Here is a 534,543-nt window from a genome sequence, read left to right as displayed (position 1 = left end):
ATTGTCTGGAATGCTTCATCTCTCACAGCTGCTGGCAAAGGCAGAGAGCCCCAGACCCAGGCTCCAGGCTGCAGCTTCACTTTCTGCCTGATCAGACCTTCACTCCAAGAATGAGAAAAAGGTCATTATCCAAAAAATCACAACATTTAGAGACGCCTCACCACAGCTGCCCTACGAGGAAAGGAGAGGACAGATTCTTTAGGCTTTTAGGAGTGTTGATTGCTCACCTCCAACACAGATCTACAGTGATGAAGTTTGTTGACTTCCTACACTTAACCTGTCATTAATTGCCCCATCCTCCTGAGGGACCCAGTTTGCTTGTCACCATGTTTCTCCCTGCAGCTGACCTCCTGTGGAAGGGCAGCTGTGACAGTGGTTACTGCCCCAGCAGTGCCAGCCTCTGCAGCACAGTTTTGCTGTGTGACTCATAGCAGGTGAGTAGTGAGCCCAGGAACAGAGTTCAGTCCCAGCTGCAGCTGCACCCAGCACCCGGCTGGATTTCCCGGCAGCATCCAGGGAAGGGTACAATGCCGGGGCCTGAGCCTTTGGGAGGGTCTGAACCTGCCCTGCTCAGCTGCTGTAAACTGAGGGAGTTTCTTTGCCACGCCCGTGCCCCGGGGGACTGCGGATCCGGGCGGGAGGTCAGACGTCTGCGGAGCTGCACCTGGGAGCAGAGCTCGTCTGCCAGGGCAGCAGAGGAGGCCAGCGGGCTGTGATGCACTTCTCTGCCCAGTGCCTTCCCCCTCCCACCCCGCCAGTCTCCTGGCTGCCTCTGGGAATCTGGGGAGTGGCCAGCAGGCACAAAACCCTGACAAAAAGGCCTCAGTTCCCACCCCAGGACCATCCATTGCTCTCCCAGCCTGGATCTGCCCAAATAGTTCAGAAGTGGTTTTATGAAGTGTGAAGCAGATAAATATCTGCAACGACACCCCTCATGCCTAAAGGGCTTTAAACACTGTCTAGACTCCCCCAGAGCATCTGATTGACATGTATCTAGTGCTAATATTGCCTGATGGATTAATTATGGCCATGGGTGACCTGCACGCTGGCAGCCAACACCCCTCAAATGATCTCCCATTTCTTCCCCACATCACAGAGGCTGCAGGGAATACAGTAGAAAGAGGTACAAAGGGAGGGAAGAAGGTACAAAGTGAAATAAGCAGAAAAAAGCAGTTCAGTGGGATGCTCTCTGCCTGGACACACTGAGCAGAGCAAAGGGGCTGCAGGCATTGCCGCAGGTTACCTGCGACGCAGGTGAGCACGGGCAAATGGGGCAGACTACGTGCCCCGAGTGTTCCGATCAATGATGTGCGACAAGGGAATAGTTCAATCACTAGGTGGCACAGCGGCATCATCGCACCACGCCAGCGTCCTCTTGGGGGGAGAGGAAAAAGCTCAAAATAGCCCAAAGCAAAAATTAACAAGCAATCATCCGGGGCCGAGATGCTTAGAGGAGCCATCTGTGTGCTCACACACACAGAGCAAAACCACCCAACAACTGGAGAGAGACATCAAATGTAAAAGGGCAGGCAAAATGTGTTCATTCAATCGAATTCTGCCTGTGCTCCTTTGCTATTTCTGAGTGACAGTGGGAAAGGCAGGGGAGGCTCGCTCATCAATGGAATGCAAAGAGGAAACACACGGAGGGCAGCAGAGGCGGGCGCTGATCCAGGGAATGGAGATGCCACTTTTACTGAGAATTATGCCTGCTCTTGTGTGAGAGAGCATTTGGGGTTTCCTTCCATCAGAAAAGGCCAAGCAAAGCTCAAGGAGAAGTTTCTCACAGAGATACGAAGACAGGAGAACAGCGACAGCAGGCTGATGGCACCTACTGGAAAAGGATTTCAAGGGTGGTTGCTTGTGAGGAGAGAAAAGAGTGATAGAAGAGTGATAGCAACACTTCTGGGACAGGTTTTCTCTGGGCTGGAGCTAAAACAACAACGCAAACTAAAACCAGCTAAGCTATTTATGAGGAGGGGCCAGGAAGAGACCTACATTTTGGCAGAGCTACAACTTTGTCTTGTTTAACTACTGTAGATCAGTAGAAGCAGTTCAGTCTTGAAAGTATCAAGGACCTTACCATGGCCACCTGCACTAACTCTTCTGGACACTCAGAGGATCTGCAGGATCCCCATCAGGCAGGCTGCTCCCCAGCTCTCCAGGTGTTTGCATGGATTCAGCAGTGCAGGCACAGACTCCCCAGCCAGCTCCCCCTGAGCTTTTAACCCAGACTGAGAGAGAAGCCAGATCTATATCTAGGAACATGGAAATACAGAAGAATGTCGTTCATCAGCTCAAATACTAATGAGAACATGAGCAGGCAAAAAGCTCTCTTCCAAACAGGCTGGTGCCAAAACTCTCCATTCAGACACTCAGTGTGATGCCAAGAGCACATAACTCTGCCTAGCTGAGCATCTGAGTGACAGCACATCTGCGTTTGCAGGCTGAAAGTCAACAAAAAAGTTAAATAGTACAAAGTGATCAGTGTTGCATGAAGTATACACTGACATGCACCTCTTGCTTGCAGCAGCATGGTCCCCAAATCCTGACCATGCTGCTACTGCAGTCTTGCTCAGAGCTTTGTGCTCAGCTTCTCACACACACCCAGTGACTTCAGGCAGATTTTCATACCTCTCCTTTTTCCTAAATTACTGAAAAATGGGGTTATTGGTGTGTCCTGTGTGATATATGAGCTATCCAGGAGTATGAAGCTATGACAGGGAAGAGCCTTTGGGAGACTAGAAGCACACAGATAAACCATGCACAGAGATTATACAAGGGAGAACATGGGAAAAGTGGGGGGCAGTTAGTACACAGAAAATGACATCATGGCAACAAGACATCATTTCCTGACTAAACTAATTTCTCTAACTGGGGAATGTTAGAAGTTCATTTCAGGCACTACACAAAATCCCTTGCTAGCTTTTGTGGTTTAACAAGAATTTTCCCCTTTTTTATCTGTTTTGTTACTCTAGGAAACAGCCAGCAAAGGAAACCCTTCATGCAGAAGGAAGCAAGAGAAGACTATGCACTGCACACTGCCTGCAAGACACACACTGGGAATACAAACAAATTCTTCCTTATGTTTTCCAGCAACAAGGATCTTAGGGATTACTTGCAACAATAGCAGCTTTAAAAAACAAAGACTAAACAGAACCAGGGAATAGTAGCATTTTAAGACTACTAGCCTTTTTAAGGAGAGTGGGGTTTGGTTTGGTTTTTTCTGGTTTTTCCTTTTTTTTTTTTTTTCCTTTCTATCAGACCTTAAGTGCAGATTTTTAATCTGCTTTCTTCATGACATCTCTCTATAGGAGTTAATTAGGTCAAGTGCATTTATGTCTCAGTTTTGATGCACATGGAAACAATAAGCAAATTGGTGAAAGTGAGCTATAATGGTGGCAGGCACATGTGCAGATGGTAACTTTGTGTTTATGAGTTATTTTATCACAGTGGGATTCCACCAAGGGTCTTAATAACAGCTGTGTGTTGTTCATCATAGGCAATCCTAATTTTTGGCTTGTCCATGGTGGTGCTTGTGGCTCTGGGAGCTCCACAGACATCGACTCTCAGCAGCCACACGTGCATGGCCCCACTGCAGGCACTGCCCAAACATGGGACTTGGAGCACTGTAAAGTCTGAACACTTGGTCACACTTAGGAAAAAGCTCTGAAGCTCCCTTAGCAGCATAGAACATCCAACAGCATTTGGATGGGGAAAATCCCCAGCTGAAATGAGGTGATGGAAAGCTGAGAGGGTCTGTGCTGGAATTCACCCAGGACTCTTGCCCTAAGTTTTCCTCTGCCATGAAATAGGTCATGTCTTTTCACCCAGAAGGAATGACTTCCTCTGGCAACACCTCTCTCTGTGCTGCCCTGATCCTGAACAGCCTCTGCAACCCCAGAAACACTCTGGGACAGGGATATTTGAGAGCAGCCTCCTGAAACACTGAGCACCTCCAAGCCTGGGTACCTTGGAATGGAGGTGGGCCTTGGGGTGTGATTCAGATCTTGGGGCCGTGGTGCAGATCCAGATCTCTGACATGGTGGTGACTTAACAACGTTCTGGTTCTGCTGCTGAACTCCCACAACTAGACAGCAGCAACAGCTCGAGGCTCTTCCCTTCCTTCTTCTGCTAGTTCCCTCATGTAGATGAGAGTCTTTTCTTCCTTCCAGGAGCTTCATATGCCCAGTCAGTGGAGAAGGAATAGAGCAAGAATGAAGCTTCATAAATTTTCTTTGCTCAAATAAATCAAAAGCACCTGACAATATGGAGGAATGGAAGGGAAAACACTGAATTTTTAGGAATCAAATTGGATGCCAACCCACAAGGGAGAAAAATCCCACTGCTTCCCAGGGCACAGCACGCTCTGTTAGCAACTGCAGGAACATACTCATGGGCTTTGGTCTCCAGGGAACCTTGTTTGTGAACATTTAGTTGCATTTAGAGGAGTGCAGGGTGTTTTATACAGTAGTCTGTTCCTTTTGGGATGTAGATAAGTGCTGTATCCTTATCCTTATTCTAAAACCAGCATTGATAAATGATAACCAGAAGAATGCCTGAATGTCCTCTCTGCTTCTGGAGCTGGGGTTTAAGGGCAGCTCAGATGTGCAATGATGGCTGCAAATGACAATAAATGGGTGATGCCAAGCTCTGCATTTCCATTCGTATGAACACCAGTCCTACGTGTAACACACACACCCCTCTCCCTGTGATGTGAGAGGTTTCTGAGAAAGACACATTATTACCACTTCTGGGTGCAAAGGAACAACAAACTATCAAAACCCAATGTCATCAGTCAGCAGTTACAGAGAAGTGGATACCATTCACTGCCTGGGAGTTCACTTGATTCACAATATTGCACTGTGCATTTACAGCAATGTGTCTGTCTCTACCTCCTGCAATGTGATTGTTAAATTGCAATAAAAAGCTGCTAATTATGAAATAGGGACATTTTGGAGGAATCATTTTGGCATACCCCACTCAAGAAATTTTTTTCCCCAAGATATTTTATCTTGCCTCTCTTTTCATCAAGTCTTCTCCAGAGAAAAAAGATAATTTTCAGTTATTGGACACATCAAATCACCAGTACAACTGGATAGGATCGACTGGAATTTTCCTGTATTACCTTATTTCACAGCCTATATTTGTGTTTAATGTAACATTTGCATGCTTATCATCATTTCATTACATTTAATGCAGTACCTGGGCAACAGTCTTCAGTGTAGTCTGCAAGGAAACAATGCTTTAGCCTGAAGAGAACTTAAAAAGATGGGAGAACACAATGAGAGGTGTTTATTGCTTTTACAGGCTGTTTGGACAGCAGAGCTCACGGGAGATTTTAGCAACAGGGATGCTAAGCTTTAAGCCAGGAAGGGGGAAGGAGGTGTGTTTAGCCACTCTTCAAGGCTAGGATGCTATTTTCAATAAATCAGAGTTTTACACTGTGGCTGAGAGTACCAAGATTTATTTTGCTTTGTCTTTGGATCGTGGGAGTAAATGCTGGTCTCCTTGAAATATGTGGGATGTTAGTGACTAGGATAATAAGGGCCAGATTTCACCATAGACATTTTGAATTCCCTTCATCCCAGCCTCACCCAGCAGGCTGGCTGGGATTGTTCCCAGCCTGTTTTGTAGCAGAGAGGTGCACCGGACCAGATGAGCTCCTTGAGACACAGCCTCCTCCCACTACTTACTGTTAACTACTGTTACATTCTCCCAGGGTACAGAAAGCTGCCATGGGTGAGGAGAGAATCCCCTGGAAGATGGATCCCCAAGGGGGAGCTCCAGGGAACAACATTGCCTGCTGTGGAAAATTTTACAAGCGAGCTGCGGTTACCCACCATCCAGATGGTGAATATTCAGTGTTTGCTTTAGAGCAACATTTCCAGATCCAACCATGCAACTGCCCATCTCTCCCTTTCACAAAGAGAAAAGGGAGTGCTCCAGCTCTTCTGAACTAGCTCCCTCTTTGCCTGGACTTGATCAGCATCAGACTCCTTGGAAAATGGGAAAGGAGGAGGAAGAAAGCAGCTTTCTTCCAGGCAGGTTCACAAAACCTTTTGTCTTACTGGACTGGTTGCAGACACCCCAGGCTTTCAAAGAAAGGTTTTTGCTCCTCTTTCTAATGCAACTTTGCTCTCTTGGTCCTCTCTGGCTGACCGTTTACCAAGACTTTAGTAACACATATATTTTGTAGTTGGTGTTGTACCCCTTATCCTGGGCACATAGGAGAATATGCCAGCCTCCAGACACTATCAAATTCCAGAGCTTGTATCTTCCTTCCTAAGGAAACAGTGTCTGAGGCAGGGGGGCTTGCTCAGTTAGGAAAAATCCCCAGAAGGGATTCAGCACTGGCTGAGGAGGATTTGCTGGAGGGAGGGCTGTAGCTCCTCTCTTCCCCATGTAAGTGTCAGGTGCAGCATCCACATCCCTGAGCTGTTTCTTTCTGGAAGGACTCTGACTTCACCCTGTGCTTCAGCCACAGTCACAGCATCCAGATCTGCCAGTTCTGATCTGTGCCTCTCATCCCATCTCAAAGCACTTGGTGCTGGGGAGTTGCTGGGAGTACTTGTGTCCCAAACATCTCTTGGGAATTCAGCAGTCTCCTTCCCACGCAGACACCAGCTGGGAGCAATCCATTCCTGCTCAGCTCTGCACCCAGACTGTACACAAGCAATTTAAAATCCAGGGTGTGGACTAGCTGAAAATGACTAAGAAAATGAAAGATGACTAAGAAAAACAAGCTTGTGTGCTGTGGAATTATCTCCAGCCTGAAACAGCTGAAGAGCTCTGCAATTCTCCTGCAAAGCCCTGAGAGAGGCACAAATCTGATAACATCGAGGCATCCTGAGAGCCAGAGTCCTGCCTCCAGCTCATCTGCCAGCAGATGTGCCAAAACACCTCCTCTGGCTGCTGGTCTTCCAGGAGGCTCTATCAGTGGAAAAACCTGCTCTGCCCACTGCTCTTCACTCCTGTGGAGCAGGGGGCTGTGCAAGGAGCAAGCAGGGCTGTCAGCTCCTCTGCCCACATCCTGTCTGTGACTCCATGGCAGAGCACACCAAGGCTGTGGAACTTGGTGGCAGGTACACACAAATATGTCTGGGTAAACTTCACTCCTATCACTTGGCTGATTTCTGACCCTCTGCATCTACAGTCCTGCCATTGTCTGCCTTCTTCTGGCTCTTCTTGTGTGGTTTTCCTTTAATTTTGCCCTAATACTTCACGTAATTTTGGTTGCTATGCAGGGTTTGCAGGCTCAGCTGCCTGTAACAACCCTCTCCATGGGTGTGTGCAGCTTGGCTGCAGTGAGGACACTTTGCTGATTAATTAGCTTTTTTGTTTGTATAGTTATTTTAAATGCTTGGAAATAAAAATAAAGCTGTTACTGATACCTTTCCTCTCCTAATGCCAATTAACTTCAGCAAATTAATCTGTTTCAAAACCATCCTTTATGTGGTCTAGAGCAGAGTGCAGACAGGAATACAAACTGTATGGCTCAATTTACCTCCCACTTTTGTCCTCACAAGGGCCATAAGATGGGTAATGAGGGGCAAGGAAGCAGCTGCAAATCAGAAAGAGTGTATTTGGACATGTCCATGGGTCCTGTGCTGGGTCACCACACAGGGTGATGAGGTCAATCCCAGAGGCTGCTTTTTCCTCTACCAGAAGCTGGAGAAAGGGAAGGATCTGAATCTTGATTCCCCACATGCTGAGCACATCTCTGCACTATAAAAAGAACTATTTGATGTTTCATAACCATTTGGTAGCACCTGAAAGAGGGCCCAGTACAGTTTCCAAAGCTTTTACAACAGGTATGTTGTCACCTTAACTGCTATTTTGAACTGTAAACAGTAAGTTTCCAAAAATAATTGTCCAGCCTCTTGATTGCATTGTCCTCCCCTCCCTGCTGCACTGGCCTAGCTGGCAGATCTTGTATTTGAGCAAGGAAGGTCACTGACCATAGCTCCAGCCATGCAGGTGAAGAAATCACATGTTAATGGTGCTTCTCGTTTTATGTATCAGGACATTTTATCCATACAGGCAGCTCCAAATTACCTCTTTCGTTCATACAGTTCCGTAAGTTCCCTACTTAAATACATCCACTATCAATATTATCTAGTTAGGTCATGCCCCAGAGATTGATCCTTGCAGTAATGAAAATGTGCTTTTGAAACAAACTTGCTTGAGCTCCTAAACCTCAGAAAAAACTGTAAAGCCAGAAGAGCCAATGAAAGAGAACATTTAAAACAGTTGTTGTTCAGGGACTGCTTTTCAAACGAGTGAATTCACCTGTTGTGGAGAAAAAAAAAACAAACCTACAATGGTGTTTGCCTGTTTCAAAACTCAGATACCACCCACTGCAGAAGAGCAGGCTGCACAGAGCACTGAATTAGACCAGTGTATTCCCACTGAGTGAAGAAGCAGAAATAACTCCCAAACACAAGAGGGGCTGGGATGAACAGCATTATGAATTGTGCCTTTCAAGCACACCAGTTTTTGCCATTAGTATGATTGCATCCCTCTAGAACAACTGGCTCTGTGTGGTGGATAGTGGACAATGCCTGCAGGGATCCAGGTGGGAGCCAGCCTTGGATACCAGGGGAGTGTAGGGAAAGGAGCAGCTCCGATGCCACTCTTTGCCTTAACAATCACGTGTGTGACTGGGGAGTCTCACTCCCTGGTACACTGTTTCAGGATGATGATACTAAAAAGAAGTGTTACTGCTAATAAATGAAAAGTGAAATCGACGCCGACACCTACATATGGGCTGCTTAAAGAATTTGCAGTGTTACAACTGTTCTAATAAACGAAAGATTAGCTCCTATATGAAGAACAAAAGAGTAGAAAGCATACTGAAAAGCAGAGAAAAGTTCTCTACCTTGTTTTATGGCTGCAGATTAATAATAAATCCTGGATGAATCTACAGATTGAAGAAACAAATGTAGGTCTTAAGCACTAATATGAAAAGTGCACTAAATTCTCTTCCCAAAGCTTAATAATCCATTCATAGTCCTTATTTCCATTGCATATCTACTCAAAACCAAAATGTCTTTTATTATTAGTCATTTAATTGCACATATCCTTCTCATCTCCTAAAAAACCCTCCTTTTTGTGCCCCCCTTGTGTAAGGGTAAATTTCAGGCTAATCAATTAAACTACAGTTGTGAAATAAGCAAAACAAAACAAAATCTCACTGCCTCTAGAAATCTATAGCCTTCCTCCCTGTGGCTGGTAAAGCCCCAGGATCTCCACACTCTGAGGGTGAAGGTCAGCAGGTTTAACCATGGGGAGAAGAGCAGAGGCTGAATAGTCCCTCACTTCTCCATCCGTAGCAAATACCTTCTGCTCTTTAAAGGGACGAGAAACCAGGAGCCAAGGGGATCCCAGGAGCTGCAGGGCAGGGGTCTCCCCAGTCAGTCAGAAAAGCTAGGCAGGCTGAGGAACAGCAAGCAGCATCACCAAGGATCCAGGTCACCAGAGAAGCTCATGTCAATAAGGCACAGTGAAAGTTAAGGGGAGGAGGGGGGAAAGACTTCAGCCCAGACCCAGCGAAACAAAGCAGGCATAGACCAAGACTAAGTGCCCAGAGTTGGGTTTAAATTGAGGCCCTGTGCTAAAGAGCAGGGTTGGGTGTGTGGTTGGAAGTCCCAGGTGAGGCTGGTCAGGGCATTAGGGACACTATGGCCCTGGCATCTGCAGCCCAGCAGGGACAGTGTCGTCACACAGGGGAAACCCTCCTTGTATGAACTGTTATCAAAGCTAATTCCTCAGGGAAAAGCTCCCTGTAGCATTGAAAAGGAGGTATTGGCAGAGCACTGGCAGTAAAAACCTGCTTACATTGGTTGTGCGTTGTATCATCTTCCCTGCCCAACAGCTAATGGCAGAAAAGTAGAGCTGGCTATAGGCAAAGTGAACAGCAGCCACCTGCAGGTCTGTGACCTAGCTCTTCTCTCGGCAGGAGGTTGCCCTGTCTCCTCAGAGTGTTGTAAAAGTTGGTTGTGCTTCTAATAAGGATCAGCCAAGAGCTGCCTGCTGTGAATTTGCTAATGGGCCATCACAAGGTAGTTAAAGGATGCATTTACATCTGCTGGTGCTGTGGGTTTAACTTCGTCCCTCTCTGTGGGAAGTGTGAGCACTGTGGGAGTCTGGGGGTTCACTGCTGGCCTCATAGACATCACTGCTGGAGTGGGTGATTATGCAGAGTGAGTCTGGTTTTAGCCAGCACCCTGCTCTGGGGATTGCCAGGAGCAGCTGTGTGACCTTTTCTAATAAGGTGTTGCCTTGTATTCATTTGTGAACTTGTTATTTTTAATTCTTTAATTATAAAACTGCCTCTTCTATGGGCAAAACACTCTATCTGGATCTTTCTTCCTCCTGTTATACCATCACATCTTTGCTATTTTCTTTACTTTCCTAAAACCATAAACCTTTCCAGCTTCGTCTGGTAGAAGTGGTGCCTGGTTTTACCTTCCTACACCCGGTGTTTGAAAACAGAGTGTTGAAGGCTGAAGAGTGTTTCAAGTGAGCAGTGCTGTGCTATGCACTGACATAACAGCGTTTCAGTACTGAAATCCTCCCCAAAGCAGCTCACCAGAGGGTTAAGAAACCAAAGTGCCAGCTTTTCAACAGAGAGAACCTGCTTTGTGGAGACACGGAATCCCTTCTGGACTGGGCTCGTGCCGAGCAGGCAGATGAAGTGTTCAAGTTGTTTTGTGTGGTGGGTTTGCCTTGAGCTTGCCCATGACGAAACTCCCTTGTTTCACACCCTGCCCGGCCGTGGCTGGGTCTCAGCCCCTTCTAGCGGGGAAGAAGGAGGCTGCAGGCTGAGTGTGGAAGTGCGGATGAAATCCAGCCATCATGCCGCTGATTTAATGCCCTTGAGGCTGGGGCACCACAAACCCAACAGGCTTCTCTGAGTTGAGCTCTCTCGTGACTCCTTGACCAAGTCCTTCAGCACAAAGCTCAACGATACGTTGGGATATTAGAAACTGAGTGAACTTGTGTTTCTGATTTTCCACTTCTCTCAGGATGAAAACAGCTCGGCAGCACGGTCAGGTTTCCCATCCTGTAGCTGGGATGGGCTCCCTGTGAGGGACTGGCTGGAGTGTCCCCCTTTCGTTCACACTGGAACAGTGCAGCAGCAAGCAAAGGGACCAGTGAATAGCATCTGGAACAAGCACCAAATGGAGAAATGAGGAATATCACAGACTTGTAAAGGCACGAGGAAAAGGAGGCAACTCAGATGTGGTTAATGGTGAGTGCTGGTGTGATGCAGAGCACTGTGTGACAGCCCTGGCCACAGAAGGTCTTCAGGGAGGACAAGTGGTGTCACCATGGCACACTGATTTCTGTGTCTCTTCAGTGGCAATTGATGTAACAGGTTAGACCCCACATTTGAAAGAAAAGGATCTAAGAGAAGGATCTTCCTCCACCAGTAGGAGGAATTGTGCTGTCATTAGAGAAGAAATTGAGAAGAAATTGCTGGGATATATGGTCCCATCAAAGCAAATATACTTGTGCCAATGGTGAGGTTTGATTTATTAATTGCTTTGTATAGGGTGTCATATGCTGACTTGTATTTGCTTGGGTTGCAGAGTGAAATTCAGACCTGCTCATCTCACTGAGTGTCTGGACTGCATCTTGAAAAAAATGTGCTGTTTCTAAGCTTTTTGTCACAGGCTTTCAGGTCCCAGAAATCCTGGTCAAATCTTAGGATGAAAGAATCCAGAGATCAAGTCTGAAGATGAAAGAATCCAGAGGTAATCTTGTGTCAGGGTGCTGAAGGCAAAACTGAGTTATCCTTATGTAAATGGGATATGTATTTTTCTCTTGCTCTAGAGGGAGCCTTCAGAGAGTCTTGTCCTCTGGCTGAGTAGTTCAGGAGATGCTTCTCTAACTTCCATGGAAAGCTGTTGAGAGGGCATTTTAGCTCCCTACATATTTTATAGATTACATGTTTCAGAGCATTTAATCAGGGATGTGGAGTGCTTTTCAAATCTTCCCTTTTACCTCTTTTATAGATCCTGTTATGGGGAAGAAGGCCCAGAGTATCCAGAAGAGTATTGACCTCCCAGTCAGGACACTGAGCATCAGTGAACCAGAGCTACTTGATTGACACTTTTATCTGGGCACAAAACTCAGGACTGAAGTCTGTATGCATTGAGATCAAACCTGGTGTTCTGATCAGAGAAGTCATGGAAGGTACCACTTTGAAAGTGCCTTTTCCAAGTGGAATAAAACTTTATAAATTGTGCTCTGCTGGACGAGAAGAACACAGCCAAGTGCAGAAGTGCTCATGGTTATAAGAGAATCAATTAGGGCATGGTGATGAATAATGCATGTGCAGCTTAGGAGAGATGGATGACATCGGTTTTATTTTTGTACTGTTAATTGAGAGTGATTCTAGGACAGAAAAAAGCACAAAGGGAAGATGGGGAGATTCTGGTCATAGTGTAAGAAGCTGGAGGCTCATCAACAATGCTTCCTGTCCATTAAGCTGTAAAAAACTCAGGAAGAGGAATTGTGCTTATGTCCTCTACAGCTCCTAATCCATGTAACTGATACTGCCCAAGAACCTCATTCAGACTGTAAATGATATGAGCATTTAAAGAGTCAGAAGTTGAAGCTCTTGCTTTGAAATCTGATGGCCTTTCCTGTATTAAGACAATGTCTGCCTTGCTCTTTTGGGATCCAGTTGTAGGGCATCAATCAGTCAGCTTTATTCACCCCTAGAGGTGTGGCTGTGCTGTCCTTGGATATATGCAGGGATCTCCAAAGGAGACCCAGTGCAGTGGGGTGTTCTAGAAAGCCAGGGACTCAGGTGGGGTAATGTTCTGTAGCTGATCACATATTCCACCCCCACATACTGATCTGCAGGCCAAAATCAACTGCTCTTCAGATCTTATGGGTCTCCCCTTGGGTCTGTGCACAGGTTGGGTTCAAAAAGCTAAGTGTCAACTCTGACTGAAATAGAGCCTGGCAAAGCAGGAGGAGTGCTCCATGTTCCTTTGCTTTGGTGCTTCCCAACACCCAGCTACAGGAATTTCCCAATACTTGGATGCCTGCCCAGCTCAGAACAAAATCTGCTGCAGGTACCTTGTCATGTTCAGCTGAGGCACAGGACATGAGGGAAGGGCAGAGGTCACATGTTGTGGTGAGCAACCAGCCACTGGCCTGAGGAACAGTGTTGGCTGTTTGAAGAGCTCTTCTGTTGATGGCTGATGTGTGAAAGGCTGCAAAAGCACTTGGGGGGTTGTGTAGGTGGCTGCTCCACTGAAGTTATGGGGCAACCACTGATCCTTCCTAGAAGATTTCTGACCATTTATTTATTTGCTTTTTCTGGGAGGAGTCATTGCTACAAGCTAATCCTCCATCAGAGATGGTAAAGGACAGCTGGTACCTGCTTAAGGAGCCAGACCTGTTGTGTGTGGTGGGACTTGAGGGCATTTCCTTGAGAAATAATGCCTGAGTTTGCTACCCCAGTTCTCTCAGGATGATGCAACTCCAGCCTCAGTGTTGCAAACCAGCAGTCATAACCCCCACTTGCTGCTTGGACTGAGTGCTTTTGGAGGCATCAGTGGGTGTCCTGAGGCTGCAGCACGAGCTCCCTGCTGGGGAAGTGTGGCAGATGTGGAGCTGTGTGAAGGGGTGAGCTCTGCAGTGGGACTGTGCAGGCAGCTCCCCGTGCAGACCCAGCCCAAGGCGTCCACACAGACAACATGGGTGTCCCACTGCAAAGATTTGTTGGCTGTGAAAGATACATGGTATCTTGTGGTTGCACATCTACAGAAACCAAGAATAACTTTCTAGGCTTTCTGTTTTCTTTGAGAAATAAGGAGGAGGTGCTTAGCTGCTGGAGTGCTCAGAGGACTGGCCTGTGGAGCAGCCACCCTTGGCTGGGCTGTGCTTGTCCGTGTTGCGGTGGGGCAAATGCCTGAAGCATAACACATTAAAAGCCCATAAAAACTCCTCCCTGCTCTGCTGGGGCATTCTGCCTGCTTTAACTTGGACTTGTTCAGTTGCTGCTGAAGTTTCTGCCACCATCCCTCTCTCTGAAGGCCTCCCCTGTGTGACAGGCTGAGGCAGGGAAGGAAAATCTGGACTTTTATATCAGGTTTAACAGCAGAAGGAGGATTTGGATGTGTCTAGATGGGCAGAAGGGTAAAGGTTTACTGTGATCCCTTGGTGCCTTTGCCAAGTACCCTGGGGCACACTGTTTGTGAGATAGCTCTGTGGTGCTGTGGCCTTTTTATTTGGGATCAGCTCTGGCTTCCCCAAAACCCAGGAGGCTCCTGAAGGACTCACAGTTGAGTTCCACTGATGATGCTTAGGTTGCCAGTACATACCCAGGCCCAGATGCCAGTCTTCCACTTGTATTTTTCTTGCTCTGGATATTTGAGCAGGGGGAGCCAGACAGGCACTTTCTCTGCTGGACTTGTGCTTTTTTGTTCCTTGTGACAGATGAAAACACAGAACTCAGGCTGCTGTGCAGGCTGAGCATCTCGGTGTGGTGTCAGCAGAGTGTCCTGGCAGTGACAGAGGCCATGGGCAGGCTGGGCTCTCAGTCTGTGGGACCACAGCCAGCCCATGGAGATGAGCAAGGAGCTCACCTTTTCCTCAGCATTTGTATCTGAAATGCTGCCTTCGCTTTTGGATACCCCTGGCATGTGAGACTTGGGATTTTACAAAACCCTGGGGAGGCTGCAGAAAGGTTGGGTTTGACAGGCTGAGGGAAGTGGAAATGTGGAGCTGGGGAAGGGTTTAGGTGGGCTCAGCGATGGTTGCCAGTGCCTGTGGGCAGGGTATGGAGGCAGCAGAGCCAGGCTCGTGGCAGGAGAGCAGGGAGCAGCAGAGATGAATATAAATGGGTCCTGTATCACTGGCTACGAGAAATAAAGTTCTGTCCTGTGAAGAGCCCAGCGCTAGAACAGGGGCTCGGAGCGTGATGAGGTTTTATGCATGTGGAGGGCTTTAACCCTGACGGGCCAAGGCCCGGAGCTAAGCTCCTTATGGCCCCTGCCTGAGGCGCCGGGAGGAGAGGCCCCCGAGGCTACTTAGCCTTAATGACCACGGGTCCCTGTGGCTAATTAGCAGCTTTCCGCGGGAGGTGGGGGGTTGCCCCTTGAAGTCGCTCTCCTCACAGCCCATGGCAGCGGCAGCAGCAGCCTGGGCCCCCATCCCGCCCCGTCCCGCCTCGTCCCGCTCCAGCCCCGGGACCCCTCGGGCCGGGGGGAACCTTTCTGCGCCCTGCGGAACCTTCGCGGCGGAGGCGCCTGTTGCTGCCCGGGGGACGAGGCGGGCGCTGCGACGGGGGGCGGCCCCGAGCGGCGGCGGAGCCCGAGGAGCGGCGGAGGCGGGAGGAGGCGGCGGGGCGGCCGCAGCTCCCGGAGCTCCCGGGGCGGCCGCAGCTCCCGGGGCCGCCGGGCCGCAGCCCCCGCCCGCCGCCCAGGTGAGAGTGCAGCGCTGCGGGGCCGCCGCCACAATGGGAGCGGAGCGGGCCGGGCAGGGGCACGCCGGCGAAGGCCCGCCCGCCCCGCCGGGGGTGTGCGCGGGGCGCCCGCCCGGCCCGCGGTGGGCGCCGAGTGGGGGCGGCGGGGGAGCGGCTGCCGCGGTCCGAGGAGCCGGGAGCGTTGCGGGGGTGGGAGGGCGGAGGGGCGGTGCTGCCGGGCCGCCCGGGGGGCGGGTCCCGGTGCGGGGCGAGGAGCCGGGGGCTGCGGGGCCGGGCCCGGGGCTGAGGCTGCAGCCGCTACCGGGAGCGGGGCAGCCGGCCCGGGGCTCGCCTGGCCGAGCTTCGGGGCCTGAGCGGGGTGGATTGTGATTCTGATTGTGGGGGAGCCGGGGGGTGCGCACGCGCCCCTGGGGGTGCCGTGGCTCCCGGGGGTCCGCCCGTGCTGGCAGCGCGGTGCTGAGACGGAAGGGCCTGGCGGAGCCCGGGCACGGCGGCTGTCACGCTCTGCTGTGGCCCAGCAGCAGTGATCTGTGGGACTGGTAAATACGGTCTGTGGGACTGGTAAACAGACATGCAAAGTCATAATTTATTGTCTGCGTGAGACTTGTTTGTGAGCCGTGGAAGGGGAAGGCTCGGTGTGCCGAGCTGGTGCTGCTGATCCTGTTAACTCTCCCCTCCGGATCCTGTCTCCAGCTTTTTAACTTGCTCTCTCCGAGGATGGGTTTTGGGTGGCTGTATATTTCAGTGCTCACATTTGAGAGATGCTTGCAAACTCCATTGAAATCCCCTCCTGTCTCTTAGTAGATTGGTACAAAACCGGTGCTTTAAAAAGTTTACTACATCCCTCCAGTCTGTGTGCAGGTGGGGGAATTTTGATTTAAAAAACTAAAAAGAAAAACCCCAAACCCAAAACACTAAACAGGAAAAACCCAAACAGTAAAAAGAAGTAACAGTTCTTTTTTTCTTTCTCTTTTTTTTTTTTTAATGCTAATAAGATGGTTACATTTGCTTGTCTTTGTAACTGTTAACACTGGATATCCTTTGTATGGTTATGCAAGCATCATACTTGGTGAATAATCACTTAGCCTATAGAAAATCACTGCAGAAACTTCTGTGCTGGTTTGAGATGTTCTGCTGTCTTGTTGAAGGTGGTAGCTCCCCTTCCTGTCTTAGAGTAATGGGCCTTGTGAGTGGTCTCTGTGTGCTTCAATGCAGAATCAATTAATTTAGAATAACAGCCTTTGTTTAAGTAGCTCTGCTCTAGGGGCAGCAGCACCCAGCAGAAGAATAAAAACAAAGCAGTCTGCTTAGACCACTGCAGGTGCTCCTGGTGGGAGCTGGCATGGTTTTGGTTTGCTAAGTGAGGCTTCTTTTCCCAGGTGTGGAGCTGTACCCCCTGACTATACAGAGAGAACAACGCAGCTTCTTACCCTGTGCCTTTACAGCATCAGAATGTAGGGGTTGTTCCTTGAGGGAAGGTCCTGAATGGGAAATTTTCAAGAAATATACAGTTGCTACTTTAAGGAAGAGCTGTTGTGGATGTGTGCCATTTTCTGCCTCGGAGTGAACACCACTTTCTCCCCAAAAAGCTCTGAATGTTTAGGCACTGGGTTCCACTTGTTCTACACTCAGTAGTAACTTCTGCACCTCTAAAATCTCTTGGAATTCCAGATTACATACCCAAGGCTGTTGCAGATCCTGGGTGGGAGCCCGTGATCTTGTGAGGAGATGAACCAAACAGCAAGGGTTTTGTGTCCTCTCCATAGTGGTGGCATTTTAGTGAAGATTTGAAAGGTGTAACCTGGCATAGTAAATCTGTAACAGGACATTGTGGTGTTCTCTGGGATCCAAGTTGACATCAGGGAATAATTCAAACTGGAAAGGCCTCAAGAGGTATCTAGTCCAACCTGCTGCTTACAGTGGGATGTACACCAAGGTCAGACCAGGTCTTAAACCCTCCAAAGACAAAGGTTTGTCAGTTTCTGTGTCCTTGCTCTGGTGCTTGACTGGCCTCACCAGGAAAGGAAAGACCTTTTCTCTAGGTCAGGTCACACCTGCACCATTGCAGTTTGTGTCTGACATCCTGCTGTGTGCCCCTGTGCACCGACCCCCTGTAGGTCCAGCAGATCTGCTGTCAGCTCCCCAGAGTCTTTTCTTCTCCAATCTGGATCTCCCACAGCCTCTCTTCACACATCTTTGTCCCTCTGAGCATCTTGGTGGCCCTCCACCAGACCCACTCTGGTTGATCAGTGCCTGGTACGTACTGGGGGTGCCCAGAACTGCCCGTGGTGTTTGCAGTGGCTCTGAAAAGTGCTGAGTGCCAGGGAGCTGTGGTTTCCCTGGGTCAGGGGGCTGTGCTCCTGCTGGTACAGCCCAGTGCTATCACCATGTGTTGCATCTCCTGTGTGCAGGGATGTATTTGTACCACTGCTGTCTCTCACCCTGCTGCCACAGCCTCATTCATGTGCACACATACGTGTGTGGGTACACACACGTCACGTCACACCCCCTGCAGCACTGAGCAGCAGTTGTTCCATCCTTCTCCACATATTCCAGCTGTCACTAGTATGGCTCTTGGCTCCTTGGCTCCTTTCTTAAGCCTTCTGCTGTCACAGGTATCCTGAGTTCCCGGCTGACAGGTCTGCCTGTTACCTTGCTTTCACTCTGTTTCTCAGGATTTTGTAGTTTGAAACCTTTCTTTGAGATGTATCAAGTCACTCTGCTGGGATGGGAGTGGCAAGCTTTTCCCATGGGGATGGAGTTGAATCCCATGTGATCTAATCCAGAATGTAACAATGCAGAAAGTGTGCTTTCAAACGTGGTGGTTTATGGGGTCTGTTGAATGAAAAAATTGGTTACAAGGTTTTTGAGAATGCTGTTAGTTGCAATGATGTTCCTGTAATTTCTCTGGACTTGTTTCCATCAGGTGCCTAGAAGTTTTTGGGAGATAATACCCTGTGGGAAAATTAATATTCGCTGTTAACAAAGTCTCTTGTTTTAAACCTAATTCTCTGGAATTTAGGTTCTGCAAAGATTAAGTGCTGTTTATTATTCCTAGATCCTTGGTACAGATATAGTTTTGAGGCATGTTTTCTGTTTTACACAAAATAATTTCTGCAGTATATTTACCTGATTGTTGAGTTAATTACAGCTGAACTTGTTTCAGAGAATGCTCAAGACAATAATTTGTTGTGTTTAAGCAATATTTTAGCTGTATAAAAATAATTTGTAGAGAGCTGGGGTATAGATAGCCCTGCCACCCAAATCAGTGCTTATTGAGTACTTTTGCCAGCACAGAAGACTTGTGTAGAATCTGATATTTAGGTAATTTGAAACAATGAATGAAAATTTTGGTTTTTGTTAACTTTTAGAAACCTCACATTTAATTTTTAGGGCTTTATGCTTATTAAGAAACAATTTTAAAGAGGAAGGAGAATGATGAAATAATAAATAACCATTTGTTGTTTGAGAAAGGGACAGAATGAGCTGATGAAATCAAGCATCATTATATAGTGGGAGAAGAAAGAAGGTGGAATTACAGGAACTAGCTTCTTGCTGGTATGAGAAGGTAAAATTTATTGAATAGGCACCTTTAGAAGCTGGGTGAGTTTCTGAGAATGTGCCGGTATTGTTTTGTTGTTTGTTTTTTGTAAGTCATCATGTTTTGAAACCAGCTTGCTGGTGGCATGCCATTCTAAATTATAGTGAGTTATTGATCAGTATTTTGTATGTGATAACCAGCAAATGCCAACTGCAAAATTGGTATACCTGAAGTTGAAACAAGTTTTGAGGGGGAATAAAAGGGTGAAAAAGTATTATATTGCTTTCATTCATGCAGATGTAAAACTGCATAAGAATATCAATAAGATTTGTTACTTTGAAAAATATCTCAAGGTATAGAAAATAACCTTTCAGAAATTCTTAAAGGTCAGATGCACTATTGACTCAATTTATGCCTGATGTGGATTAGCAGAATTTCTGTGCAGTCCTGTGAGCAAGGCTGATTCAGTGCTATTGCAATCTCAGAGCAGCTGCAGTAATTGAAATCTTGCTCTTACTCAGTGGTATTGCTGGAGTTGGGGTCAGTCTGACACCTCCAAAAATCTTGTGGCATTTCAAAGGTATCTGTGACTCACTTGAAGTCTTACATCCATCACTTAGAGCTCATAGCAGCATTTTCAGAGTGGTCTAAAACCTGCAAGTAGGAGCAGTGATCCGAAGCCCTTTGGGGTGGCCTGTCAGCTTGTCCCAAAGCTGCTGTTCTGAGAGTGTATCTGCAAGTTGAAATGCACAAAGAAAGAAAGAAAGGAAGAATGATCCAAGTTTGGTGTTAGTGACAGTCAGTTATTCAAGCATCGGGAAAGATGTGAAGGCTGGTAGGCACTTGTCTGGAGGAAGTATTGATCCTGTGTTGGAGAAAAGTGCTGAATAATTTCATGACTGAAGATCTCATTCAAAGATGCAGAAATCTTTAGGGGAAGACTTTTAGCCAGTTGCTTTGAAACCAGGCTGAAGAAATCTGTTAGATGCAATCAGTGCAGCTTGTGGTATAAGCACAGAGTGCAGCATTCAGACCATACAAACTGTGCCCTCTACTACTGCCCTAAATCCTAAGAGGAATTTCTGAGCTGCAAAGTGCAGCTACCATTTGCTTCTTGGGCACCTCTTTGAAGCAGAGGAGAGTTGATGAGCTGAACTAGCTGCTTGCTGGTATGACTTAAATTACTCTTTCCTCCTTCTCTTCATGTGCACAGACAATGGTACTGGTAGGAGCTAGCCAAGAATTAAGCATATTAGCAAAATTTCTCTTCTGCCACTGTAGCTGTTTCTATGCTGGTGGATGGCAGATAAGTAGAAAACCTAAGGTGGAAAAGCTCAACATGCCCACGTGCTTTCCTGGGTTACAAATGCATTGAAACTTACACTGAACCAGGAGGACTTTGGTCGAGTCAAGTGCAAAACAACATGCTTTATATAAGAGAGGCACTAAACTTATAAAAGCAATTAAAGGGGTTTTGTAGTGATTTGGCAGAAAACTTTACTCTGGTATTCTCTGTGGCAAACCAGCTTGATCTAATTACCAAAGAAGTGGAGCTGTGCAAGGGCAGAATTGACCAACAGAAATGTAGAACCTGGCTGGTTGGGTACAAGGAGTTTGTAGGGCAACAACAGGATGGGAAGGAATTGAAACGTGGTGGAATTAACATAATTTTGACTTGTACTATCTTCTCTTCACAGTGAAAGTTTTTATCTAAAATTCTTGTGAAGAGAACTTTTCTAGCCCAACAGAACTAGGGAAATGACATTTTAGAGACATGGTAATTCACCAAAGATTTTCTCCAGTTTCTCCAGTCTTTCCCAGAATATCAGCATCAGTGAAGTGTGGGTTATTATATTTGGAATTTTTGAATCCAGAATAAATAGGTTGTTAAAATGTATTGATCTAATGTGACTTGCTCTAGCTGTTTGTTGCTGATACAACAACCAACCAAACCCCAAACCAAGCAAAATCCATGGACCTGTCAAAGCCTGGGAGTGGATAGTGGGGCACAGGTGCTCCGGCTGCCTGCTCAGTCAACATGGAAAATGGAATGTTGTTCCAAAAGGAATTGATTGAGGAGGGCTGCTGGTGGGATTTACTCAAAATTAGTGAAGCAAAAGAGACTCTGTTACGTGGCTGGGGAGTAGCAGAGCTCTGGAAGATCAAAAAATTCTAATTAAATCTCTTGTATCAAACACATACTTACAAATGGGATTTGTGTGGTAATTGTATTCCCATGACTGCCTCAGTCAATGAGGGTGTTGTTGAAAAGTGAATCTTGTTCAACAGATACAGTTTCATGTGTGATCTATGAGTCAACAACTGGATTAAAATCAGTGGATGTGGAAAATAGAATATGAATGGAGGATTTTTTTCAGGGATTTATAGTAGGTCCAGAGCTTTGTAGTAATTTTGTCAGTGGCCTGGAAGAAAACATGAAATTAGAGCTATTCAAATTTGTGGATTATGTAAAAGTTGTGCCTGAGTGGTGAAGCATGAAGAAGGAGCAGCAGCTGTACAGTGTCATCTGAATTGTTTGGGTAACTGGGTTTAATATGGCCAAATGTTTTTATAGAGCTGAGGCACGTTATGCATGTTATGGGAAAGACTGGAGGCTGTAGGTTTAGAATACAGAATTGTGCTTCCATAAACCAGTGACCTTGGAAAGGATGGCAGGAGAAGAGCAGATATATGGCAGTGAGTCCTCAGAGCTTAAAATAAGCTAATTAATTTTTAAATGCTAACGTACATTCCTAATAACAGGAAATACTGAATGAGGACAGAGAGGTGAAATCAGTTGCAGAGTATTTTGACAAGGTTTAATGTTGGTGTTTTTAGAGAGATGTTCAAAGACAAGAAAGATGTACTGTTCAATGTTATTTCAGGGATTAAACTGCTCATTATTAAACTTTTTCTTGAACTGCTCAATTGGTTTAGCTTATCACAAGGTATTTAAAAGTTTCTCAATTTTCTTTGGGCAGAATAGGCTGTGTACCAAAGGGCTCTTTAATTTAGTGGAAAAAGATACAATAGCATCCACTGCCTGGAAGTTAAAAAGATTATTTCAAATTAGGAAAGAGGCACAGATTGTTAACAGTCAATGTGATCAACCACTGAAGACATTAGGAAGATGCTTATAAGTATTAAGGAAAATTAAGTTGTCTCCATCTCCCGAAGTCATCAAGTCAGGATGGAGTTTCCTTTGGAAGATATGGGTGAGGAAATGCACTGTAAATGTATGAGTGTACCTGCCACCACACAAGTGCAGGGGCATTGGCACTTGTTAAATAGATCTCACCCAGTGTTCAGACTCTTCCTGCACATGCTAGAGTCAGTCAAAGGATCTGATGGTGGAGGTTGTTCTCTTCCAGCACTTCTTTTAATATATTAAGTTTACATTTTCTCTTGAGGGAATAAATGTGCTTGTGTGCACTATGTACTTAAATGAAATCAAATATTTGTGATCTCTTTTTTTGGGAAACGCTGTCATTTTTGGTGATGGGGAGAGGAAGGGGCTGTATGTGGAAGGATGGGTGGCTGTTTAATTTCCTGAAGAGGTTGGAATATCTTCCCCAGTGTTTTTCCTCAAAAAAAATCTCATAATGTGCTCTGAAGATGTTTACTCCAGTAGTGAATAGTCTTTACATTCTGTAGAAATTGGTTTTTCATTGGGGGAAGAAATTGCATGTGCTCTTGCTGGCAGAGGTAGCTGGGTGTGGATGCATAAGGATGTTGTACCTTGTGTGTCTCTGGTAGTATGAAATCACTGTGTCCCTTGTCCAGCAGAGGAATGGTTTCTGCTGTGCTCTGTCTGCCAAAGCAGTGAAGGATGCAGAGAGGAAAAATCCATGAGTCCTCTTCTGCCTTGGCCATTAGGGAGATTACTGGTTGTCTGTGGGCTCTCTGTGGACAGTTGGTTTGGGATGTTTTCCTAAACCTTTCTGGAAGCACAATGGGAGCAAATCTGGCTGTGACAGCAGCTTGTGCCTGGTAGGCACCTTTCCAGACATCCTGATCCTTTCCCCATCAGAGGATGGGTGTGTGCCCAGTCCTGTGTCAGAGCAAGGGCTGTGGGAAATGCAGAAGCTGGGTGCTCTGTTCTTGGCAGATTGTCCTGGGTGGCCTTTCCCCTGGCACCCCCTCGACTTGTGCAGGGAATGTCGGCCTACACCAGCCCTTGTTCCAGCAAGCATCAGATGTAATCTCTCTGTTCAGGACATCTGGATTTGGGGAAGGGTCAGCACTGTAAGAAGTGACTTCTTTTATCACTGAAAGAGGCTGTCCTGCTGACCTTGGAGCATTTTCCAGCCAAGTGTTATGTTTTCTCCTCTAAGACTTTATTTTATTATTTTGGCAAAGTCTTATATTCTTTTTTTTTGCACTCCTGGGCTGGCCTGTGCAGGAAGACTTAGAGGTGAATCCCTCTGTTGAGGGAAGTTGTTTATCTTTCAATTTCCTTGCAGCTTGGAGGGGGTGTGTCTCCTCTGCATTTCTTGCTCTCCTTTCTGATATCTTGTCTGACCCATTTTGCTGACAAAGAGAAGGAAGGCAGTGAAGAGAGACAGAAGTGGTTACAAGTAAACAGTTTCTTTACCTTCCCTCCCTCCCCACAATGTTCTTCTGGCTTTTCTTTGCAGTTGCTTTATGGCAGGGAAGATTGAAGGTAAACAGAGTTAATTGTCGGGGAGTCTGTATAAGATTTTGGGGATTGGAGGAGATTGTAGAACTCAGGAGATTAGGATTTCAGATTTTTAAATTTCATTTGGTCTTAATGTGCTGGAACTCCTCCTGTATCCTATATCAGACAGGTATCTTTCTAATGGTTGCTGAGGGGACCTGTCACTTCTCTTCTCGCTTTTATCTATGCTTGGCTGTGACATTATTTAATATATGTTATAGAATGTAAAAAAGTTTACCTGTGCCCTGGGTCACAAAATTGAGACCAACAGCAGTGGTCTCTGTAGAGGCAACTGCATTCCTGTAAGAAGAAAGGATGAGAGAAGACTTTGAGGACCTCATGCCAAGGGTGTTGATGTCTCCCTGAACAGTTTGGATGAAGTTCAAGTGTTGGGCGAAACAAACACAAAGCAAACACAGGGGATGTGCATGAGAGGCTACATATACCCATATCTATTTATGGCCAGATCCCCACAGTGGATCTTGGTTGCATTTTGGGGAAATGTCTATGTTCTAGGACAGCCCAGGAATATCTACTTATCCCAGATATAATAAGATACAACAAGAAAATGAAGAAAGGCAGAGGGCTAAAGAAAGTAATTCTCTTATTCAAGTAGTAAAAATCAGCCCTTCATCTCAGGAAGGGGGAGGTCATTATGGCCAAAGTAAATTCCTCTCATGAGGTTCAAGAAAATACCCATTTGTTTTCTTGGTACAGATTCCATCACTTCCCTTTGTCACCCCATAGAGGTGTTCCTTTAACAAGTCCCACTGAATGCATATAGGAGGGAACATACCCTGACCCACGGAAATTTCTGTCAGTGTGGGTTACCAGTGTCTCAAGGCTGGGACAGTTTATCTTCCTGTTCTCTAAAACAGCCTTATCCTGCCTTTTCTGGTGCCCACGTGTAATTGGAAGGACCTGTTTACAGAGGCTCTCTCTAAGATGCTACGTGCTAAGGATTTACATGAGGAGGTGTATTTTGCTTTGAGCTTTGGGCAGTTTAAGAGTATTTGCTGTGGGGAGAGAGATGTGCACAACAACTCTGACTGCATGATGTACTTTATACTTCTGTGCTTTGAGTGGCAATTGCATTGGTTTTATCAATTGAAGAAGTCCAGCAAAATGTAGTTCAGAACCAGTTTACACAAACCACGTAGTGATGCCGTGACTATTCAAAGAAGGAGACAATTGAGAAGATTATCTTGCCTTGCTACATGCACCATCCTTTGGGCTGGAGCTTTGAAGGCAAGAAAGCTTTATCACAAGGACCATTTCACTTTTTCAAATAGTGATGCTGTCTGTTCTCTGCACTGGAGCAGTGTCTGGCTGCTTAGAGGATGGCCTTGGTGACAGTGACTGCAGCTTGATCAGCCCATACCCAGGGCTGCATGTTCTCAACCTCTCATTGTTTTTTTCCCCCCTTGTGCCTGCAAAGCTGTTCATGCAATTTTGTGGTAGATCATGTTTGGGAACTGAATTTTGCTTCCAGGTATGTTTTCAGCTGAATGAGATTGCTGTCCAGGCACACAGAGGGGTTGTGCTGGCACGGTGTGGGAGCAGTGTGTGAGTTGGGAAAAGAGCAGCTGCTGCAGAAAATGTGTCCGAGGCCTGGGAGGCTGCCGTCAGCAAGAGGGAAAATGGGTAATTTAATCAAGGCCAAATGTTTATTACCCTTCTGGTGCCTGTGAAATCTGAAAACTCTCTGTCAGTGTCAAGGCACGTCTCTGTCTCTCTAATTGGTGGGTTTAGCATCAGAGTTTGGTTGCCATCTTCTGTTTAGTGTGCTCTTTTATTCAGTCTTTGCATTTATTATTTGCATCACTCTCTGATGGAAGCAAAAGGAACAGCATTCCCAGTGTAATGTAACTGCCCAGAGGCTTGATTACTCTTGCAGCATTGCTACTTAACACTTGTGTGAAAAGGCAGCTGGCTGTGGCTTCTCCTTTCCTGAATTAGTGCAAAAGCTGTATATTTCTTCCTTAAAACAAGTGCCCAGGTTATGGAATGCACCTCAGCAACCAAACTTCCAGGCATAGGAAGTAAGGAAAATCAGCTTGCTTTTGGAGGGGATGCTGGGGTGGAGGAGATAGCAGGAACAAGGAATATTTTCTTAAATTGAGAAGTTGTAGGAGTGGTGACATCAGTTGGATTTTAACTTCCTTGTCCGTAGGTGTCAAGGAATTTGGAGAACGGGACCAAGAAATAAACCAAGACCAGTGCCTTTTTGTGCTTAGCTATGAAGTGTAACACAGGCTCTAAATTGGGAGCAACAGTTGCCTTGAAAACTGGGTGTCAAGGTGATTGTTGCATGGAATAGAGAAGACTTGGAATTGAAGGAGCGCATTTGAGATCAGATGTCTAGGGAAAAGCTGTTATCCCAGAAGAGAATTTTTTTTTCCTGATTTTTCCCTCTGTCTTGATATGTGGCCCTCTTATCTCTGGAGAAGAATTTTCTTGGGAAGCTGGTTTTTTTGGTGGGGGGGAGTTCCTAGTTCTGGACAAAGCATAGTAAGATTCCCTAGCCAGCATTTTTAGTTTCTGTCAACTGTAACTTCACATCCTGTTCTCCAATGAGTGTGAGTAGTTCGGGTCTGTGATCTGAATTTGTTTATTTTATAGTGGCAATAGTCAACTGCTTGAGGGAAGTAAGATCCAGATAATGAATAGAGAACACTGGAGAAGTGGGTGATCTGCTTAGTCATACAGACTCTGTAGAAAAATGTTTTTTTTTTTTCTCCCTTTCAAAAAATTGTTTAGAGGTGCCTTTTCCTTCCTCCTGTACTTACCGTAGCACTCACAAAAAGCAAGAGAGGAGGTCTTATATTTCAATTAAATCAATACTTCTGGTCAGTGAACTGCTTATTTTAACAGAATGAGACACTCTGCCTCTTTGTGAACATCTATCCCTTTATTGTGATAAGAAAGTCTTTAACTTTTATCAGCTGCCTCCTTCATTCCTAGCCAGGGGACAAATATGAATGAAGTTGATTGAGATTTTACAGCATTGCCAGTAAATCTCCTTTGGAAGTGCAATGTAATTAGTTTTCTCTGTTAAAGAATGCTGTTAACTGTACCCAAAATCTCCCATCAAGATAAGAGTTGTAGTTAGAAAAATTTCTTATTTCAGCCCAAATCAATAATAATCAAGAATTTCTCCAATAGATGAATGAACAAGTTCAGTTAAATGACTGGGCAAAAAAACTGGCCAAGCCCAGAGTGGTGGAGAATGGTGCCTCGTCCAGCTGGGCACTAGTGGGGCTCCCCAGAGTTTGGGATTGGGGTCACGCCTATTTAATATCTTTATCAGTTACTTGGATGAGGGCATCGAGGGCACCCTCAGTAAGTTTGCAGGTGACACCAGTTTGGGCAGGAGTGTTGATCTCCTGGAGGGCAGGAAGGCCACAACAACCCCCTGCAGCACTACAGGCTGGGGCAGAGGGTCTGGAAAGCTGCCTGTCAGGAAAGGACCTGGGGCACTGGCCAGCAGTGCCTGAACATGAGCCCAGGTGGCCAAGGAGGTCAATGGCACCTGGCTTGAACCAGCACTGGTGTGACCAGCAGGACCAGGGCTGTGACTGTCCCCTAGGCTGGGCACTGGTGAGGCACCTCAAATCCTGGGCTGAGTTTTGGGCTCCTCACGCCAAGAAAAACATTGAGATGCTGGAGCTTCTCCAGAGAAGGGAAGGGAGCTGAGGGAGGGTCTGGAGCACAAGTCAGATGAGGAGCAGCTGAGGGAGCAGAGGGGGCTCATCCTGGAGAAACGGAGGCTCAGGAGGGACCTTAGTGCCCTGTGCAGCTCCCTGAGAGGTGACTGTAGCAGGTGGCAGTTGGTCTCTTCTCTCAAGGAACGAGCAACAGGATAAGAGAAGATGGTCTCAGGTTGTGCCAGGGAGGTTTAGATTGGATATTAGGCAAGATTTCTTCATTGGAAGGGTTGTCAAGTATCAGAACAGGCTGTTCAGGGAAGTGGTGAGGTCACTAGCCCTGGAGGGATTTGAAAGAAGCATCAGCGTGGCACCTGGAGACAAGGCTTGACGGTGCTGGGTTAGAGGTTGGACTCAATGAGCTTAGAGCTCTTTTCCAACTCAAACAGTTCTATGATTCTAGACTAATAATTCAATAATCGATCTAATAATTGAAAAGGAGAGAAGGTAAATAGTGATGAGGCAAGGCATTCCATTCCTGTTGTATTTGGGGAAGTAACAGCATCTGAGCATAGGGATGGTGCCTTCTTACAACACATGGTTGCCTTCACTTGGGATGGTAAGGAGTCAAGAGGACAGGAGAAGACCTGGCTTTCCTGCTGTTCCCTCTGTTCTTGCTCACTGGGCACAGCTGCCAGTCAGGCAGAATTTGCAAATGCTAAATGAGCTTTGATAGAGGAAGTGGTCATTTGGGGAAAGCACTTGACTGAGACTTGCTCTTAACTTTGAGAGAAAGAATACCCAGAAGGTTGTGGGTTTTGGCTGCATCACAGCCGAGTGCTCTTTGTCATTCTGCTTCTGAGTCTTGGAAATGGAACGTTTTGGATTCTGTGTGGGTATGAATATACAGTATTGTGTGTTTGGTAAGAACAAGTACTGCAAAAGACATTGCTAGCATTTACAAAAGTTAAGTCAATTTATACACTTGGGAGGTAGTGACATTTTTACTCTAAAAGAGCTGTGTTTGGTAGCCAGCAGCTACTTCTCTGGATGATTGTTGTGGTGCTTATTTGTCATATGGTGTTTTACAGTAATTTGTTAATGTGTCCCTTTTCAATTGCTCCTTCCTGGCTCTATGTGTGCTTGTGCTGGTTGGTAGCTAATATCCTGTTTAGCATGAATTGGGACAGGACAGTTGGATATGTTTACAAAAGGGTATGGTGTCCCTCAGGGTAGATTATCTTCCTGCTAATATTTGTGTACCTCCTTAGCCCAGCTTGCATTATGCTACTTTTAAAGCTCTTTTGGAAGTAAACTCCAGTAGGTAGAGTTGTATGCTCACAATTTTATAAGCTAAACATATAATATGCATATCATGAGACTCATAGCTCTGTTTCTTTTGTGAAATAATATTTATTATCTCCATTGGGGTGATTTTTGTGTGTATCCAAACGATCCCCTCAGCAGTGGGTTGGGTAATTTGTGCTCCTTGGGGAGAGACAGTAAGCTGCATTCTTTTCCCTTTCAGGCCTGTCCAAACCATTGGGAAGTTTTCAGCCAGCAAAGCACAACCAAAGTGGTGCTTCCATTGCTAAGGACAGAACCACAGGAGGCTCTTTCATTCAGTTGCTTTCCATGTGAGCTGCCTATAGTGTCAGTGTTATTAAAGCAGATGTATTTGTGCAGGATAGATTAGAATCAGTGTAAGTGTTTTATTATGACCTGTTTAGTGGGAAAGGCAAAAAATCAAGAGGTTTTGGTTACTTTGTTCTCAAAACTAGCAGAAAAGTGGCACTTAAACATTAAGTTTTTTCACCCTGTGCAATGTTGCAGGGAGGGAATGACTCTGAAAGAAGTTTCTGACAGTTTTTAATCCTTTAATGGATTTTTAATCTACGTTGGAATCCAATAAAAATTAGTTTAGTGTCTGATTGCTTGGCAGCAAATTGGGTCTAACATATGCTAATTGTCATATCATGTGAGTTAAAAACTGTTTATTTCCATTTCCTTCTACTTCAGGATGATTTTTTGGTTTTCCTCTTGTTTTTGCTCATGTTCAAGTTTCTTTGGTAAACTGTAGGTGGCATAAGTAATACTTCCTCATCCCTGGTGTAATTATCACTGCTGGAGGTGGGGTAGGGAATAATGAGGAACAAACCTTTGTGGAATTCTTCCTTTTTATAACTACATAAACCAGAACCTCAGATTTTAAGTCCAGTTTTGAAGAGGGAGAAGGATGAGGCATCAAAACCAAGCTCTCAGACCTGTGTGATTCTTTGTGCTGAAATGCAGACCCTTGACCCAAGGCAGAGTTAGGTTGTGTTGACTTTGTGGTCTGGTGATGCCAGTGTGTGATGTGACTGGTGTCTGTCTCACAGGGGATGATGGGCTGCCCTGGGCTGCTGCTGATGGGAAAGCTCATTTCCTGAGCAGGGACACAGCTGAAGGCAGTGAATCATTCCCCTGTAAGGAAATGTGCTTCTCTGGGAGGCAAAGAGAGGAGTGTGTGTGGATGGGGTGATACTGAGAAAATAGGATAAAATTAGACCTTTTAACATTTGGAAAACTTGCAGTTTTCCTCATCTTGAAAGATGAAAACATTGTTTATGAGCTATCCCAGTCTGTTTCTGAGGGATACCCTTCAAGGAGGTGAGCCATAGTGTTGGCATATCTCAATGACCAAAGCCACAGCTTGTCTTCAAAGAGTGACAGTGACTGATCTTTCCTTGTGAGGGGAATAGCTCCATGCCTTTTCACTCCTCTCTGTTCCACTGCTTCTGTTTATGTAATTTACTCTTGATTTATTACATAACTTCTTCTCTAGCACCTATGTATGACAAGAGCTTAAATTCCAGAGGGATCTTCCAGTTATCTCTGTCTTTGCTGCTTGGGAATTGGCTCACATCTTGACATAGTTTTGGTGTTCGCGAGGAGAAGGCTTGGCACTCCTCTCCCATGAGATGACTTTTCAAATTTGTCTTTTGGAATTTGAGAATGGTTATCATTAATGCAAGGTAGGCAAGACTTTCCCAAATTAATCTGCTGGATAAAATGTATTGAATGTAATTTGGAATCCTGACACACTGTGCCCTACTATAGAGTTTTCTCCACCATTTGAAATATTTTCTTAGGGTTTTACTCCTTACACAGGTCTTGGTTGTTTTTTCTATAGCTGTAGCAGCATGGGCAAAACATGTAAAAACACATTCAAAAGTGGCTTTTACATTGAAATGCTATTTGCTTTGAAAGAAACAGTGATCAGGGAAGGAGAGTTTCCTTTAGAAGGTAATGCAAGTGCCATTTATATAGAATTTGACAAAGCTAAAAACATTGATGGAGATTCTGTGAAGTAAGAGAATTTTTTTCATTATTTTGTGATAGTGTTACTCCAGATGTGGTATAATTACTGGGAGCAAAACTGATCACGTGCTTCTTACTTCAGGTAGCCTGAACTTTTATGCAGTAATAAACAAATTGCTCTTCTATGATGGTTCACTGGTGAGGACAATGGTGAGGACATCTTGAGTATTTGAAAGGAGAGAGTTGACTTATAGGAAGTCAATTTCTGCTTTAATATGATTAGACAAAATTGCCCTTAGAAGCAGCGCATCAGTGATCAGGCAAATAATTATATACCTATCTATATATACATACATAAATACAAACACAAAAACATTTGCCCATTTCTGCTGACTGTGTCCAGAGGTGAAGAACCTCACAAAGTCTGTGGGGAAGGGAGTGCTGGCATCTTGTGGAGAGTTCAGGTTTTCTTTAAGGATCACAAAACATGGCCACTGCTGGCAGTGGGGTGTTCCCACGTCCCTCCCGAGGTGCAGGGAGAAGGGCCCTGTGGCTGCTCCCACAGCAGGTGATGGATGCTCAGGTTGTGTAAGGAGCTGCAGATGCTGCCATTGACTCACGCTGGCTCTTTTTGTTCGTATCACAGCGGGAGCCAGGCCTTATGTAATGTTCATTGTCACATTCTCGGTGCTAGCACTGTCATGTCAGCAGAGGGGAAGGATTAGCTCTCCCTTTTCTTTCTTTATGGGTTGATTTTATGGTTTTTTTGGGTTTTTTTTTTCTTGTGTTGTTCTGGGTTTTTTTTTTAATTTCTCCCACACTTTCTTGCAGCAGCTTTTGTTATTCATGTTGTCAGGGAACAACCAGTTTCAGGCTCGTTTTAGTTTTGTGGTGCCTTTTAGGAGGAAGATTGTTAGCCTGGAGAGAATAAAAGAGCAGGTCCTGCAACCCTCTCAAAACTGATATATGGATGTGTTTCTAAAAGCAGTCTGTTATTTTTTTGCTCTCAGTTCCTGTTCCCCACAAATCACAGTGGGCTCCTTAATACTCACATGCAGTGTGGATGAAGACTAGATCCATTGTTCAATATATATGTGGAATGGGGAGAAGCACACTTGCCTTCCTCAGGAGGGTGGTCCAGGACAAGCAGATGCTCCCCAGTTTCACAGGCTGCTTCTTTTTCCTTCAGTTTAATATTCCTGTGGAGAACACATCAGTTAGAGGGGATCCGTGTTACTTAGTTTATTTGTGATTTGAACAAGATTAAGTGAAGGAGGAGAATTGTTTTCTTCCTTCCCAGCCAGCAGTGTCTGGCCACCAGTTAGCTGTGAGTCACAGCAGAGAAACTGCATAGCTGGACTCTCAACAGTCTCAGGCTGCAAAGGAAGAAGGGATTTAAATCACGAAGTATCAATTAAGGATGGCTTTAAATGCAGCTTGGGGAGAATAAGTTCCTTTTGTTTTTTCAGTAAACACTTCTTTGCTTTGTTTGAAGCATTTAGGGGTTTGCTGGACTACTGTAGTAAAACTATTGTCTCCTTTTTGAAAAAGTATTTATCCTTTTAGGTGATTCCCCTGACACCGTTTTTTACATGATCATTTAAAAGAGGTTTTAATATGTTGCATAATGTACATTAGAGAAATTCTAGTGTTTGTTAGAACCAAACTGTTCAAAACCACTGATCTCAGGTTGTTTCTTGTTAGATTTTGAAGTGGAACAGAGAATTTTTAATTGTTATTTTGCAGTATCCTTGCAGGTTACCGCTTGCAAACTCTTCCAAGACTTTTTGTCATAGAGAAGCTTAAGCTCATAGTTCCTTTACTCAAGTTGTGGGCTTTATGGTAATGTTCTGCTAGATACTGAAGACTGCCTATGAGGTACCAAAATGGTACTAGTAGTAGTCTAACACACAGATGAGATTTCCCCCAAGGAACCAGCAGTTGCCTTCATACACATCCAGTTTGGAGTGTGTGTGTGTGAGCTGAGAGGAATCTTATGGCCCCAATCAACCATTTTACTCTTTTGCTGCCCAACAGAAAAGAAAAACAGAAAAGGAAATTATTGTTGCCATAAAACATGACTGAGTAGTAAACAGTGAAGAGTGTTATGCAGTACAGACTTAGAAATATCTGTTTTTATTGGACTGTCTGTGCAAATCCTCTTACGATTTCCCAGGGTTCTTGATCCTGTTTCTATGGCCTGGCACCACAATGGCCAGTGTGAAGTCTTGGTTACAAAACAGGCTTTAAGGGACAAATCTTGATGAGTCCCAGATATTGGGCTTGGCTGGAGGTTGGAGAGGTGATGGAATCCTCTTTACTCTTCAGCACTGGGGCAGCATTAGTGTTAAACCTGCCCTTTCTGAAGGGATTTGTATAGGATGGTTGTGTACTCAGGAATGAGCATGTCCTGTCCCTAAATTGCTTGTGTTGTAGTGGGAAAAGAGCTTCTTTAAAGTCACTTTGGCTTTTCTGGCTTTCTATAAGTACAGGGGAACCCTGCTCCTTCTCCTCAAGTGAGGAAGGACTCTATTCTGCCTTGTCCTGCATCCATGCTTTTTACTTGATGGTATCTGTAATCGTTAATTAAATAATGGTTTAGTATTTACAGTACTAGTGGATCCTCTGATGAAAGTGATGTACAGAAATGCCCTAAGTCCCCACATCTCCTGATAATTGCTGTTTCATTTAACAGTTTGGCTCGTGGCATGCACAACCCTGCTGTGAACAACTATCGTGTAGAAGGGGAAAAGTTGCTTTCACATTTCTCTCTCAACTTTATATGTGAAAAGTGATTTTATAGCTTTTCAGAGGGAAAGAAAAACGTGAGGACAACAGAAATGTGTCCAAATTCTCAAGGTTTCCTCACCTAGAAGTGGGCCTCTTTCTGTGCAGGCTTGAGGAGGAGGCAGTCATCAGCACATGGCATTTACTTACTAACTGAAGTGTTCTACCTCAAAAAAGCAAAGCCCAAAAAACTTCAGAACTATTTTTATCTTTGTTGAAAGACGGGACATAATACATGAGAGAGGCTGTCTTGGATGTTAATTTGATGTGCAGTTGATTGCAGGGTTTAACTTCTGGGTAGGATAAACATGACAGCTCTTTTTTCCTCCCTGAGTAAGCAAGAGGAATTTTTCCAAGTGTTTCCCCCTAAGATCCCAGCCCGGTTTCTCGGGAGCCTCACCCCTGTTCAGGCACTGTGCTGGAAGGCTGAATATCTGCTGTAAGGGTGATGCAGAGGGTTCGATGGGGATTTCTTGGAGCTGTAACCCTCCTGAGGCTCACGTCCCGCTCGGGGCCAGCTCCCGGCGGTCCCGTGCGGGGCTGGGGCGGGCCCGGTGTCGGGTAATCAGTTTATCTCTCGCAAAGTGCCCTTCCTCCAGCGATTAAACACTGAGCCCAGTGCCTGCGTCTGCAAAGGCAGGAGATGGGGCAGGTTGGAATAACTCAGCCATAAAACAGGAGCGACAGCCACAATCTGGCCCTGTTGTGTAATTCCCCTTGGTGGGAGGCTCCGAACTGGGTCAGATCGGTGTGAGAAACGAGGGCAGGCTCTGGGCTGTGCAGCGCATACCTGCTGCCACCAGGCAGGGCGGGAGCCCTCCCGGGACCCAGCCCCAGGGAGGGAAGGGACAGAGAGAAACGGCAGCACGACAGTGGGCACGGAGGAGTTAACTATCTTGGTTTCACCCAGCTCTGCAAGATTTAGTTAAGTTTTTTCAAAAGCTTCTGTTTGACTCTCCTGCATATGGCCGGGGCTGCCGAGCGGGTGTCAGGAGCTGGCTTATACAGAACGTGTAGCTACTGCTAAAGAAAAATAAATCTTCAATTTGAGCCCTTTTGTGCTCCAGTCTGAGGGAGAGCTGCTCTCCACTGGGTTTGATTTTATCTGTTAAGACACAGGGACCCATAGCCTTACATTTAAGTAATTTTCAGAGAATGTTTTGTGTTTTGATTTGGCTTTTTTATATTTTAAGGTTCTGGGACAAATGACGGGACATGAGAGGATGACACACAGGAGGATACTGATGGGATAAACTGTATCATGTGTCATTCTTTGACCTGGAGCATTTAGTGACATTACAGCACTTCTGCTTTTGCTGTTTGTAGAGGAGAGTTCATTCCTGCCCTATTAGCAGTGTTTGTGTTTCCTTGGTTGGTTGGTTCTGTGTACAAGAAAAAATAAGCCACTGTTTTGAAATAGACCTCATTTTGAAATCGACATAGACCTTAGCATAACATTTGTTAGGAAAAATTTCTGATAATAGATGGCTTTGCATATGCAGCCCTTGACTGAAGTCACCAGACACCAGAAAAAAAGAGATGCTGGAGGTGACCGTGTTGCAGCAGCCTGACAGCAACTGGGCTTGTACCTGCAGACCACAGAAGCTGAATTAATATCTTTGGCTTGTGTAAACTGGCACAGTTCCACTTGAGCTAATTCAGGTTTTGGCATTTTCTGCCATCTGCTTGACCAAGCCAACTTATTCTGTGTGACACGTGTACTAGTGAAGGGACTTCAGTTGTCTCTGCCTGGTGGTAAAGAGCTCCTGGGACTGAGTGGTGAAAGGCTTCCTGTTCCAAAGCCAATCTCTGCAATGCCTTCTCTTCCCTGTGTTTACTTTCTTTCTGGCACTCTTCAGTGTTCTTGAGGGGCAGAGCAGAAGCTGATGACTTGAGCTGGAATAATTCAGCATACTCAACAGTTAGATTTTCAGCTTTGCTACAGGGGTGTTGTATTTAACCTTCAGGTTTCTGAGTTAATCTGGTAACTGCTGAAACACAGCTGAAAATGAAATTGAAGTGTGAAATTAAATGAAATTTCAAGTGTTTATAGATATTTGAACTGCCTTATCTGCTTAGAAGTTTGGGGTTTAGATTTTTTCTTTTTTGTTTTTAAGTGGCTAATTAGTTCTCAAACATTTTATAATTTACAGTGGAAATGTGGTATAAGTAGGGGGCAGTGGGAAGTGAGTGATGAGGAAATGTTTCCTTCATCTTTCTTTAAAGGTTTTGGAGAATGTGTGGGTAGTAATTCTTCTGCAGCTTGATCTTTGAATACATCCTTTGCTTATGTTCCTTAAGATCAAGATGCCTTCTTTATTTTCCTGTCTTGGTTGTGTTTCTTTTCATCCATCTTACATGGCTCCTCTAGGATTGTTCTGTGTGTATGGAAGAAGAGTGCTCAGGAGTACCCATCACTGACCAGAAGTGACAGTGCATGATCTGAACAGATAAACTGGTGACTTTGTGGTTGCCCTGGTCCTCTCTTGAGGTTTTATTTTTGTGTTCTACCACAATTTCTGTTGTAATGCACTGGAGTGATGTAACAGAGAAGTTTGCACAGCCAGCCTCAGTTCTTGTCCTTGAGAGAAAGGAAATGCAAATTTTGTCTGATCCATTCTTTCTTTGTGTTTACTTTTCTTCCTGCCCTGTTTTACAATGGGAGTTCAACTTTACAACTGTGTCTTTGTTGTATTCTGCCCGAACTATGAAGGTAACAGTGTTTTTGTTGTGTGGCTGGATCAGAGACTTTAGCCAGGCTGTGATGAGGAGGTGGGTGACCTTTGCAGTGGGTACAGCTGAGGCAGGAGGGGCTTTCTGTCTCTGAGCCTCATCTGCTTACTGTGATGGTGTTTGCAGAGATCAGGGTAACAGGTATCCAGAGGGGATGCTGACACTGATCCTTTTTTGGATGGTAGCTTTATGAAATCATTCACATAATCTATTAATTTTTGCATCTCTGAATAATCAGGCATTGATACCAGGAATCTTCCAGCAGGAAGATTCCTGTGTGCATGTCAAGGGCACCAGTGAAGAGATGGAGATTCTTTAATGCTGGGCCTGTGTCATTATGATCCATTTCTTATGGCATCTGTTTTCTCCACGGGGTTTTGTGCTTTGTCTGATATCTAAGTCTGTTATTTAAAAGGCTGATTTGGTTTTTTGTGTGCAGTAATGCTGCTGTGATGTGGAGCTTTGAGGCTCAAAGGCTGGGATTTGCTGGGCTCACGTTCCTCTTTGGTGTCCTTGCAGGGCTGCCTCACGGTAGAACATGAGCAGGTAATGCACAAGGAGCACCACTGGGAATCATGTCAGACGAGTCAATCTCAGGGAGTGATCCGGACCTGGACCCGGACTTGGAGCAGGAGGATATGGAAGAGGAGGAGGAGGAAGATGAGGAGGAGGCGATGGAGGAGGACAATGATGGGGATGACGAGGAGGACTTACTTGATGAAAGTGGTGAGTGAATGGGGTTGGGAATATACTGATGCCTTGTGAAGGCTCACCTAGTACAGAGGCTGGACAGAGTTAAAGAATAAAAGAGGGATTTATTAAAAGGCCTCAATGGATCCTTGGGCAGCACAAGAGCCCAGCCAGGGCTGCACCCAAGATGAACCAAAATGGTCACAAAATGCACGACCAGGCACAGGGTCTCTCTCACTTTTATGAGTTCTGCTCCATTTGCATATTGCAGTTAATTGTCCAATTACAGCTTTAGGTTATGAAGTCCCATCCTTCTTGTTTTTCTCTCTTCAGCCCACGTTGTTTATGCTCTTGGGCCTGAAATTTGGGTGGTATTCCTTGGTCACAAGCTAGGAGAGGAATTGTTTTGTCCAGCTACTCTGTGAAGAGAGCTTCCCATCCCTTAATATGAAGCTCAGAACTACACACTAAAGCAGTACAGAATCTCAAAAATATAAAAGCTAAAACCTGAGGCATGAAGACATTGTTATAGAGCACTGGCTGTCACCCCCTGGGAGATTGTGTAAGGGTTAGGATTTGTCCAGCTCTTGGTAGGGAGAAGTCCTTATGTGGCTGTTTAGTTTAAATAGGTATTTAATGTATATTAAATATGGTCTCCTGGCCAAAAAAAATTCCATCAGGAAAACAAGCCACAAGTATAAATTGCAAGGAGAATAGAATTTTTAAAGTAGCTTCAAATTTTGGGAAAGCAATTATATAAAGTAAATGAGCCGATTTGCAATTACTTGTTTTATTTAAAGGATGTGGTGACAATAAATCTATTTACATCATTGGCTTGTCCCATACATAAACAATTTGATGGATGCTATGGACAATTACTGCTCATTCACAGTAATCATCTTTAACAGCTGGAAAATGTTCTTTCCTGCCGGCATACAGGTTGGGTTTTCCTTTGTTTTACAAGATGAAAGATGGAAGTGCTAAGTAAGTTGTCACCTTCTATCCTCACCTAGTTCCACCTGCCCTACTCTCTTCTTCAGGAGAGGAGCAGTTCGGATCAGGGCTAAAAATGCAGGTGTTTGTGGGCCTGTGCTGTGCAGGTTACATTTGAGTGTTACCAGATAACTGTTCTGGGTCACAGCATGATCCTAGAAATGTTTGTTGGTTCAGAAGGGCTGATGTTCTAGGGCACAGAGACAGGAGTGCAGAGCTCAAGTGGGAATTCCCCATGTTGAATTTGCCATCAAACTCTTCATATCACAACACTGTAGCCAGAGCCTAAGGGGATGCTCTATTTGCTTCCTTTAAAATTGCAATTTTTAATAACTTCAAAGGGTATGCAGGTATTTGAATATACCTACCTAAACCAACTGAGAGTAGTCTTCCTTTTCTTAGCATAGAATGTGTTAAAAACAGATGCTTCTCTCTTCTTCTAGTTACTAAAAAATTTTTGGCTTCAAAATAAATTGTTGTTCTCAAGTGTTGTTTGTTTTGTTGTTGTACTCTTTCAGCCATGTGCTATTTGAAGATGCTGTTTTGATTTTAAATGCTTTTATAAAAATGTTTACACAAAAACGAATGCATTCCTTTTTTTTTTTAATTCACATGATGCCTTTTTCTAATGAGAAAGTAGCAGAAATTGAAGTGTTAGTTCAGGTAAGAAACAAGGGAATTCCCAATATCAACACAGAGAAGAGTTACAAGGTCACAGATTCCTCTGTTTCAGACTGGTGATGATGATGTCACTTTGTTCACAGGACCCTGCAGCAGTAGAGCAGGAGGAAGTGTGACATTGGTTCCAAACTTCTGCTAACAGAAGGGAGTGTCTGTATGTCATGTCCAAGTGGGTCATTCCCACTATTCCACTAGTCTATTATCATAGACTTATGTGCTTTATCATCAACACCTATGTTATTGTGAGTGGATACTCACAGTTATTTGTCAGGATTATTCTTTCCAAAGCAAACAAGATCAGTGTAGGTATGCAGAACGTTGTGAACTGCTAACGACAGCTATTTATTTTCATGTTAAAACACTAGAAACATGTTTGTGTTTTATATTTTTGTAGTGACTAATTAAAAATAATTTTTTTAAAAATGTAGAAAATAACGAGGAGCATGAAAAAGAATTTACATGAAACTAACATAAAGTATTTTTATGTTTATTCGTTAGATACAAGGGAAAACTCCCTTCTATGAGCTGAGTAAAGCTAGATTGCCTCTGAGGTTTCAGATTGTTCAGCTTTAATTCTGTCTGCCACAATATCAGAATGTTTTCTGGGTGCTTAGATGTATAATTATTATCTTCTGTGGAGGTGTCCAGTCTGCTTTTCCTGATATCTCCTTACAGCTATACATTGCCTCCAAAATGTCATTTGGCATCTGTATCACCTTAGATCTAATATAAACAGGTCTCCTGCTCTTTAGCCTATGAAATATAACCAACTTCAGAATTAAGAGGTTCATTTTATTGTGCCCATCTGATGTTTGTAGTCCCATGGCTTTGTAGATTAACCTCATTCATAAATATCATATTTGGAATAGACAGTTTTATTCATAAGAAGGGATGCAGTGCTTTAATGTTTATATTATGAAGCTTTTAAAAAGATTAATTTTAATAATTTCTGTTAAAACTTTGTTCTCCCTATTCCCAGCTGTGCTGTTCTCCTCCCCTCCTGGTATTGTGGTTGTTCTGATCCCACTGGGGATCCTGGGGGGATCTCTCCTTTGAGGATGGGCTCATGCATATTTCTAGCACAACAAGCTTGAGATGATTATTAATCTTTCAAAGCTGTTTCTTGGAAGGCTGACAGGCTGCATAAACATTTTCTCCAAACAGAAACTGATTTCTTGTTTTAAATAATAGTGATCATATCAATTACAAAAATAACATTTTTACCATTTGCTTGCAAACTAGTGGCTTTGTTTAGGATTTCCATGGTGGCTCAAATAACTTAAGAACTTTCCAGTGTTAATGTAATGTTGTCCACACTTGGTGGTGGTTGATCATATAATCTCAGACTTAGCAGTGACTTGTGTTTTGCATGTTTAACCTGTTTTTGTCTTTCTGATACATGTTGTATGTGGAGTTAATCCTTGAGTGTAGTTTCAGTTTCATAGTCTTCTAGGAGTTCTTTCTATATTCTGGTACTTTAGTACTATCTTCAGTTTTGGCACATTTTTCTCATTTCTGCTCAGTTTTGTTTGCATTTAGTATAGGCTGTCCTATAGGTGGTCTCGAGTTAGTTTGTACTTGTATGGTACAGGCTTTCAGTATTGAAGAACACAGCTCTTCAACCTTTGCCCCTGCCCTCAAGGAATCAAAAGAGCCTGAAAAGCTAGTTTTCTGAATATTTCTCACTAAGTGAAAGCTAAGAACCACGTGGCTTACATCCTTTATCCATTTCTTCAGTGGTGGCCAGTTAATGAACCTGGGCCTCATATGTAGGAAATCTTCCAGCTTTAGTCTTTTTTTTTTCCCTAGAATTCTCCTTCCAGAACATACCTATTTTGACACTTACAGCCCCTTCCCTGGCTGTCAGACTGCACACCCAGCCCAGCAGCACGCTTCAATCCTAGCCAGAGGCTGCCACTGCTTTTCCAGCCTTGTCATCCCTGCCCACTTCATCTGTTTTTTCATCACTTGTGGGTTGCAGCACCTGTTTTATCATGTTTGATTTTGTGATAGCAATGCGTGACTGCTAGAAACTTTTTTTGTTAACTCCCTAAATCGTTTTCACTGGAAATGTGATGTACTGATGACTGTAGAGATAAAGGGCTGTTTCAAGTCCTGCACTTTTTCTCTGATCCTGGTTGTTGCTCAGGGCTGTGTAGGACTCCATAGGAATAAAAGCTAATTTGAGCAAAGAGGAAACAAATCTCCAATATGGATTTTACAGATCATTGCAAATGCGTGGACCGTTCGTTTATACCTCAGAGCTTTCCCAAGGAAAGCTGTTGAGTGTTTGAATGAATCCCACTGTACTGTTCTGTTTTTTCACTTTGGAAATGTCTCTAGATTATTCTGACTGATGTCTCTGGAATTCATTATCTCTTATTCATATGTATGTAATTCTGCTATTAACAGTGATGGCAAGTTGCTTGTTTTCTTACCTCTGAGTATATGGGTTAAACACTTTCTTAAAGTGCAGTTTGGGGTAGAAGTGGTTGTTCAGTTCTCTCAAAGATGTCTTAATGAGCACAAGCATTCAGACCCTGTCCTCAAAGGCTCCTAGTTGTGTTTGCATTACAGGGTGCATGGTACAGCAGACAGGGGGTGGAATCTGTGCTTTTAGGGTATACTGGTGAACAGTTTTTCAGTTCTGCAGTAGTGCTGCAGTTCTTACTGTACAAAAATACCCAGCAACACCAAATAATAACATATTAGGTGATACTGTTGTGATAAGACAAACTCCATGGAATTGGCCTTGTCTCCTGCCCTGTGTTCTGCACTTTTTCTCCTTTCCTGTCCCCTCTTTCTTGCCCCATGTTCCAGGGCTAGGAATGTGCAAGCGCTGTGGCATCTCTGTTTGACTACTGGAGAACTGGAGGAGCTCCCTCTTCCCAGCTCAGACTCATACTGTTCCTCCTGGCAAAGTGCTGGAGCAAACCAAGACTGGTTTATGTGGGGTTTTGTGGACATACAGACTCTTAAAGAGGAGTGAATGAGAAGCACAGTTGCTTGGTGGTACAGAATAGCATGTCCAGGAGAGGAGGACACATGGGTGCAGTGATGTTTTGCATTGCAGCTCCTTGGTAGGGTGAGGGCATCAGGTAATTACAGAACATCTGAGAGATTGGCACATGAGGTGAGTGAAGGGGAAGAGAGATCCTTTTCCTCACCCTGGCCTCTTAAAACTGCTCACCCTGCTTGTGACATTTGATAGCTCAGACAGAGCCACCTTTCCTTTCTGCAGCACGATCCACAGTGTATTTCAGTAGCTGCTTTTGCTTGAACTTGAGCTGCCACTTGCTACTCACAGTTTTGAACTTCTCCCTTTGATACCAAGGCAGGAGCTCTTGACTTCAGATGGCACCCACTGCTCATCTAAGCTTGAAAAGATCTCTGCTTACCTTGAGCCCTCACTAGAGGAAAGCCTGTTCATTTAAAGGGGTCTTGCTTGATGAGGTTTTCCTATGATTTTCATTTAGTTGTTGAGGGAAAAAATGTTGGCATGAAATTATAGCAAGTATGGATTTTGTTTAATATGATGTTCCTCTGTGGTTCTTTGTGGGTCATCATTATAGGGTGCAATTACATTGAAAGGGAAATCAATTTGTAGCTGCCTGGGCAAATTCTTTGTCTAATCTAATGGGAAAAATGAGTAGTTAATACCATACTTACTAGAAAGTTCATTGGCACCTGGAGTTATTAAAGCTGAAATTATTTTGGAAATCTCTTTTTATAATCATGTGGAAGTATGGGTTAATACTTCTTTGAATGATACATGAATGCATCCTTAAGGTACAGAGATGTGCTGCTCGTTTTGGAGATGGTGTTATTCATGTGCTTCCCACCCCAAAGCATTCTATCTTTTCTTCTCCCCAACAAAGTGCTGGAACAAAACAAAACTGGGGTGTGTGGGAGTCCCCAGCTGGATGTGTGTGGTTGGGAACAGAGCAACTTTCTGTTCTTACAAGGGAAGAGAGGAAAGTCTTTGGTATAAATCTGTTCATTTTGTAGGCTCCTCCTCCTCAAATATGTGAGTTTTTGCTTTTTGACTGTGGTTATTCTTATAAATTAGGTCATGTTATACTTACCTGTATGAAACTGAGAGAGAGGCAGAGGAAGAGTATGGAGACAGTTTTCTATCTTGCTGAATGGTATCATTTATCATTTTATATCCAGATTTAGAAAGGCCCATCCTGCTGGAGATAAGAAGGAGGAGAAAAAAGAAACTGCTGTTAGAAAGTAATTTCCCTGCACTTTTTACCTGAAATGAATGATCATGCTTGTGTTGGTAAATGGAGATTTGTTCTAACAACATGAAACTTTTTGCCTTCTACTTTTGACCAGACTGCACAGCGTTATCTTTAAGGAAACACTGGTTTTAAGTTGTCCTTCCTATCTGCTAGAAAATTTAATTTATTCCTTAAGAAGAGGAGGAGCAATTAGATACTTACTGCTTTAGTCTCTCCACTCGTTTTAGAAAGCAGCCTTTCACAGCTGTGTCTCCAGGTTGCACCAAGGGCAGATGGGCATCCCAAGGTCAAGGCAGCCTCAGAGAGCAGAGCTGCTCTTTGAGGAGCCCTGCTTCCATCTGCTGCAGTGTGTGGCACAGTGGCCTTGGTTACTGCATGCTTCCTGCCTCAGACTGGTGACTTGTGCTTTGATCTCCTGTCCTTGTTTAGCTGGAGGCAGGTGCTGGGGCTAAGGAAAAGCACAAGCCCATCAGAGTAAGCTTGGAGTGGGTCTTTTTGTTGTTTGAAAGTGGATGAGTTGGAGCAAAAGGTATGGAAAGAAACAGAAGTCAGGACTTTAATAAGTCTAGAAAAGCACTGAAGACAATCATGAGGGAGGCTTTAACTGTAAACACCCCTGTGTTCTGTATGTACCTATGCCAGAGAGGTGAGTCCCCATAAACTATAATCCTGCACTTTAATCTACAATGGATGTTTGCGGTGCATAAGGTGAATTTCTTGGGAAAAATGAAGAGTGATGATTGACATCATCTCACTTTTCCCTTCTTGATGGACTTCCCTGTATGGATTCTTTTGTTTTTGTTATTTTTGGCTGGATGCAGCTCTCTCTAGAGCCCACCAGTACTATTTTACTAAAGAAGCTGGAAGGACATATCCTGGGGGAAACAAGCCTCTGCTCCAGTCAAGGTTTGTTGCCTATGCAATGGCTCTGGTCTTAGTAAAGAGCCAGAACTGAACTTTCATGTACCACTGTGCACTTTGATGATCCTTACAAGCCAGGCAGGTTTTCATGCTTCTAGTAACTTTATGTAGACTTTCTTTCAAGCCAATAATTGCCTGCAAAGAGGATGGCTTGTGTGGTATCATAAGAGGTACAAAAGCAATCACTGTCTGTAAGAGAATTTACTTGTCAACTAATATCCTGCCTATTGACATGTGTTTAAACTTAACTGTCGTAGGAAACTGCATTGCATTAGAAAATTATCCTTTTGGATCATTTATTAACTTTATTATATAGGTGCAGAATGTGAGGCTCAGCCTCACATGGTTGTGGGTAACTCTGTAAATGTGCATCCAATTGCAGATAGTGGATGCGTTTCTCAGGTGATGTACTAGAACTAAGAAGTTGAGGGAGTTTTGTTGTTCTCTCAGTTCCTGAAAGTGATAAGGGCTTTGTGTCTCTTCACCATACACTCTCTGAGTCCACAGACCTTACCTTCAAAACTTGGGTCGGTTTCCTAAGACCCAAAAACTTAGGAGCTGGCTGGCTTCTATGTTTCCACAACCCAGCTGAATAAAATTTAAAAGGTGCACTTAGTATCAAAGGTAGAAGAAGATGGGATGGTAGCATTCACAGTTTTAGCAGACCTAGTTACTGAGTAATACTGAAGAATTTGCAGAGGAGGTTTGCCTCTCATTTAGGCAAAAGCCCCACGGATTTCTCTGGGAATTTTGCTTCAATTACAGAAGGCTTCAGATTTTACCCATTGTTTTTATCCTGGCAGTTTCCTGGGAGCACAGTGTGTGTGTCAGAGCAAAATGATGTTTGTGTGTGCAGTCTGAGGGGCTTGGCCCTGCCCAGCCAGCGAGGGTCCCTGTCCCCAGCACTTTGTGCAGACCCTGTGGCACCCAACTTGCTTGAACTGGATTTACTGGACTCACTAAATGGGGATGTTAAAGAAAAATTCTCTTGAGTGCTTTGCTGGGAGCAGCCAGTACGGGATGCTTTGTTATCTCCCCTGCTGCCGATTCCGAAGCTGCAGATTGCCTGCCTGGGCATTCTGCTGCGTTGGGGCAGTGTCGCTGGTGGGAGGACGGCAGAGGTGCCTTCCCTATGGGCTGTTTGCCAATAAATCAGGGAGGAATGGGGAGGAGCGGTGCCTGGGCTTCGGGGGCTTTACTGGCTGATTCCAGCGCTCTAACCCCGTGAACTAGGTTATTCTCAGCAGGGTGAGGTGTGGCCTGGGGGCTGCTGTGGGAAGGCAGGATGAGATCCTGAGGAGTGCTGTCCCCCAGCCCCCTGCGCAGGGGATTTCGGAGTGCCGATGTCGCGGGTCGGTCGCTCTGTCCGAACGCGGGGACTCTTCCTGTGCTTATCCCGAGCAGGGGGAAGCTCCGAAGGAAAACGTCGGTGACTCCCCTGCCCGCCTCCCAGGCTCTCTGACAGCGGCTTCCTTTTTGAGAGGGTGGCACAAAGTCTGGCATAGTCTGAGTGTTATATAACCTGGAGTAATGACTAGCTTTACTTCTTTAAAAGGAGGTGATGACGCCAGAGCTCTGCTTCCTTCAGAGCCGCCAGTTGGGCGCAGGGACTGGCAGATCTCGTGAAATGATGTGGTGTTATAACCAGCTACGCTTTTCCCCCCTCTTTTCTCCCTCCTTCCCTTTGATCTATTGCGTATGATGGAATACAAAATAGAAATCTCTCTGTGCAGTTCAGGAGCAGCCCACGTCCATGGCTCTGCATTTTCTATATTTATGTCTGTGGAGTTTCTCAAATGTTTTTTATCTGTATTTTATCTCTTCTCTTAAAGCTGTCACAAATGTGAGATCAGCATGAAGGTGTGGGGAGCAGGGTCAGCAGTTACTAACTGAACAAAGAATTGCCCCAAGTTGTCTTCCTGCTTTTCTGATAAGCTTTGCAGGATATAGAGGTTGTGCTTTATTGGCCAAAAACTTGCATTTTTCTTGTCATAATGCCAGAGAATCTCTAACAAAGGACAGTCCCACTTGCTCCTCTGTCCTGTTTGGTGTCTTTTTCCCCCATGTACATTTCAGATTGTCAGCTTTGTGCCACACCATGCCATTGCTAATGGGTACAGTATTCCCTCAGCTGCAACTGCTGTAACGGTGATGAAATCATATGGAAACTAATTAGCAAATTTGTAGTGTGGTATTTTCCCTCTTGAACAGGTAAGGAGTGGCAAAGTCACTTTGCCAAGTTCACCTGATGAGTGTGAAGAAGCCAAAGTGAAAATCTTCTGGTTTACATATTCAGCAGCACCCCTTTTATGTTCAAATGTACTGGGTGGAACTTCTTTGATTTTCATCTGAGTTTACACCATGCAAAGGCTCCTTAATTTCATTTCCCCCTAATTTCTATGGTATTGTGCTGGTTTTAATGACTGGTTAAATAAAATATGAATGTAGCTATATGTTATACAAGTGTAATATTAAATAATGAACATGTAGAAGGAGACGATTAACTGTTTTAATTAAATTAGAAGTATTCTTCAGATTTTAAAACACAACATCACATCACAGTTATTTCCTTTATCTTTTTAACTTCTCGCTTAGACTTTAGAGAAACTGCAACATGGAACTTTTAGAAGTGTCTGGTTCATTGTTTGGATCAAAGTATTTTTTTATTAACAGTATTTTGTACTGCAGATGTTTAAAATGTCTTGTTCACATTTTCTTCAATATGTAGCTCACTGACTCAGCCTCAAAAAAATTCTAAGTAGGAGTCAGAGGACTTTATTTTCACATGCAAATAGGAATGAGACAGGAGAAAGCTACAAGATAAAATCTTTTTGGGCTAGGTGAACAGAAACTTCTAGTTTAAATCTGTGTGAAAACAAATTTTGCAATTAAAACATCTGCAGATAATCCTCATCTATGTAAAATATTTAAATACTTGAACTGTTAGAAGTGATTTAAAAGTGGTACTTCTGAGTACTCAGCTTGATTTATGTCAAATTTGCACATAGCTGAAAATGAATAGAATGATATTAAAGTTGTATCAAAAAACTCTTCAGTGGTGCACAAATACATTGTGTCATCTACAACAGCAGGGAAATTTAGCAAGTTACAGAAATGAGGAATCAGTGGGATTGTAACTGAATGGATTTGATTTTGATTAGAATGATGATAAATATCTATGGTATATATTCTTCGACTTTAAATCATTACATCTTGTCTAGTAACAGCTTATTTTCTTTGGTACATTTAAACAACCTTTGAAAGCCTTGGAACGTCAAGCAGTGTGTTTTGTCACAGTGCCAGTGTGAAAAGCATTTGCAAGAGGCACTGTGTTGTGTCACTTCCTCTATTTTGTGCAATTAGATTTTTGTTACATTATGTACAACTTCCCAAGCTCCCCCCACTTATGATTTAGATGAGTTTGGGAAAGAAAATACACCAAGATTTTTATGAATAAAATAAAATGAGAAAAAACAGATTTATCCAATTTTATGCCTTATGGTTCAGTCTGAAACTCACTAAAGTTAATGGAAAAACTCCTCTGGTTTTCCATGGTTGGTTTAGATCTTATCAAAAAGAATTTTTATTTGCAGTGCAGTGTTTGTTTAAAAAGCAAATGATTCTCAAAACCCAGTAATACTCAGTTGCCAACACAGAGTGTTGTGGAGTCCAAGTGTGAGTCTGTCTGAACAGTTCTGGGTGGATAAACAACACCTTATACTGTGTCCAACTCAAACCTGGGATTCTTGTGTTTCTGTGTTGCTAAAACAACATGGAAACTAGGACAGGGAAAGTGGCCTTAGTGATGTGTATGTGCTACTAGCAGGTGCTAATCAAGAGTGAAATGTGGCTGTCAAGCCTAGATCATGTTCAGTAACTTGCAAACAATTTGGGTTAGTAGGCAGCTTCCCTGCACAGTGGAGGTCAGTGGGGTGTGCAGAAGGAGTGCTGGATGTGGAGCATGGCTGGGAGAAAGCCATGGGGTGGGGAAGGGGCTGTGCAGCCAGCCTGGAGCAGTTGAGGGTGGGCAAGGAAGGTCTCTTCTGCTTTATGGGGTGGTGATGAGGCTGAACAGCCTGGAGAGAAGGGAACCACCCCAGCTTGCAGGGACCAAGAGCAGGATGGCACATCAGAGATGCAGTGCTTCTTCTGGTGCTGTCCTTGCTGGGCTTGGATCAGGTCATGAAGCAGTCATGGAGCTGCTCAGCCTGTGGAGCAGGGACTGAGAGGTTCAAGGTGGACAGCAGGCATGGGGCTGGGGAAGGAGCTACTCCACCTTGAAGGGAATGCATGTTTTGGGACATTTTGTTGAAATTTATTTAGTTTAACTGACTTTAGTTGGATAATGTTCTTTGCTATACAGAGGATTTAACGTCCTGAAACACTTTATGGTCAAGTTTCTTATCTGTATAGACAGGTTTAAGTATGAGTTTTAATGCTTGTGAATTTGCAGTGTTCAGGGATGCTGACATTGCTGCTGGATACACTTGTCAGCCAAATAAAAACATGTTCTGAAGGACCTTAATCTTAATATTCTATGAAAATACAAACTTCATAGTGTTGTGTGTTTGTTTTTTTTTAACAGGTAATCCCCTAAGTTGTTAACAAGGGAATCTCTCAGGTGACAAAAGCTTTTTGAGAAACCTCTTGTGATGTATAGCACAGTTTGTACAATTGCAAAGAGCTTGTGATTTGAGAGAAAGAAGGTGAGGTGTGACAGCTGGGTAAGATTTCAGACCCCATGGTGGGGGGAGAACCTTGTTCCTTACTGGTAAGACTGGCCTCATGGAAAAGCTATTCAGTAAATGGACTTATCTATAACAAGATTACCTTCCATGAGGAGATCATTTTATAAACTGACTGTTTCAGGCAGATCTAATTCTTGGTTGTGTGAATATGTATTTATCCTGGCTAACAGTGGTGGCCTCACCAGCAGGCTGTTGTGAGTAGAAGGGCTAGAAAAATTGCTTCTCCATTTTGCATGCTAAGGTGAAGAAGGAAATTCCCTTTTTATTGCTGTGTTGCAGAAGGACAGGTATAGGTTTCCCGTTTCCCCCAGTGTATTGAACTTCCATTTTTCTCATGCTTGACTGCTGTAATATGGATGTGTTGTGGTTTAACCCTAGCTGGCAGCTCAGCCCCACACAGCCACTCACTATCCCCTAGTGGGATGGAGGAGAGAATTGCAAGGGTAAAAGTGACAAAGCTTGTGGGCTGAGATAAAGATAGTTAAACAGCAAGGCAGAACAGGGAATTCATCAACTCCTTCCCATGGGCAGGCAAGTGTTCAGCCCTCCCCAAGAAAGCAGTAACAGTGATTTGGGGAGAAAAACACCATCGCTCTGGATATCCCCCCTCTCCTCCTCCTTTCCCCAGCTCTATATGCTGAGCATGACACCATATGGTCTGTGATATCCCTGGGGCCAGTTGGGGTCAGCTGTCCCAGCTGTGTCCTCCTCCTCACTCCTTGTGCACCCCCAGCTTCCTCACTGGTGGGGCAGTGTCAGAAGTAGAAAAGGCCTTGACTCTGTGTTAGCCCTGCTCACCAATAGCAAAAACATCTCTATTATCAACACTATTTCCAACATAAATCCAAAGCATAGCTTCATACTAGCTGCTAAGAAAAGAATTAACTCTCTCCCAGCCAAAACCAGCACTGCATGCTTTGCAAATACCCAATTGTATTTACCCAGTTCTTGTTTTCAAATCTTGCTTTCCAGATTCATAAATCTGTTAGGTCAGATGCTGAGGTCATGTTTGCTTATTTATTCCAACTGTACAAAGTCCTTATAAGGCCTGTTACAAGATCCTTGGCTATGCACTTCTTTAATATATTTGTCCCTCTTTTCCCCCTTGATAAACATTGTGTGCCAGCCAGGCTGTTTGAATCTGTTACATAGGTGAAAGGCTGTCCTGTTGCTGAGGGTCTTAATTGTAATACAGTTATTTTTTTTCTTTTTTTTTCCCCTATTTTCTTTTTTTTTTTTTTTTTTTGGTGAAATGTATGTAGCTCTAGCTATGAAAAGCATATTGGGTTTGTTTCAAAGTTGTGATGTACCCTGAAGCACTGAGGGTGTTTTGATGGCAGCAAGCATTCTCAGTGCCCTGCTACCCTCTCAAATGAAAGGTCAAATAAAAATGGCTGGAGTCACACAAAGGGGAGCTGGGCTCTGCCCTGGCTGTGCTTGCAGACCTTTAGATTAGCTTTAGATCAGCTTTTTCTGCTCATTGTCCTGGAGTGCTGCAGGTCTGTGTGAGGGCTGTTCGGACACTGCCTGCTTTGGGTTCCTTGTGCGTGTCCTGGCTTTCCCAGAGCTCCCTCACCAGCTGTTTCAATAAGCAGCTGACTTTGTTTCATGGACAAATGCTCACCACCAGAGAGCTAATTTCATTATGTGTCTCTCAGCCCAGGTTTGCTCTTTATTACTGGCATTAGATATGCCTGTGAAGAGAACTGGGTGTGGATAAAGTCTCTGCAACACTGAAGAAGGTTAGGCAGGATGGATAGCCTTTAGGGGTTCAACTACAGCTTTAAAGGATTTATTCTGCGCTTATTTATTCTCTCTTGTGCCTGTCCTGATGCAGGTGAATGACTGGAACAAAGACTCACAGTAATCTCTCACTCCACAAATTCTGACAAGTTCTTTCCTGAAAACTTAGAAACCTGCTGTGGTCTACAAGCTGCTGGTTTAAGCAAGTGAACAGGATGCTCTTTCACCTGTTGTTGTGCAAACAGGTTACCAGCTCCATCAAATTGCTCAAGTTTCAGTCTCAGTTGTCCAGGTTTCTTGCAAATTAGACTGCATCTTGCAAATAGCTCATAAAATCACAATTGTTTTCAAAGCCAGAAAGGCTGTACTCCTTTTTGCATCTCCTTCCCACCCACCAGTGAAACTCAGAAGCAGAGTTGCGGTCCCGTGTCCCCTGCACTGAGTGTCCTGTTGTCTGTTGGGATTCCCCTTGCGCGGGGCCCCACCGGAGCCTGAGTGGTTATGTAAGGATTTTTATTTTACTCTCAGTCTTGGTCTCTGCCACTAGTTGAACTGGATCACAGGCTGAGTGAATGGGATCTGATCCGTACGGCGTGCAGCTCTGCTGCTCCAGAGGAGAGAGACCTCCCCTGTACACACCCACTCAGCCTCCCTGCTCCTCTTCTCTCTTCTGAAACTCTTTTCCCAGGCATACTGAGCTTGCTCCCGCTGATCGGGAGCGCGTACGGAAGCCAAACCATCCCGGCAGCACAGCTCCAGGCATCGGTCCCCAGTGGAGCAGCAGCTACCTCGGGCAGGGCTGTGTTGTTTGACTCTCAGAGCAGGGGAGGAGATAGTGACAATTTTTATTTAGGCTGAACACAAGGCATATTTAACTAGTTATATAACGGTGACCCTGGTCCGTCTCGGCTGGGTGCTGGGAGGATATATACGTACTGCTTCTCGTCACACCAGCTGGGTGGATTCAAGCACTAGGAGCTATTTACCAAAGTTATTTTCAGAAACTTTAAGTGCAGGTTTCCCTGCCTGTACCCTGGACTGTTTTATCAGGAGTCTCTTCCCGCCTGCGAACTGAACAGCCAGTGAGAGTGGATTTAGTGCTCGCTGGGCTGTGGGCAGAGATAAGGAGTTGTCAGGAGTGACTGGAAACTTTTGTCCTGAAGACCCTGAGACAAGAATAGCAGAAGAGCTGAGAGTGTGCAGCCACGTTGAACAAGTGTGCAGGCAAAGGGTGCACTGAGCAGCATGCTACTCTTGGATGAGTCTCAGCAGTTTCCAGGTAGGACACAGGTGGGGAATTTTGTGGGTTGATTTTTCTTTCTTTTTCTCCCTTATTTTCTTTTTCCTCTTGCTTTCCTGTTACAGGCCATTCATTTTCCCACCCCTGGGCTGGAGCACCCTACTCAGTGGCTGGTAAAAGTCATCAAGAACCAAGACTCTACTGTGGGTCTCAGGTTTTAATGTGCTCTTTACCAGGCAGGAATGGAAGAGGTTGAGATTTCAGAGCTTTGCAGTGCCTGTTGGCCTGATGGAGGGGGCATGAGAAGGAAGCTCACTCTTCCTTTGTGCCTATAATTCTGGAGTCTTTGATGATGTGACATTTTGGGTCTGGCTGTTATTGTTTCTGCTGCTGTTGTGTTGTAATGCTGGGAAAGTTCTTTTTTCCAAGAGAGGAGGCAGTTGTTAATAGCAGTATCATTTTATACCCACTGTCCTCTCCCCCACCCCCTTCGACTTCGTGTGGATACTTTCTCTGCAACATCCTACTTGATAAGAGTTTCAAGAGCTTCTTTTGTCAGTGAAATATTTGGTGACTTTCTGACCGGGCAACAATCTGAGCACCAGGCAGAGCTGTTGGTGCTTGCTCCAGATCCCCTAATTAGTGCCTAAGAGACTAAAAGCTACTTGGCCTTTTTCCCCCCTATCAAATGGGAGATGCTGGTGAAATCCTAATGGGAGTTCACAGTTTGGGGATAGCTGCCACTTAATTTGTTTGCTGGTGGGAGAATGTTGTCTGTTGGAGAAAAAACTTTGTTCAGATTTGAAGAACTTTCTAAATTTGTAATTTAACTTCTTACTTTGAGGTGAGGTACTTTGTGATGCCAGGCTTCTTGTACTTTGTTCATGTGGCAAATACCTCCAAAGTTATGCTATGAACCTAACAGACTGATCAAAAATGGTGCCCAGGAGTTCCAGCTCTGGAATCCTGGTTTATTACAGAAGTGCAATGTGGTTGTCATGAGGAGTTTTTATAGAAATAAGCCATGCAATATTTGTTACCCATTAGTGGGAACGGGGGTTCTAGGGAAAAAAAAAATCCATCTTAGTTCTCTGGTTGTGGTGGCAGGACAAAGAAGCTAATTCTGGGAGAGTGTGAACTGAGAAAAAAAGGAATTACAATAGAAAATGAGTTTGGATAAATGAGGAATCTGGGTGATGATACAAGGGGCTTATGTAACTTAGTCTAGATAATAGGTATAAAAAGAGAAGACAGGAGGGGAAAGATGCTTTTGGAAATGAGACTGTAGGTCATAGATGGAGGGAGAATACAAGGTTAGAGGCCTTTCAAAAATTTTGGTTGGAAAGGTATTTGTACAAAAGTAAGAGAGCAAAAGTGCAAATTAACTCCTCTTTGTACTTGTCAAGTTGCAAAGTCTGGGGCAAGGTTTGTTACAGCCTTTACCAAAGTCTCTAGCAGTAGAAAATTGTCTCTCTTTGAGGAAGCCTTTTTAACTGATATCTTGAAGTTCTGTTCTGGCTGGTGGACCCAAGAGTGTCTCCATCACACTTCTGCACAACCTGCCTGTCCCAAAAGAGATGATAAACTGCACAAGGTCACTGAGTGACTCTGTGCAGAACTTACACATCGTGTTCTTCTCTGGTTTTGTGCTTCAGCCATTGAGCAATGTTTCTTTTCCTCTCTGATTTATCCGGCTTTTCTTCAGTCCAGGTGCCTGAACACTTCTTTGGGGTCTTCAATGTAGCAAGCACCTGTGTATGCAGTGCTGTGATACTTTTTTATTTTTAAAATGTTGCTAGAAAGTTAGAGCAGATTGTAATTATTTTATGGTATCACCCACCAGCTAGTAAATCAAGGTTTGTTGCAGTACACTACCTATCCCCCTGTCATCCTGCAAGAAAAATGTCTTTTTTGTAAAAATCCCTGTTTCCTTGTGATATACACATATATTTCTTTCTTGACCATAGAGGTAATTGTTATTTTAGCAGCCTTTTGAAGGAACAGGTGCCTGTTTCTTTTCCAGGCTGTAATGTGCTTAGTTTTTAGGGTGTTGTGTATTTTGGGGGGGGAGGGAGGTGTTCTTGTGGCATTGTGACTTCAGTTTGTTGAGTCTGATTGCCACAAACAACTTTGCAGCCTTTTGTCAAACTCCTTTAGCAGCACCAATATTTTGGAAAGGAAAACTAGAAACAGATTGTTCTTTCAGCAATGGTGTTTCATCCTGGTCTTTCATCCTGGTCTTATTAACTTTCTCCAGTGCTCTCGGTCACTTTTCTGGCTGCAGTTGATGGGAGAAGTGCCAGTGGAATGCGGTAGCACACAGGCTCAAACTCAACAATTTGAATTTTTTTCCCAAGTGATGCCTCCCTCATTAAACAGAGTCCTTAAAAATTCCTCTGAATTTTTTTTAGAGACTGAGGCAGAAAAGGGGAATGTAGCTGAAGTTCTGTGCTTTGTTACAGTTCTGAGAAAAATCCACAACTGTGTTTTGTTTTTTTCAAGTAGGAAATTATATTTATGGAGAAGAAAGAGAATTGTTGATTAGAGCACAGGACAGGAAGCCAATAACTTGAGTTACTCAGCACTGATGCCCACCTGATTGCTTTGATTTAGTTTCTTCCTCTGCAAGATGGACAGGAGGGTGTTTCACAGGGTACTGTGAGGAGCTCACCGCGCCTGTGAACTCCTTTGATACTGACTAGGGTACAAGTGACATTATTATAATTTTGAAACCACTCCTCCCTTATACCACTACCATCAGGAGCAACAACAAAGGAGGACTCAGGTGCTGGAGGATGCCTTATGCTGGGATTATTTCCCATGCTGCTTTTTTAAATTAGGAGTGAGTGACACCTGCCTTCTCCCTGTCCTGTTAGCAGGTCCTGAGCAAAACTATGGTTGAGCTTGAGGCAGAGATTAAAGTTCAGCTGGTGCTTGTTGTTTGTTTGCCATTTTGGTGGCCTTGGAAGCGTGTGGTAGCAATAATCCCTTCTTTATTATTTCTCATTGCTCTGAGGGTATGCTGGTATAAAGCTACAACTCCCAGCTACCTAGTGTAAATTAATGCTTATGTAATCATTGCATAATGCAGAATGCTTGCTCCCCTACTCGTCCTCTTTTCTTAGTCCCTGAAATTTATCCCTAGAAGAGTCATGGTAGCAGCCAGCTGGATTCACTGTGCTTGGAACGTGTCAAGCCCCCGTATGCATCTATTTTCCGAAGCTGGAAAGGGGAAGTTTGTTACCTAAATCAATATTTAGCCACCTCAATAAACTAGATCATATTTCTCTTTTTTAAAAAAGCTTTGAAGTGTTGTGAAAATAAATAAGGTTAAATCCGGTTACTTGTGGTTTAGATCCCCATGGTAATTTTCGTAGTCTGGCTGACAAAACTCTATTCTGGGTTACTAGTTAACTGGGATAACCAGAAAGGGGAGGTTTCAGTTCCCTCCTGCGCACAGCTTGTTGAAAACTTCCCAGCACTCAGCCTGAAACACTTCCTGACTCCAGAGAAGCAGCTTTATGTAACTCATTGCTCTCGCACACCCCTGGCTAAAGGACAAATGTGACTGATCCCTGCCTCCCTTGCTACCTCAGTGGGTGCCTTCCTGTCTTTGTTTCCCTGTCTTCACTAGTGCCCACAGTGTCTGTGCAAGAGAGGGGGCACAGCAGGAGGAAGCAGTTTAGGTTTGAGGGCTTTCATCGGGAAAAGTAGTTTTGATTCCATATCTAGAAGAGAGATGGCAGGTAGGAGCATTCTGTGTCTCTCCATGTGTTGCCATCTCAAAGCACTATGAAAATGTTTGATTTGAAATTTCACAACCCTCTTCTGAGCTGGAAATGGATACGAGATTGCCCAGTGCTCCAGAGGAACCATGAGCCTGTGGTGCCTGCGAAAGGGAGGACAACCTGACGAGCACCTCACGTGGGCTGCACTCAGGGGCTTGTGCAGGAATGGGAGGAGGTCCTGGAGGGGCTGAGTGCCAGAGCAGGTACCTGCCACACTCCAGTGGCAATGGGGTACCAGTGGCTGCGAGCTTGTACCATACAACAGTTATATAAGTGCTCTTTGGTGTTTATGTAACCCGGGTCTCAGCGTCCGCAGCATTGAGGCCCAGCCAGAACAAGATCTCTTGGGTATTTGGGGCCTGGTTCTGCTTGCATAATCCCAGGGTTAGAAGATGTATCGCCTGTCACCAAAGTTGGCTATTTGATATTCCAGTTTGCCTCTTGGCACTTCTTGGCTGCTTCCTTTCCCTTTGGTTTCTGGGTGGTATATTCCTTGCTCCTACCCTTCAATTCTGCTGCCTTTTGTTCCTGAAGGACTCCTTCAGGCCAGGAAAAGAGTTTTATTCTGCAGCATAACCTCATCAGCAACTGATATGCTGAAAGATGTCTGAAGGAAAAAAGAAGGGCAGTGCTGCCTTGTAATTTATCTTTAAGTTTTCCATTTATTTGGGCTTACTTCTTACCAGAGGAGACTGGAGATCGGTTTGACTTGTGTGTGCTCATGGTCTGGCTCCTTCCTTCTGCTCTGGCCCACAGTGTCAGTGCTGGTGGCTTTTCTTAAGAGCTCATCTCTTCCCTCCATCCTCTGGTCTGCACTGGGGACAGAGGCAGCCTGTCATCCCTCACCAGCAGATTTCACGTAGGTGTCTTGAACCCACAGCGAGTGATTGCTTTACTGATACTTAGAGAAATGAAAAACATGTTACTCAGGCTTCAAGCAGCACTCTTTGTTATACCAACATGACAGACTCTGTGTCTGGTTACAGTGACAGGTATGAACGACAGACCTGGGGTGGTTAACTCCTAGATAAATCAGCAACGGGAATGAAGATGTACGTGCTTTTTGACAGGTGAGGGAAGCTTCCCCTGGGAGCAGGCTCAGCCCGAAAGAGCCTTTGTGCCTGGCAGTAGCGTGGCTGTGACTCAGCAGGACCCCAGGCATCGCGGCCGGCAGCGGAGCAGGGGCGGGAGCAGTGCCGGCGGTCGGTCACTGCTGCGGTCAGTGGGCTGTGTTCCGCCGGGGCCGGCCGGGGGCTGCGGCTGCAGATCTCGCTGCCCGCGGCTCTCGGGGTGGCTGTCCGCTTGGCCAGGGCGCAGTGCCTGCCTTCGGAGCTCCTACAGCCGTGGTCCTGTGTGGACAGGCGGACAAAAGGCTGGTCCCGGCTGTCGTGCTGGCAGCAGTGGCAGCTGCTGGTGACCGGAGAGGGCCGGGCGCCGAGTCCGCCGTGCCGGGGGCAGCGCGGCCGGGCGCGGGTGCCGCGGCCGGCGCGGGGGGGCAGGTGTGCCGGGTTATATAATACTTACATAATTAGGGCTTTGTTAAGCGCTGGTGGCTGGGAGGGGCGTCCTGCCGTCGAAGACTGAGCCCGATTATTTTCCGAGGAGAACAAAGTCTTGTTGCTAATTAGCTGCCCTGACAGCGGCTGCCGCGGAGAGCCCCGAGTGCCCGTAGGGGCTGCGTCCTGCTCTGTCCTGCTCCGACCCCCTCTAAGGTGGCTTTCCCAGTGCTTTGGGTAGAAGCAACCAGGTGTTGATGTGTGCCGTCTTTGTGCCTCTCCTGGGTGTTGCAACAGGTAAAGCCTGGAGGAAGGGGGTCTGAGCTTTTCCCTTACTTTCACCTACACTGTACTTGAGGGGTTTCACAAGGAATTTACTGCCTCCAGCCCAGCCTTGTGGTGCTCAAGTGTTTTCACACAATGCCACCTCTGTGAGAGGTGCTCTGTGCAGCCGCCACTTATTCTTTCTTGCATGGCATCCACGCAACAGCTGCTCCAGTTTCATACAAAGAATATTTTGAAAATATTTCATTTATATTGCACAGCTGAGTACAGGATGAGCCAGAGGACTCTGGCTGTTGCCAGCCTCCGAGTTGATTGCTGTGCTGCAGTTAGAGAGCTGCTGTTCTTTATGAGCCACGTACAGTTTCACTCTGGCATCACCTACCCACCACTCCAGCTCCCAGCACACTGGGGAAACATCACATAACCCAGAGAGCATCTTCCAGGCTGTCAGAGCCTTTGTAGCTGGGCTTGCTCTGCAGAGTTGCTCCTCCAGCCTTTGGCACTCCAGTTGTAGTTCAGTGTGTCAGAGCCTGGGTTGCAGCTGGAGCTGTGCAATTAGAGTTTCTTGTGCCATCCCTCAGTGCTCCTCCCATTCCTGCTTTGACAGCTCAGTACCGGCTGTAGTAGCACTAGCTAGTATTAGCTAGTCTCTGACAGTCTTTTGCCCACAAACTGCATAGAAGTTCCCAGGAGGCCTGCAATAATATTTAACTGCTCTTTGTTCTTTGTGCAGGACAAAAGAAAGCTCCCAAAGTAAGAATTAACTGCTCACTGCTCTGCATGCAGCTACCTTCCTCATCATGCATGCACATCCCTGTTCTTAGGGTAGGAAATAATGCTCAAAGACTCAGCAAATTTTCCTATTTACTATCCTGAGTTTCTGTAGTGAAATGATTTTAGAAATAAACATGTGTCTGAGTTTCAGTGCTGTGTCTTTCCTGGAGTCACTGGAGTTACCCTGGCAATTAAACTGGTCTCCCAGGAGGAGGTGTACATACCTCTAGCTAGCCCTGTTAGCTGGCTACTGACTGGGCAGGCAAGGAGGTCACCAACTTACACAGTAGTTTGTCTTCTGAGGGGGTCTCTTGGATCTTCTTATGCAGCAGCCTCAGGTAGGAGACCCTCAGATCTTCTGAATGGGAATTTCTGTACTCCTAGGAGTGCTGACCATGGCTAGAGCCAAACTGTGGATGCACAGACATTTGGACTTACTGAGGGCTGCCTTGGAGCATGGAGATTGGCTATAACACTGTTTTTCACTTACCTTGGTGTCAAGACAGTGTTAGTTACATGAATGTCACACCTCAAAACAACCTGCTGCTTCATGACACTTTGCAGCAACCTGAGCCATTTTGCAGAGCAGGCTGTGTCGAGAGCAGTTCACTGCTGAATTGATGATCTAGAGAATATTCTCCAGACTGAATCCTGTGCTGTTGTAACAGAAGTTTGAGAAGGTGATGAGGTGAGCTTGGCTGCAATAGGAGGTGCCTGACTGCAGGACAGATCTTTTGCTGTGTTACACATCATGAGTCACAGCTGTGTGCAGTGTTTAGGGACAGCTCTGGCAGTCACACCACATAGGGAGCATATGAAGCAGCATTACACACAGCAGTCACGACTCTCTTACAGAGACTTCTAAACTGTAACACTGTGACACGCGAGTGTTGGTTGAGAAAACAAACACCTCCTCCTGTTTGTATGTACATCTGGAGGTGGTGCTTGCTGCTGCTTATTGAGCAAAGAGAACTGACAACCTCTGGCCTGCAGCACAAACCAGAGCCGTGCTGTAACCAGGTCTGTTGGGTTTTGAAAGTGCAGGCACATTTCACACCTCTAAAGTGCATGAGAAAGGATAGTCGTGCCCCTCTTGGCATCCAGGGTACCTTGCAGGACAGAGTGCCTGGGTCTGTGCAGGTGTCCATAACCACTGGGAACTGTTTGGGGATTTCTCAGACAGAGAGCTATAACCCACCTGAAGGACAAGCTGCATTGATGCTACTACCACTTCTCTTGGGAGATCCTCTTTGTAGATCTGGTCAGGACAGTGCAAAACATGGAACAAAGCTGGTGTGGACAGGTGATTCTTGGTGCCCCCAGCATGTAACCATGGGATCAGTTTACACCCTTGCCAACAACCACACCTGGCTGTCTTCTGCTGGGCAGACTTGGGCCTGCTTTTTCTGATGTGGCTCATCTTGCTGTGCAGGGCTGTGCTGGGTTGTCACCTCCAGGCTGGTAGCAATGCTCTTCTCAGGCAGGCAATGTGAATAGGTGCCCAGCTCTTCCTAGAGTGCACAGCAGCTCCAGCATGATCAGACAGTTGTCAACATGCAAACGTGGCTGATGAATTTTTGTGTTGTGTAAAAGGCTACTTGTATAACCACGTCAGGGTAGTGTGTTGAGCTCCTGTTACAAAACCATAATTGCATTTCTGTTGTTTATGTAGGTTTGGCAAAATTGGGGCAGGATTATTCCATTGATTACCTGATGGGACCTGTTCAACAAGGCTGTTCCCACACTCCCTCCGACCCAAGATCAGACCTGTTCTTATACAAAATAGGTGTTAGTGTGTGTAGTTATTGTTTCTTAATGTGTTTCTGTCCCAGTGTGGGTCCCATTTACACAGCTTGGAGCTCACCAAATTGGAGAGCAGCCACATGACTGCAGCAGGGAGCTGTGCTTTTCATCTGGGTTAGGTTTAGGCTGTGCACATAATCAGGAGTTTAATACAAAGCAGCAGCAAAACAATTCCTACTTGTAACTGCCAGCTCATGCCACAGGTGTTGTGGGAGCTGTTGCAAGGTTAGACTTGTGATTTTATCATTGTGTTAGTTAAATTTTGTGTAAAGCTTTATTCGTGGTGGTGGCAAGGATAGGAGCAGCCTTTGGGAAGCTGGCTGTCCCCTGAATCCCACTGCAGCTGAATCAGTGAGATGTTTGGAGCTGTTGCTAGCATGGAAGAGCTCTCTTGATGCATATGTGTCAGGAATGTGGGCTGAGGCACAGATTGTGTTCCTCACCTCAGAACTTATATTGGCAGGACAAACACCAGCCTGAGCAGACGTGGCTGTGGCAGATGAGGGCTTGTACCAGTGCGGGACCAAATTTATCATCAAATTTTGGGCTTCAGGCTCCTGGTCAGATGAAAATTATATTTTAAAAACTCTATCTGATCCAGCTGTGTGTAGGTTTGACCAGAGCTCCTATTGCATTTCATTAAGAGGAAAGAAAAGGTAAAATGCAGATATGGAATGAGTCTACATAGGGATTGCAGAACACATCTGCAAAAATAGAGGAGACATAATAATTTGGGCTCCTGAGCCTTTAGGTTTTGCTATTATGAACCTTGTCCTGAAGACACCCTGGCCTGGCACAGTGCAGGTGGCAGGTTGGCTGCTGGAGGAGGTGACGTGGGCAGTTGCTGGAGTGTGGGGAGGGAAGCGCTTCCTCTTCCAAACAAGCATGGCTTTGTGCTCTCTGGTGCCTTGTCAAGGTCCTCGGGCCCAGGGTGAGGTGGCAGCAGTGTAACCATGGCAGTGTTTGTCTCCGGTTTAATGACTCATCCCGGAGCATGTGATCACGTGTGCAGCCTCCCTGCTTCCCTTTGCCCTATTTCATCCAATCTTTTGATCTAGTTATATAACCAGGAGTCAAGAGGGGTGGGGGGAAGAAAACAGTGCTGAAGAACTGCAGGTAATGTGACTAAAATGTGTCTGTAGCTCATATAGCAGAGTTGTTGTCTGGGCAGCCTGAGAAACTGGGTTTATTCCCAGCACAGTTCTCTCTCTGCAAGTGAGCTGATGGTTGATATCTGAGCTTGAAAGTCTAAGGAGGCATGGAGGGAGAACAGGGCTCAAAGACCTTGGCTGTGGTAGGAGAACTCCTGTGATTGTAGCAGTGAACACCTTTGCCTTTATCTTCATATGTATAACTCTCCTTGCAGTCATCATGAGATCTGTTCCATCCTGTAAACTGTGGATACCTGGTTTTCCAGTATGTGTAGGGCTTGCAGAGACAGATATTCACAGAAAGGTTTGAGCTGCTCTGCCAGTACTGGTCCATGGTGGGCAGAGCTCTGAAGTCCTAAATCTGTTCTGACATAGACTTGCAGCAAATGCTGGGGTGGGTCTGGTGGGATGTCTGGAGAGAAAGTTTGCAAAGTTGGTGCTTTTGAACAAGGTGTGAATCTACTTCTTGTCATCTCAATTTTAAGATGTGATGCGGGAGATAAGGTTAATTTAATGGGCATATCAACATGACAGCTGTAGGTGCAATGTGCTGTACTGAAGCACCCTTCATTTAAGCTCCCAGTATTTTGAGGAGGAATGCTCTCTGTCTCCAGATCCCTCAGAGTCACAATGTGATGCTTGTTGGTTCTGTATTACTTCATCTGCCACATTCCTCTGCACTGATGTCTTCTTTCCTTCAAAGTTCTGTCTAAGTGTCATTTCAGTTCAGTCATTAGCTCAGATACACAATGTAAGCAAGAAAGCTGATTACAAGATGAAGTTCAGGGTATCTCTTTGCCTGACACAAGGGGACAAGATGCTTCAAAGAAGCTATTACAACGCTTGTCAGAAACAGTTTGCTTCAAGGGAAGCTTTTGAACAGAAACATTTCCTTTCTTTGCTCGGGAAGCATTAGCTTGGTCACTGGCAGCCTGTTGAAGAGCCAAGTGTCACACAGAACAAGCTGTCATTTCACATTGTGCTTTAGGAGTGGAATCAGGCACAAATGGAAGTCTGAAAATCAGAGAATGAAGAGAAAAAGGAATGCATGTGATTTACAGTGTAGGAAGAATATTGCCACTTACATTTTGTTTGACGAAAACCTTGTTGGAAATTACCATTTAAACGATGAGAGAGAAGCCTGATGCTAAAACCACTGAGCTGCTTGCTGAGCCATGACCCAGTGTTTGAACCAGATAACCTTTTACATACTGTGTTCTGTTGACTTGGGAGATGGTTACACAGGTGTCATATAGATGGAAATTTCTGCCCTACTTGAATGATGTGAAACAAAGAAAAAGAGATTCATTTCCTGGTTTTAATCAGAGCTTATCAGGCCCACATAGAAAAACAGACTCTTGGTATAGCAAGTGCTCCACATGGACCTAAATAATTTGCCGTGGTTTTTTGTCAGGACACTTTTGGGCTGTGTTGAGGGGTGTTAGTCTTGGCTTTCACTAGGGACACATCCTTCACTGTAAAACTTTTTAACTCCCTTTGACTATCAGAAAGGACCCCAGTTTTGACCCTCAGAGTGACATGCTTGCAAATGAGTGAGAGTAGGGCTTGTCAGTTCCTGTTCAGCTCAAACCCTGCTGCTTGCTCGTGGAAGAGCCAGCTGCCAGGCTGGCCCAGCTGTTCCCATGCCATGTTCTTCCCCTTGCAGACCAACCCCAGGAAGCCGTGTTCGGCGGTGACCATGCGGAGCACGCGGAGGATGGAGAGTGGCAGCGCTCGACTTCAACTACCTCATCTCAGAGCGAGCGGGCAGAGCAACTCTTGCAGAACCAGCACAAGAGCCTGGCCTCTGAGGACACCAAAAAGAAGAGGGCTCAGAAACCGTCTCACATGCGGAGGAACATAAGGTAAGCAGCAGCAGCAGCAGGACAGAAAGAGCTCGGGTCACATATGGTGGTGAAAACAGAATCTCTGCACTTTGCTTCTGAGCTACATTGTGCCACTGCTGGCAAACCAGATGGTTTTTCTTTTCCAAAACCTTAGGATTTCACCAGTGGGAGTAGAGTGATCTCAGACTGGAGTGCTGCATGTGGGTGCAGACTTGTTTGGTATTTCAGAGGAGTGAATATTTGGTTATGGAATATATTGCAAAAATTGTGTAATTGCTGCTGTCTTTTGAGAGATGTAATTGAAAAACAGTACCACCATTAAGTAAATAGCAGTTTCAGATATTTGCTGAGGTGAATCCTATTGCAAACAGCCTAAAATACAGTCCTTTCCTGTACTATCCTGGGTAGTTGTTGACAGAAATGCTGATGCTATGACTAGCGACTGAAATGTTGGAAGTCAGTTTCACCTGGATTTTATAAAGCAGTAGTTATTTTATTGTGTAATTCACCACATAATCTGGGACAGGTTGTGAGGTAGTAAATCACTATGAAATTTTGTTCAAGGGAATTTTATAAGCCCAGAGGAGGGCTAATGGAGCAGGAACTCCTGTGGCAGCAAGTGGCTCTCATGCCTGTGCTGGTGGTCTTTGGTTCCTATTTAAACTGGTGCAGATTGATTTTCTTAAAGCTGAAGAAATAAGCATTGAATAGGCCTTGAAAAATGGGACTTCATTAGGATGAAGGAGATGTCCATGAAGTGTGGGGTTGAGTGGTTTTAAAGGCTAGTTTGAGGAAGCTAGATTTTACCACTGCCTGTACTGCACCTCTTATCTGGCAAAAGCACCTTCATTTCCAGGACTGGGCATATGACACTGAAGCGGGGGAAAAGCAACTTCTGGAAGTAAATAAAATTACCTGTAGAGGGAAGGTGCTTTGAGAGAATGCCTTGAAACAATTGTTAAAACAATGAGAGATCCTAGCTCCTCAAAATGCTTTCAGAAGAGAATCGGGGTGATGACTTTTTGTGGGCGATTTGATGCATTTTCTTCCCACATATCTTCTTTGCATGACTTAGTGCATTTTGTGTTTATAAACTGCGTATCAATAAAAAACACCCTTGCAAGCAGAAGAACTAGTCTCTGGTAACCTAGTTTAAGTATGTGCTTACTCACTTACCTCTTTCCTCCTTTCATTATTTTGTTTCTGTTGAACTTTTGTCTTTTTCTTGAGTGATAGTAGTGTTATCTGTAGTGCTGAAATAGCTGTAGAATTTGCCCATATCTTTTGGGGGATGATGTTCCTACTCTATGTGGCTGACAGAATACCTGGAGTTTGTCAGTCCTCTTTGCAGCAGCTGTGCAGCTGTTCATATTTTTGGAAGAAATGGAGGGTAACCAAGTCCCGTTTGCCCCTGTGTTCAGAAAGCTGTTGCGTGAGGACCAACTGGAAGCCGTGACCAAGGCAGCCCAGCAGGAAGAGTTGGAGAGAAGGAAACGGCTTGAGCAGCAGCGGAAGGATTATCCAGCCTCTATACCAACTGTTCCCCTGGAGTTTCTTCCTGGTAAGCACTGGGAGATGCCAGCCAAAGCAAGAGTTTTAAGGATAGATGCTGAATGAAGAAGGTAGTGCCATGCTTGTCCATGATAGGACAAGGGGCAATGGTTTTGACCTAAAGGAAGGTAGATTCAAGCTAGATACAAGGAAGAAATGCTTTACATTGAGGGTACTGAAACACTGGCACAGGTTATGCAGAGATGTGGTAAATGCCCCACTCCTGGAAACATTCAAGGTCAGGGTGGATTGGGCTTTGAGCAACCAGGTGTAGCTGAAGATATCCCTGTTTGGTGTAGAGGGGTTGGACTAGATGACCTTTGAAGGGTCCTTCCAACCCCAAATTCTGTGGTTCTATGCTGTACTTGGACTTTCAAGTGTAAACTCTTGGAACAGCAGTTCCAAACCACTTGTAGGTTTGGTGTAGGCAGTTCCACTTCTGCCCTTGTTTTCTAATAAGGATACAGTGGCTGCTTGGTGAAAGGTGCCAGGTAATGTTTGTTGAAGATATTTTGACGCACATCAAGTGTGTGTAGGGGGATGCTGAAACAGATCTCTCTTGTCTTTCCAGCTGGTATGGGAGCTTAAATCAACAGGCTTGGCAGAAATGCCAGATCCTGTTTGTCCTGGGAATGGTCTGGTGACACATGTGTCTGATACTGGGGATAGTGGAACAATAGACTTGCTGCACATATGTTGGTGATGTAACCTTGGCCTTCCTTGCATGTTTTGGCAAGCAGTGAGTTGCAGACAGTATAAATGGTTAAGCACCACTCATGTCTTTGGGTGAATATGTCACCTTGCATTGTTTCCCAATCTGGATCATTTTGGTGATTTAGTTTATAGCACAGCTTCAAAAGGTGCAAAGGGCAGAGAAGTGCAGCTGGATGTTGGGCAAGGGTAAGTAATTCTTGAGTTGGCCTTGCCTCTTGAAGAAATAGATATTTTCCCTTATGTGCAAGTGTTAAAAACACTTTCACATGTGGGAGAAGGAATAAGCTGTTTAAAACACTTTGGCTTACACAGAGTAGGTTCAACCCCAGAAGAATGTCAATGCTTGCTGTGTCACTTCAGTGATGCTGTTTGGCCCCATTAGCCTCTCCTCCACATGGCAGCACTAAAAACATACAAACAAATGCTCTTGATCAGCAAAAGTTGTTTATGATATGTGGGATGTAATTATTACAGTGTCCCTACTAACAAAGAGCAGTTATTATCCCTTCAGCAGTTGGTACTTTCTCTGCTGGATGAAACAGTTTTTACTGAGACCAAAAAAAAAAGAGAAACAAAGGGCTTTAGCATGTTGCATGGTCACTGTGCCCAGTCAGGGCATGAAACAGGGTGCCATCAGCAATTGGCTATTGTTTCAGCATATTGGGAATGGAGGAGATTGTGACCCAGGAAGCTGAGTCATAGCAGAATTGTAGACAGTGAGAGTCTGTTATGGAAAATTCCAGGACTAAGTTATTGGAGCTAAAGTGGAAGGAAATACTGTCTGGTTTCTGAACAGTTTTGTCTCCTTCCCCATTATTATGAATTACTTATTGTTTGTAATTTATGTTTGTAGAGGACATCGTTTTCAGAACAGCAGAGGCGACCCAGCTCCCCCCTCAGGTCCTGGCTGAGGAAGTGATCTGCCTCGACAGTACCAGCAGTGGCAGTGAAGATGATACTAAAGGAAAAAATAGCATTAAAGATGGTAAGTGACCAATTGCCTCAGCCTGCTCTTTTCACAATATGCTGTTTATTCAGCCACAAGTCTGTTTTCATCTGGTCAGATGCTCCAGTGGTGAATCACTTCAGACTTTTGTAGGCCTATTGGTTTCCAATTATATGGGCAGTTCTGGCCTGTAAGTCCTAAAATGACATTTATAAAATGGCCTGTCAGGCCCTCTTGTGAATTTCTGCTTTATAAATGCGCTTAATTTTGCCCAGTGCATTGCTGAAGAATGCTTACAGGAGATGTGGCACCATTTGCTGCGTGTAAAAGGAGCATCTAAGTATTCAGATCTGCAGCTGGAAGTGGTTTTGTGTCCCTTGTCCCAAATGGATTCAACCGGACTCCTTGGTGATCCTTAGACGTTATATCAATCAATAAAATTAATGTCTGGGCTTGGGAATTAGGAAGAGAATGTAAAACACTCCTAGAAACTGTCTCATGTTCTCTTTGGATCAGCCCAAGTTAATGTTCCCTGAAACATTTGGAAGCCCTGGAAGCTTTCATATGCCGGTGTGAGGGGCGTGGTGTGTGCCTGTATCATGCCTGCTTGTTCAGGATACGTCATTAGGCCAGGGTGGAATTGCAAAAGCTGAGGGGTAGCCTTATTTCCTGATGGGTTTTTTCCATTCAGGATAAACCCTGACATCAAGTTAACTTTGTCGTTGTTCTCTCCTGTTTTGGTTGCTTTGCAGAAGTGATTGAGCTGAGCTCAGGAGAGGATGATGCCCTCCAAATTGTGGACAGCAGTGACTCTGGCAATGAGGGGGAGGAGGATGGCAGCGAAGAGAGCAGTGGCTCTCATGTGAATGATGCCTTAAATCAGTCAGATGCTCTGGGGCAAGTCATTGTCAACATCAATCATCCACCAAATGAGGAGGACATTTTCCTGGCTCCCCAGCTTGCACGTGCAGTGAAACCTCATCAGGTAGGCTTTGTTAGCCATGAAAATGCAATGAATTCAGGCAAGCTTGCCTGGGAATCTCAGCAGAACTTCTTTGGTGAGCCCTGTGACCAATCTGGTTGTGGTGGTGACTGTTGTGCACAGTCAAATGATAAAACTGATCTAGAGGATGGCCAAGGCTCTGTATAACTTCAGCTGCTGTTACTATCAGACCTTTGTATATTTAGATGAACTTTTAAAAATAAAATAATATTTATAAACAAACTAATCAACTGCAATTCAGATCCTCTGGCTACAAGTTAATTTTGATTTATTGATAAAGTCTCAAGAAATTCTATGAACATCTAAAAATACTGAGTTTTCCCTAGATTAGAGTAATTTTATGAGCTTGAAATATGCCCTTTACATTTTCATGGTCCTCATGCACTCTGTAAATCCTTACCCATTTTGGGCTTTTTTGTCTGCCGCCATTCTAACACTTTTTCTACTTTTCTGCCTAGATTGGTGGAATCCGATTCCTTTATGACAACTTGGTTGAGTCCTTGGAGAGATTTAAAACCAGCAGTGGGTTTGGGTGTATTTTAGCACATAGCATGGGCCTGGGCAAGACCATACAGGTGATCTCTTTCTTGGATGTACTTTTTCGGCACACGGAGGCAAAGACTGTTCTTGCCATTGTACCTGTAAGTAGCCACATGAAGGGCTGGCTGAAGGGCTTCCCTACACTGCTTCTTTCTTTGCATAGAGAAGGTTGATTAGAGTCCCATCACTCATCAAGCTTTATCACATCCTTGCTGCTCTTCCCCCTCTATCATTCCCTGCGCTCCTGAATTTGCATGCTGTGAGCTGCTGCTTCCATCTGGGCACACTGGGTGTCATTCCCTAATCTCACTTTTAATCTTAAAAATCCCAAGTGACTCAATTGGGTTTTTAATTCTTCCATGGCTAACTTTTTCAGGTGAATACGCTTCAAAACTGGCTAGCAGAGTTCAACATGTGGCTCCCAGCACCTGAAAACCTTCCTGCTGATTATAACTCCAAAGAGGTCCAGCCCCGCACCTTCAAAGTCCACATCCTGAATGATGAACACAAGTAGGTGACAGTCAAAGCTTTTCTGAGCTCTTGGCTCAGGGGCCTCTGCTTCTTCCTGGGTCATTTTCCTTGCATGGATCAGGGCAGTGCAGTGGTCCTGGGGAATTCTCAGTTCATTAGCTGTGTCTATACACCAGCCCTGTTGATGTCTTCACCTTCTGGGTGAGATATATTTGAATCTTCTGATGCTGCTTCAGCCATGTATTTACTGTTGGCCAGGATCTGATGTACTATGGTGGACTGAGTGAAGAGTGTCTTGATCTGAACCAATTCTGAGCAGGCTGGAAGGAAAGGAAGCCTGGGTGACAGGAGCATTGAAGGAGACAACAGGGGATAAACAACTGGAAGATTACAGCCATGTGCACTGGCAGCTTGTTCTGCAAATGGTTTTTGCAGAGGCAAACTCGGCAGCTCTATAAAAAGGGAACTCTTGAGTTCTATATGCTTTTGTGCATGACAAACTTCTACACGTCACTTCCTGTAAGGATTTGTCATTCTCAGTCCTGCTTCATGGCACATAAAAGGCTTTTTTCCCCCTTGTGTATCTGTTTGTTTCCTAAAGAAATTTCATTGTAAACCTCCATCTGGTTTGATGTGAGAAAAATGCTTTAAAATACCCATTGAATGGGTATTTCTTCTCAGCAGACTCCAATCCAGTGATTCAACCTGAAATTGGAGTAAAGCTTAAGTTTATTTGGTTATTTTGCAGGACGACAGCTGCACGAGCAAAGGTGGTGAATGACTGGGTGACAGAAGGTGGTGTGCTGCTGATGGGATATGAGATGTACCGTCTCCTCTCACTGAAGAAGTCCTTTGCCACTGGCAGGAAGAAGAGAACAAAGAAACAAACTGGCCCTGTCATTATTGACTTGGATGAGGAAGACCGGCAGCAGGAGCTTCTGAAAGGTGGGAAGTCAGCCCTCAAGAGGGGAGAGTGTGACCCTGCTGTCCAGCTGGCTGTCAGCTGTGGCATCACAGGGAAACAACCTATAACTTGCTTTTAGTATCACTGACATGATAAAGCTTTGCTGGGCTGGATTGTGTCTTTGGAGGCAGAAGGTTGTTGAGCTTTGTCTGAGTCTTTAATTTCTTGAAAGAGCTCCAAGTAAGTGTGGAATTCAGTACACTGAACTCTGGGATTTGTCATTGTAAGATTTGCCACTGATTTGATGCAAGACACCCAACTTGATGCAATGCACGTCACTGAACAGAAATCAAGGGACAGTCCTGTTTGCTCATTACCACATTTTGCTAAATCAGAACTACTGCCTAGTCAAATGTTATCTCCTGCATCAGCTTTGCTTTCTGCACCTATGGATACTGCTTTTTGTCTTTCAGAAATACCCCTCTATTGTGTAGCTGGTGACCTTATAAAACCAGAACTTTTTCTTGTTCATCTCTAACAAACACTTAATGTCCCTTGTCCTCAGGGATCGAGAAGGCTTTGTCTCGCCCCGGCCCAGATGTGGTTATTTGTGACGAAGGACACCGGATAAAGAACTGCCATGCCAGCACTTCCCAGGCGCTGAAGAACATCCGCTCGCGCCGGCGGGTGGTGCTGACCGGGTACCCGCTGCAGAACAACCTCATCGAGTACTGGTGCATGGTGGACTTTGTCCGGCCTGACTTCCTGGGCTCGCGGCAGGAGTTCAGTAACATGTTTGAGCGGCCCATCCTGAACGGGCAGTGCATCGACAGCACCCCCCAGGACGTGCGGCTGATGCGCTACCGCAGCCACGTCCTGCACAGCCTGCTGGAGGGCTTCGTGCAGCGGTGAGTCCAAGGGCAGCTCTCAGGGGTGTCGCCCATGCACACAGCTCCTTCATCACAAGTTACCTGGCTCGTTTGCTGAGTCTGTGCAGTGCAACTAAATCTTGATGCCTTATAAAATCATGGAATCGTTTAGGTTGGAAAATACCTGTAAGATCTTCAAGGCCAACCGTTAACCCAGCACAGCCACCACTAAAGCTTGTCCCCAGGTGCCACACCTACGAGTCTTTTAAATCTCTCCAGGATTGGTGACTCCACCACTTCTCTGAACAGCCTGTTCCAATGTCTGACCACACTTTCTAGGAAGAAATTTTTTCTAATATTAGATCTAAACCTCCCCAGAACAATATGAAGCCATTTTCTCTCATCCCATTTTCTCTTGCCATTTCTCTTCTCTTGTTATCTGGGAGAAGAGACTGTTCCTTTCCTGGATATAACCAGGTACTTGTGGAGACCTGTGGAGAGGTTCCCCCAAAGCCTCCTTTACTGCAGGCTGATCCCCCTCAGCTGTTCCTTGTCAGATTTGTGCTCCAGACCCTTCCCCAGCTCTGTTGCCTGAATCTGGGCATGCTCCAACTCCTCACTGTCTTGTAGTGAGGGACCCAAAACAGAACCCAGGATTTAAGGTGGGGCCTCACCAATGCTGAGTACAGGGAGAGGCTCACTGCCCTGGCTTGCTGGCCACACTGTAAAGTTGGTTTGCTTTGGTACCACAGACTCCAGAGAACTACACCTCAAACTGCCCTGGAGTGACCTCAGGTTTGTTTTGATGGCTTAACAGCCAGTTTGGGTGTGTGTTTTCTACATCCTTGTCTTAGAATCTGAAAGTGTTTCGTGAAAGTGTTAAGGAAAATCATAGTGACTCCACCATTCTGGAAAAAAATCAGCATTTTTTTCTCAGATGAGGATTCTAGGATGCTGGTCTGGAGTGTCTTAATCATTGGTAGAGCTGAAAATAGATTTTACGTCTTGATTCTGGTTTTCAGCTACCATGGAAAACAGGACTTTCATCACCCTCTTAACTCTGTGACCTGTGCTAGAAGATTGTAATGTTTGAGATCTTTTTAATTGTGTTTACAATTGGTATTTGGCTGCAGGGAGAGTATCTCAGAAGTGTCATGCATTAGAGGAACATACAATTTAGAGGTCCTTCTCCCTGCAGCTGAGTGGGCAAGAAGTCAAAATCTTTCCCTACAGGCAGCCACAGGGAGATCATAATGGGAAATTCCCTTCCCCTATATTTATCTCACTCTTCTTATTTCCTCTACAGGCGAGGCCACAACGTGCTGAAGGTTCAGCTCCCATCTAAGGAAGAGCATGTCATTCTGGTACGTCTGTCCAAGATCCAGCGGGCCCTTTACACGGAGTTCATGAACCGGTTCCGGGATGCAGGCAACAGCGGCTGGCTGGGGCTGAACCCACTCAAAGCTTTCTGTGTCTGTTGTAAGGTATGTTTTGACAGAAGATGCAAAGAAAGATTCTAATCTGTTGGGGAAAAGGGAATATAAGTCAAAAGAGGAGGTGGTTGGCCAGGGACATCACCTCTACCCAGAGTGCTCTGCAGTGGTTCAACAGTATTGTTATCTGGGATGCCGGGATGTTAAAATATCTCTTTCAAACTGTGCAAGAAACCTGGTGGCATCAGCTGAAACAATCTGGGCTGATACCTTAACCTGCATAACTGTACCTACTTAGTGCAAGCAGGCAGCTTTCTCTGCCTTCGTGCTGTGTGGGGGGCACAGTGACCTCTTGGTTTGTCCTCGAGGAAACAATTGGACACCTTTAAAGATATGAGAGCCAGAAGAAGTATTAGTTCTTTCCTTTGAATAGCTGTGATAGCTTTCAGGTCACAATCATTGGCAAGTAGCAGACCAGTGCAGGTCTAACCACTTCCTTTCTTTATCCCTTCAGATCTGGAACCATCCAGATGTGTTGTATGAAGCTCTGCAGAAGGAGAATCTGGCAAACGAGCAGGATTTGGATGTGGATGACCTTAGCACAGCAAGCACTAATTCCCGCTGCCAGCCTCAGGGAATTAAAGTTAAAACAGAAAGTAATGCTTTGGCATCACCAGTTGGAGAAGCTACTAATAGCAAGTTCCTCCAGAGTGTTGGCTTCAACCCTTTCCAGGAGAGAGCAAATCAGGTCGTAACTTATGAGTGGGTGAGTGTCACTGCTGGAAAACTCTTCATTTGGAGAGTCTGAAAGACTGGACAGTTTTCTGAAGCAGAGCAAAGAGAAGACTCTTCTGTTTGAGTTGTGGGTTTCTCCTATATTCTCTTTACCACAGAGCATCTTGATAAGCAGACCTGCTTGGTGCTAGGAGGGGTTTGTGACTCTCAGGAGGTAGAAGTGCAGGCAGCACTCTTATGTCATTGTTCTCATCTGACCAAAAAGGCTGTGGATTTTGTTATTCTAAGTAAAGGTGCTAGGGTGAAGTTTGATCTAAATAAGAGGGTGGTAAATCTAGAAGGATGGAGGAAAGCTCTTGAGATGAAAGAGTCATGAGAGGTTGAGAGGACAGTTATTCATTGAAGAAGTTTGTCATTTGGAGCTTCTGGAATGGGAGATAGCAGCAGTAGTTGGGAGTGGCATGGTCACCTCAAGCAACTGGATGTAAATAACCTCGTTGCTATGATTTATTTCTCTCACCTTGAGACAGGGTTGTTCAACTAAACAGGGAATGAGCAACTCCACCTGTAATAGTCTTCCATTTCTTGGTAGGCCAAAGACATCTTGTGTGATTACCAGACGGGAGTCCTGGAGAACTCGCCCAAGATGGTGTTACTTTTCCACCTAATTGAGGAAAGTGTGAAGCTTGGAGACAAGATCTTGGTCTTCAGGTAAGCAGAGTATCACCAACTGGAGTAGTTGGATCCCCCCTGGTACGAGGAGCTTTTTACAGAGAATGAATGTTGTGGCAGTTCCCCTTTTCTCCTTTGTTGTATTAATCTTGATTTTTATCTGTGGATTTTATACTTCTGCCACTGTCACACTTACTAGTGAGGGGTGTGCTGCACAAACAGGGTGCACTGTCAGCATCAGCACTGTCATGGTTGGGGAAGCGTTCTGATACTCCACTTCTGCTGCTGGGGGACTTTTTCCTGAGCAGAGATCTTGGTTTTGCAGCCAGAGCTTGTCCACCTTATCTGTCATTGAAGAGTTTTTGGCAAAGAGACCGATGCCGAGTCCTCCAGGCTCAGACGGAGGAGTTCATAACTGGGTCCGAAACATCAACTACTACAGTGAGTATATCCAGTCCTCCTCTCTTTTGTTGTGACACTGTTTGATCATGTGAAGGACTAATTCCTGAAAGTTGCCCACCATCTTCTTTTAGTTGTCTTTGGGTGTGAAAATGTTCTGCTGAAGCATTCTTCTGATGAGCCTCTTTCAGACTGTTCTTACTTCAGTTGTTTTGGAAGACTGTCAGTTGGATAGCAGCTAAGCAGTAATTTCCAAATCCTCTTTTGACATCTTACTTAGAAGATGTTAGACATCTTTGACATCTCACTTACACACTACTGCTTTATTTAAGTTGCAAAAGATACTTTTTGCTTCCTGTTGGCTATTTGCTAAATCTTGCTTCCAAAACCAGAATCACTGTGGAATGCTTTCACTTGCTTAAGGCTGTGAATTCCTCTCCCTTATTCCCCAGCTTTAAATCATTTTCTGGTATGGGTTGTTGCTTTGTGTGGCTACTTTGCAGGCCAGGACTGAGAAGAGTGGTGGATATGGTGTTCCTGATTTTTGCAGAGCTGCCAGAAGCAAGCTGCTGCTCAGAACAGAGACATAACACCCCCTGCACTCCTTTACACCAGCACTCTCTGTGCTCAGGTCTAGTTTCTGGGGGTTTGCCAAAGCCTTTACAATTTTGCTTTCTCTTGATTCCTGGAGCTTCCTGCATACATGAGGCCTTTGTTCCTATTGTTCCTGCTTGCTATCCACCTTGCCTAAAGCAGAACCTTAAAGGGCTAGATGTGTTGTAGTGCTCCTAGGCCTGGCCTTGACGAGCTTGAGTAACATTTACTTGATCTTTCAGTTGATCAAGTCCCAACCTGGCTGGCTGCATTACACCTGCCTTTTTGGGCATATTACAGGCACAGATTGGTCCAGTTGAGATCCTGGAGTACAACTTGAATTGGTTTGGAACCAGTTTCAAAGCTCAGTGTTTGGAAAGTGGGTTTGCTTTGATAGAAATCCTCCAGACATACAGAGCTTTTACACGTATCTTTAATTCCTTTCTCAGGACTGGATGGCAGCACCTCTGCCTCGGAAAGGGAACGGCTGATTAACCAGTTCAATGATCCCAGCAATGCCTCTGTTTGGCTCTTCCTTTTGTCCACACGGTGAGTTGGCTGGAGCAGAAGGGCATGGGGAAGGACTCGTACTGATGTTCTGGATGCATGTGGGTTTTCAGTTCTTAACTTCCTCTCTAATATGCTCTCCATGGTATGATAGTGCCATCTGCTTCTGAATTCCGTAGGGATGTAGGATTTCAGCCTTAGGCCTCTGCAACAGCTTAACAGTCTTGGAAACCAAACTTGGGTTTAAAGTTTGACTGGAGGAAACTTTTCATAGACCCTTTACAGACTCTTGGCTGTGATGGTTGTCCCTGCCTAGAAGTTTTGAAAATTGACCAGGGCAGCAGTTTGAAATTTGCCTTAATTTTCCAGTGCTGGGTGTTTGGGTGTGAACCTCATTGGAGCAAACAGAGTGGTGGTGTTTGATGCTTCCTGGAACCCGTGCCACGACGCCCAGGCCGTGTGCCGGGTGTACCGCTACGGGCAGAAGAAGCCGTGCCACATCTACAGACTGGTGTCTGATTACACCCTGGAGAAGAAGATCTATGACCGCCAGATCTCCAAGCAGGGCATGTCAGGTAAGTGTGGATGAACACAACATTTCACTCTCAGCTTTCACTCCTCTGAGCTTCTGGAAGTCCTGTTTCTGTGGGTTTTGTAACTTCTTTTTTCAAGGTTGAAAAACAGACAAAGAGGTAACAGGCACCATCCCAGAGCTATGTTTGATGTTTGAGTTGGCAGTGACATGGGATCCTGTAAGAAATTCATGGTGATAGAGCCAGCATCCTGCAGCAAGACTGTGGTCCCAGTCCACTGCTGAGCCATTTACTTCCCCTGCTCCTCTTCTGGTTACTGCAACCGACTGGAGACACAGGGGGTTGCTCATCCTGTTTTCCCTTCTGCCTGGATATTGCTTGTCTTAAACTGGGTGTTTAAGATAAGCTAAACTAAAGCATATATTAAAATAGCTAAACTAAAGCATATATTGACACCTTTGACTGTTAGTTCCTGCTTAGGTGCCAAGAATAATTAATTCATTGTGGTTCTGACCTGCCTTTGTACCATAAGTATCTTTTGTGCTGGCTTGTTCCAGTTGTCAAGCTGCTCTCATAGAATGGGCAGCTGAGGGTTGTGGTGACCCAAAGAGAGCTCTGTGTTCTTCTTTGCTCAAAACTCCAGAGGCAGCAGCCCAGTGTGATCAGCTCAGTTTGCTGTTGTGCACTTGAGGTGGAGTCCCCTGGCAGCTGGCCTGGCTCCCAGGAGAGTCCTGGATAGAAGTGTTTTCTCCATGTGCTCCCATTTGACCTGTGTGCAGGAGGGAATGTTCAAGGAAAACATTCAGGCTCTTGTGAGTGATGGAATGTGGCTGCTTTTCTGAGCTTTCCACTTTAGTACATAGTTATTAATTTGAGCCTTTTTGGTAGGATTTTTGGTAGAACACATACTGACGTGGCTGCAGTTCTGTCCCAGGATGTGTATGTTTACAGCCTTTTTACGTGAGATGGGACACTATCCATAATTAGTTTTGTGTTCCTGTTTGTCAGGAGCTCGGTGACCTGCACAGCTTTGCTGTGCAGTGTGGAACACAGGCCCTGTCACACTGACTTGGTCAAACAGGCTCAGCTCTGAACATGGTGATTTTTCTCCTTGCCCTGACATTTACAGAATATTTCTTAGGATTGTGTAGATTGCAAGGAGGGAGCTGTATTAGGACAGAAGTGTAGGAAGGGCAACAGGCAAGCAGTGCTGATCTCTTCCCTTGTCTGCTCACTCCATTCGCTCTCTTTTCCAGATCGGGTGGTGGATGATCTGAACCCAGTGCTGAACTTCACTCGACGGGAGGTGGAGAACCTGCTGCATTTTGTGGAAGAAGAATCTGACCCTGCTCAGCTCTCCCTCAATCCGAGCAAGATGAAGGAGTCTGTTCTACAATTAGCCTGTCTCAAGTATCCTCACCTCATCACCAAGGTAAGACTAACCTGTTTCTTTGCTGGCACTGCCCTGCATATGCAGGAGTGGGTCTGGAAGAATCTGGCAGTGTGATGGGGCCATGGTGGCAAGAAGGATGCACCTAGGTGCTGGTGGGAATAGGCAGAAAATTCTCTAGAGAGGACACAAAGATCCCTGCCCTTCCCTGTGATATCTTCCTCTCATCTAGAAACACCTCTGTCCTGTACAGGTTTGGGGGCAGGTTGTCAGGCCCCCCTTTCTTCAACTTTGTATTGGATGTGAAGGTGGCAGTGGAACATCCCAGCTTGCTGCCAGCTCTTTTCTGGAGTGACTTTAAACCAAAGCTGGGACAGGCATCACTGGCCTGTGCTGTCAGGAGTGTCACTGGTAGGGTGGTGCTGCAGAGTGGGCCTTTGTCAGGTGCTGTGGGGCTCTGGGGGCTGTGTGACATCGTGGCAAGCTCCGTACTTGTGTTCTTGGCCTGGCCAAAACTCCTGGGTTTTGCTGTGTGCTGGTGGTAAGTGATGGCCTTGGCTGGGCAGGTGATGGCATTAGCTGACTGTCACCCTTCAAGATGAGCCTTGGTCACATCCACAGCAGTGCCCCCACTCGTGCTTTGCCATGGCCAGCTCTGCCAGCCTGGGAAGGAGACAGGCTGCGGCAGGAGCAGGCGCTGCCGTTGGGGGTGTGCTGGTTCCCTCTTGTGGTGCGTGGGTGCCAGAACCGCGGTGCTGTGGGGTTGCAGGAGCCTTTTCAGCACGAGTCACTGCTGATCGACCGGAAGGAGCACAAGCTGACCAAGGCAGAGAAGAAAGCAGCCAAGAAGAGCTATGAGGAGGAAAAGCGAGCATCCGTCCCCTACACCCGGCCGTCCTACGCACAGTATTACCCAGCCAGTGACCAGAGTCTGACGAGCATCCCTGCCTTTAGCCAGAGGAACTGGTGAGCACCTGCCCCTTCCCTTCTCCCCACACTGTAGCCATGAAATGAAGGGGCAGATGATGCTTATCACTATGGGGCAGGTGCTGCACTCTCCTCCCTCCTCTCTCACTAGGCGACCAGCCCTCAAGGGTGAAGACAAACCAGTGGCAAGTGTCCGCCCAGTTCAGTCCACCCCCATTCCAATGATGCCCCGGCATGTCCCCATGGGTGGTGCAGGATCAACCTCAAGTTCCAACCCTGCAGTCAACTTCCCCATCAACTATCTACAGCGAGCTGGTGTCTTTGTGCAGAAGATTGTTACCACCACGGGTGAGTTGCTACTGCTCAAAGTGGGTTGGGTCATGTTGCCCATGGTGAACTGAGGATCAGGGTGAGTTGTAGATGCCCACGTGGGCTATGGGCAGATGGGCATCAGAGGCAAAGATACTGTCTCTCTGCATTAGAGTGGTTCCTCTGTGCCTGGAGGACTTTCCCTGCAGGTATACAAGAGCCATGGACCTGCTGGATTGTTGGGAGTAAACTTTCCCTGATAGGACCTGCAATACTGTCGCTAGTGGCTGTGCTAGGACAGCATGGCTTTAGCTTCCTTGGGGCCTCTGCTGCCTTCTTATGCTGTGTAGAAATAAACCCAGGGCTTGCTTATAGCACAGCACACAGGAGAGACAACTGCACTGCAAAAAACGGGGTTGGTGGTGCACCTGCCCTCTCCTGGCTGTGGCTGACATGTAGTTTAATGGGCACTATTCTGTTTCTCTCCTCACTGCCAGATATTGTGATTCCGGGTACAAATACATCCACTGATGTACAAGCTAGAATCAGTGCTGGCGAGAGCATCCACATCATCCGAGGGACAAAAGGTAATTCTGTCCTGCTAAGACTTGTGGATAGGGTCCTAGCCAGTGCTAATTAGCAAAGAAAATGATGTAAAGGCATGAATCAATCCCTTGAGAAAAAAAGAAACAAGAAGGGAAGGAGGTCTTGAGTTTGCAGTGACTGTTGCAGCCCATGCTCTAGGTATGCTGATGCTGCATGGCTGTTGCAGCTTTGGCTGCTCCTGTCCCTGAGAGGAACTGTTGAACTTTGTGGCTCACTTCTTCCTTCTCACAACACTCACCGAAAGTCCTGAGGTAGCCACACACTTCCTGGTTCTCCCAGAGCAAACTGTTTCAAGTGTGAAGTTCCACATTTCCTACTGGGGACACACTGGTTGGGGGGATCTCCAGTCTAGGAAAGCTGAAAGAGTGAAAGGGGAGGGTGAGGAAGGGGCTAAAAGCCCTCCACTGGGCCTATGCAGCACTGCTGTCCTATTCTTGCCCAAGGAAACTTGCAGGCTCATAGATCCAGGTTCTGAGCTGAGGCTGGAGTTGTAATGAAGTTGTTGAATGAGAAGTTGTCCTGCCTCTGTTCCAGGGACATATATCCGGACCAGCGACGGTCGGATTTTTGCCATACGGACCACTGGGAAGCCAAAGGGCAATGAAGACCGTCGGACAGCTGCCTCAGGTAGGGGCTTGTGGGTGCTGTGTGGGGCTTGCACATGTGCTTTTCTACTGGAGTGTCTGGGGCAGCATTCCCTGGTGTATTCCATCAAGTCTGTGTTTAGAGCTCACCCTGCCATATCCCCAAGATATTTCCACCTTCCTTTCCACTGTTGCCTCTTGGCCTGCAGGTTTTTCTCTGAGGTATTTCTCACCTGCCCCATCTCCTTGTTTGCAGGCTCCCAGAGCTCTTCCCTGGAGTCCACGAGCAATGGCAGACACAGTGCCTCATCCCCGCAGCTCCCCAGCGCGGAGGAGCTCACTCGGCCCATCTCCCCCGACAGCCCCGAGATCATCAGCGAGCTGCAGCAGTACGCGGAGGCGGCGGCCGCGCGCGAGTCCCGCCACAGCTCTCCCAGCACCACCGCGCCGCAGGGCCACGCCGCCCGCACAGACACCGCGCCCGGCGCCACCGCCCGAGGAGCTGAGCAGCGTGTGGGGGCTCACTGCATGGCTCCCTCCGTGTCCTCGGCCCTGCCAGCCACCAGCCAGCACGGTGATGCCCACCCGGTGTTGGACTTACGGGGCAACAAGCGCAAGTCGACGTCGCCGTCGGCTCCGGAGGAGCAATCTCGGAGGCAGCAGAAGAAGCGCCAGTTGCCGTCATCCGCGCAGCCGTACGAACACGGGTACCCCGTCTCTGGTGGGTTCACCATGCCTCCTGTCTCTTTAAACCACAACCTAACCCATCCATTTGCCTCCCAGCCAGGAAACTCCTTGTACATGGGCACTGGCTCCTCTTATTACCAGCTGCCCAATTTACTCCCAGACCCTCATCTGGTGTTCCCTGTGACTACTGACCCTCTGCTGACAGCCGGCACCGCCAGCTCTTCTGCTGCTACCTCAGCCACCGCCAGCGTCCCCTCATTCATGCTAAACCCTTCTCTGGCAGGGGTGCTGCCCAATTACTCGCTTCCCTTCACGCAGTCACTCCTGCCCGAGCCCAGGATGTTCGCTCCTTTCCCAGCCCCCGTCTTGCCTAGCAGCCTTCCCAGGAGCATGGCATCTGCCTACCCTGGCTACATGTCCCCTCACTCGGGCTACCCAGCTGGGGGTCTCCTTCGGTCCCAGGTGCCTCAGTTTGAACCCCAGGAGGTCCCAGAGGTGGGATGCAGCTCTAATGACGAGGACAAAGACGACGATGTCATAGAGATCACAGGGAAATAAAAAGGCCCAGCTCCTGCTCAGTCTCAGCTCCGCCAGGAGGCAAAAATTGCAGGACCTTTTTGGGAGTCAGGATTTTCCCTCTGGGCCACGGCAGTGGGTGGAAAAGGATGCGAAGGGTGTGGCGTGGGGGTGGTTTTGTTCTTTTCGTTTGGTTTTGTTGTTTTTTAGCTGTCAAGGATAAGAATTGTATTAGGGGCTGGGAGATGGGAGAGGGATAGAGTGGACCTTTGAGAGCCGGGGGAGCAAGAGCCGGGGAGGAGGGAAGCAGCAATGCAAACTGTAGGAGTGCCTCCCCCCACGCTCTGTCTGTCTGTCTGTCTCTGTTCTCTGTCTTGTCTGGCTGTGGAGGCTTGGTGTTGTGAGTCACTGCCCTTCTCAGGCCTGGAGGTGCGGGCTTGACCGCTGGCAGGGCTGAGCTCCCTCTCACATGAACTGCCTTATCTGTGAACTTCTCTCACTGCGAGAGGGGTGGGCCGGGGGTGACTCCACCAGACTCCACCTTTGTTGGGGACAAAGTGTTTTTAATGGGGAGGGAGTGGGGAGGCATCTACATTGTGTATGTTGGGGCAGGGAGGGAGGGGATTGATGTCAAATAAAAGAAGAAAGAAAAGAAAAAAATACAAAAAAAAAAAAGAGAAAATACCCCACAGTTTGTCACCCTCTTCAAATTCACATGAGACTAGTGTGAGTGGAGGGCTCCAGGCAGGCTCCTGTGTCAAGGCTCTGGTGGGGGGCTCCCCCAGGCCCTTCTGGAGGGTCCTGTCCAAGGTAGGTTGGCCCTGTGAGTCTGATGCCACCTCTGTGTGCTAGGCCAGATGAGTGGAGCAATGCCACATGTCTTGGTGGCCATCAGAGGGGAATCCTGCTGACTTCCCTGTATCCTGCCAGGCTGTGTGAAGGCCACGTCTCACCCTGCTGTGGCCCACCAGATCCACTGATGGGTGGGCTCGCTGCTGCTTCTGAACAGCACCAGGCAGTGGAGAAGGTTGGGAGGGGACACTGGACCAGTGCCAGTTGCTGTTGAATCTGTGACTGGAGAGACTTTCCCCTGCACAGAATCTCTACATTAATTTATTTCATGAAGGCATAATATTTATTGTCTGGGGGAGTCTTTCTTTCTACTTTTAAATTAATTTCCATATTAAAAAAATAAAAAGCTGGCCTCCATCATGCAGTGGTCGCTTGTTGGGTTGTCTGTGTGGGGACAGAAGCAGATGGTTGACCAAAGCCTAGCCTAGGAGCAGGGCCTACTGTGGAGGTGGCCTGTGGCTAACCCGGGTGGCACCGGCTGGATGTGTTCCGGCAGGACATTCTGCCAGAGCAGGAGCTGCTCTGGGTGCTGAGCAGCTGGAGGGAAGATGGAATCCTGTTGTCATGGGGCAGGTGGAGGAGCACATGTGGAAGCCTCCTGTGCTCATTCCCGGTGAGAAGGAGGAGAGCTGTGAGGTGTGTGGAGCTGGGAAAACAGGGCTCTTGCTGGGGAAGTGCCTTTCCCCACTCAGGGAGCAGCCTCCCTGCTCGGCCCCAGGAGTGCAGAGCCTGGTCCTGGCCCTGCCAGCCAGCACCCCAGCTGCTTCTCAGGGCCAGGGCTCCTAGGGAGAGGCTGGGATACCCAGGTGCAGCTGGACTTGGAGCGTGTGTGTGTGACTGCACTGGGACGGACACTTGAAATGCAGGAACCTCCGTGTCACATCGGGGTATCGCCATGCAGGAGCTGTGCTCGCCTGCCTCGGATGGCCCTGGAGCTGGTGGTAGCCTGTAGGGGGCCCCTAGGCCACGGAGGCTGCAGTCGCTGGTGCTTGCTGGGACCAACTAGGTGTAGGAAAGGGCAGGATGTCCTGATATCCTCCACCAAAGGGGTGCTGGAAGATGGGGACCTCCCTTCCTTAGAGAGAGGGTTGTGTGTGCACGCGTGTGTTACGGAAACACAATAAAAAATGTTATGGGGCTTTCCTAGTGTCTTTCTCTGTTTAATGGACATTGTCTGTCAAACATAACCACACCATTCATAGAAGCCTTAGATCAACAGTTTAGCTATGCAAATTATTTTAATTATTTTTTTAAAAAAACAAACATTAAAATAGTGCTTTCTTCTTTAACATATCCTAGGAGTTGAAAACCGAGGGGTTCTGAGCAAACTGCTGGACAACTTGTCTTTGGATGCACCATGGAAATAAAAATCAAACCCCCCCACAAAAGTAACAAAGCAAATTAACTGATGGTGTTCATGCAAGTTTCTCCAAAGACTTGACAGTGCTGCATCTGTGAGTCATGCCCTCCTGTGCTCTGTGTGTCCACCTCATGCACTACCCTGTGACACTGATTGTATGACCAGCTTGCCCAGATGTCCGTTGCATCCCTGTGAGGCTGTCAGTTTTCCTGTGGATTTGGGGAATGGACCTAGGCAAGGGCTTTCCTTGTCGAGAGTAGCAAGTGTTGAGACGTGCGGGCGCGTGTGGAGGGTGGGAACATGAGCAGACCCTGCAGAGCCCTGCGGCCACCCCAGCCCTTCCTGTGGGGGTCAGGGTCTTGGGGCTCATCCAAGGGACCCTCCCACATCATCTCTGAATGGGGCCTGTGCTGGGACAGGGTGTGAAGATGTGGCTGGGGGCAGTCAGCACCGCGGTCTGATGTGGTACTGGTGGCTGCACACCTCTCTGCTCCTTGCCTCTCCAGGAGAGCGTCCAGGGCTTCCAAAGCAGGCCCTGGCGCATCCCTGTGCTGTCACCTGATGTTCTCCAGTGGTCCCCCAGCAGAGCCTAAGCCCTGTGGAGCTGAGGATGACTGCCATCCTGCTGCCACAGGGTGCAGAATGTGCTCCGGGCTGGCTGTTAACCCAGCACCAGGGCGAGGTGTGAGGGCTGTCCCACTTCCTGCGTGGCCATGGCTTGCACACGCCCTGGCACCCTCCTGTGGTGTGGCTGCCCTGTGCATGACCTGCTGCTGGCAAACATCCACAGCCCAGGCAGCTGCAGCGCAGGGGCCCTGCACAGCAAGTGCTCCAGTGCAGCCCCAGCCCCAGCTCTGCCCCAGCCACCAGCCCTGGGCCCCTCTTAGGGAGGGGATGGGCCCTGGCAGAGCCTCGGCTGAGATGGTCACAGAGATGCCCTGACCACAGGGCTGCCATGGGAGCTGGCAGTGGCTGGGGCTGCTCCAAGGCACCTGCTCTTCCACGGTGCCATGGGAACGATTTCCTCTGCCCCACAGAAGCCACAGGGGGGTGTGGGTTATCCCCAGTGGGAGGGGCTCTCTAAGCTCTAAAACTCCCTTCCCATGGGGCCTGCTCTTCTCCCTCATCTGCTCTCCCCAGAGGTTTCTCCTCTCCAGCATGTGACTGCTGCAGAGGGCTCTCTCTTGGTTTTCATGAGCTTGCTACAGGGGCTTTCCCTGCACGGGTTAAATTCTTCTTTTGCTGCTGAATTTCTGTCTCCAAATGACCTGATGGGAAGCAGCTGCTGGTTCTCAGAGGGGCTGTGGGTGACACTGAGAACAGCAGCGCAGGACTCTCTCCAGAGGGTTTTGGACAGTAAAGAAGATTTCTGAGCACAGCCCAAGGCCAGGGCAGATCTGTGGGATCCTTGGGAATGGTCAGCTGGCCTCTGCGCTGGCACCCAGCCCTTGGTCCTTGCCTTTGGTGGGAGGTTTGCTCTCCTGGGGACAGTTGGGTGAAGGCTGGGTACTGCTGTGGGACAGTGCCACGGGCACTGGGCGGCTGCTGCTGCTCTGTGCCCTGGGCTTGGTGGGCTTGTTGCCCCCACTGCTGATGTGGCTCTTGGGGCTTCCTGGGGGGCTGCAGGGTGGGTGCAGCACAGCCCAGCCTGGCCCGTGTTGGGCAGGATCTGGTGCACATTGTCCTGGAGTGTCTGGGAGGGTGGGGAGGTTGGGTGCAGCTACTTGGAGAAAGCAAATGTTCTGGCAAGCAAAGGGTGGGATTTCCATGGGGTCTTCACTAGAAATGATGTGTATTTTGACTTCATGATGTCAGTGAATCATAGCATGGTTTGGGCTGGATGGGACCTTAAAGATTGTCTTCTTCCAGCCCCCCTGCCATGGGCAGGGACACCTTCCATTAGACCAGGTTTGCTCCAAGCCTTGTCCAGCCTGGCCTTGGACACTTCCAGGGATGGGGCGTCCACAGCCTCTCTGGGCAACAAATTTAAGAGGCTGAAGGTGTGAGGATTGCTGCTGGTTTGGGGGTGGCTTCCAGGCCAACAGGGACAAGTGCAGCACAGCTGGTAATACCTTCACAGCTGGTATTTCTCACCACCCTGGAATAAATTTTGTTGACCCAGTCTTGGAAGGACCATGGGTGGGGGAGGGCTGGGGTGGGGGGCAGAGGTTGAACAGGGACCATAGTCCAGCTAGATTACAGTGAGGGATGGCTCCTTGCACCTCAGGGCAAGCACTCCCTGTGAAGGGATGATGGGGCAAGTGAGGGAGAGCAACCTGTGCCACCTCCCGGGCCACCACCACTGCCTCGGCTGCTTCATGGTGCCCAGCTCGGAGCTGGAGTCTGGAACATCTATGGGAGCCTGAAGGAATCCATCACTGAGTCGCATTTGGGGTTTTCTGTTGGTTTGGGTTTGTTTTTTATTTTTTTCTTTTCTTTTTTTTACTACCGCCTTAGTTTGTGGCCTGTCTTGTTGTGGTTGGAAAGAGTATTGCTACCGGGCGGGTCGGTCGGTTGGCCCCACGCATGATCATGTGCTTCCCTCTTCTCTCTGTCCAACGGGATGTGCTCGCCCGATCTCCCAGAACAGAGACTTTGAACAATTTGTTGTTTATATGATGTATTTATTTTTACTTGTGTTTCATGTCATTTTTTAAAAAAATAATAAATTGTAAGTTGGTATAACTGCCTGTTGCTTCTCCTTTTTTTTTTCCCCAGTAAAATAAATGTCAAAATGAAAAAAGGAAAGTGGTGTCGTTTGAAGTGGGTTGGAGCTGGGCTGGGCATGAGCACCTATGCACACCTGGAGCCCAGCCTCAGCCAGCAACTGTGTCCTGCTGCTTCCTGCAGCACCTGGGCTCCATCCACACCTTGGCAGCCAGCCAGGTGAACATCCTGCCGCCTCCAGAGCAGAGGGAGGCATCACACAGCTGGCTCTGCTTGGGCTGGGTGCTGTGGGAGTCAGGGAACCATTGGGACAGCTGGCCCTTGCCCCTCCCTGTCCTCTGTGCTTATTATTGCTGCTGCTGATCATCAGTCAAAGCCAGGGGAAAGCAAGGAAAATAAATATTCTGCAGGTAAATAGCTTTGAGCCCCGGACAGGCGGTGCGGGCTGCGTGCCCTGGCCCCGGTGCCCCGTGGGGAGCGGAGAGGCCGCGGGGCTGGCGGGGCTTGAGGTAGTAACAGCGAGGCGGTTCTGCACGGCAAGGCGAGAGGTGTCCCGGAGCTGGTGCCGACGTGCGAGACGGGCCCTGGAGAGACCGGGGAGGGAGCTGGGGGCAGCCCGGGCTCCCTCCGTCCCTCACAGGCGCTGCGGGTGCCTCCGCACCCGGCCGTTCTTGCTGTCCGGGGACTGGTGCTGCCACTTGTGCCAGGCTCGCTGCCGCTGCCGTTCCTGCAGCCGCAGGGCATTGCAGTAGGCGTCCAGACTGGTGCCCGGGGCCCCCAGGGCCCGCGGGAAGCCCTTGGAGCCCGGGTGCAGGTCAATCCGGGGCCGGGGGCTCTCGTGGGTCCCTCCCGGCTCAAGCCCCTTGCTCCGTTTGTACGGTGGCAGCTCCGTGGCCTCATGCCTGATGAGGCGGAGGCTGTACCGGGTGAGGAGCCGGGAGATGGAGCGCTCCACCGCCTGGCACTCGTAGGTGCCCACGTCCTCCCTCGCCAGCTGGCGGATCAGCAGCCCTTGCTCCAGCACCAAGAAATGTCCGTTGTTCCTGACCTGGGGCAAAGACAGAGCTCGTAGGTCAGTCCTTGGGGATAAAAGCCACCCCCGCTCCTGGTCCCTGCCGCCATGTCCCCGTACCTCGCTCGGGGCTGTCTCCTCGCCGCGCCGCACCAGCCAGCGGATCGTGATCTGCGGGGAGCGCGCCACGCACTCGAGGAAGGTCGAGTTCTTCTCCACCCCAAAAACCACCTTCTCCACCGCGGCTGTCCCTGTGCAGGGGAGGGGGTGAGTGCCCTGAGTGCAGGCTGTGTGACCGGAGGGAGAGAGGGAGGGCAGCACGGACAGCCAGCCCGCGGTGGGGGCACTGGTTTCCCAGCGCAGTCCCTGCAGGGCATGGCGCTCCCTGGGCACAGCTGGCTGCCCCCGCCGGAGCCGGCGCTCACCCTCTGCCGTGTCCTGGCACTGACTGAGCGGGTCAGCTTTCAGCACGTCCTGGCAGCGGGCACGCCTGTGGGAGAGCAGAGAGGGCTGTGGGATCCCTCCGTGGCAATGCCTCAAGAAGGGGCACCAGGAAAGGGTGGGGGGCAGGCAGGCAGAGTGGCAGCAGGGGTCTGGCTGACGGGTAAAGCTCCAGGGCTGCCGCTTGCCCTTCTCTGCTCCGAACAGCATCACCTTGCGGGGGATGCAGGGCTGGCCCAGGCACACACTCACCTCTTCTCGGTGAGCAGATGTGGGGTGCAGGTCTTGCTGTCCCAGGTGCAGTAGGGGTCCCTGGCCAGGCAGCAGTCGGTGCAGGTTTTGCCGTAGAGCTCGCAGCGGTAAAGGGAGAGCTGGAGCAGCCCGTGGGTGCTGCTCACAAACAGCTCCTGCTGCTCGGGAAGAAGCGGGACAGGGGCAGTCAGACCCACGGCTGGAGACCGGGGCTGGCAGGAAACAGAGCCCAGCCCCATGCTGGGGTGGAGACACTGAGGGACAGTAGGAGTGCGAGACAGAGCCTCCCGTTCCCTCAATGCCCTGGCAGGATCCCCTTCCCTAAATGTGGGCCCTCTGAGGCCAAGGGACCCGGCAGAGTGGCTGGGATCAGCTGGCCTCTATCCCTGTCCCCGGATTGCTTTAGGGAGAAGCAGAAGGGACACTCACCCGCTTTGGCGATAACTTCATGTCCAGGATGGGAGAAGGTACCTGGAGGGGGAACAAGAGGCAGCCATGTCAGTCCCTCCTGGGTGCCCCAGCCTACCAAGCAGGATTGTGACCCCAGAGGTTACAGAATGCCAGGTCCCTGGTCACCGGCTCCCTGCAAGGAGCCTGGGCCCTGGGCTGGCCTCCTGGCATGGGCAGCCCAGGACAGCTCTGCCCAGCAGCCCTGCTTTCAAATCTGAGCTCAGCCCTCCCATTTCAGTGTGGGCTCCAAAGTGCAACCCACATGCCCCCTCAGGGACTGGATGGGGAGCTGGAAGATGACTTGGCTCCCTGTCATCTGGCATCCCTCGGTGTTTTTCGGCTGCCGAGGGCGGGTGGGAGCCCCCAGCAGTGAGGTGAGAACCTCCCTGAGAGCGGCCCGTGACTTCCTGCAGAGCCTTCAGGGAGGTGCCGCGGCCACGGGAGGCTGTGTGGTCCCACCCTTTCACTTCAGCCCCCGTGTGCCACCCTGGCTGCCTGTACCTTAGTGACGCTGATCTCCTCCAGGCTGATCACCTCGGGGCTACGGCTCACCCCGCCGGCCAGGGCCACCTTCAGGACTTTGCCGTCATCTGTGAAGGCAGCGGGCGGAGGAGCTGTCAGGCTTGGGAGCCCCCCCGGGCTGGCGGGACCAGAGTGCCACACGAGCTGCCCCGGGGTGGCAGCACTCCCAGAGCCGGGATGAGCTCCCACCTGTGCCGAGGAAGAGCACGTCGTAGTCCCGGCTCTCCGTGTCCAGCCGGTGCACCAGCAGCCGCCGCAGCCGGTACGGCACATTGACCCGGACCAGCACGGGCTGCCGGCCCTGCGGGTACACGGGCTCCCACATCAGCTGGTGGCTGCGCATGAAGCTGATCAGCTCGTCGGGGAAGTCCTTGGTGGACTTCAGGAGGGGGTCGTACGTCTCACTGGGGCACTGTGTGACACAGGGGCTGCATTAGCGCCAGCCCAGTCCGTCCCACTCCCCCTCCAGCTGCTCCCCGTTCCCTCACCGTGCCGGGGCGGGGGTAGGGGACACGGCCCTTGTATTCCACCCAGCGGTAGTCGAATCCCTCCTTGTGTGCGAAGGGGCCGCTGAAGGCGGCTCTCACGGCAGCCATGGAGTAGATGCAGACGGCAGAGCCATTGAAGACGCCGCTGTCGGGAAGCACAGGGCTCTCAGTGTCCCGGCTGCTCCACGGGGACCAGGTGTATGCACACCCACCCCCCCGAGCCCACGCTGTCCCCTGTCAGCCCTGGAGTCACGCACAGCACCCCGGGGTGACAGGAATCGCTTTGCCACGGCCCGTGCAGCCTGGGGATCACTGACTGTGCAACAAAACTGAGGTTTAGCGATGCGCTGGTGAGCCAGCAGCAGGGAGAGCGGGGAAATGCTGGTGGCCCTTCCTCAGCCAGCTGGGTGGTGGTGCTGCCCTTCTCCCCACAGAGCTCCCTCTGAGGGGGGCAGCACTGGTGGGGGCTGCACTGTCCCACACAGGGTCCTGCTCACCTGGAGACTGTGAAGAGCCCAAAGACGAGCGGGTTCTGGGGGTCCCGGGTGCGCAGGAGGAAAACATCCTCTGCAAAGAGAGGGGTGGAAGTGAGGCACAGGATGCAGGTGGGCATCCTGGGGGTGTGCTGGAGGGAGCAGCCGTGGTGGAGCTGCGATACAGGGCTGGGCACTCACCCAACTGGTCGAAGTGGGTCTCAGTGCCCTGAGGCCCGGGGATGGAGCACACCAGGCGGGCCTTCAGGAAAGTGCTCCAGCGGTTGATGAGGCTGCGCTTCCCTCCAACATCGTTCTGCCAGGCACCAAGAGCCAGGATCAGTCCAGCCTCTCTGAGCCTCCTCCACTGCTGTGCCCTCCTCATTCCCATGGAGGGACACCCCCCTGCCCAGAGCTCTCTCCCTGTGGTAGGTGTGCAGTGACACCCTCACATTCCTCTGCTTGGGATGCTTCTTGGCCCAGAACAGGTAAAAGCCCACCTGGTGGGACAGCAGGCCACAGGGTGTTGGCCTTGGCAACTGACCTTGCAGACCCTGGCCACCCTGGCGTGGATGTGTCGCTGCTCCCACTGCCCGGTGTCCATGGCCGTCTCACGGAAGAAGATGTAGACTTTATCATCGTGGGGGTTGTAAGTATCAGGGATGGTGTAGGCACCAACAAACACAGGCTCTGAGGGGGAAAGGAGCAGCACAATGTGGCCCTGTGCCCTGATTCCACCCTGTGGTACTGCCTTGAAAGCCCTTGGGAACAGTGTGAGGCGCTGAGGGGACACAGAGCACCATTCCCAGTGCTCAGGCTGTGGAACATGTGCTGGAGCATGGGTCCCCCCAGGGCCATCATCAATGCTTCCCCCCAGCAAGGAGAGAGGGCCCAGGTCAGAGCTCTGGCCCCAGTGCTGGCCCCAGCCTCTCCCCAGCTGGAAGGAGAGGCCCCCATTCCCCACAGGTCCCCCTGCTCCTACCGTGTAGCCAGTGGTCCTGGTTCTGCTCCGTGCGGATGTAGCTCTGCTCGGCCCCATGGACCCAGGTCCGGAAGAAGGCAGCGCTGCTGCCCATGAAGTCACTGGAGGTGCCTGAATACAGCTCCCCACCTGCAGGGTTGGAGCATGTGGGTGGGAAGCAGCACCTCCCGGTGCAGATTATTCCCAGCACTTCCCTCCCAGCATCCCCTCTGCTCCTCACTGCCTCTTACCGATGAGGAGTCCCGTGAAGGGCTCGTGGGGGCTGTACGGGCACCGTCCTCGCCCCGATTCCAAGGAGTGGATCACCAACTGCATGCGGGGAGCCCTGGCACCCTGCCAGAGCCAAGGGGGACATGTCAGACCAGGGAGAGTCTGGGAACAAGCTGGAACTTGGGGAAAAGAGTGGGAAGGAGGTTGGTGTGTCTGTGATGAGTGGGCTCCTCAGGGGGATGCCAGAACCTGGTCCCGTCCGCACTGGGACACCCTGACACTCCACAGCCAGAGCTGCTCTCTCCATGCCAATGCCAGGGCCTGCACCAGGCTGGCCACCCTCCCGAGGCTCTGGGGCTCCCTCTCCCACTGCTCCCAGGGTGAGGGGTCCCTTGGCACCTTCTGCCTGAGGGATATGTCTGTCCAGGGTGTCCCTCACCTTCCCCCGGGCTCCCAGCTGGACAAAGGCACAGACGGGCTGGTAGGAGCCGGTGCCGCAGGCGAACACGTGGCTCTGGTTGAAGGGCTGCAGGAGGCGGATGAAGTTGGCACACTCGGTCTGCGCAGGGGAGATGTTTGTTGGGGCTGAGCCGTGGTGACTGCTGGGGGTGCAGACCCCGGCCAGACCCTGTCCTGGCAGCTGTTCAGCTGGGCTTGGCCCTGGCTGGCTCCACAGCGCCATTCCAGGCAGACCCCCAGGCTCCCTTTCGGGCTAACGGGGTTGTTTAATATCAGTGCTGAGCTGCCAAAGGCGACGGGTGGGGGCCGCCAGCCCTGCTTACCTCCACGTTCTTCCCTGCCAGCTGGCAGTGCTCGACCTGCTCCCTGGGGGCTGGCCAGAAAATCTGAAACACAAAGACCCCATGGATGCAGCCCCTGCTTCCCTCAGCCTGCCGTGGCAGCAGTGGGAACAGGCTCAGCCAGCTGGCGCTGCCAGGCTCAGGTGCACGGCAGGGGCTTGCTCTGGCACAGAGCTGACACCCCCCTGAGTCCCCAGGGCCCAGTGGGCAGCCTGCCAAATCAACTCGGAGTGAACCTGGCGTGGGGACAGAGCCTGGGCGTGCCGTGGCCCACCCAGGCTGTGGCAGGCTCTCCTGGATCCCAGCCTGTGGGAACACCAGGCTGCAGCCCCTTAATGGGATTTTCTTTTGTTGGGCTCGGGCCGTACAGCCGGCCAGCAGGATGTCTTGGGATGACATTAGTGGAGTCACTGCTGGAGCTCTTGAGGCAGCAGCAGGGACTAGGTGTGACAGCAGGGCTCTGGGCACTGCCTGCAGTCCACCCAGGTCACATCTCCTGGCCAAGCCACCCTCTCCCTCTGGCGCCAGCCCTTCCCAGCAGGGCACAGCTCCACCAGGGATGGGCTGACCCCACTGATTGAGACATCCTGGTGCAAATGTGTCCCTGGTGAGGTTAGAACAGCCCAGTTCAGAGCACATCCACCTCCACACCCTGGCGCTGGGACAAGGAGTGGTTCCCCCGGAGGAAGAAGCCAGCCTGGCCAGGGCTACCATCCTCCCAGTACTGACCTTCTCAGGCTCTCTGCTGGGATGGTCCAGATGGAGAAGGAAAATGTGGTTTTTTGCTCCCACCATCAGCCAGGCCCTGTCTTCATCTACCAAGAGGGCTTGGAAATCCATCCCATCCCCTGAGGCCAGCAGTAGGCGAGAGCTGTTGGATTTCAGCAGGTCTGAGGAGCACAAACAAGGTGGGAGAAAGAGAAACCCATCCATGAATGACACAACCTGCAGCCAGAGCCCCCATGCCTCCCTCTCTGGGACAGCTCTGGTTATCTATCCTTGCTCCAAGGGTACACAACATTCCTTCCACTGCCTTGGAAAATCCCACCACCCTTGGAGTCCCTGAGCTCATCATGGAGCCTCCTCTACATGTTTAGCTGAGGGAAGGAGTCACTCCTACAGAGAGCAGAACTGCTCTGACCTTGCCCTAGCTGGGCTGTTTGCAGGCGCAGGGCAGGACAGGGGCTCATCCCCAGTAGCTCAGAGTGCTCAGCTTCCAGCCTGACTTCCAGAGGAGCTCCTGGAGCCCCAAAGCCGCCCTGAAACTGTGGGCAGAGGATGGAGCAGAGAGGTGACTCACTTGCTGTGACTCCTGGCATGTTTTCCCTGGGCTTCAGATCAAGAGAATTTACATTAAAAAGGTTTTTTGTTGTTTGCTGGGGCAAAGCATCCCTCCAAGGAAAGGCTGTATGGAAACAGAGCCAGTACAACCTGCTCTGAGCACCCTCTGCACTCACCCCTAAGTCTGTGAAGTGGTTGGGTGGCTCTCTCCCATCTCTCCCATGCACAGGGTTGGGCAGGTGGATGGATGCACTGGGACTGACCCTTGTAGGGGAAATCCCCATCTGTGCCTCCAGTGCCACCCCAACCCAGCACCCCACATTTCCCACTCTGTGTCCTGAGGTGTAGCCTAAACCCAGCATTGCACTGGCTCAGGGAAAGATCCAGGGGTGCCCTGACCCAGTGCACTCCTCTGGGAGCAGAGACAGGCCAGAGGGAAAGGCTCTGCTGTTCTGGCTGCAGCTCCCCCCATGCAGCTCCTCCCGTGCAGCAGCCGGGGCGGCTCGCCCGGCCCTTCTGGCACAGTTGTGGCCATGTGGGTATGTGAGGAGGACAATAAGCTGTTGTGTCTTGGTTAAAACTCCGGAAACAGCATCCCTGGGGCCAGTAGTGGTCTGTGATGTGCAGTGCCGGGTTTGGGAGTGTCTGTGGGGCGAGCCCCCCAGTGCAGCCAGAGTGGCGATGGCACTGACAGGGGACTGCAGCAGCAGCCGCCCCCAGCTCTGCTCCCAGGGATCAAGATGGAGCAAAGCAGCATTGAGGCAGTCCTTGGAGCTTCCAGAAGTCATACCACATCTCTTCCCTCTCCAGAAGTGACAGGACATGGCTGGGGACAGAGGGCTGGCCCCTCTGGCGAGGCTGCTCCTGGCTTTGGTGTAGTGCAGCGTAACGGGAAAAACTGGGAGGGGGAGATGGAGATGGGCTGCACTAGATGGGGGCTGAATGGAGGTGGAATGTGGCTGGAAACTCAGGGAAACCTGCAAGATCCGGGCTGAAAGTCTGCCCAAAGTCGCATGGAGTGCAGCAGCGTGTCAGGAGCAGAGGGAAGGAGGTGCTGGGGGAAGCCGGTGCTGGATGCAGCGTGGAGGGGAGCGAGGGCGGACGTGCGGCCCCGGGTGAAGGTGGGGTGGACGTGGGCACAGGCACGGCTCCATCCAAAGGGAACCGGCTGCCCCGGGAGGTTGTGTCACTTCCTTCCACTCCTTTTCCAGGGCAGAGGGGAAGCGAGGCCAGAGCCTGCGGGCTGGAGGCGCCACGGATGTCCTCTGGTCCCTGCCGGGCCAGGCAGCGTGTGGGTCCCTGCCTGCATCCAGCGGCCAGGCTGGCTCCCAGCTGGCGCTTCCCTCTCCCCTGCTCCGGGCAGCTCCCGTTCCAGCGGGGACACAAATCCTCCCCTGCCAGCAGCAGCTCCAAGCCACATCAGGGAGCTCCTGGTTCTCCTCCTGCTGCCACAAAAACCCACACAGCCCCTCTGCACTCCCCACCTTCCCTGAGTGCCCAAGGGGTCTCTGGGTGCCAGAGATACAGGGCAGAAGGCTTCCAAGTCATTTCCCACCCGCTGAGTGGGATTAACAGCTGAATTCCTGTCCCTTCCTGTGGGCCATTGTCCCTGCTGGGTCTCCAACAGGGTGGGTGCATCGTTCACCCTCCTGTGTCTGCCAACGCTCCCAGGACCTGCCTGATCCGGGGGAAATGTCAGGCAGGTCTGGGTACCCCTGGCAGGGGGAGTGGGGTGGGAGGGCAAAGGCTCATCCAGTACATGAGTGTAATTAAGAGGAATGGGTACAAGGCTGGTCCCAGTGATGTCACTGGCTGGTCACTGTCACCACCTGCACCAGCCCTGTCTGAGGACAAGGTCAGGCAGGGTGATGGAAGAGCCCTCTCTGCTGCCTCTGGTAGTACGTGGGAGAACCCTGGAAGGACTCACTGCCCTGCACTTGCACCCTCTGGCAGGTTAATGACCAGGAGGGTCTGAGCCTGACCCCATGGCTCTGCTCTCTCACCAAGGGGACATTGAGTGACCCAGGAAGCTGCTGCACAAAGCCCAGCCTCTTCTCACCCTCGGGTCATTAGATCCAAACCCAATGCTGGAGACAGGGAACCAGGGGGGCTCTGCAGCAGCCATGCCACGGCCAAATGTATGGGTGAACCCAGAGAAACATCCTCTCCTTTGTGTTCACTATCTCCCAAGGCCACGGTGTTTGTCTTTATTGCCGGGACCGCTATGGATGGCCTTGTCCCATCCATCATCTCCTGTCCCTCAGCCTCAGCACCCCCCGTGCAGGGTGACCCAGAGCTTCCTGGGGTCACAGCCCGGCTGTGCTGCCCTCTCCCCTTCCCCCTCACAGGCACAGCAGCCCACGGAGGAGATCCCTGGAGCCCAGGGCAGGCTTGGTGCTAAATCGGGCTCTGGCCCCTCACTGCTGTTGGCTGATAAGGGGCGTGCAGGGCAGCCCTTGGAGTGATAACAGAGCCCCGTGACCTCCCCGTGCTCCAAGGAGCACTTGCCGAGTCCTGCCTGGCTGCAGATGAAAGGCTGGTAGAGGAGCAGCTCCTGGGACATTCCCGCAGGAGGAGCTGGCAGGGCTGCTGTGCTCTCCCTGCAGCACAGCCCGGGCAAGGAGAGGCTGAGCTCAGGCAGCGCTGGGGCTGACCCAGCCTGACCCGGCTGAGCCCAGGCTGCCCCGTGTGCTATTCTAAACCTCTCGGCAGGGTGGGAGCCGCTGCTGTTGTTGCTGGCCCCGTGCCCTGTGCCCCATCCTTCCTGTGCTCTCCTGGCCCTCGCTGCTGTCATTTCCTTCTCTCGGCCCTGCTTACGTCTTCTCCCCCCGCCCCACCGAGGCTCTGCCTGCCACCCCCATGCTGGGATCTGAGGGCAAGGCTGATCCCGTGGATGGACTCTCAAAGGCCTCCTTTTATTTATTTATTTTTTCCTAGGGGTTTTTAAACCTAAACTTCTCAAGGCATTGTGTCCTTGAACCTGCCCGCTGCTGTCCATGAGTCACATCCCTTTGCCATTGTTCACTTCGTGCTTGAGCCCTCCTGATGCTGGGAGCTTCCTCTCCTGCCTCTGCCCAAGGCGTGAGGGCTTTTGGCATGCTTGGCCCAGGACACTCTGGGGCTTTGAAGTCAGCAGTCCCCTTTCTGTCCAGCTGCCCTAGCAGCCCCATCTGCCTCCTCTGGCTCCAAGGAAAGGCAGAGCTGAGCTGTTTCTGGGCTGGGCTAACAGCAGGGCCATCTCCTCACACAGATATCCTGCATCCCTGGGAGGTCCAGCCCTCTCCAGACACAAAAGGGGAGCATCTTTCACTGTGCTGGTTGTCCCTGCCTGGAGAGCAGCTTCTCAGGGTGATGGAGTGGGCCAAGAGCGTGGCCCTGGAGCCTGGAGTGCCGTGCCCGTGGGAAAGCTGCTCCACCCTCTCTCAGGTGTGGAGGGGGCTGGGCCAGCCCTCCCGATGGTCACATCCAGGGCAGCACTGGAGATGTGTTGAGCTGCCATCCTCCAAAGAAACTTGCTGTTTTTCACATAGGAGAAGCTAAAAGCAGCTCAATTGGCCACATCCATGCTGCAGGTTCATGGCAGAGTGAGAAGCTGCCAGGCTGGCAGGGTTCTGCTCTAGCTGCTCAGGCCATTCTCCTTTAGGTGCTCCCTTTCCACACTTCTCTGAGCTGTGTTTTGTGCTGTCAGTCTGCCCTAGCTGCATCTTCAGGTCACCAAAGCAGTCCCCCCTCTGCATCAGGCTTGAGAGGAGCAAACTGTGCCTGCCCTGAGGAGCTCATCATCCAAACAGAGAGCCAGATTCAGGGAGTAAGGGAGAAGTGAAGCAGGGAGATGATCTGCACAGGGAATCAGTCTCTCCTGGCAGAACAGGAGGGTCAAAAGCAGAAGGGCTGAGCTGGGGTAGGACTGTGGTGGCGGGAGGCTGAGGAAGAGGCTGGTGAGACTGTCCCAGGGCTCAGTGTCCCTGTGAGCTGAAGGTGGGGACATTCCCCAGGGGTACCCAGTTCAGCCCCAGTCCAGGACACAGCTCTCCCAGCCCTCCCAGGCAAGGTGCAGACCCCGAGGAACCCCTTACCTTTGTAGGTGAGGCGGAGGCGTGGGGCATGCTGCTTCCATGCCCTGCTGCTGCCCAGCTGCTGCAGGAGGAGACCGAGCAGGAGTGTGGCCAGGGACAGCCAGTGGCCAGGGGCAGCCCACATGCTGGCACAGGGCAGTGGGCAGGGTCTGCTCGCCCTCACAGCACCATGGTCCAGCGCCGAGATGCCACCTCCAACGCCGGCTGCAAGGAGAGAAGGGGAGAGGCTGCAGCTGTGGGCACTGGGCCAGTGGGGCACTGGGAGGGCAGCTGTGGCTGGCACCCTCTTACCTTCCACCCCCCTGGGGGCTCCAGCACGTTCCATGCCCAGGGAGTTCACAGGACAGCTATTCCAGCCTGCCCAGGGGAGGCGTGCGGGGTGATGCCAGCGTGCCCACCTCATGTGGAACCTGGCAGAGCTGGGATTTGTCATCCTGGAGGTGACTGATGTGAGGGCAGTGGCACCTTCCAACCCTCCAATGGGCTCTCAGAGCTTGGGCATCCTCTGCTCAGTATCTGCTCAGGCTCAGTGCTTGGCAGAGCCTGCTGAAGGATCCCTAATAGTCCTCTGTTCTCAGCTTGGTGTTAAACCTCATCCCTTTCACTGAAAGGGGAATTCATGTTTTGGAGCACCACCCGTAAATGCCCTTTCTGTGATCTCCCCAATATCATCTGTGGCTCTGTGTGTGCATGACACATCTCTGGCTGGGATCTCTGCAAATTCCTTGTCACCACAGAGCTCTCTGAGGCCACCAGCATCCTCTGGCTCCAGGGTGCTGTGGGTTGGAAGGGCTCTTTAACACATACCCCCCTTTGGAGGGGTACAGGGGTTCACAGCCTCTCACAGCAGCTCCCACAGCCCCTGCCAGGAGCAGGGCTGGCCTGCCAGCTCTAACCACTTAATCCAGGCTACTTAGATGCTTTTTCTCCACTTAATAAAAAACTTGATCCCTACATGGCAGCTCTGACTAACTCTCCCTCTTGCTGCATATTAACTTCTTCCAGTGCCATGACTGAAAGATTTAAAATGAGCTTTTTGGCTCATCCCTGGCCAGAGGCTCTTGGCACAAGGAGCAGGGGATTCCTGCCATGCCAGCAACGGGATGTGGAAGGGATGGTGGAGCCAAGACTTTCCACTGCCTTGCACAAGAAGGAGTGCTCAGCTCTGCTTAGGGAGGAGGTTTTGGGCTGGTGGGGTTGGGCTTTCTCTCCCTCCCAGCAGCAAACTGTGGTTGGGCTGGATGCAGCTCCTTTCTTGCCTTCACTGCTGCCTGGATCTCACTCTGGTCAGCACAACCTGCTGCTGCTCCAGGTCCTTCTCCGGTACCAGGAGACCTGGCACCACTCTGGGACATGGATGTGACCTCAGGGTGGTGGCTGTGCTGTGCTCTGTCTCTCTTTAGTGTGGGGCAGCTCTCCCCACCCAGCCAGCCCTTCCTGGGCACTTTTCCACATCAACCATTGCCTAGGGAGGGGACAAAAACCACCCCATAAGCATGATGGGTTTGGCCAGGTTCAAACTGCTCCTGGATTGTGGAGAGGTGGGATAGGAACCCATCAGCCACATGGGGACTCACAGGCAGTGCTGCCCTTGCTGCCACAGACACCTCCCCAGCAGGCAGCAGTGACAAGCTGCATCTCAGCCCTTCCTGTGCCCAGCACCTGCAGTGCTCCCCCAGAGCCACCCTGTGCACTCACAGCCGTGCCCTGGGCGAGCACTGCTGCCCCAAGGGTCATCACAAGGACGGGGATGGCATCTGGCAGGGATGATATTTTTTTCCTTTGCCAAAGTGTGTTGTGTTGCTGCAGGACTTGGGAAAATGCTGTCCTCTAATTGAAGGGTTCTATAAATGGAGCTGGGTCTGTGCTAGGCTTGACTTTGGGCTAAGGCAGACTTGGAGGAATCTTTCACGACCCAGGGGATGCCAGGGCAGGCTGGGATTCTGCAGATGGCAGGCAGGGCACTGCTCCTTCCTCAGGACACGTTCACACACGGTGAGTTTAGGGCCAGGCATGTGCTCCCCTGTAGAGCTCGGTTATACCAGAGCTCCATCTCCTGCCCTGGGAATGCCAAAAGCAGGGCTGTGGTAGCAGGAGCCACAGACATGCCCAGGAGGATCCCAGAGCCCTGGCAGAGGGCTGGGGCACAGGCATAGGAGAGCGAGGGGTTTGCAGCAGATAAGGAAATTTAAAAACTGCCAGAGGATAACCTCCAGTAAGAAACACTTCCCACGGGGGTCATCCTTTCATGGGTATTTAGGGGCTCCCTCCAAACGTGACCAGGCAGTGGTGAGGCACATCCACCTCCTGGCACCTGGCTAAAATCCTGGCACAGGCCCCTGTGCCCACAGCCCCTGGCACAAGGACATCCCTGGCTGTGCCAGTCAGTGCAGGGACAGCGGGAAACAGATCAGCTGGAGGGGAAGAGCTCACAGAGTTTACACAGAGAGGGGGAGCTCGGGTGCCTGGTGGATGGAAACAAGCTGGGAATGATGAATCCAGGGTTAAATTAAACATTCTCGACAGCTTTAAATAATCAACTGTCCAGAGCTGCAACTCTTTCCAGCTCAGTTTGGAGAGGGAAGTGCTGATGAGGGTGTGCTGCTGAGGGAAGGGGATGCAGGGGGCTGACATTTCATACTCCAGGCACCACAGGACCTGCAGGGGAGGACTTGGGGGATGGCAGAGCCTTGTTTGGGGGGCTGGCAGTCACCAGGAGTGCCAGGCATAGGTGGCACATGTGGTGACACCACGGTGCTGGGCTGAGTCTGCCAGCAGTCCACCAGGTGCCCTGGTTCCAGTGTGCCCTGCCTCCCTCCCCTTCTACTGGAGATCTGCAGAAGTGACAGAACCACAGGATGGTTTGTGTTGGAAGGGACCTTAAAGGTCATCTTGTTCCAGATGATCACAGGCAGGGATGCCACCTGCTGGGTCAGGTTGCTCTGAGCCCATCCAACCTGGCTGTGAACACTTCCAGGGATGGGGCATCCCCCACTTCTCTGGGCAGCCCGTGCCAGGGCCTCACCATCTTCACAGTAAAGAATTTTTCTTGACATCTAATCTAAAATCTCTCCTCTTTTAGTTTGAAACCATTTCCCCCTTGACCTAGCACTATCTGTCTGTGTAGAAAGTCACTTCCTCATTTTTATAAGCTCCCTTTAATTACTCCAAGGCTGCACTGAGTTCTGCACAGAACAGAAGTCCAGCAGGTCTGAAGTTCTGGGCTGTCACACAAAATCCCCTGGAAAGCCTTGCCAGAGAGTGAGCAGCCCAGAGAAAGGACAAATCCCTTCTGTTTGAGACGGGTACGGGAGGGAATCACTTATCCGCGAAAGCACCAATTTCCTCCTGACAAGCCCTTTGTGTAGCGGTGCCGTGAATAGTTTAAAGCAGCCCAAATGTCAGAGGGGGAAGGGCCCTGGAAGTGGGTTTATCAGGCTGTAGATTATCTCTGAGAGGGAGAGCGTGCCGAGCCGAGCTCCGCGGCCATCCCGCAGCACGAACGGCGGCGTTGCCATGTGCTCGCTGCTTTCACAGCCCCGATTGTGTCCCGATAATCCCCAGGGCGCTCACAGCCTGCTTGCTGCCTTCTCCGCTTACACGGCGGGGCTGCCAGGGCCGGGAGGCAAAATGCTGCTCCCCAACAGCTGGGGAACCTCGAGGAACGGGGGGAGGAGAGGCACTGCGCCCTCGCCAGCGTCCATCCATAGGGATCATCCCCACCAGGGGACAGAAGCGCTGGGCTAGATAGAACTCGCCGTGAGGGGGGGAGCCGCAGGGAGCCAAGACCCCCTCCATGGGGTGGTGATTCCCAAGGTTCCCAAGCACCCAAGCCCTGGCTCTCAGACCTGAGCCCCGCGCTCCTGAGGCTGTCCTGCCTCTCCCAGTACAAGCCCTGCTGTGGGTGGTTCCCTCTCTGGACACTTTTGGAAGCTGGGACAAAGGAGTCACACTCCGGCAAGGAAACTGAGGGGCAAAGCGGCGGCAGGAGGTGCGGAGGACTCAGCCCGGGTGCCCATCCCTCACACATCTGCGGCCAGCTGGGTGCCTGGCCTTGCTCCGTGCCGTGAGGATGAGGAGCCACGCGTGAGGGGAGCGGGCACAGCCCGAGCTGCTGGCCCCGTGCCTTGGGAGCACCCGCCCGCAGCTGTCCCTGAGCCACCGCCTGCCCCTCCCTGCTCGGCCCAGGGCTGTGGCTGTCCCTCTCCATCCCCTGCGGGATGATGGATACCCCGGCAGCTGCAGGGAGAGGCAGCTGTCGACTTTCTCCAGTGGAAGGACAAAGACACATGGGTGAGCCCTCCCTGCCTCCCTCCGAGTTGCCAGGCTGGGGCAGAGCCAGTCCCTGAGGGAGCCTGTGGTGCTGAGTGATTTGTGGGAGGAGGACGTGACGGTCCTGCTCCGCGACATCAAAGCTGGGGCCACAAACCAAGTGCCAGAGCTTGGGTGGCACTGGGACAGCACGGTGTGCCCTGGGGAGTATCAGGGTCCCAGTGAAACCTTCAGCAACAAGGTCACACGTGCCCACACAGATCTGCAGAGACGAAGGGAGGAGATTTTTGGACGGGTTGGATAAGGGATTACTGGGCAGCAGCGGAAGGCTGAGGCTGCTCCAGGTTCAGCCCCATCTCTGCCATCACATGGCCAGGGGCCAGCAGGATCCCGTCCAGCCGGGACATCCCCCCCGCTGCTGTCCCCTGGCTGCAGTTAGCCCCAGACCACCCTTTCTTCCCAGACAACCCTGCTGGAGTGTGCCAAGCACCACGGGTGGGGTGGAAGGTGCCCAGCTGCTTCTGGCACCCTGCAGACCCTCGGGATGTCACCCCTGCCAGCCAGGGGTGACAGTGGCAGTGGGGCAGGGACAGTCTGGGGGTCTGGGTATTATCAGAGGGACCTGGCCGCCTGTGGTGACACCCAGAGCAAAAGCACAGCACAGTGCTTGTGTCCCTGAAGTTACAGCAGCTGCAGGCACGCTCCAGTTGGGACCACATCCTCTGAAAGCAAATGGGGACTTGCCAAGCCTGAGGCTGGCCAGGGTATTAATAACTGTTTATGAAGGGATAAAGAGCTGGCTTCCCTTAACATCCTGCTAATCCCTTTCTTGAGAGGCTGCTGGCTCAGTCCCCACCTTTCCCTTGCTACTGAGAGGTGAAGCCTGACCTGGCCTGGCTCTTGGGCACCTGGCTGGGAAGGTGACCCAGCAGTGGGCTTGTCTAAGGGCACAGAGACAGGCACAGTGAAGGGCTGGATCAGCCCCTGCTTCCAGCCCCTGCAGGACTTTTAGATGTTCCTGAATGTGCTGCTTGAATGGGACATCCACTGTTCCTTGTCCTAATTTACCCCAAGGACATCCAGCCCCAGGGGGGGCAGCAAGTCCAATGAACAGAGAAAGCTGAATGGAGTCACAGCATTTATTGCACCTTGCAGGTCTGCTCTCACCTAAAATGCTGCCAGAGCACAGGCAGCTTCCAGCACACAGCAGTGCCACAGTCCTGGTGCCCACCCCAGGGCTCCTGGAGTGGGCAAACCACACTGGGACACCAGTGGGAAGTGGCAAATTCACAGAGGATTGGGTTCCTCCATGGACAGAGCAGAGGAGGGACAAGTGTGGGTTAACTTGGTGTATTAAACTCTGGGATGACTCAGTGTACTAAATTCCCAATTTGCCTCCTAGTGCAATTGAGAAGCTTAAATTTCTTTCACAGAAAACCAGAATTATAGGGGTTGGAAAGGACCTCTGGAGGTCATCCAGTCCATCCCCCCCTCGTCAAGGCAGGGACACCTGGACCAAGTCACACAGGAATGAGTCCAGGTAGGTTTGGAATGTCTCCAGAGAGGGAAACTCCACAACACCCCTGGGGAGTTGGTCCAGTTCTCTGCTACCCTCAATGTAAAGTTCTTCCTCATGTTGAGGTAAAACTTTTTGTGTTTTGCTTCATGGCCATTACTCCTCATCCTGTTGCTGAGCACCACAGAAGAGAGTCTGGCACCATCGTCTTGGCACCCACCTTTGAGATATTTATATGCATTAATGAGATTCCCTCTCAGTCTTCTCTCCCCTAGACTAAACAGGCCCAATTCCTGCAGTATCTCCTCAGAAGAGACACTTCCTTGGAGGGGCCTTGCCATGCTTTAATGCTGTGTTAAGTACCCAAGTAAGGCAGAGAAGAGGCTGTGCCTGCCTGCTGAGGTTCTCAAAGCCTCGGGGGTCCCCAGAGGCAGCACTGAATTCCTCAGAGCCATTTGTACCCCAGTGCTGAAACCCACCCTTGTCACCTGTCTGCCACATGGCCTGACACTCAGCACAGCCCTGGGGAGGCTCAGAAGCCCTGCCCCACACAGGAGTTGCTCTCTGGGCTTCAGATTTTCCAGGTTCAGGCCTGGGTGAATCCCACATGTGCTCAAACCTGGCAGGGGCTGCAGGGCCAGGGATCAGCATGGACTCCAGCAAGGGGCTGGTTTGCCTGTGCTCCTTGCCAAGGACTGCCAGTAAAGCCTCCTTGGGTGACACCTAGGGTTTCAACACAGAGCTCACCAGCCCTAGGGCTCCAGCTGGAACCCAGTGTCATGGCCTGCAGCCCCTTTGGTGGCCTCTGGGAAAGAGGGGTGGGTTTGGCTGGGTCCTGGTGGGACCCCTGCAAAGGATTCCAGCAGACACCCAAGGGCTGGGAGGGACAGCTCCATCCCCGGGGTGTTTCCAGGGAGAGCTAGCCTTGGGGAAAGAATTCCTGTTCCCTGGGCAGGCTACAGCCTGTCCCAGCACTCCCATGACACTGCAAGCACTGATTGCTTCCTGAAGATGCCCAGGCTTTCTGCAGCAAGTCCACGGGATCTGCAACATTGATTTCCTTCATTCACCTCGGTATTATTGCTTCCCACCTCCAAACCTATTGGACAGGGAAGCTCAGCACCACTCAGAGTGCTTTTAGCATGGCCACATCTCCCCATTCCAGGCAGGAGCTGGCCATGAAATACCTGCTCTGCTGCCCGGTGACCCGGCTCATGAGCCACTTCACCGCTGCCAGTCAGAGACACGGCTGCTGGTCGCAGTCCCGGGGCCACCTGTCCCAGCTGGGACTGTCGCCTCCCCTGACACTTGAAAGCCCGACCGTGTTTTGTTTTCATCAGCGGGAGCCCTGCTCCCGGCGCTCCCGGCCGCTGCGCTAATTGGAACAGGCTGGGCAGGCGTGGGGGGCTCCGCCGGAGAAAGTATTTTAATGAGGATGGAGGGTGCCTGACCTGTTATCTGCTTCTTCTCAGAGCCTCTTGGCCGGGCTCCCCGGGAATTTCAGCCTGGATTGCCGGGTAAGGTCTCTGGCTCGCAAACCTCGGAGCCCCACGGAGCAGCGCGCTCCGGCCGCCGTCCCTGCCATCCCCCCGGGGCCCGGGCCGGGCTCTGCGGGCTCCCGAGGCACTGCTGCCATCCCTGCCATCCCCCCGGGGGCCGGGCCGGGCTCTGCGGGCTCCCGAGGCACTGCTGCCATCCCTGCCATCCCCCCGGGGGCCGGCCCGGGCTCTGCGGGCTCCCGAGGCACTGCTGCCATCCCTGCCATCCCCCCGGGGGCCGGGCCGGGCTCTGCGGGCTCCCGAGGCACTGCTGGCAGCCCCGCCATCCGTCCAGCACCTCGGCAGCGGCCCGGGGAGCTGCCTGCGCCAGGGCTGCGGCTCCAGTGCCGGGTATTTCCCAGGATCGGGGACCAGCAGGGACGCTGGGATGGACGCGGGGGCGTTCACCCCGGGCAGCTGCTCGGTCTCTCTCCCCGGGAGAGGCCGGGTCGGCTCCGGGCGGAGCTGAAGGTGCAGCGCGGCCGCAGGGGCTGGGACAGGTCTGACGCTGGGCTGATGTCACAGCGCTGCTGTGGGGGAACCGGGGCAGCCTCAGCAAGATGCCCCAGAGCACACGGCTCCCCTCCTTTTGTCATTTCCCTGCCCTGCAAACACGGAGAAGCCAGCGCTACTCCTCCCAGCACGGCTCCTGTGCCAGTGTCTCCAGAGGGTCAGAAGCAGACAGCCCCACGTGCCACGTCCTCCTGCCCAACCCCTACCTCACCTGAAGACCTCTCTGCCCCCATGAACTCATCTGCACCATGATGGTTCCACCATGGAAGGCCACCGCGGCTGTCATTACCCTAGTGTGGGGCTGAAGCACACATGGACTAAGTGACCTGCTCATGGCCAAATGGGAAGCACAGCAGGGCAGGGATTGACCCCAGGTGTCTCATCTCCCCCCGAAGAGCAGCTCATCCTCCCAGAGCACAGGGCAGCTCAGCACAGAGCCTGACTCCATGCACGTGGCTTTGGCACACGGTGGCAGAGCTGTCACCGTGTCAGCACCCTCCTGCTGGGAGCACACACCGTGGGAAGGCCAGTTCCACCTCAGAGGACAGGCAAGGGACAGATTGAAACCGAAAGCCCTTGTTTCCCTTTTCACACTACAAAGAGCTCAGGCCAAGCTAGCTGACATCAGTGGTCTCCTCCTAGAGAAGGGGGAAATAAACCTGGATCTGACGGTGGGAGAAGCAGGGGAGTTCCTGCACACAATCAATGGCAGCTCGCCAGCACACGAGAGCAGAACAATAACCCCACACAGCTGAGTGCTTGTGAACCGTGTCCTTCCAGGGAAACCAGACCCTGGGCAGGTTCCCAAGCCAACGGGGGCTGATGCTGGCAACAGTTGTGCTCCATGTCGTGCCATGCTGACGGCGGAGAGGGGTTGTGCTGCTCTGGAGCACACATGTGGCATCCCTGCAGGTACAGCAGAGCCGGGGGAGATAAGGGGGTGCATGGAGCATGGAGGTGGCAGAGCCCAAATACAGTGACTACACTTTGGACTAATACAGGCTTATCTCTGCCAGGAGTACTGAGTGCTCCCTTCTGGATACCACAGAACCTCTGCCATTCAAGACATCTACCTGTAAAGAGGTGCTGGGGGTTTATGGCAGTGATTTGAGATAATCTAGTCATTAGGGAGGGAGAATGACTAGGTACCCTGTACTGTGAGTCCAGCCCTGTCACTTTCACAGGTCCTTTCACCATCCTGTGCTTCAGTTTCCCCAGGTAAAATGTTCTGGAGAAGGTACAGCCAGCTCCTGTGAGCAGGGCAGCAGCAGGGAGGCATCAGGTGGCTTGCAAGGACCAGAGGACCAAGGATGGAGACCCAGTCCAGGGCAGGTAACACTGTTTTCATCCTCTCTCCCTGTTCCCACTCCCCTTTTTGCTCCCTGCTCCAAGCAGTGGGGAGCATGATCCCCTGATATGACCTCCTCCAAATGGGGGGGCACCTCAAAATGGCAGATGAGACCGGGTGTGTTCTCCTCTTCCCCATCCAAAGGCCATTCCTAGCTGCCCCCCAGGCCAGGAGGTGACTCAGCTGACTGATCTCTGTGGGTATGTAACCATGTGCGGCCTGTAAGGATCTAACTGCCCCGTGCCCTCTGAGCCACCTCTCACTGTAATCCCAGATGGAGTGGGGAGAGACCAAACTTGGAGGAAGAGGCAGCTCCAGGTCTGGGAGCCAAAATTTACAATAAATCTTCATTCCTACTGTAAACAGCCCCTGAGAGGGTGCCACAGGAGCATGGCAGAGAGCCAGGCAGCAGGACCCCCATCTGGAACCTCTGCCAGCCCTGCTGGCTCGGGCTGGGCTTGACAAAGGGCAAGAGCTGCCAAGGACCCCAGACTTGGCTCCCCTTCCCTGTCCTGGAGCTGGGTGCTGCTGGATGCTGCTGCTGGCAGCAGCACAGCCTGGGCATCACCTTGTCCAGCCAGATGAGATGGCTCAGACTCTGGCAGCTGCTCTCCAGCCTCTGTGCACAGGCATGATGGTATTTGGGAGAACATCTCACATCCTTGGGGGTTTCCTGTTTAATTCTCAACCTAAGGAAGTGCAGCAAATGATCCCTGTCTTACACGCTTGTGGAATTCAGTGAGATTAGATTAGGGGTGAATTCTTCCCATATTTCTTATGGGGCTGATATCTCTACCCTGGCTTTCGGGTTGACTTCCCCATCCCGGGCTCATTAATCACCGGGGTGTTTGTGTCTCTGTCGTTTTCAATAGCGTTAACGCAGCAGGAGCAATCTGTCTGTCCCAGCAGCCCATCGTGTCGAGCCAGTGACCCGTCAGGGCTGCCTGACCCCTCCCTTTGAAGGCTGAGCGAGGAGTGGCCGGCAGAGAGCTGGGACACGCTCCACTTGGCCGGGAGAAAGCTCCCCATGGCTCCTGCTCTGGGCGCGTGGCCGGCATGTGTGCAGGATGGCCGCGGCTCTGGGACCACATCTCTGGCAGCATTCCCCCCTTCCCTTGGGCACATGGCTGCAGGAAAAATGCTGCTTTCCAGTTTAGCAGTGTTTTCCTGACAGTGCTCAGCAGCTGGATCAAAGCAGTGGTTCTCTAAAGGCAATAAACTCCTTAACTAAGGGCAGGCTCACTGGAGCTGATTTCCAGTGGGCAGTGCATCCCATGGCACAGCTGCCTAGGGCACATACTCAGGAGCTGCGATTCATGCCAAGGGTGGTCTTACTTCAAGGATAGAAAGAAAGAAATTACCCTCTTTGTCTTGATTTAAGTTCTTCCAGTGTTTTGTTATTTGTTTCTGGGCATAAAGAGCCATTCAGCCTTCTCCTTCCTCCCTCACCCTGAGTATCAGCCCCTCACACCAAAACCCACCCGTCACTCTCAGGACACTCAGGCGTGCAAGGCTCCTGACTCCCAGCCATCCATCCCCAAGGTCTGTGATGCTTCCAAGCAGAGGGATCATTAGTTAAGGGACTCCTTTGGAAAGCACTCAGCATTTCTCAGGCACTGTTTCTTTTCTGCCTGCTGTATCATTTGACCCGAGTTTCTGAGAGCTGAGGCATTGCAGAGGGGGTTGAAGGAACACACTTTCCCTGTCCCAACAGATTTTATGAAGCCCAAGCAGAGGACAATTCCCTCTGCTGGTTTTTTCTTCTCCTCACATCAAGAACGACACAACCGTTTTGGAGGCAAATGATTGATTTTTTATCTGGTGAGGAAGGAGAAATCTGACAAAGTTATCTCTGAGCAGTGGCAAAGCCCCCAGCATGGGCTAGTGACAATTAGCCCAGTGTGGGTTTTGGGCTGTTAAACCTCAGCAACAAAGCAGAGCATTGAAGCTGAGAAACCCTAGAAAAACCAGCTCTGGAAACAGCTTCAGCATAGTAAAAAAGCACAAAACCTCCTGGGACCCAAGTTACAGCATTAAAGATACAACACAGAAGATCAGGGTATTGGAGTAAGGTGATCTTTAGGGTCTCTTCCAACTCAAACCATTCCATGATTCCATACAGATTGGTAGAACTTTTCATGCCATGCTAGGGCAAACAGAGTGGCAGGGTGAGCTCTGCTCTCTGCACAGGGGCTGGGATAAGCCCAGTCACTCGTGAGTTACTCTGCACGAAGCTGTAAAACACAACGGAGCCGACAGTGCAAGTGGACGGACTCAGGGCTGATGAACCCCGGCTCCTGCTCCCCCTGGCAATGCGGCCCCAGGCAGCTCTCACGGAGCCAGCCAAGGCAGCCCGGGCTGCCCGAGCTCACGAACAATTAATTAAACCCATCGCTCATTACTCACCGGCCAGCGGGCTCCCAGCGGCGATGCCCACCCTGCCGCCCCTCCAGCGGCTCCAGCGTCTTCTCCCAGTGAAGCCAGAGCACCTGGAGGCTGCCGGCGGCAGGAGGAGCCGGAGGTGGGAGGACAGCCGGGGGCAGCCCCTCATTCACAGCCAGCCCCGGCGGCGGGATCCTCCGTCCGCTCCGTCCCTCCATGCGCACGGCGCAGTTGCCATCTAGCGGTGCGGGAGCTGCCGGGCTTCCGTGGAGCCACGGGGAAAAATATTCGTCTGTTCCCGGGAAGTTCCATCCCTGCGGCTCGGGGCCCAGCTCATAGGAAAGCCCCGGCTGCAGCGCTCCTATTGTGAACTGGGAAGGCAAAGAGCGGTGGATGGGAGAGGCTCGTGGACACGGGCATCAGGGCTGGAAAGGAAAGCTCTGATCCATGGGCAACTCCAGAGAGAAATGTGATGGAAAGGCAAATCTGGGAGGATTTGGGCTCCAGTGCACAAGCACAGTGCAGCAGGAGCAGACACAGATATCCAAGGACCTGATGTATTTACTATATATTTCCCCTGGAATCCCGTGTTCAGTTTTGGGCCCCTCACTACAAGAAGGACATTGAGGTGTTGGAGAATGTCCAGAGAAGGGCAATGGAGCTGGGGGCTCAGGCTGATAAGAAGGGGTTGGGGCAGCTGGGGTGTTCAGCCTGGGGAAAAGGGGGTACAAGGAGTCCTTATTGCTCTCTACAACTCCCTGACAGCAGGGTGGAGCTGGGGAGTTGGTGTTCAGGCTCTTCCCCCAGACAACAAATGTGTTGTGGTTTAATCAGGACAAGAGGACAGGACAAGAGGAAATGGCCTCCAGGTTTGCCAGAGAAGGTTTAGATGTGATATTAGGAAAAATTTCTGCACTGAAAGGATTGTCAAGCATTTCAACAGGCTCTTCAAGGAAGTGGTGGAGTCACCATCCCTGGAGGGATTTAAAAGTCATGTAGAAGTGGCACTTGGGGACATGGTTTAGTGATGGGCTTGGCAGTGTTAACAGCTGGGCTCAATGATCTTAGAGGTCTTTTCCAGTCTAAATGATTCTGTGATTTACAAGGTGTTTTTTAGCTCCAGACAGGCTCTGGGCTGATCCTGCAGCCTGAACGCCCATCAGTGGCTGGGGAGCATGAGGTGCATTCCTGGAGCATATTGGGTTTGGTTTCATCTGAAAGGAATCTGGTTGATACTGGCCCAAGCCAGGCCTCTCCTGAGCTGCTCCAGGACACAATCCAAAGTGGGGGGACTTGTGAGATGGATTTCAGAAGTGCACCCCAGAGCCAAATTAATGGATCAGGCACAGCCCAACAGAACTTTGGTGAAAAGGGACTTTCCTGTCTGTGCAAGAGAGCTGCTTGGCCCCTCTACTACACCCCAGCAACAGAAGGACCCAAGGGAGTTACCAAGACTCTGCTGAGGCCCTGAGGACACCAAGTGGCCTCAGGTGAGCCCCCATGCACCCATCTGCTGCCCACTGGACTGGGAGCTCCATTTAAGGCTGGGTCAGTGCTGTGAGCCCTCTTTCAAGCTGTGCTGCAGCTCCAACCTTCTCTCCTGGCCAGATTCAGGCTGAGGTGGGCAGCCCCACATCATGGATGGACCTTGGACAGGAGGTACAGGCAGCTTTGTTGCCAGCTTGTTGTGACAAACTGGGGTGACCCTGCTCCTGCTTCTCCTCCTTAAGAGGAGTCCAAACCACCCCAACACAGGTGCTCCAGCTCCTCAGGCTGATCCTCTCCTCCCCTGGTGATGGAGCCCAGCATGGGGCAGTGTGGAATCCTGCTGTAGGAAGGCAGAGGGATGTGCTGGGCTAGGAGATGCTCCCTGGGTGTCTGCAGCAGCAGCAGTGCTTGTGGGGTGGTGGCTGGGGCAGCTCCAGGGCTGAGCTCCAAGCTGTTATCCAGCCCTCTGCCTTTTCTGGACCAGCCCATCCTTCCATTGTGTGGGACAGGTGACTCTGTCCCTGGGGGGCAATGCTCACATTCCCAACTTCCTCACAGCATTCCCAAGCACTCCATGGGGAAAGAGGTGCTTGAACTTTAACAGCTGGACAGGACTGGCCTCCCCCAGGCTGCAGAAAGGGCAGAGCAGCACAGGCACAGACACACACACCCACCAGCAGCAGTTTGACCAGACCACAACCCCTTCCACATGTGCTGGCAAGAAAAATCCACATGAAGCTTGGACAATTGTGTCCATGCTTATCCCAGCTATTCTGGGCACTGTGTGACTGACTGTAGTGTCATTCATCTTCCTTTGAAGCTTTGTGCCACCAGAAGGAAGTCCATTACAGTGCAGCTTCACAAAGATTATACTTGGTGACATTTGAAAGCATTAAAGTCCCCAGTACAGGAACAAAGAACAGAATGGTCTTTGTATGGATATGGATAAATAAGGAAATGGAAAACCTACATTAAAATGAGAGCATGATTTGAGCAACAACCTCCTCTGAACACTGAACTCCTGCTTCTGAAGACTTAAAACATGAAATGAGCAAAATTGTTCATCATATTCATCTGGTATCTGAGGGGTGATCCCCAGCCTTGTCCTCCTTCCAGCAGTCCCCCTCTCCCTGAGGCAGGTCACTGCTGCAGAAGGAAGTGCATTCCCTGGCTTCTCTCTCTTCTTCCCTTTTACAAACACTTCCCTCAGCCCAACTTAGTGGGTTTTTTTCTATTTACAAAGCACAGCTCCAGCTCTTTACATAAATATGTTTCACTGAAAAGGGCCTGAGTCACTGCTGTATCAGTATTAATATGAATAAATATTGGAAATCTAAGACTATCTACTTGCTTTACATTGGAAAAGGGTGGATAAAAGAAGCTCTTGCTCCAGAACCTCTCAGATGTCTGAAGCAGCCTCCTGCATACCAACCTGTGTGACTGATAGAGCTCAGAGATCAACACTCCCTTGGGCAGGGGTCAAGGCAGAAGTGCCTCCAACCCTCTAAATGGCAGATTTAACCTCCCCTTTGGTTCCACTCTCAGTCCAAAGCTCCTGTTGCCTGTTCCTTTTAAATTAAATAATCCCTTTAACCCCCTTGTTCTGCCTTTTCTCCCTGGGCTTTTTGTACACACAGTTCCATTCACCCCAGCCTTGGTGCTGGTTATGGGTCACCCCAGTCCTCCTCCTGTGTGCAATATCTGCACACCAAGCAACTGCCCACAGAATTACCCTGTGAGTTGTTCCAATCCTCTTATTAGGACCTTCCAAAAATAAAAATAAATTGTAACTTGAGCCATACCCATCACCACAGGATGGCACACAAGGCAACGTGCTGAACACAGCCACAGCAGAAGCTGTGTGGTGAGTAATCTCTGAAATAAATGCAAAAGAGTTATAAGATGCAAAGGTAGCTGCAATTCAGCCACAGCTTTGGGTAATAATCCTTTAAAAAATATTAAAGACATCAAAACCACTGCACCAAGGATAAATAGTTGGGCTTTCTGCATCACCAGCTACGCTGCTGTTTTCCCAAGAGAACATGGTGTTTTCTGGTTTGGTGCTTCTTTGTAATGCTTTTAGCTTCTTGCTCTATTTGTCTGTTCCAGTTTGTGAATAACCTCCTCCCAGTCACCTTAACCCAGCCCCAGAGGAGGGCTCCGTGTCCCCTAAGCCTGGGTGTCCCCGTGCAGATGCACAGCATGGGTGGATGCCATGCCTATGGAGAGATGTATGTACAGTCTATACACACACATCTTCCAGGGAATACGCTGGAGCTCACTCTGGGTTACCTTGGGGAAGTGGAATTTCCAGGAATTAAGTCAGTATCTATCCAGGGGATACCATGATTTTCCATGGGCTGGCACCAGACTGCTTCCTACAGTTCAGGTGCTCCCAAGCCACACACTGCACATCCCCAGAAATCCCACACTTGTGGGAATAACACCGTGTTGCTCTGACCTCTTAGGACACAAACAATATTCCTGATTTCCCATAAACATTTACTATGATCATCAAAATAGTAGAAGCAAACACACCAAGTATTTCTATGATTAATACAAATAATGGGAGGTATATCCACCACCATGGACAGAAAAAGGATTTCTCTCTATTTGAGACAGATACATTCTGCAAGTAGATATTTTTAATTACTTTTTTTCTCATTTTCACAGCAGTCTGTTCCTGCTCCTCTTCTGTTCCTGACTTAAGCCCTGGCACTGGGCCTGCAAGGAAAGTGTTGTGTTGCTTCTCCTTTCAGACATGCACATCACAGATTAGAAGCAAGCAAGCACACGACTAAGCCAAGGAACACACATTATTTAGTGTGGTCCATCTGTCCAAGGGGAGCTGCTCTTACATTTATCTGGTTTATTATCTTCTAATTAATCACGTATTATCAGTCGTTAACATGCTCTCACTAAGATGCATGTACCCACTTAGCAAATTAATAAAATCAGCTAATGAGTTCCCACGTTTGGCAGCTGTGAAGGCTCCCTCTGGGTGTCTGGGTGTCTTGGTGCTCTGTGGTGCTCATTTTTGGCACACCCAGGTGTCCAACACACCCAGGTGCAGGACAGCCTGAGCTGCAGCTACCAGTCTGCACCCAGATTCCCCTCTTCCCTCCCTGAAAATGATGCCCCATCACAGTCATACTTCTTGCCCCTTTGTGCATGGATAATTTCCAGACTTGACTGCACCAGCTTGTTATGCCACCACCATTTCTCCCTGTGTGGGAGTTCACCTCCAGGAGCCCATCACCTTCCTCACCCATCCCTTACATGCTGGGGACCCCCAGGAAGACTGAAGGCCCTCACCCCCATGTACTCACCAGCACCATGCACACCTCCACCACCCCTGGGTGCAGCATCAGGGGCCACAATACTGCAAATCAGTCCACCGTGCTCCTCTGGCACTGCCTGTGCCAGAGACAAGGAAACACAACTTGGACAGGTCTTCTGCTACCTTTGGAAGTTGTCAGCTCTTGCAGGTGGCTCTTCACCTCCAAATCCTGCTGTCTTCAGTTTCCACATCTCCTGCTTTCCCTTCTTTGGGGTATTTGAAAGCAGTGTCAGGCCCTGCTCTCTGCCACGTGAACAGGAAGGTGGTGGTGGGCACCAGCTCCCCATCGGGCACGAGATCTGCTCCCACCAGCCAGGGCCATTGGCATCATCCTTATCCCTGCAGGCCACACTCATCCCTGTCCCTGCTCTGCTCACACACTCAAACTTCCCTGTGCTTTGGTCAAACTGCCCTTGCTACAAATTCCTGCCCAGAAGCTGCCTCCACAACCCCCCAGCTTTTCCCCTGTTCCCCTGACACCCTGGGCCAGCATGGTTATATCCCCACAAGGGTCCCCACACAACACTGCCACCAGATCCAGCCCACCCCATGTGGAATGCCCAGACAACACCCAGCACTAATGAGGTCACCTTCAGCCATTAAGCTCCTGCTAGTAATTGAACCCCACTGACCTCATCAGATGCCAGGATGAGTCCCACAGAGATCATTCCTGCTCCTGAATTCCTCCCAGGCCTCGGGGCCATCTCCTGCTCCCAGCTCCCACCGTGACCCAGGAGTACATGGCACCAGGGGTATCTGTCCCTGAGATGACAGGGAACACGCTGCAGGACAGTGGCATCACTGGTAGGGTCTCCAAGCTACCAAACCTGTTCCAGTCCCACTGACAGAGCAGCAACTCCCAGTGACCTCATCAGCAGAGAGCAAGACACAATGGGAACCTTTCAAAGCACCATGCTTTTAAAACACACCATTTTAGCCACAAGACAAGCACTGACAAATTTTCAGTTTTATTAAAAAAATTCTAGCAGCAAAACCTGTAACAATTCAAAAAACAAAACCAAAAACAAAACAAAAAAAAAAAGACCAAACCTTCAAAAGAACATGACACAGAGAGAAAGAGAAGGAGATGGAGAGAGACAGATCTGGGGCTGCTCCACTGTTCACTCAAGTTCCTTATAACGGGCAAACATGACCCTCCGGACAGCATCGCGGTAGGTCTCGTTGGACTGCCTCTTGGGGGGCTTCCCTGGGGCCCCCAGCCCAGGGCCCTTCCTCCTGTTTTCTGCCTGCAAACAGACACAGCTTGTGTTAGTGATTCCTCCTCCCATAAATAAAAAAGCTTCCCTGGGCTGCTTCAGGAGTCCTGACTGCTCCCGTGTGGATCCACGAGTGGAGGAAGAGCAAGCGCTCTGTGTTCTTCCAAAAGCTCTTTGGGAAAAACTACAGAGCCTTTGTGGGCAACAAAGGCAGCCAGCAAATGCCCGGTGGGAATCAAACCCCAGGGATCAGCCATGGAGGAGCAGACAGAGGAGTGGGCAGTCAAGGGTGGGGAGCCAAGAGGCTGTGCCAGCAGCCACGGGTGAGCCAGGATTGAAGGCGAGCAAAGGAAAGCGCCGGGCTCCTGGGGAGCTGTTTGCACTTTGCCTGCATTGGCACAAGCTCAGCTGTTCTCTCTAACAGAGCTCCCATGGGCACTGGTATCTCACTTGGAATTTCAACCAGTTTTCAAGAACTGGCTTCTGCAGCCAGCATCTGCATTATTCAGCAATACCTGCCTGGAGCTGGCCCAGGAGAGCAGGCCCGAGGCTGGAAGTTTCTCTGGCTCAGCCCAACCTACCTGAATACCAGAGATCTCACCAGCTGGGCCAAGAGATCAGAGTTGTGTGGGGCTGGCATGGTCACATGGCTTTGCCCAGCATGACTTGGAAGTGAAAGGCCAGCACATTTCTTCTGGCCTTTCTAAGAACTGTAGGAGGGCTGTGCTCTGCCATCAGCTCCCCAGCCAGATGGGGAGCCCTACGGGAGCTCAGACCTCCCAGAGTGTGGCGTTGGAGCTGGCTCTGGGCAGAGCCTGTTTTATGGGCACAGGGACCTCACCACGAGGACTGAGCAGCAGCTGGGACCAGTTCCTGCTGTCTGCACTGAAGAGGGACTCTTGCTCATGTAAATGGGCTAAAGCAAACACGCGTCACGAAGCCTCAAATATTTGCCTTAATGATCTACTTGACTGCAGGCTGAACATCACCCTGTGAACCCTGCTCCAAGCTGCCTGCTCCTCAGCAGAGAGCTGTGGACACCACGGCACCTGGCCAGTCACAAACCTGCCACCAGAGCACAGCACTGCTCATGTGGCCCTGGGCAAGGCAGAAGCAGACCCTGCCCCAGGCTGCATCTCTGATAAACTCTCTGCAGTAAACGAAGATCCACTGAGAGACCAGCCTGTCGCAGCAGGCAGGATCTACCTGACCCTGCCTGTCCCTGACATCCCTTGCCCATGGGCCTCTGCTCCTTGTCAGGTGCTATATCTTGGTATTATCTTTTGATGTCCAGAGTCTGCAATGGCAGCAAGAGCCTCACAAGTGCTAAGCAGGGCAGACAAAGAGCATCTCAGGTCCTGTGGCTTTGGCTATGCTCACAACTCCCCAGGGGAAGTTTACCTTTTTCCCCAGCTCACATTGCTGCAGAGAACTGAGGTGGTGACCAGCTCAAACCCCAGCCTGGCTTTGAGCAGGTACTAATGAGATGCTCACACCCTTCCTGCTCACTGTTACTGTATTTTCAACACCTCCAGATCCATATAAATTCTAACCTTGTTCTACAGCCAACATACTTGCAGCCCCTCCCAGCCTGCAAAGTTCATCAGTGCACACATATTATTCCATCAAGCAGGTGCTGAGACTTGCAGCCAGACTTTAACTCCCTCCAGCTGTCCTGGGAAACATTATGGGCTGCAGGACAGTGGTGTGCTCTGAAAGGCAGGGAAGACTCACCTCCACTGGTGATGCTGTGCCCTGCTGGTTGTGGCCAAAGCCCTTCTTCCACCCTGGAGACTGCACCATTCGGTTCCCTTTGTTGTTACTGTCAAGCCTTGGGTCATAGTCACTGCAAAAGAACCAGAAGCAATTGTCCAGTCTTGCAATGCTTCAAACACACGCCAGGGATTTTTAGTTCTGCTAATAGAACCTTCACTGACATTTCAGTCTCTCATGAGGGATATCCAAGTTTCTTGCCAGAAGCACACCGCCTAAGGAAACCACCATGGCAGATTCTGTGTGCAGGGCTCACACACCTCTGACTGCACAATTTCTCGTCCCACCTCAGGGGGAAATACACCAGGGCACAGGAAATGAGCTCAGACTCCAAAATATTTACAGTGTAAGCAAGCCAGGAGCCTTCTCTGCTTGTATTTCTTAATTAAAGTCTTAGCAATAGCATGAAAGCAAAGTCCAAACCCTGCTGCTCTGTTAGATCTTTCCTTTCTCCCAGTGCTGTGGTCATGGAGCTCAACAGATGCAGTGTTGATTCGGACACTCTTTCTCCCACCTCATTATTCATCCAAGACCATTATCCAAAAGCCACAGTTTTGAAAACCTCTCAGCATAAAAGACTCCTCTTTCAGACAATTTCTACTTTCTGGCTGCTGGTGACACTGTGCACAAACTGTTGTAGTTTATCTACAGCTATTCCAGGAAAACAGAGGGAAGAGAAGATGTGGATGTTTCAACTGCAAGACACAGAGGACAGGTCTCCTTCTGAGGTGCCGTGCCAGAAGAAACAGGCACATAACCAGTTCCATCCTCAACACATGGCTGGCCGTTCCCCAGCCCACTGAACACGCGAGCTCACAGCAGGCAGGCCTGTCGGGAACTTCACACAGCACGCACTCTCTTCCTCCACCTACTCCCAACAAGATGGAAACAGCTCCCAGCGTTCCTCTGAGTCAGGGAACAGATGAAACACAGCTTTGCTCTTTCTTTCAATGGCTACATGCCAGGACAGGAGGGCAGCAAGTGCCTTAAGGACGAGGTGGATGGGAACAGGCTGCATTCTGCTCTCTGTGTCCAGCCAGACACACTTGGACCCCCATCTCACCCCTCCAGCACCAGGCAGCTTTTCTCTGCCCTGCCCCAAACCATTGTTTCCACCCCAGCCCCACCCTGTGTCCTGCAGCACAACAGGCTCACGCTTTGAGGAGCTCTGTCTCAGTCTGTCTGGCTGATACTTTGCAGACCTACCCCACTGGACAATTCCCAGCCTTGGCCTGCCAGCAGCACACATCCCATCCCAGCATCAGCACCCCAAAGAGATGTACCCAGAACAGCCATTACCTCTCTGAGTCCCGGTCATATCTGAGTCGTTTCCTCTCTGGTGAATCCATCTGCTGGAATTTCTCTCTCCGGTCATTTCCTTTGTCTTTATGCCTCCCCTTCACAACAGAAAGGGCAAAGTAAGTACGGGAGCTATGAAGGATTCAACGCTGCAGGAGACTGCTCTGCACCCAGGTCTCATCTCATCCTCAGCTGGCCGGAAGGCTGTCCTGGGGACTCACAAACACTGAATGCTCACATCCCACAATACACTTGCTCTGCTCAGATACCATCTGTTGGGCTGACCCAAACCTGCTGTTGCAGCTACTATACCAGGAGCAGCTCTGTGACCTTCCAAACAATGGACAGCTACAGCTCTCCTGTCCCTGGCCAGGCAGCAGCAGCCCATACACCTCCCATCGGTTTTAGACGGAAATCTGTGTCCCACTTAGTCCAGAGCCCAGTGCTGGCTTGCAGGACAACAAAACCACGCTCAGACCCTTTTGTGAGAAGCATTTTCTGCTCTTAGAAGTCACAGAACTACCCACAGGTCCCTGTGCAGAGTGAGCCCATGGTTCACTTTTGGGAGGCATCTGATGCCTGGTGCCTAAATGGATGCCTACTGACACCTGGAACACAAATGGAGGGTCCTCCTGGGACCACCCACCCCCCAGTGCAGAAGCACAAGCAGCTGCCTACCCACCACCACAGACACACCTCACGCTCTCTCTTCTCCAAATACGCCAGTTCCTGCTCGGATCGTTTAATCTTCATGTGAATCTCTAGGTTTTGCTGGAAGGAGGAAGACAGAAGGCAGTGTCAAGCAGAGAACACAAGCTGTCAGGGTCATCTGCTCCACCCATAAGGAGCACAGGTAAAGCAGCATGCTCTTGTACCTGCACTATACCAGGCACAGCAGCCTCTCTTGCAGCCCAGACCACCTGCTCCCCACACAGGCCTGGAGCCCCTCCTCCCTGCAGTAATGAAGGTAAGCAGTCCTATTTTAACCCATGTGCAGCTTGGCTCTCCTAAAAGCAAGAGCTCAAAGGCAGCACAGAACATGGGGTGCACGTGCCAAGTTCCTACCGCTCTCACACTCGTGTGTGCCAGCACCCCACTCTCCCCAAGCCTTAGCTATCTCACTACAGCTCACAAAGTCACACCTTGATGTTATAGCACTCCCATGGCAGGAACAAGCAGTTCACACAATGCTCTGAACAGAGCTTTGAGGGAACTTTGCCTGCTACTGTGTCAATTTCAGCACAGCTCTTCCCACCCAACCACTGCATCTGTGCAGCTCGCAAAGCCATTGAGCCAACGGCAGCCCCCAGCTTCCCCATACCTTGTGCAGGTTGGAAAGCTGCTGGTGCTTGATGAGCACTTCCTTGTTGGGAAACTGCCTCCTGCACAGCAGGCAGGCCAGCTTGTTCCAGTCAGTCAGTTTGTCGTCGCTGGCCTTGGCCTTCCGCGCCTGCTCCTCGCGCGGTGCCGGGGGGTGCGGGGGAGGCGGCAGCCACTGAGCCTGGGACTGCTCCTCCTCTTCCTCCTCCTCTTCATTGTCGCTGTCTCCTCCATACTCTCCCAGCAGTCCTATCAGAGGGTTCACCACCTTGGGCTGAGGGAAGTGGAGAAAAGTGTGACAATTTGTAGCATCAAGCCTGCCAAGCCAGCGGGGCTTTGCTTCCCCAACCCATCTCCCCATGACTCCTGTCTCTGTTCCAGTCCAAGAGGCAGAGAGTTGCTTCCCAGCAGCACAGGCAGGGAACAGAGAGGAGCTGGCTGGCTTCTCTCCCTTCACACCATGGGGTGGAAGCCCTGCTCTCTAGACAGGCCTTGCTTTGGTGCCAGGCTTTTCCAACTTGCCACACACCTGAGAGCACAAGAAGCCAACCGAGGCAGTGGCTGTTTGGCAGCAAGCTGCTGTCACTCACTTCCTCTAGAAATGGAGATCAGTGAGATTTGGCCTTCTTCAGCCTGGAGGTGGCTGGAAGAGTTTTCTGCCTGAGGACTGGCTGAGTGAGATCCTGCTCGAATGCAGGTAACAAATGTCCCCATGCTAGAATCCCACAAACAAGGTCAGACTTCAAAAACAATCTGCCTTCCATCGCCAGCACTCCCTCCTCTGGCATGAGAAACATCTCTGGCACCTCTGGCACTCACAGTTGCAGCCAGGCTGTGCTGAGCCTCCCTAGAACTGTATCCAGGCTCACACAGGTCAGAACACAATCCTATGGAGATACTTACTGGGGCTGCACTCTCTTCCTTTTTCACAGAAGGAGGCAAAGGCTTTTTAAAGACATCTTCTGCAGAGAACTTCTCCTCTCCAGTCTCAGTCTGAAACAGTCAAGATCAGGTGTTGAGACTGCCATAGCATGGACTCAGAGCACATACTCATGATTTCAGAGACAGCTGCAGCAGCTCACCATGCTGTCTCAGCCCACTCCACTCTCATTCTCTGCTACACTGTGATGCTGACAGTGATCCCAGTCATGCCTCATATCAGTGGGGGAGCTGGGGCAGGGCCAGGTCACATTTGAGCACCTCTGTGTGTGCACAAAGGACATGAAGACAACGTGCAAAGCCACCCCCACTGCCAGACAACACTGATTTTCTCTGCTGTGACTTGTGGCACAACATATGGCCAGGCTCAGCCAGCATGGTGGGGTTTCCAGGATCTTCTTTATCCTGGACAGAGGGCACCAGAGACTGCAGCCAGCACTGCACAGGATGAGCCTGTGATACTCAGCTGTGCGCTCAGCAGCACAGACAGTAGCCTGGGATGAAGCTTCACTTTCATATGTTTTACAGAGAACTGGGCTGGAGCCCTGGACAGGCTCCAATTTAGTGGCTCATGAGTCACTCATACTTGACCAGGGAAGACAAGTGTAACACCTTACCAGGCCTGTGCTCTCATCCTTCTTCACAGAGGGAGGCAATGGCTTTTTGAAGACATCTTCTGCAAAGAATCTTTCCTCTCCGGGCTCATTCTGAAAAATCCAAGACTGGGCATTAAGCCAGTGATAACAAAGGTGTCAGAGAGCACAGTGCAGCCATGAAGCCACTCTTGAGCATCCATGGAAAGCAGGCAAGTGGGAAAAATGACAGAATGATTTCTACAGGAGATGCTTTTACCCTCTATTCAGACAGGACCATGCTTCTCCTAGGTCAGTGTCCCTGAAAGCCACCATACCTGGTGACTCCTTGACTGGCTCCTCACCAGCCCCAGGGTGAGTTACAACCCAGGTGCCCAGTACTGGTCATGCCACTGTGCACATTTAGACCAAGAGGCAAGGAAGAACACAAAGTTTCTCCATTGGTGGCTAAATCACTTCCAGCAACTCTCCTGGCATTCCTCAGGCCCTGTCAGTATCACAGCCCTGGGCTGTGCTCAAACATCACTTTGGGCAGCTACTCCCAACCAGCAGCTCCCACACTGGCATTTGCTGAATGGGAACAGCAGTGAAGGGCACTGTCCTGGGATTGGAGGGGGGCAGAAACTGCAGTTAGAGGCGAGCTGAGTATCCATCATCATCTGACTTGGTGTGTTTAAATGTCTCTGTCAGTTTTTTGTAGTCTATTACAACGGTTGGGTGCTTTCAGCAGCATGATTGAAACATGTCTCAGTTACCTGGATGTGTCTGAATCCTTCACCATAAGGAAGGGATGAGAAACCCTGGATTTAATATAAGGAGAGAAATATTTGAGGAACTTACTCCCTGGCTGGACAACCACCATGCTCCTTTCCAGCTGCTGACCCCACTGTCTTCTCTCACTGTCCCTTCCTTTTTGAATCCTCCAATTACTCTCTACTTTCTAACCTCTTCCCCAGCTTCCTGGTGTCAGGTTATTCTGATGCCTGGAGGGAGTTACCTTAGCAGAAGTATTTTTCCCTTTGTCCTTTTTGTCCCTGTTGTCCCTGCTGTGTGGCTCCTTCCTGTCGCTTGTCCACTCTTGGCTCCCGTGCCGCCACCTCCTGCTCTCCGTCGGGGGTGGGGAGGGCTCCCGGTCTATTGTGACTTCCCTCTGAAAGAAGCATTTGGAGCAGGCTCAGCCCAACCCTGCAGTCTTACTGGGCTTCTTGTCCTTGCTGAGCTGGGGAGACCAGCACAGGAAGAAGGGACTGCAGAGGGCAAAGGCTGCAGAACTTTGCTGGGGCAGAAGACAGCTGAGCACAGCCAGGTCACCAGAGCACTGCCCTGCTCTCCCACAACATGGACATCCCCAGGACCAGGAAAACAAGATTATATTTCCAGAAAATCTCTGCTGATGGCTCTTTTTTGGCATCCTTACAGCTATTGCTGGCTAGGGTTGAGAAGCAAAGAGACCACAGATGAAAACAGAGCTCTGCTGCCCATTCTTTCTTACAGACAGTCACATATCACATGTCTACAGCAAAATTCAGCTGTGATGCTTTGCCTGTAAGTCTACTCAAGGAAAAGCAGACTAAAAACTCTCCAAAGGCAGGGCTTCAGAGGCCAGAGGCGGCTACAGCTGGTTCAACACACAGCTAATGGGTTCCTAGTCTCTCATTAATTTGATATTTTGCAACATGCATCCCTTTCACACAGGTCAGGAGACAGAGTGAAAAACACAGAGTGTACTGCCCTATACTGGCTTGTCTTCAGGATGTGGCTGCAAAATCCCTCCAGAAAAGAGCAGTTTCTAAGAACATATTGCATGTAAAGCTTTCTTCCCACGCACTCACCTGAGTTCTGGGGTCATAGTAAGTCCCAGCTATGGGATCATAGTAATTCCCAGTGTCAGGATCATAAATGTATGTGGACACATCTGATGGTGCTGAAGAGAGAGACAGAAGTTAGGACCACAGGCTTCCAAAAGCAAAACTTACCTTTTACAAAGACAAAAGCACAAACAAACGTTACACTGCTGAAAGGATCAAGAATAGGGAAGAATTCTTTTTTTCTCCTGGCAAGAGAGGTATGAGTACCTTCACATCACTTGACCTACATAATCTTTTCTTTAAGGAGTAAGAGGGGTGATAAGTTTTCACAATTCTGGTTAGGAGTCTGGGAAAACTTCCATATCAAAACAAATTTACAGGAGCTGTGCTGAGATCACAAGACCACAACACTTGGTCATGAAATTCAGTAATTTCCCTAAGAATGGGGTAATGAGTATCTACATCCACCCACTCCTGTGAACAAGGAAAAGCTGTTCTCTCTCAATCCTGTTTAAAGTGACGACACTCCCCACATCCCTTCCACCCCACCGGTGCATGAAAGCTCCTGAGAAGAAAAGGGAGTGAGCTATTTCTACAGGAAAAGCCAAAGGCCTTAAGGGTAGTAGGCCCATAATGTCAGGAATGCTTCTCATTTCCAAAGTGTCCTTTGACAGACCTCAGAAATGCTATATATAAATCAGTAAAACAATCAGGAGTGCTCTTCCAGCTACTGGCATTGCTGCATCAAATGTATTTTCTTCTGTCTTCTCTAGTAACTGCCAGGCTGATTTTATCCCATCAGTTTTCCACAACAAGGAAAAATAGGCAGCAAGTTTCCTTTATCTGCATGTAGTTTCGCACAGTGAGAATAGAGAGAAACACATCATCAGATAGGAAAATGTGACTAAACAAAGTTGGCAAAGGAACTCACAAGTGGGTGTAGCAAACAAACCTACTCTTAGCCTTTAAAAATATTTTTGGGCTGATTTCTACATGTCAGTGCCCTTTTAAGGAAGAAAAGTCTCCACAGTAGGAGTGAAGCAGAGTTTAACTTACACTGTGCTCTGGTGCGTCTCTGTGATTCGCCACCCCTCCTGTCTCTCATGCCCCTTCTGCCCTGGAGTAAGTGAACAACACAAACAGATCAGAGACTCTTTAACAAACATCATATTGCTTCTCCTCCCTCTAACAGGCCCAAAGTTCAGGAGAAGGGCTCATTTAGCCATCCTAAATAGAGGACAAGCAGACATAGCTTTTCATCTGCAGAGCAGTGTCTGTAGATGTCAGCAGTGTCTGACACGGACAGTGCCACAAAGCACGAGATCTCTGCAGCTTCCATGAGAGGTGCTCATAGCAATCTGTATGGAGGCCTTCACCCCATCCAGGGTATAGGAAGAGTCCTGTAGTCTAGTAACAAACACTAAAGAGACCAGTCATCAGTGAAATCACTCTGTAAAGTGTGGCATCAAGTAACCCAGCCCAGAACTTCCTCCAGCAGCACTGACTTGCACTTCAATGCAATGATAATCAGCATGAGGGGCAGAGCAGCAGTGGGCACATTTGAGCATTATCACCCCATCTTCAAACGTGGTGAAACAGTTCTGCAGTATTTCAGCAGCCCAAAGAGAAAAAGCCTAACAGAGCCAGACCCATCACCTCCCAGTGCTCCCTCCCTTTAAGCAACCTGCAGGGAAGCTGTGCAGACCTACCGGGCCATAGTAGGAATTGTCACCGTGCTCCCCATAGTCATTCCTGTTGAGATAAAGGTTGCAAGTTAATGGCAATTTGGTTTTACACCAACCTCAGTATATTCAAAATTATCAGCAGGACCAATAAAGGCAGAAAGACCATCTTTTCTGGCCACATGTTGGACTGTGTCCATCCCAGGAGACAGACTTGGCAAACCACTGTCTCCACAAGAAATATGACTCCACTCTGATGTGTCTGCAAAGATGAATCTCTCCACATGTTTTTTAAAAAGTTAAACCCACAAATTCCTGCAGAACAGAAAGGGATTTGATGGCTGGACAACAAGATGCATTACGATCACTAATCCCATTCTGCTCAGTCACTGAAGCTTCTTCAAGCTTCAATGCCTTCACTTCTCCAACACATTTTTTGGTTGTAGGAACATCTGTGCTAATTCCCACGCCAAACTTTAGGCACCTGCTCTGACAACAGAGTTCTAGCCTCACTGTACAGCACATAAAGGACAACCCCACTGCCTCATCTGCCAGTACCTTCTCCTCCCTGTAGCAAGATTCACTTCCAAAGTACGCCCATCAATGCAGATGGGGGGATCCAGGTTCTGCAGGATCTTTAGCAACCTCAGCGCCTCCTGTTAAAGGAAAAAGAATGTCCCTTTCCATGAGAAGGAAACAGCACATTTTACACATCCAGTCTGCCAGAAAGGAATGTTTTGTGCTCAGTAGGACAAGAAACACAACAGTAAATACTAGTCTAAGTGTCAGTGAAGGGTATTTAGGATGTGACAAAAGGGATAAATGCAAAGTGAAGTTCTCTGCTTGTCCTATGACCACTTACAGCAGCCAGCTGGGGACAGCATTCTCCTAGGGCTGCCAGACAGTGCAACACTGTGGCTGCTGCTGCCCCAAAGTGTTTTGGTAAACACTCTCTGGACCAACATCAAAGAACAGCTGTGGAGTCTGGGAGCCACCCAGACACAGAAAATGTGAACCCTCCAACATGGGAGGGTCTGTTAATTGAGATTCTTGCCTTCTACAAACAAAAACAATTGGATTCAAGTTCTCTGCAAACCAAATACCTATGCAAGAAGTGTTCAAGTTTAGAGTGTCTAAAAAGAAATGTACCGAGATGAGAAACTTAATCAGTGTCACAGCTTGTGACAACAATCAATCTTTGACTCCTAAAGCCAGAGACCAACAGCTGTACCAGCTGAGAAGAAAAGGGAGTGAACTATTTCTACAGGAAAAGCCAAAGGCCTTAAGGGTAGTAGGGCCATAATGTCAGGAATGCTTCTCATTTCCAAAGTGTCCTTTGACAGACCTCAGTCTGTCAAATTCCTGTACCTGGTCAGACAAGCAGAAGAGAGGACTCACTCTAGCACAGCAGCCTCACAAGTACAGAGATATCTTGCATTTCTGTGGTTTCTCTACTTCTACAGTTATCAGATGCCAACAGAGGGAGCAGGTGAAAGCAGGAAACTACTTACAGCATGAGATTCCAGTTCGATGAAGCCATAGGTCTGCCCCATGCGCCCAGCCTTGTTCTTCATGATGCGCACGCTGGAGGTGGACAGGCGCACGTACGGGGCCAGGAGCCCCACGATCACCTCGGGGGGGGTGAACCGAGTGATTCGCTTCAGCATGATCGCTGAGAGACACAGCCAGGGACGTGGCCCGGGAGGAAACAGCCGTGAAAAACAGATAATTTAGAACCAAGTTTACTGTGACTAAACCACTCAAAGCAAGAGCACAGCTCCTTGCAGTCGAGTCTCAAAGCCATTGCTTTTTTCTCTCCACTTTGCAAGATGCTCCAGTTACCGCCTCCAATTTCTAACCTTTCCTTTCCAGAAAACACAGGAGAAAGTAGCCCCTTCTCAGAGCTCAGCCCAGGGTAACTGCTGGCCCAAAAGGCTTTTGAAGCTGTGCTAAGTTAACTGCACAACCCTAAGCCAGCTCAGCCTGAATTAATTTTCCTAAAGGCAATTTGTCAGCACCTTTGGAGCTGGACAGCCCTCCATTACTCTCTGCCACAACTTTGCACAACACAGAAATAGCCTCCAGAGGTTTTAGTGAAATGCTGCTCTTTCTGCAGATGACCTCATGGAGTGCAAGCAAGAGGAATCCAAAACTGGTCTTTGTGTCACTCACTTCTGCTTCCTCCACCATCTGGTGGAGTGGCTTCCTCTGCTTCCCTCTGAGAGGGCGGCTCCTGGTGCCGGTCCATGTCCCTTCTCTTCTCCTGTGAGGGCCGACGCTCTCTCCCTTCATCTCTCTTCCTTGGCTCCTGTTCCTGAGGCTGACATTCCTGCTGTGGAGCAGGAACTGAGGGCTGGAGAGGCTGCTTTGGAGATCCTGGCTGACCTGACAATTCTTGCTCAGGTGTTTCAAGCTTTGTCTCTGCTATTAGAGAGAAGAATGTTTCAGCAGGTTTTTTTTTTTTTTTCTTTCCTATGTTCTGGCCCTTGCAGCAGTGCTCCTTATAAAAGGCCAAGCTGCACTGCCTGTTGCATATCCACTGTTCTAACACTTGGCAAACACAAGGTTTGTTCAGGTTCCATCATCCTTCATTGCCTTGTTTTGTGTTGGGCTGCCTTACAGGACTTTTCTAGTCAGAGACAAGAGGCTTTTAGCCCTCCTTTTAGGATTGGCTCTTGCCTGAACAAATGAGAATCAAGGATGGATTTAGACACATTCCTTCCACATCCAGGACAACCTAGATGGCAGTGATATCCTTACTATCCACGATGTACTCCTGATCATCCATAGCCAAGCAATATCAACTAGTAACTATCACCCTGTTTATATGCTAGAGGAAAACTGGGTTCAGATCCCCCCCGAGACCACTGAGTCAAGCACATCCATTAATACAGTGACAGATTTTATCAGGTGCCTACTGACCACAGCTGAGGCAGAAACAATGTGGAAACACCCTGCCCCCCCAGTCTAGCTATGCCATTCAGAGAACATAAATCCCAACAAGTTTCTGTGCTTGAAGGCCCATGGATAGCCTGGCTGCACTGCAAAAGAGATCTCTACCTGAGCTTCCAGCACTGCTGAAAAGGGAAGCCAGATCTGTGAAGCTGCAAGGGTGGATACCACCAGCCCAGCACCTGCTGCTGAAGCTTCTTCCCACAAAGAGAAGAAAAAATGAGGGTGCAAGACGTGGCACAGTGAAGCTTCTCTCTTTAATGTCCCTGAGAGTCAGTCCCTGCTCTCCTTCTGTTTGGGCAGTGGGCGGCATGGCAGAACACACAACTGTTGGGAAAGCTGCACAGTGCCTTGCTTGGCAGCCAGCACAGCTCACCTTGGACAGGCTTGTACTCATTTGTCTGCAGTTTGTAGAGTGCAGAGTTTTGGCTACAGAACCTCATGTAACATTTGCACATGAAACCAGTTTGCACCTGCAGCTGTGAAAACCACCTGTGCAAATCACACGGACATGAGCACAACCCTAGAGATGGGGAGGGCAACTCTTACTGAATTCTTGCTCAGCCGACGTGTCCTCTCCCTCAGCACCACCTCTGGACTCTGGGCCTGCTCTGCTCCCTGTAAGAGAGGCACACTTAAGTCCACTTCACACCAATCAGTCACAAAGCATGCCAGAACTCATACAAAGCAGCAGTAACCACTGCAAATGCCTAGAGCTGCTTTGTTTCACCCAGTCATAGAGAGGTTATCTTACTGCACCCTTTCCCAAGAAAAGCAGGCCAGTAAGAAGCATTCACCACAATCTGTCTTCACAGCAGGTTAAAGGCTCTCTTTAATTTGCTCCTGGGCAGTTTCATTATAACCCACAGCTACATTGGGCCAGCTGTGTGAATTTTGCCTTCACAACACTGATGGAGGAGCCACAGAGCATGGAAAACACAACCAAAGGGACAGGGCTTCAGTAAACAGAGATCTGTGCATCAGCAGTAGATGTACTGCCCTTCTGCCTGGGGCAGGAGTGCAATACATAGAAGTCTGCTCAAGGATACAGAGTCAAGGCTTACACAGTGCCTGGAATGCACAGGCAGTGCCAGAGGAGGGTGGAGGACTCACTTGTGGCACTGCAGTCCCTGGTACTGCACCCAGGGATGGAGAAGGTGGGCACAGTCATCATCCCAAAGAAATCAGTTCCTCATGGAAGTGTGTTTTGGCATTTGTGCCCTCCCACCCCAGAAATCACAGGTGTTGGTGGGGTGAGGAGAAGCTCCTGGAGAACTCCTCTCGTGCATTTTTTATAGCCAGCAAGGTGAGTTCAGCAGTTCCAGTCCTGGATTCACCTCTAATCTCCTCTCCCAAGAACAAGTGATAGGACAAATGGAAATAGTCTCAAATTGCCCTGGGGGAGGTTTTTAGATTAGATATTAGGGAAAATTTTTTGACCAAAAGGGCGGTCAAGCATTGGAACAGGCTACCCTGGGAAGTGGTAGAATTAGCATCTCTGGAGGTGTTTAAAAAATGTGGCAATGATGGAGTTAATGGCTGGACACGATTCCAGAGGTCTTTCCAACCTTAATGATTCCATGATTCTGTGATCCTAATCTGAGAGTCTCAAAAGTGAGGCAAATCTGAGTCTCTGAGTGACACTAAAACCATCTGCATCTCCCAAGGAAGGTGGGTTGAGGGGAAGCCATCTCACCTATAGAGAGCAGTACCAGCTCACAGTCCCAGAGGACACACAATTGTAACTCCCTGGATGAAAGGACAATACCAGACAGTAGGAGGGAAAGGCTGTGGGCAGTAAAACACCTCTCCACCAAGCCTCACAGCAGAGAGAACCTGACAGCAACCCATTGCATGTAACATCTTTAGTGTGGACAGGCAAAACAGGTCTAAATGAAGCAAAACTAACAAACCTCCCACACAGTGCTCAGCTAGTCCATCCCCAAGAGAGATGCCACGGGAAACCAGAAGAGAAACTTACTTGTCAGGTTAGATGAAACTTTTAACTGACCAAGCTCAGGGGACCAGATATACTCACCATCTCTTGGGAGCTTGCAATAGGAACAGGAAGATCTGTAGCCCACAGTGGACACCTTACACTGCAATGGAAGATGGACAGCATGAGGAAGTCGTGTTTTGAAGGCAGTGGGTACAACCTGCTCCAGAATTCCAGACTCTGCAGCATCCTTTCAGAAAGTAACAGCCATGAAAAAGTTACAGTGATGGGGAATGGCAGCAGGGGCCTTTGCTGGAATTGCAGGTAAACACTCATATGACTCACAGCTGGGTTTGCCTTGGGGACAGGGCTTTCACACAACTATGGAGCACACATTTACTCACTAGTCCTTGAGATGGAACTCTTCCCCCTCTCAAGTGATGCTGGATCAAAAGCTCCCTGTGAGGCACAATGTTGATTCAAAGGGTCCAAAGTTACCTTGGCATTCTCTAACCTGAATTCAGTCCTCAAGCAGTGGTGAAGTCCTCATCTGAGCTGAACTGTAGATACTGATGTGATTTGGAGAGTTAATAATGAGGTGTCTGCTAACCAAGAGGCAGAGCTGTGCAGGCTTGGATGGTTATCCCACCTAGAGCCCCTGTGGGGAGAGCCAATTGCCCCATTTTCACCTCTCTTTCCAAACACAGCATCCCAAACTTCCTCCTTAAGCTCTTTGCAAATGCATTGCTTTTGTTTCACAGCAATTTCTTCCTACAACTGAAGCCTTGGGGATGCTCTGGGGCACAAGAAAGCTCCTTCAGGCCATGGCTACACACAGCAACAGTGGGGACATACAGTGCAGCCACCTCAGTGCACTGAGAGCTGTTTGAAACCACTGCTTGAAACTCGTGTCTCCACCTCCAGAGCACTGCAAGCAGAGATGAGGCACAGAGCAACAGCTCTGCTTGCAGCTCAGTGCATCCATTCAGCTGGATGAGGGTCTCTGTAGCCCAGGGTGACCCAGTGGACAAGGTGGGACTCTAATGAGAACCAATCCTTTCAAGTCCTGCTGCAAACTCTCAGCCTGTAGTCAGTGGGAATGCAGGCAACAATCCTGTCCTTTCTCCAGCAATCACCTCCAGCCTGCTGCAGCCACAAGTTCCTGTACTGGGAGAACCTTGGGAAGGGCACAGAAACAAACTGACCCTTGGGCAACAGTGCCTTCCCAAAATGGACCAGTTCCAGCATGAACTAGACTTGGCTCATACTGCCTAGACTTGGATCCATTTCCATGCTTCCTTCCCTGCTGCACTTACTACCGCCACAGCTAGACCACAGGTTCCTGTGTGAGGCAGAAGGGTGGTTACACATGTGAACCAGAGCAAAGCCTGTTCCATTCTGGTTGGCAAAATCACTGTCTCATTGTGGTTTTTAAGGAGAAAGGATCCACACGCTATTTTCCTTACATTTTAAAAAGGAACCACTGCATAGGGACAAGGCTGCTCTGTGCACAAAAAAATCTGGCTACCTGTACCACACCCACATGCATGCAGAGGTGAGACCTAAAACAAGGAAGGCAAAACCACAGTTTAGAAGGGGCAGGAGCTTCAGGGCAGGTATTAATTACCCTGAGGGACTTTGGCCACCGAGCAAATATCGAAGACTCCTCTGAGCTGCCACTGCCAGGAGTGCCAGCAGGGGAAGCAGAAGCCAGCTCTGAGCACATACTTACACGTTTGCAGCGCCAGAACTCTGGGCATGGAGTGTATTCAAGGGTCACTTCCTTGCCACCGATGGTAAGAGTTCCCTGTTGAGACAAGGGGGTGAATGACCAACGTGCCCAGCACACGCAGGTTACTCAGAGGCAAAGGAAGGGGTGAAAGCTCTGCTTCCTAAAGGTTTTGCAAGTGAAACAGGGTGAAAGGGGGAGAAAGTCTCCCAGTTCAGTTAGCTGGAGCTTTGCCATGGAAGTGGGAGGGAAACAGCCTGTGCCCTGCTCTAGCATGGGGCTACAAGGCTGTGTTAGCTAGCTCCAGAGGAAGCAGGCAGGAGAGGCCTTGCCACCTCCTAGGAAGAGCAGAGACAAGTAACTAGAGTGGGAAACTGCTGTAACCTGCTTTAGTCCAGCTGCTGGCAAGGGGCAGCTGGACAGATTCCCTCATGCCAGCCACCACCAGGCTGGCCTCAAGGCAGCTATTTGAGGAGGAATGTGTGGAAAAATCCTCTCAGGTGAGAGAATTTTCATACTTGGGTTAGTCTTCATGCCAGTCATGAAACCATGGCTTTTCTTCAGAGAAATACACCAGAAATCTGCCGCTGGCCCTGCAGTCAGCAGAGCCAGTGCCCTGCAGCCAGCCCTTCCCTGCTGAGGCTGGCCTCGAGCACCTGAGCAGCAGCACCTGAGGGCCTCCACTGCCCACAGATACACTGCTTCAAGATCCTCAAGTAATGCTTTGGAGATGTGCCAACACACCCACAAGCTCTGCTGAAATGCAGATAAAATGGGTCATAGGTACAAGTCCCCTGGCTCCTGCCTGGAGCAGCAATGATTCCTGGTGGCTCCCATCTGCCAGGGACAACAGGCCATGCCTGGGCACACAGGATGCAGGCAGGCCAAGTCACAGATGCACACAGCCATGAGACATCTCCTGTCACTGGAGGCACTGCAGACCACGCAGCCTGGATTCCCCAGTACCACAGCTTGAGACTAGGCATCAACAGAGACCCAGCCCCAGGTCTCCCAAGTCCCAGGAGAGAAGCTGCCTGACAGCACTGACAGGTCCCAGTCTGTTTTGGGGACCTCTGCTGAGTCAGAAGCTTCCCAGGTACTCTGACCCAGTAGCCTCACCATGCAAAAACCCCCAGTGCAAACCATGAGCATGAGAAAACGAGTTCCCAGAGTTATTATTCAGAAGTCATGATACACCCATGCATAAACTGCTCTGCAGAACGTGAGGGAGATGCTAAGGAATATGCAAAGTGGGAGTGAAGAGTTCATAGAAGGGAATCACTGAGTGGCAGTACAACAATCCTTTAACTCCTACGAAAGAACAGGGTTCCACCACCTCCCCTCTTCACATCCTGCCTTTTATGAACCAAAGCCATCCTTTCCTACCAGGCCTATGTTGAACACTTTGAGGGGTTCCTTTCTGCCACCCAGCTGCTCAAGCACTGCTTTCCAACATGCATCTGCCTTTGCCTGACAGAAAGCTGAGCCATTCCTGGACCTTGCCGAAGGCTGGTGTGTGCACTCAGAGCACCCCGCTGCATCTTTGGAAAACTTGCTCAGGGTCACAGCAGGGAGCACTGCTCACTTCACCTGTCTACAAGAGGCTTTGCACCCTCTTTAAGGCATGTGAGGAAACACAAGTGAGAAAGGGAAGTGGAAATCAAGGCTGTCCCACTGGAACTGATCCCTGAGACAGACATGCTCCCTCTCCCAAACAGGGTACCCACCACATCCCAGCAAGAGATGGGCAGTGCCAGGAGCAGGCTAGAAATGCCTGTGGGTGCCTCAGGACGCACTGAGCAGAGGCAGGTGGAGAAGGCAGGGTGCACATCCTCATGAGCCCAGGGAAGTCCTTGGGAACAGCAGCCTCTCACCAGGCAGCTGCAGCCCTGGCTAGGAGCTCAGGAAACAAAAAACTCGATTAGAGCACATCTCCTCTGGCAGGGGCAATCCATCACAGAGCTTCATCCTTCTACCAGCCACTGAGGACAAACCTTGCCAGAAAGCCTTAAGATTATTTTTGGTTTTATGGAAAGTGGTATTTAAGTGCATGTTGTGCTGGTGGTGCTGGTCCCTTCCGCAAATTCCATTTTGGGAGGCTGCAGAAAGTGTCACTTGCATAATTACTCCCTGATTTCCCTAACACCCTGCTGATTGCCTGCTCACTTTTTCAGCAAGCTCTCTCTTACTGATTTCTTCTTGATAAAGTAATTTTCAAGGTTGCAATCATCATTTAACTCTCCAAAATGAGTCTTTCACTTAGGACACACATTGTCAGGATTCAGTGGCTTTGAATTCCTCATTCTCCCATTTTGTTACTAGATAGATTCCATCACAAATATTTTCAGAACCTTTATTTTCTTTAGTGCCTGTCTCTGCTTACTCTTCTTCATCTAGTTCTTTTATTGTGCAAAAATTTTTGGATACTACTCTAAATTTCAGTCCAATTGAGCAGATTTCAATTGAGCAAATCTTGGTGAAATGACAAAGATTTTCTGAAAATTTCAGGGAACAGTGCTGGGGTGGGGGAAAGGATAAGCTTAAAGTATGCCACATATTGTGTCTGGCACCACACCTCTTCCACATTTAGGCATTTTATCCTGGACTTTTTCACCAACCTGCATTATGTCTGTTTATTCCTCTGTATTTTTAATATCCTGTACTTTGGAGCAGCTTGGCTTTTTCTAAGTCAAAGTGAAACAGAAATGTCTCTCTGGTCTTCCCAGTCAGGAACCTCCCCCTCATAACTAGCAGTAAACACAGAGTTGACTCACCAGTGAAGGGTTTAAAAGGCAGCACAGCTTTGCAGCACCAGGACAGGAAGCTCTCAGCCATGGAAATGCCCAGATTTCCAAGGGCATGAACAGATTCTACTGTTTTCTGAATTGCCAAATTCATCAAAACAGAGCGTCAGGGCTTTACTGCTGGGAGCAATGATTTGTGCTACTGTTTGATACCTTTCAAACACAGTTATACATGGATTTTTTGCTTAGAGATCATTGGAGATGCAACAGTGAATTCTAATCTAAGGGATACAATTCAGTCCCAGCCAGTTCAGCTACTAAAAAATCTGCCCTATGGCCAAATATGTAAATAGTCCTGTCAGACTGATCCATGGAGCAACCCTGCCATGAGATGGTCCTAGAGAGCTGTGCCAGGAAACCATAAAGTCTGTTTGCAGAGAGCACACACAGTGCAGACATGTCTCAAAGCTCTTCACTGAGCAGGGACAAACCCCACAGGAACACGTTGCTTTTACAGAGGGAAAGAAAAAAGAGAAAATCCCTTAGCCATGATACCCACAGGTGATGCAATCCTTCTGAAAGCACTTTGGAGACTGTGTCAGCAGGGCACAGGGCTTCAGCAACAAAGCTAGCTTCACTAAAGCAGTTTCCAAGCTTTTTGTTCCCAAAAGCAGCATTAAAGAATACCAGGAAGGTAGGCCTACCTGTGAGAAAAAAGCCAGACCACACCTAGGACACATCACGCCCACTTTTGAAGTTGGGTTAAGCTCACCTCTAGTCTATCCTGTGTGTAAGAGCACTGCTCTGCACAGAGCCCAGCCTGGCTCTGCAGGTACCTGAGCACTCTAATCCTGCTTCCTAGGGAACCTATGGAGCTACTGCAAGGGCCAGGAGACAGCCTGCTGCAGGTCAGGCACTGCACAAGCCACAGCTTCAGCTGCTTGTCTGTCAATTAGCATTTACAGTTAGCACACTGGGGGTTTTCATGCTTGTTGACAGCCTTTTAATGATGATGACTGGGGGCTGAGGAGGGGGAGAACTTGCCAAAAAAGTATCTCTTTGCTCTCAAGACTGAGATGACAGAATACAAATCATCAGTGTCAAAGCTTTTGCTAACTGTTTCTCTGAAAAAAAAAAAAAATTAGAGCATCCAAGAGTGACCTAGAAAATTGGAAATGTGGAAGGAGAGCTCTCAGAACACAGCCACTCCCTCAAATAAAACCAGGCTTCTCCTTTAACTGAATCTATCCAAACACTGAAACCTTCAGTAAAACTTCACTTTGGAGCGTCCAAACAACGAGCTGACAGCGTTTCAGTATTTCACCCCACAGGTCATGCTTGGGCAGCTACAAGTGGAACTGTGAAACCACAGGGAGATGTGGATGCAGCAGCCAGCACCACCATGGACTGCTGTGGAAGAATGTGCTCCAGCTCTTCCAGAGGGATGGCAACAGCCATCCATCCAGGATGCCACCATCCCTGGTCACAAGGAAGACCACGAGTTCCTGACTTAATGGAACAGCAGTTGTCACTTTCACCTTTACAGAAAACACACTGGGACATCACACATCAGTTTTGGAACAGAACCAAGGCTCAGTTACCAAGCACCCAAATCCACAAGGATCACTAAGCCAAACTTTTCTTCTTGGCTATAACCCCAAGGCAGTGCAGGAGGTGCCTCCACCACAAGAGAACCATTCTTCAGACCCCCTTTAGCAGCTGGCTCATGCACAAACCAAACACCACGTCAGCTAATTATTTCCTAATATTGTTTGTGCTCTGATTAAATGGAAAATACCTGCACCATGAACTGAAAGGTTCAGTATCCTTCTCACGAAGTAATAACCAAGCTGGAGGACTGGTTATGTGGTTCAACATGATAAAAATCAACTGAAAATACCATTTGTAAACAGATAAAAAGCTGCATACAAAGATTATGACAAAAGAATGCTTATGGGCAGCACAGTAAAGCAGTCACATTAAAATACCAGCACTAACCTTGTTTACATGATGTTAATTCAGCCCTCTTCTGCATATTTACTATAATTAGGATGGTTATTCAAAAATCAGTATACATCTGTCATTTAAAAATTATTTAAAATTACTAATGACAAGTGTTTATTTCCTTGGGAATGCTCAGACACTACCCCAGGAGGCAGTCTGGGAATGCAGTGAATGCCCCTGGTCCCAGCAGCACTTCCCAGAATGAAAAGCTCTTGCCATCCTCAGGGTATATTCCATCCAAATGCACTGGATGGCACAGCACAGGAGGCAAGGGGCTGACAGCACAAGCCAGGTTACCTAATTGGAGCTGCAAATCAGAATGCTTTCAGGTTCTGCTCCTATTTGAGTATGGATTAGAAATGCAGATTTAACAACCCCCAACCACCACACAATGCAAGTTATGTAATGGCATCCAATTCCACTGGCATGCACCATGCAGAGGCTGAGTGGGAGCTGGCAAGGAGAGCACAGGGTTCTCTCCCTGACAGGATTCACCTTCAAATTAGGCAGGCAGGTGAGATCAAACACCCAAGATCTCCCTAACTATCCCCACCTGCTCGTGGAATTGAGGAGGCAGCACCTTCCTTGGATGAAGCAGAGAGCCAACACCTGGGAGGGTAAGAGACCAGCTGGATATATTTCAGAAGAAGATCATCTCAGCTGCAGAAACTGGCTTCTCATCCCCCATTTTCCATATGCTGCAGTTTTTATCCCTGAACTCATTAGCAGATGCTGTACCAAGGAACTCAACTGCACAGAGCAACAGGCAGTACATCTTACCTCTGACAAAAAGCAGATGAGAAAAGTTGTGAACCCACAAACCACAATCCATCTGTAATTAAACAGTCAGAAAATGGAACGTGACATGGAGCTGAAGAAACAAGAGCAACCCAGGCTGCTGCAGGGTACTGCAGCAATCTGGCATTTCCTCCAGCAAGAGTAACTACAAGCAAATTCCTCATGAAGTGGGATTTTTCCCCAAGGCTCTCAGCCTCCTTTTTGAGCTCTCAAACCAGTTGCAGCTCAGGGATTGCTTTTTATTGGCCTGATGTAGCAATGTATCCAGCACTCTACTGCTGAGTGGATGACAGCCAAGGCAGAAGAGTCAAGATATACAGGGGAAAAGGATGGTTTAAAAAGTGGTGGATCCCTGAGGAATTGTTACATCACCAAATGGATCCAAACAACTTTGCTGTGCACTATTATTACAGATTTCCATCAAGACTAACACTGAGATGACAACTGACAACATAAACACTGTGTTAGTGGTCACCCAAAGAGCAGGATATTTGGCTCTTGGGCATCAGAGACACTATGGAGCTGAAGAGCACGTGGCATCACCTTGATGCATCTAGCAGTAAGGCACTTATTTCAACAGTGATCCAAGGTTAACCAGCATGGCATGCTCAGGGCTCCTGGTCTTCAAGGTCAGGGGAGGCCTAAGAGTGAGAGCCCAAAGCTGTCACCATCCATCCTGAGCTGACAGAACACTGCTTCAGGCACACCACTGATGGGCATGTTAAACAAAACTGGCACTAACACAGAACTTGGCATCAGGAAGATAACTGAGAGAGTCCTAAAGATTCAGTAGCTAAATGTAACAGATTAAGATGCTATATAAGGATTATTTTAACTCAGATAGCTCCTGGTACCTCTTTTTCAAGTCCTTTTATTGAAAACCCATTACCCACCAGCACTGGGACCATCCTCCCTGCCCCACAAGCTTCCATGTCTACTTGCTCCCTCCTCAGGCCTCCTCCTGCCTGGTTATCCTGGCCATTTGTCCTTTAGCAGAAGGTGCCAGTCTGCATCCTTTAAGTATCTTATTTCCACAGACACCCCAGCTAGCCTGCTGAGACACCTCCAGTTTTCTTCCTACGGTTTCTAAATTCCCTGGATACCAGCCATCCCCTTTTTAAGCAAGTCCCAGTATCTTTCTACAGCTCACCTCCCCCCCACCGATATCCTTTTCGCAAATACACATAGAAATTGCTTTTCAGACTATGCCAGCTCTCTACATTTTAATGCTTGAATTTTGAACTCCAATTCAGTTCCAAGTTAGGACTCTCAAAGTGCTTATCTTTTAAACACAGCATTTGCTTTGCTTGTCAGCACTCTCAGCCCTGCTCTGAGAGCACCAGCAAGGTGGGCACAGGCAAGCTCCCAATGACAGCTCTGGGAAGGATCACAGCGATGTGCCGCAGCTGGGGAAAGCACACAATGTGCTCAGCACCTCACGTGCTCAAGGGCCAGCTCTGGGCAGCAGGTGATATGAACAGCTTCTCCATTTCACCCTTTTAAGTAGATTTCAACCCGTCTGAAAGTTTTCTTTGATCCAGTGAAGCCAAGTGGACTTTCACATGCCACTCAAGGCCCTAATGCATCTCTTCCTGGCTAATGCCAACCTCCAGCTTCCCTCACTCCTCTGAAGAGGGCACCTTTGCAGATCAGCTTATAGGATCACCAGGAAAAAAGTGGAAATTTTAAAATGAAAGCCTTTCCTTTACATCATTAAGGAGTCAGAAGATGATTTCTAGAACCCACACAGTGACGATCTGGGAACAACAGCTCAGAGAGGGACAAGTTCTGTGCTCTGGTGTTTACTGGCTGTGCTTCCACTCCACAGCTAAAGAGAAGCATGGATGGTTAAGGCCATATAACAAGGTAAGTGAAGGAGGCCATGCATGTGAGTTCCTTTAACAGCTGGACTTGATCTTAAAGGTCTTTTCCAACCTCAATGATTCTAAGTCAAACACTCACTTTCACGCTCAGAAAAGTATCAATCAGGTTGAATCCCCTATTTGAAAAATATACTTAAACTATCAAAACTTAAAAGTCTTTAAATATTTAGCATATTGAGTATCATTATTCACAAATGGCTCTAGGGAAGGATCCACATGGCTCTGCCTCATCAATATTCATTTACTTTTCATGGGCTACTGCATGGACAATGTCTGAACAACAGCTGCTTCACAGACCCCCTTCTCTCCCAACACAGGGACTTTCCTTCTCTCTCCAAAATGCTGCTCTACTGTCTGGACATATTTCTCAATTTTTTTTTTTTTTTTACATGACCACCTTTTTCCCCAAAGGTCATCTCATCCCATCTCACTGTTAAACAATATAAAGCTTAAGCACATTAGCACAATGCACTAATCCAGCCCAGGACCTTCCTGTGCACCTCCCTCAGGGATACTTTACAATTAGCAATGGCCATAAGGAAGCTGGGAAACAATGAGGAAACACCCAGCATCTTAATCATAGGTTTGAAGCACAAATATCAAAACCCTAAAGAGCAATCCCAATGCAAAATCATGGCGGAAAAAAAGTTAGGCTGGAAAGCTCTGCCTTAAAGAGGAAAATTCATGGCTAGACAATTCAATTAAGCATTTGAAGACCCCACACACAAACAACTCATGTTCTTCCACTGGAGCGTGTACCTATGGGATTACACACCAATTCCAACACCTGCACAGGGAACAGAACTCAGGGTGTTCTGTGCAGCAGCAAATGTTTCCTAAGAGCACACCAGCTGCGATGAGGAAGGGTGTGCTCCAGAAGCTCCTCCAGACAGGAGTCCAAACTCCATTCTCAGGCACTGTGAGCCCTCCCTGGCAGTGCCTTCTCTGCAGCCAGTGCCCAGGAAAGCTCTCTGCAGGACAGTCTCTCTGCTGAAAGGAAGAGACCCAAAAACCCTGGGAAGAGGAAGTGCCTCTGAAGAAAAGAGGGTTTTATCCTTAGAGACATCATTTCTCAATCGATTCCCAGTTAATGACAAAAGTGGGTGTCTGATACTGCCTCCCTCAGGATAAGAGCCCTGCCATTTGCCACCAGCAGTGCAACACTTACCTGTGTCATCCCAATGATGATTCCCAGCACATCATTGTGACCTTGAGGTGGCCTGTCCAAAAGCTATATCCAGATCCTTAATGCTCACACCTGGACAGAACATCAAGGCAGCTGGCCCACCTTCAGGTTGGCACCTGTACAGATTTCTGTGTCTGAGCAGATGCTGCCTCCTGAGAGCTCTTCCTAGGAGCTGATTTGGAAAGCAGCTGCTTTAACCTCTTGGCTCAGTATTTGCCAAGAAACCTGACACAGCATGAAAACAGTTATACAAGCCCTTTGGAGGGAAATTATTTTTCCCTGCTAGCCTGGCTTGGGTGCAATGTAACAGCACTGGGTGTCACAGGTGTCACAGTTCCCTATGGGACCCAGCACCTCTTCCTTTTCCAGGGCACTGAGGTTTAAGAGGTTCATTCAGGCAACTGCACTGCACAAAGTCCAGAGGTAAATTCAGATCATTCCTTCCTGGGCAGTTCCCAGAACTGCTGAAGAAAGGAATTTAGTGCCTTGTCAGGGTGCAGACGTGGTGACTCTCCAGGCTCTGAGGCTTTGGTGGCTGACCTCAGCTCTTGGGAGAGTACATCCAGAGAGGTGAGTGTGCAGGACAGCAGTTCTTCTGATAACCCTGACACCAAGGAAGGAAAATAAACCAGTTCCTTGTTGTGCCACAAGTGCCTCAGCATGGCTGGATTCCTAAAGGATTGGGAAGGGGAAACAGCATGCACAGACATCTCTTGAAACTGCCACATAAGCTGCACAGCATCTTATATGTAGGTGGCTCAGATATTGTGACTTGGGCCCCCAGTGGGACTTTAATACCTGGGACTTTAATACCTGGTGGCTCAGGACAGAAACTGGCCCTTGCAGACTGAGGGCAGCCAAGCACAGGGTACTGCCTGCAGCTCCCTGTGTGCTGCTCACCCCTCTGCTGCAAGAAGTGAAGCACCAGAGAGCTGATGCTTTCAGCTGCTCCTCTTAGAGCCAGATGGATCAATCATTTGCCTGTCATCAGGAGGTGCCTGTGAAACTTTCTGGAATTCACTTCTTACATTTTTAGTGATGTGCCCAGTACACACTGGAAGGAAAAAAAAGAGATGGGCTGAGTTATTGGAAAGGACAGAGAAGGCAGCAGTGGCAGTGGACACACCACTTCCACATGAACCAGGCCCAGAACAACAGCTTGTCAGGGAAAAAAATCCAAACCACCTCAGCACTCCTCTCCAGTGATATCACAGGTTGGGAAGAATCACTCAGGCTTTCAAAACCTTAGGGCTATAAACAGTAAAACACCTTAGTCATCATATCATTAATGTACAGCTTTGCACCGTGAGAAAGCTTCTTAGTGAGACTTCTCAACCTGGTATTAAGTGTATGAAAATACATCTTGGGATTCTTAAGACTTAAAATTACTTTCTCTGTTAACTCTGCTCCTGAGATCCTTGATGGAAAAGTACATCAAATGTTTGTTTGGGCTTTAAATACCATCCTGGCTCAAATCTGGTTCATGAAGCCCATCTGAATATTGCTAATTTCCTTGTTAGACATGGACTGTACATCACAAAAAACAAAGATTTCCCCTGTTGTCTATGAAAACGGGAGAAAATTACTTTCATTCTCTTGTTCTAAAGACATTTTCAGAGTTTTAAATAGTTAAATTTTATGTTTACAGCTTTATAGCTTTGACCCTCATTAAAAATGTAATTCCTTACATGACAGACTTGATTTTAGACCCCTGTCCTTCAGAAGCTGTTTTTTCATCCTGTGGAAGGCATAACTAACTGAACTTATAGGTGGCCTGAAGAGATAGAGATGCAGGAGGACACTTGGATGCAACATCTGGTAGCTGTCAACACATACACACAGTGCAACAGCACCACAAAATAAACCTTCAGGCAGACTGCTCCTTTACATCTGATAGCTTTTGTTCTGCAGAAGCCAGGAAGAACTTTCCACCTCCGTCCTACATCTCCTTGTACAAAACAGCTCCAAATTTTCCCACACAATCCTCTTCTGGCAGCAATCGTAGCCAGGATTCAGTAAGTTGGTCACACAGTGCTACTGAGGACCTGTCAGTGGCTGTCCCATTCACAGATTCCCTGATATGATGGAAGAAGAAATTCTCCCCCTTATGTGAGAGGACTGGGGAAGTTGGTGCCTTTCCTCAGCAGTGCAGAGGGATTTTGCCTGCCAGCACTCTCACTGCTCTTGACCCTCCTGTGTTTCCTGGTCCTGCACAGATGCAGAATGACAGCGAAACTCCTGATCTCTGATCTTGTAGCACACAGTGTTTCTTGTGCTCTCTGTAGGTATTAAAGCTTTAATAAGAGTCTAGAAGGTGCCCTGTGGCTTGCAGGGGAATGGGGTGGATAATAACTCTGTGTCCTCCTGTGTTAAATACCTGTTTCCTTGTTGCCTGTGATTGATGGATAATGACACAATAGCCCATTTAGGCGTGCCGCCCCCATTTTCCACTGTAATAATTTCATTTCTAGACAAGAATATTAACAACCCAGTTACAGTCAAATGGAAACAGAAATTCAGAAATAAAAGTTGCTGACTGCCAGAGCTTTGATCTTCTATCTTCAAACTTGAATCTGAATTTAATATTTTACTGGCATGAGTCTCACAACCCGAGCAGGAAACAGAAAAATGCAATGTACTCCTTTGGAATGAACCCCAATTCCAGGCAGCCAAACTTCCGTTATTTAAATTGAAAAGGTCCAATACAAACTCAGCTGGGAAGAAAACAGACTAAAATCCACATCTGAAGGGAATTCCAGCTCTCTCTCACTATCAAAACCCTAGATACTCAACGAGCATACATGATTTCTACAGAAGGCTAGGCAGACCATTTCTTTGAAGAGAAGGAAACAGTGGTTCTGCCTTCTTCCTTAACCCCAGGAAGCGTGCAGTTCAACATTTTTTTCCACCTCTGGAGTCAACATTTTACCTTCCTGTTCCAGCAATCCAACACCAGCAGTGCATCAAATAATGGAACAGCAATCGCTGCTAAGATAGCACAAAAGCATGAACAAACAGTTCTAAGGCTGAAGCTCACAACGACTCATCAAATGAAAACTACAACATTTTGGTGTGCTCCCACTTATCAAAACAGTCCAGATGGAGTCCTAGCATTATAATCTGGCTCATATGCTTGTAAAACATATCTGGTTCCCCTCGACATTGCTGGAATTAGGCTGAGGACTCATTGGACTCAGCCCAACAATTTATGTCACCTCGTTCTCAGTGACGGGTCCTGTGCAAACCAGTATGGCAAAACCGTGATAGAAAATGGTCTCACTCTATAAATGAAAGCTGTGGTGCATTCACTGAGATGTCTTGATTCATGACTGAACCCGTCCAGACATTTCCCTCTCGCTGCCTGCTCATCTCCCTTAAGACTCTTCAGTGGTATCATCAGCACCGTCCACTTCTAAGAGTACAGAGGGAATTTCTGAGAGTGCAGCCACAGCTTGGTTAGTCACAGCTTACTTAGAGGATGACTTCAAAAGCATCAAAGCAAATTAGTGGCATGAGTCCTACTACTTTCATATAGGAGCTTGATCAAGGGATTTTACATCCTAATCCAAAATCCCCTTCCGACCATATACACAATCTATCAACTGCAGCACCACACAATCTGTCCTACACCTGATTTACCATGTTTCTTTGAAGCACTCCAAAGCTACAAGGCACACACCTTCCAAACGAATATTTAAAGTTTCTACAGATCGTCACAGAAAATCAACTAATGATGAATGCAAACTCAATTAAAAAACATACAGTCTGTGAGAAAGAGCAGCCAGCAGTAAACCACTGCTCTGTTTTAAGGTGAAACTGCACCTATATGTAGCATACATAGCTTAATCTATGACTAAGATTTCCCCACTGGCACACAATTATTCCATTAACACATTAGGAGGAGAGGACCTGACAGCTACAGAGACAGGGTGCCATCTGTATCCTGCCCATGCATCCAAAGATTACTTCAAATCTTTCCTAGCTCAAGGCAAGATCTCACCTAGAAACAAATTCAAAGGATGAGTGCTCCAGATGCCTCATCACTCAGGAAAACGCTTTGCGTACCGAAAATTACCAAACCAAAGCTATTTCTCAGGGAATGTTCTGCCAATGAGCCCTCTACAACACAACTTTAGCCCTATGGAAGGGGCAGAGGCAGACTGACCCATGGTACACACTGCACTTTGCATGCACAAACAGAAGCTTTGAAGTGTCCCCATTTCTACAACATCAGTGCTGGGCATGACCAAAGGTCCGGCTGTCCCATGGTGGTTCCTCACTTTGAGCCACCAGTGCAGGGAACGTCCAACCTTTTCCTGCCCAGCAGCTGTGAGTGATGCAGCACAAGTACTGATAGATCAGATCACCCAGCCAATCAACCAGAGAAAACTGGACACCTGTCTTGTCTATCATTCACAGATCAAGTTATTGAAACAAATTTCAGGAAATCACAATTATTCCCTCAGCTGCTGGCATTGTAAACAGAACATCTAATCCAACAGAGAATAACTGGATTAACAAGGCATTTATAATTTATAGGGAAAGAATGGTTATTTCAGACGTACACCATCACACAGATTTGTTAAGGTCAACGGGCAAAAAATTCCAACAAATCTATCACCAGAACAGAAATGCAGGGGCCAGGAGGGAGAACAGTTTCATTTTAGAGAAGGGTAGGGAATGATGCTTTATGTGAAACAAACTATTTATATAGCAGCCCAAACCAACCTCAGCACACAGAATAGATAATTCTGTAATATACAGCAATATTTGAGTCCTGAGATAACCCTGCTGGGCCACACATCCCCAGCAGCAATCAGAGATACTGAGGAAGTCCCACTTAAGCATGTGCTGCATGCTCCAGCCAGCTCACCCAGAAGCTGTCCTCTGGGACAATCCCATTGCAGAGCAGCAGTTCAGCAGCAGCAAACACACACAGTCCCCACCACATGGGCAAGGTGAGGCTGAAGGAAAAAGGAGGAGAGGATTTTGGAATATGAGCGGGGAGGTGGAGGGACATGGCAAGCGGGGAATCACTCAAGTAGAGCAAGAAGATGCAGCTTCACAACTCTTCTAGTGAAAAGTGAACTTATTTTAAAACACATTGGGTAGCATGGTTTGCTTCTTGAGGCAAGGCAGGACAGAGCTGCCAAGAAGGAGGTTGTAGTTTTTTTATCTGGGAAGGGCTGGAGAAAACACATTGATGGGAAGCTACTATTGGCTGAAAGGAAGAGTGTGTGAATTCTCTGGCAGAAGATCTCTTACAACCTTCTGTGCCAAAGGAAGAGGGACTAAGAGGATTCACACGGCTTGGAGAGCTGAGATGACAGAAGATATTGAGAAGACAGAAGAGAAAAAGGTCCAGAGAAATATTTTTGGTACTTTTTGGCAGTTACATTTTACAACAAAAGACACCCTTCTCTGCACATGGAAGGTCTCTGCAGCACACAGAGATTAAGCTAGTCCTTCCAAACAGGCAGTGCCTTTATCACATCTTCATTGCAGGATACACACATGTACACCCACGCACCCAGCCCTGTCACAGGTCACTGCAGGCAGATCCAACTGCTTATTCACAGTCAAGTGTCTGCCCAGCTGCAGGAGCTCCCCACTGCAGGCTTCCCTACTGATCTCAAAAGCTGACAACTCCAGTTAAATGCTGGTACGATGCAGTTATTAGTGAGACACAAGAGCGAATGAAAAAATGATTGACTCAACATGTCAAGCCTCTGTGATGTAAGCCCAGGGTGAACTCGTGACAAGGTCACACACTGAATCAGATACAAAAAAACCCAAATCAGCTCTGCTGCCTGGAAATCCACTCATCCACTAGCCTGTGGAGAGAACTTTCCATAGGTCAGGTGGCTCATAAAAATTCCTCCACAATGTGCATGTTTCCCAAACCATTAGGATGTTTACAGAAGAAACTGCCTAGGTATACAAGCCTTTCCCTCACTGAAAGTGGAAGACTCCAAAAGCAAATTCTAGAAATCCACAACCAAAAGCAGGACAGGCTTCATGGGGGTGAGGGAGAGGAGGGGAAAAGGAGGTGTGCTAAAGACACAACCTGAGCAAAATCTACACACCTGATACGCAACAAAAAAAGCAGAATATAATGCCACCTGTGGATCCAAGGAGAACAGATCAAAACCAAGGCCATCTCCAGCACCCTTAGCCTAACACACAAATGGATTTCAGTGTGTTTGTGGACATGCCACCACCACCCTCAATGGCAGGTTAAAGCAGAGTAACATTGTCAAGTGAATAACTGATGGATACCAGACAGCCCGTGAAAATGCATTTGAGGCAGGTGTCATCTTCCATTACAGGGCAAACCTGGCAGATTCTAGAAAAATAAAAAAAATCCACACTCCACAATTAGGCCTATTCTACCAAAAGGAAAGCAGTTAGCTTTGATGCTTGGACACATATTTTCTTTTACAAATTGTAACACACTCCCTGTACCACAGGCTTCAATAAATACCCCAAGGTTACAGGTCACAAAAGTTCCATTCTCAGGATAAGCACATGCTCCTTCCTTATTTAATTGGGAAGCCACAGAGAGTTGTGGCTTGTTACTGCAAATGTTTTCAGGACAGAAAGTCCTAAGCTTTGCCTGCTTGTCACAGCATCTTGTGGATTTTAACACCAACAGCTACAGTGAAAAGCCTGTGAAATATGATCTGCACCAGAAGCTCTGTTCACACAGAATACAGAAAGGCCCTGCAGTGAATGGATACAGGAAAATGGGCTCAGAGCAGGAAAAACACACAGTTGATGTTTCTAGTTGCACAGGAGTGGGACATGCTGAAGTGAGCACCCACCAAATCCAGTAAGAATCCCTCTTACTCTCTCCAGTAAAAAACAAGCAGGGAGTGGAGACACTGGTGTGCTCAGCAAGCTGAACCAGGACAGCACTGCAGGGACACTGCTCTGACAAGTGCCAGCCTCAGCACAGGACAGCACAAGAGCAAGTCTTGAACAACCACTAAAGCACATGCCTGGAGACCTGCACAATAAAATACAGTGTATGCATTTTTAAAAGTTCATGCTATAGCTCTCCTCTTGCCCTCTTTCTTTAGAAACAGGAGGAAAGGATTATAAAGTTGTTAGTTACTAGCAACAAGCTAGGAAATATTCATGCAGCCAGTGTTGCTAGGTTTGAGGCCTGAGCGGATTTGGAGACAATACTACAGAGTCAGTTGAGACAAACCACTTGCTCCTGAGCTCAAAGAAAAACCCTCTTGCTTCCATACGTATAACAACCAACTCCATTTCAGTGAAAACACTTGGAGAATTAAAATATGCAAGGAGCAGAGATAAGCTCCTTCCATTTCTGTTCCTCCTGCCTTTATGACACACAACACTACAAAGGGCACTTCATTTCCCACCTGATTTTCTCACACCAAGTAACATGCTTGTTATGTCTGTTCTTTTCTACATGTGAAGGAGGAATGCAAAAAGATCCCATGCCTATGGCCAAGTGCAGCCATGGGATGTATTCCCAAAGCTGCCTCCAAGAAGATAACCTGACGCCCTCAGAGAGGAACACAACCACGCCAGGGGCTACGCCAAAAAACTGCCAAATGCCACATCCTACCCTTTCAAAAATGAGAATAAGGGAGGGAAAATTATTTGGGAAAAATCATGTGACTTAGCAGACAGAAACCCTCATTTTGCATTCAAAATAACTTTCTCCCCAACAGAAAAGCAGCTCATCACAGACAGAAAAGATCTCACACAACTCTAGTGACAGCCACTGTGAAACAAAAGGCCACCAGGAGCATCACCAACCACGAGGCTGCTATAAGGGCTGGATCTAGGCTCTGCACACCAAATCAACCACTCATCTGCCCTGCCAAGACAGAGCCCCCACAAAGCCAGTGGGAGAGTCAGCACCTGGCACCTCACTCATCCAGCCCTGTGCCCAGCACCTCCATGCTGAGAATAACAGCAACCCAGAACCTTCCATGCATATTAGGTGGGACCTTGGCACTGGAATACGTTGCCAATGCAACAATCAACGAGTCAGAGCAATTAATAAGGTGCCTGTTGTCATTACTTTAGCTGAGGCAGTTATTACACATGGAATGAAACTCTCCTGCAAAATCAGGGCAACAGAGAATATGGGTGTTTCCTTATCACAATGTATGTAACAGAAAAGCCCCCTCAAATCTCAGCAGTCACGTATACATGCTAAGATTTACTGAATGGAGGGAGTTGAACCTGGTAAATCTGTAGTTTGCAAGTCTGGCAATGATCTTAAGTGGGTGCTGGTGTGTGTTGAGTAAAACAAAAGGATTTCGCAGTATCAGAATGATACAATATAGAGATGTAGCAAATTGTTCTTCAGGCAGGAGCAGTTCAACAGGCATTAAACAGCATCAAAAATGTTGGTTTTGCACAAGCTATTTATTCCCAGCCTCTAGATGCCTGAGAAAGAGGCAGGTTGACTAGTGAGGGACCAGCATGTCACTTGCTATTTATGCTCTCACAAGTGACTGAATTTGACAGGGACAGTTGATAACCTTCTGAAAATAACTGAACTATCAAAGAATCTGCGTCTTAGCCAACACAGGTTTTTAGTTTTGCAGCTTGCAAAAATGCAGACTCTCAGTCTAAGGAAATGATCTTGCAACTCTACCCTGGAAGTCATTGAAGTGGAATATCTATTCTCTAGGGACAGTTCATAACTCCCTTTCTGAAGATCTCTATTTGTCTCTTACTGAGAATTTTAAAGTCGCCTATTTCCTTTGCAGTATGTCAGGTATAAATATTGCTTTTTTATTAAATTTAGGTAATTAGAAGGGCTCTTTTTCATGTTCAATGAAAAGCAGATTAGTCAAGTTAACCTATGTGGGGCAATCCAGAAGTTGCAGCACTCCTGACCAAATGCATGTAGTTTGGGTCATCCCAAACCCCACATTTCCAACTTCTCTAATCACTAACTACTGTAAGTCTACTAAAGCATGCTGAAGATTGGCATATGGAAGCTTGGGAGATGATTCCTTCCAAGCACTCCATCTCCCAGGTTTCATCTGCACACACCCAGAGCCAGGTATAGCAGGAAGAAAACTGGAAGACTTTCATACCCTGTCTGTTTTTAGCACATCCCAGGTGTCTAAGGCTGGGACCACAACTCCTGTCACTAGCAGGGAAGGGAAGCACAGGAAAGCATTCCCCAGCCTGAAAGGCTGCTGTAACTGACTCTGGGTAGGTCAGGGTAAGCAGCAGTGGAACATCAGCCAGAGCTTCTTCCCATGCATATGTGTGCAGTGATTTACTGGGCACCTGCAGGCACTCAGTTCAGTTTAAGGATTGGTGCCTCTCTGCTGCAGCAATGGACCAAACCTGATCAAGTTAGAACACCTGCCCAATTCTATACACTCCAAATGGGAGAAAGGGCAGAGCAGGTATCAACAATCAGAAAAAGAGGGATTCCCAAATTCCCAGATACTTGGGAATTGCTCTTGCATAGGAAGTTATTTCATATGAGCAGAATGGTGGAGAGAATATGGAGAGGCAATCGGTTAAAAGCAGTGTCATCTATAATTATAGATTCCCCAGTGACAACAAAATAAATTGGGAATTGTAGAAACACTGAAGGGAAAATAAAAGTTGTCACTGATGGTAAAAGTAATAATTAATTCTGGAGCCTTCTCTCTCTCTGCTCCTCACCACCACCTCAGTGGGAATGTGCCAGGCTCTTTCCCAGCAACAGAATTATTTCTGTAAAACATTTTTGTAAGTTGCAATACCTCTGTAACTGAAAATAGAGGCAAATGCGAGCGCTTAGTGGGACCTTTGAAACCCCAGCTGTGAAGACTCATTAACTGTAAGTACATTTTTGCAGATGCACAGCTCTGAATCTGACTCATAACTCTCCTCCCATGACAGCAAGACCCAGGATTCAGGTAAAAAGGCTTAAGATAATTGATATGGATCCTTACTCAGGCAAATTAGGAGGAAGAAAGCAGCGAAGAGGAGACTTAAGGGATATGGTGAAGGAAGGGGGATCAGAAGTTGGCTCTGTTGAGGGATCCATCATTTGCAGTTTCAAGGCAAAGGAGGGCAGTATGAGATGGGAATCTATGTTTTATCTAACAAATTTATGCATCTCGCTCTTGTATGGAGAAAACAGCTCTAGCTTCAAATACCAGGTCAGAGTAAAGGCCCCTCTTGAATAGTTACTGGGAATTTCAGTGATTTTGTCCTTTCAAGGGCTGGAAATGTTCAGGTTTACCAGGCTCAACTGCACATCAGGGTAGTCCTTGTGTCTGCAGCTCTGGGTTGCTAAAGGACAGGATAGATATGGGGGAGATGCACAATTAAGCATCTCTCCCACACATAAGGCATATGGCAAAGTGGAGCACTCAAGTCACAGCTGACTCAGAGCTGCACACGAGGGTATGCACCTACAGTCACATGTGCATGTGTGTGTGTGTGTGCACGAACAGCCGGGGGAAGCATTACTGGCAGCACAGCTCCTCCCAACTGCATTCCAGTGAGCACAAAAACAGCAGGGTCAAAACCTGCAGTAGGAGTCTGTCAGCCACCAGCCTCTGACTGAGCCAGCGTGCTGACACACACCAGGGAGGAGGGCAGACCACTTGGTGTCCAGCAGCTCCTTCCTGCTGGCATTTCTAAGCCCGATACAAGATTCTGTAACAACAACATTTAAACCGCGCTGTTGTGTATCATACAAGAACAGATCTTCTTTCACAAAAACCTCATTGGCTTTCCACCACCCCACCAAAAAAAAAATTTTTTAAATCTTCTAGCAGCATTGACCGAATTGTAAAGCAACCTGGTTGGCTTCCATGCATCCGATGGCCTCTTCCAAGAGTGAAAACTCCACGCAGACATAGCCATAGTCGTAACCTGGGGACAGCATTTAAATACAGACGGGAGTCATGTTAGTGCCTTGCCATATAGAAAGCCACATTAAATAATCAATTTCCCTTTCCCTCCAATGACAAGCCCTCTAACCACCACCCCTCTACCTCAGAATGAAAAAGAAAGTAACCAGGGACTAGCTGGATGATGATTAACTGTGCAGTTTACCATGAACATTAACAGTAGTGTTCCCACTTTCCCTTACACAACCCAGTGACAGTCACACCCTTTCTTAGGGCAAGAAATAATTACTTTGCTGTTTGGTTTTTCTAAGTCATAGTGACTTTCCATTGCCAGTTTCACATGTTATACTACCTTGGAGGCACCACTCTCCAAAGTAAGTGTTGATAAATCATTTCCAAGTACCTTGCTGCAGATATATTTTACACGACTAGCCAGCATTTTAATTGGGCAATATTTCAGAAAGAACTAACACAATTCCTTTGCCTTTGCTATTTTTCTTTCAACACTGCTTACTTTTTCAAGTCCAATCCCTTGCATTACGAAAAAGTGCAGCTGAGCAGGAACAAGAACTCCAACTTTCTCATTTTGGTATAGATATCACTGCACGTATAAGAGGGTGTGGGAGCTTTAAGTTTAGATTCAAGAAACTATAGAGCCTTTACTCTTCTCACTCCTTGGAAAGATTCATCTCCGTCACTGCAGAAGGGATCCACTGATTTAACTGTGTACTCCAGTTACCTGCACTGAAATATTATACCCCAAAGTGCAGGGTGAACACTACAGAATGTAAGACCAACTCAAGATCCATCCCTGATGTTGAAACTATCTCCAAGAACTGGAACGCTGAGGAACAACCTAAAGTCACAACCTCACCCCTCACGTGTCAAGGCCACCACATCCAAAACAGCACTTTCCAGATGATCGTAGGTAGAGATGATCTTACATGGGCATAAGCAGTGAGAGGGCTTGGCTCCCTCCTCCTGCTGCTCTTTTGACTGGTTTGGAACAAAAGGAAGGCTGGTCTGCAAGTGATTTGTGCCACTTTAGGCACCTAGCTGTCATGGTGAGGAGTTCATCTTCCCTTCTACTAAAGATGCACATCTCAACTCCAGTATTTTCAACCCAGGGGGGTATCTGGTTCCTACTGCTTCAGCCCCTCACCTTCCATGAAAAGGTAATTCCATGCATGCTTCTCTCAGGCAAGGCATTCCAGCCTCCTGGAAAACAGTCCCCATCTCCCTCAAGGCTCTGCCTAAGAACATTTGCTGCACTCTCTAGTTTTCCCTTATCTCTCACTTTACCATCTTTGTACTTTACCACATCAAAGACCAGACCACACAAAATTATTTCATCATCAAGCCCTACTGATTTTTTTTAAGATTTTTTTTTTATTCTGGGAATGCTTTGCATGCTGTTCTAACAACACAATCCTGATTTTGCACCTTTGCCTCTAATAACAAGACTCTAATTTGAATTTAGCACCTCTTCCACCTCATAGAGGAATTTATTCCCCTTTCCCATATTATTTTACTCAATTATGCTAAATGGAAATTTATCAATCTGTGTGCTGTTCAGCTCAGTGGAAGATGCAGTCCAGCAGCACAACATCTGTGGTGGAAGGCAGCTAAAGGCACTTGACACTCGTACATCAAGTGGGCACCTGGAAATAGTGGTGTGGTTTCAGCTGGCAGAACTGACAGAACCAAATTGATTCAGCTGTTCCCACAGCATCCATTCTGCTCTGCAGTACAGCCACACTGGATCACATCTTGAAAATGAAGGAGTTCTCCTCTCTGCAGAAGGCAGCTGCTCTCCAGAAGCAGTGCTGCCCCTTACTGGGAGACTGCTCTGCATTCCAGGCAGTCACCTCTGCTACTCCCTGCACAGTGTGCAGCCTCACGTGGTACATTTTAAAGCCTTACTCAAATCCAGAATTCTTGAGTCACTTCTTTCCCTTCTGTTTAGAGAAGGGCTGCATGAATGATATTTGTCAGCCCATAAGGTTCCTGGTTCTTCTTCAGAGAGGATTTTTGAAAGCTTGCTGCAATCAGCAAGGCAAGATCAGAGCACTATCTTACTTCTATGTGTAGGAGACCTCATGAGAAACACAAAGCAAGATTGCAGAAGTTTTCATTCTATTTGCTCTGCAATAAGAGGACGTTTACATCCCAGTCCTCATGAAGGGAATGAGTAGTTTAGACATGGATTTAATCCAGCATGACACAATTGAGAGTGCAAGGCTGAATGTTATACAGAGACACAAAACCTCAGACGCTTGGAGGAATGTACGCCAGAGGATCATTCCAAGCATTACATGGAGACAGTTAAGGGGAAGCCCAGCACATTTCTCCTTCTGCACTTTCCCCTCCTCTGCTCTCCCCCACCAAATTCACAAACATAGCAGCAATAACATGTACAAAAACAAAAACCATGGGCCCCATATCCTGCCAAAATGCAGCTCCAGGCCAGACATTCAGCTCTTGTGGTCGGCTCGCAGAGGGACGCCGCGTTCTGGAATTCACTACAAGCTGTCCTTGCACAGACAGCACCGAAGTAGTGATGCAGGAAGAGAGCAGCCTGGAGCCACTTGCTGAAAACCACTGCTGAAGACGTGTGGGGGCTTGACACTTTTCCCCTCCTCCAGATCCAGAGCTTTGCATGGATCTGACAAGCACACTCAGGATGTGAGAACTACGGAGTAACATCAGCCTTGGGCGGCACGCCACCCCTGCTCTGCCCCCCTGCCCCCAGATCCTCCAGAGCATCCTTCCATTTTAGGCCATGGCAGGGAGGCAACTGAAATGGAAGCCTGTGGAACAACAGCACCACACCTTCAAAAAGCAATGACTGCTGATTTTTCCACCATCTGCAACAATCACATTACCCAGAGGACAACACCTGAAACAAAACCAAGTGGTTCAAAGCTGGTTCTTAAGGAGGAGCAACTACAGAGGCTCCTGCCACCAACTGTTGTGCCTCTTCCCTGCCTCCTCCATAGGGCTGGTTCAGCTCTGCGTAGCAGCTGCTGAGCTTGGATATTTTTGTTTCCGAAGCCTTCACAGAGTTTGCCTGTCAGAATGCCAACAATTTAGGTGCTGTTACCAGAAGCAGGGCATGGGATTTTGATGGAGGAACAGGACCAGGCACCCAATGGCAGGAACTGGTTGCACAGGCATCCCAAGGTAAGCAGTGCTCCCCTGTGAGTGAGAGCTCTTGGAGAATAGCCTCTGGTATTCTTCAGGCCATAGAAGTAAAACCAAAGCAATCAAATCAGTAAAGTAAAATCACTGCTGAAGAACAGTGTGGGGTTTTTGACTCAAAGAGGCCTAACTTCACAGGCAAGGTTTCACATGAAGATATAAATCCTGGCCTCTTCACCTACTGATCAGTACAATACTACAGTTTTAGGATGCACAAGAAATTAGAATGGAGTAACGATTTGCAGAAGTATATATGATCAACATAAACTCTGTCAAAAAGGAAAGAAATCCTTGTGTGGTATTTCTCCCACACAACCTCTGAGCATGCTGCAACACAGCTACACTGTCCAAACGATTTTTCCAACAGGAACACTTGAACTTGCCCAGATTTTGGCCCTAGCACAGCCATAAAACAAGCATGTCCTCATCTCCCCCTATGTTTTAGGTCAACTGTGTAAAAGGACTCTTGTACCTTATTTAGCTACTTCCTTTCAGCTGTGCAAGTCTACAGTACCACAGGCTGTGTACGACAGATGAAATCAGAATGCAAGGAGAGCATGCACATAGATTGCAGAGGACTTCTGCTTTCCCTTAAGTGCTTCTATGTATACACAACCCTTTACGGATGCTCCCAAAGCATGCTCGGCTGTCTTCTGCACTGAAAATGGCACAAACGCTTAATACTTAGGAGTAGGGACACATTTAGAGCTCCAGGAAGCTGCTCTGCAAGCACTGGAATAAGGAACATTCTGCCTCTGAAACAAACGTGTCTTAGCAAAGTGAATTTTGACAGCAAATGGAGGGTCCCTGCTAGCATGCAATAGTTTGGCTAAAAATCCTGAAAGCCTGCCTTAAAATTTCTGTTCTTTGGCTTCAGATATAGAGATCAAAGACTTGAGATTTAAAATAAGTCTTGTCTCTATACAGACACAGTTTCTACTGAACAACTGACACATAGTAATGTGTTACTTCACCATAGTTTGTTATATCAAAGATCTAAATAAAGGAAAACCATAATGTTGTTCTCAGAGGGGCTGTAAGCAGTGTGAAGACAAAAAAAAAATCTCTGGAGTTTTAGAAGACCAAATGAAAAGATCCTGTAGTGACAGCAGCCCTGTCTGTGCCAAAGCAAAGATAGTTTTGGAAAGAAGGCAGGATGGCAACATGACAAAGGCAGCCAATCCAAGAGGCAACTTCTTGATCCTAGGAATGAGTGCAGTCAGTCCTGCTCCTGCACAGCCCCAGCAAGCTGAGGGCATTAGGTCACCTCACATGCATGGGGAGCCATCACCTGCCTTTGCAAAAACAACTGTGCCAAACCCCCGGCTGCTCTGCTGCAACACAAAGATGTTCCTTCTCCTCTGGCACAGGAAGAGGTCTCCCACTAAAGTAACTCCATGTAACAGCTCACCAAAGGACACTACACTAACCTGGGCAGCTGGGCCACCTGCCAGCATGGTGGAGGTCCCTGCATCTGCCAGATGGGGCAAACAGTCTTGGGGCAGATGGATGCAATGCAGTCTCCTAGGCAGAGAGCTTCCCCATCATCACCACAACACCTGACTTGTGTTTTTTCCCCATGGATAGGACACAACTACCACAGAAGAAAAGCATTTGCAGTTCTGGAGACTTCTGGGATTCAGAGAGACGGCACATTAAAGCAGAGCCATGGCCAGCAGCTGAAGCAGGAAATTCTTGCTGCTTGCTCCCTAGAGAGACAGCTTGGCAGAGCAGGGTGCAGCTGAGGAAACACTCTACAGAGTTTCACCTATGCTAGAGAAGAAAGTTATACTGCTCCAAGGGCAGCTACAGCATAAAGTATGGAGTGACTATGAAGGACTTCTACATCCCTGAAGGAATCTGTGGTCTCACACACTGACCTTTGGGGAGCTCAGGTAATGGAGACAGGGATTGTGCACCCTGTTCTCAGAGAATCTGCCATTCTGTGATTGAAAGGAGTGGGAGATTTTGGCAATGTGCCCATGACCCCACGCACAAGATCAGCCTGTTTCCTCCACAGAAAGGTGCAGATATAGGTCTGTTATTATTCACTCATACCAGAGTGAATAATACTGGAGAACAAAGGGCTTTCTCTGGATCTCTGTGCTATTACACTGGGCTACTATTAGGAGGCATCATACACTCAATGCTTCCAGGAAAACAGGAGCTCCTGGACATGCTCAGGAATGGCTGTACCTGTGTTTACTCAGCAGGCACTGTCTTTGCAGTGAGGATGGACAGCAGAGTAGTGCCTTTTGTGCCAGGCAGAGGAAATAAATCTGTCCAACCAGTCTGAAAAGCTGGAGGGCACCCCTGCAGCATGGCAGGGACAGCAGCAATCTATCTATGCTACCACAGAAGCCAAAATCATGAGCTCTCTCAATACCAGCTGGTGGATTCTGAGCATCCATAAATTTGTCAGATCTCTTTACTGCACAGATAAATTGGTCTTCAGAGCTACTAAAGCTGAAGAGCTATACTAGAATAAACAGGACAATCTGCAACAAGCCATATCCCCAATCCCTTTCAAAGGCTGAGCGTTTACAAGCCACACCTGCTGCTGGGAAAAGGCCTGTCACTTCCTGCTGTCCTTCTGTGTAAAGAAGTACACTCTTACACACTCATTCATGACAGAGAACAACACTGAAACCACAGGAAATGAAACAGAGCTGTATTCTGAAAGATAGAGCACTACAGCCCATTCTCCTTCCTCCATCCTGGAGAACAAGACACAGAAAGGACCTGCCTGAGACAACCTCAAAGGTGGACACCAGCAGCTCCATAAACTACAGGAACTACTACAGTCAGAGCCCCAAATGGTTGTCAGCCCTTCTTGGCCCAAGGAGGATAACTTATACACAGCACAAAGGAGAGGAGAGAAAAAAACCCAATGCTAAGACTGTACACACTGTAGTTTTATTAAAGACAAAGTATCACATTATGTTTGTACAGAAACCTGGAATCTGAGGAATGTTGGGGCTTTCACTAGACTCCATGACAGAAGCCTGTGAGCTGCACACCTGGGACGATGCTCCACCCAGGAACTTGGTTCTAAAGTGCTGCTAATGTGAACTTAGTCTCCAGGATATAGGACTTACCATCTTAGCACAAAGTAATCAAGGTAATGTCAGTACATTGTGCAAAACCTTGAAGTTTTGCTCCAGAGATGCAAAAGGAACGAGCACCTTTGTAAAAATGGATTCTGCATGTGAAAAAGGCTGTGAGCATGTTTTATGGATGGATGTGTTTGTTGCATTTTTGGAATGGGCCTTATAACCAAAAACCAAGGCTGATCACCATCACAAACACTGACTTAGACCAGATTTGTACTTCCTGTTTCCCAAGCCACCACATCACAGATAAGGAAAGAGGAGCAAGAACCCCTTTTGCTTCCAAGAGACAATGCACTAGTCCCTGAAACCAAGCAAGGCAAGCCAAAAGCCTACTGCCCACACAGCTGGGAAAGCTGGCAAGGACTGCTATTGATGACCATGGACTAATTCCAGCTAAGTGTATTTTTTGGTTCTTGGCACACTATTCTAGCTACAAGCTAGAGTCAATTGGTTCAGGCAGATCAGTGCTGAAGATATTTCCACAAGTCCAGGCAGGCGAGCCCTGCAGTCTGCAGAACTCTGCTGATCACTGGGAGATCTGACCACACCTCAAGGGGAAACTCCTTGTTTGCTACAGGATCTCGTGAGCCCAGGGATGGTCACCTCATCTCTCAGCAAGTGCCTGAGTCACAGCTGATGCTGCAGAGTGGGCCACACAACCACCACTGTGCAAAGCACCAAGCACAGCAACAGGAGATTATTCATCCTATGGTGCATCAGCACCAGCCCTGATGGTGAGCCAAGGTGCCCTCTGTATGATTAGCACAACAGGCCAGATGCCCCTCTGCACCACAGCATGTGTTAGAGCCATCCCACAGCAACCCACAGCATGTGCTTTGTACCAAACCCAAGTATCCAAGTCCTTGTGGCACCTATCTAACTCCAGAGAGTTGGTGCTATATAGGGAAGCCACCAGCTCACCACAAACCCACCCTTTGGAAGGGTCCCCGCCCTGGGCACTGCATCACTCCAGAAAGGAAACAAAAAGGTTTCTGTTTGGCACAGTTCCAGAAACACCCCTTCCCCCTGCAGAGGAGCAGCTCACCTCTCCAGTCCTACCTAAAGCTGAGAGCTGCAGCACGATGGCACCTGTGGCAGGGGCAGCATCTTGCCACCATTTCTGGCCTCCAAGAGCTGCCCTACCCAAACACCACCCACAGCAAGGAAGCTAAAACGCTGTTATATGTGGGCCTGACAAATGCACAGCCAGGTCTGCCTCAAGGGAAAGGTGATCTCATTGCATTGGAATGCACTCCAGCCATGGAAAATGGAGAACTTATCCCTGCTGAGGAGAGGAGTACCAATTAAAAAAAAAAAAAAAAAGATCTGCACCAATTTTTCCATTATGAGCTGGAAACTTCTGGACTCTTAGGTTATGAGTTTTAGCAAAATATAACACCGAAAAATACAATTCTGAATTCCAGAGGCTTCCTGATATATTCCTGAAACCAATGATTCACTGTTGTGATATACAAGATAGACTGCACTTGGAAAGGGAAAAAAAAGAAGCACCTTTTAAAGATTTATCTAAGGGGCTTATTAATATTTAACAGGGCACCAATGCGGCAGAGCTTAGAGAGAACAAGCAAGATAATCCAGTTTCTTGTAGGACTTGGCCAAGGCAATTTTAAGTTTAACACAGGGAGGGATAAGGGAAGCAGTTCCAAGCACCACATAAGGGGCTGGTCCAGACAAATTAAACAGAACATGAATGCTATGGCAAGAAGGAGGCTGAGCAAGCAGTAAAGTACATTTAGTGGCAATAATACTTCCTAAAACAAAAGCTTTCCAAAATGGAGCAGGCAGCTGCCATAAAGCAGCCCATGTTTCCAGGTGACACTACATTTCTTGGGTGCTCCTTCACCACAGGAAGAAGCCTGTCCTTTAGCAGGAGTCACCTGTGTCCGTGTGGACATTGCTCTGGCCCCAAGCATTACTGCTGTTCTACCTGCTCCAGGCATTCCTGTTCCACAGGTGCTTTGTTCCTCAGGGGTGCTGCACTGTGTTCCCACATACACACCCAGGGTTCAAAAGCGAGTATTTCCAAGGGTCAGAATAGGGTTAAAACCCCAAATCTCCCAATTTCTGAAGTGCTGCACTAATTTAGAGAGTACAGAAAGGGGCTGGGGTAGATCTCACTGTTCCTCCTGATTAGAATCCAGCTCACCTGGTTCCTCCAGATCTACTTCAGAGCTCCTCTCTGCCCTAGTGACAGAATCCATTCTAAACCAGGCTCTCCCAGCCCGGCAAAAATTGTTCTCAGTTCCCCAGATGGGCTTATGGAGTGAACTAGAAAAGTCTTATGGGCTGCCAGCCATTTCTCAGGCTCACTTTCCCTGAACAGCTTTCACAGCTGCTGGTACCAACACTAACACGAATCCCGGTTGGAAAACACATGTTCCAAGCTTGTCCCACTCCATGCTGCATCCAGGAGAACAATTTGAACAGAAGGCTCACTGTGGCTTGTGCTTTCACTTACTACTTTGGACATCACTGCAGTGTCCTTTAAGATAAGCAGCCCTTTAAGATAAGGTTGGCTCCATGTGCTTCCTTCTCCAGGGCACACGGGGGTGACTCAGCCAGAGCTCTGTGCATATCAGACCCTCAAGATGGGATCTCAGGCTTATGTCTGACATTAGTCAGGGAAGTAGAAATAAAGCCAGATGAATATGAGGCAGCAGGTAAGTTTAAAATATGATCAAAATCAAAACCAGGGCAAGGTGTGTTCATGTTAGATTCCTCAAAGGTCAAAGGTGTCAGCGTCAAGTTCCTGGCAGTCAGCACTGAGGCAGGAGCATGGACAGTAAAAGGAGAAAGAAAAACCCCATTCCATGAGCAGCCAGTGTTGTCACACACTGCACTAACACCTCCAAGGAGGGGCCACCACGGTGTAAAGCCACATGAAAGCACTGAGCCCAGGAAGCAGAGAAAAGCACCTTCAGATGGGATAGGGTAGCTCACAACCCCTTCCCAGAGAGCTACCAACAAGTCATCACCACAGGCATCTACAGGAGCAGTGGGACATCCATGCTCTGCCTCCACACAAGGCTCCAGGACATCCTGCACACCAAAGCAGCTGACAGTCTTTGAGAAAGCTCCACAGTCACCTCAAGGCTTGTTCTTTGCAAAGGTTAATTGGACAGACATGACCAAACACACTCCAGAATGCAAGCAGGAAGATTTAATATAGTTATTTCTGCCAAGGCTTACACATCACATTGGAAGAAGCCCTCCTCCCCCAAAAAATGGATTTGGCACTTTCAGTCTGAATGTACAGGCATCAACTCAAAAATCTAACTGATGGAAATTACAAGTTAATGTCTTTTAGGGTAATACTATAAAGTCTGACTTTGACATTTTATCATTGTAAATATCTGCCTCTTTGATTTAAATAGAATTACTATGCCACTTCTTAAGGTCTCTCACTGCCTTGTTTAAAATCTAGCCATCATTTCAGTTTGTGGGCTTCAGAGACAAAATAATCCAAAGAATCAACAGCTTGAACGCATACCAAAATCACACCAGGTATATTAAGAACAGAGTTCCATTCTCAGCACAGCCTTCAGTGAAAATAGACTCTTCTTCGCACATACAGGGTATGTAAAAAAAAGGGGCTTTATAAAGAAATTGAGCTGCTTTTTCCAAGAAAAATCAACCATATCTTTTTCCCCAAACCAGAAAGAGTCTTGAAAAAGATCATACAGTGGAATCATTACACTGAAGCTGCTGAGATAAGCTTTATGATAAGCATTATCTTTTTGAGAAACTGATCCAAACCTCACTTATTTTGAGTTAATTGCGTGTTATTTGTTACGGCTGTTATTGTTCCCCCCACAGCTGCAGGCATTCTTCTCTCAAACACAGTCAACATGCATACTCATGATTAATGTTATTTTTAACATTTCTGGACAGCAGTCAAAAATATACAGCCCACTCAGACTGGCTTAGCACGTGCTCCTCTGAGCCAGGTTGCCATTGTCCCACCAAGCTGATACAGCAGTGCAGGTGTATCCCAGACATCAGTAATCCAAAAGGTTTGCCTTTCATTCTTATGCATATTTACATACACACCCCATCACAAAAGCATTGTTTAGCCCATGACTGGCCTCTAGTTTCAGAGGTTTAGCTTTACAGAAGTTAATATTAAATCAATTTTATACACTTCTCTAGGAGGAGCCAATGTGAAAAGTTGGATTAATTTTACTACAGCTTCTAGTTACCCAATTTCTAAAAGAAGTATTCACAATGCAGGAAGCTTTTACTGCCCTAGACACATCCATCTTGCGCAAGAAGGATCAGAGAGCTGTTTAAATGCAGCCTCAGGACACAATGCAAAACAAAGACTTTGGAGCCTCCCCGTAACCTGGAACAAAGCTACCAATGACTGATGTTGACTGGACAGGGTTAAACAACAGCTTTAAACAGCTCATAAAACACGAGCTAATTTTAACTTCATTCTTTGCCTCCCCACAATTGCCAGAAAAACTTTTCAAAAAGCCAACTTTGCAGCTGAAGAGACAGCCTGGAACAGAATGCAGCTTTTGGAGAGACAGCAGAAAACTGCAGCCCTCGCATCACATGTGAGCACCCGCAGATACCAGAGCCTCTGCACAGAACTTCAGACACTGCGTCTCATCCTGAGCAGCCTTTGAAACAGGGAAGGGGAAGGAAGAAACAGCAGCTCTCTAATGAGGACAGTAAGTCCTAATAAGGTACATGGGAAGAGACTTACAAAGAAATTTCCAGTTCAAGTTGATTTATTACTGAAGTGACATGTTTCAGAAGGAAAAAAAAACCAAAACAACTGACAAATCTCATCAGCACAGGCAAGAAAGGAGCATGTTGCAATTATTGTGTTGCAGTCAGTGCTGTGTGGGTGACGACAGCAATACTGAAATATGCTTAGGAAAGAAAGCAAGAAAGACTAACTGTGCCCCTTAAGCCCTGCTTGTTAGGCCAGATTACGTGACAACGGGATGTTCTTTAGTTCAAAGGTTCTTGAGAAGGTTGTGAAATCTCCTTTGACAGCTTCCAGAAACAAAAATACACAAATACCCCACTGCCCCAGTTTCTCAACACATTGGAAGCCTTTACATAATGTATTGACACCAAGAATTCCAGCTGCTTCACATACAACTCATACTGAAAATATGAAAAAGCAGTGATGAATGTAGAAGCCTCTCCTCTCCTAGGTTTAAAAATAAAATTAAAATAAAATACCAGTTTCCAGTTATTTCCTACTAGTATTATCCACACCAGTCCCCAGGACTCACCCTTCCTACCATCGCACATCATTGTTCCAGTACAACTCTTTCACAAAGCAGCCTTGTAAAATATTTCTTTCTTCAGAATCCTATACACACTGATCGGAAGTACAGCAGAACTTTATTCTTTGAATGAGGAAGAACATCCAGACCCAGTATTTGGATATCTGCTTATAAAACTTACTTTGTCTTTTTATTTAACCTGTCTTCGTACCTAAGCAGGGCACTAGTTCCAGGTTACTGAAGGAGAAATGTTAGGATGGAACAGGTTTCCTGAGGACACTATTTGTGCAGCATTTGTTCCACAATAAGACCACCTCAGAAACAAGATTTAGAACATTCCAAAAGGATTTAGTAATAGTTAAAAAAAAAAAACCTACGGAAAAATTAACCTGCTGTCCCATGGCTTTACTCTTGATAGCTATTAGAACAGCCTTAGGGCTCTTCCTGCTGCTCCTACACCTCTCCAGAGGCAGCTGGACACATGCCTTACCTCTGAAGCAGCAGTGAGTATACTCATTAATTTTGAGGCCAAGAGGACAAACTACAAAACTCACAGGGCATTTTCATTAAAAAATACCTGCAATCAGGGCATGTAAGACTTTAATCAAATTGCCTAAGAGGATAGTGGTGTAAAAAATCCCCTGTTGTCACCTTGAAACTAGAAGCACTGGAAAAGCCTTCTCACCTGAGCTGTAATCTTTCAGTCGCAGGTCCTTCACAGGCGTCCCATCAGGCCCTCGGAAAGCATTGAGGATCTACAGGAAAAACAAGGTCCACTTCAAATTCAAACCTCCAAACCCAAGGTACTTGCCAATGCACATTTCTGTCTCTCCAAGAGTTCTGTTCTTTCTAGGTTAAGGCTGTTACAAACTGACACACTTTCCAGCAGTACCTGAGAATTAAGTTCCAGCAGTACCTGAGAATTGTTACCGAGTTTTCAAAGTATTTTTGGGTTTTGTTTGAAGAAGTGAGCACCATTTACACCACAATTCAACTGTTCAAAGGTTTGTTACACTGGTTTCAGCCAGACTCAGATCAGATCCTTATTTAAGGTCAAAGATGTCCTACTGCCTTTAAGAAAATCAAAGTACAAGGGCAACTGTTCTGAGTCTTATCATCCTCTGAAGGACAAAGTTCCTCCCCTGAGTTCTCCTTTATCAAGCTTCAGAAGATGATCACTACAGCTAGCCCTAGCAAAACCTGCTGCAGGCGTTCTCATGCCTGGAACTTTCCCCAAATAAACAAAAAATCCCAAAACTGAAGTCCTACTTCATAGGAAATGGAGCTACTTTCACCATGTAGCCTACATAATTTTATGGTTTTTTACTAAAACCAGCAGGAACAGCAGATATCTTTTCCATCTTTGTAAGATCTCATTTAAGCAATTTCAAGTAACTAAGAACAAACAAGTTCACTTAGACACTACTTGTCTTCTGAGCCCAAAATAGTAGTAACAATATTTGGTATATATAAAGCAGTGATGAAATAAGGCATGTTGCAGAGTCTGGAGTCAAGGCTTCTAGCTATCAACACCCCACATGCAACCAAAGGAAAACTCATCACTTCTAGAACCCCCAAAAACCCAGAATAATCAGATAACAGGTAACATTGCAGTGACTTCTAAATCTGGATTTTCCCCTGGGGAAATGACAGACCATCTGATATGCAATAACCAGACTTAAAAGTGCTACTTTAGAAACCCTCAAGAGAAGTTTCTGGATGACAAAGATCCCACTTACATCATCCTTTGTGGCAGTTTCAGGCACTCCTCCGAGTCGAATGAGCTTGCTTGGCTTCACATACTTGGGGCAGGTCCGGTAATCTTGGTCCTTGAGTTCACACAATCAAGATGGTTTTACAAATGAGAGATGCTGGCTCACAAGATACACAAGCAGTAGCAAAATAAAGCAGGGGAAAATTCAAAGGCAAAGGCCTATAAGCAGCCTGACTCAAAGCTTTAACCCCTGTTGGAGATTCAGGGAGCTCTGGAGGAGCTCTTCACATGCTCACTGAGCTGTATAGTAAGATCTAGCTCCAGGAAAATAAAATGGGCAGATCATATCTCTCTGCAGTGGGAGATTCAATTTTAATTGTAGTTATTCAAATTCAGTAGCAGTTATTAACTCAGTAGTTACCACTACAGGTTTCCAAGATAACTCTGAAGGAAAACAAAGTATATATGAGATAGTAGTACACAGGCCCACCCAAGGCAGGAGCTTCTCTCTGATACTGCTCATAAGCAACATCCAGGGCAAAACAACAAAATAAGTTTATCTGTAACCGCTTCCCCCAACACCCTCTGTCTGGCCATTTTCAACCCAGAGACTTTCTGAACCAAATCTGGTTCTACATATTTAGCAACTCTCACTTGCTAAACTGCACTTCTCTTGGGAAGTGTTTCTGAGATAGAAAGGGTGCCCATTAAATAACCTGGAGCAGAGAATGATCTCAGAAAGGATGGTGAATTAGAATAGAACTGAAGTGACGGGATATGGATGAAGACTCCTTCCCAACTCCTTCCCCTCTTTGGCCAACACACATTTAACAGAGACATCAATTGACAAAAACACCTACCTGAAGGTTCTTATAGGGCCTAGAATCTTTGCTGGGTTTTCCTTCTGCAAAGGACTTGCCATGTTCATAATCAAACATTTGATGCCCTGGGAGCCGGTGATCCACATCACGATATTCCATGTTCCGGTAGTCTGTATCTTGCCTCCCAAGGAAATCCAGGTCACCTTCACCCTTTAACCCAAGATCAGAATCGGATCTTTGCTGCTCCCCCCCAGAAAGCTGCTGCTGTTGCTGCTTGTTAGCAAAGGTCTGAGGTTGCTCCTCTTGGTCCTGAAGAGTAGGAAGAGGTCCACGGCTATTCTGGAAATTGTGTGAAGTATCATCTTCAAGACCCAGTCCCAGGGATTCCTCTTCTCTGGCTGGTGCTTCCGAGTGCTGGAATTCTCCTTTTTGGCTACCAAAGGGACTTCTATCAAGACTAAGTGCAGACTCATCTCTTTTGCTGGTGTTTAAACCAGAGCCCTCTCTTTCTACTAAAGGTACAGTAGATTGGTTGTGTCTAAAATCTACAAGGCTTTGATCCACAGGAGGCATTTCCCTATCTGAAAAGTCCATGGGAGGAGCCACATCTCTGCTCCTAAAATCCTGATCAGATCGGGATCTGTGCCTATTTCTGAAGTCTGACGATGGTGCGTTCCTGTTTCTGAAGTCCAGATCAGAGGTGCCAACGCCCCTGAAGTCCAAATCAGGTACATCCCTATTTCTGAAGTCTGAATAGGAATGTTCTCTGCCCCTGTAGTCTAACTCAGACATATCTCTTGCCCTAAAGTCTGAATGAGGCCCATCTCGACCTCTGAAGTCAAAATCGTAAGACCCCCTACCCCTGAAGTCTGATGGAGGTTCCTCCCTGCCCCTGTAATCCATATTATGTGCTTCCCTATCCCTGTAGTTCATACGGAACGTGTCCCTGTTCCTGTAGTCCCCTGAGGGAACATCCCCAGCCCTGAAGTCCATGGGGGGCCCTTCTCTCTCCCGGAAGTCTCCAGAGTACATATCCCTGCCCCTGTACTCAGAAGGAGGTGGCTCCCTACCTCTGAAATCCATCTGAGACTCATCTCTGCCCTGGAAGTCAGATGGTGGGAAATCCCTGCCCCTGAAATCGTGGTGCCCGTCCCCACCTCTGAAGTCACTACGTGGTCCATCTCTAGCTCCATAGCTGAAAGAAGGTTCCTCTCTGTTGGCAAACTGAGGATTGAGGAGGCCTGAGAGTGCCTGGATATCAAAAGGAAGTGATTTTCTGCCAGAGAAGTTGCCAGAGTGTCTTTCTTGACCAAGACTATCAAGGGAAGGAGGATATTCCCTGTTCCACCCGGGAGCAAACCTTTCTTCTTGGCTCCCACTGTAGAAATAAAGACAGTATTATTCATAACGTGCTTAAGAGTCTGAAATCTACACAGCAGCACATTCTTCTCTAAACTTTTATAGAGCTGTGTAACAGTCTAAGATCCGCAGAAGATATTGATGTTTGGCAGTTTAAGATGAGGCAGCATACGACAGATGTGAGAAAGTAAACTGGGGTGCTCCCATTTCAGCACAATTTCCAGAAGCACTCAACAGAGAATACCTGCAACATTAATGGGTTAATGATGGTAGCAATCCACATAGTCCTGCACTGCACACAGCTCTGCAGCTGTCTGAGGTGCCAGCAGCTGGTGTGTTGGTTCATTAGCATCACCAGCACACGCCTGTGAGGAGCCCAGGAGCTTAAGCTCTCTGGGCAGCATGGAAACAGCTCAATTAACACATCATCCTGAGGCACATGAAAGCAGAGGTTACCAAAAAGGCTTTACCGACATGCTACAAAGACTCATTTATGCTTCCTTGTGCTGGAGTCCAAACTGGCAAATTCTGAAAGCCATCAGTTCACTGAGGGTGCCTCACAGGACTATGCCAACAATCAACATCCAAGACATCCCTGTGCTTGTGCCTCCAGACTGTCTTCCACCAAGTTCACAAGACTATAGCTATGAGCTCTCCCAATATCTCCATAAAAACACTCAGGAAGAATTTTCAAGAATTTTCCTCTTAAGGCAGTTGTTCAAAATCCAATGGGGCTTTTTTTTTTTTTTTGTGAGCTGGAACTATCTGATTTTTCACCTAGCAAGGTTCCAATACATTTTTTAAAAAACAGAATGATACAGTATCAGCACATTTTAAAATAACACCAAATGCTACCCAAAGCAGTGGACATTTCCTTAGCAACTATAGCAAGTCATGTTGTACTCTGAGTTTCACTACAGAATCACTCACCAAGATTAATCAAAGCATACACAGATTTCCTAAGGTACAAGGTCCATTTCACCACCATGTAGAATAGCATTTAAAATTGGATCAAGGTTAGCATTCCCCACCCAATAAATTAAAAAACGATGCCAATAAAATCCACCTAAAAATCATTAGAACAGCACAACTGATATAATCACAACTCCCTCATCAACACTGTTACTACATGTTCTGGAGGATACTGATTTTTATCAGCTTTCTCAACACATTACAGTAGACAATTATTTGAAGTATTCTTACAGCAGAAACCTAAGGCATGCCATGAGCAGGACCTTTATCACACTGATTTTCAAGGGACTGAGGTGCACACATGAGCAAAGGATGAAAGAATGATGCAAAACAGAGGAAAATTCTAGATTTTTGTGGCTTCATTTTTATAGCCAGCACTCTCTTTCAAACACAGGTCCCAAGTAACAACACAAACTAATAAAAATAATGTGCTGCATGGGTCAGCTGCACATGAATCTTTAGAACAGTTGCAGTGACATTCAAAAATGTCTTATGAAGGAGTATATGGGGATATAGACTTTATGCAAGTGCATGTAGTGGTAGGACAAAGGAGAATTGGATTAAACTGAAAGAGAGTGGATTTAGGCTGGATACCAGGAGTAAATTCTTCCCTGTCAGGATGGTGAGGCCTTGGCACAGGTTGCCCAGTGAAGGATGCCCCATCTCTGGAAGGGCTCAAGGCCAGTTAGGACAGTCTTGGAGCAGCCTGGGATAGTGAAGGTCATACCAGGGATTTGGAACAAGAAGGTCTTTAAGGTCCCTTCCAATCAAACCATTCTGTGATTCTATGATATATGGACTTATTAACCTCATGGAAAGAATTAAACTCTCAATGTTTTAATAAAATTGCGTGTGCAATCAATGTGCCAGTATTTCTGAACTAACTTTCTTCTCTTACAGGTGTTAACAGCACACAATACCAAAAGCCATATAGGACATCACATTAGCTCACAACAGCTAAACTAAGTATCACTAGAAAAGGCGGGGTGGAGGACTAGAAATATTAAAAGCAGCTGCTGCTTAAAAACTAAATTTAAAACTTCACAGAAATGCAAAAACCATCAATTAACTTGCCTGTTCTTTGGCCATCACAACTAGCTTCATAGAGACCTCATAACTTCTATCAAAACAGTAAATAGTGCGTTCTCAAGGCTTATTGTATTTAAGAACATTCCTGAAATAAACTATACATTGAAGTGCTTACCGAAAAGACCCCATTCTGTTGCCTTGTCGATGGTCTCCCCACATTTTGATCTTGTCTGGTAGGCTTCCAGAAATGGTTAATTCACTCTAACAACACCCAGACACCACAACCTGTTGAATAAAAAACATGATGATAAGCCACAAGGCAAAGAACAAGCATGACATGAGAAAAACCCTGCTGGTTAAAACGGGTATGTGGAACATCTGATCAGGATCCACAGATATACAAGACCACACTCAGGCACAAATGAATTCAAGTGTTGCATTTCTCCACGTTCAAATTTGTAAGTGCCAAATGACTCCTGAAATCAAACTGTCAATATGGTGGGCAAACAATTTGATATCTGCTTTGATTAACATAGAGCTTTCCAACATACTGTGCTGTCTGACACTATTCAGGGTGCAGCTAGAAATGTGAGAATGCCGCCATCTATAAACAACAAGGACCGCTGCCGAACAACAGTTTGCAATTAATGTTTAATCCAAACTATTTTTGCCAAAAGCTCTTTGCTATTCAAGGAAATGATCACCACTCTTGGTCTACCGTGGATACTCTGCCCTCAGAAGCATGTAGACAACAGAGGAGGTTTTGCCAATAAATCATGACAGGCACTGTTCTCCAACGCTGCCCTCATCAAGCAGAGTGACGCAAGTAACACTTGCCTCAACAGAAATCTAAAATTTCATCCATTTCCTCCCACCAGCAGAGAAGGTGAGGATTTCCTGGTGATAACCAAAGCCAGGACTTGAAATAGGAAGTACTTCCGTCTTTCCAAAAGAAAATTAAAAAAAAGGCTGCAGCAGAGCATGGAGAAAACTGAGGGAGATGGCAACCTGATGGCCTCAAACCTGCTCAGGCCAATCCAGCTGCAGAGGGGCAGGAGGGCTGCCATGTCACCAGACCAAGGCTGGGAGACCTGGTGCTTACAAGCTGTTCCAAAGTGGGATTATTTACCTCCAGTAGTTGAGGGGACAGAGGACAGCACGGACAGTCACTGCCAGGCCTGGCTGCGGGAGGCTGCAAGGAGCCTGGCTGCTGGAGCAGCTCTTGTCAAAGAAAGGCACACAAAGTCCTGTTTGTTCTCCCTTCCAAAGGTCAGCGCTGCCATAGTGGAGGCAGGTCAGCAGAGCAGGTTATGACAGACCTTCCACCAGGGAGCAATTCCAGATGCTGCTGCTGGCAGCTGTCTGTGCCAAGGAACTGAGGGAGCCGCTGTGCCAAGAGAGAGTCCATGCTCTTGCCAGGGTCCACTACCCACCAGGGAAGGTGGAAGCCAGGGACAGCAGGTTCCAGCAGAAACCAAACATGCAGAGGCTGAGGAAGGCAGCCTGTGCAACCACCACTGATCCATCGACCCCAGCGTCACTTCCAAAGAAACAGGCTCATTCCGTCAGCCACTCAGTCTGCTCACATTTTACATGGCTCTTAATAAATAACTGCCCTGGTCCCAGGGATTTCCTCCATCTTTCTAGGAGGAAAAGTTCTCTTTCTAAGAGAACCAAGACCACACCCCCTTCATGGCAAGGGCTGGCAAAGGGAGATGGTTCCTGCTGTCAGCCAGTCCTTTCATCCGAGATCTTTTGCAGCCTGCAGACCTCACATTTCTTGCTATACCATTCTGGATTTGCCTCCCCCATTACAGTTCTCCTTAGTCAACAACCTTACCAACGCTTAAAAAGAAAAAAATAAAATCCCTGGCCAGCTGGGAACTGTTTAGACATAATATTCAAATTATCAGACAAGGAAAAAATAACACTGGACAGCTACCAGGCCTGGCACAGACCTGCTGAGCCATGCAGCAACCTCCGGGAGCGTGAGGTCATGGTTCAATAACACAGGGAACAACACTGGCTCCTACAGCCCCCCCTCAGCCTGATTTGCTCCCCGCCTCCGCCTTTGGCAAAGCACCAGGTGTAAGTTGTGCCAGCTTGTGCTTTTCTGGGTCTGCACCACGGATGACCCTCAGAAGAGAGTTATATTTAAGCCAGGTCACTTCAGTGATACGCTTTACCACACAAGCCCACAAACCAAGGTGACAGCAAACTGCAGGACAGGGACAGAAGGGTCTTAGCCTGGCTTCCACTAACGCCAGGATCTCCTGAAGGTACACCCTGCTACAACTGCTCCAAAAAAAGCACACCGTGATGAGACATCATGAGGATTCACCCTTCTGCCACGGGCAGATATCTGCCAGCTCAGCTGCCACCTCCCAGCTCACAGGTAAATGCTGGGAGACAGGTCAGTGGGAGTGAGGCTGTTTGCCAAAGACACCCCAGGCCAAAAGCGATCATGGCAAAAAGCCACCTGCGTGCTTGGAACTGTGCATCCATAGTTTTGTCATACTCTGGTCACAACCCAGTGTTTGAGGAGATGGAAACAGTCCAGTCACTGGCAGAGCCCAGACCAACAGCTCTCTAGGACAATAATGAGCAGTTACAATTACCCTGAACAGGGAGGCAGATATGCATCATCTTTCCCTACTCCTATCCCAGCTGGCTCTATCTTCTAGTTGCAAAGCCTCAGCTCCACTGAACATACAGAAGGCACAACTAAACAAGGAAAAGCTCCTTTGTGGTCTTAGTTCCTCCAATGACTGGTGGCCACACAGCCCTCCCAGGAGAGGCTGGTGGAGCTCCGGATGCTCCCTGGCAATTACACGCAATGACTTCCTCAGGACCGTGCCCCTGCCCTCCCCAGTGCTTCCCCAGACAACCCTGGGGAGGTTCCTGACTCCACTTCCCAATCTGCACATGCCAAGCCAGACAGCAAATTCTTGGAGCTCTTATTCCAATTTATATCCTGCTATGGGAAAATAATGGCTTTGATCATGGGGATTGTGCAGCTGAGCCAGACTAAGCAACTGGTCTTCCTGAGGACTAAATAAAGACATCTGTCAAGGGGCCGAGTGGGAAACGCCAGCACAGCCCTCAAGTGTCTCCTCACCAATTTACACCCAACTTCACTCCTTTTTTCCAAATATGGGGGAGAGAAGGGTAATTGGTGACAGACTGGGTGCTATTTTCAGAAAAATACTCCGATATTCAGAGCTTCTCTCCAAACAGATTTTGCCAAGACTTGGTATTTATAGAGCATGAGGAAATCAAACACAGAACTACACATGAGAGCAGAGGAAGCAGTTTGCTGTGGAACAACTTTCTGTACTCAGTAAAGTTTTTGTAAAGCTAAAGAAAGGAAAAGGCCTCTATGAAATCTAAGTACTGCAGGAGGTACAAGAGAAAACTATTCCCCAAAGCTACAGAAACTGCAAGCAGCCAAGAAAGGTAGTTTCATCCAATGTTAGTTAGAGATCCCTAATTCAGAAAAAATATCAAAAGCATGTCACTGACATGTGGAAGTGAAGGGAGAGGGAACCATTTTGGCTCTCATAGGTGTCAGGCTAGAGGATTTTAATTTTAAAAAAGGGGATGTGCATACTTTTCATCTGAATGATGCTTCTAAAAACATGTATTAGAGATAACTGGGTGAATTCCTAACACACACCCCACCCCGTTACTATCCTGACCTTGCTTGTCTCAAAGGACTTCACAAGTGCGTTCCCAACCAGTGGATGTTGGGAAAGACTCTCACACCACCAACACCCTGCCAGGATAGGAAAGTGAATTTCACCTTCAGCAGCATTGCCAAAAGTAACACCACAAAGCAGCAGCAACACCAGCCTCTTGAGGTGCCAATTGTTTTTAAAAACAGCACAGGAGGTCACTATCATCACTTCCAGTCGTTCCTGATCACCGCCTTACGTGGCCTCCACCAGAGCCAGACCACATCCTGCCTCCACCTAAGCCTTTATTCACAGCCCAAAATCTTATTTAGCCCGTCACTTGGGATTAAATCTGCTGACACACAGCTCCCATCAGATCCCTCTGCACCCCAGCACGAATCCAGCCCACTTTGGCCCAGCCCTTTTACAACCACAAGCATTCTAAAATGGACACACATGTGACCTGGTGCAAAAAAGGCCCTAATCTTGACCAGGCCCTCAGAACAACACTGAGATACCCACAAACACCACAACTGCTGTGAGCGATACACACGTGTCAGGCCCCAACACCACCGAGTGGGATACGGTATCCTGATCCAGAGGCCGAGCATCCTAACCCCACAACCCACATCCCACCAGGGTGTGAGGTTCTGATGAACATCGAGCTCACAGCACGCAGCTGCGGGCCCACAGCGCCAGGCCCTGCTGCCTCACCGCCCGCAGCGGGCCGGCCCCAGCCTCACTCTATTCCCGAGCCACGGGTGACCCCAAAACAGACACCCTCCCCCTCCCCCCCCGCCTCATGGACTCCTCAGCCTCCCCCTCCTCTACCCCCGGCAAGGCCACCCTGGGAGCCCCTCAGGACACTCTTCGACCCTCCCGCCCCACTAAGCGAGATCCCCTTTATCCCAAGCGATCCCCTTTATCTCCCGAGAGACCCTCATCACCTACTCCTCCTCTTCCTCCTCCTGCTCCGCCGCTCCCGCCTTGTACAGGCCCCACGGCCGCCACGGCGAGAACCCGGAACTTCCGGCTCCCTCCTCCCCCGTCGGACACCCAGAGGATGCTGGGAATTGTAGTCTCTGTCTACTCGTCTCTGCCGCCCTTTCTCAGGCGTGTCCTTGAGGATCACGGACTACAACTCCGATGATCCCCCTTGGAGCGCACCGCCTACAACTCCCATGATGCCCCGCGACGGGTCGCCGCGATGGCGGGGGTGTCGCCGCGGTCGGGGCCGGGACCGGCGGTAGGGCGGGAGGTGACCGCCCGCCGCCGGCTCCGGGCCCTTTTCCGACCCGCCTAGGCTGTGCCCAGGGGGCTGCAGGGCGGCCCCGGGAGGAGCCGCGGAGGTGGGTCACTGCGCGCTGTCGTTAAGAGGGGTCCTGGGCCTGGGTCGTGTCGGGGCTCAGGAGCGGTGACACCTCAGCGCCGGAGGGGGAAGGGTCGGCGTGGGTCCGTGCTGGGCCAGGGGGTGTCCTGGGGTGAGTCCCGCCCACGGGAAGGTCAGCAGGGTGAGGAGGAAAGGTGAGGACGGGGCGCTGATCCACTCCCCGGCACCCTCCAGGGCCGTCACAGGATTTTAGTCTTGCTCCCCCCGTGCGGACGGGATCCCAGGAAGCTCCCCGGCACTCTCCAGGGCTGTCACTGGCTCCCCTGGATGAGGACAGAGCCCTTATCTGTTCCCCAGTACTCTCCAGAGCTGTCACAGGGTTTTGTGAGGTGAGGATTTAGCTCCCCAGGGGACGATGGAGCTTTGATTCCAAAGTCAAAGGAACTTTGAGCCAGTTCCCCACCACCCTCCAGAGCTGTCACAGGTTTGGGGGTAGGGGCTGCATGAGCTCCCCCAGGTAAGCACAGGACCCTGATCAGGGTTCAGCGCTGTCACAGGACTTTGTGGGGGCTGGTCTGGCTCCCCCAGGTGCAGCGTTAGTGGGATTGGATTTGGGAGCAGAAAGTGTGCCGGGGCACAGAGCAGAGCCCGGGCTCCATGAGCTTCCCCAGCAGCCGGGTTCAGAGGCACAGGCTCCTCACCAGCTGGCCTGCCTCCTGTTGCTTTTGCTTGTGCTCACTTTTGGGCTGTTTTTTCCCCCAGGGAACGGAGGAAGGAGCAGGCTGGAGGCATGGCCTCTGCTGGAGAGGGCATCCAGCTCCTGGGCTGATGCCATATGTGCCAGCTCACAAGGAGTGTCACCAGCCTCGTTGCATGGCAGCCACCTAACCCAGTCCAAGGAGGGTCATAAACCCCTCCCTTTGCAAACACGAGGCCTCTGGGATCTCAGGTGTAGGGACAGGCCGCATCCAGGGCCATGGCCCTTCCCCCTCACTGCACAGGGAGACTGAGCAGCTTTCACAGGGGAAATCGGGGGCAAGCCTGGATGAAAGGTGCCGTGGCCAGGGGCCTGAAAAGAGCTGGGGCTGCGTGAGAGAGGAAATCCTGCTGGATTAGAGCAGCTTTCCTGACATCTCACCAGGGCTTGGAGCTGCCTGCTGAGCCAGCGGGATTGGGCCACGGGTGCTGGCCTGGCCCCGCTGGAGAACAGAGCAGTTCAGGGCCTGCTTTGAAAGTGAGGGGACACAGGGATGACACTGTGGGTCACATGCAGGTCCTGCCCCAAGGAATGGCTGCAGATGTCCATAAGAAGAAAAGCTGGGAAGTGCCCAATGGGTCCCTGGCGCCAGGAGATGGGCAGCACACAGAGAGGTCCGAGAGCCCCACACCGGGGCTGGCACAGGGCACGGAGCCAGGTATGGAGCACAGCTCACCAAGGGGGGAAACAAGGTGGGGAAAGAGCAGTTCCTCATGCGGGCTGGGACCTCCCGGGGACAGCCCTGTGGGCAGGGGGAGATGGGCCCACTCATCACCAGCAGGAACTGCACCCACAGGCTGCTGTGGGATGGGGAGAGGAGGCAGGTCCCCTCTGCATCTTTCCCCCACATGGGGGACACGTGGACGGATGCTGCACGGCCCACTGTTCCCAGGGGCGGGCCAGGAGGGAGCCATGTTCGTGCACACCCGCTCCTACGAGGACCTGACCAGTCCCGAGGACGGGGCGGCCGCGGTGCGGAGCCCGGAGGAGAGGCGGGGGGAGCCGGCTGAGCAGAGCAGCATGGAGCAGATCAGCAAGGACTTCAGCGAGCTGAGCACACAGCTCACGGGCATGGCCCTCGACCTGGACGAGGAGATGAGGGCAGGCAAGGAGGGGAAGCTGGAGCCATCCCCGCAGACCACCCGGCGCGACTCAGTGCTGTCGGGGAAGGAGGAGGAGGATGTGACCATGGACGCCTGGCGCTTGCACCGGAAGCACGTCTTTGTGCTGAGCGAGGCAGGCAAGCCCGTGTACTCCCGCTATGGCTCTGAGGAGGCCCTGTCCAGCACCATGGGCGTCATGATGGCCCTGGTGTCCTTCCTGGAGGCCGAGAAAAACGCCATCCGGTCCATCCATGCAGGTACCGCCCTGGGGGGGAAGGGGATGGGGGGGGGTCACGGCCTGCCCATCTATGTGCCTGCCACCGTGGGCCATGTCATCTGTCCCCAGGGACAGATGGGTTGCTGGGGGGAGAGGCTGCAGCCTGGCTGTAGCCCTGGGGAGCCAGGCTCACAGGTCTGCCCCCGGCCCCCCGGGGACTCCCTCCAAGCAGATGGCTACAAGGTGGTCTTCGTGCGGAGGAGCCCACTGGTGCTGGTGGCAGTGGCACGCACCCGGCAGTCAGAGCAGGAGATTGCCCACGAGCTACTCTACATCTACTACCAGATTCTGAGCCTGCTCACCTGGACCCAGCTCAACCACATCTTCCAGCAGAAGCAGAACTATGACCTGCGCCGGCTCCTAGCTGGCTCTGAGCGCATCACGGACAACCTGCTGGACCTCATGGCCCATGACCCCAGCTTCCTGATGGGCGCCGTGCGCTGCCTGCCCCTGGCCGCCAGTGTCCGGGACGCTGTCAGCAGCAGCCTGCAGCAGGCCAAGGCCAAGAGCCTGGTCTTTTCCATTCTGCTGTCTGGGAACCAGCTGGTGTCTCTCGTGAGGAAGAAGGATCAGTTCCTTCACCCCATTGACCTCCATCTGCTCTTCAATCTCATCAGCTCTTCTTCCTCTTTCCGGGAGGGTGAAGCCTGGACTCCCATTTGCCTCCCTAAGTTCAACTCCAGCGGTTTCTTCCACGCCCACATCTCCTACCTGGAGCAGGAGATGGACCTGTGCCTGCTGCTGGTCTCCACTGACCGTGAGGACTTCTTCACCGTGTCCGACTGCAAGCGGCGCTTCCAGGAGCGCCTGCGGCGGCGGGGGGTGCAGCACGCTCTGCACGAGGCCCTGCGCACCCCCTTCTACAGCGTCGCCCAGGTGGGCATCCCTGACCTCCGGCACTTCATCTACAAGTCCAAGAGCTCCGGGCTCTTCACCAGGTGAGGCCCCGGGGAAGAACTGGGCCAAGGCTGTGGCATGTGGCATGGGCCAAGCCCCTTCTCCAGTGGGTTAATGGGGTGCTGTGTTCCTGCAGCCCCGAGATTGAGGCTCCCTACGTGCAGGAGGAGGAGAAGGAGAGGCTCTTGGGGCTTTACCAGTACCTGCACAGTCGGGCCCACAACTCTTCACGGCCCTTGAAGAACATCTATTTCACAGGCCCCCGCGAGAACCTCCTGGCGTGGGTAAGGCCAGTGGTGGGGTTTGGTGAGCCTGTCTTTCATGGTCCTGCATGGTGAGGAAAGGGGGTGGTAACACTGCACAGCACCAGCTCTGTGGTCCCCAGGGAGGACCCCAGCCTCTGCATGGTCCTTTTGGGGGTGAGCTTGCCCCTGTGTGAGGGAGGGACAGGCAGAGGTAGCAGTGGGAGCTGGTGAATTCCAGCACCAAGGGCTGTCATGAGCTCAGTGCTGCGGAGAAAACCCACTGTGGGGCAAACCCCAGGGTTTGGTTCTTCCACTTCTGAGCAAACCAGATGCCACCCATTTAGGATACCCCACTGCCATTTTGTGTCCCTGCACTGGAGCCTCTCTGCCCATTGCTGGTAGCCCATGGGGGAAAGAAGTAGTGCCAGCCCCAAGTGGGGCACAGTCCTGTTCCCAGCATGTGTCCTGTCCTTCTCCCAGGTAACCAATGCCTTTGAGCTCTACGTATGCTACAGTCCCCTGGGGACCAAGGCCGGCGCCATCACTGCTGTCAACAAGCTCATGAAGTGGATCCGCAAGGAGGAAGACCGACTCTTCATCCTCACGCCCCAGACGTACTGAGGGCATCACCCAAGGCATGGAGGCAGCTGGGAGAGCCCCCGCTGTGCTGGGGAGCCCATTCCCAGGGATTCCCGGGCTGTGTGTCCAGGGGAGAGGGCATGGTGGGACCCCAGAGCACAGGGAAAGCCCACCTGCGGGACTGTCCAACCTGGTTGGTAGAGATGGGGTGCACAGGGAAAGGGAAGGGGATGAACAGGACTTTCTCTCAGCTGCAGGTAGTGCCCCAGCTGGGAGGGCCTGCTCTTCCTCCACAGTCCCCAGCTCCATCCTTTGTTGTGAGGGTCCAGGAGTCGGGCTGCTGGTACCCCAGGTTACTAGAGGGGAGCAGAGCCCCAGGGTCCTGCTCGCTGTGCCTGGCACCTCCCTTCTCTGACATCCTGTGGCTGTGCCAAGGGTGGGGGTCCCCAGGGGAGATGTGGCAGCACTCAGGGGAGCCCTATGTTGCTGTGCCCGCAGATGGCGGGTGACACTGTCCAGGCAAGGGACAGGGCTGGCCTGGGGCACACACTGCTCCTCTCCCTGCCTTGGGGGATCTGGACCCCCCAAGTGCCAGGGAGCCTCTGCAGCCCCGGAGTGGGTTTGCTCCCTTGGTGTCTGTATGAGCCTGGACCCTTCCCACTGTGGCTGTGAAAAGGATGTCTGTCCCTGGGGATGCTGGCAGGCAGGGTGGTCAGCCTGCCCCAGCTGGGACAGCAGGGTCCTGCCCATCTCACCACAGGGACACAGAGCAGCTCCAGAGAGCCAAGGTGCTGAGGTGTTTATTAGGGTGCTTGTGGACTCATGGTTCTGGCTGTGGGTTGTGGATCCTAAAGGGGCAGCTCAAGCACATCTCCTTGGAGACCCCCCCCAGTACAGGGCCATGGAGTTCCCCAGCTCATGGAGAATTTTCCCCTTGGCACGGGAGCACCTGTCCCCCAAACCCAGCCCCTCGAGCCGGCTATGCTGAGCTTCCTGCACCTCCCTGGCCACTCCAGGCACTGGTGTGGGGCTGAGCACCTGTGAATGGCCCAACTCCGTGTTTTGGGGCTGTCTGAACTGTGCTGGAATAGGTGTCGGAGGAGGGGCAGAGCCATCAGGGTGATACCCCGGCACAGAGGGAGCTGGGAAGGATCCGGCAGGGCTAGCACAGGGATCTGCTCCTGTATTTATGCTCCTGCCAGAGTGTAGTCGCTTGTCTTTGCTCATAAACATTATCTGGACCCTAAGATAAGTCTTGTCGCATTCCTGTATGTTCACTGGAGTGGGGGGATGACCAAACTGGGCAGGAAGTTTGCTCCAGGTTTTGGTACGGTGCAGTCCAGCCCCAGCGATCTGCTGGGAGCCTGGAAAGCTGCCTGGGAGTGGTGCGGGTCTGCCGGGTTGTGCTGGCGGGAGGCGGCGCTGACTGGAGATTGGGAGCGGCAAAATCCCCGGGCTGAGCTGGCCTCGGCCAGCTCATGTCGAAACCGAGAGGCGCAGCCGGAGGAAGGAGCTCTTGGGTAAGGCCCGGAGCCAGCGGAACTGCCGGGCCTTGCACAACACGGGGCGGGAGCCTGGGGGGCCGGGGCTGGCCAAGCGGCAGGCGCAGGGCATTTTCGGCAGGCACAGTCGCTCCTGGGACCAAAGTCCCCAGCACCCCGCTCACCTGGAGGAAAGGTCCACATGCAGAGCTGGGGTTCACGGGTCCTGCGTCTGAGGGCATCAGGGCACTTGGAGGGCAAATCCATGCATGGATCGGGATATAAAGAATCTTCCCACATCCCTACGAACAGCAGTCACTCCCAAAGGTGCTGGCACCTCCTGCCACTGCAGGCAGCCAAGGAGGAAAGGGACATGAGACACAGAATGGGCACAACAGAAATAACCCTCACACCTGCCCTGGCAAAGCTGTGGCTCTCCCAGCCCTCCTCTTTTCTCCCAGCTGGGAACTCCGGTGCTGAGTCTGCCGCACCCCTCAAGGCTGCCCTGTTGGCCTGGTAGCGAGCAGCGAACGCGGTGCTACCGCGGGGAAGCGGCAATTTCCATTCCATCTGTCGGGGTGTCAAGCTGTCCCTGCGGCAGCGGGGCTGGGGGCTGCGGCCGAGGGGCCACGGGGTACCGACATGCAGGACCCCACTCGTACCCAGGGATGCTGCTGGCAGCCACCTCCCAGCCACGGGGAACCCCCGACGGCTACCCGGACCTGCAGCGGGCAGCGAGGCAGTGCGTCAGCCCTGCACCCGTGTTCCGATCAGCGGTTCCGACTCACACCCGTGCGCCTCTTGGGCACCGCGCCCAGCCGTGCCTGTCTCCCCGGGAGTGCCCAGCGAAAACCGGGTACCCCGATCTCCTTGTTTCCCCGCACACCCCCGTGCCCCCGGGCTGCGTGTGCCGGGGCCGGCCCTCGGGGAGCCCCGGGCGGCGCGGGGGCAGGACCCGCCCACCCCGTTCCGCCCCGTCCCGTCCCGCCTCGCCTCGCCTGCTCCGTCCCGGCCCCGCTCCGCTCCGCCCTGTCCCGGCACGACACGGCACCGCACGGCACGGCAGCGCCCAGGTGAGCGCCCTGCCTCCCGGCACCGCTCGGACTGGACCGGACCGGACGGATGGGGCGGGGGCAGCCAGAGCCAGTGGAGATCCCGGACCTGGTGAGCTGCGGCGGGGCCGGCGGTGGAGGCCGGGGGTTGTTCGGGGTCCCAGTCCCGGAAGGCTCGCGGGGGCCTTTTCCTAGTCCTGCAGGGATCCCCTGTCCCCGTTGCTGTCCCGGGGGCTGGGAGGGTCCCTATCCCAGTCCCTCGAATGGGTCATTGCAGGGCAGAGATGCCCCAGGGTGACAGGCAGCGTCTGTAGGTGGCAGAAGGCAGGATTTGTCCCTCTGCCACAGGCAGCTTGGCATCACCTCCTACTCATGGTATTTCGGAAGAGGTTTGGTGTGACTGATCCTCCCTCGGCACTACCCATCATCATCTGGCCCTGGGAACCCTGGCAGCCCCAACTGACACCCGGCTGTGGCTGTGCCTGGGTCCTCACCTAAAATAAGTGGGTAAAACCCTTCCTTTTTTATTTTGGCAGATGCAATGTGGCCTGTCCTCCACACGTTCTGAGCCTGCTGGGTGCTGAGCACCGTCGATAGCCCTACACCAGTGGCACTGCACAGTATGGGCCTGTTGTGCTGTGTGTGCCTCTGGCTGCTGCTCACCCTGGCCCTGCTGGATGCCAGTGCCTGGCAGTGTCCCCGCATCCCTTACAGCTCCACCAGGAACTTCTCCATCCCCTACACACTGCCCAGCCTCGATGCTGGCAGCCCCATCCAGAATGTTGCTGTCTTCACCGACTCCGACGGCCCAGTCGCTGCCTTTGTGGCCGTCCGCAACCGCATCCTTTTGGTCAGCCCTGAGCTGCGCCTGCTCTCTGTCCTTATCACTGGCCCAGTGGGCAGTGCCAAGTGTGAGATCTGTCACCTGTGCCCGGCCACCACAGATGGCCCTGAGGACACAGACAATGTCCTGTTGCTGCTGGACCCATTGGAGCCATGGCTGTACAGCTGTGGCACGGCACAGCATGGGCTGTGCTATCAGCACCAGCTGGAGGTGCGGGATGGTAAGGTGGCCATCACAGCCACACACTGCCTGTACTCAGCCATGGGCAACAGCCCTGCCTTCTGCCCTGACTGTGTGGTCAGCCCACTGGGCACCAGTGCCACCGTGGTGGCCACCTCCTATGCCTCTGTCTTCTACCTCGGCTCCACCATCAACAGCAGTGTGGCAGCACGGTATAGCCCACAGTCGGTGTCCATCCGACGCCTGAAGGGTACCTTGGATGGCTTTTCAAATGACTTCCAGTGGCTGACGGTGCTGCCACAATACCGCGACAACTACACCATCCACTATGTGCACTCCTTTGCCGACGGGGACCACGTCTACTTCCTGATGGTGCAGCCGGAGCGGCCGGGATCCGCAGCGTACCACACGCGCCTGGCGCGGCTCAGCACCCACGAGCGTGACCTCCGCCGCTACCGCGAGCTCGTCCTCGACTGCCGCTTTGAGTCCAAGCGCCGGCGCCGGCGCAGCGGCGAGGAGGATGCTGAGAGGGACATCGCCTACAACGTGCTGCAGGCAGCCCACGCTGCCCGCCCTGGCGCACGGCTGGCCCGCGACCTCGGCATCAATGACACCGACATGGTGCTCTTCGGTGCCTTTGCCGAGAGCCGGCCAGAGAGCCCAGTGCCACAGGAGAACTCGGCCGTCTGCGCCTTCCCCCTCCGCCTCCTCAATCAGGCCATGGAGGAGGGCATGAAGAAGTGCTGCGGTACCGGGCACCAGCCACTGCTGCGGGGGCTCAGTTTCTTCCAGCCGGTGGAGTACTGCCCACACAATGTGAGTGCTCCACCCTGCGCCGCGTCTGGCCCAGGGACCCTGGGATGTGGGAAAGTGGGTTCAGGAGCTGGGAAACACTGGTATAGCGGGGTGGATGGTGGGGTGGGGTGGGGTAGGGCAGGGCAGGGGGAGAGCGGCATCACCCAGGTGTGAGTCAGCCCAGCAGCCACCCACCACCTATTGTAGGGGCCGCTGGGTTCCAGCAGCCCTGGCTGCACCGAGGAGGCCGGGTGAGGGTGGGGATCCTGTGAGCCCCCATGGTACATGTGCCAGCACATGGGCACACTGCCATATGTCATGCATTGGGCCAATTCCTCTCCTCGAAAGGCCTCCTCGGCAGCCTCAACTCCAGCCCCCGTGGTGACTGTCCCTGGATCCCAGCCACCCTCTCCAGCTTGTTTACGTGGGGGGGGGCAGGAAAGCCACAGGGCCTCAGTGCTTCTTAGGCTGGATGTGTGAGGTGCGGGCTACTCCTGCCTTGTCCCCCAGGCCCAGCCACCGCCTTCTCTGGGCAAATAAACCGCAGGCGGAAGTGCAATTAGTCACCGGGGTTCCTCGTCTGCCACAGCTGCGGGGCAGGAACACCGTGTCCCAGGTACAAGCCCCGGCACGGCCAGGATGCAGATGGGTGGGCACCCTGGCAGGGCCCCCTCGTCCCAGCACATGACACGGGTTTTGGTGTCCTCAGCCAGGCTCAGGGCAAGGTGCAGCCAAATCCCCTCCTCTTCCCGCACAGAGCAGACAGCTCACTGCTGCTGACTCACGCTGTAGCAGGAGAAACTCAGAGGGGACCTGAGCCCCTCTGCATTGGGAGTGTCCAGTGGGGACCCCATGGCTCCTGGTGTCCCTCTTCCACCCCAGCCCCTTGCTGAGCTCCAGGGGTCAGGAAGACTGGGGTTGGAGTGAGCATCCTGTGGTGCCAGCACGGTTAACTATATCCAGATGGGGTGGGAGGGGAGGGCAGGATCTGACGCCGCATGGGGGACTGAGGGACGGCCTGCCAATGAGGTTTTCTCTCCAAAATTTTCCCAGCCTGGAGGGGAACTTAAGCAATCTGGTGCTGCCCCAAAATATCTCACAGATCAAGCTGGTGCCTACCTGTGAGGGTGTGGGAGTCGGGGTGCCAGGGTCAGCTTCAAGTCACTGACCCCATGTTTGGCCACAGGTGAACCTCTCAGCACCAGTGGTCAACACCAGCTGCTGGGATCAGCCCACCCTCGTCCCTGCTGCCTCCCACAAAGTGGACCTGTTCAACGGGCAGCTGACAGGTGTCCTCCTCACCTCCCTCTTCGTCACTGCCATGGGAGATGTCACCGTGGCCCACCTGGGGACAGCAGAAGGACGCGTCTTCCAGGTGGGATGGGGGGTCGGGTGGGATGGCAGGTCCTGGCAGGCTGTGGGGTATGCTCAGCCCCCTGCTCTGCCCTGCTGCAGATGGTGCTCCAGCGCTCCAGCTCCTACCTTCTGACCTTGTCCAACTTCTCCCTGGGAGAGCCGAGGCCAGTGCGGGGTGCCATGGGGCTGCAAAGCCACTCGCTGTTCTTCACTGCTGGCTCCAAGGTGAGTGGGAGCTCTGAGGGGCATAGGGTGGGCATGGAGCCCCATGTGTCCCCCTCACCTCCACTCTCCGTTCCCAGGTGTGGCTCCTGAACGTCACTGGCCCTGGCTGTCGCCACTTCTCGACGTGCCAGCGCTGCCTGCGGGCCGAGCGCTTCATGGGCTGTGGCTGGTGTGGGGATGGGTGCAGGCGCCGCCACGAGTGCACTGGCCACTGGGTCCAGGACAGCTGCCCACCCGTCCTCACCGACGTAGGTCTGCGCTGCCGTCCCCCTGCTCCTCACAGCTCCCAAGAACTGGGATGGGGAGGGACGTGGCAAATGGGGTGGCGTGCAGTGGGACCCCCTCCCTGGGATGAGTGTTGTGTTCCTCAGAGAAGGGTATTTCTGGACCCGCAACAGTCACTGCACTTTGGGGTGACACAGGTGCCTCTCCCACAGTTCCATCCCCGAAGCGCCCCGCTGCGGGGTCGGACACGGGTGACACTCTGTGGAATGACCTTCCGCTCCCGCTTGGACCCCGACCCCGGCCGCAGCCCCCGCGGTGCCTGCCGGGTGACAGTGGGACGGCGAGGCTGCACCGTGCTGCCGGGGGAGAGCGAGAGCTACAGGTGTGCGGCGGTGCTGGGAGAGAACAGCAGCAGGGAGGGCTCTGGGGCTGCCCCCGGCTTGGGGCTGATCCCCATCACTGTCCCGCAGACCCCTGCCCACCTCGCGCCGCAAGGAGTTTGTGGATGTGCTGGTGTGTGAGCTGGAGCCGGGGGGCCCGGCAGCCCAGGGGGGCCCAGCCGACGTGGTGCTCACTGTGGAGGAGCCCGCAAGAGCCTCTGGCTTCCGGGTCTACGGCTCCGCCACCCTCGGCGGCTTCGTCTTCGTGGTACGGTTCCACACTGGCAGTGCCCCTGGCAGGGTCGTGGGGGGTTTGCCTCACTCACCCGTCCCACTGACCCCATCTCTGCTCAGGAGCCCCACGTCAGTGCCCTGCACCCCCCGTTTGGCCCCCGGTGGGGTGGCACCCACCTCTCACTCCATGGCAAACACCTCTCGGCAGGGAGCAGCTGGCGGGTGATGGTCAATGGCTCCGAGTGTGCCCTGACAGGGCAGCCCAGGTACACCTCTGCCCTGCACCTGGCACAGCGGGGTCCCCAGCACGGGATGGGCACGGGGAGCCCCTGCAGTGCGGCTGTCCCCCCAGCCACGGCTGTCGTGTCTCCAGGCAGGGCAATGGGACAATCCGATGCACGGCTCCCGCCGCCGGTGGCCTGGGCGCAGCCCGGGTAGCCCTGTGGATCGACGGGGAGGAGTTCCAGGCCCCCGTACCCTTCCAGTACCGCCCTGACCCCGCCGTATCCGCCATCGTCCCCAGCTGCAGCTATGAGTGAGTGCGTGGGCTCCCTTACTCGGGGTGAGGGACAGCCCCGTCCTGCCACTGCCCTGGCTGGGCTGGACGTGGTGCTGGGAATTGCAGGCACCCTGGGGACCGTGTGCACCCCGGGGAACCTGATCCCTGCCCACTGTAGGGGCTCGCTGCTCACCATTACCGGCACCCACCTGGACTCCGTGTATCGCGCCAAGATCCGCTTTGAAGCCGGTGGTGTGGTTACCCAAGCCACAGTAAGCACCGGGGTGTGGGGCCATCCCTCCCCGGCCCTGCCCACCCCACCGCAATCCCCCGGGCACATTCCGAGCCTGTGCTCAGCATCTCCCTGCCCACAGGAATGTAAGAACCCGCTGGCACCAGACCGGCTGCTGTGCCACAGTCCAGCCTTCCCCTTCGAGAGCAAGGTGGAGGTGGTTCTGGGGAACCTGAGCGTGCTGCTGGACGGCGCCGACGGCCGCTGGCTCTTCCGCCTCCGCTACTACCCCCGGCCCAAGGTCTACCCCTTGGAGCAGGAGGGCAGGCGGCTCCGCCTCAAGCCCGGCGACGATGAGATCGAGGTGCACGTACGTGGGGCACTGGGGTGAGCCGGAGTAGGGGTTCCACTGCAAGATCCCCGAGCTCACGGTGTTCTGTCTGGGCAGCAACTGGGGCTGGATGCCGTGGCCACCTGCATGAACATCACCATGACGGTGGGGGGCCTGGACTGCCACCCCAACGTCCTGAAGAACGAGGTGGCATGCCGCCTGCCCCGCGAGCTGCGCCTGCCGCCCGCTGGGGCCCCCGTGGAGGTAGGAACCCCCCGGGTGGGCAACCACCCGCCCCAGTCCCCCCCCACCGCATCCCTGCTGAGCCCCTGATCCTCCAGATCTGTGTGAACGGAGCCTGTGAGGCGCTGGGCTGGGTTCTGTCCCCCCCCACATCGCTGGACCTGGCCGCCAGCCTGGCTCTGGGCACCGGCATCACCTTCCTGGTCTGCTGCATCCTGGCTGCTGTGCTGTTTCGCTGGCGCTGGAAGAAGAGGCGGGGTGAGTGCCGTGCTCGCCGGGCACTCTGATGCCCCCAGACCCCTCCCACGCCACCCCTTACCCACCCCATTGCTGCCTGCAGGTACGGAGAACCTGGAGCTGCTGGCACAGCCCGGCCGCAGCGACCCGCCTGTCACCACCCAGCGCCCCGGCGTCGACTACAGAGAGGTGCTGGGTAAGTGGGTGTCGCCGGTGGGTGGCGGGGTGCTGGGTGCTGCCAGCCCTCACCCCGCCTCTGCCTGTCCCGGCAGTGCTGAACACAGCGGGCACTCCCGGCCCCGTGGGGCCCCGCACACGAGTCACCAGCGCCGGTGCCAATGGCAGTGCTGGTGCTGGTGCGGCGGGCGGGGGATCCCCCATGCCCCTGCTCAGGGCCACATCCTGCTGCCTGGAGGATCTGCGGCCGGAGCTGCTGGAGGAAGTGAAGGACATCCTCATCCCCGAGGAACGGCTTGTCACCCACCGCCACCAGGTCATCGGCAAAGGTGACTGACTCTTTGGCACCCCGATTTGGCTGTGGTGTCACCTGCCCAGTGTGTGTGGTGCCAGCTTTGTGCCACCCATCCCTGCAGGGCACTTTGGCAGCGTCTACCATGGCACCTACACGGACCCTCTGCTGGGGGATCTGCACTGCGCTGTCAAGTCCCTGCACCGTGAGTAGCTCCCCCTCCCGTGCGTGCTCCCATGGCCCAGCAGCGGAGCGGCCACAGCTCAGCTCTCCGCAGGCATCACGGACCTGGAGGAGGTGGAAGAGTTCCTGCGCGAGGGCATCCTCATGAAGAGCTTCCACCACCCGCAGGTGCTCTCGCTGCTGGGGGTGTGCCTGCCCCGCCACGGGCTGCCCCTTGTCGTCCTGCCCTACATGCGCCACGGGGACCTGCGCCAGTTCATCCGCACCCAGGAGCGGGTAGGGGCTACCCCAAGGGCGGTGGGCAGAGATGGGTGCCAAGGTCTCCATGCTCACCACTCCAATCTCACAGAGCCCCACAGTGAAGGAGCTCATTGGCTTCGGGCTGCAGGTTGCCCTGGGCATGGAGTACCTGGCCCAGAAGAAGTTCGTGCATCGGGACCTGGCAGCCAGGAACTGCATGTAAGTGTGGCTGTGCCCTCCAGGCCTCCATCCCAGGGTAACCGCCTGGCTCTGGGGGTGCCCAGGAGTCCCCACCTCCACCTGGTGCCCTGCAGGCTGGACGAGACGCTGACAGTAAAGGTGGCTGACTTTGGGCTGGCACGGGATGTGTTTGACAAGGAGTACTACAGCATCCAGCAGCACCGCCACGCCAAGCTGCCTGTCAAGTGGATGGCACTGGAGAGCCTCCAGACCCAAAAATTCACCACGAAGTCTGATGTGGTAGGCATGACACCCCTCCCCGTCCCGTCCCCCATCTCCATCCTGCCTGTGCACCCATGGCAGCTCTCTCCTCGGCAGTGGTCCTTCGGGGTGCTCATGTGGGAGCTGCTGACACGCGGGGCATCGCCGTACGCAGGGGTGGACCCCTACGACATGGCCCACTACCTGCTGCAGGGGAGACGCCTGCCACAGCCCTCTCACTGCCCCGACACCCTGTGAGTGCAACTGGGGGTGGGCAGGGTGGCAGGGGTTGTCCTGGGGGCTGCCAGCACTGACTGGGGTGTCGGTGCAGGTACAGGGTGATGCTGAGCTGCTGGGCGCCGGCGCCCGAGGAGAGGCCGTCCTTCACCGGGCTGGTGGGTGAGCTGGAGCGTGTCCTGGCCACGCTGGATGGTGAGCACTATGTCAACCTGACTGTCACCTACACCAACCTGGACTGGGGTCCTCCCTTTCCCCCTGCTCCCCCGGGGCAGCTGCCTGATGGCGAGGACGAGGATAAACATAATGAGGAGGAAGAAGAAGAGAAGGAAGAAGAGGAGGATGACGACACATCTGTGTGCTGATGGGATTCCCTGAACCATGGGGTCTCCCAGACCCCCATATAGCATTGGCACACTCCCCTGAGGAGGGATGCAGTGTGCAGCCAGATGCTATGGGGCACCCTCCCTATGGGATGGGTGCTGGGAGGCAGCTGGGTGCCATGGAGTGCTCTCCCATGGCTCACACACAGACCCTGCTGGCTGCTCCCCAGGATTGGTCCCACACCACAGGATGCTGGGGACTCAGTCCTGCACTGGCTGGGTGGTGAGAGGCTCAGCCCCACAGTGATGAGTCTGTGCTCTGGGGTGTGGGGCTCAGTCCCATAGTGGATGGGTGCTGTGTGGGTCCCATACCCAGTGGGTGCTGTTGGGTAGCCTGGCCTTCCCAGGGCTCCCATGGAGTTTCCAGCCTCTTGGCTGTTCAAATCACTCATTAAAACCTAATTATATTTTTTCCCTGGCTGAGACTGTGTCTTTGAGGGGGCTGTGCCCCAGGCTGGCAGCACCCTCATGCCCCTGCATACGTGAGGTGTTTCCCCACCCACTCCTGGGGCACCCACCTCATGGGAGACATTGAGGAGGGGGCACCCACTGTTGCTGTGCCAGTGAAAGGAGGGCATCTGCACAATGGTGATGCTGTGGCCACCCTGGAACCATTCCCCATTGCCTTCCACGCCGGGGCCCCACTCTGCACCCTGTGTCCCACCATGGCCCTCTGACCTTGGGATGTTTAGGAGGCTTTTGCTAAAACTCCTCCTCCCAGCCACATCCAGCCTGAGGCCCGAGTGGGTGTGAGGCACGAGGCATGTGAGGAGTACCATGCTCCTGGGCATGGGGTGATGATGCCCCTGCAGTCCTGGCATATGGGCCATGTTGCCCCCAGGATTAGTGGCATCATGGATGCCTGGGTCATGGAATTGCAGTGCCCATAGGATCATGATGGTCCTGGAGTTGATAGGTGGACAGGCATCAGATCAGGATGCTCTCGAGGTTGTGGGTGCCCAGCCATGGGGTCATGGAGCCCAGGGCAAGGGATTACAGTGTCCCTGCCACTAAGGTACCACAGGACCTGTGATCACAGTGAGAACATGATGGCATCCAGCCCATTTACTGCTCCTCACCCTGCCTGCCTGCACAGGGTCCAGTGGGGCACAGTGCCCCAGGCTTGGGGCTGCTATCTGGTGACCAAGAGTCACTACCAGCTTCACTTAAGGACCCCTTGATTACTTCAGTACTGCCTGTGCAGGGGACAGTGGAGCTTGTGGCAGGGAATATTCAGGGCAAGCCCAGGATGGGCAAGGGATGCTGAAACACGCACGGTGTGTGGCTGTGGGCAGCGCTGCTCCTGCTCCATGTCCAGCCACACAGGTCCTGCTGCCAACCCTGGCTTTAAATAAAACCTCCTCGGCTGCTCATTAAGCAGTGCTGGAGCCCGGGGCCATGTCAGCTCCCATCAGCTGAGCTGTCCATCTCCACCACGCCTCGCACCTGCACGGCTCCACCGCCACGTGCCCGAGGGTGGTTTTAGTGCAGCTGGGTCCCTACAGCCCACGGTCAGGGCGGCTGCCAGTACCGTGCCTCAGTTTCCCCACAGTGTGACTGCTCTGCTCCCGTGGCCTGGGTTTTGGGTGACCATGACCTCCAGTGTAGGTGCTGACCTCACACATGGTCAAGCAGCACCATTTCGGCTCGCTGCTGAGTTGCTGTGGCAACGGGAAGAGCCTGGCACTGGGTGATTATTAGGGCTGGACCAGCCCTGGGAGGTGCTGGGCACTGGTACTGGGGGATGCTGCATGCCTGGGGGGCAGCCAGGGTGGCTGATTGGGGCACCAGCAGCTCATGGGACACAGTGATGCAGGGATGGATGGATGGATGGATGGATGGATGGATGGATGGATGGATGGATGGATGGATGGATGGAAGGATGGATGGATGGATGGATGGATGGATGGATGGATGGATGGATGGATGGATGGATGGATGGATGGATGGATGTGTGGATGGATGGAGGGATGGGTGGATGCATAGATGGATGAATGCAAGGATGGATGGATGGATGGATGGATGGATGGATGGACAGACAAGCTGGCACCCTGGCTATTGCCCTCCTCAGCACAAAGCAGAGTGGGTGCCCAGGGCTGTGTTTGGGTGGCAGATGCACGCCAGGCCTGCTGTATGGGGACACAGGGGACATCTGTGGGAGCACCCAGGGGGAGCAGGGTACCTGGAGGGGGCAGGGCTGTCCGTGCTGGCAGTGGGGTGGCACAGTGAACTGCTTGTTAGCTGACAAGTCTGGTGTGGTTACGGTGATGTGCGTGTGGGCGGCCCCCGCTTTAGGCTGCCCCCCTCCCCCCACGAATGTGCTTGCAGAGATGACAGATTTCATGCTAATCCACATTTATCCTGCCCTAATTACGCTGCGGGAGGTGAGGAGCGAGCGCCCAGACTTCCATGCCAAGGGCTGGCATGTGCCCACCCCTGTCCAATGCTGCCTGACGCTGCTAGCTGGGACTGGTACTGGCACTGTGCCCACTGCCACGGCGCCAGGGACAGGCAGGTGACCCCTCAGGGTGGCAGCTTGCATGGCACCTGCCACCCCTGCCACAGCTGGGGGGGTGCCTAAGAGGTGCAACCTGGGCACCCACAGGTGGGCACTGGGTGGTGTCATCCTGAGGTGCCGTGTGGTTGGTGCAGCACCGGGCTGAGCTGTGGGCAGGTGAGGCCGTGCCGGGCCGTGCCACGCTGTGCCAAGTTGTGCCAAGCCACCTCGTGCCGTGCTCATCCGCCACGGCTGCGGCAGAGCAGCCGGTGTCCCATCCCGGCAACGCGCCGTGCACACACAGCACTTTAAATGTTTTATTTGGGGAAAGTGCTGTCGTTAGCAGGGATTAATTATTAAAATCGGAGCCATCTATAAAACATGAGTGGCCGCACGCGGGGCTGCGGGTGCACAGGCAGAGCCGGGCACGGTCCCGCCACCGGCATCGCCCGGGGATCTGCTGCCACGGCGTTTGCCGGTGATGCCGCAATGGCACCTCGGCAGCGGCTGCGGGCTCCTGGCGGCAAAGTGCGTGCAGCGAGTGCCACAGGGTGGGGGCTGGACTGGGGACGGGCAAAATTGTGCTAAATCAGTGTTTGGGTGAGGCGGTGGTCTCCGGTGCCAGCCGTCCCGGTGAGAGGTGGCAGGAGGCAGCAGGCAGCGCCGAGCTGTTTTTAGCGGCTGCTGGTGCTGGGGAGCGGGCGTGAAGAGCAGCCGCCGCGGCACCGACGTGCCATTTTTAGAAACCGGCAAGTTTTGCTAATGATGCCTGTGAGCGGAGGGGGGCTGCACCCTGGCACCCCCGGTCCCTGCTGCCCGCACCCCGGCCCCGCAGCCAGCCCTGTCCCTCTGCCCTCCCCGCCTGGCCCTGGAACCTGGAACTGGGCACCCCTGCACTCACCTGAGGCTCTGATGGCCCTCAGGGAGATCTGCTGGCCCCCGGAGAGCTTTGGCGGTACTTGGGGTGTTTCAGGGGGCCCTGGGAAGCTTTGGTGGCCTCTGAGGACCTCTCCTTGTCTCTTAGGAGCTTTGGTGGCCCTTGGGGAGCTTTGGTGGTCCCTGGGAATCTCTGCTGTCCTCTGGGGAAATCTGCTGGCACCTGGGGAGTTCTGCTGTCCTCCAGGAAGCTTTGCTTTACCCCAAAGCCTTCCAGGCTATAAGGCACATATTCTTCTCCTTTTTCTGTCCCTGAGACAGCACTGGCTTTTAGCTGGGGAGGCTTGGTCCACCCCAGCACCCACCCAGGACCAGTGCCAGCCATTTCCCAGTCGTGGTCCTCTCCCTTGGGGACAGTTCTCTCCCTGAGCTCTCACCCTGAGCAGCCTCCCTGCACCCTGGTCCGTATGGCTGCAGGTACTGCCAGAGACCCAGGGGACCCCCAAAGCTCTTTCAGTGGGAAGGGGAGTTAAACCCTGTCATCACTGTGATGCAAGAGTACGCTGTGGAAAACAAGCCCCCTTTCCCTATCAGGGCTCCAGGGACAAGAGCCAGCCCTGGATGTGACAGGGACCAAGCCAGTGGAGAGGTACAAGTCTTTTTGTGCTGTCACAGACACAGGGACAGCCCACATCAGGAGCAGGCTGGCCAGGGACAAGCAGCCACGGTCAGTGGTGCCCAGCCAGGTGTGGGGCAGCTCTGTCCTCACACACAGTGTGGTCACCGACCAGGATGGACTGGCAGAGCCGTGGGGCTGTGGGGGACACCGTACCTGGTGGCCAAGCTGAGTGGCTCCCTGGCTGTGTCCCTTGGCACCTTCCCGGGCACAGAGGCGCCTTGGGACGCCTGTGGGGAGGGCATCCCTGCCACTGTGCACCCCCACTGCCACTCATCCCAGTAAAGGGCCAGGGGTGGCCATCAGCACCCGCACCGCCTCTTTTTCTCTCCCCCTTGCTCCCCACCGGCCCCCCGAAAGGAGGGACGGGGTTTATTTGGCCCCGTTGCCGGGCCGACGTGCGCAATTATCGCTGATTGCCTGGCGGTTGCCATGGCGATGGCAAGCACGCAGGGATACGGTGCCGCGTGGTGCTTGAGTCACGGACACGCTGAACACCCCCCGCTGCACCCCACTGCACCCCACTGCACCCCACCACAGACATGCTGAACGTGCATCCCACTGCACCCCACAACAAACACGCTGAGCACCCCCCACTGCACCCCCCAGCACCGTCTGGGCTGGCCCTCCATCCCCTGCACCCTTCCAGGGCAGGGGGATACAGCCAGATGCCCCCAGCTGAAGCAGGGGGGTACGTCCAGGTGTCTCCCACCCCACGTTCCCCACCTGAGGCAGAGGTGCCCCAGCCCTGGCAGCCCCACCTTGGGCATCGCAGGCTCACTCTCTCCAGAGGTGCTGTAGGAAAAATCACCCCAAAGCAGCCATGCCATCCACACTCAGCTCTGGGGTGTAGTGGGGAGGGGGTGGGTGCATGGGGCAGTGGGACATGGCACTGTAAGGACAAATGCCATTGGGGTCAGCAAAGCTCATCACCCCAAAATGGGGCACAGAGTGGACCAAGATCTGAACAGAATCAGGACCAGGAGGGGACCAGAGCACAGTGATGGGACCCTGTGGCAGGAGACTGCTGCCAGGAGGTGACAGACACGAGCCGGGGTCAGGGGACAACGGAGAAGTGCCACCACATGCCTCATGCTGCAAGGCAGCACCGGGCAGCCCCGAGGCCCACGGGTAATGACGACTTACGCTCGGGTCCTGGCGAGGTGCAGAGATTAATAACCGTGGCGCGCTGCTGCCAGCCACAATGATTAAACTCTTGATTAGAAGCTCAAACTACAGTGCCCTGCAAATTCCCCCTGCTCTCACACACCCTTAATCACCCAGCACTGATGGTGATAGGCCTGGGGCTGGCAGGGCTCGGTTCCAGGTTCCACGCAGGGGACAGGTGCTGGCAGAACCCAGCTGGCTCTCCCTGGCAGTGCTGGCTGGTCTCCAGCGAGCAGAGGGGAGAGGCTGCTTTGGGACCCTGGTGTCCCCCACCCATGAGTGGGAGAGGGCTGTGGGTCCCGTGAGTGGATGACCACACCCTGTGGCAGCTGAGGACCTCAGGAGGTTTGGGGAGCTGGGATTTGGTGGGTGCAAGGGCGGGAGGGGAGGGAAGTGGGGGTGCAGTTTGGAAGCAGCACCATATGGGCAGCAAATGCCAGCGTGTGGCATGCAGCCCTCAGGGGGCTCCGCACACGTGGCTGCACTGCATGAGGAGTGGGGGGCGAGGGGGCTGGGCAAGGGACTGGTGGCCTGTTGTGCCCTGGGGACTGGGCTGCCCACCCCAGGCTGGTCCCACACCTGGGCTGTGGGCAGAGGTAAGAGAATCAGGGTGGCTGATTTCTCGTCCCTTCTTGCCCCAGGCTGTGGGACAAGGACAAACCCTGTCATAGAGAAGTGAGTAGAGCCTTCGGTCCTGCTGCTGCAGAAGTTGCCTGGTTCCCACTGGATGATGGCACAGAGGCAGGAACATGTGTACTCATGGCACCTTTTAGTGCCCTCAGGGGGCAGATACCTGTAATGCTGAGCCCACGCTCAGCTTTGCTAAAATCCTGCTCCCATCCCATCCCATCCCATCCCGGCCCAGGGGCCGTGGCACAGCCCAGGGGATCTCTGCTCACCCCAGAGGGTACACCGTGGGGTCCCATGGAGTCTCTGGTCCCATGGGGTCCCCGGCCCCCGGGCTGTGGCGGTATCCCAGCTCGGTGACAATCCCCCGGCCTCGCCCCCCGCGGTCCGGTCTGTCCCAGCGCCACGCGTGACCCGTCCCCACGGGCGGGGCGCGAAGTTTGGCGGTGACGTCAGGGTCGGGGCGGGGCGTGAAAGGGGGCGTGGCCTCACGGTCCCGCCCCCCCAACTTGCCGCCCCGGGCGCGCGGGGCCGCGCCGCGACGGACCGACGGCTGGGCTGGGATCGGCTGGGATCGCTGGCATCGGCGGGGATCGGCTCGGCTCGGCCCGGCTCGGCCCCGGCCCGGCGCGGGAGGGCGGGCGGGAGGGGCGCGCTCCCCCCGAGCGGCGGCCCCGGGCCGCGGCCCCCCGTTGCGGTCGGAGAGGCGTGCAGGTGAGCGCCGCGCCGCGCCGGACCGGGGGCGAGGGGGGCCGGGCCCGGCGGGGGGGGCGTTGCTGGCATCTGTCGCTGTCTGGCCCGGGGCTGCCCCCAACTCTCCTCCCGACCCCGGTGGACCGGGACGTCCCGACGGGGCCGCGCGTATCCCTGTCCGATGCGTGCGCGCCCCGACGGCTGCCCGCCGCCGCACTGCCCCCGCCGGCACCCGCGTCCCTCAGACCCCGAGCCCCGACGGGCGCCGTGGGCACGGCGAGCTGCCGGAGCCCGGCTCCCCCCGCGCCTCCCCGCTCGCCCCCCCGGGCCGCTGCTGCCCTGGTGCCGCCCCCGTCTCCGCGAGGAGCCCGGAGAGCCGGGCCAGCACCGCGGGAGCGGATGCTGCCGGGGAGCCTCTCCCCGTGCCCCCGCCGCCTAGCATCCCCTCCCGGACCCCGCAACTCTCCCTCCCGCAGTCCGCTCCCTTCCCGCTGCCGCAGCGCTCCGAGCCGGCCAAACGCAGACCTCCCTGCGGTGCGCGGCCCGGGCTGTCCCTCCGCACACCCCGGGCCGGGGGCGGTGGGACTCTCCCAGCCCTGCCTCAGCCCCAGCCCGGCGGCTCCGCGGGCAGCGCTGGGCCGGCCGGCCCCTCCGCCTCCCCTCCGCCTCCCGCTGCCTGCGCTAGCAATATTTCGGTCCGTCTTAGCCCGGCTGCGTTTTCTGCCTCTCTCCGGTACATCCTTCCCCCGGGACGTGGGGGCGGGATGGCAGGGGGAACCCCCCACGGACATGTCCAGGGCAGCTGCAGGTGGAAGCGGGGCTGCAGATGGAATACCAGCCCGTGGCACCTCACGCCGTGGGGCAGAGCTGGAGGTCGGGGGTTGGGGGGCCCCGCTGGCGAGGGCTGCACGGCTGCGTCATCCCTCCGTGCCATCCCCACCCGGCCACCCACTTCCCCGCTATTGTCTTACACCCGCTGTTGCTTCTGCTCCCAAATTAGACTCTTGGAGGGGGGTGCTGGCTGCGTGCGGGTGCCAGCGCAGCACGGAGCCTTCCCCCAGGCACCCCGGGGAGGGAGCACTCATCCCTTTGCGCACCTCTTGCCTGGGTGCCCGTCCTTGGGGGGGTGCTCTCACCTGTGGGGTGCAGGTGCTGACCCCAATGTTGGACCAGCCTCCCTTGCAGGGTATCCCAGGTGCGCTGAGACCCTCCAAGCCAGCCTGGGGCAGGGGAGGATGGCAATACTCAGCCCTGGCAGGATGGGTGGCCACTAAACCAACGGGAACTAATTTTGCGAGCGCAGATTAGCTGAGTGCTCCCATAGACAGCAATAAAATCCCAATATATCATCTCACCCCGGTCCCCTTCCCGGCTAATCCTGGCACCATGCCGCCAGTGCTGGAAGCCTGCCCATCTACCGGCCAGCCCTAACCCTGATGATCTGTGGCACTGAGCCCATCGCCCCTCCAACAGCTGCCAGGACAGCCCTCATTCCCCTTGGCCAGGTACAGTGGCACGGCAGAGCTGGTGTCGTGTGGCATGGGGACACAGAGGTGCCAGGCAGGGCATGTTTGCTGGGAGAGCTGCTGGGATGAGTCAGGAGTAGGCTGGAAAATCTCATCCAATCTGGGGCACAAGCAGTGGTGTCCCATGGGTGCTCTTCTTCTCTTTTGGGACTTGGTGCACACTGAGCAGGACTGGGGCAGATGCTCTTACTCGATGCAGGCTTTCCTGGCAGGACGGTGCCTGGGTGCCTTGCAAGCTGGGAGCATCCATCCTGTGGGCATCACTCCAGCAGGCATGGAGGCAGGTCAGCCCCAAAGGATGGAGGCAGGAAGGAGCATCACCCCATTCCTTGGCTCACCACACTCATGTCCCACCCATGTTTGGGTCAATCACCCCAGGGAGCACTTAAGTGCATGCCCTGGGTGCTGCAGGCAGCACGCTTTCCTCCCAGGGCCTGCACAGCAGGGATGGGGCTGTGCACCTGCAGGTGGGTCGGGTGCTGCCGGGTGCTGCCCGTCCCTGCCCCCTCCCAAGGATGTGCCGCTTTCTGCATCTTCAGCTCCCATTGCCATAGCAACAGGCTCGGCGCTTGGGTACCCGCGATGCCGGCTCCCGCATCCCGCATCCCGCAGCCAGCCTGCCCGCAGCCCTTGCCACCGGGCGCTGCCGGCACAGCACAGCCAGGCCTGCAGAGCACAGCACAGCGTGGTGTTTGGGGAGCTTTAGGCTGGGCAAGGGGTGCCTCCAGCACAGTGCCAGCTTCCCATCACAAGGTCCCACCCAGGCCCATCCAAGAGGGCTGGGGGGCCCCAGGCAGCTCTGTCATCTTCTGAGCCGTCAAAAAATAATGTCAGCTGAAACTTCTTCCCGCTAACACGGTGGGAAAGGGGAAGAAATCACTTTATACGATCAATTTTTTTTTCTGGGAAGCGTCCAAGAAGGATCTGGTTTTGAAGAGTTCCCAACAGGGAAGCGAGGGGCTAAGCATCCTTCCTAAAGGGCTGGAGAAGCTGGCATCTGCCAAGGCGGGTGTCCTGACCGCTGCCAGTGGCGGGAGGGCTGGCACCTCCGAGCTGCAGTGCCACCTGCCTGGTGCCACAGTCAGGTCTGGTTGGGGATGGCAAGCTGAGACTGGTGTAACCCACTGCACATATGACAACGTGTGACAATGCTCTGCCTGGGGAGGCCCCATCTGCTGAAATGTTACCATGGGCTGAGAAACAGGAAAGGATCTGTTCACCTCTGCTTGCCTCCCCAGTGGGTGCTCCAGGCACTGTGCTAACCCTGACTGCTAATTAATCATTAATAATCCACCAAGAGGGGCCAGAGGGGGAAGCTTGTGGCTGTGCTGGCAGCCTGAGCCCGGGCAGAGAGGCTGGATGCCACGGGCATGGATGCACATTGGTGGGGCTGGGCACATGGCGGCCTGCGGCAGCTGCAGGGCACGAGCAGCCGCTGTGCTCAGGTTCCACATTCATTAGCACAGCTCGGGAGGGTCTGCTGTGGCTCCAGGGGGCGGCGGTGCTGGGGCACTCACTGCCTCTCCCTGCCCTGCCAGCACCGGGCCCTGCGATGCCGTTTGGCTGCGTGACGCTGGGAGACAAGAAAGATTATAACCAGCCGTCTGAGGTGACCGACAGATATGACCTGGGCCAGGTCATCAAAACGTGAGTTCGTCCCTCCACGGCCCCACGGATGCCCTGGGGAACCCCAGCCACCTGTATGGGGCTGTTGGGGTACCGAGGAGTGGCACAACACTGCCTGTGGGGGCTCTGGGGGTGCTGGTCCCCAGGTGGGCCAGGATTGCAGGGTGTATTTTGGGGTGGCTTTACCCTAATTAGTCCCTCTTGCTCGTGGGTTGCATGGGGGATATTCACAGCTAGCTCCAAGGAGGGCTGTGAGCTTTCCCACTGCTGCTGGCTGCAGCTGGGCAGATTCTCATATCCTTCCCTCCTCCCCTCAAGATTTGCAGGGATTGCAGCAATTCCACACGATCCTGGCTCCCTTGAGCATTTTGTGAATTGGGAGGGCTCAGCTACAGCAAAGGAAAGGCAGATGTCACTCAGGGGGCAGTGGAGCACTGCTGCTTCCCCCAGCTTTTATTGCTGTGCTGAAGAACCTGTTAGGATGCACTCCAAAAACAAAGCCCTCACACCCCTTGAGAGCGGCTTGACCACAAAACAGGCATCAGAATTTTTTCCATCAACTTCCAAAACACCTGCTTGGACAGAGGTCACACCTGGCAGGGTCACTCTGGGTGGCAGTGGGGACCTTGGTGCTCTCAGATTTTTGCTCCATCCTCTGGGCAGTTTGTCCCAAAGTCCACATGTCACTGTTCCCTTCCACCCAGGGCAGTGGCCGTGAGGATTCCAGCGCAGCTGGGGGGATTATAAAGCCAATGGCTTTGCTGGAGCAGTGCCAAGTGCCCCCCGGGGGCTCCCCTGCAGCTGCAGCCTGGCCGATGGGCTCAAGCACCATTAATAATAGAACAGAAACACTGCAGCTACCAGCACATCTCCCTTTCTTTCTCCCCGACTGCTGTGCTGAGGTTAATGTCAGGTGTGCTGCTGTTCCACCTTGGCATGAGTGGCTTCGCAGTGGATCTTACCCCTCCTGTCCTGAGGATGGGGCTTTTTAACAAGCAAATTCTCCCCCTTCCCTATCAATTTTCTTCTTCCATATCAGTTGCTTCTCACTGCTGTTTTTTTGCTTCCCCTCCAAAGTGCTTTTGAGCCACAGCTTTCTTCTACCTCTGTGGCATCTCCCCTGACTGCTGGGATCTGGGGGAATGCTGGTGGGCCCAGGGACCACCTAAGCACCCCAGTCTCAGTGGTCCCCAGGAACGGGGTGATGTCTGGGGGTCCCCTTGCAGGGAGGAGTTCTGTGAAATCTTCCGGGCCAAGGAGAAGACGACGGGGAAGTTTTACACCTGCAAGAAGTTTCTGAAGCGGGATGGGCGGAAAGTGCGGAAGGCAGCCAAAAACGAGATCATCATCCTCAAAATGTGAGTGCTGGGGCTGGAGGGGATCCTATGCTACTGGGCAAACTGGGAACTCCTGCCCATGCCCCTGTCTCTCTGCAGGGTGAAGCACCCCAACATCCTACAGCTGGTGGATGTCTACATCACCCGCAAGGAATATTTCATCTTCCTGGAGCTGTAAGTTTGGGACATTTGGAAGTGGGGAGGGGGTGGCCACACCAGGGCTGGGTCTCGGCAGAGCTGCTGTCTGCAGGGCCACTGGCCGGGAGGTCTTCGACTGGATCCTGGACCAGGGCTACTACTCAGAGAAGGACACCAGCAATGTCATCCGGCAGGTGCTGGAGGCTGTTGCCTACCTGCACTCACTCAAGATTGTCCACAGAAACCTCAAGGTGGGTGGCAGGGGGGTGGGAGCACCCATGGGTACTGCCATGGCCCCTGTCCTGGCACTCACAGTCCCTGTGCCGGCAGCTGGAGAACCTGGTGTACTATAATCGCCTGAAGAACTCCAAGATCGTCATCAGTGACTTCCACCTGGCCAAGCTGGAGAACGGGCTCATTAAGGAGCCCTGTGGCACCCCTGAGTACCTGGGTGGGTGAGAGCCAGCTGGATGGTCATGCAGGGGCAGGCAGTGCTGGGTCCCAGCAGGTCCCTGCTGCTCCTTACCATCCATTCCTTACTATCTGCTGCTGCACCTCCCATTCCCCATCACCCTGGGGGCTGATCCTGGGTGCTTCCAGTGGGTGCCTCCCACTCCCCATCATGCCAGGGCCAAGAGGCCGGGTGGCTGGGGACCCCGGGGGATGGTTGCACTTTGTCTCTGGCAGCTCCGGAGGTGGTGGGGCGGCAGCGGTACGGGCGGCCGGTGGACTGCTGGGCCATCGGCGTCATCATGTACATCCTGTGAGTGTGGGGTGAGGGACAGGGTAGCTACAAGGGCTCGGGGCTGGGGCAGGACTGAGCTCCCCACCACGTTCCTCAGCCTCTCGGGAAACCCCCCTTTCTACGAGGAGGCAGACGAGGATGACTATGAGAACCACGACAAGAACCTCTTCCGCAAAATCCTGGCTGGGGACTATGAGTTCGACCCGCCGTACTGGGATGACATCTCGCAAGCGGGTGAGCCCCACACTGGGGGGGTACGTGGGGTCCCATGTTGTCCCCTACCAGCACTGACTTCTCCCCCTGTGCCCCCAGCTAAGGAGCTGGTGACACGTCTGATGGAGGTGGAGCAGGACCAGAGGATCACAGCAGAGGAGGCCATCTCCCATGAGTGGTGAGCAGCGGCAGAAATAGATTGGGAGCCAGGGGGGCTAGTAGGGGCTGCTCACCCCTCACTGCCTCTCCAGGATCTCTGGGAATGCTGCCTCTGACAAGAACATCAAGGATGGTGTCTGTGCCCAGATCGAGAAGAACTTCGCCCGCGCCAAGTGGAAGGTGGGTGTGGGTGTGCCGTGCCTTCCTGCCCCCTCCCAGCCAAACCCGGTCCCTCACCATGGGGCTAAGAGCCTTATTGGAGCTGCCAGTCTCTGCCCCTCCGCCAGCCCCACACCCCCCCGTCTTTCCCCCGCAGAAAGCTGTGCGAGTGACCACGCTCATGAAACGCCTGCGGGCGCCCGAGCAGACGGAGACGGCGGCAGCCTCGGCCCCAGCAGCGACACCGGCTCCGGCAGCGGCTCCAGCCGCGGCAGCGACCCCGGCCCCGGCAGCAACTCCAGCCTCGGCAGCTACCCCGGCCCCGGCGGCGACCCCGGCCCCGGCGGCGACCCCGGCCACCGCCCCGGCTCCCGCCGCCGCGGCCGCGGAGCCCGCGGCTACAGAGCCCGCCACCGACACGGCCCCGGCCCCGGCCCCCGCCGCGGAGCCCGCAGCCTCCTCTGCCACCGCCCCGGAGCCCGCAGCCCCCGGCACGCCGCCCGCCGCCGCGCAGCCCCCGGCCCCCGGTACGCCGCCCGCCACATGTACCGAGGTCGGGGCCGCCGCCGAGCCCCCCAGCGAGCAGAGCGGCTGAGCGGCCCCCGCGCCCCCTGTACATAGCCCCGGCATGGCCCCCCACCCCCGCCTGCGCCCCCTTTTCTACGTGCCCCGCCGGAGAGCCGGCCGCGGGGCAGAGCCCTGCATGGCGCCCGTTCCCCCACGTCCTCCCAGCTCTCTCAGTCTGTCCCCCGCCGCCGTCCCCTCCCCCGGGGATGCCCAGAGAGGCGGGGCAGCCCCGCTCGGCCGCACGCCCCGCAGCGCCGGGGGGGCGTCGCGGGGCCCTCCGGGACACGCGTGCATGTGCGGGACCGCAGGCGGGGCCGCCCGGGACGGGGCGGGGGCCGTCCCGGAGAGCCCCTCTCCGTCCCGGGATCCCCGGGGGGGGACACGGGGACCCCCGCCCGGGGGCAGCCACACGGCCCCCCACGCATTGGCAGTGCCTGGAGGACCCCCACTGCCCCCCGTGCCCCCTCCCCGGTGCCCGCTTCCCCCCTCGCAGCTGCATGCCTGCAGGGCCGGCTCTGCCCGCGGCTGCCGCCGCCGCCGCCCCGCGCCCCGCCGCTGTATCTCTGGCAAATAAAGACCCCGCTGAGGACAAACTGAGACAGCACCAGCGCCGCCTGCCCAGTCTCTCTGTGGGGCCGGGGGTCTGCCGCGCCTGCCGGCAGCACGGCGCTGAGCAAGACGCGGCGGGCTGGAAGCGGCAGCGCTGCCCGGGCAGCGAGGGCAGCGGGACCCGTGAGGCTTGCCGCCGGGAAGGAGCCCGGGAAGGAGCCGGGTGCCACGGCGGGGCTCCGCGGGGCACGGCCGGGCGGGGGCCCGGGGCGAGCCCCGCCCACTCCCACAGACCCCGCCCCACCTGGCACGCCCCCTTAGACCACGCCCACCTCATCCAGCCCCTCCTTCGGCTCCCGCCCGTGATCCCCTGAGGTCACTTCCGGGGCGGGCCGGAAGCGGCGCGCTCGCGGTCGCGTTTAAACCGCGCAGGGTCGCGCCGCCGCTCCGACCCCGGGGCCGCGACCCGCAGGAACCCCCCCTTGGTCACCCGCGCTGACCGCCTGGCCCCGCCATGCCTATCCGCGCCCACTGCACCATCTGCTCCGATTTCTTCGACAACGAGCGGGACGTGGCGGCCGTGCCGTGCGGGCACACCTTCCACCAGGCCTGGTGAGCGCCGGGGCGGGCGGGGGCTCGGGCCGGGCCGTGGGTGTCAGCCACGGGCACCTTGGATGGCCCCGCGCGAGGGCTCAGAGGAGTTCACGGCCTGCCGCAGCAGCCGGGCTGTGCTGTTCACACGTGTGAACGGGCTGTCCCGGGAGGTGATGGAGTCGCCGTCCCTGGAGGTCTTCAAGGAAAGACTGGATGTGGCACTTGGCACGGTGGTGATCGGTCATAGGTTGGACTCGATGAGCTCAGATCTTTCCCGACCTAATTGAGTCTGTGCTTCTGTCGCTGTGCTGCCTGCAGGCTCCCTTCTCGGGAAGAGCCAGTGTCACTGGGTGTTTGGAGGGAGTGATGTTGGATTATGGTGAAGGTGCCCTGGTAATTCCATGCTTTTCTAGGACTGTGTTGAAAGGAAATTGTTCTCAGGAAATAAACTTTGTGTGGGGAGAGGGTGGGCATTTGCTTTCCTGGCTAACGAGCTTGGAGAGGACCATGGTTGTGATTGTCACTTCTCACTCAGCAGCGCTGCTCGGGCCTGCTCTCTGCCAGCCGCCAGCGGAGCAGGGAGAGCTTCCAAAGGGAACCTGCCAGCTCCAAATCATTACCTGCTCCCAGAATAAACCTTTCCAGTGTGATGTGACTGCTTGGTTGCAGAATGCATTAGTAGCTGTCCTGGGGAGCCCGGCAGGTTTGTGTTCATCATGGCACAGCAGAGCCCAGCCCGGCGCCCCTGGCTCAGAGATCCGTGTTCAGTGGCACCCCTTGGAGCTGACTGTCACATCCTGATAGCGCACACCCCGTGTGCATCCACTCTCTCCTGTGAAGCTGTGGCTCTTCAGTGCCTGTCTCCCAGAGAGATCTGAGCTCTGCAAAAGCTCTGCCCTGTTAAAGATAAGCTCACATGCTAAATTCAGCCAGGAATTGTCTTGGAGATGCAGGTGGAGCATGCGTGTGGAACACAGAGCTCCTGCTGGCCACAGCACTGGACTGAAGGTTTGCCTTTAGTGTGTGATGAGGAGTCATATCCTGCTGTCTCCTGTGGAGCTGGGGCGTGGCCCCTGCAAGCAGTGCCCCAGGACTGTAAGGATTTACTGTGTTTTCCTTTTCTTTTCCAGCCTCTTCCAGTGGTTTGACACTGCCCCGAGCCGGACATGCCCGCAGTGCAGAAACCAGGTAAAGCCATCCCCTCTGCACACCTGTGGTGCCAAGGAGCTGTGGCCGGGGGTGATGTCAAAAAAAGGCTCATGGTAAAAAGCAGAGGGACTTTCTGTCAGTTGGGACTCCCCAGAGGGGAGGAACTCCCCTCCACAGCCCTTTGGGTTGCAGTGGGCTAAGGGTGCCCTGCTGCTGTCTGCACTGCAGCTCCTTTCAAAAGGGGCTATGGGTTTTCACAGCATTTACTTAGGCTGGGTAAGTATTGACATGGTGATAGGAGGGGCTGCAAGGGCTTAATGGGGACAGCTGACTGGTGTTTCTGGTGTGCCCAGCCCATTGCTGTCAGGTGAACAGCCCATTCTGCTGCATGTGGGCCTTACAACCTCTCCTGGCTTAGCAGTACTTGACACTCCCTTGTGAAAAGTAATGGCTGGGGAGAGGAGGAAGGATTTGCTCTGCTTCTGAGATAGGAAGCTGAGCCTTGGATTTCCATTGGCTTAACTGGGACCTGTACGTCTTTGAAGTCCCTTGTGTCACCAGCCTTCATGCCACCTTTATGTCTTGGCACGTAGTGGCTGCAGGAGAGGTTTCCTCGCTCTCAGGTGTAAATTTTTAGCCAGCTGCTGCTTGGGCTTATTCTGTGTTCGTGCTTCTTTCCTCCTCTCAAGGTCTTGGCCCTTGTTCCTTCCCTGACTTGTTGATTCCCTCTGTTCTTCTCTGCCTCTTACATCTCTGGGTTACCATGGAGTTATCGCGAAATAACATCTTATGTGGCAGTAACCATGCAATTAGCTGGTGTCATGACTGTATATAATACTTAAAACACAAAGCTGTAACTGCATGGGGGAGGTGTGGAGAGCTATCAAATTCAATTACAGCACCTTCTGCCTGCAGAAAGCAGCACGTACTTCTGTCTTAGGATTTGGCATCATGTTAGCTCAGCATCAGCTGCTTTGGGCTGAGCTGCCAGAGAACAGACTGCGCTCGATTCAGAAATGTCTGAATCTTTCTGCTGCAGCTCAGGAGCTTGGCTGGAGTCACACTCCCAGAAACTGAGTGGGGGGTCTGCTGCTGTGCTGTTGAGCCAAAGCAGAACATCACCACTAATGGTGTCAAACACGTGATCTGATTTGCCTTTCATGGCCTTGTCACAAGACAGTACCTTCTCCCCCTCCATCTGTCTTCCATATCTGTTGTTTCCATATTTGTGCCCATCAAACTCTTCTGTCTCCTGTGTTTAGGTCAGCAAAAGACACATCATCAGTAAGCTGTTTTTTGATGTTACCCTGGACGAGCAAGCAGTACCAGATGCTGAGACCTTGCAGGTAACTGTATGGGAGAGTTCTTTCCTTACATGGTGCTTCAGCCTCCTGGGAGGGTGGCCTGGCCTGCTGGTCCTCTGCCAGCGGGTGCTTCCCAAGCTGGAGCTTGCAGTGCTCATTTTTCTGACCTGAAGCATATCAGTCTCTGTGGTGATTTAGCATTCCCTCTGACCAAATCCCGTGTGGTGACTCAAGGAGCCTCCTCTACTTCCTGCTCTTCCTTCTGCTTCTCACTTTACCTGGAAACCTCCTGAAACACCATCACATCAGACTGCTGTTCCTCCCTTGGGAATGAGGGTACAGAGCTGTTCCCAAGGGCAGGAGAAGGGAAATCCCAGACGCAGTGAATTGCTGGTGGTGTCTGTGGTGTGGTTGTATGTGAGCCCTGCTAACCCCTCTGGAAAGGAGGGGCCATTGAAGGAACCTTCTGTGCAGGGAGGTTGTTTGTGCAGACTGAAGGATGTGGGGCTGGGTGATAAGGCTGTGATTCCCCAAGAGATATTAGGAAAGGAACTGCCTGGAGCCACACCAGCAGCAGTGAACCGGGTGGAGGCTGGGTCCTGGTGGGATCCTGGTGGAGCTGGAATGCTGGATGGTGTGCTCCAAGTGCCGCCTTTGGATGCAGAGAGTTGGGTGTGAGTAGGGATAAACACAGAGTGGATGTTCCACGTTCTCCTTTGTGTAGTGTGGATTTATCTTGGAATTATCTGTTCCAAAAAAAGGGTGGTCGGCTGACCTTGGTATAACGGGATGCTTGTACCCTCTTGTGTTTGGAAGCAGCATGTGCAGCAATTACCATAATTAGCAGTTGCCATGACAATTCTATATGTACTTTGTATGTCTTTAAAATAAAGCCAGCCAGACTAGAATGTCAGTAGCACTGTCTTTCTCCAAGATCACCAGTAACAAATCTGAAGACTGAAGTGTGCAGAGGAGTGGAGGAGCATCTCTGGGCCCTGGAGCTGTGTGCCCTTGCAGCAGATACATTTCCTTTGGTACGGGTTGAGATCTGCTCCCACAGGCGTAATGAGATGGGTGACTCGGAATGGGTTGTCTGGAGAGAATTGCCCTAGAAAATCTTCCTGTTCTCTCTCACCCTACCCCAGGATCTAAAATGGGTTCCCCCAGCCTTCTGCTCCAGGCAGGCTGTGCAGAACTACTCCCTTGCTCAAGGGCAGGACTGTGGAGCTGCTCCTGCACAACAAGCAAAATGGTATCTCCTCCTGCTCCTATAAATCTTGTGTGTATGTGTCAGAGCAACATCTAGCCTCAGTGTACAGCTTGAGGACTCTGAGGTCACCAACAGAAAGAACCAAATACTTTTCTGGGTAAATCAGCATCATTAGCTTGTGTGGGTATTCACTGCTGTGTGCACTGTACAGGCTGCTGCTGCAGCCAGTTTCATGTGGTGTGCTGCCTCATTTCTGGAGGACATGGAGTACCTTAAGAACACAGATGCCTTGTTCACAATGGGCGAGGGACTAATGTCCACCTAGATGTGAGGTCTGCCTGTGATGGTGTGTCTGATTCTGGCCAGGCACCAGTTCAAAGCGAACACATGGTGGGCCAAGCCTGGGCTCTTATAAGATAAGAACTTCTGGCATCCTTAGCCAGAAGCAACTTCACCTGAGGAAGAAAAAAAAATGTAAAAAAATCCAAGGTTTGTGATGATGATGCCTGGCCCTCCAAGAGCCTGGGCATAGAGTAGTGTTCATCTCTGTAATCATCTGGAGCTGTATCTGTGCAGCCCACAGCTGTCTTGGAATGAGCATTTGGCCTCCTGCCATGAAAAGGATGTGCTAGAAAGCCAAGTGTGTAGCTGTGGTCTTCTTGTCATCTTGGGGTGACAAGCTTGGGATTCTCTTCGGAGAACTGGTCTTTGGCACCCAGTGAAGTAGTTGGAAGAGCTCCCTCATGATTTGAAACCTCTTCCTGTTGTTGCAGAATTAGCCAAATTATCTTTTGTAATTGTCTTTGTTTCTGTTTCTCACTGTTGCTGTTACTCAGAAATGTTTACAGTCACAGGAGTGCTGGGGCTGTTTTGTTTTCCACCCCCAGGCTGAAACTTCAATAGAAACACCAGGGGGAACCTGGATCCCTGCAGTAGCTGTGGACCACAGGCTAAGTGTCCAGGCATTTCTTTCATTACTGAACCTGGGTTTAGCCCATACTGAATTTAAAGACGGTCCTTGTGAGCAGAACAGTCTCCATGTGGCTGTTCCCAGAGCAGGAAAAGGGTGAGTTTTGGAGTGTAACACCTCAGTGAGTCTGTCAAGAGCTGCTTATGATCTGGGGAGTGCAGAATTCTTCCAAATGAGATTTCAGCTCGGCGAAGAGGAGGTGGGGGGAGGATTCCTGCCTGTAAACCTGCTGGGGAAGGTAGAAGCCTTGGAGGACAGCTGTCTGTTTGTGGTCAGGATATATTCGTTTGATCTTGGGAAAATGTGGTCTTCTAACTCAGTCTGGCAGAGAGAGGAGAGCTTCTCTCAGAGGAGAGAAAATTGGGAGCGGCTTTTAGGAGCTGTGGTGGAGGATGAGGGATTTCAGATTAAGTTGATGAATGAGGTAATGTTACATAGCTGCCTGAAGTAGCCCAGGGTTTCTTTGCTATCATGATAATTAGCACATCTTGTGAGCCCACTAATCGTTCCTGAATAGGACTCTGAGGAAGCTACTTCAGAATAGTTCCTGCAGCAGAGTTAATTCCACATTAGCCCTCCAGCAGTTTGTGCCCCCTGGGGCAAATCCCAGTCAGCTCTGCTAGGCTTTGCATTTAGTCCCTTCTGCTTTCCAAGCTTTACATCCCACATTCTCTTTCCTGCCTTTATTGTCACTAGCAGAGCCCTAGCTCCAGTCCTGTCAGAGCTGTGGTCACTGCTGGTGCTATTCTCGGCTCAGATTTGCATGTAGCATTCCGGCTTGCACAGATTTGTGTGCCTGTGTTGGCATTTTATTGTGGTTTTATTCCACTGCAGTTCCTGCCTGACTTGTTATGTGCTTTCCTCTGCAGTTCTCTAACACAGCTTTTTAAGTCATCTTCTGTTGACTCTTTTCTGCATATATTTATCTCTCTGGTTTTTCTTTTAAATATATATATGGATATAAATAGCCTCTCTTTTTAACCTCTCTACATTTCCTTTGGCTATTCGCCAGTGTTAAATTATATTGCTTCATTTTCTCTAATTTAAACTACAGGGCATCTGCTGCCTCTCTCTGATCCTTGATGAAGGCGTTAGAAATAGTTGATGTTCCTCAGACCCTTGTTGTACCCAGGAGATTTTGTGCACTCTCAGCTGGTGTGTTATGGATTGGTTTCTCAGTGATCTGTTTCCAGCCATTCGATTGAGCTGTTAGCTCATATCAGCATCCTGAGCTGCAGTGACTTCAGTGTCTGTCAGCATGTTTGAGTGCATGCTTGGTTACCTTTTCAGGTGTCTGGCTGTGCTCTCCTGTCTCCCACCTCCATCTGATTAAAGTTCACTTCAGTTTAAAGAACTCTCAGTAATCCAGTTAGTCTGGCAACATCCCTCCCTTATTGCCTTGTTTAGGTAAAACATTATAAAAATTGTTCTTGCCTGACTTCCTGTGTTTCCCTGAGAGCCTTCCAAAATTATTCAGCTAAAACAGGATGACTGACAGTGTGAGAAACACAAGGTTGACAAGGCTAAGATGAAGCTGTGATCCTCTCTTCTCCCCCTGAAGAATGCCAGTTGGAGGTGCTCTTTCCGTTCCCTGTGATAATCCAGGCTTGTAACTCCATGCTTGTTGTTTCCATGTTCCCTCCTCAGTACCTGCCTGGTCCAAAAGTCCTGCTGAGAAACCTCTTGGGTCTTAAGATCTGGTGAAAGCATCTCTGCAGGGCGTTTCCTAATGGGGTTTCTGTGTTGTGTTTCAGAATGAACTGGACAAGGTGAAGGCCCAGCTCTCCTTGAAAGGTGAGTTCCTGCTGCTGCAGAGGATCAGCAGCCCACAGTCAGCAGCTCCTGGGCTCTACCTGTGCCAGGTGGCTTGGCCAGGTGTGAGGAGCCCCTGTGCAGAGGCCACCCCTCTCTGAAGCTGAGGGCATGTTTCAGGCTGGAAACTTTCTCTAGAGGAACTTCTTCGGAGCTTTTTCTGAGGAAAGAACACCTCCAGTGATGCAAAGCTTATATGACAGAGCTGAGACCACAGCCTGGCCCAGCTCTGCTGTAACTCAAGAGTTCACTGCAAGTTTTGATAAGTAGATGCAATTTTTTTTGCCGCCTTCCTAATCACAAGCTTACAGAATTGCAGCAAAGCTCTATCTGGAGCTGGCTTGAAAGCAAAAGCCTTGGTTTGCTTGCTGGGAAACTCACAGCTGCATATGGCAAAGATTCATTCCCTCCAACAGATAAGAGGGTGAAAGTGGTGTCCAAAAGCAGCATTGGATTTGTTTGGCTGTTGCAGTGCCACATGTGTCGCGCGAAGAGCAGACGGAGTTCAGTGTGCACGCACTTCCATCTTCCCATCTTTAATTTTAGAGGATGTTTGAGGGAGGCAGGAAAAGCAAAAGCCCTGGAGACTTGTCGATGGGTTTTAAGCATCGTCTGTAGGCAGCCTGTCATCAGAACATGAGTCATGAGCAGCAAAAGGAAAATGTCAGTCTAAGTGACAGAAATCCTAAAACATGCTAGCAGAACGGTAAAAAAATGTTTAAGGAATGCTGGGGGCTCACCCACGCCCCAAGAGTTGTCTTTCCTCTGCGTTCCCTGCATGCACGAGACAGACATGAATAGCCAGTAGATTGAGGATTCGGTCCTTAGCCTGAGAGTAGAATTGGATGGTCTGCACGTCTCTATTCTGAGGCCTGTTCTCCTGCCAGCTTGCTTGAGTTTAGTGACTTGGTAGAGAGCCATATCTTCTGGGGAAGGTGGCTGGGATTCTTGCTAGGATATTATCCAAGAAAAACTGCTTGAAGGCCTGCTAATCTTCTCGGGTTCTGGTGAGTAGAGGTTGGATTTGACATTCCCTGTCCCATTCTCTTTTCATGCTGGAAATGCGAAGCTCCTTCCCACCTCCTGCCTCCTTTGCTGTGGGTACTCTGCTCTCTGCTGGTTCCTGTGTATAAGTTCTCCATGTGAAGCTGTGCTCTGCTCTGTGTGCTGCAGAGGAGCTGTGGAGCTGCCAGGCTCTGATCAGCCTGCAAATGGCTCGAGAGGTGCCGAGCTCCGAGCAGGCTCTGTGGGAGGCACTCTGAATGAGCTGAAAACTCATTCCTGCAGCACAGAGGGGTTTGATTCCTGCCATCTGCCTCTGGGCAGCTGGGAACGGAGGAGGGGGAAGCCCTAACTCTTCCAGTGGGTGTGGAGTCCCTGCAAATGCAAGGGAGCGTCTCCAGACGCTGCCTCTGGTGGGAAAGGGTTATTCAGATCATTGGAGAAGCCACCCGCTGCTCCTGCTGGAACACTCCTGTTCCTCTCCTGTTCCTCGGTCCCACATGGCTCTTTTACTCCCTGATTGAACAGTGCAGCTTCACTGCAGGTCATGCTTCCACAGGATGTGGAGGCAGAATTTGAAACTGGATGGCTTTCAGGTAGAACAAGTTTTTTGGAAAGGCAGGCTTTGGCTCTCTACTATTGCCAGGCTGGAGCCATAGGCAATTTTAGCAAAGACTGAAGATGCTGAGCTGAAGGTTTTACCCTCCCCTCAGCAGGGTTAGGTGGAAGGGTTCCTGCTTTCCCTCATTACCCAACTGCTTTGAGCTTCTCAATGATGCTGGCTGTTCCCTGCTTGGTCTGGCAGCTCCTGATAGTGGTTGTTGCTTTCTGACCTGTCCTTCCCTTGTCTCCACAAAACAAATTGAAATCTGGTGGTGATTTCCACCACCTTCTCTCTAGTGGTCAGAGGCACGTTCTTTACTCCTGGATTACCGAGGGGAGGGACAGCATGATGCAAAGGTTTTGTGACCTGCAAAAAGTGGGCACTTGGGGAATCTACCTAAGCTGTCGTGTGTCCTGTGGTGTCCCCAGTGTCACTGCCTCCTGCCCTTTGATGTAGATGCTGTGGTTAGCGAGGGCACGTGCAGCAGCTTGGTGGACCCCTGCATACAGCTGCCCAGTGGCCCCCAAAGGGGTTCCTGACATGTAAGATTCCATGTGGAGAGGATGGGTACAAAGCTCTCTTCTCCAGCTCTATGACAGCTTGGTGTAACTCGAGAGGTATTATTTCCTTGTGCAAGCCTGGCTTTGAGAAAACGCAAGAGTTAAGATACATCATCTTAATGCTAGCAGGGCTGGCGCTGGAAAGCTATTAAAGGGAATTTTTTTATCTTTAGTAAAGAAGTCTTGAAGCCTGCTGGCACTGAGAGAAGCAATTCCTCAGTACAGACCCTGGTGCAGACGCCACTTAGAGAAATGGCTCTCTCCAAGAATGACCAAATCCTGGCAGCCTGGAGCTAAGCCTGCAAGCAGTCTGTGCTCCTGCTGCTGTGCTGCAACTGGACTCTGGGTTACCAGGCCATGACCTTTCTCATTCTTCCTTTGCAGAGAAAGAAAAGCGGGAATGCCAGGCTGTTGTGGACGGGCTGAGGGACACTCTGGATGTGCGCAATGCCACGATAGAGTCGCTCCAGAAGATGCTGGGAGAAACAGAAATGCTGTGCTCCTCTCTCAAGGTACCCTTCCTGTCCCCAGCAGGGCTAACCATCATGCAGTCAGTGTTAGTTCTGTTGAAGATCTCTGCAGATCCTGCTAATAAAGAGATTGTGCTGGTGGGATTTTGGGTCTGGTGCCTGGATTTTCATTTTGGTTTGATTAATCGAAGCAAGTGCTGTTGCTGGACTTGAGGTCCTGTTTGTGCTCTGCCTGAGGTGATTCAGAGGCATAAAAAGCCTACAGGCCCATGTTTTGTGTTCAGGTGCTCAAGGCAGAGATATCCCTGGTGAGGGAGAAATGCCAGCCCAGCCTGAGGAATGTGGCTGAGCCTCACTAATGAAGTGGCAGTGCTGGTCATAAAGGTAGTAGCAGGAATCTAGTGTGGGAACTAGCCCCAGCACCCCGTTGCTGAAACAGTGGTTCCCTGAGGTAGAATGTTCTTCTGAAATGGGTTTATGGCAAGTGGGATTCAAGGAAAATTAGTTTCTTACTTTGATCGGGGGGAGAAATCAAACTGAAAAATATGGAGGGGGAGTTGCAGGCTTCAGCTGGGTGGGATCTGATCCAGCTAACTCTTCTGTCTCTGTTCTGTTGCCAGGGCTTTGCCTCAGTTAGGTTAGTAATGTTGTGAAGTCCAGGGATCAAATATTCCTGTTGTGCTTCAGTGTGCAGTGACTCAGTGTGTAGTCATGTACTATGCGTAAACAGCAAGAGGAAGAGGGTAAGAGCAGGAGCAGCTTTGTTGGGATGTCTTGGAGCAGCTTTGCCTTGATGCTGGGCTGGGCAGTCTGTGCTGTGTGAAGGTGATGTGCCGGTCTCAAGAAGGTGGGGTGCAGGCAGGTGAGGTTGTGAGCTGCAGGCTGGAAAGTGGGATAAGTGTCTACTGTACTTCCCATGCTGTCTGACCCCGTATCCTAAACTGCATCCTGTTTCTTGACCTGCAAGGCCAAGTAGCCCAGGGAGAGCCTGTAGACATGTCGTGGTGCTGTCATGCTATATGCCACCTGCAGCTGGGCTCTTTTAGGAGGAAGCATCTGGGGGGGATCTACCTGATACTAGGACAGAAAGAGTAAGGAATTAACACCAGGCAGCCCTCACTGTGGGCCAGCACAAATGTTTTTGCCCAACCATGGGATTATATCCAATCTGCTTGCATGTAAAGGCAGCCTGGATCTTGGCCATGCCATAGATGCTGGTGTGATCCTGGATAGGTCAGTGGCAGGATACTTCTGATGCTCCTTACTCCAGCAGAAATAACTGTGACAGTGGAAGCTGGTACTTGCTGCTGAATTCAGCATCTCTGTGCTGGGTTTTCCTGCCTTGACACCTCTGGAGGAAGCTCTGTGCTTATCTTCCCTGTTGCAAAACCCTCTCTGTATGCTTAAGTCCCTTTAATGAAAGCTGGGCAGGGCAGAAGGATTAGGGACCTGGAGGTATCTTTTCTGTGGCGTATGGGGTTTCCCAGCTGAATGCCAAGCGCTGTCTTAAACTGCATCATTAAAGATTAAAGCACTAAACTTCTGCAGTGAAAATACAGGCTTAACTCGCTGTGACGCAGGCTAAGGCTGTGAGCTGGGCCTGTCTTCTGCTGGCACTGCCAGTTTGCTGCAGTTTCAGGCTGGCTGAAGCTGGGGCCTCTGCCCTGACCAGGCACAAAACACTGCTGTGGTGATCTGGAGTGTTGAGAGTTCTGGTTAGGGAAAAGCCAAAGGCAGGCTCCAGTTAAACAAGAGTGACACATGAGCCTGCAATACTGTCCCTCCTCAACTTCCCAGTGGTTTCACACTGTTTGGTTTCTGTGGCAGGAAGTGGATAAAATCCTTGAACTTGAGTGGGAAGGAGCTTTACAAGGCAATGATCTCTTGCCAGGCGTTTCCCTGCAATCAGCGCTGTGCTGAAACCAGAGCCTTTCAAAGTTGCTGTGCAAGGTGCCCAGGCACCCACAAACCTAGACAGCACAGATGCAATAGAATGGTGCTAATTCAGCTATCCCCACCCTCTGCCACACTGTAGATGTGTGCTTTTCTGTCTCAGCTGAGGTTCTGTGTTACTGCTGGAGAGGCAATAGGCTGCAATAGACTTGCAGCAGGTGAGAGAAGTGCCCAGGAGGTGTCTGGTTCGGCTGAGGTCTCTCAGAAGAGACCCACTCATTCCTATCTATGCTCTAAGCAGCTAATAGCAAAGAGAGTTGGGAGGCTGAAGCAATCAGCTGTGCACAGAGGGAAAGGCAATAGCAAGGTTTGCTTGCTGTGGACTCCTTTGCTTTTGAAAAACAAATTGTCACCACTGCGTACAGGGCACTGTGCAGCAGAGAGGGGCTGTGACATGGGTTCAGCTCCAGCCTCACCATGTGATCAGCACTGGGACCCTGATGTGCTCCTGGGGAGCAGAGCTGGGGGTATGGTGGGAGGGAGTCATCTCTCCATAATCCCGGGCTGCTGAGGTGGTGATAGCATTTAGCCAATGTGTGCTCCCAGCTGCCCGCAGCGCACATAAGCTGGGATGTTTCTCCAACAATCCCTGGAGCCTCACTAGCGGGCTGGGTGTGCTTGCTTTCCTGCAGAAGCAGATGAAATTCCTGGAGCAGCAGCAGGAGGATAACAGAAGCTCAAAGGAGGAGGCTCGCCGGCTGCGAAACAAGCTAAGAACCATGGAGCGGTGAGATCCAGGGTGCTCCCTGGCCTTGCAGGCTGGGCTGCACACCTCTGCCCTTTTTGGGGAAGGGAGCAGGGTCCTGCTGGGCCTCCTGCAGCACCCACCTCCGTGTGCTGGATCATCTTACCTTGAGCTTTGAAATGGCTGCTTTAGCTGCCTTTGCATGCCTCTGGCCCCTGCTATGTTTGCAGACAGCTGCTCTCATTAAAGAGCAGCAAGGCAGGGTACTGGCCTCATCTCTAGTGCACTGAGCATGGCTATGTGCCATTTCTGTTATCAGAGGATGCTGGGGCAGAATGCCAGCCCAGGAACACAGTCAGCCACAGGGCTATAGGGACCAAGAGCTGGGCATCAGTTCCATGTGCAGTATGTGTGAGCAGCTGCCCCTTCTCTAGTCCAAGTAGTGCTGCTTTTCCCCAGTGAAAAGCCCTGCTTGAGGTGAGGCAGCTGTCTCTCTTCTCCCATGACACCCAGAGTGCCTACAGGAGGAGCTCAGGCTGCACCAGCCCCTTAAGGGGGAGGCAGGGCTTTTGTCTCTTTTCAGGTCTGTTTGTGATTCATGAGCTGAGGGTATGTCTGTGTTTGTGGGTTTTTTGTGCAGGATCGAGCTGTTGCTTCAGAGCCAGCGCTCAGAAGTGGAGGAGATGATCAGAGACATGGGAGTTGGGCAGGCAGCGGTGGAGCAGCTTGCAATCTACTGTGTCTCCCTCAAAAAGTAGGTGCTGCAGGCTTGGCACAGCTGGCTGGTGTTGTCCTGGGAGTGCCCAGGGAGAACCCTCTGCTGAGCACCAACAGGCACATGGGCTCTGTGGGGCTTTCACCACCTCTAAGGGCTTCCACTGGGCTTTGACTGACAGATCCTGGGGACCTAGTTTGGAGCCTGTCACACTGAGCTGTTCCTCTTGTCACTGTAGTGACATGTGTGTCACCATGGGAACTGTCTCCAGAGTCGTCAGTGCACCTATGAAGTGATGATAATTATTCCCTCTGCTTTCCTCTCATGCCTGGGGGAAAGCAAGTGGATGCAGAGCTCTGGGTTGTGCCCTCTGCAGCACTGCACTGTGCAGCTGTGGCCTCTGGCAAAGCAAGCCTCCACTGCTGCCCTTCCCTACCTGGATATCCATCTGGTCCTGCTGGGGAAAAAACACAGCTTTTTTTGTGTCTGTTCTGATGGCAGCTGAATAACTGCAGCTTTGGTACAAAGCTGTAATGAGGCAAGTGTCCCTGTGGTGTAATTGGGAATGAATGTGCATGGCCAGTAGTGTGAAGTCTCTGAAAAGTCACTTAAAGCAAAGTCCCCTGTTTGCTGCCAGCATGGAGGCTGTGCTCTGTTTTGTCTTTTTTACTGGCAACTAAAACGTCTCTGTCTCTGGTTCCCATTTTGCTGGTGGAATCAGGCGTGGGACCCCATGCAGGTTTCTTCTCCCCCATGGTGTAGTGGAATGTGTGATAGTGTTAGTACACTCACTCACCTTTGTTCCTTAAAGGGCATTGTGTCTCCTGGGTTTTCTCTGGTGGCTCTGCAGGTTCAGAGCTTCAATCTGAGGGTTTTGGCTTGTCTCTGAGAAGTTCTGGCTCAGCTACCTTACAAACAGTGTGACTCTTTGGGTCTCTTTGTAGGGAATATGAGAATTTGAAGGAGGCTCGGAAGATCTCTGGTGAGATGACAGAGAAGCTGAAAAAGGAGCTGTTTTCTGTCAATAGTAAGGTAAAGGAGAGTGTGAGTTGCCAGGGTGACATCTGGTCTGTAGATCCCTGTCCATAACTGAGGCCCAAGGCCTCTGCAGTGACCCCCTCCCATGCTGATAGGTACAGGTGTGTGGAAGGGCCAGGCTGGGGTTTTTGGGTCAGGATGTGATGTGGTGAGCAAACAGCTCAACTGTTGTCAGGAGGGCAGTCTCTGGGGACAGTGCTGGGCAGCATGTACAGAGCCAGCCAGAGTTTGGCAGGGAGCCTGTGCTGGAAGGCAGCAGCACACAGGTGCTCCACTGCTCCCACTGGGTTCTGGAAGTAGCAATTCCTTCATCCAGCTACACTGCTGAGCACTCAGCTGCCAGCTCCTCCTGCTGCAGAACTGGGCCCCTAAGGAAGTGGGAAGGGGTTTGGAGCCAGTATTGGTTGAGCAGGGCTTCCTTCTGGCTTGGCACATCCAGTCACACCCAGCCTTGTGCATTCAGCCAGCTGAACTCGGCCAGGGCTCCCACATCATGCTGTGCCCAGGCAGGACAGCTTCCCAAAACACGGAGAGGACACACAGGTGGCCCTGCACAGAGCCTGCCTGGGCTGGTCCTGAGCTGGTGCAGAGTTTGGGGATACTGACAAGCCTCTGCTGCTGTGCTCCCCCTGCTCCAGGCATGGCTGGGGTCTGTTAGCTCAGGTCAGGCAGGGCTGTCTTTGTTCTGGTAGTGCATCCCTGTAAAAGCGTGTGTGTAGCCTCACTCCCCAAGGCACAGGTGTTCCCTGGGGCATCCCTGTGTCTAAGCCAACAAAGTGAGAAGCTGTGGGTGGATTTGGCCTACTTCTGTTACTCAGCCATAGCTGCTGTCCCCTCAAATGGAGAAGGAGGTTTTTGGATTGCTGTGCTGTGCTCCCCAGGGAAGTGAACTCCTCCACAAGGTTCTGGTGCTGGAATTGGGCTGCTCCTGGCTGAGTCAGACCCAAGCTGTGGTGGCCAGTGTGGGTCAGGAGGATGCGAGTCAGTGCACAAGGGGCTCCAGGCTTGGCTGCCAGAGAGCTGACTGTACCCACAGTGTGGGAGCTGGCCCAGGCTCCCGGACCCTCTGAGGTGTCTGAAGTGGTAGCAGGCCACTTCCTGACCCCTGCTGCTGGCATGCTTCCCTGTTGAATCAGCCTTGTCCATGTGCCAGCACTGCTGATGCACAGCCATCCTCCAGCCTGTGGTTTGTGATTCCTGTGCTCTGCTGTGTCCAAAGTCCTGCAGGAATTCAGAATGCAGCCACCAAGTGTTAGAGCAGGGAAAAACTCTTGCCGTGAGGCATAAATGCTGGGCAAGCAGCCCTGGACATCCCTCTGCAGGCAGCTTGTGGAATTGGGTAGGGATTGGATTGCACTGCACTAGTACAGGAGAGGGTGGTCAGACTGACACAGGAAAATGGAGCCCTTAAACAGGGGAAGTAGCATGTGCTGCAGAGCACACTGCTCTCTCAGGGCTCTGCAGTCCCTCTTACCCAGGTAAGGGTAGGTAACCCACATTTTGTTGTGTTCTCTAGCTGCAAAAAACTACTTCAGAGTTGGACAAGACAAAGGAGGAGTTAAAAAGCACACAGAAAGATCTGAAGAATGCAGACAAGGAGATCTTGGTGAGAATATCTTTCTTCATGGCCAGGTGCCAGTTACTGCAGGCTGGTCTGCAGCTGCAAAGCCAGGAGTTATGCTGGCTTTTGCTCAGTGACTAAATTTCCCAGCCTACCTCTGAGCTCCACCTGATGTTGAAGTATGGAAAAGGGGCAAAGTATCTACTGCTCAATTTTTCCTTATCTCACTGGCTGCTTTCCATTTTCTCTCCAGAGTTTGAAGAAAAAGATAGACATCCTGCAGGATACTCTGAAGGTCCCATCTGTAACCAGGGAAACACTCAGTCGGCTAGTCTTGGAAAGGTTAGTGAGCTGCATCCTCAGACACAGTACAGGCATGAAGGGGACAGGTCCAAAGCCAGAGTTGACAGTTTAACTGAGAAAGCAGAGATGTACTAGTCTGGCAGGTGTTGCAGAGGTGTGGTGGTTTTGTTCCTTGTATCCTTTTTCTTGTGGCTGACGAGATGATGTTCGGTTTGCGTGGAAAAAGTCTCAGAGTTTGGGTCAGGAGAGGGTGGAGGAATGGCCTGGGTTTTGAGAAAGACTTTGTCACTGTGCCCTGTCTGGGAAACACCCCTGAAGCTGCTCTTCTTGTGGCTATAGAGTTGGCCATGTGATGAGCATGCACTGGTGTATGGTGACCAAAGATCTCAGCTAGGCAGAGGAATCTAGCCTGAAAAATGACATCTGCTTTTATGCAGCCTTTCTTGAGGAGCCTGTGCCATTAGCTCAGTAGAGCAAGCTGGGTTGTGTCCATGGAGCAGCAGTGTGTCAGTGTGATTCCTGGGCTCTGGGTGCTGGTGTCACAGTGCTCAGCATTTGAGGGGGAGCAGTAATTTGGGACAGAATTTAAACTCTGGCGTTCAGGTTGTCCTTTCTTTGATGTGCAAGCAGAATGGGGCTCTGCTCCTGGTGCCCTTGCTGTCTGAGTACTCAGTGTTGTGGGGTGCAGCTCTGCCTTCCCCTGGGTGGCAGGCAGTGGCTCAGTGACTGATGCTTTTCCTGGCCTTGCAGCCCTGCTCCCATGGAACTGCAGCATCCAAAGCTCCACCGCCCGGCCCACAGCGATGAGATCAATCTGGATGCCACATTCGATGTGGCCACCCCTGAACACCAGCCCTGCACAGCTCCCATCGGCCCCGCAAAAAGGCAGAAGCTGGATAAAAAGCCGTGAGTTTTCCTTCCTCTTTCTGCTTCTAAAGGAGATTAAAGTCTCACTGCTTTGGAAGTTTCTGTGTGAGATCAGATAGCTCTCCAGCTGCCTGATGGCGTGCTGCAAGCTTTGTCGTCATTTGCTTGGCCTTGTCTGTCCTTGCCAGCTCCATTTGAACAATAAATCTCTGCTGATTGCTCCTTGGGCTCCTTACAGGCCTCCTGTGGTAAATCTGGCGAAGAAAGTTCTGAAGGAAGCAGTGGAGGTAAAAGGACTAAACTTGATTTTTCTATGTTGCCTCTTTGATTCTGCTGTTAATAAGCTTGGAATAAAGAATCTATTTTCTCCCTTGTGGCCGTAGAGTGGCCCATCTATAGAAGCAGTCTGCGCTTCAAAGTGTTTTCCTTGATGGTCTCCTAGAAACACTGTTGCTGCCTCCGGCCTCCTGGAACTGGGCAGGAGAAGGGAGGGTGGGGACCCATGTGCTCGCTGATGATTCTGCCCCAGATACCACTGGATCTGACCACAAGGGCTCTGTGGTCAGCTGAGGTGGCCGTTTGCCCAGGCTTGCTGGTGGCAGTGTCCTGCCTCCTGGGCACTGTTCCACATCAGCCCCAGTGGGAGGTTGGAAGTTGCTAGTTTTCAACCTGGTGTGGTATGGCAGTAACCATTACCTTAAATAGCTGTCTGTGTTAGCAGTGCTGCCTGAATGTGGATTCCATTCAGCAGATTGTGCTGGTTAAAGGGCTTTTCTTGTTATTTTGTGGGACAGAACGGGGCAGATGATCTGGAGGATGATGCTCTTAAAGGACTCTTGCCAGCATTCATCAGGAACTCTTTTCTCTCCAAGAAGCCATCTTCGGGTGGTTTGCTGGGTTCCCACAGGAACATGGGCTCTGTAAGTATGACTGTCCAATTGGTGAGTGTGCCCAGGGCTGGCACTGCCACCTCTGTCCTGAACTGACCCTGAAAGAGGAAGTGAATGAGGCTTTTACCTTGCCACACACAGGGTGTGGAAAATAAATCTCAGAGCACAACCTGGCTACTTCCCAGTCCTGCAGAGCTCCAGGGATGACAGATGCTCATTCCTTTCCTGGCAGCAGACTAAGTGGCTCTCAATGTCCTATTCTTCCACCTCCTTGGAGCTTAGGGTATTCTTCTTGTATTCCTCAATTCCAGGGACAAAATCCTAAGCCTTGGTCGACTTATCTGAAAAAGTGCCCAATATTCCCAAACTTTGTTAAAACCCATGGCTCTGTCTTTTTCCAAAAGAGAGGGCTTAGCACAAGTACTGAGTGTTTCCAAGTGCCTTTAACCCCTCTCCAGAAGCTGGGGCCTGCGAGACTCCCCCTTCCCCATAACCAGCATGAGGAGAAGTAGCCAAGGCTCTGTGTGCTGCTCCAGGCTCATTTGTTTCTCTCTCCTAGGTGAGGACGGGCTATGATGGCATGGGAGGCAGGACAAAGTTCATAGAGCCAGTATCCTTTCCTGCAGCTTATGTGGCACTGCTGGTGCTGTGGGCACCTCATTTCTGATCCTTCTCTTTTGTCTCAACAAAAAATGGACTTGGGATCCTCAATGAATGATCCGACTTCTCTCTGAACAAATCTGAGCTCAGCAAAGGCATCAAGGTCCTGAACTTGCTGAGAGCACTTGTGGCTGGTTCAGAGGAGTGCATCAGCTAGAAATCAGTGCAATTTTCAGGGGCTGCCTGTGCCCTTGAGATCTTATAGCTGCAGTGTAGCACAGCCTCTTCTGGCTGTGTGCCTGCCAGCCCGTGCAGCAGGAGCCTTCATTCTGTGGGATGCTGCTGCTCCACAGTGGTGAAGAGTGGCTGGGCTGAGCTCACCCTCCCGGGTGTGGAGCTGTTCCTGCCTTGGGATTGCTCTGCTGTGGGAGGCTGCAGGCTCTGGCTGCTCTGCCTGCACCTGCACAGTGTTCTGGCTCAGGAGGTCTTGCAACTCAAATAGATATGCTGTTAAAATGCTGGTTTATGTGCAGGGGTATAGCACAGAATCATGAAATCATTATTGTTGGAAAAGAGCTTTAAGATCAGAGTCCAACCATTAACCCAGCATTAGCAAGCCCACCACTAACCCATGTCCCTAACCAACATGTCTGCATGTTTTTTGAATGCTTTCAGGGACTTCCACCACTTCCCTGGGCAGCCTGTTGCAATGCTTGACCACCTCTTTAGTGGAGAGATGTTTCCTAATATCCAGTCAAAACCCCCTGTTGGGGAAATGTTCCCTGACACGTGGAACAGGCGTGTGCCCGAGCTCTGCTCCTGTGAGAACGTAGCAAAGCCCATTCTGTCCTGCAGGGATGCAGGTATCTGGCTGAGTCCCAGGTCTGTGGTTCAGGCTGGACTGCAGCAGGTGTTGGATCACTTGTGTTCCCAGGGCACTGATCTGCGCTTTCCTTGACAGTTTTACCTCCAGACAAACCTGGCGGAAATCCATCCATTACCAGTTAGGAGCAAAAAGAAGGTCTCCAGACCAGCATCTGCAGCTCCTGCATTTTCCTCCAGCAGCAGCCAGGCCAGAATGGACACTTTCCTGCTGTGAGAGCCCCTGACTTCCTGGGAGAGGCCTGGAAAAGAGGCTGCAGGGCAGAGCACGCTTCCCCAGGGCAAGCACGAGGCAATGTGCAGCCACCCTGCCTGGGGTACTGTTCACAAAGCACTGATGCTGCCCTGTGGGTGAGATGAGCTGCCCTGTGGAGAATCCTGCCCTTGCAGCAAGCCTCTGGAGGCCAAGCCTCTGGCTATTGCCTGGACTGAGTTACCCTCATTTTACCATTCCTTCCTCCTTATTTTTTCATGCAGAATTAACAGGGTTTTCTTGCCTTCTGGCCTCCTCAGAGTTCTGCAGTTGCTGCTGCTTTGGGCTCTCTGGCACCAGGTGGAACTGCACTTCTTGGATGCAGCTGCAAGCAGGAGGTGCAGGAAGGGTGTCTGGGATGTCAGTCTGGAGAGCAGCAGGGAGAAGGGACCTGGACCAGCTCCATGCCTGGTGTAAATAGTTCCAAGAAGGTTTACTGGAGGAAGAAGTGTGTAGAGCACCCTTTATGGCTGTCGAATGTATACTCATCATCAAATTAAACACCTTCCCTTACCCACAGGCCTGTTGGGGCTGGGGAGATCCACAGGTGGACTTGGGAGCTGTGTTGCCCTGCCCCATTCTGGATCATGAAGTCCACAGTGGTCTTGCAGGCTTGACACTGAAACTACTGACTTGGAAGGAAAGTATTGGGGTGACCCCTGCTGCACATGGAAGCAGAGATAGGTCTGCTGGTGTGACCTTTGTGCTTGGCATGTGTGGGTGTGAAATGTGTTAATTAATTTCTATGTTTTGATAAGAGTGTAAGAGTATTTTTATTATTTTGTAACTGTTCTTCATTGTGATGAGAGGGTTTGGGATGGCCTGGAGAAGTGCTGAAGAATGGCTCCCTTCAGGGGAGGGGGAGGCTGGTGGGGCTGAACATGTCTGGGTTCTTCAGCTTGGAGCTGTGGAACGGGAGGTCCACACCTGAAGCAGGGCTGTCCAAGCTGCAAGGAACAGCTGTGGTGAGGCGCCTCATAAAGCACTCTCCTGTACAAATCTGACCTTTCCTATTTCCAGCTGCTTCAGGCCAAATCTGTATTACTGAACTGGCTAAAAACATGTTTTTAGGGAATAAAATATATTACTGTGCACACTTGTTGACAACTGGCTTCTGAGCATTTTCTAGCCTATTACACCTCAGGGTTGAGGTTTGAGCTTGGGTGATGGATGTGCTCAACCCTTCAGGTTCCTTTGGGGTGCCAGCCCTTGGGAGACAGGCCCCTTGTGCAGGGAAGGACAGTGGTGGGGTGAAGCCATGGGGACAGTGATGCCCATCCCCAGGGAAGTGAACAAGGCACAGCCGGGCAGAGCATGAGCTGTGTCTCACCTGCATCACCTGAGGCTGACTGCAGGATTCAGTGGAATGCGGGGAGAGTTTGGAGGAGCCAGGAGAGAGGGTTCAGAAGGCTGGAAAAAAAAAAGCTTGGGGGGGACTTAAGCAAAGTGAATTCTGCAGAGGAGAAGCCTGGGAGAGGGTCTGCAGGGAGCTTGCTGTCCTTGTCCCTTCGAGGTAGGTATCAAATGTCTGTAAAATGTGAGACTTGCTCTGGATCTCTCCAGTTCAGGAAGACCCTTGTAAAAAGGAAGCAGTGAAGGTTTGGGGTGCTGGAGAGCAGGTGTGGTGTCTGCCCACAATGGGAGAACAGATGCCAGCCTGCAGCGCAAGGGTTGAGAAGGGGTTTGGGGCTGTTTTGATACCAGGGCAAGATAATCTGAGGTTTGAGTGTCTTGTCTGGGCACTGCCTGCACCAGTGCTGTTGCTGGCAGCTGCTCCAACCTCTGCTGCATTCAAGGTGGATGTTTCGAGTCTCCTGTGTTTAGGGAACACATCAGGAAAAAAATCCAAACAAAGCAAACTTTTTGTGTGTGTCCTGGCCTCTTTCATCCACTCCTGCACCCTAACCTGCCCTAGACTTGCTGCTGCTGGGTTGTTTCTGATGTGGTGTTGTTCTGGTTTATTGCACATCTGTTGCCCTGCCCAGTCTATTTTATTCTCTTACTCAGGGCTTTCATTCCTCCAAAGCTCTTTTGCTCCCGCGTTACACCTTCTGCACCCCACATCTGCTCCTCGGGGGACAGCAGTGACCTCCAGCGTCAGCATCCCCTTCCCTGGGCTGGGGATAACGATGGGGCGGGGAAGGCGCTGCGGTCCCTTGTTCCTGGGGCTCGTTGGAGCCGGTTGCTATTTCGGTGCGCTCCGAGGTGAGGCTGGACCCAGTTTCACGTTTATTTTAGGATTTAGCGCGTGTGAATTGACTCACAGCCCATAAAAAGCAGCCGCCAGCACTGCCCGGGCCCGGCTCCGCCCGGGCTGGCGCGCCCAGGGACAATTTTGGGTCCCCGCTGGGGGTCCCCCTGAGGGGGGGCCCGGGCCGTGGCAGCCGCCGGGTGGCAGCAGGGGACCGGCGGTGGCAGCGCATCCCTCCGCCAGCGGGCACCGGCACAGTTAATTACCGCCCCTCATTAAGGGCAGGGGCGGGAGGGAGCCCCGGCGGTGCTCTCCATGGGCAGCCTCTGACCTCACACAAAGAGAGCGTGACGATTGGCTGAGTGCTGTGTGACATCATGGGCAGCCTCTGACCTCACACAGAGGGAGTGTGACCATTGCCTGAGTGCTGTGTGACATCAGGGAAAGGATGGTGCTGGGTCGCTGAGACTGGCACTTAGGGACAGCATGTGAGCCCATTGGCTCGGCCCTGTGATGTCATAGGAGAGCAAAGGTGGTCACTGGCTGGTTTCTGGGTGGCCATGGGAAGGACATGGTCATTATTGGCTGAGGCTCCATCACCTCATCATCGAGCCTGTGACGTCACAGGGACGTGTGTGCTCATTGCCTGGCCGAGAGCGACTGTCATGTTGTCATCAGGGAGCAGGGTGCTCATTGGACACTAGCATGTGACATTGCAGGGCTGCCTGTGACCTGACAGGGAGCACAGCTGTCACTGGCAAGGCAGTGCATGACCTCACAATGGCACAAGACACTCATTGGCTGGCAGGGTGTGATGTTCTTGGACACCCTATGACATCATGGGGGAGAGGGGTGCTTATTGGCTGACGTGGTGTGATGTCCTGGAGCAGCCTCTGACATCATGGAGGAGGCAGGTGCTCATTGGTTGTCAGGCTGTGACTTCCAGGAGCAGCACATGACTTCATGAAGGAGGGGACACCTCATTGGTCAGTGGTGTGTGACATCCTGCAGCAGCCCGTGACCTCATGGGCGAGCGGGCGCTCATTGGCTGTTGCGTGTAACCTCATGCGGGACTGCGCGCCCATTGGCCGCCAGGCCGTGACGTCACGGCAGACGGGCCGCTCATTGACGGCCAGCGCGGGAGCGCGAGTAGCGCCGCCTGGCGGGCGCGGGCGCCGGCACTGCGCGGCGCCGATTGGCCGGCGGGCGGGGCGGGGCGGGGCCGGGGGGCACGTGCCGGCGGGGCCCGGCGGGTCGGGCGGCGATTGGTCGGGCGAACGCGCGCGTGCCCGCGGCGCGAGCGGGCGCGGAGGCAGCGCATGCGCGGGGCGGCGCGGGCGGGCGGCGATGGCGGCGCGGGGCTGATGGCGGCGGCGGGGGCGGCGCTGCGCTGAGGGAGCGGCCCCGGTCCCGGTCCCGCCCGGCCCGACATGGGCAACGAGGCCAGCCTGGAGGGCGGCGGCGACGACGGGCAGCTGCCGCCCGCCGCCGCCGCCGCCGCAGGGGCCCCGCCGCCGCCCGCCGCCGCCGCCGCCAAGCCGCCTTCAGCACCGGGCGGCGGCGGACAGCTCCCGCCCGCCGCCGGGCCCAGGTCAGAGCTCGAGGCGGGGACCGGCAGGGAGTGCGGGGTCGGGCGCGGGCTCCGAGCTGCGGGGGACTTCAGGGCGCGGGGCACGGCTGATTGGGGGTGTGGGCGCAGGGGAGCAGGGGTGGCGGTGCGGGTGGGGGGGGGGGGGAAGCGGGCAGGAGGTGCGGCCGTGTCGGGTGAGGGGTGAGCGGTGCCGGGGTGCGGCGGAGAGCTGTGATCGGGGCTGGTGTGGGGAGTGGAGGGCTGTCTGGGGGCAGGAGGTGCCGTGGGGTGCCGCTCTGTGGGGCACCTGCGGGCGAACGCAGGCAGGTGAGGCAGGAGTGTGCACGGACTGCGAGCCTAGGGGAGAGACGGTGCGGCTGTGGGGTGTGGGCAGCAGGGTTCTCCTGCTGGTCAAGGAGGTGCACCGGGGCTCAGGGAGGTGATGGAGGCACCCGAGGCAGGTCATTGCTGGAGGGTGCAGCCCCAGGGGAGCTGGCAGCTCCGGGACACCCGTGGGTGCTGGGGAGAGCAGAGGTGCGATTTGGGCCTGGATGTGGAAGAGGAATTGAGTGACCGTGGAGGAGTGTCATGTTTGGGGGGCAGGAGAAAGCGGGGTGCTGCCCGGTGGGCAGAGGTCCAGCAGCAAGGGGGGAGGCATAAGGAGAAGGGAAGGTGGTTCAGGGTTGGTGGGTCTGGTCGGGATGGCGGGATGGTGCCTGTCAGCACACGGCTGAGAGCACTGGGGCATGTGAGCACCCCAAACGTCGCCACCCCAAATGTGACCACTCCCAAACGTGGCCACCCCAAGTGGAGCCAGCAGCAAACGGGAAAGGTCGTTATGTAACAGGAGGGACATGCAGCCCTGCCAGGAGTCATCGGTGCAAAACCTCGCAGGGAACTGCACCGAGCCATTCTCCTTCTGCCAGGCAGTGCCAGCTGCGAGGGAGATACTTCGGAAGCGAGTGTGGGATAAGAGATATTCCTTAAAAGATAAAAGCCAATACTAAAACATCATCCTATCTGAAAAAATAAAGGCAAGGAGCAGAAAGTTGCACAGAGAGATGCGGAGGACGCGGTGGGTGGTTCACCCTCGGTGTGTGGCCAAGACAGGGGCATTCTGGGCTCTGTGCCTCACCTGGGCAATGATAAGTGCTGCTGGTCTTGCCAGTCGTGTTGCTTCAGACAGTGAAAATCCAGGTGGGAGGCTGAGCAGGAGGCTACAGTCTTGCCTGGCAGTGGGCTCTGTCTTGCTGGGCTGCAATGGCTGCTCACAGGCACACCGTAACATCCAGTGGGCTTCAGGGACGCTACAGCTGTAGGCAGGCTTCTGTCTGTAAGATCCCTGTGAGCTTTCACACAGCAAGTGTGAAAAAATAGCTCTGAGTGAAATTGTGCTCATTTTCCTTTGCATTTTTCTCAGTTTCCCTTGCTAGAGAGTCACAACTCCTCTGTTTTGGATTCTGCCAGTGAAAAGTTGTTTGTAGCTGCTTGAACAATTTAAAATTGAATACCTGTGGGGCTGTTTAGGCTGCTGTAATGAGAGAAGCCAAGGAAGCCATGCAAGTCTGCTGTCTCTGTCCAATTCTGGCACTGCTCCTCCATTACTGTCCAGTGTCTGTGTTGGCTGTTGTGCAGTGCTGGGGGTTCCAGGGGCTTTTAGGGTCCTGGAGCATGCAGAGCTGGTGGTTGGAGGAGCAGAGTCTGTAGTGCTGGCCATCCACACTCCTCTGCTGCCAGAAACACGAGGTTGTTTTTTCCGGCCATGCTCCAGCCCTCGCACACTGAGCTGATGCTCCTGTGCCTCCTGGGAAGCTGCTGCTGGGGAGCTGCCCTCCCTTGCAATTAATTAAAGCAATTAAAGAGGTGGGCCAAGTGAGGCTGTGCAGTGGAGCAGCAGTGGGATGGGGACAATGCTGAGCTCTGCCAGTGTTTAAAACCTAAGCGTGGGAGGGGTGTGGGGGGCTGAGATGACACTGAGGGATGTTAATTCAAGGTAGCAAAGTGGCAATGAAGGGAAACGAGGCCTCGAGAAGAAAGTCGCTTTTGTGAGTTGTGGGAGTGGGCACGTAAGAGAGACCATATGTTGTGAAATGTTCAGCAGAGCACAGGATGTGCTGGCCAAGCAGTGAGTGTGCAGTGCAAAAGGTGCTGCTCCAGAAATCTCAAATGGCCAGAGAAAGGGAGTTTCTCTCAATATCAGAGCAATAATTTTTTTTTCCCTCTGAATTAAGTAACGTAAATCCACATGTAAGTCAGTGAAAACCATAGCAGTATGACTTTTCTGTGTAGTTTTTCAGTTTGTTTTGTGTTACACAGAGAAATAGCCTGAATACCTTATAGGGGCTGCCATGGATTTAGGGTCCTTGTGTTTAAATCCATAATAACAGCTTCTAAGAACTGTGCATCCACTATGAAGATACTTCAGAGAGTAGAAACCACAAACAGGAGTAGCGTCTTCTCACTAAGTTGCAGCGTCTACCATTATTTATGAACTTTGATTTTTTGCTTGCATGCTTTGCCGAGGCACGGGGGAGCCAGAGGTTGGAGGGAAGCTGGGAGCAATGCTCAGCTCTGGGGTGGTTTGGCTCTGCCAGCAGGATGCAGCTCTGGAAAAGGCCAACATGGTGCAGGGTTGCATTGGCAAGGTGTTTTCAGTGCAGAGCTCACCCTTGTGCAAGGAGCTGCTGGAATCTCACCTGAGGAGGCTGTGCCTGACTCTGGTACTCCAGCAAGGAGAGACCGAATCTGAGGAGGGAGGGCAGGGTTGCTGCTGGTCTGCTCAGACAAACTGAGCCTCTAGCCTGAAAGGAGGTGAATGGCTGGGGCATCATTAACCTGTAGGATCAAAGGAACCCAGATTGGTTGCTGATGCATTTGGACAGAAAGCTTTCCAGGGCCTGGCAAGTTCTAGTCTGTTCCTCCAGAGACACCCCCTAAGCAGAAGGGACAAGCTTTTTTATGGGATGGATGGATGGATGGATGGATGGATGGATGGATGGATGGATGGATGGACGGACGGATGGATGGACGGATGGATGAAAAAAGCTTGAATGGCAGAGCAGGGATGATCCCAAGTTCAGAACTGTAGCCTGAGGCACAGAGCTTTACATGGCTGGTTTTCCTGGTAACCTGCAGAAAGACTTTATTGCTGCTTCTCATTGTATGTGCCTGATTTATGCTGGTTTCATTCAGGTTTTTGGTCTCTCTGCTGCTCCGCTGTGGAGCTTGTAAAAAGCTCTTTTTGACACCTGGATGCATGAGCTCAGCCTGAAGGATGGGAAAGGGGAAGAAGGCCAGTCTCCTGGGAAGCATTGAGGACCAGCTACAAATTCAGGGGCTGTCTGTGGGAGCAGCAGTGCTTTCAGCACCACTGTTTCTCTGGAGCTGGATGATGCATATTGCAAGCAGCCAGGTGGGCTGCAGGCTGTGAGGCTGGGAGGGAGCTTGCTCCCATGACACACTGGCAGAGGTGCTAGGACCTTTGTTTTCCACACTGTGGGTCATACCCCAGTATTTCTTAAGCCTCAAGATAGGCTGTGAGCTGAAGGTCTTAAAGCAACCAAGAGGGCATATTTCCAGTACTGTGTGGTAGCACCTTTGTCATGGGCTGTGAGCTCCCTCAGAGCCTTCCTTTGCTTGGAGCAATGGCAAGGCAAGTGCTGATCCTGTTTACCCTGCTGTACATTCAGCATTGCTCTGTTTGGCAGTTCATGGAGCTTGAAGTAAAAAATCTGGTGATAGGAAAGAGCATAGGAGAAACAGAACTGAAAGAAAGCCCTTTAAATCAGAGTAACTTTTGATAAACCATTGCAGTTTGGATGTTCCCTTTTACCCTCTCAGTAACTCACTTGAATGTGCTTGTTTGCTTGCCATAAAGTACCATCAAAATGAGAGATAAGAATTTTATACATAAAGATAATTGTTTAAAAAAAAGCAACTTTGCCTCTTTCTTTTTAAATGGGCACTTTTCCCAAGCTTGCAGAAATGAGCAGTCGATGTCCATTTTCATATGACTATGCTAGAAATGAAACCAGACTGTGTGATGAGAAGTCAGGCTGTGGAGAGAGCTCACACTCACTTGGAGAGCCCAGAGAGCCAGCTCCATCCTCATTTCCATGCTCTGCTCTCCCCAAAGGCTCTGAGCCCTGCACAGGATGGGGCAGAGGCATCACCATCAGAGGCATTGCTGGGAATTTCCTCAAATATTAAAATAGTTTTTCCCTGGCTGAGCCATGGACTGGCAGTCTGGAAAAGCCTGCCATGCTTCTGCACTTATTGAGCATTAGTTTATTTGCTGCAAGACATTTGGAGGGTCAGGAGGGAGCTGAGGCTGGGTTTAAGTGAGGAGGGGAAGAACAGATACGCAATGTTTTGAGATCATTGAACTTGTGCGAGCAAAACAAAAAGTAAAAGGAGTAGAAAATGGTGTACATGATGGATCGAATCAAAATATTTGTGGTGTTAAATACCCCATTGGGCATCAATTTATCTTCTCTCATGATGGGCAGGCGGTGCTGGCTGTGACACAGTGCTTTGCGTACTTGTGATTGCTCTGACAGCAGCCATCAGGCCACTGAATCCAGACGGCACAATTCTGGGTGCTTAAGTAACTCCAAAACCTCTTCTGGGAACGTGCTCATCAATATTCACAGTGTTTGGCATCAATTATTAATGCCTTTATTTCCAAAACAAATACACAGATTTGCAGTCTGCCTCACAGGTTGGGGTTTCTCACTGCGGGATCCAGCCTGGATGGTGGATCTTTACCCCTCGCTTTTGCTGGGTAAGGGGCTCCTGGGGATGTCCCTGCAGTGTCCACTTCTGCTCAGAAAGTTTATAGAAGAATTTGGAAGGATTGATGTCCTTTGCTGTGTTGGCTCATGCTGAAAAGTTGGAGGAGTCCTTGGCTTCTTCTGGTACAATTGGAAGCCACGGCAGGGCCGCTTCCTTTGCACTGGAAAGCTGAGTGCTGATGGTCAGCCTTCTAGTGGGAGGTGTTCCTGCCCATGGCAGGGGATGGGAACTAGGTGATCTTTAGGGTCTTTTCCAACCCAAACCATCGTGATTCTTCTGCTGTTCCTCAGGAATGGAGCCACAGCTCAAGTGGGCACATCAATTGGGGCTGGTGGGTCCCTCCACGTTGTTGCTCATGCTGAGCTGGCTTCTGCCTCTCCACCTCTGCTACTCCAGCGTGCTGCAATAAAGCTGTTTCTTTTCTCTGCTGTGTGAATCAAGCACATATTTGATGTTTCCCATCATGTCTCCAATTCAGTGCAAACAGATAGTCAGTGCTGTGGCATATTCCTGCAGTTTATGTGAGTTTGGGGAATACTTGATGTGCATCTGGACTGGCAGAACACCACAGCCTGCCTGCCACACAGCCTTTCTGCACAGCCGTCTTCACCGCTTCCCCGGCTGGAGCTGGCACTGTGGCTGGCCCAGGGTGTTTTTCCAGCAATCCTTTTCCAATATCAGGTTATTTTCCTAGCATATGAGGTGCCCTTTGGGAAGGATGGGACAGGCAGTCAGGGTGCAGAGAGTGCTTCCCAAGAGCAGGTAGCTCAGTAGGGTGAAACGGTTTCATGGCAAAAGCGTTATAGTTTTTCACTAAATGTCACAATAACATTATCATGTGGACTTTGCTGTTGAGTGCCACTGCTTCAGGATGTTCCTTGGGTTTCTTTTTTGGCTAGTGAGTGACAGCAAGTGCTGATGGTCATCCCGGTCCCACACATCGTAAACTGTTATTCGTCTTGAATTTGAGATCGTCGCTGTTGAGCCATCACTGTGTTTTCAAATGTCTGTTTGAATGACAGATCTGTTATTTTTGTATCAGTCTATGAGCACAACTATTCCTACGAACAAGTTTTTTTGTCTTTTTTCGTGCTTGGAGCTGCTAAGCTCCAGCATGACCCCGAGGTGCTGCTGTGCAGCCTGTCAGTCATCAATGAGCATGTTGTATTGCTTTTCATGTCACTGATGCTGGGAAGTTTTTATGAATGTGGTGAGCTGGCTCCTCTCTGAGAGCTCCCAGCACCCACAACGGGATATTTAGGAGCCTGTAAGAGCAATCAGCATCTCTGGACCCTAGTAACGCTGGCCTGGGCTTGATGGCGTGGCTGGAAGGGATGTTCATGAGGTGCTCTGCTCATGTTTAGTACCAAAGGTGACTTAACTACGCTGATGGTGGTGTCTCACGTCTCACTCACTCCTGGCCTCTGCAGCTTTCCTAGTGTGTGTTTGATATTGAAGAGAGACCCCAGCCCCATTAAGACCCTGGGGACAGTGGGTTGGGAGGGCAGGAGACAGCAGCAGACAAGTCAAGGAAAGCACCTCTGAATGCAATTTTTGTTTTCTCTTATTATTTGTGTAAGTGCCATGCTTTGGCTGGAGATGGGGAGGGAATGCACCCTCCAGCCTGGCTGCTGGCACTGGGTGGCAAAGATGGTGACGATGGCTACCAAAGACACACCTCTGCAGTTTAGAGGCCTATGCTAGCCAAATGGTAATGAAATTTATGTTAAGAGTGAGCATAAATAAGTGTAGAAGCAGTTTACCAGATGGAATAATGGGATATATGATCACAGAAGGTTTAAGTAAAACTGTCGCCTCTGAATATACAAAGTTGCCCTCAGTCCAAAACTATAGTTTTTGTGATGAGCAGCAGATTAGCTGTTCTTACTGGCTTCATTCCCCCATGAAGATGTGATTAAATAGTTTGGTGCATTCTCTTTTTTCGAAAATGATTTAGTTGTGTTTCTAGGTCATTGTCTATAGAAGAAAAATGTTCGTATATTTAATGCAGTTGAGTGCGTTAAGCATCTTCTGAGAGGAGCTACAACACAAACCCCTCTCCTGCCCAGTCTGTTCCCAGACCTCTCTCCTGCCCCTGTCCTTAGCACAGGAAGGAAGTGCCTTTACACCTTCTCCCTAGAACAAGACTATGAACATCTCCATGTGGAGACTGTTAGTGCTCCCTGGGCTGGGCACAGTTGTCCAAGAACCAAGTGACTGCAATGGGCTGTTGAAGGTTCTGCTGGGGAAAGGTAAAAGCACAGGGCTGAGGGAAACCTTGGCCATTAGACACCCCATCACACCCCCACTAATGAGGTAATGACTGAGATCTTAAATGAGACACTCTTCTCTTTTGGAGGCAGACTGAGAGAGCTGGGGTTGTTTGGTCTGGAGAAGAAAAGGCTCCAGGGGGACCTTAGAACCACCTGGACCTCTTTTCTTGTCATGTGTAGGTCCTGATGAGAAGAGCATTTCCTGTCCTCTTTGGAGGGTTTTGATAGCTATAACTGAACTTAGAGCAAGCAGATGCTGCATAGAAAACCCATCCATGCTGCTTGGGAAATATTGCAGAATTTTGAGGGTTTTTGGGCATGTGTGACTAACTGCTCTTCACTGGGTTCCAGGACCTGACAGGGACCACAGGCTCACAGACATGACAAAGCAGTTTCCCACGCTGAATAGCTTTCAGATGAGGATTTGACAGCTCCTCTGACAGACATAGAAGAAAAATCACCATGAATCAAAATGTCATTCAGTTTAGATGTGGCCAAATCCTGCATTTCAGCCAGGATGTCCAAGGGTGGCAGGACCTCCTCGATCCAGCCCAGAGTGCTGGAAACCTTACATAGCAGGGACACCTGCAGAGGCCAGATGTCAATAGCTGAGAGCAGCCCCTGAACCTTTTTTTCTCTTTGTTTCCTTGCATACCAGTTCAACATTGCTTTCTAGCCTGCCTTGAGTCTTTGCTGGCCTTGGGGGCTCATGGGCTTTTCCAGCTGCTGAGAGGCTCAGAGCCTGGTTCCGGTGGACATCCCTTTGCAGGACCAGTCCTGAGGGTTGTAGCATCCTGAATAAGGAGATTTATTTTGAAATTTGCCTTTATTTATGGATTTTTAGCTCTGTTAGGAGATGCCTGGAGTATGCAACCTCTTCTGGTGTGATCTCAGGGTGCTTCTCAGGGTGTTTCATCTTCAGAAGTTGTATGGGGGTATGAAGTCAATGTGAGATGTGTCTTCAGCTATTGAATGAATCCCGAGGGGTTTGGTGCTCTTAACAGCCCACCTGAGACCCAGTTGGGTCTGCCATGGGCTTTCCAGTGGCAGAAAGTGTCTGTTGGTAGCTTGTGCCCTCCCTTCATCAGTCTAGACATGAAGAGTACGAAAAGATTTTGCCATATTTAATGTCTGCAAAAGGATGAAGTTGTGCGTGGGAATTACTTGCAAAGATTGACATGTTGTAGCTGCTAACCACCCTTTTTTATTATTATTATTTAACCAAAAAACAGATTGCAGCCTAGGAAAAACAGCATGTTTTTTTTTCTTTCATCTTCTAAAGAAAACATTTCACTTATAGATATGTGAATATATGCATTATAAAATAGGAATGGTTGAAAATTGGAAATGTATAATAAGTTCTTAAGGGATTTGGTAATTTGCCTTTGTCATGTGAAAAAAACCCAAATCAGCTGATAGTACAAAGCTTATGAAAGGCTGGGGAAGATGTGGGGCTGAACTAGATCTTTTTCCATTTTGACTCCAAATTGTACTTTTTCTTTTGATGAAACATGAAATTACTTTTAATTTATTTTGTTTCAATCCTAGTTACATAAACTATTATTTGATTGTACAGCTGGACTGAAAAACTGTAGGAGGTCTCACATTTAGGATTTTGCTGCCTCTCTCTCATTAAGCCTACAGCCCGATTTCTTTAAATGCACCTATTAATCTTCTTAGGGAGACAAATTGTTGTTTGGTTGGGTTTTTTCTGTCCTTTTTTTTTTTTTTTTTTTTCTCTTAAACACTAACCTCCCAGTTAACTAGCAGAGTAAACTCTGCTGGTTTGCAGCCTTTGCAGGTAGGGCTGTGCTGCAGCTGGGCATGGCAGTTCCAGCAGTGCCTGTTGCCTTGGGCTGGGTTTGGTCTACTTGGCTTAAAGACCCGAGGTGGTCACAGCCTGAACTGTTCTCATCATGCTCAGCAACAACTTCCGAGTCGACGGGAAGGAGTAAATGTATTTTTTTCCATTTTAATTTTGCTGTAGGCTACATCAGTAGTTCATCTGCGGTAACTTGCCAGAGAAGGGGCTGCCCCATCCCTGGAAGTGTTCAGGGCCAGGCTGGATGGGGCTTGGAGCAACCTGGTCTAGTGGCAGGTGTCCCTGCCCACGGCAGGGGGGCTGGAATGAAATGATCAACCAACCCAAATCATTCTGGGATTTTATGAACTTCTGTTGCATTTTTGATTTCCAGTCTGAGACTCATGGGGTTCCAGGTTTGAGACCCATTAATGCAGTCCTTGTAGGACCAGCAGTAGGACACAAAGAACTCCATGTTGTCCTTCAAGTGTGTAGATTTTTCCCATATTTTCTCTCAGATGCATCAGCTTTGTTGTCTCCTGCCCACCAACTATAATCCACCGTAATTTGGGTTTCTTCTTCCCTGCTCATTGCAGGATTTCTCAACACCCTGGGCAAGCACTGGTAGTGGCCCTTTGGGATGCTGCCCTTTCGAACATTCTCTGCTCTCCTCTGCTGGGAATGGCTCTTGGGAGGGTGAGGGAGCTGCTGTCAGTCTCAAACACATCTAATATGAACTGGTGAGATGTCTGGAGCAGATAGTGCTGGAGCACATTGTGCTGGGGCCGGGCGGCAGCAGCAGCTTTCCCTAAATACTCCTGACGCCGGCAGACGTGAGGAGGTGATGGTGGGTGTTGCTCTCATCCCTGTAAAATAGACCATCCTTTGTATTCAAGGCAGATCTGGTCCCAAGGAGCAAAAATATCCAAGCTTTCTCCATTTCCCACCTGTATCTAAGTTGTGGATGTTTTGCTTGGGAATCCTGTAGCTGGAGAGCACAACAGGAAAAGAGATTGTTTTCATTTATACAGTGTATTTTATAGAACCTTTTGTGGTAGTGGTGATTTTCAGAGCCCATTTACCAGTATATTGGATGAGGTTTTGACTGGTTACATGCTGCAGTTATGACAGAACATCAGTTCCTGTTGGAGTGGAAAAGATGATCCCTATCACTGCATTATATGCCACTGATTACCTCAACCTGGCAAAAATAAGGCATCCAGAAACATCCCTCTGGGAGGAAACTCTGAAGTGTCTCCTTAGGCATTCCTTTTCTGCTTTATTTTATCTGCCTTCCTCATCTTCCAGTCTCTCCTCCTCTTGCATTGTTAATGGATATTAAGCACTGGTTAGTGGATTAGGATAGGATTCCTTTTGGCCATACAACTCAATTTCATCCAACCCCTGTCCATGATCACCTATTTAATTTTGATTTATTATTAAGTGAAAATATAGACCCAAACACTCTGAACTGACAAATTATCACACCTTTCTTTTTCTTTGAAATACGCAAACAAAAACCAACCAGCTGCTCTGGGTAGGAATAAAGTGCCTTCTGCTTCTCACTGTGTCTAAAATCTGCTTCACTTCCCAACTAAACTTCTCAGCCTTAAATTTTACCTGCTGCCATTTCTGCCAAGCTAAGCCTTCCGAGGGTTCTGCAAGGACAGATACATCAAATATGCAGATGCCTCCATCTCTTTGGGGACAAATGTTCTGGGCTGAGGTACGTGCAGCAGGGAAATGCAGGCAGGGACAAGGAGCCTCAAAGAGTTGCAGAAGCTGGAGAAATGTTTTCCTTTGATACTATAAAGAATTTGGCAGGGGAATTTCAAACTATTCTATTTCAAAAGTACATTTAAACTAAACAGCTTGAGATATTGAACTTGATGGTGTCTCTGACAGTATTGGTAATGGATTGTTCCTTGGGTTTCCTTTGCCTTTCCTGTTGTGAATAATGAGTTTTACACATAAAAACATAATTCTGAGTTTGGTTTGCCATTCCAATTCATATCTCTGAAAACCAGAAAGTGCAAATCTAAGACACAAAACCACTGACACTGAGCCCATCCAGTGGCAGCCCCTGGGCAGTGTCCCACCTGGCACTTGCAACCACAGTCCTAAATAACAGACATTTTTGGACCCTGTGAGCTGGTGTGGGGAATGTCAGGGAGGAAGAAACCTCTGCAGCTGAGAAGTGTTTCTGAGAAACATAACCTGATGTGACGATTTTGCTTAAAGGCATCTGGCTGTGTTGGACACAGATTTCTCCTCCTCACAGGGAAATGTGGGCTCATCAGTTTTTCCACGTACCCCTCCTCCACATCTGCTGTATTTGGAGCTCTTCATGGGGCATCAGTTGATGGCTGTTTCCTCAGTCCCTGCCCAAATGATCTCTTGATTGCTCTTCCACACCTCGGATATCTGCTCTCCTGGTAACCTAAGGCAACAACAAAAAAATAGAATTAAGCACCTAAGTGGCCTGGGAAAGAGGTAAAGGGACTATTATGAGATAGCCAAAATGTGTAGAGGTGCAAAGATACGAACTGCAGGATGGATAAAAATGCTATGGTTTTTCACAGACACAAACAAAAAATTAGGTGCTTTGTTTCATTTGCCCAGGCTCGATAAATGAGGGTGCAAAGTCAGGATTTTTTGGTTGCTGCATAGTCACCAGGAGCTGCCTGTCTCTCTGCAGTATGGCACTCTGATTTCCTCTCCTGGAAATTGCTTTTTAACTGTGTTTTTCTTTCCTTTTTCTAAAAATACAAACCAGTTTCTTTCTGGTCTGTCATTACTGCCTCTTTTTTAACAGCACTTCTCTTTCTGATGGATCTTCCTTTTTTTTTATGCCTGGAATGAATGTTGTTCTCCATTCTGGGCTGAGTTTGGTTGACTCAAGCTGTCATGGAGATGGATAATGATACATTTTTTTGCATCAGATTTTAATTTTGGAGCATGGGTGGAACTCATCCAAAAGGAGGGCCCTGCAGTCTTCCCAGTTTCTTAATGGTTGAATACCAACTTCTTGTGGAAGGTAGACGTCTGGGGACCCTTGTGTGGTGTGGACATGACTGGGGATGTTGACTTGTTGGAGTCAGACCCCTGGACTGACCCTTTTTTGCCCACCTGTGACAAACAGTGCTCGTGTTGGATTTGTTCTGTGCTGCCAGCCAGCACCTGCAGGAATCCATCCAGCTCCTGGACAGAGTCAAGCCTGAATGCAAAAGGGAGAATTGCAAAACCAGACCTTGGTGCCACTCTTTGTGGGGAAGGAAGCCAGAAGCAAGTCAAGGGAACAGGCTGCCTTTGCTCTTCTCTTTGAATTGCTTTCCAAAATGCGTTTTTCCCAAAATAACTTAATTGTATATTTTTTGGGGTGGATTGTTCTATATTTGTTGATGAGCATTAAATTGATGTTTTCTGAGAATGGTCCAACATGGCTTGCAGAACTCTTTGCAGAGCATCAGTGTCTGATTTAGAACCCATCACTACATCTGGCTATGGTTGTTCTCTGTGCCTCACTCTGCATTTCTTGACCTTGGATTTCACCTGCCATGATGTTTCAAGACATCCAGTTCAGGAGAGCCTTCTACAGCTCTTTGCATTCAGCTTTAGCTTTGAATATGCTGAATAAATTTGCATGGCTCAGCAAACTTGTCCTTTCTTTATCCCCCCTCCTTCCCAAGCCATTTATGAATATCCCATTTATCCCATGGCAAGATCCTGCACCTCTGCTTGTGAAAACCTGACCATCTGCCTCTATCCTTGGTGTCCTAAATCCTGATAAGTTATTAACCCATAAGAAGGATTCCCCTTATTTCTTCTTCTTCTATTACTTCTTTCTTTCTTCCCTTTCTTTCTAGATTTTTATCCCAACAATTCTTCCACTTAAGATGATTTTTCATACTAGGTATTGCCTTTTACTCCTTTAGCTTGGTTGTCTAATGATATTGCTGTGTTATGCCATGTCTTAAACCTTTTCTTGATGGTGCATGTTTTGCTAACAGGTGCCATGGAAACTTCCCTTTGTTACCCTTCCACCTGCTGCTTTTAATTTCTTTCTAACAAATCTTCTCAATTTTCTCTTCTTTATTTCCTGGTTGTATCTGAAAATTATAGTAATAATGTGCATTTCTGTGTTTTTTCCCAGTCCTGCAAATAGATTGAAGCCAAGTCTGTTGCAGTCACTGTTACTGAAAGTTTGTGTGTCAGGTTTGGCTCCTCAGAGCAGGCGTGTTCCTGTCACAGGATTAGGTCCAGAGCAGGTAGCTTCATTCTGCATTGCTTTAGGGAACAGCTAATGAACTAAACAAAAAATTGTGTCGCTGCTAATTAAAATCATAGAGGCTCTCAAGGAGGGCAGGCGTGGGTTATAATCATAGATTTACAAGATAAGCTTTCACCAGCCGTGTGCCATAAAAATTCCTTAGCTTCGTGCCATGGTTTATCTTTCAGCTTTGCTGGCATTTTGTAAATACAGAGCAGTAATTCATGGTGTTGGCTTTCCTGGGACAAAGGCCTTCAGTTAAGCGTGACTGCAGCAATCAGCTCTTCTACCCTTTAATTGCCAGAGCTCACATGTAGGATGTGAGTGGATGAAGGCTGAGGGGAGCAGCTGCTCCTTGCCTGGGGTACTCTCCCCAGCATCCTTGTCCTTTCTGCTGCCCACAGTACTTTCAAGATTATCATGGCTCTTTTATGTAATTTTAACACACATAAATGACTTGCTCATAGCAATCAGTTGTACCAGGGAAGGATATGGAGGCAACACATCGAGCAGCTGAGTGGAAATCAGACTGAAGAGATGGCTCCAGCCCACACCTCTCCATGGCTCCTGGGGATGTTTATCCCTGTTTTAGCTGCTCTTTCCCTACCTGCTCCTTGGTATTGGTCACAGGGCCATAACTCTGTGGCACAGCTCTTCATCATTCATCGCAGACCTTCCAAATCCTGCAGTAAAGAGGAGAGGAGCTTTGCAGGCAGCAGCTCACTTTCCTGTGCAGTCTGCAGCATGGCCACCCTCAGCATCAGCTAAACAAGGGGCACTTAATGACCCAGACCTGCTGAGCATCCTCCCCTTCAGCAGCATCCTCAGGTCCAACAGCTGGGGTGATTGATGCCTCCTGTTCCCTCCAGGTCTCCCCAAAGACTCCAAGGCTTCACCTGCACTGAAGGTCCAAAGCTGACCTTCCAACCTTCCAGCTGCACCCATTCACTGGATGAGGTGATGTTCCTCCTTGTCTTTGATCTTCCAGATACCTCCTAAGAGAGAGAGGGACTAGATGCCCCATAGCCTTTCTAGGATCTCTTTGTTCATCCCAGGCACAGTGAAGCCCTGGCTCTGCACCTGCACCTTCCTGGTTCTCATCATTGGGCTGTACAGCTCCTCTCACACTGTGCAGCTGATGGCATTTTGATCAAGAGGTGGCTTCTACTCTGTCTGTGGAAGATTTAAATGTAGGTTTCAGCTATCACAGAGGAAACAGATTTTCCCTGTCGCTGAAGTAGAATGAATATTGGACGCTGCACTTACCCCTGGGATATTTCAATGCTTTGAAGTTCAAGATCATTAATGTTCTCAGCAACAATTATATCATTTACAAAGGAGACCCTGTTCAAACCTTTGGACCTTTATAGTGCCTGCTCCTTTAAAGCTATCTGAGAAGTGATCTCTTTGATATATATGAGACTGAGAACATTACCTGCTGACTCTTCCATCAGGTCCGTTTGCCTGTGGCTCTGAAGGGTTTGGCCAAGATCCTGACGGTGGTGGCCACACGTTTCAGGCATTGGCAGCTGAAAGAGCAGCTCCCCAGAGCAGCAGGGGGTGGTCTGCAGGTCACTCAGTGACCTTCTGGCTTGTGAGAGCTCATGTGAGAGATGCAAAACTCTGCCCTGACTCCAGTTCAGGTCTTGGGGTTCATAGAGGCTGCTCTGGACTCAATAGGGATCAGTTGCCTGCATTTAATTGCAGATGTTCGTTATAGTCTGTGTAGGGTGTCTAACAGACATCTGACCTTGGGGTTCTTTGGAAAGGTCTGGGGATGTTGGTCTGGTGAACAGGAAGAGCCACTGCTCTGGTTTTATATTGCAAAGTGCTCTAAGGGAAATTACTCTTGGCTCAACCAGGGCTAAGTAAGGTTCAAATTAAGTATTTGCTTGCCACGTAGCAAAATTAGAATGGTGAACAACAGAATAGAATAAAATAGGGTTGAAAATAAAGTATTTCAAGTTGGAAGGGCTTTCAATGATCATTTAGTCCAACTGCAAATGATAATGATTCACAAACCTTTACAAAAAGGCAGTTGTGCAGGAATGAAAATAAGCAAGTAAATGCTTATTTAGAGCTTAAATCAGTCATAAACCTCTCTTCTGGTGTGTAGGATTCAGCTAATAAGATGGCAGATGCTTCTCAACAGCCGTGCCTGACAGAGCAGCAGCGAGAGTGACATTGATGTGTTCTCCTGTTGCTGATTCTGGGTTGAACTAGACATGGTGCTAAGACAGAGAATAACTGGTTTGTGGTGGCTGTGTAAACTGGAAATCTCCTGGTTCCTGTTACCTTTCCATGCATGGCATTTTAAACGAAGGAAAAACCAGCAGCAGCTCTAGTGTGTCATCTCCTGAAGAACCAGGGCCAGAGGAGGAAGCTGGCAGGCACACCGTGCACGCAGCACTGCTCACCCCACGACAGCACCACCCCCTGGGGAAGGCTGTTAGTTTGGTGCTTGATTTTCAGTGGCTTGTGCCACCACCTGCCTGGCAGCCCCTCCTTGGAGCCCAGCCCCAGCAGGGTGTAACATGAGGCAGAGGACTCAAGACTATCACATTTCTGTGTGTTTATGAGAACAGGTATGAGGGTGGAGTTAAGGACCTGCACGATTACCAGCTGGGGTGGAAGCAGGAGCTCAAGTACACTGTCAGCATCAGGAGATGTGCTTTAGGGATGCCTCAGTCACCAGGAAAATGCCTGACAGAAGCTGCATCTTATTTGACGGGGATAAGGCAACCCTAGAGCACAAAGCTGCAGGAGAACAGGGTTTTTCCACTGCTCACAAAAGCAAGTCATTAAACACTGTGGCCTTTCACAAGAGTGGTTGTGTTGCCATCTAATAAAATACTCCCTGACAGTTTCTAGTCACCATTTTGTGTTTTCTATTTTGATTTCAGCTGTGTGGCATTCACTGTTTTTAAACCATCAATTTCCAGAGTGATTCTCTTTCTGCATGGACATCAGTGTAATTAATTTAGGGGCACTTGGATTTAAGCAGGTGCTTAATTCTGTAACTGCTGGGGGCTTTTTTTTTTTTTTTGGTCAAAGCAGAGTCTGATACAGGATTCCCTGTGTTGGATGTAGGACTTTTTAGAGCTACAAGCTGCCCCCAATGGAACACCCAAGCTTGGGATATATCTGTGCATCGCTAGTGTGAAATTTTCAGTGCACAGAGCTGAAACCATGGGCCCTCCACATCAGACACTTCTTTTTCTGTTTATTTATTAAAAGGGTTGTCCTGTTTTCTAGTCAGACTTGCTGACAGGCAGTGTATACCAGCTAACATTTGCTATTATCCCGTGCTGTTCCTTTGCTAACCTGTAACCATTCAGAATTATGTCTAAGTCAAACCCAGTGCCATTTTGACCTAGAGTACAACTGCCTGCTTGTTTAGCTACCTGTTTTTTTTCTAAATAGGTTATACTCAGTGATTCTTAAAATCAGTCATGTGGATGTTCACATCAGGTTTCAGTCAAACCAACTAGGTCAAATCTCTGCTCGTAGCTGAGCAGCTCTAATTCTTGTTGGTCAGCCCAGCCTCCCTCTTTTGGGTGTCAGCCTCTTCACGTGTCTCTCTTCATGCTTTATCCTGAGTTGTTTGCTGCTCATCCCCTTGGTTTTACTGCAGATAAAGAATAGTTTTCCCTCTTTTTCTACCCAGTTTTTCCTCTTTTTTTTTCTCCTAACATAAAAGACTTGCTTGTCCTAATTTTGCTGATTTTTGATCTGGTTTTGAAGCTGGGAGCTCCCTTCCATGGACAAACTCAACTCCTTTTTGAAAAGCCTGAGCAGGGCATGCAGTTTGTAAAACCATGATGACACTGCCACTTATTTACATGGTTTTTATCTACTACAATGCAGTAATTAGATCAGTTGCCCAGCAAGCAAGGACCCATTTCCCTTAGCACCAGGCAGAGGAAGGGATGCAATCCGTGTTTCTCAGTTGGACAGAAAAGCTGCAGCTCCTGAAGGATTTACTCAGACCACAAATGCCAAGTTCCTGTGGATGCAATCACTGCCAGAGTTTTGTGGCAGCTGAGCAGGTGGATGTGGCCAGTATGCTCAAGGCAGGGATGTGAAATTAGACAAAAAGCAATAAATCAGTAGAAAACCAATGCTGTCTCTTAAACTTTCCCACACAAGTCAACAAGACTTGATTTACCAGCTGTGCATGTAGATTTTGTGTAATATTGCAATTGCTTGATTTTATAGCAGAGACATTAACAGTGTTGGCATTTACCTTGCAATGTTTATTGCTCCCAAGTTAGCACCTCTGGTGAAAAAGGGCCTGTTGACATCTCTTGGGATGCTGGCTCTAAGCCTGGGTCTTGCCTGTAAAATTTAGTGGCACAGATGAACCTACTTGAGTTAAATTAGAGCAATTCCCTCCTACAGACCCTGACTTTACCTGGGAATTCCCAAATAAGAAAGCTGCACGAATTTGCTGGCAGAGAATTGTGAACCAGTGCTATGTCATTGCATTGCTTTTATCTCCAGTGATGCTGCTGACATCTTTTCCCTGGTGCTGCTGCAGCATCAAAAGTTTGGTTTAGGACAAATCATGTTTTTCTGAAATTAAATATTAACCAGCAAGCAGTCTAACATTTGTTTTGGCTGTAAGTAGGACTTTGTTTTTAAAGCTTTCCCCATTTTTGTAATTTTAATGCAAAAACATTATTTTTACATTAGGGAAAACATGAGGCATAAAAAATCTGAGGTGCTTGGGACATCTCACAGTGCTGAGCTTGGTTTTGTGGTGAATGGCTTTGACCCTTGGTTTTCCTTGTGCTATTTCATGCTTCTGATCATCTTGGGCAGCTCTTCCCTCTCAGTACTTATCCATCTCCTCCCAGGGTGTTGTGTCAGCCCTAAATAGAAAGGCTGGTTTCATATCTATGTCTGCTCCTCAGTGGAACTAGGGAATTTTTGGGCCTTTTAGTCAGAAGTATCTGATGGAGAGGCAGAGCTGGATATGGATTAATGTCTCAGGGTGATTTTTAGCTCTGGGCTCTGTGGCAGCAACCTTGCAGCTTTACCACCTCTCTTTCATTTAGCTGAGAGTTAATTTCTGTTACTTAGCTTTGTGCTGAAAAATGGAGGAAGTTTTAGAAAGAAAGAAGAAAGACACAATTTTTCAATTTAAAAACAATGAAAAAAGGAAGGAAACAGTAGCTGCCCACCCTCCCAGTGACTGTGGGCAGGTGAGTAGAGCTGCCTGCCTGCCCTTCTTGTGGTAAAAAGCATTCATAGGAGATCATAAATGAAAACTTTAACAGTATAATTGTTAATACACTCAGTCAAACACTTGATATTCTTTAGTTGTATAAAATTATTGCTCTGTTGATAACAGAGAGTGCAGCTGAGTTTGGACCCTGCAGAGATCTTTGACTCCATATCACCCAATATTTCTAATTCAGCAATTAGGGCAGTGCAAAATCAATACATCCCCCATCAAACACAGGAAATCCTGCCTTATTAAGGCATTCCAATTTAATTGTTAATAGACATTCTGGTGGAATTGGGATGAATTCTTTGGGACCAGTTAGGAGCCCAGTGCTAGTTAACTATCAGTGATAAATCCTGTAAAAAAACCAAAATAGGGCTGAGCTGCAGTTTGGGCTTTTGTAACAGGAAAAAAAAAGGTTTCATAGATGGGTACAAATCATACAAATACTGGATCATCCTTGCAGAAGATGCAGTGAGCGTGGGCCTGTGTTTGATTCCATATGACTATTCTCATGTTCTTTCCTGAGGCATCTCTCCTGGATTGAGTTACTGTATTTGACAGACCAGATGATTTCTTCTGGTCTTAAAATTTCACGGGTATATTCAACTGGTGCAAGTGAGAGACAGCACAGCCTGTGTCACAGGGGAGTTGAGGCATCCTGGATAATTATAAAATAAATAAATGCAGTGTTGGTAGAAGTGCATGGAGTGAAACTGCTGCTGGGAATGGGACGGAGGTGGTGCCCGGCATTACTTAGCACTTGAAAAAGTGCAGGGAGCTGGGAGGGAGCTCAAGCCCAGTCTGGGAAAGCATCTCTGGAGCAGCACTGACCTGCCAGACAGTGAGCATCCAACCACCCTCCTGTGTCTGATGTGCCAGCAATGAGGCTCAGGGCAAAATAACATCACCTGGTGTATTGTTCCTCATGGGCTTTTGCATTTCCAAGAGAGCCACACTGCTTTGGGTAGGAAATCTGAACTTGTCCGTATCTTATCCAACAGCTCCCTGATGGAGTCAGAATTCTTACTTGGTGGCAAGTATTTTTCATATCAAATGGGGAAACACCCTGAATTTTAAAATTGGCAGTGGAATAAAATCACAGAACGGTTTGGGATGGTAGGAAGCTTACAGACCATCTCATTCCACCCCCTGCCATGGGCAGGGACACGTTCCAGTATCCCAGGTTGCTCCAAGCCTCATCCAGCCTGGCCTTGAGCACTTCGAGGGATGGGGTAGCACAGCTTCTCTGGGCAGAAAACCATTCTGCTTTTCCAAACAACAATTATTTATTTGACCATATAATGTTATTTCCGAGTTGTTTAATACACCATTAGGATAGGGTGTGTCTAATACATAAATGCTGAGGGTTTTATAGAAATATTAAATTTAAGTGAGAAGGTGCATTTTGCTTTCTGACAGTACTTCCTTCTGGTGTCTGGGGCTGAGCTCTCCCATCTCCACCAGCTACAGATGGTTTTATGTGTTTTATGAGCTCTGCAGCCCTTGACATCAGGAGTCAAACCCCAAATCTGAACTGAAGGGTGTCAGAACTAACAATGGAGGAGCAGCACATGCCAACAACATTCATGGCAGGTGCTGCTGTAGGGCCAGGAGCAATTTTCTCTTCAGTCTAGAACAGATCACTCTCTCCCTCAGTGCTTTGCTATATTATTATTGTGATTCTTTCTCCAGAGAAGTGGGTTTCAACCTGCAGCCGGAAAGTATTCCCAAAGTGCTATTTTACTATTTATTTTCATCTGACTTCCTATTACTTTGGCAACATGCACTTTGAATTTCATTAGTTTTATGCATTTAAGTTCCCTTTTTAAACCTTTATAAGGTCAGACCCTGCTTGGGTAAATCAACAATGTATTAAATTTGAGGTTCTGAGTAATACTTTTCCTTAAACAGCTGTAGATCTCAGGTAGTGAGGGCATTAGGGCTTCTGCTTTTTCAAGAAATATTTGTGGGCATTACTGATAAGCACATGGACCAAATTATTTGGTAATTAGACAAATATCTTCCATCACAGATTCATTCTCGTACACTTGTGATCCATCAGCAGCACATTACAGGGTGCCTGCCCTGAAACCACATGGGAGGAGGGTGTGCAGGCTGTCATGCTGTGCACTGCAGCATAACAGCTCAAAGCTCTTGCACCTGGAGCTGCTTCAGAGCTTCTTGGGATGGCCAGGAGCATCCCTCAGCACTGTGGGGTGCTGAGCATCCTACACAGGCTGTGGGACTGCTGCAGAACCAGCAGTGGGTGCGATGCCAACCTCATGGTTGCTCCTTGTAAGTAGCTCTGGTTTCACAGGGAGGTTTCGTCACCCTGTCCTGGTGACCAGAGTCATCCCAGCTGGCTTTTTTTGCCCAGGCAAGACTCACATCACCCAGAAGAGGGTTCAGCTGGGGGCAGACAGCCCACAAAATCCCTGTTGTCTGTGTTTGCCACTTCAGTGCTGATTACTAAAGGGGAGCCAATGTTCTCTCTCTTGATTTCCCACTGCTGTGGCCTCTGGGAAACAAGCCCTTATCTGCTTTCACCTGTGACTTGCATGGTTTTGCCTGATAGGTGAGGAAGTAAAAGTAGTTCTCCTGCCTCCATTAGGCTTCTGAAGGGGTTTTCCTTTAATAAATAGGCTCGTTGCAGGCTTCTGGTTTCACAGCCACTTGTGAAAGTAGGCTGTGAGAAGCCAGTTCAGTGCGTGTTGGTCGTGTCCCTGCAGAAAGGGCCCTGCAGGCTGCAAAGCAGAGTCACGGCTGCCTCTTCCAGTGAGTTTGTGCTGAGGTTTGAGCTGGAGAAGTGCTGGGAGCCCTGGCTGGCAGGAGGCTGAGCTTCTCAAACTTCTCACGCACGTTTTTATGTGCAACTTTCTGACTAAAGTTCAACTCAGAATACACCGAATAATTCAATTGCATCTCTGCCGCTGGGTTATATAAGAGAAAGCTGAAATCACGCCTTGTTTCCTAAGGTAATGTGTATCCTTCTGCTGATCTGAGCAATTTCTCTGGTTTGCAGTGGAGTTTTGCTGTGCTTTCTTGGCTGAGCTGGGATTTTGAGGGGGAGAGGGTGCTGTAGCAGTTTTCTACATTAACTGGCATACAGATGTTTGAAACCTGGGCTTATTATGTGTGTTTTGATGGTGTTTCAGCACGCTGAGGAGACCAGAACAGCTGGACCAGGCGGCAGGCCAGCGGTCAGCATCGCCCTCCCTCGCACAGACTGCACCCAGCTCCCAGAGCCCCCGGGAGATGCGGGGCCGGGGCCAGCCTGGACCGGCGGCAGAGGGGCCGCGGAGGACGCTGCAGGTGGACGCCAGGAGCCAGGGCTCGGGGAGGTCTCCCTCGGTGTCACCGGACCGGGGCAGCACCCCCACCTCTCCCTACTCCGTCCCGCAGATTGCCCCCCTCCCCAGCAGCACCCTCTGCCCCATCTGCAAGACGACAGAGCTCACCTCCTCCCCCGGCCAGCCCAACTTCAATGCCTGCACTCAGTGTCACAGCAAGGTCTGCAACCAGTGTGGCTTCAACCCCAACCCGCACCTCACCCAGGTAATGCCTTCTCTTCCTCATGCAGCCTTCCTGGCTGCTTCGGGGGGGTTCTTGCTTTCTCCAAGCACAGAAGTTGCACTTTTGCTTTTGTTAGCTGCAAAGCATTGACCAGGAGCAAGGGTTCTCCTGGTATTAAGGGAATAATTGTGATAATGTGAGCTTTGATGAAATGGGGGAGATAAATTAGTTGAAGGGGGTTGGTAGATTACCAGGGCTCAGTCTCTGTTGAGACGCCAAAACAGTTATGCTGAATTCTCCATTCTCAAAATTGTCCCAGAGTCAAAGGACTCGACAGCAAGGAGAGGAGCAGTGGGGCTGCTGGGCCGCTGAGGTGAGGAGTGTCTCAGCCACTGACTCACAGCAGGTTCTGGTGGGTTCCAGCAGCGTCACGCTCGGTGCAGGGAGGGAAGTGCCAGGAGTCGTGCACACCACGCGGCAGGGGATGCTGGGGGAGGAGCGTTCCGTGGGATGTGTGACATGGATGCTCAGGGCTCCGGGGGCGGATCCGGCAGCGGTGCCGGAGGTGGATGCTGGGGCTGGCTGAGGTGAGGGGCTCCCTGTGCCAATCTCTCAGGCCACAGATCTCCACACAGGGTGGGAAGTGATTGGATGGGGTTTTTTAGCTGTTAAGGGCCAAACCACAGGGGTTTCTGATCTTAAAACAGAAACTTAAAGCTGCGCTTTGGAAAGCCACTGTGCCACTCCAGTGCTTGATAAGACAGGATTTAGGCACTGAAGCCCCCTGGATGCCCAGGATTTACTGCCAGTAGCCATTTTGTGGTAAGCATGCAATGCCTGCTGCTGATGCTAGACGCAGTGGTGTCTAAACATCATTGTTTGAGGAACTCCTGCCTTCCAGTCCTTTATCCTGATGGAAGAAATCATAGAGTTATGGAATGGTTTGGGTTGGAAGGGACCTTGAAGATCACATAGTTCCAGCCTTCTCCCATGAGCAGGGTTGCCCTCCACTAGACCATGTTGCTCCAAGCTCCATCCAGCCTGGCACTGAACACTTCCAGGGATTCTGTTGCCCAAGGAAGCTGTGACATTCACAGCTTCCTTGGGCAACTTTTTCCAGTGCCTCACTACGCTGATAGTAAATAATTTTTTTCCTTTTATCTAGTCTAAACATAGTCTCTTTGAATTTGAACCCACTCCCCCCTGTCCTGTCACTACATGCCCTTGTGAAGGACATACCCCTGCTATAATGATGCATAATTAGCTGGTTACTGATATTAATTTACAGGTATTTACCTCTGCAAAGGTCTGAATAAGGTCTCAGATCTTAATAAAGAGCCCTGTGGTGGAAATTCAGTCCTGCAAAGAAATGCCATGGGCTACTTTTCTGTTTCTCTTTTAAGTTTCATCTTTAATTGATTTGCCAAACATTAATTTGGTGTCCAAGCATTGCCTTGAAAGTTGTCCCGTTACTCTGAACAGTATCAGTTAACAAGGAAATAACAAAATAAAAATGCAACAGTTACTCAGTTTCTGGCCTTGTCTCTTCTGCTTTGCCCCGAGAGCTTACCCACAGTGGGCACTACCCCAGTCTCTCTTGCAGATACCAATGTTAAAATATGTCTGTGCAGAGAGACTTTGCTTAGCAGCTCTAGGCCATTTCGCTCTTGGCATCTCTAGGTCTCTCTGCCCTCAGAAATGTGTTTGACTGCAGAGCATTTTTAAACATCAAATCAAAAAAAATTGGACCTGAAATGGAAAAAGATGTTGTTTTTTGGACTGTCCTGAGTTTAATATGCATTTCAGGAGCAAGCAACCTTATGACTTGTAAGTAGGTCGTTGTGGGAGCTGGGGGATGAAAACAGTTGTCCAAGAGAAGTGTTTGCAGCTCATGTTAGCAGCCCTTGTGATGGGCTGGCTGGGGGAGCAGCAGTGGTTGCTGCCTTTTTGGAAGTGTGACTCATTTTCCTCAACATCATTCCTTGTGCTGCTATTCCAGAGTCACACAGAGAGGTGCCTGAAGCATCCTGGTGCTGTTACTGGGGAGTAGTGGAGGCAGCTGGAAGGGTACTCTCTGTCTTGGTGGTGGGAGCTGGGTTGGGAAGGGTCTCTGGAGGTTACCTGTCCTAACCTCTGGTCAAAGCAGCAAGCAAGGAAGGGATCTCAAGGCTGTACCCCATTGGGTCCTGGAACCTTCCAAGGGTGGACATGCTGGGCCCAGCTGCTCCACTGCCTCCCCTCACAGGGAAAACATCCACACAGTCTGGTTCCTCCAACCCAGCAGGTGCTGCAGCGTGGCTGCACAGCATTGCTCATGAGGTGTTGTGTTCTCTATTTGCATTTCCTTATGAATGTACTTTTGTGTGTATAGTTGATACTGCCACTTCGTGCTGCAGGAGATATGAATTTGTGACTTCTTTCTGCTTTCAAGACTCTCTAGCAGGATTAAATCATAAAAAATACCACATTTTCTAAGAAAATCAAACCCAAGAAAACCAAAGTTGTGTTTTGCTTGGTACATCCTCTCCTGTGCAATCTGTGGAACTGCCGGAAACCACTGGCATGGTGAGGTAGGAGCCGCAGGGCTGGTTTGGCAAAATGATCTCTCAAACCATTTTGAGAGCTGGGGTGTAAATCTCGTATAAACACTTTGTTTTCATTAGTCTTTTACTTGTATATATATCCATAGCATAAAATTGCTTTTTGTAATATATATTTAAAGAAAATAATAGACTTAGTGTGTGAGCTGTAATCCATCAAGCCCTGTCTTGCCACTTTCAACTCCAATAGCAGATTTTTCAGAGGAGGGTTGACTGCACCACCTTCACTTTGTACTTCAGTAATACCTTCTCCTCAGAAGCACATAATTCCCTTTGACATACTATTTTTCTTTGGCTGTTATTTTATTCCTTTTTGTTTGTCTTGATGGTCATTTTATCTTAAAAGCAGGCCATGAATTTCTGTGCTGACGAAGCAATCAGCTTCTGTGGCATCTTGAGTTGATTGCTTGCTGAGAAAAACAACATCTCTTTTTGGGTTTTTATTTCACTGACTGTTTATTCCTTTGAGCAGCAGCTCGTTCTTGTTTCACAAGACTGGGCAAACAGAAGTTCCTGTCTGCTGCTGGTGTCACTCATATTTTACATGTAGATAATTATATTGTTCCCTCTGTTCATCCCATGCCCTGAAATAGCTGCTGTCATCGTTTTCAATTTGGTCGTGTGCTGGCGGGCTGCTTTCCTTGTTCATTCACTTATTCCTGAAGGTCAGTGCTCTTGCCATAGACAGTTATTTTAAGCAAGGAAAGGGAATTATCAAGCAGGGAGCAAAGGTGGCACCATTAAAGACAACAAGTTTTGAAATAACGTGCTAAAATCTAGCAGTTTGTTTCCAGTCCTGTGCAGAAAACAGGTTTTTGAATGGAGATGTGTTATTTTAAGTGCAACATTGCAGCTTTCACATTCTAGTATGATTTTTAATTTCTCCTTAAAACTTTTTTTCTACTTTTCCTCTGTGTTGTCTCTGAGGGTGTTTTTGGACGGCTTGTTCTGCAGGACCATACCAGTGATGCTGTCATCTCCTCCAGGGGGAATAGTTTAGTTTCAAACCAGTACAATAGGTTTAGAAAATCCTCTTTTTATACATCTTTCACTTTGTTCTTCCGCTCCTGTGGCTTTCGCCTGACTGATCCAGCAGCATGTTCATCTGATTGGATTTGCTCTGTTTGGTATCATAAGGAGTAACCTGCAGGCATCCTTTCTGCTTCTCTGGGGTTTTGAAGTGCTGCTGCACATTGCTAATTTGATAAATTAATTTCTTCTTCAGTCTTCTCTTAAAATTTGTTGGGTTCCTTTTAATTTGTTTTCTCACCATCCTAAGCACTAAACCAAAAACACGAGGAACTTGAGTTTGATTTTAATCAAGAGCAGCAGCACAGCATTAAAATGTGTGCTTTAGTTAGAGCTGAAATGAAACTCAAAATGCCTGGCTGCCTAATAGGTCTGCTTGGAACCACTTAGGATTGGAGGAAACCTTTCTTGTCTGCCTTACATTTCTATTGTGCCTTTTTCAATTTGAAGTAGCATTTATTAGCGACAGTTTAATAAATATTCAGATGCACCTCCCTGAATAAAAGAAACATGTTTATGCATGTGTGTTCTTTACCAAATTACTTTCTTTTTGAAGGCCCTGCTTTTTCCCCAAGCTGTTTTGATTTTATTTGCTGTATTTGTGGCCGTATTTATGACTTATAATTGTTAAACTTCAGTTCTGCCCCACATTTTTAGCTACACTTAGGGAGATTGAAGAGGTTCTTTGTACTTTTTATGCTATGAATATAATGAATTATGAAATATTCAAAATATTTGAGAGCAAATCTGTTCCCTGCATGCTCTGTGCCATGTAAGCTCATCACAGACCTTTGATCCCAGACCTCCTGCGAGCGGAACGTAAAAAGTCTTAAGGAGAATTAAAAACTTGCTAGTTGGTTTCCCAGCAGTGGTCAGGGTTGTTTGACAGGAGAAAATTCTCAGCACCTCTTGAGTTATCTGTAGCAAGAGGAGGTAGTCACAAAAATAATTTAAAGTTTTTAAGTAAATGTTTAAATTGCATTAATAGAAAATAGACCATTAGCTGATGAGACTGAAATAATGTGAGCATTGTGTAGGGCTGTGTTTATCCTGTCATAACCTCACAGCAGATGGTTTTCTGCTCAGTAGTATAAGAAAATTTGGGTAACCCAAAGTGGAAAAAAGAAGTTGGGGGAAGGTGAAGGGTGACACAATGCAGAGCATCTCTGGTGGGAGGAATGGCGCTTGTTGGCACTGGAGGAATGTCTGTGGTCCAAAGCCTTTTCCACTGCTGTCAAGAGTGGTGCCTGCCCACAGCATCACCTCAATCATTTAGCAAATGACTGAATAAAACTCAAATATTGAAATTGTGAAGCTCTTCTTACACTGCTTTCAAAGGACCCCACTTCTCATTTGGCTCATTGTCCCAGTTTTACACATTGCACCATGTTGGTATCTAATTTTCAATAAAACCCAGCATATTTGTGAGTTAGGGGCCCAATCTAACTTATTTACCCTGCAGGAGGCTTTGGCTTGACTAGTGACCACTGGTTTAGAAACCCTGCAAGGCAAGGGCTGTGCTGAGCAGGCCGGGGGAGTTATCAGTTCTACATTAAATCAATGGCTGTTATTAATGGCAGTGAATGCCCATCTCTTCCTCTCATCCATCTCCTCTCCTGCCTGTCATTCATTCAACATCCAAACATTCACAGGTCTCTGATGCTGTGCAAGTGTGGGTAGAATCCCTGTTGGCATCAGTGCTTTCACCCAGGGCTGAGCGCTGAAGGACTGGATGAAAACGGGGATCTACTTTCTGATAGATAATTAAACATGAGTATTGTGAGAAATTTGATCTCCCTTGTTTCTGCCTGCCTTTTCAAGAACCAAAGTGTTCTTCACCTCTTTGGATCTTTATTGAGAAGCTGTGGGGCCACGCTGGCATGACATTCCCTAAATTTTTAAGTTTCCTCTGGGTCCATCAACTCCATGTTGGATGTAGCCCTTTGCAATGGGAGGGATGGCACAGGATAAGCTGTGACAGTGATATTACATTTACACAGTCTCTTCTCTAGCTGAACAGGGCAAAGCCAACAAGGTTTTCTCCTGCCCTTGGGACCTCAACAAGTGTTAGTTTTCCTGGCCATGAAGCACCTCCAGCCTCAGCCACTGGCATGTGTGTGGTCCTGCATCTCCTGCATGTCCTGCAGCTGCATTATTGTGCTCATGGATAAACACAAAGCTCTGTTTAGAGGTTATAGTTCCCTCTCATTTTAAAGAATAGGTGTTGAGTCTGAAAAATAAATGTTTCTCTGGTCTAGCATCCTTTGGGGCATTTCACACTGGTGTCATGCTTGTGGTGTCTGTGGGGAGGTGTGGCTGGCTCTGTCAGCAGTTGTCCTTCCTTGTGTTCACCTGTCAGCAAGTTCAGAGGTGTGTCTTTTCCTCCTGTGATCAGATCAAAGCCCTGGACACCCTTGGGCAAGCAGTGTTTTTGTTCAGCTGTGGTGTTAGACAGCTTTTTGTGTGTGTACGTGGTAGGTAGTACCTTATTTTCAGCCAGACCCTTGTGTTGTTGAGTCAAGTTGCCCATTTTAGAATGATTTGTCTTTTGAGATCATCCTCCTTCACCATATAGCTGTAAAAATAAATCTGTCGTTGGCATTACGTTGCAGATCTGGGAGAAATTTTCCATTGGATCCTGCTGTGCAATAGGAGTGAGATGTGTGTTTTATTCCAGTTTTTTCTTTGTTTTTAGCAGAGCTTTAGCCAGCAGTGACCTGCATGGACAGTGGGTGATGCTGTTTGCAGGAGCTGGGGCTTGGCATGCCTGCTACCTTCTCCTAAGGATACAGCAATTTGGGCTGCAGCTGCCTGGGCAGGGATGCTTGGCCTCATCTGCTGCCACAGGGCTGCTCCATCTCAGTGTCTGAGGTCAGCATCTGCCCCATGGGCAGGTGGGACCAGTGCTTTCTGCCCTACAGCTCTCCTCAAGAGAACCCTGTGAGCTGGCCACTAAAAATCTGCTCTTTGTGTCTGCACGGAATAGTCTGTGGATTTTTTTATGGTGAGAAAATATTAATAGGAACATGGGATTTATCACCCTGAACTAACAGGTTGTATCTGTACACATATTTGCCATGTTTTAGCCCTTCCTCACCGTTGCCCTTCACCTCTTAATCCCTTTATCCCTACACCAGGTGTTCCATCCTGTATCTGCAGCGTTGCAGTGAAGGATGTGTCTGTTATCCCTTGGTGGACTTTAATTTTTTAATGGGGTGATTAACACTGAATGAAGCAACTCAAGTGGAGCTGGAGAGTAGCACACTTGCTCTTGCTGAGCTTTTCTACTTAGAAATGGCTTATTTGCCTTTTTGGCCCCTGCTGCAGCCCGAGCAGGAGCTTTTTCCAGCCATCCACAATGACATGCGACTCATCTGTTTGACAGATCGCAATTTAAGTTAGAGCCCGTGAAAAGAAAAAGCTCATGAGTAATTCTGGCTGTTTCTCCCAATGTGCCGCCTTTTGCTATGCTCTGCGTGGATGATTCAAATAATGCAAAATTCGCTGGCAGAAAATGTCAAAGAAGATCTCTGGCTAAACGGTTGCTGGTGACTGAGGGGGCTGGTGTTGCTCAGGGTGGGTCCTCTCCTCTCACGGCTGGTTCGGCTGAGCCGCGGGGGCTGCGGTGGCATGTTTAAATTGTTCCGAGGGCGCGGGAGAGCGCGGCTTCCCGCAGGCTGGAGCGATGCTGCGGTGCAGAGGGGTAATTAAAACAGCTGCAAGTGAAGAGGAGCCCTCCCGAGGGATGGGAAGTGGCCTCCTTTCCGCTCGGCGTCTTCTGCCGCTCGCTGAATGCCGAGCCCAGCAAGCCGCACGGGCTGAGCCGCCGCCGCCCCGCGCCCTCCTTCCCTCGGTACATTAAGTTACAACAAGCTGTTTGCTTGGATGAGACGTGGTTTTCCTCTGGCTTTCAACTCCCAGATCGCTTCATCATTAAAAAGAAAAGCCAGCTGAGGATCGGAAGCGGCTGTCAAGCTTTCCATAGTGATGCAGGGTACCGAGTCAGCGGCTCCCTGTCTCTGAGAGCTTTGCTGTGGCGGCTGCTCGCTTTCCCTCCCTCCTCCTGAGCATCCCCGGGCAGACGGGTAAAGATCCCTTACAGCCCGTGGTGGTAGATGGGGATATTTTGCTCACACCGGTGCTGCTCCAGGTTTTCCTACCGGTGAAGTGTGTGAATTCGCTCAGTGTTTGAGTCCCTCAGCTCCCTCTCGGTGCACACGCCGCAGCCCCGGGAGCGGAGCTGCGCAGGGCTGTACAGCCCTCGCTTGTGCCTCTGGTTTGTGATGTGTGTTTGCTGCCGGAACGCTGCGCTGCCTCGGGGAGCGCTTAGGAGGAAACTTCAAGAGCTTTCAGTGCTTTGATGGGGATTGAGTTAATCCTAGCTGAATTCATTCCTATTTACGGTCTTTTTGCAAGCTGCAGAGAGCAGGGTGGTTGTAATGGAGGGTGTCAGGCACTTTAGCACCCACTCTGCACCCACCCCTAAGGCGCTGTCCCAGGTCTGCATCTTTGGTGCAGCAAGGGGTGCCCAGTGGGACAACCCCAGCACAGGAGATGTTGTGACATGGCTCTTCCCACCTTGAATTATAGTGACATACAAGGTCTGTCTGGTCCTTAAAGACAGAGGTGGTGGCATCTTGTCAGTGTCTCTTGTAACCTGAATTTAGCTGATCACTAGTGCTATTTTTAGAGCTGTGTGGGCTCCTACCACAATGAACCACCTTGCTTCTTCCCGACCCTGCGTCTTGGCCATGGTCACATTTAGATGCTAAAAAGGGATTTACATAGTGTGATGGACTGAAAAGCCTCCGAGATTTCTGAAAGCAGTCCCTCTGTATGCAGTGAAGTGTTTGTAGAACAGCAGTTCATGCCTGCAAAGATATTTCTCACCATCTTAATTCAAGCCTTGCTTCCAGACCTCACCCTCCTGCCATACCCAGCTTTTTTCAGAGATAGGATATGCAGCTGTGCTCCTGCACGGCCCAGATCTGAGGGGTATGGTGCTGACAGACTATGAAAACTGACTATTTTAACTCTGATTTAAATGGTGTTTTATCTCAGCTACAAACCTTTTGATCAAGGACAGCCGAAGGGGGGATATTTCCATTCTGGAGTCAGTTTGTGTTGTAAATAGACTGCGCCGGTGGCATGGCTTTCTGCTTTTAGTAAATCAAAGCCAAATTGTTAGAATGGCTCTGGAAATCCAGGGAGCAAAATGTGATCGTAATGGAATGGGAGTAGACTATGCAGCAGGCTGGTGAGATTAAAGGTTTGTCAGAAGGAGTTAAGGCATGTATGTAACGCAGCACTACACCAGCTAGAAGATGTTTTTGAAGACTGAACAAGTGTGTCCCTCCCCTTCCTCTCTTAATCCCTGCCCTGCCCACTTTGATGCCCATCTCCTGTATCTTAATCGAGCCCAGCTGTTTGTGCAACAGCATTGCAAAAAACCTTCAGGATGAGAAGTTTTTCCATTGACTTTTTGTTCCCTCCCCAGCTCCTTTGCCATCTCCTTGCTATGTCCAAGCTGAGGGGGCAGACTGGCCAGACCCTCGAGGTGGAGACCTCCATGGAAGAAAGAGACCTGAGCAGCGGGCAGGAGAGATGTGCCCATCAGTCTTAGAGAGGGGAAGTTCTGGTGCCCTCCTACCTACAGCCACCCTCTCCCCTTTCCAATGAGCACAGCCCAGTATTCCCATTAGACGGAAGCAGAGGCACAAACACTCGGGCTCATCTGTTCAGCAAAGCCCAGATTATTCTGAATCATCCAACGTCCTTATCAGAGCGCTCCAGCCGGCGCTTGCATCAGTCACAGCGCGGGCTGCCGGAGTCGCAGGCAGTGCTCTGCCGTTTTAATTGCCACAAGCCAGCAGCTATTTGAGGCCCTGTCCCCAAAGAGCAAACGAGCTTGTCACTGCACGTAGCTCAGCTTTGCAGGAATCGCAGGATCAGCAAGTGTTCCCCATTAAAGACCTGCTAAGGACGCAAACATAGAGGGCTGCACGTGTAGTGCAGCAACCAGCTGGGTGGGATGGAGTGGGGCACTGCTGGGCTTGGACCTAGGAGTGGGAGCTCCCCTTGGGATTTTAGTTTTGGGGTTTTTTCCCTTTAACTTCAGAATACCCTAGAAGCTGTAAAGGGCATGTCCGTGTGACTCCTTGAATATGAGATGCCTCCAAAAACAGCTTTGTCATGGCTCTGAGCTGCTCCTTGGTTCTGTTCAGACCTTCCTGTTCTCTCAGGCATACTGTGTTGCCCTTCCTCCCCACAAGACATCCCATGCCTGTCCTGATCTCCTGGAAGGTGCTGCTTGCTGCCCTTTCCCCCTGAGAACCTCTGTTCTCAGGATGATGCCCACTAGATAAAATACCAGGTCTAGTGGAGAGGTTTGGCTAAAAACTAGTGGTCTGTGTTAAAATTACTCTGGGACCTGAGAAAGAGTTGACTTATCTGTATTTCTGGATTCCTCTGAAATAAGGAGCATACTTACTGTAGGAGAGGCCTGTCCTTGGGTTCACCTGCCTCTGTTTTGCCCACATACTCTATGTATTGCAAAACCTTTCAAGCTTTGAGAAAAGCAAATACTCTCATTATTTGATGGAGCACGGTATGTTAGTGCAAGACCAACAGTTCTGGGATCCATCCCAAAAGGTGGAACCCAGTTAAAGTGAGCCCTTGTACCCAGTGCGTGGTGCTGTCATCTTCTCCTCAGCAACCTGCTCAAGGGACCTTTGGCAGACTGGGACATGAAGCCTGTTCTTTTTTCTTGGAGTACCAAGTCAGTATGGAGATGCTGGGCCAGGCCAGCTAATGCCCTGAAATTTATTTTTACACACTCTACCTTATGTTGTGACCTGCCATATTAATTTTCCAGCTGATATGATTGTGGCTTTCAAATTGGAGAGTGCTTTGAGAACTATCCCCAAACAGGCATGCTGCTGCTGCCATCTGTCTTTGAGCTGCTTCTGGGATTCCACTACTTGCTCTCAGCAGACAATTGTCACTGCTTTATTGAATTAGGAAGAAAAATAAAATCCGGCAACTTCTGAAATATAACTAATTCCAGGTGCTAAATCTCTTTTGAAACCAGGGGGAGATGTTGGAATTATAATGCTTTATGTGGATCCTGGGTGTAAAGTTTTTGCAGTTCTGCCCAAAAAAGTCTCATGACCTGATGGTTTTGAATGACATGTCATTTGGAGAGCTCTGAAGAGCTCCACTGTACTGAGGGATCTCCAACCAAGAGCCAAAATTGGGCAATGTCACTCTTACAGCAAAAACTGAAAGCTTTCGTGCCCTTCTAATGATTTTGGCCAGCTCAAGCTCTTACCCCAAGTCCCCCTTCTTCTCCATCCAATGCCTTTTCCCGTGTCTTCCAGCTGCAGGCACTTGTCCAATGCCATCCAGCCTGCCTCCTACTGGGAAGCAAAGATCTTGGCATGGCAAGACCCTTGTCCTGCAGGAGCAGGTCACCGTGCACCAAAGAGCAGCATCCCCGTGGACTGTGTGCTGTGCCGCATCCCAACGCCTGCTGCACCCCGTGCTTCAGACCTGCTCCTCCTTTTCTTTCTCTGCAGTGTGCCAGGAGTCAGCCCACGCCAACAGACAAGGCTGTGGGCAGATAAAAGCTTATGGGAAGGTGGTGTTTATTTGGATATCAAATGTTTTTCCCTCCTGGTGCGTGGATCCTGCTGCTTCCCGCTTGCTGGCCAATCCATGCCTTCTCCGCCCGGTTTGAGGCAGTTTGGGGCTGATTGCTTGCAGTCAGCGTGGCTCCCACTGTTCAGCTGGGTATTTTGGTGCATGATACTTGAAAATCAGAGGCAAGATCTCTCCAGCTGAACCTCTGAAAGTGAGGGGAGTTGTGGTCACTGCTGCTATTTCACCTGCAAAAAAATGAGCCCTGTGGGTCATCAAGTCAGTGACGATTACACATGAGTCACCTGGCTTTACAGCCAGGGCACGACAACAAGTTTTAGTGTTTCTCTTCAGAAGGGGTTTCTGATTGGCATTGGAGCAAATCAAAGCAGGGTGAAATCAGCTTGAACTGTGCAGTTTGCTCCTCTGTAGTTTTCTTGCTGTCTGGATGGACACTGAGCACTGCAACTGGCACTGCCTGTGTGCTGCTTGTTGGAGATCTTTCAAAGGAAAGCTAAGAAGCCCTAGAAGAGCATTTGCTTCTGCAATATTTTTGGTGTTTTACCTGAGTGTTTTCTGTTGTAGTGCTTTTCTTTTTTGTAGCAGTTTGTAGTCTTGCAGTTGAGTACTTGACCCTTTATTTGAGCTGAACTAAACTGGCTTTTGTTGTGAGCTTGCCCAGCGTTTTCAGTTGTGCTGAGGTGTCCTAAGCAGGTTACTCTGTGGTAATCCTCTGGGTCCCCATTCAGGAAGGCTGCAGAAAGCTCCTGAATGGGGTCACTTCAAATTTTGGCTTGGGTTGTGGCAGAAAAGACAATCTTTCAAGTAGCAGGATTCTTTTTCATTAAGAGTTTATTCACCTTTCTGGTGTATTGGTTTAGATCTCCACGGCAATGCTGACTTCAGCTCAGCAAGCAAAGTATCGTAGACTAGAATCCCAGAATGGTTTGGGTTCCAAGGGACCCTAAAGCTCATCTCATTCCAGTTCCTGCTATGGGCAGGAATACCTTCCACTAAACCAGGTAATTCCAAGCTCCATCCAACCTGGCTTTGAACATGTCCTGGGATGGGAAGTTCACATCTTCCCCGGTCATCCTGTTTCAGTGCCTCAGCACCCTCACAGTAATTAATTTCTTCCCAATATTCTCTCTATTCCTGCCCTCTTGTCAGTGTGAAGCTGTTCCCTGTTTTTCTGTCACTCCATGTCCTTGTAAAAGGTCCCTCTCTAGCTCTCTTGTAGCCTCTTCAGGTACTAGAAGGGGCTCTAAGGGTCCCTAGAGTCTTCTCTTTCTAAGCTGAACAACTCCAACTCTCATCAAATCATGATTTGAATGACCAATTTTAATCTTGCTTTGCAACTAGCATTTATTTTTTTTTATGACGGGGTGATTGCTCTTGTAGACTGGCTGTCAGTGAAGTAGCCCCTTCTTCAAGGCTAAATAATAGCATAAAAACCCAATTAAAAGTGATGTGGATTTACAGATATCTATGCAAACGAATTGTTTGCAGATTCTTGTGTAAATTTTATTTAGTAGATGATGACTTATGTCATTATGCCAGGTTAATTTGGATGTCCAGGTGTATTTGGATGGGAATAGGAGTTCCAACACAAAAAACCTATTCTAATTTATTTAAAATAGGTTGCTGGTGACTGGACAAGCTATTTCTGGGAAGGGATGCCCAGGCTGAAGGAAATCTACCCAGTGCCTCTCCTCTGCTTCTCAGAGAGTCATAAAGAGGCTCAAGGTTTGTGGTACGGCCCTGAGCCCCACGGGAAAGCCCCTTGCATTTGTCTGGGGTCACCGAAGCCAGGAGCTGGTACCTGCCCCTCTGCCTGGTGTGTTTTCCCTCTGCCCTGGGAAGGGAGCTGCCTGGGATGGCTTTGTCATGGATTTAGGATTAACCCTCCTTCTGGACTCCTTCCAGGCTGCCTTCTCAGGTCTCTCCTATCCAAGCATGGTAAGTTCTGCCTGGATGGGACCTTTTCCTTCCCCTGGCAGTGCTCCTTCCCTTGGCTCTTCCCTGGCACCCTGAGCATTGTCCCTTGTGGCAGGCCCTGTGAGCCTCCATCCTCCAGCACTGCATCCTGCCATTCCTCACTGCAGCTCTGCAGCTCATCACCATCATCTGATGCAATTCCTGGGGAAACCAGTACAACCCAGGAAGGGCTGTATGGGACGCCCAGCCGTGCCCAGACCATGAACAGGAGGGGGGTGTGAGCTGTGCCTGCCTGCTCTAAGGTGTACACCCATACTTTGTCCCTATTTCATTTGTTAATAATTGCATCCTCTCACCAAGATGAAGGTCTGGGCTGTGCAGAGGGCTTTGTGGAAGATCAAACCTGCCCTGGGCAGCCTATTGCTCCTTTGGCCAGCATTTAGTATCCAGAAGGGTGTCTTGGGATCATGGCATCTGCTTGCATTTCTTTTGCTGCAGCCATAGATTTGTGTTTCACAGATTGTGTGGCTAGCTGGATTATAAATTATTCATGACAGGCAACTTATCGTGTTTATCTGGAATAATTGAGCAATTAAGTCTGTTTAGGTATGTAAAAAGATTGTGCAGTGGCTTGTCTATCTTCAGGCCTTAAATTCTGCAAGAGCATTTGTTACATATTTAATCCAGAATAACAACAACAAGAAAAAAAGAAAGTCAAAAGATACACTCTGCTTTGATGCACTGATCCACTATGATGTGCTCATTCACACAAGTTTTTCATTCCAGTGGCTTCACTCATAAATACACACTTGCCCAGGAAAAATTAGACTTAACCTGGCTCCTTCAGTCTGGAGAAGGTGTGAGGCCATAACATCAGGTATGCCTGCAAACCTGTCTCTGAAAACACTTTGTGCTGTTTATGCCAGCACCAGAACTGTTTTTAGTGTTTAAAATCTTCCATCCTAGACACGTGGGTCAGAGGATCACGCTCCTCTCTGCCCTCATCACTGCTGTGCTATACTCAGATGTTGATGCTGCCAAGGTAGTGCAAAGTTTGGGGGTGAAAGGACCTTTAAATATTAAAGAGTGTTTAGTTAGTCCCTGAGCTACAGCCATTATCTCCCATTGCTGTAGTTGTCCAGGAGGGTTCCCAAAGGAGCTGGAAGCTGATGAGCGAGGCTACAACAGGGACCACACAGAGCTGAATAAATGTGAGCCATACAGTAAATGGATGATTTTATTCTGTGTTACTAATAGGAAATAGGGCTGCTTTTAAATTGATCTGTTACAAGTCTATTTACTGGGAGAGCCTGTGCTCTTTATAGCATTATAGCTGTGAACTGCATCACTGCTGCACATGACACCCCGAGGAGCTCCGTGGCCTCATGTATTCCTCTTCTTTGGGCAGAAGGTACCAGGGAATGGAAAGTTTTGAGCTCCTCTGCTCCCTCCCAGGCTGCTATTTTAGTTCTACAGGAGACAATGAGTGAGCAGGACCGGAGGCTCCTGTTACTCAGGACGTCCGTCCCTCGGCTGGCGGCAGGGCACGGGAGCAGCAGCAGAAAAAGGCAAAGCAAGCCATTAGGCTTTCCTTGGCCGAGAGGGCTCCCATGGAAGTCCCGCATTACGGAGCGAGAGGGACCTGGGGCTGCACTTAGAGCACCTCGGCGTGCGGAGCTCGGGAGGTTAAAGCCCGGGGTGAGCTCTCTGCCGTGCTCCCTGCCCGGCCCAGGGAACAGCGTCCTCCCAGCACGTACAGACGTCCAAATCTTTCATGCGCTCCTGCGGACGAGGAACAAAGGCTGTCTAAACAGGAGCTAGTGAGGCAGCAAATCGCACAAGAAACCTTCCCTAATGAACTGGAAGGACTTGTCCCTTTGCCTCGGGCGGCAGCACTGCCGGTTTGCTTAGCTAGGCAGCGCCTTGTCTGGTGGGGGACCCGCGCTCCGGGGGGAGCAGAGGAGCAGCGCTGGGTCTGGCGCTGGAAAGGTTTCCTCTGCCCATCTGCTCCTCTCTGCCAGCAAGGGCAAGCAGTGAAGGAGGGGATGCTCTCACTTCCTGAGGAGCTAGCCATGGGGGATGCTGCCTGGGAGCACCGTCCTGCCTATGACGGCGGATCGAGGTTAGTTGCAAAGCTGTTGGGCGTGCAGTTATTTCCTTTGATCGTGTGCTTCATCCCTGTGTCCGTGGTAATGTGGTGCAGGGAAAGGTGGACCGAGCAGCGAGGTGCAGGTGCTGGAGGTTGTCTTTGAAACTGCAGAGCCTCATGGGGGGTCAGTGCCTCCTGACACCCTTTGGAGAGAGGAGACATGCTCAAGTAGCCTGGGGTTGGTTCAGGGAGTGCTAACCAGAGAAAGGAAACTGTTTGAGAAGTGACTCATAGGATGAAATGGCACTGTCTTATTTCGCAGCTCGATTCTCTGGACAAACGCAGTTTCCCATCTGTTATTTGCAGAGAAGGAGATGAGTTTGGGGGTTGGTTCCTCTCACTCGCCAGCAAGCGAGCAAGTTGATTATTTTCTGGCAAGCATTAGCAGGATGATTACTGACGGCTCCGGTGGCTTCCCCTTCTGGGCAGGAGTGCCAAGGACTGGATTTTATTTATATTGAGATGTTTGAAGATAAAGATGAGCATAAGGTGGCCTTTTTGACAAGTGAATTGGTACCTCTGTGACCAATTCCCCTGTCAATTAAGTGCTGAAACACTCCTAATTGCACATTTTCTCTGGAGCCCTGGATTCTCCTCAAACTGTGCTTCAGATTTGGACCAGGAAGCTTCAGCCCACGCTGCCTGCATGTTTGCATCCGCCTCCTCTCCACCTGGATGCAGGCGTGAATTCTGGTGATGTCTTGACATGCAGCCTGGCCCCAGGCACACAACAGCTCCTTCACCCTGGGCTGCTCATGGTCCTCCCAAGGCACCTCAGGAGACTCCATCTCCTGGTGTTATCTGTGCCCCTCAGCTCGAACTCTGGCTGATACACCACATTACAGCCTCCACAAGGCGCTTTGCAGGCTCCTCTTTGCATTTGCATGTAGGCTGTGCACTGATCCAAACAACCAGGGCTGCTTTTCCTGCCCTCCACACATGAGCTCCATGGCAAACTATCCCTGTGCTGCTGTAGGAGAACTCAGCAACAGGATCATGGAATGGTTTGACTTGGAAGGGACCTTCAAGATACCTCGCTCCACCCCCCTGCCATGGGCAGGGACACCTTCCACTAGATAAGATTGCTCAGGGCCCCATCCAACTTTTGCCGCAAACACTTCCAGAGAGAATTTAATTTTGCCATAAAACAAACGTAAAACTTCAGAAAAAGGTATATATTTGTCATGCACTCCAGTCTGGGATGGTGTAGGAAACCTGAATCACTTGGTACCTTTAGTTTTTTCCGTGCATCAGCAGCTGCTCCAGGATTTGCTGAGCTTTCCCTGCTCTCCTGCAGCCATTCCCACCTCCTGCCTTCCCAGCAGTATCCCAGCTTCCCACAACTTGCTGTTCCCTCTGTTCTCTAGCCAAGGGCTGCCTTCTAGCACTGCCTCTTCCCTTGGATCAGGATGCTGTTTAATTGCAGAGTATGTATGTGGCTTTGGCAGAGCTCAGTGTGACAAGTAAAACAGGAGACATGCCCCCCAGAGAGCTCCTCAGGAGTGGACCCGGGAGGCGCGGATGGAAAGGACATTTCGCTGACTGGCTGAATTTGTGAGACAACAGTTCTTCATGTGCAGGCGGAGCTGCTGAGCTGAAGACACTTAAGGACACTCTCAGGCAGGGCACTGGCAGCTCTTGGGAGAGGCCAGGCTGTTGCAGTGTTCCTCCAGGATAAGCCAGTAGCAGCCATGAATGAAACCTGTCTCCATCCAGTCCGTGATCCTGCTGTTGAGCCTCTCTATTAGTCTGATTAGCACAGTACCTTCATTACCCAGTTCCAGCTGGGGTTATTTTTGTACTCATACTGGTGCCTGCAAAAGACAGAGGGAGCTGTGACCTTGGGGTGCATCTGCTGGAGGGTGGCTTCATCTGGGGAAGGGGCCCACTCGAAGCTCTTGGATTTGAAGAGCTGCTGCTAGAGGTGCCCCATCCTGCTCTTCCCAAACATAGTTGGGGGCTTTTTTTCAGGATTTCAGTTTTCTAGAATTATTAAATAGACATGGTTTTGGCAACTCAGAGAAAACCCACATTCCTTTTCTGTTCTGAATTCCCATGAACTTGGTTTCTGTTTTTTCAGCTCGTTGTACATCTTGTCTCATGCCAGAGGATGAGTGTCGGTTGTGTCTTCTGCCAAACAAAGCTTCTTTTCTCTGTCCTGTCCAAAATGGTCACCTTTGGGTGGGATTGATCATGCTGGACTCAAGATGACTTGGGACCTGTTCTTCCCAGTCTAAAATAATTGTTTAAAGCAGGTCAGATGGCCTGGGCCCAGTGGCCTTTTCTGACACGGGGGTGTACAGCTGGCAAGGTCAGTGGCTTTGGCTGCAGTGAGGTCTAAATGGGTAGAGCTGGTGAGGAACCATTCCATCTCAAATCTCCAAAGTCATAAATATGGTAATATAAATATGTCCTCTCCGTTTTGGTTTTTTTATTCTTCTGTAGTAGGATAACATCCTGGGTGACCTCCAAATGGTCCAAAATAACTAACCCTCAGCAAAGACAGAATTACTCTTAATTATAATCCTAAATTTTGGCGTGAAAATATCTTGAATGTTCAATTACGATGTTTTTCTGCTTACAGTGCTCATTTAAATCTTCTGCCCACTGCAAAGGCTGAACTCTATACTCGAGATACTTTTAGAACTGTATTGTCTTACCACAGGGGAACAAAACAACCTGCACATAACCAGCACTCCCTCACATCTCCTGGTAACAAATACTGGGGATCGGCTATTTTCACATAGTCTCCTAAAATAGGTGGTGTTAGAATAACTGCAGAAGCCTTACAGACTCAAGCTGTGTCTGTATCATTTCAGATCCTTTTGAAACATGTGCTTTTCTTGATGTTTTTCTAGATGGTTTTGAAACCACAGTGCACAGGCATGGATCTTGGTCCCCCTTATGTACGTGCTCTGCAGAGGGTCATAATCTAGCCCACCATGCCTGTAATTTTATACATGTGTGTGTATATGTATATTCAATTTATAATTTTTATCAATGTTTAAATCTGCACTGGGCAGAGCCAGCACATGCTGTGGATATTCCTGCTGCAATTTTTTTAAAGAAAACGCTGATTGGAAAGTTTTCATTCCTAACGGGATTTGCAAATGGTCAGTGCTCACAGGACAGCATTGAGGGGGGAGGCACATCTGGCAGCTGTGACCCAGCAAGCCCTGCCACTTGCTGACCTACCCATGCATTGGGGAATAATAAGATTTGGAAGGGGGTTTTGAGGAATAATCTGGGCTGTTGGAGGGCTCTGTGGTGGAAAAGGTAAGGCTGGTGGTTGTAGGTGCGTTGGGAACTCCATGGAGGCTAGGGCAGGTCAGGTGTCAGATACAAACATTCCAAATGTCCATACAGATGGGATGGTTCAAGCTATCAAAGCTTGTGAGACCAGAACAGGCATAAAATACCCTATAGATGAAAGGCCTGCAAGCTTTACTTCCCTGAGTCTTCTGCTGAGCCCAACAGCATGTGTATAATTTGCTTTAATGGTTAGAAACATCTGCTGTTAAAAGTGATGCTTAATATATTTGGCTTCAACTTCCAGTCATTAGTTCTTTTTATGCCTTTTTCTGCCTAATTAACAACCTTTTAGTACCTGATATTGTTTCCACTGAATGTGCTGCTATATCGTAATCAAGTCACTTCTTAATCTTCTCTTTGATAAACGAAAAAGATCAACCTCTTCAATTCTCTCATTTCAGACATTTTCTGCATCCCTGGAATCACTCTTACAGATCCGGCCCGTATCTCCCGCAGTGTTTTACTAATCTCCTTAAAATGTCGGTGTGGAACCGTGGAGGGCTCTGGAAGGAGTCCCTTGGTGCTGAAGAGGAGGCTCAGCCACCTCCTCACTCCTGCTTCCAGCTCCAGGCTTCCTGCATGGATTGAGCACAGGTTTGCTAGGCAGTAGAGACTCATCTTCATTGATATTTAATATATGGGCAGCTGGAACAAGATGATCTTTAAAGTCCCTTCCAACCAAAACCATTCTGATTCTGTTGTTTTACCAAAACCCACTGTGTGTGAGTGGTGCTGCCCGTACTGAGATGATGATACCTTGGCAGTGGTGAATTCTTGTTACCCCCAGCTCAGCCAGGTAACCAGTCTGAAATCCATTTAGCATATTCACTATTCATATTCTGTAGTGCTTTTTATTTTTGTCAGCATGTCATACAATACTAGGTCAAAACACCTTTTGGACATCAAGGATATTGCTTCTGTGCATTACTAATATCAGATGTGCAGAGAATAAAATCAGGTTTGCTTCGCTGTGACCTATTTTTCCTAAACCCATGTTGATGGGAGTATTTATGTGTCCTTCAGTTCTCTGCACTGTCTTTCTGCCTTGGACAGATGTCTGTCTCCCTGTTCCCTGCAGGCCATACCTTTGCCTTCTTTAAGCAGAAGACTCTTCCAGCCTCCTAAAATTTCCTCTTAAAAATGAACATCAGCACACAGCAGTTTTCTTAGTTCTCTTAGAGCTCTTGGATGCAAAATTATTCAGTTCTGCCAAATTTAAATGTCTTCTGGTGCTGGTAGATGTTGTTGAATGTTCTTCTCAATTGCTAATAGGATGGAAACACTTCATCCTCATAATGAGTGTAATCCTTCTTGTTCTCAAATGTTCCAGGGCAGTGATAACAGCATGTCCATCATATCTGTCTCATTAGCATCTCTTCCATCTCCACCCAGTGATGGACCCCTATCCTTTCTAGGAAGAGTCTGGGTGTAGATCTTTACTAATCCAACCCCTGAAACTTTTGATTCGGTGAAGAACTGGGCAAACAGGAGACAGAAATAGATGGAATGGGATTATTTCATTGACTTCCATCACCATCCTCTAAAAGCTTCTCTTCTAGATTGCAGATTCATCATCCAGGGGGGAGATGCCCAGAAAACAGTAGAGAGAAATAGGGGAAATATGTATGAAAAGAATTATTTTTTTCTACTATTTCTTTATCATCCAGGCTTTTCCCTTCTCCTTTCTCCTCCTTGCGGGGAGGATTTTTGGCAAGACATCTCAGCCCTTCCTCTTTGCTATCTTCCCTGCAGCATCCTTTAAGTTGTCTTTCATCTGTGTAACCCACACGGTGTGTCATCAGTTGCATCAGTGGAGGCCGGCCAGGCAATTTGTGATAATCCCAACTCAATTTACATTTCAAATGCTTGCTCTGGGAGCCCCACTGTATTTCCTGCAGCTTTCTCCTGCTCCCCAGGACAGATGTTCCTCAGCAGTTCCTCACCAAGTCACCAAGGGCAATTGGATGCTCCTATCCCATCTAAAACACCCCCTGGCTTTTTCCTGTCTGGGTGGTAGGTTCATTGTGAAAAGTGAGGAAGTTACAACGATCCCATTGTTCTTCAGCCCTGAGCTGAGGGAGGTCCTGGTGGGCTTGTCCGTGAGCCATACAAAGCTCCTGTGGCCCCAGCCACAGTGCCTCCCCCTGCCTAGGTTTTCCTGGAGGAGCCTTGGCCAAGGGCAGAGTGGGGGGCTCTGTGTGGCACAGGGAGGGAGTGGAGCTCCTCTTCCCCCAGTTTCCACCTCACTAAGGGTCTGAAAGTGCGGGTAAGGAGATGATGCGGAGAGGGAAGATTTGAATTTCTTGCATCCTGGGAACAAGAACCTGAATAGAAAGGATTGGTTCTCCCTTAATTTGAGCTGATGGGGATGGTGGGCAAAGCTGATGGGATTTTGGTAGACACTCTCTTGAAATAGAACTGTGGGAAAAAATTCCAGGGGGTGTGAAAGCAAAAATAACGCAAGAAATTCTGGATGTCAGAAGAGAGGCAGCAAGACCCTAAGAAATTATAAAAACTGAAGTACTATTTTCAGGAACTAAATATAATGTGGCTCCTTTGGAACAGCTTGGAGAAACGACAGTGTAGCACAAAATTGCTGGGGAAAATTGAGGCTGTTTTCCCTCGGCTTCAAGTGAAGGACTCGAGCGGAGGCTGGTGTAGAGAGTGGCGTGGGAGCTCAGCAAGTACAGGGAAGTCTGGGAAAAGCACAGAGCTGATCTGCAGCCAGGCTTGTAAGGTGATGGGGAGAGCTTTGCTGGAGGCAATGCCAAGCCTTGGCACTCAGCATGTGCTGGGTGGAGAGGGGAAGGGGTGCAGTGGGTAGGTGGAGGTTTCATCCACCCCCGTGAATTTGAACACATCTTTCCCAGCTGATCTGAATTTCCTCTGGTTTTAAAAGTTATTTTTTGAAGGCTGGCCTTTATGAGAGCCCTTCTGGGGAGGAGACTTGTAACAAGGGGTTTAGGGCTTATCTGCCTCACCTCTTGAGGACTTGTCATTATGTCCCATCATGAGACCTGCAATAACACCCAACTGCATCTCTGCAGGCAGCTCCTGTGAGCAGAAAAAGGTTGAAATGTGCCTGTTTGTGTGATTGGAGTGTAGGGGGAAAAACCCTGTGGCCAGGTTATGAATCATCCATGCCTCCAACTGTAGGACCAAAAGGCCAAGCAGACCTGGAGCTGCGGGACCGGGCAAGGTGATTAATGTCTCTGCAGTGGGGATTAAGCTGAGCCTTAGAGGTGATCCGTAACACTGGAATGAAGAGATGGCTTCCGGAATGAAAGGCAGGAAAATCCACACCTCGTGCAGTGGGTGCAGGCCTGTGGGATGTGCAGCCCGCAGAGAGCACAAGGGCCAGGAGCTGTTGGGGGCTGCCCCCGCTTGTCCTGAGTGCTGCTCTGGGTTTTGGGAGTATTCTGGTCCTTTTTGGCACCTTAGTTGCTTGTCTTGGAAAAGTGTTTTGCAAGGAGACCTGGCTGTCCTGCTGACTGTGCTGTATATTAATACTTGTGGAGCTGCTGAGCATCCTGGTGATTCCTCATATGGAAAGTCTCTACAGCCTCTTTAATTAACTTAATTTAGACATTAGTGTGTCACAGGGAACGTCTCTCTTGGGGAAAGTCTTTCGTTTATCACCACTTAGCCAGGGAACTGTTCTATTTTTCATTTGCATACAAAAGTTCATCATGGTGAGAGTGAAAATTAACCCTTTGTTCCCCAGCCTGCACTTCCCTTCCTGGAAGTGCAGATGCATTGTGCAAGGAGCAGCACTCTTTGCACTCCCTTACAGCATTCCAGAGCCAAATTTTGAGATGGAATATCACAGCCATTGCACTGATTCCAGAAAATCCATCTCTGCTAGCCCCAGGGAAGCGCTGAGCATGGCACAGTGGTGTTTCCTCATTTGGCCTTGGCTATTCTCTTTGATATCTCTGGTCACCTAGCAGGAGGGAGAAAATGGGCTTTGGGGTATTGGTGGAGCTATGAGCCCTCGGAAAGGCCCCTCTTCCCCCAGGAGAGGCAGAGCCTCATGGCAAGCAGTCACTTCTCAGCAGAAGCCTTGGAAGCAGACCAAGGCTAATTAAAGCTGGCGTTCACGTTGGTATGCTGTGCCGTGGGTACCTGTGACAGATGGGGGCTGCTTGCCCTGACTGCAAGGTACTGCTAGTGAAGAACATGGTACCAAAATGTTTTTCAGGGCCTGATGACTGGTTTCTGTGGCTATGTGGGGTCTGTCTGGGGAGAGGTAAGGGTGTGCTGGGGCTACCTGCAGGCAGCTGTACCTACCCATCACTCACTGCCCATGTCCTCTCCTTGTCTCACAGGTGAAGGAATGGCTGTGCTTGAACTGCCAGATGCAGCGGGCGCTGGGGATGGACATGACCACCGCTCCTCGCTCCAAGAGCCAGCAGCAGCTGCACTCCCCTTCGCCGTCCCCCTCCCAGTCCCCAGCCAAGCACCCGCAACCCCCGGCTGCAGATAAAACCCCTCCAGCCCCCCGCCCCCTGCCGCAGGAGCAACCCAAACCTCAGCCCACAACGCCGCAGAGGGAACCGCACGGCCAAGGACAGCCAAAACCTCAGGAGGCCGCCAGGTCCTCCCCGCAGCATCAGGCCAGGTCCTCCCCGCAGCATCAGCAAGCCAAGCCTTCCCCCTCTGAGCAGAGAAAGACACCAGGAGATGCAGGGGCAAAGCCTGCTGCCCCGGCCCCCGGGGCTGGAGCACCAGAGCAGCCCCAGGAGGGGCTCACAGGGAAGCTCTTCGGCTTCGGGGCATCCCTCCTGACCCAGGCCAGCACGCTCATGTCTGTCCAGCCAGAGGCCCCTGCTCCGAGCCAGCCGTCTCCTGGCAAAGTGCCTCCAAAAATTGTCTTCAGCGATGCCAGCAAAGAGGCTGGGCCCAAAGCCCCAGGGGCACAGGGCCGGGCTGGTGCCGCAGCGGCGGCGAAGCCGGGCAAGGCGGAGCAGGGTGTCAAGCCAAAGGAAGTGCCGAAAGCAAGGGTCTCGTGCCCCCTCTGCAAGGCGGAGATCAATGTGGGCTCCAGTGAGCCCCCCAACTACAACACCTGCACTACCTGCCGGCAGCAGGTCTGCAACATGTGCGGCTTCAACCCCACGCCTCACCTCGTGGAGGTAAGGGGGCTGGCGGGGCGGGCGTCTTGTGATTCAAGGGTATGTCCTCTCTCCTTGCTTAAAATGGAGAGAAGATGGGGTGTTTGCTTTCAAAGGTCTATAAAAAAGCCTTTAAGAAACTGCTGAAGTCAATTTCCTCCTGGGGCAAGCTGCAGGGCTGGAGTCCATGGTCCTTCACCTCTTGGCAAAGACATGGATTTCATGTGTGTACACCGATTTCATGCTGGTTCCGTGCAAGGAGCAGAACAAGGCATGGCTGTTGTTAAGGGCAGTGCCAGCAGCGCCCACTGCTCCCCAAAGGTGTCCAAAGGTGAGGTCATGCAAGTGCCAGTCACCAACTAGTGTCCTCCTCCTGTTGCTGTGGATGGAGGCCTTGGGCAGACTGGAGATGAGGCTAATGAGGGATGTTCTGCAGCTCCTGAATTCTCGAATAGTGAGGCTGCAAGGAAGATGATGCAGGGGGAGAAAGTGTCAGGGCCTCAGCAAGAGGAGCTTGGGTGCAGGACAATGGAATGGGCTTTGCATAGGGTAGATGTGGAGATGCCCAGTGTTGTATGGATGTGAATTGGATGGTGAATTCTGCAGCCTGCTGAGATGGAGTGCAAGGAGAGGAGAACAGAGGCTGAGATGGTCTGAAATCCACCCAATCTTACCTGTTATAGTTGAGAGTGTCTTTGAATTGTGATGCCCACACAGATCATCTTCCCAAGCACCAAAGAAGCACCTTGGCCAATTCTAGCACCTGGTGCCTAGAGAGGGGAGTGGTGCAACTGCTTCAGCTGGAGCATCCTCCTAGCCCTTCCACCTTGGCACCTAGGGAGGGACATCTTCCAGGCCCTTTACCCCCTCCTAGACAAGTGATTTCAGACCCTGACCAGAGGAGGCCCAGGGCTTGCTCCTGAAAGTGCTGCATCTCACAGACAGTTAAGACACAGAATTGATAACATCAGCACATGGCGAAGTTAATGGGAACTTGAAATGACCAGAAGTAGGATTGCTAATCTTGGATCCATTCCATGGCAGATAATTACATTTTATGTCCCTAGCTCCTCCCTGCAGTTTCAATTACAGCCAGTAATTTTCTGTTCTTCCTGAAGCTGCTGCTGCTGCTCCGCTCATGGTCACGTTGGCAGTGGAGGAGATGCCTTCCCAGAGTGTCTGTGGAGGTGCAAACCCCCCAAGTGGCCATCTCAGTGTACACAATGCTGTTTTCAACGCCAGTGCTCTGTTCCTGCTGTTGCTCCCCCACTGCCTCCACCCTGCCCCGGGGGCTTGAGTGAGGAAAGCTGTCCAAGTGTTTGTTCTTTGGGTAGGGCTGAACTCCGTGTTGGCATGCCCCTGGGCAGCAGTGTGTTCCCAGGCTTCAGAAAGCTAATGGATTGGTGAAAAGGCTTTAATACTCCCTGGCACCGGCTGCTAATTAATTAATTAGAGAATTAATTTGGGGTTGGGCTGTAGCCAGTAATGGGGTGATCTCTGCATGTACCAGGGAAAGGTGAGCTCTCCTCAGCCCTTATCTCCAGGGTCACTAACTGACACCTGGGATTAAATTTCAGATTTTGAAGGCTGGACTCTGCCCAGGTTCCCAGAGCTCTTGAGCAAATGCCTTTGGACACCCTTGGGCAAACCCACCCTGGCATGAATGCTCCTCTTAGTGTTTCTTGCTGCAGCTCATCCCTGCAAAGCTGCGAGCCTTCACACAGAATGAAGACCCACAGCAAGGTCTTACCCAGGCATTGTGCTATCATGAGCTTTGTTTCCCTTTACATTGAACCTTTGTCCAGCTCTGCATGGTTGGGTTGGTTTATGGGATTTATTTTTTATAAGAGTTGAGGAAAAAGTGCAGCACTTGTGCTGTAGATGTTTTTAACAAAAACTTTCTGAGGAAAGGAAAGCATTGCAAGGTCTGTTGATGTGGTTGGGCTTTAGGTTTGCTTGATCTTCTGGGAAAATTGCTCTGTGGTCTGATCTCTTTTTGCCTGCAGCTCACATGGGCTTGCCCCAAGCCCTGAGGTTCATGCAAATACCAGAACTCACTCTTTGAAGTAGTGAGGCTTGATCCATTAATTGCTTGATGAATTAGGACCTTGGCTATAAGCTGCCCTTGGAAGTTGTGTGAAAACTAATGAGGGATTTGATCCCAAGTCTGGTAGGTGCAGAGGAGCATGAACTGTGGGTGAGATTGGCAGCACGCTCTGTACACACCCCTGGAGCCTGGGCAAGGCTTCACCCTGGGCCCAAAATGCATCAGCCACAGGGAGGGAGAGGGCATGGCCCACAGTGGCCTGGTTTTTGGAAGAAGGATGGAGTTTTGTAGGAAAATAGTGCTAAAACCATGTGTTTCCTGCAAATAAAATTGTATTGTCACTTCCAGAAAGTGGGGAAGGCTGTTGCCCCTATTTGCAAGCCCCTAAAACTTCTGATTTCCCTGGAAAGATGTGTTATTATACCCATGGTATTTTCATTCCCATCCCACTCCTGATCTAAAGATGGAGCCGGAGGCTCTGTGTCCCTGCCGTCCCCTCCCACCCTCTGCAGCTGCCTGGGGAGGTATCCAAGGAGCTGCCTCCTCCCCAGCACTCTGTTCAGCCAAGTGCACTCAAACCTACCAAAAGAGAAGAAAATACCAGAAGTGCTGGTTTTCTGTGAACTCTCTGGCTGAGCTGCATAGGTGCTGAGCCACCCAAAGAAAAGGGTAACTTGTGCTTCTCTTATTGTCTTTGCTCCACTGTAAACTGATGTTTATGCAGGTGAAGGATGCTCCAGGAGTATCCCACTCATGAGAAGCTGGGTCGTGCCTCTGAGCCCAGAGTTTCCAGAAGGTCTGCCAGCAAGGCTGGCTTTCCTCTGGCTTTGGGTCTTGGTGGGCATGATCAGAAGGTGCTGGTGAGACCTGGAAGCCTAGGGCACGTGAACAGTTTAGGGATAAGCGTGGCATTTTGGCAGTACATCCCAGGAGAAGTATGTGGACTGCGGTGGCCCATTCCTCTGTGGGTGACCAGCAGAGGAATCCCAAAAGCATGCCTGACTTCCACTTCCTCTGCATGCTTGCCATAATACATATTACCCAGCTTTAAATAAGCTGTTTATATGAAATACCAGGAGTACAGGTGCCTGGAGCTTCCTCCCACCTTCTCACACCTCCTCCAGGAGCTGCATCCTGGGAGCAGTACTATGAGATATTCTCAAACCAGAGATGACACTTTGGGACTCTCCCAAATTCCCTACAGCCTCAGCCTGGTGCCATGCAGGAAGGGAAGAGATTTCTGTTGCAGGAAGACCAAGTGCTGGGTCATTTCACTGGGCACATAGAAAATCTCTCCTGTTTATGGCAGAGTCTGCTGAGGGAGCAAGTGATCTGGCAAGAGCTGGCTTGCAGCGTGATTGGCCTTGTGCTTGCATGATGTTCTCCCAGTGACCCCTGTTGACCCCAATTGACTCCAGGGGTTTTGTATTAAGGAGCAAATGAACTATGCATGTTGTGTTACTAAATAAACATGGCAGGATGCCCCTTTGCCTAATTAACCAGCCTGAAACAGGAGCAGTGACGAGTTTCATTGCAGAGCACTGCTGATTCCCAGGTGCCAGGCTGTGACCTCCAATGGGCACCTGACCCTCAGGAGGGTCCTCTTACTGATTTGTGGTCCTTGCCATACCCCATCCAGATGCTAAAACTGCTTTTTTTCCCTTGATTTCCCCTTGCATTGTAAAAATACCCCTTTTTTTTAATAACACTTAGGTTGTCATAGGTGGTGCTGCTGCATTGCCCTGTCTGGTCTCACCAGCTGATGCTCTTGGGCTCCTTATTTACATGCATATATAATATAGTATATGCCTATCACATGTTGGTGGCACACAGGAACAGGTTTCTCAGGGAAGCTGTGGACTTCCCATCCCTGGAAGTGCTCAAGGCCAGGTTGGATGGGGCTTTGAGTAACCTGGTCCAGTGGATGGCATCCCTGCTCATCGTAGGGGGGTGGAATGAGATGAGCTTTAAGGTCCCTTCAAATCTGGGATTCTCTGATTATTGTGGATGTGGTATCACAGGATGCAGGAGCAGTGTTTGCTTGAGCCCTTCATAGGACGTGTTCCCTTTTTGCTGCTCCCCTTGTACCTGCAGCCAGGTGCAAACCAGCCCATTCAGATAGATTTCTTGCAAGGAGCTTGTGAACACTGTATCAAACACTGTCTAGAAAGCCCCGGACCTCTCTTTTCATCACGATCCAAGAGCTCCTGCTGCATAAAATTGGTCCCTGAGCAGAACAGCTCCCCAGGGTGGGCTGCTGCACTGCTCAGGCTCGAGATGCTAATGCTGAGCATGGGGCTGACCTGCCCTACTTGCAGAAGCAGCCGCGGCAGCTCCTGCGCTCGGCTGCAGGGAGGAATGCCTGGGAAAACGGGACTTCAGGGGGCTGGAAGAAGCTCCGTGAGATCAGCCTTTGTGCAGAACAGGGTGTCGCTGCCGGCAGCCGGAGGATGGGTTAGAGAAGGAGAGCCGAGGAAAGGTTTTGTGCCAAAATTATTTTGGTGTCGGCACGTACGTTTCAGAGAAGAGATTAAAAAGGGAACAGGGAGGAGCGTCCGGCTCCTGCCTCACCTGCCCTCGCTGCCGGGAGGAGCCTGCGTTCAACCCCCGATTGTGCCCTGCCTCCCTGCCCCCTTCCCAAGGGTCCCTGCTCTCGCTGGGAATGTAATTAGCTCCTAAGCAAAGAGGATTAGCGGGGTTAAGAGAGCCTCCAGCTCAGCACTGTCCTGGGGTGGAAATTCCAGCCCCGGTCTGGCGTCTGGGGCCATTCCCCCCTCCTTCCAAGAAAGAAAAGCAGGATATATGTGCCTTAAGAAGAGCCTGCCTCCCGCCCTCTGGAGCACAGGTGTCTGTGCTGGGGATCCAGCAGCTCTCCATCTCAGAGAGCCCTGTGTCCTTCATGGGATGAACAGAAATGCTTCCCAAAGACCTGCCTGCCTTCATAGGATGACAGGGAGACAAGTAGGGACAGGAGTTTAAAGTTTTCAGGCATCATTTTTCCATAGGAATCCAGGTCCTGTTATTGTCCTGTTGTTCCTGCCAGGCTCAAAGGGCAGCAGGGACATGTTCTGCAGCTCCTGATGGAGCAGGGAGCAGCTGTTGTCAGTCACCCTTTTGAGGCTGTTTTTCCTGAGTCGAGTGTCCTGCAATGACAGCTTGGCAGTGTCCCTGGAGCTCAGATGGGCGCTAGGATGGCCCAGTCCCCTTTCCAGGGACAAGAGGAAGAGCAAAGTGCCACTCTTGAAAGGTGAGCAAGGGGTTGGACCATGAAGTTGTCTTCTCCGCAGGAGAGAGAGGTAGCCAGAGATGCAGGGTGCAGCAATTGCTGGGTTACTTCTAGATTTTTGTGCAGAAATCATGATTTTAAACAATAGCCCAGCCCCGAGGGTATGAATATTTGGGTCAGTCACATAAACTTAAGTCAAACAGAGAGCTCTGCATAGCAGCTCTGCACGAGAGGAAGGCGGTTTCGCTGGCCTGAGCCCTCAAATCCTGTTAAAGGCTGGTAATTAACAGCTTGCTGTGACTCAGGAGTTTTCTGTGCTGCTGAACCTGCTGTAATTAAGCTGGTTCCTGCTGCTGGGCTGGGCAGCACTGGGCTCCCCAACAGCTCCTCCTGCAGACGTGGGGCTGGAGTGGGGCTGGAGTCGTTGTAACCTTGCAGGCAAGTCTGAATTAAGAGTGGGGTCCTACCTGATGGGTGATGAGGAGCATCTGTGGGTGGTCCACTCATGCAGTCCATGTTTCTGTGCTGGACCTCACTGCTGGATTTTCTGCAGAACCCATTAGAAGTTAGCCCTGTGTCTGTTGCTGGCTCTTGTCTTCTGCTGGTTGTATTTTTGGAACTTCTGGGACTGCTCCACACACTGGGGTTTGCCTTGCTGTGCCTGCTCTCAGCTTCTGGCCACTTTAAAGTTATCTTAAGAGCTGCTGTTCCTTTCTTTAATAGTAAAAAAGCCCAGAGCTCCAGGTTCCTTTCTTGTTTTAGCTGCAATTATATTATTAAGGGACAAATGTCAGCTGTATGTGGACCCTGCTGATTGATACTTCTGAGGAAGCCGCTGCCCACACTACAGATTGTTTTCACTGGTTCAAAAAACTGAACAATATTTGGAGAGGAGTGACAGTGGCTGAGCGAAGTAGAGGATTTCTGCCTTTTAAATGAAGATATATTTGAAGTGAACAGTGCTTCCCCAATGCCAGGCTGGTTTTCCAGAGCACATTTGCTGTGCCCTAGGACTTGGAGCTGCTGCCTCCTGTATTGCTGTGCTCCTGGGCTAGCAAGCTGCTAGGGCCAGCATGCCAAGGTGTCTCCAGAGCTGTCTTGCTGGGAAGTGAGTGGATATGTCAGGATCAAAGCCTGAGTGCTCACTGTGGCTCAGGCAGTCAAAAGATTTGGGCTTACAATAGGCAGCCCTTTGGCTTTGGGGAGGTCAGGATTGCTTCTGGGCCAGCCCGTGGTGCTGGAGCTGAGGTGGCAGCAGGGCAGGTGTGACACCTGAGTCTCCACTGCAGATGTCCTTCTCAATAGTCTCTAAGAGCTCTTGGAGCCACCACCTCGCTGGGGGTTCTGTTTTAATTGGTGGTGAAATTTCATCCTTGGGATATTGATTATGGTTTCCTAGAAAGGGACAAGGAACAATTTGGGGAAATGCTTTTTGCCCATATAACATGAATAGGTCTTCATGGCAGTTCTTCTCCCCAGCTAAACTTTGACAGCTTTTCCCAGCAAATGCTTATCTGGTAGGTATTGCAGATCTGCTTCTCAGGCGTGGTGGTATTCTGTCCATGAAACTTCCACAGACTCATCCTTCAGAAAGTCACTCAAGCCATCCTTGAGCAGACAGACAGGGACAGTGACCTTGCAGCAGGGACATGGACACAGACGTACAGGGCTGTCACTGCAAGAGCACTGGATTGGATATTCTCACCAGTTGGGTGCCATGAATATTAAAATTCACCAACATTGAAGGGCCTGAGTAACTTTCCATCGCCCGACTGAGGTTTCACAGTTTGGAACAGCTCCGGGAAAGGCTGAGAGAAGATCAATAACTGCCCTAATGCACCCTGTTAGGGACTTTATTGACCTTGAGAAGCTTTGAAAAGAGTTACTGTTGTGCACATGAAAGGCTGAAGGCAGCAAAAATAGGCAAAGTGGAAGCACAGAGAGGAAGCAGGACAAGCTAAAGCTGCCGTAGTGTTTTATAGATATCAGAAAGGGTTTCATATATCTATATACTGGAGAGCAAAAAACCCCAGTTCATTCACAAAATTCAGGTCACCTGGTTCTAGCACAGGGTTTTCTGCCTTTGCTGTTCAAGTCAGGCCCAGCAGCCATTCTGGTGGGGCAGCCCTGGAGCTCTGTGCCTCGAGGAGCCTTGTGCCTCTCTGCTGCTTTGGGCAGTATCACTGATGTCCACTGCAGCACCAACCCAGAGATGTCCTCCCAGCTCCCCTGAGTCCCCTCACAGGGAGCAGGTGCAGACCTCAGTGGACACCTCACTCAGGCACAGCTGGCATGGGGGAAAAGTGAGTGGGTTCCTTTGCCACCCTCCTAACGCTGTGCCAGGTGCAGCAAAGAGCAGGAGATGATGGAGGGAGGCAGGGGAAGAGGAGGGCAATGGTACAGAGGAGGCATGGAGCTCTCAGGGGAATGGGGACAGCCTGGGCACTCATTCCTGCTCCTGCTGTGCCTTGCATTGAACAATGAGTGTCTGAAGAAGCTCAGAATCAGTCCCCAGGGCAGGGGCTGGTACCCAACATCAGGAGGTTATTGCCATCTCTACCCTGGGAGACAAAGTGCTTGGATCAGAGGGGTTTGGATCACACTTGGATCATGTTTGTGATGGTCAGCTTTATGAGATGGCTCCTTGGGGTCTGGTAGGACATGGCAGCACTGACCCCTGAGTCCAGGCTGCTTCATGGAGTGTGTGGGTTCCTGTGCCCCTTGCCCAAAGCAAGAGCCACTGGTGGAAGTTGTGGTAGACACTGCTCTTACAAAGGCAAAAGGTGTGGGCGGAGTTGGATCTGAGGGATCCTTTGGAGCAGCATGCTCTGAGGAGCACTGTGGAGGCTGGTGGTCCCTGAACAGGTACCAGCAGCAGATGATGAGGATGGTGGGACCACCTAAATCAGAGTCTTGTCTAAAGCTGTGATGGGCAGACAGAGAAACAGCTCTTTTAGTGGGAGATGGCGAGAAGATTTGGCTGTTCATTTGGCTTGCTCCTATTTCCACCCCTGTGAGCAGCCACAGCTTATCCTGATGGGCTCACAGACCATTATACAACCTGGATCTTTCTTCTTTCTGTTTTTTTTAATAACATGCCATATTAGTGCTTTATTTGGGAACATGTTGGGACACTTAATCGAGCGTTTAATTGGCTTTGTAACAGTGGATTTCTGAGTGGGCTGAGGAGGAGACGGCTTTGGGGCTGGGTTGCAGTGGAGATGCTCAGTTTTCCAGCTGAGATGGGAGCATCTCAGACTGAGTTTGCTGGTGTTGATCCACTTACCAAAGCACCATCGTTTTTCCTGTTGAACCCAGTGGCATTTTGCAGTTGTATCCTACAGACTTTAGGATCTGTAAAGGTCACTGGAGCAAAATGAGAGTGAGGAGAGGGGCTGCCAGTGGTGAAGTGTGTGGCCATGCTGGGGAAGAATCCAGTGGGAATGCTGATGATGGGATGTGATTGTTGGGCTTTGCTAGCTCAGGCCAGGCTCTTATGTTGATTTCTTTCTTGCCACATCCAAACTGTGCTGGTAAAGTCCATGGGCAGGACAAGCCCACATGGGCAGCTCGGGCACTGGAAGGACATTGGTGCTGTGCTGCTGAAAAAAGTCCAAGCCTTTATCAGAGTGTGTGCTATTGAAGGCTGTGTCCTTCTGTAAGGATCAGCAGGACCTGAAAGACAGTTTGTGGTATCTACAACTCAGCCAATGCAGGGGCTCACCCTGGTTTAACAGTGTTCCACACACCATGTAGTTCAGGATTCAGCCCTTGCTGTGTGCTGGGATGCCCTGTTTCCCCAAGTGCACGTGTGCTGGGGTGAGCCATGCGAGGTAAGGACTAAGATCCCATCTCCCAGGGAGTACACTGGCTGTTTGAGAAAACACTGCTGGGCAAGGGAAGAAATGACATTTACTTCTCTGGAAAGAAATGGCATTATTGGTGTGTTTAAAAATTACTGCTCAGGAGGTGGCCAGCTGGGTGTTCCTGTTCTCCCTCCATTAAATCACAGGATCACTGAATGGTTTGGGTGGGAAGGGATCTTAAAGCCCATCTGGTTCCAATGCCCCTACCATGGGCAGGGGGGATCAGGTTGCTGGTGGGGCTTTTCTGGAGGGACACAAGGGGTCCCATCAGGTGGCACTGCCAGGAGATGTGGGATGGGGAGCTGGGCCCTCACCATCATGCCTCTCCTCAAGTTTCCCTGCTTTGCAGTGTAAACTCTGTTCTCCTGTGAAACAAAGCCTTCCTCTGTGGTGAGAGGGAGGCTTTGTATAATTAATGCTGCTGGGGGAATGGGGGTGCTGCAGTGCTGCAGTGCCCAGGACTCAGCTGGGCTCCAGTGCAGCATTCCCTGCATGCAGCCATTCTCTGCTGGGCAGCACTGAGGAGCAAGCACTGTGAGCCAGGGCACTTCAGCCTCTAATTTAAGCACAAAACCTCACAGCATGTGAAAAGGCAGAAAGCTGAATGGACCAGGGAGGTGCACTAGGGAGCTGCTCCTTCCTCCTCCCCCTGGCCTGGTTACTGGGCTGATGAGCTGGGGAAGGTGGATGGCACCAGCCTGAAGCAAAAATAAACACCAAAGTGAACTAGAAAATGAAAGCAAGCTCATTCTTTGAAGCATACTGAGACTCTGAGCCTGGGAAGGTCTCTGAATGGATATTTTGAGCAACGTTTCATTCTTACATTACCCAGTAATGTGTAGTGGTTCTCAGTCTCAGTGGTGGAGCTGTTAGTGTGGCCTGTGGCCACCTCACAGCCATCTTTCCAATGATTTTTCTGTCACAGGGGTCAAGGACTGAGTGGAAACACATGATTGAATGCCTTTTTGGTTGACATTTGCTATGGAAATTGAGAGGAAAATGGTTCACAGGGACAGTTTGTCGTCTGGAGGTGTGAGACACTCGCAGAAGGTGGGTCCCCATGGGGCACCTCAGGGCAGGTGCTGGGTGGCAAAGCCCCAGATGCTAAAAATAGGTTTATTTATGCTAATTTTCTATTCTCCCAGAGGAAATGCTTGCATGGCTTCTGGGGACCCACATCCTGGCATGAGGAAGAGTTGGGTACCAAACCTTAACAGGCACTTTGATCCACTCCAGGGAGTTCATCTGCCTCTTACCTACTTAAAAGCCTTGCCACAGGACCTTGTGAACCCTGGCATCCTCAATCTGCATTTTCTTCACATTTTCCACTCCCTGTTCATTTCCTGGCCCTCAGTCAACCCATTCAGCACAGATCATCATCCCTGCCCCTGTCATTTCATCTGAAACAGCTTCCTTTTCCTATGTGTCCCTGGTTTTTTGTGCCTAAGAGCAGCTGCTCCACCGGGCAGACAGAAGCCATGCTGCAGCTTTCTTGGTGGTGAGACAGGATTCCTTAAAAACCCCAGTGCTTCCATATCCTCTTTCTTCACATAAGGCTGTAAACTAGCTCCTTTCCAACCACTGAGAGCGTAGGAGGGATGAGCCAGGAGGTGCCATTATTAACGTAAGTGATTGTAATTGTAAGCCAGGGCATTAACAGAGATGTTTATGCTTGATCAGCAATGATTGCACTCCTTTCCTTCTTCGATTTTTATCCCTTTCCTGCTCCTGTGAGCAAGTGGAAAGGTGTTTCCAGAGCTTGGGCTTCCCCTTTTCCTTCCCTTGTGTGTTCACCCTGCAATATTTAGAAAGCATAGGCAATATCTAGAAGCCACCAGGGGATAAAATGCTCCATCAAATGTGTGATCATTCCGAGAAATTGGGAGAGTTATTAGGAAATGTCCCTTGAGAAACTGACAAAGCTTAGGAGAGTGCCAGAGGCTGGGCCAGCAAGGTCTCCCGTGTCTCCAGGGGCTTGCCTGCTTCCTAAGGACATTGATTGCTCCAGTGCAAACTGAATTTCTCTCTGCTGCAAGGATGGTGAGACCCTGGCACAGATTGTCCAGAGAAGCTCTGGGTGCCCTGTCCCTGGAAGTGTTCAAGACAGTCGGGATGGGGCATGGAGTGACCTGGTCTAGTGGCAGCTGTCCCTGTCCATGGCAGGGGGCTGGAACTAGATGATCTTGAATGTCCCTTCCAACTCAGATTGTTCTAGGATTCCATGATCTCCCAGAGGGAATGTCAGTGTCTGCTTGGGACTGATTACCTCCAGCACTGGGGGTGATAACACGGGGTTCTACCTGCAAGTGGCTGCTCTGCCACCCAATTAATTTTAATGTAAAATTCCCCAAATTTTAAAGGCAGTCTTGGCCAGGCATAACAAAATTGATAAGAAATTTACACAAAGTTTAAAGCGGGAGAATAGCCACACTCTCAGGAGACTGAGTAGGAACTCATGTGCCTGCCCTCTGGCAAAAGGACATCCAAAATTATTTATTCCTTTGCACTTTGCCAAGAGTTTCTAAATATGTTGCTTCAAATGGCACCTAGAGAAGTGAGATCTTCTAGGCAGTACACAAAATGAGCTGTTATAAGTAAGCAGCCTATTAACAGGAATGCTGGCACCTTCTGTTTGAAAAAAAACATCCTCCTTGGATTTAACATTGGTTGTTAAATTGTTGTTTGCAAACTGAGTGGTGTTTGGTTTATAGTCCTGATGCAGTCACAGCCAAGCACAGGTGCACTGAGAGCAGCGGGGAGCTGGAATTCCCAGCAAGGACAATGCCAGGAATCCAGCAATTAAATGTGTCCCCAGCCTGAAAACAGCAGCTTGAGAAGCTCAGCCAGGGGACCCTCCTGCACCAACAGAAGGAAATATCGAACTTTTTCTTAAAAATTGCTTCAATTCTTTGTGTGGCAGAAGAGAATTTGCTGGGGTGGGGATGGGCAGAGGTGTAGCCCACTGCTGATCAGCTGAAATGCATTTTCCTTCTGAGGCTGTTCCTAGAGCTGATTTTAAAGCTCTTTAGGAGCTCCTGGAAGCAATTCCCCAACAAAGCAAATCGTTTCAGCTAATTAAGAATTTGATGAGAAAGCCCCAGGTAATACTTTGCAACTTAAACAACTTTCTGAGGTGTTTGGAAGAGAAACAATTTGAAAGGTGCAGCAGCTGTAGTTACATTTTGTGTGTTGGATGGCAAAGTGGAGGCACAGGGATCTGGGCAACACGGCTGTGGTTGCTGCTGTGCTTTATGCTGCTGGTCACAGTGGATGTGACAGGGTGAAGGGGACAGGAGGAAGCTGGGGTGTCACGGCTCTTGTCCCATGTGGATGGCATCGCTGGGCATCCCGGCAGCTGTGCTGTGGGGTTCAGCCTCTGGGGCACAGGGGGGCTGTGCTGGCAGTGGCATAGGGCAGGTGTGAGTAAATCATCTTCCCCAGCATACCCTGCAGTCCAGGCTCAGTGCTGGACTGGTCCCTGTGTGCTGCTGCCATGGTCCCCAGCTCTGCAGAGGCTCAGAGAGGTGCAAAGCCCGGGGTGCTCTGCAGAGCATCCCCTGTTTCAGGCAGGGAAGATCCAGCCCTGAGAGCTGTTCAGGCTCAGCCACTCAAAAATCCATGGTGATATGGAGGAAGGGAACAGTCCCAGCTTCCCCCAGCCCCGTGGGCAGGAGCCAGTGGAGCCCAAGCACCCTCTCACCAGGGCTGGAAGCCTCTGCAAGGGCTCTGCCTCCTTTGCTGAGGATTATTTCAATTCTGTTTCTGCCTCACTGAGGCCGTGCTGAGCCAGTGCCAGCTGTCCCTGTCTGTGCCAAGCGGTGTTTGGGAACCAGGGCAGGCTTTTCCCTGTCTCTCCTCTCTATGGCTATAGGTCCCCCACCAGCGAACCCTTGAGCTGCCTCAAAGCTCATTCTGGCTACAGCCATCAAAATGCACCAGACCCCCTCAGCAGAGCATGAGGTTTTATTTCCAAAGCGTTCTCTTCACTGCTGCTTTGCCTCCTCATCTTCCCACTGCCATCTGCTCTGCCTGCTAAAATAAGGCAGCGTGCTGCGGGTGAGTGGTGCTGTGCTCAGGGAGTCTCTGCTCTGCCCAGGCTGCTCGGCACAGGGACCCTCTGCTGGCCATGCCGTGCCTCTGGGAAGGAAAGGGGAGGGTTTATCTGCCCCTCTCCCCGCCCCAGTTTCAGGTTTATCTCTCCAAAGTTGATGGAAAGAGTGGTACCCACTCAGGGTGATGCCTTGCAGGGGATTTGGCTTCTCATCCTGGAGATGCTCATCTCCCACCTGGGGCAGATGGTGACTTGCTGAGACTGGATGCTCAAATCTTTTGATAGTTTAAGTGAAATAAACCCTACATTAGGAGACTTTAAGTCTCTGGAGAACAGTCCAAGTCCTTCATGCTGCTCTCATTCCTTGATGCCCTCTTCCGTGATTTCCTTGTGAAGGAGTTACTGGAATGAAATAGATATAGGACCACCTCCACCACCCTTTTCTCTGGAATGATGAAAAGCCTCAAAGGTAGATTTTCTGGGGGCCTCTTTGCACCAAAAATGTGAATTCCTGCACCCAGGACAGAGTGGGAATCACTCTGTGTCCTAACACATGGCAGAGCACAATCCTTCATCTGCTTTTGTGTTTCTCACAAACCCAAAACCCAGAAGAAAGGTGAGGTGGGGAGAAGTTTTGCACAGTTAGCCCAGAGACCTCATTGCCATGCAATACTGGAAGAGACAGTATAGCAAAACACTGGAACACAAAGGGAGAGTTTGGGGGAATTGGAGACCCCTTTGGAAGCGATAATAGGGATTTCTTAATTTCAGAGATCTGGTTTGGGATTTTCAGATGGGATCAATGAATGCTTTGTATTGTCCCATGCCACAGCTAGCAGCCTTTGGCCATTATTTGTGTCATGACTGGGAGATAAGTAGCAGTGCTTTGAGCCCTTCTGAGCTTTGACATGAAGGGCTGTTTTAGGACTTTTTTTTTGGGTTAGGATATTTTAATTGTTTGGAGCTCAAAGAGCGCCTGGTTCCCAAGCCTGTGGAAGCAGTAAGCCTTGATTTCAGAGGGGTTTGGTTGACTCAGAGACAAAATATTCTCAAAGAAAAAGAAAAGCGATCCTACAGGTTCTTGGTTTGGGAATAACCCCACAAAGTGTGGGTGTGGGTATGAGGCCAGGCTGGTGGTGAGGGTTTGCCCACGGCTCTGCAGGTGTGGGCTCTGTCTGAGCCAGGGCAGGGTCCAGGCTGTGGGGCTGGATCCTGGGATGTGCATGGCTGAGCCCGGCCCGGATGAGGGAGCTGCGGCAGCACATCCCACTGGCTGCTGGGAACAAGCACCCGCACTGGCTCTGTGAAGGAGCTGTGAAATTCCCCTCTTTACATAATTCCCTGGTTTACTCAGAGCTGTTAAGTATGACCAACAGTCATCTGTTTGCCGAGAGCAAATAGGACATGAGGAGAAGAGGAGCAAACTAGAGCTAGGCAGAAATATTTTTAACAAATCTGGGTTTTTCTTCAGGCTGGAAGTCAGGGGAGTGTTGCCAGCCTTTAGAGGAGCAGGTTTCTGCAGTGGCCCTGAACTACTCTTAAAGTGGAGCTTCTTAAATTACTTAAAGGGTTTAAGTGAGGTGGTTCCTCTTGTAGCTTCAGGAGCCACAAAGTCCCACAGGAATCTCTCTGTCTGCAGAAGGGGCAGCTGGGGAAGGAAAAGCCTTCACAGTTCATATTAAATTGAGTAAATATGTGATTCATATGATTTTTCTAATTTTTTTTTAAGCAACCATTTTATGTGAACTTCACCATTTCATTTCCTTTTGGCTTCTCAGCTTCAGTCTTGCTGCATTTACTCTTGAGATGGAAAATCGCAGCTCATCCACCCCAGCAGCTGTAGCAGGTCCTACCTCCTGGCTCCAGAGAGACTGGGCACTGCTGGTGGGAGCATCCATCCAGGTCAGGGTATGAAATCACCCCATGCCAGCTGGGTGGCTATCAGCTATTCCTAACAGAGGTTTAAGTTAAAATAAGGTGGTTTTCAAAAGAATCTTAAGTTTAGAATAAGTTCCGAAGCTGATGGAAATTGAATTGGCCCCACCAAGACACATTATCCCTCTGTAGGCAGCTCATGATTCCTGACTCCATCACAGTGCCCAAAATGTGGGCTGGAGGGAGTCAGGAAACACTCAAGGTGAGGATTGACGGTGAAGATGTGGGATGGTTCTGGGAGGATGGTTGGGAGCTGTACCCCAAGCAGGTGGGAGATGCTGGCCCTGCCACTCCAGCTCTGCCATGGACAACAGGTAAGGGGATGGGAGAGGGTGTGCAAGGCATGAGTGTGGAAAGATGCTGCTGTGTATAATTTGGGAAGTAAAATGGCTTATCCATCTCCATTGTAACAGCTCATGTTTCTAGAACGTTTCCCAGCCTTTTAGTGTAATAGTTTATTGACCTGCACAGCAGCATGAAAGATTATGGGAGTTAATTTTTCAAGCTTATCACTTGATTTATCCCATAAAGGTAGTTCATTTAATTAAAATATTTCTGCTGCTGGAATTAGGACTCATAGCCCTGAAGCCTGGAGCGGGATGCATGGGCTTTTTTGAAGCAGCAGTCATTTAATGTGGTCAAGCAGCACTGCCCACAGAAACCAAAGCATCCAGTCCTCTAGGCACACTTGCATTTCAGGGCAAAAATCATGGATGCAGCTATCTCCTCCAGTGGTGCATCTGCTCCCCATGGGAAAAGGGGTTTGGTGGCTCTTAGCAGTGCAGCCCTGGGTACCCTCAGCCACCTCCACGTGGGGGTTTTGGTCTCTGCCAACACAGGGTTGTCTCTTGGGATAATATTAAAAAACATAGCTATATTTAAAGCTTGGAAAGCTTTATGTGCAGGTACTGCAGGATATTGGTTTGTGATTTCCTCAGTTTCCAAGCCATACCACTGATGGCTCCCCAGCCTGCTTTGAAATGATCCCTTGTGATCATGAAAGAGGTTCAAACCCAGTTGCTGCTACTGGACTGCTTTGGGGTGAGGGGACAGGGGAAGCAGCTCCTAGGGGGAGGAAGCTGAAGCTTCCTGAGATGCTGATTTTCTTCTGGTTTGGAAATGAGTGTCTGATAGACACTTGGGGCTCTCTGCAATTTAAAACAGAGCAATCAGACAGCTTGAATCTGCTTTTATCAGATGCAGCAAATTGCTAGTTGTATGGCTGGATATTTTAGTCAACACTAGTGCCTATGAAAAAAGAAGGTTTTGGTTAAATAAGACTCCTCTGATAAACTTAGCTTTTCTTGGATTTTCTTCCATTCAGTTGGAAAACCACATAGAGTATTGTATTTGTTTTCTGCAGAGTTGGCCAGGTTTCCCTTAGCAGGCATTATTTTTGCTGCAGACTTGAAATCTGCATGCAGGTTCAAATGGCTTCTGAGGAGTCACAGTTCCTGTGTCAAATATGTGTGAAATAGCCAGGAGGAACACCTTGCACCTACACCATGAGCGTGGGGCCCATGGTGAGTGGATATGGGCTCTGCTGGACCCGCTTCACATCTCCTGGGCGTTATTGTGGGATTATTATCATGCAGCTGGTGTTCCGAGATGCTCCTGCTGCTGCTAACCTTGGCTGAGAAATACGTCCTGATAATAGGCACTGTTAAAGATAAGGCTGGTTGGCAGGCTGATAAATCTCCTTAAGGAGTACCCGATCACAGAGTAAATTACAATGCATGCCCAGATCGATTCAGACAAAAATGAACAATATATTACTTTGTTATCACTTGGGGAGAGTAGACTCCTGGCTCAGTGCTAGTGGGTTGGCTGCTGGAGGGGGAGCTGTGCTGGATGGCACTGGAGCTTGCTGGGAGGATGCAGCTTCTCAGTGGGTGCACCCCTGGCAGTGGCAGAGCAGGAACCCAGCAGTCCTCAGGGAGGCTGTGCTGGGAACAACTGGTCTGTGTGTGGGTGAGAAGGGACAGGGAGCTTGGACATGGTGGAGAACAAGAGCTGCATTCCTCTCTTCTACATGGTTAGATGATGATCATCCCAGTCTGGTCTGCAATGACTGTAAATGATCCAGACAGCTCCATAAATGTCACATTGGAGCAAAATGGGAAAATTAGAGCTTGCTGTCCTTGGGACAGCCATAGCTAATCTGTGAAAAGCAGACCAAACCCTCTGCTGCTTTAATACTGTTGCCTGGATTTTATTGTGAACAGAAAATCTTCTTAATACTTCATCCATTTGGATCCAGTCTCTCGGAACTGAGCTGGTAGTTAATTTAGTTCTTTCTCTAAGATGAAACAGAGAGGAATAGTAAGGCTCAGTGAAAAGGAAAATGAAAACTGCTTTCAGCATCAGATTTGCTCTCTTGTTCCTCCTATTTTTCTTTTTCTTAAATACTCAGCACGTGCTCACGTGTCACCTCCCATCATTGCACCTCCAGCTGTCCAGCCCGGACTTGACTTTTCTCTCACTTCTCTGGAAAGATGCTCCATCTTGAGTCTGTCCCAGGCCAGGGGCAGTTTTATCTCCACCTGCTCATTGCAGAAGGAAACATCAGGTAATGGTCAAGGTAGCAGAAGATGTGTGGTGATAGCCAATGGCCAAGAAAAAACACGAGCACATCCAGACTGGAAATAACAGCAGAGATAAATGAGTGTCAAAGCTGCTACCCAGTGGTGGCAACTGTGGGAAATTAAGGGCAAAATGTGAAATTTGGACCAAAGTGCTGAGGGGTGACCGGGTGCAGATGGGAGTGGCTGATAGTAACAGAGACAATGGCCTGTTGGAGGAAGTTGGGGTTGGCCCCTCCTCACCCTCTCCAGGAAAACCCACTCATGTTTATCTCCACCACCCTTGCCCTGCTGGGAGCTGGCGCCTCTGCTTCCTGTTCCCCAAGGCAGCTGTTTTCTCTCTGGGTGTCTGTGTTAGTGCAGGAGCATGGCAGTGACCCTGTTGCTCAGCAGGCCGTTCCCAGGGCAATGGATGCTCACCCACAGCCCTGGGAACTGGTCCCGTGGCTTTTAGACAAGCCAAAGCATCAAAGTGCTCTCAATATCCTACTGATTTTTTTTATTTATTTTTTTTTTTAATCTAATGAACTGGAAGGAAATATGTTGAGTGGGGAGGGATGTCTATATATATTCTGCAAAAGCACCGGTTTCCAAATTTTGGACAGCTGTGTACCCTTTTTTAGCAGCCCCTTCACACAGCCCACACAGCACCCAGGCTCTCGCCTTCAGCTCGTTTGGAAATACACTTCCTTGATTGCAAAATAGTTTAAATCCTTTGACTTAGAAACATTCTTGCCGTTCAAAAAAGATTTTTTTTCCTTTTTTTTTTTGAAGCTCCAAAAATACAGAAGGTGCTTCCTGCCACAGCAGCTGCCCTGATTTTGGAGGGGATGGAAGATGGGCAGGGATGAGCAGGGGGGAATCTGGCTCATGGCTATGGCTTCACGGGGATGCAGATGATGAGAAGCTTCCAGGGTGGGAGCTGCTGGCTGTGGGGACTTCAGCTGGATGCCAGAGCCAGGGGTTTATTCTGGGGTCCCAGCCAGATGTCCCAAACAGGTTGTCCAACTGGCCCCTTGGCATTTGGGTCAGTCAAGGTGAGCTGCTTTCCCAGTTCTGGGGAATAAAATTTTTGGGGTCTAACAGTGAAATAGCAATATCAAAAAGTAATCTGAGCTTGACTGACACCATAGTTCCTGACAACATGGAAAAGTTGGTGGCATTTTCCTCAGCTTCTGTCAAGCGAGATTTGGGAAGGACCCTTGCTGGGAGCCCTGGGACAGCAGAGCAGGATACCTGTCCACAGGTCAGCACTCCAAAAAGTCCATGCGTTTATTTACTGCAGTGGGCAGCGGTGCCCAGGAAGGGTCTGGAGCACAACTGAGGAGCAACTGTGGGAGCTGGGGGGGCTCAGCCTGGAAAAAAGGAGGCTCGGGGAAACTTCAACTTCTCTACAACTACCTGAAAGGACATTGTAGCCAGGAGGGGGCTGGTCTCTTTTCCCAAGTAACAAGCGCTAGGATAATGGAAACAGTCTCAAGTTGTGCCAGGGGAGGTTTAGATTAGATATTAGGAAAAATGTCTTTGCAGAAAGTTTGTCAAGCACTGAAACAGGGTTCTCAAGGAAGTGGTAGAATCACCACCCTTGGAGGGATTGAAAAGACATGCACTTGGGACGTGGGTTAGTGGTGGCCTTGGCAGTGCTGGCGTAACAGTTTGACTTGATCTTAGAGCTCTTTTCCAACCTAAACAATCCCATAGTTCTATGATTCCACCTCCACTTCTGCCACAGGAGGTACTGCCCAGTGGGGTTTGCAGCCAGGCAAGGAGCTGCAGGTGGCCTGGGCTGGCCATGGTGGTGGCAGCCCCACGTGCAGCTCCTGCGGCCGCAGAGGCGTGCGGCGCTTTCCCCTTGGCGCTCACCGGCCCTCGGCTGCGCAGTGCAATAAGCTGCACTTGGCAAGAGCACAGCTGTTCCTCGAAGGCGAGCGGAGGGTAGCATTGCTATTACTCATCAGTCAAAGACTTTCAGCTGGAATTATCCTCCGCTGGCTATGTGCAGTATCGAGCTGCAGGGTGGGAGGCCCCGTGAGAGCTGTTTTGCTGACCCTCAGGCTCTGCTGTGAAGGGCTGGTTCATCCTTACTGCAGCCAGGAGCAGGGAACATAATCCCTGGGATGTGCAAGGGGAAGGGACAGACAAGGAACAGGACTGCAATGGCCACTTTGGCACCTGGCTGTTGTTTGGCTGCCCATCTCTACTTGCCTTCCCCTTTCCATGCCACCAGTAAAGGGGATGGGTTGTGGAGCTGACACCTGGCTCCAGGCCCGCTCTGGGTAGATTTGGGGAGGAAGCACTGGTGCAATACACACCCTCTTCCCTGCAGCTGTCACAGGGCTTGGAGATGCCTCTGCCCCTGTCCTTCCCTCCCAACACACTGACAGCAGCTCCAGTGCTCAGCATTGTGTGCAGCTTCTTTCATCCTCTCTTTCTGTGTCTGTTTTCCACCTGAGAGAGGTCCCAGCACAGAGAAGGGATGAAGTGGAGCAGATGGGAAGCAGAAAACAAGCCCTGTGAGGCAGAGCTCATCCCAGCGAGCTCATTAGCCTGTGCTGCTTTTAATCACATTATTGCAGTGTGAAGGCCATCAATACATCACACACATTTAAAATAGAGCTGGGGAGGGACCATCAACTCCATCAGCCTGAGACAGGCCACAGGAACAGATAAGAATAGTCTGTTGCTGGAAAACACATCACTGGGTGGCTTAGTCAAATGCTATAAATAGCAAGGGATTGAAATAACTGTGGTGGCTTTCAGGGGACCTGATCTGCAAGCCCGGGGTTGTGCTAAAACTTGCCCAGTTGATGGTAATGAAGTCAATTAGTGTGGAGCAGTTGGTAGCTGAGGAGACTCAGCTGCCCGAGGTGAGTGCAGTCCCCTCTCTGCCTTTTCCTGCAGATAGAGCTGGGAGCCCGTGGCCTTAGGTGGGAGTGGTGTTACACCCTGGGGGTGAGGGAGGCAGGCACAGGGAAGGATGCCTGGGGAGCTCCACTTGCTTCCCCATCCTGGCAGGCATCAGTGTGTGGCCACTGGACTCCAGAAACACGACCTGCTCTGCTGACCACTGCTAGGGGGTTCCATTTGGTGCTCCTTTTTTGTTTACAGATTCTATCTATATGTGTGCATCTACACACGTGCTAAGCTTTAGAAGCAGCATTGCATTAGCATGTGTGCATTAGCAAACTCACATGCAGACAGTTCTGCATCTAGCTTGAGTGGGTTTTTGAGGTAGTTTTAGAGCAAAAAAAGGCACAATCGAGGTAATAAAGTACCCTACACTTTCTGCCCTGTCTGTCCTGGAGGTGGCTGTCAATGGTGGTGTGGGACACACAACCCCAATGCTCTCCCCAGGGATGCCCCTTTGTGCATGCTGCCCCCAGTTTCAGTCCCTTCCTGGTACTGGGGCACCTGAATCCCCTCTGGTCTCTTCCCACCACAGATGCAGATCTCACAAGCACCTCCTCTGTGTGCTCCATCTCTCCCCCTGATCTCTGGTGCTTCCATTGTCACAGCACACGTTTTGTTTCCTTGCCCTCGTTTCAAATCCCATCACTGCCTCAGCCTCCTAGGAGAGATAAGGGCTGGGGTGGAGGTAAAACCAGGCCTGTGGTTGTCTGCTGATGGCACATGATTGTTCAAAGCACCCTTTGTGAACATCCCCATGTCAGATTTTGTTGTACATCCTCCCCTCTGTAATCAAGAATCCCAGAGAAGAGCCTTTGGCACTGGTCAGCACACCCCCTTCCCCCCTCTGTGTCCCAAACCTCTGGAGAGGTGTGGGGAGGGGATTTGGAGGGGCTCTGGAGAGTTCAGCTGGGAGAATGGGCAGAATCCAAGGGGGACTGAGCATCAGCCAGTGTTCAGGCATTGTCATGTGAAATGAGTGAGCACCAGAGTTGCCTGGGGAGGCTGCTGGCCGAGAGAGCTGAGAGAGGGAAGGGCACAAGAGCACCTAGAAGGTGAGGAACCTGCCAGGCAGACCCCTGGCGTTGCCTGAGGTGGGTCTGAAACAGCCCTGGCAGTCAGTGATCACGCATGGCTTAGTCCCTTTCCTTCAGCACTGTGCTAAAAAGCATGCACAGCATGGTCAGAGCTGCAGTGTTCTTAGCACAAGGATGCACAGTGTTAGAGAACTGGGATCACACAGTGAGATGCCCCCATTTCTGCTGTGGGAGGGTGTGTGAAAGGTGTCTGCTTGTCAGGAGCCCTCCTAAAGGGAGCTTTCCTGCTAGTGGGGCTGAGAAGAGGGCTTGGGAAGTGATTTTATGAGGTTCTTGTTAATTTGGATCTTGATTCAGATACCAGAAGTGTTTTCCATATTTTCCAGGCATCCATCTGTCACAGTGATGAGCCCTGCACAGTACTTGTCAGCAAATAAATGAAATATTCTGGTGAGATACACTGCATTTAATGCTGGGAGATGAGATCTGCCTTGTGAGATACTTGTAGCTCATGCTGCTTATCTTACTTTGTACAGGTTTTCGTCCCAGTATTTTAATAGATACTGTTTTGATTGTGTAAAATAATGCTGTAGAGCATAAGTAACTGGGCAGAGTCCCAGGGGTCAGATTGTGGGGAGCAGTTTGCATGGGGATAAAGACCATGGCTGAGCATCTTCGGGGCACTGCAGAGGTTGAGCCAAAGGGCCTAGGGGCTGATGGGGATGGTGAGATTGGTGACCAGCAGCTAACTGGGGAAGCTGGGAAGCTTCTGGCACCCCTGGCTCCCACCAAGCCTCTCAGACCTCCAAGTCACTGAACCGAGGATTCATGTTTTACTGTGATGCTGAAGCTCTCAGGCTCCATCATTAAAAAAACCCAGCGGCGCTGGGGAATTCAGCATTTAATTAACTTGCCAAGTGGTAACATTGACCAGAATTATGCAGGAAGACTTCCATTTTTGTTAATTACAGTTTTGTTGTCTCCCATTAGTAAATTGAAACAATTGCAGGGTAAGACCCGGTGGAGGTTGGCCAACACGGCTGTGGCCACCTGCCAGCCAGCTCTGGAGCTCAGGGGAGGCCAGGCACACCCCCATCCCTTCAGCCCTCACTGCTGACCCCCCCCTAACCCCACCCTGCCTCATCCCCCGGTGGGAGCAGGGGCAGCCATGGGCACAGCACTTGCTGCCCCTTCAGCGGAACTGGCAGGAATTGTGGCCAAATCCAGCATCCCCTGCTGCCACTCACATGGTGCACAGGTGAAAGCTGGCATGGTCATTCCCACTTAGATGCAATGTCTTAAACGAAGCTGCCTTCCCTCAGTCCCTCACGCCCTGCCCCCAGGGTTCTGTCCTGCCTCTTGTGACCCCAGCAGCACTGATTGTCTCTCCAGAAACCCACTTTTCCTGTGACTCTTCTGGAAATCCCAGTTTTTTTGGAGGCAAAGAAGGCAGGGAGCCCAAGGAATCAGGGCAGTGACCCTCAAAGGCTGTAAGCTGATAACCAGCTGGGCTGGGCAGTCCCCAGTGGCCTCACCCCCCTGCCTCTGGCTGGCTGTGTTCCAGCATCCCCTGCCGTGCCAGCGCCTCTTCATTTCAGATGGCATCTCAGGCACACTTTGGTTTCATCCCTCTTCTTAATTATTGATGCTTTCCTCCGCCTGGAGCCCACTCTGCATCCCAGCAGTGTTGCTCATCTTCCCAGCTCCCCATAACTGTGCTCCACTTGGTTAAACCCCCCCATGCCCACCACCACAGTTCTAAGGCAGCAAGCCTCAGTGCCAAGCAAAGCCCAATCCCCACCCTGATCAGGGCCAAGGTTTCCTGCATCTTTAAGTGTGGAGACTCGGGCAGAAGCTGCCGTGCCTTCGCCATAAGCTCCTTACCCATTTTCCACCCCAACGAGGGGCACCCTGGCTTCCTGGGCATCCATGGGTTTGGACATGTAAAGCACTAAATACAGCCTAATTATTATTATCTTCGTGGGATCTGGTTAATCTCAATGGGGATTTACAAGCTGTTAGCAAAGCAGCCGCTCCTCCAAGTTTGCATTTTTCTCAGGGGCAGCTTAATCCCCTTGGCCGTGTTCTCTGGGAAATGCTTGAGGCCAGGTTATATGGAGGAGGAAGCTGCTTCAGAGCCAGTCCCTGTGAGAGGGAGCAGAGGTGCTGCGGGATAACCAAACACCGAGCTGATAACGCTGCGGGAGAGGGACGGATCATTTGTCACCGGCAGAGTGTGGGGCACCGGCGCAGGGCTGGGAGGGGCCTCAGCTTCAGCATCCTCACATCCTAAATCTCCCTGGGATTTAGCCCTCAGACACATGACATCTGTCAATGCTGGAGTTGATGGGGCTGCAGAGGTCTCTTAAAGATGGAACCAAGAGCTCAGAATGATTTACCAGAGGCATTCCCACTGGCACGGGCAGCTTTGCTTGCCTCCACCTTCCCACAGCTGCCGTGGGCAGGATTTCTCTCTCCCTCATGTGCATGTGGGAGCTGGGCAGCTCACAGCTGCTGCTGCTGGAGCGTTCACTGCAGCCAGTGTGAGCTGTGATGGCAAATGCTGCGCTGGCTGCGGCAGCACGGTCTGTGCTCACACACAGCTCCACGTGGCACTGGCTGTGACAGGGATGGGGCTCTCCCACAGCTCAGGAAAATTCAGTTATCTCTTCTCTGCTTTTCTGCCATAACCTCACAGTGATTTTCCACAGGGGTTCAGATTGAAGCACAGGGTGCAGAACTGTCAGCAGGGTCTCTTCAGATGTAAGACCCCAGAGCTGCTGAAGGAAAAGCCAGTAAGAGAAAATGCAAACTCAGCATATGCCAGTCTCTCAATTTGAGTGTCTCTGGGCCTTGGCAGGCACCTCTCACAGCTGGCAAAGCCCAAGGACCTTCTTTGCTTGCCTTTCCTTGGTTCCTGCCTTCCTGCTGTACCCTGGCCTGTCTGCCTGCTTTGAAAGACGATGGGCATTTCAGAGTGGAGCTCCACAATCTTCTTGGCAGAGCTATTTTTAATAGAGATTGTTCCCTTATCCACTTCCCAGTGCAGTCCCATGAAGAGTCGAGCTGTCACATCTGCGAGAGCAGGATGGCAGGGTGAGCTGCTCAAACTGGGGCAGCTGCCAAGAGGAATGGCTGCAGAGCCGCAGCTGGGAGGAACCTCCGGGAGGAGCCTCTGACCAACCTGCAGAGACATCAGATCATAGAATCACGGAAAGATTTGCGTTGGAAGGGACCTTCATCTCATTCCAACCCCTCTGCCATGGGCAGGGTCACCTTCCACTAGACCAGGTTGCTCAAAGCCCATCCAGCCTGATCATGAACACTCCCAGGGATGGGCATCCCCATGGAATAGATCAGTATTTTGCTTGTCTGGTTGTGGAGGAGCCCTAAGCCTTGTGCTGGTGAGATTACACCAGCAGTGACACCTGCCTCTCCATGGGCTCCTTGAGTGGGACCTGATTGGCACTCAGCATCTGCAGCACTGGTGGCCAGTGTTGACCTTCCATGGTTTTTCTGGCTTGACTTTTTCTCTGGAAGGGCAAAAGCAGTTGTGCCCATCACATATGCAGACCTCGCTAGTCACCAAAGTCTGGCAGGTTGGGACACCATGAGGATATCCAATGTCCTGTTCAGGAAGGGTGTAAAAGATCTGAGTGAGGCAGGCTGGGTAGTTCAAGGCAAGCTGATCTCCTCAAGCTCCTTCAGGACCATGCTGGGAGCTGGTGTGGTGGTGTGGCAGGCAGGTATGGGCAGGAACTGAGCTGAGCTTTGCCCTGGCACATCCAACCCATCCTCTATACTCTGTGCCCTGCCCTCACTTCCTGCACCAGGGAGGGAGCTCTGGCAAAGAAAAATGGGATTCCTGAATGAAAAATGAAAGGTCGTGTATTTCCATGAGGCATGGTTTCAATTTGTGTCACACAATCACATTTCCTTCTGCAGTCTGGAATAATTACACAGCAGAGAGGGGCAAGCAGATCTGATTCAGAGGCACGGGAATGAGTTCTGAAATAAAAGAAGACAAATGCAATCATTAAGATACAATAGGTTGCACTTGCCCCTTAATTAGACTTTCTCTTTGATTAAGCAGTAATTAAATATTACCGTGCTGAAAGGGATTTTTTTAATGGCTCTCCAAAGCCCTAATGTATTCTTAAGATGTTTGTGTGAAGAGCAGGGGCTGCTGCAGGGTGCTGGGTGTGGGAGGATGTTTTACACCTGCCCCTTTCCTGCAGGAGCAGCCCTCCTGCCCCTCTGCTCCCTGGGGAGTGTGGGGCCGGATAGCTGCTCCTGGGCTGGATTGCTGCAGAAGTGAAGATGTGTCTGTGGGAAAGCCCTGCTGCTCCTGGCCACCACCAGCTGCAGGGCATCTCCAGCATCTCATCATAACCTGGAGACTCCTCAGATGCAGATGACAAGGCTGTCACAGTTCTTCTGTCCCATAGGTATGGGATTTAGAGTCATAGATTAAAATCATGGAATTGTTCAGGTTGGAAAAGACTCTTGAGATCATGGAGTCCAACTGTTATCCCAGCACTGCCGAGGCCACCACTAAACTCTGTCCCTAAGCACCACCTCTACACATTTTTTAAATCCCTTCAGGGATGGTGACTCCACTGCTTCCCTGGGCAGCCTGTTCCAGTGCTTGACAACCCTTTCAGTGAAGAAATTTTTCCTAACATTCAATCTAAACATCCCCTAGCACAACCCGAGGCTATTGCCTCAATGTCATTCTGATGAACCCAATCTTCTCCAGGCAGACCATGGCCTCTGGGATCCCAGGGCACACAGCCCTGGCCCCAGGCTGGTCCAGCTGAAGACCAAGACCACCTCTCTGACAGCATGACAGCTCCTCAGGGCCAGCCACCCCTTGAAGTTGGCCACCCTGAGCTTTGGGAGCCATGGATCAGCAAAGGAGAAGTCTGGGAAAATAACCTGGAGCATATTGTGCTGTTAGCAGCAAAACTGAAGAGATTTAAGATGCTGAAACATTTAAAGTGAAGGGAATGTCAGGCCCCTATTCCTGGACATTCCTGGGTGGGTAAAAATAGCCCTTGGGCGACCCGGGGGAGGAAGATGCTTCTGATCTTTTAATGCAGAGCCCCTGCCTTAGCCCTGTGGGCTCTCTGCCACTCACAGCCCCGCTTGCCTCTGCTTTTTCCAGGCCATAAAACGACAGCTCTTGCTGAGAATTTCACTAGACAAGATTGTCTTGTTCTTTTCCTGCACAGCATGTACTTTGGGTAATATCTTTGGGAAATTCTGGCATACTTGTGTACCCAGTATTTTTTTAACCTGAAAAAAGAGCCATAAGTGTTATGATTATGCTATTAAACCTTTATTGTATCAAAGAAAACAAATCAGAGCGAGAGAGGAGCTGTATGGAGCTGAGAAGTGTTAAGCTACGGTAGTAATCTGCCTTTGATTGTTTAATTTCACTTAAAACTGAAATACCACAAGGCTAAAGAATGAAAGAGCTGGTGATGCTGAGGGATTGTGGGGGAGAGTGTGCAATCCCTGTGCTGCAGCCATGGTACCTCCGGCTGGACATCTCTGGGTTCTGGACAAGGGTCGGGGATGGTTTGCAGGGTATGGCTACGACGCTTCATGTCCCTCCACAGCCGGTTATTTGGTTTGGATGGGCTGAATCCTCTGCACCATTGCCAGGTGTCCCACCAGCACAGCTCCTCCGTGAGATCCCCGCTGGGGGGAAGCTCCCAGAATTTCAACAGGACTTTTCCTTCCATTCTTTTGCAGAAGAACGAATGGCTGTGCTTGAACTGCCAAACTCAGCGGCTGCTCGAAGGGAGCCTCGGCGACCCTGCCCCAATGCCACTGCCTACCCCGAAGCCGCCATCCACCGGCTCCCCGCGGCACCAGCCGCCCGCCGCCGGCCAGCAGAGAGCGCCCACGCCGACACTCGTGCCCGCCGAGCCAGCGCCCCCCGAGCAGCAACCCTCGCCCGCCAGGAGCCTCCGGGCTGCTGAGCAGAGCAGGACACCGAGCCCTGCCCCAGCGGAGAAGAAGCCCCCACCGCCAGCAGAAAAGAAGCCCCCGGTGCCGGCAGAGGAAAAGCCCCTGCCCAAAGCTGCCCCGGAGCCTTCCAGAGCTCCTGAGAGTGTCGCTCCAAAGGGGAAGAGCATGACCCCCAAACCGGAGGTGGAGAGAAAGGAGAGCCAGGCACTCCCCGAGGTGCCACGGGCCAAGGAGCAGGAGGTGAGCTCTCAGGGAGCATCCAGCTCCCAGCATCCCTGGGCACCACACCCTGCCCCAGGCTGGCGTGGTACTGAGCTGTGCCTCTGTCAGTAGTTGTGCCCACAAATGGGGAAGGACCTTCACAGGCTCCATGGCAGCATGCTGGTATTTGCCTTTTTTTTTGTTAGGATTACATCAATTCAGGCAAAATGCAATAGTTCAGGTCATGTCTGGCCTCTGCATTTCTTTTAAAATAATATAAGCGTAGTTGGGATTTGTTGTCAAATGGAAAATCATTTTCCAGCATTCCATGTTGCAGAAATGGGTGGTTTTCATGCTCTTTATCCCACCTTTTCTAAAATTCATAACAATTTGGGGAAACATTTGGCTGCCTTGGGATGGTGTTTCCCCACAAGCAACCATCCCAGCAGCAGCCAGCAGAACCCCCCATGGGGAGGGGACATGGCAGAAGTTCCCCACCACCTGGGAGAGAATGGCTGCCCTCCTCACTGCTGTGCAGCCGCCAGGGAAGAGGCTCCTTGGGTCCCCAAAATCAAGTGGTCTGTGGTGCCTCTGTGCTGGCAGGGTGGCAGGTCCTGCCAGTAGCACAAGGGCTGGGTGTGATGGCACAGTCCCCATGGCTCAGAGACTTGTCCCTCTCACTGCCTAATTGTCAAGCCAATTAAAGGGGGCTGTTTATTTCTGCTGGCATCTAGCAAGGATCCTGGGGCCAGCCCTACTTTTGAAGGGTGCCTTGGGGGCTGGGGGCCCGGTTTTTCAAACGTATTTATTAGTCCCCCAATGTATTTATGGCCTGGGGCCATTTGCTGTACCATTCCCTCTAACCTGCAGCACACCCTCTAACCTGCCTTTACTAGCACAGACAAGTTACTGATGTGCCACTGAATTGGGGGGACACAGGGTGGTCCCCATCCCTTGCTCTGGGCTGGCTCCCAGTGGTGCTCAGCCTTCCTGTGCACTCCTTGGGAGACGGTTTGGGGGAAGTAGGAGCAGCAGCTCTGGAGCTGCCTGGATCTGACGCTGTGTTCTCCCTTGCCCGCAGGACGGCAGCAAGCCTTACCCCCCAGACCTGTCCCGCAGCCCCCAGAGCCTCAGCGACACCGGCTACTCCTCCGACGGCATCTCCAGCTCTCAGAGCGAGATCACCGGCCTGGTGCAGCAGGAAGAGGAGAAGCTGAGCAGCACCGGGCTGGCTGGGCAGAGCCCCCCCAGCCCCTCTGAGCTCACCAAGTTGGAGAGCAGTATGCGGCCTCTCCTGGAAGGCCGGGGTGCACCCACACAGTCCCCTGAGCGTAGCAAGAGCCGCACAGAGCCACAGGAGGACCAGCGGCAACAGCAGCGGCCACGGTACCTCTCCATCACCCCTGAAGCCTTTGACTCAGACGAGGAGCTGGAGGACATCCTGGAGGAGGATGAGGAGTGGGAGAACCAGCGTGAGCGTCGGGAGAGTGCAGAGTCCTCAGATGAGTTTGGCAGCAAGCTGCGGCATGACTACGTGGAGGACAGCAGCGAGGGGGGCTTCTCCCCAGTGCCCCCCCGGACCAAGGGCCAGGAGGCAGAGGTGACAGATGAGGAGTTCATGCGGAGACAGATCCTGGAGATGAGTGCTGAGGAGGACAACCTCGAGGAGGAGGAGGAAGGCTATGAGCGCACCAAGTACAGTGTCCCCAAAGCTGGGCAGAAGACCGAGGCAGAGAAGGGCAAAGAGACAGCATCGGCCAAGCGGCGCCTGCCACATGGTGCCAGCAGCATGTACACAGAGGAGAGCAAAGAGGTGGAGGCAGTGGAGGGTGATGACTTGAGCACGGCCCAGGGTGGGCTGCGGCGATTCAAGACCATTGAGCTGAACAGCACAACTGGCTATGGCCGGGAGATGGAGATTGGCCAGGAGCCAGATACCAGTGTGGACCGGGAGCCCGAGCTGGAGATGGAGAGCCTGACAGGCTCCCCTGAGGAGCGCTCACGGGGCGAGTACTCCTCCACCCTGCCAGCCACAACGCCCAGCTACACCTCGGGCACCTCACCCACCTCCATCTCCTCGCTGGAGGAGGATAGCGACAGCAGCCCCAGCCGCCGGCAGCGGCTGGAGGAGGTGAAGCAGCAGAGGAAGGCTCGGCATCGCTCACATGGCCCCTTGCTGCCCACCATTGAGGATTCATCTGAGGAGGAGGAGATGCGGGAGGAAGAGGAGCTCCTGCGGGAGCAGGAGAAGATGCGGGAGGTGGAGCAGCAGCGCATCCGGAGCACAGCGCGCAAGACCAAGCGTGACAAGGAGGAGCTGAGGGCCCAGCGGAGGAGGGAGCGCTCCAAAACCCCCCCCAGCAATCTCTCCCCCATCGAGGACGCCTCCCCCACAGAGGAGCTGCGACAGGCGGCAGAGATGGAGGAGCTGCACCGCTCCTCCTGCTCCGAGTACTCGCCTTCTATTGACTCAGAAGCAGAGAGCTTTGATGCTGTGACCTCCAAGCTGTACAAGTCTGGCAGTGAATACAACCTGCCCACTTTCATGTCACTGTACTCACCAACAGAGAAAGTGGAGAGTGCTGCCAGCCAGCCCATCAGCAAGCCCCTGAAAAGCGCCGAGGAAGCCTATGAGGAGATGATGCGGAAGGCAGAGATGATGCAGAAGCAGCAGGTCCAGCAGGCCCAGCCTGCCTCTTCCTACAGCAGCACCTACCAGCAGGTTGGCTACCGCAGTACCGAGGGCCAGAACGGCTTTGACTACCAATATGGCGAGGAATACCAGTATGACGGCGGCCTCACGCGCCCCTCCCAGCCCGACTATTCCAGTGCCCTGCCGAAGGCAGGAGCGGTGTACGAGGAGATCCTGCAGACCTCACAGAGCATCTCCAGGATGCACCAGTCCTCATCCTTTGACCTGGCCCTCAAGCAGGGTGAGAAGGTGAAGGGGCAGGAGGAGACGTACCTGGAGAAGCGTTTCCTCAATGCAGAGAGCGCCTACGCTGACCTGCTGAAGCAGAACGGTGGCCCACTCACCCCTGGCACAAGCCCTACACAGCTCTCTGCTCCTGTCTCCTTCGCCAGCTCCGACAGCAGCACTGGCAAGACTATTCCTGATGTCCGGGTTACTCAGCATTTTGCAAAAGAGGGACCAGACCCGGGCAAACTCCAGAGTGCCCCAGCAGCACCCAGCCCAGTATCCAAGGTTACTACCACTCCTTATGCTTACAGCAAAGGCACCAGCACGGTGACAACAGCAGCAGGCAGCCCTGGGAGTGCGCTGCAGAGCTACAGCTCACCAAGCCCGGAGGCCCCATCCATAGCTGGGAGAAGCTACACTCCGTCAAAGAGCACTGTCAGCTATGGCTCACAGACTGAGGATACCACCAGAACCAGGACGGTGGAGATTAGCGTGCAGACAGCCAGGGAGAAGATCCCAGCCATGAGTGACAGCAAGCCCACACTGCCCAAGACATACACCTTCTTCAAGAGCTCCAGCCCTCCGCTCTCACCCAGCTCACCCACACAGAGTCCTACCCGCACCACAAAGGCCACGGCAGAGTTTTCCACACAGACACAGAGTCCAGTGCTCTCCTATGATGGTCCTTCTGCTGCTGCTGGCCCAGACACCTCTTCCCCCATGGTGGCACAGGGGACGCAGACGCCACACCGGGCGGGCTCGCCCCGCCTGACTCGGCAGGCCTCCTCACAGGACTCCCCCTTCATGGTGATCACACTGGCAGCCGATGCAGCCAGCCAAACCAAGCCAGTCAGCTCTGGCGCCTTGACGTCTCCCACTTCGTCCCCCACCAGGCCAAGCCGGCAGCTGCTGGCACATGGTTACACCCAGACACCGGAGCCAGAGCAGCCAACAGGTGCCTACATCAGGGCACAGCCAGTGAAGGACCACGCCCAGAAAGCACCTGCCGTGACTTCAGCCGCTGACGGCATCACAGGACTGTACAGCTGGGGAGCACTCCCTGCAGAAAACATCTCCCTCTGCCGCATCTCCTCCATCCCCGGTACATCCCGGGTGGAGCCAGGCCCCAAGGTGCCCAGCAGCAATGCTGTGGATTTACGGACTGCATTGAAGTCTGCCCCCATCATCATAACAGACCAAGGCATGGATCTCACATCCTTGGCCACTGAGGCCAGGAAGTACTGCCTGACCCTGGACCACATCCCCAACCGGCAGTCCACGGCCATCCAGCCCTTGATCATCAACCTCAATGCCCAGGAGCAGCCCCACGCCATCATCGCAGCAGCCAGCACTGCCAGCCTGGCCATCGCCTCTCCCATGATTCTCTCGCAGTCCAAGCAGCCCATGGTCTATGGAGACCCTTTCCAGAGCCGTGTGGATTTCGGGCAGGGGACTGGGAGCCCAGTGTGCTTGGCGCAGGTGAAGCAGGTGGAGCAGGGTGTCCAGACAGCCACTGTCAGAGGCAGCGGGGTGGCCAGTGGCAAGCCCGAGCCCACCGCTGCCCCCCAGACCAAATTTGCAAGGTACGGCATGCCAGGCCAGATGGTGAAGAAGGATGTGCTCCTCACACAGACCGGTGGGGCGCAGAATGCCAGTGGCCTTCCACAGGCCTTCCCACCAGAGCCAGGATCAGAGGTGTACCGGGCAGTGCCAGTAGAGCTGAAGAGCCAGAGCCCTCTCCTTGCCCTGGGTGGCAAGAAATCCCAGGTGATGGTGGTGCAGATGGAGGAGGCAGCAACTGGCCCGGTGACCAAAGTGCTGAAGGAGGAGGGGCCAGCCAATGTCCTGGACCTCACGGGTGTGAAGCCGGAGAGCCAGGTGGCCTGCTGTGACATGGTCTACAAGTTCCCCTTTGGTGGCAGCTGCACAGGTGCTTTCAACCCCACCTCCAAGATGCCAGAGAAGAAAACCGGGGAGGCAGCAGTGATGCCTGGTCGGAAAGCAGGTGGACCAATGTATGGCAGCAGAGAGCCAGAGCTGCCCGACACCTTCCCTTACCGGGAGCAGCCGCCCCCAGCACCTGCGCTCTACGAGGACCAGAAGTTTTACCCAGCCAGCGCCTTTGGACGACTCTACTCCTCCATGTCGGACACGAATCTCTCTGAAATCGGGATGAGCTACTACCACACAAAGGGGGATCAGCCCTTCCCTGCCCCAGCAGGTGATGCCGCTGTGGACCTCAGCACCATGAAGCACTCCTACAGTGTGGGCTTTGCCGAGGGGGGTTACCTGGGCCAGGGGCCACAGTACGGCTCTTTTTCCGACCTCCGCCAACCAGGAGAGCTGCTGAGCCACCCCTTCCCCATGCGGAGGTACAGCTCGGCCTCCAACATCTACTCTGACTACCGTTTCTCACACCGAGGGGACCTGGCCAGCTTCCAGGAGTCCAGCCTGGCCCACTACAGTGCCACCACGGCACGTGAGATCAGCCGCATGTGTGCTGCCCTCAACTCCATGGACCAGTATGGGGGCCGGCATGCCAACGGCCCTGATGTGCTGCCTTATGGCCCCAGCACCGGGCAGGGGGCCACAGGGGGGCTGGCAGCTCAGCAGCAGGGCCCTGTACCCCCCAAACCTGGTGGGATGTACAACCCCACCTTCCCCGAGGGACGGCAGGGCTTCAGCAACCTGGCACAGTACAACGTTCCTGGTGTCCGCCTGGGCGCCATCCGGCAAATGCTTCCTTCCACCGCAACCGTGCGGGCCGCCGACGGCATGATCTACTCCACCATCAACACCCCCATTGCCTCCACACTGCCCATCACCACCCAGCCGGCCTCAGTGCTGCGGCCCATGCTGCGTGGGCTATACAGACCCTATGGCCCAGGTGGTGTGGCAGCAGTCCCACTGGCCAGCTTGGCCAGGCTGCCAGTCGTCACCCCCCGTGTCCCACTTGCAGCACAGGGCCTCTACCGCTTCCCGGCCCCAAGCCGGACGGCCCCAGCAGCCTCGATGATGGAGACACCCGTCTACCTGGGGAAGCCCGTCGCCAGCACAGCACCAGCAGCGGTGGGAGCTGCTCCTGCTGCCAAAGCACCCGCTGCCCCTGCCGCACCTGCCAGTGGCTTGCAGAGAGCAGAGCCACCACCAGCTGCCCCCCGTGCAGAGGCACCAGCAGCACCAGCAGCCCCCAAGGAGAGCGGGCCAGTGGCCACAGCACCCAAGCCACCACTGGATGGAGCTCAGCGGGAGGAGAGGGAGCGGGAAGAGGAGCGTCAGCGCAAGCAGCAGGAGCACGTGCTGCAGCTGGAGCGGGAGCGTGTGGAGCTGGAGAAGCTGCGGCAGCTGCGGCTGCAGGAGGAGCTGGAGCGGGAGCGCGCCGAGCTGCAGCGGCACCGGGAGAAGGAGCAGCTGCTGGTGCAGCGGGAGCTGCAGGAGCTGCAGTGCATCAAGCAGCAGGTGCTGCAGCAGCAGCAGGAGGAGCGGCACGCGCAGCTGGCACTGCAACGGGAGCAGCTCGCCCAGCAGCGCCTCCAGCTTGAGCACATCCACCAGCTCCAGCACCAGCTGCAGCAGCAGCTGGAGGAGCAGAAGCGGCAGAAGACCATCTTCCCCACTCCTGTGGAGCCCACTGCCCGCCCACCTGAGGGGCCCGCTGAGGCACAGCGGGTGCTGCCACACAATGGGCAGGCATGGCCCCCACCGGGCCAGACACCCCCAGAGGGGCCTGCCGGTCCTCGCTACCCCATGCCACAGCGGCCGCTCAGCAGCTCGGCCTCGGACATGTCACTTCAAGTCGAGGAGTCCTGGGAGCCCGGCCGGGGCATCAAGAAGAGGAACTCGATGCCACGGCTGAGGGATGCCTACGAGAAGGAGACCTTTGCGGCGCGGAAGATGGCGGACAGCAGCGTGCAGACAGATGAGGAGGACGGCGAGGAGCGGTTCATGCTGTCGCGGCGGCGGCGGACGCGGCGCAGCGCTGACTGCAGCGTGCAGACGGACGAAGAGGACAGCGGGGAGTGGGAGCAGCCCGTGCGCCGCCGGCGCTCCAGGGCCTCACGGCACACTGAGGCCAGCACCGAGGGCAAGACAGATGGGGCAACCCGCACAGCCAGCGTGGGTATCCAGACCATCAGCGACTGCTCAGTCCAGACAGAGCCCGACCAGCTCCTGCGCGTCTCCCCCTCCATTCACATCACCACCCATGACCCCCGAGTGGAGATTGTGAAGTACATCTCAGCCCCAGAGAAGACGCAGCGGGGTGAGAGCCTGGCCTGCCAGACAGAGCCAGAGCCAGCTCCCCAACCTGGCGTCGTGGTCCCCCAGCTGACGGTGCCCACCACCATCCCACCCTACTCCACCAGCCTCCAAATAGTGAGCACAGGCCCCCTGGACCCCCATACTGTCCGGCAGCAGACCCTGGGCAAGTTTGAGAAGAAGAAGCCAGATCCCCTGGAAATTGGTTACCAATCCCATCTGCCGGCTGAATCCCTCTCCCAGCTGGTGACCCGCCAGCCACCCCGCTCTCCCCAGGTCCTCTACTCACCTGTCTCCCCCTTGTCCCCCCATCGCCTCCTGGAGTCCTCCTTCGCCACCAGCGAGCGGCTGAACAAGGCCCACGTCCCCCCACAGAAGCACTTCACCACCGACTTAGCCCAGCGCCAGCAGACACTGCCGCGCCCCATCAAGACCATGCAGCGCTCCCTGTCCGACCCCAAGCCCATCAGCCCCACCTCTGAGGAGGCGGGCAAGGACAGGTTCTCCCTCTACCAACACCCGCTGCTCCCCAGCTCACAGGTACGTCACCACAGGGAGCAACCTTACCCTCAGGGAACAGCCCTGGGAGGCACCTCAGGACACTGTGGTTTCATTAGCACTGTGGCAATTAATATTTCAAAAGGCCGGTCCCCGCAGCAGCTGATGGCAGCCAACAGGCACAGATGTGCATGCCAATACCAGCAGCTGGAGGGAGGCCCTGGAGGTCCGTTGGCTGCATGAGCCTTTCAGCAGGCAGGAGATTCTGCAGGTTGGCAGCATCAAGGGCTGTCCCCTGCTCCAGATGGGTCCCCCTTCTCTCTTGAGGAGCTACCACCATGCACGGCTCCACTGAGGGCTGTGGTGGCTCTTGCTCGCACCTTTGCCCCCACACACCAAGGTTGCCTTGGGCAGTCAAGTGCCCAGCCAAGAAGTCCCGAGGCAATTCCTGGGGCAGCAGCACCCACCAGCAATCCCCCAAGTCCCTCTGCCAAGTGCCCGCGGACAGAAAGCATTTTTTGCAGCAGAGGGTATGCACGTGGCCAGCTCAGCGCTTGGCCGGCTGCCACCCCTGGTAATTACTCACGGAAAGCGCCCTGCCTGTTACTTCCATCCTATTTATTGCGCTTTTACATAAATGCAGCTTTCTCAGTGCATGGGGGAACACGTGCACAGCGGGATGCCTCACCCCAGCCCCTAGGGCACGAGAGGACCACTGCAATGCTTGGGGTGGGACGTGGGGGGAACACCCACCTGCCCCCCCTGACCAGATGTCCCTTGGCTTTGCAGGTGGGGGGGCTGCAGTCAAGCTCACTGGCACGCAAGGTGAAGCGGACGCTGCCCAGCCCACCACCTGAGGAGCCCCACGTCCCCCTGGCGAGCCCAGCTGCCTCCCAGCTCTACCTGAGCAGCCTGGCTCCCAAGGCCACCGCACCTGTCACTAAGGCCAGCCTGCTGAAGGAGCTGGACCGCGACCTGAGGCTGGTGGAACATGAGGCCACCAAGCTGCGGAAGAAGCAGGCGGAGCTGGACGAGGAGGAGAAGGAGATCGATGCAAAGCTGAAGTACCTGGAGCTGGGCATCACCCAGCGCAAGGAGTCGCTGCTGAAGGATCGGGTTGGTGGGCGGGACCACCCCTACCTGCGCTACCCCGGGGATCGGCGCGACTACCTGTCAGACAGCGAGCTGCACAGCCTGCGCCTCGCCGCCTACGACAGCGCCGGCCTGCGCCCTGCCGGGCAATACCCCGACTACACCGCTGCCGCTGCCGCCGCTGCCGCCGCCGCCTCCTATGGCGCCTACCCTTACCCTGCCCCGCAGGGCCCCACCGCCTTCCCACCACCACGCCTCCAGCACCCCCAGTACCCCACAGCCAGCACCTCACAGGATGGCTTGCCGGCAGCTCCACTGCCCACCTTCACTTCGCCTGGTGGCTTCTCGGCCCCCGGCACCGCATACCCAGAGCTGGGCACTCCAGCCCAGCCAGGCTTCCAGCCCCCAAACCCCTACCAAGCCCCGAGCGCCTTTGCTGGGGCAGCCACCGTGCCGGCAGCACAGCCCACCCTCTACCAGAGCCCGGCAGACATAGCTGGCGGGCACCAGAAGCCACGACAGACTTCTCTGGCTGACCTAGAACAGAAGATCCCCACCAACTATGAGGTCATCGGTGCGACCACCAGCTCCTCTGCCGTGCCTGACGTCACCTTCAGCACTGTACCGGTGAGCAGCGGCTATGAGCAGTACAAGACACCTGAGACGCGGCCTGCTGAGAGAACCAGCACGGCACCGGGCCCCTCAGCCAGCTACTCTTCTGAGTCCCTCTACACCAGTCTGGAGCAGAACATCCCCCGTAACTATGTGATGATCGAGGACATCAGCGAGCTCACCAAGGAGAGTCCAGCAGTGGACGGGCAGAAAGCAGAGCCAGTGGGCACGAGCACCGATAGCCGCCACATCAGAGAGAAGAGTGATCTAGGGGACACCGAGGGCTCCAGCCGTCCCTGCTGCTACACCAAAGCTGAGGAGGAGTCTGAGGAGGACATCTATGATCACCATGGCCCTGACCATCGTGGGAAGAACAGCTACTACCGAGGCACAGAAAGCAATGGCAGGGTGTCAGGGAGCTCCACCAGCTCGAGCTACTACTATGGGGACAGTGAGTACCGGCACTCCTCACGGATGGACAAGCACAGCTCTGGCACACCACTACCGAAGCATTCCTCCAAGAACCTGGCACCTGCTGTCATCTCCTCCAAGCGCAGCAAGCACAGGAAGCAGGGCATGGAGCAGAAGATCTCCAAGTTCTCCCCCATTGAAGAAGCCAAAGATGTAGAGTCAGACCTGGCCTCCTACTCAACAACCACCTCAATTGGCAGCAGCAACGTGGCCTCCAGGGCCAAGAAGCTGCAGGATGAGATCACCTACGGCCTGAAGAAGAACGTCTATGAGCAGCAAAAGTACTATGGTGTCTCCAGCCGGGATCTGGTGGATGAGGAGGAGCGGGTCTACTCTTCCAGCAGCAGAACTCGCTCCTCTGGCTATGGGGTGGAAAAGTCCTCCAGCCGGGAGATGGGCGGCCGGAGCAAGTCCTATGAGCGGGAGAGCATGGAGCGCTCCCAGAAAGTCAGCTCCAAGCCCTCATCCCTCAGCATGGGCCAGAGCCGTGGGCGGGCGCCCATGCGCTCGCAGCACTCGGAGGAGGAGAGCCCTGTCAGCCCCATGGGGAAGTCAATGGGGGGGTCACGCACTGCAGGAGGGCCAGGCCCCCAGTCAGCAGGGGACCCCTGCTCCCAGTTCTGCTCCAGCCACTCGTTGCCTGATGTGCAGAAGCACATCAAAGACGTGCCAAGGAGTCACTCGTACAAGCACGAGGAGGGCTACGGCATGGATGATGCCCATTGCGTTGTCTCGGACAGCGAAGGTAACAGCTCCCCGTGGTGACCACCCCAGAGCATGGCACTTCCCCGGGGCATGCCCGTCTGCTCGTACGCAGAGACACTCTCACCGCCTCAGTTTGCTTGACACGTGCCTTCCCCCCCCTGCCCTGGGTGTTCGGTGTTAGCCGGTCCTGCACGGTGCCCTGCTGCGCCACGTCCCGTCCCCACCGGCACGTGCTGTCCCCTGCGCGCGTGCCCGCTGCTTGTCCCTCCCACTTCATTGCATGGCTTCCGCCCGCGCAGCCTCGAGCGAGAGATTGACTGTGGTTTGTTTTTGGTTTCTGAAGCCTATCATTTGGGTCAGGAGGAGACAGACTGGTTTGATAAGCCCAGGGAGGCGCGGGCAGAGAGGGTCAGGCACTACGGTGGCCACTCTTCCTCACAGAAGAGACCCCCAGTTAAGCACACCTACCACGATTATGACGAGCCCCCCGATGAAGACCCGTGGCAGCACGACGACTACCCCCAACACCGCGAGCACCGGCACCACAGGGAGTACGATCGCCACGCTGGCTCCTCCCGGCACGCCAGCGACGAGCCCCCACGTCGCTCCTCGAAGCAGCACCCACGAGAATCTGGCCGCCATGAGCCCCGTGGCCATGGGCCTTCAGCCGGCCCCAAGAAGGCACAGCAGCCCGAGTCCCGCGCACCTTACGGCCCCAGCTCCGCTGATTACGCCCCGTCATCCCGCCCCGCTGCTCACCACCATGGCACTGAGACCCCCAAGGCACAGAAACCTTCCCAGCCGCATGGGCCAGCCACGCCAGCACCGAAGCAGGAGCCCCTCACACACCCACAGCAGCCGGCGGCCAGGCAGCAGCAGGCAGGGCAGCCGGCAGCACGGCAGCAGCCGGCAGCACGCCAGGCTGCCCAGCCAGCAAGCTCGGCACAGGCTGAGACCAGGGGCAGGACACAGGGACCCCCCTCATCCCGGCCACCGCAGCAGCAGCCAGGGCCGGCCCAGGCAGCAGGGAAGGCACCGGCCACACTCCATGCACAGCCGGGCGGACACCCAGCACCAGCGGTAAGTACAGGCTTAGCTGGCCAGGCTGCATCCTGACCCCACAGCTCTGCCTGGAATCGGCACAGCTGGCTGTGGCCAGGGGCTGGCAGGGGAAGTGTTGGGAATGGGAGCCATGGAGTAAAGTGTATCCCACTCACACGCCCAATACAGACACCCATAGGTGCTATGGAAGCTGCCATCCCCTCAAGGGGACCCAGGAGGGGACATCACTATGTCCTGGATGCCTTGCTGCATCTTCTGGGGTTGTGGAGCAGTGTTTGGGGGTTTCAGTGTCACCTCCTGGCCTGGGCCACCCCTGGCAGATGCTCTATTGGGAGGGTGAGCCCTGAGAGCTGTTTTCCCCTTTCCAGACAAAAGTGGAGCCGACAGACACGTCCAAACCTGCAGCAAAAGTGCCACAGCAGCCGGGGAGAGCACCGTCAGCACAGCCCCTGGGAGCAGCAGGTCAGTGAGCCCCAGTGGCACTGTGCCATCTGTCCCACCTCATGCCAGCTGCCTGGCACCCCAAAGCTCAGCTGAGCTCTCCCAGCTGGCCCTGTCCCCTGCTAACAGTGGCTTCGTTTGTCCCCCAGCAGACAGCAAGGCCGGTCCAAGGGCGGCTGGGCCACGTGGTCCCGCGGGCTTGGCCACAGGGCAGCCCGGCGGGGAAGGAGAGAGTGTCTTCTCCAAAATCCTGCCAGGGGGGGCAGCGGAACAAGCAGGCAAACTAACTGAAGGTGAGGGCTGCTCCCGGGATGGGGACAGGGTGATGGTGCCCTTCTGCACCAAGACGGAGTCTGGCACCTTGGGGATGGCTGGGTGCAGCCAGTGGGATGCCGTGCTCCCACAGTTTGGAGCCCAGGGAGGTGGGGGACAAGGGTCACTATACCATCCTGACACCTGTCCTGGCTTCCCCACAGCGGTGTCAGCTTTCGGCAAGAAGTTCACTTCGTTCTGGTGAGAGAACGGCACAAGGTGAGTGCAGCCAGCACCGGGAACTGTGCCGTGGGCTCTCCCTGCCCCGGCCGTGCCTGATGCCCTCCTCCTCCCTTCCACTGCAGGAGTTTGGGAAGTGAGTGGAGATTTGAGTCGTTGCAGTGGAAAAACCTATGAAGAAGCCAATGAATTCAGCATGCGGCGCCAGACTCTGAGTATAACGGTGAGTGTACACGGCACACCTGCACACAGATCCCCTCCGCTGTGCCATCTCGGAGGTTCCAGCAGCAGCACTGTCCCCCGAGCACCTGCTGAGCCCTGCTTTGCCATACTCCCAGCCTCCAGGCTGGGAAATACACAGCACGGACCCATCCCTTTCGTGTTGGGCCATTCCATCACCATCTTCATCCCCAGGTGCTGGCCCCAAGCCAAGGTGTGGAGGCTTGGCCTTGTTCCACAGTCTCAGCAGCACTGGTGCAGACCCTGGGTTTCCAGGGAAGCTTTGGGTGGTCCGGGCTCTGCTCCGGGAGCCCGTCCAGCGCGGGGGGCGGGCGGAGGCGGCGGCAGCTGCTCCGCCGGCAGTGCCTCTTGGCTCTCTGGGGCCTTTTCGCTCGGGCCAGGGCTGCCGCTCGGCGGGGACCCTTCCGCGGGGAGGGGCTGCTCGGACTAACGCCTCTCTCTCGCTCTTTCTGTCTCTCTCTTTCTCTCTCTGTTTCTTTCTCTCTGTCTCCCTCTCTGTCTCTCGCAAGCTTTTGAAAACAGGGCGATCCCTGGATGCTGGACCAATCGACGGCCGAGCAGGGGCCCGGCGGACGCCCCGGGGCGGGTGCCCCCCACGCCTGGCGAGCAGCTCCGGCGCGGCACTCGGCGAGCCCCGGCAGCTGCCCCGAGGGGATGGGCCTGGTCCGGACCGTCGGGTCAGGCCCCATAGGTCGGCTGCGGCCCTTTCTCAAGATTATACGCAGAGTTGCTCCCTCTGAACCCCAGCTCTGGCCTCTTCATAGGTTTTTCTCCCCCGCGAGCCGAGGGCTGGGCGCCGTGGGCGCCGCTCCTCCTTCCCGACCCCACCCGCCCCGCCGGGGCCGTCCCCGCGCCCCCTTGCACTGCGGCCGCGCCCGGCCCGCCGGGGAGCCCCGGAGCGCGTCAGCTAGGACCTAACACTGTTTCACTACCGAAATACGAGGCCATAGGACTCTGACAGGCGGCGCGGCCGGCTGGACGCGTGTCCCGAAGCCATTGGAAGCATTGAAGGGGCCGCGCTCGCCCTCGCCACGCAGCCAGCGCGCCTGCCGCCGGGCACCCCTTTTCTTTCAAGAACAGCCTTAATCATCCCACTTTGATTTCTGTGTATACCTCATCCGCGGTGGGGGGGGGGGGGGGGCACGGGGCGTCGTCAGGGGGGGTCCTTTTTTCCTCGGTTTCTTTGGGTTCATTTTCTTTTGGTTTCGGGGTTTTATTTTTCTAAAGTTTATACCAAATCCTCTTCCCTCTTTGCTTTGTGCGATGAGTTAGCACACGGGCTGTCGTCTGTAGAAGCAATAGAGTGCAGGAGGCTACAAAAGAGCACAAATCCCGTGGAACAAGATCAGGAGAGCTTTGCCTCCGGCAGTATCCTTCCTTTTACTGTGCAATCCAAGTCCTTCTCAAGCCATTTTGCGGGGACGGCCGGCGCAGCGGCCGGCGGCCAAAGCCCACTCGCCCTGCCAGGAGGGGATTTCCAGGGGGGGAGGCAGCCCGAGGAGGGGGCTCGCCCGCGCCCCGCCGCCTCCCCGCGCTGGCAGCACCCCGCCGACACCCCCGTGGCGGGGGGCAGCCGCCCGCTCACCCGCCTGATGTTCTATGCAACGAAATAACACGACTCCAGAACAAGACCTGTGAATAGCTAATCAGTTCAATGTCGCGCCTAAGGGTTCCATCGCAAAGCGTGCCGCCGAGCGACCAGAGAACTATTCAGTACCGACCACCCGTGCGTATGAATTCGTGGCATGTTCGACCCACGGAGGGCCACTTTGCCAAAGGGCAGCCCTAGCGCCCGTGACCGTCTGTCCCGTCGTAGAGCATGGCTTGCTACTTCTCTGCACGGTTCCACCCGCCTTTCAGTGCTTGCTGTTCTTTGCCTGGACTTTTCTTTTTTTCTTCTCCATCAGTCCATCGCTGTACTGAAAGCTCTTAGCAGATTTATGCACTTGTGATCGAGGACCCGGCTGCCGCGGGAAGCCCACGCTTTGTGGCAGATCCCTCGCCGGGAGCTCTGCCGGTGCCCAAGGCTGGGGCAGGCCGGCGGCTGTGGCTCGGGGGTACCGGGGCAGCCCCAGGGAGGAGAGCCCCGGCCCCGCGCACAGCCACCGCCTCTCCCCGCCCATGACAAGTGCAGAGCCCGGGGGTGCCTCCCGCGGGCCGCCGGCCCCGCCGCTCCTCGCGCTGTAAATACTTGTACAGTGTGTTAATCGCACGCGGGACCGAGACCCCCGCCGGGGCCAATCTCGCCGCCCGAGCACATCCGCCACCTTGCCTTCGTGCCTGCCAGGACCGGGGGCGCGCAGCCCCCCCGCCGGGCCGGGCCCCCAGCCCCAGGTGTGGCAATCTGCTGGACAGGGCGGGGGGACGGGGGGTGCAAAGACCGAGGGCCGAGCGCGGCTGGGCGCCGTTTCCAGCGGTAAGTGCGATGCCGGGTGCGCTCCCTCTGAACATTGTGACGGTGTGCGTGTCTGCTGTGCTCTGTGCCACCCGTAGTGACCCCGTACCGTGCCGTACCGTGCCGTACCGTGCCGTACCACCCCCGCCGCTGTGTCGTGACTCCCTCCCAGAAGCTGCCCCCTCACCAGGTGTTTCTGTGGGAACAGAATAAAAAGGACTTGACACAAACGACGGACTGGCCCCGATTCTTGCCTGCCTCCAGTGTGGGGGGCGGGAGATCGGGACCCCTGCCATGGTGGGGGTGGCTGGAATGGGTCTGGTTGTCACCAAGCACTGTTGAGCTCTGCCACTCACGGCTGGACTGCTGGGATAGGGGGGCCCTCTGGGCATCAAGGACCCGATCTCACCTGCCTGGCCAGGCTGCTGGGTCTGGTAGGCTCCCAAGGGCGCAGTCCCCGTTGTCAGGGCTGCTGCGGCCACCAGTGACTCAATCCCACCCCCCTGAGCAGGCTGCTCAGTCCCATGGGCCCCCGATGGCCCTTTACCCCCCAGCCAGGCTGCTGGGCTGGGGATCCCTGTGCCTTTCAAGAGTCCGATCCACCCGGTCCTGCACATAGAGCCCCTGTTCTGCAGCCACTCGGTGGGCAAACCATCCCGGGGCGATCCAGAGGCTGCGGGGCCGTGGTCTGTCCCCCGGCTGCCGCCTCAGAAGGCCCAGCGGGCGATCGGTGGCAGGGACGGCCGCCGGGACACGTCGGGGGCGCGGGGAACCCCCCCCACCTGCAGCTGCAGCGCCGCCCGCGCCCACCGGGGGGCGCCTCAAAGCGGGAGGCGGCCCGAGAGCCGCAGCCAATGGGAGGTGCCGCGGGCGGGAGGCCCCGCCCCATCCCGGAAGTGCTGACCTGGCCCCGCCCCCCGCCGCGAGGACATGGAGCCGCTGGTGAGGGAATGGGGGGAGTGACGTCAGAGCCCCGGGACCCCCCCGCGCCCTTCGGTCCCGCTGTCCCTCCCGTCCCTCTCCGCCCCCCGCTAGCCCGGCACCCCCCGACCCCGCTGCTCCGCTGACTCTCCGGCTCGGGAACTGTCCCGGTACCCTTCCACTTCCGCCACAGACCCCAGTTGCTGCAGGACCCTCCTGGGCCCCCCTTGCACCTCAGGACCTGCACTCAGGATCCTGGTAGCCACGGGTACCCCGGCAACTGTCCCAGTACCCTCCTGGTCCCGGCTATGTACCCCAGGATCTGCTCTCCAGTGCCCTCCTGGTCCCTGGTATACCAGTAGGGTCCTGGCTCTGCACCCCCGGTACTGCCCCAGTCCTGCACTACTCTCCTCCCCCCATGTACCCCAGCTCTTCAAGCGCTGCCCCCAGTACCCCCCACAATTCCCCGCCGTCTATACTGGAGCCCCAGGAAGTGCCCCTGTGCCCCATGACTCCCCGGACGGTGCCCCCCTCCCCTCCAGCCACCGCGGCGTGTCCCGCAGGTACAGCCACGTGCGGAGGAGCTGTCGGAGCTGTACCGAGAGCTGAGCCAGCACCCGGGGCTCAGCACCGCCTGCCTCGGCCCCGACCTCACCACCCAGTACGGGGGCAAGTACTGCAGCCTCTACACCGGTACGGCGATGGGGAGAACTGGGGGGGAAAGATGGATCCGGGGAGTCCTTGCCTGCCTGGTGGGGATGCAGCTGGTGTCCTCACCCTGCTTCGCACAGAGTGGTCGCAGCGGGACCTGGCAAGGGCTGAGAACATCAAGTTCTGCCGTCAGTACCTCATCTTCCACGATGGAGCCTCCATTGTCTACTCGGGGCCCGCTGGCACCTGCTCTGAGATCAAGGACGAGTAAGTCCCATCCCGCCCCCCACACGTGGTCCTCAGGGAAGTGATAAGATGGGCACTCACCCACTCACCCACAGGCTGCTGAGCCGGGAGTCCCCCAGTGGGATGCTGAAGGCCGTCCTGCGCAAGGTCCCTGGCAAGGAGAAGGAGAAAGAGAAGCAGTTCCTGGAGGTGAGGAGGGTTCTGAGGGAAAATGGATATTCACTGGGGTTCGGGGCTTGAACCACACTGTGTCTTGGGACTGCCCTGGCATCTCTGTCCCCAGGTCTGGGATCAGAACCGGAAGGTGAAGAGCATTGACCTGACAGCACTGGACAAGCATGGCAGTGTCTATGATGATGGTGAGGGGCTGGGGAATGCCAGGGACTGTGGGTTTTCAGGGGACCGGGTGGCCGATGCTGACCTGCCCCCGCAGACCAGTTCGGGTGCCTTGCCTGGTCTCACTCGGAGACCCACCTGCTCTATGTGGCGGAGAAGAAGCGTCCCAAGGCCGAGTCCTTCTTCCAGAGCAAAGCCCCCGAGCTGGGCACCTCTGATGAGGACACAGGGCAACCCAAGAAGGAGGATGCACCCGTCAAGGTGGGGTCTCCCCACCCTGGGTCAGCGGGGGACTGGCTGTGTGGCTGTGGGGCTGACCATACTGTGCCACAGGGCGAGCAGTTCGTGTACCATGAGGACTGGGGGGAGACACTGAGCACCCGCAGTGTGCCCGTCCTCTGCGTCCTGGACATCGAGGGCAACAGCATCTCGGTGCTGGAGGGCATCCCAGAGCACCTTTCTCCTGGCCAGGTCAGGATGGGGAGCTGCAGGGAACCAGAGGAGGGAAGTTTCAGGAGCCAACAGCATTTTGAGTTATCTCCCCTCTCCCCACAGGCTTTCTGGTCACCTGAGGACACCGGTGTGGTGTTTGTGGGCTGGTGGCATGTCCCCTTCCGCCTGGGGCTGCGGCACTGCACGAACCGCCGGTGAGTCCCTGCAGGGCACCCCACAGCGCAGCCCTGCTGGTAGGACCCTGCAGGGCACCAACACCACAGCCTGGCCCCCTGACACCCCTGTGACACCTCTCTGTGCTGGCAGGTCAGCGCTCTTCTATGTGGACCTGACGGGCGGGAGATGCGGTAGGCAGTGCACGCCCTGATCCTGCTGGTGCCCTGGCTCCCCTCACCATCCCCTCACCATCCCCTCACCGTCCCCTCACTGTCCCCTCACGCCCATGCAGAGCTGCTCTCTGAGGACACCAGGGCTGTGTGGTCACCGCGACTCAGCCCCGATGGCTGCCGCATCGTCTACCTGGAGAACAATGTCCTGGGCCCCCACCAGCAATGCAGCCAACTCCGTTTGGTGAGCAGCACCAGGGGGACACTGGCAGGCACCAGGGAGGTGCCAGGGTGCCCATGCTAGGGTGGGGCTGGCAGGAGGGCAGTGGTGTCCCCTCCTTGGGCTGCAGTGGGGTCAGGCAGGCTGAGACCCTGCAAAACTTGCCCAATGCCATGTCTCCTGCAGTATGACTGGTACACCAAACACACCAGCACAGTGCTGGAGGCCGTGCCACGGCAGGCATGGGGTGAGTACAGCTCTGGGGGTGTTGGGGCAGACTCAGGGGGATGCTGAGTACTACCACTCTGATCACAGGTGCCTTCCCGGGAATCTACTGTGGCGCACTGCCAGGGATGTGCTGGGCAGCCGACAGCCGCAGGATCCTGCTGGACACGGCCCAGCGCAGCCAGCAGGTGAGGGGATGGTGGGGGACACGGGGGGGCCTGGCTGGCTCAGGACTCCACTGGACTCTGCCCTCATGCCCCTAGGATGTGTTCGTGGTGGACACAGCAACAGGCACCACAACTTCGCTGACAGCTGGTGAGTGACAGGGCAATGGGGCCATGCTGGTGCCAGGGGTGGGGAGAGGGTCACACCTGCAGGTCTGACCCCCTCCTCCCCAGATTCTCCCCAGGGAAGCTGGTCTGTCCTCACCATCGACCGAGACCTCTTGGTGGCCAGGTTTTCCACCCCTTGCTGCCCCCCCATGTTGGTAAAGTCATGTTCCCAGTGTCCACCAGCCCTTTGGCATGGGTACTGACCCCTCTCCCCAGTGCCCACCAGCCCCTTGGCATGGGCACTGACCCCTCTCCCTGCACAGAAAGTGGCAGTCCTGCCTGCCGCCGGCCGTGAGGCACAGACACAGTGGATCTGCCTGCAGGACGCCCCCCCTGTGCCTGGCATCAGCTGGGGCATCCGCACCCTGCAGCCCCCGCCAGAGCAGGAACATCCCCAGTACAGTGAGTGCCCAAGGTGGGGTCAGGCTGTGCTCCACTATCGTCACTGCTCCCTGACACTCCCTCCCTGCCTCCACAGGGGGCCTGGACTTCGATGCCATCCTGATGCGCCCAAGTAAGGGTCCTGCTGGCCAGAAGCCTCCCTTGGTCGTGATGCCCCATGGTAAGAGCTTGTCCCCACCCCACTGTACCCCAGCCAGGCAGTGTCACCCCCTCCTTTTTCTTTTGCCATTCACAGGTGGTCCTCACTCCGTCTTCACGGCTGGGTGGATGCTGTACCCTGCGGCACTGTGCCGTGCGGGCTTTGCCGTGCTGCTGGGTGAGTGACACCAGGGCGCTGGTGACAGCACCCATGGAGGGTCAGGGTGGGGGGCATGAAGGAGGAAGGGCTCTGACACTACTCCCCACACAGTGAATTACCGCGGCTCGCTGGGCTTCGGTCAGGACAGCGTGACCTCCCTGCCAGGCAACGTGGGCACACAGGACGTACACGATGTGCAGGTATGGGGTGCCTGGCACGTGGTCCTGGGGCACTGTGTGCTCCTGCAGGTGCCCTGAGAAGGGAAGGTGGGGCTGCCTGCTCAGTGGGCGTTCCCCGTGGTGGCAGTTCTGCGTGGAGCGGGTGCTGCAGGAGGAGATGCTGGATGCTAGCCGTGTGGCACTGGTTGGTGGCTCGCATGGGGGCTTCCTGGCATGCCACCTCATCGGGCAGTTCCCTGACACCTACCACGCCTGCGTGGTCCGCAACCCCGTGGTGAACATTGCCTCCATGGTGACCACCACCGACATCCCAGACTGGTGAGTACTGCTACCCCAGCTTCCCAGGCTCCTTGCCATCCCGGCCACACACATGTCCCCAACTCTTGCTCACAGGTGCCTGACAGAGACAGGGCTGCCCTACAAACCTGACGCCCTGCCAGACCCAGCCCAGTGGACAGAGATGCTGCACAAGTCACCCATACGCTATGTGGACCGGGTATGTCACTGTCCCCATCCCTTTCCCTGTCCCCAACAGTAGTGCAAGTGCTGAGGCTGTGCTGCTCCTGCAGGTCCGTACACCCGTGCTGCTGATGCTGGGGGAGGATGACCGGCGTGTGCCCCCCAAGCAGGGTCTGGAGTATTACCGTGCCCTCAAGGCCCGGGGGGTGCCCACACGGTGAGTGGGGTGCTGAGGGCTTGAGCTGTGGTGTGCAGACACAGCACTAATCCCTGTTTCGCCTCCAGGCTGCTCTGGTACCCAGGGAACAACCACGCGCTGGCTGGTGTCGAAGCCGAAGCTGATGGCTTCATGAACATGGTGCTGTGGCTGCTCAAGCACCTGCAGTGCTAAGGTGCTGACCTCTGCTGCTGACCCCCAATAAACGATGTAGTTCAGCACCCCAGTGTCTCTGGTGGTAGTGCTGGTACCGGTGTCATTTCCACTCCTGGAGCTCCAGCAGCTGGTGGCCACTGGACCTTTCAGCTGCTGGGATGTGCGGCTGTGCCATGGGGATGTGTTGGGCCATGGCAAGGGTGACCCTGCCTGGCCATGTGGAGCAGCGGGGAGCGGCTGGAGGGCTGGCACCGGCCGGGCGCTGCCGCCGGGCTGCTCCCGCCTGCTTTGGCAGCCGTCCCACTGCGGGCGGCAGGCCCGGCCCGGCAGAGAACAGCCCCATGGCCACAGCGACCGAGAAGGGTGTGGAGGTGGGCCGGGGGGCTCAGGGGAGCTGTGTGGGTGGGCACTGCCCCGCTTCGGGCGGGGGGCATGGGCAGGGGGGTGACCTTACCCCGGTCCCGCATGTCCCTTCCCTCATCCAGGCGGCCCACGGCCCCGCTGCCTGCTACCGGGAGCTGAGCCGGTTCCCTGCCGTCACCCGTGCCGCCCTCAGGGCCTCGGCTGGGGACCAGACCTTCCTGCTCTACACCGGTGAGTGGCGGGCTCGGCCACCCCCGCGCCTCTGTCCCGGTGGGAGCGGGCGCTGACCGTCCCGTCCCTCAGAGTGCAGCCGCCCCGACCTGGCCCGCCGGCGGCTCCTGCGCTTCGGCCGCCACTACAGCCTGCAGCGCACAGCCGGCCGCCAGGGCCTCGCCGTCAGCCGGACCGCGCTCAGCGCCGAGATCCACAACCAGTAGGGCACGGGCGGGTGCGGGATGGGGCGATGTGTCTGTGCCGCGGCAGGTGCCCACAGCGCACGGCCCGCCGCAGCCGCCGCCCCTCCCGCCCTCAGGCTCCTCAGCCAGGACTCGCCCACGGGCCAGCGCCGCGCCGCGCTGAAACGCTGCCCGCCGCAGGGCCGCGAGCTGCTGGAGGTAACGCGGCTGTGCCGGTCGCTCCCCGGGGCGGCCGGAGTGCCAGGGCAGGGCGGTGGGCACCGTGTACACGGTGTGCCGCCCGTCCCCCCAGGTGTGGGACAGCGGGGGATGCAGCCACAGCGTGGATCTCACGGCACTGGGGAAGCATGGAAACGTCTACACGGAGGGTAGGGTCCCTTCCCCATGGTCCCCACCCACAGCAGGGGTGAGGTTGGCATGGCCAGCAGCCCTGTTGACCACCTGGTGCCCAGCTGTGCCTGTGCCAGGCTGGGCTTTGGCATTCCTTTGCCATGCCAGGGCCTTTTGCCTGCCTGGCCTGGTCACACTCAGAGACGCGGCTCCTCTATGTGGCTGAGAAGAGCTGGCCCAAACCACAGCCCCCCTGTCCCTGGGATGTGCCAGGGGCAGCCTGGCCAGCAGCAGAGGATGAAGATGAGGAGGTAGGTGCCCCATAAGTGTGTTCAGTGCACTCCCAAGCATGCCATGCACACTGTGAGCATGGCACAAACCCCTTGGGCACTCCAGGCACCCCTGAACATGCGGTACACTCCATGAGTGTACCGTACATCCATGAGTGTGTCATGAACAGAGCTGCATGCCTGGGGCCACTGGCCATGGGGCTGATGGGTCTGTGCCACAGGGCAAGCAGTTTGTGTACCACGAGGACTGGGGGGAAGCCCTGAGCACACGCAGCGTGCCAGTCCTCTGCGTCCTGGACCTGCAGGGCCTCAACCTGTCAGTGCTGAAGGGAGTCCCAGGGCACCTCTCCCCTGGCCAGGTCAGGATGGGGTGCAGGGAGCGCCCCAGGGGACCCAGCCTGGGGCTGTGAGATAAGCCTTACTGTCACACAGGCCCTGTGGTCCCCGGATGACCGTGGTGTGGTGTTTGTGGGCTGGTGGCACAAGCCCTTCCGCCTGGGGCTGAACGCCTGCTCCAACAGGAGGTGGGTCCCAGCCAGCAACCAGCTCCATGCCAGGATGCTCATGCAGTATCAGCATAGTGGGGGTCCAACCTGACCCACTCTTTCCTCCCAGGTCAGGGATTTTCTACTTGGACCTGGTCAGCGGGTGCTGTGGTGAGTGCTGGGGTGCTGGGGAGTGCCTAGGCATCCCTGGGATGCTGACCCCTTGCTGCCCACAGAGCTGCTGTCAGCAGAGAATGGTTCTGTCTGCTCTCCCCGGCTGAGCCCTGATGGCCAGCGCCTGATCTACCTGGAGGGGGCTGTGGGGGGGCCCCACCGGCAATGTCTGCGCCTGCGCATGGTGAGTTGGGCCTCACGGGCACCAGGCACGGCTGTGCCGCCTTGTGCTGCCAGCCCAGTGCCCGGGTGTCACAGCCTCTCGCAGTGCCTGGCTACGGTGGGGGTGTCCCCAAGCCTCCCTGCCTCAGTTTCCCCTGGCATGGGTCCATCCCTGAGCACTAGCTCTTCCCAGCTCACCTGGCAGACAAGGCAGACGGTGACAGTGCTCGACGTGGTTCAGGAGCCCACAGAGGGTGAGCAAGGCATGGTGGGCAGTGCTGGGTTCTGATGGGGGGCTGCTGCCACCCCCTGCCAGGTGCCCATGACCCTGGCTCACCAGCCCAGTGCTCTGCCCCACTTGCAGCCTTCGCCGGGCTCTATGCAGAGGTGCTGCCACCGCGGTGCTGGGCAGCTGACAGCCGGCGAGCCGTGCTGGGCACCCCTCAGCGGAGCCGCACGGTGAGTCCAGGGCATGGCAGGCCCAGGGACCTGACCCACACAGCCCATGGTGACACCGCTGCCTGTGCTCTGCACCCTCACAGGACCTGCTGCTCGTGGATACAGAGGCGTGCACCGTCACCAACCTCACCGCAGGTACATGGTACAGCTACCTGTGGTGCTCTAGTGAGCAGCTGTGATCACCAACATGTGTTCTGTCCCCAGCGTCATCTGAAGGGTGCTGGGAGCTGCTCACTCTCCAGTGGGACCTGCTGGTGGCCACCTGCTCAGCCCCCCACCATCCCCCCAGCCTGGTGAGCAGTGCCCTGGCACCATGTGGCACAGTGGGATATGGCACAGCAATGTGCAACCAGGCCCAGCACAGTGGGGCACTCTCCATGGTGTGGTCTGGCATAGGGAGGCATAGTGTGGTGTGGCACAGCTGGATCCGGTATGTCACAGCCTTGGCATGGCACAGCCTTGTCACAGCACAGCCCCAGTGTCATCCATTGCCTGTGCCCAGGTGGTGGCCATGCTGCCGCCAGCAGGCCAGGAGCTGCCCCTTGGCTGGGTGCCAGTGGAGGACACCCCAACCGTTCCTGGTGTCACCTGGAAGACCCTGACATTCCAGCCACCCTGCAGTGAGCAGGGCCCTGCTGCACAGGGTGAGCCCCTGGGGGCCCCTGCTGTACCTCAGTGCTGCCTGGGTGCCAGGAACCCTCAGAAGTGGCAGGGGGACAGGGTACTGGGTGCCCAGGGTGGTGGCTGCTGAGTGGGACCCCTTCGCTGGCGCAGATACCCAGGCTTTTGAGGCCCTGCTGTTGAGCCCCTCAGACGGCACACCACCGCACCCCCTCATTGTGTGCCCCCATGGTGAGTGCAGGGACAGTGGGGACACCCTGGCAGTGCTGGTGGCAGCCCAGGTGATGCCCATGCTGGCCCCAGGTGGCCCCCATGCTGTCTTCGATGCCCGCTGGCGTCCGAGTATGGCTGCGCTGTGCCAGGTGGGCTTCGCCGTGCTCCTGGGTGAGTGCTGGGGAGCTCGGGGAAATGTGGCCCTGTGTCCCAGTGAGACATGGCACCGACGGACCTGTCTCCTCAGTGAACTATCGTGGCTCCCTGGGCTTCGGCCAGGCCAGCATCAGCTCCCTGCTTTCCCGCGTGGGTGAGCAGGATGTGGCAGACACCCAGGTGAGGGGTGCTGGGCTGAGGGTGCTGGGGGGATGCTGCTGTTTGGGTGCCAATGGTGGGTGCCCCATGGGTGCAGCTAGCAGTGGAGCAGGCACTGCACAGAGAGCCCCTGGACAAACACCGCCTGGCCCTGCTGGCTGGCTCCCACGGAGCCTTCATCGCCCTCCACCTCCTCGCCCGTGAGCCTGAACGTTACCAAGCCTGTGCCCTGCGCAGCCCCGTCTCCAACCTGCCCGCACTACTGGGCACCTCTGACATCCCTGACTGGTGAGTGCCACCCCCATCCTGTGCCATGCCATGCCATGTCCCTGTGATAGCTACTCGTGTCTCTGTGCTGCAGGCGCTACACCTCCCTCGGGCTGCCCTACTCCTTTGATCGAGTGCCGTGTGCTGAGGAGGTGGCCACCATGCTACTGCGCTCGCCCATCGCCCAGGCAGCTCAGGTAAGGCAGGGTCAGGATGGGTGTGGAGTACCAGGTGTGGGGTATCAGACACTCACTGAGGGCAGTGCTGCAGGTGCAGACACCGGTGTTGCTGTGCGTGGGCGCCCGGGACCGGCGCGTCAGCCCCACGCAGGCGCTGGAGCTGTACCGGGTGCTGCGGGCCAGGGGTGTGCCAGCACGGTGAGTGGGGGTGCAGGTGGGAGCTGGGAGGGAGCTCTGGGTTGCTGGATGAGCATCTTCCCATCCTGTCCCTCCCACAGGCTGCTGTGGTACCCAGAGGGTGGCCATGCACTGGCTGGTGTGGAGACAGAGGCCGATGTCTTCAAGAACTGTGCCCACTGGCTCCTCCAGCACCTGGGGCAGCCCAGGCAGGATGGGACAGGCCAGAACAGCCCCTAGTGCCCACAGTGGTCCTGGGCTATGCCAGCCCCAGGGTGACTGCTGGCCCTGGAGACCACACCAGGACCAGAGGCAGATGGAGTGAGTGTAACCAGGGGTGGGGATGTGGGTTGGGGTTTGCTGTTAAATAAACGTGAGACCTTCTGCAGTGCTGACCCCTGTGGCCAAGGCTGTGCCTTTATTGTGCAGTGGCAGCTGTGCCAGGCTGGGAATGCCAGCTCAACCCATCTTCATCACCTTGTAGATCCAGTCAACATAGAGGGAAACACGAATGAAGAGGGCGGGCAGGTCAGTGCGGGCACAGACACGGGAGGGGGTGATCACCCCTTCAAGCACCCAGCAGTCAGCGGTGAGGCAAGCCAATGGTCCGCCATAATCACCCTGCGGCACAAAGAGAGTGGTGTCACCCTGGTGCCAGCACCTTCCGCCACCCAGGGGTGGTTGTCCCGAGCCCAGCTCACCTCACAGGCACCCACACCGGCACGCAGTGGGGCAGTGCACAGCTCACTCTCCTTGAGGCGCCCCCGCAGCGCCCTGTTGCACTCGCTGTGGCCCAGCACTGGCAGCTGCGCCACGTTCAGCACGCTGCTGTCCGCTGTGCCTGCGGGCAAAGGGCACGGGATGCAGCATCGTGCTGGCAGGGATACAGGGGAATGGCATGGGCAGGGGATGCTGTGGGCAGGGAATGCATGGACAGGAGGATGGCATGGCAGTAGATGTCATTGCAGGAGGATGCGGAAGGGAGTTGCTGCGGAAGAGGGATGCCATGGACAGGATGATACCGGGGCAAGGGATGCTGTAGGCAGGGGGATGGAATGGGCAGGGTCTAGGAATGCTCTAGTCAGGGGGATGGAATGAGCAGGAAAACACCATGGAAGGGAGATGCTGTGAGCAGGTGTATGCCAGGGATCTGGGGGTTGCTGCAGGCAGGGGATACTTCAAGCAAGGGATGCTGTGAGCGGGGAGATGCCATGGACATGGGGGTGCTGTGGGCAGAGGGGATGGAATGGCTTTGGCAGGGGCTGTATTGAACAGGGAATCCCCCAGCAGGGGCTGCCTCTGGCAGGTACCTCTGGTTTCCCCCCAGCCGGTGATCTCACAGACAGTGCCTGCAGGCACAACATAGCGCTCGGGAGGCAGGCAGATCAGGGCCACACGCTTGGTCAGAGCAGCTGGCCTGTGGCAAGAGGGGCAGTGGGACACGGTGCCAGCCTGGCCAGCAGTGGAGCATGGCAGAGGCCAAGGCACAGCCACTCACCTTGCTAGTTTTAGCATCACCAGCTGGGACTCAGAGGGGCCGCAAACAATCCGCACGATGGGGATGGTCTGTTGGTCAGGGTCCCCAGGGCCAGGGTCCTTGAAGAGCGTCCCCAGCTGCACCTCATAGCCCGTCAGGTCGGCATCGCTGTGGGACAGGGACATGAGGGCACAGGGGGGTCCCACCACCCCATGCCCCAGCCCCAGCCTTACCAGGAGAAGAAGCACTGGCGTGTGCTGATCACCCACTGCTCCTTCACCAGGGATCCCCCACAGAAGTGCACACCAGCCCTGTGGGGACAGGGGGTGAGCTCTGGGGGGACACTGAGTACATGGCAGTGCATGTGGGACACCCCCTCACCGGTTGCGGATGCTGACAGTCCAGGGCGAGTTGCCAGGCTGGCCACCAACGATGCGCCCCTTCAGCTGCAGCCTCTCCTCCCGCTGGCCACACTGCTCAAATGTAACTGCATCTGTGGGCAGGATGGGCATCAGCTGGGGCTGTACCACCAGCACCCACCCCAGGGTGCCCACCCAGGGCCCGTGGGCCACCACCTGTATTCTCCATGATGGAGGGCACTGTGCTCCCAGCTGCAGAGAGAAAACAGAGGGTAGCACTGGCACAGGATCCAGCCACCCTGAGGGGACCAAAACTACTCTGTGTGTGGCCAAGGTCCCCTCTAGCTCTGCAGGGATATGGGTAGGGGCTCACAACAGGGCTTGATGGCACAATAATCAAAGGGGGTACGGGGGTCCATGGTGTAGCACCAGGGGCCATGGCTGTCGTCATCAGGGTTGCGGCAGTAGTTCTCTTCCAGGCGTGCCTCAGGGTGGGTGGCAGGTGACATCCTACCAGGAGGCAGTCACCATCAATGTCACCACCCCCATCCTCATCTCCAACCCCACCCCAATCCCATCTCCATCCCCATCCGTGTACCCACCACCCCCCTCACACACTCACTGGGGCACGTGGGGTGTCTGGGCAGCCCAGGGCTGGCAGGTGATTCCCTTGCGGGTCTTGCTGACGTGGCCGTGGTAGTGCTTGCCATGGCCATGGTAGCACTCTGTAGACAGACAGGGAGGGCTGGCATCCCTCACAGGGGCACCGGGGTGGGCACCCAGGGACAGGTGCCTGGGGTGGCTCACCTTGGGCATCCTGCTCATCAGGGCAGCGGCGGATGTGGAAGCAGAAGGCGATGCGGACAGTGGGGTGGGAGGTGAAGCACCACGGCGCCTCTGATCCGTCAGGGTTGCGGCAGTAGTTCTCCTGCAGGTCCCTGGAGGAGGGGCCGCATGGTTGTCCCCCTCAATCCCACACTCATGGGTGCTGCCCAGCACCACCCTCCTGGGGCGCACAGCCATCCCCTTACTTGCACGGGTACTTCTCCGGCACAAAGTGGTGCTTATGGGGCACCTGGGAGTCCCAGCGCTGGCAGGGGATCCCCGACACGGTAACATTCACTCGGCCACGGTAACCTTCACCCTTGCCCCTGAAGCAGCCATTGGTGACGTTGACAGGCCGTGGGCGTTTTTCTGCTTGTGTGGTCAGAGAGAGGGGCAGAGTAGCAGAGTCAGAGGTGGCACCCAGGACCCTCAGGCCCAGCTGTGCACGATGCTGGTGGGGACTTACTGCAGATGCGGATGCGGCAGTATTCGCGCTCCCGCTCGGGGTCGGTGGTGTAGCACCAGGGCCGCTCGGAGCTGTCAGGGTTGCGGCAGTAGTTGTCATCTAGCCCCTTGTCAGAGTACCTGGGCCAGAGACAGGGAGCAGCAGTTGAGGTGGCACCATCACCCCAGCATCTGGCACTCAATGAGGGCAATGCACTGCTGGGAACTGGGGCTAGTACTTGTTGGGGTGGTAGGGGTGTTTGTGTGGGTGCTGCAGGTCCCAGCGCTGGCACTCTGTCCCTGATTCGGTGTGGTCCACGGTGCCACGGTAATCCTCCCCATTGCAGGTCATGCAGACAGCTGCCAACAACTGCAGGGCTCAGTGTGGGGGAAACATGGAGCACAGGGTGATTGATCCTGGGATGTGGCACTCACCATCCTCACACTTCTTTATGCCGCAGCTCTGGTGCCGGACATTGGGATCAACAGTGTAACACCACGGGCCCCGCTTGTCCCGGTCAGGGTTTCGGCAGTAATTCTCCTCCAGCCCGTTGCGAGGGGATGGCAGAAACCTGCTGGCAGCAGAGTGGGTAGGAGGGCTGACAGGAATCCTTTGCCCTGGAGTGGGCACAGCAAGGATGATGCACTACCCCTGTCAGTGCCATTGCCCCCAAGCTGTCCCCATTGCTCCTGTGCTATCCTGCACTGCTCCCACCCCATTCCCCATCGCCCCATGCTGCCCAGGGTAGGTGCCACGGGACAGCCAGGGACACAGGGGCACCTGTGATCATGTGGTGTTGTGGCTTGCCAATGCTGGCAGTGCAGCCCCTTCTCCGTCGTGGCCCGTGTGCCGCGGTAGCCGGAGCCATCGCCCACGATGCAGTCCCGCAGGTAGTCTGAGCAGAGCCAGGCACCTCTTCAGAGCCCCAGGGCCGGGTCAGGGCACATGGGCAATGAGGAGTCCTGTGCCAGGTGGCCTGTGCTCAGTCTGTGGTGTCCCCGTGCCCACCCATGGCACCAGCCCACCTTTCTTCTGGTACAGGTCATAGCGGATGTTCTTCTGCAGCTGGATGCGGGGTGAGTGCTGGGTCCAGGGCAGCAGCTGGCACAACTGGCTCTGCTGGTCATGGTGGAAAGCCCTGGGAGGCACAGAGGGAGTCTGGCATGCCACCATGTGAAGCCAGGGCCTGCGGGACCTGGGTCACACACGTGAGCACCCAGTGTCCAGTGCAGTGACCCAGTGTTGTGGCCCGTGCACTCCCATCTGCCCTGCGGTGGCAGCGTGTCCTGCTCACCGGCAAGCCAGGCTGGTGGCACAGCGCTGGGCACACTGCTCCGCAGTGCCCTGCTCCGGCAGCGGTGGCGGTGAGTCCACAGGCACTGCCAGCAGCTCGGTGGCTCGCAGGCGCTGGAAGTCGTTGAGGGGTGAGCGGTGGCCTGGGGAGTGTGGCAAGAGCTCAGTGTGGCCATGTGGGCACAGCATGAGCACTGGGGCCCTGTGGAGTGTTGGATCCCTGCCACATGGAGGAGGATATCCCTGTCCCACAGAGCCTGAGATGTCTCTGTTCCACAGAGCATAGGATCCGTGTCCCACGGAGGAAGGGAACACTGTCCTATGGAGCATGGGAACCATGTAATATAGAGCAGGGGATCCCTGTCCTATGTCCTGATCCACATGCCCTGGAGAAGGAGGGTCCTTGCCCTACATCACCCGCTGCTTCCGGCACCCTCCGTCCGCCGTGGGACAGGGCATGGCCTGCAGGCTCCTGGCCCGGCCGTCGGCCCTGCCTTGGGCCCCGCACTGCCCCGCGCCCTCCAGCCCCACGGCGACCCAGCCTGGGGCCCTACCTGAGCCCAGAGCCGCGGCCAGGGCGAGCAGGACCCCCAGCACGGGCTGCATGGCGGCGGCCCCGCGTCCCCGGGCCGCTGGAGCTCCGGGACGGCCCCGCGCAAATATTTGCGGTCGGGCTCGGGGCCAGGCAGGGCCGGGGTCATCCCGCGGCGGGCACGCGTGGGGCGGGGCGGGGGCGGGGCCTGATGCGGCGGGGCGGGGCCAGGTGGGCCCGGTGTCAACCCGGGGCGGGCACGTGCGCGGAGGGGCGGGGCCTGAGCGGCGGGGCGGGTTCTGGCGGGGCCGGGGTCACCCCGCGGCGGACCCGCGAGGGGCGTGGGTGGGGTCTGCGCACAGGGGGCGGGCCCGGAGCAGCGGGGACGGGTCCTGCGGCAGTGAGGCGGGGCCTGAGGACGGGGTGGGGCACTGGAGGAGGGGCAGAGGGCGGGGCTGTGCGGCGGCCCCCACGGGAGCGGGCGGGGCTCTAGGGCGGGGCTCTGTGGCGGGGTGTGGCCGCATGGGGCATCTTGGCGCGGCGGGGCTTAGGGGGGCGTGACCGGCTCTGTAGCCGGGCGCCGATTGGCCGCGGCGCGCTCGTGCCGCCGGTTGCCAGGCGCCGCGCGCGCGCACCAGCCCCGCCCCCGGGTACGTGCCCGCGCGGGGTCGCGCTCGCGCCGCGCCGCCCGCTCGGTGCGTCGGGGCCGCGGAGCCGGCGGGAGCGGGGCCGGGCCCGGCGTGCACGGTGAGAGCGGGGACGGAGGAACCGCGACCGGCCGGAGCGGGGCTGCGGCGGCACCTGCCGAGCCGCCCTGCCCTTGGCGGCGGGGAGCGGGGCTGGCGGCGGTGGCGCGGCCTGGGCAGAGGCGCGGCGGGCCCGGGCCTGGCGGAGAGCGGGCGGCGGGGTGGCTTTCCCGGCGCGGCGCCGCCTCAGCTCGGCGCGCTCTCCGCGGCCTGCTGTCCCGGCCCCGTGCCGCCTTCCCGCCGGGCCTCGCTCCCTCCGCGCCGCTTTCCCGCCGCCGCCCTCGGCCCTGGGTGGGCGCTGCGCCCGAGAGTGCTCGGCGGGGCCGGGCGGGAGGCGGAGTGGGCCCGGGGCTTCAAGCGGCTGGGTCGGCCCGCGCTGTACCGGGTGAGTCTCGGGGCTTCGCCGGGAGCGGCCCAGGTGCTGTCGGTGGCGGCAGCCGGCTCCGGTTGTGACAAACCCCGTGTGGGCGTCTCGGGCTCTCCCCGCTCACCGGGACCGGCCCGGCGCCGTGGGAGCACAGGTGGGTGCCCAGGTAGCTGGCGGAGTTGTGTGTTCCTCAGGGACAGGTGGCTGTCCCGGGCAGGGGGCCGGGCAGCCCCTCGGCTCTGCCCCGCTGGGGCTCCGTGGGCCCCGCCGCTTCCCAGGGCTGACCTTGGCTCCGGGCACCGCGAGCGTGACTAACAGCAGAGGCTGTTCCGGGAGGGACAGAGCTACCGGCTAACTTTATCTTCAGTCCCCAGTGCAGGTGACTAAAGGCAGGTTAGTGGTTCTACCGTCCAAAAAGGTCTAAATGGCAGATATTACTTGTGGTCTCCCTGGTTTCTTGGAAGCAACAGGCTGCAAAGTGGCTCACACAAGTTTCCAGTGCCCATCAAGTCAACAGGCCTGGATTTACTGAGTTTTTCCACAAGTTTGAAGTTGTGTTTTTGGAGTGTAACTAGGTCCTGCTGCTCGAGGGGGAAGGTGTGGGCAGGGGGATGAGGGACCTGGCTGTAGGGATTGCTGTCACTCTCTGAGGTATATCTCCCTTGGTCCTGGAGTTTTGGTCTCCTAGGCTTGGGAGAACACCACTGGCATTCACCTGTACAAAGTGAGATTAAAATCTTCTTTTTGTGTTAAAAAAACCCAAGAATTTGCCTATTTTTCTCTTAGCCCTTCCAGGCAGGAGCTTCTTTCTACCACCCATTTCTGTTACTTGGTTGACTGCTAATGCCTCTTGCCGTGTGAGTACTGTTCTTAACAAAACTTGCTATTTAACTTTCCAAATGGAATGCTGTCTCGTCCCACCTTTAGCTTTACAGATTCCTTTCCTCACTTTAGGAGTTTCTGATTCTTAGGTTTTTTCACACAGTCTCTGCTGCTATACCAAGCATCCTAAACCACTTATTCATTCTTCCCAATGCTTGTCATTGCACTCTTCTCTCCTAAATATAGGGTAGTATGCCAACAGAAGGAGCTTGAGAGCAGGCTGAAGTGCTGGGAACACCACTGTTTACTCAGAGGAGTAATCAGCAAAGCCTGGCTGATTCCAGGTCGCACCGACTCCTTGCTGCAGCAGTTCAGACTCACTTCTTTGGGAGCTGGCACAAATGCTCCAATAACTGGGAGATGTTGCTGACAGCACCAGCTGGCTTAGACATACCCATTTCTTTAAGCATTGTGTAAATAGAGTTGTAAGTTGTGCTTAATTGTTGGCATCAGACCTGGGGAATCCATCCGAATTATGGGGCTGTTAGCAGTAAAGGTGTTCTGCTCTCACTCTATACCAGTAAGTTTTGTATGTATGGGATTTGTTGACCCCAAGCACTTGCCTGCTGTTAGAAACACTGGTAACTTACCCACTCTGTTCTCCTCGTGTCCCAGTGTCCGCAGTGCTGAGCCAGCCACTCTTGGGAGGGAAGGAGGGCGTGTGACAGGCAGAGTGGGAGCTAAGGAGGGCGTGTGACAGGCAGAGTGGGAGCTAAGGAGGGCGTGTGACAGGCAGAGTGGGACCCTTTGCCAACCCCAGCCCTGCAGCTCCTGGTCAGAGCTGGCCCAGCGCTCTGGCCGTGGCTTGTCTTCCATGGGCGGCTGCTCTGGAGGAATTCTGGCCTGCCTGTCCTGGGCAGAGCCATGCTCTGACAGCAAGGGGGTAGTGTTGGTGGGAGCCCTGCTGCATCCTGGCTTGTGTGAGCGTGCCAGCAGACAGGCCTGGGAGTGCTCTGGGGCTCTGCCCTAAGGAACACTAGGCACTGAGGGGGAAGAGAACTGTATGGTTGCAGCAGCTAGATCCTGGGGAAGTTTTCATGCTTTATTGTCTGCAGCACAGGCGTGAGGTGCAGTGTTGTCAGCCTAGCAGAGAAGGTGTGATGGTTCTGCCCTGGCAGGAGTGGTGTTGCTCACCAGTAGGAATGGTGTCTCCTTGCCTTTTCCTTGTTCCTTGGAGTGACAGTGAGACACATTGGCCTGGAGAGATATCTCCAAGGGTGTCGTGCCAGCCTGGGGAGGAACTCCAGCTGATGGAGTAAAGGTCTGCCTGTTCTGGGAGTAGCAGCTATCTGAAAAGTTTTGTGGGGATGATTTTGGGTGGTTTGTGCCTTTACTCCTGTTAGCTGAGGAATAGTACGGAGGAGTTAAGTCTAGTGATGATTAATTTGAGTGAGGAAAATGCAAACGCTGAATTCTTCTCAGGCAAACAGGGGTCATGTAAATAAATGCCTCTGGCATTCTTTGTGGTGCTTGCAGACTGTCTACCAATTACTTCTGGTCTCTTGCTGAATCAGTGGGAGGCTGTTGCTCCTTGAGCTCCGAGTACTTTGGCGGTGATTTGGGTGAAATACAAATAAACACAGTTGGATTGACCTAGTGTATCTGAGCTCTTGGTATGCTGAAAATGTTTGTTCTTAGAATGTTTGTGCAGTCTGGAGAGCTCTGTACCTTAAACCCAATTTGCAAAGGACTATGACCATGCTTAAGCTGTGAAAAATAAAATATCAACCCGAAGAACCTGTGCTTTTAGGGTTTGTTCTGTGAGATTGAATTTGAGCAAACTACTAAGGTACTGCTGGATGGAAAGTTAATGTATTAACCTCTGTGAACACTCTAGGTAGGTGCATATCCTAGTCTGGTGCCTTCTGTCTGTATCTCTCTGTGCTTATCTATTGACTGAAACTGTCTCTGGTTCAGCTTTTCTGGGATAAAATTTTAGCTTGCCAGCAAGAAAGATGGTTGTATATGTTTGATGTTACCAGTATTTTTGTCAGTGGAATTTTCATGAGCATCTGAACGGATCTGCTGATGCAGCAGTGTCTGAAGGAGATGATCCAAGTCCCCATGTCAGGCCAGCCCTGTCCCTGTGCAATGCCTGAGCTGGTCACTTGGTGACCAGCAGAAAGCTCCCTGGCTCTTGTGCCTGGTTTCTGAGCTGTTCTGGGTGAGTGAGGTGGAGGAGATGGGGCAAGGTGAGTGGCATGACTTTGATTGGAGTTGGGTGGGCAGCAGGGGCCTTCTGTTTTCCTGAATGCCATGTCCTGCTCAAGGTCACCTCAGTGCTGGTTTTTCAGAGCCTTGAGGCACCCTAGGAGATTCCCTGGAATCTCTGCCCACAGCAGCAGTGCAGCCTTGCAGGGTTCTTCCATGTCTGGGGTCCTGTTCCTGGACAATGTGTAAGGACCCAGGAGCCAGAGGGGGCTGCAGGGCTACCAAGTGCTCCCTCATCTGCTTACTGTGGCCCTCTCCCCTGTCTGTGGAGAGCTCACAATGGCTGCCAAACCCCAACACAATGGTGTTCAGCTCTGTGGCCTCTGGCTGTGTCACTGTCAGGCCATGCCAGTGTCAGTGGCGCCATGCTGGTCCGGGGGTGAGGTAGCAGAGGGTTGTGTGGGAAGGCTGAGCTGGGTAAGCCTCACTGCCTTTGGAGCAGAGAGGTCAGACCCCAGACATGCCATTGTGGTGCCTGCAGTCATTTTGCTCAGCTGACCTGTTTTTGTCCCTGGGTTAACTTTCTGCAGTTTAGTAACCTGGATTTTCCATGGAAGGGGCTTGTGAATCCCCAACCAGGAAGAGTTTGTCAACAGCTCAGCACTGCAGAGGGAAAAGAAGTGAGGCCCAGCCTGGAGGAGGAGGAGGGAGGAGGAGGTGGGCATGGTCCCCTGTGGTGGGTTAGATCAGGGCAAGTGGTCACCTCAGCCACCCTCATGGTGTGATGCTCTTAAAAGGGCCCTTCTCTTTCTCTGCTTTCAGCTGTGCCCTCTTGCCTCCTCCCAGGGGCCAGCTGTGGTGCTGAGCTAATGCATAAAGCAGCTGTTTCTGCTGATTTGGTGTAAAGTTGGTGTTTTTTTTCAGCTTGACCCTTTATTCCTTTTGCAAGGGAAGGGTGTTGAACCATCCTTGAAGGCAGGAAGCCATTGGATCAGCAGAGCTCTCCCTTTGTAATGGCACTCTTGGCTATAAGAGATATTTACTTTTTCAGGGTTGAGTTGTCCCCCGTTTCACTGTCCTGCAGGTATCCTTTGGGCCTGGAGAGTGATTCTTGGTGGGATTCTAAGTCCTGGCTGACTTTGACGTGCAAGAGGGTGAAGCTTGGAAAGAGCAATAAAATTTGTCCCAGCCCTGCTGAATTCAGCTTTCTTTAGGGCTTTTCTTTAGAAAACCAGGCTCACAGCCTCATGTGACCTGTAAAAATGTATCTGAGTAAAGGTTTCCGCTCCTGAGTTCTCTTTTCTTTTCTCACCTTGTGGTCTCACCACAGTGCTTTTGCCGTCACTGCAACCCCAATAAGAATATGGTTTTTCTTTCCTGCTGTACTTTCTGACGGTTTCCACAGGCAGATTCTAAAATATTTTGTGTGCTGGTTTCTCTGAGCATTCCAGCAAACTGGCTTGGAAGCCCCTTCCTGCAGTCCTTGGTAGATACTGCTCGTTAGGGACCTGACAGGCAGCATTCCTGCCCTCCCTCCTCTGGGGTGGAGGGGTGGTTACAGAGAGGTTTCAGTTCAGTCTCGTGTAGTTACAGGTCACAGCAGTGCTGGATGTGTGTGCTGAATTCACATGGACTTCCCTCTTTTTTTGAACTAGACTGTGCATTTTGACTTCAGAAAGCTTAATCTTCTGTGAAGTATGTTCCTTAAGGGTGGGGATTAGCATTCAGTAATTTTGATGAGAGTTTCCAGTAGCAGATACTGATCATTTTATATCAGTTCCAAAGGCTAGGGATTGATTTTTGGATGAGCTTGAGTGATGGTTCAAACCAGGAGTTTTCCACTGAAGTGTTGAATCATGACAGGTGATGTGAAAGCCTTGTGCCACTGTCACAACCTCAGATTGCAATGTGGGGACTGTGTGCTGCTGGTCCTTGCTAGGCTGGCCCTAATTGCCTCTTCCCTCTCACCCCCAAATGGATTCTCCCAGGCTCTGTGGGAAGCACACCTCTTTCCAGAGCTTCCAGGATTTCCTTGTGTGCATGGCTTCTTTGGGACTTTTCAATTTCAGTGAAGAGGAACCAAGATCCCTGTCTGTAGTGCTTGGTTATTCAGCAGTCCAGGATACTGTAGAGATTCCACTTTAATCAGGGTTGAAATAGTTGTGAGTTTTTCCAGTGTGAAGTTTTTTCTAAAGCAGCTCTTCAGTATTGGTCTCTAGCTGGGAGTTCCCTGTACAGCAAGAAGTTTCATCAGATATTTTCTGAGTGTTGCTGAGATGTGAGGTGTGACTTTTGTGTTGTGGCACTTGGGATTCCTGCAGGAAGGCTTTACACAGGTGTGGGCTTCTAGGTGGGGAATGAGAGGCATATTTGGGGCTGCAGTGATTCCCTGCTCATGTCCCTTAGGCTTTCTGCTTAGGTCTTGACCTCTGTGGAGTGTGAGCTCTCTGTGCTGTAGGAGCTGATTCCTGCATGACAGACCATGCATGGTGTTTCCCCACCCTAAAGGAAATATTTCTAGTGGAATTTTTATGATAGTGCCTGGGGGCCTACATTAAGGGGATAAAAGGTGGTTATTCTAAAACCATCTCTGAATTCAACTTCATAGGATCCTACCAGGAAGCTACACAGAATCAGTGTAGCTGTGTGTCTTTTTCTCTGAAAATGAGATTTCTGCCTCTTCAGATACAGGTAAAGGCTGGCTGGAGGCTAGGGTGGGACTATGCCAATTCCAAGGGAGAATCTTCTTCTAGTATTTTTCCTAAAATTCAAAACCTCCTCTGCCTATCTTCTGACATTGCTTGGCATCTTTCCTTTCTCCTACCATAGCAAAAGCTGTAAGACATGTGGGAAAGTGTAATTGCAGAGGTACTGGCATCAGCTGAACTTAATGGGCACAAGCAACTCATATAATTGATTTGTTTCATTAATTCTCAGTTTCAGTTCGTTGAAAGCTTCTGCAGTGTGGTGTTTGTGCACAAATAGCTGTTGTATGGGATGTGTAAGTGGTCGTGCAAGTTCTGCAGCATGGTCACAATGCAGATCTGCCCATCCTGAACAGGACAGAGCATCAGGAATGGGGCAGTCAGCCTTATTTTAATGAGTGTCTGGGTCAGATCAGGTGTTTTTTAGGCTGGGCATTAACGTTTGTGTTGATGGCAGTAATGCTGAGTGACTGGACTGAGACTGTCAGGTAATCTAGCATAAAGGTCTGTGCCATGGTGCTGTATGTGTTTCCATGGTATCAGTTCACTTCTCCAGGGTGAGCTGTGCGGCCAAAACATGAAACTTTGTGTCCTCTACCTGGGGAATTTTGTGCTTCCAGTGGAGTTTGTAAAGCCAGTGCTCTGTGTTTGTCTGTGTGCCTTGTGCTGGGTGCTCTTTCAAGAAAGAGTTACCACATCTTAGAGTAAGATTTTGTTTGAATAGCAGGGGTCAGCCTCTGGGGAGGTAAGAAATTTGATCTGAGAATGACAATTGCTGAGATAAATACAAATCTTCAGAAATGTCCAGAGAAAACTAAAGCAACGTGTTGCAACAATACTGCATGCAAAGCCCATGAACCCTTGGCACTAAACTGTAAGAAAAGTGTAGGAATTGGGCTTTACAGCCTCATGAAAACTTTGTAGTCAAAGCTAACATGAGAAAGGGCTTCACTTGCTACTGGCAGTGATGTAAAATTGTATATTGAGGGATTAAAGCTTTGAGAAGGCAGTGGTGCTCCCTGTGCAGTAATGGTGATAAGCCAGGATAAAAGTTCTGTGCGATTCCGTGTACTGAATGTGGCAGAGGGAAGTACTCCATGATTGCCATGGCTAGTTTGGGTGTGAGAAGGTTTGCTTATTAAAGCCTCAGTCAGAGGTGGATGAGCTCCTGCACTCTGGAAGCACTGTTCCAGCCTGTGATGTAGTTCAGTCCCCACCCTCCCCTCAAACCAGCGTCCCAGCACCGCTGCCATTGCACTGCACACCCATTATTCCTGAAAACTGGAATGCTGACCCTCCTCTTGGTTCTGTGCTGCTCCACTAAAGCTCCTCCAATCTTTTAGTCATCGGGTCAGCTGGGAGTGGCCCGAGTGCTGCTCGCCTCGTCCTCCCCCTCCTGCTTTCCCTGCTGGAGCCGGGTCCTGCCGGGACAGGTGGGGCCGTGCACCTCTCACACACCTCGGTGACTGCAGGTGGCTGTGTGAGCTCAGCCTGCTCTGGCAGTGGGCTGTGCCTGGCCCTGGGTGTCTCAGGGGAGAGGGGTCGTGGTGCTGTCCTGCCGTCACAGGAAGAAGCTGTTTCCTGCAGACCTCTGCTGCATCCTGGTGCTGTGTGCTTTGCTCCAGCGTGACCCAGCTCAGCAGCCTCCAGCCTTTTTCTCTTCTCTTCTCTGAATGGCAGGCTCCTAAAGCCTCCCCTGGAGGTGCATAACTCTGTATAGGAAACTTAATCCTGCTGACTCCAGGTAAGCCTCTTCGCACTTTTTATGGATTTCTTACAGTCTGTTCACATGCTGGTTCAAAACCTTTGCCTTGATATGATGCTTCAGGAAATCCTTGGAGGCAGCTTCTCCCCTGTGCCACAAAGAAAGGCAGAGAACAGAGGAGGCAGTGAGATTTAGGGTTTGATTTTTTCCTGAAGTTAAAATGAAGTCGAGATACTGCATACAGGGGCAGTTCTGAAGGCACACCTTGGCCACACATACCTGTGTTTTGTGATGAGTTGGTCAGTTCACATCCTGCTGGAAGAGCAGTCTGCCACCAGCATGAGGGAGATCATGGAGAGCAAGGCTGGGAGCAGAGCTCTGCCCTGGGAGTGTCTTCTGGACTGGTGTGGTGTGTGGCTTGGTCACTCCAGCTGGGAGCCCAGGAAAGATTGCTCCACATGCTGAAGTCCTCATTTCTGGTCATATATGGGAATTAAGGCTGGCTGAGCTGACTCCCTAGGCAAGTGTTTAGGGGTGAGATTCTTCTTTAAGCAGTGACTAAGACGATGATTATTAGTGAATTCTGCACAGCTGACTCTGAGCCCTGTTTGGGACCAGCAGTTGTAGGCTGTGCCAACTGGAAAAGGTCAGCTGAAGCTTGGAGCTGCCTGGGCACACAGTGAGGTGTCTGCTTTGGAGCAAGGAAGAGCCACCCTCAGCTTCAGTAGAAGCAGATGGCTGAGCTCTGCAGCCTGAGCCCGTCCAGGAGCAAACACCTTTCACTTCCCAGTGTCAGTGTCTACTCTGGTTCAAGGCAGGCACTGGCATGTACAGGAGTTTGTAAGCACATGGGTCTGCATCTCTAAAGAGCTTTTCTGCTCCAGTCTGGGAGTGGAGGAAAAATCTTGATGGGAAACTTGGTAATGTAAATCTACTCTTAAAGAGCTTGAGGATCAGCTGAAGTGGCCAGTGTCCTCCTGCCTGGGCTTTGTGGCAGCAGCCATCTGAGCTGATTTGCAAAGCACTTTCAAAGGCAAACAGTTGTCCTATTTACCTCCTCTCCTCAGTGGAGAAGAATTACCTGTGTCAGCCGAGCTGAGAAGTTATTTTTTATTTCAGGCTTGGTGGGGAGGAGTTAAATTTGAACTCTTCTGGGTGTAGCTAAAGATCCTTCTGGAGCAGAAGCACAGCAAAGCATTGCAGCTCCCCATGGCGTGGCGCTCCTGAACGGAAGCACAGCCCTTGGGGAGAATGGTGCTGCCTCAGGAGCTGATACTGCCAAGCATAATGCTCCAGGTTTATCTTCAGCTGGTCTCTTGGACTCAACAGGTTGCCAGTGTAGAGGCTGTTGGGGCAGGAAAAGAGGTCTTGCAGCGGTGTCTCGTTCCATTTGTGGTTGCATGCTTTAGAGCAGTCCCTCGCCTAGAAAAGTCACATGAGAAAAGCATTTCATGTATTTTTAGATGTCTTTTAAAGTGGCTTAGTGGCTGAAAAGAAACCTGCATCAGGTCACTGGCCTGCCTGCTGCAGTTTGCCCAGGAGTGCTCGAGCAGACTGTTAATGTGGAATGGATCCAGTCAGAGCCTCCTGCTCTGAGGGAATTGCTGTGCCTGCTACCAGGATGCAGCTGGCTGTGGGAGGTGACCGCAGCTCTCAGTGTGTGCTGCTCAGATGCTGGTTAGGACAATAGTGGGAAATGAATGGGAGATGTCCAGCTGAACCCAGTTTAATTTCTTTTTATCTTTGGAATTGTCTGGGTTTTCCTTGGTGTCTTTGTGCAGTGCTCTTGCCTGTCACAGTTTGTTGCAGGGTCCAGACTTGGTGTGCTCAGCTTCTCAGTTGGTTTGAGCAGGTGCTGCTGGCAGAAGAAGTCCTGCCTTTCCCTTGTGAAAAGGAAAAGAGAAGTGGTCCTGCAGAGCCCACATCCAGTCTGGAGACTGACCAGATGGGAACTGGCCTCTTGTTTGTCTCTTGTTGCATTCCTTTAATGTGTGTCATTTCCCACATCCACTTCTCTGTGCACTGTAACTCTTGTACCAGCACAAAGGGAAGAGGGGACTGGGATGGGAGAGGTGGAAATGCTTCTTTGGGCAGCTGCAATGATTAAAATGATGATGTGGCTGCCTGTGTTGCTGCTGTGGGTCTTCAAGCAGGCTGGACCACATCTGCCCTGTGAGGAAGAGGCAGGGAGAAAGCTCAGCCATTCCTCTCTCTGCACATTTTCCAAGTCTTTGCCAACATGGGAGGATGCATACAGCTTGCAGGCCCCATGTTGCAGGATCCCTTGAGATCTTTGTGGGCCACTGAATAGGAGGAAGAGTTCACTGGTGTAGGAAGGAAGCATGATGCAGTGCATTGGAGGGTGGAAGTATGAGCTGACATCCTGGGGTGCACATGTGGCTGAGGTTATTGGTGTTTCAGATGCTTGGTGGCTGGGCTGTCATACCACTGCCTACCAGATATGAAGAACATTTTTTCCAGGAGTCCTGCTCTTTCAGAATAAGCTGAGAGAATGGGAAGCAAATGCAAGTGAAGAGAGCAAGGAACTTGAGAGAAGCCTCCTCTAAAAGCAGTAGTGTTTATGTAACAGCTAGCACCAAATATTCATATTAGATAAGCTGTGATTTTTACCTTGAAGCATCTGGTGAGGTGACCATTCAGTGACAGTGTGTAGGCAGGTGGTACAAGGGGCTGGGAAGCTGCAGGTTACTCTCCTTGTTCTCTGAAACAGTTTTGACCATGAATGATGGAAGTCTCTGTCTAACAAGAGGAGGAAGCAGCCAGACAATGTAAAACCTGGGAAAGGTGTGTGGTTTTCCTTGTTTACTGGCTAGAGTGCTTAATAATGGAAATAAGTAACTGAGGGGACACTATGTCTTTTCTATCTCTTGAAGCCTTTGGCTCAAGACAAGGTGCAAAAGTGACTTTCATCAAGAGGTGGAAACTTCAGGGACTTGTGATCCGGTCTCAGTAGATGCTGGCCTTCAATATGATGTGGGCATGGTTAAGAACATAATCTAAAGTACAAATGTTGAGCTTTTCAATGTGACCTGCTAAACTAAATTAGTATTTAGCAAGAAAATTTGTTTTTCTTGTCCCTCTCACTTAAAATGAGGGGGGCTGTGCTAAGAGCTCTTTGGAGATGCCTCTGCATCTCACCCAAAGACCCAGATTGCTGCTTAATTTATGGCTCCTCAATTTGAGCCCAGGTTTCTGGAGATGAATTCTAACAGTGACCCTGGAGCAAGAGCAGGGTGGTGGGTGTGGCTGGCGAAGGTGCTCCCTGTGGGTCCCCCAGAACCAGTGTCCTGCCTTGTGTTGTCTGGGCTGAGTTGGAGGCTGGTGTGTGCTCCTGGGCTGAGGCAGAGGGACAGCTGCATGTGCCACTGCCAGCACTGCCTTGTAGGGACATGTGCCGGCTGTTTCTCAGAAGGCTCCTGGAGCTGGTGGCTCCTGCAAGCCTGGCCCTCAGGGCTGGGGACGTGCACGCCTGGCCTTTTCCCTGGGTGCCTTTTAGTGCCTGTATAAATACCAGCAAGCTTCAGATGCATTGCAAATTCTGGCCCTTTTTTTAAACCCAAGTCATAAATAGGTTGGTGCTCACTTGTGGGTCTGGCAGAGCTGTCACTAGAAATGATGTAATGATTAAACTCGGCGTCGTGACGGCTTTCCTGCTGAGCTTCCCTCTCAGGTCTTGCTTTTCTGTTCTCTTCAGGAGCATCACAGGTGCCAGGTGAGATACATTTAGGCCCTGGAAAAAAGTTAATTTAGCAGAACTCGCTATGAAGTAGTGTTTCTTAGGATGAGACAGACCAGCCACAGTCTGTCTTCTCCTTTTGATGCAGACACTGATTGTGCTCACTCTGCTTCCCAGGGAGCCCGTCCCGGCTGCAGCACAGCTCTGCACTAGATTTTATAGTTACTGCTCTTTGGAATAAGTGTCATTTAAAAAGTATCCAGCCAAGAAAGAGCACACGATGTAATTCCAGTGACGTTTGTGGATTTTTTTGTTTGGATTTTTTTTCTCCAGAAGGACAGTGGTTTCTATTAAAGGGAATTGGCAGCGCCTGCCTTTAGCCCTGGGCGGGAGATGAGCTTTGAGGGTTCATCCCTTTGCTGTGGGGCCAGGGTGCCTTTCTGAACTCCTCAAACAGTGCAAAGCTCAAATCAAGCCATTCCTTGCACATCTGATATTTTTGTAGTTAACCTGTGAAGCTTTTGTGTACGAAGCAGAGGTCCTGGGAAGGTATGAGAAACAAGCTATTTTTACTCCATCACAAATAGGGCTTGGCATGTTTATTTTAGACTCCGGAGCTGCTCAGGCCACTGTGGGGTTTTTTATAGTCTTCTACTGTTACTGTCAGATTAAAAAATCAACTTGAACTCTGGAAATCACAGGAAAATAGGGTGCCCCGGTGTACTTGGCTCCAGTGAGGCTCTGAGGAAGCTGCAGGGAGGAATCGCCTGCGTTGTGCACTGTGCCAGTCTCAGGGTCTCCTGCATACCAGAGAAGTCTTTTCTGAGCCACCAGCTGTCCATGGACTATGTGCCCTTCTATTGCATCAACTGCCCTGCAGAGGAACAGTTCCCTTGCTGGGTGTCCTAACTGCATCTGTAAAGAGTCCACAGCTGAATAACTTGAGGAGCTCTGGGGGCCAGAGCAGAGCTTGGCCATGAGGTGAGCAATGCTGCAGCAGGTCATTTGTGCCTTCTGCTCCACAGAAGGTTTGAGTTGCCAGGTCACCAGCATAGCTTTGAATAATGTTTTTTTTTGCTGCAGACAAGTTCACCAAGCAGCAGGAGGTGAAATTAATGAGACCGGCTCGTTTTCCTCCTTCCACTGGAGTCTGAAAAGGGAAGGATTTAGGTCAGTCCTGCTCAAAGAGTGGGAGGATGCATGGAGGGCCCTATTCCTGTCCCTGCATGGCCAGCTCTCTGCTCCTGCTGACGTGGTGTGGTTGAGGAGTGCCCCTTTAATTGCAGGTGTGCTTTGTGCAGGCACTTCCAACTTCTAAGCTCTTTATCCCAGTTTATTATTAGAAGTAATTGAAAGTGTGGCCAGTGGTGTGCTCGCTCCATGGTGGTGGTGTGCAGGGTGTTCAGTGGTAGGTCAGTGTTGTGCAAATGTGTAACACAAGCAGCCCAGATTCTCTGCCCACGCAGGCTTAACCTCTCCATGGAGGTGCCTGGTCAGCAGCCAGCCCCCACCTCTGGGCTGGGGCATCCTGCTGAGCCCTGGGCTGATCCAGCCCCTTTGGGGTACAGGCAGCTGACCCGAGAGGCTGCAGTGTTTATTATGAGATTCACTAATGAACAGCACTGGTACTAATTTCCATTTAGAGCATTTTACACGCTTAGTATTCTAAAGCTCATAATTATTACTGTTAGATCTGGCAGATGGCACTGCTTCTGAATGCCAGATCTGGTCACCCTTCCTTCCCATGGCACTCTGTGTTGGTGTGCGAGTGCACCCCACTTTGCCCTCCCACAGCAAGTCTGTTGGCCACAGATCAGATGGGAAGTCCAGGGGCATTCCCTGGCACCTTGGGGGTTCAGTCTGTTCTTTGGGGTCATGGCTGTCTGTAGGTGCCAGTGCTCCTACAACAGGAAGGTTGACCCTCCTTTGTTCTCTATCTTACACCTTGTTTTCCATTTTTTCCTATTTCAGAACCCATCTCTTCCTTGCCCATATCCCTCCAGATTCCCAGGTAACAGCCCTGTATTACTTTCTGCTCATCACTTTGAACTCTGCTGCATCCATACCCAAACCTGGAGTTTGTGCTACACAGGAAGTTTCATCTCTCAGCCTTGTCTGACTCCATGTCACCTCGGTGGCCTCACAAGTCTCCACACCCCAAAGCTCCCCTACAATTACGTGGTGTGTGTTGATTACCCTACACCAAAGACAAAAATCCCGAATGCAAATCACTGTACTTCAGCCTTGATTCCTCTCCCTGTGTCCAGTTAAGCAGTTTCTTAGATGCAGTCTGCATACCAGTGCAGGAAATTAACATTTTTCACAGTTTTTGGGCTTACCCAGCATCCTTACCCAGGGGCTGTTGGAACTGCTGCCATGGCTCCCTGCAGAGGTCCCAGCTAGCCATGGCCAGCAGTGCTCCATCAGGACCTGCTGCTTTATAGCTGTCCCTGAAGAATTTACAGCCTAAGCTGTAAGGATGGAAAAGGAGATAGAGGGGTCATGTAGCCCTGTTCTGCTGAGCAGTCACAGAGCTCCTCTAAGCTGATTGAGCTGATAGTGGTGAGGAGCACTGGCAGGCACTTACCTGCACCAGGTACCTGGCCTGCCAGGCATGTGTTGTCTCCAGCTCCCCACAGCACTGATGGAGATAACTGCAGTACCCCGGGGCTGTTTTCCCCCTCTCAGTTTCAAGAGCTTGATGAGCAGGAGGGATTTGTGGTGAGGACTGGGCTTTCAACTTGGTTGTTATCTGTTGGTTGAGTTAAGTCTGGCTTTCAGAAATAGGTAAGGCAGCCAGGCTGAGAGTGTCTGGTCTGTTCTCCAAACAAAACACAAGCTTGGCAACAGTGCTGTGTGTGTTGGATTAAGCAGGCCTGAATTTACTTGTCAATATTAATATTTGTGTACTGAACAGTGCCAGTGGAAGTCTGTGCTCTGAAGGTTAAGCTGTGTTTAGTTGGTATCTGGTGCTCAAGGACCTGTACCAGTAATGGGATGGGTGCTGGGGAGCAGGATCTGCCATAGCCACACTCTGCTGTGTGCTGTGCCTTGGACCTTCCAGAAGCACAGCTGCTGTGTCTGGGTTTTCCCTTCTGCAGGAGGGTTCAATATCCCTGTGGGTGCAGTGTGTTTGGGTTGAAGGGCATGGATTGAGGTCTGTGTGCAGAGAGGATACCAGGTTATGACACAGGCTGATCCATTTTCCCTGTACATGCTTCTTTGCTGCGTCTGTAGAGGAGCAGGGCCTTGGGGGAGCTTGGCATGTCTGCAGTGTAGTTGGCTTGTTACGTGCAGTACTTGTGTCCTGGCAGCCCTGCTCACTGCTCAAATGGAGCTCCCAGAAATTGCTGGCAGTGGAACGTACTGTGGCTTTGTCAATGACAAAAATTCCTCGTTCTTGAGAGTTACTTTGCATACAGAGTTACTGGTGTATTTTCTTTTCCTTATTGGATTGTTAAAATGGGGGGGTGGGTGGGGGGAAGATAGATTTGAAAATAAACCTATTGTTGTTGGTTTGTGAGTAATGATGTTTTAATCCACGATTAAAACAGGATTTGGTGTATTGGTAGAGACCTGATGTTATAATGCAGAATAAATGTGTTTGTAGAAAAGTACCTAAAAGAAACCTAAAAGTGATACCCTAGGCAGCGCAGCAGAGTTTTAAAAATCAGCAGCAATTTTGCCTGGCAGCCTGCAGATCTAAAATGTGAAGCATTGCACAGCACTTGAATAATACAATAAATTTTGAAACAAAGAGGTTTAAAATATTTGTTTATTGAAAATATACTCAGGGACTGGAATGCAACTACACTAACACTTAATATATTCCTGGAAGAGTTGTGCGGCTGGTCAGCATTTGTTTTCCAAACTCTATTTTCAGCTCTTCCAAACGTTTCCAGAGGTGTTTTGGGCAGCTTTTCCCTGGTGTGCTGCAGCCCATGGCTGCTGCCAGCAGACTGGGAGAGCCAGTGTGACAGAAGGGCTCTGTGCTGAGCCCCCCACCCTGGGAAACTTGCTGCTCTTTCCCAACAATGCCAGAGCAGGATGCTGGGGGGGCTGTGACCTCCTTCCCCACCTGGCATGGGTCCCTTTCCCCAGGACAGGTGCAGCTGTGTGCTTAACCTTTGTTGCCAGAGGAATTCAGCCCTTCTGCCAAATGCCTCATTCTTCCTTTCCTGGGATGATCCAGCCTGTCCCCTGCTGAAACAGCCCTTCCCAGGGTCCTCTGTGACAAGGCTTCTCCTCCTGTGGCTTAGGGTGACCACCCACACTTGTCCTCCTCATGCACCCTTGAGCAAATTGCTTTATTTCTTTTATTTCCCGTGTTTGCTGTGCTGGCTTTACCCTGGCTTCTCTATCTTCCTCATTTCCTCAAAACTGGGAACATGTCAGGTGCATTTCTTCAGCAGAATGTCCCTAAGGGCAATTATTCAATTCTTGAATAATCCTCTCGATGAGGAGGAAGCCAGAAGGGTTGGGGTAGAGTGTTTCTAACCACGTTATCGCTTGCAGCCTGAGACCTGGCAGGAGCTGAAATCGACGTGTGCGTTGTTCCCGCGGAGCAAACAGCCTTGTGAGCGGAGCCACCGTCTCTCAGAGGCCATGGTATAGTTTGTTTTTTGGGACAAAGACTACTTAGACATCTGGATTGCATTGGGGATTTTAGGGGAAAGATAAATTATTAGTTTGCTGTGAATGGAGAATGACTCTGATTGCTCTGCGCGGGTGCTTTTGCCAGCTCACTGCTGCACGGGCTGAATTCACCTTCTCCTGCTTCAGAAGAGAAACAGCAACTGTGGAGGCTGTTGGCTGTGTCCTGGGAATGGGGGGCTGAGCAGACCTTTCCCGACCTTCTGGTGCACTGAGAAAACATGCTCATTTTATGGGCAGTTAATTTATTGAAAGTTCCTGTTTAAATTTCCTCCAAGGCCGTAAAACCAGAGGACAGCTGCACGCATTAGCTGGCTAATCAAACACTGCTCACCCCTGGCTTGCCCTCCCCTTCTCCTCACCACCACTAACTTCGGGCTCCTTCATGTGAGTGAGCGTGGCAGCTTTGGGAAATACACTCTAAAACGTTCTGCAGAGGAGTGGCTGGTGCTGCCAGGGTTTGGGGTGTCCTTTTTGAGCCACAGCTCTTGGGACTGTGCTGTTCCACAGGAGCATCCAGGGTCAGTCAGATTTTGTATCACACTCTCCCTGATTTATAAAGACTCTGCTGTGCTCTCTGCCCTAAGGAGTGGTGCTGCCTGCCATGGAAATATCCACCCTGGGCTGAAATAAAAACTTTGTTCATATTTTGCTCCTCTTCCAGGCATGGGGAAAGCTGTGATTGTTTCCTGCTGCCTCCTCCCTCCTTCCCCAAAGACTGCAAAGAAGTAAAACCTCATAGATTTGTTTGCAGTTGTGTCCGAGTTCGTCTTTCGGTGAAAGGAAATCACTTTAGATGGGTGCTGGGGCACCCGAGCTCCAGAAATGCAGCTTTGCCTTGGCTCCCTGCAGCAACCAGCCTGATAGGATTTCAGTGTGGGTATGTGCTCCAATAAACTTGATCCTAATAGCTAATTTTGATCTAGTTTGAGAGAGAGGTTGGGAGCTTAGACACTGAATCTCTTGAGAGCTCCTCAGAGCTGCTTTTTCCTGTTCTGACAACAAGCAGGCTCATGTTCCACCCTCTGCTATAATTGTACTGGTTTATTTTCCATCACCTTCTCACCGTGTTAAAGCTAATGATAACAAGGAGAAACTTCTAGCCCACTTGCAGGACTGAAAACCAGAACTAAAACTCCTGCTCCTGCCCTCCTAGCAGTATCTGCTGCTGCTCCTAACAGCTGTCCTGCCTGAGCTGTGCTCATCAGCTGCAGGGAAGGCAGCAGAGCCCTCTCTGTTTTGGAGAAGTTGGTGTGTTTTCACCCTTATCTCCCTTGTGTTCTAGGGAGTGTTTGACCAGTGCAGAAAATTACTTTGGCTGTGTGGTTGGAGGCTGCAGAGACCTTTATGGAGCCCCCTGCTTTATCTGCCAGGAATTTAATAGAGGTATGATGGCAGGAAAGAGCAAAGGTGAGCACGTAACAGCCATTAGAAGTTTCTGAACCTGCGAGGGCTCCTGCAATAAACCCCTTCAGCAGATTGCCCAACATAGTGCAAGAAAACTGGCCTGATATCTCTTCATTTTGTTTAAGCTGGGGCCTGTTTCCCTTCCTTTAAATCTCCTCTGCAGCAGTTGGGGGAAAAAATGCTGCAGAAAGAAATGCCAGGAATGTGAACAGCAGGTGGGGACTGGCAGATGTACTTATCAATCAGGACAGGCTGACGAGTGGTTTATTCCTCTAAAGAGCTACTGTTTGCCTCCAGCTTGGTTTACTCCTGTCCTCTCCAACTCCCTCCAGCCTCTACCAAGGTTCAAGTTAAGAGCAGGGTAGATTTCCCAGTTCTCTGGAGCATGCCATGCTTGGTGCAGGACTCCCTGCTCCAGAAACCAGAAGGGGAGGGTGGGGGCAGACCCTGTAAAACACGCTGGAAGGGTTGCAGCAGCAGACCTCATCAATAACATACCACATCTCAGGGATGGGATTTGGGAAGTCCTGATTCCGTGGTGCCCAAGCAGAAGACAGACTCGATTAGTTAATTGAATTTTCTGCACTGTTGCTTTTCAAAACATGACTTCATATCTCGGAGGAGTCAGGAGTTATTTCAGTGGACAAAACCCTATATTAAGGAGGTGGTGCTTTGAGATCACTCGCGTTTTTGAGTGAGAAGACTGGCACTCTGGATTGCAGACCTGGACCGATGAAAAGGGGGAGCAGGATCCTCTGGTTCTGGGGCTTCAGGGGGATTGAGCCGTGGTTTGGTGTGGCTGCTCCTGATTCTTTGAGCACCTTTCACTTCATATGGAAATGCCTCTTTGTAGCAGGGCAACTCAATTTACATGAAATAACAGGCTAAATGGGAAAAGCCTTTATCTGTTGATCTCTAAGCAGCTTTCCCGGGAGTGTTGGCAGTGTATGTTACAAGCAGAGCAAACCTGCCATCACAAACGACATTATGGATGCTTTTCCTTCCAAGCTTTCATTCTGGCTGCTGTGCTTGTGTCAGAATTCACGTGCTGTCCCAGTGCTTCGGATGCACTCCGTTTCTGTGCACTGGTGCAAAGCCTGAGATAAGCCACAGGCTTGCAGGTGATGTGATCAGACCTCTCCTTCAGTGGCTTGCAGGTATTTCCCCTGGCTGCTTCAGCTGGTGTGGATCTTGCAGTGCTGGGGCACCCAGCTCCAGTTCGCAGTGATTTGCCTTTGTAGGGGCGTTGCTGATGTTGATAGTTATCTTTAAGAAAAATGAAGGCACATCTGCCCCAAGCTTTCTTATCAGTTTTTCTTCAGATTGTTGCTTGGTTTTGTGAAAGAGCAGTGGAAGAAAGAAATAGCTTTCCCAAGGAATAAACACAGTGAGAATAAGGGAGCAGGCAGGGGTATAGAATAAAGCAGGCACAGAATAAAGATATCAGAAACATCCCTTTTTCCAGCAGCAAAATGCTCTTTTCAAATTCTGCTCACAGGGCACCGCCTTGGCTTACGGGGGGCTTGTGTTGGGAGGTGCTGCCTTCAGGTTTTAGAGAGCAGTTTAGCAGCAGCTGCAGCAACAATTCCGGTCACAGTGCCGTTCCCAGTGCTACCTGACTGCATCCTGCCTGGAGCACCTTGCCCTGGGCTGTGGACCTTGGCAGCCAGCCTGCTCCCGCTGCCCTGCTCCCGCTGCCCTGCTCCCGCTGCCCTGCTCCCGCTGCCCTGCTCCCGCTGCCCTGCCCAGCTCCTGACTGGAAGTAGGTCAGCTGGTGAGCGATGCTCCTTCCCATGGAGCTGCCTCCCAGGGCAGTCACCAGGGAGCTGCACGTCCAGATGCCACCCAGCACATTCCCCGGGAGCTGCCTCCCACTTGCAGCCGTTTGGGCAGAGCTCCCTCGTGCAGGATTTTCCCCAGTCAGCTTTCATTTGGAGTGGATCCAGGCTCACGCTTGGGGTGTGGGGTGGCCTGCTGTAGCTGCTGGGGCAGTTTTGCCTCCGCAGGGCAGCGTGGAGCAGCGGTGTCTGGGTGACACCGGTCACACTACCTGCCACAGAGACTGTTTGGAGTCGAATTTAACTCTTGAGCTTAACTGCTCCATGGAATTTCCCATGCTGAATTTCCATGCTGTGTCCCTGCCTCAGGCTTTGTTTCAGCTTTTCAGCAGAAGCAGTTTGGCCATTTCCAAGAGTTAAAAGATTTTTTTAAAGTTTTATTTTGTATTTAAAAACCAAATAGCCCCTAACTGCTTGCATGGAAGGCTGGCAGCCCCAGGCTCTGATTGCAATACATGTGCCATCCCCCTCCCAGAAAAATGCCCTGGATCTTATGGATCTTATCGGGTTACAGGCGTCTGCAAGGCTCCCAGTTCACCAGTGCTTTGTAGCCTGGTTTTCACAGATCCTGTCCATCCAGGACCTCCTCCAGTCCCGGGCCAGAGGGACTGAATCTAAGTGGGAGGGAGGTGCTGCCTCTGCCACTATCCCAGTGCTGGGAGCAGGAGCTAGTCTCTCCTGGGCTGCTTGCTGACAGTCATGGGTGGGTCATGGGCTCACCTGTCTCAAAGACAGAAGCTGGAATAGAGGTGGAGAAAAGCAGTAAACTGTGGTACTTGCTGGGACCAGCTCACGGACAACCTTAATTCTCAGGTATTCTGACTTTTTAACTCATTATTTGCAGCCTTGAGGTTTTAGATGTTGCCTTTATTACCTAGAGCAGCATCATACTCTGTTGGGAGAGGGGGGTTTGGGCTCATTCTACAGCAGTGGGCAAAGCTCCTGGCTGACAGAAGGTCTTGAGGAATAAGTGAGAGGCAGTCTGGCTGCTGCTGCTGCCTGCAGTAAGAAGGGATCATCATTACCTTTGAAAGTGTTTTTTGATGGTGTGTGGAAGGTGTCTCAGATCTGTAACCTGGATTTGCTTGCTCTGAACAGTTGACTCTGGTGATGCTGTGGTGTGGACAGTGTGGTCCATGATCAAACAGCTGCTAAGTGAGTGCTTGGTGACTGTAACTAGTAAGCCAGGTTATTTTTGGCATAGCATCTCTGCTTTGTAAGGGATGGACTGAGCTGCTAAAACCACATTTTTCCCCTACAACCCATTATGAAGCTAGAAGAGGCCAATCCAGAGCTGCTCTTCAGAGGTGTGCTGTTGCAGAGATCCTGGCTGTGGTGTAATGAGGTTTTTATTTTTGAGCTCTAAGCCCAGCCCCTCCAGGTGAGGGAATGGGGGTTGTGACCAGGCTTTGTAGCTGGCTCAGCTGAATTACTTGTAAGTTCTCTGCCTACATATGGACCATTCTGCATCCTCCAAATGCTGTACAAGGTGCAAGAAGGTCCTGCAGGACTGACCTGATCTCATCCCTGTACCAGCAGTCTGTTAAAGACAGTGAGCCAAGGAAACACTGTATAACCACTGAAGTTAACCTAAGCAAAGCAAAGCTTTGGTGCTTGTCGTTGGGTACCTAATTGCTGTGCTTACCACCTGGGGATTGGAATTGCTCTCTGGAACCTGAATGGGAGGTACTGTGATAAGCAGTTTAATTGTGTCCCCACATCTGCAGCAGCTCTGTAAAGCAAAGGCAGGCTGAGCACACCTTCAGAGCTCCACAGCCTCCCTACAATTCCAGGACTGCCTTCTTTCCTGCGGTGCTTGTGCATCTCTCTCTGTAGAGCCCATATGCCCTTGCTAAACTGTTTATGTTCTCCTGGGCCGTTTGATAGCAGTGAGCCCTCAGGTTTTTCTGGGAAGTGTTTCAGGCTTGCTGGGATATAGGTGCAGCCGTAGGAATGTGACTGTGAGAACAGCAAGGATGGTCTGGTGGGTGCTAAGTAACAGGATGCCCTCTTAAACTAATTACTGGGTTTTGGACATCACATTAGGGATGAAGGTCAGGGAGTGCTGAGCCGAAATCGAAGTGAGAGTGACTTGGGGGGTGGATTCAGAAGTGATTGAGGACAAATGCATTTGTCTGCTGTTACACAGCTTCGGGAACACTTAGGACTGATGTGGGTGGCTGCTGGCTGGGAAGTGGGGCTGCTCTCATTTCTCTCCCGAGGTCATCAGCACAGACTGTGCCTGGGGCTGGGCTCTGCTCTGTTTCGGTGCCCCAAGGCAGAAAGGGTGGTTCTGTTGGAGCAGAGCTCCAGGCAGTGAAAAAAGGGGCATTAGAGGCACTGCTGTTACAAAAGGGTTACACAGAGTAGGTCTAACTTGGCTAAGAGGTGAAGGGGAGAGTGGTTTTTGGGTGTCCAGAGCACACACAGTGAGCAAGAAAAGGTGGTGCTGTGATGCTTGGCTCGGAGAGGATCAAACTATTACAAAACCCAGCTGAGTGCTGGTTTAATTTACCTTGTTGCCTTAGAATGGCATCCAAGCATTGGAGCTCTGATGACTTTGCCCCCGTTCTTGGGATTCTTGCAGAAGGAGTCATCCCATGGTCCACAGTGTTTCTTTGCACTGGGGAAGAAGTCAGTACAAGATCTGCCCCATCTTATTCCATTTTTTTCTCTTTTTAACTTAAATTCATATTTTGATCTGCCCACTTCAGTTGCTACAGCTGCTGCCATCTTGCATGTCAGTGTGCAGCTGTGAGTCTGTCCCCTCACAGCCACCCAGATTGTCACCTAGGAAGCTGTGGGACACTGTGTCAGTGGGCTGGGCAAGCAGCTTTGGTCTCCTGTGTAAAAATTGCATTGCAAGTCGAAATAGAGGGAGGGATGCAGTCTGTGCTCACACTGTTTGAAATACACTGTAATTTAGGGTTTTTTTTCTCATAAACATTCAGACCTTGCTTTCAACATCTCTGACCTGTACAAGATGGAGGAGGGGAAAATTACTGGATTTTTTTCTGCTGTGGCTAAACCTCAGGACCATTTTTTGAGGTCTGATTCCAGATACCATGCCAGCTAGTTAACTGTTGCAAATGTGTTACACTACACAGGCTCTGTGGCTGCTTACAGAAGGAAGGCAGAAGTTTACCTTGCCTTGTCCTTGCAGTCTTTCTGCCTCCCCTTTTCCTGTGAATGCTCTTTACCCACTTTGTCCTTGGGTCCCAGTTTTGAATAACTTGTCTGGTGTCTGAGCAGGACAGTTTGATCCTATTTTTAAGTCCTTTGGACTTTTTTTGTCAGTGGAATTTGGGATCAGGGAATGGCAGGATGTTTATTTTGGAATTGCTGCAGGGGAATTGCTCGGAGCAGCCCTTGAAACTGTTTTGTATAAGAGAGGAGCAGGTTACTCAGTATTTAGTTAACCTGGCTTTGTGCTATCTGGGTGGTTTCTCTGGCCCTTTTTGCCCAGATCCTGAATGCATGATTCCTGGTTTAAGGAATGAGCTTGAGCTATGGCTGAATGTGTCCTGTTATCTGTATGGATGGGGCAGAATGTTAGAGTTTTAAAAAAAGCCTAAATCTCACTGATACTGCAGTGAATAAGTCCAGTCTCGCCTTGAAATAATTGAACTTGTCTCTTGATTTCTCAATTCCAGAGCAGGGTGGGGAGAAAAGCTGGAGCTATCTCTGTGCCAGTGGACCTCTGAGGAGCAGCTCCAGTCTTCCCTGCTCCTGGCTGAAGCCATCGAGGCCATGGTCAAAACCAGATGAGGGTTATTTTATAATTACACAGTTAAGCAACATAATTTAGTTCAAATATAATTTAGTGACATTAATGGAGCAGGAATGCAATGTAGGCTCTGTTAGTGTCTGGTCTTTTGAGGTGTTCATTTTTGCTTTGTAATTTAAATCAGTCTTCCTGCACCAGAGCATCTGGGAAGGAGATGGACCTGTGAGGCCATGCACTGTCCTTCTGCCTTGGTAAGCTTGGGCTCCTGGAGATCTCCTGCTTTTGGACTTGCCCTTTGCAGGAAAGGGTGGCCAGGTTGGGCCGGAGGTGACTCTGGGGAGCAGAGAGTGCCACTGAAGCAATCCAGGTCTCCAGAAAAAGAAGGTGTCTATAAAAATGTGCACCTGCAAGAAGAGGTTGTTCGTTTGATGGCTCTTAGTGACTCCTGAATTTCTGCAGGTTTAAGGCAGTGTGTTGCCCAGCTGGAAGCTGCTGATCTTTAGGGAGTTAATTCTTCTCCAGAAGCTTGCTCTGCCTCTGTGATATGGGAGCAATGTTGCTTCATTTCACAGCTTTCCCATTTTATGGTTGGTGGTTAGAGTTGGAACATTCCTATCTCCTGCCAAGAAGCGTTTAGAGCAGTTTTCATGAGAAACATTAAAAGTTGGAGGTCCACAGCTGATGCCCTGGCTGCTCTGCATTAGTCACTGGGTGGTAAATATATTTAAATGAAGAGCTGTGGCAGTCTTGCTAGCTGAGTAATAAATCAGGGCTGAGAAACTCCATGAAGCTGAATCTTAATGCCTTGGCTTGGAGTTGCAGGGTGGGGTGGTAAAGCTGATGGAATGGTGGGATGTTTCTAAACAGAGTGTGCATGCCCTTAGTTACGCTGCCACAAAGAACATAAATACTGCTGCATAGGCAGCTGAAGTGCTGGAAATGGCTTTTTGTTGGTGTTGCTTTCCTTGGTTCCTGTCTCCACTTAATGTCAGCTCTCGGTGCTTTGCCTCCCCGTGGTAGCAGCAGCAGGTAGGGGAGATATCCAAAGTTTGCCTCCATTCCTCTGCTTAGTGCCTAAATCCTGGCACTGTGACACCAACCTGTAGAAAATTATACTGCTTGAGCACTTTCAAGGACCTGCTAGAAATATTTCATTATCTGAGGAATTTTGTGGAATACCCAGAAGGTGATTGTAAACCCTTGGAATGTGGCTGTGTCTCCACAAAGCACTCCAGCCAAACAGCATTTCGAGGTGACTCTGAAACCTCCACTGACCCTTTCTTCTTTTCAGATTTGGGTTTGGTGCCTGCAGCCCTCAGGCTGTGTGTTCCTGGCACTGGAGGATCCCCTGCCCAAGCTGCCCACGCTTGGGTGCTCCTGCTCAGTACCATTAACAAAGCCAGTGCTTGCCTGGTCTTGGGAGGGCCCAAAAGCTGTTCTAGGGATGAAAAGAAGGTGTCAAAGCACAGGCAAGGGTTCTGCCATGAGCCTTCTGACTTAGGTGTAAGGCCTGAGAAGGGTTTCTGTCAGAACACGATTGGAAAGTTTGATCAAGTTTCCTAAGAAGGTGATTTACAGAACTGCCCTCTCTTGTCAGTGTGTCTTTCATGTCTTTCACCCCTCTGGTAGCTTCTGCTTGCTAATTTGGCAGAAGGGGCTTTGTACCTTATTTATATAAATTAAATAGATAAAATAGACAACTGGTAGGTGGAAGAGTTTTGGCTAAAAGACAGTGAAGCTCACCTCCCTCCTCTGTGTGACCCATTCAACGTGTAATCTACTCCAAAACCAGATTTCGTGCCTTGCTCAGCCTAGGAGTTTATCCCTCAGGGTCTTTCTCTTTTTGTAAGGACTCTTTAGTAGTTGTTAGGACAAAATGTCCAGTGAAAGCTTCCTCTCCAGTTAGGATATTCGTTGTTTCTTTTCCATGTGGATTCTCTGAAGCCTCATAAGGGGTTTTGTTCAGCCTTTAATTCAATTAAGAAATCAAGCAAGAGATGTAAATCTTTTTAACCTCATTGGTTTCGGTGCTCATGACTACAGCTGTAAAGAACATCTCCTGCTCAGTACAGCTGAGCAGCTTAAGGGAGGGAGAGTTTTTACAGGCTGAGACTTCAAGTGCTGCTGGAGGTTTGTAGATGATTTTGTCCCTTTGGAGCAAGGGGCAGAGGAAAGGCTGCAGTCACCTGTCGATGATAGTGGCTTGGTTTAAACCTGTATCTGAAGCAGCAGAAACCTCTTTGATAGAAACCTACTTTCCAGCTTGGTGACTTCTATCAAAGGTCATGAACGGGTGTGAATTAGACTCAGAACAGCTGGTGGATGGTGAGTGATACCAGGGGACAGGACACACAGTGGTGACTGTCACACCAGCTGCTCCTGCACATGTCCTTTGGCACTTGCTGGGGAACAACCTGCCTGCACAGGAACACAAGGTCAGGCTCTGATACCTCATAGTCCTCACATTTAAAAAGTGACATCTTGTGTTTTACTTCTTGTGTCCATGTGCTTTCTTGCCTTGTCTCCAGGTGCCCCAGCTGCCAGCCCAGTGTCCTCTGTCCCAGCTCTGGTGCAGGATGGGATGGCTTCTGCTAAAATGCTTTTCTCTGTTGCCAAGGTCTTCATTGCAGAATGAGTGACAAGTTCAGCGTGATACAAAACTTTCTTTATTAAAGAGAAAGTTGGAGTCAGAACTCCCTGTTTTATCTTGGTGCCTTGAGTTCTGGTTTTTATTAAACCTTGGGAACTTATAAAACATTTGTGCGTGTGTGTGTGCATGTATATATAGATATATATACACACACACATCTGTTGTGTTTATCTTCAAAATATGCATTTTTATGGCATTTGTATGGAAGGAGATCTTAGTCCCATCTTTTTTTTTTTCTCCATAAACTTTTCTAGTTTAATTTCCTGTGGATTTTAGTACTACCTTTAGCTTACATTCCCTTACACACAGAATTAAATATCAGGGGTTTTGCACACTGTTGCTCTGTTTTCAGACAAAACCAAGAGTTATAAGCAGAGTTTTTAGGGACTTGCTCTCTCTGGCTGTGCACTGGAAACACAAGTGAAGCCAAAGCCACACTACAGTGCATGCCCTGAGGCAAACAGACCCTTGCTCTGCCCTGCTGCAGCTGTATATTTAGCCTATATGCCCTTTCCAATAACAGCCAGGAGAGCATGTCTGGAGAGGAATGCGAGTCATCATTTCCCTGAATGCTGTCCCGGGATCAAGTGATGCTTGAGCCAGGAACACTGCCTTGGTAACTCTGCCTTCTATAAAATTGTCTGCCCCTCCCTTTTTTCTTTTTTTTTTAAACCCACGTGAAGTTTAAGCATTCCTCTTTGTGACCCTACTGGATCCTTAAGAAAACCCATTTTGTTTGAGTTAGTTTGGCTTCTGGTCCTTTTATTAGAGGAGAGCGTGGGCTCTTGTTTCCCATCTCCCGAGTGCCCCCGTGCATCCCACTTTGTTCTCTTTGAGCTTCCTCCAGGAAGGATCATTTTATACCTTTGATTCTCATCACTTTTCTCTGCCAGCTTTCCCTTGAGATGGCCTGGCTCACAGGATGCTAGAGGTGTGGAGTGGCATTGTTGAAGCTGTCCCTCTGCCTTGGCTTGTTGGTGGATGTTTATATCCTGATTTTTTCTGGCTGCTGGCAGCAAGGAAATGGCAGTTCTACCTGGCTGCAATGTTTGTAATTACAGGGAAAAAAAGATTTCTGAGGCCTTCTAAATACTTGGGAAGATAATATCTGAGTTTCCTTTCAACTGAATGCACTTGAAGATACGATCTGAGTTGGCTGTCTGGGAATAACAAAAGTGGAGGAAGGGATTGATTGTGGTTGCTGAAACTTTCATCAAAGAGTCAGGAGTGTTGCCTAGCCAGAATCTGCAGCTGCCGGTCAGTGCCACGGGTCAGTCACAGCAGACACTCAGACATGGCTCCAGCACAGGGCAGGGAGCACACGGAGCCTGCAGGGGGCCAGTCCAGCAGGGTGGATGAGCAGGGGCACATCCAGATGGTTTTACTGCAAGTCTGTCAGGTCAGAGTGGAAGCGCATAGTCGGGAGGCACCTGTGGGTACCATACTGCTGCTGGAGGCTGGGGTAGGTGCTGCCTCCAGAACAAGTCTTGCCACAGCATCTTGGAGAGGAAATGTGCTCTACAGGGAAGAAAAAACATGCTCCAGCTGCCAAAAGGGATTTGTGGCCTTTCTGCTCCTGCTGCTGCTCTGCAGTGCCCTTTGCACGTACCTCAGCAGGAGTGCCCTGGCTGGGGGTTTTTGGGACTGCCAGGCTGCTTCCTCCCCTGCACAGCACTTGCTGAAGTGCTTACCAGAATATATCCTCAGTTCTTACCTCTTCCAGGAAAAGAAGTTTTTCTGGGAATGGAGTCCCCAGTTGGGAAAGGCAGTGTAGTAGCCCAACTTTTGGACAAACAGATGGGGCAGAAAGGAAAACTAGGCTCTTTGCATCTTTTGTCACTCTCGCAGAGTGGTAATGAAGGTAGCTGAAAGCTTCCTGTCAGCTACAGGAAAGTTAAATATCTCTATGCTTGCTCTAGCAGAATAAAAACTGCTGCAAGGTGTCAATGGCGGTGACCACTTCCCGCACAAGTGTCACGAAACTGCCTGTGGCCTCTGGAACTTGAAAGCAACAAGTTAGTGACAGCTTGCAGACGAGTTCCCCATCAGCAGGAGAGTGCTGCTTATTTCTCTGCCCAGCACACATTTTTAGCACTGCTGTTTTGGGTTTGAGTTTGTTTTTTTCCCCCTAGATTGTTTTTCGGCGTCAGGGTTTCCTGTTACTGACACCAGATGTGCTGGAGACGAGCAGTGCAGAAATACAAGAAGGGAGGAGGATGAAAAAAAGCACCTCTTTTTGTGCCTATGTCGTTTGGGCTGGGTGTCACTTCTGGGCACCTTCACCACATTTGATGTGGTGACAATACATAGTGGGCACACCATGTTGAAATGAAGTTTTAGGGTGAAGAATTGAGTACACTTGGTTGGTACCTCCTGAGCTGATGGTGTCTGGAGTGACCAGCTATTGATGGCAGTGGGGGGAGAGGGAGGAAGGGGCTCCAGGGGTCTCAGGAGCACTGATCTGGGCCTTCCCACTCAGGCAGATCTCTCAGGGTCTGTTCTCTGATCATCATGCTGCTGCTTTAGTTTTGGTGTACACGTGGCTTTGAGCAGGCAGCTGTGAGTTCAGCATTAAGCCAGAAAATTGCAAGAGTTTGTCCTCCAGTCTCCAAGCAAGGCCACCATCCCTAGAGATGCCTGGTTAGTGTTGTGCAGGACAGGATGCTGTCACTCTGAGCAGTGTGGAGTGGGGAGAGCTATGTCTGGTGGTGAAACTTCTGTCCTCTTCCTGGCCTGTTCCCTCACGGCAGATGCCTGCCCTGAGTCTGTGTGTGACCAGTGTGTCTCTGTGTGTGTGTTCTGTTGTACATCCCTGTCTGTAACTCATCCTGTGTGCAGCAGCGTTTGGAGCTTGGGTCTTCTGTGAATGTGCATGGCAGAAGCCATTGAAGTTGGAAGTAACCCCCAGAGGCGTTTGCTGCACTTCCCATAGCCTTTAACACAGTCTGTTGTGTCAGGGTATGTCCGGAGCAGGGCAGGCACAGAAACTCTGACCATTTCCTACATTTCACGCTCCAGGGTGTTCTTTGCACATGTCAGGCTTGCAGGCTAGCACGCTCTTGGGCTTGAGGAGACTGTTAGTTCACGACTTGGTGATGGGCTGCTGTGCCCAGACACACTGCCTGCAGGCTGGGTGTCTCTCCTGCCCCTGTTCCCTCCCGGGCTCCTTCAGCACAGCGCAGACGTGCAGGGAGCACCAGCCGCCTGTGCCCGGGCTGTGCCGCCAGGCTGGCACCGGGGGTGCCTGCTGTGGTGTTTGGGAGCGGGCAGCAGGGCCGGCAGAGTGCCATCTTTGTGTGCCTGGCCGGGGACGCTGCATTTCATCATTCCTGCTGCTCGCTGCCCTGACTCGCAGGCGCGCGAGAGCTGACGGGACTTGCCCGGAGATCTCCTGTGGAAACACGCACGGGAGATCTCTGCACAGACAATAGCTCTGCTCTGCAAAGGTGCACCAAGTCTTTTTAGCTGAGTTTGCTTCCTTAGAGAAAGGCCACTTGTTTAATGCTTACTTTAATCAGGATGTTGGTAAATAAGCAATCAGGTAAGTGGGATTCCTCCTAACTCCTAAATATCTTCTTAACCAGAGTCAAGAATTGCACAGCAGTTACTTGAGCTTTCTGCACGCTGGGCTCAGTGGCATTAATATGCTGGTGGTGATTAATTACCGCAGCCCAGTGATGTGATTGTGTGCTTGAGCAATTGGATTAGATGCAGCTGGACAGAGACTTCACTTTCACTGGTTCTTGCTGAAGTAGTGTCGTAATCGGCCACAGAGGAAGAGTCATTTCTAGGACAGCCACCCTCCTCTGGCTGGGATGCTTCCCCTGGCTCCACACCTGGGTCCTGATGGGCAGAAGGAAAAGTCTCTAGGAAAATGTGTGTCTGGGAGTAGCTACTTTGTCCTGCTCTCAGTCTTTCCTTTCAGTCCCATCTTCTGCCTGCGCTGTTCAGCGATCCTGGATAACAAAGGTACAGCGTGTCCTTACCGTGTCAGTGGCTCTCATGGCTGCGTGGAGAGGGAGCAAATTCCAGCATTGCCTTGACAAGTCAGCATCATATCAAATGCAGCATCATAACTTCACCAAGCAGGCCCAGTTCCGTGGCTCTGTGAGGGGGTTTGGCACTGGAGATCAGGAATCAACCTTGGCACATGCAGCAAGCACTAGGACTGAAGCAGATGTTGATACTGACTTTGATGTTTCATCCAACACTCTGAAGGCTTGAACTTGAGACCAAAAGAGCTCTCACAGAAGCACGAGAATAAAGAGAAAGTCAGTTCTTTCAGAAGATCAGACAGAACGAAACATCCTGAAATTCAGGACTAACCTGAACCTTTGTGTTTGTTCTGCGAGACTGGGCAGTGCACATCCTGCTGGAAGGAGGAGCACAGTGCCATGTAGAGGTTCTGGGGTGGTCTAGCCTTCCCTCATGCCTAGGAAGTGCTGCCTAAGTCAGTCAGCTCTATGGCCTGATGCTTCCTAGAGATCAGCAGGGAACCGCCTGCAGAATTCCATCTGTGTTTGGGTTTTGGCCCTGTTTTGAATTTGTGAGAAACTGTGTGAAGTGTTGAGGTTTTTGCTCCTGGAGGGCTCCAGTTCTGTGCCACTCACCAGTCACGGACCCAGAACATGGACTTTGTCCAAATATAGCTGGGATGGCTTCTCACTTGAGTCAGGGTTGTGCCCATGGTAGTGCCATGTGAGGTGGTGTGGGCTCTCAAACCAGAGGCACCAGGCAGGTCCCATCCCAGCACTTGTTCCAGCCGTGCTGCAGGGAACATTCACTCTTCTGCAGCTGCATCCAGACCCACAGTGTTGGTGGCCAGCAGACTTGCAGAGCAGCACTACTGGCTTTAGGCAGGGGAACTCCTATCCCAGAAGGTATTCCCCTTGCACTGATAGTCCATGTGGACTGCAGCACTGCAGGGAAGTGCCTTGTACAGCTCTGCTGATAGATGGAACCACCCTGCTTTTCCTCCTTCACTCACTGGGAGAGGCTGGCAGTGTTTCAGCTTCTGTCCATTGTGTGGTGAGGTGGAGCTGTGTTAGGAGGTTTTTTTTTTTTTTTGGTGGCACAAGTTTGTTCTCAGCTCTTCTGTTTGTTCTTTGTTATCAGCTACTGAATTCCTCCTATACCTCCTGTGTGCTCCACTCCTATATGGTGAGGCTGTTCTTCTGTATTTTCCCTAAAATGAAACTCTGAATTTGCAACCTGCAAGTGTCACGTGAGCACATAATGGCCAATTGCTGGGCTGAGGGGCACATATGGGGCAGTGTTTGTTGACTGCTTTGATAAGTATTTCTGAAATAGGTGATGACTTCATCTTCCTTTCCTGCTCAGCACAGATACCAAGAACCAGCTCCTTTATGCCCAAATGCTCCTCTCCAGCCAACAAAAACGCCCCAGGCTTTATCACATCATTTGACTGAGCAACACAGAGCTGTACCACGCTCATGCACGAACTACACTGCAGTGTGACAGGGCAGGGGCTGGCCTGAAGCACCTCTCCTGGTGTTTTTACAGCCTCATCAGTTGTACACTCTGTGTCTGGCTGTCCAGGGTGTCTGTCCTCTGCTCAGGTGTGAATGCTCAGTGCAGCAGTGAGAGGCAGCCATGGGGCTGCTGCCACATTCCTCCCCTAGCTACAGGTCTCTGATCCTGCCCGTGCTTGCCATAGGCATCAGGACTTTCCAACGAGCAGGTTTCAGGAGAAATAGCTCATGGACAAGGTGCCATCACTGCAGTTGCCATGCTCCAGGCTCCATGGAGTGTGAAGGTAGTTCCTTCAGCTTTGTAAGGCACAGTGCAGGGACAGAGTCCCCTGATTTCCCACTGTGATGAGGAGTGACTTCCTCAGGACCTCCTGCAGGTGTCTGCATCATCTCTGTAGCCCATTCACATGGCCTGTTGCATATTCTCCACCAGACATCTACTGTGGTACTCATTTACCTGCTGAGATAACTCTGTGCTCATCTGAAATCAATTGCAGTGTGTCAGATCCTCTGGCCACCCAGGGAGCTGGTAGGAGAGATGTGCCCTACAGGGATTGTGACTTGTCCTTACCCAGCAGCCACTTCCTGAGGATAAACTCTGGAGAAGCAGCTCAAGCTCAAGCACCTCACTCTGGGTGAAGACCATCCTGTGCTGGTGGTTTTTCACCCAGAGGGTGGTGGGGCACTGAAGGGGCTCCCCAAAGAATGGTCACAGCCCCAAGGCTAACAGAGCTCAAGAGGCATTTGGGCAAGGCTCTCAGGCACATGGTGAGATTCTTGAGAGTCTTGTGCAGTGCCAGGAGTTAGACTTGATCATCCTGATGGGCCCCTTCCAGCTCAGCAGAGTCTATGGGTCTGTGTTCCTTTGCCTTTGGGAAGAGCCTGGCTTTGCCTTCCTTCTTGTTTCATCTGGTATATTCCCCTCCCAGTCAGCTCAGACAGCTGAAAGCACAGGAGCAGCAGGGAGTGGCTTTTTTGTGGCACTGACCTTCTCACCAGCCATCTTCCCATCTGTCTTGTGGTTCCCAGCAATGTTATCCTGCCTCTGCTGTCTCCTCTGCCTTTCACTTGAGACAGGTTCTCCGCAGAGCAGCGGTCAGATCAGGTATCTGCCTCGTGGATCCTGTAGCCAGAGGTTGTTGCATTCAGCTCCTAATTCCTACTACCCACAGCCCTCTGTGCTGTGTTCTGAGCCTGTTACCTTGGGGTGAGAGGTGTCAGCCCTTCTCTGTGTGGGGTTTATTGTGAAAGGCCCATCGAGGGGTACAGATGTGCAGGTCCTTACACGCTGCCTCTCAGCTTCCCTGGAGCTCAGGCTTTAGGATGAGCCACCAAACCTTATCTTTCCTGTTATCCCTAGAGCCTGCTGTGGTAGCCTTGGGCTTGGGTGCCTGCATGGGCAGACCTCTGCCTGCTTCTGCAAGCCTCTGGTGGGCAGTACACCCTGCCTGGCCACAGCACGGCAGGCAGCTGAGCCCTGTCGTGCTGCTCCGGGAGCTCTGCAAGGGCAAGAAGCAGTGGGATTTCCCTTCCCACACAGACTGGCTCCAGGGTCTCTTGGGACAGCCTGATGTGCTTCATACAGTGCAGACAGAACAGGCTAAAATAAATCAGACTGGGAGCCAGTGGTTGGAAGCTGTGCTGGTTTGCTCTGGGAATTTGGAACTACTTATCTCTCAGCCTGGGAAAAAGGAGTTGGTTCAAGGCATTAGGGAACCCAGTCTTGTGTGCTCCTGGCATTGAACAATATCTGCTTGGTCTGTGTGTCTGTCCTGCCATCCTGTGTAACCCACCATTCCACTCCTTATTGCAGATTAGTTCCAGGGCCTGTGCTGGCTGCAAACTGCCATACCAGAGTGGGCAGTACAGCTTCCCTGGGGTCCCAAATGGCTCTGTCCTATTCCAGGAATCCATTGGTCTCCTGCAAGCAGTCTGTGAAGAGGAACATGGTGGCACAGATCTGTGACTGCCGTGGCTGAATGCAGTCTGGAGGGAGAAGTAGCTGGGGAAGCAAAGGAAACCATGGCCAAAGGAACAAAGAGAAAGGAGATCCAGGGAAGCAGGGAGGTGGTAATGATGGGAATGAAGTAAAAGAAGAAAACAACAAAGTGAGGGAGAGCTGGAGATGTGTCTTGGCAGAGTGTGGGCACAGGTAAGCTGTGCAAGCAGGAGAGAGCTGGATGGCAGCATAAACCACTGTGTGTGCATAACTCACTCCAGTATGATTTGGGGCTGCATGTTGCAGGCCCCCAGATCGACTCTATGCCCACTGATACAAAAAGCTGGACCTGAGAGGAGACATGGCTTGAAAACCAGGCTCACGGGTCAGAGGAGCAGAAGCATCTGTTGTGTGTCAAGCCATTAGGATGGCAGCTTTGGACTTGCAAATGTTTCTTGGTATCTTTCCTACTGGGTAACTGGCATTTAAATCCACTGATATTCCAGCCTGGCTTCAGCTTACCTTGAAAGGTCAACTATTAGTGTTGTGTCCAGTCTCAGCTTTGGTTGTATCTCCCCTGTCTGTATCTCCCCTACCTGTGGCTGTCTCAGGATGCTGTGTCTCCAGAGCAGCAGGGACATGGCTGTGTGTGTGGAAAAGCAGGAGGATCCTGTTTCTTGGGAGGTGCTGTATGTGAGAAGAGGAGCTGAGAAGCTCTCGTGCTCTCTGATGGTTGTGGTAACTTGCACTTAAGTCAAAAGCGGAGGCACAGAGAGTAACATGGCCAGTAGCCCTCTGCCTGTTGCAAGGTCACTGTGAGCTGACTGGCTGGCATGGGTATCTGAATTGATGTGCTGATTGGATTTCCTATGTCTAACCAGGTTCCCAGGACTCCTAGGATGAGGCTGCTGTGAAGGACTGGTGGATCCCCTGCCCGTGCTGTGGTGCCTGCAGATTGCCCGTGATCCCCTTTCCAGCTGGAGCACCGTTACCAAGGCTGCTGGGAAGAATGACTGTTGGATGCCTACTGCAAGCCCCTGTCCTGGGGAGGACTTGGCTCCCTGTGCTGCTGCTGGCAGCCTCTGCTCACTGCCACTGGCCCAGCGAGCCAGCAGAAGTGGTTCGGGACTGGGAGAACCAGCTGGAGGCCTCCATGCACTCGGTGCTCTCGGAGCTGCGGGAGGCGGCGCCGGCTGTGGTGGGCATTCCCGACAGCTCTGCCGTGGTGGGACGCTACTTCAGAGTCTCCATCCCCACGGATTTAATTGCTTCCAATGGAGAGGCTGTCCAGGTGAGAAACACCATTCCCCAAGGATTGTTTTTGGTTATATTCATGCAGGATCGAGCGAGTCACCCCACTAATGGCCTGGGTCATGAGGGTGGCTGGAAGCAGCCTTACAGTTTTGTAGGACTACAGGAGAAGGATTTTTATAAAAAATTAGTCTCATCTCATTGCAAAGTTTCTCTCTTCTGTAACAAAGAAGACTTCTCAGAGATGACTAATTGAGTTTGTTGGCTATATTTAAACTATTGAGATGCTCTGCCCCTGGAACGATGGGCACATCCATGAGGAGATCCTGCCGTGGGATCTGGGGAGCCACAGATTCCCTGGGACTGCTGCTCGGGCTCAGGGAGTTTGCTTCACTGTGGTAACAAAACATTGCCAGACAAACAGACCTGTCCTGCCAGCAGGGCTTTGGGCTGCCTGGGACACTGTCTCTCCTGACCTTGCCCCTAAGTCCCCTTGGGAAAGATGGTAGCCTTTCCCCTTATCTGACTTAAACTCCTGTGAGGCACTGCAAGGACCCGAAAACTGAGTTTTGGAATCAGCCCTGAGTGCAGGAGAGGGTTAGAATAGCCCAGAGGAAGGTAGGGACATGGCCAAACACAGGTATGCTCATTGTTAGTCCTTTCCTGGAAGGGTTTGCTTGGATCACATGGAATTCAGAAAATTCTTTTCTTAAAAAAAAGAACTGCCTTCCAGTCTCAGGATTCCTTTTCAAAGAGCATTATAAAGCATTATAAAAAGACAAGCTTCTGGTGTGTCTTAGAAGATCAGAGGGAGAAGGAGAGCAAGTCAGGAGCAAGTCTGACATCTCAGTTTCTCCTGGAAGGCAGGTTTGGTTTAGCTCTGTGTACAGTCCCACAGTTATCCCAGTCCTGATATGTGATCCTGCTGGCTCCAGCAAGGGTGCCAGACCACAATGTGCCAGGGTGGGCAGAAAATCTGAAGAATGCAGCTGTTATGGACAGAGGGTCAGACAGGGGGAGGAGGGCAGTGGGTGAGCCCCAGGCCAGAGGAGTTGGGGAAGGGGCCAGGCTGGTCTCAGTGCCTCTGTGCTGACCCATGGCCAAGGTCCCTGCCCGGCCTCACCCACAGCCTGTGCTCAGAGCACAGGGCACCTGTACAGCACCAGGCTGCCAGAGCCTGTGGTGAGCCCCAGATCTCATGTTACAGAAATGATAACTTTGGGTTGGCATTTTGCATCCAAGTGGCTTGTCTGGTGTTGTCTAATAGCTGCTTTGATGGCAAGAATAAGTGTCAGTATTTATATAACACCACAGCTTCCTCTGTCATCTTTTCCTGGCACAAAAGTCATCTGTGATAGCTCAAGTAGCTGCAGGAAAATACTGATGGATTATTTCCACCCCACCTGATGGCTTCCAATTCTGCCTCTGCCATGTAGGTATGAGGTGTTGACCAACACCAACATGCCTGGAAGGGCCTGGGCTGCAGCAGGACCCAGCAGCTGCTGGTTGTGTGTAGTTCAGCCAACTCTGGGAGTGATTTTCATGCTTATCCCTGGGTATACCCGAGTGCATGTTGCATCTGTTCGCCTTGAAATTGATTTTAAAAGTGCAGCAGGCTCTCACTTAGCTGCTGTCTCTGGAAGGGCTCTCCTTGCAGACAATGCATGTTGGCTGCTGAGCACAGCTGACCTTTGCTGTGGGGATTTGATTCCTGGCTAGTGGGAACTGCGTAGGCACTTTTGGGTGCTAGGATGCATTTTTGTTTTACTGGTAAATTTCAGGGCAGATTGCTCTGGTCTTTTTCTCAGGCTGCCTGGCATTTCTCAGCTGGCACAGTAAAAGCATAATACTTGTGAATCTCAGTCTCTAGTGTACTTAAACCCTGCTAAGAAAGAATAAGGACTTCTGTGCTTTCTGAGATGGAGCAGGGCTTACAGTGAGATAGGGTTACCTGTATTTTTACCTCTTAAATTTCAAAGAAATTGCCTACAATATTTTATTTTTAAAAACTTGCTGACAGTTCCTGTCCCCAGACTCCCACTGGAGCCTGGAGAAAGTGTGATTGCTTAATTTCTAGATGATTCCCACTGATTATTTCTTGGATTGTGGTGGGGATCGCCTTGAAGCTCCTTCTCAGATCCTCTCCCTGCTTGCTAGCAGATTCCAGCCAGCTGTAGACAAAATACTTTTATCTGCAAACTGGGCTGTGGGATGGAAACAACGCCAGGCATGTGCAGCATGGCGGAGGAGTGCCCCGCAGGCACGCACTCCTGCACAGTCAGGTATGTGCTCCTGGGAGCAGTCCCCAGCCTTTCCCTGCCACCCCCAAAGCTGCTGAACAACAGGTGAGAGTTTTATGGCTAAGGACGAAAGCAAGTTCATTTGAAAGTGCTCAAGCTGTAGAGAAAAGAAGTAAAAACCTACCACATGTCTGAATTTCAGAGTCTGTTTCTACGTTGCTCAGGGCCAGCTGCCTGCAAGGCACTGGGGCCATGGTAACACCCTTCCCCTGTGCCTTGTGTTCCCAAGCAAGTGCCTTGGTCAGGCACTATCACGTCCTCTGGAAAGCAGCTGGAGCTTGCAGGTATTCCAGCTGTTGGGTTTGGCAGCAGGTCAGTCCAGATGCTGTCCTCTAGCTTCCTCACTGCAGCAGGGCTTCTGGCTGTGAGACTGCTCTCCAGCTGTCTGGAGATGGCTGGGAATTAAAATTCCTTGCTGTGGCTTCCTGAAAGACATCTTGCAGCCCTTTCTGTCACATCTGACACCAAAACATTGGTATTTTTATGAGGTTTGTGTTAAAACACCCCATTTCCCCATATCATACAGCCCCCTTGCCATACACAATGTGTGGGTGGGTTGCCACTGGCTCCCACTGGCTCCTGGCAGATGCTGGCTAGGACAGAGCAGACATGGGCATTAGTGCTGGTACCTTCCTCAGTCATCATCTCCTTAACCCCTTTTCCATGAGGACTGTGGAGTCTGACCTGTTACCTCTCAGCTGTGTCCTGTCAGAGAACAGATCATGCTCCAGTCAAAGACCAGTTGGATTTCCTGTTCCTGCCACTTCCATTTGAAGCTGCTCCAGAATTTGGCTGCTCTGATTAAAAATGCAGCTTCTAGCCTAAATTTAGAGATGGCTAGAAATATTTATATGTGCTGCCCTTTAGCCTAAATCAATTCTACCTTCATAATATTTACTTCCCTTATGTATTTATAGGTGACAGGCATATTCCCCATCTTGATTTTATTAGGTTAAACAAGCCAACCTCTTTAGTCTTTCTCATAAAATAAGCTTTCTTTCCTTCCCTTAAGCTTTGCAGCTGTCTTCTGCACCTCCTCCAGTTTGAGTTTATTTTTCTTATGTTTGCATGACCACAGTGTTACAAAACATTCCAGATGAAATTTTACCAGAACCTTTTATAAAAGCATCGAACTTCCTTTTCTCTTCTATAAATAGACTTGTTTGATACATCCTACAATCGTTTGCTTTTCCGTGTCTGCTTTGCTTTGCTTTGGACATCTTCCTATCAGCTGAAATATCCAGGTCTGTAGTTTTTGCTGCTTCCAGTTGTTGAGTCCCAGAAAAGGACAAAAGGTGAGGTGCATGATTTGGTGTAGTGGCTGCCAAACATGGCTCTGCACTCATCCCAGTAGCCAGGGTATGCTATCCCCACAAGGATACATTACCCACAAGGAACCCTTGCACAACCTGATATCCTAAATGCATATAGAGACACTATTAAATAACTTTTATTTAAAGATGGCTCTATAAAGCATGCTGGAAGGAGAGAAACTCCTGGTGTGTTCTGCTTCCCAAGGCACATTCCTGCCAGAGCAGGAAATTTGCTGTGTCTTCTTGAAGGTCAAGTAAAGCTGCTGCCCTGCCTTCAGTCCTGGTAGTGTGGCATGGGTTTGTAGCCAATGCTGAGGAGCTCAGGTGAGCACAGGTGAGCATTCCCAGCTGTGTCTTAGCCCCTCATTCTTTTTTTTGTTTGAAGTGCATGGTTTCCATAGGGCTTTGTTGGGAAGACAGGTAAAACACATAGCAGAGGCCCTGAGAAGCTGTCTCTGTAAGCAAACACAGCTGGTGGGAAAATGATTAGAACAACAGAATTCACTCAGATGAATTACACAGTGAGCTATGGAGCAGGTTTGGAGGTTATCAGAGACTGGATATTCATCTGGGAAAAAGGGAGTCTTGCTTTCATAGAATCACAGAGTTGTTTAGGTTGGAAAATACCTTTTAGATTATCCAGCCCAGCCATCAACCCAGCACTGCCAAGTCCACCACTAAACTTTCCAAGCAGGAGGCTGAGTTTCCAATGGTTGTTCTATTTGCCATCTGCTGAAGCAGCTTTTACTGAACAGCTTTGCTCTCATCAGATGTCAGGGACCTTGATTTATAAACAGGATCCACAGAGATTGGGTTGCAGGAGTCCTGACGTGGGTATCTACTGTCAGGGCTGTGCTGCTCACCTCAATTCTGCTCCAACCCCAAAGCCCAGGGCTGGATGTTGACAGCCAGCCTGCAGTGCCAGGACACACTTGCTTTCAGGGAAGAAAACCACAAAATACTGACTTTTTTTTTTTTCCCTCTTGCAATGATCTTTATTTCAAAGCATTTGAACTGAATGTGAAATTTATTAAAGTGGCATTTCTCAAAGGAAGAAGAGAAGCAAGGAGCAGTCCCGAGGGGCTGTGTCATCAAGCTGGGTATCTTAAAAGGCTCTCTGTGTCAAGGCATTTGAGCTTCACCTCCTCCCTGGGGTCCCTGGTTTTCTTGGACTAACTGGGAGGTGCAGCAGCAGCCGCTATTTACAGGCGAGCACACGGGGATAAATGGCAGTGCCTGGAACAGGTCCAGGCAAAGGAAGACTTGGGCAGGGTTTTGCTGGGTTGCCACGCTGCAATCTGAGTGATAAGATGAGCTGATAAGATTCCTTCAGGGAGGCCAAGGGGCCTTATCTTTTTCCTGCAGGGAGAGACCCGAGTCAGAGAATTTGGCATTTTCAGTGCACGCTTAGTAACAAACTCTGAATTTGGAGGAGTGGAAAATGTGACTCGGTCTAATTATAAACTGGCTTTTCAGACGGGCTGGGAAGTTCCTTGTTTTGTCCTGCTCTTACAGGTTGTTGCTTTGAGCATCCAGGGAGACAGAGGTACGTGACAATAATGAGAATCCTGCGAAGGAGCAGACCTGAGGCTGCAGGATCTGGTCTGCCTTTCCTTGCCATGCTCTTGAAAGCCAGCTCTCCAGCAATCTGCTGATGGGAGGAATAAATTGCCAGGACTGGTTAGCTGTGCGGTGGCAGCACTAAACCCCCAGCACTTGGCATCCCTGCTCTGTGGTATTTTTGCTTCCCTTTGGCCTTTCACTTATAAAAAGTGGCGCTGAAAGAAGAGCCCGACCAAACTTTTTTTTAAAGCTGTTTGAGGCTTTTCCTGCCCCGTGCTCACCCCCTGGCCAAGGGACAGAGCGGGGTGTGGGCAGCCCGTGCTGACCCCAGCCCTGGCGCGGGCGGGCTGCGCCTGCCCGCTCCAACAATAAGGCTAAACAAATCCTTCCAAGCTGCTTGCATGGACCGATGAAAGGAGGATTTCTTGGGACACTCAATGTTTTGTAGTGACCTCCCAGTGAAACAGCTGTTGTGTTCCCTTGCCCAGGCAGAGTGGGACGCTGAATGGTGTCCTTATAGCCAGCACAGAGGCACAGCTGGAAAAGAAGCCGTCATGGCAGGAGTATGCGAGGGTGGCATGAGCTGGGCGTAGCTGCTCAGCCTGCACCTTTGCAGAGCCGTTTCACTGATGGTTAAGGAGCTGGTCAGACAAAGCCCAGCTCGTGTGGAAGGCAGGCTGAGCCCACAGCACAGCCCTACACCCACATCCACAGAGGAGGGGGGCTGCTTTCTGTGCGTGAGGCTTCACTGGCTCCTTGAATGGCTGGAAAATGCAGATTAGCAGGAGACACGTGAACTTCTCATTCAGGTTGTCATGAGCACATAAAAGCAGAGCAGCTACTTCGAGTAGCTTTGCTGCCTGGTCCTTCAGAGGTTGAAGTTTGAACTTGAAGATGAGGGTCAGGGCACAGTGATGTGGCCTCTGCAAGCCTTATTCCCCCTTAGCTCAGCTTTCTGGGCTGGGTTTGACTTGTTTTTCTAAAGCAGCAGCTTCACTGCATGGAGACATACTGGAAGGGCTTTGCAGGGCTTTTGCTGGGACCAGCCAGAATGTGGAGTTAGCTCAACCATCCTGCCTTACCTGTGCACAAAGGAAGCACCAATTACTGGCTGTTCTTGTGTAGCTTTTGGTCTCTGAACAGAGGTGGTGAGCTCCTGCTGGTAATGAAGGCTCGGGTCGCCGAGGCTGACGTACTTCTGAAAGCCAGTCAAGTCTCTGGGCTGTTTTTAGACTTCCAGGGGCAGAGACATCTGCATGAGATGTCCTGGAGCAGCTTGTTTTGTCCGTGAGTTCCTGGGTCTTTGGGCTGCTGGGTACCTGCTGTGCAAGGTACACAGCAGCCCAGAGGAGCAGTGTCTGCTGAGGATACCCAAAAACCTTGGGAGGTAAGGCAGTCCCTTCCACAGGGAAGCATCTGTTTTGCAAGTCCTTCCTGCTCGCTGTGCCAAGCACAACTTTCCTGTCTCCAGCCTGAGCTTTCCCATAGCACAGCACTGCAGCAGCAGTGCCCAGTGAGCAGAAGGCTCTGAGAGGTGCCCATCCTCCTTGCACCACTGCTTTCTGGGCCTTGTGTTTCTAGGCATGGCCTGTCTGGTGTCCTAGTTTGCAGTTCTGTTGTGTTTGAGAAAAGGAGGTGGCAAGTAAGGTTGGAGGCTCCTTCACACGATCTCTCCTGGATGCACACAGGCCAACCTCCCTGGCAGGGCTGTTCCCCGTGGCCAAAGCCCCACAGCCTCATGGAATCACAGGATATTCTGAGTTGGAAGGGTCCCACGAGGACCATCAAGTCCAAGCCCTGGCCCAACACAGAACAACAGGAAGAATTGCCATGTGTCTGAAAGCATTGTCCAAGCACTTGAACTCTGGCAGCTGTGGGCTGAGGGCTCTCCAGCTCCTGCCTTGCACCGTCACATTCCATGACCCAGTGCAGCAGCCTCTGCTGCCGTGGGACCTGCCTGGGGCTGTGGTTCCTGGACAGCTTGGTCTGCAGGCACAGTGCAGCCTCTGTGCCAGGTGAGGAGTGCACATGATGGATCCACAGGCAGAGCCTGCCTCCCAAAACAAGGACTGTCCTCTGAGCTGGAGCCTGCAGGCCCCATGCCCATCACTTCTCCTGACTCCAGTCTGGCTGTGCTCTTTGCAGTGCCCACGGTTCCAGCAGCACTGGGTGGATCTGAAGCCAGTGTCCCTCCCCCAGCTTGTGTGGGACAAGGCAATGAGAATCTGCCTACCCATGGATCTGATTCGGAGCTGAGGCTGCCTGTTGCTTCTGCTGCCAACACTGCCCATGCTGCAGCATTAGCAGGGGGTTTAAGATGAAGCTTGGGCTTCGGCAAACAGCTTAGGCTGGACTCTTTCTCTGCAGTTATATTTGCATTTGAATTGCGATGAATTTCCATTTTCCTCCCCTGCCTGCTGGTTAATTACTTGCAGAAGCCTGAGCCTGCAGACTTGGTGTGACCCTGGCTGGGTCAGTCGGTTGGGCACAGCTCAGCTCAGCTCACCTTCTGGAGGGCCCAGCTGGGATATTCCTCATTGCTGGCCATGTGTGTTGGGCTGATGCTGAGGGAGTCTGGCTACAGTAAATTGCCATCAGTAATTACACCCCAGATAAAACTCTGGCACAGGGTCTGTCTCTCAGCAGCTGCTGGGCACAGGGAGGGGAAGGGGGCAGTGGGAGATCTGGCAGAGCTGCAGGACTGTCCATGCTGACTCTGCCCAAAAGCAGCCATCAGGGCGTTTTTAGGACTGATTTGAAAGGAGCCGACTCCCAGCTGCTGCTGCTGCCTGTGTGAAGGTCTGTCAGCACAGGCAGGGGAGATCCCACTGGAAACTTCCAGGACTGGGAAGATTTCATAGTGGTGTGCTCTAGTGAAGATCTCTGGCAGGATCCTATGGCACCTGTCTCCTGGCAGAGGGCTCGCTGTCTCCTTTTCAGGGGATTCATCAGAAGGAGGAGGACTAAATACCTGGAGGATTAAAGGGCACTCTTGTAAGTAAGAATGCAATTTTTGCCTGAATTCCCTCGAGGCAGAAGTTTTGCTCACTGCTCCTTTGCTTATCTTTGTCTTGTTGGCCACAGGGTTTTAAGATCCAAGTTTAAAAAAACAAGTCAAACTGAGCTATCTTCTTTCATGAGCTGACTGCTCTTGGCTGGCCTAAAAATAACAGGCCATGTCTATCTGAAAGGATTTTGTGAACAAGGTCTTCAAAACCAGCCAGACCACTCACTGTATGTATTTTAAATCACAATCATGGCTTATTTTTTTAATGGTCTTCAGTACACTGCCAGGCTTGTGTAATCTTTAGCCAATAAGCATTCATTTACAATTATCTCAAATAATGGGAAAACAAAGACAGCCTTTTTTTTTTTAAACTTGGGCAATGGAAGAGTTATTTTGAAACCAGACCCCTTGAGGGAAATGGCAGGGCTTAAGGCTGATACTTATTGCATACATAGAAAAGTGGAAAACTTTTAACATGAAAACTAGAGATCCCAAATCATTAACTATGTGTAGCCTTAACAAATACCCTTTGAAGCAATACTTGAAGGAAACATTGCTAGAACAGAGTCCAGGTCTCCCTCCTCACAGTTCACACCACTGCAAACACAGCAGTGACGTGGACAGGACAGACCCACGCCAAGGTCTCTGCTGGTCAGCGTTTGTTTAGGAGCAAGTATTTTTATCCATCATGCTAACAACTTTATTTATCTGCTCCAATCTTTCTGGGCTCTTCCTTTGTCACATGAACATGGATGATTTCTGCTATCAGGTCAGTAGCTGTGTTTAAAGCAGTGCAGAGACATGGAATGCTTGTGACTTGTTGCCTTCTCAAAGATTTCCCAGGGGAGGCACAGGCTTCATAGGAGTAATCCACATAAATTTGATTTTCTTAATCATCTCTTGCAGAGCCTTTAGAAACAGTCCACATCTCCTCACAGGCTGAATACAGCTGAACTAGCTCAGCTCTTTTTAAATCAAGTTTAAATGGGTTTATAAATGTTTTGCAACTGTCATATCCCTGCTAGAACAACTCATCCCAGCCAGTGATTGCTTGGCCTGTTTTTGTTTTTCAGGAGAGCCTAGTTTTTGGTGTGAATCTGTCTGGCTGCAGTTTCCTTTTCCAGCATGGGCCCTACATGTAAACTGTACATTTTAACTGTAGTTTAAAAATGGTTTTCCAAGCAGGAAATATTCAGACTGGCCTGTGCCTCCCTCGCCGTCATCTCTGTGTGTGGGGTCAGGCACCTTTCTGAAGGGAGTTTGGCTGTCAGAAGTAGGAGCAGAGATGACTAAAGGAAGAATCACCTTGTGGCATGAGACTGGATAAAATACTGCTGCTTGCAGGTCTTCTCCTCAAGTCATGGCAGTGCCCAGGGAAGAGGCAGCAGCAGCAAACTCTGACTCTCAGGAAAGCTGTGTGGAGTGTTTGATCCTGTAATTAAGGGCTTTTGCAGAGTGCACAGAAGGGGAAGATTTGTTCCAAATGTAGCCTAAAATTACACACTCAGAGTGAATTTAACCACTCACTATTAAAGTTTTTATTCTTCTTGATTGTGTAAGCCTCAATAATGCTGTGGCTTTGTCCTGGCTCCCTATGTTTCTGTTCCTTATGTGTGCCCAGCCCTGCCTTCCTCCACAGTGGGCAGGTTAGTGGCTAATTTTGGCACAAGAGGATAAAGAGTGGAACCATCCAGCTCCTGCTACTGTAAATGCTTTATTGCACTGAGCATTGTCCTGGCATCTCAGTTTTTAGAGGGTGTGATGAAATGAGACTTTTTTAAAGGAAGATGGGGGCAGGTCAGTGCTTCTGGCTGGGCAGGAGCAGACCCTGCCTTAGTTCTCTTTTGGAAGAAGAAATGTCAAGGAAGGACAATTCGTTCCTTTGTTCCTGCAGGAGCGAGGCTTGGCTCCCTGTGCCCAGCTCAGGTGAAGGGCTGCCTTTCCTTTGGGATGTCTGGGCTAAAAGCAGCTCCTGTTCTTGCAGTGGAGGAGGAGTGACTGCAGCCACAGCCCTGCCAAAACTCCCTGTCCTCTGCCAGACACGTGGGTACACAGCAAGGCCAGGGCAAGGATGCTCACATGTTGGTGCATGGTGGCCTACATTGAGGTACAGGGCCCTTGGGACAGCTTCCTCCAGCTGTTGTAAGCAAGAATCTGAATTCTCTGCTCTGGGATATTGCTGGTGAGGAGTTAACTAAAGCTGTGCTGAGAGCTTTAAACTCTGCTCCATAAGTTGTGCCCAGCGTGTGGCTCATGATGTACTCTCCAGCTTGTCCAGGCTGGCTGAAACCCTCTGCAGCTCTTGCACAAAAGCTTTTTTTGTGCTGCTCTTGCCAAAAGACTTTTGGGCTGGCAGAGCTGTGCATCCAGAGCCTTCAGTGTGCTGAAACCCACAGCGTGGGGGTGAGCCCCAGGGTGCTGCCTGCATCCAGGGAGTGGGAGTGGCACCTCACAGTGTGCCCAGCCCTGGAGCATCAGGCATCCTTCCTTGTCCATCCAGGGGCTTTCCCCAGCAGGACCTGCAGTGTGGCAGTCCAGCCCTGGCTCTGCACCTGCTGCTGGATGCAGGAATGCTCCTGCCAGGCAGGTTTCCTTGCAAAGCTCCTCTCCCAGCTTTGCATTTGGGTAAATTATGAAATATGTATAAGCTTTACAGTACTGCAGAGAACCAAAGCACCCTTTCAGGAAGAGAGCTGGAGCCTGGCTCCATGTTGGACTGTAGTGGGCCCAGACCATGGATCAGGCTGCTAAATGTGTCTCCATGAGCCCCAAAGCATCCTGTTTGCTCTGAGTGTCAGGGGGAGATGCCTCGTGGAGTTCTGGAAAGCCCAGCCAGCACACTTGCCAAACCCCTCCGGGCCTGGGAGGTGATAAAGCTCAGGTTACTCACTCTGGAGTACCTACAGCCCCGGGAAATGTCACAGCCCACCGAGCTGGCAGCCTCACCCCTTCAGTGCACAGCCCTGGATGTCAGCTGCCAGGAACTGGGGGGGCTTGGGGGTTTGCACCCACCCTCAGCTACAACCCAGGGCAGGAGACAGAGTCCCACGGGCTGAAAGAGGTAGCAAAGAGTATGCTGGAGTCCTGAGGTGCCTGCGTTCTGAGACAGAGCTTTCCCTTGCAGCAGCAAGTTGCTGTGTGAAGTCCTTCATTTTTAGCTAGCCTGGGGGTGAAGCCAAACTGCCATGCTGTCCTGTGTCATGTCCAGCAATTCCTCAGTCCATGTGCCACATCTCTGCCTGCCCACACTGGCCATTATACTGAGTCTGCTCCCTTCCTTTATCCTCAGCTGCCGTTCCTCTGGCAGAGCAGGACAACACCAGGTAGCTCTTAGGATTTCCTGCTGCTTGTTGAGAGCTGGTGTGCTCCAGCCTGGCCAGGGACTCAGAACCATAGCTGGCCAGCTCCCAGCCCCTCTGGGTCATCCTGGCTCTGGGGACAGTGGGACAAGCTGAAAATAAGTGGAGAAAATACATGTTCTGCTGAGCTGCTGGAGCAGTGGCCTTAATGTATCTAGGGTGGGCAGGGTGTGATGGGCTGAGGAAAGGAGCAAGATGGCCAAGCTGGGAGAGGAAGGAGTGGGAAGAGGGCAGTTAGATCAGCTCTGCTGTACAGCATAACTTCACCCTCAGCTTTGTCACTGTCCCCATGACGTAAATTCCCCGTCTGCTCTCAGAGAAAATGAACCACTTGTGCTTGGCAGTTGCACAGCAAGAGCACTTGCAGGCCAGGGGGCCTTGTGGGACTTTATGACCTCTTGTGGCTCCTTAAGCCCTTTGGGTCCAGTGCACCCTGCAGAGCTCATCCTTGCCAACATGCGGAGGAGGAGGCAATGGCTGCCATGCTCTGGCCAGGATGTTCCTTCCCCAGTTGTTACACTTCAGATTTTTTTCTTTAATCCTTGAAATTAAGTGTTACTGCTGATAGAACCTGTCCTCATGCTGTGCTTCTAAAAGCCTTTTTTGTTTGTTTGTTTGTTTGGTAGATCTCTGAAGCTGGGAAGGACTCCTTGCCTTCTTGGTTGCACTGGAATGCAGAGAGCAGTTCCCTGGAAGGGCTGCCCCTTGACACAGACAAGGGTGTCCATTACATCTCGGTGACCACTCTGCAGCCCTTCCCCAATGGGAGCTATGTCCCACAGACCACAAACGTCTTCTCCGTGGAGGTCCACCAGGAGGACCACAACGAGCCTCAGTCGGTGCGAGCGGCCGTCCAGGACACGAGTGACACAGCGCCCTTCATGTGTGGCTCGGAAGAGCCAGTCACCATCCTGACTGTCATTTTGGATGCTGACTTAACAAAAATGACACCAAAGCAGAGGATTGAACTCTTAAACAGAATGAGAAGCTTTTCAGAGGTGGAACTTCACAACATGAAGTTGGTTCCTGTTGTAAATAACAGACTCTTTGACATGTCGGCCTTCATGGCTGGACCAGGAAATGCAAAGAAGGTGGTGGAAAACGGGGCCTTACTCTCATGGAAACTGGGATGTTCCCTGAGCCAAAACAGCGTCCCCAACATCAGCAAGGTGGAGGCTCCAGCTAAGGAAGGAACCATGTCTGCCCGCCTTGGCTACCCGGTTGTTGGCTGGCACATTGCTAACAAGAAACCTCACCTCCCAAAGAGGATGCGGCGGCAGATCAACGCCACCCCTACGCCTTTGACTGCCATCGGGCCGCCCACCACTGCCGCACAAGAGCCACCCACCAGGATTGTCCCCACCCCGACGTCGCCCGCCATCGCGCCTCCCACAGAGACAACGGCACCCCCTGTCCGGGAGCCCATTCCGCTGCCGAGGAAGCCGACAGTCACCATCAGAACCAGAGGCCCCATTGTCCAGACGCCCACGCTGGGGCCAATCCAGCCAACCAGGGTAGCAGAAGGCACGGGCACGGCCTCCGTGCCGATTCGCCCCACCATGCCTGGGTACATAGAGCCCACAGCAGTGATCACACCGCCCTCAACTACCACCAAGAAACCAAGAGTCTCCACCCTGAAGCCAGCCACACCGTCCACGACAGATTCCTCCACGGCAATAACTCGAAGGCCCACTCGAAGGCCCAAAACGCCCCGTCCAACAAAGCCCCCCAGCACTACCAGGTCGCCCATCTCCAAGCTGACAACGGCCTCTCCGCCGTCCCGCGTGCGCACCACCGCCAGCGGGCTGCCCCGGCCCTGGGAGCCCAACGAGCCCCCCAAGCTGACCAACCACATTGACAGGGTCGATGCGTGGGAGGGCACGTACTTCGAGGTTAAGATACCGTCAGATACCTTCTATGACAAGGAGGACACCACCACTGACAAGCTGCAACTGACCTTGAAGCTGAAGGAGCAGCAGATGATCGAGGAGAATTCCTGGGTGCAGTTTAATAGCACCAGCCAGCTCATGTATGGCATGCCAGACCACAACCACATTGGGAAGCACGAGTACTTCATGTATGCCACCGACAAGGGCGGGCTTTTTGCTGTGGATGCCTTTGAAATCCACGTCCACAAACGCCCACATGGGGACAAGTCTCCGGTGAAGTTCAAGGCCAGGCTGGAAGGGGACCATAATGCAGTGGTGAATGACATCCATAAGAAGATCATGCTGGTGAAGAAGCTGGCTCTGGCATTCGGCGACAGGAACAGCAGCACAATCACAGTGCAGGATATTGCCAAAGGCTCCATCGTAGTGGAGTGGACCAACAACACACTGCCCCTGGAGCCTTGCCCTCGGGAGCAGATCCGGACTTTGAGCAAAAAAATTGCGGATGACTCTGGCAGGCCGAGCCCAGCTTTCTCCAATGTCCTGCAGCCTGAGTTCAAGCCTCTGAATGTGTCTGTGGTTGGTTCCGGCAGCTGCAGGCACATCCAGTTTGTCCCCGTGACCAAGGATGGCAGGGTGATCTCAGAGGCCACGCCAACGGTGGCAGCAGGCAAAGACCCCGAGAAGAGCAGCGAGGACGATGTGTACCTGCACACCGTCATCCCTGCCGTGGTGGTGGCCGCCATCCTCCTCGTGGCTGGCATCATTGCCATGATCTGCTACCGCAAGAAGAGGAAAGGCAAGCTGACCATCGAAGACCAGGCCACCTTCATAAAGAAAGGCGTGCCCATCATCTTCGCCGACGAGCTGGATGACTCCAAGCCCCCACCGTCCTCCAGCATGCCCCTCATCCTCCAGGAGGAGAAAGCCCCTCTGCCCCCTCCAGAGTACCCCAACCAGAGCATGCCGGAGACCACGCCGCTCAACCAGGACACCATCGGGGAGTACACTCCGCTGCGGGACGAGGACCCCAACGCGCCGCCCTACCAGCCTCCCCCCCCCTTCACTGCACCCATGGAGGGGAAAGGCTCCCGCCCGAAGAACATGACCCCGTACAGGTCCCCACCGCCCTACGTGCCCCCTTAACAAACAGGAGGCTCTCGGGGGAGAAGGGGCCTCCAGCTCCACACCGGTGCTGTCTGTGGGCCGGCAGCCCCCTCGCCAGCCGGGAACACGAAAGCCCAGCCCGCTCCCCAGCAGGCTCTCCCCGGCTGCGCCCGCCGCACCGGAGCGCTCGCGGGACTCGGGGGGACGCTCGTTTTATTTTTGCCTAACAAGCTTTGGTTTTATTTTATTCATAGAAAAAAATTCTCGGCTCAAAGACGCCTTCCCGGCGGCTGGGCTTCGGCCGGGGCCGGGCGGTGGGCAGGGAGGGGGGTCGGGACGGGTCGGGCCGGGTCGGGAGGAGCAGGCAGCACTGGGGTAGCACTCTGGGTCTCCGCTGTTTGCCTTTAACACTAACTGTACTGTTTTTTCTATTCACGTGTGTCTAGCTACAGGACGTAACATGAAAGGTAGCCTAAAAATAATTAAATTCAAGGGACTTTCTGAAGTCGATGGTTTAAGTTTTTACATTTAATCTGCTGTTTACCTAAACTGGGATGTGTAGTTTTTGGGGAGGGGGAGGGCAGTGCTGTGCTGCAGGCGAGCTCCACAGGCTGGTCAGCGGGGCCAGCCAGCCTCCTCCTCCTCCTCCTCTTGGGGTGGATCAGCTTCTTGGTTTGGGGTTTGATTCTTTTATCATTTTTATTTTATTTTTAATCAAAGAAGTCCTATCTTTCTCACGCATCATAAAATAGTAATGAGCTGGGTCAGCCTGGCCTGGGGTGCCCATGGCTGAGCAGGGGGTGCGTCGCTGTGCCGGGGAATGCTCGCGGAAGGATGAGCTGAACCCTGTGCCACGACGAACTTCTCTGCTTCTCAGCGAGCACCAGGGTTGGGGAGGTCGATTTAAAGCAAAACCCCCTTCCCGTGGGGTGTTTTGACGAGAGTAGGGTGTGTTCTCTGTCCCGGCTGCTCCTTGGGACTGTGCAGGAATGGCCCCGCTGGCCTCACGCTGGCACTCCAGCCTGGACACTGTTGGAAAAGCTAAAAAAGTTTAAAAAAAAAAATAATAAAAAGAAAAAGAAAAGAAAAAAAAGAGCGCCAGGAATAGTTAATAGTTAAAAAAAAAATCGGTGAACTCTCAAATCTAATTTTTTACTAAATTTTTGATACAGACTCCGATTGTTTTATTAAAAAAAAAAGACTTAAAAACCGGTGTGCGGCTGCCAGCAGTTTGTACGGGCTCAGCCCCCTCGGGCCGGCCCCGGGAGACCTGCCACGGTACCGGTACCGTCCCCATCCCCTCTGCTCCGAGCCCAGGCATCCCCGGCCGGGATTTGCCCGTGTGCGCCCCGAGTGGAGGGCTGACCCCGCACACCGGGGCCGGACCCGCCGCTTCACGCCGGGACGGCGCTGCCCGGGCACCGGGGTGGCCCCGGGAGGGCAGGGGGTGGGGGTGGGGTGGGACGGTGCTCAACCCCCAGTTCCGGTCTCGGCGCCGCGGGGCCGAGAAGAAAATAAACCCGCGCGGGGATGCCGGTGCCGGTCCGGGGGAGGCGCTGGGGCGGCCCCGGTGCGGGGGATGCCCGGAGCCAGCGCGGCCCCGCCCCCGCTCCCATCGCGGCGGGGCCGCCCCGGGGCGGCGGCGGGGCGGGGGCGCCCCCTGCCGGCGGCCGCGGGCCGTGACGCCATCGCCCGGCCGGCCCCGCCCCGGAGCGGCGGCCGCGCGGCGCCGCCATGTCGGGAGCGGCGGGGCCGGGTCCGCCCGCCGGGCCGGGCCGCTCCCCACTGCCCTGCGCCCCCCGCCCCGCCGCCCCTCTCCAGCTGGCCGGGGGAGCCGAGCCCGCACGGCCCGGCGTCGCCGTCATCGACCTCCGCTTCCCCCGCGGCGCTGCCGCCGACGTGAGTGCGGCCGCGCCCGCCGCGGTACCGGCGGGGGGGTCCCGGGGTGGTCCCCAGGAGTCACAGGCGGATGACGGGGGCGGTACCGGCGGGGGTTGTGCTGGGGTGGTCCCGGAGGAAGACAGGGGCCGTGCCGGGGACGGTGCAGGGCCGGGGGTGGTGTCGGTCCCGGGGCAGGACGGGGGATGCCGGTGCCGGTATGGGGGGAACCCGGGGGCGGTCCCAGGGCAGAAGGGATGCCGTGGGCGGTATGGGGAAGATGTGAGGGGCGGTCCCGGGCGGAGGGGATGCCGGTAACGGGTGGATGCCGGTACTGGGGTACCTCCCTTACCGATGCTGGGCGGGATGCTGGGGATGCAGTGCCCGTCCCAGTAGAGTGGGGGATGCCCGTGCGGGTCCCGATATGGGGCTGTGCTGGTGCGGGTACGGGGGCGTACCGATCCCGCTGAGGGAGGGGGATTGCCGGTGCCCGTCCCAGTACTGGGGGGAGGATGCCGGTGTCGGTATCGGGGGGGTTGATGCTGGTGCAAGTATGGAGGGATGCTGTTGTGGGGCTGAGGTCGCCGGTCCCGCAGGTGCAGGAGATCGTGTTCAGGAACTTCTACACGGCGTTCCTGACCGTGAGGGTGCAGCGGCCCGGCCCCGGCGGCTCCCGGCGCTGGATGACCTGCCTGCGGGACCTGTGCCTGATGCCTTGCCCACACACCGAGGAGGGCTCCCAGGACTACTTCTGCCTCCGCCGGCACCAGGTCGGCATGTCCGGATGGGTCTGGCATCACCCCCCCGCTGGGGCTCACCTCGCTTTGCCCACACCCCAGGATGGCTCCTGCTCCAGGGGTCTGGTGCCCATGTCCCACTGATCCCCATGGCTGCAAGAGTCCCTGTGTCCCACTCAGCCCAGCCAGCCCTCACGGGATGATGCTTCCCTTGAGCTTCTTCCATCTGGGGTGGGTTGGGGGTTTTGGGAGGATACCCCAAAAGCTGCCCCCAGTCAGTGCCAGCCCCTGTGGTTACACTCCCTGGCCCTTGTCCTGCAGATGCTGTGTGATGTGGACCAGGTGACAGCAATGCGGTTCATCCTGCGACAGCCCTCCCCAGTTTGGCTCCACTTCACCATCGAGGACCTGCAGATTTTCCCCCCTGGACAGAAGGTGAGCAGGTGCCAGAGCTACCCCACTGCCAGGCACAGGCAGGGGGCCTGGACAAGCCACTGTCCTGCTCTATACCTGCATTTCCCCCTACCGCTCTGGGGAGCACACACAGGGATGTGGCTCCAAGTCCTTGTCCTTTGCTGGGGCACTTGGGATCCACTTGTGCTCCAGTGGTGCTGGGGAAGGGACTGCTCCAACAGCCACTCAAAACACAGAATTCCCTACAAAACTCTCTTTAAGGATAGTAAAGTGACACTTCCAAAGCAGTATCACTAGGGGTAGGCTCTAAGCCCCAGCACACTGCCTGGTGTAAAGGATGGAGATAGGTTTGGGAACACCCTGTGTGACCCTCTGGATCTGTTTCAGAGTCCTCAGAAGGATTTTCCCTCCTGGCTCTCCCAGCTGACCCCTCCGGAGCAGCCAGCCAGCCTGCATGGGGTGAGTAATCACTGCTGAGGTCCTGGGGGAAGGAGGGGCTTCTGTGGGGTGCCAGCCATGAGCATCCATCAGGAAGCTGCCAGGCCCATGCCTGCCTTGTTGGCTCCAGGCTTTCACCAGGAATAGCTATGGAGCCCTGAAATAACCCGCCTTGTGATGGAAGTAGTTTGCAGTACTAAGAAAAATATCTCCATGGGGATGTGCTATTTGAGGTGACACTTAAGTCTATTTGCCCTCTAGTCTGGGGACAGGAACGTCACCAAGGGAGAAGTGGGTGCACAGTGCCACTCAGCAGACAGGGGGGATGCAATGGGATGGGACAGGAACAAGAACATCCCCGTGGGAGCAGTGGGTGCACAGCATGGTGCAGTGGCAGGTGGGATGTGTGGGAACAGGGACAGGGACATCACTGCAGGAGCAGTGGGTGCACAGCATCGCTCGGGGTGGGTGGGACTTGTGGGGACAGGGCTGGTTCCCAGTACTTTGCCGAGGGTGTGCTCTGGGAAACACGTTGCCCAGCCAGGACAGCATGTGGGCAGAGAGGCATCACAGCCACAGCACGTGTTTACAGATTGCCAGCCACATCTGCCTGGCAGATGGTGGCCTTTGGTGGGCAAAGTTCGGGCAGAGCAGGGCCAGGATGGGAGCTGGCTCGCCCATGGGAACCTGCTGAATCAACTGGAGGTGCTGCCTGCAAGAGGGTGGCACACACCCCACACCTGCCAGGGCAGTTCTGCAACTGGGCTTCCATGCTACGGTGCTCACACTGCACCAGCAGTGAGGCTGCTGTTCCCAGTCCTTGCCCAGCTGTGTGACAGTTTGGGGAGGGCATCCCAATCCCTTGTTGATTGCTTGGATCACGTTCCCTGTGGCAAGGAGTATCTGGGGCAGATGCCAGCGGTTGCCCTGAGATTGGCTCTTCCCAATATCACCACGAGGCACCCCTCAGCCCAGTGCTACAGAGCTGTGCCCCCATGAGAGTTGTGCCCCAGCCAGGAGAGCTGCTGCTGAGCCCACACGTCCCACCTGGCTAAAGGTTCCTGGGGTGAACCAGCCTGTGTGCCCAGGATTCTGCACCCAAGCCCAGGGAGCGTCACAAAGTGAGGCTGTTGGGAAACTCTGGACTGCGTGATTAGGTTTTTAATAATTAGCCAGCAATCAGCTTTCTGTCCTCATCCTGGCCACCTGCCAGCAGAGGTGGGCTGTGTTGGCACCGCAGCACCCAGAGATCAGGGTCACTCACCCATGTCCCCAGTGGTTTGTTTTCCTAGAGAGGGGCCCTGCTTACCTCATGTTGGGAAACCACCAACTGCTTAGGAATGTGGGCACCATCACGTGCCTGGCTCCCTGGGAGGTAGAGCCATCCAGCCATACCACTGCCCAAACCCAGGATCATCCAGCCCATGTGGGCCATCCCTGCTCCACCGCATTGTGCCCACTTCTTTCCAGGAGCTCCCTGATCCAGAGAAGGTGTCGACAGAGGTCCAGCAAATGTGGGTGCTGACAGAGGTGATCCGGGCTCGCCAGGCAGCTGCCCGCATCGGGCGCTTCGACGTGAGTCCCACCACCCTGCTGACAGGGACCCTGGCCTTGCCACATGGCTCAGGAGCCCTCCCAGAGGGGCTGCTCCCAGCAGCACGGGGCTGGAGCATCCCAGCAGTGCTGTGCAGACAGTGACAGTTGCTCTCTTCCCTAGGTGGATGGCTGCTATGATGTCAACCTGCTTTCCTACACCTGAGCCTGCTGGTGCTGGTGCCAGCTGGGGAGAAGTGCCCTTTCCATGCTCCCGGGGCCTGAGTGGACTCCTGCATTCCCGCTTCGGCCCCGCGGGGGTCCCAAGCCCTCCCTGTGCCCCATCCCTGACTCCCTCTGCTCTGCTCAGCAGCGAGGGGCAGCGCTGCCACTCCAGAGACCCCTGGGAGCCTCTCCTGGGCACGTCCCGTGGGCAGAGCCCGGACACTGCAAGGGGGCGCGGGGGGACCGAGGCGTGCGGGGGTGCTGGAGGGGTAACCACTAAAAGCTGCTACGTTGGCCCTGCCTGTGCCCGCCTGTCTCTGGGGGATGGGGGTGGCCGTGCCGGCAGCCCCGGGGAGGCGGTGCCGAGGGCGGGCCGGGCCGGGGGCGGGGGCCGGGGCCAGGGCCGGGCGGACTCCATGTCCCAGGCGCCCCGGGGCCGTTACGAGCCGTGCCGGGAGGGAGGAGGAAGAGGAAGATGCTGCGGGCGGGCTGCCGCGCCGTGCTGTCCCGCCGCCCCCCGGGCTCGGCCCCGCGGAGAGGGGCCGGGGGCACCGGGGCCGGGGAGGAGGGGCTGAAGCAGACGCCGCTGGATGCCCTGCACCGGGCCCGCGGCGGGCGGATGGTGCCGTTCGCCGGCTGGACCCTTCCGCTGCACTACGGGCAGGGCCACCTCCAGTCACACCTGCACACCCGCCGCCACTGCTCCCTCTTCGACGTCTCCCATATGCTGCAGGTAGCGGGGTCGGGATGAGGGGGCTGGAGCAGGGGGGCAGCCGCACCACCTCACAACCTCCCCGGCCCCTTGCAGACCCTGGTGTACGGCCGGGACCGCATCAGGTTCATGGAGAGCCTGGTGGTGGGGGACATCGCCGAGCTGAAGCCAGGACAGGTAGGGGGCACTGGACAGGCACCCGGCATCCAGTGGGGTCAGAGGTCCCCGGGATGCCCTGGGAGGGTCCAGGCAGCCTGCCAATGCTGCCGTGTCCCGCAGGGCACCCTGACGCTGCTCACCAACGAGAAGGGTGGCATCACGGACGACCTCATCGTCACAAACACGTCAGAAGATCACCTCTACGTGGTGTCCAACGCCGCCTGTGCTGACAAGGACTTGGCAATCTTGAGGGTATGGGGCTGCCTGAGCCCCGTGGGAGGTGGGGACGGGCAGTGGGAATGAGTCCTTCTGCCTTTTGGTGACACCGGTGTTGCGCAGGGTGAGGTGGTCATGGCCACTTGTGAGGCTGGCAGTGGCCTGGCCCCTGTGCTAGCAGCCCACTGTCACCCTGGCAGGACAGAGCGGCGCAGCTGCAGGCCACGGGCAGTGACGTGCACCTGGAGGTGTCAGACAATGCGCTGCTGGCTCTGCAAGGTAGTGGGGGCCCCACATGGGCCTGCCCTTCTCCGGGTCCTCTCCCGGTGGATGTCACCGCCCTCCCCACCTCCCCCTCCTTCCCTGGGCACTGCTGTCTTCCAGCCACCTGCCTCCCCAGGTCCCTCCATGGCACGGGTTCTGCAGGCAGGGCTGTCGGATGACCTGGCCAAGCTCTCCTTTATGAATAGCATCTCCACGACCGTCTTCGGCGTGCCGGGCTGCCGGGTCACGCGCTGTGGTTACACCGGCGAGGATGGCGTGGAGGTACCCAGGGAACTGTGCCAGCATCCCCACTGTGGTACCAAGGCAGTGGAAGGCCGTGCCCCGCTGACCCTGCCCGTGTCCCGCCATAGATCTCGGTGCCTGCGGCGCGGGCAGTGGAGCTGGCCGAGCAGCTCCTGGGTGTCCCCGATGTGTGGCTAGCAGGGCTGGCAGCCAGGGACAGCCTGCGCCTGGAGGCCGGGCTCTGCCTCTACGGCAACGACATCGACGAGACTGTCACCCCTGCCGAGGCCGGGCTGATGTGGACTCTGGGTAGGTCCACCTCCTCCTTGGTGCAGGCAGAGTAGTAAGGTCTCCCCAGTGGGTACAAGGGGACCAGTCAGGCATCACTAACCCTCACCCATCTCTACCCTGCAGGGAAGCGCCGGCGTGTGGCCATGGACTTCCCTGGTGCTGCTGTCATCATGGCACAAGTGAAACAGAAGCCAAGGCGCAAGCGCGTGGGGCTGACATCGGTGGGACCCGCCATCCGGCCCCACATGGCCATCCTGGGCCCCGAAGGCAGGCCTGTGGGTAGGTGGGGGCAGTGGGGCTGGCACGGGCATGACCCTGAGCTGTGGCCATGGCATTGAGAGGGGCTGGCCGGGCCCCATTCACCTCCCCGTATCCTCACATCCCAGGCACAGTGACCAGTGGATGTCCCTCGCCCTGCCTGGGCAAGAACATCGCCATGGGCTACGTGGAGGCAGCGCACAGCCGGGCTGGCACCGAGCTCACCGTCGAGGTACGGAAGAAGCAGCACCCTGCCATCATCACCAAGATGCCCTTTGTGCCCACCCAGTACTACATGGCCAAGTGAGGCCAGCCCATGCTGTGGGCACAGTCCCTTGGCTCCAATAAACACCCTGTCCCGTTTCCCTGGCCTCCTCTCTGGTTACGGTGGCAATGCCAAAACAAGGAGCAGCAGGTGGGCACAGCACTTTAATGGTGTTGGCAGTACCCAGCTGGCGGTCCTGGTGCTGCTCACTCCCGGTGTGTCTTCATGGGCTCTGTTGTGGGGCCATCCCTGCAAGAGAGAGGCAGCATGAGCAGGGCTGGGGCAGCAGCCAGCACAGCACCCGGGGACCGAGGCAGGCACCAGCCTGTCCGTGTGGGGCGGGCAGGCCTGGGGACCCTTATTGGGCCATACTGCTCTGGGGTGCAGCTGGGCAGGGTGGGGGGCTCAAAGGTCGGGGGCACAGCTTGGGGGACACTTGTCAGAAGCCACAGCTGGGGGTGCTAACCGGGGCCGGTGTCGCAGAGGCCCCATCCGGACCGTACGGGGCAGGCGAGCAGTCACTGGGCTGTACTGGTGCAGGGTGCAGCTGGGAGGACGCTCACTGGGTGGCACTGGGCGGGGGTCGCTCACTGAGCTGCGCTCCGAGAGCGCTGTCCGGACGCGGGGAAGAGAAGCCGGGCAGGCCCGCGGGGGTCAGCGGGGAATCAGCGGTTTTGGGCCCGGTAGCGGTCGGGACTCACCGGGGCGGGCAGTGCCGCTCGGCGGCGCCGTTGCGTCCTGCTGGGCCGGCGGGGGACAGGGAGTGCGCTCGGGGCCGGGAGGGCGAGGCCCCGGAAGCGGTGCCGGGGGAGCGGCGGCCGGCGGGGCCGGTCCGGTAGCAGAGCGCGGCCACCGCCCCGCCGTAGGCGCGCCAGGCCAGGCGGACGCCCAGCAGGCTGATGCCCAACCAGAGCAGCAGCAGCTGGCACAGCGCGGCCCGCACGTCCTGTGCCGCCCACTCGGCCGCCAGCTCCCGGCCTAGCGCGGCCAGCGCCCGCCACGGCGGCTGCCAGCCCGCCGCCACCGCCGCCATGGCCGCGGGGTACCGGGGGAGGCTGCCGGAGGGGGCGGAGCCTCTGCCCGCCCTCACCGCCGCCACAGCGCGGACCCCGGGGGCGGGGCCTCCCCGCTCCGCCTGTGCTGTGGGGCGTGGCCTCAGGGGCGGGGGCTGCCCCGTACCGCCGCCATCTGAGCTGTCGGGGCGGGGCCTTGTGGGATTGGCTCCTCCCCGGGGCGGGGCTGGTGGGTGGGTGGGGCCGTCATGGCGGGAAGCGAAGAGGATTCACGGTACTCGCGGCAGCTGTGAGTGCGGGCACCGGCACCAGGGACCGGGACAGGGCGCGGTGCAGCGGTGCCGGCCCCCGCTGACGGCCCCGCCGGTACCCGCAGGTATGTGCTGGGCGGCGGCGCGCGGCGGCTGCCCGGGTCGGCGGTGCTCGTGTCGGGGCTGCGCGGGACCGGAGCACAGGTGGCGACGGCGCTGGTGCTGGCGGGGACCGGGCGCGTCGTCCTGCACGACTGCGGTGCCGCCTGCACGGCCGACCGCACCCACCAGGTACCGGCGGGGCCGGGCGGGGCATCTGAGGGCAGGTACGGGTGAGGTTCACTGTAACAGGTACAGGTGAGGATCTCATAACAGGAACTAGTGAAAATGCCGGCAGTGGGTGCAGATATGGGTGGGGATCCCGATAATAGGTACCGTCAGGGGCCCCGGTAACAGGTAGAGGTACAGGCTGGTGTCCCAGTAACAAGTATGGGCACAAGTCCCAGAGTACTGGTATGGATGAGGGGCCCCATAATGTGTATAGGTATTGATAAGGGTTCCAGTAATAGGTATGGACTCATGTGGGGGTCCAGTACCAGGTACGAGTAAGGATGGGAATCCCCATAATGAGTACAGACTGCAATCCCAGTAACAGGTACAGTTATGGATGGGAAGGCCCCATAACATATACAGGTACATACGAGGATCTTGGTACAGGTGCACACTCAGGCAGGAGTCCCAGTAACAGGTATGGATGTGCCTGGATGTCACAGTAATAGGTGCAGGTGCAGTTGGGAGAATCCCTGTTTGCAGGTATGGGTTTGGGGTGAGGGGGTTCCAATCACCTGTACAAGCTGGGGAGTCTGGTAAGGCACGGGGTGCCCTTCGTTGTCACAGGTAAGGTCCTTAGCAGAGGCCCTCTCCCCAGTGCAGACAGAGCCTGTGGTGCACCCCACAGTGGTGAGCTGCACCCCAGACCCACAGGGTGCCCACCATATGTCCACTCTGCAGTTCCTCCTGGAAGAGAGTGATCTAGGCCAGAACCGTGCCAAGGCATCCCAGCGGGCCCTGGCTGAGCTGAACCCCCGTGTGGTGGTCGAGTCTCACTCCGGGGAGCTGTCGGAGGCCTTCCTTTCCTCCTTCCAGGTGAGCCTGCATCCCGGCACCGGGGGGACCCTCGGGATGGCAGCGCTCACTGACAGACCTGGCACAGGTGGTGGTGCTGACTGAGTCCCCGCTGGAGGAGCAGCTCCGCATCGGGGACTTCTGCCATGCCCAGGGCATCTGCTTCATCGTGGCTGACACCAAGGGGCTGGCAGGGTAAGGGGTCTCATGGGGTTCTGCACTGGCTGTGGGTCACCTTGTACCCAGAGCCCCAGCCCTGCACTGCAGCCCATGTCCCCCGTAGCCCACTGGCAGGGCTGCTCAGCCTGGGCAGGACATGGCAGTGCTGGGGCAGCTTGGTGGGGCACTTCCTCTGGCAAAACCCCGCCTGTCCTCTCCAGACAGCTGTTCTGTGACTTCGGGGAGCGCTTTGTCGTTGATGACCCAGCAGAAGGGGATCCAGTGTCTGCTGCTGTGGAGCACATCTCCCAGGTAGGAGGGAGGGCAGCCCTTGCAGGTCCCCCAAAATGTTGCTGCCTCTTCCACTGGCTGTATGCCACCGTAGTCCAGTGCCCCGCTCTCATGTAGCCTTCCCCTCCTCAGGGCAACCCAGGAGTGGTGACATACATGGGGACAGAGAACAGCCATGGCCACCTCTTCCATGATGGTGACGTGGTGACGTTTTCTGGCGTGCAGGGGATGACAGAGCTGAACGGCCAGGAGCCTGTCCCTGTGCGTGTGCTCGGTGAGACCTCCAGGGGGATCCTGGCTGCCCTAGCTCAGAGTTCAGGAACTCACGGGTCCTTGGGTCCTTGGCGGTGACCGTGATGTGACATCTGTGCTCCTCTTGTCCCCAGATACCTTCAGGCTGGAGATCAGTGACACCAGCTCCTTCTCGCCCTACCGCTGTGGGGGTCTGGTTTCACAGGTGCAGCAGCCCCAGGAGTGTTCCCATGTGAGTCCTTCTCAGCCCCACAGTGCTGCCACCCGGGCTGGGGTACTGCTGTGCCATGCCGGGCCCCAGGATAGCACTCACCCAGTCCCTGGTGTTATGCTGGCAGAAGCCCCTGAGCCAGGCACTGGAGGAGCCCAAAATCCAGGTGGCAAATCCCGAGGATCTGCCACGCAGCTGCAGCCTGCACGCCGCCTTCCGGGCCCTCCACGCTTTCCGCAGGGAGCGGGGCCGCCTGCCGCGGCCCAGGGCACCCGTAAGTCTGTGTCCTGCTCCTGCCGGCCCTGCCGAACCGCCCCACCCTGCCGGGCACTGCCTCTCCCCTCTGCCCGCAGGCGGATGCCGAGCGGGTGCTGGAGCTGGCGCGGAGCCTGGGAGCACAGCGGGATCCCCTGGATGAGGACATCGTGCACGCCTTCGCCAGCGTGAGCGCGGGGGACCTGTGCCCCGTGGCCGCCGTGGTCGGGGCACTGGCAGCCCAGGAGGTGCTGAAGGTGAGCGGGGCGGGGTCCCGCTGGCCAGGGCTGTCCGCTGGCGTTTGGTGGCCACGAGAGGGCACTTGCTGCCCGCCTGGGGACGCCGGGTCCGGCGGCAGGGCTGGGGCGAGGTGAGGGGGAGCGCCCCGCTGGCTCCCTGCCCACGGGCTGTTCGCCCCAGGCCATCACGGGGAAGTTCGTGCCCCTGGAGCAGTGGTTGTACTTCGATGCCCTGGAGTGCCTGGCGCTGGCGGGGGCTGCGCAGCTGACAGAGACGGACTGTGCCCCGGTGAGACCCCGTGTCCAGGCCCTCCCGACTGCCTGGCGTGCCGTGGCTGCTGTGCTCACACAGCTCTTTGTCCCGGCAGAGAGGCTCTCGCTACGATGGCCAAATTGCCGTCTTCGGGGCCAATTTCCAGGAGAAGCTGGGTCGCCAGAAGTACCTGGTGGTGAGTAGGGAGGGGCCATGGCACTGGGAGGCTGCGGACCATCCAACTGGTGCGGGGAGCTGCAGCATCTCTGCCCTGACAGGTGGGAGCTGGTGCCATCGGCTGCGAGCTGCTGAAAAACTTTGCCATGATGGGGCTGGCAGCAGGGCCGGATGGGGAGCTCATCGTCACTGACATGGACACTGTTGCCCTCTCCAACCTCCATCAGCAGCTTCTCTATCGCTCAGCAGATATATCAGTGAGGCAGCATGAGCCAGGGGCTGCGCTCCCCCCAAAGGGCATCCTGGCTGTCCCAGGGGCTCTCTAGGGCTGCCCACCCCTTCTCTGCCCCGGCAGGAGCCCAAGTCGGTGGTGGCCGCAGCAGCCGTGCAGCACATGAACCCTGATGTCAGAGTGACAGCTCACCAGAACCAGGTGGGACCTGCTACCGAGACGCTCTACAAGGACAGCTTCTTCCGGCACCTGGATGGCGTTGCCAGCGCCCTGGACACGATGGAGGCCCGTGAGTGCCAGGAAGGGCAAGGGGGCCAAGCCCCTGGACCTGCTCCCTGGGTCCACAGCACTCCTGGCTCCTTGCAGGCACCTACTTGGAGAGACGCTGTCTCCGCTGTCGCACACCACTGCTGGACTCGGGCACAGAGGGGACACAGGGGAACGTGATGCCCATGGTACCATCCCTGACCGAGCCTCTAGCACCAGCCAGCACCCCCAGGGATGGCACCTTCCCCATGTGTACCCTGCGGCACTTCCCCCGCACCATCCAGCACACACTGCAGGTAGGCTGAGCTGCCCCAACCACAGCACCCAGCGAGGAGGCACCAGGACCTTTGTCTTCCTTCCCCTTGTGTCCTCCAGTGGTGAGCCATGGGCAGGATATGGCCCCAGCTGCTTCCTGCTGGCAGCCTGAGTAATGCTGCTGGCCCTGCCAGAGCCTCCCCCTCCCCCTGGGCTTGGGGGCATAAGGGGGAGGTTCCAGTGCTCAACACCCATTTCTCCTCCACAGTGGGCCCACGATGAGTTTGAGGGGCTTTTCCAGCTACCTGCAGAACAAGTCAACCAGTTCATGGAGTGAGTGGGCTTTAGGGGTAGTGACACTGGGAGAGGAGCTTCCAGCTCTGCCAGGGCACTGCTGGGAATGGGGAGAGGGTGCCAGACTGCCACGTCCCACCTAGATGTCTCACAGGATTGCTCTTGGGCCAGCACCAGCAGCTGCCTGATTTTGCAGGGACCCAGCTTTCCTGGAGCAGCAGCTGCCTGGGAAGGTCCTGGAGCAGGTGTGGGAGAGCCTGCGGGAGCGGCCGCGGGACTGGCAGGACTGTGTGTGCTGGGCACGGCGGCGCTGGCAGCACTGCTACCACGATGCCATCACTCAGCTGCTGCACATCTACCCCCCGGAGCATGTGAGCCCAGCACCACAGGGCTGGCACCCCCTGCATGCCCGTCCCTCCACTAGCCACCTCACTGCAGCTGGGGGCACACGCTCCTGGGCCTGACTCTTCTCTCCCTGTACCAGGAAACCAGCCCAGGTGTCCCCTTCTGGGCAGGGGACAGGAGCTGTCCCCATCCACTGATATTCAACCCTGACAATGTGAGTGCAGGGGGGAGAGCTGTGGGGTCTCATGTGGGAATGGTATGGGCAGAGGGGGAGCCAAGCCTGTGCTGGGCATACTGGGAATACTGCACTGTAGTTGTGCTATGTCTGCCACAGCCTGTGCAGGGCTGCCAGGTCCTGGGCTGGGTCTGTCCCTGTCTCCCAGTCAGTGAGGGCACTGCAGGGGACAGCTTGCACATGCTCTGTGGCCAGAGGAGGAGGAGAGGCACCTCCACCTGCACTCTGGGGCAAAGCCAGGCAGTTCTACCAGCTCAGGGCAGTGCTGGCAGCCCTTGGCTATGTGGGACCACCCCAACAAGGCACCCCATGGCCACCCACCCCTGTTCTACTTTGCAGGACACCCACCTGGATTATGTCCTGGCTGCTGCCCACCTCTTTGCCCAAGTACATGGGGTGCCACCATGCAGGGACCGGGCGGCCATCCAGGCCATCCTCCGTGATGTGGTCCTGCCACCTTTTGCACCCCAGGAAGGGCTCCAGATTCCCCTCACAGAGGAACCCACAGACGAGGCACAAGTTCCCACAGGTGAGGTTCCCAGGTATGTTCCTGGGTCCAGCCTGGTGGTGGTGGGGCTGTGGCTTCTTGTCCCTGCTCCAGCACCCAAGTTGACCCAGACCAAGGTGGGGGCACCCCAGCAGTGCCACAGAGCAGAAGTATTGTGCCAGGCATCCCTGTGCCCCCAGATCACAGGCAGCTGACAGAGCTTACCCAGGACCTGGTGCAGTGGAGACAGGAGCTGGTGGGGGATGAGGACACACAAGCACCCTTGATGGAGCCCATCCACTTTGAGAAGGTAGCAGAGCAAAGCAGGTGGCCCTGCTCAGCCTGGGGGCGTTGATGTCCCCATGGGATGCAGATATCCCCCCACTCCTCCCCACAGGACGACGATGTCCACATAGACTTTATCACAGCAGCATCCAACCTGCGTGCAGAGAACTATGGCATCTCCCCTGCCAACTGGCTGACGGTGAGAGGGGCAGCCTGTGGGGTCAGGAGTCCCTGTCCTGTGTGGGGCAGCTGGTGACGCCCTCCTGTCCTCAGAGCAAGCGAATTGCTGGGAAGATCGTGCCCGCCATCATCACCACCACAGCAGCCGTGGCCGGGCTGGCGTGCCTGGAGGTCTACAAGCTGGTTTGGGGCTGCCAGGACCTCAGCTGCTACCGCAACAGCAACATCAACCTGTCTACCTGCCTGATGCTCCGTGTGCAGCCCCCGCCAGCCCCCACCTACCGGGTAGGACCCTCTTCCCTGGGAAAGTGCAGGTGGGGGACACCCAGGGGCCAGTGGCATCTGCTGCGGGACAATGTCAGGGGGACCCAGGGGAAAGGAGGTGGCCACACAGCAAGGGCTGCCCTGGCCATAGCATTCCAGAAATGGATCTGGGTGCTGCAGTGGGCTGGGAGTGCTGCCAGGCAGTGAGGAACCAGCTCCTTCCTCTGGCTGCCCCCCCAGCACTGAGACATTGCCACTGTCCCCTTTGCCCAGCTTCAGGCCCAGCTGTGATGCTCTGGGGTGCCCACGGGGCTGAGGCAGCCCCAGTGCCCCATGGCAGGCCCCACACTGAGCCCCACAGCCAGGGGTAGGAGCCGCTGCAGCCGCACTCATCTGGCTTATGGAAACCAGCTGCGGCAGGCAGAGAGCAGCTGGCACCGGGCCGGGAAGGGCCGCCTGGAGGAGCAGGGCCGGGGGTCCCGGCGGTGGGGAACCAGGGAGGGAGAGCGGGGGTGGGGGCAGGCCCAGATTGGGACCGTCTGGGCTATAGAGGCCCCTTTGTCTGGGGGTTTATGGCGTGCGAGGCAGCCCTTCCGGCACGGCAGGAAGCGCCGATTGGAACCAGATTGGCCCGGGGGGCCCAGGGCCGGGGGCAGGAAGAGGGGGAGGGAGGCGACTGCACTGCCTTGAGCTGGCTCCAGCACCACTTCGGGCTGATGGCTGCCCCACAGCCCCCTCAAGCCCCATGCCCAGCCCTGTGTCATCCTGGCTGCAGTGTCCCTGAGTTGGCATCATCCCTGGATGGAGGATGCTGCTGGGTTTGGCCATGCCCTCAGGTCCCTGCAGCAGCACCCAACACCTCCATGTGCCAGGGTGAGGACACCCGGTGTGACATTTCACAGCCGGCTGCTTGGCTGTGGTGGGAACACACGTCCCCAAGGCCTGCTTGGTGTGACCCATGTCCCCATGGGGACCTGGGGAGCCCATCCTAGGGGTCAGCCTTGTCCAGAGGAATATGCTTCCCAGGGCCAGAGCGATGCACTTAGGTGGTGGAGGGCCAGGCCATGGCTTTCCCTTTGTGCCCTGGTGAGGATGGGGTTAAACCCTTCTCTCCACCGGTGGGATAAGTGCAGGCAGCAGAAGGCGGAGGTGAGAAGGCAGCAGAAAGCAGGAGGGAGAGTGACCAGGTGTGAATACCCCTCCCGAGTGGGGCTGGGGCCAGGCGGGCAGTGCTGGCGCTGCCTGCAGCGAGGGCAGATGGCCGAGTAGCTCTGCCAGACGGCGTGGGGCCGCGTCCGGCGCTCGGCCCCGGGCTTGGCACCACACTGGTCTCCTTGGGCTGGAGCAGGGGTCGTGGGGCCACAGGCATGAGAAGAGATGATTGTGTGGGTCTGGGCAAAGCTTCAATGGCCTTTTGTGCGCCTGTCCTGGCCCGGGGCTAGGGGCAGCGCCGGCCCCACACTGACCCTTAAGTGGACCCCAGCAGTGCTGGGGGGATAGTTGTGTCCCCCACTGCCTCTGCACCACCATGGTGTCCCCATCACCCTGCCCATTTGCCTGCCCTGATGTCCCCCAGCCCTTGTGCTGCACCAGTCCCTGCCCCATGGGGCTGGTCAGCCAGGATCTGGGGGGCCAGTGCTGGCTGCTACCCCCTGGCAGTACGGCGGGCAGGAGTGGAGCTGCTGGAACCGGCTGGAGATGCGGGCAGTCGGTGCAGATGGGCAGGCCATGACGGTGCAGGAGGTGCTGGACTGGCTGCAGGTGAGCCCAGCTCTGTCAGCACTCAGGTCACCCTGGGGCATGCAGGGCCATATCCTGACACCCGCCTCTTGCAGAGGACACAAGGCTGGACCGTGACCATGCTCCTGTGTGGTGACATTGTGCTCTATGACAGCAAGGCAGATGCAGAGACACGGGCCTGGCAGCAGGCGCAGAGGTAGGTTCACGGCTCCAGGGCCCAATCCTGCCGGCTGGTGGGGGGGGGGGCTTCCAGCCCCCACTGCCTCAATCCTGAGCCACTCCAGCTGCAGTGCAGCTCCCAGACGGCTGCTGGATAAACATCCTGCCGGCAGCACTTCCCGTAGCAGGACCCCTGCCCGGCCCCTTGCTGCCGGCCCCTGCATCCCACCAGCCTGGCCGGACACCTCTGAGGGGCCCAAGACACCCCTGGAGCACTCAGCCAGCCTTGGGGGACAAGCCAATGTCCCCCAACCCCCCTTTTTCTGCTACAGGTTATCCAAGAGTTTGGAGGATGCCAGGATGCTGCAGCAGCAGGACCTGGAGCTGCTGTATATGTGCGAGGGAGAGGATGCTGAGGCTGAAGATATCCGTCCCCCTCTCCTGTGCTCCCTACCTTGAGCAAGGGGCCAACACCTCCTGCCCCATGCCCCATGCAATAAAAGCTGCAGGCTGCAATAGCCCTCCTTGCAGAACCCCCCTGCTTGCCCCTGCCTGGAGTCAGGGCACAGGCACTCCCTTTGATAAACGCTGCGGCACCCAGACCGTATAAAACGGGGGTTTATTTACAGGGTGGGGGCGCGGGCCGCAGCAGCAGGGCTAAATGTAGCCGATAACGTCGTTGCAGATGATGGGCTGGCGGCTGCGGCTGTTCATCAAGGCGGTAAAGCGGTGGAAGTCCGTGGCCAGCTGGGCGATGTTGCTGTGGGACTGGTGGAAGCAGGCGCCCTTGGGCTGTCCCCCCAGCCCCAGCGGGCAGGAGAAACGCTTGGTGGCATCGCGGCCCCCTGGCCGGGAGCCGTCGGCCCCCCGGGGCCGGGCCATGTTGGCCAGCTTACGGCGCACATTGCCCGAGAGGCTGAGCAGGAAGGCGGGGGGCTTGGCCAGCCGGCGGGAGGGCTCGGCGGGGGCCCGGCGACGCGGTTCGGCGCCCACCTCGGGCAGGTCCATCCAGTTCTCCACCAGGTCAGCGAAGCAGTTGTCGCCCAGCACCAGAGGCTGCCGGTTCCGGCTCTGCGACAGCAGCGCTACGGTCCAGTCCTGCGTGTCGGCGGGCTCCAGGGCCCGCCACTGTTCCAGGCAGGCGTCCGAGGTGGATTTGGGGCGAACACGGCGGGCGGGGGCGGGCGGTGGGGCGGCGGGGCCGGCGGAGAGCCGGTGTGCCCGTTGGCAGGGCAGCAGATGTCGGCGCCGCACGGGCACCTCCTCTTCCCTCCAGGTGCCCCCCGACGCCTCCGAGTACCCCGAGTCGAACTCCAGGCTGCGCTCGCTGGCCGGGGGGGAGCGAGCGGCCGGGCCCCCCCCCTCCTCCTCCTCGCCGCCGGGATCCAGGCTGCAGGCCGAGTCCGCCGCCGAGCCGGGGCGCGGGGCGCGGGGGCCGGGCCCCGTCGCCCTTCCGGGGGGGTGCGGCGTCTGCCGCGTGCCGTGCATGTGCGCCCGCGGCGTCGGCCCCGCGTCCCGCCGGCACCACTGCAGGGAAAGGGCACATCAGCACATCGTCACCGCGCCCGGCCAGCACCGCCATCCCCGTCCCACCCTCCTCGGCACCCCGCGCCCCCCCTCGCCCCGGCTCGTGGGGGCTTCGCTGGCGCCATGGGCGTGCGGCAGGGTGCGGAGAGCGGGCAGCAGGTCCCGGCTTGCCTCCAGCCCCGGGCCCCGCTTTCCTGCGGCTCCTGCGCGGAGCCGGCCGGCGTGCAGCGGCTTGTCGGGTGAGCAAGCAGGCACCCAGCCCCGGCCGTGCCTGCGGGAAATGACAGAGGGCCACGGCACGTAGGAGCGGGCGCTCCACTGCCCCCCCGACAGCCCCTCGAGTGCCCCCTTCTCGGTGAGGAGGCAGCCGGGACGCCCCTCCGGCAGAGTCCCACTCGGTGGCACGGGGCCAGCGGCAGCCCCGGGGCACCCGCCGGTGCTGGGGTGGGGCTCTGCCCCCGCGCGTCGGCAGGGCCACCCACCCACCCTGTGCCCTCCAGCTGGGGACACCCCAGGTGACGTCAGGGGGCAGCCAGGCCTGCACCCAAGGCCCGGGACCCCCCAAACGCCGGAAAATACAGGGGACCAAGGCAGCCAGGGCTGAACGGAGCACGGCCGGGCGGGCGCTGGAAGGGACTGCTGGCTCTCGCAGCCGGGCCGCTCCTCGCTCTTGAATTCCTATTGTCTGAACCCAAAAGCAGGGTGTTACGTCCGCTTTCCTTTCCGCGCTGGAGTCGCGGGAAGCTGAGTGTGCAGGAGGGATTGCTTCCAGGACCGATAATTCTGTCCTCTCTGGCTGGCCCTGACACAGCTGCTGGCAGGGCCGTCCTTGTCCCTCTTCACGTCCCCGTGCAAATCCCTGTCCCCCTCCCCGCTGGCTGGGACCCTCTCATCCAGCCCTAGTGGCATTGTGCCACCACTCCGAGCCGCCCAGTCCTGCTGCTGGCCGGGAACACTGGGGCAGCCGGTTGTGAGGTGCTGGGTAAGCATGTGGCAGGCCCAGGAGAGCCGAAGGGCCACCCTGTCACCGCCGTCCCTCGGGGCAGCCCAGGTGGGTGGCAGGGTGGCAGCTCCGGGGGGACGGTGCCGCTGGCACCTTGACAGCTGGACACTGTGGCCGCTGGCCACCCGTGTCCCCACACCGCCAGGGTCCCACCGGGCGCACACGTCCCCCGCGCCGCCTTTTGCCTCGCGTATAATGTCACGGCCTTGATGTCACGGGCAGCGCCCGGACGTCACGGCAGTCCCGCAGTCCCGGGGCGGCGGGGCGCGGGCACGGTGGTCCCGTCCCGTCCTGTTCCCTCCCGGTGCCCGCGGCGGCACTCACCCGGTCGGCGCCTAGCTCGTCTGGGCGGGCGTTATGCATGCCCGGTGCTGCTCCCCCGGCACCGCTCCCGGCCCCGCTCTCAGAGCCGCCGGTGCCGGTGGCGGAGCGGCAGCAGCAGCGACAGCGGACGGAGCGCCCGGCCGTGCCCGCCGCCTCCCGGCGCTGCCCGGCGGCCCCGCCCCGCCCCGCCCCGGCCAATGGGGCCCGCCGTAACGTGAGCCCGGCCCGCACCGGCACCGCCGCCCGGGGGCCCCGCCCCGCCCACGGACCCCTCCCCGCCGCCCCGGGGCCCCGCGCCGGGCACCACCCGGGCACCGCCGGGCCAGGAGGGATCCGTGTCCCGGCCGGCGGCACCTCGGGCACCGGGGGTCCCGCAGCTCGGTATGACCCGTCGGGAAGGAGGGCAGCCCCGGTACAGAGCCCCGGCGGAGGCATCCCCCGTCGGCACTCCACGCCACCGGGCTGCCAGAGCCGGGCTGGGCGCTGGAGGAGGGAAGGGAAGAGTGACCCGGGCCGCGGTGCCCGTTAATTGGGAGCTAATAGCGCTTAATGGGGATCCCGGGAGAAGCGGCACTGGTTTGCAAATGAACGAGAACACGGCCAAAAATTACCTCCCACCTAATTTTCCCGGTTCCCGAGCGTGCCGCGTGGTGAAGCGGCGTGGGGTGGCAGCCAAACCCCACGGAGCTGAGAGTGGCGAGGGGCTGGGAGCGGCGGCGTGCAGAGCCGGGGGCACTGGAGCCGTGCCCTGTCCCTCCCCTGGCCGGGACGGCCACCATGGGTGGGGATGGACGGCATGACGCCGGGCCGGGGTGGTGCCCAGCAGCCCTGGCAACCGGCTGCAGCTTGTCCCAAACACCCAGCGAGCCATGGGCATGCACGGACACCTCACCTTCCTCCTCCTCAGCCTCTGTGCCCCGGGTAGGTGCTTCAAGGTCGCAGTGTTCGGGGCAGCCTTTGCCAGATCGTGGGTGGATGACTGAAGGAAGGCAACAGAGAAGAGGCTCTCCTGGGTTGCTCCCAAATTCCTGGGGCTGACCCCAGGATGGGCAAAGGGATTGGCAGCTGTCTGGATGGGATGAGGCGGGGAAGGGGCTCAGGGCATTGCCCGGGTGTCCTCAGGGTGTCCTCAGCATTGCCAGGATGTTACTGGGGCTTCTTTTGGGCATCACTGTGGCATATCCAGACACCACCGGGGTTTCATCAGAGCATCTCACAGAGGGAATTCTGGGGCCTCCCCAGGGCATTGCCAGGGCACACCTGGCAGGCTGCGGTGACACTCTCCTCTTTGCAGGGACTTTCGTCAGAGCAACAGGTAAGAGCGGGGTGTTTGGACCCAGCTGTGTCTGCCAGGGAAAGCTGTGCCTGCATTGGTGCTTAGAGCTCCATAAGCACAGCTGGATGAACCATCAGTGGTCCCTGGGGTCTTCCACCAGTCCTGCCTGACCTGCCACGTGTTGTGGCCCTGAGTGAGGACACAGCGTCAGGCACCCGCGTCACTGAGGTGACCGTGTCCTGCAGCAACTCAAGCAGCAGTCCCAATGTCACCCTGGATAGCATCGAGCCCGACCACCCCTTCAACTCCATCGCCATCAGCTCTGACCCCACGGATGCCACCACATTCCGGGCAGAGGTGTGGCTGGGGAATAGGGAGTGGGGCAGGAGCTGGCAGGCACCCTGCTGAGTGACTGTGTCCCCATGGCAGGTGACACTGCGTGCTGGTGCAGAGCTCGATGCCCGCCGGACAAACCAGTACACACTGATCCTGCGGGCTGCTTGTCCTGGTGAGGATGAGGTGGAAGAGCGGCTCTTTGTGCGGGTGACAGCAGGGCATGTGCTGCGCTGTGACAGCCCCTTTGCCAGTGCAGGTAGGAACAGGGGGGCACAGGGCAGTGGGGGCTGTGGGTGCCAGCCAGCACCAAGCTGCCACAGCTGTGCTGTGCTCCAGAGGGTGATGTGGTGCAGGTGCTGGCAGATGTGGCGCCCCGGACACCCCTGTACACGGTGCTGCCACAGCCACTCGGTGGGCTGACGGTGAGTGGCATCTCCCTGGAGGCCACATCCCCAGAGAAGAGAGCAGTCTTGGGGACAGCAGAACCCCGGGTATGGAGGAGGGGGACAGGGGTTCCCATCACCTTCTGTTCTGCAGTTCACGCTCCGAAACCGCAACACACCACTCACGCTAACCCGCCGGGGCCTGGTGCTGGCACCTGACAATGGTTTTGATCCCAGCAAGGACACCCAGGTGGGCACCAGCAACCTCAGGCTGGTCACAGCCACCTCTCAGTCCACTGGGGCTTAGCCCCTCCCTGGCCACAGCTCTCCACATCCTGCTCTGCCCATTAGGCCCCTGTCTACCCCTGGACCCACAAGTGCTCCCGCCCTGTCCCCATCCCCTTCTGCATCTCAAGTCGTGTCCATATCCTCATCCCTGTCGGTATTCCTGACCATTCTAGTCTCCAGCTCATACTCATCTCCATCTTCGTGCCTCTTCCCACCTCTGTTCCTACTCCAAAGCCCATTCTCATCTCTTGCCCCCTCTCCTTTGTCTCTGTTCCTGTCTTTAAACATTGCTATTCCCGTCCCTGTCCCCATCCCTGTCGTGGGTGCCACCTGGGGCTGTCCCACAGCTGCCCCGGTGCTGGCCCACAGACATTCCGCTTGGAGATCGAGGTGATGGATCGTCACGGGCACAACTGCAGCGGGGCTGTAAGGGTGGAAGTGCTGCCATCACGCCGTCCCCGTGTCACCTTCCCGTGAGTGGGGCTGGGCCAGGAGGGGGGTGCTGGTGGCACCAGGCCGTGCCACAATGCCCACCTCACCTGCAGTGAGCCACACCGGGCTGTGACAGTGACAGAAGGCATTGGCCCCTGGGAGGTGGTCACACAGGTCCATGCCAGAGGTAACAATGTCCGCTATGCCATCCTTGCTCCTGTGGCTCCCGCACTCTTCACTATTGATGAGGGTGAGCACGGCAGCAGGATCCCCAAGGACACCCTGTCCCTGTCCGTGTGCCCAGTGTGAGGCCATGGCTCTTCCTGCAGTGACAGGTGAGATCCGCAGCACCCGGCGGCTGCAGGTGATCTGTGCCCACCTGCTCATCCAGGCTTACAACACGCTGCACCCCAATGACCACGCCACCGCCACGGTCAATGTCACCGTGCAGGGGACAGACCGCCTGGCACCAAGATGTGACCCAGCCATCTTTGTGTATGGTTCACGGGGGAGCGGGCTGCATGGACTCTCTGCTAAACCCAGGACATGGGACAGAGGCTGAGCTGCTGGCTGCCCTGCCACAGGTCCCAGGTGTCCGAAACCATGTCCCCCGGCAGCACATTGGTGACACTGAGGTGCACCGGCTTCACCAGCACTGACGGGTGTCTGCACTATGCTCTTGAGGGGCCTCCCTCATCCCGCTCCCACTTCTGCATGGAGGGGCCACAGCTGAAGGTGAGTGGGGCCATGGGCAGTGCCCAGGTGGACAGCAAGCCCAGACCCCACAGCCCAGTGGGACAATGGGACCCTGTGACATGTGCCGTCATACCAGGTTCTGAGTCAGGGCTCCTCAGGGCTCCCTGCTCCCCAAGACCTGCTCATTCTCCTCACGTGCTCCCTCCTTCTCCCCTGGCATCACAGCTTTGTGGGACACCCTGGCTTTGTGGGATACTCTGGCTTTGCAGAGCATCTGAGCTTTGCAGAGCACCTCAGCTCTTCTTGACTCTCCCCTCCTGGCTTGGCAGGTCAACACCACCCTGGACTATGACTCGGAGTCCATGGCTGCTCTGGGCTTCCAGCTCACGGCCACCATTCTGGTGACAGTGGGAGGGCAGCCCCGACAGAGCAGTGAGTGCCCATGTCCCTAGGGTGGGAAAACACCTTTGCCAATCCCCAAACCAGCAGATCGCGGGGGAAACATTCCTTCCCTGCTGCCCAGAGATGCCCACCCCAAGGGTGATGCCTCTGTCCCCTTGTCACCCAGCCCGGCAGAGGCTGTGGGGTGGTGCCAGCACGGCTGAGCAGCTGTGTGCCACACAGCCCGTGTGCCTGTGCTCGTGACGGTGACACCTGTCAACGAATTCACACCGGCGTGCCCCAGCAGTGCCACCTTCACCGTGCCAGAGACAGCAGCTTTCAGCAGCGTTGTGGGGCGAGTGGCTGGCACCGACCGTGACTACCCCCAGGATAGCTTGGAGTACAGCCTGGAGGGGGGGACTGGCCCCGCACAGCCCTTCTCCATCGACAGGCGCACTGGTGAGCGCCCGGCCCCTTCCCCAGCTCCCGCCACACCCATGGCACCGACGGGCTCCCAGCAGCTCACGCCTCCCGCAGGCGAGATCCGCGTGGTGGGACCCCTGGACTCGCAGCAGCAGAAGAGCTACAGGCTGGTGGTGCGGCTGACGGACACCCACAATGACCTGGACCTAAGGAAGAGGCGGAGCCGTCTGTGCGACGTGTCTGTGCGCCTGCAGGTGTGAGGGCAGCCCGCTGGGTGGGCTGTGGTGGCTGCGAGGACTGGGGGTACCCTACCGCTTCCCCCTGCTCCTGGCAGGCTGTGCCGGACCAGCTGCCGGTGTGCATCCCCGAGGTGCAGGAGCTGCGGATCACGGCTGGGTCCCCGGGCAGCCGCCAGCCTGTCACCCGCCTGGTGTGCCAGGGCGGCCCCGACAGCGCCCTGCTGACCTACAACATTGTTGGAGGTGAGGGGTGGCCAAGCCACGGCACAAACCAGCCCTCGCCGTGGTGTGACACTGAGCAGACCCTCTCGTCCAGGCAATGAAGATGGGCGCTTTCGGCTGGAAGGGAACACCCTTGTCTACCTGCCCAGTGACCGAGCCGAGCCTCACCCCTTTGTCCTGCTGGTGGAGGTGTGGGGCGGCTCTGGTGGCCGCCGCCGCCGCAGCAGCTTGGTGGCACTGGTGGTGCACGTCACCCCCCGGAGCACCCCATTGCCACCCAGCACCACCACCCAGCACACGGTGAGCAGAGCCCATGACCGGGAGGTGCTCCAGGGCCCCTTGAAGCTCCCATGGCCCCTCACCCCACTGCCTCCACAGACGCTGCAGAAGGAGCCGCTGGTTGTCCTGCAGACAGAGGCAGTGTGGCACCCGCCAGCCTGGTTTGTGGCCGTGCTGACCATCTCTGGTGTCCTGCTGCTGGCCACCCTGGGCTGCATGGCCCGGAACTTGCTGTGCAGGTGAGCCCCAGCCCGCCTCATGGCATGGCTCAGCCAGCAAGGCTAAGGGCTCACGGCTGCCTTCTGCTCCTCCCACAGCAGCCGGGCCCCTGGCAAGCTGTTTCTGGCCAAGAGGTGAGTGCTGTATGGCCAGGGTGGTCACTCTGGCAGTTGTATTGTCCTTGCAGGCAGCCAGGGAGACACAGTGCACGGGGTCTGTTTAATATTCTCTGCACTTGGCTGTGGCTTGCTGTGCCAGGGAGCTGTCTCTGCCCAGGGCAAGGGTGCAGCCCTGATGGGGTCTATGGAAGCAGAGAGAGCAATTTGGCAAGTAGACCATGGTTTCGGTGGCCAGGCTGGGGCAGAGGATGTGGTGGCAGACCTGCTTGGTGCTCCGGCACTGGTGAAAGGTGGTGGTGCTTGGGGGAGCACAGCTCTGTCATAGTCCCCTCCTGTGCCAGGGGACAATCGGGTAGGTGGATGATGGGCTTAATAGGGTGCAGCTGGCAGGACAAAACCTGGCTGGCAAGTCTCTCCCAGCAGCATCTCTTGGGGCTGAGGCCGGCAGCCCATCACTGACAGCATTCCCTCCCTTCCCCTCTTCCTTCTGCAACTCCTGGGATGTGGTGGAGCACAGCGGGGGCAAGGAGGAGCAGGGACACCCACATGCCAGCAGCCCAGTAAGTGTGTGGCAGCAAGGGTGGGTGCCCTGCCAGGGAGGCAGAAGAGCCCTGTGGCCCTCGGCAGCCTCTCCTGTCTCCTCCCCACAGGGGCAGTTCGATGGCCGTGCTCAGGACCCACGTGAGTGCCCTGTCCAACAGCCCCAACAGCAGGCTCAGGTTGTGTCCCCCAGGGCAGAGGAGTCTGGGGACAGCGGGGATGGGGACCAGGCCCACAGGGCAGTGACTGAGTGCTGCCTCCATTCCAGGCACCGGCAGGGACTATCTCTTCAGCAGCGTGACCGGGGCTCGGCGCTGGATCTGAAGGGCTTGACTTGACAAGGGGCTCCTTGTGCCCCACAGCTCCACGGGGGCAGTGCTGGGCAGAGCACCGGGCGCTGGCAGACAGCTGGTACAGCCCCCGAGGAGGAGACCCATCCTTTGTGGCCAAACCTGCTGCACACGGGGTGCAGCCACACCCTGAGCCACCTCAGCTAGTGTAGAGCTAATAAACGTGTCAGAGATTGCACAGGCGGCTGTGATTGCCTCAGGGAGTCCCGGTGCAGGGCAGTGCTGCTGGTGGCTGTCCTGCTGCGGTGGTCATTAGCACTGTCTCGTCAGCCATGTGAGTGCCGTGACCCAGGACGAGAATTGGCAGCTGGCTTGGCACTGCGAAAAAGGTAATGAGAGCTTCGGCCAAGTCTCCTTCGGTCACAGAAGCATCTCTGTAGCCTCTGGATGTGACCCAGCCGGGGCAGTCCTCCACAGGGAGGTTGTCTGGGGCGAGAAAACTTAGCCACGGGTAATTTTGAGCCACTTTTGCCCCGAGTCCCGTGTCCCCCTCAAGCTCTGCTTTGTTACAGCGCTCGCAGGCGCAAACGGGTGGAATGTGCAGCTGGTTGGCAGAGGGGATGGGTTGATAATTGGGAGGAAAAGTGAATTAGCGCGGGTGCAGGTGAGAGGGACGCCGCAGGAGGAGCTGGGAGCGGCGGGAGGCTTTGAAGGCGTCAGTCAGCGGGAGGTGGGAAACAGGTTATTTGAATTTCAAAGGAGCGCGCCACGGGACGCCTCCCTGGCAGCTCCTGGGGAAATGAAGCGCTGGCGGGATAAGAGGGAAGAGACTAATTTGGGGAGTAGGTGACTAAGGGGAGGGAACGGGAACAGGGGCCAGCCGTGAAATTTCACAGTGAGAGGAGTCTCCTCTGTGACTTTGCTTGAGGGTCCCTTTTGCCCTGAACCCACGGGAACCGTGACCGTCCGGGAATTTAACCCTTTGTGGTACCGGAGTAGTGCGTGAGCGCGTCCCATCTGCGAGACCCCGTTCGGAGCGGCGGTCGGAGTGGGATGGGGAGCGGCCCCAGGGGCTCGGGGCGGGGAGCTCTGAGTGTGGGACCGCGGGACGGCCGGGTGTGAGTTTGTACCGGGGAACAGGGAGTGCAGACCGGCCGGGAGGGTGTTCTGACCGCGGAGCGCCGTTCGGAGCGCGGAGCCGCGGCCCGGCGGGGCGCGCCCAGCACGCGCGGGCCGCCTCCATTGGCCGAGAGCCCCCCCCTTCTCCGCGGGCAGCCAATTAGACGGCGCTGCCCGCGAGGGGGCGGGGCTCTGGCGGGCGTCACGTGTGCCTAACGTGCGCTGCCGTCCGCGTTCGGGAAAGGGCGGGGCGGATCCGCGCTTGAGTGACACTAAATTTGACTTATCAGCGTCCCGAAAGGGCCCCCGCTGGGCGGGACTCGGATGCGGACTGGCGATCAGGGCGACGGGGCGGGCTTTGGACGGCGCGGTTGCTATGACGGCCAGCGCCGGGCCCCGCCCGCCCGGGCGCCGCCATCTTGTTGTTGATTCGAGCGGCAGGGAGCGGCGGCGCTGGGGCTCCGCGTTCCGGTGTCCCGGCCGGGCAGGCAGCGCCGGCCCCGGTAAGCCGCGGCGGCGGGGACTGCCAGGCTGCCGGATGGGGGGTTGAGCCGAGCGCGCTGCCGTAAGGGGAGACCCGGGTGCGGCCCCATGAAGGGTGCGGGGGTACACAGGCACGGCCCCGTGAGCAGCCGGGGTGAGGGGGCAGCGAGCAGCGGGATGGGCCTGGAGTGGAGGGGGCCGTGCGCGGCCCTGTGAAGAGGGGCTGGGGAGAGCCCGGACGTCCCCCTGGGTGAGACCCGGGCGCTTTCCCCTGCGGGGCCCGCCTGGGGCACGACCGGGGCGGGGTTCCCCGGGCAGCGCGGTGCCGGGGCAGGGCCGTGCCCAGCGGGCAGAGCGAGCGTCCCCTCCCTTTGTGCCCTTCCTTCCCTTCCACAGGAGCTGCGCGCAGGAAGGAGCTCGGAAACCGCGGCGGTAACATGAAACCAACATGGTGAGGAGGCCGGTGGGACTAGGGGCCCATCCGTGCTGCCCCCCGGCAGGGGAGGGGTGTGGGTGGGCCCGGGAGCGCTGGCTGCCCCGGTGGGGACACCCGGAGTGCCTGGCAGTCCCTCGGGGCAGGTGTGCTCCTGGGTCTGCAGCCATGGACGGGGACCAGCCTTCCCCGGGGTTTCCTAAGGGAGGGGGTTGAATTAGGGTGGGTGGTACTGGGTCCATATTCCTTCATTTTTAAGCTCAGCATCAGCTCTTTTTTTTTTTTTTCTGTTTTTTTTTTTTTTTCATTCCAAGCAATATGCTTTAGTATGTGCTGCTTTTGTCATTTCTGTCTTGCTCTTTTTTTTGCTCCATCTGCTTTTCCTCCCTTCAGGTTTACTTGGCTTAACTTGGTGTTCAGAGCGTTCAGAGCTGGATTCCAATATTTGGCCTTTGCTAATGAAACGCTGAATGGTGGGGCTTGGGTCTCTGTTCATTTTTAGTGTAATGTGTCTGTGATCGTTAGGGCTGTGTAAATGTAGTTAGTAGCATGTCTCACAAAATAATATGCAGTAGTGTTTTGGGAAAGTCTCATTGTAGTGAGCTGTCACCTACAGCTGATATGCTAACACTTGGGTGCTTGGTCAGGCTCTTGATGGAGAAAAATAATGATATTCTTGTCGTGTATCACTGAATTAAGATTCTGATTTCCTTTTAATGGAAATTCTGTCCGGAGCTTCAAAGTGTTTTAGAATTAGGTGTATCATTATTGCATGTTGCCACTGTAATCCTAAATAGGTCTCTCCTAGTCCCATGTAACAATTTCTTACTATTTTGATTGTGAAGTATTTTTCTGGGTTAGTTTAGCTCTGACCTAAGGTAAGTGCTTTGTTTTGGAGCTGGAAGGAAAGTGGTAGGTTATGAAAATATTTAGTTGTGAGCTCTATAAAGCAAGATAACATCAGGTTGCTTTTTTAACTGCAACAAATCCTTGTTTTTTCAATGTGTTGAATGGTCCTAATGCTAATTTTTCTTTTCCTTTCTTGGAGGATGTTTCTTACCCTCTCAGCTTTTTCAGCACAACCATTTCCAGGTACATGCATGAACAACCTATGCTATCCTGGTTGTAGCCTGTTAGGCTGATGTGAAATGTCCTTTTTCATGGCCTTGCCTTTGCTTCCTGTCTAGTAAGGACTTTTGGGAGAACAGGGGAAGTGATCCTTAGCTCCCGGAGGGGAAGTTGATGTACACAAGGTTATTAGTGTAGGAATCTTTGATGGAAAGAGTAGGATATGCTGGTGGGACACTCTCCTGGACCCTCTGGTTTTTCATTATGCACTTTGTGGCAGTTTTGTGTGTTTCTTGCAAAGAAGAAGAGCAAGTGAGCATGATTATCTGTTGAGGTGAGAAAGGGGACAGTTTTTAAGATCTGCTTCTGATCATCAGTTTCACGTTCCATATGTGGTTGGTTTCCCAGATACTTCAGCTCATGTAAGTATAGACTGCAACCCATAGGAGGTTCTTGCCTTGGTGCTTATGCCTGTGCAGGTGAGAATCAGAGTTCCCTGACTTACAGACTGATCAAGTTAAAGACAAACTGTTTTTCTACCCAGCTTTGTGAGTGCATAAATGATTTTGCAGGTGCAAGGGAAATGGGGCTGGTGCTGGAATGTGGTCTTATCTGAGTTCAGGGTAATCTGCAGTGTGACTGTGTAAGAGTGCAACAATGTATTTTCCATTATCTATTTTCTTGCATATAAATATAATTTTAAACCACATTTTTACATATATTCAAAAATTAAATGTAAAAGGAGTGCCCATGCTTCTCTTCTACTTCTGTGAATCACTGTGTGCCTGATCATCAGGTGGACAGCACTGGATGTGTTCTTCTTATAAAAATATTATAGAAGGAAAAGTTAGATGTGCTTTGAGATCCCCTCTCTTGGCAGATTGTGCAAGTCAACTGACTTGGAAGTTATTCTGTCTTGCATTGCACGTAGTGAAAAGTCAAGGTTAGAGTAGCAAGCACTCAGAGGTCAAAAAAGTGCCCAGGCTGGAGTTGTACCTGTGCCCTTAATCAGCTCATTGGCCCTTTTAACCAACTTGTGGTTTCTTCTTAATCAGGCAGTTGTATGCTCTGCTCATCCCATCTGCACTGCCTGGTTTGTTTCTTTCCTTTTCTCCCACAAGTACAGAGCTTATTCCTTTTGGGTAAAATGATCAAACTCTGAGATGTGACCTTGTTGAGCTTGGCTGGTGCGAGATGAGGAGCCCTGTACAAGCTCGGGGCTGTTTGTTGACCATCTGCTTACAGGGCACAGTCTTGGTCCATTGGATCACCAGGTGTTTGTAAAAAGGTTTGATCACTTTTCAGATTTCAGTGTTTAGTTAGTTTCTCCATGCCTAAAGGTTTTTGTGGATCTGGTGGATTCTGACTGGCATGCTGGGTATGGGATTGGCACTCACTGTGCCTTCCACTAGAATAAGAAATGTAGGTGCGAAGTTTGAATTGGATATTCAGAACCCATGCTCTAGAGGAGGTGTGTTTCTTCCATCTGTGGTTGAATGCAGATACTGAAGCCATGGAAGATCTGACAGAGGCCTTGTTTATTGCAGTGTAACCCAGGCACTTCACTCGCTGTCAGTAGATTCCCCCAATCTGTGTGTCAGGGATTAGCTCATAACGTGTTGGAGATGTGAATGGAGTGTTAATGCTGGGATTTGTAGTCTCAGAAGTTAGTATTGACAAAAAGCTGCAGCCTGATTTGTTTGCTCTTGCATTTGACAGTGTCACATTGGTGCTGGGCAGGATTTAGCATTGAACTCAACTTGCAGAGTTTGTGTGTGGCTCTCTGGTTGCTTGTTTATGTAGTGTGACATGTCTAGGAACAACTGCTTTTATTTCTGACCTCTCAGTCTTTGAGAGGGAATGTATCAAAAACAAGTCTAGTAAGTACAGAGGGTCCCTAGCGAGCTCGAGAAAAGGAGCAAAAGAAAAGAAAATGCGACAGAACCCTCTGCAAGAGTCATGTCGAGTATTTGTGTTACGTGCTGTAAACTGAAGGAGCCCTTCAGCTATATGGAGGAGCAGCTAGCAGTCTCCCTCATTTCTATTCCTGATGTGATAGGAATGCAGAGCAGGATGCTGGCCAGTGTTTAATATCAGGTTTGTTGCTGCTGTCGTAGGGGTGGTGGGGGAGGAAGAGGAAGTGTGTGTGCGTGGCTGCTTGGTTTCTGTTTTGCAGGCACCGCCTGTGCGCGGTGTTGTGCCGTTCTGATGTGGCAGCAGCTGTTATTTTTGGTGTTCCCAGTGTGCTGTTCGGGTAGATGTGCTTCCTAATAGATGCAGTTCTCTTAATCAGTGTGTTGGGCTGCCTGTGCTTCCTGTGTAGTCCATGCTGGTGTGAACCACTCTGCAGATGGTACTGAGGTGCAAGTCCTTTGCCTTCATTTATTTCCACAGGCTCCTCTGTATGCATTTTGAGTGGCATTAACTGTGTGTAAAAGACAAGCTGCCTAAGCTTGCGTTTATATTGCATCAGTCACGTGGTGTCATTAATGTTTGAACCCCTTCTTTGGTAGTAAAGGAATAAGCTTTGCTATTACAGGGTGTTTCTAGAGCTGTATAATGTGCCCACAGTAGTTAAAATGGATGCAGTTGTTTTGTTAAAAAAATCACATGGACATAGCTGCCATAATTATATTAGTAGGGGATCCATCAACCAAATCTGATCAAAGCAGTGAAAGAGGTTATGATATGGATGTGACTGTCCTGGCAGGACGTCACTGCACGTGCTTGGGAGCTGCAGTAGATAACCTTTCTAACTACAAAAGCTAAATCAGAGACAGCTTATCTCCTTCACCAGCTGTCCTGCTTTGCCAAACACTATCTCCCCTGTGTTGGGGCTTACAACCAGGCCTGTTCACCTGCTGGGGTTTAATATACTCTGCTCCAGCCTTTCTTCCCTAGTGTCCATGCCTGCCTGCTGAGGAACAGTCATGGATCCTGCTCTGTTCCACCCTGGTTAGGAATTTTCAGCTAAGGGAGGCTGAGGCAACTGGGGACAGTGTGTCCCCTCAGCCCAACTGGTGACTTTGGTAAAGAGCATCTGCCAGTGCCCACAGGAATGATTGAGAGCATTTGCTTCCTTAAAGGAACTTGTGAATTCCAGTCGTAGTCTCTAGGGAAGGCATGCTCTCAAACATTCTGAATTGACAAGCAAGTAAAGTTCTAAATAAAATCTAATTTAGGACTTGCTAACTCGTTTCCATACATCATTTCGCAGGCTGACTTGCTTCTGGGGTCCTGCTCCCTCTTGATTGTGAGAAGTTGGCTCCATATTCCAGTGACTGCTCAGCCAAAGGAGCTTGGGTGACATCTCCAAGGTAACTTTTTCCTGTTTTGTTCAGAATACATATGCAGCCATCTTGGAGATGCGAAGAGAAATAAACTGCTTGCTTTTTACCTCTCCCTTTGGAATTTTACCCTTCAAGTAAGGATATGTAGATACAGTTTGTGGGTGTTTTGCTCTTGTTTTTGAAGGATACTACTGGAACACCCAGGTAAGTGCAGTAGCACAGAGTGAAAAATTTAGTCCTGTTCATTCACCAAATTGGTGTCAGTTCTTTGTAATAAGAACTAAAATTCCAAGAATTGGAGGCTCACTCATGCTCTAGTAGTTCTGGCCATTCAGGTGGCTGATTTGCAGCTGAATCACCTTATGATGACTTCAGAATTCTTATCATGGTGTGCTTTTTTTGTTTCTCTTCAGAAGTTAGTTTGCTGAAAGTTGATAAGGCTGATCTGATAGCCTTTCAGTTTCACAGAGTTTACTTCGTGCTGTCCTGAATTTGTAAGAAAGTCAATCATTTGTTTTCCCCCAGCTCTTTATCAACAGAGATATGACTCAGTCTATCTGTGGTATAAACAGACTCAAATGACCTTGTTTTCTTTAGACATGGTGTGTTTAAGTAGTGGTTGTCACACAGTTCAGTTTCCTGGTGGGGAAGCCCCTGACCTGGTGGGTGATGGTCTTAGTTTGAAGCTGAGCTCCACAAGTGCCTTCCTGGGGTAGGGAGAGGAGATACGTGGTGCCTTCTCTTCAGGGCATGCTCCTATGTCTGTCACTGCTGACTTAAGTGCTGATCTAAGGTTAAACTGTATAGCTTATATATTCTGTACTGACATTTCTCTGCCCCCCACCCCTCTCCACACCCTAGTTCTATGCTGAGCTGTATTTTCCCCAATTTTTTAAACTTCCAGAGTGCATTAATGCAAAATATCATGTGATCTTTAATTCCAATTAATGTTATTCCATTGTTGGTATCAAAGTATTGTCAAGCATTTCCAAAAGAGAGTTCAGAAATCTTAAAAAGGGCACAAGAAGATAGGGCTGGCTGTTTGTTCAGTGTCCTTTGACAGTACTGTCTGAGCAGCTTAAGCACGTGTGGGGAGCAGTCATGATCTCATTACAGCTAACTATAGGTGATAAGCAGCTTTGAACACCAAAATCACCACTGAGTGCAGATGTCAGTGAGTTATTTAAAGCAGAAAGGATTTGGGAGAGAAGCCTGGGGTCTACATAGTTCCATGTCTAACTCAGTGTCTGAATCAAACCATCGAGTAACTGCCATGAAGTTGGTGGAGCTCTTGCAGAAGATGAGATATGCTGCTCTTGCATTGGTTGGTTGGTTAAAAACATGGTAAAGTCTTGGAGCTTTGGAAGACCCTGCACTGCTGTTTGGTGAAGGGCTTATTACACTTTTCCAAGCTGTGGTCTTTGTGTAAAGCTGAGTGACACATCTGAGGAATAGACCTGTTAAATTCACTGGGGTCGAGTCTCGTACCAAAAATACAGAAATAAAAAGAATTTTTAACTTGAGTCTTTTGAGTCTGTCCCAAAAGAATTGTTGAAGCAGTCTGAAGCTCAATTTGTGTTGAAACAATACATATGCAGGTTTTTTAAAGATAGTTTCTTAAACACTCCCATGCTTCCTGTAATAAAACCCACATCATGTTTGTCTTGAAGATGCAGATTTTACTTAGATTAAGTGTTACACTGTATAAAATGTTTATGAATCCCTTTACTTTTGCAAATAATGGAGTGGTTTACTTTATTTTCCATTAGCAGCAGATGTTGTGTGTTTTCTTACACTGTGCAAGTGGCATTTCCTTTACTTGGGCATAAATCTTCCTTATGTAATTGAGGTCTTAATACTTCACAGTTCTTACCACAAGTGTTGACCTGAATACACTTCTTAAAATTTGACAGTAAGCTAAATGTGAACCAATAAGCATTATCAAGCATGCTTTATGCATCTTTTATTTTTATAGAACTGAGGAAAAACCTCTAACTCTATTTTAGTCCAACTGAATAGGTATCACTCTGGTGCAGCATGCAGAGTTGAATAGTTTTCACTTCAGGTGCTCTGCACACTGGTTTTTGGTTTTTTTTTTTTTAGTGTAATAACAACACTTGGGGGTTTCTGTTTTTCTCCTTAATTATTCTTAGCTCTAGTTAAGTTAAATTTCCATTTCTGTGATCTCTGTGTTACTTTTGTAGCATGTTTAGCACTGACACTTACAATGAATTTCAGCAGCTTAGAAAACTGAACCTATTGACAGTTTGGTTCACCTAATGACAAAAATCAGTTGTCTTAAAATTTAGTTCTGATTTGTGAATGCAATTTGACTCAAATATTCTTAGTTAAAATACTTAGTGGTATTGTATCATTCACCAGACAAAAGTGAACCAAGGTTTTTATTCACTGCTGTTAAAATACCTTCCTAAAACCTGGCAATTAAAGATCACAGGTTAGATGGTTAAGTGTTTGAGCCTTTGTTTTTTGGAGTTCATCCCATTGTGACATGACAACCAGAAGAAAATTCATAAACCTTTTAAGAATACTGCCAAAGATCCGTGTCCCATGGTAGTGAGCTTGCCAGGTTGACTCTTGTATGAGTGCAAAGCACTTTGTTTCAGGTTTCCTGTCATTTGCAGGTTTTTTTATGATTCTCAAGGAAGAGAAATGTGTTATTTTCCGCCCATTATGCTTGTTATTTTGTGTTTTTCAGCCTGAGATGATGTGCTTTTGGCACATGTTATCACACTGTATTGATCTGGAAGAAAAAATGAAAGGGAAATTGGCTTTCCCAGCTACATACAGCTTGTGATGTATTGTGGCTGTGAGAATACATCTGATTTAGCAGACTGTTATTTTGTAAGAAAAAACCCAACCCAAACCAGCCTGCAGCATGGCCTTGCAGTGTCTGTAGAAGAACTTAATGTGGGAAAAACTAAGGTAGCTGTAGTACACTTGAGAGAGGTTTTGCTGTTAGAAACAAATTTGCCACAATTTGTGTGTCTTCCAGATGAGTGTGCTGTGCTTTTTTAGTGCATGGGACAGAAGATTTTTTTATGTATATGCAGGTGCTGCATCTAGTAATCTACAAACCAATTTGACATACCAGGTTTAACATACTTCCTTTTGCTTTGGCTTTACATCTCTTACATAACCAGTGGCCTCAGTTGTTGTAAGTGGCACACTAGAAAGCCTGTTGGAAGGAGCTTTGAGATCCACTTCAGCAGCTTAACATTTAGATAAGATGTTGGGAATTTGTGATCTGTAGAGTGTTTACAGGGACTTGTTTATGACTGCTTCAGTGAACAGGAAGTTAAATATAGGCTTTGTTTGTCTGAGTCTTCACTTCAAATGAAGAGAAGTTCCTTGCCTCAAACCCTCAAACAGAACTGGTTGGTGTGGCAAAGCATTTCAAGGGGCCTGCTGCCCAGGTTAGTGTATAGGAGAGTAATAATGAAGATTTGGAATATTAAAGGTCCCTTTGGAAGGTGCTTGAGAAATACAGTGGAGTGAAGTGTGTTCTGAGCTCCCTTCTTGGATATTTCCTTTTGCAAAGCCAGGTTGCATTGGATACCTTGAAGTGTGAGGTTTGCTAGAAGGTACCAAAGGATGGTTGTACTGGCTCCTGATTGGGTAAAACAATCTTGCAGACATTTTTAAGTGCCAGATTTTGTCCTTCAAAAAATGTAGCACCTTGCCATGCTTGAAGTTGTGATTGTCTGACTGATGCATGTGTCTCCTGAGAAGACAGCCTCAGGTTCAGATTGCCTTTCATTTCCACTCAGCTGGCTGGGCCTCTTGTTAATTCTTTGTCCTTTACCTTCCAGAACATGCTGCAAGCCCCAAAACAGCTCCACGGTATTTTAACAGCTTTAAGATTTTCAGTATGAGAGATTGAAAGCCTTGCAGATTATGCTGATCCTCAGGAGAGTTACAGGATAACAACAGGCCCAGATCAAAATCTCTTCCATGACCCTGGGTTGTGTGTCATGTGTGTTCTGCCATATTGAAGGGATGAGAGTATTCTTGTATGAAATTGTGTTTAGTTTTATCAATTTCATTTCAAATGAAATTACTACCTTAGCTTTCAGTCCCATCAGATACTGTGTCATATATTCTACTTAAATTAAGTACCAGATTTAGTGCACTGTCTTTGTCTAAAGTATATTTGCCATGACAAATGTCATTATTTCCCATTCCAAACCTCAGAAATGAAATGTTGCCCTTTATCCTTGAATTTTCCATGGCATTATTTACTTGTAGCACTTCTATTGAGATTTTTTTCCCCTCTAATGCAGAGCTTGTTTTTTTCTCTTTCCTTTTCAGTGTTTTTAGTTTGGTTTTTTTTTTTTTTTTTTTAGTAGGTTAACAGTACAAGAGAGTATACTGTATATGAGAATGTACCTTCCTTGGTACTTCCTCGTGGAGAAAAAAAATCACAGTGAAGTGTTCAGTAGAGAAGTTATAGCTCATGTTTTCCTGCCTGTGACCCTTAAGGGCAACCTGCTTAGGGAAATTAAACTGTTATCAAGGAGGGGGCATGGATTTGCAACGTGATTATGTGGCTGTAACTCCCTTATGAACATTGTTTCTGTCCCAACTGCTTGGGACAGCTGCATTAATCAGCATGTTCATCCTCACCTAGTGAAGCTCTGCCAGTGGAATCCCTTAATGTAGAGGCACTGATAATGATAAAATGACATTTCTAAGGTAAAGCTTCTTTTGCTGGAGGTGTTGAGAAGGTAAAGAGTGAGGAATGCTTTCTTTGTCATTGTGAGTAGCATTTTTTCCAGGAAAAAAAAATTAGATAAAAAAAGTGGGGGCCCAAAGTATGCCTTTTCCAGCTGAATTAATTTTTTCATTGGCAATGTGAAGTTAGAAGGGGTTGCAGTGAGAGAGGAGGGCATCTCTCAGTTGGGCATAAAAAATTTTACCTATCCATACAAACCTTGGTATATTTATTGTAGCATGGGTGTCTACTTGAAATTACAGGGCAATCTGCAGTTCCATTTTCTCATATAGTAAATTAAGTGGTGTCCAGAGCATTGGTATAATCTGGAGTACTGTATAACTGTCTGCCTTGCATTTCTCTGAGCCTTTTCAGATGTTTAAGAAAGCCCCAAATTTCGTTTAGTATCAATGTCTCACAATTACAGTAGCAGAACAAAGTACTAGATAACAACTGCTCCTCCTGCTTTTGGCACAAGAATTTGTTTACCAGGGTGAAGTGAGCTTGTTTGGATAATCTTGCTTTTATTCCCCTAAGTCTTTCTGTTGGACTGATGTGCTCCTAGATTGTCGTTCTGTTTCTGCCATATAAACAGAAAAGTTGCTCAAGGATTTGGATTTTCAGCCAAGCAGCACCACATTCATTCAAAAGAGATGCCCTAATTTGAGTCCATATTAACAAAACCAATTCAGTTGTTCATGTACTGGGACACAAATTCTTTAGATTTTGAGAATTTTAATTAACAGGCAAGACTAAGTTGAAATTAAGTGCAAGGGGATCCTAAAAAGTGAAATGACTGCCAGACTTCTGGCTTTAAAGAATGGTTTAAAAGTAGCAAGATAGTCAAGTAAATAGTTCCTTTCTGAGAAGCTGTTTTTCTGCTGCCTGAAGTACACCACAAGTGAATGGTTTTACCAAGATCATGGAAACATTCAGTGGAAGTATCAAAACCAGTAGCCTATTCCTGGTTCTTTCCATTTGGGTAATCTCAGGTAGATTATGGTTATCTAAAAGATACCTGAAGAATCTGTTTACCAAATCAACTGAGTGCTTTGCTGACCTGTCAAGCTTCAGCAGAGAGATGTAAGAATTGCTGCATTTCTCATGGCTTTGAGTATTTTACCAGTGTTCAGACAGAAGTTGTGCTCTCTGATAAAACTGCAGGATACCATTAAGGACCTGCCAAATGTAAGTGTTTTCTGCTTCCCTGTGTAGAAAAATACGAGTGTAGCTGAGGCAAAATGTTTGTTTAGCTTTATCTTCACAGTTAGAGAAAAGTCTCATGTGTGTGCCCCTCCAGTCATCTCAAATGCTGTTGTAACTGCCAAAATGCCCTGGGTGTATCTCTGTCTGCATATGTGAGATTAAAGTCCTCTTGGGTACTGAAATTCCAGCTCACATGAGGCTGTGAAGCTGTTAGTGCCTTGCATTCCATGGAGGGATAGTGGAGCTTATGCTGACAGCACATTAAAAGTCAGACTGGTAATCTTTTTGTTCAGAGCTGCTGTTTGTGCATCACCTACAATTTTGGCAGAACATCCTCAGTCAGGATGCTGCTCTGATGTGATCTGGTGGTAGCAAGAGGCAGAGGTAGAGCCCAAGCTGAGTAGATGTTTGTTTCTGACCACAGAAGTGAGAAGATGAGTGTTTGCTTGTTTGGGTCTTAAACTCATTCTCTTAACAACAGGAATTGCACTGAATGGGCATTGCCACAGATTTTCTGAAGGCAGAGATCCTGCAGTCCCCAGCTCCTTTAAGAGAGCCAGTTGCTTGGAATGCCCTTATCTAACACTCTTCATTTCCATATAATTAATTCTCAGGCAGCTCAGAAAAAGGGCAATGTATAGATCTGAGGAGGAGATGGATCAGAGTGGTGTCACAACCCACAGTGTATGATAGGAATTGTAAAGCTGCTTTACAGTGAGTTTGAAGTGAACCATATCAAACACTGGTTTACAGAGGCCCTAAGGGTGAGATTAGCTGGCTTGGATTGGTTCTTTGTGGCAAGTCTGTGTTGGGTTTTGATGCATAACTCCTAGACTTGATGGGTTTAAATCTATATGTTGTCTTAATTCCTAAGGAAACAAAACATTTGTGCTGCTTCCTGAGTACTGGAGCCAGTTTCTGCTCCTTAGCAGCTGACTTTGCTCTCCCCTCCCTTTGCACAGGACATGTTGTTGTTCACAATGTGCTCTTTGGATGGAGTGTCTGGATCTTGACTGTGGGGTCGATCTCTTCAAGATGAGAAACATTTCCCTTCACAGAATCTAAATGGCTGCTTACCACTAGCCATGCTTTGAAAATTCCCTTCTCCTTATCCCAGGTGGGAATGGGTCTTGGCTTAGCCTTCTTTTGTAGTCTACATGCAAAGCAAAGACAAAGGAGAAGTGTTTGAATATCTGTGTAAGTTTTCCGAGTAGCAGAGTATTGCAGAACTGTACTCTGAAGGTAAAGAGGGAAGAGCAACTTTTCTCTTAAGCATTGTGAAGTGGAAAAAACTGCACATATAAACAGCAGAGTGATGTTTTTCTTGTTAGCAGTGGTAGGAAGAGGCAGGTGGCAGAACTTTTTGCCTCTGGCCCTAATGAAGCTTGTTTGTCTTTAGCATTTAAAGTCTCAACATAAATAAGTCACTGCAACGGGATTTTTGCTTAAGTCAGGTCACAGTCAGCAGCTTAATTGAATGTGGTTTCTATAACTTGTGGAAAAGGTTTTGGAGCAGTTAATGTGTATCATGCAAGTTTTGCTGCAGTTGCTATTTTTTCTATGCTTTCTTCTTTTATTATTTTTTTATTTTGGGGAAGTAAGGTGCTGAGTTATTGGGGTAGAGGACAGGGAGCCTGCATTGCGCATCTGCATCGTGACCTGGGGAGTGAATCACCTCAGTCATAAGAGCTGAGCTTAGTGAGTTGTCCGGCCATTTTCTGACAGGCAAGAGTTCCTGACAGTGGCTCCAGTGTATGGGTGAGGAAAATCCAGTTTGAGTCTGCCTCTACTGCTGCAGGAGATGCATTTAATAACATCCACGTCTTTGCTGAAGGGACTCACGATTGAGGCAAAAGCCTCTTTCTGGGTTTTTTTTGTTGTTGTTGTTGTTGTTTGCCCAAGTAAACAATTTTATCACTGGGAGAAGAGACTGAAGTTTTCAAATCCATGTTGTTCCCAGAAGGGGGCAGGGGAGACTTGTGAGTTGTGGAGTTTGATAAAAAGTACTTTTGTTTGGTTTTGTGACACTTCCGTGCTGGCTTTCAGGCCCAGCAGGCACTCCCGCCGCCCTGGCAGCAGGAATGTGGCACCATGAGATGCCTGCTCAGTGCCAGGAGCCTGCAGCAGGGACCTGGGCTGCAAGCCTTCCCTGCCTTGGCTCTGCTTTCTCCTGGGGAGCATTGCAACAGCTGAGAGTTCTCTCCTGCACTTCCCTCTCATCTGATACACTGAAATGTGTGTGTTAAAGCCCTGAGAGGATGGAGTCATCATAAAACATCCCCATTTCTATACCAAGAGCAATCTGGACAGTTGGCATCTAAGTGTGTGAAAATCTTAGTTCCTTATTCTGTCATCTAGATTTTTATTCTTAATTAAAGCTGGAAAGAAGCTTCTCTATGCAGCTTTCTTTGGGATTTTCAGGGGAGTGTAGGTTTGCTCTTTACAGACCTAACTCCCATTTGCTAAATATAGCCTGGCCAAGAGTGAGGAGGAGGCTGTTTTGCCAGATGTTTTAGAAATGGGGTAATGCAACTCCAGCAAGTTTGTTTTATGTCTGCAAAGTGACCTGGGATTTCTTTTACAGCCTGGAATACAGACAGAACAAACTTGGCCATGTTAGTCTGCATTTCTGTCTTTGAATGGGGCAAGCAGCTACTTTCTCACAGGAAGTTCTTCTTGCAACATTCCTGATAATTTTGACATAACTTCTACCTCTATACTGGCAGTGAAAGGGTAAACAAAGACTCTGCTGAAAAAGGGGGCTGGATGAGTGATGCACAAACTTCCTTGAGGTATTTGGTGGTTTTTATGCCTGAGTGGGTCTTCAGTTGCAAGGTCTCCTGGCTCTTGTGTCTAGAGACAAGGTTGAAAGAGGAGCCAGCAGTCAGAAGCAAATGGAGACTAAGTGGGGGATTACTTGAGAGAACTGGAGCCATGGGAGCCCATGGGACCCGATGGTGCTGTAGTGCCAGCCTTGATCATCTTGGAAAAGTCACAGAGCTGCTGGCACATCTCTGATCACTTATTTTCAAACTAGGCCCAAAGGATAATCCAGGGTGGTCAATCTCACTTGAGTCCTGGGGTCAGTCATGGGTCCGGTCCTTTTGGTACACCTTTGCTGTGTGAAACGTGCAAGAATGTGACTGGGAACAGTTAGTATGGATTTACTGACTCTGAGTTGTGTCTGACGCACCTCATTGTCTTCTGTGATAAAATAATCGGATTTGTGGATGAGGAAGAGCACTAGGGGCCATTTAGCTTAAGTTTGCTGGGTGGTTTACAGTATTCTTGTGTGCAAGTTGGGACATTACAGACTGGATGGGTGGAGTATGAATTCAAGCACATCAGGAAATTCTGAAGAGTAAATGGAGTCAGAGATGAAGGAGTGATTCATAGAGCTCTTTCCACACAGGACATTAGCTTCTGAAATTAGGCTCTTAATCAGTCTTTTTTTCCTCCTGAATGTCATCCTTTGCCACAATGTGATAAGAGTGGATGGAAGACAGTATTTAAGAGGCTGTCTGGTTGAAATTCATCAGTCTGGCTCATTATCAGTGTCGAAGATTAATCTGGCTTTTCTTGGGAAGAAGTGGGGAGGTTCACATGAATGTTCTTCAAGATACCTATGTTTTGTTTTTCATTCAGTCATGTGTATTTGTGATTGGCGCTGAACTGTAGTTAAATACAACACATGGGAGTTTTGGGGATTTCAGTCATGCCTAGGGAGGATGTGTTTGGAATACTGCGAGGTTAGTTTGAGAAGAAGAAAAACAATCAGTCAAAACAAAGTGATTTTGTTTTCAAAGGGTTACAGCTTCTTTGGGTTTGACAAACTTGCTGTTATAAAAGGTGATCTGGAGGTTTTCTTTACCTAATATGTACTATAAATTCTCTTCAGTGTTCCTATAAGATACTGTGGAGCATCTGATAATCTTTTCAGGATTGCTGGTCTGAAAACAATACTGTGTCATTAAATCTGGTCAGGCTAAGGTATATATATATGCCCAAGGAACTGTAATTGCAAAATTCAGTGTGTGGTGTTTGCTTTGGGTTTTTTTTTTCCCCTTTCCAATACTGCTATTACTGCCTTGCAGCAGCCAGTGGTATGCATTGGAATTAAGAATTCAGTTTAAGCTTTCTAGTGTGGTAGTGTGCTAAATTAAGGTGCCAGTTATGAGCAAAGAGGTTAATGGTCTTACATAACACTGGTCTTGAGGTTTTTTGCCACTGCAGAATCAAAAATGGCAATTAGGAGTTCATTTTTGTCCTAGTTGTGTATTTTTCTGTGGGGATCAATTATCTGCAGCAACTGACTTTCAAATCAAGACTGTTTTTTCTGTTTTAAAAGCATCATAATTTAAAACTTGAGAACAGTATTAAAAATCTGCCTTCACCACAAGCTGCTTACGTTTGTCTTTCAGTTAGTGGTCTCTTGGAAAGCTATAGATCATCCTTATTTTATCAGAACTGCCTAAGGAATGTAATTCTAGCTCCTCTGCGTTTATGGCTTTTGTAGTTATTCTTCATGGGTTCAGCTGCTTGTGGCTTTTCTGTGTCTGTGGTTAACCCTCTAGCTTCTCTGTACAGTTACTAGTTAAAACTCTTTAACTCTTGGCTACACTTTGCTATTGCATTGTGTAGTCTGAAACAGCCAAAACCATGGGGTGTTCTTACAGATGCTTCTGAGATCTGCTGTGTTAGCCTGTACTTTTTTTTTCTTCTGAGAACACTTTGCCATTTGTCCCAAATGGGAACTGTGTCCATTAGATTTAGCTTGCATGTGTGTCTAATCTCATCCTAAATCTCCATTCACAGAGATGCTGAAAGTGTGTTACTTCCTGTTGAGGTTTCCCTTCATGTCTAGCCCCACTTTTTTCTCTCATTGTGGAATTTATAGCGCATTGTAACTTGAATTACCTTATGAATAAAAAATGTATATGGTCACCTCTATGGCAGCATGGATTGCTTTGCATCTGTGCACTGTTAAGTGGAAAGAGAGATAATTCCTGGTTATGTTGTCTAGGGAAGACTCGGGATTTGCTCTGTAGACTCCATTCAGAAGTGTCCAAATGGTGTCTTGTTGGAAGGTGAAAAAACCCCCAAAAGAACAGAGGGAAAGTTGTCCTCAAATTCTTGGTGTCTGATGTCTGTGAGAAAGAAGGATTTATGTAACTGAATGTGCTGCATTCTGCTCCTTGGCTTTCCCTCTGAGGTGCCAGCATGTTCTTGCAGGGCATTGCTGTCTCACTTCCTGACAGCCCACCTGGGCTTGGTGCCTGCTGAGGCTCTGCTTTGGTACATGAGCGGAGGAGCTGTGAACTGCATTCACTAGACTTGCCCTAATTTTTTAGCATATGGTGATCTCTGCTTCTCAGTCTTTCCTTGATGAAGTGTCTGCTTCCAGGGTAGTCAGCAGCCTGCATGTGCAGATAAGCTGAATTGGGATTTGAGCAGGGAAGCACTAAGCAGATCTGCAGCTGGGTATATGACAGCACATAGAGTCCCCTCCAAACATCACTGGCTGTGGCTTTCCCTACTTGCATTAGAGATTCCATTAGAAGTCTTCTGGTCTTCGAGCAGTCATCTTATACATTTTTCTAATATCTCTCTGATGGTAGAAATGAGGACACAAGATACAGTGTTAATGTGTAATAGCAGTGGGCTGGTAGCTGAGCAGAAGTCTCCCAAGGGTAGGATTCATAATCCGCTTAAAAGAGAGGAGAATCAGAGGCTTTGGAAGGTCACCTTTGCGGGGTGAGAAACATTCCCTGTGCAAAGCTCTGTTACCTCTATGATCAATTCCTCTCCCATTTTCATATTTCATCTCACAGCAGCAGAAAATAGATCTAGATGAATCCTGCAAGAGTCTTGACCCCTGTAAAACTCCCACTGCCTCAGGTTTGACTACCTGCCAAAAGACAGCTGTGTGTATATGGGCTGATAATCTTGTGTGACAGGGTTATGAAGTCTCACTGTATAGAGATAGTGGTCTGTTCCCCATGAGACACCTTGATCTAAAGGGGACAGCCATGTGCTTCTGCTTAGTGCTTTGCAACTTCACCACAGTTTTACCTTTGCCTAATTTTGTTGCACCTGTATTTTGCTTGCGTTGGAGAGTTGTGAGAAATTCAGATGCCTAAATGCAATCCTAAATGACAGCTTTACTAAATTTCCTTAATGTTAAAAAACCCTGTAATATGTGTATTTGATATTGAAAGTACTACACTTTAAACGTTAGTGCCTCTCAGAAGCCAGAAATTTATTAACTTCTTGCTTGTGATTTATGATATTTTAGTAATGTGTTGGGACAGAGGTACAGCATTTGCTCATGAATTTAGTATTTTCTTTTAAAGGTCTAGTTTTTTTGCAAGATTGTCCAAATTCAATGGAAGCTTGCTGCTTTTTCAAGCAGCAGCCACAACTTAATCTCTGAACTTTGGAGGAATGAGTTCTGCATGGCAGTGGCCCAGACTGTTCTGTAAGTGTGCTTTCCTCCACATGGCAGCAAGATGGCAAGTAAAAACTGAGTTTTCTGCATCTCTGAAGCAAAAAGCTGGGCCTTCCAGGAATCCCTAATTTGATGAAAGCAGTGTCCAGAGTTAGGTGTTTCAAGCCAGTGGTGAGAGCTTGCTATAGCAGATGTTGATCATGAGGAAATGGGTGTGAGGCTCAAGTCATGAAACGTACCTTAGTGAAATTCTGCTGAGGAGACCCTAGGATGTCCCTGTCACTGAGGAATTGCTGTGCACAGCCAAGGGTGATGTGTCTGCTCCCCAGCAGTTGAGGGGTATGTACACAGACACAGCTTTTTGGACCTGTGTTGGCACAAGAGCCCTTTCATGGTGGGGCAGGGGACAAATTACTTGTTCCAGCTTCGTGTCACCTTCAGTGTTGTTGCAACTCCACTCCTTCACAGGAGCTGCTGCAATGGTTTCCTACACAGAGCCCTTTAGATGGATCAACTCTTCCTTCCTAAAAAGCTTCGTTGTGCAGAAGTGGTCAGCTTTCTGAAGTGACTTTCTTAATAGTTTAACCAAGGTAAAGAGAACCTTGGATGTAACCCAGGCAGCAGTTTCTAAGAATTCTTTGTTGTTCATGAATCAGTGTTGTTTGTGTAATGTTGTTGTCACTGTTCCCCCTGGCTTTGCTCCCCAGTACTGCTTGTGCATGCTGCTGCTGTTTGTCATGCCCTATTTAATCACAACAGGCTTTCCTCACTCTCCTCTATATATTTTAGCAGCTCTTTTGCTCTGAAAATAATGCTGGTATCAAATAAATTAAAGATTTATTTTTGAGGAAATAGGGCATTTTAAATATTAATGGTGTGTTGTGGAAGATGAAAACATGAAGAATTAGATTGCAGATTTTTTAATGTACTGTTTAAATCTTTTGAACCAAAGTGGTTTTGTATAACTATTAGGTAGTTATGTTGTGATATTTTATCTTTGTTGAGTAAGAGAGCAGCTTCACAGTTGCTTGGAGATGGAGTTTTGCTGTGCCTTGGTTCCCACTTTCTCCCATGTTTTGATGCTGGGGGATTGTTGCCCAGATGTATTAGGGACCTGATCCAACTGAAAACTGAAGGCTTTTTGTTTTGTTTTATATATTGCTGCTTTGTTTTCCTGCCGGCTTGGCTACTAAATGTGGCTGTCTGCAGGGGTGCTGATGCTGGTGTAAAGAAGATGTTAGGAGAGGTGAAAAAGTCAAATGATATTTCTGCTGCAAGTGACAACTCACGTCTCTTTAAAGTCAGGGGGTGAGACTGTTCTCTGAGCATGTGTTTGCAGGGCAGCTGGAGCTGAATGGAATTGGCTCTGCTCCTCTTGTGCCTGCCCTTGCCCTGCTCAGTGATTGTCCCCTTTTGCTTTCGTTGGGCACTGGCAGTAAACCAGTTCAGGAAGCCACATTGGCGAAAACAACTTTTCTTTTTTTCCGGGTTAACTTGTTTGCCAGGCTGGTTTCTGAGCAGGATCAGTGAGTGCCAGTGCTGACTCAGGAGAGAAGATGGGTTTGAAGAACGCTGACTTAGATTTGCTTAGGATGTCATGAAGCTATGGCCTGAGATGCATGCTAAAGAACAAAGGGTAAGGTTTGCCAATTAGCAATTTTTTCAGTTTTGTGTCTTCATGGATTGATGTGGTAACATCTACAAAAAAGGCTGCTGAACAGCTTAGAGACTCATTTTTTTTTGTCTTCTAGAGCAGACACAACAGAAACTGTAAAAAGCTGGTTTCCTGAAGCTGTTTCATTAATGTGCCTCCTGCCCTATGCTAGAAGTCAGATCTTTATGGTTATTCAGTCTTTTGTGCTGGTTTTCAATGAGAAGGCCTCTCACAATGGTGTGTGTCTGATGCAGGTACCTGTCACCAGCTGAAAGCAGAGATCCAGGTATTTCCCAGTAGGTTCCCAGGCAGCCATCAAAAAAAGGAGATATTTTCAGTTGCTTTTGTTTCAAACCATATTTGAGCTGGTTATGTGGGAAAACCTTCAGTCTGTTTCTCTCATAGTTGTTTCTAAAGTGTGCTAGCATGGCATCATTGCTTAGTGCTTATTCTGATAGTCAGTATTTCTCTTTGTATTTCCATGTTCAAATAAAAATTCAGCTGCAATTTGAAGAGTTGCCAAAACTGAAGATAGGCTCCCCTGTTCATTCTTTGAATGTCACAGTCTTCAAATTAGTGGGAATCTGCACATCACGTAGGCTTGTGTTTCTTGAATGGAAGATCACCAAGATAGTTAGTGATTATGCAATTTCTGGGAGAGTTTTGTTTCAGAACTTGGCCCAAAGCTGTTCTTTCTCATTAGTGACTTGGTTAGTCATGTTTTTGTGTTCGTTTCAGCATGCAGACTGCAAAAATGACATATAATTTTGGACAAGCAACAGCTTGAGGGAACTCAGTAGCCATGCCTTAGCTGTGGGATAGACATCAGTGTGACCTCATTTTGTCTCACTGGAGAGACCCTCCATGGTTGCAAGCAGTGCCATCAAGTCCCCTATGTGTTGTTTGGTCAGTGATCCTGTTCTACAGCAGCCGTGCAGTGAGGTGAGCTGGGAGTGCAAATGTTGGCTTTAGGCACGAGGATAACCATCAGCAATTCAGGCACCTTGTCCTGATACAACTGTTTGTACAGCTGCACAATAGATTGGGGATCTGACCTGGTTGAAAAGTAATCCTTAAAAAAAACAAGACAAAGTGCTGGTTTATTTTTAACTGTGATCAGTTTCCTAGTTTGATTCATGGTGAGGCTGCAAACAGTTGGACCAGTGCAGCAGAGTTGAGTGGGAGGGTGCTGTTAATGCTGTTCCAGATGTCAGAGGATTGCCTGTGCAACCGTGGTCTGAAGAAATAACTGAAGGAGGAGTTAGAAACTGACTTGGCTCAGTCAGTGCCAGAAGGAATCTCAACATAATATTGGATGGTTTTTTAAAGCCAGGCATTTGGATGGCATTGGTTCCACTGTGGAGGATCACTTTATAGAGCAACTGATAAAAGCAAGCTTTTTTCAACCCAAAAACTTCCCTGTTTTACCAGCCTAAAGAGAGCATGGTGGATGAATGAAGTATCAATGTGCGTTTTTCTTCTTGTGCAGACCAAACTTTTGATGTATGTGTTTTCACTGTTGTTTCCCTGTCAGAGCTGGAGGCCTAAGTGTTCACCTGGGTTTTCTTCCTTAATTCACTGGTTTTACATTCTGAAAGCAGGGAAAAAAGAGATTTTTTTCCTTGACTTTTATCTTCAAATAGCAAAAAACCCCAAACTATAAAATCTCTTCTGTGTTTGCCTTTACCTTCCCTTATTTTTTATAAGATGGTGGAGGACAAAGAGCCAGGAAACACACCTTTTTTCTCTTTTTTCATTGCTCATGTAAGGTTTGAAACTGAGTGCCCTTGCTGTTGAGAGTTGACTGTTTTTCCTGTTGCAGAATCCTCACTTTGGTACCTGTGCTTTGCTTGCTCTGGGTGACAAGTGTAAGGTGCAGCATATTGATTGTTCCTTTCAGTTCCTGTCAACCACCTTCTGAAGCCTGAAAAAACTGCTCTTATTGCTGCACAAGTACTTCCTTTTTCTGGGATTTTGGTGCTTTTGCTGGAAGTTTCCTCTTGTTTCCTCTCTACAGAAGCTGGAATGATCTTGTCCCATCTTTCCACCCGCTTTCCAGGTGTTTGTACTAGCTAGGAGTCTGAGGGACACAAGGCTGAGGTGCACAACCATTTCTCCTTGTCCAGTCCACATGGAGGTGGGAGTGGGAGCTTAGGTTCCAGAGGTGTTTGCACATGTGGGTGATGACAGCACCTTTCAGCTCAGAGGCCAGCAGTTACTCTGTAGGAGATTAGGCCAGATTGTTTTCCTTGGCTCTGGTGTGATGCCTCCAAGGTCTTCTGGGGCATTTTAAGACAGGAGAAGATGAGGTGAAAACTTAGGAGGTGCCAGTTGTTCTCTTCACCCCTGTTGTAACACAAACCTGAACCCGCTTGCCTGACTGCAGTGGATTCTCCTCGGTGTGGTGGAGCAGCTCCCCAGTGCTGAGCAGCCCTTCCCTGTGCCATCCACCTGGCTGAGCTGTGTCCATGCTCCCACAAAATCTCACACCTCCCTTTTCCTGCCTGCAGTGCTCACTGTGCAATGCATTTGTCCTCTGGTTCAGCACAGCCATCCCCAGCTCTGACTCATTCTCTTGCTGTCAGCAGCTGTGGTGCATTCACCTGCTCCTCCATCCTGCCTTCTGATGCCGTTGAGATTGTAGAATTTGGTACCCACAGCTGACATGAAAGTGCAGTTTCTGAATGGACTCCTCCTCATGCTGAACTCAGCATAGTCATTCCATCATCTTCCTGCTGGGGAGGCATGTGGGTGGTTACTTGGATGACTTAGGGTTGTGGCTGCTTTTTTAAGCCTCACTGTCAGGGAAGAGGCCAAGGTCTGTGGCTAAAGGGTAGGTATACTTTAATTTAGATTAAAATTTTAAACATAAGATTTTTTGAGACCGGAGGTAAAATTGTTCCTTCTGCTTATTCAGTCTCTAAGTTGAGTTACAAATTCTGAGTTAGTCTTTGAGCCAGGCTTCTTCAGAGGGAATGGCATGAATCTTTTCTCCCTGTCATGCTGACAATTCAGGGACAATTTTCGGCCTGTTGATGAGTTTCTGAGCCCCTGCACTAATGTAAATTTTTAAAAGTGTCTTTTCTTGGTGGGTTAGGTTGATTCATTGTGGCTTTTGACTGTTGAAAGTATGTTCCTTTCTAACTGTCTCTGACCATTGGATTGGAAAGCTGTGCTGAACAGCCAGCTTTTGCATTGGAATAATTTAAAAGTCACCTGTGGAGACTTCTTCCTCTTTGTAAATGATGTGAAGCCAGAAATTAGCTCACAGGAAGCTGAGCAATGAGGCCTCACGAGCATTGATCTTCCCTAAGCCCTTCTCTAGAAAGCATGTGTCATAATCTCATTTCTCCTATAAAATGCAAAGCCGATATTGGATCACCCTGCTCTCTTAGGCACGGGCTTGGAAAAAAGTCTTCTGGGCTGGTACTGATAAAGCAACCTTTTGTTGTATGTATTCTGTCAGGTCTTGCTGCTGTGGAAACTCTCAGGCTTGGACTGCAGCCAGTGCTTTGGAACAGAGAAGGAAGGTGCCCTTTTCTACCAAGGCAGGGTGTATTTGTGGCAAGGTGCAGCAGGAGGATTCAGCAGCTCAGCTCCCTCTTGCTCATCCCCCACCTTCCTACTGGAGAGCAAAAAGTGGTGATGGACCAGACCAGGGCTGGCCCTTCTTGCAGCCTTTGCAGTGACACTGATAGCAGTGACAAGGACTGGCAGGTCCCTAGGCAGCCTGTGCCCTCCTGCCAGTGTGGTGCATTTCTCCAGTGAGGAAGGGGAAGCCTGGAGAAAAGAGCAGCAGGGGAATTAAATCATATCACCCCTGTTAGGTGCAGTCCTCTGCTGCTCCCCAGCATCTTATCACAGTAGTGCCAGCTTGTCCAGCATCAGGCCAGACAGGAATACAAGCTGGAAGAGGCCATTTGAGCTCCAGCTTGGGTTACCCCTGTCTACAGACAGCTGCATGACAGGTGTTCACAAAATGTTGCAGAATACCTACTCCATATGTTGCTGAATGTGACAGACCTTCCCTGTTAATGGCTGTGTGCTAAGAGTTGGCTTAAAAAAAGGATAAAAACAGAGACAGAGGCTACCACTGTAGCATGCCAGTGTGAGAAAGGGGTATTTATTGTCTGTGTCCTGGGTCTGAATCCCTAACAAGGACTCCCAGTGCCTCATCCCTCCCGGAAAGCTTGCCATGCCTTATGTGTAGGTGACAGCAGAAGGGCCTTTGCAATTCTTACTAATCTGGCCTCTAAGAAGAAAAAGCCTTGTTTAAGCCCAGATCTAAGCACTGATTTTAGTGAGTGGTTTCAGCAGTCCAGCCAGAGTTAAAAGTACATTGCTCAGCCTCTCTTTCTTCAGAAAGAGCTGAAAAGGCTTGGCTTCCGCTCCTTTCTCAGGAAAAGAAGAGGAGAAAATTCTTGGTCTCGCAGGCTGCTGGCAGAAGTGCTGAAGCTTTGTGATCAGTGTGATAGAAGTATGGCACAAGTAGTCTGTCGTGGTTTAACCTCAGCTAGCAGCTCAGCTCCACACAGCCACTCACTCACTTCCCTCCTGGTGGGACGAGGGAGAGATTGGAAGGGTAAAAGTGACAAAACTCGTGGGTTAGGATAAAGGCAGTTTAACAGGTAAAGCAAAAACTGCAGGCACAAGGGAGGTAAAACAGCCCCACCTCCCATGGTCAGGCAAGTGTTCAGCTGTCCCCAGGAAAGCAGGGATCCATCACAGTAGCAGTGACTTGGAAAAGAAGACCATCACTCCAGACATCCCCGCTTCCTTTGTCTTTCCCCAGCTGTGTATGCTACACCTGACACCATATGGCCTGGGATATCCCTGGGGCCAGGAGATATCCCAGCTTCTTGTGCACCCCCAGCTTCTTCACTGGTGGAGCAGTGTCAGAAGCAGAAAAAGCCTTGATTCAGTTAGCCCTTCTCACCAATAACAAAAACATCTCTGTTATCAACATTGTTTTCAGCACGAATCCAAACCACAGCCCCATAAAGTTATAAGGAAGAAAATTAACTCTCCCAGTTAAACCTGCAGAGTCTTCCTTCAGATCTTTAGGAGCCAGAAACACAGGCTATGTCTAAGGACTTGTACTATAAGCTTAATTTTATTTCCCTTTCCCTAGGTTCAGACAAGCTCTATCTTAAGTAGATCAGGCTCTTTCCTTGTGAACACTTAGCAGTTGGTGCATATGTGCCCTGTTGATGAGGAAGAAAGAGGATTGGTGAAGGAAGCTCAGCTCATGGCATAGGGTGGAGCATGTGTGGTAGTGCCTTTTGTCCTCTCCAAGCCCTTGTTCACTGCACTTCCTCCCTGTTGCCATTCTCCTCCTCAGCTGGCATTATTGAGCAGCTTTTCCTAAGACTTCTGTTCCACTTTGGATGCATGTATATAGATTGTGTTCCACTTCCTGGCCTCAATCTGACGAGCCACACTTGTCACGGTGAGAGCAGCCTGTCCAGAAAGGAGTATTTGGTAGTAGTTCAAGTGTTGGACAAGATGCATGAGAAGGCTCAGGATTCAAAACTATGTGCTTAAGTAAGCTAGGAAAATTTGTAGCTTCCTGAATGTCACCAAGGCCAAATGTTTCTGGTTACCTCCTAAGTGTTGTTGCAGGTTCCTGGAGAGTTGTGTTTCTGCCCAGGTCCCAGGCCTCATCTCCATTTACTGCTGACTAGACAAACATGTTTCAAACCTGTGGGGGAGTCAGTTTTTGTGCTGGGAAGTTGATCTCATAGTGCAGTGGGAAACACTTTTTTTTTTTAACTTTCTTAGACTGCATTTTCTTCTCATACCTCATCCAATCCAGCATGAGTAGAAACAACCCTGCTTTTCAGCACAGATGCTTCTGCTTTTCTTTGCTAATGAGTCTAGCTCACCAGGAACCAATTGACCAAATGCTGTAGTTTTCTTGTTTGCTGTACTGGTATTTTCTATTCTTGTGCTTTGCTCCTGAGCGCTCTGGGGCTGTTTAGGGAAAGTCCAGCTTGTGTCATGGTGACGCTGAGGTCTGTATTTATCCCTTGCCTGTGGCCTCTCTCCAGAGTCATCAGTGGCCATCTGCCTTAGCCCTGCTACGGCAGGGCCTGGGGCTGGAGTCAGAGGAGCGGCGGTGCTGGGAACGCGGATGTGCAAGCTGCTGAGGGCAGTCAGTGTTCTTGCTGTGTGATTCATCACAATTTAAAGCATTTGTTCTCCTTTTTATTTAGGGAAGTAGCTTCACCAGTGAGTTGTGAAGCGTTGCCAGTGTTCCTGTACAAGATGGCTTACAGAGAGCAGGGACATCAGCATCGTGGGGTGCTCAGCAATAGTTCTCACAGCCATGGCACTTCAGCTCCCTGCCCTCATCTCTCGTCCTGTGGTGACCTCCAAGGCTCATTTTTCTGTCTCCTTTAAGTTACACTCTCAGAGGAGACATTGCTGTTCTTGTTCTCTGGCACTGTGAACTGGCAGGAACATCTCCTTGGGTCTGATGCTGGTCTGGTAAGACACCTGTGGTATTCAGCTAGGGTTCAGTAATGTTTAAGAGGTCTCTGACTGGGTCTTCAAGAACACAGCACTGTTTTTATGAAGGGATATGTTGCCTGCTGGAGGGTGTTGTTTGGTTTTGAGGACAGGGTTTACCCCACTTAATGGGTTAGGAAGAGCAGAGTGATCTTGGATGTCTTACTGAATTTTGTTTGGAAATGTGTTACTACAAGAAAACACATCTTATTGCCAGGAAGTGTTTAAACAATGAGTTATGCAGATCAGACTTGGAGCAGATACACTGACAAAGAGATGTCTAGACGTAAATATTGTAGAGCAAATCTTGTTCCAGTGCATGAGTCTGTTACTGGGGAGGATAATGAAATATGGAGGGTGGTATGTCTCTGTAGTCACAGATAACTCTGCTCCTAAACCCCACCCCCCACCTTTCCTGAGTCCAGCTCAGTGGAGACTTTGTCTTTTTAAGGAGAGATCATTCTGTTGGAAGAGGGTGCTCAACTGGCCTGGGTGTTTCGCTGCTGCTTGAGCTGCAGTGGTGGTGGTGGAAGATACCAAAGGATCTGCCTAAATGAGCTGGTCTCTCCCAAGCTGTTTCTTAGACTGTGCACTGTGTTTTGCCATTTAATTGGACAGACATTGAATTTTATAAGCCAGCTAAAATAGTTGAAACTCATGCCTTTGTTTAACAGACAAAGGATGAGTAATATTTAGGACTTCAAATAGTTTTCTGCTTTATATTAGTTTGAAACTGCTGGGATTCTTCTGTCTTTGTTTGTGGATAGTGTCTATGTTTAGTAGTAACCCTTTACTTTGAGTTAATTTGATGAAAAACACTAAGCTGGATCTGAGCTCTAAAGTGTCTTTCTCGAGCCCTATGGAAATTGTCCTCTTTACTAATGCCTCCAAAATGCTGCTTGCCACAAAATACTTTTTTCTCACATTCACTTGAACATGGGAAAATTCTGCCTGTTTGACTGTTTCTCTAGAGTGTGTGGATGCGTGTGTAGAGCAGTTGTATCTGGCTTTGGACTCTCTCCCCACCTGATGCCCAGCTCCTTTTCTTGTGTCACAGCCTCAGAATGTTTTGGTTTTATGGCTTTCGCTTCCTCCCAGGCAGCCTGCACACCCACAGTCTGTCATGTTGGGGTTTCTTGAGGGTGCTGGGGTACTTGGCTGTGAGCCCAGGACACTTGGTGGCCACAGCCATTTCCCAGCAGCCCTTGGATGACTGCAGTCCTGAGCATCATGTGCATGTCTCCTGAGTACAACAACTGTCACACAGATAAGTCTTGTATTTCTCTTGTCCTGTGAAGTTTAAACTACAGGAAGTTGTGAAGTTAAGTTTGTCTTCTGTATTGGTTTGGAATAGCTGACAGCTCTGCTTTAGTCATTGGCAAAATAAAAGAAATTGAATCCAAGAAGAACTGCATCAGGAAGGGGAGACTTTAGTCTGTGAAAGATTTGTCTGGAATCTGTGAAATGCTGACCTCTTGCAGATGGTGGTACCTCGCTTGTTCTTGGATATTAACTGGGTTAAACCCAACTAAAACATGTGAGTGCCTGCTGCTGAAATTTCTTCTTGTTGATAAAGCAAATAAGGGGGGAGAGAAATCCCCAGCATGTTTTTGTTTGTGATTCAGCTTAGACTCTGAGTGAGTTTGAGAGACAGAGTTTGAGGGATGCCTTGAACAGACTTTGACATGAGTTACTACAGAGAGGGGCTATCTGTGTTTTGGGGTTTTCCCCTCCTATTTCCTGGCCCCTGCCTTAAAAGCCAGCTAACTATTCACATTATTCCCCTTGCATTGAGCGTGGTGGTGTGGTCATGTAACCACAAAAGGAAATGTTTTCCATGGGATCAGTGAGATGATTCAACTCAAATGTACGTACACTCATACTATCCCAAAAACCCAGTGCGAGGGAGCAAGCAGGAATGAGCAAATAGGGAGAGAGAAGCATTGTCCTGCTGTGGGGAATTTGGGTTAGATTGGGTTAAACATGTTATGAAGTATCACCTCCCCTTTTGAATCTCTTGAGCTTCATCTCTGACATGGCCGAATTGGAGCAGGGGCCATGAGCTCCTGTTCATCCAGAATTCCCCCGGCCTGGCAGTGTTGTGTAACTGCAGAGACATCCCGTGGCCAGATGAGGAACAGCCTGAGCTGTGTCCCGTGTTCAGGCCTTCAGGATCCCTCAGTTCTTAAATTACTGCCCTTGGCTGACACTGTGCAAAAAGACTGGAAATTTGGTGCATTCGGAAACTGTCGTCGCCACTTGGTTCTTGTACCAACATTTGGATAACTCATCGTTGGGAGGAAATCCTGTGACATTTTCCCCAGCAGCCTCAGGGACAGCTGTGATCTAAGCTGGAAAAAGGGCAAGTCATCTGAGAGAATTTGGGCAGCTTTACTTTTCCATCATCCTGTGGCTGTACCGGGCACTCTGCAAACACTAAAAGACCATCTGCTTCTCTAAAGCACTTGTAATCTCATTTGGATTTAGTGGTATATCTTGCTTACCTCTAGAGATCAGGGCCTTGTTGTGCATGTAGGTGCTGTGAAAGCATTAGAAAATTGTCCTGAAAGGCTGAGAGTAATAAAGGAGAGAATCTGAGCAGAATCCATTCAGTTCCAGCACGCAGAGTGACAGAATTACTGTCTTACTCTGCATCTTTAATGTCAGTCCCTGAAGAGAAGTGAGCACTAAAGGAGGAAACAGTGTGACAGTAGCAGGTGAACAGGAATTATTTAGATGTTAAAAATGCAGAGACATGAGGAGGGGATTTAAGATTTTGGAAGTGTTTGTACCGCCTGTGTCAGTCACCAATACTGATAGGCAGGTGTGGGCTGTCTGCTCCATTGCCTTACTAATAAAATGAACAGGGAAGGAAATAATATTTTATAATGATGGGAGGCTTAAAGTAGCTATATTTACTCCTTTCCCTGTCTTCTGTCAATCCTATTGGAGGAGCTCTGGACCGGACTGCCTCTGAATTAGTGTGTGTTTACCTGTGGGATTAAAGAGGTGGTGAGGAGTGTGCTGGAACAAGCAGGATGTAAACAGAAAACAGAAGAGGATATGGATATAAATAAGTACCATAAACTTCTCCAAGCAAACGAGGAGTGAGTGTAAGTGGTCCTTTGCTAACAGGAATCTCTTGCTTTTCCAGATCACTGCAAGGAAGCAAATTGCCGGGATTTCCCCCCTGTGGCTGCCTGACCACTGCTGAGCTACCCCTCCCAGCCCATGTGGCTCTCCCCATGCTCCAAGAGTGCAACGGGTGCCCAACGCAATGTGTGTTTGTCAAACCATGGAAGTGGGCAAGTATGGCAAGAATGCCACTCGCTCTGGAGACCGGGGGGTCCTGCTGGAGCCTTTCATTCACCAGGTGGGCGGGCACAGCAGCATGATGCGCTACGACGACCACACTGTCTGCAAGCCCCTCATCACCCGGGAGCAGCGCTTCTATGAGTCCCTGCCCCCAGAAATGAAGGAGTTCACACCTGAGTACAAAGGTGAGGCCTCTTGGCATTCCAGAATGCAGTTACTCCCTTTAAGAACCTGCCCTTCCATTTTCCTGCCGCTGCTGCTGTCTTGCTGTCTTTTGGGGTCATATTGCTTTTTTTTAAACTGCCTTTTGCCGGCTTGCAATTTGATAGCAGCACTTGGAAGGGAGGAAGTTTGGGTTTTTTTGGTAGGCACACTGAGTTGAATGTGCTCCTCTTTCTAGACAGAGAATATGCAGTGTGACAGTGGTAGTCCAAAGTGTAGGATTATGGATGTGTAACTGAAGCAGTTTTATTACCAAGTTATTGTCAATTACAGCCTTGACCTTGAGCTAATGAAGCCAGATCATAGAATGAGCATTTGCACGTTCCAGTTCCATAATTTATTGCTTCCTCATCCCATCTCTTTTATGGACCCATAGCAGCAAGCTGCTGAAGCAGGAAGTATGGCTTTCCCAGTGCTGAGGTGCGACCTTGTCCCCAGCTGCTTTGAAGGAGTGGAATTTTCCAGTGCCTGTGTCATTGTAGGAGGTTGGCAGCTCAGCTGTATCTTTGAGAGGCTCGATAGGCTTCCAACCTTGTGTGTTTGTGTTCAGCATGGTTATGTGGTCAGGTAGGCTTCTGGGGGGCTCAGTGTTCCTGTTCCCTCTGCTGCTGTGTCTCCATGTGGCACTGGGGTTTTACAGACAGCTGGGACCACCATCTGTTCAGGGTCTTGCTTTTGCATCTGGCTGCAGCCTCCCTGTCTCAAAGCAGTGTCAGCTTCCCTCCCGGTGTCTGCACACAGGTTGTCATGGGTGAGGGGAGCAGTCTGCAACAGATGGGTCCTGTCTTAGCTCTCCGGCCATTCTGGGGGCACACGGTGCTCTGGTGTCCCATCAGAAATCCCACTGAAGCCTGTGTAATTCCTAGAGTCCATATGGTGTTTTTCTTGGGGAGGTGTGTTTAAAACCGATGAAGCTGACAGTCCAGATGTCAGATGTCTTCCTGAGGTCAGGTACTTCCTGGTACCCCTAATGGCATGGGAAGTGCACGTCCCTCCCAGTGTGAGATTTCAGCCTGTGCAGTTTCCTCATAGTCCTAGAAATCTTACTGATCTGGGGGAGAGGAACACTGGGTATGATATTTTCTGTCTGAGCACTTGGATGTTACTGTAAGACTTCACAGAGGTATCTTGAGCACATCCAGGCAGCACTTGAGTAGCATTTATGTAGTGACGTTCTGGAGTCGTGTTTCAGCCCCTTGAACCTTGTTAACATTGTTTTGTGCAGATAAGGAGAAAAGAAGGATGGGAACAGGATGGCCTGCATCAGCTGGGCAGGGCAAGGTTTCCTCATGTTTGTGAGAAATCATTTGATTCAGTGCATCTGTCATTTGAAACTCCTGGCAGCTAGTCAATACTAGTGACAAGATAATGAAACATTTTGTCATTGCACATCAGGAGATGGGCTGATGGCCTCATTTTCAGGGCTGGGGCAGTAGTCCCAGAAATGAAGATGTCAGCCCTAACTGGAAGTGTCAGCGGTCCTGCTCTGTGGCTGGCCGGGTACATTCTGAGTCTGTACTGAGGAAGATCTGTAACTTCCCTTGGACTGTGGTGCTTTCCAGGAGCCTTCAGAAGGCAAAAGTGGACAGGACACATGGTCCTGCTTGCCTGCACTTGGCAGAGGTAGTTATGCTTCCAGGATCCCCTGTTTTTATTGCTAGGAAGGCCTGGTCCCTTGCAGATCCCTTTTTTGTGAGACTGGCTGACTTGTGATAAGAGTGGCAGTTACCACCTGAGCCTTAGGGCTCTGTACTTCTTTGCTCTGATGCTGGAAAGCTCCTTTAGCAGAGACAGCAGAGTCCTGCTTGGCCAGTGATATTCCTGTCAACAGCAGGAACGCTTCTGCAGGACGTCAGTATTTATCCAAACAAACCAGATATTATTTTACATGCTTTGCTCCCCTCAGCATCTTGGCAGACTGTATTGACTCTCTCCAGTTTGACATTTACTGCAAGACTGAAGGAAGGAAATAAATCACACCCTCAGCCTACCAGCTGCACTTTTGTCCTTATTTCCTGCGGTGGCAGAGCTTCCCCCTCTTTCATTGCTCTGGGCTTGCTTTGCTCCTCTGCGTTTTCCTCTCTCCTGCAGAACATTTGGTTGATAATGGTTGTGCATTCCCTCCTCCGGGAGAACTGATGTGTCGCTTCTTCCTGGCAGGTGTGGTGTCTGTCTGTTTTGAGGGAGACAGTGATGGCTACATTAACCTGGTGGCCTATCCCTATGTGGAGAACGAGGCTCTGGAGCAGGATGATCTGCCAGAGAGGGACCAGCCACGGCGCAAGCACTCGCGCCGGAGCCTTCACAGGTCAAGCAGCGGCACCGAGCACAAGGAGGAGAAGCCTGGCCTGGCCAGTGACAGCACCGAAAGGTAAAACTTGGAGGGCCCAGTGACAACACGAATATCGGGAGGTCTCCCTTCCTTACTCCTTTGGTTGAGGATGTTCTGCAATTCCTTAAGGTGGCCAGGCTGTTGTGCACTTGCTAGCCCAGCAGATTTTGGCACTGCAGACTGTGTCAGGAGTTTTGCTGGGTTCAAGACCAGTTCATCCATATGAAATGCTTCTGGTGCAGGGTAAGTGTTGGCAGTGTATCAGATGTGGAAGCAAAGCATACAGAGCAGATTTGAACACTCTTCAGTCCACCTGGTTATTAACCCAGGGGTTTCTTCCCAGGGTGTTTTGAATATGGGTCCTCTACCACCTCAACCCAGCCAGAGCTTCCAAGGAGCAAGTGTTCTTGTTTGCTCTATTAGCAGAGATATTAAATAGACCAGATCCTGGAGCGTGGGTCCACAGCCCAGGGTATTGGTGAGGATTTGCTGTTAGAAGATTTGCATTGTGTGCAGCAGGAGAAGGAACAGGAGATGGTTGCGTGCCAGGGGAGGATGTGACAGTTGTAAGTGTGTGAAGAACTGACGGATTCTAACAGGCAGGTTTGTTCTGTCTTTCCACCAGCAGCATCCAGGAAACGAAGAGTCCCAGGGTGGACTTGCACATCCACTCAGATGTTCCATTTCAGATGTTGGATGGGAACAGCGGCCTGAGCTCTGAGAAGATCAGCTATAACCCCTGGAGCCTGCGCTGCCACAAGCAGCAGCTGAGCCGCATGCGGTCGGAGTCCAAGGACCGGAAGCTGTACAGTATCCTTTGGGAAGTGCAGCTGGGTGTGTCAGGCTGCTGCTGCCCTGCCCTTACCCATTTGTGCCTGAGGCAGCCAGGCCTGCATTTCCCTTGGCATTTCTGTCCTCAACCACAGTTGAGTTACATGTTCCTTTTAGCTGTTCCTTCCTGCTTCCCAAACTGTGGCACTAATGAATCATAGAATGGTTTGGATTGGAAGGGGCCCTAAAGATGTCAGTCCACCTTCAGGCAGTCTGACTGACTGCTTCATATGGTTGAATATGGGTTTGTTTTCTGTGCCTTCACAAAATGACTCCTCCTGCTTTTGCTGAACTTGCCAGCTTGTGGGGTTATTTTGTTTCGCCTGGATTCTGTTTTCCTCACATAGAAACAAGCTTACTTTTAATAGCTGTATTCATCATTTTAACTGCCTGGGCTTTCTTCTCCAGTTCTCAAGTGTGAGCTTGGAGACTCCAGATTTTATTTTTAAATAGCTTGCATCACTTGCAGAGAAGTCATTCTCGGCTGCCCTCTCCTTTTTAAGCACACTTCCTTATTTTTATGAAGTTCCTCTTTCTAAACCAACACAGTTCTGCTCTTGCATGTGTAATCCAGCTGTGCTCTGGTTGCCATTTCAGGTTTTACATGTTGATCTGTGCCCTGTGGGACTCCTTAGGGCAAACTTTCAGGGTGTTTTTTCCCCGTTTTGGAACAAGTTGCTGTACAGAGTGCCTGGGGTGTGTTCTCAGTGCTGTGCACCAGTGCAGGGGCTTGCCCATTGTGTGCTGGTGACAGAGGATTCCTGTTACTGTTGCATTTCCTGGCTTTGTCACCTCCCCAGTTCCCCCCTGTGTGTTGGGCAGTGCTGCTGTTCTGGACAAGCCAACCCTGCCATTACTTGACCCTTGAGTTTTCAGTCTCTGGGCTTTGTATTGTTTATCCATATGGTCAGATGGCTAATTTGATTAGACTTTAAGCTCTCTCTTAATGGATCAGCAATTCCTACTGGCATACTATGTCCTTCCTGACACCAGTGTTTTCCTTTTCAGTTTCCCCTCTAAATTTCCAGTACAACTGCGTGTGACCTTCCTGCTGTTGGCTGTTCCACTTTCTAGGCTGTTTCCTTCTCCCAGCTGTGAAAGTCTGGGTTCACTGTTTGGGTTTTGTCCTTTTCTTCAGCTCACCGAGCTGTTTGTCTTGTCTGTTCTTTGGTTCCTGTTTGTTGTCCAGCCCTATCTCCTGCTGGCCCAGGTCCCTGTCTGTGGTGGCCCTTGGGTGTCTGTGGTGGGTGAGCTCTCCTTGACACATATCTCAGAGTTCCTGTTGCTGGAGAACGTGGTGCATCACTTCAAGCTTCCCTGTGTGCTTGATCTGAAGATGGGGACCAGACAGCACGGAGATGATGCCTCTGAGGAGAAGGCTGCTCGGCAGATGAAGAAGTGTGAACAGAGCACTTCTGCCACCTTGGGTGTGCGCGTGTGTGGGATGCAGGTAAGGATCGCCCAGGCTGCAGATGCTGTACCTTCCTTTTCACAGCTGCATTAAGCCTCCCAGTTAGTCTTACCTGGTGAGCACTGAATTTGAACCTCCCTCTGCAGGTAGGTACAGCAGCATTCATGCTATTTTTGTCTTCATTTCTAAGCCTAAAACAAATGAACCTGCTTTCCCTGAGATGAGCTCCTTTGTTCACAGACAGTTAGGGGATTTTCTAATAAAATGATTTTTGTGGCTTAGTGTTCAGCCAGAATCACAATGCTTGGGGATGGAAGTGTCTGACATTTCCTTCTGTACTGCACTGATTGTTAAAAAGTTGCTCTGCTGTGCCTGGGCCTGTGCACAAGGGTTTGCTGTTGTGCAATGATCGCTTCTTTCCCCGCCTGCCTAAGGAACCAGATCTTGTAAACCCAAATCTCTGCCCACAGACTCTGAAGCAATGAGGGCTCGTCATTAATCACTTGCCACATAATGGCAATAGGTGTCAGCAGCTCCTGCTGCCAGAGCATTGTCTGAGTTGCTGTAAGACTTGGCTTTTTAACTCTTGGGGTCAGTTGCGTCATGCCTTTTTGGGGCACTGGGACTCGTGAGCCCCTTTTGGGTGTCCTGGAAGAGGACTAGTGCTCAGACATCCTGAGTATGCCCCTGGGTAGCACCCATGAGCTGCTCTGGGATGCAGGGAATGGGCAGAGCTGTGTCCTGCTCCCGCTCAGTCATAATGGGGATAGGATGAGTTCCCTCTGCCCTGTCAGTGCAGGACAGCTCAGGGCTCTCTGCGTGGCCTTAGCCCATCGCTCCCACTTGATGTGCATTTCCTTCGGTGTTCCAGGTCTATCAGCTGGACACGGGGCATTACTTATGCAGGAATAAATACTATGGGCGCGGCCTTTCCATCGAAGGCTTCCGCAACGCCCTCTACCAGTATCTGCACAACGGCATTGAGCTGCGCAAGGACCTCTTTGAGCCTGTCCTCGCCAAACTGCGCAGCCTGAAGGCGGTTTTGGAGAGACAGGCCTCCTACCGCTTCTACTCCAGCTCCCTTCTCATCATCTACGACGGGAAGGACAGCCGCGCGGGGCCCTTGCTGGAGCGCCGGCCGGAGGCGCGCCTGAAGCGCGGGGAGGGCTCGGTCCCGGAGAGCCTCCAGGACGGCGGCGGCTCGGAGCCCGGCTCCTCGGCCCAGCCCAAGGTGGACGTGCGCATGATTGACTTTGCGCACAGCACCTTCAAGGGCTTCCGCGACGACCCCACTGTGCACGACGGACCCGACATGGGCTACGTGTTCGGGCTGGAAAGCCTCATCAATATCATGGAACAGATGCGTGAGGAAAACCAGTAGCTCTGGGCTGTGGCCTCTTATTCTTGTCCTGGTGGCAGGAGCAGACAAGATCACCCACTACCACAGGAAAAACACAGACAAATTTGGTTTTAAACAACTGTATCGCTCTGTTGTTTTTTAAATGTACTTGGATAGAAGAGCTGAGGTGAGGCAGGATGGAAGAACTCCTCGTGCTGACCGGATGGTTCTGACCGCACTTGCTCTGCCTTCTGGAGGAGGCTCTGCAGATGCCTGCTGGCTGTCAGGTGTCCTGGTTCTTCGCTCATCATATGTGTGTTCTGGAGGGAGGACCTGGACATAGGGAAGAGAAAGCAGGAGAGCCCAGGGCTCTTGACGAGGCTGGAGCTCTGGTGTGAGGAGCCTTCTGTCTCAGGAGCTTCCCCTTTGAATTTTTCCTGAGTTGTTTGGAAAGGGCACTTGCCTGACAGTTGGCAGCATCTGTGAGGCCACCGGTGAGAAGTCAGGTGCTGGTCCCTGTGTTTGGTGTCGCTGGCTCTGCCCTGGGTTTTGCCAGTGGGGCTTTGCTTTTGATGCTGCCTTTTTCTGCTGTTTGGGCACTGTGAGTATCTACCCCAAACACAGAAATGAAATGACCAAATGCAATCCCTGGCAGAGCTGTGGCCCGGAGAGAATGCCACACACGTGGAGCTGTGCTTGAGCCTGGTGTCTGCTCACTCCCTGATGGCATGACATGGCATGGGCAGGCACAGGGCTCTGCAGGAGTGACTCTGCCCTGGACCACTGACTTGAAAGCGCTCAGCTCGTGGGCTAGCAATAGTATCTGTAGCAGTTAACATGACCCCAGCTGTGCAGTGGGGCATTTCGGACCATTTCAACCCTTCCCCTCCTCTAAAGTACAGAGTATGTCCCTCCAGCACAAAGCTGCCCTCTTCCCCCGGGGACCCTCTGCCCCCAGGCCCTGCTCTTCGAATGGGTCTGGAGGTGGTGGAAGGGGAGGCTGAGGCTTAGGGCTGATCCCCATCTCCTCCATGAGGGTCTCTAGAGGCCAGGTGAGGGGGTGACCTCGCTGAGCAGTGAGAGCCACTGTCTTGACTGTTCAGTACCACTGCCTGACTGTTGAGCTTTGCTTCACGGAGTCAGTGTCTCCCAAAATAAACGTCCCCAGCCTCCTTTGATGAGGAATTAACGTTTGATACTGTGGCCTGGTGGTACCGGACCGAACCCTGCTCCACCTCAGCTCCTGTTTCTGTGCTGGGGCCCTGGCTGCTCCCTCCTACTCTCACTGACTTGTTCCATGGCATTACCATTACCCTGTGTACCTGCAAGGCCAGGGTTGGGGTTTTTTTTACTTCAGGGATGCTTGTTTGGGGAATACTCGCATGTCGCATGTGTGCCGACTCCATGTGCGCAGAGGCCGCTCGGAAAGCACGGCTGCCACATCTCAGGCACAGGTCTGTGGCACTGGTGTGTGAGGGGACAGGAGAGCTGCCCCATTTCTCTGCCTGTCTCCCAGCTCCTCAAAGCCTGCCCAAGCCACTGCTCCCCTTCCATCCTCTGGAGAAGGACCTTTATCCATGGCACGCTGCCCTGCACTGGGTTACTTCATTGCTCCTGTGGGTCCAGGACTCGCAGGATTTTCAGGGAGCAGGTTTGCAGGAGGCAGCGAGGCTGGGTGCGTGCAGGGGTGTAGGTACCCACAACACCCGCATTATTCCCTGGCCCTGCCCTAGCGTGGCCCATTGCCGCCCACCTCTGCATGTCCTTGTCCCCGCGGGCTGTGCCTGGGTGGGTCAGGCCCCACCGCCGGGAGAGCCCCTTGCTGTCCCCCCGCGCTCATTCCTGCCTTTCCCCGCCTCACTGGGCCGTGACGGACGGGCCACGCTGCCGGTGCTCAGGGGGAGCCGCCTCTCTCCCTTCGGACCACCGCGGTGGAACTCCACAGCTTGTACATAGCCTTGGCCCCCTTTGTTTTTACATGAATAACCACCCTGTTTGTGCTTCACAGAGAACCAAAAACCATTAAAGGATCTGTTTTTGTCCGCGGCGTGCCGTGCCTGCCTCTCCCGCCGTCTGAACCTTGGGGATGGGTTTAGGGGGTTTGGATGAACGTCCCCGCCCGGTGCGGCTGTGGTCGCTGCTCTCCTCTCATCGGGGTCGCCCTGTGGCTGCTGCGTCCCGAGGGCGCCCCGGCCCCGGCCCCGGGCAGGGTGCGGTGGCTGCAGCAACGACCCGGCCCTGCGGCCATGGGCCCCGGGCGGGCCTTAAGACCCGGTTGGGCGGGGGAGTGTGCCGGGGGCGGGCGGTAGGAGCCGGGCGGGAAGGCGGTGTGCCGGGGGCGGGCGGTAGGAGCCGGGCGGGAAGGCGGTGTGCCGGGGGCGGGCGGTAGGAGCCGGCGGGGGCGGGGCCCGGCGGGCGGGGCGGTGCTGCGCGGCCGTGACGCGCCCGGCGCGCCCGGCGCTGACGTGTCGGTGCGGACGCTGGCGTGGGACGCGGGACGCGGGGGATGCGGGCGCTGATCCTGGTTGGCGGCTTCGGGACGCGGCTGCGGCCGCTGACCCTGAGCCGGCCGAAGCCGCTGGTGGAGTTCTGCAACAAGGCGGTGCTGCTCCACCAGCTTGAAGCTCTCCGGCAGGTGGGGGCGCGGGACGCGGGGGGCGCGGGGACCGCCCCGCCGCCGTCTGACCCGCGCTCCCGCAGGCGGGCGTCAGCCATGTGGTGCTGGCGGTGAGCTACATGTCGGACGCGCTGGAGGCCGCTATGCGGGAGCAGGAACAACGGGTAAGAGCCCTTCCGTCTCCTCCCTCCTCCCCCCCTTACCCGGCCTGTCCCGCCGCTCACCCTGTGCCCGCAGCTCGGCATCCGCATCTCCATGTCCCACGAGAAGGAGCCGCTGGGCACAGGTAGGATTCGGGCGGGAGCTTGGGGCTGGAGGGCGGGCGGAGGCGGGATGGAGGAAGTCCAGGGACAGCAGGGTGGGTGCTAGGGAGGGATACTGGGATGGATACGGCACGGCTAGAGACGCTGGGAGCGGGGCATGGTGGCCATGAGGGTAGGTATGGATGGGTAGGGCTGGGGGACACCATGGGCAACAGCATGACTATGGATGGAGAGAGCCGGCAGGAGCAGGGGAATCAGGAGGGGTATGCCCGGATGGACATGGGCAGGACCAGGGACAGCGAGCCGGGTGAGGATCCAGAAGGACTGGGGACTTGGGAGAGATGCTGGGACGGGCAGAGGTGGGGCCAGCAGGACCCGGGCTCACCACGTCCCTGCGGCCTCACTCACGGCCGCGCAGCGGGGCCGCTGGCGCTGGCACGGGACCTGCTGGCCGAGGACGGGGAGCCCTTCTTTGTCCTCAACAGCGACGTGATCTGCGAGTTCCCCTTCGCGGCGCTGGCCCGTTTCCACCGGCAGCACGGAGGCGAGGGCTCACTGGTGGTGACCCGCGTGGAGGAGCCGGCCAAATACGGTGTGGTGGTGTGCGAGGCCGACACCGGCCGCATCTGCCGCTTCGTGGAGAAGCCGCGCGTCTTTGTGTCCAACAAGATCAACGCCGGCCTCTACATATTTAACCCTGGCATCTTGCAACGCATCCAGGTACGAGCCGGGGTGCCAGGCTGGGGCCAGGCTGAGGGGCTGTGCCCCCTGCTCAGCCCTGTGCCCTGTCCTTGCAGCTGCGCCCCACCTCCATCGAGAAGGAGATCTTCCCAGCCATGGCACAGGATGGGCAGCTCTACGCCATGGAGCTACAGGGTAAGGCCCTGTGCACAGTGCAGGCAGCATCAGGGGTCTTGCCTGCACTGCCACCCTCACGCTGGGGGCTGTCACCATGGCTTTGTCCCCACAGGCTTCTGGATGGACATTGGGCAGCCAAAGGATTTCCTTACGGGCATGTGCATGTACCTGCAAGCGCTGCGGGCTCAGCACCCCGAGAAGCTGCACTCGGGGCCCGGTGTCGTAGGGAATGTGCTGGTGGTAAGTGCCAGCCCCCAGCACACCAGCCTGGGGCACATCATGAGCTCTCTGCCTTGTCCCACCACTGTCCTCGCTGCCATCCTCAAGCTGTGCCCTCCTCTTCCCTGGCTGGCAAAGTGGCATGGGCTATGCCAAGAGCTGTCTGCCCTCCCAACCCTGGCATGGGCCCTCTTCCTTCCAGGACCCCAGTGCCAAGATTGGGGCAAACTGTGTCATCGGCCCCAACGTGACGATCGGGGCTGGCGTGGTGGTGGAGGACGGAGTGCGCATCAAACGCTGCACTGTGCTGGAAGGGGCCCGCATCCGCTCCCATTCCTGGCTGGAGTCCTGCATCGTGGGCTGGAGCTGCTCCGTGGGGCAGTGGGTGAGGACACGGGTGCCCCCGCAGGGGACTGGGACTCAGCTCTTGCCCTCACACCTCCTTGGGCTGCGGCTGCAGGGATGTGGTCCCTGCAGGCAGGAGCCCAAGCCCAGGGATGTGACAGGGCCTCTCTGGGGCAGGTGCGCATGGAGAACGTGACTGTGCTGGGCGAGGATGTCATCGTCAACGACGAGCTCTACCTCAACGGGGCCAACGTGCTGCCACACAAATCCATCGCCGAGTCTGTGCCAGAGCCACGCATCATCATGTAGCAGCCCCCAGCAGGCCCTGCACTTCCAGCTCTCCTTGGATTAAATATTTATATTTCCATTTACTGTTAAGCATCACCTGAGTGCAGCACCAACACCGGGGGCCTTCCCTTTCCCATCTTTGAGGGCACCACATAAGGAAGAATAATTTAATGCTGCTTTTCATGAAGTCAGCCCCCAGCCAGGGGCAAATTAACAGCCCAAATGCTCAGCCCAGCCCCCCTGCCCTGGCCCCAGGCTGTCGTTTGTTCCCAGCACTGCTGCAGAGCCGAGGCCTTGGGCTCCGCTCCCTGAGAACGGCCCCTGGGGCAGAGAGGCTGCTGGGCACCTGCCTTTCCCACCCTGCAGCCCTCCCGCCTCACGCTGCTGCCCCGTGCTGGGTCCTGACCCTCTGGGTGAGGGTCCCACAGCCCTGAGCAGGGCAAGCATTTGGGGAGAAGGCAGTGTGAGGCGGGGGGGCTGCCCCGCTCCGCTGGGGGAGCCCATGGTGTGGGGCTGGGCTCTACGAGCTGGCTGGCTTGGTGAAGTCGTCCACCCCTGTGATGGTGGCCTTACAGAAGAAGCAGTCCTTGTTGTTCATCAGGTGCTGGTTGATGCAGGCTCTGGGACAGAGGAGGAAAGAGCATCAGCCCCCACCCACACAGCACGGGGCAGGACCAGGGGCTAGCAGTCATCCTGGTGGAGGGCAGACATGGGAGCTACTCACTTGCATGACTTGTGGGAGCAGGGCCTGAAGATGGCCGAGATGGGGTGTGCGTAGCAGATGGGGCACAGGTCTTCCTCGCTGGTGGGCTGTGGGGGTTACCAGGAGTTAGCAGTGCCATCCAAAGTCCCGTGTCCCAGGCCTGCTGTCAAGGACTGGGACAGGGCCACGGCAGGGGGAGGACTCACCAGTGTGGTTGCAGCTGCCTGCTTGGACTCCTCACTCAGATGGTTCAGCATCTTTTCCACCTTTGTCAGCTCCTCAGTACTGATGTACTCTGTGTCTGTGGAACAAACTGCGTGTGTGTGGGGTGAATGGGACCCTGAGGCTGCTGAGTGATGCAGGGGGTGCAGCTGCCCTTGGGGACCAGCAGGACAGGGAGCATTGGACACTGAGAAGGGCAGAACTACTGGCTGGCACTGGATACATCCCCATCCAAAGTGCTGCCCCTGGGGTGGTAGAGGAGGCCATAGACAAGACTAAAAGGGCTGGGATGTTGCAGGGGACACAGACACCAGCAGCCCCATTCCTCCCTCCCCAGCTGTGGGTGGTGAGCAGAGCCCAGCTCCCAGTGCAGTGCCAACACTTACAGGTGTGCAGGGAGAAGTGGCGCTTGTCCGTGGCCGGGGCAGCTGCAGCCAGGGCCGAGGGCTCGGCGTGGCCCAGCAGGTACTGGATGGAGCGCAGCTGGAAGCAGGGATCTGCCAGCAGCACTGCGGTGGCACGCTCGGTCCTGCCAAGGAACACGGGCCTCAGACAACCCACCCTGTGCTCCCACATCAGCATCCCCCGCTGGTGTCCCCTCAGTCCAGGGGAACATGCTCAAATGCAGCCAAAGAGCAGCAGCCATCCTCCCCCTCCTCTGCCACCCCGACTCAGAGGCTCAGGGATCGATGTGGTGCTTCAGCACTTGCTGAGGCTGCAGCCCTCGGGCCAGTGACCGAGCCTGGGGTTGCTGCAGGGCAGCTGAAGCATCCAGCGCTGCCCTTGGTCACAGCATCTGAGGGGAGATGCTCTGCAGAGCCTCACGCCAGGGACTGGGGCCCTCCTGCACCAACAGAACAGCTCAGGGTAAGTGGGTCCCCCCAAAAAGGCAGGAGGGAGGAGTTGTGGCCCTCCCTGATTTCAGTGGGCACAGCCAGGACGGATGAAGGTCGCCTTAATGAGTGTCTCCCTCGGGCACCAGTGCCTGGTAACAGTCCCTGGCAAGAGGCAGAGCTGGCTCCAGGGGCAAGCAGAGCCACCCAGCAGCAGGAGGGGCAAGGGAGCAGCCAGTCAGCACAGGCTGAGCCAGGGCACAGGGGGTTAACAGCCCCTTGACTCGCAGCAGCCGCAGCCGCCAAATTAGCTTTTTGCTGCCCTAATGGAAAACAATTCCCCAGCTCTCCTCTTCCCACTAAACCGCCTGAGCTCTGGATAATGACATTCCTGCGTGTCCTTCACCCTATGGCCACTCCTTCCCCGTCAGCAGCCCGTGACACCCCCTCTGCCGTGGGGACCCCACCGGGCTCAGCCCCCCTGCTCACCCCAGGGCCGGGGGTGCTGGGGAGTCCCCAGCCTGTGGGGTGATGAGGATTAGGGAGCAAGAAGGACCGCGGCTGGAAGAGAAAAACAGCACCGGGGGGTGACCGCCATCCCCACTCCCTGCACTGTGTGCAGGATGTGACACGAGGTGCTCCCAGAGGTGACGGGTTTATTCCAGCATTCTGCCAGAGGCTGGGCAGCGGCGGAGCAGCCGCTTTATGGATTACAGCCGGTCGCGGCTCCCCGGCGGCTGCACACCTGTACGGCCGAAGTGGTCCTCAGCCCCCCTGGGGACGAGCGACCACGCAGGGTCGGTGCTGGCTGCGCATCGCTCTGCCCACCCGCAGGGAGAGCCAAGGCCAGGGAAGGGGACAGGGACCGGGCCAGGGCCACCGCCGCGGCCACCACTCCCCGCGCCGGGGCCAATGAGATCCCGCCCGGCCCCCTCGCCGCGCACCGCCCGCTCGTAAATAGGGGCAGGAGCGGGACCGCGCTCCCGGAGCGCGCCCGGCTCCCGGAGATGCCGCCCAGGACGGATGCTCCCCGGAGGTCGCAGCGTGCGGATGTGCCCCGGCGGCGCTGAGTCCTGAGAAACTTCGCACTCCAGGGATGAGCAGCTCCAAGAGGCAGCGAGGCGCCCGCCCAGCCCGACACACAGCCCCGGAGAGCCCGAGCGCCTCAGCCCCCCGATGGTGATCGCCGGCTCCCCGGCGGCCCTCGGCAGTCCCCGGCCCCCGGCAGTGCAGGTACGAGGTAGCCTCGGGTGAGCCGCGGCAGAGCCGGGCAGGGCGATGCCGCCCTTTAGGTCTTTTCAAGCCCCACGGCTGGAATCGGGATCCTCTTTCGCGGAGTGCAAAAGGGCGTCTGTGGATGCTTGGTAGAGCCAAGCGAGCGCTGGGGGAGAGACGAAAGACGGCGGCAGATTTTTTCTCGCGTCTCATCGAGCCTGGCTGTGCCGCCGGGCTGTACAGAGGCTCCTGCCCGCCACAATGTCCTCGCCGGCGACCGCGGACTCGGTCTGGCCGCGGGTGGCAAAGCTGTTTCTGCTGCTGCTCCAGCTGTGCGCCCCCCGAGCCTCCCCGCAGCCCCACCGCTGCCCCGACGCCTGCATCTGCACCTCCGACCTGCTGAGCTGCAGCCGGCAGATGCTGCAGCGGGTGCCCCAGGCACTGCCGCCCACCACCAGCACGCTGGACCTCAGCCACAATGCCCTCACCTGGCTCCACGACCACTGGCTGGCTGCCCTCCCACACCTCGAGGCCCTTCACATCAGCCACAACCAGATTCGGGACCTTTCTCTGCGGGCTTTCCACAATGCCTCCTTCCTGCGGCACCTGGACATGTCCTCCAACCACCTGCAAGCTGTGGAGAGGCACTACTTCGAGGCACTGGTGAGCCTGGAGGAGCTGCTGCTCTATGACAACCACATCAAGCGGGTGGATGAAAATGCCTTTGCCAAGCTGAGTGATCTGCGGAAAGTCTACCTGAGCTGGAACAACCTGACCACCTTCCCCTTCCATGCTGTGCAGGGGCTGGGAATTCACAAGCTCCGCACACTGGACCTCTCCTCCAACAGCCTGAGCAGCATCCCTGTGGAGGTGCTGGCAGCTCTGCCCGAAAACGTTGGCAATGGCTTGTACCTCCACAACAACCCCGTCAGGTGCAGCTGCGCGCTCTACCTGATGCTTCAGCGCTGGAATCAGCGAGGTTTCAGCTCCGTGAAAGATTTCTCTGAGGAACACACCTGCAAGGTGTCTGACAACGTGCCCCGCTCCCTGATCAAGTTCCTCAAACACAGAGACATGTTTGAGAACTGCTCGGCGAGCACCGAAGACGCGCACCTCTCGCACTTGGAGGTGGTGGTGGGCCAGCCCGTCCTGCTCACCTGTAACACCAGTAACAGCAGCCTGCCACAGAGTGCCACCACCTCCATGTGGATCACCCCTCACCACGAGCCCCTCAAACACCCGGGGAACAGCAATCGCTCCCTGGAGGTCTATCCCAATGGCAGCCTGAGGATCACCGCAGCCAAGCCCTGGCTCTCGGGGGTCTACGTAGGCTTGGCCATGAACAGCCCCTACAACTTCAGCAGGATGTGCGAGTTCAACGTGACTGTCCTCTACCCCAAGGCAGCTGGGGAGACCTTCAGCACTGGCCTCACGACCCTGCTGGGCTGTATCGTGAGCCTGGTGCTGGTGATCATCTACTTGTACCTCACGCCGTGCCGCTGCCTGGGCTGCTGCAAGAAGCCGGCCCCGCTGAGCCCCCCGCAGGAGTGCAGCGCCCAGTCCTCCATCCTCAGCACCACTCCCCCTGCCACTGACGGGCCAAACCGCAAGGCCAGCGCCAACAAACACGTCGTCTTCCTCGAGCCTATCAGGGAGACACAGAACGGCAAGATCCGCCTGGCCCTCGGCGAGGACTTCGCCGACCCCAAGCACCCCAAGATCCTGCAGCTCAAGTCGGACTCAGAGTCCATCAGCTCTGTCTTTTCTGATACCCCCATTGTGTCTTAGTGGGACAGAGCTGGGAGCAGAGCCGAGGCCTCCCGAGAGCTGGTCTCCTCCATCGCTGCTAGATCAGGATTATTGGGCATCCTGAGTTCCTGGCTTGACCACGACCCACGGGAGCAACTGACATCACCCACAAATGCTTCAGCCACGGGCTCCTGGTGGATTTTGGGCCATGGGCACATTGGTGCCCAGCAAGAGCGCCTTGCATAATCTGCTGGCAACGGCCTTGTTAGCACAAGGGTAACGCTGATGAACCCAGCATGCTGGAGAAATACCCCTTCATCTGGGCACCTGCCCTCCCTAATGTGACACCAGGTCTGGGGGTCTGTCATGTCCCCAGGCATGAGATGCCCTACCTGACACCACTGCCACAGACCCCCCAGGCCAAGGAATAGCTGTGATAAGTGGGACACTGTCCTGTCTCACGCCAGGGTCCTCAGGAATGGTGATGCCACTGTCCTCTCCCAGCACATGCCGGTCGCCATCAGCATGTCATGGCTGGGAGCAGGGGACTGTGACCCTGTCACAAACAGGTACACACCCCCACACCCCTCCCCAGACGTGGCCACGCAGGAGAGATGGAGCTCAGCACCTGACCAGCCATGCAGCCAAGCAAACCTTACAAGCTTTTGCTTCCCGAGAAGCTGTAAATCGTCAAGGCAGGATGAGGTGACGAAATACAGCGCCCCAGCCCGCACTGCTCAGAGCTCGCCGTGCCACCAAGGACACCGAGGTCTCCGATGCACCACGCGCTCCTCCGCTGCTTCTCCTTGAGGCGGACACGCTGCTCAAGCACAGCTATTTAGGCGGTAACCCAATCAGCCTATCGATAAATGTGAGTAATCCTCTCCTCTCCTGGGTCGTAATTCTCTAGTTCCATTGGAATAAAAATGCCTATTTTTTTAAGCTCACGCTGGGCTGAGTGTCTCCTTGCCCTTGCAGCAGTGTGCAGCTCACGGGTACAGTGGTGGGAGGCTGAGGGAGCCCTGAATTCCTGCAGGCCTGGCACACAGAACCAGGCAACCTGCACTGGACTGGCAGCCTATGTTCCCATCAAATGGCCTTCAGGTGGCCTTGGCAAGGGGGTTAAATGTGCTGGTGGTGTGCTGCTGGTGAGAGAGAAGCAGTCAGTGGTTTGTCCTTGGGAGGGCACGTCCCCTAAATGATGCCTGGGAGCTGGGGAAGGAGCAGCACCGACTGACACGAGGGCACGTCCAGCCCCGAAAGGAACAAGCAGGCTTTAGACGCAGGGGAAAGATACCACTAGGGATGAGCACTGCCTTTGGGACTGCCTTTGGCAAAGCCCTAGTGCTCCCTGCAGATGGAGCCCCCCACTCATTTCCCGTGCGCTGCCTTCCCTGGCACCCACCCTTCCCTCTTCCTGAAACAGGGAGTGGTTCTGCCCCCCCAAAATGCCTGTCTGATCCCACAGAGGGATAAGAGTATCCTATTCATCTTCCAGTCATCAGTGTTCCATCCACAGCTGGAGCAGGAGCATGTGGCCATCACATGCACACAGGGGAGGCCAGGACTCTTCAGAGACCTGCAGCCCCCTCCCACGGCTGAGCTCTGGCCCCAAGAGCTGCTGGCAGCCCCGTGACTGGCAGGAGGGGAAGAACCCTGTGGCATTGAGACCATACTAGCACACATCCTTTCAACTTCTCTGGCTAGGAAACAGCTTTTTTCCTAGCAAAAACTCAACTCTGTGCCCAAATAAATTGCCAATACTGCCCCCCCCCCATCCAAGGAGGTGTGAGTGCCTGGGAGAGCAGCTCTCCTGCGGCAGCCTGGCCTCCCAGCGCCGCTCCTGCAGTGACTTTGTGCAGCTCCGTGCCCCGCGGCAGGCGGAGGTGACGGATGCACAGTGACAGCCCCCGCTGGCCGTGCCCTCGCTGGCCCTGTCACCTCGTGTTAGTGCAGTGTCCTGACGGGCCAGGACGCCGTGCCAGCCACACGGGGGCTGCCGGGGCTGCCGAGGTGTGTCAGTGTCGGACACAGAGGGGAGCGGCACCTTGAGGGTGGAGCTGAGCTGCTGCCATCACCCCTGGCTTTGCACTCAGGCAGGGATCCCATGGGCAGGAAGGTTTGACTTTAACCTGGGAATGTCTGGGAAAGAGAAGAGAGCCAGCTGACTGCAGCCTGGGCCCAGCCAGACAAGGGCACTGACCCGAGTGTGGCCTGCACCTGCTGAGACAGTGCCAAGCCCGTGCCAGAGCATGTGCCACATCTAAGCACATCTTCCTCCAGAAGGAAAGATGAAGTGCTGCTCTGGGCCCCAGCACCCAGAGTGGGTGTTACCTACCCATTATCACCATTCTCGTCTGTCTCCCCAAAAATCTTTCCCTTCCCCACTGCTAACACCAGCTTCCCAGGCATTAGTGCTCCTGCAAACCTGCATCCTCAGCTGAAGACAATGACTGAAGATTCGGGAAAGCTCAGGGAGTGTAAGAAAAGCTCCCAGGGACCCTTCCAGGGACACATCAGCCTGAAAAAGCCCAGGAGAGCTCTCCTAGGCTGGCTGCAATTCTCCCATCCTTGCAGGAAAGCTGAGGCTTGTTCCCCAGGGCCTTGCTCTGAGATTTGTATCCATGCTGCCCTCAAGGGATCCCTCTGCCTCTACCCAGGAAAGTCCTGTTGCTGTTTTTCACACATTCCTGATGCTCAGAAGGATCCCACACCACCACACTGCTGATCCAATGAGCACTGGGAGGGGGTTTGAACTGTTGAAGCAGTTCATTAAGCAGCCTGAAAGGCAGAACATCTCAGCAAGAAAAAACAGCCAGGAGCAAAGCCTCTCTGTCAGCAGGAGCTGGAAAACCTAATGGATCTTCCCCAAGGAATACACTGTCCTCTCCTGGCAGCCATCTCCACCATTACACCCCTGGCTCCCTGACAAACCTTCCTCCTGCTCCTTGACTCTGCAGGGCAAAGTAAGGGGTCAGCACACAGCTCCCTGCCCCTGGCACACAGGGACCTGTGCCAGTGTGTGTGGGGATAAGGACCAGCTCTGGGATAAGGACCAGCTCTGGGATAAGGACCAGCTCTGGGATAAGGACCAGCTCTGGGATAAGGATTAGCTCTGGGGACCAGTGTCCAACACTGACTCCTGTCTCTGGCACTTCACACCTCAACCAGGACAACGGGGGTGCACTGACTGCCAGTCCCATCCTGTACTCCTGTCACCAAGGATGGACACAGCAGGGCCTGGATCCTTTCTTTATGATGCTCACAGTTTTCCAGAGAGCTCAAATCAGCAAAGCCTGGTGCTGGCCAGCACAAGGCCTGCTCCTGCCTCCCAGCACGTGCCTGACAGCCCCAAGGGGCTGGGACAGCCCTGGCAGTCCCATCACTCAGGATGCAGCACTTGGAGCTAGCAGCTTGTAAAAACACTGACCACACCTTTTTTAACCATGAAACCTAGGCCAGAGCTAATAATTCTTCTGTGCTCTGGCTCACGCTCACCCCAATGTTACACACTGCAAATCTGCAGTACCACCCATTTTTTGAGTTTTTTCTGAGTTTTTTAGTTTTACCTTTTAGGGCAAAGTACCAAGGACTCCTTTAGACTGTATGGTCCATGAAATGTCTACTCCTGCCCCTCCTTCCACCACAGCTTGCTCACCAACACTGTCGAGGGAGCATTAGAGTTTAAGGGATCCCAAATTAATTACAAAGTCTTAAAGGAACTAAGCAGAAAACTGGGTCCAGCCAAGCCCCCAGGGTCCAGCAGCACTTGAGCACACAGGTGGGTGGCCAGGCTGATTAGGAATCTGCAGGCTGGGATCTTCTGAGCTTTCCAGTGGAGGTGATCCCAAAACAATTTAGCAACTGAGCAGTCTATTAGCCTTCCTCTTCTACCCAGTTTTGTGCCTCCTTACCTTTCTGCTCACCAGTGTGTTGCTTCTGCCCCAGGAACTCCTTTGTCTCCTCCCAGCCCATCTCTCTGCACTCATCCATAGTTTGCAAAGGAGAGGAGTGCAGAGACCCAGACAGAAATATCCCAACATCACACTAGCCCACTGCTGCTTCTGGCAGGTCCCACTGGCTCCTGCTCAGCATCCCACTGGCTCAGCATGGTTGTTTCTGGTCCAGGATCTCTGTCCTGTGCTCTGATGGCCAGTACCACCACGATCCTGGTGAGCACAGTGCTTTTCCTCCTGTCTTCTCCATCCTTCATGCAGAAGTCCCTGGGAGATGCACCTTGAAGGCTCTTTAGGACTTGTCCCAACCCTCTCCTCACCCAGACAGCATCACCTCCCTGCCTGTGAGGGGATGGAGGGAGCATGGGGGAAGCCCAAGGAGCAGAGCAGTGGCCCTGCCCTGACACAACATAGCTCATTCCCACTCTGGGATGGCCACTTCCCACAAAGCCAGTCCTAATTACAGCATGGCCTCACACACAGGGGAGCACAGCCTCACCTCTGGGCCTCACCCCTTCCCCTGCCACTCACTCTCACCAGGATCCTGACACCAGCTCTGGCCAGCACTGCTCCATTAGCTCACTCTGAAAAAGGCTTAATAGAAAATCTGCTCAATTATTTAGCAAGCAGACAAACAGAGGGATGATACTGCCTGAAGACAGCCAGGGTCTGTGGTGTGGATTCAGCCCAGCTCCTGGCTCAGCCTGGCAGATTTCCTCTCCTCCCTGCTCAGTCATTAAGGCTGCAGAAGGGAGCAAAGGGACATCCCTGCCCATGGCCCTGCCAGCCCCTGACACTCCCCAGTGTTGCCCAACAGCTCTCAGAGCTGAGGAGGAGGCACTCACCATGAGCAGCACCAGCCCATCCTGCCTGAGCCAGCAAGGAAATGCACCTCTGCTCCCTCAAAAGCACAGCCTGCTCCATCCAGGGACCACGGGGAATGATGGATCTCTCCCCACAGCCCAGCCTGGGCAATGCTCCCTTTCCTTGTGCTTAATGGCTCTGCTTGATGCCAGGAGTCCACAGCAAGAGGACTCAATGCCTGGATGAGTGTCCTGTGCTGGGAAAAGAGAAGCTGAGGCATCTGATTGCAGCCTGAGAACACAATTGGATGAGTTGGCAGGGCCCTGGCTCTTACTTATATAATTAACTTCCCCACTGCAATGTTCTTGTCCCATAAATGGGACTTCCTTCACCACCAGATGAGTCCATTCCCTCTGTCCCAGATGTTTGTAGCACCTTCCAACCAAGTGCCTGGCACAATGTCTGCTTACTGGGTTAGAGGCAACCAGAAAATGCACAGCCAAGGCAAGGAAGTCTCCCAAGGTCCTGTCCCTGCCCTCATTCTCTGGGGCACAGCCTCCTCACAGGGAACCAGTCAGGGTCACCCTGTCCCTGGTAATTCCCACAGGGATGTTCCTACATGCAAATGTGGGTTGGAAAATCTCTTTGTTAATGCTTTCTCTCAGTCTGGGAGTTATCAAATGGGACCTGGAAGAGATTTCTACCAGCTTGCAGCACTGCCCAGGCAGAGTGCTTCTGGGGAAGGACAAAAGCCTGTCCTATTATCCTGCTTGCTGCACTGAGAAAGGAAAAAGGAAAGCTGCCTACAGATGAGTTCATGTAAATGGGACTGCTCTGGAGAGGCTGGTTACATACAGGACCCTTTAAATTACTTCAGCCATGGCAATCATCTCCCATGAGAACGTGAAGAGGAAGGTTTGAATTCTCCTGTTCCATTCCTCTAACTCATGCACCTGGATACAGATGTTTCCCACTGCTGTGCTCTGGGCTAGCCATCATGGAAAGGCACCACCTCCCTGGGTTTTGGGTGATTGCTAGCCCAGGTAGCTATCTGCTACCCCAGCTGCACCTCTCAGGTTTCAGCACCTTGTGGTGATGGTGCCTTGGACAGAGGATGAAACCACGGCTGAGCCCTCAAGGAATACAAAGGCAGCAGAAAAGCCTCAGTCTTTGGTTTTCTCCATCCCATCCCTGTTTGCCATTTCCCAGTGTGGCTGCACAGAGCAGAACAGCTCTGTAAGTGGAGTGCAACACCCAGTCCTCAATTCAGAGTGCTGCCAAGAGCGTGGGGGCTCAGTGCTCCCTTGCCCATGGCACTCTGCCCGTGGGGGCTCAGTGCTCCCTTGCCCATGGCACTCTGCCCGTGGGGGCTCAGTGCTCCCTTGCCCATGGCACTCTGCCTGTGATCTCTGCCTGGTCTCTGCCATCCCCTCTGCTCAGGCAGTAGTAGAGGTCTCCACACTGCCTGCCTTGGTTCTTTTGTCTTGATTGACCTCAGTGGCTCCCCTGCAATATTTGCTTGCCTTTTATAGATCACTGACATACCAAACCTCAGGTTTAGTGCATGGCTTTGCAAAATCACATAGAAGAATTTTGCTTTATGGATATTTTTCCCTGGGCTTCCTCCTGTTCCACCTTCTGCTTCTCCTGCTCAGTCAGGTCCACCTTAAGGACACGATGCTTTTCACACATCATTCCACTATTTTGCATTTATTTCTCCTTTCCAGTGCTCAGGGAAGTGACTACAAAGCCCTTGAACATCAGAGACTTGCCAGTTCCCTCGAGCACAGTGTCTCTGGTTTGTGATGGTGCAGCCCAAGGCATGAAGGATGCTGTTGGCACACAGGGGACAGTGCCACTTGGTGATGACACTGGCTGCCTGGAATTCAAAAACCCAAAGCACAACAGGCTTTTCAGGGAAAGAATAGAGTCTGGAAGCTTTCTGTCTCTTCAAAACTCCCTGCAAGCTAAGAAGGATGTGACTGATATCCCACTACCATCTTCCCAGTGCTCTTTGGAGTTTGATAAACTGAGGGACAACCCTTCCCCTTCCCCATTTTGACCTGACAAGTGACCTGGCCTGGGACACATGTTCAATGGAGAGACAGGCAGGGAAGGACTTCTCATCCTGGCATGCAGGGAAGGGTTTTATCACATCCCCCTTCCCTTCAGGAAGAAGTGTCTAGTTGTGGCAGCAAATTCACAACATTTGCCCTCTCCACAGAGCAAGGTTCTGAGGGCATGCAAAATCCACCTCTGTTCACAGCCCAGAAAGGCCACTGATCAATGACCTTGTGCCCAGGTTTTGACACTGTCACACTTGGGGCTGTAAGACTGGTGCAGCAGCCACAGGAGGCAGGTTATAATTAGATATATTTGTGTACATCTTTGAGTCCTTGAGAGAAGAAGCTGAAAGACTGGCTGCAGGGCTGAGCTGCTCAGCCAGATGGGACTCTGCTCTCTGCAAAGCCAGACACTATTGTGCTCTCCATACATGAAAACAAGCAGCATGTGCAGCACAGACAGAAGAGCCCCATCTACAGCAGCCTACAGCAAACAGTGACCAGGCAAGACACCTGCAAATGACACTGGGAGACAGCAAGGGCAGGGCTGCAGTGTCTGAATAAGTCTATTTGCAGGACTCAGTACAAGCAGACACAGGCACATAAATGATAAGGTCAGCTCTGGCTTTGTCCAGCCACAACACCCTCCTAGTGCTGCCTCTCTGAATAACTGGCTACTGTAAAGACAAGATTTGTTTCATCTTAAAATCAGCATCACCCAAGTGCCTGGAGAAGACTCGTCTCACCTTTGTGGCACACATCTGGGCGGGCAGCCAGAGAGCTCTGCACACATTCTGATGCCTTCCTAGGAGGGCCCAGGGTGAAGGGGCTCCAATGAGCTTCCTTCCAGGGATCACTGTGTGCTGCAGCACTTTGATGTGTCACCACATCAGCACAGCTCCCACACAGTGTCACACGCAGCACCCACATCTTCCACCAGCAGCTGTCCCGTCACACAGAGCCAGCCCCATCCCAAGGAGGAAGGTGCACATGTGCTGCCAGTACAGCATCTCACAGCCACCTCTTACAAGGGTTTTCCATCACAGCCACCTCTCACAAGGGTTTTCTACCACCACAGGAAGGGGCTTTGCAAGACAGCAGTAGCACTGGGATGCAGCTGCTACAGGGAATGTGGCTCTTTGGATCTGCCTGATCCACACCATCAGCTTCACCTCACTTTAGTCTCCACACCCCATGCTGCTCCTGCAACACCTCCCTTGTCCCACTGCAGCACCCAGAGCAGTGCCACACACAGAGACCCTGTGCTTTGGAAGGCAAAAGCAACTCACCCCTGAACATCAGTGTCCACCAGCAGCCGGACCAGGATCCCTGTCACAGCCACAAGGATTGGGTAGTGGTCCACGCTCTCCAGCCCTGTGGAAGCAAAAGGGAAAGGTAAGAGCTTCTGCCACTGTGTGACAGGCAGAGCAGGGCAGCTCTGAGGTCTGATCCCATGGAGCTCTGCTCTAACCTTCAGTCCAAGGCACCCCTCCCATCCCAAGGGCACACTCCCAGCGTTTCCCATGGAGAAGGACACAGTGCACTCACCCGGCAGACGGAGGTTGACCACTCTGTCAAACAAGTTCCTTTCAGCTGTCACACGGTTCAGCACCTGGTTCAAGAGCTGTGCAGGGAAAAGCAGAGAGGGTTTGTATGTTCTGGATAGGCCTTCCTGTGAGCAGCATCCAAAGAGATTTGGGGCAGCATGTTCCAAAGTTTGGACTCAGTGCCTGAGAGACAGAGGATGCACAGAGGGAGGCTCATAGCACACACCTAGCTTGGCCCTGGCATGGAAGGAGTGGTAGCACATCACAGTGGTTGTACCAAATCAAAACCTCCCAGAGAAGAGTCAGTCTGAGGTCAAGACACCTGAATGTGAGCACCTCCCACCTAAATCTGAATTCCCACCTGCAGAAGCCAAGCTACTGCAGAGAAAAGCTCCTGGCAAGCAGAAGCTACAGTCCCCAGGACAGCCAGAACCTGTGAAGAGTGAGCTGGCAGCTGTGGGCAAAAGCAGTGTCAGCAGGGCAAAGCACAGTCCAGGTCCTGCCCTGCCCTGCCTGGAGCTGGCAGCAGGATGGACCTTCCAGCTCAGAAGCACGGGGTGAGTGCAGAGATGGAATCAGCTGTGATCACACTTAATTAGCCACCATCAGCTCTCACCCAAACCCCCAGTGGGACAAGTAGGGACTGTTCCAGGCTTGACACAACTGCTGCGAGCTGAGCTCCATCTCTCAAATGCAAAATCCTTCTTCCTGCTGCCCCAATGCACAACAGCAGAACACTGCACCCCTCCGTGGGCCTGGTCAGTGCTGGGGCATGGCTTCATAACAGCAACAGGTAGCAAGGAGGAAGCTGCAGCACTTCACTCTCTGCTGCACATTCCCCAGCTTGCCAAAGCCACCTGCTAAGGGCCCCTCACTTTCCTCCTCACTCAGCTGAGCACTTCCCTCATGATTATGCTACCAGACAGACCCTGCTACCTCTTGCTCTGTTTCACCTGCTCAGATACCTGAGCCCAAAGTATGAACCTTTGTGGTACTGCTAAGGTACATCCAACTGCTCTGCACCAATCCAGCGTGTACAAGACCAGGCTGCCCTCAGGGCTTTCCAGGATTGCTCACCCTTTAGAAAATAAATGAATTTACTGGAGCCTAAGGGGTGCTGTGAATTGGAATGGGACTGTCCCAGTCATTGTGGCAGGAAAGTGGAGACATTTAGTACCAAATTCTAGGACTGAGGGATAAAGGACCAAGATGCCTGCCCAAACACTGGAGTGTGTGCCCTGTGAAACCAGCTACACTCTCCACAGCTCCTTACCCAGAAATATCACACCTTCTCTCCACATTTCATGGCACTGCTTGTCACAGGAGAATTCAGCATTTACTGGCCCCTCATAAGGAAGATTTAAGCAGCTGTCACCCTCCCTCCCAGCAGAGGTAGAAATCAGCTGTGACCAGAGCAGTTGCAAAGGAGGGGAGCAGTTGATAGGCAGAGATTTTAGGGAGCACCACCTGTTCTGCAGCACCTCTAAGTACTACAGCATTTGCAACAGGAGCCCCTGGTTCACCACACATCCACAGAGAGGGCAGAGGGGTCCCCATGCCCCTCCAGATGCTGCTTCTTCTCACAAGAGGGTACCTGGGCGAGCCTCCGGAGCAGCAGCTCCGAGGAGGGGCGGTTCCAGTCGAGGAAGATCTCAGGTGCCAGCGTGACGGTCATTTCCAGCACCCTGAGCAGGCTCACCGACAGGTCAAAGCAGGTGGCACACACCTTCAGCTGCCGGCTGTCCACAAAGTTCCTCTCCAGGCGCTCTGCTGCCTGCTGGATCTGCCAAGCAATGGCGACAGCTTAAAAAGGAGCCACTTCCCAAAGGAGGGCTGTGACCCCCAGCCCAGTGAGCTGTGCCTTGAGCCCCTGTGTGTGCAGGACACAGCACCCATGGAGTGCTGCACCCCACAGCCCTGGTGCACACCCACCTCCTGAATCATGCCAATGAACTCGGAGAAGGCCCAGTTCAGCTGGTTCAGGACGCTGTTGAGGAAGCTGGGGGCCAGGTCGCGGTCGCTGCGCAGCAGCTCTGCCATGTGCCGCTGCAGCAAGGTGGAGGGACACGGCTCTGAAACCAGACAGCGACAGCTTCAGTGGCCTGGTCCCATGGCAGCCACGGGTGAGGGGCAAGGGCAGGCTGAGAGACCAGTCCTGGGCTTGGGAAATGTTGGCTTGTGCCTTACAGTAAGCAGAGATGGCAGGACACTGGGAGCTGGCACGAGGACTATTCTGAGCGGTGATCATGCCTGTTGGGCCTCCCAGCACTTCTTTCCAATGCCAGCCTGAATTAGCCAGGGAAGAGCCCTCTGTGCTTGCTGCTGCCCACGTGCACAGGAGCACTGCCCTGCAGCTCAGCATCCCTCTGGCTCAGCTCAGCATTAATTGCTCCTGATACCAGTGTGGCAGCAGCTGCCCAGAGCCAGCACAGCCACCCTGGCCTCACATGGCCATGCCTGTCTGTCTGTGTGTGGGGAGGAAGGTAACCAGTAAATCCCACTCCTGAGAGGCTTCTGTATGGAGCTGAGGCTGGTTCTGCCCTTAGCAGGCTCAAGCACAGCTGCCCATACTCCCCAGAGAGGTTCAGCCCGAGCACAGACACATCCCCTTGGTTTTGTGGCATCTCATTCCTGGACTTCCTCACTATCAAGACCACAGAGGAGGTGAGGCCCAGCAGCTGGGAAGCACAGTCAGGGCTGTGTGGGACCCATGGATGGGCAGGGAGAAGAAGGGAGCACAAATGGGACAGATGCTGCTCACCAGCAGAAGGACCCACTGTCAGCAAGGGGCTCACAGAACATTCAATACTACAAGGGAAGGGTAGTGGAGTTCAGCCCAAAACTCAGGGCTTGGAAAGAGAAACAAGCAGATTTACCAACTATAGGGAAAAACCCCAATCTAACTACATTTTCCTCTACTAGAAGCTATTAGAAACAGCAGGTGGGAACCCTGGCAGCACCAGGACTGCCATGCCCAGAGGAACAAGCTCTGTTGTGACTGCAGAAGCTCTCTGGGGTTGCAGCCTTCTTGAAGGGCCAGCGTGGCAAAGCAAACACAGGACAACTTCCATCACATCCACAGGGATCAAGAAGCAAGGCATAACTACAGGCAGATTGCTAGCTGGGGTTAGCAAAGCCAGGGAGGGATGACAGGAGACTGTCATCTGAAATGGAAACAGGACGAATTATTCTGTGAATACCCACTAGCAAGTGCAATGAACTTCTGTTATTATGGAGGACACTCACTGAATCTCACAGTGCATAATAACCCCAAGCAGACCAGTGGCCCAGCTTTGATCCTGCCTAAAAGCTCATTTTTGGGAGGGATTTCATCACAACAAATGTCTTTGATGTCCTGCTCCCACCCACATGTACTTTCCCAGCCTTTGGCTACACGTGGCTCAGGGACTGGCCAAGCCAGACATCCCTTTTACATATTTATTGGTCCTCTGGGGATTTCTTGCCTAGAGTCCTCTGAAACTGTGTAAGCCTTTAGCATTAAACATGTCCCAGAGCAACATTCCACAGTTCAGCTGTGTGTAGCAGGAGAAATTCAGACTGGAGCTTGGCTCCTACTTGCTTTATTTGTTAACATTTATTCTCTGTAACCCCTTCCTTCTGGTGGTAGAGACAGCAAGATGCTCCTCTCCAGTCACCTCCTCCAGCTAGCTGTGATTCCACACCTTCATGACAGTCCTTTAAACAGGATCAGCCCCAGCCAGAGCAGTTTCTCCCACTGAAACTGTCCCATCTTTGTCCCTTTTGCCACACCTCCCTGAAGCCCAACACCTCTCCCAGGTTTTCTTTGGAGAGGTGCAATCAGAAGCACACACAGCATCCAAACCACAAGCACGTGGCAGATTTGCACAAAGGCATAATATGGTTTTGGTTTTGTTCTGCTTTGCTTTCCTCATAATTCATGTTGTGTAATTTGTCCCTTGACTGAACATCAAGCTGCTCTTCTCTAAAAGATTACAATGGGTTGTCAGTTTCAGGGTAACTCTCAGGAACAGGTCCTGAGGCATAAGAGGAGAAGCCCAGGAGTCCATGCTGGGGCATACCTTGACTCCTCTGTCAGTGATGGGTGAAGGGGCACAGCACACTCTTACTCCACCACTCTACACTTGGTGATGTTGAATTCTATCCATGTTTTCTCTCCCAGTCATTCAGAATTGAAAGGTCTTCTTGCAGGGTTAAGTTTTTACTGCCCTCTTTTCCCCAGCCTCCCTTCAGCATGTAAAAACTACTTTTTGTTAAAATTGCTAACGTGTTAGTCCCTTTCCAGCCTTCAAGTACCAAAGCAGTTCTAGGCAGAGATCACCACTCCTCATGGAAGAACTCTGCATGTTGCCCTGCTGGTCTGCTGCCAAAGCCTCTTTTACTAACACTGCACGTCAGGACAGATCCCAGGATGAGCTGCCCAGCCAAAGCCTACCTCATTTGAAGGCAGCTTTGGTTTTCTGAAGGATGGTCCCACACTTGTAATGACTTGCTTTATCCTGATTTTTAGTCAATGACTATTTCCTTACAGGTTTTTTTAAATGAGTGGTGTGATTCTGCAATTCTGGGTTCTTAAATACTTTTCCTGGTGCTGGCAGACTGTGCCAGACATAAGAGCATTGAAAACTGGTGCCTTTTGTCAAACCTCTCCACAGGTAATAGGTTTATTGAAGGTTTTAAACCTAACACCAGGAAACAATTATTTCCTTGGCTTTTGTTGATCCCAAGAGGATTCTGAATGCAAAGATGCTAAGATCACTGCTACTCTTTGAAAGCAACACAAAGATCAAGCCCTGGAATACAGCACAAACAGCTTCATTTCTTGCCCAAGTTCCCAGAAGAGGTAATTATTACTGGTATGCAAAACCCAGTCCTGGTGCTGTGTCCATCTTTATTTGCAATATGTTCATCTTTGCTGGGACATTCCCACCCACCTGAGTTACCACTGCCCTCCTGGGCAATGCCACATCCCTCATGTGCCACTGCAGGCAGGGATGTCATTTCACAGGGAGCCTGTGGATGCTCAGTGATGGGGAAACTATCTTGATCCTGGCACTAGAAAGTCATCAATGCTTCAAAATTTGTATCTCCCTAATACAAAAGCCACTCAATCATGGCTTAGCCTTCATTATGGCAGATAAACATCAGTCATTGGAACAGAAATTGGCAGTTTTTCAAGGCCAGAAATTTTGACCTCAATACATTTAATGTGGGCAATAGAGCGTGGAACCAAGGGGTTGCAGATATATCTGATGTTTCCACAACAGAAACTTCCCTGCAAAAATATAAACAGAATAGAGGAAAAGAAAATCTAGGTAGGGGAAACAGTGAATTAAAATACAGAGCTCTTTAAGAAGATTATGAGGGAGCCAGAAACCCCAGTCCTCCAGCAAGCACCTGGGTTAAAAGGTCACTGAGAGCATGATGAAGCAAAGACGTAAGTTAAAACATAGGAGATAAAGTGAACATAATCAAACATAGGAAATGGTAGGCAAAAGCAAGGGGAAAAGGGTAATAGATGGAGAAGACATAAAAAACATCCTTGACTGACCATGGTAATGTAAAGTTTTTTCAACTATAAGAAAAAAATAGAGCAGAATTATTTAATAGAAGTAGTAATGGCAGAAAGTGTAACAGTAGCAGAAACCCATTATTAGAAAGAGTTAAAAATTAATAAAGCAGGCAAAGTGGAAGCCTTCAATAAGTGCTCCTACCAGATAATGGTAAAGAAGCAGTCACGTACTTCCATCACAGGAAGGTAATTATGTACATTTATAGTTTGCTAATGACCCAGCAAGATTTCTAACAGAGCTAATTGTGAAACCTCTCAGTCAGCAGCCCGAGGGGGTCTCTGGACACAGCAGCATTTTCAGTAGAGCTTGAGCACAGAAGAGGAAAGCCCCAGATGGACCAGGTTCAGAAGCAAAGCAGCTCCACCCAACGGCAATGGGAGATTTTGAAAGGCTCCAGATGTATCTGTGAGCCCACGTCAGTGCCTGTTCAGAGATGCATTGAGAGAGGGGCAAAGGGGAGGCTGCAGGGCGAGGCAAAGCAAAGCAGGCAGCACCTGGGGGATGAGACATCCATGAGGTTGGGTGTGAGGCATCAGGATGGCCCAGGGCTCCTGGGATCCTGTGTGCCTCCAAAGCAAAGACCTGGCAAACCAGCTAATGTGAGTTTTGGCTCCATGACCAGCACATCAGGGAAGGTTCCCACCTGCATGGCACCAAAACCTCTGGGGCTGCTAAAAACACGGCAAGGGTGAACACCCCACAGGGCTCACAGAAAAGCAAAACCCCTTCCTGAGTAAGAAAGGGAGGCCATGCATTTTTCACCACTGAAAAGGACCAAGAAATGAGTTTACCCTGGTACACAAGTGCTTCTGAAGAATAAAATGCTGTAAAGCAGAGAAAGGCAGGGCAGCAGCAGTGGAAGGCAGAAGGTGAGGTTAGGTAGGGGAAATGGCTTCAAACAGAGAGAGCAGGTTTAGATTAGATATCAGGAAAAAATTCTTTACTGTGAGGGTGGTGAGGGCCTGACACAGGCTACTCCAAGAAGTTATGGACACCCCATCCCTGGAAGTGTTTACACCCAGGTTGGACAGGGCTTGGAGCAACCTGGTCAAGTAGAAAGTGTCCCTGCTCATGGCAGGGGGTTGGAACAAGAATGAGCTTTAAGGTTACTTCCAATCCAAACCATTCTATGACTCCCATCAGGAATCATAAGCTATGGGTTTATTTCTGAGGGTGAGCAATCACCATCAGAAGGGCTTGGACAGTTTACCTACTACCAGCTGATGCTTTTGGTGTTGTCAGATCAAGGTGGGATCTCCTCCTAAAAGTCCTCTTCAGCTTAGGAAATTTGCTGGACTTGGGAAAGGGACATGAGTGAACTCTCTGGCCTGTGCTGCACAACATCTCAGCTCAATGATCTCATGGTCCCACCCTCCCTCCCTTCCTCCACCTGAGGGCTTCATGGGCAGAAGGCCTGGGGCAGAGCAGCTCGGTGATACAATCTGAAGCCACCCTGCAGCTCTTGCTTTTCCAAGCCAGGCTGGGCCCAGCATGGAGCTCCCACTGTGTGTGCCAGGACAGCACCTGGCCTTACCTACACGTCATGGTGAAAGCAAAACAAGTCCCTGCAGCACCTGTGTGTGCCAGGACAGCACCTGGCCTTGCCTACACATCATGGTGAAAGCAAAACAAGTCCCTGCAGCACCACTGAGCACAACTACCCCTGTCTGCTCTCAGGAGCCAAACAGGCAGAGCTCTGCTTGCATGAGAGCTGGTCAGTGCCAGTGGAGCTAAGGAATGACTCTAGGAACAAGCAGGGACTCAGATGGGCTTTCTGAGCCTCTGCCCCCTTGGGCTAAGCCAGACAGCACCCACTGCTGGCCCTCAGTGAGCACGGGCAAGAGGCAGCAGAGCAGACCAAGCAGTCTGTGCTCTGGGTGTTTCATGGGTGTTGTGAGGCAGCCTGGCAAACCTCCCCCACCTGTGCAGTCTTCCAAGGAAGCATCCCAAAAACAGGACAAGGCTGGAGCAATAGAGAAGAGGCATTTGCCCACACTCCCTTCAGACTGGCCTGCAGCAGCAGACCCAGACAAACAGGGATTTCCTCAGCTCAGCAGTTTGTCCCATTGACTCTGCCAGTGCTCAAATTGCAATAAGGTGAAGACTGATGGGTGTGAAGGGGAAGGGGGAGGTGTCATCTACTCCTCCTTCCCTGGGCAGCATCTCAAGGACAGCTCCGAGTCCCCTGTCCCTCTTCAATTAAATCAGCATTCATTATTGATTTGGTTGAGCCTTAAAATAGCTCTCCCAAGAGTAAGTCCCCAGTAGGGAGCAGGGCCACTCTGGGCTCAGGCTCAGACTGTGTGGAGCCACACGATGTGTGGAGCAAGGCCCGGAGAGCTGAGCAGCTCTGCTGCTGCCCCAGAGCTCCCCAGGATGGGCTGAGCCCAGTTACCACCCCACAGGACAGGTGACAGCCACTCAGTGCCTGGGTTGTGCAGTAGGAGAGCGAGGGACAGCCATGAGATCCCTCCTCCATGTGTGCCAGGGCTTCTCCATCTCATCTAAGGATGAGAGGAGCCCCTCTAGCAGGGCTCTGACCCCAGAGGTAACCCTGGTAAAACAGCTGCAAGAGCAGGTCCATGATGCAGCCTCAGAGGCTGACACATGGGCACAGCCCCCTTGGCTTCTCCCAGGGATGGAACTGAGGAAAACAATCACTTGTGAAGCTCTCAGCCTACAAAGAAGGGTCTCTCTAGGCAGAAGAGGGGAAGCAGGGAGCTCTCTAAAGCTACTCCACCAGACAAGAGAAAGTCACACAACAAACTTACTCTGGAAACTAGCAACAGAGAGATCCCCTGGGCACCATGGGCAGGAGAGAGAAAAAGAACAAGAGTTCTGTTAGAACAGACAGGCAGCTCCCTGGACAGGGCTCAGCATACACCTCCATGTGCCACCTGTCCTCTGTCCCCCATTCCTGAGCAGCTCTCCAGGAACAAAATCTGGCACAAAGCCTTTTCCACAGCAGAGGGGCATCAGGAATGTATCCACACAAGCCCAGAACCTGTGAGGGTAAAGCTGGGGACATGTTCTTCAGTTCAAGAAAGGCAACTTCTCCCCATATATTTCTCACCCACGACAGAGCTGAGAAACTCCTCAGCTCAGTGACAGTGCTGAGAAGCAAACTGCAGTGCCCAAGGCAGGACAGGCCCTGCCAGGCCCTGAGAGATGCCAGGATAAAACACTCCCTGACTGCAAACTCACATGGTGCCCTGTCTCCTTGGGCACCCACTCCCTCTCACAGGGCACCTGCTGCTTGGCAAACATGGCAGCTCTTCCCCACAGCAGCTGTTCACTGTGCACATGGCAGAGCTTTCTCTCAAGCTAAAACTCTGGTAAGGATGCAGTCCTGGGCCTCTCTCCTCTCCTTTGGAAGGCAGAATCCCTACTTACAATGGATGTAACTCATCATTTGGCATGCCCAAATCACCAGTAGAGAGGCTGGGGATGGCCAGGCTGTGAAAACCAGGCCTGGATATTTGACCAGGGACACCCTACTTTGGCAACTATCCCAACAGCTGGCCTGGCCCACAGGGAAAGCTGCTAAGGAAGAGGCTGGAACTCCCTCAGCACCCATCACAGCCCTGAGTGCCAATCCCTGCCCCACTCACTCTGCAGGCTGGGGAGGCTGGCATCCTCAGGCTTGGTTTTCAGCAGGTGTGGGAGCCGTGTGTATCTGTACCCAAAGCCGCAGCCCTGGCAAAAGAGGTAAGGAAAGATCTTAGAGGCTGAAAACCAGTTTTGCTGCTACTGGAAAGTGAAATGTTCAGTATCCCAGCAGGCCCAGGTGCTGAGAGGGGCAGGGATGCAGGATGCTCACCCGCCACAGCCTGACAAGGATCCAGTTGGTCTGTGCCCAGGGTCGCTGCTCATAGGGAGCCAGGAGGTTCTTCATCATGGAGATCCTCCTGCCAGACAGGGACACAGGTCAGCCCACAGGGCTTGGGAACAGGAGATTGAACAGCAAACACAGTAGGACCCGTGAAGCTGGGGCAGAGCAAAGACACTGGTAAAAGGGTGACAGAAGGCTCCCAAATCAATTCCACCACCCTGCTGGCAACTCATGGGCCCTCAGTGGTGCTTGGCAGCCCTCCTGCTCGCTCACCCAGCCCTGCCACCACCCCAGCCCTGCCCCAGCTCCCCAGGAACAGGCAGGGCAGCACTTACTGCTCTTCTGGGATCCTCTCTACAGCACGCAGCGAGTGGGGGTAGCAGACGTAGCTGGCCAACGCCTGCATCAGGGAGTCCCGGATGTCTGGGGAGGAATGACAAGGGACTAGGCCAGGTACCCAGGGACACACAGCACAACAGGGAGCACCTGAATGCCACTGGCTGGGAGGCACTGGCCCTCATGTAGAGGCACATTGTCGCTGCTGACATGGAGAGCATGCTTAGGCTCAAGCAGATAAGAAGTAAGCCCAGACTGGATATGCAGACAGCTGGGACATGAGTCCTGCTCTCAAAAGGGTGTCCTAGGTGATGTATCTACTCTGCCATGAGCAGGGTAAGGACAGCACCCAGACTCATTTTCAATGTGGAGGCATAGGCACCGAACAGATTCAGCAGACAGATCAATGCAGAATCCTGGTGAGCCACTGGCAGTGGCACTGGCCAGCCCCGTGACATTATCACCCCAAAAGCACAGGAATGCAGCCTCACCTGTGCCCACAATCCTCGAGTCAGCAAAATGCTTGGCCAGGATGGCAGCGAGGCGCATAAGGGTCTCTTCATAGCCTGCAAGAAAAGGAGGGAGCAGGGTCATGGCAACTGCCTGAGGGGCAGCCCTGTGGTCCCAGTGCTCCCGTGGACATGGCAAAGGCCATGGAATGAATTTCTGCTACAGCTACCTGCAGCTTAGTTGTGTGTCCAGTTGTCAAAACAGAGAGCTGGGAAGACACATTCACTTCCAGAAGAGCAGAGACTGAAACAGTTATTCAGGGAAAAATAAAACCATGCAATAGAGTTGGATGGCAAGGGAGAAGTGTCTGGTGCAGAAGAGGCTGAGGAACATAAAGAGCACCCTAGGTCTATGCACAAAAGCCATGTCCAGCCTGCATGCACTGTAGAAATTGCTACTGCTCAAGTCTGCTCTTGCCCAAACAAGAGCACTTCAGCTATGTCCTGTTGGCGGGAAGAGAAGCTTTTCTTACCTTCACAGGCTCTGGAAAGCACAGAACTATTTGCTAAGAGCTCCGAGAGGTCATTTAGCCAGGAAAGCACAGAATGTGCACAGACAGAATCCACCTAAACACAGACTCCTGGCATCAAGTGGGTGGTCGTCTCCATAGGAACATCTTCAAATCCCAGGGGGATTTGAAAGCAGTCCCAATTTCTGCACTCATGGAACATCCTCTCCCACCCAGAAACCAGAAGGCTGTGGTAGAAATTACTGAGGCAATCACATCTTACAGCACCCCAGCCCATTCCTGATACCTCCTCAGAAACACAGTCCACAGCTGCCAGTGATTTTCACTACAGCCAGCCCTGTGACAGCTTCAGACAAGGCGTGGGCTCCCTACCTGAGCACAGTGACCACAGCTCACCACCTGCCTCACAGCTCAGACAATGCACTGGTGCAGCACATCACAACCAGGAACATACATAGAAAGGAACATGCCCAACTACCACTTCACCATAAGGACGTAGCTTACTTTAGATTTTATCAGGCCAGAATCAGGAAGCTGCCCCCACCCCCTCACCTGGAAGTTCCTCCATGCTGTTGACAGGGCTGAAGTAGTTCTTGAGTGCACTGTAGCTGTTCATAGCCACGCTGAGGTAGAATTCTGGCATGAAAGCGAAAAGCGAGCCCGTCCTGTCGCCGTGCTCAATGGTGCGGATGCACACGCGCAGCAGCCAGTAGATATCCTGCATCTTCTCCTGCCCAGAAAAAACACACCTCCCAGTCAGATGACAGCTTCTCTTGGGAGAAACAACCACCAGCATCACACTCAGAAACATCCCCATACTGGAGATCTTGCTCAGATCTTGTTCAGTAACCAGAGCTGTGCTGTTTGGTCTTTCCATAAAGCCACAGAAGTGGCAGCTGGAAGAGACAACCAGAGATCTCTACAGTGACCTCCAGCACAGAGCATGACTCTCACCAGTGTGATGGCTTTGTCCCACCAAGCCTTGAGACCCTCCAAGCACTACTCCTTACCAGGGCATGTGCAACCACACAGGCCTGGCAAACAAGCATGTGACTTTTGATTCCAAGGACACTGCTGAAGGAAAGCAGGCACGAGCACTTTCCAGAAATCTGCTGGAAATAAAGCTGGTCCATTGTGGGGATTAAATGGGAACAGGCTGAAAAGCTCACACCAGCTCAGATCTTTGCAATAGGCAGCCACAGCCCTTCAGGTTCTGTGCCAGCCATTCAACCAGATTTACTGTCCCGAGGGACATCAGCCTCTTGTCTCTCTAAACAAAAATCAGAGGGTCCTAAATTAAAACCAGGAAATTTAAGGTCATCTACATAACTGCAAGCTATAAAAATGGGCGCCACCAAAGCCATAAAAAGAGGAAATATTATTTCCCATCCTGCAATGCCAAGAAATAGCATAAGCAATAGCTACTTGCATAAAAATAGATGTAGAAGGGTTACACTTCTAATTTAAGATAAAATTAAAATCAGAGGTGCAGATAAGGCATTTCATTTGCTTCATGTCTTTTCTAAAGTATGTTGTTACCATCTTTGGGAGATTTTCATGGGTTTATTCTGTAAATTAGGCTGAACTAGTACAACTCAACTAAACTGACTAACACACATCTTTTTCTCAACACTGACCCACATCTCAGCCAAAGTGTTACTTTCAAGATAAAAAGCAACTGTGCAGAACAACACTAAAGTTGAAAAAGCTGCATTTGGCTTTAAGACTTGACAACCTCAAATTTCAGGTTACCAAGCCAGAAGAAAGCCTACACCAAGAGGATACAAAAATGTGATTAGCCAGTAAGATAGATAAATACAGTGTTGTAATAAAATAAGCTGTAATAAAATAAACTGTAATTCCTACTGGGGCGTTTTGAAGGCAGAATTATGTGCTTTAAAACTACGAGTGTTTTTAAGCAGTAGCACTCCCTTTGTCTAGCTTTGAATCTCCCAGAATAAACCAGGGGCTAATCCCCCCGAGGAAGGAGCAGCCTCTGCCATGGTCTGACGCCTCAGCACAAAGCAGGACTGCACCTCTAGACAGAACCAGGCTCCTTCTCTACAACAGCAGCAGCTGTGATCATACAGATGAGATCCTCCAGTGCACACACAATTCCCAGAGAAGCAGGAGCTGCTGGATGGATGCCTCCACTGGGAAAGAGCAGGGACTTGAGCTGACTGTGAGCTGGAGCCCTGAAGGCACAGGTTCCTCAGTGTAGCCACATTCCCCAAGCTCACTGGGCCCTGGGGCACCTTCCTGCTCTCCCTGTGGGCCATGCAGGCCAGGACAGCAGCACAAACCACAGACAGGGAAGGCTGTAACCTTCAGTCCCAGATGCTGCTGATTCATCAGGAAAGGTGACACTGCAGTTCTGGTTTAGTATGACAAAGGATCATCTAGAGACATGAATACTGTTTCTGCCTGGGCCAGCACAGTGATACCTGCAGTGCACCCTGGTGATGCCCCTCAGCCTTTCCAGAGCAGTCTGGGAAGAAAGGATTATTTTCTGGCAGCCATAGGCTATGCTAATGCAGCTGGAGAGCTTTCACCTTGCAATCCTGCTTGGGAGGGAAGGAGGGGATGAACAAAGAGCTCATGAGTCAGGATCAGCCACTGTACTTCTGCCAGATGTGTTCGTAAGAACTCTTCTTGCCATCCCTGTTTACATCCTGGGACACACAAAAGCCCCAAAGAGAGACAGGGCAAGGCAATGGAGGTCAGGAAAAAATCAGCAGAACTGCTTGTAAGAAAACAGATCAGAGCTCTTATGCAAAATGGTGAACTTGGAGGAAAAGGGATAACCTCTGCAAATAGCCACTGCATTAGTAAATGTGGAATACACACGCTGCATGGGAACCAAGTGAAGAAGGGGACAACACCTGAACAAGAACCCCCTTGGCTTGGATCCCACAGATTCCAGGAGCACCTGCAGTAGTGAGATCCCCTGTGACACAGCACAGCTCAGGGAAATGATTCACAGTAGCCTCTATCCTCTGACATGTCTTGAGGGCTGAATGTCCCTTTGATCTGCACCCTTTTGTCTGCAGTGCCCTAAGGGAAAGCCTACAGCATCATGAACAGCTCAGATCAGACTGGGCTGATCACTATGGGACACTGGGGGACAGGAGAGGGGCTAAGCCTAGACAGGAGTCTCAGATATACAACAAGGGAAAAAAGCAGCCCCAGAGATCATTGACATTGCTTCAACACCAGGAAAATGACACCTGTGACATGTGAGCCAAGCAGCAGAGATGCAGAGGCTCACTGCTCTCCTTTCAGCTGCTCATGTTATGCTCCTGCCCACCTTTGAATAAATGGTGACATTTATCCAAGCGAGGCGCCGGCTCAGGTGGTTGAGCTTCTCAGAGAAGACCTTTTGGCTCTTCAGCAGTTCCTCATGGATGTCTCTCCTCTGAAAAGAGTGCAGAGATATGAGGGCAGATGTCACTGCCATTTATAGCATTCTTTTTCTGAACAAACAATGCAAAAGCACATACCACCTTGGGGCTAGCTGGGGAGTACTGGCAGGGGGGAAAGGGGTCAGCAGCCTTTCTGTGGAGGGAGTGGGAATCAGTGCTATAAAAAGCACTTATCAATCTCAGCTGAAGCCCACAAGGCCTGATGCAGATGCTGGTACAGTTGGGTAGCAGGACTTCATCCTGCCAGATACTGAGGCTCTGCCAGAGAAGGAAGCTGGGAATCTGGTAAGAGCTGGGAATCCAGCGACACTTACCCTCTTTGGGCAGCGGCTTATTTTTTCCTCTGTGTCTTTCAGTGCCATGGCATATTCATTCACATCATCCGACACACCAACCATCTGTCAGCAGTAAATAAGAGATTTTTTCCCCTAAACATATAAGCATGCAACCAGAATTCCAGTGGAGGTTGGCAGAAGGACAGGGCACACACAGTCACTAAATAAGCAGAAAACAGAGTTGGTGTAGAAGCACGGACATTGGGGAAATGGATTCCTGCACAGCATGTACCACTTACCTTCCCAAGCTGCTGGTGGACACTGAGGTTGTACATCATCACTATCCCATCCAGGACTTCCAGGAGGGAGTTCTCAGTGATAGGCTGGTCTGGCTCTTCCGGGGGTCTGCCCAGTAACAGACCATCGTTTCCATGGGTGCCTTCAACTGCAATGCATTCCCAAGACAGGAAAGGAGTTCTTAGCAAGGCATTTTGGCACCTCAGCTTCTGCCAGCTCCTCTCTGAAGCCAAAGCCCTGCTGTTCCTCTAAAACATGGAGCTTCTTCCCAGCCCGTGGGATTCACTAGATACCACATTACCACAGCATTCTCATCTTGCTGCCTCCATCAGGCTGACCTGTCAGATCTGTTCAGACTGACCCAAGTCATGCAAATTCCACTTCCTCAAGCCCTGTACATGCTTCAGAGGCCTGCCTGGTCCACCCAAACAGCAACAGTGCTGCTGCAGCACACACCATCCTCTGGCTGGCCTGTCTTCAGAACAAGTGTGGCTACAGCTGCCTCTGAACTGCCTTCCTGCATAGTCTCTCTGCATTTGGAGGAAGCAAGGCAGCATCTCCCTACACACAGAGGGTGAAAACATCACCAGTGTCATGTTCAGGATGGCAAAGGGGTCTTTTGGGTGTCAGCACACCCTGGGAACGGGCAGGAGCAATGCTGGCAGTCAGGAGATTGCATTCCTCTGGGGAGCTGGAAGATGCCATTCTGGCAGGGCAGGGCCCAGCTGTGCCACAGCAGCAGCCAGCAGTACTCACTGTCCTCCCGTGTGCGCTGCTCTGCGCGCAGCGTCAGCACTTTGATCTTCTCCAGGGCTCCCAGGGGCCGCCGCGGGTTCATCAGGCTGACGGCTGCCGTGCTCAGGAACCGGTTGGCCCGGCCCAGGGTGGGGGAGCTGAGCCAGGCAGGCCTGGCAAGAGCTCCACCGATGGCCATGGCGGCAGAGGGGCGCTGGGACTAGAAGGAAATGAAGGGAGAAACAGTTCCAGCTGTGTTTGGCTGCCTGCTGTTCCTCCCTTGACCCTGCAAGGATGTTGGTATAGATGAACAGTGGCTACTGGAAGATGAACAGGCAGGGTAGCAAATGGGTAAGTCCTTCCTCCAAGGGCACATGCCAGGCACAAACAGCAGACCTGCATGGCAAGAAGCTGCTTTGTCCACAGTTGTCTTGCAGCTTTCCAAATGCAAGCACCAAGAGCTGCCATGGAGAGGAGGCAGCACATTCAGATCAGTGGGTAGTGAGAGAGCAGGGCACAGAAATTTTGCTGCTCAAACTGGTGCAGCCAGGACCTCACTGATCTCCAGTGACTCTCATCCAAGTGCAGCTGTTTATCTGGTTGCCGATGGACTGGTAACAGTCCTGGCCCAACCCTGCCTTGCTGTAAAGCAAAGCTTTTCTAGCCGGAGGCCCAACTGGCTGCCCCAGCACCAGGGCCTCTGCAGGTGAATAACCCAACTCACTTGTGCTGCTGATGTTGCTGATTCCTCATCTTCATCAAGATCATCCATAGTCACTGCCTGCAGCTCCGCAGGGTCGATCAGGATGTTGGCTTTTGCAGCCAGGTCATCTGCACAGAGCACACCAAAGCAGTGATGAATGCAGGAGTCACTCTTCGCTTACCATGAGGAAGACTCATCCTCTTTCCTGCTTCTCAGCAGTAGAGAAGCAGCCAGAAAAGTTGGATGCTCTATCAGAACAAGCTCGCCTGTCCCAAGCTTCCTTACAAGGAACAGATCTGTCCTTTAAAAAAAAAAACAGAGACCAAGCAGCAGCAGGTGCTGCTCTCCCAGGACCCATTTCTGCTCCTGGTCCTACCAGCTACAAATAGGATAACTGAGGAACCAGGAGACAACCACCAGGGCCAAACTCGACTAATGCAGGAAGGGCAACTCTCTTCCTGAGACCATATTTTAAGCCTCCAGCTCTTCAATGCTGTCCCATGATGTGTCCCTAAGTCATCAGGACTGAGACACACACCCAGAGGAAGCCTACGATGATGGCTACACTGTACAAAGCCTGAAGAATGTGTTCTTTAGTCCACAGCTTTGTCTTTACAGCTGGCCAGGATACCTTGGTAAGAAACCAGAGGAGATAACGTGGTTCTCAAACTAAGTAATCTAATCTTGAACAGCTATTGATCAACATGAGACAGACAAAATGGTCCTCATCTTGCAAACACACTGGGGAAGGAGAAGAGACATCTGAGCCAAAGGCAAGCACCTTTGGCTCAAAGGTGAGACAAACCAAGTCCAAGGGAATGCCAAAGGGTTTCTAACCCTTGCACAAGGCAGACTTTGGAAGCCGAGTGCCAGAGGAGTGTGCTGCACACAAACACACAGCTGCAGCACAAACACAGGGCTGCTCCTCCCTGCCCAGAGTAATGCTCCAAGTAAATCCTGGGCATCCTTTACACCCAGCAGAGCCCAGATGATGGTCAGTGCTTTGACACATCCCAGCCCTTGGCTGTGCTGCAGCAAGAGCACCATACCAGAGGATATTCCCAGACTCTTCCCTTCCTCCAACTGCCACATGCCCAATTCAGGGATACAAGCAGTAAACTGTTAACTTAAAGAACACTCCACCTAAGAGGTATGGTGGCTTCTTCAAAGTAATTTGAATTTCATTAAAATACAAGCTTCCTCTCCCTGAATTTAATCAAAATTCATTACCCACAGCTCCCTCCCTGGAATGTCTTGCATGAATTCCATCCAAGACCTGGATTTGGGTATTGGCAATGAGAGCACTTACCTTTCAGAGTCTTCTTAAGATGAGACAAAAGACCTCCAAGTCGCTGAAGGTCAAAATAATCCACCTTCCCATTATAGAAGAGTTGAGGAGGGACATAGGCCTCTAAAACAGAGGAGGAGATTTGTTTTTTTCCATAAGTCTTATGCACAGAAGATGCACAAAGTCATGTAAGGGCTCCTAAAGCAGACCCCAGGACCCACAGTTAGAACTAACATTTAGGGACAACTTGTTGTAATAAAAGCACAGGCCATTAAGGCAGAGGTGATTTCCACAATGGAGCAAGCATTAGATCCATGCAGAAAGAGGAGCAACCAATGGCCATCAACAAGACTGCCAGCACTTCCTCCCTGCAGCCACAGGGTAAACTGGATCATCAGATACCTTGGCAGCTCTCCACCTGGCTACTCCAGTTCTGCCACTTAGTCCCACAGGGATAGTAAGGCACTTACTGAGTCTAGAGAAAAGGTCAGCCTAAAGTAAGGAAAGGGAATACCAGTGGGGTCTAACGGTGCGAAAGCAACTGGCACTAATTTAATTTCCCCTAAATCAGAAAAATATCTTCCCTGAAACTCTGACTAATGGACCACGAAGCTGCCCTTCCACAGCCCCACAGCCAATAGTGGACTCTGCTCCAGAGCAGACAGGGGAATAGCAAACAGTACAGCTGTCCTTTTCCAAGTCTCAGATCTGGATGTTGACTGCAATAGATCTGCACACAGGAACTTCCCAACGTGACAGAAGGCTCAGGCACTCATTAGAGACATAACATTTCCAACACCCTGGAAAGCAATGCCAAGAGGCAAACCTTGTCCTAACCACAGAAAAGGCTGCAAAGCCTCTTCCCCAGGCCTCACCTTCACTGCTCAGGGAAGCTGGGGTCTTTGCTTTGTGGCCATCCCAGAAGTAGCGCAGGGCAGCGATGAGCCGGTGCAGGAAACACACCATGTACTCTGGTGGGCACAGCACAGCCAAGTTCTAGGGCAAGAATGAGAGTTCAGCATCAGGGCAGGAGTGAAAGTGCATCCCAGGCCAAAGGGCTACATGGAGCAGCAGAAACTTTTGTGTTCTCAGCCTTGCTAGCATCTCTAGCTTACAGCTCTGGCAGAGAGCCCAGACCTGATGGTGGGCAGCAGTTTCCACCTCCAGGAAGTCCTGGGACACCTCTGTCACTGGTCTGACAGAGGATGAGGGATAACACACACTCCATCATGAAAGATGGGGATGAACACAGGGATGCAGGTGAAGAAAGGGTTTCCTACAGAGTGGATGCCTGCCTCCCAAAGCCTCAGGCCAACAGCCTAACCAGGGCCGGAGGAACAATCCTCACCCAGGCAGTGAGGAGGATGCCAAAGCCAGCAGCCCCACTGTGGCAGAGCACTCCACAGCCACACTCCCTGAGGGGTTTTAGGAGGATATTCAGCTCCCACCTAAGAGTTCCCAAGGACCATTTTCTTATAAATCATTGCATAGGACTTATCTAACTTGCCTGGTTTCTAGCGTCAGATCTCCCCATCCTCATTACCTGTCATGTCTAGACCTCAGTGGATCAACTACTGGGAGCAGCCTGGTCAGAAGGGCAGAGCTCCCAGCCTGAAGGTGCAGAAAGCCCCCAGGGTCAGACTTTCAGGAAGGCTGGCCCTCTGACTTACCCCTCTGTTGCTGGCGTTTTCCTGAAGAAATTTGCGGAATTTGTTTAGGAAAATGTATCTGGAGGCTTCCCCCTGGCAAAAGAAAAACCAGGTGGTAAATCTAGGATTTACAAGCACATCACCTGAAGTTATTGTCACAAAAGACCCATAGAGTGCTTACCCCTCCTCTGTCCTTGTTGTTCAGCAGCAACTTCAGAATCTGAACCTGGAGACCTTCCACCACTAAAAAGGGGACACACATCTGCCATCAAAAAACCAGCACAGGAGAGCAACTACCTCTCTTAACCCCAACTGCAGTACCCTGTCCCCAGGAGAAAGGCTCCCTCCTCAGCACAGGGGGCCCAGGAAGAACCACTGACAGCAGAAAGCTAATCCCACCACTGAGAATTTTCTCCTCCACTAGCTAGCAAGAAATTCATCCATAGCTAAAAACCAGTGAAGAGGTTTGCTCCTGCCCCATCATGGGGGGCTGCAGGTCTGTGAAGTGGGGTCCCAGTGCTCCTAAATATCCCATCAGAACAGAGCATGGCTGGCCCCCACCTCTGCACCACAGCCTGTCCTGGCAGGAACACAGCTGTACTTCACATAGTGAATAGGATTTAGAAACAGCTGCTGGCAGCACAGAAGGTGTGGAATCTTGGCCACTTCCCTCCTTCCCCACAAACCTTCAATGCGCTTCTTGAGCCGCTGGCAGCCTCTTTCATACGCCCGACGCCTCAATCTCTCCTCAGCACTCTCCTCCTTCACCTCCTTACTCTCCTTGCCCTGGTTGGGGGACAGACTCTGATTAGTAGGAGAGCACTGTACAGGGAAAATGTCTTGCCAGAAATTCCCTTAAACAATGCAAAATGGAGAGCAGAAACTCCCTGAAACAATGTGCCAGTGTGTGACTGCAGCTGGCAGGACACCTAAACAGGTCTCCTCCAGCCTTGCAATGAGTAATGCCAGGAGATCTTTTGAGGACAGCCCAGTCAATTCCTTAAATACTCTGAGGTTCCCTTCCAAATCTGTTGCCACAGAAAACTGTCCCCCCTCCCCTGTCTGAGCATCACACTTCAAACATACTCTCTAAGGGGACAAAAAAGATGACAGGGGAATTAAAAAGCTCCAGCTCTCAAACAGTAGGACCCACCAGTGCTAACACAGCTGGAAATAGGGGCCATCCAACTTCCTCAGCCAGAAAAAGATGCAAATGGCAGGCAACAACATTTCCCCAGCCTCCTGGGTGGAAGTGCCTGTACTCACCTCCTTGGTGAAGCGGTTTGGCCACCACGTGGTGGGAATGAGCTCCTGCAAACCTGCCTCCTCCACACGCAGAGGGCTCTTGATGTAGAAGAACACAACGGAACGGAGCACGTCGAAGCTGTGCTGGAGTTAAAGCAAGCACAGAAGCTACACTGGGAGAAGGGACAGGGCATGTCTCCAAAGCTGTAGTGACAAGCTCCTTTCCAAACTACCACTGCAAGATCCAGAGGCCTCTGGAGAAGCCCCACACAACTGTCACAGCAGCTGCCCAAATGCTACCACAGACATGGACTGCTCTGAAAGTGGTTTTGCTCTAGGGATATTAGAGGTCAGTCAGGTAGAAATGAGCTCCTGTGTGTTACTAGGATGTGAACTATACAACACTGCTGCCTCCCCTCAAAGCATTTGTAGGAAATGGTGTCAGGCAGAGGAGACCTGAGAAATGATCTCTCAAGACAAGGTGGCTTCTGCCTCCCTGGACCTACAGGTCCTTGAAGTGTCCTCAGCTGCATTATTGAGGGAAGGGAAAACTGAGACGGGAAGAGACACAAAGGATACAGAACATTGCTGAGTAGGTATTTCCTAGATTTCTCATGCTTCAAGACTGCAATGGTGAGCCGGAGGTAGTGGATCTAGGAAAACAGGAGAAGCAAAAGTGACTCCATCTGCAGAACATACAACTCTCCAGTGTGACAAAACTGCCATCTTTGGATCAAACAACTACAGGATACAAAACATCATGTACCTTTGGGCATGGGGACATAACAGAAGCTGGCTAGTCACAGATTCCTGGGGATTCAGAAATGCAAACTCACTTGTAATCCCAGGTCTGGGATGATGGGAGAGAACCTGTAAGCCCGCAGCAGGGACATCAGTAGCTGCTTGAGGCACTCATGCACTTCATACTCCTGAGAAAATAAGAAACACATTTAAGAACAACAGCAAGGAGTCAGGAACAGCTACAGCTCCCAGATTGAGATCTTGGTAGGAAGCATTTATTTCTGAACTGAAAAAGCAGGTGCTCTGAACCCACAGCGTCCCTCTGACTCCACAGGAGACAGTCCAAGCAGAAGTTGGTGCCAGTGCTTTGCTAGAGGGAAACAAGCTTCTGCAGGAAGTCCAACCCAAAAGTCACCTACAAAAAGCCAAAGTCCCAGGCCCTATTTGTTGGGCAGTCACCAGTCCTCTTATTCCCTGACTCTACCCAAGACACAGTGTTGGCAGAAATAACCAGAAGAGAAAGAAGTAAGTCTTGGATAAATGTGATGAGAGAAGAGTTGTCTGCTTGAATTCAACGCATAGCCAACCAGCAGGAAGAAAGCCAACTCTCCCACAAACACAGCAGTCCTACCAGAGGGTCCAGTTTCACTGCTAAGATGGTGGGCTTGAAGGAGTCATGACATTTTTCTGTTAAACTTCTCATGGCAGCTGGCTGGGCCAGTGCCCACATCTGTAAACTGTTACTCCAAAGGGCAGACGTGCTGTCTCCAAGCAGAGCCCTGGTAGTGACTGGCTCTGTGTAACCACCCAAGCACTCAAGCAGCAGCAGCAGCTTCCCAGCTGCCTCAAACACATGTCCCAGGAAGGAGTAAGCTCATCCAGCATGGACAGGAAGGGAAGTTGGAGGAGGCTTTTCCCCAGCAGTGCTGGAGATGGTGAGAGTGCACTGCACACTTCTACCCTAGTCCCACACACTCTGAACAATCTCTTCAGCACATGGCAGCACTTAAGACCTCCACAGTCAAATACACATTAATAACAATCAGAATACTATTCTTATTGATAAATGTGATGTTCCCAGAAACAGGAAGTTATTCACCATCATCAGCTCCTTTAGCAGTAGGAGAAGCTTAGAAATGCCTGGTTAACTCATTGCCAGTGTCTGCATTCAACCCTCAGTGCCTGGGTGTGCAGCAGCAGCCAGATGAGCTAATTGAGAGGGTGGTCTACCACAAAGAAAAAAGAAGAGAAAGACACTGAACACTACCAGCATTTTGTAGGGAAGGCTCCTGTCCTCAGCACCTCCCAGGGTCTCCCTGGGGAGGAACCAGCACCCTAGCAACTCACCTCCATAAGAAGCCACATGAGATCCAGCAGCTGCTGAATAAGGGAGTGGGCCTCCACTGCCCCTCCTCGCTCCAGGATGCTCAACAGGAAGGTCATGAGCACATCTTCCACCAGGTACACCTTGCACTGCAGACAGAGAGGCAGGTCAGCGTTCCTCTGTGGCTCAGTCACTACCCAGCAAAAGCTGGGGATTACTTTGCCTTGCAAGAGCAGTAAGAAGCACTAAAGAACCTGGCAATGGGCAGGCAAAACTCACCATAAGAGGGGAGAAATAATTGAAGATGTGAGCTAATGTAATCAATACTGTGGGTTCTCCCTGCAGCTGCCACATGGATGTGTCTTTCTCCACCAGCTTCCCCTCCTGCAATGACAAACCAGAAAGACACATAGCTTGGATCCAGCCCAATCCACCTGTACACCAACAACTGAATGAACCACATGCCTGGAGCAGCCACTGCTTCTGTCCCATGCCTGACTGCACCAAAAACCTTGCACATGGGAATTCAGAATGCCAAAGAAGCCAGGCTATTCCTTTGGAAAGCTGTAGTGCAGTCAAGATGTCACTATCAACCACAGGCAGGCACTGTGACAATGTTCTTCTAAAAAAAGACTCAAGTTTACATGAAAATTTGTAAATGGGAACACCTACAGAGGAGGAGAACTAGCAAAGCAGCCCCTCATTCGAGCCAAGACCATAACATATGGCATTCTCTATGCTTTGGGCATAAACAGATCATCCCTCATCCTAGTGGAAAACAGTGTTTCCAGCAAGCAGTACCACAGCCAAAACAATCCTCAAGGCAGGCCTGCCAGAATTTCATCACATTACTGAACAGGACATCAGTAAAAAGCTTAGGATATGAACAAACTGATTTCAAGGGTGCAAAATCAAATGCAGCAGTTGTGACCCTGACAAACATCACTTGAATATTGGCAATGAAACTTCACAGGACTGAGAACAACAAAGCCCAGTATGACTTAAATGAAGTCCTGAAACTACCAGGAAAGCCATTTTACAAGCTAGAGAGCTCTAGGGACACACATGCCCCATGCAAGCATTTAGACTCTCGGGTGTATGGAAACATCTGAGCTGGCAGCAGAGAGCAGAACCCCACTGCCCAGCATGGTGCCCCTCAGATCCACCCCGTGACGCCAGCCTACCGTCACATCTATTCCAATATGGATCACATTCTTCAGGTAGCCCAGCAGCTTCCGAGCCTTCACCAGGTCTGCCACAGGAGGGTCCTGCAAGGGCCGGTAACCTTCCACTGGATAAGTAGGGAAGCATTAAGGGAAAATGCAATCTGATCTTTTGGGACTTCTTTTGGCTGTGCAAGGAAAAGACTCTGTCTGCTTCACTTTGTACCCAGTCCCAGTTCAAACCATAGTGCGTTCTACATGATAAGCCACAAGCTCTTATCTCCACTTCCTCCATACTGCAAGCAGAATGTCTTTCACTTCTGCTTGGTGTGAAATACTTTTTTCATCAGAAAGACCAGCTGGAGCTCCCACGACAGCCATCAACAGGCACAGCCAGGACTGCTCTGACAGGAGCTCCAGGCTTCAGCATTCACACAGCAACAGGCAACACTAATACCACGTCACAAGTCCCATATGACTGGGAGGTAAAAGAGATGAGTGACCAAAAGGCTCAGCAGCACATCAGCATTAGGGTTTCCAAAACTGCTGAGCGAGAATTTTGCAGGATCTGAGTGTCTGGGAGTAGGCAGTCCCCAGTTGTAGAGGACCTGCTGTCTCAGAGCTGAAAGCAACACTTATTTCAGAAACTTGTGTTCATGTCCTGTAGTTCTGCTTCAGCTAAGGAGGTATTTGGCTCTTCTCTCCCTGACTCAGCTCTGCACACAAGTGCTGACAGCAGAAAGTGAACTGCAGTCAGGTGTGTATATTCAGGACAGGCTCTTCCCCCTTCAGACCTCCTCTCCCCACACTAAAGGATATCGGAGTGGACGGCTTCCAAAGTTAAAAGCAACAGACTCTTTGAAGGAGAGGCTGATGGCAGGGAAGTAAGCCATGCCAGCACCCCTTGTGATGTTATCAAAGGCAGTTCCCAGAGATATGCCATTCCTGAAAGAAGGAAAACACACAAGGTTTTAGTCACAGCACGAGGGGTCTGAGGTCAGCTGGGCAATACAGATATCAGCTTGCCAACATGGACACACCAGTCAGTCATGCCTCCTGTCATTCTCAACCTGGCACACACGCAAATGTCACAGCTCTGCTGAGTGACAGTCACAGGAAGCACAGGGTCACTCTCATTTTCATAAGAGCATGCGAAGGCACTGGGGTCTACACAACATGCAGAGCACACCCAGCTTCAAGGGCAACCCAAATCTGTGAGATAACTAAAGCAGCAGGACATTTTAAAGCATATGATTTTTTAGCTTCATCTATTTGATGTTGGTGGCAATCAAGGATAATGCTTTCAATCTACTCCTCCATAAAAGATGACCATCTAACAGTTTTTAATTGCAACTGACTTGTTGCAGGCCAGGGCCAGAGAACAATTCTCATTGTTCATGGGAGCTGGAAACTGAAGATTTATCAATCTTTTCACAGCTCCTTGTGAATTTAGGACAGGCAAGGTCTACACTGACTACAAAAACAATCAATTAAAGCCAAGTGTGGCATTAAACATCACAAGAGATGCCCTTCCCTCTAAAATCCTGGCAAACTTTACAAAGATTTTGTAGCTTGAACATCTTCCTGCCAAATGTTTTCAACTGAACTGAACTGGGACCCAACACCCTATTCAAATGGTTTCTGAAAAAAAGACAGAAAAACAAAGGCCAGAACTAGCAAGGAACATAAAGGGGAGAGAGTAGAAATAGGGCTCAGCAACCTGCTGAGCAGTGAGGTAACCTTTCTGTTACACACAGACATACAGACATAAACAAAGCAGGGAATGGGGCAAAGGATGCTTACAAGCAGAAAGCAATGGTGCCCTCATCAAGGTCTATCAGACAGCTGACGATGTCTCCTGCTGCCCAGGACTGCAGGAAAGGGAGAGAAGAGGTTAAACATATATTTCCAGGGTTTTCCCACATCACAAGAAAGACTGCAACCCAACCAATCCCTTGTGATTCAGGGTTAAAGAAGAGAGTTCCTTCTCCCAGCAGCTCACATCATTTTCAGGCACTTCTAAAGCCCAACTGGGATGTTTTTCCCCTCTGGCACTAGGAATGTACATTTATCCCAACAATGCACCATGCTCTGATGTGCTAGAGAACCAGAGCCTTCCAGGGACCAACAGCAGCACTATGCTGGGAATCAGTCTGCTGGAGCTGCTAAACAAAGCACCAAGACAGCACATCAAGTACCTCTAAAGTACAGACAAGTGCTGGTACACAGACTGAAGCAGGTAGAAAGGCTTGAGGGCACTTCACAAGGCCCAGCAGAATCCAGTGAGCAGAAGGAGTCACCTGCTTTCTGCTCCTTCCTCTCCATCCCATTCCTGGGGGACAGCTACTCACTTTGCCATAGTTTGTAGTAGTCACGTTCCACTTGCGCACCCTGTTCCCATCATAGGCATACGAATCTGGCGTGTCCCCAACGCCTTCCTGCACCAAAACATGAAAGAGGAGACTCAGACCAGACCAGACACAGAGGATTCCTCTCATTGCAAGAGACCAGAATACAGGGAGAGCTGCTGACAGCACACATGCCCTGCCTGGGAAAAATCCTCACTCTAGGAATGAATCCAGTGGCCTGTGATCTTTGGTTCAGAGAAATGCACCACTCCCTACTTATTTTTGGGTCAGAAAAAGAGTACTGGCATCTGACACTTCTCATTTCTATCAAAGCAGCCCCCTGGGATGCCCATCACTTCCCCTCTCACATACTGGAGAGTGACAAGTTAGTGAAATTCTGCAGCTGACATCCCTTTCCAGCACCAAACATCCCACCCAGATGAAACAACATCTCACCGTCCCCTGGGCAAAAAAAGCCCTGTAGCACCAGCTGCTGAGGCCCATCCCAAGGGACATGCTGCCAGCACTGCAGACACACACACTTTCTGGGGAAGATACCAGCTGAAAGTCAATATCTAGCAGCTCTACATGCAACAAGAGCACATCAACATACCCAGGACAGGCTTTCTCACTGAGCACCATTCTGTGGACACAGACCAGAGAGTCTCGTAAAGACTCTTAAAATAGCAGGCCTGGCATTTTGTGTGTGTGTATGGCATTTTTGGTGTGAATGCCAGCAGGGCACAGCACCAATGCAATGCTCTACACTGACCAAAAAAGCAATGGAGGAGCATCCCCCAGAGTAACTGTACTACCTCCTGATTAAATCTGCAGTTGAGAGTACACCAGCCAATCTGCATGAGTCCCTGGGAGGAGATGAGCACCTCATAAATCCATTTCCCTGAAAGAGAAAGAGATGCCACACAGTGAATTCTTGTCCCCTGGCTTGTTGTTAGATAAGCTGAACCTGACACTGCTCCCACAGAAATATATGTGGCACACAAAGGAGGTTCAGGACACCCCCAGGATTCCTCTCCCACCCTTTTATTCTGGCATCACACAATCCCCCATCCTTCTCATTCCTTGGAGAAGTTCAGTGAATGAAGAGGGGGGAAGAGGGTGCTCAAGATCTGGAACATATTCCAGATTTCCTGAGCTCTCCAGCTGTTTAACGCCCCATACACCCCTCCCAGGGTCTTTTCTCAAAGCAGCACTGGTTCATCTCCTTACCTTTATACACACATGTTGTGGCCCTAATGGACCCAAAGTTACTGTGGCCAATCACCTGGACCAACAAACAAAAGATATTTTAATGTCAGGCAAAAAGAGAGGCTGGTTCAGTCCTTCCCACTCCCTCTGTCCTAGAGCTCAAAACCAAAGTAAGATGGAGAGCTATTCACAAGGACAGTATAGGGACAAGAAGGGACATCCTCCCCACCCCAGCAGCTGTACTTGGAGCCAACTGGCCCCAGGGTCCTTCCCACAGCTCATCTATACTTGACAAACCCCAGTGAAGCATAAAGCATGGCAGCAGTACAAGGACAACATGTTGACAGACAGGTTCCCAGTGAATTGGCACAGAAGTTTATACAAAGGTGATTATGATATGGGAAAGATATATGAATGCTGGACAAGTGATACAGATTCAAGGTGTCCAGACCAAAGGCCAGAATTGGCAAGTAACATGCTGCCTAGGAACTGCACTGTGTTAAATCCTGACTCTTGCAATCTTGGGACAGACCATGAAGAGGAACAAGGAATTCACAGACAAGGCAGTTCAATCCACTCTGTGGGTCAATTCTAGGTACAGCCAAAGTAATCCACAGCAGGTGGTTAAAGGGAAAGGGGAGACCAGGGCAGCCTGAATTGTTAGAGGCTAAAAGGCAGGCACAGATTAAGGAGGGAATCAGCTCAAGAGCAGGGGATGCGCTCGCTCAGTGAAGGGGTGAGGGGAGTGTAGAAATTACTAAAGTAGAAAAGAGTTAAATTCCAGTGGATTCTTTCAGCTGACTTTTTGCCAGGGGAACATCAGCTAAGGAGCAAGCAGGTAATTAGTGGAAACAAAGGAGAAAGGAAAACCTCAGCGTCAGCCTCTTTCTAGCCTTTTAAGAAGACCAGAAGGAAGGAAGAGGCAGCCTGCTGGAGGAAGGGACAGGAAAGCTGGCTGCTTATCCAAGTGAGCTCCTGGGCCAGGGTAGTCCTTTCACTTCCTCACAGCCCCACTCAGACCTTGCTGACACTTAGTGGCACTGCTAGACTTTTTCCCAGGAGAGCTCATTTCCTCCAGGATTCAGCAGCTTTCAGGGCAAACTCCACACGCTACAAAGCCACTGACAGTGATCCACTACAAAGAACAAACCAAGAAGCCCCAAGTGCTTTTAGTCCCACAAAACCATTTTCTGCTGTGTCCAGCAACACACTCACCCCAAGTAAGTCATCATCGACCAGCAGAAGTCCCTCGAAGCCGCTCGTGTGGTCCAAAACCACAGTGGAGGGACCGAGTCGGCCCTCTGCTACCTGATCTGAAACAAGAGTTGCAGAAAACCTGTTGGGGAGAGTTGTGCAGGATTTAACAGTTCACCCACTGGGTACCTCTAGCCACAACAGCACCTGGATTCTGCTACAGGGGAGGAAGATTATGATAGTGTTGCCTATGCTGGACCCTGAGAAACTCAAAAAAGGAGAGAGATTTAAAAAAAAGTCTTCACAGCAACTCAGCTATGCAGCATTCAGGCCACATTAAGTTTTCCACATCACCTGAAAATTTTACTTTGACAAAATTCAAAGGCCAAACTCTGTGCCAAATGTTTGGCCAACATGTCACACTTTGACTGCAGCCAGCAAGAAAAATTTGCCTTTCTAGGAGGGGAGCAAGGTTGTATCGTGCCATATCCTGATTCATTCAGAGAAACCATGGTAGTAAGAACACAGGGTACAGCCTGAGGCCCAAAGTGAATACCTGCAGTGGAGACCAGCATGCAGTAATTGTCAATGAGCATCTGCTTCTCTCACTGATGATAGCACTGCACACTCCTCGTCAAAGCAATGGCTCGGCATATCATTACCAGTAAAATACCCCCAAAACTGATTTTCCAGACATTTTAGCCTGGAAATCTGCCTCCATGTGCAAACAAACCTGCTGCAAGGCTGGCTGATGAGCCCCTCACAGGCAGGATTTAAAAGCACAATAAATTAGAGCACAGGGAGACACTACAGGGCTCACTCAGGGAAATGCCTTTTGTGATACAACTTGTCCTTCCCAATGAAGCAGCACATGCAAGAAGGACAAATTGGATGGGCACTATCTCCTACCTCTGCTGTCTTCAGAGCCATTCTCCTCTGCCAGCAGTCGCTCAAGGTGCTCCTGCAGGTTCTGGAACGTCAGGTGCTTCCTAGGGAATAAACACACAGCAGCTCTTACGAAAAACTTTGTCTTCAATATTTCAAGAGATACAGCCCAGACCAGTGCTCCATGCTGAAACATCAGCCATGAAGTTCTGTCGATCTGTTTCATGTCATGAATCTAAGGAATTTGTTGCCCATTGTGTTGGGACAATGAAGGAAGGAAGGACCAAATACAGCACAAACAAGCCAAGTAGTTAACAAAGAATCTCACAGTCTTCAGTCTGCTCAGGAGTGTTTTGTGGCATTAAGAAAACTGTGGCACAAGGCAGCAAGAAACCAGCTGTACTACCAATAGCTATGGACACGACTTTGCTGCAGTCAGCATCAAACAAACACAGCCTAAGTCAGGATTCGTTTTTTCCCCAAAGTATTTTGCAATCCAAAAGAAGAAAGAGGACCACAGCAGCAGCTGTAGCAGTTCAGACAAAGGTCAGGCTAGTCCAGCATCCTCTCACTGTGAAAACAGCTAAAACCATTTTGTTTTCATACTGAAAATTCTCTCATGCATTCCCTCTGGGCCACTGTTCTAGAGAACTTACTGCCCTTCCTTGGTTCTCTCCGTTCAAGGATAGTTTACGTAGCTGATCCCTGCACAAGAGCCTCCTTTTACTGTGAGAACCACTAGTTGTTCCTACCCCTGCTTCCAACTTCCAAAGCCATCCGAAAAACAACTTTTCACTTGTCCAGGACTAGGGATTTCCCTCTCACCCTAATGGTGAGAGGCATTGTGAAAGCCTGATGGATGTGAAGATGCACAGAAGTGAAATCAAAGAATCAGCTTTGGTTGGCATGAGAAGGGTGGCTTCAGCAAAGCTGCTTAATCAGCACTGGCATGATGGAGAAGTTGTGGAAGGAGAGTGGAAGAGCATGAGAAAGGCAGAGAGATGTCTGCAGTGAGCTCCTCTACAAAGAATTCAGGCCTCTGAAGGCAAGATGTCATACCATAAAAGTCTCTTATGGCAAATGTTATTTCCAAGACCTCTTTGATTGCTATTGGGCTTTCTACCAAGTAGCCACGTTCAGGGAAAAAGGGTGGAAGGCAGGAAAAAAGAGAGACCAGTCCAACAAACTATCAGTTCTGTGCATCCAAGTCATTAATCACCAGGCAAAGAAATCAGGAATATTGAAAACCAAAATGCTCAGGCAGATGGAGTGTTCCAAGGCTTTCTGGCAGGAGAGCTTGTGGTAAAGTAACATGACCCACTTTGCCTCCCCCGCACCATCACCCCGGCTCACCAAGAGCCAGAGGGCCAAGAACTATTTATAGCAGCTCTGAGCTCACTTGGAGCTGGCAGTCCTAAGTATAGCCCTTGGAATGTGACCCCAGCCATGCTGCAGCACTGCCAACCAGCAGGAACCACAGGCCTGCCTCACTCTGCCACACTCCTACCTGCCCTGAACCTGCCTGACTTGCCTCTGGCAAAAGAGATGCAAGAGGAATTCTTTTCATCCAACACTACAAGCTTCTGGGATAAAAGGTAAAGGAGAACTGAAAAGAAATAAGAAAAAAAGCAGTCACTAAACAGGAATTTTGTGTTTCTCTTCCTTTGGTGACTCCTAATAAAAGTACCAGTAGTTCCACAGCCTGGAAAATATATGGTATTGCATGGATCAGCAACAGTCTTGCCTTTAGGTTACAGGACACTATTTTGAATTCCTGCACCTGACACGTTTTCAATATTTCAAGAGTTGCAGCCCAGACCAGTGCCCTATGCTGAGACATGAGCATGACTTCCTTACAAGCAAAGGGGGAACAGGAACAATCAGGTGAATGACTACTTTATTTCAAAAACATTGCCTAGTGTGCTGGAATATGGGATTCTTCATGCAAAAAAGAATCCTTCCTCACAAGCCCTGCAGTTTGAAAAAGCCATTTAAAGAGGAGACCTCAGAGTTGTTTCTGTAACCTGGAGCTGCTGTGTTTTTAACAAAGATCACTGTGTGGCACTAAAAGATCTTTCCTTTCACACAGTGCTGTTTATCTGGAGGTGGCATCGCTGGCCACCTGGGCAGGGAGAAGTTTGATACCTGTAAGCAGCTGCAGGCTGGTTCCCATCAGCACTGGTGAAGACTCGATGCAGATAATCATTCAGCAGCCTGCTGTTCACAATCCCTTGAGAGAAACAGAAAGGAAATAAGCTTAGGGAGTCTTGGGTAAACTCAAACATGAATTTCATGTACAATCAAGAAACTGGTAACTATGGGTAAATTATGTTCATGTTTGCTGATCAACACAATGGAAAATGCAGCTTCAAGCAGTCATTCATCACCTTACTGTCCTCACTTGCAGAACCAGAGTCCAGCATTATTGGGTGCATCTCCCCAAAAAAGACTCTTTCCAATTTGAGCTGCTCTGCCATAGCAACCGAGAGCCTATAAATTGCTCCACACAGGTGGAAGTGCATCCTCAGGAATCCTGCTGTGCTACTTCCTGCTAAAGTAACTCCAAAAGCTGAAAGCAGGAATCCAATTTCATTAAAAAAAAAATAAATCTTAACACTACTGCAATTCCTGATGTCCTATTCATATCCAGGATGTCTCTTAACCACATAAAAGATGCTGAGATGGAAAGGCTGTAGGAGCAGCTCACCTCATGTAACCCAGAACCTTCTTTAATGATGTGTGCCTCACGTTCACTAAACAACCCTTAATGTCACACTGATGCAGCATTCCTTGTTTCTGAGTGCAACAGTGCCCTCAAATGCCAGATTTGTGGTCTCATATGCACACTTGTGCTGGACTGGAGACACCAAGAAAAAAACCAGACCGCCTGGCAGGTAGCAGAATTTCCCAGAAAAGGATTCATTTGAGAATTTGACAAGCTGTTCATCCTGGAAGGGGAACTCCCTAAATTAGATGGCAGGCAGGCAACAAAACATTCTCCAGCCTTATGAGGCAGGGCTGTGTGCTAAAGAAAAGGCTCTGTGACCTGAGTTTCTGGAGTCATTAGTACTGCAGGAATGTCCCATCCAAAATCCCATCTCACTTTGAGGATTTACTCAGTTTCAGCCCCCCCTAGACCTCACACTACCAAGGTAACTGCAACTGGAAGGCAGCTGATCTCAATCAAGGCAAGGGATGCTCACTAGACCCACAGTGCTCCTGTTTTCACAAGGCATGTACAGGACCCTACCTGTGACCTTGGACTTCTCTGGCTCAGTGCTCAGCCTGTAATTCTTCCTTGAGAAAGCAGTCCCAGCACCTCTCGACGTCATTCTTCACAAGCACCACTTCCAGAGCAGACATAAGATGGACAGATGCCTAGAACAAAACCTTCTGGGGAGGATGATGCCTTTAGACTTCTCCCTTTCTTGGAGGCTGGTTTACCTGAATTAAACAACAGGGATAAGCTAAAAAACAGCCACAGTCTCGCATGTCCTAATGACATTACACAAGAGCCCCAAACCTGCCGACCCTGCTCTCAGTCCCACTGCTGTCCAACTTTCCCAAAGCAGATGAACCATGAAGCCACATTCCAGACAGCCACACAAACCCCACTCCAAATAAAGGCACAGGCACAACCAAGCCAGAAACACAGGCAACCTTCACACCAAGCCTGGGCCAGAAGCACTGGGCCAGCACAAGGCCACAGCCACCACACTGCCAAACACTGCTGAGACCAGGAACCATGCTGCACTGCTGCTGACAAACACTTCTGCCTTTCTCTCCTGCTCTGTATTCTTTAGGACAGCAAAATGAGCCTGGTTAATCTTCTGTTTAGCAGGTGTTTAGATTATTCCACTACCCAAAACAAAGAGAGAGGAAAAAGGAATGAGACAAATGCAGATGGAGTGGACTACAATAGAATATCACTGACTACAAAGTGAAAGACCCAGAGACACGGGGACAAAAGCAGACACAGGTAATATACAATAGTGTTTACAAGTGAAAATCTACACGACTACAGATTCAGGAACCTTCCTGGTATCACTAGAATTCTATCAGAGCTGACATGTGCCAGGACAAAAAGAATACATTCAAGTGGCTAGTTCCATCCAGCTTCCAAATGTTCAGCTATACCCCTCTCCTGCTTCCAACTGTTCCAATAGACAACCCTCACTGGAAGACTCTCCCTGGGCATCCATCTGTCAAAGCACTTGATGACACACAGAGCAACAGGAAGATGCAACAGGAGCAAAGGCTGAAGGAATTAAATGCTTGTTGGCAATCTCGTGCAGAGCAGAAACTAAGGTGAACCCAAGAAAAGTTAGTGACTCCAGAAAAGGAGTGCCAAGTGACATAAGTACCACATGAGCTTCAGCTAGACTTGGGAAAGGGTTTCCTAAAACCCCTTTCCTCAGGACCACCCCAGCACTCAGCAATGGAGCAACACTGCCTGGTCTCCCTCCTGCAGCACTGCTGAGCAAAACAGCGGGAACAAAGCAAAAACCAGCCTGGATCAAAGGCCCTGAATGATGCGTCAGGAACTCGAAACAAGAGATAAAACAATAATGAGAAACTCATCGTTTACTACCAAAGCAGAGCAGACAGCACAATGTGTACTATGCTAAAAGTACTCGACACATGACATGATTTCACCTCTGTCAGAACAAGTTAAAAACACCCGAGGGCAGTCAGGAGTGCCCACGGCTCTCCTAAAGGCAGCCACTCTGGTAACCAGCACTGCTGAAACAGCCTGAATGCCCAAGACAGAGCACGCAGCCACACCACACTGGCACCATATGAGATGCAGTGCTGGCACTGCTGCAGTGCCAGGGTGTTTGCTAAGCTGGAGCAGATGTTACTTTCAACAGGTCTGAGAAAGGGCAGAGCAGGGGGACACACATCTGCCCCATGTGCGATTCACAGAAGCAAAGACGCCCTGCTCTGAGCCTGGCCCCGGGCTGAACTCCCTTCTCTCGGCAAAAGCAAGCAGCTTCCAGCAGCAGGGCAGAACACACAGCACAGGAGCAGCCAGAGCTGAAGTGGAGGCGACTGGAGGCAGGCGAGGAGGCCGAGAAGCCAGGCCAGCCAACACAACTTTGTCTGGCAGCTGCCGGCCGAGCCCTGAGCAGGCAGAGGGAAACACCACAGCCCGACAGGGATCACAGAACTGCCCTGCCCTCATCCCAGGCATGGGTCCCCGTGGCACCCCAACCTGCCGGCACCCCCAGCCCACAACCACCGGGCAGCAATGCCCTGCTCACACCCAGGAACCTGCCCCAAAGCCGGACTCACCCCGCAGCCCAGCGGCGCCCCGAAACCCAGAGACGGCCCCTAAAGCGGGCGGCACTCCCTGCAGCCAAAGACACCCCAAACCCGGAAGGACTCTCCATGCCCACAAACACCCCAAAGCCGAGAACCCCCTACACCTGCCTACAACCCGTGAGGCGCGGCAGCCACCCCCCGATCGGGCGCCTCCCGCATAGCCGGACGACACTCCCCGAGCCGGCCGTGCCCCGAGCCCCCCGCGGCCCCGAGGGAGCCCCGCGCTGCCGGCACCGGGCCCCGCGGCCGCCGCACTCACCGCCGGCCCGGCCGCGCCGCCGCCGCCGCCGCTACGGCGACCCGCGAGGGCCATGGCGGGCGGGCGGGACGCGTTGCCGGGAGACGGGCGGGACTCTCTCCGCGCTCGGGCAGGGCCGGGCCGAGGTGCCCTGCCCCGGGGAAGAACCGGCGGCAGAGACCCCACGGTGCTTGCGTGAACTTCTCCGGAGGAAACCGGGCAGGGTCGGGGCCGCCGAGACGCGAAGCTCTTGGCCGTGGAGGTGGGCAAGCGGCCAAGTCCAGCCCGCACGAGGGAGGCCAGGGCAGGTGCTGCCGACACCCAGGGAGACAACGACCCTCTGGGCCGGACCCCGCACCTGCCCTCGGAGAGAGAGGAGGAGGAGGAAGCCAACACATAAGCGTGGGGCCTCTCAGTCTGCTTTATTGTGCCTGTGGAGTGGGATCAGTGTACTGGGGGACCGTCCACAGCAGGTCCTGTGGCAGTGTCCACGCTGGATGTGGGGATTCTGGGTCCAGCATTGCAAATGGGAGCAGTCTTGAATCCACAAGGGCCCAGGGAGCATGGACTGGAGCATCTGACACTTTCAAGATAGAAACATAGATTCACAAAATGATTTGGGCTGTAAGGAACCTGAAAAACAATCTAATTCCACCTCCCTGCCATGGGCAGGGACACCTCCCACGAGACCAGGTTGCTCCAAACCCCATCCAGTCTGGCCTTGAACACTTGCAGGGATGGAGCGGTCAGAGCTTCTCTGAGTAACTGTGCCAGGGCCTCACCAACCTCACAGCTCGCTGGCACCAACTCCAGCAGCCCCAGCACAACCAGTCAGCTGCCATCAGGGTCCTCTTGTGTCTCCCCAGATCCAGAAAATGCCAGATGCTGCAGCACCCCTGGGCCCGTGTGGATCCAAGACTGCTCCAGCCTGCAGTGTTGGGCCCAGAACCTCCACAGGCAGCCCAGATGCTGCTGCAGGACCTGCCATGCATCGTGCCCCACTTCTGGCCCTGACCCCACTTCACCAGCACTATAAAGTGCACTGGAGGCTCTCTCAGGCCTGACAAAAGTATCTGGCCACAGGACCACTTGGATGCTCTATGTCCTGAAGTTTGACCTTGTACGGCTTCTCTTTGCTATTAAACTCAGGCCTCTCACGGGAGACTCATCAAAATGTAAAGGTTTCTGCCTGAGAAACAATAACTTTGCAGTCTTTCACTCTCCTAAGGTATGGGGAAATCACAACACCACACAATTCAGTCACTCCATCTTTACACCCAACCCTGGGATACAGTGGAGATGTAGGCTTGCTGAACAATTCTGGAAAGCAACAGAATTTCTCTACTTCTCTCAATGTTTACTTGTGTGCAAATATGACAACAATCTACTTGATACAGTTCTTGAGCTCACATACAACCTTCAGGTCAGGTACGGGAAACAATCCACAATTCACACATTCATTTGGTTATAGCATTGGTGGAGCTCAAGAAATAGCCTTTTCCTAGAAACCACCTTGGGAAAGCTCTTGAACTTGGCAGATCTTCCTCCCATTCACAAGTCTGGACTTACCCAAGACTTTGGTGTACACTGCACTGTTATCTAAGACATAGTCAAGAAACTGTCCTGGCTCTTCAACTGGATCCAAACAGACTGAAGAATTTACCTGAAATAAACAAGGGATTCTGTGTGGAAGAGGCCTGTGCCAGCCTCTGGATTGCTGACCATTTACCTCTGCCAGTGCTCCCAAGTCATCTCCCAAGCTGAGATTCCTCTCCTGTGAGTGAGAGATTCTGCAATATGCTAGGAAGCAGGTAGGGTAGGGGAGACTGAAACCTCTCCTTGAGACACCTTCTGGAAGGCCTGTGAGGATGTCTTGTGAAGGAAAAAATGCAACCAGAGGGAAGTATAGAGCAGAGGCCATTTACCCTCAGAAACTTACTGAGAAGGGGGCTGCTTCATGAATCCTGGTGTTCTTTAGCAACAGTGCTATGGCACAGGTTTTGATCCAGAGGCAGGAGCAGTCCCTGGGGGAAGGCAGACCAGGCTATGGGCTCAGGTGGAGTGCCCAGGCAGCTGGAACGTTTTCTCAGCCAGCATCAGAGTCCACTAGGGAACCTGCCTGGACAACAACCAGACAATGGCTCAGGTACAACCAGAATAGGGAAAAGGAATGTGAAATCCAGCCTTGAAGAATTCAGGTCTGAAATGCAATTCAGGATCAGGATAGAAACCTGAACTTCCCAGAAGTTCTACAATACCAGGTGTGTGACACTGCTGGGAGTGACTGCTTCCTTCAGCTCCTGCCTTTAGAGTTTTCCCAGAGATCCTCTTTTACCAACCACCTTCCAAGCCAAACTCTGGTGCTTGGGATTTTCTCACCAGCCTTTCTGTATTTTGCTTGGCCTTCCAAGGCTAGGGCATGACAAAACTCCATTAGCTAGATGCTGACAGAAGTGATTTATTCAGGGAACAAGCACCTTGGCAAGCTTGGATGTGGCACTTGGTGCCATGGTCTTGTTATAAACGGGAGCACGCTCCCGGAGCTAAAGTGATTTCAGCTTTTATTATAAGGGCTAAAGCTTGGAGGGTCGAGCAGGAGCATACCCGACAAGCGAGGTTGCTGCAGAGCCAGTGCTGGATCTTCCTTTCTTGAGCAGAGATGTTCCCGATGTTGCAGGTGGATCGGGACACGATCCCACTGGCTCGGATGCCCCCCTTTTATCCTGTTTTTTGTTCCTTTAGATTGGTTTCTGTTGGGATCCTTCATTTGCATGAAGGTTTAAGGCGCTTTATTGGCCCATTACAGTTCTGTCCAGGCTGGCTTGGGGGTGGTGCACTTTATTTAGGGGTAATACGGTACGGTGAGTACCGTATTTCTTATAACTACCCTTTAACCGCTTTTACAATAAAATAACCAAACTTTTTAACAGTGCATGCTTAACAATTAATAACTATTTTACGACACTTTCTAACCTACTTTGAACAGTCTGGTTGACATGGTGGTGATCAGTCACGGGTTGGACTCGATGATCTTCAGAGGTCTTTTCCACCCTAAATGATTCTATGATACTGCGCTGAGGTGTCCCCTCAGGGAGAAAGAAACCTTCATTTGGTACTGCAGCAACCGCGCTGGGGAACGGGAGCTGCAGCCGGGGGACGGGGAACAGGGATCGGGGAGTGAGGAGCTGAGGTTGGGGTCAGGGACCGCCTCAGCCCTCTCCCCACCGCCCCGCCCCGTCCTGCCCGCGGCCTCCGCCCCTTCCCGCGGGCCGCCCCCTCCCTGCACCCCCCGGGGCGCGGCCGCCCTCCCCTCCCAACGCTGTGTTGGGGCGTGCTCGGCCTCTGCCTACTCTTCCTCCTCCTCCTGCTGCTGCCGGTGGCCGGTGAGCGCTGGAAGGTGCGGGAGCGGTGGGGACCCGGTGCTCGGGGGGGGGGGGGGGGGGGTTGGGGGGCTCCGGCGTCACTTTCGGAGGCGGTGGTCACATCCCCCGGGGAGGCCCGGCCGAAGCCCCCGGCGTGAGGAGCCCCAGGCTGCGAGCTCAGCCCCCTCAGCTCTGCCGCCCGTGCCGGGGTGGGGACAGAGGAACGCGTGGTTTTGGGGGATGTGGAACCGTGTTTTTAGGGGCTGAGGAACGCATGGTTTGGGGTGGCCGTGGAACCGTGGTGTTGGGGGCCGAGGAACGCGTGGTGTTGGGGGCACGTGGTCCCGGCGGCGGCGGGAGGTGGCCACACTCGCACAGCTGTGTTGGCGCGGAATTTCGGAAAAGTCCTGCCGAGGGAAAAGTTCTGCTGGAGTTCGGTGGGTTTGTTTTGAGCCGTGGTGTCGGCCCACAGTGGCCTGATGATAGGGGCTGCTGGTAACTAAGGTAAGGTAATGATGTACTAAAGTGGCTGCGAGTTATTCTTGAAGCATCCAATCAAAAACCTTCACCTTTTCACCCCCGACACAGTAAATTCTACCCTTTTACTGGAAGATAATATAAACACTGAGGTGCTCAGTGACGATATCACATAAAAAGCGTACATATGTAAGCTTGTTTGATGATTGAGTTCATACATTAAATGCTATTATTGATAATTAGTTTTTTTTTTTCAGCAGCCCTATCTGTTGCTGATGTGTTATTGTGCTTAGAGGTTGGACCGTGTGGTCTTCCCCAACTTTATCGTTAGAAAGAGCGGATGTGATCACAGAACTTAGCTGGTGAGGTCTCAGAGAAGGAGAAGCACTCTTTGTATTTTATAAATCAGTGGTATCCCTTGATCAGAGATCAAAATCTGCACAAACCTGTGCAGAAAAGTTGCTTGTGATATGCAAGAAGACATATGACTTGGTCAGAGTAATCCAGGATCACAGTTTGTTCGGGGGCTAAGCTGAAATAGGTGTGGTTGACGTGGTCTGAGTTTTATCTGTAAGTACTTCAGGGTATGAGCACCAGAAAAAGGATTCTTTAAGCTGACTCACCACGAAGATGCTATAGCTGTAACTGTATGCAGGCTGCTCTTGAATAAATGGGAGTGGAAGTTAGTACTTATTGCCGTGATTGAGGGGTGGGTGGGAAGAGTCTAGCAGCTCTGCTCTTGAGATGGAACTTGGTCAGTCTTTAAAGGTTTTGTGTGGTACTGATGGTGTGTAATCATCACGATGATGCCCTGCAGGATAGGAGGAACCCCTCAGTAACTGGATTGTGTTGGGTTGGGTGTGGACTGTACCCGTTCTCAGGTGATTAAAATAATTAAACTGTCAGAAGACCAGCTGAGGAAAATAGTGCCATCAGTTGATGAGCTGGAGAGTTTAGATAGTTGAGGAAGACTCTCATGGATGCAACAGCTGATGGAAGAAGAGAGGAACAAAGAAGAGGCACCAAATTCTTCTTTGGTGTGCTGGACCCTTGTTGGCTCAGCTCAGCCACTGAGAACTGGCCCAGGCCTTTGGTTTTCCTCGTTATTTTATTGTGCTGCAGTAGTACAATTGTGAGATGAAGGGAGGAATTTTGTTGGCTGCATTGCTGTGTAATTTCACAAAGTATTTTGGAATTGGTTTAGCTACCTGTCATTTCCTTGTTAGGGATAGAGGAGGGAGGGAGGAGTTGGGTGGCATTAGGTGTCTGCAGAAGAAAAATTTGATCGACCATGTGTAAGCATATATAAAGCTGTAAAAAGTACTGTGCTATGGGTACTGTAATGAACCTCCATATTTAAACCCTTAGAAGATTTTTGTTTTTCTTGTTATCGTTGGCTGTGATGCCTAAATATTTTTAACTTTTCTGTATTTTTCATGTATTTGTAACGTTGTAGGTTGCTAATAGAAAGTTCTAACTTCTAGAACTTTCCCTGTCCTCCTTCATAGTGTACCAAACCCTTACTAATACATTCTTGAAATTCTGTTTAGTCTTGCCTTTAGTTTAGCAAGGACACTTTGTTTTGCAGCTTATATCGTAGACACAGTAAAGTGTAGGGCTAAAAAAGATAGGGGGGAGGTTCCAATGGGGCAGAACCCAGGGCGAAATTACCTAGCCAACTGCTGCTCTTACTGGACAATATTTAATAGGTATACTAATCAACCTTAGAAAAATTGTGGAAATACTGTGTTATGTGTGCATATCACCATATTGTGCACCATTAAGGCTGTCAATTAAAGACTTGCATTTACATTATCATTTTAACATGTTCGGAAAAGTTTTGTGTTTTATTCCAGGCAACAGTATTCAGGTATTTCTTGATGCTAGAGGGTGAAGACTGAATTTTCAGATGTTAAAGTCATTTTAAATATTGTCTTTGCCTCTTTTTGTTTGCTTTCTCTGAACAACTACACCTGAAGGATTTTGAGTTTTTTGGATGGAGTGTGGTTTAGGAACAAGATATCAGGCTATGTCTTGATAGGAAGGAAAATGATGAATAGAAACCAGCTGACTGCAGCATTTGTCACTGAAAAATGAAGTGATACCCTTCTTGGGAAATTACTTTGCTTAAGCTTTGAGAAGTATTTTTTTGTGGCAGTTAAAAGCTTTTAATTTGCCATTGTTATGGTGCAGTTACTCAGGCTTGGGAGGGCAAGGACAGAGAAAACAGCCAGTGTCTTAAGGAATGTGTTAGCCCAATGCAGTTCTGTAGTGTGGGATGTTCCCTAAGGGAGCCATCCTGGTCCATGAACATCCCCATTGATTGCCACGGGAGCTGCACCAGGTGATGCTGGCAGTGGGAATGCTGCTGGACTGATTTTAGTTCTAAGAATCTGTTGTATGACATCGCTGTTTTCTGCAATGGATTATCAGGATTAGGATTTTCTGTGAGGCAAAGTGTAGTATATGGTAGAGATAATTCATGCTGTATATGTGTATAAAATATTGTAAAATCTGAGTTATGTCTTTGACCACCCTGTCTGGGAGCAGAGTCTTATTTCTATTCAACTAGTTCCCGGACAACGTTAAGATAATATCAAGTCTGTTAGCGTATAATTGAAACCTTCCCGGGCCATGATTGCTGACTTCCCTGGAATGTCTGAGCCATCACGAGGGCCTGCACCTGGGAGGATTGCATCTACCATACTCAAGCACCAGTGCCACTCTGCTACATGTGAATGCAGGCTCTTCCAAAGAGTCCAGACAACCATCCAGACACCTGGACTGACTTTTGTATATTTCTGCATATGTATGGCCTCAGTTCTTCATGTGAAGGGACACAAAAGAACATTCGATCCTTTCTATTTCAGGCAGAATAAACTGTCTATAAGCGAGCTGCATGAAGCAGTCGGGGTGAACCACTGGAGAAATGCTGACACTTGGTCAGATCTCGGTTCACCCAGCGTCCACACCCGGGGTTGACACTGCCTTGGCTGTGGTGGTTTTTCGAAATTCTATTTTTGTTAACGATCTAATATATCTTTGTTAAATTTTATTATAAATTTGGCTGCCGATTTGATCATTTATAACAAAAGCAACAGGTAGAAACAATCAAGTTGCAGGGAAATCCAAACCTACAGTGAATGCAGTGGTATTGCATCTTTTCCATCAAATCAAATCTCTAGGAAAATTTAACATTTTATTCTAAGTGATTTGCAGGCCTTTTGGTATTTTTAACCTTTTTGGCAACTCCTGTTGCTTTTTGAGTCTTTACAATTATTTGGTAGCTACTATCAGATATAGTGAAGAAAGTAACACCAGCATCTCATATTTTCATGCAGTTTAGTGCTTTTGTCTCTATGAACATTTGGATAGAGGTGCTTAATGAAGATGAGCTACTCTGTGTGTAAGAAGTAAGTATTTGCCTCTGCTATACACAGAAGGAAATACTTTGTTTGTAAGACCTGACCCAAGTACTTTCAGCATATTTAAATGTTAACTTAGGTGATCTGGTCGGGATGAGGGAAAGACTTTGCACGATTATTCCTTTACTTACTAACTATTGGTTTGTAACTCTTCTCAGTTCTGGGTGAGGATTGTCAGGCATATAGTGGTTATTTTGGTGAGGTACAACTTGCACAATCCTGTCCTGATTTCTGCTGTGGATCTTGTCTGGATTGATACTGCTGCTCTAATGTGTTCCTAAAATTTCATGAACAAAAATTCCAGTGCAGTCAGCTTAATGAAAGTTATTGAGGCAAACTGAATGTGTACAACACATTACGATTTTGTCATCAAATACAAAAACACACTGTTGAATGGTTAAATCTTCCTAAAGGGAATGAGATCTTCTAGATCTTCTAGATCTCTATCAGGCTCTATCAGGGATCAACATTAATGCTTGTTACTTACCTGTAGAAAGGGAACAATGATCTGGATAAATTAACGCATGAACTGATAATTTTCAAATACTTATACTCTGTTTAATTTTTCTGAAGGTCTCCTGATGCAGAAGACCCTTTGGAAACTGTAAAGAAGATCGCGGAGAAAATTAGGAAAACCACATCCACCAACTGGTTGGGATAAAGCTTTAATATGATTTTTTTTTTAACCTTTGTTGGAGGGCTTCAAGGCCTGATAGAATATGCATTGATACTTGTTAAAATGGTTGTCGTGTCAGTATTACTATATCAGGTGGAAAGTCCTTGTTATTGAAGGCTTAAGTTCACAATTTAGGATGTTCAAGGACACTAGAAAGGTACCACCAGTACCTGCTCCAGGTGGAGAATGTTACCAAGTGAAAGGCATCCCAAAGGAGCTGAGAGGACACACTCTAAAACCACCTATTGTGGAATTATTACTGTAGTCACAGAGTGGATAATGCGAAAAATTGCCAGGCTTGCTGTGGAGAATGAATGAGGCTGCTTGAACTCACACTTGGGCTGAGCCACTTGCTTATCTTGCACCTGACTCAGGCAGGGCTTAACCACTGCAGGATGTCTGGGGTGAAACACTGGCCTGAGCTCAAGGTTGTCTCTGTGAAGCACAGAAGAGCAGCCACATCCCTGCAGGGAAAGTGAGCATCACTCCCCTTTACCCAGGCATAAGAGGACTTCTTCAAAGTACAGATCTGCTCCTTGCAGGCCACGATGATGTGAGCTGTAGTATGGGAGCAAAAACTATCAGAGATCCTTTAGCCATGTGAAGGACACTGTGACTCTGAAACGTCACACTTCTGTTCTGCCTTTGAACCTTCTGTTCATTTTGACTGAAGGTAACAGAAACCCTCATAAAATTGGTGTTTGGTTTTCTCCATGTAGAAGATAAGAGTATGGCCCCACTTGGTGGACAATTGCTGTGCTTGCTCCCTTCTCCTCCCGAAAGCAGGGATGCCTGACAGAGCATACCTGGGTGAAACTAAGCTTAGTTAATGGAGAATGTGAGCTTAGTAAAAAGTTGTATTTGTTGATTTTTGTTGTTAATCACTGACTAACTTTGGTTGCTTAGGGCTAATGCAATAAATGCATTTATCTACAGCTGCTCCAAATCTATGTATGGTCTATTTGTTTTTGGATTTTGCAAAACTTCCTTGGAACAGTGCTGTCAGGCTATTGTCAAATCCATACTTTTAGCTCCACAGGCAACAAAAAGAGTCTCTCCTTTTAGTGTACCTTACCTTTCATAAGCACTTGAAACTTGGCTAGGTAACTTTAATAAGTAATAAATTCCATTTTTTTGAGATTAATTCTTTTGTTACAGGATCCCCGACTCGGACATGTATCAGGATCCTGATTTAGACTTTGGCCCCAGGTAAGCCATGCAAGCTTTTAAAATGGGATTTGTGTAGAGGTTCTTCATTGTGTAATCAGGACATGTGGACCTGGCAGTGCTGGGTTAACAGCTGGACTCGGTGATCTTAAAGATCTTTTCCAGCCTAAACAATTCCATGATTCTGTGCTGCTAGAATGCAAAAATAGAAATACTAATTTGTGTCTTTAGAGTGTGGAGCACTCAAAATCTGTGTGTGTGTTGGAAGAAGGAGAGACATGAGGAAGAAGCTGGATGTTGCAATTTAGACCATAAGTCTCTGTATATAATGACTTGCATCCTCCCTGCTGAACAGGAGGTTGAAGCATTAGCACAAAGACACAGAACAGTTGGGGTTGGAAAGGACCTCTGGAGATCCAGTCCAACCCTCCTGCCCAAGGCAGGGTCACCTGGAGCAGGTGACACTTAATGTATCCAGGTGTGACTCGAATATCTCCAGAGGCGACACCCCACACACTCCCTGGGCAGCCTCTTCCAGTACTCTGCCATTCTTAACATAAAAAAGTTCTTCCTCACAATGAGGTGGAACATCCTCTGTTTTAGTTTATGGCCATTTCTCTGTGCTTTGTACTCATAGAAAATCCACAGTGGCTCTGGAAGCAAATCTGCTTTGGTTTGATGTATCTCCTTGGTGTTCTAGAATCTTTTGCAGTGAGTTTCTATCAGTATTTCTCCATCTCTTTCAATCTTAGGAGGAAGTAAATTCCTGTAAGCCTATATTGGTGATGACAGGAGTCCTGCTGTAAACATGTGTCAGTTTTTCACAGTGCAGAAGATGATGAAGAGAGGGCAGGGATTAATCACAGAATGTTACAGGGTTAAGGATGATCTGTTCCCAGTCTCCCTCTGCCATGACCAGGGACACATGTCCCACTTGCTGAAGGCCGATCCAGCCTGGCCTTGAACACTGCCAGGATTGGATCTAGTGCATCACCACCCTCATAGTAAAAACTTTCTTCCTAATAGCCAACGTAAATTTCTCCTCTTTCCATCTGTATCCATTACTCCCTGTCCTGTCACTCCAGTTTCTGACAAAGAGCCCCTCTCCGGTTCCCTGTAGCTCCTTCAGACCCTGGGAAGTGCTGGGAGGTGTCCACTCAAACTTCTCTTCTCCAGGCTGCACAGCCCCAGCTCTCCCAGCCTGTCTCCTCCACCAGGGGTGGTGCTGCAGCCCTCTTATCAACATCGTGCGCATCTTATCAGCAACCCTGGACTCGCTCCAGTCCTTCCTATGCCGGGGACGCCCGAGCTGCGTGCCGTGCCGCGGAGCTCTGGCTGTGGGATGTCTCTGTGTGGGTTTGGGCTGTGGGGATGGCGCCGGAGCTCCCCTTTAAGGGGCGGGGCGGGCGCCGTGACGTGCGCGGGGCCGGGCGGCGGGCGCGGGGCGAGCGGCGGCGGCGAGCATGGGGTAAGCGGCGGCACTCGGGGGGGTTCGGGACCCGACAGCTCCGGGGGGAACCCGCCCGGCCTTCCCGGGACCTCCAGCGGAGCAAGCTCAGTACCGGCTGCGAGCGGGGCAATGCGGGCGGCATCGTCGCCGGGAGCGGCGGGCGGGGGTCGGGGCCGGGCGGAGCCCCCGCGCTGTGTAAGTCCGGGCGCATCTTCACCTGCGCTGCGGGGGAGGATTAGCCGAGCTAAAGGCAATAGGCACGGGCATGGTGGTGTGAATGGGGTACAGGGATGTCTTGGAGTCTTGGTCTCTTTTGGTGGGTGTCTCTTCGACAAGGAGGAGGATTTAATGTAACAAATATTTTGGAGGAGGGATTCCCCTTCTCAGCTAGGCTGATCTTGTGTCTTCAGATGTGTGGTTCCAGTACAGCAGGTGTGAGCCTTATCTTGAAGACAGGGCTTGCTCTTTGTCAATGACAGAAAAAAGCATTTAGGAAGGAGCAGTTAAATTGTTTTAATTATCTTTGTTTTCAGCTGTGGAATGTTTCAAAAGAGAACCGTGGATGTCTCAGCTTGAGAAGATGGGTGACTTCTCTTTTCCTTTTCAATTGCATTGCAGCTTTGAAAAATTAGTGTTGTGTAAAGGCCCAGACTTGACATCAAACTTACCTTCTTGTTAGGCAATTTTATTAGAAAGGTGGTAATTACTCACAGGAGTACTGTCCTTGAAAAGCCACCTGGATATGACTCTGGAGGAAAACCACATGTTAGAACTTTCCAAAATGACTTATGACTGAGCTGTCCCATTTAGGGTGTTTCAATACTGGGAATTGCAATGGCACCGTCTGTGACTGCAGCCAGTGAAACAACAAGTAGTTTTTGTGTAGTTACAGACAGTGCCCAGGGTTTTGTGTTGTGTATGTTGAGGTTTCTATGCTTTTATAACCAAGCAGTAAGCTGAATTCCTTCTGGAAGAGTTGTCCTGCTTCCTTGCCTGCAAGGTATTCTCCACCCTCTCTCTCTGTGCCAATTTCTTCTAAAAGGCAGGTTTTGCCTTGTTTCTTGATGACTATGTTAGTTTAATTCTTCATTGTGTAGAGAGAAGGGCTGATGTCAGAATATTTCTTTGTATCTCCAACAAGATGTGCATTCTCTTTGAACAGTTTGCAACATGACAGGAAGCAAAAAGGGCAACTTCCTTTAGTGCCCTGTTGTTTCTTAGGAGTTGCAAATACTACCTTTGACACTGCCCTTGAGAAGGAGGTGATGATTTCCTGGCCTTTTGGGTCAGAAAGTGTTTAGTTCCCCATTCTTGCCCCAGGCTGATTTCTAGATTGAGTTGCCACCCTGGCACACTGCTCACAAATCCTGCCTTTTTAAGAGAACTTCCCCTTTCTGAGGGCGAGTTACGGACTACCTGTGGACTTGCCACTGGACTCTGTGGTCTGGGTGTTTCTTCTCCCTGCTTGGAAATCCTGCCACAATTACACCCTGATTCTGAGGGCAGGAGTAGGGAAGGGCTACTGGTGGAATGTTTGCTCTTTGTTGTCTTGCCCGGCTGAGCAATTTCTAGTTTGTTTGTACTTTTGCTTATTTGCTGCATTTATTCTGAGGCACTTCTGCAGAAGTGCAAGCAAAGCACCAGTTTTCAGTAGGTTTCTTTTTAGTGTCATCCTTGGATACTGTCTTTCAGTATTTATATTGAGTATCAGGTGCTGTTGAGGCAGGTGTACCTTTTGGGCAATCCTTTGAAGTGTATTTCACATTGCAAGTGGTCCATATGCTATAATCTTTGGACATTTTAAAGACAATAAATTTTACTCCATTGGAGTGTGTTAATAATGCTCTTCTAAGTACTTGAAAGCATTTTGCTTCCCAGAATGCTGGGTTTGGAAGCAAATGTAAGCATTCTAGGAAAAGTATCAAAATCAGGATTAACTCAGATTCAGGCCTTTTATTTTGTTGATCAGTCCTTAAAGATCATGTAGAGTTTTTAGGCCAGGGTGTAGGCATAGGTTTCATAGTGCTGAACTTGATAAATTTGTCACCACTTTTCTTTGACCAGAAGTGATTCCTCCAATTTCTGCTGCTAGTGAATGTGTTGTGGCAAAGGTTTACTACTGGAAGGTGTTTCAGGATTTTTTCCCCCTATTTTAATTGGATTACTGAGTTTTCCCCTGCTTTACTCTGATGGAATTGTGTGTAGTAAGGTTAATTTAGTTGGTTTCCCCTTTTCGTTCTGCTGTACATAGTATTCTTTTTTTTAAGAAACTTTGCAAAAAGCAGAGCACTGATTCACCAGGTCAGAACTTGTTATTATTTTCATTGGTAGTGTGATTACTTAGCCTTAGTATGCCAATTTTCCAATAGTGACCCTTACTGGAAAAGGAAATTAGATGACTCATATCCACAATTCAAGTAATTGTGAAGTATTTGAGTGTTTAAAGAGGTGGAGCAATTCAGAACATCTGTTTCAGTTACAGAAGAAAATAATGCAGTTGGAGCACTGATACTGGGCTTCTAACTGGAAACAAAACTTCTCATTGTCTGTGTACACAGTTAATTTGGCTCTGTTTCTGAATTAATTTCTGCCTGTAAGTTACAGCAGATTGTGTAGCAGGTACAGTAATGCCTGAGGCAAGGCTGTTCCTCCTTAGGAGAAGGGGGAGGCAGAATGTCCATTTTCCTGGGAAGCTTTGGCCAGCAGAGACAGACCAGCCTTGTTGGATGGGGATGTGCTCATTTGGGGTTTGAGCCATGTGTTGTGTTGTGGCTTCCTTGTCCTTTTGTGATACTGAGAAAATCCATGCCTGGTTGGAATGTGGCATCTACAAGAGGCTGCTACAGGCTAACCTGGCAAAACCAGCATATTTGTAACAGTGAAAGATATGATTATCCTGGCTTTCTTTGTCTGGTTTAGATATTTTCAAGCCCATATTTTCTCCACAGACAAGGTCAGAAATGATATTGCATTATGCCCTGTTTCTTCTCCCCTGCTGTCAGTATCAAGGACTCCAGTTTACACTTTCTGATATATTTGGATACTTCAGGATCTGTAATAGGTTGCCAGTGGTAAGAAAGTAAATAATGAAGATAATTACAGAATCACAGAATTGTTAGGGTTGGAAGGAACGTCTGGAGATCATCTAGTCCAACCCCCCTCAAAGGCAGGGTCACTTGGAGCAAGTTACACAGGAATGTGTCCAGGTGGGTGTGGAATGTTTCCAGAGGGAAGAGTCGATGAAAATTAGAAAAAAGCTTGTAGAAATGTAAGCAGTCTCTGTTTAATGAGCAGAAGATTTCTTTTTCAGTGCTGGTCCTTGATATTTTCTGTAATAAATGAGTTAAACTGCATACAGCCTGTTCTGTGAGACTTGTGTTCAAGCACAGGCTAATCTCACCAAGGAATGTAAGCTTCTTGCCTGGAAACAACTGAGACTTGGATTTGAAGCTACTTAAAGAAATGTTTTATGCTTTTTACTAGCCTGAAGAGTAAACATCAGCTTGCACAATTAGCAGTGGTAACTTGCATTGCATTTGGTTTTGTGTTCACCATGGTCTTGGTGAAGAAGCTGCTTGAAGGTGGCAGAGGGTTATGAGCTGTGGTCTCTGCTGCTGTAGGCACTTAGGTTTTGTTTCCTCAGAAACCAGGCAGGAAGGAGAGGTTGAAAAATGCTGCCCTGGTGCAAGAGGCAGATGTGCATGGCTGGGTTAGTGTGCCCTGCTAACCACAGAGGGCTGTGTGACAGCAACAACCTGAGCACACAACACAGCAAGACTGATCACTTGGATTCTGTTCAGGAGTTAATTTTCCTGTGCCTTTGTGCTTCATTGACTGTAGCTACCTAGCAGGGTAGAGTGTTCCCTCTGGCTGTGGGTTTTCCTGTGCCTCTGTGTAACTCTGAAAACAGTAAATTTTTAACATACAAGCTGACTCTGGAGAGAGGTTGTGGAAGAAGTTGCAGGTAGGGTAGCTCTCAGAGAAGGATCCTATAGCCCAAGAAACAGAGAATCCTTTAAAAACATGTTTAAAAGACCATTATGGCCATTTATTAGGATCTGAAAAATTTAAACATTTTGAGCACCAACTCTGCTTTTTTCATATACTGCCATAAAAAAAGCCATGGCCTGAGGTGTAGCTGGATATATTTGCCACAGATTGTGTTTGTAGGTGTGTTATGGGAGGAGGAGAATACCCTCAATTGCCTAGCCTTTTAAAACTGCAGCTGTAGGTCTTCTGTAAAATGAACAAATTGGTTTAATTTCAGGAAATTACCAATTATGTAGAGATTGGCCTTTTGACAAGATCTTTGTATTCAAAACATTTTATACAATTCATTTTTGATTTGATACACCTCTGTTATTATTAGCATGATCTCTGGCTCTCAATTCCACTGAGAGGTAAACTTAAAAACCTCCTTTTGATTTTTTTTTTTTTTTTTAGGGTGTGAAAGGCACTAGTCATCAAAGTCACTTTTGTGACTCTCTTGGTGAAGGTATCAATGCCATTTAAAAGAAGTAGTGGTTGGCCAGATGTGACCTCTGCTGCAGTGGTCTGTTCTTGTTTGTGCAGTGTTGGATTTTCCTTGATGATCCTTGTTGTGCTGGGTGACTGATATTCCAGAAGAGAAGGGGAATGTGGGGCAGGATGTCACTTCATAGTAGTACAGGATAATTAATTGATGTAATTCAAACTTTGCTCCTGCCTGAACGCAGTATTTGGAAGTTTTATATATGTGATGATACATGAGTAATGTGGGTAAAGAAAAAGGTGTGTTTCCTATAAAAGCTGGGTTATAAGGCAGGCAAAGCAGGTGGGTGTAACCTAGTCCAAACTTCCTTTTACTGCAGTTCCAGTGTGTTTGGCAAGTCATACACCAGGTTTCAATTTGCTAGGAAAAAAAATACTTTCACTCTTTGGCCAAGTTAATTTATAATTAGTTGTTTAAATCTGCTTCTAGAATTAGTATGATACTGGCAGTAGCAAATTCATAATATTGCAGTTTTTGTGGGGAAATTTTTTTGTAGCACTTAATTGGTTTTTTGTTTGGATTGTTTTGGTTTTTTTTTTTTTTTTTCAGTTAATCTTGTTCTGCTAATTCAGTTATCTATCTAAGAAAAATCCATTCCCATTGCCAAATTTGAATTTGGGTGTGGGGTAACATCCTGTGTCCTTGAAGTGGGTGGTAGGAAGGGAACTGAGTCATGTTGTTTGCCTTAAATATCTGTAATCATTCTACATTCTCTTTTTGCCACTAAAGGAACATTTGAAATTTATTTCCCACCTGCAGAAGCAAAGGCCTTTAATTCTGTTTAAAGACAGTTTGTATGCTGAGGGTCCAGTGGACTGAAAATTATCTGGGGGCTTGCCTGAAGCTGTAGTGTAATTCCTGCACTGCTAATGAAAGACTTCAGTCCCTCTGAATGTAGCCTTGACTCTTCCCCTTGTTATGAGCATATTTTAATGCATCAGTTACTTACAGCAAATACTCTGTTTTCTACAAAGTGTACAATAATAGATTTCCTGGCAAGCTTCACCAGAAAATTGTATTTTTAGTATGTATTACAAAGGGATTTATATACATAGACATATTTAGTACAAGTGCACTCTTTAAGGACCAAGAAAAGATGCTTGTATACATATTCCATAATAACCTGTTGCATCAGGGTGTCAGATGTCTGAGTAAGACCACAAACTCCAGGAAGTTCCCTCCCTGCCACTTTCTCATAAAGGCTCCTTAAGAACACGTTGTGCTAAACATGCTATTTAAAAAAAATGGAGAATTAAAAAAAAAAAAGTAAATATAATATTAAAAAATAGTAGTTAGCCTAATTCCAGTCGATCTTTATGTATAAAATTGAAGTTTATTATTTTGGGCTTAAAGTAATCCACATCACTATTTGAACAAACAGCTAAAGGCTCCATTCAGCACATATTTAGCAAACTTCTTCCTGTAAGATTCTTGCCTTCTCTTTTCCTGTAGCACTCTGGCAGTTGCAGAGTTTCTTGCTTCCCATGGCATTATTGTTGTTTTAGCTCGTTTCTCACAGCAGAGCTGGGTCCCTGGGCTGTGCTCAGCTCTGAGCTCTGGGGGATGCAGCTCAGGGCTGTTTATACTGCAGGTAAACAAAGGGGTTGTTTTGCTCTGGCTCCCCTTGCAGACTCTCCTTTTGGGACTACCCAGAAAGAATTGTGGAAAGTAGTGCTGAGATTTAGGAGTTTTCATTTAATCTGTGTCCCTGCTAGAGCAGTTTGCAGTCAATGATGGCTTGAGCTGGTGCTGCTCTGAGGGCTTAGTCAAAATAAAGTGAATCCCTTTTCAAGACATTAAGGGACTGTACATGGGCAGAACTCCAGGAGAGACACTCTGAAGTGCTAATTGAGTTAACATTTGTCTGAAACACCAGACATCACAGTTCCAATCCACACTTCTGCATTGCAGAGCTCTTGAAATGACTTTGCAGTTTCTCAAACCTGCCAGTCTGATGAAACAACCAAGATTTTGCAGAATTGAAACCATGCTGCTCAGGCTAAGTCTTAGGCTGCCTGTTGCCTACCACAAGAATCACTTGGAAACTTCCTGATCATGTAGGGATCCTGTTCTGGGGAAGTGGCCAAGGCTGCACCAGCAATTACTGTGATTGCACCTGGACCACGAGGCTTAACTCTGTGCTGAAGCTCCTGGCTGTGCTAAATTAGGCTAGTCCCTTTTGCAAGTGTTAAAATCAGGCTAGTGTTTTCCTGTGAGTTTGCTTTCTGAGTAATAGTAAATTACTTTCATTTAATCTTTAGAAAGTGGTTAGTATGTTTTGAATTTTTATGCTAAAACATTAAACTGAGGAAGTGTGTTGGTAGTAGAGTTTTAAAAACCAATCTCTCTGAAAGGCTCTTGGGAATTCATATTGCTCTTAAAAAAAAAAAAAGGCAAAAAAAGCATTATTTTCCTGCTGAACTTCACAGGCAGTATGTGGCACTGTATGGCTGTGACTAAAATGTTAATTAGGTATCTCTCTCTGGGGACTTGTTTGGGCATGCCCTACACCTGAGTCAGGGCAAACGTGGATATTTGCCATTCCATCACATTTCTGGGAACTGGATCCTGTTCTGGAGCAGTAAGGAATGACATGCATACACGCAATTTTTTATTTTACTTTTAGGAATGGCCTAAATTATCTTTTGAAGTCCTTCCAGACCACCCCGTGTTACAGCCATAACTCACTATTTGTAAATGTTTGTTTTGAGAGGCAGCAGTGCTTTTGAAAAGAGCCTTGCCAATGTGTTTCTCCAAGCATGGAACTAATCTTGGAATAGATTAAAACTTGCACAATAAAAAGGCTGCTTAAACTAATTTTTCATTACTAGGTGGTCTCATTGTTTATTTAGTTTTTTTTTTTAAGACAAAATTTTTAGTGTGTCCTACTCACATGAAGGCATAGTTATGTGAAAACTTCTTTGTATCAGCTTACAAAATTTCACTGACTTAAGTGATTCAAGCTATTAAGAAGAGTTAAAAATACATTGCTGGAATCAAAACTTAGATATTTGAAAATGCTTTAAATAAACTCTACATTTTTTTCCATTTGATTGTTCAAGATTGAGATCTGCAACATGAACAACTGCCTTGACAATTAACTTCTACAAATAGTGTTATTTAGATCCTTGGGTCTCACATTTTAATATGTCCATTGCAACTCATTCAGTCCTGAAAGGGGTAAAATAGGCAAGTAACTCCCTTTATGTGAGCTGATAGATATATTGAATAATTAGACAGCTTTAAAGGTAAGTCTGAGAGGCATTCTCATTACACATTCACTTCAGAGCTTTCCAAAGGTGAGAGGATAGGGGTAGAAGTGGAGGTAGGGCAAGGCAGGAGAGAGGTGGTGGTAGGAAAGGGCAGGATGTTATCTCTCCGTTTTTACTAAATGGAATAATTCTCTCCATATTTGCTTTTCTCTACATTTTATGGGGAGTTGCAGTTTGTTCTTGCTGCAATAAAACTGCCGTTAGGTTTGATTTTGTTTTTTATGAAATCATTGGCAAAAGTTCACTTTTCTGTGAAGAGAAAGAAGCAGGAAATGTCAGTGAATGAGCTCAAGCTGTTTATAACTGTGTGTGCTTTATTTAGACGATGGTATATATATAATGTGGGAGTCTGGAAACCTGAATTGTGACTGACGCCAGCAGAGCACTCGGAGCTGCTGCTGTGGCCACGCTGATTTCTGCACTCTGACGTTTGTTTGCAGGATGCAGGGTCAGGTGTGCTTTTGGTTTCGTTGGCTTTTGTTTTCTCATGGTTAACCATTCAGGGGAAGAATCTGTAAGCAGCAATCCCTCAGGTTTGTTCTTTTTCATTTATGTACAATGCTAACGGTAATTGAATTATCATTTAATGTAAATGTTCTTTTTTCCAAATATTTTAGGGCCCTTTAGGCAGATTCATCAGCTGAAAGCAATCAAATGAAATAATTTTTGTCTCAGAGGAAGTTAGCATGCTGCAAGGGAGTCTTTATACAGTGCCTGGAATATCTTGTCTCCTGAAGGTTAGAAGGTTCACTCAGTAATGTATGTTGAGCACCATTCTGACTTCACTTGACCATCATCTGTTAGTATCAGCTCTCCTGCACCTTTTTCAGTAGTGGGATATCACTTCAATGCTCAAGAAGTGCTGAGACCAGTGCTCCTTGGGCAGTAAAAAAGACATTATTGCAGTAAGGTAGTGACTGACCATGCAGAAATTCCAAAAGAGTATTGCTAGTTTTGGTTGTCAATAAAACTACTTAGAAAAAAAATTCTTTTTGAAGACCTCCAGTGTTGAAAGAGTGTTGATGGCAGGAATTACAAGTTGACAGCACTTACTGTTTTTTCTGTAAATGTCTCCCTGCTTTATGCTGTTCTAAGACATTAGCCTGCATGAGCCCAAGCACTGGCAGGAAAATTATCTGCCGTGAAGTAGGTGATAAAAATGCCTGCCAGTAATCAGCTGTTGCACTCCTTAAAGACCTGAGAAGAGCTAACTCCTCTGTTATTGGACTTGCTGGGCTGTCTCTGAAAGCTTCTTTGGTCTGCAGCAATCAGTGTTTCAGTGGGTAGGAGTGGATCACAGTGTTTGCACACACAAACACAGAACTCCAGTGTACAGCTGACACACCTGCACCTCAAACGTGTGTCTCCATTTAACTCTTCAGAAGATGGGTGCAGAATCTCCTTGTGTCATGGTTGTGTCATTTTGCCAAGGACACAAGTGATCCAAGTGCACAGGGTGTCTCTAACAACTTGGTGAAGATGAGGACATTGTGTGTTGGTTTTTTAGCTTTGCTTTTGTTGTATTCCCTGTTAGAGGTCGCAAATAGGAGATATCTGCTTCATTGAGCAGAAAACTATTAAAAAGAAGCAAATGGAGCCCGTGGTCAGTGTTTTAGTCTGTTGATGGCCCTCAGCTTGGCTGCAGATGGGCTTGTGCTGTTTTCTCTCCTCGTATCAGAAATTAATTTAGTTGTGAAAGATAAGGGGGCTGTTCCAGTTTCCTGTTGTGCTTGGTAATTTACAATGAGTAAATATTTCTCCACTTCATCTCAATTTTTTGGGTATCTTTGATTCTGCCCAGCCTTTGCTAAAGTTCTAAGAAGTTCATTGTCTGTACCAGTGAAGAATTATAGTTGTCTTTGTCAGCCCTGATCTCTTTCCTTGACACAAGAATTTCTTTCCTTAGCATAGTTCACTACAAAAAAGGCGTTTTTTCCTTTACTGGGGAAAAAACCCAAGGAAGAGCCCAGAAGACTTTGCTTTGTCTGTGTTGCTGTTTCTGGAGAATAGCTGTGTATAATGGAAGTAATGTCAGCTTCCTTAGTGAGAGAGCTCTTTCAGGGTTGGTCCAAAAGTAGAAACAAGAGAAAAGACAAAGCTCTTGGCTGCTCCACAAGTATCAGAAATTGCAGTTGACATTTCTTGTCCTGCATTTTCTGAAGGTGTCTGTAGTTTGTCACCGGTGTTCTTGCTGTTTTTTGAGAACACTGGAATCAGGATTGTGATTCAGTGTATGAATCCATTGAGTGCAGTTTTCTCTCCTCTTGAAATCATATTTGTGTTTTGCTTTTTACACCAGTCTTGAAAGAAATGGGATTTTTTTGGATGGTGATGAGCTGGCTGTGAGCTTACTGTGCTGAAGTGAAGCTAGTGCTCATGAGGATGAGGGGGCATTTAAAAGCTGGGTGTTTAGGAGTGTGTGTTTAAGTCAGTATCTCAAAAATGTTCTGTGCAAATAAATGGGACAAAACATGCACGTGTTCCTCAACACATTATTTTCACCTTTACATCCTGTGGTTGTGTTGCAGTAATCCATTTATTTTCCTGGCAGTGTTTCTGTCATGGTACCTGTGACTCCAGGAGGCTACAGCAGTTCCTGCTTCCTGTGTCCCATTCAGTACTTCATGGTTGTATCCATTGTGCTGTATTTAGTGCTTCACAAAATCAGTGCTCAGTCAGATACAGTTACAGTTTCATAAAGTCATTGTTTTGAAAGAGATTTGACTCAAGCTTATTCTTCTAGCTTTTGCAGAAACAGAATAAAATTGATGCACCCTCTCTTAAGGTGAAAGAATGCATTTTAAATTGAGCCTTTTTTATTTGTCAGTGCTCAGCTTACTAAGGGTTAAGTTGCTCTAGAAGACACTGAGGTGAGGTCTTTTAAATTTGGGCTAGGGTAAAGCATTTTGCAATTCTTTTTGTCAGTGATTTAAACCTCCCAGTTCACTGATATTCAAATGCAATTGTCACATTTGGTCGGTGTTTGGTAGCCAAGTGAAAATTGCTGGATGCTGTGGAGATTTTTTTTTTTGTTTAAAGATGTTAACAGGAAACTGAGCAGGGGAAAAAACCAAAGTAAACTCTGTAGCCAAAATCTCTACCAACAAACAAAAACAGGATGGATGTGAAAATGGCCTCTCTAGTCTTTATTTTATAGCTGATTGTTCTTTAAAACTGACTTCCTGCAATTGTTCCCAAAACTGATGCATGGTGTGTTTTCTAAGAAATAAGAGTGCTGGAGACCTTGGCTTTCATGAAGATGGGCTTTATTAATTTCAGACAGTAGGAAACAGATAATTTCATTTAGCACTTTAAGGGAATTGTCACTGGCTTTGCTGTGATATCTTTTCTCCCCTGTATGGTAAATAGAACTTGTAAAGCTTTGAGAGGCAACTGGCTTTGTCTACCTCCATCATTTGGTGCTCATGACAGAAGTCAAAATTTGGGAGTTTTAGGCAGTGTTTCTGTATCCCATTATGTAGCCTGGAATACTTGCTGTTGCAGAAGAGTCAGGATTTCAGTTCTTCCTAACTGTATGAAACATGGATTCTAAAATACCTGTTTACAGAGGCCAGGGAACCTGCCAAAAATCTGTTCAGGGCTGAGATTGTCTTCAGTTTGGGACTGGGAGGTCTTAGGAAATGTGGGAAGAACTTGCTGTCACCCCAACAGGTGGGGTGCTTCATTGTGGGCTTGCTATGAACCTGTGTGGTCACACTAAAACAACAACAGTCACAGTCAGACTAAAATGAGAGGGACCAAAGACCCCTTGTCAGGGGTGGCTCAGCTTCCCCTGGCTTAGCAGACCTGACCTCCTGCAGCACTGCCTTGCACAGTTGTTTCTTAGTCCAGTAAGGACTGAGAGATTGGAGGTGGAGCAATGTGTTTGCTGCAGGTTTGGTTAAGGAGTGACTCTTACCAATTCTGGTGGTCTCTGTCTTGCAGTTTTGGAACCCTTATTGCCATTGGAGTTTCTGTTTTTGCAGTGATTGTCATTACTATTATTCTGTGCCTCACCTGCTCCTGTTGCTGTCTGTACAAAGCATGTCGAAGACCACGCCGTAAGTAGCTCTGGATTTATTTTGGATTTATTTTCTTTTTCACATCTTTGAAGAGGTTTTTTTTTTTTTTTTTTTTTATCCCCCTGGAAAATTGTGTTCCTATAAGAGGTGAAAATACTCTGCTCAGAAGTTGCAATACCTAAATATTAAAAATAAGCATTTAAGCAGCTTCAGAATGTGAAGTTGCAGAGGGATGTTTTAGAATATTTTCTGAGCATTTAGAAGTTCTCTTCCATCCCACCATTTGGGGGGGTCTGGGAGTTTTTGGGGGTTTTTCTTTAAGGACCACCAGCACTAACCATGTTCCTTTTCCTTGCTGTAGCTGTGGTGACCACTGCCACCACGACTGTGGTTCACTCTGCCTATCCCCAGCAACCAGCAGTGCCACCCAGCTACGCAGCAGCTCCGTACCAAGGCTACCAGCCCGTGGCTGTGCAGCCCCAGCCGGGGATGCCCGTGGCTCCCTACCCTGCCCAGTACCCTCCCCCTTACCCCACCCAGCCCGCGGGACCCCCAGCTTACCATGAAACTGTGGCAGGTAAGGCAGCACCAAGTGCTTCTTCAGCTCCTGAGCAGCTGAGAGACAGCTGCTCTGGAGCAAATCTTTTGTTATTTACATTTTTTATTGCCTGTGGCTATGTTAATACAAAGGTAAACAAATTTCTTAAAGCTCGAGTTGTGGTGGGTGATGTTATTCACCCTGGTGGAAATTTCCCCATCCCTGTTTCTGTGTTAAGCATTGCCAGAGGAGGTGTGAGCTGGAGCTGTATGGCAAAATTTGGCAATGTGTGGGACTGTCAGCAGATCCAGTAGAACATTTTACTAATTCAGCTGACATTTAATATTAAAATCAAAGTCAATTTACATACATACATATATATGTATGCATGAATTGGATGTTTCCACGTTCCCTTTCTAATGTAATTTAATCTGCAAGCTCTATTCTATAAGAGCATGTAGTGACAGGACAAGGGGGAATGGATCCAAACTAAAGGACAGCATGTTTGGATTAGTTATTATTTTATATATATATATATAAATTAGTTATTAGATTAGTTATTGGGGGGGAAAAAGTTTACTGTGAGGTTTGTGAGGCCCTGGCACAAGTTGGCCAGAGAAGCTATAGACACATCTCTAGAAGTGTCCAAGGCCAGTTTGGATGGAATCCTGAGCAACCTGGTCTCATGGAAGGTGTCCCTGCCCATGACAAAGGGATTGAAAGGAGAAATCTGTTGACAGCTTGCAGTTAGAATTATCAGAATCTTTTTTCTTCATCTTTCCTTCTTTCACAGCATTGTTTTCATGCAGCATTATTGTTGTAATGACTAATTCCCACTTCTGCTGGTAATAGCTATTCTCTAAACAATTGGCTCCAGACTGCTCAGAGGGGCCAAAACTAGGCTTTTACCTGTAGGATCTTGTTCTCTTACAAACCTCACTGCTCATCCTTTAAGTAACAAAGTATAGTCCTGACTAGTAGATAATGCCTTAGAAAGTAACTTCCAGGACAGCTTGGATGTAAAATGGCTTCTCATGGTGTGAAAGATTTGCAAACAGTTAGAAATTGTATATTAATAATGTGCAAATCAGCCCCACATGTGAAAACACTGACTTGGCAGGACTGTTGACTCTGTTTTTCTCTTATAAATGCCAAAGAAACTGTGGGTTTTACAGGATTATGCCAAAGTGCTTTGGCTTCATCTTTTTAATCTCTTTCATATGAGGGAGCCAATAAATTAGTCATTTCACTTCTGCTCTCCGGTTTCTCAGGCTGTTGCTGGTTTTTAGTTTTAAAACAGTTGTTTTGTTTTGTTTTGGTGGGTGGTTTTTTTTTTTTTTTCTGGGAACATACCAAAGCACTTTCCATGTTGGCAGCTGAAAATGCCTCACAGTGAGAGTTCTTTCCTTCATTTCTCCTGGCTGTTAACCAAGGAGCAGGCTGTTAATTAGGTCCTGTGCCAGGGGAGAATACCTGCTCTGCCACACAGGAGCCAACCCCACTCACTTTACAAGATCAGCAGAAGATAACCACACTTGCACTTTCCAGGGATCTGATCAGGTGCTGCATGGACAGACTTGTGCTCTTTGACAGAGCTGAAAATGGAGATGCCACTTGAGAGCAGCTTTTCTCAGAACAGTAGAAAATAAGGATCTCTTCCAAGGGATGCACATCTGGTATATAAGTCAAACTCTTACATGTGCTCAGTAGTGGTGGGATATTTTTTCACTTATGCTTTACTTCCTTAATTAATTTTTTGACACTTAGCAGGAAAGCATTTTCCCTGAAGAAATCCTAATATGATTTCTCTAGTCCTTTTACCAGTGTTTTTTTTTCTCAGCACACTGTCAGGTATATCCTCTTGTATGTTTGTATGTGCACTTCTTACTTCCACTGGCTCTTTTTTGTTCCTTTTTTTACACTACGTTTTGTAGACTCAGCATCAAAAAAGCCCCAAAGCCAACAAGAACAAAAATTTTTATGCTCTTGCTTCTGAAATGCAGATGTTTTATGACTGTTTTATTTAAGCTGTTTTCAAGTCCAATTAGGATACTGGCTAAGTTGAACCTCTTAAATGTGCACTCAAAACAGAAATTGCCATTTTATATGTAGAGTTCAGAATGTACATTTTACAAATCTGTTTTTTCTTGTGTTTTGCTTTTGCAGCTGGTGCTGGAGCTCCTTACCCCACCCAGCCCCCTTACAACCCTGCTTACATGGATCCTCAGAAACCCACCTATTGAAAAGCTTCTACTGTGCTTCTGCATACAAAACTTTTCAAAATGTAATTTGTTCTGTTTACACCATGCACGTGTACTATATTTTTCTGGAAGACAACAATTTTTTGTTAAAGTAGAGTGAAAATCAGTTCAGTATCTTTTTTTTAATGCTCCAAGGAAGGAGTATTTTTCTTGCAGAAGTTAATTTATACCTCAAGCAAATACAAAAAGAGATTTTGCTCTAGATACAATGAGAGAAGCAAGAAGAAAGAGTATTTCATAAATATACCACCACAATACCATTTGCTGTGCAATAATTTTGAGAGGAATGGTCTAATATGAACATTGTCAAGTACCCAAAGCTGTAGCAATCTTTTGCACAGTATTAAAATGTAAAATCTTAACCTCTAAGAAACTACCTGATACATGTTATGTAAGTTCTGCCTGTTTTAAAGCTACTATTGTTAGGTAAGCTACCATTTAATACATTTCATTTATCATTCAAAAGGGAATTTTCCTTTTCTGCAACACATTTACCTTTGGTAAGGGGTAGTAAACCATGTTTAATTGCCTTTGAGTGAGTTCTAAATAGCATGAGTTCCCTTGTTTTCTGTCCCAGTTTTAAGGTTTATAAACTGTGCCTCCATTGGGTGTTATAGCTAGAAATCAACAGACTCTCTGCCACCTAAAGGACCAAATAGATCAAAAGCTGAAACCCTGAAAATTCTCCATAAAAGTTACTGGATGAGTATTTCTTGTTAGCTAGTATTGGACAAGCTTACTTCAGCCATCTCTTGTTGATGAGTTTGGAATTAAAATCATCCCCTTCATGACACATTAACAGAGATCTTGGCAGCATTCAGCCCTGCCTCCCCACAGAAAAGGAATTCTTTTACAGGAGGGATGGGATATCAGCAGAAGATTGGGGTTTTCAAAAGCTCAGGATTTTTCCACTGTCTCTAGTGGGAACTGTAGGTGGCAGGAACCTAAGAATTCCAGACCTTTATAAATCCAGTCTGCATTGGAGTAACAGTGTGCTGGGTGGGGGGGCCACAGTGAGCATTAAACCTCCCTTTTGTCTTCAACATTCCAATAAAGCTGAGCAGAGAATGAGAAGTCAGGGAAAGGAAGGATTTGGTCACAGGCAGGTAATGCATTTTTGAGAAGGTAATGCTTTCAGTCATGAAACATCTTGAGACATCCTCATGACTGTTAACACTGCTGGGGCTTTAGGCTTCATGAATCTTTCATTGCTCAAACAAATAAGGTAGGGTTTTTTTTCACTGTCCTCAACAATTCTGTCTTTTCCAACATGGAAATGCAGTTTGTTGTTAATCCTCATAGAACTATGTAGTTATTTGCATGTATCACTGTGACATAATCACTGAAATAATTTTAACATATCTTTTACACTGATTTTACTTTTTAGAGAGGCCATAGACCAGTTTGTCCTGTCATTCTTTGTCATGCCATACATTTGGCATGTATTATTGTTTGGTGGCATTGTTTTACCTCACAGAGTGGGTGGGAGTTGCTGTTGTCAAAGGCAGCCTTGTTCCCCTTCCTGATTTTTTTAATCTATTTCTGGATTATTGCAATTCTTCTTTTAAGAAAGTTTTCAGGGCATTTCAGAAGAAACTTGCTGAAAATTTTTACACTGGGGTTCATGACAACCTGTGCCCCTCTGTTACACCTCTCTAAATGTTGAAGTTGATAGCATTAAATGGTGCCAAGAGGCACTTACAGAGCATTTATCTGTGTATCCTTTGTCTGTGTTCCTCCTCTTTCCTGCCACGTCAGCTGAGAAATTGAGCAAAACTTCATGACACTGTCAGATGTTACGTGGGACCAACCAAAAAAAGGATGGTGTCTTCTGTATGGAGGAGGAAGTATTGCCTTAGAAATCTGGAATGTTTCTGTGGGAGAGCACTGAGTAACTGCAGAAATAAATCCCATGCTCCAGATACTACCCCTGGTGCTTTTTCATGGAGAAGGAGGCCAGAGAGTGTTCCAGCACTTTTGTTAGCTGTGTGGAGCCAGGCCAGGGAGGGCACAGGTACAGCATCCAGTGTGGGGCTTCCCGAGGTTGTTACTGTGCCCTGCTCTTCCTGTCCCCCACCTGGTGTGACAAAGGCAGCAGCTTGTGGCAGTCATAGTGTCATCTTTGGGTTGTGAGAGGGAAATCTGCAGTTCCATGGCAGGATGGCTCAGTCCTCATCCCTGAGGGGATGGGAGGAAAGGAAGGAGGCAGCAGTAAGGGACATTCCCAAATGTGAGGTTTTGGGGTGGAGGTTGTACAGACCAAACAGATGGTCCTGAATTGCCACTGCTCTGCGTGGGGTGGTGGGAGATGAGGGGTAGGGTTAAGGAGCCTGAAAATTGACACGTTTCCATCAGTGGGCATGTGCAAATGATGGTTATGTACAAGTGAAGAGATGAGTCATTAATGTACAAGGAACTGCCTTAGCAGTACCATGACTAATTCAGTTGCAAAACTTACTGAGAGAAGAGAAAAGGGTCCAGTTCAAAATTAATCAGATTGTGATTAATTTCTAAGTGCATTAATCATCATTAACAGTGAGGTGCAGGACCAAATTTTACTTGGTTCTTGCCCTGCAGCCTTGCTGAAGCTTTTTTCAAATACTGAAGAGAATGGGATGGTTACAGAAAAGGTGGAGATGATCCAGAAGTTTTCAGTTTAAGCACTGCTGATGTGTCAGTCCCAGTAGCTGTTGCCTTCATGTCACACTTGTTCTCCACAGTGCTCTAGGGAGGGGGGAGGGAGCTAAGACTTTGAATATTGATTTTTTTTTTCAATTCTGTAAGTGCCTTTGTTTCAGAAATGTTATGTGAAATTAAAGACAGTAGAATATTGAATTTATTAGATAATCATTGTTGCTTTTGTTACATACTGTAACCTTGCTTTGTATGTTGTTTGTAGGTTAAGCATAAGTACTCAAACCAAATGGCATAAACTCTATGCACCTTTGTAATAAATTCAGTGTTTGAAGTACATTCTGTCAACTTGGTTTTCTTAGCCTCATTTTGAGTATTATTTAGGGGTGTGTCTGCAAAGCTACATTTTCCTTCATGTGTTTGACAGCTCATGTTACTGAGTGTTCTTCAGGTCACCTTGTATCATGAACATTGATTTTGGTGGTGGAGACTGAAGCCTAACCAAAATTACAGATCACAGCATAAAGCAAGGACAGTGTAAGGTGCTGAATGATCCTCTGACAGGCTGCTGCCAAGCAAGTCCAAAAGGATTGATTCTGAGGAAGTCTGTAATTTCATTAAAAGTATCTTCTCAACCTGTTTAGACTTGTGTGTTGAGTATTGTGCCTCATTCACCAAATTGACCAATTCAGCATGAGGTAAGTGATGCTTTCTGCTCTGTCTGAAAATGTTTTTGCTGAAGTGTTTGCATATTTTATAGTTTTGATAAAAATGTTTTAGAAAGGTTGTATACACACTCCTAACTCATTAGTCTTTCACTTGAAAATATTTTCTTTGAGCAGGTCAGGAGTATCCTTTATATGGCACCACACAGCAGTGAATTGGTTAGTGTATCAGCATTATTACCTTGAATTGCCAGCTAAATTCTAACGTAGCATTTAAAAGAATAGCAAAGGGAGAAACACAGAAGTTTAAAAAAACCCACTAACACCCAAACAAAACCTCATAATAATTGGGTAGTTTTGTAGTGTTACTCCTTGAATTTGTTGGAGTCTCAGCTAGAGGCTGATAATGTGTTGAAGATGCAACATAAATAATTTCACTTCTAGTTTTATTTCACATTTTCTCTTAGTTGACTGAGGGCAGCAGACAAAATGCATGCTCCTAAAAACCTAAATCTAGAAAACATAATATTTGGGCTAGAAATGACACCAGGAAATTGCAGGTTTTTGTGATGATTTTGTTGACACTGCTTTTTAGTTCATCTCTTCCTCTTTTCCCATCACTTTTAGCAGGTGCAGCTGCCCAGTATGGCTGAATTTGAGAAGGTACAGGCAGAGAAATGCTCAGAGGAAAGCTGTGTGCCTTCCCCTCTCTCTGCACACAGGGCTGAGGAGCAGAACCTGGGTTTTGATTAAAACCTGCAGATTGCAGATTGCCTTAAGGAGCATATAGGGTTTCAAAGGTACCTTTACCCTTTATTATTGTAGCAAATGGTTGTATAGGAGAGCAAATGGCTGAACTGCAAGCTGAGGGCCCAGGGTTAGGTGAGGAATATTGCTGGTTATGTTTTCATAATGTTTATTCAGCAGTTGTCTATGGTAGTGTGAGTTTTTCCAGAACTAAACTTGGCATGCATTTAAAGCTCATGGCAGGGTTGTGTGGTAAGACCTGGACACAGAGGAGGGAAAAACTTCAATTATTGCCAAACAAGCAATTCTTGCCTGTTTTATTTTTTCCAAGTATGGAAACTCAGTATCATATCTCATCACTTGTAATAACTCACCGGATTTGCTTTAGCCAGTGGTTTGGGGCCTGTTTTTTTATCTCTGGTTATTATTTGACCTTATCTAGTTGTTTTTGCAGCCTGTAGCACATGAATCAGATTTACAGCTTTTCAGTGAGCCATATAGGAGGGGGAAAAGAGCATGAGTTAAACCTGAAAGGTGAGAGAAAGCTGAAGAAAATGTTACTTTATCCTTTCAAGAGCTCAGTCTTCTGCACTGATGGAATTGTGTCCTCTGCAAAGGCAGCCCCCCCCTCAGAGCCAGTTAGCCATTATAAAATAACCTCTGATATTCCATTTCCCTTATTGCATTTAAAATAACGTTTAAACCAGCTACTGCAGCCTTTTCATTCTAACACTTCCTGCAGTGGGATGTGTGGTTCACTCTCAGGTGGTACCTTGCCCCTGGAATCAGGTAGGATGTCATTCTCAGGCTGTTGGACAAGGGTTGCAGCTCAGCTGTGCTGTAAGGAAGGTTCTTTAGCAAAACAAATTGTTCATTCTCAGCACACTGACCTACAACATGGTCAAAGCATAGATTAAAACATTACTGTTTGTGTTACCTCTGTTAGGACACTACAGGCATTGGTTATTACATTCTGACCATATATGAAGATAAAGTGGCAATTTCCTCTGGATATTGTCAAAAGCAGGTTAGCCTTTGAGCAGCTATTGCACTGACAAGCTTTAGGATTAAGTTTTCAAATTAGTTCAGGCTCAGCAGTGCTGGCAGTCACACTTCAGCTGTGAAGGTGTTGGCCCTTGCTCTTGGAAGCACTTTGATAAACTTCAGCCACAGTGGGTTTGTAGATCTTAGTAGAGATCACTGATCACCTTTTCTTATCAGTCTGCTAAATTACATTAACAATGTACATTTTTTGACAATTTACACTGGAAGTGGAAGTTTGCTGTTACATTCACAGAGATAACACAGTCTGTGCAGGCAGAACTGCTGCATTTGACCTAACTGTAACCATTTGGCCATTATAGCCATAAATAATACTGCAGACTAACAAAAACATTCAGTGCTTAGGAGGACTTTGTTCTAATTTTTTAGCACAGGCCTTTAGCAGTAGTTCACTCCTGGGATTAATGTAAATAAACCCAGCTCAGGTCAGGCATGTTGTGTGCTACAGAACAAGGCATTTTGTATTTGCCATCTTCACCCATGTCAGCTTGGTTTAAAAAGATGGGCTTTTGAGGCCTGACATGACACAAAGCAGTTTTTTGGCTTCTCTGTGGGAGTTTGTTTCAGTTGGGGGCTGGATGAGCTGCAGAGGCCACTTCCAACCTCACCAAGTCAGTGATCTGCAAGGTGTAGAATTGAGCAAGGTTTCATTGAGCAGGGAAAAGCAGCTCTGGTGAGCTCAGCTTTCAGCCAAGGGGAAACCCTGGTTGCCATCCCCAGGGGCTAGGAAGCAGATGGGTGGCTGCTGCTGAGGAGTGTGGTTGTCACGTGTAGAACATGCCTAGTGGCTTTCCTTTGCTCAGCACTTCATTCAGTCTTGTGCCTGTGCTTGATGCCAGAGTAAATTGCTTTTCTCAGTTAATATGGAGGCATAACTTGTCTGTAACATGGTGGGGAAATGAAAAGCTGCTATGGTGGGAATTCTTCAGGGAGTGAAGAACTGATGATCAGGGATGATGAGCTGTTGCATACATGATTGGATCTTTTTAATCCTGAGGAAAATTCCAGGAGAAAGCAAAAAGAGAGGAATTGCTGAAGGTCAGCACAATCTTAAAATAATCTTGACAAGGTTGATCATTGTAAATGTCTTAAATAATTATGGTGGCTCTGCAAGTATATTTCTTTTTGCCTTTTCTCTTTAGGAGTACAGCCTCATTTTTCCTTAGGAATGTCAACAGCCAATGCCTTCAATTTTAAAAGCTGTGGTTTAATTTCACAATAACATGATGTTACTGTGATTCCTGCTAGTCAGAGTGTAAGGGATTGGATCTGTTTGGTGTATGGAGCCTGGGTTGTACTACTTTAAAGTCCAGAGTTGGGAGAAAACTCAATGAGAATGTAAAAGTACATGTTTGGGTGTTGTCTGTTAAAGGTGGTGGGATGGGAAGGGATGCAGAGCCAGGAGGGAACAGTTAGGAGTTTTCCTACCAGTTTTTTCCAGAGATAACTCTTCTGTTTATATAAAGTTTAGCAATAATCCACTTCTCCATTTTTCCCAGTTGCCATACACACACCCTTTAGATGAAGCCAGGAATTTTTTTAAACAACTTTTTATAACTGGATTGCTCCAGCAGTTTGGGATGCTTGAGGGAACTGTTTTTTGTCCAAGTTCTTAACAGTTCATTTGGTCTGTTCACCCAGATGGGTTAAATGTCTCTTATCTCTATAAACTCAAATTGTTTAGAGAAATTAAGTGTTGAGAACTGTTGAAAACTGATGGTCACTGCATTTTGGGATACCTGAGGTACTGTGACTGTCATATCTTTGTTAGAACAGCTCTAAGCTTAAGGAATTCTCTTAATGTTTATTTTGGTTTTGAGGAAGGAAAGGGCTTTTACATGCACTTTCCAGTCTTCTTTCTAATCCTGAATGCCAGGAAATGTTTGGTGGTTGGTTGTTTTTTCCTTTTTTTTTTTTTTTTTAGTTGCTTTGTTTATTTGCTTATTTATTTTACATGGACAAGTGAAATGTTTTTTTGTCACATCAATATCTGCAGCTTGTCTTGTCCAGGGGCTGGTGAGAGTTCCAGGACTGTGACCATGCAAGCACACACAGACTTGGAAGGCTTTGCTGCTCTGTGCCTGTGCATCCTTCCTTGGTGCATTTCAGCAGGAACATGGCAGTTTTCCAGATGCTACAAGGGACTTGAAACCTGTTACTGAGAGGAGCAGTTGGCAGCTTGTGTTTCACAGAAACGACCTGGCCCTGCCTGGTGCAGCTGCTGCTAGAGAGGAGGAGGCTGTGCCCAGGCTGGGGGGAAGGAGCTTTGGCCCTCTGGAGGTGCTGAATTATTATTCCTGCATAGGCATTTCTAGGAAAGTTCTCTTCCAAAGCAAGAGCCAAGCCAGGAGCTTGCTGAGCACACTGGAGTGGGCTCTTTGCTGCAGGGCAGGGCACAGCCCCTTTGGGCACGACCAGAGAACATAATGTCTCCCAATTTTCCAAAGGCTTCCTTCCCACTACAGTCTCTTGTCCTCCTGGTTCCTGGATCCAGGCTTGTTCTTAACCAAGACCCTGTTGAAAATGGAAAAGAGCTCTCCCATCTAAACCCACACCTGTGGGCTCATTTTAATAACTCACTTCCCTCTTTGGGGTCTAGGCTCAGCTGGTGACCTGCAGCCCAGTGTGACAGTGAGTGAGGGTCATGCACACTTCAAAGGTGGGGCAGCAGCTCTTCCTCCAACCTTTGGTGCTGAATCCTAGCAATGAGAGGCTCCTTCATCTTCATCATGACCAAAAATCTCATTTAAATATCCTTCTGTTGCCTAGGATGCAACCTCCAACAGTACCATCTTACATTTTACAACCCCCCTTAAAAGAGTAAGTTCTAGTATTGTTTGTTTTGGCATCTCAGTAATTCCTCTTTCAGGAGATTGATGAAATTGAGGTCAGATGACCAATCCTCAGCAAGAAATTCAAAGCCCTGTAGTGAGCTGCCAATTCTTGAATTATTTCTAGAAGGATTTTTTTAAAATCACCATAAACTGTTTACTAATATCAACAGTATGAAAATTCTGGAAGTCACACAAGGAAGTGGTACAGCTACAAAAGACACAAGGGTGTTCAAAAGGCTTTCATGTGAATGCAGTGATGCCAAACACCTCAGCACCATAAATTCAGCTGTAGTCACAGGAAAATGGAGAATAGAGAGAAATTTCCATTCCATTCACAGCAGTTTCATACAGGATGGAATTCATTACCAGAACCAGTCATAAGCCATTGAGTGAATTTGCACAGCAGTATCACTCTCATCAGAATTCCTTTGCTTTCAGCTACATTTAGATAGCACTGAAATAATTACAACAGAGAAATGTGTCTTAGTTGTGCTGTGTTTGAGTGCAACCCAAGATTATCACTTAAAAGGATGATTCAAAGTTCACATTTACATTGGCAATGATGATTCAGATGAGGAAGGACAGAGATCTTTGCTGTTGGCTAGCTGGAGTCTGTTCCTTGCTCTTCTGGCTCAGGAGGATACAATTCATCCAAAATCAGCTCTGCAACAAAAAATAATGTTTCAGAGAATGATTTTTTTTTCCTGCTTCATACAGTATAATTATAGCTGGTATCTGTTACAGCAAATAAAATTTTTGAAGGTTCCATGCAAACAGGTCTTTAGATTTGTGTTTTGTCACACAAACTTCTCCCCTTCTTTTCTTTAATGCCATTTTTAGGGACACCTTCCACTATCCCAGGTTGCTCCAAGCCCCATCCATCCAGGAACGGGGCAGCCACAGCTTCTCTGGGCAACCTGTGCCAAGGCCTCCCCACCCTCACAGGGAAGAATTTCTTCCTAATATCCAATCTAAACTGCCTCCAGAGGTCTGAGCAACAACCAGCTGTGGTACTTGTTAAAAGAGAAAAGTGACAGAAGTGAAATTTTTATTTCTGCAACATGGAGAAAAGCCAGCATTTGACTGATTTTTACCTTCAGAGGCATTCAGTTTTTGAGTCTTTTTGAGAATGGCTCTTATGCCTGGCAGGGCTTGGTCATATTGATGGAGAACTTCCAAACAGTGTTCATGGAACAGTTTATCTTTCTGAGACAGGCTGTGCAAGAGTAAAACAGCGTCCCGTAAGAACTGAATAACTCGTTCCCGATGTGCACACAAGCTGCTCTCAGATCTAATCTTCATCCACTGTCTGTGCAGCATCACAATTAGTGCCTTAACCACCTGCAAGAGGAAAAAAAGTGCCTCAGTACACAAACCAAAAATATAGGAGCAGAAAACTTATTTCAGTATGAACTTTACTGCCTAATCTCTTCAAACTTTCAAATTTCAGGATATTTCCCAGCAAGGCAAAGCAAGCTTCCTAGAAGGTGGCATCCTCTAAAGTACAGGACACTTCTGCTTCTCTACAGCAAAAAAATAAAAGGGGCAAAAAGCAATTTCAGCATTGAGTACTTGGAATTTGTAAGCAGGTTAAACTGGGGGAACATACCTCGAGGTAGCACTGACAGTCTGTGCCAGGAAATAAAACTGCTGGTCTGGGGCACCACAGGCAGCGTGTCAGGAGCCTCACTGTCTGTGACAAACACAAGTTATGAGAATTCATTGCTAGTTTCAAACAGTCTTGGGGTAATTTTCTCTCCTAACAGCTGATGTCTTTTACCCTCAAAGTTGTACAAGTTTTTTTTCCCTGTAACACTTCATAGACAGAGTTTGCCTTGCACAGAAACCTTCTCAATGAGCAAGGCTGACAAGGTCAGTGGCCTCTAATTCACTGCATACAAATAATGTGTTTACACTTAAGATAACAGTGCAGGTGGGGGTAATGGAAAGGGTTCTAAATTCTTTAAAATGAGAGAAGTAGAGCAAATAGAACCTTAAACAACTCTTGTCACTTCTGTCTGTACAAACAACACAAATTTAAACCTATTATTTCTATATATAACCATGACTATTAAACAGCAAGGTAGCATTTCCATTGAATGCCAGGAATATAAATCCTAAATCACTACAGAATGCCTTTAAATGTAATAAATATAATCAAAATTAAATGCAAATCTTGCTTCTTTTTACTCTTCTATTGTTCTAAATACAAAATAAAGCTTAGTGCTGAACATCTGCAGCCATCCTAGGATCTCCCTTGGTTTTTTCAGTGACTTGAAAGGCTATTGTGACCAGTGGTCTCTTCAGGGATAGTTACTGATTCAGTTTCAAGCAGATCCTTTCAAAAATCAATGTAATCCCTTACTGCAAGCCCCCATATATGCAGTTTTGTATTTCAGCTAGAGAAAGAACTTGTTTTCAGACAATTTGTGCACTATCCTGCTCCTCCCACTCCCCCAACTGGAAGAAGAAAAGAGCACATGGATACTCAGCTGGGGTTACCTCTTGCTCCAGCTGAAGCCAAAGCATTTCAGATGCTGATTTATCTGGTCTTGATGTTATGTACATGTAGAGTGCAAGGAGAAGACAGGTGTCTGAAACAGAGAGAACTTTGTTCTTTTTCCAATCAGCCACTTGTTCATGACAAAAATTATTGCTATCAGGCAAGAAAACATGTTGAGTTCTGTCCTAGGGCTCATGGTACAGGCTCAGCTTCTTGTTTTACTTCCCACATCTTCAGCAGTGCTGAGGAAATTGGTATCCCTAAATCTTATATTTGCCTTTGTGGTAATCCTGTCCTGGTTCATTCATAAGGAACTGAACAGAGATCATTTGTCATGCAGAGTACTGGAATCTCTGAGCAGTTCCATGAGCACAGATAAATTTAACTTCAAAACTCCTCAAAAGCCCCTTTTTCCTCATCAACCTTAAATACACAATTTAGAAAGTGATTTTTAAATGGCTATCAAAAGCAGTGCTTGTACACAGATACCACAACACAAATACTCTCCAAATCAGAAGCAGAAAAGAAGTTTTCAGGTAACAGAGCAGGCTTTTGGCCTTTTGGGGTTTCAGTGCCTTGGAGCAAGGCCTGTTAGCATCACTGTTAGGCATGGTAACAGTTCTGTGTCTCCTGCAGTCTTTTACCTGAACGAGAACAGAGCTGAGCAGCCAGCAGGTGGTGCTGAGCAAGAGCACACAGGAGTCTCACAGTCAGAAGCACGGCAGGCACAGGGCTCTCGGGCCTCAGGCAGCACTGCAGCACCTGGCTACTCAGTATGTGCTGGAAACTTCAAAACAAAACTGTGTTAGAAAAGGGAAGTGGAGCCACAAGTTGGAAATACACTGTTTTTTTTGTAGGCAGTATCGTAATTTGTGCCTTTTAATCTATTCATAAATACAAAGTATGCTGGAAAACATTGTTACTTTGGCAGTCGCTCTGCAGTTGACACTGGCAGTTTTACCTGCCAGAATGAGATCCTGTGCTTTCCTTATGCACCTCCCAGCAATCACAAAACCCCCAAAACGAATGTTACAAAGCTTCTTCACTTTCAATGAGGCAACAGCATCTGCTTCATATGAACATCATCAACAAACCTTGTTACTGATCAGGGATGATTATTATTAACAGCAAAAGCAGTAGAAAGATCCTCAGCTGCTTCTCAAATATGATCTGAAATGTGATTTCTCTTATACATGGCACACCTTCCAGTGGAAGCTGCCCAGATGAGTTTTAACAGAGAATGAAAACTGCTAAACAACAGACTCTGAAATAATTTTAAAGCTATTACTGACTTACTTTATTAATAAGTCCATAGTTGAATTTTCAGCTAATTTTACCAAAACTTTTAGGCTTTGGCTCAGGATATTGTCAGTCTGGGAACCCCTTGCAGCAGAAAAAGCTAAAATCTGAAGCAGCTTTTTAAACAAAGAATGTTGAGCTCCATCAGTATTGGGAGGATCCTGTGGAGCAGCCAGCCCTCCTTGTGTCCTGCTCTCTTCTTTATTGTCACACTGATTGTCACACGACACATTTTTGTCCGTCTTGGAAACCTGTTCCTCTCCAGCAGCAGACCTGTTTTCCTTTTCAGCAGACAGCAATGTGTGGACAACATCCCAGCTGTAGAACACCAGATAATAAAGGATCCCCAGTGATACAAGAGTAGTTTCTTCAAGGTTCAACCTGAAGTCCTCCTTGCCTGAGCCTGTGTTTGTGCTGGCTCTGGAACCAGCAGCTGGGTGGCTCCCACAAGCTCCATTCCCTGGCGTGTCCCCGAGCTGCTCTGCTCGGCAGAAGGCACCAACATGGTGCTCCACCAAGGGCAGGAGATGCACAGCACCCCGGATCCTGCTCTGTGTGAGGGGCAGGAGCCCTCCCTGGCCTTCTGCTGGGCTTCCCTCAGATAATCCTTCATCCAGAGCAATCAAGTTCAGTCCTGTTATTGCCAGTTTTTGAGCTTCTTGCAGGGATACAAGAGGAGAAATTCCTTCTTGAGTTGTCCTGCTGCTGGGGAGTTGTGTGGGCTTCCTGTCCAAATAAAAGTAAAAGGGAAATGCTTCACAAGAAAAGGCAGAGAACAGACTTAAAATCTGAGTTATCCATATTATGAATTGAACAGTAGAAAGGCCAGAGTACTAAGAGATGTCTGTTTCCAATATAGGAAATAAAGGGGGAAAAACATTCTACTCCAGCCTATCTGAAAAGCAAAGGTATTTCAGAAGCTACAGTCTAATTCTGTAAAGTGAAGAACTATTATAATTCCTATTCAAGCTTCATATTTAAAATGCTTTACCAGGAAATATATCTTGGAAAGTTGCACACCAGTTGCACATTACAAATTGAACACATTTTGTATTTTGAAGATATAAAACCAAGTTTTGATCACATCTTCAGCGTTTTCTTCCCCCTTAACTCATGATCATGTTTCTGTGCTTCCCTCATTGCAATGCAAGCTGCTAACAGCTACTCCCATGTTTAGTTCTGTGCCTTTCCCTTACTGATAATTAACCTAATTTATTTTTTAAGGATGCTCCAGTGTTTGGTATGTGTGATAACCAAAGATACAGAATGTTGTTCCAAATTTTGCATGTAATGGCCTAAGCAGAGCATGATTTACCATAGGGAATGAGCTGTCCTGCATGACCAAGTGTTTCTTAGTACAGAGAATGCCACTGTGCTGAACATGGCAGATACAGTTTAAAAAAAACCAAAAACTTACGTATCCAAAGAGTTGGGTGGCAACACAGCTCCAGACAGAGGCTCAGAGTTGCTGAGAAGGTGGCAGAAACCTAGAAGTGACCCAGGGACTATGGGCTGCTTCATCAGTGCATTCAGCAAGATAGAACCTGGAAGGATCCAGAGTTTTCTTTGGAGTAGATTTGCCATCATCAACAACAAAAAAAATCAGTATTTCAGAAGATCAGCCTTATTGCGAGAGTGCTCACAACCTCAAATTGGGTTTGGTTTTTTCATAATGAATATTCTTTTTCAACAGGAGGATGATTTTCAGAAAAATTAAGTTCAGATATTTAAATACAAACCAAGTTATATTTAGAGGTCTTTTAATTATGACCCATCTTTGCAAAATAGCTTGAGCCGAGTGATCACATATCCCAGCTGTTCTGGTGACTTGCCCTCCATTTTCTACTCCAGACATTGAAATTATGTGATGCAATTCCACTGCCAACTGTAACTTAGATAGTACACTAAAGAGTTCTTGGAGCTGATTGTCGAAAATGCTTCACAGTGTTTTGGGGGTTTTTTAGGCACATTTTCCCTGGTTTTATTTCTGCATTACCAGAATGATATTACCTCGTGTTTTCCATTTGGGGACAGAGCTGTAGGAACCATTTTTTCCTGTTGCTTTGTGCTGCTTCAGGGATGAAACTTCAGGATGGGTTATCTTCCTGTCTGAAACAAACAGGGATTGGGAGAACACAGATCTGCACCCATCCTGTACACACAGCCACAGTGTTAGATAATCTTTTAATCATCTCTATATGTCACAATTACCAAGCAAACCAAGGCCAAAATCCTTGAGAGTTCAGAAAAAAAGTAAACAAATGTATTTTTTCAAACAAATAGGCATCTTGAGTGTTGTTACCATAACAAACAATAGCAATACTAATGCTTTCAGGCTATTGCATTTTTCTTTTTGCTGGAGTTCCTACTGCCTATATTTTTAGAATGAACAGTGTAACTGACAGCAACATCTCAGATTTTTCATGTCTCTTCCAGTAAGGATTAGTTGATGTTATTCACATTTCTACATTTATTATTTCCCATTGCTATTAAAAAACCACTACTTTTGTTTCATATTATAGCAATCTTCAAATATATGCAGATACTCATTTCCTAAGGTTTACTCAATGAATTTCAAGACAGAATTTTGTGAGAATTACTGCCCTACATATAAAAGAGGAAATGAGTACATTGTTTCAGTTGCTTCTTTAAATATGTCTAAATATGTACCCTTTGAAATCCAATCCCCAAAATGCTACAACAAGAATACAAAACATGCATTAGCTGACTAGCAGACCAAGAATTAGGCAAATTATTTCCTATTCTTTGTGCAATGAGAAAAGACAAATCAACAATTTGGATGTTTTAGTTCATCACACAATAAAGTTTTTTATTGCAGCCACTGGCCACTTCATCATTGCCACCCTGGCATCTGGTACTAAGGTATGAATTAAAATGATCTTCATGCAAATTTCAGTCACGGCTATTAAACTCCAGTTGGTATAAAGTGGAAAAAAAAAACCTAACCAAAACCAAAATAAATAACTGTGAACTGACTGCAACTGTTTAGTCACAAAATACTTCTCCAATGTAGAATGTTTACTTGTAACTAAAAATGTTGCAAGCTGTACACGGGTTTACCTTCCTTGATTGAAGTTGTCCGGGCCATCAAATTTCCTGAAGAACTCGATGGCCTAGTGGATGTTTCAGCATTGAAGGATTCCTTTGTAGGAAAAGATCTTCTTTCTGGCTGTGGAGAACATCCTCCTGATTTCACTTGTACCACAAGATTCTTTTTAGGGCTAAGATAAAAAGACAAATCAGTATTTCTTTTGTAATTCTTTGATTAAACAACGATCTATTTTCTTTGCACTGTTTGATGTTTTAAGAGATACTTCACTATAAACTCTTTGAATTTCTGTCACAGCTACAAGGAAGGCTCTTTTTTGAGTAAATTCCATAGATATCATCAGACTTTTTTGTTGTATTTTTTAAAAGATAATAGATCTTAGAGTCACATGAAGAAAGAAAACCTCTTCAATAGTTTAAACACATGTATTACAAAAATGAACACAAATTGCTTTTCCAACCCCCCTACCTTGTTGTTGGAACTGCCTGAGAAGGGTGTTTGTTTCTTTCACAGTTCTGAAGTCGTGTTCTTAATTCATTCATTTCTGCGTCCTTGAACTGCAGCTCGGAGTGCAGCGACTGTAACTGAAAGGGGATTTCAGGGCACTTTTACTGTTACCAGTTCAGGAGTGGTGCAACTGCAGAGCAACTGAGTTACAGGGAGCTCCAGATCACCATCTGCTTAATGTGAACTCCCAGAGCTCCATTTTTAGGAATGTTGGTCCAGTTAACACTGTCTGAGAGCCAATTGCCCGGAGTTCAGGCAAGAAGCCTTTGTGAGTGGCTAAGACAGAGCAAGTGCCACGCAGAGCATGGCTCCAGGGAGGCTGCAGAGCAGCCTCTGTCCTCTTCAAGGCTGCACAGAGATGACTGCAACAAGAACAGCAATCTCATCAGAGCCACAAAGCATGTTCTGTCACTTTTCCCACTCTAACATATATTCCAATTGCAATGTTCTCAGGATGGCTTCAAAAAAGCATAAGTAAATGAAAACTTCTATCACCTGAATTTATTTTGGCAGGGGGAAACCCTCAACAAGTTCTTACAAATGTCTTCTTTTAGGTAAGACAATAAAAGAAAGCATTGTGGAAATTTCACACAAATGTTCTTCCTTTGACTGAATGGTTTGGGCCATCATTAAGCCATAAATCAGCATCTCCATGTGATCTGCAGGTAACTGACATATTTACAAACCTTTTTGGAGAACTCTTTTTCTTTTTCACTCAAAATCTGAGATTTTTGCTGTTCCAGTAGCAGATATGATTTTTTCTGTTCTTCCATAGCATGCTCCATCTGCTGCATTGAGTCACGCAGAATTTTAATTTCTCCATTTTTAGTGAGAATTTCATCCTGCATTTCTTTCAGCTGCAAACAGAGGAATTACATTAAAGGATGCATATAGCCAAAAGTATGCATTTGCATCAGTATGTCATTGAAAATTAGGTGTATTTGTAATTTCTAGGGAGAAAAATGCTCCTGGTAACCCAGCTTAGAAATTCTGCACAGGTTGCTTCTAATAATTTTTAAATTAAATCAGGCTCAGCTACTGTGTTCTTTAAAATTATTAAAAATTACAAGATCATCCTTCTCTTTCCCCTTCTCTGCAATTATGTTTTGTTTTGTTTATTTTTTTAACAAGTGTTCTAGTCACACACATCAATAATTTATTCATTGTTTGGATGATAACAGTGATAATTTAATTATACTACTACATCCATCAGGGCAGCCAACAGACAAGGTACCACCCCCAGACAGAATCTTCATGACACTGAGTCTCTAATACCTCCTGAGCAGCCACTACCACTCAGAGACAAGACTTTGGGGGGACAATAAAGAAGTTACTCAGAAAAGCAAGAAGAAAAGATCAGAAAGACACTTCTCTGCAACTGCAAAATTATGATTTGATATGGTGTACAGGTAGGAAACTCCCTGATAAAGGTGGATAAAATAGAGCTGGGAAATACACAGAGAATGGGGGAAGGGAAACAGAGTATCTTTCCATAAATGAACACCAGGAAGGTAAAGTAACATAAAGTCACTTGAAAGTCATGTCACTTTCCCAAACCTTTTCAGTTGAACAAAACAACTCTGGCTGACAGGGCAGAGAAATTATTTGACAGGGAACAAATAAAACTGAAAAATTAGCATTTGCTAATCTGAAATGGCCAAGAAATAAAATACTGCTCTCACTCTTTAGCATAACTAGAGCTGTTTCTTGTACAATGATTTTAACACCCCTGGATTACAAATATTATTGATCACCTTGATTAGAACTAACTGCTTGGGACTGGACTTATCCCACCTTTCAGTTGTTCCTATCAAAAATGTAGTATTTACAGGAGAAGGGAGGATATTGCCAACCTTCTGTTTGACTTCTTCATGCTGTGTCTGCAGCACTTCAAATTGGAATGCATCTCTCATCAGACCATCTTCTGCTCTGCTTCCTGCCGCAGGGAAAAGCCAAAATTTGAAGCACAGATGATGAATGTGCATGACTGGTGACTCAACACCAAGGTTGTGATATTTGTCATTGCATACATCTGAATATCTTAGCATATCTTTTACTGTCATTACAAACAGGTAAACTGCCTCATCCAGCCACCACAGGAACTTACAAGGGAACTTACAAGAAAGAAGGAGCAAGTCTATTTACAAGAGCCTGCAGTGACAGGACGAGAGGGAGGGGCTTTACGGTGATGACGGAGATTTAGGTAAGATATTAGGAAGAAATTCTTCCCCGTGAGAGAGGTGAGGCCCAGGCACAGGTGCCCAGAGCAGCTGTAGCCCTGGATCCCTGGCAGTGTCCAAAGGCTGGACAGGGCTTGGAGCAGCCTGGGACAGTGGAAGGGGTCCCTGCCATGGCAGGGGTGGCACTGGATGCGCTTTGAGGTCCCTGCCAACCCAGGCCATCCTGAGCTTCCTAAAGGGACACCAAACCCTTCCGCAGCCGCGGGGCAGTGAGGGGCAGCCGCCGGGACACACCGACCTTGCCGCCCGCCCCGGGGCAGCTCCGGGGCTCGCCACGCGTGTCCCGCGGGCGGATCCTGCGACAGCGCCTGCGAGGCCAGGATGTCGATCTGCTCCAGGTCGTCCGCCGTGAAGTCATCGCTGTCCCCGAAGGGGTCCACGATGCCGGTCACGGCGCTCTTGGAGCGCTTGTGCGGGGGAAGGACGTTCCGGAGTGCCGGCGGGGCGGCCGCGGCCCCGCTGTCCCCGCAGAGCGCGGGACCGCTCCGCTTGCGCGGCCCGGGCAGCGCCGCCATGGCGGGACCGGGACCCGCGGCGCCCACACGCCGCGGGGCCGCCCCGGCCACGCCCCCCCCACGCGCCGCGCCGCCCGCCAATCACCGCCGGGCAGCTCTCCCCGCGCAGCCAATGGAGTGGCGGCGGCTTCAGAGCCTGCTGTAAGCGCTCTCGTGATTGGCTGCGGGCAGCCGACAAGCAAGCGCCTCGCTGATTGGGAGGGAGGGAGGCGGGAAGGATCGTCCCCTCAGCGGTGTGAGGGGGAGGCGCTGACGTCAGGCTTTCGAGCGATGACGTCAGGCTGGGCGGTGACGTCACGGTGAGGGTTGTCCCTCTGATATCACACCTGGCTTCATCCCGGGCACGGTGGCGTCACATCGCAGCCGGAGCGCGGCTGTGACCCGTCCTGTGCGGCCGCCGCACTGCCGGCCGCAGAGACGAGTGCGATAAACTGGGGTCTCTGAAAGCGTCGGGAAAGTGCAATGTTTGCAAAAGTCCCGTGCTAAACCCCCACTGTTAAATTCCTGCCGCTAGCCTTTTTTGTCATCGTATTTGGCCCGTTTTTAAATGGACTGAAAACTCGAGTTTCCAGCTCTGCATAACTCAGGTGGGTGTGTGGCCACAGCTATGTTGATAAACCGGTTAGAGGAGACTAGACCATAGTCTTGCAGCACATCTTTAAAACAGGGTTACTAATTATTTTCATTTCTACAAATCAGTTTACAAATCCCTTGATGGTCTTTTAAGTGAAAACCGCTGTGTCAGTGTGACATATTTCCAATTCTGTTAGAGAATTCTCTTTCTCTTGTTCATTTCCCTATTGCCCATTTCATGCAGGGAAATTAGATTATCACCTGAGGGTAATTTTCTTTATCCCTGCAGTGCATGAGCAGCCTGTGAGGAGCCAGTGAGGCCCAAAGAAAGCCCTGAGGGTCATTGCTCCCAGCTGTGCTGAAGTGGCTGCAGGTGATCCCAATGAAACCATCAGGTGGGAAGAGCTGCATTGCTCAGCTCAGGTGCACACAAAGGAGCAGTCTCAGATGGAAACTGTGCTTTAGTTCTGAGGTGCTGCCTGAAGGTTTCATTTTTGTTTCTCCAAAAAGTTGTTTTATCATTTATGTGCCAAACTGGGGAAATTGTGGATCGGTTTGATGCTGTAAACACTGAAGGTACCATTTATGCTTGGAGTTGTTGCTTTTCTCCCTCTAGTGGGAATAGTAACATAATGTTCATCTTTGTAGTCTTGCCATAAAAAAAAAGTTTCTTCTTGCTTTTAAGAATGGTTTTATAAAACCAAAAATTTCTTGTTTAGTTTAAAACCTCTCCTGGCAATTTCTACTGCTCTGTTTCTGCTGCTTATGTTTGTAGGGACATGTATTGAGAGCTTAATTTAAGTAAGCTAAAAGGAACTGGATTTAGACATCACTTGTTCTTAATTCTGGGTGGGTGTTGTTTGGGGTTTTTTTGTTGATTGTTTGCTTGGGATTTTTTTGTTTCTTTTGTTTAATAAATTAACAGGATTGTGCTAGTGTTACTATTGTTTATTATTGCTGCTTTTAAATGATAGTATATTGTTTGAGTGGTATACCTTCAGTTTTATTTTCTCCTCTTCCTCTAGCTGAAGTTGAAGAAAAATAGAATGGTAAAACACTTACACAGACTTTGTTTTTAACAAGATAAACCAAGATACTGACTTTGTTTTCCTCTATTCCAGGTGTCCTGCTAAAGAGAAAACGACTTGCAGGGGATTAGAATAACAACAAAGTAAGTCTGAGATGTAGAATTTGCTTTAAATACAGCTGCTCATGGAACCATTTTTGGGCAGGGGGGTGAAAGTAACGCAGTTACGTATCTGCTGATTTCTCTGATCTGCTGATTTTTCTGTGTCTTGCTTACATTGA

General features: G+C 51.1%; 24 protein-coding genes across 57 annotated transcripts; 17 read left to right on the top strand and 7 right to left on the bottom strand.

Annotated features, from left to right (window-relative positions):
- Positions 1–15,305: 15,305 nt before the first annotated feature.
- On the top strand, positions 15,306–84,328 carry RAD54L2 (RAD54 like 2). Of its 3 annotated transcripts, XM_059856238.1 has the most exons (23): positions 15,306–15,448; positions 36,654–36,860; positions 62,361–62,559; positions 63,963–64,102; positions 65,660–65,791; positions 66,505–66,737; positions 67,214–67,396; positions 67,672–67,805; positions 68,515–68,711; positions 69,236–69,578; positions 70,846–71,023; positions 71,487–71,738; positions 72,300–72,418; positions 72,705–72,820; positions 73,822–73,921; positions 74,249–74,454; positions 75,669–75,844; positions 76,572–76,768; positions 76,881–77,077; positions 77,536–77,625; positions 78,179–78,271; positions 78,485–78,949; positions 81,583–84,328. In XM_059856238.1, the coding sequence occupies exons 2-23, from the start codon at positions 36,710–36,712 to the stop codon at positions 81,648–81,650; spliced, it is 3,969 nt and encodes a 1,322-aa protein (XP_059712221.1). In that variant the 5' UTR covers positions 15,306–15,448; positions 36,654–36,709; the 3' UTR covers positions 81,651–84,328. The 3 variants fall into 3 exon arrangements, with proteins under 3 accessions (XP_059712221.1, XP_059712219.1, XP_059712220.1); XM_059856236.1 differs by lacking the exon at positions 81,583–84,328 and having other exon boundaries at positions 78,485–80,643; XM_059856237.1 differs by lacking the exons at positions 15,306–15,448; positions 36,654–36,860; positions 81,583–84,328 and adding an exon at positions 50,703–51,436 and having other exon boundaries at positions 78,485–80,643.
- Positions 84,247–107,050, bottom strand: LOC132332191 (semaphorin-3D-like). The gene is made up of 18 exons (XM_059856239.1): positions 106,891–107,050; positions 95,298–95,501; positions 90,670–90,830; positions 89,923–89,985; positions 89,580–89,699; positions 89,161–89,263; positions 88,931–89,059; positions 88,493–88,638; positions 88,150–88,264; positions 87,973–88,042; positions 87,476–87,620; positions 87,177–87,399; positions 86,967–87,055; positions 86,445–86,486; positions 86,016–86,173; positions 85,748–85,812; positions 85,443–85,573; positions 84,247–85,358 (listed from the first exon to the last, which is right to left on the bottom strand). Exons 1-18 carry the CDS (start codon positions 107,033–107,035, stop codon positions 84,945–84,947), a joined length of 2,523 nt encoding a protein of 840 aa, XP_059712222.1. The 5' UTR covers positions 107,036–107,050; the 3' UTR covers positions 84,247–84,944.
- A 5,593-nt stretch (positions 107,051–112,643) lies between these two features.
- Positions 112,644–170,666, bottom strand: RBM6 (RNA binding motif protein 6). 3 transcript variants are annotated; one of them, XM_059856232.1, is made up of 23 exons: positions 170,518–170,666; positions 166,068–166,177; positions 162,572–163,910; positions 161,737–161,826; positions 160,683–160,752; positions 148,365–148,438; positions 128,946–129,020; positions 127,316–127,376; positions 125,827–125,895; positions 124,498–124,749; positions 123,837–123,997; positions 122,884–122,981; positions 122,353–122,395; positions 121,700–121,760; positions 120,668–120,759; positions 119,833–119,985; positions 118,860–118,949; positions 118,207–118,296; positions 117,305–117,577; positions 116,680–116,754; positions 115,984–116,081; positions 114,646–114,757; positions 112,644–112,941 (listed from the first exon to the last, which is right to left on the bottom strand). In XM_059856232.1, the coding sequence occupies exons 2-23, from the start codon at positions 166,109–166,111 to the stop codon at positions 112,816–112,818; spliced, it is 3,546 nt and encodes a 1,181-aa protein (XP_059712215.1). In that variant the 5' UTR covers positions 166,112–166,177; positions 170,518–170,666; the 3' UTR covers positions 112,644–112,815. The 3 variants fall into 3 exon arrangements, with proteins under 3 accessions (XP_059712215.1, XP_059712214.1, XP_059712216.1); XM_059856231.1 differs by having other exon boundaries at positions 170,514–170,629; XM_059856233.1 differs by having other exon boundaries at positions 124,498–124,746; positions 170,514–170,629.
- Positions 170,667–170,733: 67 nt separating this feature from the next.
- On the top strand, positions 170,734–176,006 carry MON1A (MON1 homolog A, secretory trafficking associated). Of its 2 annotated transcripts, XM_059856234.1 has the most exons (6): positions 170,734–170,915; positions 172,170–172,311; positions 172,546–173,013; positions 173,206–173,971; positions 174,067–174,214; positions 174,656–176,006. In XM_059856234.1, the coding sequence occupies exons 2-6, from the start codon at positions 172,185–172,187 to the stop codon at positions 174,794–174,796; spliced, it is 1,650 nt and encodes a 549-aa protein (XP_059712217.1). In that variant the 5' UTR covers positions 170,734–170,915; positions 172,170–172,184; the 3' UTR covers positions 174,797–176,006. The 2 variants fall into 2 exon arrangements, with proteins under 2 accessions (XP_059712217.1, XP_059712218.1); XM_059856235.1 differs by lacking the exon at positions 174,067–174,214 and having other exon boundaries at positions 174,656–174,791.
- Positions 176,007–177,233: 1,227 nt separating this feature from the next.
- On the top strand, positions 177,234–185,433 carry MST1R (macrophage stimulating 1 receptor). Of its 3 annotated transcripts, none has more exons than XM_059856228.1 (21): positions 177,234–177,399; positions 177,824–179,127; positions 180,293–180,481; positions 180,562–180,687; positions 180,765–180,935; positions 181,125–181,294; positions 181,383–181,560; positions 181,647–181,792; positions 181,879–182,061; positions 182,204–182,297; positions 182,400–182,627; positions 182,706–182,852; positions 182,930–183,089; positions 183,172–183,264; positions 183,341–183,574; positions 183,662–183,742; positions 183,815–183,996; positions 184,070–184,179; positions 184,275–184,440; positions 184,519–184,655; positions 184,733–185,433. In XM_059856228.1, the coding sequence occupies exons 2-21, from the start codon at positions 177,910–177,912 to the stop codon at positions 185,001–185,003; spliced, it is 4,284 nt and encodes a 1,427-aa protein (XP_059712211.1). In that variant the 5' UTR covers positions 177,234–177,399; positions 177,824–177,909; the 3' UTR covers positions 185,004–185,433. The 3 variants fall into 3 exon arrangements, with proteins under 3 accessions (XP_059712211.1, XP_059712212.1, XP_059712213.1); XM_059856229.1 differs by having other exon boundaries at positions 177,235–177,399; positions 181,900–182,061; XM_059856230.1 differs by lacking the exon at positions 177,234–177,399 and having other exon boundaries at positions 177,858–179,127; positions 181,900–182,061; positions 182,400–182,621.
- Positions 185,434–194,624: 9,191 nt separating this feature from the next.
- Positions 194,625–198,055, top strand: CAMKV (CaM kinase like vesicle associated). The gene is made up of 10 exons (XM_059856943.1): positions 194,625–194,730; positions 195,936–196,067; positions 196,146–196,220; positions 196,297–196,435; positions 196,515–196,635; positions 196,872–196,947; positions 197,027–197,163; positions 197,242–197,320; positions 197,394–197,481; positions 197,618–198,055. Exons 1-10 carry the CDS (start codon positions 194,636–194,638, stop codon positions 198,053–198,055), a joined length of 1,380 nt encoding a protein of 459 aa, XP_059712926.1. The 5' UTR covers positions 194,625–194,635.
- Positions 198,056–198,974: 919 nt separating this feature from the next.
- Positions 198,975–219,092, top strand: TRAIP (TRAF interacting protein). Of its 3 annotated transcripts, XR_009487810.1 has the most exons (16): positions 198,975–199,188; positions 200,301–200,358; positions 201,582–201,665; positions 205,558–205,597; positions 208,166–208,293; positions 210,837–210,931; positions 211,530–211,643; positions 212,549–212,636; positions 214,159–214,248; positions 214,457–214,545; positions 215,257–215,412; positions 215,612–215,660; positions 216,168–216,293; positions 216,823–216,873; positions 217,837–218,411; positions 218,519–219,092. XR_009487810.1 is itself a non-coding variant. In XM_059856226.1 (15 exons), the coding sequence occupies exons 1-15, from the start codon at positions 199,091–199,093 to the stop codon at positions 217,960–217,962; spliced, it is 1,392 nt and encodes a 463-aa protein (XP_059712209.1). In that variant the 5' UTR covers positions 198,975–199,090; the 3' UTR covers positions 217,963–219,092. The 3 variants fall into 3 exon arrangements, 2 of the variants coding, with proteins under 2 accessions (XP_059712209.1, XP_059712210.1); XM_059856226.1 differs by having other exon boundaries at positions 217,837–219,092; XM_059856227.1 differs by lacking the exon at positions 214,159–214,248 and having other exon boundaries at positions 217,837–219,092.
- Positions 219,093–221,619: 2,527 nt separating this feature from the next.
- Positions 221,620–310,670, top strand: BSN (bassoon presynaptic cytomatrix protein). Of its 3 annotated transcripts, none has more exons than XM_059856224.1 (12): positions 221,620–221,780; positions 243,286–243,685; positions 266,638–267,444; positions 294,835–295,293; positions 296,336–302,971; positions 303,719–305,849; positions 306,153–306,889; positions 307,240–307,333; positions 307,462–307,605; positions 307,789–307,843; positions 307,930–308,027; positions 308,567–310,670. In XM_059856224.1, the coding sequence occupies exons 1-10, from the start codon at positions 221,620–221,622 to the stop codon at positions 307,827–307,829; spliced, it is 11,610 nt and encodes a 3,869-aa protein (XP_059712207.1). In that variant the 3' UTR covers positions 307,830–307,843; positions 307,930–308,027; positions 308,567–310,670. The 3 variants fall into 3 exon arrangements, with proteins under 3 accessions (XP_059712207.1, XP_059712206.1, XP_059712208.1); XM_059856223.1 differs by having other exon boundaries at positions 308,554–310,670; XM_059856225.1 differs by lacking the exons at positions 221,620–221,780; positions 243,286–243,685 and adding an exon at positions 258,753–258,970 and having other exon boundaries at positions 308,554–310,670.
- A 613-nt stretch (positions 310,671–311,283) lies between these two features.
- Positions 311,284–315,925, top strand: LOC132332182 (acylamino-acid-releasing enzyme-like). Of its 2 annotated transcripts, XM_059856219.1 has the most exons (22): positions 311,284–311,381; positions 311,924–312,053; positions 312,152–312,278; positions 312,353–312,446; positions 312,541–312,616; positions 312,691–312,854; positions 312,927–313,064; positions 313,149–313,240; positions 313,353–313,393; positions 313,495–313,616; positions 313,779–313,839; positions 313,908–314,005; positions 314,081–314,132; positions 314,216–314,304; positions 314,413–314,551; positions 314,628–314,711; positions 314,787–314,867; positions 314,961–315,049; positions 315,156–315,346; positions 315,422–315,524; positions 315,598–315,704; positions 315,773–315,925. In XM_059856219.1, exons 1-22 carry the CDS (start codon positions 311,370–311,372, stop codon positions 315,876–315,878), a joined length of 2,196 nt encoding a protein of 731 aa, XP_059712202.1. In that variant the 5' UTR covers positions 311,284–311,369; the 3' UTR covers positions 315,879–315,925. The 2 variants fall into 2 exon arrangements, with proteins under 2 accessions (XP_059712202.1, XP_059712203.1); XM_059856220.1 differs by lacking the exons at positions 314,216–314,304; positions 314,413–314,551 and having other exon boundaries at positions 311,355–311,381.
- A 93-nt stretch (positions 315,926–316,018) lies between these two features.
- LOC132332180 (acylamino-acid-releasing enzyme-like) lies at positions 316,019–320,706 on the top strand. Of its 3 annotated transcripts, XM_059856217.1 has the most exons (22): positions 316,019–316,231; positions 316,346–316,454; positions 316,527–316,656; positions 316,756–316,837; positions 316,932–317,007; positions 317,138–317,280; positions 317,481–317,618; positions 317,692–317,783; positions 317,875–317,915; positions 317,981–318,102; positions 318,274–318,334; positions 318,445–318,539; positions 318,623–318,674; positions 318,744–318,832; positions 319,042–319,183; positions 319,314–319,391; positions 319,464–319,544; positions 319,621–319,709; positions 319,786–319,976; positions 320,050–320,152; positions 320,226–320,332; positions 320,413–320,706. In XM_059856217.1, the coding sequence occupies exons 1-22, from the start codon at positions 316,019–316,021 to the stop codon at positions 320,549–320,551; spliced, it is 2,373 nt and encodes a 790-aa protein (XP_059712200.1). In that variant the 3' UTR covers positions 320,552–320,706. The 3 variants fall into 3 exon arrangements, with proteins under 3 accessions (XP_059712200.1, XP_059712199.1, XP_059712201.1); XM_059856216.1 differs by having other exon boundaries at positions 319,314–319,544; XM_059856218.1 differs by lacking the exons at positions 316,019–316,231; positions 316,346–316,454; positions 316,527–316,656 and having other exon boundaries at positions 317,092–317,280; positions 319,314–319,544.
- MST1 (macrophage stimulating 1) lies at positions 320,693–325,424 on the bottom strand. Of its 2 annotated transcripts, none has more exons than XM_059856221.1 (18): positions 325,265–325,424; positions 324,712–324,853; positions 324,443–324,555; positions 324,198–324,312; positions 323,852–323,988; positions 323,656–323,776; positions 323,439–323,557; positions 323,179–323,344; positions 322,955–323,085; positions 322,770–322,872; positions 322,521–322,657; positions 322,364–322,399; positions 322,170–322,281; positions 322,022–322,099; positions 321,810–321,956; positions 321,622–321,728; positions 321,013–321,152; positions 320,693–320,932 (listed from the first exon to the last, which is right to left on the bottom strand). In XM_059856221.1, the coding sequence occupies exons 1-18, from the start codon at positions 325,314–325,316 to the stop codon at positions 320,771–320,773; spliced, it is 2,118 nt and encodes a 705-aa protein (XP_059712204.1). In that variant the 5' UTR covers positions 325,317–325,424; the 3' UTR covers positions 320,693–320,770. The 2 variants fall into 2 exon arrangements, with proteins under 2 accessions (XP_059712204.1, XP_059712205.1); XM_059856222.1 differs by having other exon boundaries at positions 323,179–323,341.
- A 473-nt stretch (positions 325,425–325,897) lies between these two features.
- Positions 325,898–375,495, top strand: DAG1 (dystroglycan 1). Of its 4 annotated transcripts, none has more exons than XM_059856212.1 (3): positions 325,898–325,989; positions 360,083–360,492; positions 372,621–375,495. In XM_059856212.1, exons 2-3 carry the CDS (start codon positions 360,211–360,213, stop codon positions 375,027–375,029), a joined length of 2,691 nt encoding a protein of 896 aa, XP_059712195.1. In that variant the 5' UTR covers positions 325,898–325,989; positions 360,083–360,210; the 3' UTR covers positions 375,030–375,495. The 4 variants fall into 4 exon arrangements, with proteins under 4 accessions (XP_059712195.1, XP_059712196.1, XP_059712197.1 ...); XM_059856213.1 differs by lacking the exon at positions 325,898–325,989 and adding an exon at positions 326,285–326,509; XM_059856214.1 differs by lacking the exon at positions 325,898–325,989 and adding an exon at positions 333,816–333,837.
- A 1,223-nt stretch (positions 375,496–376,718) lies between these two features.
- NICN1 (nicolin 1, tubulin polyglutamylase complex subunit) lies at positions 376,719–380,511 on the top strand. Of its 2 annotated transcripts, none has more exons than XM_059856209.1 (6): positions 376,719–376,889; positions 377,465–377,638; positions 377,927–378,040; positions 378,407–378,478; positions 379,928–380,032; positions 380,175–380,511. In XM_059856209.1, exons 1-6 carry the CDS (start codon positions 376,725–376,727, stop codon positions 380,214–380,216), a joined length of 672 nt encoding a protein of 223 aa, XP_059712192.1. In that variant the 5' UTR covers positions 376,719–376,724; the 3' UTR covers positions 380,217–380,511. The 2 variants fall into 2 exon arrangements, with proteins under 2 accessions (XP_059712192.1, XP_059712193.1); XM_059856210.1 differs by lacking the exon at positions 376,719–376,889 and adding an exon at positions 377,060–377,086.
- Positions 380,512–380,649: 138 nt separating this feature from the next.
- On the top strand, positions 380,650–382,721 carry AMT (aminomethyltransferase). Its single transcript, XM_059856207.1, has 8 exons — positions 380,650–380,948; positions 381,024–381,104; positions 381,207–381,338; positions 381,503–381,581; positions 381,703–381,848; positions 381,938–382,118; positions 382,224–382,379; positions 382,487–382,721. The coding sequence occupies exons 1-8, from the start codon at positions 380,691–380,693 to the stop codon at positions 382,663–382,665; spliced, it is 1,212 nt and encodes a 403-aa protein (XP_059712190.1). The 5' UTR covers positions 380,650–380,690; the 3' UTR covers positions 382,666–382,721.
- A 53-nt stretch (positions 382,722–382,774) lies between these two features.
- TCTA (T cell leukemia translocation altered) lies at positions 382,775–383,707 on the bottom strand. The gene is made up of 2 exons (XM_059856211.1): positions 383,325–383,707; positions 382,775–382,872 (listed from the first exon to the last, which is right to left on the bottom strand). The coding sequence occupies exons 1-2, from the start codon at positions 383,654–383,656 to the stop codon at positions 382,830–382,832; spliced, it is 375 nt and encodes a 124-aa protein (XP_059712194.1). The 5' UTR covers positions 383,657–383,707; the 3' UTR covers positions 382,775–382,829.
- Positions 383,708–383,873: 166 nt separating this feature from the next.
- UBA7 (ubiquitin like modifier activating enzyme 7) lies at positions 383,874–392,108 on the top strand. 5 transcript variants are annotated; one of them, XM_059856204.1, is made up of 24 exons: positions 383,874–383,925; positions 384,013–384,178; positions 384,899–385,033; positions 385,101–385,207; positions 385,393–385,483; positions 385,595–385,736; positions 385,849–385,946; positions 386,053–386,199; positions 386,279–386,437; positions 386,601–386,708; positions 386,788–386,868; positions 386,951–387,106; positions 387,205–387,370; positions 387,448–387,644; positions 387,872–387,936; positions 388,094–388,268; positions 388,382–388,456; positions 388,817–389,006; positions 389,165–389,274; positions 389,362–389,448; positions 389,523–389,714; positions 391,353–391,454; positions 391,529–391,629; positions 391,925–392,108. In XM_059856204.1, the coding sequence occupies exons 1-24, from the start codon at positions 383,885–383,887 to the stop codon at positions 392,049–392,051; spliced, it is 3,018 nt and encodes a 1,005-aa protein (XP_059712187.1). In that variant the 5' UTR covers positions 383,874–383,884; the 3' UTR covers positions 392,052–392,108. The 5 variants fall into 5 exon arrangements, with proteins under 5 accessions (XP_059712187.1, XP_059712186.1, XP_059712185.1 ...); XM_059856203.1 differs by having other exon boundaries at positions 389,147–389,274; XM_059856202.1 differs by having other exon boundaries at positions 389,117–389,274.
- Positions 392,109–392,192: 84 nt separating this feature from the next.
- Positions 392,193–394,881, bottom strand: INKA1 (inka box actin regulator 1). Its single transcript, XM_059856930.1, has 2 exons — positions 394,447–394,881; positions 392,193–393,119 (listed from the first exon to the last, which is right to left on the bottom strand). Exons 1-2 carry the CDS (start codon positions 394,879–394,881, stop codon positions 392,250–392,252), a joined length of 1,305 nt encoding a protein of 434 aa, XP_059712913.1. The 3' UTR covers positions 392,193–392,249.
- On the top strand, positions 394,750–400,807 carry CDHR4 (cadherin related family member 4). The gene is made up of 20 exons (XM_059856201.1): positions 394,750–395,367; positions 395,741–395,761; positions 395,883–396,079; positions 396,152–396,314; positions 396,395–396,480; positions 396,596–396,691; positions 397,099–397,202; positions 397,275–397,411; positions 397,491–397,656; positions 397,746–397,896; positions 398,187–398,289; positions 398,482–398,697; positions 398,776–398,915; positions 398,996–399,143; positions 399,217–399,422; positions 399,501–399,640; positions 399,719–399,754; positions 400,233–400,299; positions 400,390–400,420; positions 400,548–400,807. The coding sequence occupies exons 1-20, from the start codon at positions 395,316–395,318 to the stop codon at positions 400,601–400,603; spliced, it is 2,316 nt and encodes a 771-aa protein (XP_059712184.1). The 5' UTR covers positions 394,750–395,315; the 3' UTR covers positions 400,604–400,807.
- Positions 400,808–402,061: 1,254 nt separating this feature from the next.
- On the top strand, positions 402,062–439,004 carry IP6K1 (inositol hexakisphosphate kinase 1). 4 transcript variants are annotated; one of them, XM_059856197.1, is made up of 9 exons: positions 402,063–402,191; positions 402,568–402,622; positions 406,890–406,989; positions 427,218–427,491; positions 430,667–431,012; positions 433,210–433,420; positions 434,007–434,191; positions 435,487–435,662; positions 436,495–439,004. In XM_059856197.1, exons 5-9 carry the CDS (start codon positions 430,790–430,792, stop codon positions 437,002–437,004), a joined length of 1,305 nt encoding a protein of 434 aa, XP_059712180.1. In that variant the 5' UTR covers positions 402,063–402,191; positions 402,568–402,622; positions 406,890–406,989; positions 427,218–427,491; positions 430,667–430,789; the 3' UTR covers positions 437,005–439,004. The 4 variants fall into 4 exon arrangements, with proteins under 4 accessions (XP_059712183.1, XP_059712180.1, XP_059712179.1 ...); XM_059856200.1 differs by lacking the exon at positions 427,218–427,491 and having other exon boundaries at positions 402,062–402,191; positions 434,010–434,191; XM_059856196.1 differs by lacking the exon at positions 427,218–427,491.
- Positions 439,005–439,405: 401 nt separating this feature from the next.
- Positions 439,406–441,631, top strand: GMPPB (GDP-mannose pyrophosphorylase B). The gene is made up of 8 exons (XM_059856195.1): positions 439,406–439,597; positions 439,663–439,743; positions 439,817–439,865; positions 440,261–440,562; positions 440,640–440,718; positions 440,813–440,940; positions 441,122–441,304; positions 441,442–441,631. The coding sequence occupies exons 1-8, from the start codon at positions 439,469–439,471 to the stop codon at positions 441,571–441,573; spliced, it is 1,083 nt and encodes a 360-aa protein (XP_059712178.1). The 5' UTR covers positions 439,406–439,468; the 3' UTR covers positions 441,574–441,631.
- A 74-nt stretch (positions 441,632–441,705) lies between these two features.
- On the bottom strand, positions 441,706–489,582 carry RNF123 (ring finger protein 123). 3 transcript variants are annotated; one of them, XM_059856191.1, is made up of 39 exons: positions 489,427–489,582; positions 487,093–487,286; positions 485,988–486,072; positions 483,867–483,946; positions 482,979–483,076; positions 481,785–481,839; positions 481,370–481,455; positions 480,558–480,644; positions 480,010–480,077; positions 479,026–479,151; positions 478,228–478,342; positions 477,323–477,427; positions 477,067–477,192; positions 475,815–475,907; positions 475,558–475,631; positions 475,000–475,117; positions 474,420–474,519; positions 473,915–473,976; positions 473,755–473,826; positions 472,960–473,080; positions 472,106–472,207; positions 470,818–470,924; positions 470,115–470,313; positions 469,361–469,506; positions 469,101–469,184; positions 468,672–468,779; positions 465,917–466,094; positions 464,877–464,951; positions 464,385–464,472; positions 464,038–464,125; positions 463,829–463,913; positions 456,577–456,716; positions 456,239–456,427; positions 454,646–454,721; positions 454,387–454,471; positions 442,864–443,006; positions 442,462–442,568; positions 442,277–442,362; positions 441,706–442,172 (listed from the first exon to the last, which is right to left on the bottom strand). In XM_059856191.1, exons 2-39 carry the CDS (start codon positions 487,172–487,174, stop codon positions 442,073–442,075), a joined length of 3,939 nt encoding a protein of 1,312 aa, XP_059712174.1. In that variant the 5' UTR covers positions 487,175–487,286; positions 489,427–489,582; the 3' UTR covers positions 441,706–442,072. The 3 variants fall into 3 exon arrangements, with proteins under 3 accessions (XP_059712174.1, XP_059712176.1, XP_059712175.1); XM_059856193.1 differs by having other exon boundaries at positions 442,462–442,556; XM_059856192.1 differs by lacking the exon at positions 489,427–489,582 and adding an exon at positions 489,276–489,369.
- AMIGO3 (adhesion molecule with Ig like domain 3) lies at positions 443,004–447,221 on the top strand. The gene has a single exon (XM_059856194.1). The coding sequence runs from the start codon at positions 444,787–444,789 to the stop codon at positions 446,311–446,313; it is 1,527 nt and encodes a 508-aa protein (XP_059712177.1). The 5' UTR covers positions 443,004–444,786; the 3' UTR covers positions 446,314–447,221.
- Positions 489,583–492,655: 3,073 nt separating the features above from the next.
- Positions 492,656–517,557, top strand: SHISA5 (shisa family member 5). 4 transcript variants are annotated; one of them, XM_059856188.1, is made up of 6 exons: positions 492,656–492,788; positions 497,243–497,320; positions 498,504–498,554; positions 511,711–511,826; positions 512,149–512,364; positions 514,492–517,557. In XM_059856188.1, exons 3-6 carry the CDS (start codon positions 498,520–498,522, stop codon positions 514,566–514,568), a joined length of 444 nt encoding a protein of 147 aa, XP_059712171.1. In that variant the 5' UTR covers positions 492,656–492,788; positions 497,243–497,320; positions 498,504–498,519; the 3' UTR covers positions 514,569–517,557. The 4 variants fall into 4 exon arrangements, with proteins under 4 accessions (XP_059712171.1, XP_059712172.1, XP_059712170.1 ...); XM_059856189.1 differs by having other exon boundaries at positions 492,663–492,802; XM_059856187.1 differs by lacking the exon at positions 492,656–492,788 and adding an exon at positions 496,620–496,657.
- A 5,100-nt stretch (positions 517,558–522,657) lies between these two features.
- On the bottom strand, positions 522,658–532,701 carry ATRIP (ATR interacting protein). 3 transcript variants are annotated; one of them, XM_059856172.1, is made up of 13 exons: positions 532,386–532,701; positions 531,761–531,843; positions 530,594–530,764; positions 529,869–529,984; positions 529,412–529,572; positions 528,341–528,439; positions 527,748–527,874; positions 526,328–527,056; positions 525,676–525,818; positions 525,031–525,122; positions 524,138–524,221; positions 523,623–523,869; positions 522,658–523,191 (listed from the first exon to the last, which is right to left on the bottom strand). In XM_059856172.1, the coding sequence occupies exons 1-13, from the start codon at positions 532,660–532,662 to the stop codon at positions 523,130–523,132; spliced, it is 2,391 nt and encodes a 796-aa protein (XP_059712155.1). In that variant the 5' UTR covers positions 532,663–532,701; the 3' UTR covers positions 522,658–523,129. The 3 variants fall into 3 exon arrangements, 2 of the variants coding, with proteins under 2 accessions (XP_059712155.1, XP_059712154.1); XM_059856171.1 differs by having other exon boundaries at positions 531,761–531,847; positions 532,387–532,701; XR_009487803.1 differs by lacking the exon at positions 522,658–523,191 and having other exon boundaries at positions 523,834–523,869; positions 524,138–524,217; positions 531,761–531,847; positions 532,387–532,701.
- Positions 532,702–534,543: the final 1,842 nt, after the last annotated feature.

Source organism: Haemorhous mexicanus, chromosome 11 (assembly GCF_027477595.1).
Source record: "Haemorhous mexicanus isolate bHaeMex1 chromosome 11, bHaeMex1.pri, whole genome shotgun sequence".
NCBI lineage: Eukaryota > Metazoa > Chordata > Aves > Passeriformes > Fringillidae > Haemorhous > Haemorhous mexicanus.
Note: the sequence above shows the minus strand (reverse complement) of the source record. Positions and strands in the feature narration are given on the sequence as shown.

What these genes read in the sequence shown, in the direction of transcription:
- LOC132332182 (XM_059856219.1), top strand. An exon ending in TGGCAGTGTCTATGATGATG is followed by an intron (nt 312,617 to 312,690) that starts GTGAGGGGCTGG and finishes CTGCCCCCGCAG; the next exon opens with ACCAGTTCGGGTGCCTTGCC. An exon ending in CCTGACGGGCGGGAGATGCG is followed by an intron (nt 313,394 to 313,494) that starts GTAGGCAGTGCA and finishes ACGCCCATGCAG; the next exon opens with AGCTGCTCTCTGAGGACACC.
- SHISA5 (XM_059856187.1), top strand. Translation starts at nt 496,629, where the DNA reads ATGAAGATGAGCTACTCTGTGTGTAAGAA. An exon ending in AGCATGTCGAAGACCACGCC is followed by an intron (nt 511,827 to 512,148) that starts GTAAGTAGCTCT and finishes TCCTTGCTGTAG; the next exon opens with CTGTGGTGACCACTGCCACC. An exon ending in TTACCATGAAACTGTGGCAG is followed by an intron (nt 512,365 to 514,491) that starts GTAAGGCAGCAC and finishes TTGCTTTTGCAG; the next exon opens with CTGGTGCTGGAGCTCCTTAC.
- AMIGO3 (XM_059856194.1), top strand. Translation starts at nt 444,787, where the DNA reads ATGTCCTCGCCGGCGACCGCGGACTCGGTCTGGCCGCGGGTGGCAAAG.
- LOC132332180 (XM_059856216.1), top strand. Translation starts at nt 316,019, where the DNA reads ATGTGCGGCTGTGCCATGGGGATGTGTTGGGCCATGGCAAGGGTGACC. An exon ending in CGACCGAGAAGGGTGTGGAG is followed by an intron (nt 316,232 to 316,345) that starts GTGGGCCGGGGG and finishes TCCCTCATCCAG; the next exon opens with GCGGCCCACGGCCCCGCTGC. An exon ending in GCAGGGCCCTGCTGCACAGG is followed by an intron (nt 319,184 to 319,313) that starts GTGAGCCCCTGG and finishes TCGCTGGCGCAG; the next exon opens with ATACCCAGGCTTTTGAGGCC.
- RBM6 (XM_059856232.1), bottom strand. Translation starts at nt 166,111, where the DNA reads ATGTGGGGAGACCATCGACAAGGCAACAGAATGGGGTCTTTTCG. An exon ending in AGATGGTGGAGGAAGCAGAA is followed by an intron (nt 123,998 to 124,497) that starts GTGAGTGACACA and finishes TGTGTCTCTCAG; the next exon opens with CGATCATGCTGAAGCGAATC. An exon ending in GCACAGCATCACCAGTGGAG is followed by an intron (nt 112,942 to 114,645) that starts GTGAGTCTTCCC and finishes GTCTGTTTGCAG; the next exon opens with GCAGAAAACAGGAGGAAGGG.
- BSN (XM_059856224.1), top strand. Translation starts at nt 221,620, where the DNA reads ATGGGCAACGAGGCCAGCCTGGAGGGCGGCGGCGACGACGGGCAGCTG. An exon ending in CACGGGCCAAGGAGCAGGAG is followed by an intron (nt 295,294 to 296,335) that starts GTGAGCTCTCAG and finishes CCTTGCCCGCAG; the next exon opens with GACGGCAGCAAGCCTTACCC. An exon ending in AGCAGGCAAACTAACTGAAG is followed by an intron (nt 307,606 to 307,788) that starts GTGAGGGCTGCT and finishes GCTTCCCCACAG; the next exon opens with CGGTGTCAGCTTTCGGCAAG.
- DAG1 (XM_059856212.1), top strand. Translation starts at nt 360,211, where the DNA reads ATGACTGTTGGATGCCTACTGCAAGCCCCTGTCCTGGGGAGGACTTGG. An exon ending in CCAATGGAGAGGCTGTCCAG is followed by an intron (nt 360,493 to 372,620) that starts GTGAGAAACACC and finishes TTTGTTTGGTAG; the next exon opens with ATCTCTGAAGCTGGGAAGGA.
- IP6K1 (XM_059856196.1), top strand. Translation starts at nt 430,790, where the DNA reads ATGTGTGTTTGTCAAACCATGGAAGTGGGCAAGTATGGCAAGAATGCC. An exon ending in GCCAGTGACAGCACCGAAAG is followed by an intron (nt 433,421 to 434,006) that starts GTAAAACTTGGA and finishes TCTTTCCACCAG; the next exon opens with CAGCATCCAGGAAACGAAGA. An exon ending in CAAGGACCGGAAGCTGTACA is followed by an intron (nt 434,192 to 435,486) that starts GTATCCTTTGGG and finishes CACATATCTCAG; the next exon opens with AGTTCCTGTTGCTGGAGAAC.
- ATRIP (XM_059856171.1), bottom strand. Translation starts at nt 532,662, where the DNA reads ATGGCGGCGCTGCCCGGGCCGCGCAAGCGGAGCGGTCCCGCGCTCTGC. An exon ending in CCCCAAATGGAAAACACGAG is followed by an intron (nt 527,875 to 528,340) that starts GTAATATCATTC and finishes GGATCCTTCCAG; the next exon opens with GTTCTATCTTGCTGAATGCA. An exon ending in GGCTTCAGCTGGAGCAAGAG is followed by an intron (nt 524,222 to 525,030) that starts GTAACCCCAGCT and finishes TGTTTGTCACAG; the next exon opens with ACAGTGAGGCTCCTGACACG.
- MON1A (XM_059856234.1), top strand. Translation starts at nt 172,185, where the DNA reads ATGGCTGCAGATGTCCATAAGAAGAAAAGCTGGGAAGTGCCCAATGGG. An exon ending in GGCACAGGGCACGGAGCCAG is followed by an intron (nt 172,312 to 172,545) that starts GTATGGAGCACA and finishes CACTGTTCCCAG; the next exon opens with GGGCGGGCCAGGAGGGAGCC. An exon ending in AGCTCCGGGCTCTTCACCAG is followed by an intron (nt 173,972 to 174,066) that starts GTGAGGCCCCGG and finishes GTGTTCCTGCAG; the next exon opens with CCCCGAGATTGAGGCTCCCT.
- AMT (XM_059856207.1), top strand. Translation starts at nt 380,691, where the DNA reads ATGCTGCGGGCGGGCTGCCGCGCCGTGCTGTCCCGCCGCCCCCCGGGC. An exon ending in CCGAGCTGAAGCCAGGACAG is followed by an intron (nt 381,105 to 381,206) that starts GTAGGGGGCACT and finishes CGTGTCCCGCAG; the next exon opens with GGCACCCTGACGCTGCTCAC. An exon ending in CCCCGAAGGCAGGCCTGTGG is followed by an intron (nt 382,380 to 382,486) that starts GTAGGTGGGGGC and finishes CTCACATCCCAG; the next exon opens with GCACAGTGACCAGTGGATGT.
- MST1 (XM_059856221.1), bottom strand. Translation starts at nt 325,316, where the DNA reads ATGCAGCCCGTGCTGGGGGTCCTGCTCGCCCTGGCCGCGGCTCTGGGC. An exon ending in CTCCATCATGGAGAATACAG is followed by an intron (nt 322,282 to 322,363) that starts GTGGTGGCCCAC and finishes TCCTGCCCACAG; the next exon opens with ATGCAGTTACATTTGAGCAG. An exon ending in GTGATGCTAAAACTAGCAAG is followed by an intron (nt 321,729 to 321,809) that starts GTGAGTGGCTGT and finishes CTCTTGCCACAG; the next exon opens with GCCAGCTGCTCTGACCAAGC.
- RNF123 (XM_059856191.1), bottom strand. Translation starts at nt 487,174, where the DNA reads ATGACGTCGAGAGGTGCTGGGACTGCTTTCTCAAGGAAGAATTACAGG. An exon ending in TCGATGATGACTTACTTGGG is followed by an intron (nt 481,840 to 482,978) that starts GTGAGTGTGTTG and finishes TTGTTGGTCCAG; the next exon opens with GTGATTGGCCACAGTAACTT. An exon ending in GCTCAAGAAGCGCATTGAAG is followed by an intron (nt 473,977 to 474,419) that starts GTTTGTGGGGAA and finishes TCCCCTTTTTAG; the next exon opens with TGGTGGAAGGTCTCCAGGTT.
- LOC132332191 (XM_059856239.1), bottom strand. Translation starts at nt 107,035, where the DNA reads ATGAGGGGCTGCCCCCGGCTGTCCTCCCACCTCCGGCTCCTCCTGCCG. An exon ending in AGGAGATCAGCGTCACTAAG is followed by an intron (nt 86,487 to 86,966) that starts GTACAGGCAGCC and finishes TTCCCCCTCCAG; the next exon opens with GTACCTTCTCCCATCCTGGA. An exon ending in GTGCCAGGACACGGCAGAGG is followed by an intron (nt 85,574 to 85,747) that starts GTGAGCGCCGGC and finishes TCCCCTGCACAG; the next exon opens with GGACAGCCGCGGTGGAGAAG.
- NICN1 (XM_059856209.1), top strand. Translation starts at nt 376,725, where the DNA reads ATGTCGGGAGCGGCGGGGCCGGGTCCGCCCGCCGGGCCGGGCCGCTCC. An exon ending in TCTGCCTCCGCCGGCACCAG is followed by an intron (nt 377,639 to 377,926) that starts GTCGGCATGTCC and finishes CTTGTCCTGCAG; the next exon opens with ATGCTGTGTGATGTGGACCA. An exon ending in CCCGCATCGGGCGCTTCGAC is followed by an intron (nt 380,033 to 380,174) that starts GTGAGTCCCACC and finishes TCTCTTCCCTAG; the next exon opens with GTGGATGGCTGCTATGATGT.
- MST1R (XM_059856228.1), top strand. Translation starts at nt 177,910, where the DNA reads ATGGGCCTGTTGTGCTGTGTGTGCCTCTGGCTGCTGCTCACCCTGGCC. An exon ending in TCGGCGGCTTCGTCTTCGTG is followed by an intron (nt 181,561 to 181,646) that starts GTACGGTTCCAC and finishes ATCTCTGCTCAG; the next exon opens with GAGCCCCACGTCAGTGCCCT. An exon ending in GCGCTGGAAGAAGAGGCGGG is followed by an intron (nt 183,090 to 183,171) that starts GTGAGTGCCGTG and finishes TGCTGCCTGCAG; the next exon opens with GTACGGAGAACCTGGAGCTG.
- GMPPB (XM_059856195.1), top strand. Translation starts at nt 439,469, where the DNA reads ATGCGGGCGCTGATCCTGGTTGGCGGCTTCGGGACGCGGCTGCGGCCG. An exon ending in GCATCTTGCAACGCATCCAG is followed by an intron (nt 440,563 to 440,639) that starts GTACGAGCCGGG and finishes CTGTCCTTGCAG; the next exon opens with CTGCGCCCCACCTCCATCGA. An exon ending in GCTGCTCCGTGGGGCAGTGG is followed by an intron (nt 441,305 to 441,441) that starts GTGAGGACACGG and finishes TCTCTGGGGCAG; the next exon opens with GTGCGCATGGAGAACGTGAC.
- TRAIP (XM_059856226.1), top strand. Translation starts at nt 199,091, where the DNA reads ATGCCTATCCGCGCCCACTGCACCATCTGCTCCGATTTCTTCGACAAC. An exon ending in CAGATGCTGAGACCTTGCAG is followed by an intron (nt 201,666 to 205,557) that starts GTAACTGTATGG and finishes GTTGTGTTTCAG; the next exon opens with AATGAACTGGACAAGGTGAA. An exon ending in AGTCGGCTAGTCTTGGAAAG is followed by an intron (nt 214,546 to 215,256) that starts GTTAGTGAGCTG and finishes CTGGCCTTGCAG; the next exon opens with CCCTGCTCCCATGGAACTGC.
- INKA1 (XM_059856930.1), bottom strand. Translation starts at nt 394,881, where the DNA reads ATGCCTCCGCCGGGGCTCTGTACCGGGGCTGCCCTCCTTCCCGACGGG. An exon ending in ACGAGCTAGGCGCCGACCGG is followed by an intron (nt 393,120 to 394,446) that starts GTGAGTGCCGCC and finishes CTTTCCCTGCAG; the next exon opens with TGGTGCCGGCGGGACGCGGG.
- TCTA (XM_059856211.1), bottom strand. Translation starts at nt 383,656, where the DNA reads ATGGCGGCGGTGGCGGCGGGCTGGCAGCCGCCGTGGCGGGCGCTGGCC. An exon ending in GAGCGGCACTGCCCGCCCCG is followed by an intron (nt 382,873 to 383,324) that starts GTGAGTCCCGAC and finishes TCTCTCTTGCAG; the next exon opens with GGATGGCCCCACAACAGAGC.
- UBA7 (XM_059856202.1), top strand. Translation starts at nt 383,885, where the DNA reads ATGGCGGGAAGCGAAGAGGATTCACGGTACTCGCGGCAGCT. An exon ending in CAAGTCAACCAGTTCATGGA is followed by an intron (nt 387,937 to 388,093) that starts GTGAGTGGGCTT and finishes CTGATTTTGCAG; the next exon opens with GGACCCAGCTTTCCTGGAGC. An exon ending in CGAGGCACAAGTTCCCACAG is followed by an intron (nt 389,007 to 389,116) that starts GTGAGGTTCCCA and finishes GGGGCACCCCAG; the next exon opens with CAGTGCCACAGAGCAGAAGT.
- CAMKV (XM_059856943.1), top strand. Translation starts at nt 194,636, where the DNA reads ATGCCGTTTGGCTGCGTGACGCTGGGAGACAAGAAAGATTATAACCAG. An exon ending in GAGATCATCATCCTCAAAAT is followed by an intron (nt 196,068 to 196,145) that starts GTGAGTGCTGGG and finishes GTCTCTCTGCAG; the next exon opens with GGTGAAGCACCCCAACATCC. An exon ending in GGATGACATCTCGCAAGCGG is followed by an intron (nt 197,164 to 197,241) that starts GTGAGCCCCACA and finishes CTGTGCCCCCAG; the next exon opens with CTAAGGAGCTGGTGACACGT.
- RAD54L2 (XM_059856236.1), top strand. Translation starts at nt 36,710, where the DNA reads ATGTCAGACGAGTCAATCTCAGGGAGTGATCCGGACCTGGACCCGGAC. An exon ending in GGACTTACTTGATGAAAGTG is followed by an intron (nt 36,861 to 62,360) that starts GTGAGTGAATGG and finishes TTCCCCTTGCAG; the next exon opens with ACCAACCCCAGGAAGCCGTG. An exon ending in GACAAGATCTTGGTCTTCAG is followed by an intron (nt 72,419 to 72,704) that starts GTAAGCAGAGTA and finishes TTGGTTTTGCAG; the next exon opens with CCAGAGCTTGTCCACCTTAT.
- CDHR4 (XM_059856201.1), top strand. Translation starts at nt 395,316, where the DNA reads ATGGGCATGCACGGACACCTCACCTTCCTCCTCCTCAGCCTCTGTGCC. An exon ending in GACTTTCGTCAGAGCAACAG is followed by an intron (nt 395,762 to 395,882) that starts GTAAGAGCGGGG and finishes GTCTTCCACCAG; the next exon opens with TCCTGCCTGACCTGCCACGT. An exon ending in TGGAGGGGCCACAGCTGAAG is followed by an intron (nt 397,897 to 398,186) that starts GTGAGTGGGGCC and finishes CTGGCTTGGCAG; the next exon opens with GTCAACACCACCCTGGACTA.